General features: G+C 40.1%; 2 protein-coding genes, 1 non-coding gene and 1 pseudogene across 35 annotated transcripts; 3 read left to right on the forward strand and 1 right to left on the reverse strand.

Annotated features, from left to right (window-relative positions):
• The first annotated feature begins 74,186 nt into the window (after positions 1–74,186).
• On the forward strand, positions 74,187–199,514 carry SMLR1 (small leucine rich protein 1). The gene is given in 5 exon segments (XM_058736170.1): positions 74,187–74,196; positions 74,504–74,713; positions 183,228–183,302; positions 183,305–183,466; positions 192,006–199,514. Coding segments are annotated over 5 exon segments (546 nt in total). The 3' UTR covers positions 192,095–199,514.
• On the reverse strand, positions 198,490–419,108 carry EPB41L2 (erythrocyte membrane protein band 4.1 like 2). 33 transcript variants are annotated; one of them, XM_058735242.1, is made up of 23 exons: positions 418,969–419,078; positions 361,599–361,716; positions 318,317–318,798; positions 316,993–317,199; positions 286,247–286,351; positions 270,966–271,008; positions 266,210–266,285; positions 262,682–262,900; positions 261,029–261,116; positions 256,884–257,036; positions 256,272–256,369; positions 247,577–247,749; positions 241,842–242,014; positions 236,940–237,002; positions 234,829–234,975; positions 229,646–229,813; positions 227,541–227,594; positions 226,768–227,334; positions 224,594–224,716; positions 222,759–222,857; positions 220,617–220,697; positions 216,357–216,466; positions 198,490–199,740 (listed from the first exon to the last, which is right to left on the reverse strand). In XM_058735242.1, the coding sequence occupies exons 3-22, from the start codon at positions 318,782–318,784 to the stop codon at positions 216,362–216,364; spliced, it is 3,210 nt and encodes a 1,069-aa protein (XP_058591225.1). In that variant the 5' UTR covers positions 318,785–318,798; positions 361,599–361,716; positions 418,969–419,078; the 3' UTR covers positions 198,490–199,740; positions 216,357–216,361. The 33 variants fall into 33 exon arrangements, 31 of the variants coding, with proteins under 31 accessions (XP_058591225.1, XP_058591239.1, XP_058591224.1 ...); XM_058735256.1 differs by lacking the exon at positions 361,599–361,716 and having other exon boundaries at positions 227,017–227,334; positions 418,969–419,108; XM_058735241.1 differs by lacking the exon at positions 361,599–361,716 and having other exon boundaries at positions 418,969–419,108.
• On the forward strand, positions 349,173–350,177 carry LOC131514841 (glyceraldehyde-3-phosphate dehydrogenase-like; annotated as a pseudogene).
• LOC131515653 (U4 spliceosomal RNA) lies at positions 367,301–367,443 on the forward strand. Its single transcript, XR_009263694.1, has one exon. It is a non-coding gene; the product is annotated as a U4 spliceosomal RNA (small nuclear RNA).
• Positions 419,109–460,311: the final 41,203 nt, after the last annotated feature.

The following is a 460,311-nucleotide window of genomic DNA, read 5'->3' on the forward strand; positions in this document are numbered from 1 at the left end:
ATACTCTGCACTGAACAGCACAGGAGCCTGCTTGGGATTCTCTCCTTCCCTCTCTCTGCCCCTCCCCTGCTCGCAGAAGGTCTCTGTCACTCTCAAAATACATTTTAAAAACTTTTAAAAAAATAAATAAAATGGCTGAATCAAGTTTAATTTTTTTTTTTTTTAATGTTAAATGTAGACCACATGCCCAGCACTGTGCTAGGGTTGCTACAATGCAAAGGAAGCGCAACATGGATTCCCTGCCCTCCAAAAGATCGCAGTCTACTCAGGGAAACAAGTTATGTTGATATGAAATAAAGAATTATACAATTTAAAATTAAGTACCAAAATGTGTGAGGCATGTGGTTAACCTTCCAGAGAGCCAGGAAAGGGACATGATCAGAATCATAGTTACTGTAAGCTACAGATATTTACATCAAGTAATTGTATTTTTATATTAAGATAGGACTAACTACTTTAAAATAAAATCATTAAAACCACCTATGGATGAGTTATGACCAGTTTCTCTGGCAAACAATTTGAGAATCATTTTCTGAACTGTTTTTTTTAAGTTTCATTATTTATTTAGAAAGAGAGAAAGCATGTGCACATGAGCGGAGAGGAGCAGAGGGGGGGGGGGGGGGGGAAATCCCAAGCAGGCTCTGTGGTGTCAGCCCTTGGGCCCCAAGGCCAGTCCCCCAAACTGTGAGATCATGACCTGGGCCAAGACCTGAGCCCAAACCAAGAGTCGTGGTTTAACCAACCGACCCACCCAGGCACCCCCATTTTCTGAACTTCTGCGAGTGTATAGAGTTACCCTATTTCTTTAAGATGCTTAAGCTCTGCCTCCTCAGATGGTATGGCTTGAACATCCTTCATTTGTTTAAATATTTATGCCAGAGATACATAATGCTTAATTTCCTTATATGTGGTTTGAGATGATTCTATTTATTATAAAGCAATATTGTTAATAGTTTATCAGCTTTTTAATAAGACAGCATCAGATAAAAACCTATTTTCAGGTTCTGTTTCTCAGTTCATGCAAAGACTATGCCTTCTTGTACTAAACTGTAATTATTGTGTTGTAGAAAGACCATATGCTTTTAAATTTTGACAAACAACTTGTGTTTCAATCTTTCTAACCTACCTGACCTTGAGCAAATTACTTAACTTCTCTGATCTTCCATTTATCTATAAAATGAGATTAATTACTCCAACCATTCTAGGCTTTTCTGAGTGTTAGCCAGAAGAAACAAAACACCTAATAGAAAGTTGGAAACACACAATAAGGAAGAGTAAACATAATGGTCACCAGCTAGGATGTAATTTTTATATTATTAATATGCACATTACTACAATCTTCATCAGCCAAGCTGTGCACAGATTTTGTCTTGAACAAGTATGATACCATGCAAAGAATTCTCAAATCCAAACTCCCTAGGATCTATAAGATTGTTATTGTTTGTTCTTTTTATTCCTAATATTTTGATAGTAAGACTTAACCCAAGCTGATGCATGTTATTGATAAGTCTTATTTATCCCATTTAGCAGGAATGTTCACACGCTTTAGTATAGAAATAGGAAAGTGTTTGATAATGGGGCACTGCGCTAGAACCAGCTGATGGGGGAATATAACACAGGAAATATGCACCATAGTGTTTTTCTAAAAATTTCCAGTATCTTAAACACATCTGCTCCAAGAATTTTAGATAAAAGAGTGTAGCATTCTATTACTTTCTATTAACTTTTTCTTATTTATTACAGTTTAGCTGGTTTTTCTTCATTACATATTTGTGTTTATCTTCAGTACAATTTTATGATGAATAGATACTCTGTGCTCGGTACCAACTATGGACTGGGAGCCCTTCAACATACCTAAATATGTATCTCTTTACCCAGAGCAGGGGTGGGGTTTTACCCATGGGACTATGATTTAAGAAGGACTGTGGAAAGATCTCTGTAATGTGAATATGACAACATGGGATCTTAGCAAAACCTCTCTGATTTGGTAACTTGCTGGGTGATCTTGCTCAAGTTACCTAACTGCTTGAAGTTTCAATCTTCAGTTCTGTAAAATGTACATAATATCTGGCCTATGTATTTGACACTACCTCCAACAGGCTGAAAAATTAAACAAATTAAAATACATGGAAGTATTTTATAAAACATTATGTGGTTATTCAAGGTGAAGGAATAATAATACTATAAGCATGTTTTAAGCAGTTCCTTTTTGTGGGGCGTAAGCTAAGGAATCCCTGGGGCTTACACCAATGAGTTAAAGGGCATAAAGAAATACAGTCATAAAATGCTCATACCCGAGTTTGGGTAAATCAGATTGGCACCCCAAGAATATGGGGGTGCAAAGACACCCGAGAATAGGGAGGCACAAAGATGCCAGGAATAGGTAGGTGCAAAGGCACCCCAAAATAGAGAGGGGGTGCAGAACCCCCAAAATAGAGAGGGAGAGGCAAAGGCCTGAAATAGAAACGCACAAAGGTGCCCAACACGTAAGTATATGAAATGAAAAAGATCAGATATTCAGGGTCAAAGTATTATGCAGAAAAGCTGCTTTCACAGGAGGATAGGGCCAGGTTAGGTAAACTGGTAAATTGGACTATGGACCACTGCCCTGCAGGCAAAGCAGCCCAGAGCGGAGATGGTTAACAAAAGAAAATGGGCCTTGTTAACCCTGAGGTTATTTCCCCTATCTGTCTCATCCCTTAGGCTAGCAAAGATAAACAGGCCTGGCGCTTCCTGTCTGCTGTTAACAACCATCTACCTATCTGCCTGGCGTATGGATTTTGTTTTATATTGACCCAAACCCCAAACACTGTATATCTTCAAAATCCCCCTTTTCCCTCACGTCCCCAAGTTAATGTTCCTAGTTTCTTTGTCTCTTTGTACACGCCCATTACGTTTGCAAGCTTTCTGATCCCAATAAAAACGGGGCAAGGACCCTTATTCGGGACTCTTGTCTTTTCCCAGACATCAACCATCTCTCGTTTTAATCCTGCATCCGTTCTTTTGCTGGCCAAAAGAGAACATTAGACTTAGAGTCTATGACACCTTTTGTTTCTAATACAGATTCCCTGAAAAATAATGTACAATTATTATTGTTGCTATAATATTATATGTTTAATCATAATATGTTTTAAAATCACATATTATCTGTGCATTCATCCATTTGAAATTCCTACAAACATTAAAGGGTGTTGAATATCTATGGAGGGCCCAATACTTCACCAAGCAATGAAGTTACAAAGACAAATCAAGACAGATTTTGGTTCAAGGAGTTCATGGTTTATAAAAGGAAACACCTTGCCTTCTGGAATGGTGAAATAGGAAACTTGGTGAATTCATTCTCCTTCTACAACAACAAAAAATACTGGTGTGAAGACAGACATAGACATCAATTTTCAACATGATACCAAAAAAATCAAACTTTCAATATAATTGAAAGTCCAGAAAAGTACCTACACATTTATGGTGAATTGGTTTTAACACAGATATGAACACAATTCAACGTGGAAAGTAGAGTCTTTTCAAGAAATGGCACTTGGACAAGAAGGTAGACACGTGCAAAAGAATGAATTCAGATTCTTATCACACACCATCACAAAAATTAACTCAAAATTGATCATAGATTTCAATACATGAGTGAAAGCTATCAGATTCCTAGGATGAAACATAGGAGTAAGTCTTTTGACCTTGGGTTAGGTAATGGTATCTTAGGTATAACACAAAAACACAAGTGGCAAAAGAAAAAAATAGACAAATGGAACTTCATCACAATTTAAACTTTTGTGCATCAAAGAATACCATCAACAGAATGGATAAAGAAGATGTGGTTATATATACAATGGAGTATTACTCGGCAATCAAAAAGAATGAAATCTTGCCATTTGCAACTACGTGGATGGAACTAGAGGGTATTATGCTAAGCGAAATTAGAGAAAGACAAGTATCATATGATTTCACTCCTATGAGGACTTGAAGATACAAAACAGATGAACATAAGGGAAGGAAAGCAAAACTAATATAAAAACAGGGAGGGGGACAAAACATAAGAGACTCTTAAATATGGAGAACAAACAGGGTTACTGGAGGGGTTGTGGGGGGGGGATGGGCTAAATGGCTAAGGGGCATCAAGGAATCTACTCCTGAAAACATTGTTGCACTATATGCTAATTAACTTGGATGTAAATTAAAAAAATAAATTAAAAAAAAAAAAGAACACCATCAACAAAGTGAAAAGACAACCCACGGAACAGGAAAAAGTATTTGCAAATCATATCTCTGACAAGGGACTTCTATCTAGAATATATAAAGAAATCTTAAAACTCAACAATAAAACACAAGAACCTAGTTTTCAAAAAAGAGTAAAGGATTTGAACAGACATTTATTCTAACATTTATTTATTTATTTATTATTATTATTATTATTATTATTTTAAATATATGAAATTTATTGTCAAATTGGTTTCCATACAACACCCAGTGCTCATCCCAAAAGGTGCCCTCCTCAATATAACATTTATTTATTTTTGAAAGAAAGAGAAAGAGTGAGAGAGTGCATGAACATGAACGGGGGAGGGGCAAAGAGAGACTCAGAATCAGAATTAGGACATAGAATCTGAAGCAGTCTCCAGGCTCTGAGCTGTCAGCACAGAGCCCTATGTGGGGCTTGAACCCATGAATGAGATCATAACCTGAGCCAAAATCAGATGTTTAACTGACTAAGCCACCCAGTTGACCCATGAACAGACATTTATTCTAAAAAGATACACAAACGGCCGATGAACACATGAAAAGATACTCAACATCATTAGTCATTGGGAAATGCAAATAAAAACCCTAATGAGATACCACGTCACACTCAGTAGGACGACTAAAATAAAAAACATAATAAGTGTTGGAGAGGATATGGAGAAACTGGAACCTTTAAACATTGCTGGTAAGAATGCAAAGTGGAAAACAGTGCTTTAATCCTCAAAATTCTTAACATATAGTTACCATATGACTCAGCAATTTCACTTCTAGGTATATATCTAAGACAAATGAAGCCATATGTCCAACCAAAAACCTGGACATGAATGTTCACAGCTGCATTATTCATAATAACCAAAAAGGGGAAAGGACCTAGATGACCATCAATTTATGAATGGAAAAACAAAATGCAGTATAATCTTTGCAATGGGTTATTATTTGGCAATTTAAATACTGATACATGCTACAGCATGGATGAACCTTGAAAATATGCGAAGTGAAGAAAGCCACTCAAAAAACACACATTGTATGATTACATTTATGTGAAATGTCCAGCATAGGCAAATCCATACAGAAAGGAAGTGAATTACTGGTTGTCAGAGGCTGGGGTCGGATATTGGGGATTAAGAGTGACCACCAATGGGTCTGAAGTTTCTTTTAGGGGTAGTAAAAATATTCCACACTTAGATGTGGTGATGGCAGTAGGTAGAGTTGGGGATACCTGGGAAAAGAAAGACAAGACATAGCTTTTTTCCCGACATAAGAAAAGTCAAGGTAGACCCTCGGTCATCTTGTGATCTATGCCTGACTGGCATTACTTGCCCAAAGTACATTTCTTGCAGAACTTCTGGGATATGTTGAAATAGCAGAGGAATAGACCTCTGTAGTTAATTATTTTAAGGGAATAAAAAAAAAAAAAAAAAAAAAAGAACAAATGGCCACGATCAGGCCAGGAAATAACCTAATCATATCAGGGATAATAAGTCAGTGGTAAAACTCCCAGTGCTGATTGAAAACTAAATATTGACCTGAGAGTACATCTTGAGTTAACTTTGCAGGATCTAAACCCCTCTGAGCTTGTAGCTACCAAACCAGTTAGAGCCAGAGGATTGATGATACAGACCCTTGCCAGCCTTCATGACATCAATCAACTAAGACCTGGACTCTGTCACCCTAAGTTGATTTTTGCCCCCATTCTGTGCTGAATTCCCCATTGTGCACAGCCCTTCATGAACATGTGTGCACCCTTAGCTTAAAACCTCCACAGACTGGTTGTTCAAGGAGACGCTGCTTTGGAAAATGTCTCAAGCGTCCTTCTTGTTGCAAGTAAAACCCTTCCTTTTCCTACTCTTTGGTTTGGTTGTGTCTTGGCTCAACACCCACCAAGAGGCAAACCAGTTTCGGGTAACAATGATGGTTGCATAAATCTGTGGATATACTAAAAAGCGCTGAATCGTACACCTTACATGGGTGAATTTTATGATATGTGAAATGTATTTCAGTAAAGCTATTAAATATATATGTGTATATATACACAATAAATATGGGAAGCTATTAAATATATATATAATATATTTATAATATATGAAGCTATTAAATATATACATACAAAAAATAAAGTTGTAAACATAATTATTACAAAAGAGTATAATAATGCATATGGTAGGCATTGTGCTGCTTACCAAATATCTTTTATTCTGTCTTCCAAGTGCATGGTAGAATTGAACATCCTGAATCCTTTGTATTTGGGTGTGGTCGTGTGATTAGTTCTGGCCAATGAGTTGTGAACAGAATTGCAAAATGGCAGGAGTATTTAATTGTCAGTAGAAGACTCTCAAGGGCTTTCTTCCCTTTTGTCGTGATAACTAGCAATGTTCAAGATGGTAGTTGCTCATCAGGCCAGGCCCATATGGTCAAGTGAGAACATGTGGAGCCTCCAGCTTATCCATGATAACATGCAGCATGAGAAAGAAAGAAACCTTTGTTGTTTTAAACCACTAAGATTTTGATGTCATATGTTCCCACAGATTACTTTTCCTGATAGAAAAGTTGGTACTTAGAAGCAAGATTTTGCCATAATAAGAAACATAAGATAGGTCGCGTTGGCTTAGCGGCCAGGGGGGTGAGAAGCAAGGAAACTGTTACTAGATATGCAGTAGTGAAACAATAAGCAAAATCATTGCCTAGGACAACTTGGAAGGCCTATAATGTACCCAATTCATTTGTATCCCTGGGGGAAAAGGCTGTAAAACAGATAATGTGTTGGTTGCTCTTGGCTACATTTGACAAAGTATTACAAGAAAGAGAAGTGCTCAAAATAGAAGTGGTCCATTTAGATGCAGCAATGAAAAAAGATAAATTCAACAAAGCCAGGCATTTGTAGGACTGGAATAGATAAATACTTCTCAACCTCAAGCTGTAAGAAAATAAAATTTGGAAATGCTTTGAACTACAAAGATCAGTTAAGACCCAACTTTATGTCAAGAGTGAAATCAAAGTTTAAAACCTATGAATTGACCATAGAAGCACTGGTTAAATTCTTTCAATTGTTCTAAATGGCTTAAGAAAAAGTCTCCCTTAGTGTGAGAGGTTCAAGTTACCTGTAGTTAGGGAGAGAGGTAGAGAAAGAATGAGAGGAGAAAGAGAGGTCTGAGAGCAAGAAAACAGGGGAGGGAGGGAGGGAACAAATCTATGATGTATATGTGTAGAAAAGAATCATGTGTTTACACAAGAATGATTGAAATCAAATTTTAAAAAATTATAATGTTTCTGAGAGAACATCTCTGCCAAAGAAATCACTAGTCTGTGACCATTTGAAACTTAACCTTCTGTCCGTAACCTTTACAGGGAAGTAAACAAAGAAAGCTACTGTAGCCCCAAGGAAGTGTATTTCTCATGAGCACTTCAGATGTGGTCAAAGAGGATTTTTTAAAAAGGAATAATTTCCAAGACTGTGGAGAAACATGGAAAAGGAGGCCCACACCCTAGTACTGAATCTGTGGAAAGGTTTATCATGATTATAACAGAATGGAAACCATCAGGAGTCTCCCACTCCTCCCCTGTCCCAAAGGAAGAGAGTGCTACTGTTAATCTGTTCCACTCCTATATGTTGGCTGGGTGGAGGGCAGATAATTTGTCTTCTTAGTTCGTAGGACGCTAGAACATAAGGAAGCACATCTGGGCCCAATGTAGACTACTACAAATTACTCAGAGATGTTTAGATTACAAACAGACATTACCACTAACTGCAGAAAAGCTCTCACACTCCTCTCAACCTAAAATACACTTTGTTCTTATTTTCAACTTTATATTGATAGGGTATGTAATCAGAATTCTCTAGTTTGTTGCTGTTCTTTTTAAGGTAATAAATAGACCAAAAACAAGGGAGTACTTTCATTCGATTACTTTTTCATCCCCAATAAGTTGCTAAGGCAAGATTGATGAGACAACTGTTAGAATAAGAAGAAGAAAAAACCTTTTTTCCCTGCTGTTAGAATAAGCTAGTACTCAGCTGGGAGCAGTTTCCTAACTGCCAAAAGAATAACTGAAACTTCTCTGGAAGATCTTTAAGAGATTTAGCATGTGTGCATGGTACCATATACATGACAGCAAGAGGGAAAATGTACAAGTGAAAATACATTCATATAAAACACATCTTTAGGTGAGTTCTAGATCCTGAACTTTAGTTTACAGCTGCTAGTGTTCAAGCCTTTGTTTAAAACAATCCGGAGCAAATTCTCCTAGTATTAATAAGTTAGATTTTAAAGAAATTGAAACTAAATAACAAAGTTGCTATTATTTTTTTAACTTTAAGCAGGTTTTTTCCCCCACAAACTGGACTCTCTAGGAATACGAAGATATTTAAGTAGGAAAAAAATGGAGTGATACGTGAGCACTGAGAATTGTAAAAAAAAAAAAAAACAAACAAACAAAAAACCAAAAAAACTCCTGGGGTGCCTGGGTGGATCAGTTGGTTGAGCGTTGGACTCTTACTCTTGATTTTGGCTTAGGTTGTGATCTCATGGATGTGAGACTGAGCCCCAAATTGGGCTTTGCACTGACAGTGGGGAGCCTGCTGAGGATTCCCTCTTTCTCCCTCTCTCTGCCCCTCCCCTGCATGTGCTCTCTCAAATAAATAAATAAACATTCTAAAATTAAAAAAAAAAACTTCTTGTTTGGGGTCTTCAGTATTTTGGACTTCTCACAGATAATCTAGATCAACCAGAAAGAGAAATTGTCAGTCAACAATAGACTCAATTTAAAATATCTATTTTATTGCCACATTAAGATTATAACTACATAAAAACACATTAACTCCAATATTTTGTCTGCACGACACCTCATATCTGACTATTTAAAAGTGGCTGGGTAATTAGATGCATATTTCACTTTTTATCCAAAGATTTGGTATCTTTCCGTGCCTGAGGTTTATTTTGTTCATTAGTGTGTTATGATTACTGCTGCCCACCTGGGAAATAAAACGTTTCAGGAAGTTCACCACGCAATGGCACTGCTATTACCTACCTGGGACTACTCCTCCCTCTTTTTCCACCTCTACAGTATTCATTTTATACTTGGCCTGGCCAGATCTGATGTTGGGACTTAGCCTTCCCAACGAAAGAAATACCTCTTGGTCTGAGTCACAGAGTCATAAATGTCGTCACATAAAAACGTCATCTGTAGTGACTGACGCTCATCGAAAATGTGTCTGGACCTATACAGTTCCTGTGGAATTGATTTTGGTTTCCAGGAGGAAATGACTCAGAATGCACATAAGTTACTGTCCTTCCCCCAAGTTCAAAGTAATTTTGAGAATTTCACCACCATACGCTCAGTGACAAGGGAGAAAAATAAAAACATTTTGTTCTAGTCCTTAAAGCAGTGAGATACTATTCATTCATGGAAAGCCAGACGTTCTCTTTTGAATAACAGTGCATCAGTTCTGAACTTGAGACAGCTATTGGCGCCCTGGGTGATTCATTACTCTTAGACCCTGTCATGGCACTGGACCTCAGATTAAATTTCAGAACACGGGCAGGAGTACTACCTTCTAAAGAGAAAATGTCACCAGAATGCCATTTCATATCAGTGACAGTGGCGACTACAGAAAATTAAGCTTCATTCCATGTCAGCAAGCACAATGGCCATTGACCGACCTCTGAGTTAGTTCAACTTGCCCAATAATAACCAAAGTGCTTCACTCTAAAATCAAGCATAATAACTGCCCAACATGCTGAGAAACACGATACAAGCGGAGCGCCTTGTACCTGTCCTTGCAGCTATTGTTCTTCAAAGCTCATTGCACTTCCAAAAATCTGTTGTGAATTTGGACATCATTTGGTCCTCTAAAGTCTCAAATAGAAAATAGCAATTTGTCTAGATTAATTAGAATATTTGATCAGAATTATCAAGCACTATCAGAAATTTAGCATGACAAATCATTCTTTTTTTACATAGGTTCAAAGACCTCATGTTAATTCCCAAATCTGGTTCAAAAATAAATTCCAAATTAAATCACAGATCAAACAATTATGTGTAAAATTTTCATTTAATTAAAAATTTTTTTAAATGTTTATTTTTGAGAGAGAGAGAGAGAGCACGAGTAGGGGAGGGACAGAGAGAGGGAAACACAGAATCTGAACCTCCAGGCTCCGAGCCGTCAGCACAGAGCCCCGTGGTGGGCTCAAACTCAGGAACCATGAGATTATGACCTGAGCCAAAGTTGGATGCTTAACTGACTGAACCACCCAGGTTCAGTCAGCACCCCAAAAATCTTACTTTTAAAAGAGAGATGAATCTTTATCTGATTTCTGAACACTCTAATCTTGAAAGCATTGGAAGATATCACAAAGGAAAATGTTACTAGATTTGCTTTTATAGAAATATTAAAATACTTGCATTTAAAATGTATCGTAGGGGCACCTGGGTGACTCAGTCTGTTAGGCCTTGAACTCTTGATATAGGCTCAGGTTGTGATCTTGGGGTCATGGGCTAGAGCCCCACATAGGGCTCTGCACTGACAGTGTGGAAACTGCTTTGGGATTCTCTCCCTCCCCCTCTCTGTCTCCAAATATCTCCAAATAAATAAATAAATTTTAAAAAATACTCTGTAAAAAGTATCATAAACAATATTAAGAAACAAACAAAACTGGGTAAATATTTACAACAAATATCGCAGAGTTGCATTCTTTAAACTGATAAATGACTCTCAAAATCTCATTATACAAAGGACATCCACAATTCTAAGGTGAGAAAATATATGTAGCAAATACATTTAAGAAAAAAGTGTCAAATTAAACTGGCAAGATATTATTTTTCACTTAACAAACTTTTAAAACATGTATTAATCTCCACGTTAGTATTAATAGCATTAAAATTAGAAAAATGCTTTGATATTCTTTACTAAGTGCCTTAAAAATGCATGTTTTGAACTGGAGAAGTTTTACATAGAAAAATATTCATTGCTATGTTATTTATATAAATGATGTATTTGAAACTACCTAAATGTTCAATAGAGGAATATTTCATTTGATTAGGAAACAAAATATACTATATGATGTGCAATTATGTAAACATTAAAAATATGCTTGTGAAGCATTTTAATTATAAGGGGAAAATACTTATGACATATTATCCACTAAAAACATATAGAATTTTATTTAAAACATAATCTTAAATACACAGAAGTATATGTATAGAAAAATACTGAAAATATGCCTAAACACAAGAGGTAATTAATACTCAGCAATGCTTTATGAGCGACTTTTCTTCCTGTGTTTGTACCTTCTTATATTTTTAATATTCTTTTTAAAAACTGTTTACTAATGTATTTTGAGAGAGACAGAGACAGAGAGAGCAGGGAAGGAGCAGAGAGAGAGAATCCCAAGCAGGCTCTGCACTGTCAGGACAGATCCCAATGCAGGGCTCAAACTCACAAACTGTGATCATGACCTGAGCTGAAGGCAAGATTTGGACGCTTAACCAACAGAGACACCCAGGTGCCCCATGTACTTTCATATATTTTTAATTTCCTGACAATAGTCATGTGTTCTTTAGTATTCAGGAAAAAAAATTTAAGTTTACTTTGTTTATCTTAAATGTTCACTTTAATTTCCAAAAGCACTATTATATCTATGACGTTTGTAAAAGTGATGGCAGAAAATAAATATGTGACTTGAAAAACTATAGTAGAGGGTTTTTATTTTTTTTTAATTTACATTCCAGTTAGTTATCACATAGTACAAAAATGATTTCAGTAGATTCCTTAATGCCCTTTACCCATTTACCCCATCCCCCCTCTCACAACCCCTCCAGCAACCCTCTGTTTGTTCCCCATATTTAAGAGTCTCTTATGTTTTGTCCCCCTCCCTGATTTTATATTATTTTTCTTTCCTTCCCTTACGTTCATCTGTTTTGTATCTTCAAGTCCTCATATGAGTGAAGCCATATATTTGTCTTTCTCTAACTGACTAATTTCGCTTAGCATAATACCCCCTGGTTCCATTCACGTAGTTGCAAATGGCAAGATTTCATTGTTTTTGGTTGCCAAGTAATACTCCATTGTATGTATGTATATGTATGTGTGTGTATGTATATACATACACACACACACCACATCTTCTTTATCCATTCATCCATTGATGGACATTTGGGCTCTTTCCAAACTTTGGTTATTGTTGATAGCACTGCTATAAACATGGGGTGCCTGCGTCCCTTCGAAACAGTATACCTGTATCCCTTGGATAAATACCTACTAGTGCAATTGCTGGGTCATAGGATAGTTCTATTTTTAATTTTTTGAGGAACCTCCATACTGTTTTCCAGAGTGGCTGCCCCAGTTTGCATTCTCACCAGCAGTACAAAAAAGATCCTCTCTCTCCCTATCCTCGCCAACATTTGTTGTTGCCTGTGTTGTTCATGTTAGCCATTCTGACAGGTGTAAGGTGGTATCTCATTGTGGTTTTGATTTGTATTTCCCTGATTATGAGTGATGTTGAGTATTTTTTCAGTTGGCCATCTGGATGTCTTCTCTAGAGAAGTGTCTATTCATGTCTTTTGCCCATTTCTTCACTGGATTTTGGGTGTTGAGTTTGATAAGTTCCTTATAGATTTTGGATACTAACCCTTTATCTGATATGTCGTTTGCAAATATCTTCTCCCATTCCACTGATTGCCTTTTAATTTTACTGATTGGTTCTTTCACTGTGCAGACGCTTTTTATGTTGATGAGGTCCCAATAGTTCATTTTTGCTTCTGTTTCCATTGCCTCCAGAGACGTGTTGAGTAAGAAGTTGCTGCAGCTAAGGTTAAAGAGGTTCTTGTCTGTTTTCTCCTCTAGGATTTTGATGGCTTCCTGTCTTAAATTTAAATCTTTCAACCATTTTTAGTTTGTTTTTGTGTATGGTGTAAGAAAGTGGTCCAGGTTCATTTTTCTCCACGTCGCTGTCCAGTTTTCCCAGCACCACTTGACTGTTAGAGCAGCATATGTTTATTTTACATGAAGAACTAATCATTACTGAGGATGACCTTAAAGTCTGGAAATACAGAGATATTACCTCCTCATGTGTTGTAATGCAATGTCTCTAACCTATTTATTGTGCCTTCACCCATGTTTCTAGAGTTGGTGTCCACTCTGTAGTGAGTAATCACTTGAAAGGCGTGTGTAGCAAATAAAAAATGCAAACAACCTATCCCACCTTCCTTGGTAACTCCATGAATGCTTGCAATTTCAGATTCCACTAAGGCTTCATGGGGAAAGGGGGAGAATACCCATGAAGTTCTCTCTCTGGCAACCAGGACCGGACAGAACAATTAAAGGCCATATTGACACACTAGTGTGGGTCGGTGAAGTATGTTTCTTCTGTGACCCTGCTTTAAGCATGACAAGTTCAATCTTATAATAAGCTGTCTCGGAACTGATTAACAAGGCCAGACCTGCATACATTTTAATTAATCTTACTTGGACTAATGCCAAAAGATATTACTGAGAAAATTTTTTCACAACAAAATATAAAGCACACTGCTTTAAATTAGCAAGACCTCGGGGCGCCTGGGTGGCTCAGTCGGTTGAGCGTCCAACTTCAGCTCAGGTCACGATCTCGCGGTTCATGAGTTAGAGCCCCGCATCAGGCTCTGGGCTGATGGCTCGGAGCCTGGAGCCTGCTATCGATTCTGTGTCTCCCTCTCTCTCTGCTCCTCCCCCATTCATGCTCTGTCTCTCTGTCTCAAAAATAAATAAACATTAAAAAAAATAAAAATAAATAAATTAGCAAGACCTCTGGGAAAGACATTAACGAAAGGCAAATACTGTCTTATTCTCCAATTTGGGATTTCCTAGGTTTCTTCGTGTAGGGCCCACATGGCCTGGCCTACCCCCTGTGGGTCGGCACCCAGCTGGTGCAGGGTCGCTACCCACTCCGGGGACCCTGACCGGTTATGCTCATATTGACAACTTTGCCTCTCATGCCCGTTCAGACAGGAGGGGATTCAGAGATGAATAAAATAATTTGTTAATGGAAGGCAGATTGCAACAATGCCTGGTAAAGGAAGCAGCCGTTCGAGGACTAAAAGCATTGAGGGGATTGGTTTTGATTGAGCTGACAGGGCTCTGAGGAGAATGCGAAATTTAAATCCAGCTCTGACAGATTATAGCCCATAATGAGCAAGGCTTAAGTGCAATGCCTCATTTAACTGTTGTCTCTGATTAGGTAGTATTCCTATTTTGTTCTACCCTTCACATTCAACCATCTTTAAGGTGAAAGCTCTTACTCAATCTGAATGAAAGGAGTCTTAACTAAAGGACATTCTTCTGTCACTTTTTTAACGAACTTAAATTAAAGGAAATCTTCCCAACTAATCACACAGTGAGGTTACCTTAGACTCATGACATCTACAATTCGACTAAAGGCAAGGAGAATTGGTTAGCACTTTAAACAAGAGTAGCTTGCTTGGAAATTTCCTTTTATTTGTGTTTCCCAAGAAACTATAATAGCCAGTAAGTCCTCAGCTGACTGTGAAAATAAAGGAAATCTCATTAAAAATGGAGCTGGAAAGCCCTAAAAGGGAAGCTCTCACAGGCTACCACTCAGACCCCACATAGGAGGAAGCTTACTTTATATTCCCAGCAATAGCCCAGCCAATGAGAAACTGCCCCATCAGCCAATGGAAGCCGTTACCACCTTGAAGTCTTGGAAAACAGCCTCTCCCAACCTTCTCCTTTCCTTCCAAAAAGTAAGCCCTTCTCTGTTCCCAGACTTGCCTATGGGTCACCATGGTTGGCTTGTACCAAATCGCAATTCTCTGCTATTTCCGGAAAGACTCATTTTGTTGGTAAAATAGCTGGCCCTTTTGTTTTTGTTTTTTTTTTTTAAGGTCAGCATGACATATTGTAATGTGGAACTTAGTTCTGAAGCTCTTTTACTCAAAGTTCCGAGTAGAATGAAGTTTATTTCTTCACAACCACAAAACCATACACTCTGGAATGTGAGACTAAGACACGAACAGATGCATGAATAATCTTTCCCTGGAACCACAGAATGCTGAAAATATTGTCTACATAAGAATTGCCAGAAGAAAGAAAGGAAGAAAGAAAGAAAGAGCGAGCAAAGAAGTAAATGAAATGAAACCACGAGCAAGTTTCACAATTCCTAAATGAAGCCAAGTGTTACGTTAAAATGGATGTTTTTTAACTTTTAAAAATGTTTATTATTAAAAAAATTTTTTTAATGTTCATTTAGTTTTTGAGAGAGAGAGAGAGAGACAGAGGGCAAGTGGGGAAGAGGCAGAGAGAGAGAGAGAGAGAGAGAGAGACAGACAGACACAGAATCTGAAACAGGCTCCAGGCTCTGAGCTGTCAGCACAAAGCCCAGTTCAGAGTTTGAACTCACAAATGTGAGATCATGACCTGAGCTCAAGTTGTAAGCTTAACTGACTGAGCTACCCAGGTGCCCTAATGTTTATTTATTTTTGAGAGAGAGACAGAATGCAACCAGGGAAGGGGCAGAGAGAGAGAGAGAGAGAGAGAGAGAGAGAGAGGAAGACACAGAATCAGAAACAGGATCCAGGCTCTGAGCTGTCAGCACAGAGCCCAATGCAGAGCTCGAACTCACAAACTCAAAAAATGGATGTTTTTGAGTCTGACACTCTGAGGCATTTCTTCACCCTAATGTGTCAGCAAGTTGCACAAATTTATAAATATTAGAATGTACCTCAAGAAATCAAAGAGGCACTTTGCGAATTGTGCTTGATTTACAAACATGCAGCGTCTATTTATTAATGTTCCAATTTTAAATGTATTCCTTTAGCTACAATAAACTCACTACAAAAATCCTTGTTATCCATGAGTATACTTTTATAGCAATGTCTTAAAAATGTATTGTTGTCTTAACATTACAAATTCGAATTCTAAAGCACATTGGGTACTAGATTCCTTAGTATTGTAATTATTCCTTTAGCATATAATTTCATCATGTCTCTTAGTATAGATAATTAAGGTTTCTACTCTACCATATAGTAAAATTCTCTCTAAAGTGTAATTATGTTCACAAATGATAGCGATAAATTCTTAGTATAGCCAAACCCTGATAACCAAACAAAAGCTTGTTTTGAATAGTTTAATATGTTAAAAATCCTGGAATAGCATTGCTTAACTTAATATTGCTTTGGTTAGATCATACATGTGCTTCTTGCTTTTCGTGAGAAACAACTTAAGTACACAATGAACTACATTTCCCTTCACGTATTAGGTATTTGCCTGATCTGCATGTTCTCTCTGAGGCAGCCATTTTGCTCCTTCCACCACATAGCTCTTAAACCTCACATTTTTGTTTGATGTAGTAAAGAAATTATTGTTCTATAAAGACAAAAAATTAAAGTAGGTTTAGTCTCACAAGGCTGGCATGAAATTGTGTTACATAAACAATGCATGTGTCCCAGCAAGCACAGACTAATTACTTACATAGTGCTTTCTTTACTTATCCACATTTTACTTCTATACCCTTTACTGCATTTGTCTGTCTGGCTCAAATACCACTCACAGGCAGTAGGAGAAGCAGTGCTTGTAATAGAGGGCTTAAAAAGCAACACAAAATGACGATTTGAGAAAAGAACAGAACTCACATAAACTGGCCAGTGTCGGTAAATACAACCAGCAAAAACATGTTCACAAACTACAGATAACAATGAGGATGACGGTGTGAGTTTTTATTTATTTTTTTATGAATTAGCAGCTCCTCCTTTCTGAGAATCCTTCTGGAAAAAGGTCTTGTCTGTTTCCTTTTGTGCTATTCTCACCCTGCTGCATCCCTGGTCTGTATCTACTAAGCCCAGGCACGTGAGCGAGTGTTCATACTGGACCAGTTATTTCTCGAGTTGTCGATTACTGTAATATTAAATACTAAGTATTCTCAGCTTCAAAATGCTCGACTTCTGGTCTTCATCAGCATGTTTGTTAGTTGGGGGTGTTTGCTGAGCAGCATCCGTGCTGGTGCTCAGAGCGAGGCACTCCTTCTTATCCTGCAGACACACCTTCCTAAGAATGGCCAGAAACACTTTCACTGGCTCTCTGGGTTTCTTTATGAATATTATGAGCATTGCCATCTTTAAGGCAAAGAGATGGAAAAAAACTTCTCATAACAGAATTCTTAATTTTATCCATCCTTTGCTTCCTGTGCCTCATCCTAAAATACACCTACCGTATCCTCTCCGACAAGCCTGTCATGTGGTTAAAACTGTCCCGTTGGGTTTCGTTTTGTTTCTTGAGCTGGGCACCAATTAAAAGGAGTATTCAGTTTGTGATATTCATCAAGCTGTATGCTTGTGTGGTGTGCTTTTAAATCTTCGTCTTCAATGGAAAATTAAAAAAAAAAAAAAAGCCACTAGTGTTCTGCCAGGATTTTCCTGGTTATCAGCTTCCTACATATTACAGAAGAAAAAGGTAGTTTCCAGGACATTAATATGCTACTTTCCTCAGACATTTGCAGACATAGTTGAGACACACATTCAGTTAAAGAATATATATGCATATTATTTCCCTTTAATCTGCCATAAATGATCTTAATCAAAGTAACTGAATAACATTACTACTATATTTGTTTTTTTTATTTATTTTTTTTTTAATTTTTTTTTTCAACGTTTTTTTTTTTTTTATTTATTTTTGGGACAGAGAGAGACAGAGCATGAACGGGGGAGGGGCAGAGAGAGAGGGAGACACAGAATCAGAAACAGGCTCCAGGCTCCGAGCCATCAGCCCAGAGCCTGACGCGGGGCTCGAACTCACAGACCGCGAGATCGTGACCTGGCTGAAGTCGGACGCTTAACCGACTGCGCCACCCAGGCGCCCCTCATTACTACTATATTTGTATGAGGCATTGGAGGATCCAAAGTGCTGTCACTCACATGCTCTGCTATCACTTGATTCCACACTTCCTTGTACGACTGTGATCATTTCAGTTGGTCTCAGTAACAGAGAGCAGGCTTTGACATGTTATATAACAACTTAACTAATGGCCACCATGCACATCAGAGCAGACTGTCCTGTTGCCTAGTGACTATTATCCAAGGCAATCAGTGTCAACAGCAAATAGCACAGATATTTTTTGAACAGCTGTTTGTTGACCTAGATACAATATTTATATGGCTTACGAGTTTCTCCAGAAGAATCGGACCCTATCATAACCTACAGAAGAGAAATTTGTTACTCTTTAATGATTCATCGTTTTTTTCTAGAAATATTTTTTGAATGAGGATACCTTTGAGAAGGAGTGACAATAAGTGCCCAATAACAAATTTAAATGTCTCTAATAAGTTCCCAATGAGAAATTTAAATGTGGCTCAAGTTTGATTTTCTTAATTCACATTTAAATCTTTTCTGCGGAAGAGTATGCGAACTCACAATAATGCCAAATATTATCACAGCCCTTCCTGTCTCCTTCAGGACTTACATGTGACGTTTATTTGATGGTTGGAATTATTGTTAAGTCAGGGCAAAAAGCAAAATCACGTAATTCTCCTCAGGCCATTTTGCTGGGACCAGTATCCTGCAAAGGTCACCTTTAGCATTCTGCAAGGCTCAGCAGAAGCTCACTGTCCTGGGAGGGCCTGCACAGGGCACAGTCCCTCATGCTCCTGTCCACGGTCATCTCGTTGAGTTGATTTGTCAACGAATGCACAGCTCTGTTAGAGTTAACACACTGTGTTGTAACCATCGTTTTAGATCCCGGATGCCACAAAGACTATGAGCTACTTATCACAGGGATATGGCCCATTTATGTTTGGAGCATCTTGACTGGAATAGATGTGCTAAACAGAATCTGAAGGAATGAAATAAGGCCTTTTATTGTGCTTGAACATAGTCTCATATCTTTTATTTAATGCTTTGTGAAAGCTGGTAGGGACCGAATGTTTGTGTGCTTCCCAAGGTTCCCATGTTGAAGCCCTAACTCTCGACACGACGGTATTTGGAGACGCGGAACCTTAAGGAGGTAATTAGTTTTAGATGAGGTCATGAGAATGGAGTTCCCATATGGGATTATCTTTATAAGAAGAGAAAGAGACCAGAGCTTCCTCTCTCTGGTATGAGAGGACACAACAAGATGGTGGCTGTTGGCAAGCCCAGAAGAGGGTTCTTACCAGCACCTGACCATGCCAGCACTCTGGGCTCAGACTTCCAACCTCCAGAACCTTGAGAAATAAAATTCTGTTGTTGAAACCACCCAGTACATGGTATTTTGTGATGGCAGACTAAAACAAAAACCCATTTTTAAAAAAATTTAGGCCAAATTATTTGTTTAAAAATTGCGATATTGGGTCATCTTAAAGAAATGGAGAAAAGATGGATAATTCAATAAGTTGTTTAAGACAACTGGTTAGTCATTTAAGGAAAAACATGAGTCCTTGCCTTACTTTCTATGCCAAAATAAATTCTAGATGAAGGAAATATTTCAATATGAGAAGGAAATAAAATAAATGAGAGAAAGAGGGAAGGAGCGATGGAAAGAGAAAGAGAGGGAGGTGTGTGCCATTGGAGACTCAGAGACCAACAATGGTAAATGTGTTTACACTTTGGAGACAGATAAGGCCTTTTGTGTATGCTGTAGAACCCAGAAATTATAAAGGAAGATTTACCCACATAAATTTAAAAAAAAAAACAAAACAAAACACTGATTCCAAGAATAGGACCATTCACAAAGTTTTTAAAAAATGTAATTTAATTAAAAATAACAAGGATATGGAAAGATGTCGAATGTCATTAAAAATAAAGCAAATGGAAACTAAAACCACAGTATGTCATTTTCACCTATCAGGCTGACAAAGATTAATTGCTAGTGCCCCCTTACTTGTTAGGAAATGGAACAATGGGCTTTTCATAAACATTTTTTTTTTGTAGTGTTTATTTATCTTTGAGAGACAGAGCCTGAGGGGGGGGTGGGGGCAGAGACAGAGGAGGAGACACAGAACTGCCAAAGCAGGCTCCAGGCTCTGAGCTGTCAGCACAGAGCTCAGCACCGGGCTCCAACCCACAAACCGTGAGATCGTGATCTGAGCTGATGTTGGTCGCTTAACCGACTGAGCCACTCAGGTGCCCCTTAAACTTTTAATAGAGTACAGATTCTTGGAAGCATTAGGATGACACCTGAAATGCCTCCCAAACTTTTAAGTGCCACTCACTTTGATACTGAAATTCTACTAGAAATTTATGTTTCATTATTCACACACATAAATGGATGTCCATTAGTAAAAGATAGGTTTCCAAACTGTGGTAAAATAATAGTATGAATGTACTTATGCAAACAGAAATATGTATTCTTTTGCAAATATGTATTCTTACGCAAATAGAAAAGTATATATGGACGGATGTATTATACATGTAAAATTTACTACAGTCAATGGGATTTGAGAGTAGAGATGTGAAATTTTACATTTTATTTTATATACTTTGGTACCATTTAGCTTTTGTTAAAAGCCATAATTTGGTACAACTTTTATAATAAAAAATTAATTAAAACTATAAGAAGAATATGCCAACCTACAGTTCTGGGGAAATTAACATAAGTATGCGATTGCTAAGTTATACAAAATTATAGTAAAATATCAAAAAGAGAATTAATCCAAAATAAAATAATTTCAAAAATAAAGAGCTTAAAAGAAAAGTGTTCAGGAAACAAGTAGCATGTGTCAGGAAGTTGACAAGTCTCATCTATAATGCAGGTTCAGAAGCACGGAAGCCTGGGTCATACCTATCACTCAACCTCCCTTTTAATCAAGAAAAAGCTGGTGTGTGATATGGAGCAAATGAATGAGTGTGCAAATCAATAGGAGAGTATGAATGTGTTTATTCTTATACAAATAGAAAAGTATATATGGATGGATGTATTCACCCACCTCCTAAAGGGGTGGGTAGGTGGGTAGGGTTGGAGGGAGAAGAGTTTCAGAAGGGAGAAAAATCATTTCCGAGTTTAAATGAGCTCAAATACAGGCTATGACCTTCAGTAAAGACTTTCAAGACTAGATTCTTTGCCTCGGAAAATAATCAAACCAATCCCCTGTATTTTCTTATTTTAACATTTAGACTCTATAAGTAAGCAACAGATATATTTACACTTGTATTGTCTGCAAGGGGATGATGATCGAATTTGATGCTGAATTGGACCAAATATCCCAAATGGAATTTCCCACATCAGCTGTAAAACTGTAACATTTCATACAGTCATACGTATTCTGTTTTCACCTTGAACAGCTGTCCCACAAGTAAAGGTTTTTTATTCCAAGTCGGGGAAAACCTGTATTTCGTTTGAAATCATAATGTGTCCCATGAAAAGAAGAGTTACATGTCTGACACAGTTGGTTTCGGATTATCTCCACCTTTCTCAAATAAAGGTGCCCTCTAAATAGTGATTCTTTTTTTACAAAGCTCCCTCCTCTTCTCTTGAAGGAGGAGAAATATAAAATATTACAGCTGTCTTGTCTTCAAAGACCAGATATAATGGAAAATTGCTAGTAGTGATCAAAATGAACCGACCTCAGGATCAGAACAAAGTTCTTTATTACAGGTGAACACAATCAAGTACCTTCTGATTCCTAAAGTTCCATTTTGATTCTTTCTCCTTTTCTCTCCTTTCCTCCTCTCAAGTCTCCTCACAGCCACAGGCTACCTTTTCTCTGTATATTACACCACACACGTATACACATATGCACACATACAATATTTAGTAAAAACATCTGACACTTTATTATGGTTCCTCAAAATCTATCTGTGGGGAATAAGTTCAGGAATTCCCTGAGCTGGCACCAATGGGTTAACAAGGTTTGGGATGAAAGCATCTGAGATTAGGTAAACAGGGCAGAAGTGCCCCAACAAGGTACAATAGCAGAAAGCTGCCTTCACAGGAGGGAAGGACCAGAATAGGTAAACAAGGCTATAGACAGCAGCAGGAAGAAGTTGCCCTGGGGAGAGCTAATTAGCAAAAGAAAGGAGCCTTGCTAACCCTGAGGTAGTAAGCTCAGTCTTATCCCCTAGGCTAGCTAAAATAAACAGACCCTCAGCCTCCTGCCTACCATAAACAACCATCAGCCCCCAGGGGTTTTGTATTGACCCCTAACACCTTCCAAACCCCCTTTCTTTCACACAAGAGTTAATGTTCACGGTTTCATTGTCTCTTTAGCAAGTCCGTCACCATGTTTGTAAGCATAAAAACAGAGCAGGGACCCTTACTCGGGGCTGTTATCTCCTCTTGGACATTAGCATCTCTCACATTTTAACTCTGTGTCCCCTCTCTTGAGAGAACTCCAGACCCAGAGTCTATGACACTATTTAGCAAATAATGTGTTCCTAATAATGCAGTAGTAAAACTTCTGGATGAATCTACCGTATAAATGAAATAGTGGTTTTGGGCATCTGCAGAAGGAATCCTGGGCCCGGAGTAGCAAAATTTCCCAGGCCATGAGATTCAGTATTGCTTAATCCCATAAATGCCACTCACTGAGTTGCAAGCTACAACTGTCAAAACATAAAAGGAAAGTTCACCTGCCATACGTTGGATACATGTAATGTAGAGACGATCATTCCTGACTTAAGCATCTTCATGGCTACATGGGGCACAGAGCCGAAAAGATCAAGTTCTTGAAATGCTCACTAACGTCATGCAAATGTGAAGTAGGGTAACAGTGTCATATCAGGTCCAGAGATTCTCTGTATTGTCACGTCAGCTTTACAATGAGCTCCTGCTGCTGAAGATAGTTGCAGGATGTGATTCAAGTCTGGAGGTCGACCTATATACCCGTGGTGGGTTGCTCACCAGTACAGCCCCATGGATAACCGAAAAGTTTCAAAGTGATCATACAGTGTGGCCCTGCCACTTTCATTTACCCCTCAATGCTCTTTGCATTCTGCTCCGTGCCTAATCACCTGAAATAGCTTTTTAGATAATAAGCTTTTTAGGTGTTTAGATAATTAGTAAATAATCATCTTTATTACTAAATAAGAAACTATTATTCCTTCAATCAAAATAACAACGTGTGACAGTGTATACAGGCAAGTAAATGTACATGTATACACAGCAGATAATTTGGAAGAAATCACCCTAAAAAAGTGGTATCACTGGGTGATATCTTTGTTGATGGCTTTTTTTTTTTTGAGCTTTCTAATTTTTCTGCAGACATGTTTTACTTGAGTAAGAATAACAAACAATCCAATTAACTGGTGAAGACTCTTTTAAACATCTTTGTGTTAATCATAGATGCTTCCTAATTTATTCTGGTACTTTCAACTGTGGAGTGCTGACATTTATTACGCTTTCCAAAATGCAATACTGAACTCTAGGAAAAGACAATGTTGGCTTTAATGATTTGTTTTCAATTACTTCTTTAAAAAGAATTTGATGATGTGCTCTGGACATACAAAGATATGTGAAATTGGAAAGCTGTGGACTGCTTATGGGGGAATGAGACAGAAGTTAACAGCACACTTTATTAGAAAAAAAGAAATGAGGCTGCACATTTTTGCAACTATTTATATTACCAAACAGGGTAAGATAAATTCTCATGTGCCAATGACCTGAACAAAACAAGAAGTTCTTCCTTCACAGTGAAAAGAGAAACAGCTTAGGAATACAGTGAAGTCAAAAGAATAAGTTACGTACATACAGCATCATTTTCCTCTTGGGTGCGTTAGTCTGAATGTTTGATCTTTAGTTGAGATATACAGGAAAAGAGAGTCCAATTACTTTCTAAATGTCAACTAGGACTCTCTGGACTGAGTGCCAGTTCTGCTAGTGAGAGAAGTACTTCTTGGTGATGGAGGCTTCATACACTGGACTAGGAATCTTGTAAACTCTGTGACCCATGTGGGTAGAGCAAAGGTGCCAGTGAGTCCCTGTAGGTAGAATGGATGAGATGCGAAAGCAGAAGCCAATACTGTGCAGAGTCACTCCTACCAAATTAGAGGTAACTTATTCACAGCCCTGATATTATTTTGATGGTTCCCCTGAAAACTGTGACTTATTTGGAGTAAAACATCACATGCATTTTGCTTTATACGGAGTCGTGTTTTCAAATGGTCATCTTACTCTGCCAGGAAACACATTGGGGAAATTGATCAGAAAGTCCCCAGCATCGCTTCTCTCCACAACCATACTTTGCACAGTGATAACTGAAAGAAATCAATGAAACACTGAAGTAAAAACAGTTATGTACCCTGACCTACTCCTTATAGTTGGAACACATGAAAAGTGAATTCCAAATCTCTGTCTCACATGCCTGGCTTTTTGGCTAACTTTTTGTTGTGAATTAAAACCCCCATGCCAAAAAAAAAAAAAATTACACGTACAATACTTTGATTTAATGCAAAGGAAACATCTTAACTAATAATCTGGTGAAGAAATAGAATATCATCTGTCATTCAGAAGCCGACGCATGGTCCCTCCTATGGCTGCTCCCTCTCTTCTGCCTCCTCAAAGGTAACCACTATCTTGATATTTAAGTTCATCATTTGCTTTCAGTGTATGAAATATGATTTCATACATTCCTAAACACACAGTTTAAGTTCGCCTGTTTTTGAGCTAGATGTACGTGAAATCACAGAATCTGTCTCCTTTCATGCCTGGATTCCTTTGCTCAACGTTCCATGTTGACACTCATATGATGCAAGGAGCTATGCTTCTTTCAGTTCCATTGCTTACTTGTACTTTCTCCTATGATTATACCACAAATTTATTTTTCCATGCAAGTGCTGATTAACTTTCCAAACAACATTGCTAGGAATATTTTTGTAGGTGTCTTGCTATACATGAGCACACATTTCTAGAGGTGGAAATGCTGGCTACAGAGTATGTACACCTTCATCCATAACTCATCATGCTAAACTGTTTTCCGGGGTTCCCCTTTTCACCCCCAAGAACGGTGTATGGGAGTCCCCAGGGCTCTATATCCTCACTCACATTTGATATTGTAGTATCTGCAATATTGTGGTGTTATTATGTAATGAGAATGTAGTATTCTTAAAATGTTATATAGGTGGCCAGGGAGCCTGGGTGGCTCAGGCGGTTAAGCATCTGACTCTTGATCTCAGCTGGAGCCTGCTTGGGATTCTCTCCCTCTCCCTCTCTCTCTCTAAAAATAAATAAATAAACTTTAAAAAAAGATTTTCTGTAAGTGGTCATAAGGTGCCAACTTCCAGTTGTAAGATAAATACATTTTCTGGGGATATAATATATAGCATGGTGACTATAGTTAACAATAGTTACTGAGAGAGTAACTCTTTTTCTTAAAATTTTTTTTTAACGTTTATTTATTTTTGAGACAGAGAGAGAGACAGAGCATGAACGGCGGAGGGGAAGAGAGAGAGGAGAGGAGACACAGAATTGGAAGCAGGCTCCTGGCTCTGAGCCGTCAGCACAGAGCCTGACGTGGGGCTCGAATGCACGGACCACGAGATCGTGACCTGAGCTGAAGTCCAACGCTTAACCGACTGAGCCACCCAGGTGCCCCGAGAGTAACTCTTAAAAGTCCTCATCACAAGCACTGGGTGTTGTATGGAACCCGATCTGACAATAAATTATATATTTTTTTAAAAAGTCTTCATCACAAGAAAAAAAATTGTAACCATGTGAAGAATCTTAACTAAACTTATTGCGGTAATCATTTTGCAATACATACATATATCAAATCGTTATGTTGTACATCTTTACCACAGTGTTATATGTCAATTATAGCTCAATAAAGCTGAGGGGGAAATGTTCTGAATAACAGGGCTTTGTTAGTTATCCACGCTACCCATATCTTTACCCACTCTGTAGCTTGCTTTTTCACTCCCTTCATTGGGTCTTCGAGGAACCAAGGATATTAATTTTATTGTAGTAAAGTTTATCGATCACTTCTTCTATGGTGAGCATTTTTTGTATCCTGTTTAAAAAATCTACTCCTACCCTTATATAATGAAGATTTAGTCATATATTATCTTCTGGAAGATTTGTTATTCACTTTTCATATTTAGATGTACAATATACATAAAATCGATTTTTGTTTATGATTTGAAATAGGGCAAAATTTCTCTTTTTCCCATATGAGTAAATTTCTCCCAGTACCATTTATTGAAAAGATTGTTCATTTTTAACCTCTGTTCAAAGCCCTGTATTAGTTTCCTTTCTCAACAAAGAAGGACACAGACTCTATCTTAGGCTATTGGCATTCTCACTCATGCTACAAATGCATAGCTTTGAAAAAGTAGTAGGAATGTTTAGATTTAAGAGCAAATGAATTTGTGTATGTGTCCATCCCCACCTTCCTATGTCTATGCTTCTACCACGTTCACAGAGAGGTCTGTCATCCTGTATTTTTGGTAACAGCCTCCGCTCCTACTAAGTGTCATGTGTGTTCACTGCGGAGCAGTGAATGAAATTTCTTGTTGTCAGAGACGTTGAGCACAGCTGGGTTCGACTTGCCTAGCAACGGGGTTCTAATGTGACTTTTTTATTTTGTAAAATTCATGCCTCTAAAATACTTCGTGACATTTGGAAACCTTGTGTCTGTCTTACTGTGAACCATATGATGAACGCCATATGCTGGCAGATGAGAATAGAAGCTATTATGAATTGAAATATATTGAGTCTAAGGCAAAACTGGTATGGAGTATAAAATGTTCATTTTACACTCTCAGGTAGGTAATAATTTGAGTAATATTTGCCCTTAGAAGAGCAAAAACCAGTTTTGTTGTGCTCACCATAAAAGAAGCAGAAGTATAAATAGAGAGTTCATGATAAAAGGTTTGAAATAATCTTTCCTTGTTTGAGTTTTGCCTACTTGACCTTCTAAAACTTCTCATATCCTGTGCATTTACTCCATCTTGTATTGTGTATCTTTCATTCAGCCTTAATCTTGAAAACAAACCCAGGGAAGGAGTCTTGATGTGTGTTTATTTGCTCTCATGCTTCTGGCTCTTGGTTCTGTTCTGATTCATTTGGAGACTTCATAGCCTTTAGGTATTTGCCTTTTCAAATTTCAAATTTTTCTTACTTTGTTTTTTCTTCAGCATTTCCAGGCTCTTTTGGAATGCTTTTATTTCTAGAAATCAAAACCTAATATTCTTCAATCAGTCAGCTTAAGTTAATGCTTCCAAAATTATTCTATATTCTATCAAAAGCTATAATTCACTTACAGGAACCCATTTAATTCTTAATGAAGGCAAAAAGTCAGCAGAAAGAGAAGATATGATAGAAATGCAAAAAAAGAAGAACAGGGAAGAGAAAGTGTTTGGTAATAGACGGGTCTGGCCAATGAAAATGTGCCACTAAATCATATTGGATTTTTAAGGTCTATCACTAAATATTCTTAAGAATCTGCTGATATTAACTTTGCATTGGTATACACACGTGTGTATGCATATGACATATTACTGATTATCTAACAATTTGATAATATGGAAATCTATTGCATGTAATTTTGTGCTAGACAACATATTGCTACTTGTATTAGATACATACTTTGTATTTTATGTTATTGAAGAGACCCCCAGTTTTGAAATAAAAAGCCCCTAACTGTTTAATCCTATTTTATGAGTATCATAATACACATTTAGATTTATGACACATTCTATTTCTTTGATTACTGCCTTTCAATGAAATCTATTAATCTTCTTCTCAGCCTGAGAATCCACAGATACATGCAAACTTAATGAGCTATTCACTGCAACAGCATTTTTAAAAATGTTTTATTTATTTTTGAGAGCAAGAGAGACAGAGCACGAGTGGGGGAGGGGAGAGAGAGCAAGGGAGACACAGAATTCAAAACAGGCTCCAGGCTCTGAGCTGTCAGCACAGAGCCCAAGGCGGGGCTCGAACTCACAGACCGCAACATCATGACCTGACCCAACTGTCTTCTAAATATGAGGACACAGCCACAGATATTTCGCCACTGGCCTAGTAAGTTCCAGAAGCAGTTTATTTGGCCCCCAAATCTGCTCCATCTACTGAGGTGTAATTACTCAACTTTACAGGAAAACACAAAGAGAAAGAAAAACGTGACCATGAATGATCCTAACGGCAGAAGGAACACCATTTCTAATATCTGACTCAGGTTGTAAAGAAGTTTAATTTGTGCATAATCACCCAGGGTTGAGGCTAATCTAATTGATCAGTACAGATTTATGCTTCTAGAAGCAAAACACAACTATGGTAAAAAAATAACGTAGGTTTTAAACTGACCGTGTGCTTTTTTAAGGCACTGTGTAACTAAAGTCTACAAACCCCAATGCTTGTATCTTTCCTCTGCCTCTTCGGATCTACCCTTCCATCTCCCCTTCTTTGTGTTCGTCCCCATGCAGACTGAGCTGTATGAACCATATCAACAGACTCCCACAGTTTCTAGCTTCTGTTGGGGTTCATCAATGACAAGCACTAGCAGGAAATTGCAGAAAAGGAGGACAATGAGGCCAGGGTATTTATTACTCTGACTCCCTCCCTGTAACAGCACCTCGGCTGGTTGTATTCCTTGGTGGAAAGTCACTGTTCCTTCCTCACAAGGCTTCTCTACATGACTCTCCTTCTGGTTTCTAGTAATCCCACTGTTCCTTTATCCCTTCCAGCCATATTTTGTCAGGGTCATAAGCAAAAGGCCTCTTTATTTTATTTATTGTCATGCTTTAACGAGTCACATGTGCTTTCAGTGACATTTCTCTATTAACCAAAAGAACTAGACGTTTGTTGCTTGAGCAGACTGGATGAAGGTATTTCCTGAAAAGCTGTGAGATAATGGTTCTTATGTTTATTCCAGCATGGAATTGCCATCATTACCTCCAAGACAGTGAATTACAAGGAACTTGAATGCCACTCACTGGCTTTAAAATGTGCCTACTCCAGCAACCTTTTTGAACTCAGCTGGAGCAACTTCTTACTAGAGATGTTGGCAGATACAAGGGAAACAAAAGCAAAAATGAACTACTGGGACCTCATCAAGATACAAAGCTTCTGCACAGTGTAGGAAACCATCAACAAAACTAAAAGGCAGCCTATAGAATGGGATAAGATATTTGCAAATGACATATCTGGTAAAGGGTTAGTATCAAAATCTATAAAGGACTTATCAAACAAAACAAATAATCCAGTGAAGAAATGGGAAGAAGACATGAATAGATATTTTTCCAAAGAAGACATCCAGATGACCAACAGACAGATGAAAAGATGTTCACCATCACTCATCATCAGGGAAATACAATTCAAAACTACAATGAGATATCATCTCACACCTGTCCGAATGGCTAAAATTAACAACACAAGAAACAACAGGTGTTGGCAAAGATGTGGAGAAAGGGGAAAACTTTTGTTGTTGGTGGGAATGTAAACTGGTGCAGCCACACTGGAGAACAGTATGGAGGTTCCTCAAAAAATTAAAAATAGAACTACTCTATGACCCAGCAATTGCATTAGTAGGTATTTACCCAAAGGATAAAAAATACAGATTCAAAGAAGTATATGCAGCTGATATTTATAGCAACCTTATCAGCAATAGCCAAACTATGGAGAGAGCCCAAATGTCTACCGAATGATAAATGGATAAAGAAGATGTAGCTATCAAAAAGAATGAAATCTTGCCATTTACAACGACATAGATGGAGTCATATGAGCTATAGTGTATGATGCTAAGTGAAATAAGTCAATAGAAGAAACAAATACCAAGTGATTTCACTTATATGTAGAATTTAAGAAACAAAACAGATGAACATATGGGAAGGAGAAAAAGAGTGGGAGGAAACCAATCTTAAAAAACTCTTAAAGATAGAGAATAAACAGGGTTGGTGGAGGGAGGTGGGTGGGGGATGGGTTAGATGGGTGATGGGTATTAAGGAGGGCACTTGTTGTGATGAGCACTGAGTATTGTTTGTAAGTGAAGAATCACTGAATTCTACTCCTGAAACTAACACTGTGCTTAATGTTAACTTATCAGAACTTAAATAAAAAATTGAAAAGAAAAAAAATGTGCCTACTCATTAGTGGCTGAGTATAAGGAATATCTTAATCTGAGATGTAATGCACTTGATTAATAATAAGAGGCCACATGTATCTGGTGTTTATAAAGTGGTTGGGATTCTCTCTCTCTCTCTCTCTCTTGCTGCCCCTCTCCCCCATTCATGCTCTCTCCCTCTCTCTCTCTAAAATAAAAAATGAATCAATAAAATAAGGGCTTTTTGTCTAAGGAAAATTCCCAATGGTTCTTGGGCCCCACCGTGCAGTAACTCAGACCCCTAGTAGGCTTATTTCTTCAGCATGAGACTGTTGGATGACCTTTAAGTGTTGGGAATGTCATAGAATAAAAATCACATTCCCTGGGCAGTTGAGCACACATGGTGTCACTCAAAGGAGATGTCTGCTCAAACACAGGGAGCAGTTTGGAGGCCAGGGGCCATGCTGCAATGGCATTTGATTAATGGACTCCTCAGAAACTCTCAAAAAACAAAAGGTAAATAAGGACTCAAAACACAATTTCTCTTTTTCCCCATGTGTATCTCTGTGTCCTCTCCTTATACGGACAGTAGGGAAACTTAGGACCCACCCTAATTCAGTATGACCTCATCTTAACTAGTCAGATCTGCAAAGGCCTTATTTATGTATTTCCAAATCAGATCACATTCTGAGGTTCCAAGTGAACACGAATTTGGGGAGGACAGTACTCAACCCACTATAAATATTAATAGTAGCTATAGTCAATTTGCCACAAACAACAGGAGGGACTGTGATCTGAATTTTATATTGGAATCTCTGCTCTACAAGGATTCACAGCTCTATTTCTTCTCTCCTGATAGTGAGGACATGGTCACACGTGCGCTGCTTGACTTGGTTTTCCAAAGAGCACCTTTTCACTGCTTTAAATACCTATAATGGCAAGTGACTTAGTTGGTTTCTGTAGGTAGTCTATTTACTCAATTAAAGTAGACTATCATTGAGTCACAGGCTCATCTAATTAGCTGGAATGATAAATCAAACCCAAGTAATTTGGTTGTTCTCAATGACACGGCTCTTTTTTAAGGTCACTACCAAGGTGTATGCAATTAGCAGCTTGTCTCCCTGAAGGAATAATCCGGCCAGACTAAATTGTTCCGTGGCGGGAGAAGTAACTTGGCAACAATCAGCTGTTTTGTAATAATAAACACCCTTGCTGTTATCCTCCCTTTTTTGCAACCTAAATTACTTTCTCTTTCTCTCTTTTCTCCTTTTGGTTTTCTTTTCGCCCTTAAACAGTTGTTTGATTCAAAGAAATTTGTTGTTTTATCCCATTTATTTTAGTCACATATTTGAAACATCCATCAACATTATATCTTTAAGCCTTTTGGGGGGGGCTTTATTGAAGTATATTTGAGAAAGTCAAGCATTTTTAAAATAAGAATTATTCTTCCCTCTCTCTGCCAGGCTCTAGCACCGTCTTCTCACAATATCCTCGTACATGCTTTCTCCTGAGGGACATACTGGAATCCCAGGGCATCAACCACCACTGATTCCCTCATGACTCACAGATGAACTCTGAAACCTGACGTCTCTCCCATGAAACAGATCCATCTTCCCTCATGCGCATAAAACAGCAGTAAGAGGCCAGGTACAAAGAAGAGCTAACCTGGATACGGTCAAGTGCTAAAATGTGATTCGACGAAAGCCTTTACTCAAAGTACTCAAGACAGGGAGTAATTGTCTGTGGTTGGGGTTCTCAGAGTCAAAGTAAGGAAGAAGGTGTTAAGATAGGTTTACTGAGCTGATGTTACTTTTGCAGGTGGAAGAGAAGAAAGGACATTTCCGGCTGGAAAGGCACAAACAATGCAGTACAGTGGAAATAAGGGGGAGCCTGTGGAATTAGGAAGGAGACCATCCTGGCTGGCACAGAACACTCGTGTTAAAAGTTGGGAGGTACAGAGAGAGGAACCAAGATGGCAGAACAGCATGGAAGTTTTTTGTGTGTCTCACATCCATGAAATACAGCCAGACCAGCACTAAACAATCCTGCACACCTAGAAAACGGATTGGAGGATTAACACAACAATCTGCACAAACTGAACCACAGAATTCAGCAGGTACCCAGCACGGAGAGGTGAACGTGGGGAGCCAGAAGGCACAGGAAGGGAGGTGCTTTTGCGAGCGGAGAGGCGGAGACTGGGCGGGGGGAGAATAAGGGAAAAGCACCCCTCCCCAAAAGCAGCTAGAGAGAAAGTGGAAAATTGGAAACAGCCGCAGGGAGTAAACTAAAAAGGGAGAAGGGAGAAAGGAGAGGGTTTAACTTCCACGAAGACTGTAAACAAGGGGAGTGCAAAGGCTGCAACGCCACAGCCGGATACCTGGAGGTGCTCTGGTAGGAAGGGCGAATCCCCAGGAACAGAATGGGGTCCGGGAGGTTCTCAGGCCACACGGGGAAAAGCGGTTCCACTGCTGGAAGGACATTTGGAAGACACTGTTGATTCCACCTGGTCCCAGCAGACCCCGGAAAACGGCCACACTTGCTGGTGCTGGAACAAGGTCATTAAGGGTGAAGCCTGGTGCCAGATGTGTGTTGCGATTTTCCATAATCCCTGAAAAGCTGCTGCTACACTATCTCACGAACTTTTTCTGGGGCGGGCTGGCACCCGGCCGCAGTCTCGGGGCACCGGCAGCAGCAGGGTCCAACAAGTGTTCCTGGGTGCAGCCGACATTTGGCCATTGCTCATTCGGCCATTGCTCGGTGAGACCCTCCTACAGTGGGGCGGAGCAGGTCAAAGCCGCTGTCCTTCGGAAGTAATGGGCTGGGGAAAACAGCCACATGTGAGACAAAACTTGAGAGAGAGGTACTGCCTGGGGCCTGGTCACAGAGAATGAAAAAGCGGGGAGTGGACGAAAACTGAAGACAGAGGATAGGTGCTCTATTGCTGATCCGGGAGAACAGACCGGGTAGCTGAGTGGTGCCATTTTCACCGGTCCCGCCCATGGGCTTACGCACCTACGAGCGCCGCAACAATAGCAGCGCCATCTAGTGGAGAACAGAGCTGTTACACTGAGCCCCGCCCAACTGGGCCAACCTCGCTCTTCATGAACACAAGTCTCACCGCCTACTTAGTTTATGGACTATAAAGCACTACATAGTCTGACTTCTAGGGGAAAATGAAGTAATTTTAGTCCTATTTCAATCTGTTAGCAGGTCGATGTACTCAATTTTCTTTTTTTTTTCTCTTTTACACTACTTTTTTTTTTCTTGAATACAGGAAGAGAAAAAATTCATTTTTATTTTCAATTTCTATTAAAAATATTTTTCTTTAATGTTTTCACTATATTTTTTGCTTTTATGTAATTTTTTTCGAATTCTAGTTTATTTCCATCATTTCATTTTAGTCTACTACAGTGTATTCACTTTTCAAATTTTCAAATGATTTCCTTTTTTCTCTTTTTTCTCTTTTTTGTTTTTTTCTTTATCTTGAATACAGAAAGAGAAAAAATACATTTTTATTTTTAATTTTTATTAAAAATATTTTCTTTAATTTTTTTCATACTATATTCTTTACTCCTATGTAAATTTTTTCAAATTCTATTTTACTCCCATCATCTCATTTTAGTCTACTTCAGTGTATTCATTTTTTCAAATTCTCAATTTCCTTTTTTTTTTCCACCCTTTTTTTCCTCTAATCTGTCAAACCACTTTCAACACCCAGACTGAAACACATCTAGGATCTAACATCATTTATTCGATTTAATTTTGTTTGTGTGTGTTTAATTTTCAATTTTAATATTTTTTAATTTTAATTTTTTTAGTATTAATTTTTCTACCTCATTAATTCCTTTTCTCCCTTCAAAATGACAAAACGAAGGAATTCACCCCTAAAGAAAGAGCATGAAGAAACAGTATTTAACCAACACAGATACAAGCAAGATGTCTGAACCAGAATTAAGAATCATGATAATAAAAATACTAGTTGGTGTCAAAAATAGATTAGAATCCTTTTCTACAGAGATAAAAGAAGTAAAAAAGGAATGAAATTAAAAATGTTATAACTTAGCTGCAATCACGGATGGATGCAGCGGCAGCAAGGATGGATGAGGCAGAACAGAGAATCAGTGATATAGAGGACAAACTTATAGAGAATAATGAAGCAGAAAAAAAGAGGGAGATTAAGGCACAAGGGCACAATTTAAGAATTAGAGAAATCAGTGACTCATTAAAAAGGAACAACATCAGAATCACAGGGGTCCGAGAAGAGGAAGAGAGAGAAATAGGGGTAGAAGGGTTATGTGAGCAAATCATGGCAAAAAACTTTTCTTACCTGGGGAAAGACACAGACATCAAAATCCAGGAAGCACAGAGGACCCCCATTAGATTCAATAAAAACCAACCATCAACAAGGCATATCATAGTCAAATTCACAAAATACTCAGGCAAGGAGAGAATCATGAAAGCAGCAAGGGAAAAAAGCCCTTAACCTACAGGGAAGACAGATCAGGTTTGCAGCAGATCTATCCACAGAAACTTGGCAGGCCAGAAAGGAGTGGTGGGATATATTCAGAAAAATATATTCATTCAGAAAAATGAATCAGAAAAATATGCAGCCAAGAATTCTTTATCCAGCAAGGCTGTCATTCAAAATAGAAGGAGAAATTAAAAGTTTCCCAGACAAACAAAAATTAAAGGAGTTTGTGACCACTAAACCAGCCCTGCAAGAAATTTTAAGGGGGACTCTCTGAGGGGAGAAAAGATGAATATATATATATATATATATATATATATATACACACACACACACACACACACACACACATATTTATTTATTTATTTATTTATCAAAGGCAACAAAGATTAGAAAGGACCAAAGAACACCACCAGAAACTCCAACTCTACAAGCATCATAGTGGCAATAAATTCATATCTTTCAGTACTCACTCTAAACGTCAATGGACTCAATGCTCCAATCAAAAGACATAGGGTAACAGAATGAATAAGAAAACAAGATCCATCTATATGCTGTCTACAAGAGACCCTCTTTAGATCTAAAGACATCTTCAGATTGAAAACAAGGGGATGGAGAACCATATATCATGCTAATTGTCAACAAAAGAAAGCCAGAGTAGCCATACATATATCAGACAATCTAGACTTTAAAATAAAGACTGTATCAAGAGATGCAGAAGAGCATTATATCATAATCAAGGGGTCTATCCACCAAGAAGACCTAACAATTGTAACCATTTATGTGCCAAATGTGAAAGCACCCAAATACATAAATCAATCACAAACATAAACTCATTGATAGTAATACCATAATAGTAGGAGACTTCAACACCCCACTCACAACAATGGACAGATCATCTAATCAAAAAATCAACAAGGAAACAATGGCTTTGAACGACACACTGGACCCGATGGACTTAACAGATATATTCAGAACATTTCATCCTAAAGCAGCAGAATATACATTCTCTCCAGTGCACATAGAATGTTCTCCAGAATAGACCATATACTGGGACACAAATCAGACCTAAGTAAGTACAAAAAGATCGAGATCATACCGTGCATATCTTCAGACCACATCACTATGAAATTTGAAATCAACCACAAAAAAAATTTGGAAAGGTAACAAATACTTGGAGACTGAAGAACATCCTACTAAAGAATGAATGGGCTAACCAAGCAGTTAAAGAGGAAATTAAAAAGTATGTGGAAGTCAATGAAAATGATAACACCACAACCCAAAACCTCTGGGATGCAGCACAGGCAGTCATAAGAGGAAAGTATATAGCAATCCAGGCCTTCCTAAAGAAGGAAGAAAGATCTCAGATACACAACATAACCTTACACCTTAAGGAGCTGGAAAAAGAATAGCAAATAAAACCCAAAATCAGCAGAAGACAGGAAATAATAAAGATTAGAGCAGACATTAATGCTATTGAAACCAAAAAAACAGTAGAACAGATCAATAAAACCAGAAGCTGGTTCTTTGAAAGAATTAACAAAATTGATAAACCACTAGCCAGTTTGATCAAAGAGAAAAAGGAAATGACCCAAATAAATAAAATCAAGAATGAAAGAGGAGAGATCACAACCAACACAGCAGAAATAAAAACGATAATAAGAAAATATTATGAGCAATTATATGCCAATAAAATGGGCAATCTGGAAGAAATGGACAAATTCCTAGAAACATATACCAAAACTGAAACAGGAAGAAATAGAAAATTTGAACAGACCCATAACCAGTGAGGAAATCAAATTAGTAATCAAAAATCTGCCAAAAAAAAAAAAAAAAAAAGAGTCTAGGGCCAGATGGCTTTCTAGGGGAATTCTACTAAACATTTAAGAAAGAGTTAACACCTATTCTCCTGAAGCTGTTCCAAAAAATAGAAATGGAAGGAAAACTTCCAAACTCTTTCTATGAAGCCAGCATTACCTTGACTCCAAAACCAGAGACCCCACTAAAAAGGAGAACTATAGACCAAATTCCCTGATGAACATGGATGCAAAAATCCGCAACAAGATATTAGCCAACTGGATCCAACAATACATTAAAAAAATTATTCACCACAGCCAAGTTGGATTTATACCTGGGATGCAGGGCTGGTTCAATATCCACAAAACAATTAATATGATTCATCACATCAATAAAAGAAAGGACAAGAATCATATGATTCTCTCAATAGATGCAGAGAAAGCATTTGACAAAATACAGCATCCTTTCTTGATAAAAACCCTCAAGAAAGTAGGGACGGAAGGAACACACCTCGAGATCATAAAAGCCATATACGAACGACCCAATGCTAATATCATCTTCAATGGGGAAAAACTGAGAGCTTCCCCCTAAAGCCAGGAACAAGACAGGGATGTCCACTCTTGCCACTCTTATTCAACATAGTATTGGAAGTCTTAGCCTCTGCAATCAGACAACACAAAGAAATAAAAGTCATCCAAATCGGCCAGGAGGAGGTCAAATTTTCACTCTTCGCAGATGACATGATACTCTATATGGAAAACCCAAAAGATTCCACCAAAAAACTGCTAGAATTGATTCATGAATTCAGCAAAATTGCAGGATATAAAATCAGTGCACAGAAATCGGTTGCATTCCTACACACCAACAATGAAGTGACAGAAAGAGAAATCAAGGAATCGATCCCATTTACAGTTGCACAAAAAAACCATAAAATACTAGGAATAAATCTAACCAAAGACGTGAAAAATCTATACGCTGAAAGCTATAGAAAGCTTATGAAAGAAATTGAAGAAGACACAAAAAAATGGAAAAAGATTCCATGCTCCTGGATAGGAAGAACAAATAGTGTTAAAATGTCGATACTACCCAAAGCAATCTACGTATTCAATGCAATCCCTATCAAAATAACACCAGCATTATTCACAGAGCTAGAAAAAATAATCCTAAAATTTGTATGGAACAAGAAAAGACCCGAATAGCCAAAGCAATCTTGAAAAAGAAAACCAAAGCAGGAGGCATCACAATCCCAGACTTCAAGCTATACTATAAAGCTATAATCATCAAGACAGTATGGTACTGGTACAAGAGCAGACACTCAGATCAATGGAACAGAATAGAGAACCCAGAAATGGACCCACAAACATATGGTCAACTAATCTTTGACAAAGCAGGAAAGAATATCCAATGGAATAAAGATAATCTCTTCAGCAAGTGGTGCTGGGAAAAGTGGACAGTGACATGCAGAAGAATGAACCTGGACCACTTTCTTACATTATACACAAAAATAAACTCAAAGTGGATGAAAGACCTCAATGTAAGACAGGAAGCCATCAAAATCCTCAAGGAGAAAGCAGGCAAAAACCTCTTTGATCTTGGCCACAGCAACGTCTTAACACGTCTCCAGAGGCAAGGGAAACAAAAGCAAAAATGAACTACTGGGACCTCATCAAAATAAAAAGCTTTTGCACAGCAAAGGAAACAATCAGCAAAACTAAAAGGCAACTGACAGAATGGGAGAAGATATTTGCAAATGACATATCAGGTAAAGGGTTAGTATCCAAAATCTATAAAGAACTTACCAAACTCAACACCCAAAAAACAAATAATCCAGTGAAGAAATGGGCAAAAGACATGAATAGATACTTCTCCAGAGAAGACATCCAGATGGCCAACTGGCACAGGAAAAAATACTCAACATCACTCATCATCAGGGAAATACAAATCAAAACCACAATGAGATACCACTCACACCTGTCAGAATGGCTAACATTAACAACTCAGGCAACAACAGATGTTGGCGAGGATGTGGAGAAAGAGGATCTCTTTTGCACTGCTGGTGGGAATGCAAACTGGGGCAGCCACTCTGGAAAACAGTATGGAAGTTCCTCAAAAAATGAAAAATAGAACTATCCTATGACCCAGCAGTTGCACTAGTAGGTATTTATCCAAGGGATACAGGTATACTGTTTCAAAGGGACACATGCACCCCAATGTTTATAGCAGCGCTATCAACAATAACCAAAGCTTGAAAAGAGCCCAAATGTCCATAAATGGATGAATGGATAAAGAAGATGTGATACACACACACACACACACACACACACACACACACACACTGGAGTATTACTCGGCAATCAGAAAGAATGAAATCTTGCCATTTGCAACTATGTGGATGGAACTAGAGGGTATTATGCTAAGTGAAATTAGTCAGAGAAAGACAAAAATCATATGACTTCATTCATATGAGGAATTTAAGAGAAAAAACAGATGAACATAAGGGAAGGGAAACAAAAATAATATAAAAACAAGGAGGGAGATGAAATAGAAGAGACATAAATATGAAGAACAAACTGATGGTTACTGAAGGAGTTGTGGGAGAGGAGATGGGCTAAATGGGTAAAGGGCACTAAGGAATCTACTCCTGAAATCATTGTTGCACTATATGCTAACTAATTTGGATGTAAATTTAAAAAACAAAAAAATAAATTAAAAAAAAAGTCAGGAGGTACAGCAATCAGAAAGAATGAAATCTTGGGGCGCCTGGGTGGCACAGTCGGTTAAGCGTCCGACTTCAGCCAGGTCACGATCTCGCGGTCCGTGAGTTCGAGCCCCGCGTCAGGCTCTGGGCTGATGGCTCGGAGCCTGGAGACTGTTTCCGATTCTGTGTCTCCCTCTCTCTCTGCCCCCACCCCGTTCATGCTCTGTCTCTCTCTGTCCCAAAAATAAATTAAAAAAAAAAAAAAAAGAAAGAATGAAATCTTGCCATTTGCAACAATGTGGATGGAGCTAGAGGGTATTATGCTAAGCAAAATTAGTCAGAGAAAGACAAATATCGTATGACTTCACTCACATGAGGACTTGAAGATACAAAACAGATGAACATAAAGGAAGGGAAGCAAAAATAATACATAAACAGGAAGAGGGACAAAACGACTCTTAAGTACGGAGAATAAACAGAGGGTTACTGGAGGGATTGTGGGAAGGCGGATGGGCTAAATGGGTAAGGGACATTAAGGAATCTACTCCTGAAATCATTGTTGCACTATATGCTAACTAACTTGGATGTAAATTTAAAAAATAAACTAAATAACAATACCAAGCAAAAATAGTATAAAAACAAGCAGGGGGACAAAACATAAGAGACTTAAATATGGAGAACAGGGGGTTACTGGAGGGGTTGTAGGAGGGAGGATGGGCTAAATGGGTAGGGGCATTAAGGAATCTACTCCTGAAATCATTGTTGCACTATATGCTAACTAACTTGGATGTAAATTTAAAAAAAAAAAATTAATTAAATAAAAATACCAAAAAAAAAAAAAAAAAAGTCAGGAGGTAAATCGTAGAGACAAAGACCAGATGATATGGTGGCATTTAATGCCAACGTAAAGAGTTTGAATGTCCTCTGTGAAAGGTCTGGAAGTCTCACTATGGAAGGTTGAACATAGTGTGTAAGGCAGATCAGCCTGGTGGTCAGATATAAGATGAATTGGGCTGTGAAAACTGGTCAGAGGGTGGCTGAGGCAATTAAAGCACGAAATGAGGAAGATATGGCAGGAATGAAGAAAGTATAAATCTAAAAGCTAATTCCCAAGAAGAATCAACACGTCTCCATGGCAGATTCAATGTAGACACAGAAGCAGGAGATAAGATAGAAATACAGTATGATGAAGAAGGAAGTGTGGAAACAAGAAGCGAATTCATTCTCAACCTTGTCACTGAAGAGCTATTTGAACTTGAATAAATGTCTTGGCTTTCCTGAGTGTCCATAAAATGTGGGAATTAGACTGGATGACTCCTACGATTTCTTTCCACCTCAACTTTAAAGTTTAGTAGTGCCCAAGAGCAGGCTTAGATGTATCATGGTCTTTTCTGCACCTCCGCTCACTTACTCCAAATGGAAATATCTTCCTTATTGGGGTGTGCAGATTAGTTAACTTTGAAATGAAGCACTGGGTAAGTGATTTACTTCAGAAGCATATCCATAAACATCTTTCTGTGCCCCATATTCATCTTTTATTCAGCAACTCTGGCATTTTGATAGTGAGTTAGGGGAGGACAAGAAAGGAACACATTCTGCAAATGTATGTTTGGTGATTGATCTGTTTTGCAAGCAAATTCTTAAATGTAAATCCTCATGAGACATGCACATGTATATGTAAAGAGGTTAAAGAATACTGATTAAATTTATTTAACTGTCATAATTTAAATCTCCAAATATATGGTGTCCTTAAGAAGCTATACCCATGGTCCAAAGTCTATATCATGACACTTGAAGGCTCTTACAAACTGATCCTTAAAAATTTGTCTCCTCTTTGGCTCACTTCAAAGTGAGCCATATGCAGATCTTCCTCAATTTGCAATGGGGTTATGTCCTGATAAACCCACTATAGGTTGAAAATATCCTAATTCAAAAGTTCACTTAATACACCTAACCTAATAACATTATAGCATAGCCTTGCCTACCTTAAATATGCTCAGAACACTTTTATTAGTCTATAGTTGGGCGAAATCACCTAACACAATGCCTGTTTTATAGTAAAATGTTGAATATCTTATGTAATTTATTGAACAGTACATTGAAAGTGAACAACAGAATGGTTGCTAGATATAGAATGGTTGTAAGTGTATTGGTCGTTTACACTCGTGATCGTGAGGCTGACGGGGAGCCGTATCACAAAAAAGCAACATACTGCATATCACTAACCCAGGAAAAGATCAAAATTCAAAATTCGAAGTACGGTTTCTACTAAAAGGATATCACTTTCACACCATCATAAAGTTGAAAAATCCTAGGTAGAATCATCATAAGTCGGGGACCGTTTGTCTTAACATACAGATCTGTAGGTCAGAAGTCTGACACAGCACTAAGTCAGGAAGCAGGCAGGACCTTCTGGAGGCTCTAGGAAAGAACTCATTTCCTTGCTTTTCCAGCTTCCAGAAATGGTCTCCTTTCTCCTTCAACCAGCATCATTGAACCAGTCTTTGTGAGTAGCATCTCCTTCTGACAGCCAGGGAAGATTTTCTACTTTTCAGAACATATGGGATTAGATTGGGCTCACCTGGATAATCCAGAATAATCTTCCCAACTCAGTTTCATTTAATCTTCCCACTTAATTTAATCACCTCTACAAAGTCCTGGTTTGCTGTGTTAAGTAACATAGTCACAGGTTCCAGGCATTAGGAAGTGGACACTTTTTTTTTTAATTTTTGAGTACAATTGACACACAATGTTACATTAGTTTCAGGTCTGTAACTTCTCTGTATGTTATGCTACCCTCACCACAAGTACAGCCACCACCTGTCACCATATAACCTAGGGACTATATTCCCTGTGCAGTGACTTTTATTCCCATGGTTTATTCACTCCATAACTGGAAGCCCGTATCTCCCACTTTCCTTTGTCATTTTGTCTGTCCCTTCACCCCCCCTTCTCTCTGGCAACCATCAGTGGGTTCTCTGTATTTATAGGTTTGATTCTGCTTTTTTTTTTTTTTTGTTTTGTTTTTTTTTTGTTTTTTTTTTTGTTTTTTTTTTTAGGGGATGGGAGAGAATTTTAATACATTCACCAAATTAAATGAAAAGACAACATACGGTAGACACAACTTAAAGACAATTTAGAATCATAAACATGAACGGGGGAGGGGCAGAGAGAGAGGGAGACACAGAATCGGAAACAGGCTCCAGGCTCCGAGCCATCAGCCCAGAGCCTGACGCGGGGCTCGAACTCACAGACCGCGAGATCGTGACCTGGCTGAAGTCGGACGCTTAACCGACTGCGCCACCCAGGCGCCCCGGTTTGATTCTGATTTTTGTTTGTCTACTCATTTGTTTTGTTTTTTTAGATTCCACATATAAGTGAATTTATACAATTCAACACCAAAACACCAAAACAACACCAGTCCAATTAAAAAATGGGCAGAGGATCTAAATAGAAATTTTTCCAAAGAAGACATACAGACATGTGAAAAGATGCTCAACATCACTAATCATCAGGTAAATGCAAATCAAACAAAATGAGATACTACCTTATACCTGTCAGAATGACTAAAATGAAAAAGCCAAGAAATAACAAGTGTTGGCAAGAATATGGGGGAAAAAGGGACACTTCTGCACTGTTGGTTGGCATGTAAATTGGTGCAGCCACTGTGGAAATCAGTATGGATGTGCCTCAAAAAATTAAAAATAGAAAACCATATGATACAATAATTCCACTACTGAGTATTTACCCAAAGCAAACAAAACCACTAATTTGAATACATACACATACACACACACACACACACACACACACACACATATACACACACACACACACACACACACACACATACATACACATACCCCTATGTTTACAGCAACATTATTTACAATAGCCAAGCTATGGAAGCAATCAAAGTGTCCATCAATAGACAAATGGGAAAGGAAGATGTTTTACATATATATAATATTCCACATATGGAATATTATGCAGTTATATCAAAGAATGAGATCTTGCCACTTGCAACAACATGGATGGACCTAGAGGGTATTATGGTAAGTGAAGTAAGTCAAACAGAGAAAGACTCACATGTGGACTCTAAAAACAAAACAAGGGAAGTGGAAGCTTTGAGTGGCCATTATTCTGCCTACCAAAATGGCATAAGGTATACAATTATTAGCTGTTGGTCATAGTCATTCATTCATGTTGAAGTTTCCATGATAAAACTATGCAGCAGTCAAAAGAAAACAAAGAGGAAATGCTTTAGTAACAAAACTGTGGACACAGAGTGACACATTCGCCATGTTATCAACAGCATAAGTCAGTAGCCAATGGAAATTACTAAAAAGTATAGTACTGATACTTACATATAGAAAGCATATATATATATATATATATATATATATATATATATATATATAAGCCAAGGGTTCTTCTAATACTCTCATATTTGTTTAGGTGTTTTTCTCCTCTTTCAGCTTTATTGAAATATAATTGACATACAGCACCATGTAAATTTAAGGTATACAGCATAATGACTTAACATTGTTGTTAAATGATTACTACGATAAGTTTGGTTAGTTTGTTTAGGTCTTTAACATCTGGAAAACAGGGCTTACATTTGGAGAAGCTTTTTATGATTAACAAGAAATCTTTGCTAAAAGAAAATAGTGCTTATTCCTCTTTAGAATTCCCAATACATTTCTATTCTGCTTATTTTTAACTGTCTTTTCAAGCTCTTAGAGATGTTTATTTTTTTAATGTTTATTTATTTATTCTGAGAGAGAGAGAGAGAGAGGGTGCATGCATGTGCGTGGGGGAGGGGTAGTGAGAGAAGGAGACAGAAAATCCCAAGCAGGCTCTGCCCTGTCAGTGCAGAGACCGTCGCGGGACTCCATCTCATGAAACGTGAGACAATGACCTGAGCCAAAATCAAGAGTCAGAGCCTTAACATACTGAGCCATCCAGGCACCCTTAAACTCTTAGAGATTTTTAAATTATATTTTAATCTCCTGGTTTAAAAATCCTCAAAATGATATTTTTGATGAAAAAATTAGTAAATAACAAGCCATGTTTTTAAGGAATAACATTTTAAAAAAAATTTTTAAGTAGTCTCGACACTCAGTGTGGGACACAAACTCATGTCCCAAGGATCAAGAGTCACATGCTTTACCAACTGAGCCAGCCAGGTGCCCCCCAAAATATTTTTAAGAGATTAGTATTCGCTACGTCAAATAACCTCTGAAACATTATCATGAAACAAGGGCTTAATTTGTGCCAAATCTGGCAACTTGGGTGTTGAGGGTGGGCCAGGGAGGGAGCGTGGGGAAATGTGTTCTTATGAGGCCTGTGAGGAGAGATGGAAATGACAACAAAAACAACAACAACAACAATCCTATCTTTTGACTCCTAAAGTTCTGTAATTTAACAAAGCTCTCATTACTCATTCTTTTCTTTTTTCCTTTTCAATTTTTTTTCAACTTGTAAAATGGTATGGAATGTTAGATAATTCTATTTCTTTCCATTTATAATTTGATGGCATATATTTTCTCTGTAGTTATAAGTAAAACTTTTGATAATGCAATTGCATTGCATAATGTACTGACTGCTCTTTAAAGCTTAAAACTGGGGGCTGCAGAGCTTTGAAAACATGCTCTGTTCAAACCAATCATCGCCATGTAATTCATGGTAAGATTGCCAATGGAGTGCATGAAACAACGGCTCTTCAGCTTCTCCCATGGACTTTGCATATGCCTTCTCTTTATTTTCAGGAACCATTTTGGAAACATGGATAGATATTCACAGGTGGTGGAGACAAGAGACTGCTATAAAGAAAGATATCTCGAGTTCAACCGGAAGCTGTTGACCCTGCTAAGGTATAAACACTCTCTTTATGTTCTTGAAATCATCAGTGAAATCTGTTACCCACTAATAGCTTGGGGGGAGTCAAGGATCTATTTTATTTGTTTATTGTGGAAACTGAAAAGTCTGAGCACTTCATCTGTTCCACGAGACATGTTACAGGGCAGCAAATAAACTGAACTGTTTTTGCAGAAGCTTGGGCTCAGAACAGGATGTGACCACAAGTAGGTGATCAGGACTAACACAGGGAGCAGAAGGGATGAGGGTTCAAACTAATCTTAAGTAGGTCTTCAATAGACAGGGGACCCAAACTGACATCTGTGTTAGAAAACAAATCAAAATATTTCTCTGGCTAGCCTCTCACTGCCTTGAAAAGCCATTTTTAACTCTAAGTACTTAAGTCAATATATACTCATTATATAAAAGCTAAGTATGTAATTATGTGTTTGCTTATCTTTTCTAAGAAAAGAATATCAAAAATATTCTGCATTTAGGAAATGCCCATGCAAAGTTGACGCTTTCTTTTTGATTTATTTTTTATCTCAACCATTCAGGTTGGGGAGTCATAAATAGAACTTTAAAAACCTCTCATATGGTTCTATACACTACATATAGCTGATTTTGATCTATTTCTCATTTCCATTTCATATTCCTAGACTCACAGCATGTTACTTCTCCTCTGTTGTAATTTGTGTTCGGATTCATTTCTGTATTCCGCACAACTTGACATTCATGTTCATCATTCCCCTGATATTACCAGAGCCAATGACATCCTCTGAGTCAAATCCAGCATCTTTTCTCTCATTTTCTTTTAAACTTTCCTTACCTAATCATACCCTTGACCATAATATTTTTCTTAATCTTCTGACCAGTATCAGCTTCATGGATATCCCATGCTCCTAGTACTTACAATGGCTTATTATGTCTTTTAGAAAAAGGCCTTTTGTGGGGTTTTTTGCCTACTCCTGTTTTTCTCTCTCTTAGTGTTTCAAAAACCTACCTGGCCTGGGGCACCTGGGTGGCTCAGTCAGTTAATTATCTGACTCCAGCTCAGGTCATGATCTTGCAGTTCACTAGTTTGAGCCCTGCATCAGGCTCTGTGCTGACAGCTTGGAGCCTGGAGCCTGCTTTGGATTCTGTGTCTTCCTCTCTCTCTGCCCCTCCACCATGCATGCTCTGTCTCTCTCTGTCTCTCAAAAATAAATAAAAATGTTAAAAAAAAATTTTTTAAAGAAAAATAAAACCCCTACTTGGCCAAATCCATTTTTTTTATTATTTTGTTCATTAAGTCTTTTTATGTATTACTAACTATATGTAGGTGACCCCAACATTGCTTACCCAATGGTTTTCATAAAATACACCCTGGAATTTTATTTCCTATTTTTTGCCTCTCCAAAAAAGAATTACTTCTTGAACAACTCATGCTTTCGAATCCTCTGTATATGGATAATTTCAGGGTCTATTTTAGTATCTGATATTCTAAACTTAATATATATATAAAAGAGTCTGAGCACTTCACCTGTTCCATGAGATATGTTATAGGGCTGCACATAAGCCCTGTCAGTCATGTAAGCTATTTCAGCAGAAGCTTGAGCGTAAAGAGTGATTTGACTACAAGATGATCAGGGTAACACAAGCAATAGAACAGATTGGATTTGAACTGATCTTATGATATATACATATAGGTATATACATAGGATATCAACATATGTGTGTGTCTGTGTGTATATATGTATATATATAAATATTTTTTTAAGTTACCTGAGAGATGATTTTCTAGAAAGAATAGATGGCAAACTATAAGAGTATTTCAAGAGTAGAGGGTTTGAAGAAAATAATGTTTACATAGCTTTTATTCTTTTTAATTGTTTAGAATAGATATTCCTTAACTGAACATTTTGTGCAGGATGATATGTTAGGTAGTATAAGGGATTAAAAATAAATTCAAAACATCTGTGCCTGTAATAGTTTACAAACTAGACCACTAACTTAAGAATGAACCATAATATAAGATGGAATATATAACGTTCCATAAGTTCTTCTGATGACAGAGAACTTCATCAGGTAGGCTGAGGTGGGTTTTCAAGAAGTCTTATATAGCAAGTGGCATCACTGTATTTTTCTCTGTGACAGTACCCACTACATTGTAAATACCATAAAATACCAGATACATGGCTGGATGGATGGATGTGTTGGTAGGTATGAAATAGATAACATTTGAGTCAAATTATAATGGAAAGGAGAGAATTCAACAAGCAAAGCATATCGGAGAAAGACATTTTAAGTGGAGAGAAAACCATGAACAGACACGATAAGGTGGAAAATAGGGGTGTTTAGAGCAGAACAATGGCTCAATTTGGCTATCAGATATATGAGAAAAAAATAGGAAAGTAAACTTAATAAGTCAATTCATGGCCTCAAGAACTGAAATCCCAGTGCTGATTATCAGCCAGTGTAAATCCATATGGTGCTACCAGCTGCTAAAATACTGAAATCTTCCATATCATTTGGGTAATAATATAACAGAAACTGAAATAAGCAATGCCAATTAAAAATAAAAATTTAAACGTGAATTCATTACTTCAAACCTAGAGTTGAAGGCTGTCACAACAACCATTGTAATTTGGGCTTCCTGAGGCCCAACATCTGAGAATATTTCCAACATGGTCTACCTGTCCAGCTGAGGTCATGCAACCGGGGTGCCTTCCTGAACATTTTTACAAGCCCGTGCTCCATAAGAATAGCCAGTTTATCCCCATTTTCATTTGCTGCTGTTTCCAAATGGCTTACTTTTTCCTTGGATTATCATCAATTGTATCGGTCATACACAAGCACCTTGAGATTCTTGTGTAGGTCATAAGTGTGCAATGTTTTGAAAGTCACAAATTTACATGAACAAATATTTTTAAATAAACACTTAGAATGAAGAGGCAGGATATTTTGGATAAGTTTATAACTTTTCTTATAAATATAAGCACGCTCTTCTGAATGTACAACAGAACAAAGAAAAAAGGGAATTTATACTGAATCTCAACCTAGGTTGACTTGATGGGAAAATTAAAACAGCCCAGAAGCTCTTCTAAGACACTGTAAGAATCAGCAGACAATGTACACATTATTTGTATCTCTACAATGAGAAAAAATGATCATTTCAACAAAAATATGTGGATTATAATTACTATTGACAAATACCAGATACAAGTGATGCTCCAAAAGATATTACTCAAAATTAAATTTGCTACACATTTACATATTACATCAAAATGACAATTTGTTCTGTTAAAGGTCATGGTTCAGATAAAGAAAATTTTAAATTTCGATTACTGTCAATTATATAGTGAACACAATCTGGGATTTTCAGATTTTCTAGAACTTAAAAAAATGAATACTATGGATATATCATTATAAGCTTGACTTAAGGCATACACACACACACACACACACACACACATACACACACACAAACTGAAATAAGAAAACCACATTTTGGAAACTTATTAATTTATCATTATCAACTATGTTTCAACTTTCATATTAAAGTATTTTAAAATTTTAGTTAAAACATGAAACTCAGTATTTGTGGATAGTTTAATGGTTTTTGTGGGTCTCATGAAGGTAGAATAATATATATGAAATGACTTATCAAACTTTATGGTCAGAGCTCAGGAAAAATGCCTTCGCTGAAAAATGCTTAATGAATTTTGGAAAAAATTTTGGAGAAAGCCTGGAGTATTAGCCCAAGTATTACAAAAGTTCCTGGATGTTCTAAGTTGGCATTTCACTCTCGAGGATGATGTAATAAAATATAATTCAAGTAAATCCTTTGTTTAAAATGTGAATCAAATACCACAGAGAATGAAAGAATATGAGAGAAGATGTTTGAAATAACAAATTTAGGAAGATTATTTAGATCTGATGATCAGCATGGTCAAAAAAAGAGATGCAAAATATATAAAATTCCCAGACTCTATCTTAAAGGCTACCATTTTTTAAATGTGATGGCTCACTACAAGCTGTAAGAAGATTCACTCAATACTATGAGGAACTTTCTAAAAGAGTTGATGTCAAATAATTGGTTCAGATAAGGATATTATTTGTCTAATGATGGCCATTGTTAAATTATGATATGGCCAAAACAACAATTTGGTAATTACTAGAATATTTTGATGCACAATCTACATTACAAATTACACTACTTGGGCCAGTTAGATAGATTGAAAGATACATAATGGATGGATGGATGGATGGATAGACGGACAGATACCCCTCCTATACTGAACTTTTAAAATTTTGATTATCATAAGCCTCATCTTCCATGCAGCATGACAGTGAAAAGCATATGGACAGGTGTGAATTAGAAATAGACCTGGGTTTGATCCTAATTCTGCCATTTACCAGCTATGTGACTTAGCAAGTTATGAAATTCCCCTAAAAGGATTAACCTCGGTTTAGGAAAGATGAATAATAATGCTTGTTTCATAACACCATTGTAAAAGCTCATGAAATCATGCACATAGATTGCACTGAACAAACATAAACAGTCCTCCTCCTGCTCCCAGGAAAATCACGCTGAATACACTGGCCAGGCTGATAGTAGCTTCTGACCCCATGACAGTATGTTTTCTACCCCATATTATTTCCTATGAAATTCTGAAGGAAAAGTTAAAACTAGCACCTTGAGTAAGTGTGCTTGAAAATAAACACTACTACTATTAGAAGCTTTGTTTTTCCTAAAGCCATCATGGTTGAGACAAATATTTATTTAATAGAGTATAAACTCCATGAAGTTGCTTCTTGTCTCTCTTATTTACCACTTGTCTTAAGGCAGGGAACGGTCCCTGGCACAGAAGAGTAGTTCATGATGTGAATGAGTGAATGGACTAAATTAATTTATCCTAAAGGGAAAAAGAGAAACATTGAGTTATTGGAAAGAGGAAGCTTGAGAGATGGGGTCATGAAATTCACTCACACTACAAATTTGATGTATTATAAATACCCATTTTTTCTTGCTCTTCTCCCCCATACTTCCTTGGATATTCCCTCCAAGCTTCCACATAATAGCTAGTAGGAAAAGAAATGAACTAAATGTAAGATATGAATTACAGCTTAGAGCAAGCCAAAATTTAAATCACTGCTTTCAGACTGAGGGACATGACCCATTAGCTGATCATGATTTTTAGTTTAGTGGGTTATCACCATCATTGATTTTTTAAGAAAAGAAAAGAATAGAATAAAATAAAATAAATATATCAGAATGACACAGAGTCAGCATTATTTGATGGGATGTATTTTAGTGCCCCTGTGCCCCTGTACCTCTCTCTTTCTCTTTCTCTCTCTCTCTCTCTCTCTCTCTCTCTCTCTCTGTGTGTGTGTGTGTGTGTGTGTGTGTGTGTTAGTTCCTACTGGAAAATCTATTGTTTACTGTGGAATCACTGAAGAATTGAAAAGGCAGCGATGTAAACAGTCCATTTGGTTACTTTTAGTTTCTTTTGGATGAAAATGTCACATAGCCTTCCCCTCCATTCTGGTCTTCTCCCTAAGATGGTTGGGGTGTGAGGTGCCTAGAGAACACTGTGAGCACAGGACCCCAGGCTTGGTTGTGGATGTACTAAGCGGGCCTCTAAAGGTACCTAAGTGATCTCTCTCAACACGAACTGTCTCTCAGTCATGTTGCTTTGCTGCAAGAGTCTAAGAATCTGAATGTTATCTCCTTTTCCTCCTTGTATTCCTACTGTAAAAATGTATATCTCCCTCATTGACCCCCTCCATCTATCATAGGAAGAAAGACATGGATGCACTTTAATAATTTTCTAAATGTTACTCTGTCAACATTTAGTAGGAAAAGAGGAGCAGCATTTCTCCAGGATAACTTGAGGACAAGCATGCCCATCAACAGACCAGGAGAGTTCCTGCCCTACCTGGGGTTGGGGTTGTTACGGATGTGGGGATGGGGTCAGGGGGGGACGCCAAGAGCCCAGAGCACATTCAGGAATTATAGGATAAGCTGTTTAAAACCACCCTGTAGCTGAGATATTATGCAAGCAGAGGAGAGAGAGGGCACAAACTACAATGATTCTATAGCCCATTCTTCCTCTGCCATCTCCACCATCGTTTGAGAATGAAATCATTTCTATTTTGTATTTGAGTCCCTAAACTGGATTATCAACTAAAAAGAGACAATTTCCATAGTAAATTAATGAATAAAAATCAGTTGTGTTTTAATTTCATTGTGTGAGCCATTTTTTTCTAGAATCAAGTCATTTCTGTACAGCGAGAAAGCCAGATCAGAAATTTCAGAAAGCCAGTGGTTAACTTGGGGACTTTTCCGTCCTCTGAGAGACTGAATATACAAACGGACAGTGGCTAGACCAGAGGTAAAAATAAACTCTGACCCCACCCTACAGCAACTTTCCTGGACACCAACCCTCATCCACAGTAATCAACCTGGGAAGCCAGCCTGCTAGAAGTCAGACACAGAGAAGTCAGACGGCTATCTCTACTAACAATCCAGGAAGCTAAATAATAACTTCTGTTATTGTTTAACAATTGGTCCCATATATCCAGGATTTGATTAAAAAATGACAGCATACCTAATTTTGCCCTGTTTCCAACTTAGGAGAGAGCCAACATGTAGAGAAAGCCAAATATGTACCCAGAATCAAACATATCAGATGCCCTGCTTCTAGTTACCCTACGGTTTCCCCAGGCCAACAGTCTCAGTCAGAGTGCACCTGGGGCCTTCTTCTTTTCCCCCCATTATAAAGCTTCCCACTACTCTGCCTGCCTTGGAGTTGTTGCCAAATGCAAATGGTGGTGATGGACTCTCATGTGATAGCAAGCTGTGAAATAAATCACCTTTAATTTTTATATTGGTTGGTTTTCACTTATTCCGCATGTCAATCCACAATCTTCTTGATTATTTTTATATTACATCACAAATAATGTTCCTCTTTGTCTTTCACTATTTGTTTTTGAGAAGGGTATTTGAGAAGGGTACTTGAATTTGAGGCTGGTTCATCAGGTACATTGGAATAGGTCTTAAATTAAGAATCATTCATTTATTTCTTCTGAAAGGTCCTCAGTGGAATGCAAAGTCCATCACAGAAAAGAAGCATTTCCCTGCAGCTGAACTCCCAGAGAGAAGTAGGTTTGTTGGGTACCATTTTGCAATCATTTTATAAATAGCCCACCCTTCAGCCCTTCGCACAGCTGAGATTATAGCTTAGAACTGCTACCCAGTGAGACCTTATGACAGAGCTTCCTATGGTTTTACTTTGTTTTGACGCATTACATTTCTAAAATACTCTGTTTGGCTTTCTTATGAATAGTCCTACCTGTAGATTAACTTGGAGTTGACATATTTAAATATGAGTATTATTTAGGTTAGCATATAATATTTATTGTTTTAAAAAGCATTCTAGACTTATAAGAATGATAGATTTATACAGGTAGAAAGAAATTACAATCCAAATCTAATATGGACTGTTAATGTTGCAGAATTAAGTTTAAATACTGAAATTAATAGATCCTTTATCTTACCATTAAAGCCTTTTAGATTTATGCTTGAACAAATGTGTTGCTTTAGAAAATTACAGGGTTATTATTTTCTCCTTTTAAGAATCCAGAATATTTCTTATCTTTATTTTTAGATACCTCTTAGATGTGTTGAATTTGGGGGGGATATAAAAATAAAAGCTGCAAAAGTTTCTGGATCAAAGAATTAATGTACTAGGCAGTGTTTTCAAGGACGGTAAGATCAGGAAAGATTAAAGGAATTAGAAATTACTTTGTTAAAGGAAGCTACTAGATGTCAGATAATATCACCTCAAATCAGTCAGACAGCTACAACAGTTGGAGACCTACTCCAGGCTGAGCATTAGAACAATGTGCTTTTGTGGATTCCCCTACCTCCATTGCAAGAATTTTATTATCTAATGGAGAAAATTGTAAAATAACTAAGGAAATTGACAAGATAATTATAAGCATAAATTAAAGAACCCAATGAAAGGATTAAAAAACCAACTAGCACCAGATCAATGGTCCATCAAACATACACCATATAGCATCACTGAGAATTTTAGCCTAGAAAAACTTTTACAGTGCCTGTAACTCAGGCCCTACCTTGGATTAAAAAAGAAAGGGGTAGTGGGGGTGTGGGGCAGTGAAAAGGCTTGAGAATGTTTAACTTTGAGCAATGTAAAAATACTTTTGCTCACTGGCACCTTGGAAATACGTCCTTAGCCTACATTGAAGGCATTATAAGAAATAGTTTCATAAGCCTCAAACCTACATTGTTATCAAGATGCTATTGAGGGCATCATTCCCAGAATTACTGAATGTCCTCTTTATGCAGACCCATGGGGGAAATTCCTCTTTGTTATCAACACCAGGAATAGTTGTACTGCTCCTGAACAACTGGTTCATCTGGTCCTGTGGACACTAAATGTTGTAATTAATTACATCTCTCTCTTTTGGGGCTGGCACCAAAAGGCTTAGATCCAAATTTATGGCTTTCCTCTGGCAAGCGAACAGAGTCATGCACCATGTGTTTTGTATGCTAAATTTATCTTATTTTTCCTATCCTAATTTTTCTCTGTCCTGATTTTCTCACCCAGTTATTTTTTTCATTTTGTTTCATCTTATTGTAGTATGCGTATCTTATAAAGGACTTTAATTCTTTCTAGAATCTAGTAGTATATAACCATATACAACCAATTAAAGTTGAATAGATAATTACTTGTTGCTGTTCCAAAGTTTCACGCTAGTACATAGTGTTCCCTTTCCTAGAAAACCCTTCCACCTGCCCACCTGGAAAATACTGTTTGTCTCAGGCCCAGCTGAAAAGCTGAGTCCTCTACAGAGACTTTGTTGACCACTACCCCCTTGAGGAAGATGTGACCACTTGCTTCTTTGCATCACACTGAATTGTAACACTTCTTTACATGCCTTTCCTTCTAGAAAGTACCCTTCTTGATGGGAGACACTCTGTTATAGTCATCTTTATAGCTCCCATGCCAAGCACCATGAGTACATGTTGGGAGGAAGGAACAAAGGAAGGGATTAAGAGAAGGAAGGAAGGAAGGAAGGAAGGAAGGAAGGAAGGAAGGAAGGAAGGAAGGAAGGGAGGAAGGGAGGAAGGGAGGAAGAGAGGGAGGGTGGGAGGGAGAAAGGGAGAAAGGCACTGAAAAGGTGGAGAAAAAGTAATTCAAGTCAAAAGGGAGGTATACTGTATTTATGATCAAAGGTTGAAGGATATTGTGAAGAATATAGTTGTTATTGTCCTGCTTGGTTTTTATTCAGTCAATTAGTTGTTTCTTGCTTGTTCCCTCCATTCCTTCCTACTGTCTACAAATAATTTGTGCTAAATTGAACTATTCTGGAAAAGCCATCTAAAATGTATGAGAAGTGTTTTAAAGGAGGAGAGCACTGTGACTTCACAGGCAAAATGAGAAAACTTTTTTCTCTCACTTCTGCCTGTCTCAAAGGTCCCAGCTGGTGAGGTGCTTCTGAGGACAGCAGGGCTTGACACCCCTCTCATTTCACCTTCTCCAACCCCGAGGGAGCTGATGATGCAGTACCACAGTCTGGCCTGGTGCCTCGGAACCAACAAAACAATGCCTGAAAAATGAGGAAGGTGAGCTGGGAATAAAGGCACCTTTGGGCAGAGGCCCCAAAGTCCATGATCAGAAATTCTGGTTTTACCTGAGAGACCTTCAGGAGTCTTCTCAGACTTCTGTGAAGACAAGTAACTTAATTAGAAGCAAAGTCTTGAGGAGGATGCTTTTGGCGACTGTGTGGGAAGGTGACCTGAAGCTGGGGAGGCTGGGAGTCAGTGGATGCATAATCACAACTCTCTAGGTATAGATCTAGCCTCTGAGTTATTAAGTCTGGAAGAATCCCTTCAATGGATTGATTTTGTGTTGAATTGCAGTTTGTTGCCTGAGGTTAGGAAGACCTTTCTCTTTTCAAATTAGTTAAACTGTGACAGCTGAGACTTTCTTGTGAAACAGTTCTGGAAAGTTTCATCATGAAATTTGGAAGATAGCTCATCTCTCGTTCAAAGCCATCTTTCTGAGGCCACAGGCAGCACCCATGGGGAAGGCGAAGGATTTGGGGAGGGCTGTAGTGTGACAGACCATGGGACAGTCAGGACAATCTTGAAGTAGACAGTTTTCCTCTTCCCTTTCTGCCCCTTTCCTTTCCACCCCACCCTTAGCTCCTACTGCAAAAATGTCCTCAACAAGGCTTTGATTTCTCCACATCTTTCTATCTCTGCCTGAATTGTCCTTGCGTCCTTCTATGGTGAACAGAATTTGGAGATGCTCCTGCAAGATTCCTGCCCCTTGGTGTACACACCCCTCCCAACCCCTAAAGTGTGGGTGAGATTGTAAATATAGTGAATTTAATTATCAGGATTAGGTTTCATTGTATGAAGGAAATGAAGGTCCAAGAAAAGTTGACTTTGAGTTAATGGAGAGGAAGATTATCCTGGATGGGCCTGACGTGTAAGTGAGCCTTGAAAAAAGATTGAGCCCTTTTGGAAGGGCAAAATTAGAAGGAAAAGAAGTTTCCTGCTTGTTTTGAAGAAACAAACTGGCAAGCTTTCAAGAGGACCCCATGGAAGACATCGCAGGCCACTTCTAGCAGCTGAGAACTGCCCCTGGCTGACCGCCAGCAACATAAGAGCAACCGAGGACATCCTACAAACACAACGTATTGTATTCTGCCAGTGACCACATGAGCCTGGAGGAAGACCCCCAGCCCCAGATGAAAACAAAGCTGAGTTAATACCTTGGTTTCAGCCTGGTGAGACCCTCCAAGGAGACCCTAGCCATGCCACACCTGACCTTGCGATCTGCAGAACTGTGAGATAAAAAGCAAGTATGGTTTTAAACCACCCAGTTCGTGACAATTCGTTATCCGGTGATGTAAAAGCAAGTATGGTTTTAAACCACCCAGTTTGTGATAATTCGTTATCCAGTGACGTAAAAGTAATACACGTTCTACACACTGCCTCCTACCTTCTTTCACTGAATAACTCTCTGTCACCCTCTGAGATCCTGCTGGAGAGACACCCCCTGCATGAGCCAGTCCTCACTCGTCTCCTCCCATTGCTTCAACCCTTCCCCCAGCCAGGCCAGGCTAAGTGCCTCGCCTTTGTTCTCTTAAAGCAGTGGTCCTCGAAGTCCCTCCTCCCACATTTTATGGGTTCCACATCTTATGGGATCCACAAGGACAAAAATATTTTCATACTGGTGCTACAACATCATCTGCCCTTTTGCACTGTGTTGACATTTGCACTCATGATCCAAAGCAGTGGGGGGTAAAACTACTGGAGGCCCGTGCGAATCCAGGCAGTGGCACCAAAATATACTAGTATTCTTCACTGCTATGTACCCACAGGGGAAAATATTCATTTTGTTCCATCTCAGCCCTCAAGTACAGTCTTTTTAATTCTGAGTAGCAAAAATGGGATGTACATATAAAACAGTCCTGCTACATATCAAAGCTTGAGAGTTGTCTTAAAGATCTGCGTGATGTCTGAATGGCAAGCTGACCTAGAATGGCAAGCTGACCTAGGTGTTTTGTTTTGTTTTGTTCCCCCCCCCCCCCCACATGGAATACCATTTTTCCTTGAAAGAATAACTGAGAAACTATGGCTATTCAGCCTTGGATTCTTGGCAGGTGTTTTCTCAATTTAGCCAGTCACTGCAAGGAAAACAATTGGTAGTATTTGTTGCCAATAATAAATTTAATCTTCCCAGTGAAAATTAGAATTTCGATAAACATGTATCTGTCACCATGAATTTGACAGCTTCCTAATTCTTTTTTTTAATGTTTATTTTTGAGAGACAGAGAGAGACAAAGTATGGGCAGGGGAGGAGCAGAGAGAGAGAGAGAGAGAGACAGAATCTGAAGCAGGCTCCAGGCTCTGAGCTGTCTGCACAGAGCTGGACGCAGGACTCAAACTCAGGAACCCGTGAAATCATGACCTGAGCCAAAGTCGGATGCTTAACCGACTGAGCCAATTAGGCACCCCGACAGCTTCCTGATTCTTAAAGACATTTCTAAGCAGTGATTAGATTAGCTCAGTGATAATATTAATGATTTTTAAAATGCTGTATATTAAAATATGTCAACATTTAAAAATTCCACATAACTCAGTGACACAGTATTTTCTAAACGACCAATGCACTGTGTCACAAAATCATACATTGGAAAAAGATTAATTCAAAATGCAAAGTACCCCAGTGGAGTTCAACACAAAACAGTACAAAAAGGTCACTAATACAGTTTCAGATCCTCATGGCACCTAACCTATGAGAAACTACTACTTGTCCAATTTCGATGTATGATCAAAGAACAATATACCCAATTACCTGAAAAGGCTATTAAAATACTCCTCCATTGGGATCTATGTTATACTAAGTCTATTTTTTGGGTGTTGTATTTTTTCTTGGACTGTGAATGCCTGGTGGGTATTATGACAACTAATGTGTTATCCTATCCCAAGTATCAAGCACAGAGTTTAGTATATAGTAGGTGCTTAAGAAACATTTGCTATTGAGGTTCAAGGTTGCTGTGGTGCAATCCCTTCCCCAAAAAACTAACAATACCATTGGGTAGGTAGGGAACGCACCCTCAAATAGGAAAATTGTCTATTCTGCTTTTTACTAACATGCCACTTGAGTTAAAAAGACAGATGTGGGAACACTTAGAAATTTGTGAAGATAAAATACCCAAAATGCCTTTATATTTCACAATCTTTGTAAGATGAACCTATTTGAAACTTCTAGGTCACACAAATATTTCAAGAAATAGTAAAGTTCCAATTAATTAAAAGAATTTGAATAGTCTTTTTTGTTCTTTCTGTACTTATAACACAAAATTATGTTTGATTTTCAACTGTGAGGGTGGAAATTCTATCACCTTGAAAAGCATCTGGGATACTAGAAATACCCAACCACGATAAAATAAAAATAAAATTCTGTCGTGAATAAATGCATCAATATAAGGGAGAAATAGATCATAATTTGAAGTTACCTGTAAACACTAGCTGGAAATGGAAAAGCAAGAGTGTTGCTAGGAGAGAAAATGAAAACAATCACCTGTTTTTGTAGTCAAGAGCATTTTATCCATTTAATGTGTTTTCTTTCATTTTTGCAATTACTCTAAAAGACTTCATACTAGAGGCATGATTTGGGACCTGTACCTGAACAGAAGAATCTTTTATACAGGAGGATGAGTTTTGCTCAAAGAGGCCAACTAAAGAGTCTTTCATTGGCCAAGATAAGTTATTTTTACTGATAATATCTATCAGGTCCCTAAGCTTGCAGCAGCCTAAACCAGCCCACGGGCCCCAATCACTGCAGGGAGCCACAGCAGGGTCACACTCAGAAACAAGAGAACAACAATTTGTGGCTTATCTCCGCCAGCTGGCTCCCTGGAATGCAGCACCTCCAAATCCCCTCCCCTAGCTCCGAGAAAACACCTCACTGTTCTGCTGTCTTTCCCAGCTGCTGGCTGCTGGCTCCCAGTTCCCCAACCTGTACCCAGAGAACCCTGGAGCTTCTAGAGCCTGCCCTGCTGCCCTCACTCTCTCCCAAGGAGGCCATATGGTTTCACTGAAAATGGTTTTCCTTTGTTTACCCCTGTTTAATCTGGTCATTTCTGTTTTTATTGTCCAAAGGTTGAAGTAAGAAAGTATATCTGCCTAGTGTGCTCACTATCACAAAAAACAAACAAAACAAAAATAGAAACACCAAAGACAAACATACTTTTTTTGCTGCTCATGTGGTTTTTGCTCTTGTTTACACACACACACACACACACACACACACACACAACCTTACTCTTCTAAAGATTCTGACATTTGTCCAGAGAGGGCCAAGTCTTACAAGATCCAGGAACACAGCACAATGTTCTTAAAAAAGGGACATGTTTGGGGTGCCTGGGTGGCTCAGTCGGTTAGGCATCTGACTTCTGCTCAGGTCACAATCTCACAGTTTGTGAGTTTGAGCCCCGTGTCAGGCTTTGTGCTGACAGCTCAGAGCCTGGCTGGAGCCTGCTTCAGATTCTATGTCTCCTTCTCTCTCTGCCCCTCCCCTGCTCATGTTCTCTCTCTCTCAATCTCTCTCTCTCTCTCTCTCTCTCTCTCTCTCAAACATAAATAAACGTTATAATTTTTTTTTCCAACGTTTTTTTTTTTATTTTATTTTTTTTATTTTTGGGACAGAGAGAGACAGAGCATGAACGGGGGAGGGGCAGAGAGAGGGAGACACAGAATCGGAAGCAGGCTCCAGGCTCCGAGCCATCAGCTCAGAGCCTGATGCGGGGCTCGAACTCACGGACCGCGAGATCGTGACCTGGCTGAAGTCGGACGCTTAACCGACTGCGCCACCCAGGCGCCCCAGAAACGTTATAATTTTTTTTAAAGGGACATGTTCCCAGTTAAAGCTGGTGGATTCCTGAGATGTCCCTCTGTTATGAACTGAATCGTGTTCCCCACCCCAAAATCCATAGGTTGAAGTCCTAACCCTTAATGTAACTGGATTTGAATTTAGGGCCTCTCAGAGAGTAATTAAGGTTAAGTGAGGTTGTAGGGGTGGGGCCCTAAGCTGAATGGACTGGTGTCTTTATAGGAGAGGAAGAGATACCAGGTATACCTAATGCACAGAGAAGAGGCCATTTGAGGACAGCTGTGTCCTCACAGAAGGAAAAGCCATCTTCAAGCCAAAGAGAAGGGTCTCACCTGAAACTAACTCTACCAGTACCTTGATCTTGGACTCCCAGCCTCCAGAACTGTGAGAAAATAAATTTCTATCGTTTAAGCCACCCAGTCTATGATATTCTGTTATGGAAGCCCTAGCAGAAAAATGTGGCCACTGAAATACACTACAAAAAGGAGATCCAAGTGAACAGGAGGGGCTGTTATGATGGAAAACAGAATTTAGAACATTTCTAGAAGACTGGAGAAGGATAAAAGCTTATTGATAGAGGACACAGCTGGAGAGTGCACAAACCTAATTATAAGGAGGCAGCATTCAAGATAAGAAGGAATCTGCTAGTCTGACCCCTGGGGGGATGAAAATGAAAAGTGACATTTCCATCATCCCCCTCGGTACTGCACCAAAAGCAAAGACAGGCAGTATTTGTCCCTAAAGACAGAGTGAAGAGAGAGAAAGTAAGCCTTCTAGCATAGTGGATGTTGGTGGCCCAGAATGAAAGCCTCTCACATGAGAGTCTGTGGTTGAGTAGGCTTCTTACACATGTACCAAACACCGTACTATACTGTACTGTTGGATGCAATTTTTTAAAACTCTTAGTGAACACTTCCAATCCTACTCTGCAGAATTTTTAGGCAGAACTCATCCTCAGAAAAGAGAATTTGAGAGAGAAAATCTTAAACAAGAGCGGAGAAAACTCAAACATATCTAGTCCTTCCAACTTAAAACAAAGACAACCAAAGTTCACCAGGCATTGAACCAGCGGAATGAATAAAATTGAATAAATTAAACAAAAAGCTGACACTGGAGGGAATAGAGATAATTCAGGAAAAAGAAGAAAAACATTTTATGTACTCAAATGTATGTACTTATGATGAGTCATAAAATACAAATAAGATGCTATTAAAAAAAGGAGAACAAAACCCTCCCATACTAGTTATTGCTATATAATGAACTGCCACAAACTCAGCAGCTTAAAACAGTACCCATTTATTATCTGACCATTTCTGTGGGTCAGGAATCTGGCCACAGTACCTCTGAGCCCTCTGTTTAGGGTCTCACAGGGATGCAGGCAAGGTGTCGATTGGGCCATGCACTAATGTGGAAGCTTAAGTGGAAAAGAATCCACTTCCAAAGTCACACGGGTTGCTGGCAGAATTCATCCCTGGCATTCTGCTAGCTGTCAACTAGGATCATTCAGTTGCCAGAGGCTGTCCACAGTTGCTAAGGGCTCTCTGCAGTTCTTGTAAGGAGGGCTTCTCCAATATGGCCACTCCTTCATCAAGCTAATGGGAAGAGTCTGTAGAACAAGATGAAATATCTTGTGGTACAATGTAATAAGAAGTAGCTTCCTGTTTATCACTTAGAAGCAAATCACATACTCAATGGGAAGAGATTTTAGAAGGGTGAGAATACCAGGGGGCAGGATCATGGGGCAACCACCCTGGAATTGTTCTGCCACACCTCTGAAAGATTCAAGTTTTGGCTAGTCACATTTTAATAATTCAACCAAAATATTATTGAATATGTTTATGGAATATAATTTTTAAACTCCCAGAATATCAAGAAATGAAGAGAAGAGAATGAAAAGAAAAGAAAAGAAAAGAAAAGAAAAGAAAAAAAGAAAAGAAAAGAAAAGAAAAAAGAAAAGAAAAGAAAAGAAAAGAAAAGAAAGAGAAAAGATGAGAGAAAAGGCAAGAGAAATTAAGGAATTTTGACACCTGAAGAAAAAAGATGTAGAGTTTGCTTTGGGGGAAGATTCCAGTGGGAGAGAAGGGACATAGGAGGAGAAGGGCATGAATAGTCTTGGTAAAAATGAAAATATCCTTTGTTTTTGTCTTTATGTGTTCTAAGAGCCTGGAGTGGGGCCATTCACTACAAATCATGTGAGCTTACACAAGTTACTTTTCCTCTGGGAGCCTCAATATACTTATCCATAAACTGAAGATGAGATCAACCTCCCATCACATCACCTCTGAGGATGAAAGAAAATAATGCAGGTAAAGCACTTAGCACAGGGCCTGGTTCAGAGTGAACTCAGGTCAACTTAATGCTATATATGCAGTGTTTCCGCATATCACGCACCCGCCAGAGGCTTCGTAAGTGCCCAGAGATTGTATCCACACCTGTGGGATTTGCATTTGCTCCCACCAGAGTGAGCACTATCTCTTCTCCCAAACTGGGGGAATCAAAGAGGAACTTCAAGTCTTATGTGAAAATAAGACCACCAACAGGGAATGTTTTGAACTATGACTTTTGCCATTACTGAAACATCTGCATACGTCGAGAAATGTGGGTGGCATTCGCTAGCCAGACATCTGCACCTCGGTTCTTAACACGCATCCATTTCAAAACCAGCTTAAGAGCCTCACCCCTCCACACCCCCCAACACAGATACATCTACTTGGAAATTGTGGACCTAAAAGGGAGACCCTTATACCGACTAGTCAAAAATAGACATTTCATGTACATTTGAACAGTGATAATCATATGCATTTTACAAATTAGGATAGTAAGAATAAGCAGAGGTAAAATCTACCTCTGAAAGGAGATGAAGACAGACACGTGAAAGGAAGTTGAGTCAGGGTATTTCTTTAAACATTTTTCATTTGAGCAGAGTTGACACGCGATGTTACATTAGTTTCAGGCTGTACAACGGGGTGGTTCAACCTCTCTACACACTACACTATGCTCACCACAAGTGAGCTACCATCCGCTACCATACCACACCATATCACCAACCACATTCCCCACGCTGGGAATGAGGGTATTTTATCGGCTATGATTTTAACTTCGAGAAACACCTGACATACCTTCTTTTGAATATGGAATGTCGTGCCCCCTCATTACTTTCAGCAGGTGCACCCCTTCATATTTATACTAGCATCAACTTCTTCATTTACCCAGAAAAATCAGTTTCCTGGTGATGGCATGCCACATCTCTACTGTAATTCTCAGGCTAGTCTGACCCACAGATACGGGCGGGCACCCTGCCTTGGAGAGCCCTCATCACACTGTATTCTCAGGTCTTCTAATGAGGTTACAGTTCTCTTGTTTCATTCCTTTACCTGAGTGTTATATGTTTTCAAGTTATTGTCTAAGTAATATATGTATTTTTTTAAATAGTACATAAAGGAACAAAATAGTTTCCCTCCCCTCTCCTTAGACATTGAAATCACTGCTAACAATTTCTGGTGTCCTCTGAAAAAAATTTTACATCTGTATTTTGTCTTTTGTTAACACAAGGCAAATAGTGATGAGACACCAAATGATTGACCATTCTAACATTTATTAAGATAAAAAATACCACTTAATTAAATACATTTTAGCTGAAAGGTCTAGTGCTTAGTGCACAAGGTGTGGCAGAGTTTTATGTGTGGCTCTTAAATCCTTCCATGTGCCAGTCCAGACTGAAACTGACAGGGTCTTAACCAGCCATTTTCCTTTCTGGTTAGAGAAATCCAAATAGAACCTCCTGGTAGTTTGGGAAACTCTGGCAATGAAACCCCACACAAACAGTCCGATATTATTCGAGATATCAAAAACCTTGTGGAAATATTTGCCTAGGTCATCCCACACCAGGATATAAATAGCCCTCTAGTAAGAAAATAACGGCAATTGGACATAAAGGCATTGAGTCAGAAGTGCTGAGATTCATCCCCACTTCTCTGGATAGGTTGAAGAAATACCTTGCTATTCACTTAATAGCAAGGTGATCTGTTATTTTTATTATAAATAAAGATAAAAATGGGGCACCTGGGTGGCTCAGTCGGTTAAGTGTCCGACTTCAGCTCAGGTCATGATCTCACCACTTGTAAGTGCGATTCCCACGTGGGGCTCTGTGCTGACAGCTCAGAGCCTGGAGCCTGCTTTTGGATTCTGTGTCTGCTTCTCTCTCTGCCCCTCCCCTGCTCGCACCCTGTCTCTCTCTCTCTCTCTCAAAAATAAATAAAAACATTACAAGACCTCTCCTATTAACATCATATGGTTGTTAGAGGATTAAATAAAACACTAAATTTAAAAATTGTTTCAGGGGCGCCTGGGTGGCGCAGTCAGTTAAGCGTCCGACTTCAGCCAGGTCACGATCTCGCAGTCTGTGAGTTCGAGCCCCGCGTCAGGCTCTGGGCTGATGGCTCGGAGCCTGGAGCCTGCTTCCGATTCTGTGTCTCCCTCTCTCTCTGCCCCTCCCCCGTTCATGCTCTGTCTCTCTCTGTCCCAAAAATAAATAAAAAACGTTGAAAAAATAAAAAAATAAAAAAATAAAAAATAAAAATTGTTTCAAAGCCAAAGATCATCATTGTCATTGTCGTCGTTGTTGTTGTTACATTTAAAATTTTAGTGGTATTTTTTGGTTTCCACGATTGAATTGTTCCCCAAGAAAGAGAAAAATGTGGGTATACCATGAAAAGCCCTTTTGTATTCCTGAATAATCTTATCCCCAGAGAGACCAAAAACAAAAACAGAGAAACAAAACACTACAAATATCATCTATTTTTGCCTGACTTCTAGCTGATAATGGATATGCACTATCATGTCAACCCCTTATAAACACCTCATTTTAGTGAATGTGGTCAGTCACACTTATAAAACCTTATGGGGAGCTCATCCATTTGTAGCTGAAAAGAATACACTGGTTCTTAACCAATTACATGTTTTAAACTGACATTTGTATTGGAAAGTAAATTCAACACTGTGTCCATCGATTCATACGCCACGTTTGACAGAATGGCAGGAACAGTTTCTACCACTGCAAATTGAAAATAAGGGGATCTAATAAAGCAGTTTCTGAATCCTCAGCCTTGTCAAAGTTGTAAAATCACATCTAAACAAAGGTTTCTAACACCCAAGTCTGTCAATGTGTCCCTTTCATCGTGATTAATAAACCAGCACGTGTTGTTATTCAAATTCTGAATCATAAGTTAAACAGAATGCAGCAACATCACAGGATTCCATCAATATGACAAGTTTTCTGCCCCCACCCTTCCTTCATCTCACAGTGACTTAGCATAGAAACATCTATCAAGTGATGAACAGCACAATACCAGAAGTACACTTCTGGAATGGAAATGTAATAACATCGTCTGAATAGGTGTGCAGTCAATTCTCAGTTTCTTTGCCTTTGGGGAGACAAAACAGATACACGAAGTTTTAAAAAGCACTATAATTTCAAAGCCTCTTGTTATCAAACCAATTCATCATCACCACCACCTTGATTAAAAAAGAAAAAAAAAAAAAAAGAGGCACCTGGGTAGCTCAGTTGGTTAAGCTTACAACTCTTGGTTTCGGCTCAGGTAATGATCTCACAGTTCGCGAGGTCGGGCTCTGTGCTGACAGTGTGGAGCCTGCTTGGGATTCTCTCTCTCCCTCTCTCTCTTCCCCCACTTGCACACACACATTCTCTCTCTCTTTCCCTCTCTCCATCTCTCTCAAGAAAAATAAGCATTAAAACTTTTTTTAAAGAAAAGAAAAACTTTGACAAGCAGGTTAACTTTTCTTTGCTGTACACAAAACAATAACCAGAAAATGTCTTTGACTCTAGAATTACTCAAATATCCACAACAATCAGTTCTGGCTCTTATTCTTCCATTTCATTCTCTTGAAAAAGTGTTGGAGCAGTGGACATGCTAGACAATGGACGAATCTGGACCAATCCACCGGATAATTGTTGCTGCCATCAAGAACCCAAGAGAAGAAGGGCCAAAACCCAAGTATTTTTATCCTCTCAAAACTTGTCTGAACAAAACCTTGACAAAGTGAAGTAGCTTTGAAGTTGAGCCTACATAGGTGCTAAGGTGATACCTCAGATGTGTCATTCTCTGGAAAGAGTTTGGGGGAAGACAGTGCTGAAGCCATGACTTCAGTTGGAGATAGGGGATGAACTTCTCTATGCCTTTCCCCTTACACACACACACACACACACACACACACTCCCCCCATCCACATCCAAGGTTGGATATTGTGGAAGGAGGAAACAGGGTCCATATTGAGAGCCATTCTCATAGCACAATGTGCCATAGTCTTGTGCCCTCCTTTCCACCCATAAGCAGAAAATCACTGAGGCTGGACTTCCAACAGGTTAAACTACCTGTCCCCCATTGCATGGCTGGGAGGGAGAAGACTCAATCCAGGAGGAAGAGTACAAGTAGAACTGGGAGAGGGGCAAGGGGGAAATACCCCAATGTTGTCACCCTCCCATCCTCACTAGGGACTTCAGAGCTTCTTTGAACACATCCTCAGACATTATGAAATTACAAAAAGTCACACTCTTGGTAGAACAAAAAGTGTCTCTGTCTGTTTTGTGGGTGTGAGTAAAGAGCTGACCCAATGGTTGCTAAAGAAGGAAGGTTTAGGGATGGAGCCTGTGGATAACTTCACTTCTGGGTACAGCATCTTTTCCTTTCCTCTCCTTCTTTGTAAATGATGAGGAGATTTGAGACTACAACAAGCTTCTCTCTCAGACCTAGCATCCACTTAGGATCTTAATAGGAAGATATGGAGGCAAATTAATTATCCTCTTCTTCCTGTGAGTGTCAGACAAATGAGGGGAAGGGCCAAGAAGGGCCTTTCATCCTACAATGCAGCCTTTTCACAAGTACATCTTCAGGAAAGAGGCAAGCGTGGGCCCAGCCCAGGGAAGGGGAGCCCTCATGACCCCAATATTTTACCTGGGAAAAGGTTTAACTCTGTAAGGACTAAGGAGAAAGGAGGTAGAGCCAAAGAGATCCAGAATCAACCAGAGAAGGCTATACCTGACATTCTCCTCTCTTTCTGTAACCTAGCAAGAAAGTAGAGCTATTTCTCTAGGGTTGAGAGGCCCTGAGGTGAAGGCTGTATATGCACATGGCCAAATGAGAATGTTCAAGCCTGCTAAAATAAATCAATGTTCTGGCCTCCTCCAGCAATCACGTAAACAAATGTGCTCTGAAAAATATTACTAAAACTCATAGCTCCAAGAAGTTATAGGTTTGCGTTGGTGAAAGTAATTACAGAACTAATTCCATTGTGTCACTGAAAATGCCTTCAGCTTGGTAACCTGTTGACATGGGAAGAATGGCTACCAGTGAAAACAAAAGCAAGTTTCCTGCTTTCTTGAATTCACTTTGGACAAAATTCTTCCTTCCTTTGTGAAATCACAGGACTTTGCCTATGGTGGTCAATATAACAAATGAGACAAACGGTCTGTGCCACATCTATACTCAGGATCTATGTAAAATAGGCACACAGACTAATGGGGACAAATAAACCGATACTACTCTTGGTCAGAGAACGTCTTAGATCAGTGGGTCCTAAGCTAGGCATCAGATCACCTAAGGGCCATTTTTGAACTTCAGATGTCCATCCTCCACCCCCAGATGTCCACATTGGATTCATCTGTCTAGGACCAAGGCAGCCATGTTTATTTCATCTAAGTTCATTAATTCAACATTTATTCAGTAGATATTTACTGAGAGCTTACTCTGAACCAAGACTGTCAGCATATTGAGGTGAATAAAACAAAAACAGTAAACCCAACCTTTGTGGAATTTACATCTATTGAGGGAGGACTGCAATAAATAAGTAAAATATATAGCATGTTAGGAAGTAATAAGTATGAGGAAGAAAAATTAAACAGAGGAGAAGAGGAAGTTTGGGAGGGGGCACAATTTTAAACAGAGTAGCAGAAGGTGACTGTTAGCAAAGAAGTAAAAGGGATTAGAAAGTAAGCAAAGAGGAATCTGAAAGGAAGGTATTACGGGTAGATGAAATAGCTTGCACAATAATCCTGGCGTAAGAATGTAGCTGGCTTATGTTTGAAAAACAATAAGGAGGCAGTGTAAGCTGAATTGAGTGATGGCAGAGGAGAAGAGCAAGAGACGAAGGCAGAAAAATAATGAGCACAGACTTTGGTTGTTACTTTTTGTGGGTCTGAGCTGAGGAATGGTCTGATCTGCATCCAGTATCCATCCAGTATCACTCTGGTTACTCTTGAAAATAAACTGAAAAATAGTTAAAGGGGAAGCAAGGAGACCCCCACCCCTGGAAATCTATTGACATAACTGAGGCCATAGGAGCTTGGACTAGGGATGGTAGCCATGGAGGTGACAGAACATGGTCAGAATTTGGATATATTTTTAAGGCAGAGATGAAAGAATTTCTGATTGATCAGATGTAGATCTGTGAGGAAAAGAAGTGAGTCAATCATGTGTCTAATATCTTCACTTACACAAATGAAATTGTATTACTAAGATAGAGAAGATTAGGGAAAGGATTAGGTGTAGCAGGAAGGAATATTAAGAGGCCAGTTTCAGACATGCTGTCTTCGAGTTGCTTATTAAAGTCCAAGTTGAAACATTGAACAGGTGGTTGGAATAGAGTTCAGGGACACATCTGTGCTGGAAACATAAATTTTGGTTTCATCAGCATATGGATGGTATTTAAAGCCATGCGTCTGATGGCATCTGCAAGGGGCTTAGTTAGCAAGAGAGAAGAGACCCAAGGACTGAACCTGGGTTACTGCACTTGAAGGCTGAGCATCTACGGTAGGTGCGGTATATCTGGGTTTCAGTAAAACATTGGTCTGTTTCCTATTAAAAGAAGGCTGGTATCAAGCTGACTTCACTCGTGACACAACTTGATTTAAAGTTATAAGAAAAAATTAGCATCCTCCATTCTGTGGAAGAACATGATTCATGGAAAACCTTAAGTTTCTTATCAGCATTTTAAATCACCACCTCTCAGAAAGCCATGAAAGTATACATCCGATCCCCTTCTTCCTAACTGGATATTGATTAAACTCAGGTACCCCACTCCTTCTTCCCATAGCCAACATGCCTCAAGTAAGCTCCAGGATTGGTCCTGCCTGGTCTAAGGATAACCTCATTCTCCCCTGCTTCCAGAACAGAGATGTAACCTTTGGTCAATGAGAAATGAGGGGTGTTCCAGGCTAAGAAAAACCTCATGAAACTTAAAAGAGAGCCATGGTGGGGCACCTGGATGGCTCAGTCTGTTAAACATTCAACTCTTGATTTTGGCTCAGGTCATGATCTGGAGGTTCGTGGGTTTGAGCCCTCCACTGGGCTCTGTGCTGACAATGCAGAGCCTGCTTGGGATTCTCTTTCTCCCTTCTCTCTGCCCCTCCCCAATTCTTGTGTATACGTGCAGTCTCTCTCCCTCTGTCTCTTCCTCTCTCTCTCTCAAAAATAAATAAATTTTAAAAAGAGAGAGAGAGAGAGTCATGTACCTTGCTTCCTTCTCCCCGAGGTTTCTGAAGGAACCAATTCTAGGGACTATATCCTATGGCCATGTTGCACAAATCTCTGAGAGATTAATAACAACCCCCACGAGATGCAAATCTGAGAAGCCGGCACAGAATCATGGAGCTTAGAGATAGAAAACCCAGAAAAGTTAAGTGAGGGGATCAGAGTTCAGAGCACATTAAGGTCAGGGTCCAGAGCCTGGCTGCCTGACTGCCAGGCCAGTTCCCCTCTACACCCCTTGACCCCTCAGTTCCTCTTCTTTCAGCACTTACTCTGCACCTTTTGGTCAGGCCCAATGCTCTCCTAAGGACTCCTAATTGGTGTTTCCACCATCTGCTCTGAAATATGGTCTTCAACAAACAGCCAGCCAGCCTCTGATGGAATGTTACAAGGAGTCTTCCTTTATCTATCAGCAAAAAAGATCAAAGCCTCTGGTGGATGCAAATAGAATACAAGTAGCTGGCCTGTCTTGTTAAGCATTCAAACACTTCATGAATTTTCAAAAAAATTAAGAACCAGACTATGCCCTCCGTCTGTGCATGTTATTTTTGTTTATACCACCAGAAGCTGTTTCTCCATACCAATCGGGAGATTCAACACAACAAGTCTAACCATGGGGAAAGATGAAAACACACGGAGATGGGAAAGGTTGCAAGACATGCCCTACTATGCTAGGATAAATTGGAGAGTTGCCTGGAGCCGGGAAGAAGAGGGGTCAGGACCTACGAGGGGATTTTGCTGAAGGAGACAAAACAGGGAAGGAGGCCGGCTGAAGTCAGTAGACAGTGTGCTTTTTTTTTTTTTTTTTTTAATCCTATGCAAACAGTGTGGGTGAGTAGGGAGGGAGCACTTGGATTACCGTATGGAAAGCTTTCATCTCCCATAATAATAAGAATAATGAACATTTATATGGTGCTTAATACGTGCCAGACTCGACATTATAATAATGTACTACATCCAGATGATTTTACCCACTTAATTTAATTCAGTTCAATTTAAGACACATTTGTGGGTACACACACACATGCACACATACACTCATCTAGAAGCATATATGGTAACTTCTAAGTTCTATTGTTCTTTCCTTTTTTTTTTTTATTTTGTAATGTTTATTCAGTTTTTGAGAGAGCAAGAGAGACAGAGCCCAAGTGGGAGAGGAGCAGAGAGGGAGGTAGAGACAGAATCCAAAGCAGGCTCTAGGCTCCAAGCTGTCAGCACAGAGCCCAACACAGGTCTCGAACCCGCAAACCGTGAGAGTGTGACCTGAGCTGAAGTTGGACACTCAACCAACCAAGCCACCCAAGCGCCCTGTTCTTTCCATTTTAAAGAGACCCAAAGAGTTAAATAACTTGTCCAAGCTCACACAGCTGGTGACTGAGATCATGACCTGACTTCAGGTCCTTTGCCTAAAAGCCACACTGTGCAACGGCATCTGCCAATGGGGCATCCATAACTGTGTGCAATCATTGGTCAAGACAGAGAAAGCCTGAAGGTTCTGTTTACTAGGGTGATGATAAAGAAGACCCTGCACTCAGTTATTTACATCATCGCATACCTGGTCAACAACAAAAAACTCAGTTTTCCAAGGAAGGAGAAAAATAATAATAAAACACAATTTATTTTTCTTGCCATAAGCTACTCTGGTCTAGATCACTTCTGAAATTCCATTCTGAATTTGAGAAAAATTTGACCCTAACATTTAAGTAATGTGATGGTGTTTTGTTTTAATCTTCCAACTTAACTGTGGAAATTAACACATCAAAGTTATAAATCACTTTTGCATATTTAACAGAGTAAGAATACCCTGGGTTCTGCATCCTAACAAGGTTTTATATGCCACCTGTGAACATTAGTGAAAAAGTGACTTCATTTGCCGAGTACCAAGAGATGAGTCACTTAACCCATTATTACCTCTTGCTTTCCCAAGAGTCAACAACAGGTAAAATGTCTCAAAATTTGGCTAGAAATCTCTTACCGATGCAACTGGTATTGTCCTCCTTAAACATTTGGTGATTTCAACTAAATATTCTTGAAGGCCAGGCTGTTTAAGCAGGTGGTTGCTTCCAACTGAAGTTAACAGCACAGAATAACCGATAGCCAGTAAATGATCCATAACATTTGTCCTCCTCACTCAATGCCTTTTTTTCCCCTTAAAGATCATTCATTTTAAAGTGATCACCTTTTTATTTGCACTAATATTCATATTTCCCTTTAAGAATTTTACACTGAATATATTTTTAGGTCTGATAGATACGAGGCACTCAATCAGAGACAGACACCAACGAAATACTCAAGAGCTCCAAAAATAAGCAAAATGTAATTCACCATCCAGGAGTTACAAGTCACTCAGAGAAGCCCAAAATTTTAGAAATGCTATTGGATGAAATTTTACATTTTATGCAAGAAAGTTTTCAAATAGAAGCATTTTTCTTCTGTGGGTGCCATGAAGCAGCTGTTCATGTGACAAGAAGGCTATTTAGAAGAGTGATGGGGAGCTTTAATTAAAGCCTGTCTGCTGTTTCACTGTTTCAGACTATTAAACACAGTTTGTGTTATTAGCACAATACTTGGAGCTGTAATTGCCTTCAGGTTTTGTTTGTTGAGATGCAAGCCTGCCACTTCTCTATGCTGCCTTCCCTTATCCAGATAGTTTCCAATCAGTCTCAACTTAGATTAAACAGGAAAAAGTTCAGAGGTGGCTCAGTCTGTTGATGGCCCAACTCTTGATTTCACCTCAGGTCATGATTGCATGGTCAGTCATGAGATCAAGCCCCATATCGGACTGAGCATGCATGGAGTGTGTTTGAGATTCTCTCTCTCTCTCTCTCTCTCTCTCAAAATAAATAAACAAACAGGAAAAAGTTCAGTTCACAAACCAATAAGGAAACCAATGATCACTGAATGAATGAAAGAAGTTAGAGGGTCACCTTGCCCCATGATTATAACTACATTTCACATGGATCAGAACCATGTAAGGAATTCTCATCCTAGTAAGTGCTCAGGAAAATAAAAAGGAATTGCTGATTAAACAAGTCTGGTTATATCCTTCCTCTGCCTGTCCTCTATCAAGGAAATAATATACATTAGCAAGTTAAACGGTCTGAGAAGTCCTGCAGTTGGTTTAAATCAGCTTAATGTGTCACTGTGTTTCTGAACTTTTTGACTATGGAAAACTTCTGTTTCTCACTTATCATCACTCCTCAGAACTTGTGTCACTGAAGACAAAATCAAGTAAAGGCTAAATCAAAGTGTTAAGTGGAAAAAAATGATAAGAACCAGAAAAATATGGGTAAATAGTTATTCAATACTTTATGTAGGATTTCTGATGGATAAAAAAAAGACTACCAATATTTGACTAAATCAAAATTAACATATTGATACACCATAAGATCCCTACTTGGGTTTCTCCCTCTCTTCCTCTCTCTACCCCTCCCCTACTTGTGCACAAGTCAGTTCTCTCTAAACAAACAAATAAATAAACAAAAGAGAGAAAAAGAGGTAGATATTTTCAAAAAGACTGAAAGTAATATATCAATACACAAATAGCAATTCTTTCTGGATGCCACGTCAGAGGATTTTTCTAAATGCTCTCCAATAAAAGGAAAGAATAGTCCATGCCGCCAAGTACAGAGCTGACTCCACTTTTATTAATTATCTAAGAATTACCTTGAATTGGCACATTGTTTAATTATAAGCAGGTGCTAGTTAAAGTAGTTTTAGAGATCCCGTTAAATAGTTAAAGAGTTAAATAGTTCTTTAACTTGTTATCTCCATTTACATCCTTAACTGACATTTTTATATGTATACATATTTGGGGCAAAGATAAACTACAACGTAGTCGGTATATACACAGGACAACAAAGATAGATTAGTACTGGTTAGCTATTGGATGCTACTGTGGTTCTGTGCTGAGGAAAGGATTGGAAACAGAAAAACAGATCATTCAACTCCTAATTAATGCACATTCTTTCAAATGACTTAGAAGAGAGTATTTTGAAACTTCCCTCGGCTCTGCTTTTCTCAGACATGCAAAGGGAAGAGAACTCTTACTTCATGGAATAATTTCAAAGACAAGCTAGACCAAAATGGGAGCTGTTGGGGACTTCGAAATTCTAAGAAATGTAGCGTTCTGCTTATGAATTGCTTCGGGCCTCTATATACATTATTTCACTGACACTTCCCCAGTGCTCTGTCTTAGCAGCTCACTACTGAGTGTCAATAATTACACTCACAGCTAGCAAAACTGAAGATTGTAACAACCACATAGGAAAGACAGATAGTGATCCACTAGAAATTTTCCGTCCTCATTTTCAAGTACAAAATTCATACTCCTATTTCATCACTGCTTTCCTAGTATAACTTTTCTGAAAGATAGAAATAATGATGATTACAAAGCCTTTAAAGTAACACATAATGTAATCCCAATGTTTACCACCTACTTTCCACACTCATCATTGACCTTAAAATCAGATGGTAATTGTGTTTAATGTATGATTCTCACGACAATCAAGACACATTTGGCGTGATGAGTTTTTCAATCTTATTCTAGCATTATAATATGGGTTCATCCCACTTTAAATTTAGATCTTGTCAACAGATAAAATAAAGGATCATGATCCACATTACAAAAGGATCCTTCTATTTATCAAAGGGTTCATTGCAAGAAGTTTTCTTTAAAGGATGAGCTCTTATAGGTAAAAATGTTTCAGTTTAGAACAAGTTAATCTGCCTGCAGCTTTTCAGTACTGAAGGTGGAACATCAATGTCCTGGGCACGTCTCATTATAATGATAGAACTTTCCAGAGCAAAAGGCAGTCAGCCATGACTCAATAAATCAGAGAAAGAAAAAGGAGGCTCAGCCAAGGAGAGTCATGGAGAAGGATAAAGCAGGAAGGAGGAAGGACGGAATAAGATAAGAAGCTTCAAAGGTTCTGAAGGTTCGGGAGTGAAGGCTCTGAAAAATGTTAATCCTCAAATATCTGGGGGGACCGTGAAATATTACAGCAACTGCATGGCTTGTTTACATTGTATGCATATATAGTTAATCTGCCCCAGAGAGTATTTTGAGGTCAGAGGCTCTAATTGTCAGGCCCCATCTGGCAATGGGCCCAAACGTAGGAGGCCTCAATAAATATTTGTGGGATGAAATAATTAACAAATAATGTGAAACGACACATGTGCTAAATTCCACTGAATGGACTCTTCATTTGGGTACCTCTGGAAATATGGCGACAGGTGAAGGACGGCACAGGGATTAAAAATATTGTTCAATCCTCCAATACAAAAAGAAAAAAAACAAAACATCAAATCACAACTATTGGCAAGGTGATTACGGAAATTCTGGCGAGGCAATGACTAGTTATGTCTGTGACATCTTCTGTAATTGATTCCATCCAGATCCCTTGATCAGAAGCCAGGCTTGTAGGAACACCCTGACTCCCTGCCCCCCAGCTCTGCTACCTAACCCACGGTCAGACCGGGACGCCCTGCTTTTCCTCAAAGGGGAGGGTCCCACCTACTGATGTGTCCTGTCCCTCTGCAGACGGACAGCCCTCCTACCGGCGGTCTAGGACTCTCGCTCTTATCACTTGCCTCTTGGAGATGCAGAAAGGCTGCAAACAGCAACAGGCCGCCACTTCCAGTTCAACGATCCTCTCCTCAAGATGGGGAGAAGCTGCAGTTAATGGAGAGTGCCTGGAAAGAGATCAAAGGAGATTTGTGTCCTCACCTCCAGAAGCCGTTGTCCCGATCTGTAAGCCTGGAAGCTGATTCCATAGCCAAACCTCCATCATTTTTGTTAGTGGAGGACAGGCAGTAAATGCATAATAGAAGTTCAGATGATCCCAAACCCAACCGTAGCTAGTAGTTCTACCTCATTGCCCCACATCCTGGGTCAGAGCAGCCCGGTAAGAAGCCGTAAAGCTGTGCCACTCCGTTGTCAGCTTATTTTTACACTCCCGTCAACCCAGCCAGCCTTCCGTTTTCTCCTGCCATTCGCCCACCACCACGTCAGTTTTCCAAGGTGGGCACTTACTAGGCAAAACAGTAGGATTCACGGGTCCCGAGGAAAGAGACGGAGAAAAGAACCTTTAAAACTGGCCTCTGAGGGGCGCCTGGGTGGCTCAGTCAGTTAAGCGTCCGACTCTCGATTTCAGCTCAGGTCATGAGATTGGTTCACAGTTTGTGAGTTTGAATTCCACATTGGGCTCTGTGCTGGCAGTGAGGAGCCTGCCTGGGGTTCTCTCTCTCTCCCTCTCTCTCTCTCTCTCTCTCTCTGCCCCTCCTCTGTTTGCACTGTCTCTGTCTCTGTCTCTCTCAAAATAAATAAATAAACTTTAAAAGAAAAGAAAAAGAGCCAAGCAAGTTCTGAAGTCTGTATTTTCAAAATCTACCTCCAGTCTGAGCACCTCGTGTCACCCCCATTTTGCCCCACCCTAGGCCAAGTCACTATGACGATATTGAAATGTTTCTTCTTAATCTCCCCACCCATGCTACAAAGATCACACATGAATTGGATAATCAGAACAAATAGCAGTCATTATTTTTAAACCAGCGCGCACTGAATGGTGATCGACCATTTCAGTCTGACATTTAAACTTCTCTAAAGTCCAAACTGAACTCTCATTTTTCCCCTCCATGGAAGCTTCAGGCCTCTTTAGAATCACTTCAGAGTGGACCGCCTCTGGAAACTCAGTGCCCAGCATGACAGCAACTGACTGTCCGTGCTGAGATGTCATCCCAGGAAGAAAATATCCCAGAGAAACCTGCCTGACAACTCTAAAACTGAATGTCCTGAAGCCATGCTCCAGACATAGAAAGCTTGGGAGACCATGATGCTAACGACTATCAGCAGCCAATAAAGACTGAAAGACCAGCCACAGGCTGGTCCTTGTAAAAGCAGACAGGAGAAATGTAGGCCAGTGAGCACACAGTCTGAATCAGCAACATTCTGCAAAAGCCCCACCAGCTAACCACAGTGCTGATGTCCAAGAGGGGGAGGGCCACGCCGGGTCTCACGGAAGCATAACTAACCTCCCCTCCCTTCCGCCACTCCTCCCCCAGGCCTGGCCTGGAAACACACAGACGCCTGCACACCTGGGCCAGATCCCCATGCCCGAAGTTATACAATGCCAACACAGTTACTAAGGTAAAACATCAACCAACCACTCTAGGCCCCCACAGGCTAGCCTCTCCTGATCCATTTTTTATCCTCGGGCCTCAGAAGCCTCAGCTGTTCCAAAACTCAAGCTTACCAAACCCTTCAACCAGCCTGATAGGGCTAATTCAACCAGATAGACAGGTGGGGGTAAGTTCAGCTGCTAAGACAAATTAATTAAAAGTTTAAGAAATTAGAGAGTGGGTCCTGGGCACAGGGAGAGATTTGGATAAAAGCAAGAAAATCAATAGCAGCAAAGGGAATAGAAAGAGGAAAGTATGTCATTTGCCAAGTGCTGATCTGAACAAGGGCAGATATAAAGAAAGGGACGTTGAGATCACTTCATGCTATAAAGAGCCAGCTTGTTGGCTAAGAGGTTAGTCACTCATACTTTCAAACAGCACAAGGGAAGGTCAAACGAAAGTTCCATGTCCTGGCCTGGCAATAAAAGAAATAAGACAACAGCCACATGAAACAAAGAATATTGCCTGAGTCTGCTGTCCAGGAACCACGGATTAAAAAAGGAATTACACTGGACCTTTGGATTCTAGGGCAAGTCTCTGGCCAAAACTCTTGTGCTTCTTCTAAATCTTTAAAAACATAGTTTCAACTTAAAATTCAGAAATAAGTATAGTAAGTGGGCTTCATCTTTTTTCCCCCTTAATGATAACAATGTATCATAAGTATTATTTCTCAAGTGGATTGTATGTTTTATGTAGGAAAGGAGATTTTTCCTTAATCAAGAGCCAAAATCATGAACGTATACTTACATCCCATAGACAGGAAAAAGTGCTAAGAAGCAGACTACATGTTGCGAGGAACACCCAGGCCCTGGGGACAGTTTTCAGGAGTCAAATCCCGGCTGCAGCATTTACTTACTATGTGGCTTCGTGCAAGTCATTAAGCCTCTACATGACCAATTTCCTTACGTGTAAATTCTAATAATGTAGTCGTAGTGTTGTGAGGATTTGTGAGACTCTTATGAAAAATAAGGAAGAAAAATAAACTCAGAAAGTAATCTGTGTGATGCACAAAAGGCAGTGCCCTCCACATTATAAGCTCACAATAAACGCTGGCTAGTACCATCATTTTTAGTCTAATTAACAAAGAGCCTACTGGGAACACGTGGCACCTGAGGATCATGGAATGCCAATGTCAAAGGGGTTTAAGGAATCTTCTTCCTAGTCCAGTACTTGCTTCCTCTCTCACGGACTTCCCTAATGTCACAAGGGAAGAAAAGGAGTCGGTTAACTCAAAGCCTATTTTTCTCAAGAAATGACTGCTTATCTTTTGTTTTCTCTTTGTAACACGTTAGGAACTGGTTACCTCCAGGACGGATTTTCCAGCAGTGCTGGCTCTTACTTTTTGGTGCCACCAAGTGGCCGAGCTTAATGGCACAGTGATACTTCCCCCAGAGGCTTCCCCCAATTTAGTACAGCGTAAGATCTCTTTTAGGTAGCATTCAACGACTCCTTAATGCTCGTTGAATTAGTGGGTAACACTCTGGATTGAGCAAAGACGCAGAAGTGGCTCTATAGAACACTAGGGAAAAAAAGAAATCCCCAGTGAGAAGGAGGAGTGGACAAAGAGCTGGCCAGCTTCAGCCATTCCTTTGATGCCTGGGAATTACTTTGTTTAGTTCTAAGAAATGCATGCCTGGCCTTCTGGGCAGGAAGGAAGCATTCTTATGATAGAGGAGCACGTAATACACATTTTCAGTGAATGCTGAACAGTCAAGTGCTAAAAACAGTATTTGGCTGGAAATTAAGATCAAAGCTGAATCTAGCTGAATCAAAGAAAAAAACCTCTGAAATACAAGCATAAATAGGAAATGTTATCCCCCAGGTTGCAATTTTATGGCTCGCGTTTTTGGTAGTCAAATTTTAAAAGGGCAAGAACACCATTTCACAGGGTCGTCATTTGTCAGCTACCTGCACTAAACAGTCGCAACCCTGTAGGGCAGGCACTTTCAACTGGGTCGTCTAATAATATTTTTAAGCTTTTTGTGCACAGTAGAATAAAATTCAGGAAAGTTTTCAGAAACATATTTTCTATAAGAAATTTCATACCTTTAGCTTCACAGATTTGGAAAGCCTAAAAAAAATCCTCCAACTTGAATTATTAAAACGGATTGGCAGTCAAAACTCTAGAGCAATCAATTCACCCATCTTTTGTTTCAAGTCCTGGCCTCTGTGGAATGAACCTTAGAAGAAACTATCTTCTTAAGACATTTTTCAATAACATCTCTTGGTTTAAGGTTTGGTTAGTGACAATGGTATGTGCTTCCGATGCTCATTCTCCCCTAATACTTTTTCTTCACAACTTTTAAAATTCGTTATTCTGTCTGGACAAATGATGATTCATCCTAGATGGGATCGTACACGATTTTGGAGTTTTTAAATCCTCCTTGTAAAATTTTGAGATGACCATATGCACATCCTACTTTTTAAAATTCTTTCTATCAAAATGAAAAAGTACCAGGGTTCCTGGGTGGCTCAATTGGTTAAGTTCCGGACCCTGGATTCCTGCTCAGGTCATGGTCTCGCGGTTTGTGAGATCAAGCCCCAAATCAGGCTCTACATTGACAGCGTGGAGCCTGCTTGGAATTCTCTCTCTCCCTCTTTCTCTGCCCCTCCCCTGCTTGAGTGTCTTCTCTCTCTCTCTCTCTCTCTCTCTCTCTCTGTCTCTCAAAATAAATAAATAAACTTTACAAAAAATGAAAAAGTCCAAAGAATTTGTTTTTCCTGAAAGACTCAGTGCTTGAGTAAAATTAATGACCAAAATCAAACATACTTCCTTTTTTTTTAAATAGCTCTTTTAAATTTTTTTTATGCTTTTTTATTCATTTTTGAGACAGAGACAGAGCATGAGTGGGGCAGGGGCAGAGAGAGAGAGAGGGAGACACAGCGTCTTAGTCAGGCTCCAGGCTCTGAGCTGTCAGCACAGAGACTGGTGCAGGGCTTGAACCCATTGGACTGTGAGATCATGACCTGAGCCTAAGTCAGACACTTAACTGAGCCACCCAGGTGCCCCAAACATACTTCCTAAGGACTGTATTTTAAAAATATGAATGACAACACGGCAAACAAAAAATTGAAGAGTAGAATTATGATATATTCTAATTTCTTTATTCTATCTCCTATTATTTAAAATTGTACACAGTCTTTGACTCAAAAAGTAAATAATGATCTTTCTAAAGCTATCGAGGTAATGAATCTAGTTCATTCACATTAACTATCAATCCAGCTCCCTATTCATTTGGCCACTTTAAAGTTTCTAAAAACTCTGGGTACATAAAGCTAACAACTCTACCACTCAAAGCATTAAAGTCCTGAAATAATAAATATCTCAGATATTTATTATTGATAGAGTTTAAACATATGGCCAATGAGGAAGTTTTCATTTCAAGTTACATTTGGAATGCCTACTACGTTTAAATGTGAATATTCAGATATTGGTAACAAACCCAAATGACAGCCCTTGTTCACACTACTGGTGTCGGTATATTGATTACATACAATGAAAACCATGTGATGACAATCTGTTGACCAAAAGTTCAAGTCTGTCACAAACAACAGTGAAAGGAGCATTTAGCTAGTTGGCCTTCCAAAGGTCAAAGTCAAAGCAAACTTGAATGACAGATCTAGACCAAATCCAAGGCCCAAACTCAACCTTTAGTACAACCCTTATTATTCATAGTCTTGGAGTGTGCTGCAGGGGAAAGTGCCCAGGCAACACAGGCATTTAGACCGTTCCAGTCTTTCTTTCCAACTCCTTCCACCTGGGTAACTGTGGGCACGTTACAAAAGCCCTCAGCCTCACTTTCCTCATCGGTAAAACAGGAACGATGTAACCCAAAGATTGAATGAGGCTATGCAAGTGAAGCACCCAGTACAGGGCCTGTCTTGTAGATGCATAAATCCCAGTTACTACAATTGTTATAGTTATCCTGATCATCAACGTTAATATCAGGATTGTATCAGGGCACCTGGACTGATTAGTCAGTTAAGTGTCCGACTCTTGATTTCAGCTCAGGTCCTGATCTCACAGTTCATGGGATCAAGCACCACATGGGGCTCTGTGCTGACAGCCCAGAGTCTGCTTGGGATTCTCTCTCTCTCTCCGCCCCACCCTGCCCACATGCACACGCATGCTCTCTCTTTCTCAAAAATAAATAAACATTAAATAACAACAAAAACAAATATTAGGATCACATCTACTTTGAGGGCTGTGAGGATTATAGGCTACCTACAAATAGCACATGAAACACTTTGTGCTCAGTTTATAAAATGGACGCTGATGTTACCCAGGCACCTAGAGAACTTTGCAAATGCTATAAATAAAATCAGAATTCCGAGCAAATGCAACTAATAGGTATACACTCAGCTGAAATAGGCATGTCATTTCTTTTAACCCAGTGCCCTCGCCTCCTTGCCCTGTATAGGGAACTCTGCACCTTAAAATTCCTGGGAAAGGCAGATCCTGTCTCTTCATAAAGAAGCTGAAAACACTAGGAAGTGGTTTCACAGCATTCCTGGAAGCGAAACCTAATAAGCTCAGCCAATCAGAGGCACCCACTTGAGATGTTTGCATCTAGAGGTAGTGACGTCATGCAACAGGAGCAGGAGATCTTGCTAGGGACACGGAAGAAGCGTTGACATCCATTTTCAGGTGCAGCAATGATGCTGCTACAAACTGTCATGTTCGGTGTTGGGCATCAGTGGCTTCAGTGGTCCTTGCCAGTACAAGGCTGTGACAAGAATTTGCTGTGCTCTGATGTGCAGCTCCTTTATCCTGACTTTTTCCAAACCTGGTACTCCAGACTTCCCAACATTTCTGGAGAGTACCCAATACCTTTTCAATAAGTTACTTCTCTGCTTAAATCAACCGAAGTTCCCTTCTGTTGATTGTAGCTAAGGCTGGTAGAGAAATTGGTGGCAAGCAGTGGGGTGCTGGGAATGGAGCCCCGAGTGTGGCACTGGCTGAATGCAGGTAAGGTAGTGGGGACTCCGCTATTCCTCCCGGCGCATAGCCATGAAGACTGGCTACCACCTGAACATGGCGCCCGGAGGTGAGCTTGCAGACTGGGTTTCCCAAGTGGGAATTGGCGATACATGTTACACAGGATATCTTGGGATACGTGTCTGTAAAGGCTCTCGTATTAGGAAGAATTAAGGGTGTTGGATGGTGTCAGCTATGTCTTATGGTGTCCGATAGGATATTGAGAAAAAATAGATTTAAGTTGCAAGTGGCAGGTTTTGTTTTTCTCCGAACACCAACCCCTAAAGTGGCTGTCTTAAAAACAGAGAAGACAAGGAGGTATGGCTTTGCCATTTGAACTCGGTGAAAAGGATTAAGAGGCGCAAACTTCCAGTTAGAAAATAAATAAGTCGTGGGAATGAAAAACACAGCATAGGGAAGACAGTCAATAACAACTTAACAACTGCATGGTGGCAGACAGTAACTCCACTTCCCGTGGTGAGCATTTCATAACGTATATAATTGTCCAATCACTATGTTGTACATCTGAAATGAGTGTCTGTCAGCTACACTTCAAGTTTTTTAATGAAAACTTCTTTCTACCTGTGGTCTACCAGCTAAAATGGCTAAAAACCTGATAATGTACTGCCTTGCAGGACTGTGAAATTAGAATGATCTATTCCCAGGGTGCCTGGGTGGCTTAGTCAGTTAAGCATCCAACTTCGGCTTAGGTCATCATCTCAAAGTCTGTGGGTTGGAGCCCATGTGGGACTCTGTGCTGACAGCTGGGAGCCTGGAGCCTGCTTCGGATTCTGTGTGTGTGTCTCTCTCTCTCTCTCTCAAAAAATAAATAAACATTTAAAGAAAATTTTTTTTTAAATTCTCTACTCCAAATTAAAGCTTTCCAACCGAGGCAGAGACTGCAGAGATGAGGCAGGAAAAAAGACTGGAGCAGAAGACAGGCCTGATCACCCAGGTCTTACTTGTGAACTTCCAGTAAATCTCATCCACAGGACTGAGAGTTAAATATGCCCAATGTGAAGAAGCAGCTGGAATGAAAGCAGCCTGCCTGTGTTTAGGTTAGATTATTGCTTTGAAATATCCTTTACGCTGGACACAAGAGAAATCAGGCAAAGCACGGAGGCAGACAGCAAGCAGACAGAAAAGTGAACCCCCAAAGGTGATGTCTGAATAAGAGCTCTGGCAGTGGTTTCTACTCTGTGGAATTAACCAGACACGAGTAAACAAAATACCCACTAAGTTTTTAAGGCCTCTGTAGTACCCACAATGCTCTGGTTGCAGCCAACATCTTGTGATAGTTTAACTCTTCAAAGCAATCACAAGCTATCTGAATTTGTACCTACGATAAATAAACTGCTGAAGATTTGCACCTCACAGAAAGGGCATTCCTTTTCCTACTGCCATCGCGGATGTGCCCACAGAGAACAGTGGACAGAACATTCTTTTGTAGTCCAGAACCAGGGTGTCAGAACGGATGCCAGGGCATGGAGCTTGTACTCGTACTGTCCAGCGTGTGCTTTGAACCAATGACCACTGGGTGCTATTTTCGTTCTCCCCTCTTCTCCAATGAGTATTTACTATTGTTTTTATTTCTACTATTGTATATGAGATAATGTTGCGAAGGGTGTGAGTGACTTAACTTTTAACTGGAGATTTCTGGACCAAGAGGAAGATATCACTGAGAAATACTGAACTTGGAGCCAGATGCAAATCTGAACGAAGCTCTGAGTTTGCTCCCTTTGGGAAGGGGGTGACTGCATTTCATGTAGACATTCACCCTTTTGAATTCAGGTGTACTCATGTGAAGAAGTTAGTTAGCTAAAGGAGTGTGGGGACATATTGTTACTTGGTTCTTTGGCATCTAACCCTCCTGTGCCATTTCCTAAAAGACCCAGATATTTAGTCCTCCTTCAAACTACCCAAGCATATTTGAGTCAGTCTTAGCCAACCCATATCAAACTTGCCAGTGGAACCCAGAGCATAGCATTCCCCCAGTCAATATTGTTATTGGTTTGGACATGGGCACAAGTCCTAAGTAGACCCAATTAATGTAAAGGAAGTTCTTTTTTTAAAAAAAGAAATTGTTTTTAATGTTTATTGTCGAGAGAGAGAGAGAGAGAGAGAGAGAGCAAGTGTGAGTTGGGGAGGGGCACAGAAAAGAGGGAGACACAGAATCTGAACCAGGCTCAGGCTCTGAGCCACCCAGGCTCCCCCATAAGGGAAGTTCTTTATGGCCCATGGTGTGGGAGAGGTTCTTTCTCCTGGTCCCCACCCGCATGCTCCTTGTTCCCTCCACCATATTCCTTCAGTTAGGAGCCATCTTGCAACCTTCAGAGAAGCTCACTCATTAACACGTGGAGAAAGGCAACATGAGGAAAAGAGCAGAGCAATTGAGGCAGAGCCACCATCATACTGTACCTGAGGCCTACGTTATCTCTGGACTTGTTGTTACTTGAGATAATAAAGTTCCTTCTTGTCTACGACAATCCAAATTAAGATTTCTGTTCATCTTCAGCCCAAAGCCTCATGCTACACTGACCATGTAGAAAGTTAAAGTTTTCAGCTAGAAACTATTTGTCTCAAAGCCTGGGATGAAAGAGTATTAAACCAGTACAAAGAGTCCCTGGCTCCTAAACCAAGAGTTATCCAAAAAATGGTAGCCATCAGGTGGTTCACTGACAAATAAGCTCAGGGCAATAATTTTATATTTCTCCTCTATAACTTGACATGTGGAAAATGTTATTGCTTTTCCTCCAGGCATAGCACTGCTATAAAGTTTACTTTTTAAATGAATGTGTCTATGTAAAAAGGAATCAATTTAAAGAAAAAAATTATCTAAATGATAATACAAGTTGTCTTAGTTTCCTGGGACTGCTGTAACCAAGTGTCACACAGTAGGTGGCTTAAAACAACAGAAATTTCTTCTTTCACAGTTCTGAAGGCCAGAAGTCCAAAATCAAGCTGTAAGTCGGCAGGGCCAGGTTCCCACTGAAGTGTCTAGAGGAGGGTCCTTCTTGACTTTTTCAGTTCCTATTGGTGTCCAGAATCCCTAGCATTCCTTGGCTTATAGAGGCATCACCCCCAATCTCAGCTTCCATCCTCCTGTGGCCTTCTCCTATGTGCCCGTGACCCTATGTCTGTCTTCTTATAAGGGCTTCAGTCATTGGTTTGGGGCCCACCTGACTCCAGTATGACCTCATCTTCACTAGATTCTATCTGCAATGACCCTATTCAAATAAGGTCAAGTTCATAGTTATTGGAGGTTAATTTATCATATAGAGGCCACCCATTTGGGACAACATTTTTCTGAGCATCCATCTAATCATTGATATTTTCAATTGGAACTTAATTCTATTATTTCAGGCTAAAATTACCCATCATTGTACTCTGGTGGGTCTTTCATTACTCTGGGCACTATTTCCCAGTACCTGGCATTAGCCTCTGATTTCCTTAGTCCTTGGGTGTCCCTCCTCACAGGAAGACAAAGGGCTTATAATTTGAGACTTGAATTAATTATAGAAAGTAATTATTACATGCTGTACCTCAAAGAGCCTGATCTGCGATTAACTTCTTGGCAGAAATGGGGGAAGTGAATTTAGGAAGAGTAATTTTTCATTTGGAAGATAGCAATCGGAATGGTCACTATTTAAAATTGAGAAAGAAAGTCTGGGGTGAAAAAAATAATAAATCTTTCAAATGGTTTCATGAAATCTTGGGAGCTTTAAATATTAGGAAGGTTTTCCTGTCCCATTTGTTGAAGTAATAAAGTGTGAAGAAATTTTAAATCTGATTAGCTACGCCTGTCTAGCATTAATCTACGGTCTGAAAGGAAAGAAAAAAAAATTCAAAACTTCAATCACTGTTCGTTCCTGTGTTTAATCAGTTAAAAAATATTCTCCAAGGCTGTTCAGAAAACAGTGGCGTTAAGGTACTCTGAAAAATCATTCAGGAACCCATGGGCCAGTGACTAAGGCAAATGCATTTTTCTGAGTATTGTCAAAAGCTGTTTTCTCTTCACAATGTAAGTTCAGATGCTTCTAGGCTATTTGTGAACCACCTGGTGTTCACAGACCAATGCAGGAATGCAGAAAGCTGTTTCCATGGTGATGAGACTTTCCTCCTGGCAACCACCCCTCCCCCACTTCCATCTTTCTCCACTATCAGGAGTTTACATAGGATTTCTGGGAAGAGTGGGGATGAATATACAGCAAGCATGTTGTGGTTTTTCCAAGTGCAGCTACTGTGTATCCGTAAGTAGTGGATGAGTCTCCTCTGCCCACATGGGGAGATGGTCACTCTAACCCATCAGGATCCAACCAAAATCTTCTCACATTTGAAATCACTCCATCAATAACGTTTTACTTAACATCTTATTACGTGAACAGATACTTCTCTATAGTGGGGCTCAGCACCCATGGCCCAAAGTCTAAATCCAGCCTGCCACATGTGTTTGTAAATAAAGTTTTATTGGAAGATGGTCACGTTCAGTCATTTGCATATTATCTATGGCTGCTTTCACTTTCCAATGGCAGAGGTGAGTAGTTGACAGAAGTGACAGAGACAACATGGTTCATAAGCCTAAAAGCATTTTCTATCTATCTGGCCCTTTACAAAAAAAAAATTTTGTCACTTCCTGCCTTAAAGGAGGTGGAGTCAAAATCTAGTAAGGAGGACTGCAAGGTATAGAAATAGGCACAATGTGCTGTCATAAATACAGAGAGCTAAATGAATGCTACTAGGAATCTACACGGACTACCAAGGACAGAGTGGGCTGGGGAGAATCTCTAGAAAAGATGAGACTGAAAGATAGGAAGCCTTGGGATATACAAATCTGGGGCCAGGGGAAGAGGCATGCTCCATAGAAAGCGGCGAGCACGCAGAGAATGGTGAAGGAAATGCTACCTGGTGTCCTGACACACGGAAAATCCATCAACACTGGAAAGAACCATGCAGACATGAAGTGTTGCTCTCACAGTGAGCACAAGTTCATAACAGCAGAAGGAGAGAGTGTGTGCCTAGCAGGAGGTGAGGTTGAGGCCCAAGATATACAAGCTCCTGAAAGTTATACAAAGAAAATGATCTTAACCTGTAGGGAATGTAAACTCACCACACTGGAAGCTGATCTGATGAGATCTTTGTTAAAAGGAAATTCAGGAAATCCAATGAAGGATGAACTACAGAGCAAGGAAGTAGAAAGAGAGGGAACCCGGTTACTATCTGTCATCTATGTCCTGCTTACCATGTGCCAGTCACTACGCTAAGCCCTTCACATACATGAACTCACTCACTGCCCCTAACAACCCTATGAAGTAGGTACAATCATGATTGCCTCTTTATAGATGACAAATCTGTGGCTAAGAGAGGTTAAGTAACTTGCTCAAAGTCCGACAGGTGGAAATGTGTAGAGCCAGGACGTAAATCTAGGTAATGTGGCTCCAGAGTCCAGCTTCTTCTGTAATCAGTCATGAGATTGTCACAAGAGTGTGAAAGGGAGGTGGTAAGAATTCACTCAGACCTGTTGCCATGGCACACACAAGGTACTCCATAAATACATTTGATGAGGAAATGCTGAACAAAAGAAAAGAAGAAAAAGGAAATGACAAGGACAAAGTGTATTTTGTGGGGGGTAGGGGATGGGGGAGGTGAATATAAAATATAGGAAGGAGAGGGAGATGTCAAAGATAATTCTAATAGTTCTCCTTAGGATGGCTGGAAGAATAAGAGAATTCACACACAGACACAAAATAGAAGTGAAAATCAGTTCTGGGGAAAAGGTGGTAAATTCAATTTGAGATTAAACAGGTAATGAATTTGATGAGATGGCAGAGGATCCAAGCAGAGAAACACCAAGAAGCCCTTGAAGGTCTGGGAGCAGGACTTAGGAAGGAGCTTGAGTCGGAACAACGAAGTTGGTGGTTGGGCTTTGCAGAAGTGATGGAGGGGACAGGATGTCTTTCTCACACTGATGGGAAAAATGAAGTGATCTTCACTCATGACATGCACAATAAATAAAACAAAGGAAACCATTAGACGATGACAGGTGGCAAAATTGGCCTCGTGAAAAGAATGTAGGGCTGGCTCTAGAAGAAACTGGGAAATAGAGGAGAATATTCATTTATTTAATGCCTATTACGTGTCAGGTGTTCTGACATTGCACTTGGTGATGACTATGAGTCTGAAACAGGTGGTGTATCTCCCCTTGAGAGCGGAGGAAACAGAGAGGATAAATGACTTACAGAAGGACACAAGCCAGAAAGTGAGAGAGTCAGGATTTAAGCCCAGGTCCTCCACTCCAAAGTCCACACTCTAAATACTACCCAACTGCACAAGGGTCCTTCCTCGTATTTCCCAAAGTTCCCTCGGACCCTCAGCACCATCTGATAGGATATAATTCCGTAAATTTTTCCAGGATCCTTGTATCCTGTGAAAGGATAAATTGCTAGTAACTGCTTATAGAGCCACCTCTCCAAGAGGTGTTATCACTAAAATGCTAATTTCAGACCAGTTGTTAGGGAGAACTCTGGATGAATGTACTAATGTTCCTAAGTCTTTGAAAAGCCACTGAAAGGTTTCTCCCTAGTTGTTCTCATTTCCGGTTTCTGCCAGGGCAGCACCTCCCCGAAGCATGGTGTTAGGCACTGAGGGCGGGATCCAGAGTTCTGCCTCTGAAAATCTGAGTCCCAGGAAGCCCTCTTCCCAAAACCTCGGTGTTTGGTATAAAGACATAATAATTCATCTGGAATAACCAAGGTAAAATGCATTAGTCTGCTTTTAAATATGAATAAAAGAAACACCACTAAATGCAATAAAGATTATTTTTGAAAAGGAAAGAGCTGTCTCTTAATTGACATTACGTCTTCATTGACCTGGTTTGCATCACACATTTAAACAAAGTTTGTGGTTAAATTCCATATTAAATGTGCTTTGTGATTTTACGAATTGTCTTAAATATACCTATTCTAATTCTTTCTTTCTTCTCCGATCAGGCAGCCAATCTCACAGATGTTCTTGGAACAAATTTCTTCGTTGATACTCTCATTTTGTAGTGAAATCACATTGACTCATTGTATACCTCAAACAAATAGATTTCTTCACATAAATATCAATGTTGACACAGCTAAGGAAAGAATTAAGGCAAGCTTATCCCGAGACTAGGACTAAAAGTCTGAATGCTTAGCAGTAAAGAAATACAAGTACTGTGTCTACAGAAACTCATATTAACAATAATAGTATGTAGGTTATTCCTTCTCATAGAAAATGAAACCAAGGAGCAGCAAATAATTTCAAGCAAGCAACGCAGTGCTTCAGTTGGAAGAGCAGGTCTCCAGTTCCTTTAAAATCTCACACCTTTGCATGCTGTGGGCAAAGGGATTGAGCTATGCAAAATTGCAAACAGCATCTGGCTTGACATTTCCTGAATGTAATTACCCTCCAGGAGAAACAGATCCAGCAGAAAGCAAAAGCCTGCCACCCATGTTAGGAGAGAGGATCCTGGTATATCTAAGACATGACTACTAGCCCCAGCAGGAAAGTCCTCTCAGCATTGCACTTAAGAATATTAATACATCTCTGACCAGTCACTAAAGCCCTTGCTGTTTAACAGCAGCTGCACTCAATGCAGTGAGCTGAGGCGGACTGAGGAAGGAGCAACAGGCTGAGTAGGAACATCATGAAAATAGCCATGAGTCCATGGAGCAAGGCATGTGCCTCGGCCAAAAACTCACCTGTCGATATTCTGCACTTCAAATCTATGGCAACTCTAGAATACATACTCAAATTTCTGGGCCTTTTATCTCCTTTGGAAATAATTTTCTTTTCTTTCCCTAATGATTGTTTCAGGTCCTAATCTCAGGTATGCCCCAAATGCACTTCTACTCTTCGTGCAAGACAATTCGGAATTCCCTCCTTGGGTGGTTTTTCCTGATACCCCTAAGCAGCATTGTGCCATACCTTTATGTGGGTTTCTGTTGCATTCTGTGGGTTCTATAATCTTCTATCCATTCTCTCTCTGTTCTGCCGGCGTCTGCTAACTTGTCTTCACTCCTGGACTGTGAGTTCCTTAGAGCAAGCAGCTATATCCTCATCACCCAACTCAGGGCACAGGTAGCAACACCTCCTCAGGCATTCTCCAGGCCCTGGGACCAACCACTCTCCTCTCCTGTGGTGGGTTGAATAGTGTCCCTCTAACAATTTATATACCCCTGAAACTCAGAATGTGACCTAAGTTGGAAAAGGGATCTTTGCAGATGTACTTAAGGTAAGAATTGAAATAAGACTTTAACGTGTTGAAATGGGCCCTATGGTATCCACATACGAAATAGAAAAGGACAAACGGGGGAGAATGCCACGTGAAGACAGAAACAGAAATTGGAGTCACACTGCCACAAGCCAAGGAACATCAGAAGACATCAGAAGCTGGAATAGACAAGAAAGGATCCTCCCCTAGAGCCATCAGAGGGAGTGTGACCCTGCCAACACTTTGATTTTGGATTTCTGGCCTCCAGAACCATGAGAGAATACATTTCTGTTATTTTAAGGCACTAAATTTGTGGTGATTTGTTACAGTAGCCAAAGGAAGCTAATAGACTTCCTTTCTCTGGACACTGGCTTCCAACCAATCCATATGGTTTTAGATTCTGGGAAGCCATGTTGGGACTACAAGATTCTGTTCCCTCACCTCACCCCAGGGTCCTCACAGAGCTGCATACATAGTGAAGCTGGGCCAGCAATACTCCTTTCCTGGGAGTTTGGGGGACAATAAGAAAGAAATGTTCTTTTCCCATTCTTCTATCTCATTCAAGTTTCTACCCAAAGGCCATCAGCTCACAGACCCATTCCCAACATCCTATCTACAACATTCTTCTTCTTATGACTCTAGATCTCTATTCACATGATTTTATTTTGTAGTCTTTATCTCCATATGGCATTATATTATTTATGTGCTTGTTTTTTTCTTTTTGTTCTTCTGACCTCCCTCCTAAGAGTGTAACGTCTATGAGAGCAGAGACAGGGTCTGATTGCTTGACTACTATACTCCTGGCCCTAGGACTCAGCCTTGCACCCAGCAGCTCTGCAGTGAGACAGATGAGGTTGACCTAAAGAGAGAAATCAAGGGGAGAGAGGAAGCACAAGTTTTCTATCAGAGTACTCATTCCCTGTTTCAATTCCTTCTAAGGCATGCCCATATTTCTGCCTTAACTTCTGAGAAACACTCTGATAAAATATGCCCTTCTAAACTTAAGCTAGTTGGTTTACACTTCTTGTATCTACACAAGAAACCAAAAGAGACCTAACTAATATACCATGGCACTTAGTAAGAGCTTCAGCACCTCAGAGGAGTAAGTAACAGAATGAAAAATGGAATGAATAAATGTATAATTTAACTGATTAAGTCTTTCTGGCTCCTAACAGGAATAATCTTACAAGTAAGTAAGGTGATTTTAGAATTGTAGGATGTATTTACCTCCTTCAGAATTTATCTTCTTGCCACCAACTTGAGTGCCTGAAATCCTATCACTACAGATTTTAGAAATACTCCTTTCAAATATAAATATTCTTAGAAGAAGCAAACCTTTAGCCAGTGACTATTTTAACATCTTAGAAAGCTCTTCTGAATGATGTATAGTCACCTTAATGAAGGACAAGGAAAGGGATGACAGACCTGGGAAATGGCAGGATAGCAAAGATGAATTTCCACCACTTTTCTAGCATGGAGCTGGTCTTGCACTCCTGGGAAATTATGGATTCTATACTCAAGGAAGACTGATTGCACTGATGGCCCAATGAATGGCCTCTCTGGATCTTGCTTTTATAATGTGATTCTGCAACTCCTCCCATCAAGGGGCTGGATCTGTTTCCATACTGTTTGAATCTAAGCTGTTCTGTGACTTGCTCTAACCAAAAGAATGTGACAGAAGTGACATTGTACCCAGGCCTTAAGAGGTCTTTCTGCTTCCACTGTTTCCTGGAAACTTGCCATTGCCATGAAAACAAGCCCAGCCCACACTGCTGAACAACGAGACAAGTGCCTATCCAACCAATCCTCTTTGCCAGCAGAAAGTAAGTGAGGCCAGCACCCAGCTGATCTGCCTGCTATTTACAGACACATGATGAAGTCCATCCAATCTAATGCCAAGCTGACCATACCCATGGGTAAACAAATGTTTATTGTTCTAATCCATTGATTTTTGGAATAGCTTATTACACAGTAATGACTAAATGACAAAATACCAGTCTACCCTGGAAACCCCAAATCTGAGAACATGTTGCTTTCTAAAACCATCTGGAAGCCTTAGAATCTGAAACCACTTTCTCTGAGAGAATTTATACTTGAAAGCTGGGTTTTCAGGTTCGACCCCTACCTTCTACTGATCCTTCAACAGCACAATATTACCAAGTGTAATGGTTTCTAAGGAACCTTCATTTAGTTTCTCACTTGGATGTCAGGAACACAGCTCCCTTCACCACATTTGGGACCCTCACCTTCTCTAGCACCTACCACTCACACTGACAATGACTTTTGCACCTGGGACAGAGGACTCAGCTGGGAACTGATTGTTCTAGAAAAATGTATACAAAAAGAGTTCTAGAAAAGTGAGAATAGAGCAGAAGGCAGTGAGCAATGGACACAGGGGACTAGAGATGGAGCCAAAATTGGGCCTAGAGATGGGGCATGATGAGGAATCTCAACGTAAACTGGGAGAGCCAAGTGGTGGAGGTTGGGCTAGTGGGGAGTGAATAATAGCAATGAGATCACATTTGTCTCCCCCTTTTTCTTGTTTCTTTCATTACCATGTCTAAAAGGGACAAAAGGACAGACAAAAAAGCAACACATCTTCCTTCCCCCCTTTCCTTTTTTCCTGTGCCTGCTGTGGGTTGGAAAGGAGCCCCAGTGTCTGTCTGGGTAGAAACAGCTGCTTCTGCCCCCAACCTCCTCCCTCTGTCCTGTCCTGACCCCTCCTTATTACACTATCACTACCTATGGTAAGAGGTAGAACGTGGGGACTGTCTGGGCATGGCATAGGTAGGATTCCTCTAGTTTGGTGACCAGCCTGTCAGTCACGGATGAAAGCTGTGGGGAGTCAGACTTTCAGGGCAGGACAGAGAGATCCTCAGCCTGCCAAACCAATGAGGACCACTATCTTCTGGAGACCTGGTGTGTGTCAGCTGGAGAAAACAGGGCAGTCAGTGTTACTTGTGACGAATGGAAGAGTTTTATTTGCTTGTTTGTTTGTTTTTAAGGCAAGAAAGGAATCTATAGTCATCATCAGGAGCCTGTTCTAATAAATGTCCTGGCAGGATAATTTTTTTTTTAAATAATGTTGTGTGATTTTTCCCCTGCATTTCACTTTGGGCCTCTTTACAGGGCAAAGGGGCTCCAAAGCAGATGTTGCTTATAAAGACAACTATAGTTTTCCTAAAGCTTCAGCCATTAAAAATATTATGCTTCCCTGTGGTCCTGGAAGGAAACGAAGTAAAAAAAAGGAGAATGGGAGGAAAGGGAGAAAAGGGGTCAAATCTGTAGATCTGGTGACCAGTAGACCCACCCTCTCCCTGACTCCCCCCACCCTGGGAAGGGGCAAGAAGAGAGTGGATGCACAGGATGCACCCCAAAGTGGTGAACCCAGGCAGAAGTGGTCCAGCCTCAGCAAAGATTCCCACATCCCCTGGGTCAAAACCCAAAGCCAAGATTTGGGGACTAGTAAGGACCTCAGCAATGAGAATATCAGCAAAAATCATGTTGCACTGGAGGGTAGCATTCCTTCAGTTCATCAGGCTCCATGAATTCTGATGTGACAGTGAGAGAGGAAGCAACCTCAATACTAACAAAGGGGATGGGGTGGGGTCTCTGATGTGGATGTATTCAATTAAGATCAAGAAATGGATGGGGTGCCTGGGCGGCTCATTTGGTTAAGTGTCTGACTTTGGCCAGGTCATGATCTTGTGGTCTATGAGTTTGAGCCCCAAGTCGGGCTCTGTGCTGGCAGCTCAGAGCCTGGAGCCTGCTTCAGATTCTGTCTCCCTCTCTCTCTCCCCCTACCCCGCTCACACCTCTCTCTCTCTTAAAAGTAAATAAACAATAAAAAAATAAATAAAAGATCAAGAAATGGCTTTATCATGCACACCTAAGTCGGATGGTGGTTCATACCACTTCACTTGGAGATGTACCATACCTAACACATCACTGAATGTGTGAGTGAGCTCCTGATCCTGTTTTCTTAGTTCCTTTTGAATCAGAACAAACTTGTTAGCCTTCTATTCCATAAACCTTTCAGACAGATATCCTGCCTCTGTAGTTCTACTATATCTTAGAGGTTTGCTATAGGGGTCAACTCAGTGCATGCCTCTTCCATCATCAAGGAGAAAAGAGACAACAAGCATGTGAGAAACAAAGGGCAAACAAATGCAGTACAAGTTTTTGAATTTGTAGAGATGAAGGAGATTGTCTTCATTGCATCTCAGGATTCTCTATGTCACACTCAAAGTCACTGATTGCTTTTTACCAAAAGAAAACTTTTGTCCGAAACTATATTGGATGCCCTTTTGAAGTATGTGTATTTCTTCTCCCCTTGTCATTTCCTAATAAGATTAATGAAACAAGATAAGGCATTCAAAGAACCTAGCACAGGAGAGGAGCTCGGTAAATTATGTTGTGTTTTTCTATCTTTATAAGACAGAAATACTCATGCATCAAACTTCTGGTGTCTTAAGGTGAAATCAGTGCAGAAAAAGCCTCAGCCCATTCCACGCTAACCCTTGCCTGCAGCTCATTATAGGAGCAAGTTAACAGCCCACTTTGTAGGCAGTAGGTTGTCAGGAAGCAAAAAGGCCTGGACACAGAGAAAAGAAGCAAAAAGAAAAGAGGCATTTTCTCAAATCCATGGAAACTGGAGACTTACATAAATTTCAATATACAATTTGCCATTGCTACAGACTCATATACTATTTTCAGCTTTATTTTGCTTTTGCTTTAAAAAAAAAAAGCCATCTTGCAGCTGCCAAAATTGGGACATCCATCCACCTGCCACCTTCACCTGCACTCAGACACCCTTGTGATTCTGTCACCATTCCCCAGACTCAAAGTCCATCTCTGTAGCTCATGCCTCATGTTGCTGTGGACGGTAACTGATGGTGACCCTTTCCTGTGCACCTGATTTCAATGAGGGCATTAAAAATGGAAAACCATCACCCACGTGTCACTGAATCTCTTCAAGGGAGGGTAAGAACGTAGCAGTTCTGATGATGTAGAGCAGAGTGGCTTTTAATTCCCAGATTTTCATGAATAGAAACTACAGTTGTATCTCTATCTTGAAAATAACATCAAAGGGGAGAGGAAAGTGGTAAATTTTCACCCTGACTTTTGGTTACTGAAAATCTTAAACTACAACCCACTCTGCACACTGGCCTCCAAATATCACATAACACACGCTTGGCAATCATTTTTTAGGGCTCTCCATATACTTCATTATGGCAGCCAGTATCCTTTACTTTTAAGGGAGTGGGATTTAGGCAGTGGTACATTGTAGTTGGCTTAGAGCCAATAGCATGAATCTCTTCCCAAATCTGCATTCTGGGTTGTCACATTGGGTGGCTTCAAATCAGCCACATTGGGCCTATTTACATAACAGAAAATGGCAAATGTCACAAAATAGGGCTTTTTTTTTTTTTTTAAAGATAGATGGTTCTTAAACACTAATTATCAACACAGCACTGGTTTAAGGAAATGAATGGGAGCAATCATGAGGGTACCAGATGCTTAAGCAGAAGAAAGAATTGATGCTGTTGGAGATGGAAAAATGGCAGATATGAGGTTCATAAAAAAGGGGGCCCAGGGCAAAGAATACCACCACCTACTTTACCATTTTTCTTGAACTGTCAGCTAATGATGCCCCACCCCAGATTGTAAGGTCCTCCCTGTTCCATATTTACTTAGCACATTCATTCACATATGCTCACCATCAACTTGAAATTTCTTATCAACCATCTCCAAAGATACTCTTAAAAGCCCCAGATTTTATTCTCTGAAGTTGTGTTCAGATAAAACTTTCATATCACACATGAAATAATCTTTCCAGAATATAATACCCCCTACTTGCAAACTGATTAAAATTTTGGATGAAAAAATCTCCATACATTTTTTTTTTTTACTTTTTATTTTTTTCCTGTTGAATGTAAGGAAACTTCATCTTTGTGTTGAACTGCTGGTTTTCAAGTAGAAACCCAATGCCCACCTGTATGTTATTTTGATGGCGAAATTAATTAAATTCTTGAGATAGTGAAAGACAATGAACTGCCTATAGGGAATCAGTGTTTCATGGTCTTCACCACTTTAACTGCAAAGGGCAACCTAATCTATGCTTGAGGTGACAGATATGACTTCTAAATTATTTATTTTTCTTCCCTTGTTTACTACAAAAGAAAAGGTTTTGCGATTCTGGAAAAAGGAAGTGAACAATACAGGAAATTATATGTCTGTAAGTTAATATTGGCTCAAAGTTGGGCTCTCAATCAAATCTTATCTACAGAACTGATTTGGTCAAAAAAACCCCACACAGAACACATTTATTATGATCTTTGGGTCTGATTTCAATTCGGCTATGAAGGGGAAGCAAAGACTAAATGAACTATCAGACTAATGACATTTTTATTTGGTGGCCAAGAGCAAATAAAGTTATTTTTTAATGAGATTACCTTCTTTAAAGGACACCTCTTTATAGGATAATGATGAAAGTGGAAGGTTTCTTATCTCTAAGGGGAAGATATTTAATAACATTAAAATTTAACTCTATTTCACCTCTACAGACTCTAAAATGTAATGTGGTAGATTGCATTAATGGCCCAAATTCTTCATTCATCCATATAGCTATGACCTTTCCCAGGAGACTGCAATTGTGCAAAAATGTGTATTTCCTGACCCCTTGACTCCAAGTTCAGTCATGTGTCTTGCCAATAAGTAAAGTATGAAAAAGTCTTACATGCTTCCACTTGCTCTCTTGAGCTTCTGTCATCACCAAGAGGGAGAATGCCTGTGCTAGTCTATATCTCAGTAGGAGGATTAAAATTACATTAAACAGAGCTTCACCAGATAAGTTATTCTAGCCAAGCCAAGCTTAGAACAGAACCATCGGCCAACCCACAGACACATTGGCAGGCCCAGCCAAGATGAGCCAAGCCTCAGTTCCCAAGTATATAAGCTATAACAATATATGGCTATTATAAGCTGTGGAGTTTAAAAAGTGGTTGGTTACACAAAATAGCTAAATCATATATATATAACATTACTCCCTTTCACAGTTTCTTCTTGAAGAGTGAAGAGTTTTACATACATAAAGGATTTCCTGTTCAACATGCAAGTAATTCTCACTATCAGTCATTTCTACTTCATAACTATAAACGTGGAACACTTTAAGAATCAACATTATTATATTAATCTATCAAGTCTTTGAATTAGTTCAATACCAGAAACATTGACCAAACTACCAATATAATTATGTCCTAGGTCCTGGGAACACAGAATTGACAAAGAGCTCTGAATTAGAGCTCATGGTCTATGTCAGGGAGGAAAACCTTTTCTCTGCCCTTCAAGATTCTTCTAGCTGTTCTAAGAATTAGACATGAGACAGATTATTGGGAGGGGAAAAAAAACCCCAAAGTTTAATTACATGCACAGAGTGGCTCAATAATAAAATTGAGACCCCAGCAAAGGTCAAAGCAGGCATCTTCTATACTTTTTTTAGACAAACAATAAATATGTGAGGAATGACAGGACAAAGAAAACTTATGTTTGGGAGCTTTAGTTAGTAAGGAATTCTAAATAGAATTTGGGCTGGGGTAGTAAATTAGTACTTAGTAACTAAATTTGTCTGTATAGCCTTGTCAGCTCTGAATTCCCTATCTCTGCTGATAAGAATGTCTCTTTACCTCCTGGTACAGGGAGGGTACCTTTCACATGGGAGATTTATTTCCTGATTTCTCGAGACAAAGAGAAGTCAGAGTATTCTTACATTGGCTCTTTCTTAAGCAAAGTTAATTCAAAATAATCAATATGCGAAAGTGGTACATTTTGGGGCAATCCTTCCCTTGGCCCCCACATCTATCAAGGGCCTGATGATGCCAAGACAAACAGCCAGAGTCCCTGCCGAGTGCTTTCCTAAAACCAGATGTATTTAGTTCTGATTTCTTTTATTGGAAGCACCAGTTTGTAAGCACTTTCTTCATTTAAGGAGAGCTGAGTCTTACAAGGGGCTTCAAAGATTTTGATACTATGTAATATTTGAAGATTTTAGTCACATAAGAAGTTGAAATTGAGAACCAAGGGGATATCTTAAATTCTAGAAGAAAGCTCAGGAAGCAATCAGTATGTTTTTATATTGAAGGTGCTATGATTGGACTTTTTTCAGCTACAATAAATTTTCACCAAGCTCTCTACTTTCTCCATAGCTGCTGGAAGTTTTTTCTTCCCAATTTCCCCTGAGTGCCAGGGCTCAATAAGTGAGAAGAGAGAAACTGACATTAATCCAGTGGCTGTGGAGTGATTTTGGTGAACGAATATGAAAGAAGATCAGTTTTTTAAATCTTTCTCAGCTAATTTTCTGAATATAACATATAAATATGCTTTTTATACTCTAAATTCATAGTAATTACATCAGTGAAAAAAATCACAATCTTAACCATTCCAGGTTAATCTTCTCTCATAGATAAGCCTTGCAAATATGGTTCTTAAATTCTTTTCTATTAAGAATTTCTATATTCTGGGGTGCCTGGGTGGCTCACTCAGTTGAGCATTCAGCTTTGGCTCAGGTCATGATCTCATGGTTCATGGGTTCAGGCCCGCTTCGGGCCCTGTGCTGACAGCTCAGAGCCTGGAGCCTGCTTCAGATTCTGTCTCCCTCTCTCTCTGCTCCTCCCCTACTCACCCTCTGTCTCTCTCTCAGAAATAAAGATAAAAAAAAAAAATTTCTATAGTCTAAGTCTACATAAATCTAAGGTTTTGTGAGTGTTGTTTATGGGTTATTTATTTGTAAAAACTATGGATGATTATTTTGATGGGGAAATGTAAATAAAATAATAATGATTACCAATGGTTCAAAGTACTTTACATGTCTAAACTCATTTAATTGTTACAACTTTGTAAAATAGCTGTTATTATTATCCCTACTTTATAGAAAAGGAAATGGGCACAGAATGGTTTAGTGAGTTGCCCAAGGTCACAGAGCTAATAACTGGTAAAACCAGAATTTAAAAGCAGGAAATCCTCCAAAGCCTTTGCTTAGACCGCCAAAATAGACATCTCCCCTCCAGCACCAAATAAATGGCTGACTGACCCCCTCCCCTGCTGCATACTCTTTTTATCCATTCGGATTGACTCACTGACACCAAAAATTTGGGAAAGAGGGGTGTCTTTTATGTGAAACACTGTGTGCTAGGCCCTGGAAATACTCCATAAATAAGGAACAGTATTTGCCTTCTTTGGGCTTGTATCCTAGCGAAAAAAGTAACTAAATAAACGAGCAGTTAAAATAATGTGTAAAAAATATAATCTAGTCAAAGGATTAGAAAGACCTCCCAGAGAAAGTAGCTTTTAAATTGAGATCTAGGGGCACCTGTTTGGCTCAGTCAGTTAAGCGGCTCACTTCGGCTCAGGTCATGATCTGGTGGTTTGTGAGTTCGAGCCCTGCATCAGGCTCTCTGCTGTCAGTGTAGAGCCCACTTCAAAGTCTATGTCCCCATCTCTCTCTGCCCCTCCCCAACTAGTGCTTGCTCTCTTTCTCTCAAAAAAAAAAAAATTAATTAATTAAAAAAAATTAATAAATTGAGTCTAAAAGATGCATAAGGGTTAGCCAACGAGTAGAGGAAATATCATTACCAAAGGCCAACAACAAGAGAGCACCCAAGAGCGGTGGAGTGTGCCTGAAGTTTATAGAAAGGAACGGAAGCAAATGACAAGAGGGTTGGGATTTATACTGAGGAAAACAGAAAATCATTAAAGAGTTTAAGGAAAGGAGTCAAATGGTTAGATCCACATTTTGAAAACACAATAATGTGAGATGTATTTGAGGCAGAGTGGCTTGTGCCCCTATAATTACCAGCTCAGAAGAGTCCCCATTGGATACCTAGAGGGTATTATGTGAAATAAGCCAGACAGAGAAAGACAAATACCTTATGATTTCATGTCTATGTGGAATCTAAAAATCAAAATAGACTCATAGATAGAACAATCTGGGGGTTGCCAGAGGGGAGGGGGGAGATGGGCAAAACACAGGAAGGAGATTAAAAGGACAAACTTCCAGTTATAAAAGAAATAAGACACAATATACAGCATAGGCAATACAGTTAATAATAATATAACAACTTTGTATGGTGACAGATGGTAGCTAGATTTATCCAGGTGATCACTTCACATGTATATCAATGTTGAATCACTGTTCTACACCTAAAACTAATATAATACTGTATATCAACTATATTTCAACTCATACCAATGTAAACCTGTGGAGAGTCTTCTAGCAAAGACCCACAACTCCATTCTCCGTAACAGTTTTGTCTGCTCTGGTTCTTCCCATCTTAAAAAGACCTCCATCCTTGAGGAACCCAGGTTTCATCCCATTTCCCTGCCTTATTTCACTTCTCATTCTACTCCAGTTAGGGTTCAATCCCTTTCTTCCACCCAAACCACTCTCATCAAGGTCACCGGTAGCAGCGGCCTTGCTAATCCAAGAGTCCCTCGCCTGTGGTTATCTGTGCACGCTTCTCAGCAGGAGTCCATACCTGGGACCACGCCCATCTCTAAAAGCGCTTCATTCTCGTGGCTTCTGTGACTGCCCCACCTGCACATTTTATTCCCATCTTGCCTCACTAACTTCTCTTCCGGGGGTTCCTTTGCTGGCTCCTTTTCTTTACCAGGCTCAAATTCCAATTGTTGGCACAGGGACTCTCTGCTGGCTTCTCCTCTTCATCCTCACCCTCTTTCAGGCTGATCTCATTACGGACCCGCAGTTTCAATGCCAGCTAACTGTAGGTGACCCTCAACTGGATATAGCCAACCCTGACATCTCCCGAATCTTCATATTGCACTGGGCCCCACACAGTCCCATTCTCGGTGCAGGGTGCTGAATTCATTCAACAACAAGGGAAGGAATAATGGATCTGTGGTGTCGCATTTTCTATCTGTAACTTTCTCAGAGAGCATTTGTTAATTTCACACATCCTCCAACATGCAGATTCAGAGGGAGATAAAGACCTTCAGAAGAAAATCACAATTGTTTGCCAGGGGGAAAGTCCACTGTATTAAAACAGTAATTCAGAAAGCAGTTGCATAATTTTCTTGCTCTCTTAATCTTTAGAATTTTATCACAACTATAATTATGCTTACCAGAAGATGGAATGCAGATAAACTGACTAGGGATGACCTAGTTAATTTTTTTAATCACTTGCTTTTTGATCCTAATAAATGCTTCTAGCCTTTATTCTGTAATTTGTCCTTCCTTAAAATAATAATAAAGAACTCCTTCTATTTTAAGATATAATAAAAATTTTAAATTTCTCCAAGGCCTTCTGAAGCCTTAGTTTTCTGCCTCTGGACCTTGGAATGGCATTAAAGCCACAAATTGACCATCACCTGCTTCCACCAAAATTCTTTACTAATTTCACACTCTTCTTTACCTTGTAAAATGTTAAATATTGAAAATTCCAACGTTTAATGGACTTTGCTTTGTGATTTTCTTCTATCCTTACACTTACTATGATGATTCAATAGTATCTCTTTCTCTGTTGCCCTTTTTAATAGCTATGCTATTATTGTCTCCTTCCTTCTTGTGGCCTTGAACTATAGGTCAAGGAAAGAGACTGCATTTAGAAAGAGAGAGACCTAGTTTCTAACCTTGGCTGTGCTATTAATCAACCATGTAAGCTTAATATATAGAATTCTGAGTATTTTCTTTTGATGAAGAAATTGAGATCCATGGTGTTAAACTATTTGCCCAATTAGAAAATGCTAAAGGAACAAAATAAATTGAAGACATTGTTGTTTTCAATCCTCATTCTGTAAACCGATTAATTGTGGCTTTTATTTCCATACCTTTTAAGTGATAAAATTTGCTGGATTCCTGAATGTGAGATCTAATCCTCCAGGTTTAAAAAACGAGGGAGTTCCAAACTTCTCTTGTACCAGACTGAAACAGAGAAACTAAAGGGATCCCATGAAAAACTACTTTTTTGCTTTTTCTCTGGCTTCTATTAATAGTACCCACACCCTGTGTTACACTCGCCTTACAGAACAGGTAATATATGTCCTTGTAAAAGCCAAGGATTTAATGATTTCTTTGGAGTGTTCCAGCACAACAGATAACATCTAAGGAGTGACTGAGGGGTCACCATGCAAGTTTTCCAAGGCCACTGACTCATCAAGACCCCTGGCTCCAGGGCTTCTAGAAAACACCTAAACACGTGTGTGTGTTCCTGGCTTACTGAGAAGCCGCTGCACCGAACCACCATCCTCGAAACCCCAGGCCCCAGGCAAAGAAAGAGACACACTCCTCTTTACTTTCTGAATTTCCCAGATGCTCCGTCTGTATCTACACTCTATATCTTTAATAAACTCTGCTTTCACTTCCTCTCAGCTCACATTTGACTTCTATCCTGCATGAAGTCAAGGACCCTCTTGGCTTGTCCTGTGGGACCTCCCCTCTGGGTCCTCATACACAGCCAGCCCACATCAAGACCTAGCAACAAAAGTCTCCTCTCTTGAGATGGCCTCCATTGCCAGCTAGGGAGATGAGCCCTTGGATTGAAGAGTGCCTGCATGCTTGCTGATGAAGAATCTCACTTTTTCTATGAGTCATGCAAGCTAATAAGCATCTCCAGACTATGTATTTTGTTTGAACCCTACTTAAGACTAAAGTTGCTGATCAGTTGGGCACATGATCAAGCAAGTGTTAAAGAATTCCTGTGAACACACCTTCCACTTCTAGTACAAGCTGTCCCTGCCTTAAGCATGTATGGTGTTTCTTAATAAAGCCACTTTTGTTCTCTGCTGCTTTGATCCCACTTCCTCAATATTCGGAATGTAAACTGGACTGTGGCTTTGAGGGGTTGGCCAGAGATGATAGTGAGATAAGGCAAGGCTGAATAAGGCAAAGCTGCCTCTGGGCAAAGTCTTTCGTCCCTGATACTCGTCCATGACTTTTTCCCTTCCAGAGCAAAGTGCTCCCTGTCTCTTGGAGCCCACTGGGGGTCATACAGCTGCTGGCTGCCCTCTGACCCTCCTGCCCATTACATCAAATTGCCATTCTTTCTACACTCCCCACCACTGAAAACCCCAAATTACATTCCTGAATCTCAGCGAGGTGGTAGAAGTAAAGAATTTAATCGTATTGACTTACATCACTTGTTCATTCATTCATTCACCTTGCATTTCTTGAGATAGATATCCCATAACAGGCGTCATTTGACTTGCATTTTTTACCTTTATATCAGATATTGAATGGTACAATGACATAGAAAGATGTGTGTCAATGATATTTGCAAACTACCTAAGGAGATATATAAATAGCTAGATATAGATATATAAATAAATATTTTATATATAGATATATATATCTATATATAGTATAATATATATTTATATATAGATATAATATTTATATATAGATATATATAGATACATATAGATTTTATTTATATAGATATATAAATAAATATTTATATAGATATATAAATAAAGTCCCAAACCTAAGTGATTACCCAAGTGTCAACTTAAGTGATTTTCAGTTGGTAAAATTTTAAACTGGTGTTTGAAGGTCATGGGAAGCAGGAGGGGGGAGCTGATGGTGGAATCTTACCCTTTAGATTACTCTCCTTATAATCAGAAAGGTTATAGAGGGGAGGGAATGGAGGGAAAAGTGTTCATAAATCAATTTCCTTCCCCTACAGAGAGTTTAGAGTTTCACCACATCCCTTTAAACCACTAGGTACTTTGCCGCTATAACTGAGGGGACGGCCCTAGAATCAATGATATGGAGTAAGTTGGCCTCGATAGGTGGTTTAGAGGAAGTGAATTCTCTGTATGGTAGTAACTGGATCATTCTTATCTTTGTGTCCCCAGCATTGTGTAAAATCAATCACTGAAGAAATGGTGCTCTACTGGAGGAACTATTTAGACATAATCAGCTGTAGAATAGTCCTTTCTGACCCCCATAGCGTAGTCTGCAATAGCTCCAAGTGCAATGTTTTTGCCCCTTATTGAAAATGGACGACTCTCATTACAGAAGGGCATGCACAACTCTGCCTTATGTTCTGTTACTTTCTGCCTTGCCCCAGCTACCGAAAGCCTAGAGCAGAGGCACCACCACCAACCAAAAAGCATATAAACCATCGTACCTGGGACCCTTGATTATGGCCCCAGAATAAGTGTAGCATCTCCTAGGCTCCCTTTTCCTTTATTCAGCAAGCCCCACATAGAGCCAGGGTCGGTCCTGTACAAGAAGGGGAGTTATGGTCGTTCCCACAAGCAGATTTCCACTGCTGTGGAGGTTACTTGCAGCTCAGTCATGACACATTCCATTGTCAACTATATGTGATTACAACAGTAAACCCCTTTCACATTTTCTCAGTTTCATTATGTATTGGTTATCCATCATTACTTTTTTTTTTTCAAGGAAATATTGGTTTTAGCTCAGTTAAGAATGTTGGCAATACCTCATTTTTTAGAGAAAAATCTATAGAGAAGGCAGAAGCTGTCATAAAAGAAGTGCATTGTTAAGGACAAAAAAAAGTGTGCTGTTTAAGAACAAGTGTTATGTTTATGTTTAAAGCTTTGTATTGGCACTCGACACCCATCTATCAACCAATGCATCTAAACAATTTGGACAAAGAGTCTAAGAAAGTGTAATTGCAATCGTGCCAAAAATAGTTACTTTTGTATTTTTTGGCAACACCGTTTTAGATCACATTCCTATATATTTTCATTTACTCATGAGCTGCCAGATTCTATTCAAGTAGCAAGTAGCTATTCGATCAGCCAAAAAACCCCAAAATTTCCATATCATATCAGGCAAGATGAGATACTGACCTTTTTGTGCCTGTTTATTACAACCTTCCTGTACCTTCAAACGAAAACATGACTTAAAAGACATCTGTCTAGTCAAAGTTTAAGGTTCACATGTTAAGTCATTTTGGTAAAGCTGGAGAGGAAATGGGTTCCTAAAATACAATAAATATTCTGATTGAAGATTTTGAGTCTGAACTTTTGATCAGGTGGCCTTGCCTGAGTGACAGTCTGCCAATTTCAAGAGGAAATGGCTGGGGCAATTTCTGCTACTTCAAAAGCCTTACAAGTAATAGAGATACCTGAATGATTGCAACGGAGCCCTCAAATCATCAGGACCTGGTTATGAGGTGTCTAGCTCCTTTTTTCTTGCAGCATCTGAATAAATGCAAATATTCTGAACCTTGGAACCAGAACTCTGAACTCTAATATATGAAACGGGAAGATCGTTTTTTAAACTATTTGCCTCTGAAATTCAAGAAAGTCTAAGCATCTACTTTGTACTAGTTTTCCTTCTAACATGTCCTATCTCTCTTCATAGTGTGCTTTTGTAAAGGTGTATTAAAAACCTACAAATTACAATATTAAGACTTCACAATCAAAAGAGACACTAGACTACGTTTTTGTTTAGTTTTTTGGTTTTTTTTTAATGTTTATTTGTGAGAGAGAGACAGAGACAGAGACGGAGACAGAGCAAGCAGGGGAGGGGCAGAGACAGAGAGGCACAGAATCAGAAGCAGGCTCCAGGCTCTGAGCTGTCAGCACAGAGACCAACGTGGGGCTCAAACTCACGAGCTGCGAGATCATGACCTGAGCCGAAGTCAGAGGCTTAATCAACTGAGCCACCCAGGCGCCCTTAGACCATGGTTTTAAGATCTACTATTGCTAGGAATAAATGAAATCTTAGAGATATTTTTAAAGACTCTCCCACCCACCACCAAAATTCTGTAACCAGCATTAACTATTACAACTTAATGTAGCTCAAGAGGAAATTTTGCTTAAGATAGATGGCGCATCAACTACAGAAGTAATAAGGCTATGTAAACTATGTTCCCGTGCAAAAGACAACAACCAATCAGCAAAAGGCTTTTGAATATCTATGGGCAAAATACTGTCTTCAGTGCTGTGAAGCAGTTCAACGCTAAGTACATTTCAAAACTGAATAACATCTCCAGGGGCTTTGAATCCCATGTGAATGACAAGAGAACCAATTTATAAGATAAATTTAGAAAACAGAGAAGTGGGTTGATGCTTTTGGTCTCATCAGGCCTGGATATCTTATCTAAAAAATTAGGGTAATAATGCCTATTCCATGGGATCCTTGAGAGAATTGTGTCAGATGAGTGTCTATAAAATGTCTAGGGAAATATTTGGCACTTAATGGACATTCATTCAATGACAGTTGGGCTCATGGCTGGTGGTGGTGTTGCTGCCTTTGCTACTGCCCTTCTTGCTGCTGATGTTAATAAAGAAATCACCCTGAAGAGAGCAATCAGGAAACTCCCGTTTTGTACATGATGGGATTTAAGGGACAGATTATATTTGAATTCTAAATCAATGGGAATAAACGTAGATGTGTGCTAACGTCCTTTTTGAAAGAGAGTAGAGGCTTAACTGACTGAGCCACCCAGGCTACCCTATGACCCAGCAATAGCACTGCTAGGAATTTACCCAAGGGATACAGGAGTGCTGATGCATAGGGGCACTTGTACCCCAATGTTTCTAGCAGCACTCTCAACAATAGCCAAATTATGGGAAGAGCCCAAATGGCCACCAGCTGATGAATGGATAAAGAAACTGTGGTTTATATACACAATGGAATACTACGTGGCAATGAGAAAGAATGACCTCATGCCATTTGCAGCCACGTGGATGGAACTGGAAGGTATTATGTTGAGTGAAATAAGTCATACAGAGAAAGACAGATACCATATGTTTTCACTCTTAGTGGATCCTGAGGAACTTAACAGAAGACCACAGAGAAAGGGAAGGGAAAAAAAAAAAGTTAGAGAGGGAGGGAGCCAAACCATAAGACTTTTAAAAACTGAGAATAAACTGAGGGTTGATGGGGGGTGGGAGGGAGGGGTGTGGGTGATGGGCATTGAGGAGGGAACCTGTTGGGAGGAGCACTGGGTGTTGTATGGAAACCAATTTGACAATAAATTTCATATTAAAAAAGAAAAGAAAAGAGAGTAGAGGGATGGGAAAACCCAGCAGAAGCCACCTGGAACTTCCTTCTAAGTCTGCCCTAGGAGAGACCACACAGCCAGGGCTTGCGGAGATTCATCAGGGATTTGGGGTCAGGAGGGATCTCTCTTCACAATGCCATGCTTCTTCTTGTTATCTCAGGAATGGAAAGGCCTAAAAGAAGAATAACAAGACAAGTCGTTTTCTAACTAACACAACTCCGAAAATAACTCACCCACATTCCCCTAAAGTGAAGCCCAAAACACTAGGATGGGAAGGGGGTGGGGAAACAAACTGGGCCTCTGTCTTTCCCAATGTCTCTCCCTTTACCTCTGTTTTTCCCTTTCCTTTTTTTCACTCAGAAAAATCTTTCTGTACTGCAATCCCCAGACTTTTGAGGTCCAAAATGACTAACCCGTATCCCAGCCCCTACAGTCAAATGCTCCAGAAAGTGGAAAATCTGGGGGGTATGGCTTACTATCATGTAGGGGAAAAGTAAAACTTTTCCATACACCCTCTTATGTTTGTGAATGGGGGTCCTGCAAATTAAACTGACAAAAGACAGATTAAGAGATGAAGGGGCGTAGAAATTTTATTTGATGTTAATTTTTACAGGACGTGGAGTTCTTCCTAGAGAAGAAGTGAAGACCCAAAGAAGTAGGTCTTGTAATGCCTGAAGTTCCAAAACCTCCCACAAAAGACCACCAGAGTCGTAAGTCAAAGCCAAGCGGCAAGGGTCATTTATTGCAGGTTCGAACCTGGTCCTCTGCGCACTCGTCGCCGGTGACACAAGAGGCCACGATTAGGGTTGGTATAGCGTTTTTATAGACAGAGACAAATAGCACAGGGGAGGTTTTTACTTGCGGCGGGAGGAAGAAAGGGGGAAGGGGGTAGGTGAGGAATGTGCTAAGCAAGCAGGTTTACAGAAGCGAGAAATGCCGGTTAGTTTGTATACAATCACTCATTCCATTACATATCAGACTACATTTAGGAAGTTTTACAGCCCATTCTACAGCGGGTTACAATCAGGAAAGGTCTCACAATGCTCGTAGCAAACAGCAAGCAAAACAGACTTCTCAGCAATTGTATTTCTTATCAAAGATCCATAATAAGCAGAAGAGAGAACCTAGCTTTAAACTAAGGCAGGGCTGTCATTTGGATTCAAAGCTGTTCCTTTCAGTCTGAGAGTTTATATACCATTTTTAACAAAGAGCAATAAACTACGGAGATGTGGCAAGACAAAGGAAAAGGGATTTTAGGTGTCCAGTGGCTACAAACTGAAAGATAAATATATGTGGAAAATCAGTGGAAGATAAGGACTATCTTGGCAAAGTTTGTTACACAGATCCATCTCGGTGCCAACTTTCCCTCTCCATGGCCATAAAACTTTCCTTGGAGAAGAGATTTATGGCAGTCGTCATTTCTCAGGTGTCTCTGCTTTCAGTCAAATGAGGGAAGTTCTGGGATGGCATCTTTCTGCATCTGTTGAATCTCAAGTGAGTTCAGCTCAAAATAACTCCTATGCCAAAGTGGCATATCTGGGGGTGGCCTATCATAAGGCCCTTCAATTACAATGACAATTGTTAAAAAGAAACAGACCCCAAATGGAGTCACTTAAGTTAAGCCCCAGCAAGACTTAATACCTAATCTAAGGCAGTTTCAGCCTCTCCCGGGAGTGGAATTTTAGACCAGGAATTTCCTGATGGGCACTAGTGAGGTCTGCTGCCAGAGGAGACCCCTTGCCCTTCTCCCCAAGGGAAGGTGACCTGGCCTGAAATAATCTTTTCTTTTCTTTTGCTAATAACTTCCTGGTCCTGCCTGGTTCTGGATACAAAAGCCTTCTATTTTAGATGTAGTTTTTCAGAGCTTCCTTCTACTGGAAGGAAGGGATGCTGGCTAATTCATTAATCCTTGAATAAAGCCACTGGGATGAGATCTTCTAATTTGCTCAGTTGCATTTTTTTTTTTTTTTTTTTTTTTTTTTTTTTTTTGCGAACACCTGTAAATAAGAGAACATTACAACTTTCAAACTTAAATGTTTGGCCCAGGCTCACCCTATTCCTACTCCATATTCCATGCGAAAAGGATAGTAAGGTTGTCACAAAGGCAATATTTTTACTGTGAAGTGGTTATTTTAAGGTCTCTGTGAGAACAACTTTAGAAGGGGCTTCTACATGGCGCCATCACTAATAAACCCTGAACAAGAGAATATGCGTAACATCATCTGGACTGACTCTGCCAAGGTTCCAAGTCTTCTGACATGTAGCATATTTTAGAGAACAGAAGTGAAAACTATTTATTTTATTTATTTGTCAAAATAATGATCTCATTTCTATTTTGTTCCGTGATTTTTTTTAAAAATTTTTTTTAATTTTTTTAATGTTTATTTTTGAGAGAGAGAGAGACAGAAAGCAGGAGGGGGGCGGGGCGCAGAGAGAGAGGGAGACACAGAATCCGAAGCAGGCTCCAGGCTCCGAGCTGTCAGCACACAGCAAGATGCAGGGCTCAAACTCACAGACTGTGAGATCATAACCTGAGCCAAAGTCGGATGCTTAACCAACTGAGCCACCCAGGTGCCCCTCCATGATCTTTAATAGAACCATAGTCCTAAATTTATTTCCTTAACAATATTCCTGATGCCGAAGACGAAATCAGGGCAGACATCAAACATAACCTTTCGAAATTATTGCCCATGCCTAACTTCTCCTGGAAAAAGCAGAAATGAAGCCTTTCTTAGGATACAAGAGACCGCATGTAAATTTTCAGTAATTTTTGGATCAAGTGAGAGGGCTTGTTTTCAAAACAAAATGGCGTTTGCAATTTAAAACGCTTATTACAAGTTTCATATCAAGGTTACTCATGTCAACGGTAGTATGTGTGTCTTTACGTATTCCGATATCGCCAACATTTCTCTAGTACTCCATTACTTTAACACACTGGGTTAAGCTCAAACTCTGTTACTATGACAACAGAGATAATTGTGGCTGCTTACACCAGTAGGTTCCTCTGTAAATCACACTTTTATGGGTAATTTTTCTAACAAAGCGTCGTTTAAATTGCTTCAAAGTTCTAGCAATTATGATTTAGATTATAAACACAAGAGTAGAGAGAAAAAACAAATTTAGTAACTCTAGACCAGGATTATAATAGTACAACTGTAGACAGATGCCATTTTAATGGGTAGGGCTCCTTACACTCCACACACACACTATTGTTGGTTCTGGGCAGAGTAATTCAGACAGCTCATCTCAGTCTGTTTTACAGAAGAGCAAAATGTCCAACCTGCTCTTCCCTTCCGTTTAAACTTCTTTTCATACTGTGAGTTTTCAACATGCTGCCATGAACATGGCCTCTTCCATACAACTGAGATGGAAATAACTTTTCTATTATGAATTGAATCTCATCCCTTAAAACTCGGGGTGCCTGGGTGGCTCAGTTGGTTAAGTGTTCGACTCCTGATTTCAGTTCAGGTCATGGTCTCACAGTCATGGGATTGAGCCCCGTGTCGGGCTCTATGCTGAGCATGGGGCCTGCCTTGGATTTAATCTCTCCCTCCCTCCCTGCCCCTCCCCTGCTCATTCTCTCTCTCTCTCTCTCTCTCTCACACACACTCCCAAAATAAATAAATAAATATGTTAAAACTGTATAGTACTTAAATTGTCACCCTATGGTTGCAACTTGTTTTATATATGTATGTAATTGGGTGATCTTTCAAGAGATTGCAGTCAGACAGGGCTGCCATCACTGCCCGGTTCAAATGGGGCTGAAGAATCGGCTTCTAAGATCACTCCTATCACTACTGACAGACCTCACGGCTGTTGGCCAGAAGCCTCCCTCAGTTCCTCTCCAGTGGACTTCACAGGACAGCTGGCTTTCTCCAGAGCAAGTGATCCAGAGGAGAGACAGAGAGTATGCAAGGGGAAGGAAATCAAGTTCTGCTTCTCAAAAGTAGAAGTATTAAAGAATCCATGGACATAATTTTATAAATCACCACATCAGAGCTGTGTAAAGTGTTAACTAGTATTACCCGTCTGATGCTTTTACCAAACCTACTGTGGCTAGATAATACTTTAAGACATGCATTTGTTTCTGTTCTCTTGTATGTTCCCTGCTCTCTTTCCACTGTTCAGTGGGTAGCTGGCTGACCCCTCATTGCCCCTAGGGACTTATGCGGCATTGGGGAAAGCAGGACTGGCCTACAAATCTAATCCCTTAGAATGACAAAGTATCTACAGACACTAAAAAGGAGGAGCATTATCTGTGGGTACAAACCAAATATTATGAGGCTAATACAGGAGAAAGAAAAGGGAAGGCTCTGGGGAGGTCACCAAGCTGACCAAGCTGCACCAAGCTTTCTGACCCACCCCATAGGCCGTGAGATGTTAGGGAGAGGTCTGGCTGTGGTTTACCTGGAAGATTGGGCATAGATTCCCTCTGGTGTGGCAGAGGAAGCTAAGAGAGCCTCTAGACCCAAAAGAGCCAAGCTGACAAGAGCAGTGACATGCTTTCCCCAGTGACTGCCACTTCTTTGTTCCCAAGAAAAATATATTTTTGAGAACAGAAGCGAAAACTATTTATTTTATTTGTCAACCTGGGGGGGGGCTCCCAAGGAAATAGCGACCTAGAGTCAGAAATTGAGAAATGGAAAATTAAAAACTGATATTTCCTTCATACTTGAGTTGTGACTGAGACCCAACGGCGACATTCCTGTAGTACTAAGCCCTGGCCAAGTCTGGGGCCAGGAACTTCATGTGAATGATCTCAGCTGATGTTCACTCCAGCCCTCACAGATGAAGCAGCAGTCTTAACCAGATTCCATGACTTGCCCAAGTTCATGCAACTGGAAAGAGGCAGGACCAGGATCTAAACCTGACCACAACTCCAGGGATTGGGCCTTAACATAAAACCAGACAGAGAACATCACAGATCTGAAGATGAGACCTAAAACCATAAAACTCCTAAAAGAATATATAGGTAGTAATCTCTTGGATATCTGCCTTAGCAACCTACTTATGGATATGTCTCCTCAGGTAAGGGAAACAAAAACAAAATTAAACTATTGGGACTACACTAACATCAAAAGCTTTGCACCAAGGAAAGATACTATCAACCAAATGAAAAGGCAGAGAGAAGATATTTGCAAATGATATATCCAAGAAGGGGTTAATATCCAAGATGTCCAGTAAAAGTGACCTTGCACATACATAATGGAAGACAAGATGGCGCTTCTCAGCTAACAGTGACACTCTGGGTTAGAGCACTGAGCACACTTGTAACCATGTGTCCCTGTCCATCTCCCCATAGACAAGCTCTCAAGAGCAGAGCCCAGGACCTGTTTAGCTCTGTCCCTGTGGTGCCCAGCACAGTACAAGTTAGGTGCTCAGAATGGTTTTGTTGCCATCAATTTCTAATATTATCACTTTATAATTCTTCAACTATCCCATTCTGCTTCTGAAGGGGAGGAAAAAAAGAGGCTAAATAATACTGATTATTTAGGTGTAGACATTTAATTGTTTTGAGTGATTCCTCATCAATATGAACACAAACAATAAAAATATATCAGTTTCTAGCATTGTGCCAACTGGAAATAGCTATTATCTCTTTAACTCTGATATTTGATTCACTAGAATACATCTCTTCATTTGTCCTATAAGTATAAGTCCTATAAGTCCTATAACTTGCTGCCCAGTAAAATAGAGATTGAAGAGAATGTTACAAATGTAGAAGGAGATATGCATGTGATAAACATACAGCTAGAGTTCTGGCTAATAAAGTGTTGAACAAAATGACTTTTTTATATCAAATTACTACTATATGCGTTTTGGTAAAACAGCAGTTAACCACGATTCACCTTTATTTAGAGATTTTTATTTTTAATCCTTTTTTTTACCTTAAAGAGGAAAATTCTGAATCTCTGTCTCACACACATACTTACCTACATATCCACAAACACATACACACACAGCCTGGGAAGATTTTTTTTTTCTCCTCTTGAATTTGCTTCTGATTACAAAAGTAAATGTTTTGAAACATAAAAAATTTTAAGATTCAGAAAAGCCAAAAAAGAGGAAAATTCATATAATCATCCAAAGATAGATTCTTCTACCTTTCTCCCATACTAGTTGAAATGATACAGTAGATTCAATTTTGTACCCTGATTAACATCATAGCATATGTTTTTTCCCTTCATTAAGAACTCTTCAGATATATGTTACTATCAGGAAAGTTAATGAAGCTTGAAGGAAAATAATTTCTTGACTTATATGCATTTAGCCAGAAAACATAACGAATTTGAATTTTTTTTTTTTTTTTGAGACAGACAGAGCATGCATGCGTGCTCGAGCAGGGGAGAGGGGCAGAAGGAGAGGGAAAGAGAGAACCTCACACACTCTCCACACTCAGCCCAATGTGGGGCTCAATCTCACAATGCAAGGTCATTTCATGACCTGAGCCAAAACCAAGGGTCGGACACTCAACCGACTGGCGAACCCAGGAGGCCTGAGTACTTGAATATTCTGATTCCCAGAGCATGCAGGAATATTTTTATACGTAGTCAACTGCATTCAGTTCCGTTTAACTCAACAACTGTTTTTTTTTTAAAGCCTAATATATGAGAAACAATATGCAAAGTGTTTATAAGATGTTGCCCCTGACCTCAAGAAACTGATAATTCGGTGGAAAAGACAAAATTTTAATACACTGAAATGTTAAATAATAATGTAAAGCAATATGTAATAAGGAATCCAGCAGAATGGGGTAGACCATGAGGGCCATAAGAGTTCAGGGATAAAAAGACCAAATGAGGTCTGAGTGCAGGGCAAATTTGTGTGGCTCTCATCCTGGAATCACACAATCACAGGCATGATCACAAACAGTTCCTTGGGCTACACATCCAGCTAGGAGCTTTCTGCAAATTTACTCTTTCCAGTTCTTTGAAGAAACATGCAGGTGGTGAGGGAATAAGAATCAACCAGCCCTTCGGTACTTGAACGCAGGGATGGTGACAGTGACAGATTATACCCTACTCTCTTCTTGCCCTCGTCCCTTTTATAAATTGGCACATGCAAGTTATACATGCAAAACTGGATTGTACACGAACAGTAACACCATGCATTCATAAATGAAAATATACAAAAAGATGTGCAATTGTTATGGGGTTCCACTTAAGTACAGTGACTACCCCCAAGGTTAATGCAAATCAGTTTTCTTTAATTACTAATTTAAACATGAGCTCTATTCGGAGTGCAGAATGGGTTGAGCTCTTTCTTAAAAATATGGAAAAGGTATTTTTAATGTCTTTAAAATAGCTGGCAAAAAATTGTTTGAGAAAATTCTTTTTGAAACCAAAAATCAATGCAGAAGCTTTCAACTAAAAGATGAAATTTTTTAGGCCAAGAACTTAAAAATGGCTGAACAAATACTGCATTTGAGTGTTAACTGTTACAGTTGCTGTCACAGTCATTACAATTAAACAGAAACCACATCTCACCCATGGCAATGTGAGTATCAACAGAAGCAGAACCATTGTGTACTTAATGTGTTATCTTTCTGTTTTCAGCTTTCTAAGCTCCCTGAAATATTGGAGTCAAATATTGGGTCTGGGACACAATAAGAATTATCAGCAGAGTTTATAATCCTTGGCAATATGCATAAGATTTTCCTTGCTTCACATCCTCTACAAACTGCAATTTCTATGATGTTAAAGTGTTTTTACTATGACCTTTAGCATCAAGTCATGGCCTTAGTATATGAAAAATTATGCCATTCTGTAATGTCTACAAATGCAACGTGAACGTACGAGTAATGAATCTTGTTTCAAATCATCGAGTAATTATTACAAATTTCCTTTACACCAGATTATCACCCAAAAGGCACATCACAGGAATAATAAGAGCTCAAAGACTCAGTAGCCATATCGCCAACTTCAAATTGCATTTCACCCGTGGCATTTACCTATTTTTAATGTTGGAAAAGTTCAGCCATTTCATATTAGAAGGATTACCAAAATAGACATCTGCACGGACAGGGGAGAAGATTCAATATTTTATTAAGCCACAGGTCTGAGATGAGCAGCACCCCACAGACACCAGCTTCTAAAGGAAGCCGCCACACCTGCAGCCCATGGGGAGGCAGTGGAAGCGGGTGGGCTGCCCACACCCTTACTTCTACATCCTTCCAGAAGCTGCAACTCCTAGATTCAAGAGGATATAAAGCAGGGGGAGGTGGCTTAGCACTGGGAGGGGTAATTCCCACAAGTGCTGTTGTTTAGACACAAACAGAAAGTTTGGCATTACTGTATCTCACATTTACTTGTATTTTATTTGCTCAGAGTATCAAGTTGAAAGGAAGTAGGGTCAGGGGAAAAAATCCCGTCTCCCTATCACAGAGCCACCCTAGCACTACATGAATGTGCTACAGCTTGGAGATTGGTTTGGCAGATGCACATGTGGACTTGGCCCCCAGCTGTGGATCTAAGAGGCTAGTTCCACCCACATCCATATGACCATGAATCACATCCAGGGCATCCACAGCCTGGCTGCAGACAGACAGACACTGAATCTAGAGTTCTCTTGTCTCAACAATGAATTTAAGAGCCTGTATGGAGCTTTCTTTCTCAAGATTCAGAGTAAGATTAAACTTTTTTTTTTTTTAATAATTTATTGTCAAGTTAGCTAACATAGAGTATATACAGTGTGCTCTTGGTTTGGGGGAAAGATTCCCATGATTCATTGCTTACATACAACACCCAGTGCTCATCCCAACAAGTGCTCTCCCTCCTCCCCTGCACCCCCATCAACCTTCAGTTTGTTCTCTACATTCAAGAGACTCTTATGATTTACCTCCCTCTCTGTTTGAAACTATTTTTTTCCTCTTCCCTTCCCTCATGGTCCTCCATTAAGTTTCTCAAGTTCCAGATATGAGTGAAAACATATGATATCTGTCTTTCTCTGACTGACTTATTTCACTTAGCATAATATCTTCTAGTTCCATACATGTTGCTGAAAATGGTAAGATTTCATTCTTTCTCATTGCCAAGTAGTATTCCATTGTATATATAAACCACTTCTTTATCCATTCATCAGTTGGTGCGCATTTGGGCTGTTTCCATAATTTGGTTATTGTTAAAGGCGCTGCTATAAACATTGGGGTACATGTGTCCCTATGAATCAGCACTCCTGTATCCTTTATATAAATTCCTAGTAGCACTATTGCTGGGTTGTAGGGTAGTTCAGGAAACCATGAAAACCCAAGAGGAGAAAACAGGCAATAATCTCTTTGACCTCAGCTGCAGCAATTTCTTGCTCAATGCATCTCCAAAGGCAAGGGAAATAAAAGCAAAAATGAACTATTGGAACCTCATCAAGATAAAAAGCTTCTGCACTGCAAAGGAAACAATCAACAAAACTAAAAGGCAACCGATGGAATAGGAGAAGATGTTTGCAAATGATATATCGGAAAAAGGATTAGTATCCAAAATCTATAAAGAACTTCCCAAACTCAACATCCAAAAAACAAATAATCCACTGAAGAAACGGGCAGAAGGCATGAATGGATACTTTTCCAAAGAAGGCATCCAGATGGCCAACAGACACATGAAATGATGCTCCACGTCACTCATCATCAGGGAAATACAAATCAAAACCACACTGAGATACTGCCTCACACAGGTAGAGTGGCTACAATTAACAACTCAGGAAGCAACAGATGTTGGCAAGGATGTGGAGAAACAGGAACCCTCTTGCACTGTTGGTGGGAATGCAAACTGGCGCAGCCGCTCTGGAACACAGTGTGGAGGTTCTTCAAAAAAGGAAAAATAGAACTACCCTATGACCTAGCAATAGCTCTACTAGGCATTTAGGCAAAAGATTATTAAACTTTTAAAAATGTATAATGCACAAACCAAACATCTTCCAAATTGTTTTGACACCCTTACTCAGTCGATAGCAAGAACACACTGTCTTCAGTGAAAAAGCAGCCAACAGTCATAGAAAACCAGCTAAGGATAAAAGAAAATAAGAAGTAAGTGAAAAAGAAGTTGGCTAAGATCATAAATACCAATAAGGCAACAAAATCAAAATTAGAATGCTTTGGTCTGAATGTTTGTGTCCACCCGAAATTCCTAAGTTGAAATCCTAACCTCCAAAGGTGATGTGTGAAGAGGTGGGGCTCTGGGAGATGCTTAGGTCATAAAGGTGGAACCCTTACAGATGGGATTAGTGCCCTTATATGGATCTAGCAGAGCTCCCTTGCTCCATCTGCTTTGTGAGGACACAGTAAGAAGTGAGTGACCCAGAGGGAGGCCCTCATCCAACCACGCTGCACCTGATCTCAGACTTACAGCCTCCAGAACTGTGAACAATACATTTCCATTGTTTATAAGCCACCGAGGCCCTGGTATTTTTGTCTTAGCTGCCTAAGATGGAACTGAAATGTGCCTCTCTGGCAGTAAAAAGCAGAATGCACACAGCAGAAAAGTGAACCAGTGATACAGAAAGCTAACCGGAGTTCTCCCAGATTGCAAAGGAAAGGGAGAAAGAGATTTTTGTAAAATTAGAGGATAATAGTTATTGGGAACATAAAAATGAGATATGTCTCAAGGATTACTTTTGAGTTCCTGATAAGAAAATAGCTATATTAAAAGTGGTAATGGCACAATTAAAGGCTTTCTTCTGAAATTGTGAAAATAGCTTCTGTATGAAGATGAAGAGAGTCTACTGAGATACAAGCTAAATCAATTAAGTGACAGTGTTACATCCTGACTAGAAAATTCAATTACCACCATGTTAAATTAGACCAAATTGTTTGTGATCCTCAGCATTCACCCTATACATTCTGCTGCTGCTTTACTTATAATGTTCAAGAATTCCTTTTAGACAGTGATAGACTCGAAACCAGGTGTTCCTCCTTCTCCGGTAAGTCAGGACTTCACTGAATAATACTCCTCTCAAACTTGGCATGAATTCTAGCAATCAGTAGATAAAATATTCAGTCAAAAAGACCAACTGAGGCACTTGAACTTCAGTTTCGTCATGGTCCAGAACTGTCGTAAGCAATGCCTATCTCTGAAACAGCATATTGAAGGTGTTCAGTTGAGGGTTGGGGAGGATATCGCATCTGGATCTGAGAACCCATGTGTCTTATGGGCCAATGGATTATATTCTTGTTGCACCTATAGTCTCCTTGTATATGACCCCCTAATGGATGCTTTGGGATTTAAAGTCATGCCAGTTCCTTAGTTTCAATATCAGAATACAAAGGAAAGTTTAATGGACTAAGATTGGAAAATAAAGAAGAAACAAAATTGACAAGAGATCAAGAAGGAATTACCAATTGTTTACAAATACATCCAAAAAAAGGTGACTTAAGAGGTCTCCCCAGAAATACCAATTGGCAAAAGACATTGGAGAAATGACTATGGAATTTACAAGGAAAGGATTATGACCCAGGAATATTGATAAAGACATCTTCAAGTATGAAAATGCCTAGAAAGTCTATACATGTACCTCTCTTGGAAGAAAATACTTAACAGAATACTCCAGCCAGGATAAATCAAAAATTTCAAAACTCAATAATTGTCCAACTATATGAAAGGAATATCTATTGTCAGAAGCATTTAATAGCCTGGTGACAAGTTTTCACAGCGTTAGACCTTCTCAAATATTTCTCTTCTGCTTCTGAGTTTGTCTGTTTCCCATAATTCCAGAAAATGTGCTTCTTGAGCCCCATCCTTCACCCCAGGGTTCAGTTGAAATCCTTCACTTGCTATATATATTTTTTAAAATATTTAATTATTTATTTTGAGAGAGAGAGAGAGGAAGGGGCAGAGAGAGTGGGAGAGAGAGAATCCCAAGCAGAGAGAATCCTATCAGCACAGAGTCCGACACAGGGGCTCGATCCCAGGAACTGTGAGACCATGACCTGAGCCCAAATCAAGAGTCTGTGGCTTAACTGACTGAGCCACCCAGGCACCCCTCGCTTGCTATACTTAATGATCATTTAAAAGACTACCTGATGAAGCCCGGTTCCAGCTGTTACCAACAGTGGCTAAATTCTTTCATGCAGTTGTGACACTGGACAGGGAGAAGCCCCCAAACCAGGATTTTCTTCTGTCTCCTCTGCCTTCAACATACACAATCGGTTTCCTGGAAAACAGTAGGAACCAGTTTCTTAGTCAAGTAACCTGAAAACTTATTTTGTATTTCTTTAAATTTCATTTTTAATGACCTGATTTACTAAGTTTTTCTATGAAAGATAAACATATTATCTGTCACTGGCCCCTCTGCATAGCATCATCCACAAAGCCTTACAATATTTTTCTGCTCATTATGCCAAAAGAATCACTATTGTGTACCTCTAAATATATGCAAATATGCAAAGAAAAAAGATTGTAATTAGAAATGAAATATTGATAGTGGTTATCCCTGGGTGGGATTCTAGATTACTTTTATCTTCTTTATTTTTCCAATGTTCAAAGTGTTACTTTTATAATCAGAAAAAGACACTTTAAAATCAATTTATATAATTTATATGCCATATGATCACAATTATTTCTGAATATATAACAAAATATCTGGGCCCAGATACACAACAATAGTATTAACAGCGATTATCTCCGGGTGATGGATTATGGATAGTCTTTCCCTCTTGTGCATTTAAAATATTTTTCTATAATGATAACAAAACATTTTATTATAGAAAATGCTGCTCATATAAAACTCAAGGGTTTAGAATGGCTTTGAGGAATATATACTCACCCATACCATAAAATATTTATTGAGTTTTATTTCCATTTCACATTTAGAATTTAATAGACTGCAACACACCCTACAGAATAAGCCACCTGGTGCCCAACTAGGCAAAATAAAACAGACAGAGGCAGAGAGGTGACATATTAGGACTGTTTTGTCATGCTGCATGTGTCACAAGAGAGCAAGGACTGCTTTAATTACTAGTCATTGGAATTTCTAATAGATATTATGGAAAAATTTAAATCTTGTTAATTTACTTTGGCAGCTAGACAACAGGCTCATTTACAATCCTTTGAGGGAATTGCAAATTTCCCATGCCTCAATTTGGGGTGAGATGGTATTATTCATATAAGAGCACGTGGTGGAATTCAGGGGTGAACACCAGTCAGAATATATTTTTAACCCATCAGAAGCCTAAATCATCATTTTTAATGTTTGAAATGGTACAGGGAAAAAAATCAGTTAAAAGCTTATAAAAATGCAAACACAGTCCAAGCTGATACTTACATAACTTTTTAAATCTAAAATTTTATCACTGGAACACTTCCAGAAAACTGTAGGATAAATGCTAAGTTACACTGACCCCTCCTGAATAGCTTCTAAAATTCTTTTGACTACCATTTGAGCAGTGGTTTCTTCTAGAAACTAAGCTTTTTCAACCTTAGGTTGTAAACTCCACAAGCAGAAGAAATTTCCCTTCCTTCATTTACCTCCACCCAAGCCCTCAGTTCAGTGCCATAAACATTTGGAATGTTGGATGAACTCTATTTTTCAGGAGTGGGAAAGAGGTGGAACCCAGGCCAGGTAAAAAAAAAAAAAAAAGGAAAAGAAAAGCGTGTAAAAAATTTAAAGGTGTATTTGTGGATGCTCTTGTGTTTTGGCATCTTCTTCACATGGGCCAGTTGTCAGAATGGACTTGAGTGAATATTTATAAACACGGACAGTCACCTCCAGGGAAAAATTTTTCAAGCAGAAGACGCTTTAGATTTTCTTCTTTATCAAAATGCAAAATTATCTTTTCCTGGCTTTTACGTTCATGATTTTTTTTTTTTTTTAAAGCCAATAAAGCACAAGTTCGTAGGATGCTCATGCTTCCACCTCAAAGTTCTGGGACCATAAGGAAATCCACCCACTGAAACTAAGACCAGTGGAAAAATAAGCTGCATACCTCAATACTTGCTGGAACAAGATACTAGCTCTCTGACCGGAGTTGCAACATCACCTCCGCTGCCCCACATCTTGATATAGTTAACTCCCTGCATCTGCTTCACATTAGTCAAACCGGACAAACTGAAAGGGCTGCCAGCACACAGGACGAAGTATGTGTTGCTTCATTACTGCTGCTCGTTTCCTCTTCCGAGTCTCTGATCTCAGCGGACTTTCAGCTAACCCAGGAGGACAACCCTGAAGAAAGAACTGGACTTTATCTTCTTAATAAGTAACTGAAAAGCAAACACAGATGCATTAAATAGCAAGTTTTCATTATTTAGACATCCATATTCTCAAGTGATTAACATAAATTATGCAAAGTTTAAATTCAATCTGCCAGCTTTGAAATTTGTTGTAGGTTGACGGGGGCCTTTTCCGTTATTTGACTTCAGCGTTTGGGGTTCTTGATATAAGAGAGGTCATTTGTCAGTTGCGCCTCATTTCTCTCTGATGCAGTAAAAGCTCTGGCCTAAAGACTCAGCCTCCTCCTTTCTCCAACTCCTGAGACTTGCAATGTCCTTGCCGTAAGGCATCTTTTCATCTTCTCGTTGCAGAGTTCAACACTGTGGAATACAAAAGAGTCAATTAGTTGATATATGCATGGACACTCAATTCCTCAGCAACCCAGACCCATGAAATGATCTCCCCGACACTGTGTGAATCGAGGAATAAACGCAGCCTCTGCAATGAGGACAGCATTTCTATTTCCTCTCTGATGTGGATCTTTGATAAAGACCAAAACAGAAGCAAAACAACTATGAAGGGCCTGCAAAAAGTACCTACACAAAGGCAATCAGGGCACTAATAAAATTAAGAGCTGCCATTTACTTATCCAAGCATTGCTCTAACCCCTTTACGACTAAAGCATCGTAATCCACACGGCAACCCTCTAAGAGACGACCTAGCATTACCTCCATTCCACATATGAGGAGAGCAAGACACTGAAGAGTTAGGTAATCTGCCCAAGCTCACACAGCTAATAAAACAGTATTAGGATGGGGCGCCTGGGTGGCTCAGTCGGTTGAGCGTCCGGCTTTGGCTAAGGTCACGATCTCACGGTTTGTGAGTTCGAGCCCCGCGTTGGGCCCTGTGCTGACAGCTCAGAGCCTGGAGCCTGCTTCGGATTCTGTGTCCCCCTCTCTCTCTCTGCCCCTCCCCCACTCATGCTCTGTTTCTCTCTGTCTCAGAAATAAATAAACATTAAAGAAAAATAAAAAAATAAAAGATAGCATTAGGAGCCTGGATTCCCACCAGGGTCTGGCCCCAGACTCCATGCTCTGAATCACTGTGTATACTACCTTTCTATGAGTGGCCCTGTACACATCATTTTTTAAATGGAAGTCATATACTGTCATTGTTTCCCAAGTGTCCTCCAAAATGAGGACACATGCCTGGCTAAGTAGTTTTTCTTAATTTTTGGATTTGCTTGAATAAAAATTAGTTTACTTATTTTTTTAAAGATCTTTTTAAAGTTTTGGTGTTTTTTTTTTTGAGACAGAGAGAGAGACTGAGTGAGTGGGGGAGAGGCAGAGAGAGAGAGAGAGAGAATCCCAAGCAGGCTTGGAACTGTCAGTGAGGATGCAGGGCTCGAACTCACAAACTGTGAGATCCTGACCTGAGCCAAAGTCAGATGCTTAACCGACTGAGCCACCCAGGTGCCCCTAGTTTACTTACATTTTTTTAAAACCATAAAAACGAAGACGTTCAGTTATATGATTAATGAATCACCTTAACTTAAAAAGAATCAAGTCACATGAGAAGCTAGAATGTCTGGTTGCCCAGAGTCACAGTGAATGCATAAATTTGTAAATTAAAAGATGTGTGTTAGCAACATAGCCCTAAATTTTGTTCAGGGATGACTTTCTTACCTTTTTTTGAGAAAAAAAAAAAAAAGTCAAGCATGTTATCAGTGGGCAGGTCTAAGTTTAAATCACGTCAATGCATTTGTCCCCTTTGCATTATAGTCCATCAAGTCTTAGCCTCTTCCTTGTCAGTCATTTACTTTGCTCTTGGTTGGGTCACTTAATGGCCCTGATCCTTAGTACCTGCAGGATTGTAGAATGGCTTTGAGATAAACAGTGTGAAGGGCTTAGATGGCACCTGTATATAATAAATCACAGTTATTAGCAATGTCGCCATTTTCATTATTAATAATGCCTCTCTCTAGAGAAGTGTTGGCTTTGTCTGCCCAGTCTGTCTCCCTCCTTACTTCTCTTGGAATTTGCATCTCCCACTCCCTTCCCCTGGGGGATTCTTCCCAGGTCCATGGGGTTTGGAGGGGCTGTCTGTCACAGTGCCCACACATGCTGGCTACAAGGATGGGCTAGGGCTCATGGTGGTCCAGTTAGATATTTACCTGGAATTCCCAGATGGGTGGTGAAGCAAAGTTCTTTTACTTTGAATTAAAAGTTCTAAGGATGGGGTACCCAGGTGGCTCAGTCGGTTGAGCATCCGACTTGGGCTCAGGTCACGATCTCACTGTTTGTGAGTTCGAGCCCTGCATCGGGCTCTGTGCTGACAGCCCGGAGCCTGGAGCCTGCTTCGGATTCTATGTCTCCCTCTCTCTTTGCCCCCCCCCCATCCCCCCCCCCCCCCCCGCTCATTCTGTCTCTGTCTCTCAAAAATGAATATACGTTAAAAAAAATTTTTTTTTAAAGTTCTAAGGATATAACCCCAGAGCTGTCTAAAGTCATATTTGGGTGGCATACCTGTAAAGGAGCCAGAGGGAATCTGAAATAATTCATGGGTGGCTAAGGAAAGTAAAACTATACCGGACTACAGCTTGACCCTTATGCTTCCAGGTACAATAATTGTTAATGCCCCATTTATATTCAGTTTTCAGAAACTTGCAATTGAAAAACATCTGATCGACTATGTTATTCATGCATTCACTTATTCTTTCATGCCTTTATTCATCAGATGTTTATGTCTACCACATGTTGGATTTAAACAGAAAATTATATACCTTGTTCTTGACATCTATAAATAACTGAGTAGCTGGACAGGTCTCAGAGGGAAACTACAATTCTGTGTCTGTTTGAATTTTTTGAAGGTCTTAGGATTTATAGGAATAGTTTATGGTTTTCTGAAGCCGGGCTCAGGGCCTTGGCTAAAAGTAGGACACTGAGAGCCAGGCTACCATATCCCTCATTTTTTAAAAACCTGAATCCAAAAGTAATTTTTATTATTTTTTTAGGATACAGAAAGTCCAGAAAGCACAAATAAGAAAATAAAAACCATCCATAGACCAACCACCAAGAAGTAACCTCTGTTAATATATTGGCAAATCTATTTCCAGTAAGACCTTATTTTGTGGATAAATTCATGGGTTTATACACTGGAATTATTTTGATTTATCAAGATATTCTATTTTTTTGTTCTCTTCTGTCACAGCTAAATTAGATGGCTATTTAGGGTATAATAAAGGAACTTAAACTGGATTATCAGAGCAGCATTTAGCTATGCCTTCTTATTAGGGGCACAAGTTCTGCCTAATTGACAACTGTCTACGGTCAACTGGTTGTGTTCAGCAGGAGATAATTAGAAAATCTGCAGCTGCCACTTGAGCAGTTAACCATGAACTAGATGACATGTGTGAGAAATTGTCCATTCTAGTAGACCAGAGAGGAGGCAGGGGAAACCTGAAACAGCTGAGTTTTGAGGCTTAATACAACTCCAGACTCTTCTCCCCACATACAAGGGACACCAACTGATCTGTTAGTTTGCGCATAAATGAGTTCCATCAGAAACTGATCCATTACTTCTCTCATAGAACTTAAGGTTACCCAGTCCTATCTTGATGTTTTGCTAAACTCCACAACTCACTGCAGGGGCAAAAAAAAAAAAAAAAATGTGAGTTTTCCCCTCCAGCTTTAGGATGAGTAGATTCTGTGAAGTCACATTTACCTAGAACCTCCTCAGGAGAGTGCCTGCTTCTCCAGAAGTACCTAAGGATAGGCATGACCAGTCCATTTCAGGTCTGGGTCAATGAGCAAACATTAGACTGTGCAACTTCCCCTTTCATGTGGCACCCTCAGGTCCTCAAGCTCTCATCCCAGTGAGGCATCCCCAATAGCATCCCCACTTTCTGGGTGGGTCCCTGGGTTCAAATCCCTGAAATTGCTACTAGTTGGGTAAACTTTTTTGTAAATATTAAAAGAGCTAATATTTTGCAGCTTTTATAACAGTTCCTGGCATATAATAAGTTCTTAAGCAATGTTAGCTCTTCTTTTTACTTACCCAGCAACAATCAGCATAATAATTAGAGGTTGAGAAGTATCCATTACAAAGAAGAAAATGTTCTATAACAAAAACAAATACTAGATATGATCTATAGTATGATATATAAATGATCAGAAGGATATAGGATTTCATCCCTCTAGGTAGTTTAGGAACTATTCTTGTGATCTTATTTATAATCTCCATTTCCTTAAAGAAATTATGGCTAACATTCTGTCTGAATGATTACAAATTCTGAAGTGATAATATCCTAATTATTGGTTCCGAACCTCTTAGTTCTTATTTTTCACACTAGTGAAATCTTGTTGTAAAGTGGCTCTGGTAATAGTGAAATATTTTGTTTCAGACTAACCGTCCTACCAACTACAATTATATATTCTAGACAAAATGTAAAGATCAACTATTCAAAGTCATTGAAGAATGTCCAAAGGAGGCAGAATTGAGAAATCATTCAACACTTAAAAGAAGCAACCACAATGGGTAAGACCTACATTATTCAGTTTTACCCTGGGGGGCACACTCCAATCCAGGACATGAAGGATAATCTCCAATAGAAAGCTCCAATCTTATTAGCTGAGTGTGGACTACCATAGTAGCTGGAAACTGACAGAAGGAATCTCAAAAAGGAGAGAATCAGACTAGTAGAAGCCCCCAAATCTGTCTCTTAACTTCCCTCAAATTGTTGGCTAACCTCTGAGCTAGATTTGTGCAAGATAAGATTCTAAGAAACTCAGAAGGAAAGTAATGGCTGGAAAAGCTGAAAGACCTGTGCGTTGGTTTCAGAGGCCATGCACCATGGGGAATACAGAGTTTAGCTTTCAAGGCCCATCAAATTAGAACAGTTGGGTAAATGTCCCAGGCTTCCATTAAAACTCCAGAAGGGACATGCATTAGGAGTAAAGACATCCTCTCAACCTCGAAAATATGCTAAGTGAAAGAAACCAGAGGCAAAGAACTACATACTGTATGATTCATTTATTGCATGATCAAAGAAAGTAAATTTATAGAGACAGAAAGCAGATCAGTGGTTGTCTACGGCTGGGGGTGAGGTCGGGGATTAATTGCAAGCAGGCACAAGGGACTTTTTGAAGTGATGGAAATGCTCTAAAACTGAATTATGGATAAACAAAATGTCATATGCATGTGTGTGTGTGTGTGTGTGTGTGTACATATATACACACAGAGTGGAATTATTCACCTTTAAAAGGAAGGAAATTCTAACACATGCTGCAACACAGATGAAACTTGGGGACATGATGTTGAAATGTGAAATAAGCCAGTCACAAAGGACAAATACTGTATGATTCCATATATATGAGGTACTTAGAGTAGCTGAATTCACAGAGAAAAATGTAAAAATAATGGTTTTCTGGATCTGTGAGGAGAGAGGAATGGGGAGTTACTGTTTAAGAGGTACATAATTTCAGTTTTGCAAGATGCAAAGGAGTTCTGGAGATGGATGGTGGAAATAATTGCCCAAGAATGTGAATGTACTTAATGCCACTAAACTGTACACTTAAAAAAGGTTAAAATGGTAAATTTTATGTCATGTGTATTTTACCACAGTTTTAAAAAATTGGATTGTGGTTATAGTTGTACAACCCCATAAATTTACCAAAAATCATTGAATTATACACTTACAATAGATGAATTTCATGGTATGTAAACCATACTTTAATTAAGTTATTAAATAGACCTTTGGCTGGGGGGGAGACTTTATCCTTAGATGAAGAGGTTTGCCTTAGGACTAATGACAAAACTCAAACAAACCTACTCTAAAGAAGGTTAAAACCAAGATTTCCGAGCTCAAGGGGATCTTGTTAGAACAAAATTACACACGCTTCAGAGAACGATAACAGAATTCAGGTTGTCTGTAATGTACTGTCACAATAACAAGTAAGATATTAAAAATCACAACTCACGTGAAAAATTTTTTAAATGTGTCTTGTAGTCAAGAGAAAAATTAGTCAAAAGAAACAGGCTAATAGATGGTCCAGATTTAGAATTAGCAGAAAGGGACTTTGAAATAACTGTAAAATATTTAAAGCATTTATAGGAAAAGATTTATAGCATAGGTGAGAAGATAGGAAATTTTAGGAGATATATGGAATTTGTAGAAAACTTGAGAAAGAAAAGAGCTAAATGGAAATATTAGAACTAAAAAATATAATATTTGAAATAAAATATTCATTGGATGGCATTAAAAGAAGTTTGGCCATAACAGGAAAAATGATTACTGAAATTGAAGAGTGGTCAATAGAAGTCATCTGAATTGAATCACAGAAAAAGAATAGACTTTTTAAAAATAAACAGAACCTGAATTACCTATAAGATCAAACAGTCTAGTACACACGTAATGGGAGCCCTAGGAGGAAAGGGGAGAAAGAATCAGGCAGAAAATTATATTTAAAGAAATAAGGACAAAAAATTTTCTAAATGTGATCTAAATCAGCAACACACAGATCCAGGATACTTGGTGAAACCCAAGCAAGATAAAAAACAAATAAAATCACAGCTGGTAACATCATAAGGAAACTTGTAAGATGAAAAGAAAATCTTAAAAGCAACCACGGTTTAAAAAGACTTACCCCATAAAGGTAACAACAATAACAATTAGGGCTTACTTCTCATCAGAAAAAGTAGAATCCAGAATACAATGGAATCACATCTTTAAAATGCTAAAAGGGAAAAACAAAAACAAAAACAACTCTCAATCAAGCATTCTATACCTGGCAAAAATACCTTCCAAAATGGAGGTGAAGTAACCTACTTTCAAATAACAAGCTGATAGAATGTGTTGTCTGCAGACCTCTGCTACAGGAAATGACAATAACAATTCCTGGGGCTGAAGGAAAATAGTACTAGATACATTCTGGATCTATAGTTAGGAAAGAACACCGGCAAGGGTGAATATCTTTTCAAAAGAATAGACTTTTAAAATTTCTTTTCTTACATTCTCTAGTTGCCAATTCAAGGTTTAAAGCAAAAAAACGACAATAATGTATTGTGAGCTTTTCTCGTTATCGAGAGGTTGAAAACGATGAAAATAGTACAAAAGGTGAAAAAAACGCGCTAATGCAATTACACTACTGTGAGATTGTTGCATTACACAAAAAGTGATATGTTTATTCAAATTCAACAATGTGACAGTTAAGGATGCATATTATTATCCCAAAAGGATTCTTTATCATGGATTAGTTACTATTCCAATTTAATAATATTTCCATTAAAACTAAGAAGCATTAAATGAAAGTTACCTTAAAAGTTACTTTAAAAACTCACTGGAAAACACTATAAAAATTACTATGGGATATAAATATTTCCAGTAGAAAAATAAGATTTTTCTCTAAGTATTCAAATATTGTCTAAGTCATTCTCTTACAGACTCAGAGAAGGCTCAGAATAAATCAGGGTAACATATTTGATGGAAAGATTTAGGCAACAATACCACAAGCTTTCAAATTTTATTGTAATTTCCTCATTTCAAGCCTTATAGTGCAGGATAAATTTAAAATATCACTATTTTAGGGGCACCTGGGTGGCTCAGTAGGTTGGGCGTCCAACTTTGGCTCAGGTCATGTTCTAACTGTTTGTAGTTTGAGCCCCGCGTCAGGCTCTGTGCTGACAGCTCGGAGCCTGGAGCTTGCTTCCGATTCTGTGTCTCCCTCTCTCTGGCCCTCCCCCACTCACGCTCTGTCTCACTCTCTCTCTCTCTCTCAGAAATAAATAAACATTTAAAAAAATTTTTTTAAATATCACTATTTTAAAATTCACTATGCAGATTTGGACTAGACAGCAAAAGTCTCCATAGAGAAGCTACCCTGAAAAAAAGAGGAAATATTTTGTGGTTTTATAATAATAAAAATAGCAAATAATTATTGAATGTCCATCATAAGTGCCAAGGATAAGAGTTAAGTACAGAGTTGATGACCATCCTAACCTTCAAGGGACTCTTCATCTAAAATAATACATAATTGATACAAACATAATACATAAAGTACACAAATAACTAGAATTCAAGACGAGTGCAAAAAAAAAAAATCCAACAAGAAAATTATCAAGTTTAATGGAGAATGTGATCATCTCCAGTTGCAGAAATTAAGCAAATCTTCAAAACATTTCCAATGGATCTTGAAAGGTGAGTAGGATTTTCTTGGTGAAGAGTGGGGGGCTAAAACAACATGCACAGAGGCACAAAAGTGGGAAATTATAATGTGTGTGAGTAGACAATCCAGTTATTCAGTTCAGCTCTATTACGCAGGACTAATAGAGGAGTTGTCAGAAATAACTTGCACATGCACATTGGGGCATCCTCTAAAGGGATATGTAGGTCACCCCAAGAATTGAGAACTTTATTCTGTGGGTTATAGGAAGTTATTTCCACATGCCAGTGGGCTGGCATAATCAAACTATATTCTTGGGGAAGACAACTAAGGCTGATGAGCCACAGGCAAGAGAGACCGCAGAGTCCCATAAATGTGCCCTGCTCACCTGAAGGATCACAGCATGCTAGAGACTCGACTAGGATGACACTGGAACAGAGGCTAGAGCTAATGTTTAGGAAGATCCTGCCAAGGGACTCCCAAACCACCCAATATCACCCACAGAATGCTTCCAGGGTCCCAGCTCTACGTTAGGCACGGCAGCATGTAAAAATCGGAGAGCAAATTAAAAACACTCACAAATCACCAAAATACAAGCTGGAACAAAACAGATGCTATATAGAAGTTTTCCCATCATTCAGCACATGGGCAACCGCAGCTGAACAGGGCAGACCGGGAGCAGCTGGAACACGAAGATAGACATGTCTACTAGGATAGAGTCACACTGAAAGGACAGGCTCAGCTTCAGGTGGAAGAGGGAGTCCAGTTTGGCAAACAGAATATAGAGTCTGGAAAGCACAGCCATCAACCATAGGAAGAAATCCAGTTAAGCCATCTCACCATGGGTGGGTCCAATACCCAGCAACGCTGTGGCCATACCTTTGGATGGAGCAGAAATAGGGAAATCCAGGACAGTCTATCACAGATGCAAGCAAACAGGTAGCCATAAGGGCACTAGTATGTCTGTCATCACTCACCAGAGCCCTTCCTATTAGGCTTGTGGTCAGGGGCAAGACATCAATATAGGAAGGGGGCAGCAGCTTGCTTTATGATGAGACCCTTGACAGTGTCCACATGATCAATGCCCTCATCTAGCAGAGTCTAGTCAGGTAAACAAGTTTTGAGGCACAGAGAACAATCACCAAAACTGGGCTATAAATGTGAGAATATGTATTAGGACCTAACCATAAAGCCAATTAACAGAATTGGGGTCAAGAGTCAGTATCAGTCTTAAATATTCAAAACTGAAGTGGTCAGCTAAAATTCTTTAAATCCACCCTATTCCTGGTCAGGATCTGTCCTAGAGAATAGGACACAGTTGAGACTGAGTAGAGGGCAAATTATATCAGTCAGGACAAGAGAAGAAGAGAAGAGTGAGTGGTCAAGGCCAGGGAGCCAGGATTCCCGACTGGAATGCATTGACGAAGCCATGATTCTGACTGGGAGGCTCAGAGTGAGGCATCATTGATCAGACGATATTGGAGCCAGCTCTTTTCTAACAGATAAGATTTTCTTAAGATGGAGAAGAAATGGAAAGATTTGCCAGGCTATGGGAACAACACAAGCAAACAGGATGGCCAGAGTGTCAATGACCCATAGGGCAGTAGAGAGAGGTGAGGTCAGGGAGACATGGGTAAGTGAGGCCCCAAAACCAACCTAAGTAATTGGGACTTCATTCGATAGGTAAGCAGTGGACATTAGAAATTTTGAGGAAAGAAATGACAGGGTTCCATTCTAGACAATAAGCCTGACCATTGTGTCTGGCCTCTACCTCTCCACCTTCTCAATTTGGGAGGTTTCAAGCACAGGAATATTTAGAATGCCCTCCCTGCTCCAAAATTGGATCAAAAGGCATCATTGGCCCTTCTGGCCCAGGTTTTGTTCCATCTCTGCCCAACCTGCCCGTTCTGATCAGGAATCTCCATTCTCACTTCTTACTGTGGTCTCTGCAGCCATCTTTCCCTTTCCCCTTTGTCTCGGGGTCTTGAATACAACCTATCTGGTAGATAACTTTCCAGGCTTTGTTCTGTGGGTGGGTATCTGCACATGTGTACCTGCCCTGTATGCAGCCCTTGCTTCTGCATATTCGTGTACAATATTCTAGGCTCAGCCTTGCCCTCACCTGCCCACCTAAGAATTTCCCTTGAGATAGATAAACCTTGGGATTATGACTGTCCCAGGAGGTCACAGTGGTGAGAGTAAGAAGGTCGTGCCAGGTGCTGTTTATGTCAGCACATTGCCCCATGCAAACCCGGACCTTGGTCTGATGTTCTGACTAGTCAGAGGACGGTCACACCACTCATTCTCAAGTGTGGTTCGTTGTGTTGTACCGAGTGACCTAAGGCCTAACCAGCAAGCTAGTAGATATACAAAGAGAAGCCCGAGATTAAAATGAAGAGGGAGGAAGTGGGGACAAGGGAAAAAAGAAACAACCAAAAACCAAACATAAAAGAGGCACCACAGGTTTCTGACTGAGCACAGAAAGCAAGTCATTCAGCAAACAGTAGAGCCCTACTTCTGAGTACTGCCTAACTCCCTATTGTTGCCTTCTCAAAGGTATCAAGCTAAGAAAAGAAAGTCTGTCACTTACCCCTAAAATTGGGAGGGAAGAGGAGAAACATTTCATGGGTAGAAAGATCACAAAGATAAAAATTCAGACTCAACCTTTTTGTCCTAACTAATACGAAGCATTGGGGTAGACAAACATCTATTTAATTCAAAAGTGCATCTATGGGTTCTTTAAAAATTCAAAACATTACTTATCAGGGGCATGTTTGGGATAAGAAGTATGCTATGAAATTCCATTTTATGATCCTAGTAGTCTGAATGGAAGTATCAGGCTTGAGATCACAGATCACCATGTTGAGATTACAGACACACTGGCGCTAGAACTCGAGGTGAATAATACTTGGCTTCTTCTTTTTCAAATACCTCTGGGAAAGGATTTTGTCAACAGCATGATAACATAGAAATGTGATGTTCTGCACTTCTGATTCTCTGATGAGTGAGATATTATACAGAAAGAGAAAAAGTGAAATTTGGTAACATGAACAAACTCTAGGAATTTAAATCAGTATTCATCTGAATTCAGATAACTTGATTCTCCACAGTACTTGAAGACCTCTTTGCAGAAAATAAATTAAAATTTTCAACTTTGACAGATAGCTACTTTCAACTACAATATTTTTTGTAGGCTGAAGAACTAAAATTATCATTTGGATTTATATAACAGCATTTCTGGGTAAAGCGGCAGAACCTAAATCTGGCTATCTTAAGCAAAGAGGCAATTTAGTAGAAAGATTGAGGGCTCACAAAGCCACAGCAAAGCTGGAGAATTGGGAGTAGAAAATGAGTTACCCAGGGCTCCCACAGGGCCTCAGGAACCCCAGTCCACATTGTGGAGAAGCCTCATCCTCTGAGCCACAGGCCACCACTGCTACTGAGATGAATTCACCGATTCCATCTCCAGATTCTTGGAGCATTTTCTCAAGGCTGAAAGTTCCGGAAGGAGTGTCTCACTGGTCAGATTCATCCCGTGAAGTTACCTAGTAAGATAAGCCTAAGATTCAGGGGCAGGCAAGAACCTGACTCCTATAGCTTCCAAAAGGAAAGATGGTTTCCAGCTGGGCTACATACAATTGGAGTCTTTCCAAAATGGAGAGTTGGGTGCAAACAGGAAGGAGTATTAAAGATTGAGCAGTGAAAAACATTACACGTGTTCATTAAAGTCTACCCATTTGGGTCCACAGATTTTTTTCCTACTTAACACGAGCCAATTATCCCTAATAGAACTGAAAACACTCTCATTGCCTCCCAAAGAGAAATGTCTAAATTAAGTAGTTACTGCTTCCCGGCTCTTAATCCAGGATCTCCCATTGATGTACATGTTTCCCCATATTTGCAACATGTGGCTTCAATATAACCACAAATAATTCATCCTATAAAGTAGGTGAAGGAGAGAGAAGAAAGAAGAGTTATGAGTTAAAATATTTATGTACACTTGATAGAGTAGAAAGGTAAATGCAGTTGAGGTTATAGTCCTTATTTCTGCAAATAATCACTAAGCTATTGCTGACATTCAACATTCAATGTTATCAGAAGCAGTTACCCATCCATTTTTGGCTTTCCTTATCTTTGACACAATCCATGTTCCCTTTGTGTCAGTCAGCATAGGTGGTTGCAGTCCTTTGCTTTACTGAGTTATCCCCAACTTCTCAACTGAGGAGCTGAGCCCTGGAGGTACTATGAGGTTGCATGAATAAGGGACATGGTGGAATGAGGAAGCGTCCAGAGATCACATGGGTTTGATTCATGCTCTTCCCCAGCACCATTGAGATCAAGACTACTTTTCTTTGATATCCAAGGCCTCTTTCTCAATTCTACAACTCAGTAATCACTTTTGATCCTGATAGTTCTAGGGCATGATGAGACTAAAATGGCCACATGCCAGTGTGGCACCCAGTGCACCAATATCATTGTTGTATCCAAGTTGGCAGCATTGCTACCTTTAGGCAAAGGCATTTAATCAGCTAAACCCAGCATGCAAAGATAAGTTTAAAAAAAAATTTCCAAGAGGATTATTAGGAGTAATTATCCTTTAGTTTACCGACCCTAATATTGATACTCTATATAAAAAAATTTCTTTGGGTCAGACCACTTACATTATCATGCTGACCCTACTGATCATTATAGAAATAATGCCCATTTTGTCTCTGACAGTTAAGTGGAGTTACGTGGCCTCTGTCACCTCTGGATCCTCCAGTCAACCCTGAAATCAGGTAACCCATTTCTACTGTGTAGTCTCCTGCCAGAATCTCCAGTCTTCAGAAAATACCCTATTCCAGAAACAGTGTTTGCTATACCAGTGTATGTCTGAAGACCTTGTTGAAGGCAGTGGATTGTTAAGACAATCTCTGATGTAGTTGGATAAGATGCTCACAAGGGATTACTCCGTATTTCCCATGTATGAAATAATATGGTCTTTAATTCTATGCCAAGAAATGTTTTCATCAGTCCTAATATTTTGTGGGCTAGAGTTGAAGATTTGGGTTAATTAGCCAAATAAGTTACTGGAACCATATCCAGCTACTCAAGGCTTGCTCTGAATGCAAAAATATCTGGTAAGCACATCCATATTTAAATTTTCAGCCAGATTTACAATTATATTCCTCCTGATTTGTCAAACACCATCAGTCATTCCCACACACACTCCACACATATTTTCTCATAAAATTAGCAAATCCCTAGAATTTTAATGGTATAGAAACCTTCTTCATCAAAGGATTTTGTAATTTGTGCTCAAGTCATGTTGAGATTTAACCCCAGTTATTTCTCTAAGCATAGAGAAATGTAAGGCAGGTGGGGAATTTAGAGAATAGGTGTCTCCCTTTAGGAAGATCTCTTTCCTCTGGCCAAAGAATAAAAGAGTCTTGAAGCAAGAGAAGAGCAATCTCGTCAGAGCAGAAAGGGGAAATTGTTCTTTTGGGAAACAGAAACTCCACACAGTATAGGGTGAGGATTTGGGTTACTCAGATGTGAGCCCATCCCACTGCCCAAGGGCCTACTTTTTTTTTGACAGATGACCACATTTTCATACACAGTGAAATATTTATTCAACTGATGTAATTTGGCATCCTTTAGGATCAAAAATCTGCTTCTGGGTTTTGAGTATTACAGCTGTGAGATAATAAATCTTTTCATCATGCTCACAGAACATCCCTAAATTTCTCTCCATGGCTTAAATTGAGAATTTAGAGATTTGGGTTTATCGCTCTCTGGATTTAATCCATCCAAAGTTATCAGAACCAATTATTCATCAATTTTTTCATATCTGTCATACTATTTTTATGGTGGTGACACCATGGTCCACCAGAACCTTCTCCTCAATGGATCATGGGACAAAAATATCCATAGGCAATCATTTCATTCATTATCTTATCATTGCAAGCCATGGACTACTAGAATACCAGTCCAGAAAAAAAAATAGGACATTCAATTCTCTCCACACTATCTTAGATTGAGATTGTCTCCAATTCCCCACATCTCCTTGGAGGTCTGTTACTTAAAACTCTACTTTCTGATATAGATTTCTGAATAGTCTGCTTCAGGCATTGTGTGGATTCAAATCCTGGCTCTGCTGTTTATTTGCTAATGTGAGCAAGCTCTCTGCACTTCAATTTCCTCCTTTGGAAACCAGGATAATAGTGCCCACTTCAACGACCATCATTAGGATGAGGGAATTAAGACATGTAAACACTAAGAACAGTGCTTGGCATTGTGAATGTGCTCAATAATCGTTAGCTTATCATTACAAAAATAATGTCAATTAATATTACTATTGTGTTTATTATCAGCTAAAATTCTTATACATAAGTGAAAGAAACCAAGTCTAGGCATCTCAAGCAAAAGAAAGGGACATTATTGGAATAGCTGGCATCACAGAATGGATGGGAGGTGGGAGGACCAGGCCTGGGAAGCATGAGGGGCAGGAGGGGTCCTGAGAGCTGAGCTGCCACAATCACAGCACAGACAGGGCAGCAGGACATCTGGTCCACACACTGCTACTGCTACTGCGAAAGCCAGACCCCAACCAGCTCCATCCATGTCCTCTGTCCAGACGGAAGTTCCAAAGCACACAGTTAACTAAACCTATGTCACATGCTTCTGGGCACTAACTGCCACCAAGATTACATAATAGGATTTTCCCCAAATGGTAGTTGGGGTGCTATTAGGAAAGAGGAGTTAGATATTGAAAAGCCAAAGGATGATAAGTGTTGAATTCATTAGGTAGCATTAGAGTCACTCAGTGCAAATGGTCAGTAATCCATGGGTATGACAACATGTGACCAACAGGAAATTTCCTCTGACTTGAGTGTGAAATGCACATGTCAAAGAAAGGAGGTTTTCAGCTTTTCTGAATATTTGAAGTATCAAGCTTCCGGGAGCCGATCCATCCAGCCTTCCTGGTGGCACAGCCCAGGGGGTTGGTGGAAGGGCAACGTACAACAACCCTCTGAATGGAAAGCTACTGGTATCTCTCCTGTTACTCATCATGGCCATCCCCATGGTCCAATTGGCATTGATGATTCAAAATAAACCCATGGGGTCAAACTTGGAGATATATTCTGGGGAAGAGGGAAAAACCATGAGAATCCGAAGATGGATAATAAAACCTTACATCCAGCTGGTGTCATTCCTGACTGCCCGTCCTCTACCTAAAGGAAGCATAGCCGCATATATTTCCCAGCCAGGGAGGATGGCAAATGGGTTCGAAAGCCCCACTCCGACAACAAAGGAATGTATCTATGGATACAAGTTACTCCAACCCCTAGGCCCAACTTGGTCACCTGGAGGCATTCCAGATGATAACTGGACCCGGTGGGTTAAGGTACAGAATGGTACCTAGGTACATTAATTCCTAGGTATCCGGGAGCACATAAGGCGTGGGTTCCCAGGGCCCTCTTGGCTCCCTCCAGGCACCCCAGACCAAAGCAAATACTTTTGTTCCTTGTACTGCAAATGGTTCACAGGAACAATTAAGAAGTCATGTCCCTGTAAACGTTCCACTTGAGGTGTTGAGAGCTAGATGACCTTTCATGAAAATAGCAAAGCAAACGCTTTATAGACTATAAATAAACGTAGATACATAATGAAAATAGTAGGAAGAAATTAATCAATAAGCAAAAGGGCAGGAGGGAACATTACAAAGAAATAACCATGATGTTCCTTAATGGGTGATTTTACAAAGGAACATTTTTAGAATTAAGTAATGCCAAGAAACATAGATGATGCACGCTACAAGGAAATTGCTAACATATACAATGCCACTCTTGCCAGTCTAACACACTGCTATTGTCTGCGTCCGTTTGTTATGCTCGCCGACGCCGTTCATCCTTCGGGAATCCCTGGACCTGCCGGAGCTGGACTCTGGCATCAAGCCATACCATCTACACCAGGAAACTTTCCCAAAGAGACATAAATATTGTACCAGCTTATTCAACTCTGCCTGACATCTTCTCCACCTCTCCAGACTCACTCCATTTTTCCAGATTAGGATCTCTGCTTCTTCTCTCCCCAGCTCCAGAATAGGGAGGAACCTCTGAGAAACAGAAAGGTCAGAGATGACCTCAGGAAGGGGGTGGCCTTCGCTCATCCTCGAAGGATGGGTCATTTTGTATAAGAGAAAAAAGATAAGGTTGGTCTAGCCACCGAGGTGAGGATGAGTCAGGCCAGGCCAGCAGGACTTGCCTGTCTCTCTGGAAGCTTCATCATGAGGATAATGAAAGAGTAAGACTGAACTGAAGGCTACGTCTAGTGTGTGTAGGCCCTTAGTTGCCAAGCTAAGATTTGAAATTTAACCTAAGAAGATCAGACTCACACTAAGTTTTAAAACTGAAGATGAATCTGATGTTCCTGCAGCATGGGATAGAGAAGGAGGAGCCAGAGGCAAAGAAACAAGTGAGGATTACAATTCCATCCACTCCTTTTGGGGTTTTGATGGGAAGTCATTTTGGAAGAAATTTAGGGTATTTGCAGCAAACAAAACTAGAGTTTCTATTATAAATTCAAAGACCAGTGAAAGTCCTCAGAAAGTTATTAGTTGTGATTTGGACCAATGGGCTAGACTGGCATATATGTGCCAGGCCAATTTAGATAATGCTGCTGCTGGTGTTGCAATAGGGTGAATATTGGCCTATTGAGAAATTATCTATCTTGCTTTCAACTATAGAATTATTGCTCCCCATTCCCACATGCCCACATTTGACAGTGTAGTCAGGCCTTAAAGTTCTTAGCATGGGGAACATTAATAGCCCTTTGTGGAGTTTCAGAACATAATGGAGAATGATCAGGAGAGGTATTCTGCTAGGAAGGCAGCTCTTAAATCAACTGTTGTTTTCATATCCTAAATCTATCAGGCATTGAACAGGACCTCAGAATCAGGAAGGGTGATGGAGAGGGGTGTGGTCCAGTCATGGTGACCTTGCTGGCTTCTGAGGTAGGTACCAAGACCCAGGCGTTAAAGCCTCATACAATCATTCCCATTTTAGGGTCAGCCACTCCCAGTAGGCTGAAACTGAGTAGACTTGGGTCCCCACCCTGGGGTGACCAACTGTTCCCATTTGCTCTTGGGGAGTTCCCAGGATTCAGAACGTTCAATGTAAAACCAAGAGAATCCTGGGCAAACCAAGGCAGGTTGGTCAGCTTCGTCTTAGTAGCCTGGTTACAGACAGAAGGGTGTTCAGATTGATTTGATATTTATCTAGCTGCATTCAAAGGACGAGGCAAGCCAAGGGTCTCCCTACCCCTCCACCATCTTAACTCCTCCCTCCTGAATCTATAGTCTTAATTAGTCAGTAAACTGTTCTGTCTTATTTATGGATTAAAAGATGTTGACAGGTATAAAATTTGTGGAAAATATACACAAGAATTTTTTTTGTCCTCTGCACCTAATAATATTCGTAATTTACCATGTTCCTTATTATTTAAAGTATTTAATGATTGGGAAAGCTCCTGTGGTCTTTCAGAATAATCTTTGACTTCATAGAGGGGGATTCATTTATTGGGGCTTCTTATCCGTGACATAACCTTTTCCCCCTTCTTTGAAGATTTAATGTCTTTTGTTTAAAATGTCAACACAGGGGAACCTGGGTGGCTTAGTCAGTTAAGCATCTGACTCTTGACTTTGGCTCAGGTCACGATCTCATGATTTGTGAGCCCTACATTGGGCTCTGTGCTGACAGGGCAGAGCCTGCTTGGGATTCTGTCTCCCAGTCTCTCTGCCCCTCCCTTGCTTGCTCGCTATCTCTCTCCCTCTCTCTCTCTCTCTGTCAAAAAAAAAAAAAAAAAATGTCAACACAGAGCAAGAATGACAATTCAGGGCAATGTAAGGATGGTTCCAGTTACATCTTAAAGTACCTTCTTTTAAAACCTTTGTATTGCCTTCCTAGCAGGACTGATGACTTCATCCAAAACCACAGCATCCAAATATCTCTTCTCTTTGCCATCACTCAACTTTTTCACAAAAAAAAAAAAAAAAAAAGGCCATATTTGGAGGAAGCTGCATCCCTTACATTTTGTACATGAGCCCAACTGCAATCTCTCAGAGGACAGAACCATTTCTCATTAGACCTTAACTACCAATATAAGATTGGCTTATCAATTTTCAAGCCCAAATACATTTTATGGAAATAATCTTCTCTGGAACAGAGAACTTAGAATGGAAATCATTGGAGTGCTACAGAGTTCTAAGCGTACTGGTGCTTTTCAGAGAACATGGACCAAATAAGAACTTCACAAGTTACAACTTCAATCTTGACTGAGGAATGGCTCCAGAACAGCAGCAAGTAATAGTGTCACAGGAGAGGCATTCAAAAACAAATACATTAACCTACCCCAGAGACCCTTTGACTTCTTTCTGGTCACTGAATCTTAGGAAGTTAACAAGCTTAGAAGTTCTGGAGCTCCTGAGGATGGGTCTCATCCAGAGCACAGTGTGGGCACTCTCCACACAAATAGACCTAAAAAGTCAGAGCTGCAGGCCAACAGCAGTGGCAAAGAAATCAGGGATGGCTGCCTAAATTACCATGACAAAGACTGGTTTCTGAGGAGCGAAGAAGATACAGTACTCCCATACCCTTCCAAAGAATCTGCTGGTTGACTGCTAGTTGACTGACTGCCCCCAGCTGCCACCCCTTTGGATCCCCCACTGTCTTTCCATCCAGGCCATACGACTCCCAGTATGGCCCCCGCCAATGACTGAGCATGGTGGGGATACTGGTGTCAAACCATTCCTTAACAAAGTAGGACTCTCCCAAAGGCCAGCCTTTGCTCAGGGACTCCCCATCAGCCTGACTCCAACTTTCTTAGATCCGCAGTCCACCCTTGCTGCCGGATCCTCCTTCCTCTCTCCTGTCACCAGTGTGAAAGCAGAACTGACCAGAAGAAATGTAAAGTGAGGGAGCCACCACGTATGTCGTTTCCGATTTTTAAGTAATCACATTACAAAAGGAAAAAGAAACAGATGGAATAAATTTTAATTATAAATAAATGTATATAATGATATCTTTTATCCCAAAATATTATTTCAACATGGCGTCAATATTTTCAAAGCCATTAAGGAGGTACTTTACATTCTCACATGTGTGATGGGTTTTCTGCTTTTCAGTTTGCAGTAGTAAGTTGTACACATCTACGGGGTGTTTACACACCTCAATTCAACCTAGCCACACTGCAAATGTTCAATAGTCCCATGTGGCTAGTGGCTACCTGTCAGACAGTGCAGGTTCCAAGGCTCTTCCTGCCTTCCCCTGCTCCTTTATCTTGTACAGACACTATCCTCCAAAACCCTTCTGCGGGAGTGACTGCTTCTCAGAGGACCTGAACTGACACGTCTCTCTCATTGCCTCTGGTCCAAATACTGTTATCAGATGCAGATTCTTAAAAAACCAGTGTCTTTAGATCACTCTCCTGCTCAAGACCTTTCAGTGGCCACCCTTCTTTTCAGTGAAAAGCTCTGCCCTTGATTCCCAGCGGCCTCCCCAGCATCACGACCTTTCACACAGTCAGTTTGCTGTGAGCACTCCCAGCCCCGCCCCCGTCCAGTATGCTGGGTTGGGTCTCCTCACTCCTCCCACGGAAACCAACTTCTCTCACACCTTCAATTGTTTCCATTTCCTAAAAAGCTATTTCTTCCCATTGAACTTATTTGAGGCTAATCTGTAAAGAGTCAGTACTGATATTGCCTATCCACACATGCAATATTTAAAAATTATATCTGGATACCATTGGCATTTTCATTTATGAAGTAATACATGTAATTTTTGGAAGACAAACTAAAGTAATACTCACCTCCAATATTCATTTAACCAGTATGTACTTACCCAGAGTATATGTATTCAATAGACAATAAACACTGTGGCAACACACAAAGACACAGAATCTATAACTCTTTGTTTTCAAGGCGCGGTGGTTAATTTTATGGGTCAGTGGGCTGGGTTATGGTGTCCAGTTGTTTAATCATATGCTAGTTTCAATGTTGTTGTGAAGGTGTTTTTGATGTGACTGACATTTACAATTAATTGACTTTACATAAAGCAGATTACCTTCCAGAATGTGAATGGGCCTCTTGTAATCAGTGGAAGGTTTTCAGAACAGACTGAGCTTCCCTCCTGCTGCAAGACTGCAGCATAGAAACTCCACCTGCATTTCCAGCCTATTGGCCTGCCCTCCAGATTCCAGACTTAAGACTTTATCAATTCTTACCTGAACTTGCAGTCTGCTCTACAGATTTCGGACGTGCCAACCCCCCCAGTTCCATGAGCCAATTCCTTAAAATAAATCTCTGTTCTGTTTGTGTGGACATAAACCTATTAGTTCTGCTTCTCTGGAAAGCCCTAATACACAAGGGTTTTTCTTTCTGTTTTAGAGAGGAAAACTTGGAAAATTAAATGACAGCAGAAGACAACACTATGTTACCCAAATAAATTATTAAATTGCAACTGTCAAATTTATGCTACAGACCCCACATGCTCAGGTGTGTTCAGAAGAAAGATAAATTACAATGGACTAGTGATCTCAGTGAAAGCCCAATCACTCAAGCACTTTGGTATTTAAATTTGAAACTATTTAAAATTATAAAACTAATTTGTTAACATTCCAAACCCACCTTTTTAAAAAGCACATCCCACATTTGGTGTGTTTGGCCTTTGATAAAGTATGTTTCTGCTGAGATAGAGGAGAACAGAAAGCATGACCTAGTTAAACTCAGGCAAAACTAATCTTGCAAATTGATCAAAAAGTGCCTCGCAAAAATTCCCTTGTTAAAGTGTCTTGGGAATACCTTAGTAAGAATTTAAAAGATCCCAATCTAAATCAGGACAGAAAACTGTGGTTTTCCAACATTACACACCAAAAAAGTCTGTGTCATTTGCTTCATTAGAGAGGCAATTTTATTTTAACATGACATTTTTAAAAAGGCTATGTTGTTTCATTTTCCCTGTGTCACCCTACTTTTTGCCACACCTACTCCTTCTTTTGCAAAGCATTTCTAAATTTGGCAAACTCAGTTTTACCTCCCTTTCACACTGCAGCTGACATTGTGGGGTTGTGGTTGTTCAATCATAATTAATCAATAGGATACACAACCAAGAAGAAAAGATTAATAATAAAGCAAACATTTTTTTTAAATAAAAAGACTTCATGTCTGATAAAAGACCGTTATCCAAAATATACAAGGAACTCTTAAAACTCAACAATAAGAAAACAAACAACCCAGTTTAACATTGGGCAAAAAAGCTGAACAGACACTTCACCAAAGACAATATACAGAGAGTAAATAAGCATATGAAAACACATTCCACATTGTACTTCATGAGGGAAATGCAAATTAAAAAAAAAAAAAAACAATGAGAAACCAACACACCTATGAACATGGCCAAAATCTGGAACACAAAGTGCTGGTGAGGAGAGGAAGCAATTGGAACTTTCATTCATTGGCTGATGGGAATGCAAAATGGTGCAGCCGCTGGCAGAAGACATTTTAGCAGTTTCTTACAAAACAAACATACTCCTACCATTCAATCCAGTATTCGTGTTCTTTGGTATTTACCCAGATTAATTGAAAACATACCCACATACAAAAAAAAAATCTGTGTATGGATGTTTATAGCAGCTTTATTCATAATTGCCAAAACTTGGAAGCAACTAAGATGTCTTTCAGTAGATGAATGGAAAAAGAAGTGATGGTACATCCAGATAATGGAATACGATTCAGTGCTTTAAAAAAAAAAAAAAAGAAAGAAAGCTATCAAGCCTTGAAAGGACATGCAGGAAACATATATTACTAAGTGAAAGAAGCCAATGTGAAAAGGCTACATACTGTATAATTACAACTAGATGACATCTGGGAAAGACAAAACTGTGGAAACAGTAAAAAGATCACTGGTTGCCAGGGGTTAGGGATTGTGAGGGGAGGAAGAAAATGCCATGATCCGAACTTATGAATTATATTTTCAGGAATTATATTTTTTGAAGCTTTGCTAAAGGAAATTTTTCTCACTGTGAATCTGAGTATAGAATATACCATTTAGAATTACAAAGTTCCAAATGTTCAAATATCTTCCTACTTGGGTGTTAAAAAAGAATTTTAAACATTTATCAGCCTTTACTGTGTTACTTAACCAACCATTCCATCTTCTCTTTGCCATGTGTGTCTATCAGCTCTCTTCACATCTCATGTGGTACTTGTTGGGTGAAGCAATCAACTCTTGGCCCTGAGATGCCCTGCAACTCTTTGCTGGGTGCCCCAAGAATGGAAGGCTCTCCCCACTGTTTGCTGAAGCCATTTTTTAAGGTTGGGTTTACAACTTTTAGATATAAAGTGACATCTACCCAAGACAAACAGCAGACTTGCTTCCACTTACTATGATAGTGGCAGATTTCCCAAGTTCAATATTCCTCTCCTATACTGCAACCCACTGCATGTGAAGGCATCCATCTAGGTCCACTTATCCCCTTGTGCAGCTCTGAGGCACCAGTTTCTGGGTATTGCTTTGCTGCGAGTAATAAAGCTTTTTATCTTAAGCCAGGAGTCTAACACCTTCTGCCCTGGCAGAATCTAGCCATGAAACATACACAGGCTAATTTAGTATGACTGAAATAGTGCTAACAGTTACACATATCCTGCCCTCCCAAAAAGTTGATCCCCACGTGGGCTCAACCAGGTCTTAAGCTGTTGAATGGAGAAAAGTATTGAAAGAAGGATCAGAAAAGAATGGGGACAGTGTCTAGAATGGGTGGCCAAAATTGGGCACTGCCATGCAAGTTCTGAATAGACTAAAATGGTAAAGACAAACTCTGTAACTATGTTTGAGGTCAGGCTGCCTACCTCTTTCAGGAAGAGTGCCAAACTCTATATTTTCTGCCTTAAGCACTTAAGCATTTCTTTTGTTAATGTATTCATTCAATGAATATTTATTGAAGGGCCTGGACAAGACTAAAAAGAGAAAATTTTCTGAACATATCTATAAGACCATGTAGGTTAGTATTTTGGTTTTCATTCTGTAAGTTATTTCACATTCTACATAAAATTATCTTTCTCCTCTTCTACATCTATTCATGTGCTCAGAAAGCACCTTTTCAGGGATCCCTACACTCTACCCCAGTTACACCTTTATTCTTTATCTCTCTGTCTATAATATTATTGTTAAAAGTTGGAGAAGTCCAGTGAGATGAAAATGCAACTCTTTCATTGTCTGCCCAGTTCAAGACTTTCCCTAATCTGAGGGGCGCCTGAATGGCTCAGTTGGTTAAGCGTCCGACTTCGCCCAGGTCATGATTTCACAGTTCGGGAGTTCAAGCCCCGCGTCGGGCTCTGTGCTGACAGCTTGGAGCCTGGAGCCTGCTTCAGATTCTGTGTCTCCCTCTCTCTCTGCCCCTCACCTGCTCACACTCTGTCTCCCTCTGTCTCTCAAACATAAATAAACATTAAAAAAAAAAGACTTCCCCTAATCTGAGAGCTGCCCCCCAATTAGGGTGAGCCTCCTATATTCATACAGTCCCTCAGTCATTCAACAAATATTTACTAAGCACCTTCTGTCTACTAAGCACTGTTACAAGAGCTGGAAATCAGCAACGAACAAGATAGAAAATAGTCCATTCTAGTTGGGGATTGGAGATAGACATTGGGAAGCAAGCAGTGATGCATGTTCTTAGATATGGAGAAAATAAAATAGGGTAATTGGATAAGCCATACAAAAGTAAAGGGTATTTTACATTATATGACTCTAGAAAGTGTTTCTGAGGTGGCATTATCACTGGCACTTAGAAGGTGAAAGAAAACCTTCATGGATGCATGGGTACCCAGGGGCAGAATGTTTCAGGCAAAGGAAACCCTAATACATGGGAATGATTGGACTCTCCCAAACATAGAGAGGGTCAGAGTGGCCAGAGGAAGGGGAGAGAACTGAGAGATATGCAAGATCCTTTCCCAGTAATGTGGAGTTAATGCCTAAGAGAAACTAAAACTAGAAGTTGTATGAGCAAAATAATTAAGTATCTAATCTTTTATGTTCTCATAGATCTATCCTGGAATTGTTAGATCACCAGAAAGCATAGTCTCAGAATCACTTTATCTTAGCTTCTCGGTAATGGATATTCACCAGCTTTACAACAAAGTGTAACACATGCTGTATCACCGGGTTTCCTCAGCCTTGTCATGTCATGTTCAACATCATAATGTCTCCAGAGGTAGAAATAACAGTGTGCAGAGATAACTTTTAAGACATCAGATAAAAGTATCAGAGGATTAAATACTGTTATTGCTAATTAAATAAAGAAAGCATAATATATGCCCCTGTGAGCCCTGGAGTAGAGAGAAGAAAGGATCCTGATCCTCCAGGAACTAGCATCAGATCCTAGAAGAGTATTAGGGTCTTGACCAGGGAAAGGATGTTACTTGGACGAGAAGAGAAGAGAGAGAAGAGAAGAGAAGAGAAGAGAAGAGAAGAGAAGAGAAGAGAAGAGGACACACTTGGTTTACTTCATTTGCCTTGGATTAGTCTTTCCACTGGAGGCAAAGATATGGGAATCTCAAATATAAGCTGTTGCTAGAAGCATTTTTTGTTAAACACATTAAAGCTGACTCTGGGTCTTATCCAACTAACTTAGCTGGAGAAGAAGGAAGGCTTTTTTCATATTTTTATTTGTAGTGAAGTATTATCTTAACAACCCAGCAATTTTTTTCTCCTCTTAAAAATTTTAATTCCAGTATAGTTAACATACAACATAGTTGTATAAGTTAACAGTAAACAACCAAGCAAATTAAGACCAGAAATCACTGACCCCAGAACTCCACCATTTTAATAAAATTTAATTCAAAAAACTAATTTTTTCTGTTTCTAGTCTTTTTACATAGAGTCACTTATATGTAAAATTGTTGTAATAGTTTTATAGGTATAATCTCATGTTCTTATACAGGCTTTCTGGTTTTTTGTTTGGAGAGTAGAAAAAGTTGGCTCCAATTCTGGTCATCTGAGATGAAGTAGGCTGACTGTCTGGGTGGAAGAAAACTCTGTCTTCTAAATTTTCACAACAGAATGACAACTCTGCCTTCTGTGCATCTGGTCTCTAAGCATATGGTTCTCACTTTTATCAGCAACATAGACTTCATGCAGAACAAGCACTTGTCAGAGGAATCGACTACAATCCAAACACTCCCTTATTCCCAATATGCCAGAGTCAAATGGACAAGTAAACTACCTATTCTTTTAGGCTTCCCAAGCTCTATCTGGGTACTACTACATCAACAGAAAGTGTAGTTCCAGAAGCACACTATCTCAGCTCTCTGATTTCATACTATATTCTTTGTAAAGGGTTGATAGTGGAGGAGTTCATGAAGAAGCACCCTGGTCTCTTTTTCACCATGAAACAGATTTACCTATGAAAGAAGACTCACAATGTATTGTGAGGTTTTGTTCCTGGAAAATGTTGCTTCTGCAAAACTTTTTCATGTGCTTCCTCTTTCTAAAATTAAACCAGAAAATGAGGATGATATACCCCAATGTGTCTTGCAGTTTGGCTCAGCTGCTTGGAAAGTCAGTCACATTTGTGACCCATTACAGCAAACATTTCACCTCAGATTACCTGTTAACATCTCTTCTTGGTCATTATAAAGAGTTTAATTGTCATTAATCTTCTATCGTGTCAACTTTTACAAGTCATGTCACATCCTCTGTAATATATATCATATGTGTTAAAGAAATGGAACATACTCAAAATATAAAGAAGTCATTGGGGGAGTCAGGATAATTCTGTGGGTAGAAGGGGCCAAGCCTTCCGTGACTTCATTGCAACTTTCCGATTAGAGAGAGGAGAACAGTTCTGCAGAAATATTACTTAAACAAATATAGTGAAGAAATATTCTCCGTGGCAGTGAATACATGTCTGACCACAGTGAAGGATTCATAGGGGGAAATAGTGGAGTATGAATCTGGAAAGATATCAGGGTTAATCTGAAGAGTGCTTTGGATGTCAGGTTTATGAGTTCGATTTTAATTCTGTAATTTTTGAACAGGGAAGAGGCTGATAAAATTGCCTGAATGATCAGGACCAAGATGGCACCATTGATAGATCTACATCGCTCTGGAGGATAGGTCATTTGTTGTATGGGATGTTGAGAGCTTGTTTTTAGACATTAAATTTTAAGTCCCATCAGGATATCTTGGTGGAACTTCCCAAGAGATTGTGAGGTAGGCATCTAGAGCTTGATATTGAGGTCAGGGAGACAGATTTGGAAGTTATCAGCATAGAGGAGCATTAGAGAAGCACTGAATGGAGAGGACTACTCTAGGATCATTCTCTTTCAATAATATTTAAAGTAACCCCAGAGAGCTGTGACATCTAAGGATTAAGCTCTCCTAAATTAGAGGGCATGAGTGGACAACAGGGCACTTGAGTGCCCTCAAAATTGATACCTCCCCTCAGTCCAAAATACAGGCTTAATTTAGAGTAGTCTTCAGTTGCTGGCATTGCTAGGATTAGAGAGTTAATGAATAATTGGGGGGGGGGGCAACAGGAGGTAAAAAATAATGAAGCTGAAATGCTGAGAAAAAAAAAAGAGACAAATGTATGCTGTCCATAAACTGAGAAAACAAATTCTTCAGAGAATAACAAAAAAGCGGTATTGCCAACTCGGCTGGGAAAAAGGTGAATGGGAGGCAGTGCCTCAAGGTTGGTCAGTGGCACATTATATTGCACATATTACCCAATGTCAAGCGAAATAAACTCACACTGTGAGAAGTCACAGCCCCCTGCTAAAATCACTAGAGAGAATGGGCAGAAAGGGGAAAATAAAGGTAACACTGGCACCTTTATAGCAAAGGTAAGACCTTTGGGATGTGGGACTCCGACACATGATAAACAAGCAATGTAAGTTAAATTCAAAAATAGCCTGGGTGCTAATGGTATTTTTTCAGAACTGGTTAGCCTAAACTTGGTTGGGTGTAAAAGATAACGTTGCAGCATGGAAAGCTCAACGTGACCTATGAGGGGATGAACATTAGAACGTAGGGATGAAGCTACGGAAGATGAAACTGGAGAATCAAGGGACAGATGACAGGGCAAGGAGTTTGGGCTCCACCCTAAAGGTAAAGGGATTTATGAGAAATTTGTAAGGAAAGGGAACAACAGATTCCTATCTATGTTGGAAAAGGGGCACCTGTACAGGTGCACACAGGTGCCTGGAGGCCAGTTAGAGGCTTTTGCGATAGGTTGATGAGTGCTGCTGAGGCCTGCAGTCAGGAAACCACGGGGGAATGGGAGTAGGTGGGAGGAAGGATGGTGACCATGATTCTTGTGAGTCATGCACTTTTGAGAGCTGTTCTCAGACAGTTAACCTTCTAGCCACGATCCCTCTTCTTTCCTCATGACTTTCTATAAATCGGTCTTCCAGGCAATACAATTTTCTTAGAGGTAAAGAGAAGGGCTTATATAAGCACCACCAACTCTCCTAGCAAAATAAGATAGAGAATCTCCGGGGCTTATTGTAGAGCTTAAGACAGGTGCTAATGCATGCATTCCTCCGTTTCCTCTTCCTTTGGAGATTTTCTCTTTTGGTTGTCATGCTCCCAACACATGGGCGCCAAAGGATCTGGAATCCACCTTTAAACTCTGATTATACACGGGCAAAGCTCTTTTCATGCTTCCTCATAGCACTGCCAAGAAACACTATGACAGTTGAGATTCAAAAAGGAAAGCTTGAGAGATACCAGATCTTCTAAGCTCAGCCCCTGTAGCAAGCCTTCAGGTCCATCACAAGCGTTTGGAAACTTCAATGCTTGAACACATAGACCTGAGTTGAGTTCAAATTCTAAGTCTCCTAAATAGTCTTAGGGCCTTAGCTATGTCCACAAATGCTCAGAGTCAGTAATACAGGACTCAAAGGGAGTTGAGGAAATTTGGATGTAATACTGGAAAAGCAACTGACACTACATGGTTCTGCATATCTGTGAGTAACTTAATTTGGCTGATAGCAAAGAGACCCAACTCCAATGGACTGAACACACAGAAAAAGGTGTGTGCCTAGGGTAGGCAGTCCAGGGCTGGTATAACACCTCCAGAAGTTTTTAGAGGGCCAGAGGCCTCCTATTTTCAAACTTCAAAGTTACCCCATGGTCAAGATTGCTGCTGGGCACAATGAAGGAAGAATTCAACACCCTTCTAGAAAACTTTCCCAGAAGGAACTTTCACTTACATCTCACTGACCAGAACTTAGTCACAAAACCATAGCTGACTAAGTGAATAGTCAGCTATGCTAAGTAGACTGGAAAAATCTAGTTTTCAAATGGTCCCAATGCATTTGAGTCTTTTACAAAAATAGAGAAAATTAACATTTGATAGGTAATTAACATTGTCCTCTATAACTCTTATTAAATGTTAGTCCACTCTCTTTCTAAAATTTTTTTATGTTTATTATTTATTTTTGAGAGAGAGAGAGAGGGTGTGAGCAGGCGAGGGGCAGAGAGAGAGGGAGACACAGAATCGGAAGCAGGCTCCAGGCTCTGAATTGTCAGCACAGAGCCCGACACGGGGCTCAAACCCACGAACCGTGAGATCATGATCTGAGCCGAAGTCGGACGCTCAACCGACTGAGCCGCCCAGGCACCCCTAGTCCCCTCTCTTTCAATAAAAAAATTCGACATAGAACTTAACATCATATCCTTGGTTTTTCTTGATCAGTGACATGATAAATGGTCAAATGAAGAATATTTCTGCATCTGTTAAGAAATCATTGATATACCATCCAAAATGGTCAATATTCCTTGACTCAGGCAATAAATTAGTACCAGAACAAAAATTCATCTCTCCTGGTTAAAAGAGATTTTTTGGTCTGTTTTTCTTATCATATGAGAGCTCTATTTTTTACTTTGTCATATTTTGCTTTGGCTTGCTATTTTGCATTCAATGTTAATATGAACCTTAGTCTAGATTCCAGATATAATCATCTCACATTATTTTCTTAATTGGCCCTTATACTTTTATTTTCATGATTCTCAGAGCATTTGCACTTCAGATTCTTTTGAAAGTTTAAGGAGGCTAAAGTGACAAATAAATCCGAAGATTCAGCACTTGTTCAGAGTATCCATTTGAATTATTCTTCTGCTCCAGTGCTTAAATAATGAATAGAGAGTTGAAAACCTCAGTTTCCAAGGCACTATATGAAGAGAATTACCATCAAATTAATGCTAATGATGGCCTTAAGATCCGGGAATATGTAAAGAGTGTTCATTCATTTCAAATATAAAACTACTGGGCAGTCAACAAACCACTGTGAAATTCATCTCCAAGAACATTAAAGCCTTAGAAAACTTTCCAGAACTAGAATTGGTCATGGCCAAATAGTTTTAAGGAACTACATCTAATATGACAAGAAACAGGAATTTCTTACATGGCTGCATTTAACAAAATGGACATTTGAGAGAGGAAAAAAAAAATCACAAGATAAATGGAAAATTTCATAAGATAAAAAGCAGACTGTGATCTCTGGTACTATTTAGAGGGCAAAATGCTGACAAGTTAATAGATAAAGATGGCTCAAAGGTCATGACTTTTAAAAAAAAAAAAAGAAGCAAAATTGAATTCATCTGGTTAAGACAAGTGAAGAGATTTCTTTTTTTCTCAGTTGTCCACTGTCAGAGAGACCATATTAAGAGGTGAAGGAATAAGCTGAGGCAAAAAATGAGTTTTGATCATCTTCAATGAGACAGAAAGCTGATGTTTAAAATGAAGCTGCTGTCCTTTCTCTTCACCCTCGTGACACACTCTAGCCCCCATCCTGTTTGGACTGACCTGTTTCCTTGCAGACCCACATGTGAGTCATGCACATCTTCAGGGCGCCTTGCACCCTGGTGCCTCCTCGTCTTTCCTCGCCATCTTCCCTCCTGAGGAAAGCCTTCACATAGCTGTGTCTTAACCACTTTTTCAGAACCACCTAAAACCCTACATTTCCTGAATTTACTGCCCTCTTACAACATTTTCTTCAAATTCTGCAATCAGCCTCTGCCATACAGCGCAGCATATGTGCAGACTAACAGCATTTGATGTTCTTTTACTTATGTTGGTCTCATAACTAGCAGGGAAGTCACCTGGGGACAAACCTACATTCTGTGTCCAGCTGTGTCCAGCTGATCTAACTGTACCTGATCAAAGCCGAGCAGAGGAGTGACAGAGACGGCAACCCAGAACCCGATGCCGTATGTATGACTTTCCCCCTTTTCTCTTTGTATGCCATTTAATCCATGCAAATTATGAACTCTCTCCCAATACAAGTCTACCACTGGCACCTGTCTTTTCATTTTCTTGGTGGTTCTCCTCCTAGAGAACCAAAGCAACAGAGAAATGAGAGGTGAATCGAGAAGTTCAAATTTCAAAGACTGAATTGGCTTTGCTCTAAAGGACTTTTCCCTTGACACACTCAAACAATCTTCTCCCTGGTCCTATAGGATCCAAACAACCAAACTGTCACTTTATTTCATATTAGCCAGGAAGTCTAGGGATCCATTGCATTTTTATATCCTTTCTTTTTATCATATCATGCAACAAATATTTATTGGGCACCCATTATATCTCTTAGTGTGAAATGTAGGAATCATCCTACATCCTACATTCCCTGCTGGGAATACAGCAGGGATTAACAGTCAAGCCCCTGTAGCAGGTTGAATAGTGGCCCTCCAAAAGCTTCTTCCATCTGGAACCCAGAGATTCGATCTTATTTGGGAAAAAGAGTCTTTCCAGAGGTAATCAAGTGAAGGAATGAGGTAACATCATCTTGGATTCGAATGGGTCCTATTTCCAAAGACAAGTCTTTAGAAAACAAGGGAAACAAAAGCACAGACGGGGAGAAGAAACATGGCAAAGGCCATGAGTAGACGGAGGCAGAGATTAGAATGATAAGTGTAGAAGCCACACAATACTGAGGACTGCCAGCAGCCACCAGACCTGGAAGAGGCATGGAAGGACTCTCCCCCAAGCTTTCAGAGGGAACTCAGCACTGCCAACACCTTGATTTAAGACGCTGGCCTCCTGGCCTGTAAGAGAATACATTTCTGTTGTCTTAAGCCACCGTGTTTGTGATAATTTATTTCAGCAGCCCTAGAAAATGAATACATCCTTTCATGAAGCTTTCCATTATAGTGAAGAGACAAACTAACAAGAAAGTATAATATAGTGAGAGGTAAGTGCATTAAGAAAACAAAACAGGACAATGTGACAGAGTGTCACCAAGAGCTACTTTAGATTAGAGGCTGAGAAGACTCTATTTAATTTCTTCCAGTATTTTGTGGGAAATCTTACTTGGGAAAAAGTTTATTATATTCAAATTAACGAACTTGTTAAGGAATTTTCCATGTACATGTTAAAAATTATTTCCTTTGGGTCATTTTAAGGTGTAAGTGAGGGTTTAACTTTTCTAGATATCTGATCTAGGGCGTCATTAACATGTAGCTAATGTCCTGGAAGGGACAGTGCAAATTACCCTGAGCTGGTAGAGTGAAGCCTGTTTGGGGTTCTCTCTCTATCCCCCTCCCCTGCTCAATCTCCAACCCACTCCCTCTCTCTTAAAACAAATAAATGAATAAACATGAAAAAAAAGATCAAAATTAAGTTGTGAAATAAATCATTTGTCCAGGAAATAAATACCAAATGTCATCAGAATTCAACATCATCCACGTTATGTTTTTTCCTATAACAATTAGTTAAGTAAGTATTTTTTTCATGGTATTAGGCAAATGTTAGGGAAACAAAGAAATAAAATGAAAGAGATATAGTTTGTGCTAGGGGAATCTGTAGTCTTTGGGGAAATGTTGACATTAAATAAGTCATTTCAAGTAAAAAAGAATGTTTAAAACCAGAACAAGTATAGGATAAGGCAGGGAAGGTCACACAGGGACTTCTGAGAACAAAGACTTCCCTTTCTTCAACGAACATTTCCTGCGGGCCCACTATGTGCCAGGCACTGTTCAAGTCACCACGGATTTACCAGTGAACAAAACAAGCTGAGATCTCTGTTCTTATCTCTTCTTTCACCCCCTACCAGGAGAGGCAGGCAAGAATAGAGCCAATAAATGAATTATTTAATATTTCACAATAGACAAATGCTATAGTAAAAGGAAAAGGTAGAGCAAGGTAAGTAATACTGGAAGCGAGAGATAGGAGATGGGCTCACCATTTTTATGGAGTAGAGACAGTGTCATTGAGAAGGGGACATTTGAGCAAAGATCTAAAGGAAATAACAAAGTTAGGCAGACAGATAATGTGAGCAAAGAGGATTCCAGCAGCGGGAACAGCCAACGTACAGGCTCTAAGGCAGAGTGTACTTGGCATGTCCAAGGAGCAGCAAGGAGGCTGGTGTGGCTGAAGTGGAGGGACAAAGAAGACAGGAATAGAAGACAGTGTAATGTGGGACGAGATCCTTTAGAGCCTCCTAAGCTACTATGAAATTTACTTCTCTCATAATGAATGGAGAGCCATAATGAGAATCTCTCTTTCTTTATCTTCACAATATCTTCAGTCACGTCACAGTTACTCCATGGCTCAACTTTATTGTTATTCTTAATTATCACAGACATTTGCTATTTCCTATAGAAGGCTTATGATTTTATTTCCACATAATAACCACACATATCCTCCTCCCTTCCCCCACTGCTACCCACACACAATCTAGGAAAATAGCATACCGATGAATAGAAGGGCTTGCCAGAAGTCTGACAGGAAAATGGCATTAATGCATTTCCTAAAGATGAAAGAAGAAAGCCCATTCATAAATCAAAGTGTGCTAATTTTAAAATGTCACTTAGCCCACTATCACTGTGGGAAGGAGTGGGAGCAAAGATGAATGGCCCTCGGATTGACATGGGGGTGGGGGGACACCTGAGCACCAAGTCAAATGCCCGAGTGTTGTTCAGCCTGTCAGCAGTAGAAGGTAAAACTGAGCCAAGGGAACATTTGTCACTTTCAACAGGACAATGAGAAGAAATTGAAATGGAACATTAAGAGGAGAATTTCTCCTTGTTTGAAGAAATCATTCAAAAGCATGACCTGACAAGAAACTGAAGTGACCTAGAAGACAGCCAATCTTTGATGCTTCTCTTCAGACAATAGTTCTGAGAGAGACAGGACTGCCTTACTCGCCCCAAGGAGAGCCATTAGCTGGGGAACGTGGGGAAGAGTAATACTGTACAAAAAGGTCAACTCTCTATGCAAAGTGCCCACCTTAAACAGAAACTCTTCACGCAGTTTTCTACTTAAAATAAAATAAAGATCTATAGTCCCTAAATGACATAATTGCAAGCAGGAAACTCCTCAGCCAGAACAGGATTTATAGCTGTAGCCTCAGGTGAGTGAGCCTCTTAAACCTGGAATGGCCAACTCAGGGATCTTTCACATGACATTTCCTTCAAGGCTACATGGCCTACAGCTACATTTCCAAAGCAGGCTTAGTGGTCTTAACATAACTATATTTCACCTCCAGTTATAAAATAAATAAGTCCTGGGGACGTAGTGTACAACATGGTGACTATCACTGATGCTGTATTGAATTTATGAAATTTGCTGACGATGCTCAGGCAACTAATCTTTGACAAAGTATGAAAGACTATCCAATGGACAAAAGACAGTCTCTTCAACAAATGGCATTGGGAAAACAGGACAGCAACATACAGAAAAATGAAACTGGACCACCTTTTTACACCATACACAAAAATGAATTCAAAATGGATCTAAATGTGAGACAGGAAACCATCAAAGTCCTAAAGGAGAACACAGGCAGCAACCTCTTTGACAATGGCCATAGCAACTTCTTACTAGACACGTCTCCAGAGGCAAGCAAAACAAAAGCAGACATGAACCATAAGGACTTCATCAAGATAAAATGTTTCTGCACAGTGAAGGAAACAATCAACAAAACTAAAAGGCAGCCTACACAATGGGAGAAGATATTTGCAAAGGACATATCAGATAAAGGGTTAGTGTCCAAAACCTATAAAGAACTTATCAAACTCAACACCCCAAAAAACAATCCAGTGAAGGAATGCGCAGAAGACATGAATAGACAATTTTTCAAAGGAGACATACACATGGCCAACAGACACATGAAAAGATTCCCAACATCACTCACATCAGGGAAATACAAATCAAAACCACGAGATACCACCTCACACCTGTGAGAATGGCTAACATTAACAACACAAGAAACAACAGTTGTTGGCAAGGATGCAGAGAAGGGAACCCTCTTACATTGTTGGTGGGAATGAAAACTGGGGCAGCCACTCTGGAAAACAGTATGGCAGTTCCTCAAAAAGCTAAATATAGAACTACCCTATGACCCAGCAATTTCACCACTAGGTATTTACCCAAAGGATACAAAAATACTGATTCGAAAGGGCACATGCACCTTCATGTTTATAGCAGCACTATCAACAATAGCCAAATTATGGAAATAGCCCAAATGAACACTGACTGATGAATGGATACAGAAGATGTGGCATATGGGTGCCTGGGTGGCTCAGTTGGTTGAGCATCTGCCTCTTGATTTTGGCTCAGGTCATGATCTCGAGGTTTGTAGGATTAAGCCCCACATTGGGCTCTGCACTGACAGAGGAAAGCCTGCTTGGCATTCTCTCTCCTTCCCTCTCTGCCCCTCTCTCACTCAAGCTGTCTCTCAAAATAAATAAATAAACTTTTTTTTGAAAAGAAAATGTGGTATATATATACAATGGAGTATTACTTGGCAATCAAAATGAATGAAATCTTGCCATTTGCAATGACTGGATGGAGCTAGAGTGTATTATGCTAAACAAGTCAGTCAGAAAAAGACAAATACCATATGATTTCACTTATACATGGAATTTAAGAAACAAAACAGATGAACACGGGGAGAAGAAAAAGAGAGAGAGAGAGAGAGAAATCATAAAAGGGATTCTTAACTATAGAGAACAAACTGAGGGTTGTTGGAGGGGAGGTGGTTGGGGGATGGGTATTAAGAATGTGTTATGAGATGAGGTGTTATATATGTGATGAATCGCTAAATTCTACTCCTGAAACTAATATTACACTATATGTTAACTAACTAGAATGTAAATTAAAACTTGAAATATTAAACAATAAATAAATTAATTAAATAAAGTAAAATCTCATACAAAAAATATGTAGTCACACAATTACCAAACATAAAAAAAAAACAAAACTGTTTTACATCAGAACAAAGAGAGACATGGGCCCAGAAAATACACTTTAAGAAATAGAACTGACCCAAAGATCTGGTTTTCAGCTTTCGATATGTATAAAGCTCTATGGTAATTACACAACAAAACACCTTGTAGTTGGCATGCCCCTAAGAGGTTTGCATTTTAATTTGGGGATTTGGGATCCTATCATACCAAATAAAATTTTCCTAACAAAATTCGCTTGACTTGAGCAAAATTTCTGATGTGCAACGGGAAAACAAGAACCTCAAACAGAAAGCAAATTGTCTTTGTGGATTTAATTGCTATTGACAGAAAAAGGCCATTTGGCTGGAAAGATAATCATCATTTAGCCAAAAGGCATAATATAGTCTAAAATTAATGGAAAAAATTCTATTAAAACAGCTGGAAAAAGAAATCTAATTAAGAAAATATTTAATTAAAAAAATTGCTAACAGTAAATCTTAAAAGTTCTCATCACACACACACACAAACTATGGTATAGTATAGTATACCTATAGTATAGGTATGATGATAGATATTAACTAGACCTATTGTGGGATCACTTCACAATATATACAAATATCGAATCATTATATTGCACACCTGAAACTAATATACCTCAATTAAAAACATATATACCATCTTTTGTATTGTTAAAGAAATCCTCTATAAGTTTTCAACCTTTTGGGGGTGGGGCAGTGGAGAAGGGTTAATTGTGCTCTGCTTTCATAATTATAACTCTTATAACTGTGAACAAAACACACACACACACACACACACACACACACCCCAATCTCCATCAACACAGATTCTTCTAAACAAGAGGTCCTGGAGATTATCTGAGACAATAGCATCATTTTGCTGAGGAAACTGAGCTCACTAGACAGAGTATATAAAATAATTTCATGTCTCTATCAACTGGCTTTCAACCGTGAATTTTGACCACATGAAGGAAGTCCAAGTTGTAACAACTCTGTGCTTAATTTGTTTCTTTTCACATAAAGTCAGTTCAGTTCCAAACAGGGGCAGGTGCGCCACAACTCCAGGACCCATCATTCATATTGGAGCCTACAGTATGGCTCCTTCTGGACATATGCAGCACAGTCTGGGCAGGATTACTTAGTGGCCCATCATGAATATTCCTTTAGCTGTTAGTCTTGGGTTCGGTAAAAAGGATGCACTCATTTCCAGTGTTGATTTTAAAATGAACTGCTCTGGCTTCGTTCTCTCTGAAGTTGGTTAAATTATAAGTCTGAAACAAGTAAGAAGAGCTATTCAGAAGACACAGCCTCTATAGAGAAAGAAAAAAACCTTTTCTCTACCCTCCTAGTTCTCAGCCTGGGGGCTTGGAATTAAACTGAAAAAACAAGAGAACAATGGCTTGTTAACATATGCAGTGCTCAAGCATGTGGGAGAATCTGGATGATGAGTAGCTCAAAGGGGTGGTTAGATCTTGGGGCTTACATGCTTCTTAACAAAGACCAACAAATTTGTAGAGAAGTGACAGACCAAGGAAAAGGGAAACGTTTAGGCTTTTAGGTGCAGCAACCTGAGAAGGCAAATATATCGGAGGAAACTAATGGAAAAAAAGGATTATTTTAATCAGGTTTGTTATGTAGATGCTTCTCAGCACTTCTCTGGCTGCTAAACGTCTAGAGTTGTCTCTGGGGATTAGGAATCTAAGACTTCTCCTTCCTTTCTTGGTATGGGAGTGGGAGACACCATTACAAATGGAAATTTGTGCTCTCCTTTTAGGCAAATGGAAGGGGAGAGCAGAGAGCTCTTTTGGCACGTGCTGTTTCTCTATTGTCTCAAAATAATCCTTATGCCAAAGTGGCATATTTGGGGGTAGCATATTCTGATCCCCTATATTTTTTTTCCAGCTGAACTGCTAACATCCACTGTAGATAGGAGATCATGGACTCCATATTGCAGAAGTGATCTCCTCCTCTATTCCTACACCTGCAATCCTAATTCAGGCCATCATTACCCAAGTCTATTGCTATGGGCTCTTCATGATTGTACATGGTTACCTCTCTAGCCTCATCTAGCACTCCTTGTCTTGCATTTGCCACTTCATTAACTCTAAATTATAGTCCTCTACAACCACCTTCCTGTTTTGTGCCTCCATGATTTTGCTCATATTGTTTCCTTTGCTTAGAACACCGTTTCCCTCCATCTTTTGGGATGAGCACTAGGTGTTGTATGGAAACCAATTTGACAATAAATTTCATATATTAAAAAATAAGAAGAAGAAAAAAAAATTTTTAAAAAAGAACACCATTGCCCTCATTCTTCACCTGGCAACTCTATGCATCTTTTGACATTAAGATCAGATCTGACGCTTCAGAAAAATCTTCTCAGTCATCTTCTTCTCAATCCACCAGCTATGAAACGTGACCCCCTTTAAAGCAAAACACTCCATGCATTAAAGTTACTTGCCCCCTTACTAAATTGTAAGCTCCTTCACACCATAGTAAAAGGAGTTCTAGGAGATGAGCAAACAACATTATACTTTTAGAACCTGCTTCTGCTCAAGCTTCTCTGCCCAAGTAATTGGGAAGTTAATCCTCAGATAACATTACCATTGGCTGTAGTCACTGCCATGGAACATATCCAGGTAGGTTATAATTACATCATCTGACCACAGCTTATGGGCAATGAGTTGCATGTCATGATTCACTCCCTGATACCCTAAAAACTTTAGCCCTGAGATTCCAAGGCTAGGTAGGGAATTCATTTTGTCAGTGACTAGGTTAAATATATGAAGTACTCAGGAGTAAAGTTCGCCTTACTTATAGGTGTGATCAGCCATTATTTACCTATGGTGATTTGCATTGTGGTAAAGTCCCTGGAGACTGAAAGACCACCCTTAGAGAAAAATCCCTGACAGTTAATTTCAGTCATCCATGGTCAACTGATTCAAGGAGAATTGGCTCAGGCTGCTTCGATATTTACAAGTCTGATTGGTACCAGAAAGGAAGCATGTATTCCAGCCCACTGGTCTTGCATGGTTTCAAATGTTATTTATTTGGTGAGCCAGATCAATGATTGTTCTTAGATCATTCTTACACAGAAGAATACTCACTAACATGGATCTGTCATTCAGAGAAGTCTCTCCCATAGTCAGGTCTAAAGAAATAGTAAAAGTTTAGTGCTCATAACCAAAAGTTGTTTCTCATGGTTAAATTGAATGAACACTAGGGGTGCCTGGGTGGCTCAGTCAGTTAAGTGTCCGACTTTGGCTCAGGTCATGATCTCACAGTTTGTAAGTTCGAGCCCCACGTCGGGCTCTGCACTGACAGCTCAGAGCCTGGATCCTGCTTTGGATTCTGTGTCTCCCTCTCTCAACCCCTCTACCATTCATGCTCTGTCTCTCTCTCCTTCAAAAATAAATAAACATTAAAAACATTGAATAAACTATGCAAAAACTACTTAGAAAACTTTAAAGCACTATATAATTATAATAATTAAATTGTTTCTTTTTCATCCTCCCCCTTTTAAGATTCTTCGTATGGTAGAAAAATTATCCATCTTCTTAATTTCTTTAACATATTAGTGATTAGCATAGAGCAGGCATTCAAAAAACATTTATGGAGTGAATGAATTAATGAAAAAGCAAGAAAGATATAAAGAGAAAGACTGACGTAAGTAACACCGAGAAAGCAAACATCCTAACTCTTAATAACCTCATCTTTACTATAATGGGGTTGAACTAGATGATCTTAAAAGTTTGCTTCAAGGGTTTTGTGACAGCCTCTTCAACAAAGGGTGTTGGGAGAACTGGATGGCTACATGCAAAAGAATGAAACTGGACCACTTTCTTATACCACACACAGAAATAAACTCAGAATGTATTAAAGACCTAAATGTGAGACCTGAAACTATAAAAATCCTAGAAGAGGTTATAGGCAATAATTTCTCTGATATTGGACTTAGCAGTCTTTTTCTAGATATGTCTACTGAGGCAAGGAAAACAAAAGCAAAAATCAACTATTGGGACCTCATCAAGATAAAAAGCTTCTGCACAGTGAAGGAAACAATCAACAAAATCAAAAGGCAACCTACAGAATGGGAAAAGATATTTGCACATGACATATCTGATAAAGGGTTAGTATCCAAAATCTATAAAGAACTTATCAAACTCAACACCCAAAAAACAAACAATCCAATTAAAAAAATGGGCAGAAGACATAAACAGACATTTCTCTAAAGAAGACATCCAGATAGCCAACTGACACATGAAAAGATGCTTAATATCACTCATCATCATGAAAATGCAAACCAAAACCACAATGAGATACCATCTCACACCTGTCAGAATGGCTAAAATCAAAAACACAAGAAACAACAAGTGTTGGAAAAGATGTGGAGAAATAAGAACCCTAGTGCACTATTGGTGAGGATGCAAACTGGTGTAGCCACTGTGGAAAACAGAATGGAGTTTCCTCAAAAAGTTAAAAATGGAACTACCCTATGATCCAGTAATTGCACTACTGGGTATTTGCACACACACAAAAAAGACGCTAATGCAAAAGGATACACGCACCCCTATTTTTATTGCAGCATTAGCTACAATAGCCAAATCATGGAAGCAACCCAAGTGTCTATCAATAGATGAATGGACAAAGAAGATGTAGTGTGCGTGTGTGTGTGTGTGTGTGTGTGTGTGTATACATAACACATCATAAATATATATGTATATATGTGTGTATATGTATATGTGTATTATGTATATGTATACGTATATATGTGTGTACATATATATATGTACAGTGTATATAGTGTATAGTGATTCTATACATTACTCAGTGCTCATCATATGATCACTATACACTATAGAATTGTTGAATCACTATGTTGTACACCGGACACTAATAGAACACTATGTTAACTGTAGTGGGATTTTTTTTTAATATTAAAAAAACATTTTTGTCAAATACATAACTACCTTGGAGTAGGCTTATAAAGTTTAAGAGTCCAACAACCCCAAGGCTAACACTCAAATCACAGAGGACCATAAGTTCTCTGCAAGGTCTCCTAATCTACCAGGATGATCAACCACGACCCTCATCCTTCCTACACATTACGTGTGCCGTGTACTAAACAGGATATGTGTATCTGAAGAATCTCAAAATACAGTCCTGATCTTGGATGACTTGATATTGTGCAGAATTCTTTATTTAGCCAAACTTCAGCTCTGAGGAAAGTCAGCAAGCCATGCATGACAAAGGTAAAGGATCCACATAGCTGTGGTCTGCAAAGAGAAAACGTACGACTGCTATCAAGACTATGCTGGAATGAGACAGAAATTGGCAATCAAGCTGGAGATCTGCTGATTCTGCAAGTACCAAAAGACTAAAATGCCTCCAAGCAACTTTTGCTTAGGGCATTCCACATGCCTAGGCCACTGTCAGTTGCTCTTCTAGGAGTTGTGAGTTTTTAAACTTCAACAGAGTATCTGTAGACACCATGAAGTACTACAGGGGGCTTGTGTTATATTAACGTAATCCAATCTAAAGCTGAAAGTGATTAATCCTTACTAATCTTTCCAAAGGAAAACATTTGTCTTCTTACATTTGTAACATCAATATTTAATGCTTCACTTAAAAAAAAATCCTATTTTGGAGGTGGAGGGGGCTTCCTGGGTGGCTCAGGTGCTTGAGCATTTGATTCTTGGTTTCAGCTCAGGTCATGATCCCAGGGTCATGGGATCGAGCCCCCATCAGACTCTGTGCTGGGCAGAGAAACTGCTTGGGATTCTCTCTGTTTCTCTCTCTCCCTTTGCCCCTCCCCCATGCTTGCACTCCTGTCTCTGTACACTCTCTCTCAAAAAAAAAAATGTTTTTAAATCTTCTTATGGGGAAAATCCTTCTTATGGATTTGGCATACTATTGATGAAGACAGAGAACATACTTAGGCAGAGGTTAAAGAAAAGTGAGCGGAGAAAGAAAAATGTGTCAAATATTAAAGAACAGTATACCAGTTGGTCTTTTATAAAAGAGTCTAGCTTTGGTAATTGTATGGCTCCTTAACGACAGTTACAGCTGTATAACAGTCAAATCTCATTAGTCTGGAATTCAGCAAGTAGGAGAAATAAAATCAATTTTCAGCACTGGTGTGAATAATCCAGTGTATCATTTTCTCTGCACTATAACAAAGAGCCTAATAGGCCCTTCCTTCTTCAGCCAGGAAACCTTTGAATAAGACAAGTTGATAGAAGAATCAAATTATTCTGTTGTTTACTCTCCCCTCCTATTGGCAAAGCATGATCGTTATTCATCGATCTTTCTTTTTCTACTCATAGCACCTGATGCTATACTTATAAGAGCAGACAGAGCTAAATGTTTGTCATGAAGACAATCCAAATCCTTTCCTGTTGGCTGTGAAATGTTTTGGGCTTTGAAGGTGTTATTAAGCTCATCAAATATATGCAGTGAAGATGGTTTTTACCTCGAAAGAAACACAACTTTCTCTAAAGCAAATAAATATGGGAATAAGACAAATATTTTCAGGGTGAGGGACCAGGAGAAAAAGGGAGAATGAGAACTAAAAGAGGAGAAAGAAAGGAAGAATATCGTGTTATGCAAAAGTGAAAGTTATCAGGATGTAAACACCTGTTTTTATCAATCTTTCTAATTCACTTTACTCATATAAATGGTTGTCATGAATTTCCAAATACAACCGGATACAAGTAAAGGAAAACTCAGAAGGCACTCAGGTAATGTGGGGTAGCCTTATAAGCACTTTTAATCTGCTTACTCTTTGGGGGAAAGCGTTTTTCTGAAGCCAGAATATAAAATGTGTCACCAGACAACATAGAGTTTTCAATACTATTCCCAATTCTGTTCCTAGTGGCCTGTCTGATCTTTAGTTCTTATTGATCTCTGTTTTCACAAGTATAATTGAGCTTTTGTGACATCCTTGAACCCGCCTCCCTGACTCCCCTCTTGTCTCAGCTCCCAGTCATCCCCAGTGAGGCTGCCAGAGTCTTCTTTCCGTAACACATACCTGATCATGCTGCTACCATGATCAAAACATCTGCTGCCTCTTAAAATAGATAGGATATAATCTAGCTCCTGAGCAGGCCTAACAAGCACTTGATAATCTAATCTAACACAACCAATCTTTCCATCCACCTTCATCTCTTACTCCTGCCCTTGTCCCACACTGTGTCTTCTTAGTTCCCTACGCACACCACCCTCTTGCTTTCATGGGGGCCATTCCCACTGCCTGGATCCCCTCCTTTCCCCCTCTCCCACATCTCCATTACAACATCACAGCCACCTGATGCTCAAATTCCTTTCAAGCCCTGGATTTCCTCAGGGATGCTTTCTCCAAGCTTCCAGTCCAGTATAACCCCTTGTTCCAAAATGCAGGTTTATTATTATTCCGGCAAGGCCAACAGATTGGGAGATGATTGCCATTGAAAAGATAGTTTGTCCAACAAACCATAAGAGAACAAACTGAGGATTGATGGGGGGGGGGGGAGGCGGGGAAGTGAGGGGAGGAGAAAATGGGTGATGGGCATTGAGGCAGGCACTTGTTGGGATGAGCACTGGGCATTGTATGTAAGCGATGAATCATGGGAATCTACTCCCGAAGCCAAGAGCACACTGTATACTCTGTATGTTAGCTAACTTGACAATGAATTATATTGACAGAAAGAAAGAAAGAAAGAAAGAAAGAAAGAAAGAAAGAAGAAAGAAAGAAAGAAAGAAGAAAAAGAAAACATAGTTTGTTATTCACAGTTCCCAAGGGAAGGAGACAGGCAGTGCCACACAAGGGCCACATGGGGAAGCACCATGGTCAGTCTGGGGGCAGGGGGAGTAAGGAGAAAATGTGGGCAAAAGCCTCTATTGTGGTTTCTGCAGGAAAGGCAAGGCAAAGCAAGGCAAACCAGTTTAGGATTGGTTAGTTTGAATAATTTCAGCAGGCTCCTGGGTGCAGGGGCTGTCTTTGTCTGGTGTTTGGCCCTGGTCCAGTGATTAGGGCAGAGGAAAACCAGCCTCAAGTGTGATTGCCCAGTAGAGGAAGTGGTCAGGTGAGGTGTGCGGATTCTGCATCAGCTAGTTTGCTTGTGAAAAGTATGCTCCCTGGTGGGCAAGCTGTTTACTGTCTCTAGGAATTGGTTAGCTCTGGGAAGTGCCGTCTTCCCAAGGTCAGCAAGGGCTCAAGATGTCAAAGCATCAGAATTACAGAAAATAAAAAGGCTTGATTAATACACCTGTCCCTTGTGTAGCTTGTGTGATACTTTTATAACATTTTGTATTCAAATTGTTCCTCAAGAACAGAGAGCTCACCTCTGGAATTCGACTACACAAAGGTCTAAAATTAAAGAAGCAAAAAAAAAAAAGACAAGAAAAGAAAAAAAAAAATGAAGGCAGACCATACTGACAAAGAACCAGAGATGAGTATTTTAAATAATCTCCTAATGTTGAATTTCCCAGAGTTTTCAAGATCACAAAATTTAAACTTTGCACTGGGAATATTTACATATGAGGTCTACACAGTCGGCCTTTGGAGGTCCAGTGCAGATCTGAGCAGCTCCTGCCTGATCCCAAGACCCAAATAAGCACTCCCAAAGTTGTGAGTGCCTTTGGGCCCAGAAACAGGCCCTTCTATCACCTGTATGAGCTGAGCAGCACCTTATATTTATTCTATTTCTTTAATACAGATTAAACAGATCATGACAGCAAATAATATCATTCCCTTACATTGTCCATTCATTCCCACAAATGAATATCTGTTAGCCTATGCTTGGTTTTAACAAGAATAATAAACCAAGAGACAGGGTGTGATGGATACTCTAATTTTTCTGTGAAGATATTTCCCCTTTAAGAAACCTAAAGGGGAAAATATGCAAAGTAGTTACAGAATACATCTTTCTTAATGTCCCTGATTGTTGCCCATTCACTAGAGAGCCCTAGAGAGCAGTGTGTGCCTCTGAGAAGGCCCAGATTGGAGAGCAGTGTACAAAAAGGAGGTCTGAGGACTTGGGGAAACAGCAGGTTACGGATACATGATGTTAACCAGATATAAGGAAGGATGGGGCCAAACAGATCAAGAAAATCCGCTAGGGAAGAGTAAACAGAATCAGGAGAGTAGATGGAAGAAAAGAAACACATGCACTAATGATTGAGGTCACTCATTTAAGACCAACTTTCATTCACTATGATTTGCAACTAGAAAACACAACAGGCACTAAGTGGAATTCATTACTGCCATCGACCGAAATCTATAACAAAAACAGCCAACTCACCCTTTTGGCCAAGTACAACATCCCCCTCTTTGCGTCAAACAGAACTACTTGGGATTGTTTTAAGTGAGACAATATATGTGAAAACATCTAACATACTGAAGAGCGAATGAGGCTATTCAATAAAGGTTAGTGTTCCATTTCCTTCCCTGCATGCAATTTGAGAAGGGCACCAAAGTCATCAAGTTCATGGTCAATGGACAAGTGACACACTTTCAAATTTCATGGCTGGTGAGAAATGTAAGATTTCAGAGGAATTCGTTCACAAAGGGACTCCATGTGTGATCCTTTTCTACTCTGACTCTGGCATTTTCTGGCATTGACCTTGGCTCTTCCTGACAGCTGACAGCTTCTGCCTTTCTCTTTGCGGCCAGAGGCTAGTGGGTGCATGTTCATCCACGTGGCAAATGTGGTGTCTCCTTTGTGTCTGAGTCAACCAAACCATGCCACTGATGGAAGACATCAAACAAAGATTTTTAATGTCCTGGCTCCTATCCCCTCACCCCTGCCTTACTATGTGGGTCATGGGAGGGAAACTTCATTTACCTGATTTTCTACCTTTGAGCTTTTTTTCCATAGGAGCAATCACGCAAATGAGATCGAGATGACCCTAGTGAATCCTGTTTAATTTCTCTCTCCGACGTAATTTCACAATTAGTACTCATGTGTCTTATACTCAGCAGAGGATATTAAATCTGTTTTTACCTCCTGGAAATATGCCAATTGTGCAGAAACAAACAGGTGTCCTAAAAGTAAAGGGGTCATCACAGCCACTGTGCCAGATTGTACAAATTGTACCCTATAGGAGGAGTCCTGACTCGGGAGGTGAGTGGGGTTACAATCTAGCCCTTGTTCAGCCAAGCCACCATGCCCAGAAGAGGTACATTTTCCTAATTTATGCAAAAGCACCATATCAGAGTAACTCTTCTCATGTCAACATAATAGAAAGGGAGACTTGAGTAAACATACGAAATTGGTGTTACATCGCCAAAGAGATATTACTAATAATAGTATCAATTAACATTTGCATTTTCTTCCACATTATCCCTATGGAAATTCGTTTTCCATCTAGTTTATTTATTGCTTAATTTGAAAATAATACTCTAACCTAATAAAGATTTCTGGATTTAAAAGCCGAAATGGTATAAATAGCAAAATTCATCAGAATCAAACAATTTTATTTCTGAAGTATAAATGCCTAAAGGTAGAAAGGCAGTACCAAATTCTTCTCCCTAAAGGGAAAAATTAATTAAGTGTGAAAAAAAGATCAGAGACCTGAAATGAGTTCAAGCAAGCCCCACTATAAATAATGTAATACAAAATATGGGGTAATGTAATACGAACTTCCTCTCCCACCCAACTGACTTAGGGAGAATCTGAAAACATAACAGAATAGACTGTCAACAGAACAGAAAATATTTTTTGGCCACAGAACACTTTCCAACACTAAACTCCAGAATGGCCTACCCATATATACTAAAGCGCAAAATGCACTACTTGGTAACGGGAAGAAAACATTAAAGAAACCAGCTCCTACCCTCCAGGGATTAAAATCTTAAGTAGAAACAGACTTAAAACTCTAATGTTGCTGTCATCGAGGTATACATGGTGGGAAGGAAAAAGGAGGGGTCAGAAAAGGGTTCGGTGACATTTGAGCTGGGATTTGAAGATGAGAGAGCCTAAATGAGAATTAAATTCTAAAGCTCAATGGCCTGCCAGTCAAAGCACACTCATGAAAGGATGGCATTTGTGTGGCACGCTGGAGTAAACTGAGGATGCTGACTCCTACTGGAGCCAGGGCTCTGGCTAAGACTGGCTGTCCCCGGGGATAAAGAGATCTGTAACCCAGTACATCTGTGAGCCATTTTGGCCACACCAGGCTGCCATGGAACACACATTGGCAAGTTCTGTGGAGTGTCGAGAGTAAATTGGTAATTCTCAACCTCTGCAACACATTATAATCACCTAAGAGCTTTTAAAAGAATATAGATGCCACTCCAATCAGAATTTCCAGGGAAATAGCCTACACATGGGTGTGTTTTAGGAGCTCTCAAATAAGCCTAATAGGAGATTAGTTGAAACCACTGGTCAAAACTTCCCCTCTCGTACCAAAGCAAAACTGGGTGACTCACACAGCAAATTTCATCAACATCAACATCATCAACATCATCAACATCATCATCATCATCATCATCATCAACAACCAGCAGATAACTGAATATTGAATAGTATCTATTTCTAACCATGAAGAAGTCACAGAATCCAGAATTACTATTCTCTTATAAAACAACTAGAAAACTCAATAAAACATACATACAGGCACCAGGCAGTAGAGGACTGTGATCATTAATAGTAGGGCGAAAAATAAGGTGATTCCTATCATAAATCAGGGTTTTTGACAATCTCTAGACTGTAGGGCGGAAAGGGGGAATATAAACAGCCTGAGAATCTTGCTGAGTTTAGGATTCAGAGACTGGAAACTGGGGAGGACAAGGCAGCTAGAATTTGTAGGGCAGAGTCCCCAACAGGAGGAAGCTAAGTAGAAAAATAATTCCAAAAACCTGCGTAGGGATCCCTTGAGTCTCTTGCCACATACAAATCTGTGCATGAAAGATTGAAACCCTCAGAAACTAGGCAGAATAGCTTCCAAATAGAGAACAATTGCCACTCTTATTCAACGCTGTACTAACTAAACGCTCTAAACAGTGCAATTAGGCAAGAGAAAGAAGTAACAAGCATGCAGATTGGAAAGGAAGAAATAAAACTTTATGTATACATGACACATGAAAACCCCTAAAGGATTTACCCCAAAATAAAAGCCCTTAAAATTTATAAACAAGCTTAGAAATGTCTCAAAATATAGAATCAATACACAAAAATTAATTGTATTTCTATATACTAGCAACAAACAATTCGAAATGAAAAAAAATTAAATTCCATTTATGATAGCATCCCAAACATAAAATACTTAGAAGTAAATGAAACAAAATATGTGCAAACCTGTACTCTGAAAACTACGGAAAACTACGGAAGATTCCTGAGAGACATTACAAAGGCCTAAATGAATGGAAACATAGACCGTATTTATGAATTGGAAGATTCGATGCTATTAAGATTTGCACTTTCTCCACATTGATTCATAGATTCAACACAATCCCAATCAAAATCCTAACAGGTTTTTTTTTGTAAATCTGATTTTAAAGTTATTTGGAAAAGAAAAGGATTTTAAATAACCAAACAATTCAAAGTTGGATGATATACGCTTTCTGATTTCAAAACCTACTATAAAGCTACAGTAATCAAGGGATGCCTGGGTGGTTCAGTCGGTTGAGCATCCGTGGAGACTTCCGCCGGAGTCATGCTCTCAAGTTTGGTGAGTTCCAGCCCTGCAGCAGGCATTGCCCTCAGCGCTGAGCTTGTAGGATCCTTCGTCCCGCCCCAGGCCTGCTCTCTGACCCTCCTCCGCTTGCGCAAGCGCGCTAGATCTCTCTCAACTACAAACATCAAAAAAAAAAATTTTTTTAAAGCTACAGTAATCAAGAGAATGTCATATTGGCAGAAGGAAAGACCCTACAAATCAATGCAACATAATAGAGAATTCAGAAATAGACCCACACATAGATAGCCAATTGATTTTCGATAAAAATTAAAATACCAATTTAATTCAATAGGGAAAAGAAAGTCTTTTGAAGAAATGTTGCTGGAGGAGGAGCGCCTGGGTGGCTAAGTAGATCATGATCTCACAGTGTGATGGTTGGATTCGTGAGCCCCCCCATTCCAGTTCTGTGCTGACAGCTCAGAGCCTGGAGCTTGCTTGGATCCTGTGTGTGTGTGTGTCTCTCTCTCTGCCCCTCCCCTGCTTGCACTCCATTTCTCTCTCTCTCTCTCTCTCTAAAATAAACATTCAAAAAAACATGTTGCTGGGGGAAGACAATGAACCTTGACCCTTACTTCAAGCAATACAATAATTTAACTCAAAATGGATCACAGACCTGAATGTAATATTTAAAACTATTAACTTCTAGGAGAATATCTTCATGATCTTGGAGTAGGCAAAGATTTCTTCGATTAAACACAAAAGGCATGAACCATAAAAGAAAAAAATTTGATCACCTCATCAAATTTTAAAACTTAAGCTCCTTGAAAGACATTTTTAAAAATGTTTTATTTATTTTTGAAAGAGAGAGAGAGAGAGAGAGAGCATTAGCAGGGTGAGAGGCAGAAAGAGAGGGAGACACAGAATCTGAAGTAGGCTCCAGGCTCTGAGCTGTAAGCACAGAGCGGGATGTGGGGCTGGAACTCACAGACCTTGAGATCATGACCTGCACTGGAGTCAGGCGCTTAATGGACTGAGCTGCCCAGATGCCCTGAAAGACATTTTTGAGAAAGTGAAAAGAAGATTAAATTTTCTCTTACGGATTGGGAGAAAATACTTACAATATGAATATCTCACAAAGAACTTAGATCAAAATTTTATTAATCAGTTAGAACTCAGTAAGAAGGCAGTGCAATTTTTTAATTTTGGTTTTGTTTGTTTTTGAGAGAGAGAGAGAGAGATTGAGCTCACAAGGGTGCAAGCAGGGGAGGGGCAGAGGGAGAGGGAGAGAGGGAATCTTAAGCAGGCTCCATGCCCAACTTAGTGGAGCCCAACTCAGTGTGGAGCCCAACTCAGGGCTCAATCTCACAACCGTGGGGTTATGACCTGAGCCAAAATCAAAAGTCGAATGCTTATCCTACTGAGCCACCCAGCTACCCCAATATAATTTTTTTTTAAAAAGCAAAAAAAAAAAACAAACAAACAAACTTGAACACTTTACAAAAGAAGCTATATGAATGAGCAGTACACACATGAAAAGATGTCCAACAGCATTAGTCATCAGGTGTATTCATCATGCCTTTTTATTCTACATTTTTGATGTTTTAATATTTTGGGTCCTTGCTGACCCTTGTGGCAGTCATCTCTTGATCTGTTGACCTTGCCATACCTAGATAATAATAAAACCTTTATTTTAAAACACAGGGAAATTCAAATTAGATGCTCAGTGAACTACCACTACATGCCTACTGACATGGATAAAAATTTTAAAAGATGACAATACCAAGTGTTGGTGAGGATATGGAACAACTGGAATCCTCCTTAGCCATTGCTGGTAAGATTGTGAAATGGTACAATCATTTTGGAAGGTTTCTTATAAAGTTAAACATACATAGGGGCGCCTGGGTGGCTCAGTCAGTTGGCATCTGACTTCAGCTCAGGTCATGATCTCACAGTTGGTGGGTTCAATCCCGTCATCAGGCTCTGTGCTGATAGCTCAGAGCCTGGCTCCTGCTTCAAATTCTGTGTCTCCTTCTCACTCTCTGCCCCTCCCCCGCCCATGTGCGAGCCCACGTGCTCTCTCTCTCTCTCTCTCTCTGTCTCTCAAAAATAAATAAATGTTAAAAATGTTTTTTAAAAAAGTTAAACATACATTTACTATAAGACCCAGCAATTGTATTCCTAAGTTTCTACTCAAGAGAAATTAAAATAAATGTCCACACAAAGACTTACACATAAATGAATTCATAACAGCCAACAGCTGGAAATCAAATGTCCATTATCCACAGATGAATGGATAAACAAATCTATATCTATAATGATATGGAAGGATACGGTGTGAAATAGTACTCAACAATAAAAAGTAATTCATTACCAAAAAATGCAAAGGCATGGGTGAATTATGCTAAACAAAGAAGTTGGATGCAAAAGGGTACACACCATAAGCTTCTGTTTCTATGAAACTCAGGAAAAAAATCAATTTAATCTACACTGACAGGAAGAACATCAGAGGTTTCCTGGCGCTGAGGGTGGGAAGAATTGACTGGGAGGGGCACAAGGACAATTTGGGGGCTAGTAGGAATATTCTGTGTCTTGATTGTGGTGGGGATTATAGGAGTATATCAATATGTCAAAACACATTGAAATATAAACTTATATGGGTAGAATTTATTATATGTAAACTATACCTCAATGAAGTTGATTCTTTAAAAACAGTATCCTTGAAATTGAATCAATTTTATGTCTGTCCTATTCATTATTCTTTTATCCATAATGAGGTAATATGTCTGATTATTCTGAAAATATTATGAAAAGAAAAAATATATATTTGGAGGCAATTACTGAGACCAAATGGTTTCCTGTTCTTCTAGGAGTTAAGACAATATTAACAATATTGCTTTATATGTCTATAAAGAGCCTTATCTCTGTGTACTTTGTATTATTATGTATCTATAAACTACCACGCTGTAACAGTAGCTGTACTTTACAAATCTCTTTTTTACAAAGCTTAACTGTTAACTCTGATATATAGACTCTGTTATCTGTGCCCCTTCTCCCACCTCCTTAGCCAGTTCTGAAATTAGGAGGCTTTTGCCTTTCAACACCAACACAAAAACTGTGTGCCAGTTCAGGAATCCGCTGTCTGGACAGCTATCTACCCTGCATTCCCCAAAAGGAGGACTTGGAACGCTAAGCAGCTGGATGGATGCCCATGTCCCCATCTCTGCTTCTTTTTAGGGGCAGTGGGGGAAGATAAAATAGGACGGCCAGATGGCTACAACTCATTACTGCCTGGCAGCATTCAGGGTGAAATGAGAGTAAATTAATCAGCATTCAGGAGAAATGAATGGCAGGGGGCAATGTGTATGGATGCTATTTTAGCGCAAGTCAAATTAAACCTGTAGAACTGACAAGGTGCATTAATCTCCCTGTTGCCTCCGGTAGCCGTGCAAATGAGCTCCTAGTTTCCTTATACAAACAGCTGTTATTTTCCTGTTACTACCTTGGCAGAAAATTCTAGTAATGTCCTGGTAGCTTATGTGTAGTGATTAATACAGACTGGTGCATTATACTCACTCTGCTAATGAAAGAACTTAGCCTATATTGCAGCAACACATTTTTAAAGTGTAGCGCTCTGACAGAAAGCAGGGCTGGGCAAAAGCAACAGATTTGTCAGTCATCTGAAAACACTCGGGTTTAAATGACACTGTGGATGATGTACTGTTTGCATACTGCAGAAGTCATAAGGACTTTTTTCTAAAGGGAAATGGAAATAAAATTATGTGTTTTTTTTAAATAAAGAGAATTCTGACTCCTATTTCAAGGGTCAGCTATAAATCTGTGTAATGGCATTATGTTAAATTATCTTCTCTGTGACATAGATTTTGGAATAATACTATATAGCAGGAAAAGGTTGACTCCCAATTAAAGAAGAAAACCACAATCATACAATCAATTGATGACATCTGGGTAAATTTCATGTCTGCTAAAAGCTCCTCTCTGACATATCGAGGGTCTGTGGCATCACTCAATCCCCGCCCCCCACCCGCCACCCTACCCCCTGCCCTTTCATACTGAATACAGCCATCTTTGGTAATGCCCCTCTGGTGAGAGCCCATTAAGTCAGAAGTGCCTTCCAGAGCCTCCATATGGCCAGAAAGACCAATGAGAAGGGGTCATTATCATTTTTAAATTATGGCAAGAAGTGGAAATCAGAGAATTTAGAAATCACAAAGTGGTCTGCAAGGCTGTCTGGTACTTGTCTCAGGCTTTTCTCTTCTGGAACATTTCTATTCTTATCCAGCAGCAGATTCAGATTTTGTAGGTCTGAAGCTTTATACTTGGGGGGGGGGGGGTTCCTATTTCAGAGAAAAAAATACAAAGTTGCCAACACAAAATTCTGTATGACAGTGAATACCCACATAAACAGAAAAGAAATAACAAGTTACAAATTTTAAAAGCTAACTTATGGGGCACCTGGGTGGCTCAGTCGGTTAAGCGTCCGACTTTGGCTCAGGTCATGATCTCATGGTCCATGAGTTCAAGCCCCGCGTCAGGCTCTGTGCTGCACATAAGTTCCAGCTCAGAGCCTGGAACCTGCTTCAGATTCTGTGTCTCCCTCTCTCTCTCTGACCCTCCCCTGTTCATGCTCTGTCTCTCTGTCTCAAATATAAATAAAAATTAAAAAAAATAAAATAAAAGCTAACTTTTTTTTTTTTTTTTTACATTCTTGGGCTTCTGTCAATCTTTCAGTTTTTGATTTTTGATTTTGGCCTCCACTAGGAAGTTTCCTTCTTATCATATTTGAATTTTGGTATAATCAATAATTTAAAAAAATAAAAAAACCTAATCTGAAATTAATGCATTCCAAGAGGAATTAAATGTTTTTAATTGTCATTATATTATATTGTTCTATATAACCATATAATCAAATTTCTCTTACATACCTTGAACTTTCTTTTTTTTTTAATTTTTTTTTCAACGTTTTTTATTTATTTGGGACAGAGAGAGACAGAGCATGAACGGGGGAGGGGCAGAGAGAGAGGGAGACACAGAATCAGAAACAGGCTCCAGGCTCCGAGCCATCAGCCCAGAGCCTGACGCAGGGCTCGAACTCACGGACCGCGAGATCGTGACGCTTAACCGACTGCGCCACCCAGGCGCCCCCCTTGAACTTTCATAAATACATACACTTTGTTATCAGAACACAGGTTTCTTCAGGTGCATGCTCTGCCAGGTGGCAGTTCTGTGTGCTCTTTTGTCCAGAACTGCCACACTTAGTCAAGATAAGATCCACCATACACACTAAAACATAACCAAGTACTTGGGAATCTGTGAAATCGCACAAAGACACAATTACTGTTTGTGGTGCCATTGCTAACCATTGTCAACCTCAGACGCAGTTCTCACAAATTCTGTCTTACCCAATTAACTCCAGAATGTGTGTTTAGAGTTGCGTATACACCGTAGGAGAGAACTTTCGTTTTGACTGAGCACAAATGAGAATCAAATCGTCCCCTTCGAATTTTACACGTGTGACATTTGGAAGAGTTTTCCAGAGTCGCTCTGGCTCGTATATTTCAAACCTTATTTCTCCTCCAGTTCCCATATACTTCTGAAGTTGAGTACATAGGACATGTTGAGGTATGACCTTTTGCCCCTGAACCTTTAGGTCACATACTAAGAGTTACTACACAGTGGGTGGTAGTATTCCCGAAGCCTTTTTTCACACACAACTAAATACGACTTAACTATGTACAGAAACGACTGCAAACCACATAAACATTCCACTATTGCAATTAGATGTGTCCCTGACTCATCTTCCCCTAGACCTCTCCCAAATATGTCCATGGCTGCTCCAACACTACCCAACACAAGCAACATGACAGAAAGGGAGTTGAGGTGGAAAGACACAGTCTTAATCAATTGCAGTTAATATATTTCTTTTGTAAACTTTACAAACACTATGCGTGGGGCACCTTATTGGCTCAGTCAGTTGAACCTCCAACTCTTGATTTTGGCTCAGGTCATGACCTCACGGTTTGTGGGTTCAAACCCTGGGTGGGACTCTGCATTGATGGCCCAGAGCCTGGGTGAGATTCTCTCTCTCTCCCTCTCTCTCTGCCCCGCCCCTGCTCATTCCTGCATGCTCGCTCTCTCATTTTCTCCCAAAAATAAATACACTAAAAAAAATTCAAACACTATGCCCATGTATGTATATTTTCAGTATTCTTCCCTGGGTCTGGAAGCGCCTATGCAAATGAGGGGTACTGGCATTTAAACTTTACTAACTTAAATCAGCATAAATCAGTCTCTGTTCTGATCTCTTATTTCAAAAACATATTGATTGATCAAAGCATAATGGGTGAAGGCGGTGGGGGTGGGAGGACTCAATCAGCAGGACTTCCACCTCTGATATTCTAAATTTTTCCAGCAACAAAAACTTTTTGGTGTGTCAAAATACCCTCGTGTCCTTGGCACATGGGAGGGCACGTATTCACTTTTATACTAATCCCAGAGAGCCACCTGCCCCTGTCACAGCTTATTGTTTATGCGCAGAAACATCTAATTTCTATGGCCACCCTAGCTAGGATTGGATTACAAAGAATCTGTGTTCAGGTGGGCATGTTCTAATGATCGTTTTCCAGTGAGAAAAATAAGCTTGCAAAGTGGAATGAGCTGCCAATTGGAAATTTTCATGAATGAGACAAGGTTGATGCTTCTTGAATTGTTCGGGCCAGTTCATGCTAGTGCAATTTACAAAAACAAAAGCAAACAAAAACAAAAATAAAACCAAAAAACACCCATCATCATAATTTCTCAGAAGAATTTGTTCCTTATCCACTGTTCTCTACCTAAGAGTCTCAAACATGTATGTTGATACTTAGGGATAAACTTCATGTTCAGAGCAGTAGGATAAATCTCCCTACCCAGTAGCCTATACTCAAAAGCATGGTCTGGAGACCTTAATCCCCTGAGAATCTCCTGGCAAAAGGACTTGATGGTCTAAGTTTGGAAGAGACTCACACAGTATTCCTCTCGGAATACCAAATTAAAACCTCTACAAAATCTTGCAATAAAGAAACCTATTTACCCCAGTATTCTCTATATTTAACCATTTTCCAAGCAATGTTTAATAAATTGCGGTAGAATTTTAGAGATTCGACTATGGGCACATCTTCTTGGCCTATTGTCATTGTTGTCAAGTTTCTAGATCAATATTTCTCAAAAGTGTGTTTTCTATCGCTTGGCCTCTTTCTCAGTGTGCTCTAGCCGCAATAGGCCTCCTTACATACCTTCAATCACCCCAGAAACATTTCCATTTCAGAAATTTAGTACCTCCTATCCCCTCTGCTTAGAACTCTATTCCTCCAACTGTGCACATGATTCCTTCTTTCACTTCATTCAGCACAAAAGTCAAGCTTTTCAGAGAAACTTCTGAATTGTGTCCCCTCCCAAAATTCATGTTGAAGCCCTAATCCCCAATGTGACTAGGGCCTTTAGGGAGGTACTTAAGGTATCATTGGTCATAAGGGTGGGACTCAAATCCAATACAACTGGTACACTTTTAAGAAGAGGAGGAGACACCAGGAGCATCCGTGCACAGAGAAGAGGCCAAGTGAGGACACAGCAAGAAGGCAGTCATCTCTATAAGCCAAGGAGAAGGGTCTCAGCAGAAACCAACTCTACCCACATCTTTATCTTGGACTTCCAGCCTCCAGAACTCTGAGAAATACATGTCTGTTGTTTAAGCCACCCAGTCTGGGGTATTTTGTTATGGCAGCCTTAGCAGGCCAATACAACTTCCCTGTCCACCCCGCTTAAAATGAGCACTTCCTATTATTTTCCCGTCCTGCTTTAGTCTTTGCAGAGCACTTATCACTACTTAACATTGCATATGTGTATCTATCTCTAGGAGGTTGAGAAGCAGAAGAATAGAGTACTGTGGATAAGTGTTCGGGCTCTGGGTTCAAATCCTAGCTCTGCCATTTTCTAGTGGTGTAATCCTTGATGAGTTATACAAACTCCAGGAGCTTTTCTGTCTGTAGAATGGTGAAATGAAAAGTGGTACTTATTTCATAGGCATTGATGTAAGATCATAATGAGATGTAACACATGAAATGCTTAGACTATTACCCAGAATAATATATGCATTTGATAAATGTTACCTACAATTGCTTATCGACAACTTACTCCACTGGAATGTAAGTTCTATATAGACAGGGACTTTACCTTATCCACAGATATGTACATAGTCCCCAAATCAGTGCCTGCAGGGCACGTGTTAACGCCTCAATAAATATTTGTTACCTGCAAGTATGAATAAATAAGAGCTGGTGGACCTTTTCTCAAAGTTTACAAAGAATTTAAATTCTTTATGTCTCTTCTGTGATCATCCTTTTTTATGGAATGAGCACCCTATAATGCATTACTGTTACATGGTTTCAGAGCACTGGTTTTCGTGTTGACTTTAGTATTTGTGCCATGTAATAGGACTTAGTTATGGGCCAAGCTAGGAGGGGCAGTTAATATGGGGCAGAAGCATATAGGCTTTTTCCTACTCAAAAGAGCTGTCAGTTCTACATTTACATTGTGGGCGAGGCTTCACTTTAGCAAAATGTCATGCACATGATGAAATCAAAGAACTTTATTTGATAGTCACTAGTTGTGTTTGTACTTAAGTTTTGGCATTGGTTTCGTAGCTGTACATAATTTGGTATCCCAGCTATCAGTCAATGGCACTTTGGCACCTTCCACTGATGGACTTCAGAACTTTCATTGTCCTATGGCATGTCATTGGAATGAGTCATTCCTTATGGCTCAGTCAGACTAACATAGAATCCAAATCAGAGGCCTGGTGGGTTTGGTATTATCTATCATAGGTCACAATTACCTAAGGTAAGCTTTTGCCGATGTCATTAGAATGAGTCATTCTTTATGGCTCAGGCAGACTAATGCAGAATCCAAATCAGAAACATGGTGGGTTTGGTATTACCTTCAATAAGTCACATTTATCTGAGGAAGACTTTTGCCCAGCTGTCACCAAGAATATAATAGGTGGTAAATGAGTAGTTCCCTAGTAATTTTATTCCAAATCTCAACATCTGCAATCACTTGTTTCTTAAATAACCATGTAAATCAGCAATGGGAACATTCACTATTATGGAAATCAACAGGAGAGTGTAATCCCCAATGCATTATGTCCCTCAGTTTTCACAGATGTATATTTTCCAATGGTATTAATGATTTTTCCTATGACATGGTAAGGAGCCAGGTAAAGAATTTGCTGTCGTTTGGGTCGGAAATTGCACGCTGCCCGTGGAATCCCACCCTGAATTCTGGTAAATCAAGTTGATTACCAGTGTTTCCAACATCCCCAGCCTTTATAACTAAAAGTTCCCAGTTCTAAAGGATGTTTTAATTAATTCTAATATTTAGTCTTCCAGAAGTTCCCAGTGGTGTGACATTTTTCATAATTGAAGAAAACCTTTAATACTAGCAATAATCCCAAATCAAAACCTAAAAAGCAATACTCTGCAATAGCATGAAAAATATGAAATACTTACACATAAATCTGACTGAAAATGTTTAAGACTCACACACTGAAAACTATAAAACATTGTTGTGAAAAGTTAAAGAAGACACAAATAGAGTGGAAACACATGTCATGTTCATGGGTCAGAAGACTCAATATTGTTAAAATATCAATTCTCTCTTCATATTGATTCTCTCCTCATTTACACATGCAATACAATCTCCGTCAAAACCCCAGCAGGGCTTTTTATCGAAATTGGCAAGGTGATCCTAAAATTCGTATGGAAATGAAAATGACCTGTATTACTCAAACCAACTTTGAAGAAGAACAAAGTTGGAGGGCTAATAGTTCCTGATTTCAAGACTTATTTTAAAGCTACAGTAATTGGGATGTCTGGGTGGCTCCGTTGGTTAAGTGCCCGACTTCGGCTCAGGTCATGATCTCCCGGTTCGTGAGTTTGAGCCCTGCGTCAGGCTCTGTGCTGATGCCTCGGAGCCTGGAGCCTGCTTCAGATTCTGTGTCTCCCTCTCTCTCTGCCCCTCCCCTGCTCATGCTCTGTCTCTGTCTCTAAAAAACAAATAAATGTTAAAAAAAAAATTAAAACCTCTATGTTTTCCAAGACATTGGTAACTGAACGAAAAGACAAAGCTAGAATGGGGGGAAAAAATCCTTCCAAATCATATGTGTGATAATTGACTTATATCTAGAATATATGAAGAAGTCTCAACACTCAATAAAAAAACAAATAATCCAATTTTTTTTAACATGCAAAAGTGTTGAACAGACACTTCAAATAAGATACATAGAATGGCAAATAGGCACATGAAAAGATGTTCAACATCTTTAGGGAAATGTATATTAAAACTGCAGTGAGATACCACTACATATCATTAGAATGGCCAAAATTTAAAACAAACAAACAAACAAACAAAAACAAACAAACTAACCATACCAAGTGTCAGTGAGTATGTGAAGAAACTAAAATTCTTTTTTTTTCAATTTTTTTAATGTTTATTTATTTTTGAGAGAGAGAGAGAGACAAAGAGACAGAGAGACAGAGCATAAGCAGGGGAAGGGCATAAAAAGAGGGAGATACAGAATCCGAAACAGGCTCCAGGCTCTGAGCTGTCAGCACAGAGCCAACTCAAGCCTCGAGCCCGCCTACCGCAAGATCATGACCTCAGCTGAAGACTGATGCTCAACTGACTGAGCCACCCAGGTGCCCCAAAACTAAAATTCTTATTACACTGCTGGTGGAGATATAAATGGTATAACTTACTTTGGAAAACAGCTTGAAAATGTCTTAAGAAGTTAAACATACACTTACCATATGATCCAGCCATTCGGTTCCTGGGTGTCTACCCAAGAGAAATGAGAGCACATGTCCACATAAAGAATTATTGGAGGAGGGGTGCTTGCGTGGCTTCATCAGTTAAGCATCTGACTTAGCTCAGGTCATGATCTCACAGTTGGTGGGGTAGAGCCCTGCATCCAGCTCTGTGCTGACGGCTTAGAGCCTGGAACCTGCTTCGGATTCTATGTCTCCTGCTCTCTGCCGTTCCCCTGTTCGTGCTCTGTCTCTCTCTCTCTGCCTCTCTCAAAAATAAATAAACATTAAAAAAAAAGAATTGTGCAGGAATGTTGATAGCAGCTTTATTTGTAGTAGTCTACGATGGAAAACAATCCAAATGGCCACCAAAAGGTAAATGGGTAAAAGGTGGATCTCCACACAATGCAATGGTGTTCAGCAACACAAAGCAATATTGATACACACAACAATATGGATCAATTCCAAAATAATTACACCAAGTGAAAGAAGCTAGAAAAAAAGAAGACATACTGTGCAATGCCATGTGTATAAAATTCTAAAAATGCAGACTAACGTAGAGTAACAGATAACAGATCAGTGGTTGACTAAGAATTGGGGGAGCAGGAGGGGTGGGAGCAGAGATAGGAAAGGAACACAAGAAAACTTTTGGGGTGAATGGGTTCATCATTTGATCATGACAATGAGCTCGCAGACATAGACACACACAGGTCAAAACCTATCGAGCTGTGCAGTGTATTGTGTGAATTATATCCCAAAAGAGGCTTTTTAAGAAAAAAGTAAAGCTTTACGTCCGCTTCACAGATTGCACTTTCTTGGACATTTCCATGTGGATCAGAATTAGCTCAGAGCCAGTAACTGACACCACTGCTCACCCTCTCCTTCTTGGAAGTTTCGTTTGCTACCATTTCCTAACACTGCATCCTGTGGGCTCCTCTCTCACCCCACAGAGCCTTTTGGTTTTCTTCCCTGGTTCTCACCCTGCCTCCCATGTCTTAAGTCAGAGAGTTCTTTTTTTTTAACATAAGAAACAGAGAGAGACAGCATGTGAGCGGGGTAGGAGCAGAGAGAGAGGGAGGCACAGAATCTGAAGCAGGCTCCAGGCTCAAACGATCAGCACAGAGCCCGACGCAGGGCTAGAACCCAAGAACTGTGAGATCATGACCTGAGCTGAAGTCAGATGCTTAACCCACAGAGCCACCTGGGGGCCCCTAAGTGAGGGCATTCTTTAGGGGCTGCAACTGGTGTCTCTTTTATCCTCATGTACACTCCTTCCTGAGCGCTCTCTCCATCCACTCACCCGCAGCCACCATCTACACTACAGAGGACTTGTCCTCTCTCTTGATCTCCAGATTTCCACAAGTTTCCCCTTGAAACTCTCTGCATTACCACCAATTTAATGAGTGCCAAACTATAAATGTTCCCCCATCCAAATGTGCTGCCCGACCTGTGTTCAGGTCTCACTTTATAGCCCTGCCATCTCCCCAGCCACCCAAGCCTGGCATAGCACAGTGGATGAGAGCAGCGGTTCAGGATCACAGTCCTGAATCTGTCACTCACTAAATATGTGTCTTGGGAAAGTTATTTAACCTCTCTGTGCCTCATTTCTTCGTTTGTCAAATGAGTCTTCCTCATATGGTCACTCCGAGGATTAAATAAGATACACGTAGAGTGGTTATGAGGTGCTTGATACATAGTAAGTGCAAAGTGATTGGTAGCATCATGGGTGACATTTACTCTATCTACTTATTCACCAAGGACTATTCATGGGGTCCTTCCAGCCCCTTGTCTTCCTCTTTCCCTTCCCTTTGCCACCCCCGTTTCAGACTCATTATATACTGACACCATGTTGAAACAGCCTACTTGGATCTTTCTCATTGGTCCACTTTTTTCAAGGGCTACCTAAGTGAACCCAGGTCAACTCATGTGCGTCCATGATCAAAGACCTTTCATTGGTCCCCTTTGTCCAAACAGCATAGTCCTTGGAAGCACGTTCAAGAGTCTATGCCTTGATGCCCGCCCCCCACTTCTCCACCTTCGTATCTCTGTTCTGAACCCCATATCATTTGGCTACTCTCATTTCTTCCCTGTCCTCCATAAACCCTGCTGTGCCCCCACCTTCACGTATTTGTTTAAGGAGGCCATTCCACAGCTCTCCATCCCCAGGTTCAGCTCAAATACTATCTTTTTCATGAACTCGACCCAATTCCCTAACTGGAATTAATCAGTCTCTCTTCAATGCTTCCATTGCACTTTATATGTCAACCCGGGAGCTTATATTAATATCATTTATATTTTTGCCTGTTACTCTTACTTACCTTCTCTAGGCATTCAGCGAGGGCTTGAATGTTGAATGGAACAAAACGGAAAGAAAGAACATGACAACAGCTGCCTAACATCTCCCTGGTAATGTCACCTGCTCATGAAGCTTCTTTGTAGACTGACACTTTACAAATTAGCATCCTGTTCAAGCTGAAAGAGCACCAGAGAGCCATCTCATTGGAAAGCACTCAAGAGAAAAAACAGCAGCACCACTCAAGGGTTTGTGGAGGGGGGAGAAGAGAAGCAAATAAAGTACGACAGATGCTGACTTAATCTTGGCTATTCTAAAGGACTCTTCCTGCAATTAAGATGTCTCTCTTCTGAGAGGAAGCTGTTTATTGTTCACTGCTTAGGAATGCCAGCCAAGCATCCCAGAGATGCTCCCTATTCTTATTATTTTATAAATTAGGGTGCCGAGTTTATAGGAGGATTAAGGCTGTGCGTGGCCATGAAGAACCCCTGGTGAAGGAATTCAAGAGGCACTCACAGCAGCATGTGCTTGATAGACTCTGCCAGCCACTCACCACGGCAGCTGCCAAATGGGGACGGGGACAGGGCCAGAGCATGAGAAGAGACGTGAGCCCAAGAAGGTGGCTCGTCAATTTCCCCTCCCAATTTCCCAAATTCTCCAGGGGATTCTCTCATTATGGAAATGATTCTTTCTATTGCCTTTAGTTTAGTAGACCAGTGTCTTTCCAGTGGCAACTCAACTTAGTCAACAAGTCAGTGTCAACATAATTTTTTGCCCTTTCTTTCCCCAGAATCTTTGTACTTACCACTCAAACCACAACATTATCATTCAGGGGCCACCTTCTCCTGCTAATGGTGGGCCACAGAAATGTGTTAAGTGGAAGATAATTAGTAATACAAACTACTAATGCAGGAGGCAAAAGCTGATGCATTGAGGGACGAAGGAAAAGGGGCCATAATAGCATCTATCCCATCACTATCGCTCGGGGTCATTACCTCTTTCTGCGTCTGTTTCCACTCCGAGAAGGCAGGCGCCATGATTTACTATTCTTTGTACGTCCAGCGTCTAGCCAAGAGGTTGGGTTCCAGTAGAATTAAATATTTATTGAATAAATAAATACACCAAATGCACCTCCCAGAAAGTATTCAGAGCAGGACATACTAGGAAGAGTTTTTACCCATGGAAAGAATAGCGTTCCCCCTTCCTTGATATCAGTTGTATCAACTCCGCGTGAAGGAAAATTCACTTTTTCCAGACACAGGTTCATAGGCACATGGACGTGGCTGCGAAGCAACTTTCAACTCTGAAATTTAGAAAATGCAGGACAACTTCTTCCCATGTCTGGGCACATGTAAGTAGAAGATACGTAACAATGAGATTTGCTTGGAGTCAGGTATTATTCACTCCAGATAAACTGAATACAAAGATATCTAGGCCTCCTGGCGATATTCCCCACCCCGCCAGATAAACGCTCCTCTCCGTAACGCTTCGGAAGAATCACGTTTCAATTCCTCCACACATGGTAGCTGAGTTACAGAGTAACCCGCTAGCAAGCCTCTCGGCGTCCCCGGGGCTGTTGAAATAGAGCAAAGTCCACAAAACTTCCACTGAGACTTGCTGAGCAAAGGCCGGAGCCCCAGAAGCAAACAAATACAGACTCTGAGCAAAGCTGCTGTCATCCCGAGTGCGGCCCGCTGGCCCCTCGGGGGGCCGGGTGCTTGGCAATGAGCCCCGTGCTGTCAGCGTTCCCGAGGGAGCTCCCCGGCTGGCTCCTGTTCGCTGGGGTCTTCCTGCCTGTGACTTTGCTGCTCCTCCTCCTCATCGCCTACTTCAGGACCAAACTGATGGAGGGTAAGTGGGAAGCCACACAGGGCAGGGGCTCGAAGGCCTTTCCCAGGACTCAGCTGCACAGGCCAGCGCACGGTCCATGTTTCCGGGGGGCCTCGGGAGATACCTGGCTGTGACTTACAGGCACTTCTCACCAAGTGCTCTGTCACCACTCGTTCACTGGTGGACGGGCAATCTGACCCTTTCTGCAGTGTGGACGGCCCGCCGTGGGGACCCCTAACTATAGCCTCTCACGGAGAGCCCAACTATGAATCAGCAATTCCTACATGTGACTCTCTCTCTCTCTCTCTCTCTCAGGGAAAACATATTCCACAAACGTTAAAATGCATATCATGGACTGCCCTCTCTATGTGACACATAGGTGCATATGCCATGAGTGTGCACACACACAGGCTTCTTGCTCACCCACTGAGCTTCTATTAAGCAAATGTGCCGGGGCACCTGGGTGGTTCATCCGGTTGAGCATCTGATGCTTCATTTGGGGTCAAGTCATGATCCCAGTGTTGTGGGATGTCCGCGTTGGGCTCCCTGAGCTGGTCACGGAGCCTACTTGGGAGTCTCTCTCCCTCTCCTTCTGTCCCTCTCCTCAGGTCGCACTCCCTAAAATAAAAATAATAATAATAATTATTATTATTATTATTGTGCTGTCACAGTGTTTGGCAAATGTCAAGCCCTAATAGATAGCTGATGGCTTGGTGTATGCTTTTCATGAAACTATAGTCTCTTTTTTTAATGTTTATTTATTTACTTTTTGAGAGAGAGAAGAGAGAGAGAGAGCTTGAGGCAGAGACAGACAGAGACAGAGAATCCCAAGCAGGCTTTGCACCGTCAGCACAGAGTCTGACGCAGGGCTTGAACCCACAGACAGTGAGATCATGACCCAAGCCGAAATCAAGAGTCGGACCCTTAAGTGACTGAGCCACCCAGGCACCCCCATGAGACTATAGTCTCAAGGAGAAACAAAACAAAACGAAATGAAACAAAACAAAACTCAGGAAGCTCAAAGTGATTTGGACATAGACAATTGGGTCCTAGTTTCAGACTGGTTATTCTGCTATAATTAAATTAATGAAACTGAACTTTGACTTCATAGACTGTTAATAATGTGCCCAGGAAACGCTAGATTAATATCACAAAGGTTAATAGTTATTTTAGCAATAGCAACAAAAACCAGTAATATTTAAAATGTTGGATGGTGTCAGGGGCGTCTGGGTGGCTCAGTCGGTTGAGCGTCCGACTTCAGCTGAGGTCATCATCTCATGTTTCATGGGTTCAAATCCCACGTCAGGCTCTATGCTGACAGTTCGGAGGCTGGAGCCTGCTTCGGATTCTGTGTTTTCCCCTCTCTCTGCTCCTCCCTCTCTCTCTCTTTCTCTCTCTCACACAAAAAATAAAATAAAATAAAATAAAATAAAATAAAATAAAATAAAAAATAAAAAATTTTTAAATAAAATAAAATGTGAGATGCTGTCATATTAAAGCACTATTTAAAACAAATTTGAAAATTGTTCCTTCTCCACTGAAATTGGCCATGTCCCAGCAATGCCTTCATGGATTCCATTCTGAAAACAGATGTTCAGAATCTTGACTGAAGAATGCCATCACCTAGGCCTAAAGTCAAGTAGAAGTACAATTGGGGATATTTCTAAGGTGAGATTTAGAACCAAGAAATCCTAGAGGGCAGGGAGCTCATTAGAAAATCGCAAGTTTCTGATCCTAACATACTCAAACATAGCTTCACCTTTCATTTCTTGGTCTCATTTTTATGACCAGCTCTCTTGTTGAATGACCCAGCTGTATGCTGTCTTGCCCTCCAGCATTCGTGTGGAGATCCTCATGAATCCTCTTCTTTATTAAGTTAGTTTATCCTCCACTGCCTCAAGACCAGTCTACTGGATGTTCTGCCACTCAGCCATTCATTAACATTGGACCCTGGAAAAGAGCCTCTGAAAAAGGAAGAGAAAATTAGAACCCCCCAGGATCCTCACAGGAGTTTTAGTCTTCCAAACTGGTCTAATGTGCAGCCACTGCAAACACATGCATTTTGAAAGTCTTTTAAAGGTGTTGCAATGGCCGCCTGTCACGCACATGCATGCCACAGGCTCCCGGTGACACTGAGCACCCTATGGAGAAGTAACAGGATGCTGACGTCACAGCCGGAGACTTGAATCGTTTATGTCATTCTCAAGTTTCATCTCTGCCTGCCTTTTCAGGTAGATAAAATGTTTAGTATCTCAAAAGCGTATCAAGCATTAAATGACGCAAACAACACACCCAAATAGGCTCATGGATTCTCAAGTCTCTTTCTGGCCTCTACTTATCAGTTATTTTAGGTCAGATCGTTCAGCAGGACACCTGGTGTTTGGGACAGATTCTTCAACGAAGGATGAATCTTGGTTTTATAGCTTTATTTATCCCTGGGTGACATTTGGGGGAAAATATCTATAATCTGCAAAAATTAAAATTAAATGGGTCTACAGTATTTTGCCTAGATATTTAGATAATGTAGAGAATTATGAGGTATAGACATATCAATCTCATTCCTTCAGAAGGCCCTGGAAAAGGCAGCCTGCCCTTGAAAGTGTGGCCTGGCATCACAGGGGGCTGAGGCAGGACAAAATGTCGGCAATGTCCTACACGCATGCCCGGCCCCAAGGACATGCTCAACGTGTGGGCTACGATCATTGCACAGTGACACCCTTCCTTCTTTGACACCTCCCTGTCCATGTAAGTTATCTAGAGATCAAAGCCTCTGATTTTTGCAACATGGCATTTAAACCAAAGGAAAGCAAGAAGGTTAGCCCTACACAATGAAGGCCAACGCCCCCTGGGTAGAGGTCTTTCACCAACTTTGATGCGCACTCCAAACTTGCCCCATACTTCTGGGTAGGAAGAGTTCTCATTCATTCATTCAGCACATATTTGAGAATCTGTCATATACCAGGGAGTGTCCTAGCTACTGACACAGATTTTTACTCTGAGATTTTAGAACTAAGAGAACAATCCCAGGTCTAGAAAACCACAAAAATCATCCCATAAAATTGGTAGAAGTTGAAGGAGAGACATTACAAATCTCTATTTTTCTGGCTCTGGCCTCATTAGATGTCTGGCCAATGGCCTTAAGAATGACCTGCCCTTCTCCCTAAATCTTACCCCAAAGTTAGAGCAGAGCATTCCCACCAGAAGCAGAACCCTCTGAACAGCTCAGGGGCACCCACAGCGATGTAATGAGTCTCATTTTCAGTGGTTCTTCTCCATTGTCCCCTTTTGTTGGCTCTCACTGAAGTGTGCCTTGGAGCTTCCAGGCTACTGGTGAGGACCCCAGGAATGGTGAGTGAAGATGTGGAAGGAGCCAGCAAAACTCTCTGCATCAATCACTTAATGCAGTAGGGGTCCCATTTGAGGCTTATTGTTGGAAAGAATACTAAGGACTGTTAGCACTCTGACACCGGTGGCCTTCCAAGGAACCATCTGCAGGACACCAAGGGAGGATTGCCCGGCTGATGGGGCCAAAGAAGGCTCCCTGTTGTCAGTTTTCATTCAGTTGAGACTGGGTCCCAAGTGCAGTGGGGTGAGGAGAGCGGGGGCCTTGGGCACCATCCCTTATAGGTACCTGGCCAGGGGTACCTATCCAGGGGTACCTGGCCAGGAGGGCAGCTGAGGGGCAGCCTGCACACCACATCACTGTCTAGAGAATTTTCTAATCAAACCATGACTTGCTTATCTTTCCCTCTTCTCCCAAACGGGAACTGTGCATCCTTTTTTGGAATAATTCCTGATTATGTTGTCCAGTGTAAGCATATTTTCATTTTTATGCAGATCTGTTCCCCTGATCTTCCAAAATTTCCTTAAAAAAAAAACACTTCAAGAACATGTAGCCTTTTAAAAATGGAGCTGTTTTCCTAAGTGTAAGTAGTAATATCTCTTCTATAGTTTGAGGGCAATTGAGCTCACTTGGCCCCAAATAAAATATCACCAGTTTATATCTCTATTTAGCAGTTCCCACTTAAAAACTGTAACCAGATGGTCAAATGTCATGTCATTAATCTTCCATCCGGGGTTATGGCAAGTGTAATCATTCCTATTTTGTTCCTGTAAAGAAAGAGACATTGACAGATTAACTAGTGTGTTCACAGAACCCCAGAGTCCTGCATTCCGAAACAGAAAATCAGCTTGCCTGCCCCATACATCCTAGTCCATCAGACAAGAGAGACATTTTAAGATGTGATAGAAAGCTTGTGCAGGTACTGTAATCCCTCAACGTTAATCCCTACACTTGAAGCCTTAGGAAGTAATGGCGCATGTAAATTTAATTAGTATGTAGAGCACATCAATTTTCTCACAAAGGAAGAAAGAAAATTCTCCAGCATCCTGCACTCTTCAATCTCTGTCAGTTGCCTTGAGGAGCAGCTCTTGAGGTGGAGGTCTGAATCTTGAACTTGCCATCTGCCAAACCCTTCATCAGCCATTACTATGAACATTTCATTCCTTCTAGAGTAGAAGTTTTGATTATCTTATCTCCCCAAGTCCCGAGATTCCTAAGCCTCTACTTTCAGTGCTGTTATTTCCCCTCAAAATACCATCACTCTGATCAAGAACAAAATGCTCTCTAAGTAGCCAACATTGCCAAAAATAATCATTATTTTTTTTAAAAAGTATCTATTGAATGCCTGAAAGTTTTCATATGGAGTTAGATCCAAAATAAGGTCGGGTAAGTGATCACATTCTGGCCTTCAGCAACTTACATTCTGAGACAACTCAAGTATTGAAAATGTGCAGGTGGCTAGACCTCGTTCACTGAACTTCATATATATGTTTTAATAGTCAGCAATCAAAAGGGAAAAAGATAAGTATTTGGAAAAATCAGAATAATTTAAGCGTTAGTAGGGTAAAATTGTTAAGAGCTCGGGCTATGGGGTCAAACCAAATGGGGTTCAAATTCCAGATCTGTAACAATGGCCACCCAATCTTCTGAAGCTTCAGTTTTTCATCTGTAAAATAGAATAATAGCAGGAGGGGTGGCTGGGTGGCTCAGTCAATTGAGGGTCTGACTCTTGATTTCGGCTCAGGTCATGATCCCAGAATTGTGGGACTGAGGCCCACATCAGACTCCATGCTGACTGTGGAACCTGCTTAAGATTCTCTCTCTCTCTCTCTCTCTCTCTCTATCTCTGTCTCTCTCTCTCTCTCTCTCTCCCTCTGCCCCTCTCGCCCACCCTGGCATACTCTCTCTCTCTCTCTCTCTCAAAAAATGAAATAAATAAGTAGAATAATAGCAGGAAGGAGCTATAAGATTGGTGTGGGGATTAAGTGAGGTCATACATACAAGTCTCTTAACAATGCCTGTTCTCAAAACTGTTAGTCATTATTACCCCTGCTAGCTTATAAATTCCAAGAAGCAGTGTTCATGTCATTATGATAGCTATTATTAAAATTACCATATAATAATTAAGTAAATAGCCCAAATCACTCACCTAGAAAGTGGTAGAGACAGGAATTGAACGCTGGCTGGCCAACTCCAGCGCTAGCCTTCTCAGCCAACACACGATTCCTGGAGTGTTGAACACAGATGACATGTTCAATAGATATCTGTTGAATGGATGAAACCTTTTGGACCAGGCAAATAAACTTACTACCAATATGGAGAGCAACTGTGGGAGAATTTTAAACGTGGCAAGAATTTTATAAAAGCTTTGAGAGGATTTGATCTGTTTATATAACAGGAGTGATTCTTCTTTTTTTTAATGTTTATTTTTGAGAGAGAGAGAGAGAGAGAGGCAGAGTGCAAGCAGGGGAGGGGCAGAGAGAGAGGGAGACACAGAATCTAAAGCAGGCTTCAGGCTCTGAGCTGTCAGCACAGAACCCCAACTGGGTCTCAAACCCACAAGCTGTGAGATCAGGCCCTGAGCCAAAATCAGATGTCCCCCAGGATTAATTCTTTATGATGGTGATTCCTTAGCGTAAAGACTTAACGCTGAGGCAGGGAGGTTGCATTTCTTCACCTGTGGCCCAATAGGGAAAACTTCCGTTGCCTGCAGAATTTCCGCAATTAACAAAACACCCGCCTGCCAATCTCATCTGTCTAGCATCTCTCTGAACTTTCCTTAACAGACTAATTAAGTACAACAATGACCAGGTTGCAAGCTCTTTTAGAAGTGTAAATTATTGCTCTTGCTCTGTGGGTTGTGCCTTGCACCACACACTACGTACTGGAGAGATAACTCCTTGCGGATTGATGAGCTTCCTCTTGGTCTCTCTATTCTAGTTCTCCACTCCTGCAGGTACTCGGGTCACGCATTTTCAGTTCTACAATTTGTATCCGGGCTCCTCATTCAAAGCACTTGTGCACAGTCTTCAATAATTAGAAATAAGAAGGAAGGGGCATCTGACTCTTGATTTGGGCTCAGGTTATGATCTCACAGTTCACGAGATCGAGCCCTGAATCGGGCTCTGCACTCTGCACGCAGGGCCTGATTGGGATTCTCTCTCTCTCTCTCAGTCCTCCCTCCCCCACCTCGAGGTAAATAAATAAACATTAAAAAATAATAATAGTAAAATAAAAAGGAAGAGAGGTGCACGGGTGGCTCAGTCAGTTGAGCATCTGACTCTTGATTTTGGCTCAAGTCATGATCCCAGGGTCATGGGATCGAACCCCGCGTCAGCCTCTACACTGAGTGTGGAGCATACTTGGGATTCACTCTCTCTCTCTCTCTACCTCTACCCCTCTCCCTCACTCGCGCATCCTCTCTAAAATGAAATTAAATTAAAAATAAAATTAAATAAAGTAAAAAGGAAGAAATTACTGACATTCCAGTGAGTTTATTATCTAAACCATGGGCCATCTCAAGCAACATCTTAGAACAAGCAATAATCTAGTGGAGAGGCCGTGTAACCAAGTAGTTGAGAATGTGGGCTCTGGAATCAGACTTCCTGGGATGGAATCCTGAGTCTATTCTTTTCTGGCATCTTAGGCAAGTGGCTTCCTCTTGATGTCTCCCTGCCTCAGTTTGCTCATCTGTAAAGTCAGACTACCAAGGGTGACTACAATATAATGCCATCAAGAGTTAAACACGATAAGACACGCAAAGGGCTTCACACACTGACACGTAACAAGTACTCAGCAAATCGTAGCTATTAAATATTGAGGCTCATGCAGCCTGTCTCTGCCTGGTGTACATGTAATGCCCCTCGACTATGACAACAAGCAGTCGCGGAGACCTAGAAGAACCTGGCTCAGGGACAGTGCCTGTGTCCTGGGCTACAGGGCGTACAAAGTGCCCAGCGAGGGCTAAATTGCGTGGGTTGGATATGGGAGCCAAAGGGAACATTTCCAGGCTCAAGTCTATAAACATGCACTCTGTCCCATAAGATTCCAAGCCCCTGGTCTCTGGCTTTGGATGATCTGATTTATTATAATTCTGAAAATAAAACTTTTAAGAGCAAAAGCAGGCTCAGTTGTGGTGGTCGGGAAAAGAGATATATTTTTTTAATGTACCAGGAAGGTCCCAAGTGATACTTGTTGGGATCTCAAGAGAAATCTCAGAGCTACAGGTCCAATTTGTTATTGCCAGAGAGGTAATAGTTGAAGCTACGGGAGCAGAGAAGAGGACACAGAAGAGATGGTACATGATAAAAACCAAAGGGAGGAAAATAACTGGAGCACGGGAGGGCTTGTGTCAAATGCTACAGAGAAGGAAGCTGGGGATTGAAAAATGCCACTAGATCTAGTAATTAGGATATCAGTGCTGAGTTGTGGGTGTGTGTTTTTAAAATTTTTTCTTATTTTTGAGAGAGAGGGAGAGAGAGCATGAGCAGGGGAGGAGCAGAGAGAGAGGGAAACACAGGATCTGAAGCAGGCGCCAGGCTCTGGGCTGTCAGCAGAGAGCCTGACATGGGATAAACTGTGAGATCATGACCTGGGCTGAAGTCAGACGCTTAATGGACTGAGCCACCCAGGTGCCCCTCATGGATGACTTTTCATAGTTCAGTAGAGTAGCTTTATCGGAAGTTATATTTTAAGGGGTTAAGGAGTATGCGGGTGGTAAAAGTTGAAACTGTCAGTTTTCACTAAAGGATGACAAAAGGTAAAGGAGAGAAGACTAATCTGACGTATCTAAAGATTATAAATGTGCAAACACATTATTTTGGGGGTGGGAGGAGGAGCAGGGATAGAAACTCTTATCTTACTCATTTCCACATCCCCAGCCCCTGGCCTACAGACATGCTGAATAAATGCCTATTGAATGAGGGAGTCGTAAGAAATTTAATCAACACTTAATCTGCTAAATATTAACAATACTTAGCATGTAACGATTATTACTGTGGTGATTTGTCCACCACAACCGGGACCATTTTTGCAAAATAAACATCTACATTTCTTCTGGAAGTGATTGGGGAGGTAAGGGGAGCTCCTGCAGCAGGCCTTGCTGTGGGGACCCAGCCTTGGGGACCCGGCCTTGGGGACCTGGCAGAAATGCTGGCCAACAACCACTTAGGAGTTGTACTTTGTCTCCAAAGTACTAACTGATAGTTTTCCTTCCAGTGAATGAAGAATTGTCCCAGACCACCAGTCATCACCAATACAAACGCAGGGCTGGCTCTTCCCAGTACCAGAGAACGAAACGAAGGTGACTTGGGGACCGGTCAATGGCTAAAACACAGTGAATTTCTACTGGTCAGCGGCTTAGCTAATAAAGTAAGTTAATAAACTCAAACAACAGCAAAAACAGAAAGAATACTAAGAGGCTTATTCTTAACCACATTGAAAAGTGGCAGCTATTATCCAGGGTGACAACCACGAGACTCAGTCAATAGCAGTTCATCAGAGAGTACAAAGAATATGATTTGCTTGGATGTCGACTGGACATTTTGCAATTTTTTTACCTTTTATAGGACTAGGTCCACTCTGATGGGAACTCTTTTTCATTTTTTAAAATATTTTTGTTTATTTCTGAGACAGAGAGACAGAACACGAGTGTGGGAGGGGCAGAGAGAGAAGGAGACACGGAATCTGAAGCAGGTTCCAGGATCTGAACTGTCAGCACAGAGCCCGACACGGGGCCCGAATCCACAAACCGTGAGATCATGACCTGAGCTGAAGTCAGACGCTTAACCAACTGAACCACCCAGGCACCCGTGATGGGCACTAGTTTTAAAATAAAATTCTTTTGTAAAATATTTTACGTAAGTAATCTATGCTCAATGTGGGGCTCGAACTTACAACCCCAAGATCAAGAGTCACTTGCCCTACTGACTGAGCCAGCCAAACACACCTTGAAATAAAATTCTGAAGTATCCTTATTACATAATCCCATAGAAGCATACATTATTCTGACTTTACAGATGAAGAAATTCTGGTAGACAGCAAATGGATAGCAAAAGACGAGTGCCCGGAGAGCTCTGTGGATTCCCTTTGCGAGAGCACTCCCACTTCCTCCGTTTAGACCATGTGACAAGTCTTAAATAGTGTTCTTTCAGACAGCATTTCCGGCCCCGAGTTTGCTTCTCTCCCTTTCCCAGCTGCCTTCACAAATCACATCATCCTTGTCACAACCCACAAAATCAGCAGAGTCTCTCCATGCTTGGTATGGATCACCCATGAATGCGGATTTCAGCAAAAAATGACTTGGAGATACTGGCAACGTGCTGTTGGGAAACGGGAAGAACAGAACCTTCATGTAGCTCAGATGGAGAATAACTCAAGTATTTGCCTTTAAAACCAAAACATCAAGGAACTATTTCTAAATGCAGAAAGAAGTCAACATTTCACTAGCAGAGTTCTTTTTTCAGGGGGAGCCCCAACGAGCCAATGCAGATAACTAAAAACAAAGTGGTGGTTAAAAATAGATTGTGATTACTGTTGTGCTCTCTGCAGTTTTCTGGTTAACATCAACAAAAGATGCTTCCCGTGTCCTAAGTGTGGGTCCGGTTATATTCCAATCATTGCATGTGAATCTAACAGGCTATTAGGGTGACTCACTTTATAAAACGTAATGAGTTTGGCCACCTGGAAGAAATGCACCAGCTTGTGTGGCGACATACAATCTTACAGCAGATTGTGTGAATGACCAAAAGCAACAATACACGACTGGTCTGGTTTTCTTAGCTCCCCACCCCTCCCTGCTCCAAATTCCTCACACGCATCCAAAGTCATTAGCCTCCATTCGCACTTCTTGTATAATGTGAAACTCAAGTGTTGGAAGACACTCATTTCTGTGTTTTATTGCATTTGATTACAATGGAGCTGTCTGCTGCGGCTTTCAGACTGTGGTAATTTAAAATAACAGTGTTCGTGCCATATGGAAGGAATAATAATATTCTATCCGTTCTGGGAGGGATCTCTTTTTAGCCCCTGATGGAAATCAGATTATGTAAAAATGCTTTCTTGAACAGAAGGCGTGAAGGGATGTAGCGTATTCCCAGCTGCCAGCCAAATCTGTGGTTCGGCCACCGGGGGTGGCTCCATCCTCTTCTGGAAACAGAGGGAAGGCTGGTTTTTGGTTCTGGTGGATGTCATAGTCCACCACCTCTGCCTTCCCAGGGAAAATCATTCCAGCTCCTGCAGTAACAGAGGAGCTCCAAACGTACATGTTTTCAGTGATCGGCATAACCAGGTAGTTTAAAGCAAGACCCATTTCTTTTGTTGCTGTTGAGAGCAATTTCCAATGAAATCCTGAGTAGCTTCATGTTTTTTATATGTAACGAGAAAGAGAAACATGTTATAGTTTTCTCATGGAAAGACCAAGTCCCAGGGTTTCCTATAATCTGCTTGAAGGCACTGCTACTCAATTTGTGAAATCCTGCATGGAACACGGCCAGCTGCGGTCATGCCCTTGCTCTCTAGACTGAGTCCAGAGTTTAAGGTCTTATTCTGGTTTGGACTCCTGTGGCTCCTATGCATGGCTCCTGCCACCTAGACCAGGCTGCTTTCTCCTTAAATTATCCTATATTCTGTCCCCTCCTGTGCTCCAAAGCCTCTCACGAGGGGCCCCTAAGTGCTTTCTCAATGGCTCCTACTCTTATTTCTAATGTTCCAGTACCTGAAAGAATTCCCAGTGATTTTCTCAACATAAGACCTTCAATAAAATAATACTCTGTTGTCATTCAATGAAAATTAACCAAAGAATTTTTTTTTTTTTTAATAAAGCTGTGAATACTACCTTTCTACCTCTCTAACAGTGCAGGGAAACTGAAATCCATGAGTATTCCTCCCCATCTCGAACCTTTACAAACTGATAAAACAGAAAATTGGGCAAGGAAGGACACATACTACATTCCCTGAAATGTTATTTGCAACCTTTGAAAAGCAAACTTATAATTTATCTGACCAGGTAACAGCCTCTACTATTTTCCAGACTAACTTAGCAGCAATTAGAAAATCTAGAACACACTCCCATACACCAAAAATAACTCTTCCTTGAAAATCTTAAGTTCTTTGGCAACACGGTGTCTCCGAAATCAGAAATCATTACTATTTTTTTTTATTTTGAGGGGGGTGGCAGGCAGAGAGAGAGAGAGAGAGAGAGAGAGAGAGAGAGAGAGAGAGAGAGACAAAATCCCAAGCAGGTTCTGTGCTGCCAGCGCAGAGCCTGACGTGGGGCTTGAACTCACAAACTGTGAGATCATAACCTGAGCCGAGATCAAGAGTTGGATCCTTAACCGAATGAGCCACCCAGGCGCTCCCAGAATTTGTAACTGTTAAAACACATTTTGGAAATTAATTATCTGACTTTAGAAACAGGATTTTTAGAGCAAATTCTTTTGAGATTTTTGCTGACTTTATAATTAGTGTGCTCACTGGAAGAGACGTCTGAGTTTATCAGAATTTACACAATGGTATTTGCCCTGGCAAATGAGTGAAAAAAGAACGTAACAGAAAACATGCATTCAAAGTACTTTATTGATAATTAACACCAAACAGATTGGGAATTTAAAATATTCTTTCCACTGTTGTTTTTTTTAATGATTTAAACCCACATTCCCAAACTCAGATTATTAAGAGCAGAGGTTCCAAACTTTTATTTAGATAATAAAGCAGCCTTTTGAGAATTTGATGAAAGCCAGGAATTTATTCCCAAGAAACATGCATCTACTCACAATTTTGCATATATTTGGGGGGCAATTCAGCCCCTTGAAATCTGTCCAGGGGTCTGTGGTTAGGAAGCCTGCCGCCAGAGTGTTCAAGGATCTGTGCTGCCTCTTACCCCAGCAACCCTAGCTGCCTCCACATGGTAGACAATGAGTAGACCATAAGAGATCCTTGACATTGTGGGGCTCTCAGGAAGTGAGGTCTACATATCTTCAAAGCCAAAACCTTCTCAATAGACTTGTCAACCCTATGATAAAACAGAATTCTAGGAGAAGCCCTCAGGACACAGCTCAGATTGGCATGATCTTCCATAAATTTGCCAGTAGTGGATTACCTCATGGTACTCTTATTATTCACAATGACTGCCATGTTTTGAGGGCAGTATTGATCTAGGAGCTCTATGGGGCATTGTATACATTTTGATTTCATCTAACCATCAGAATATCCCTGCACTGAGACCTATTAGTACCTTCACTTCAGAGACACTTAAGTGCCTTCATTAAAGTCACAAGGTTGTTACTGAGTAGGGGATTCAAAGGTCTATCTGCAGGATTCTGAGGCCTTGGTGTTAGAAGCAAAGTATCATTTTATATAACCTGCTATAAATCTAATATGGCACCATAACTATATATAGGGTCGTTGTGTTTGACCCCGTGGCTAAGGGTCAGGAGTGTGGCACCTAGGATTTGCCAGCTGGCCTGTACTCTTCTGGAGCCAATGCCACACAATAGCCTAATCCCAGCAAGAACATGAACGGGTGCATGCAAGGATCCGTCCAAGTCCATTTTGACATCTGTAAAATTAACCAAGGAATATTCCCTGTTACTGTCTCAGCCGTAATGTTCACATGTCCTAGTCTCTCCTGCAAATGTGGAAGACAGGTGGAAACTTACAGGGACACCATACAATGAAGAACAATGCATTCTTCTCTAACAATACATGAGGAGAGAACTTTTTAAAAAAATTATGGGGCTTTAGGGGATTTTTTTTTTCAACTTTTAACAGAATGATATTATAAACCCTTACTTACCAACACCTGCCTTTAGCAATTATCTACTCATGGGCAATCTGGTTTCATCTAAACCACAACTCACTCTTCCTACCTATAAATGCTCAATTAGGTGTTCAGATATCAAATAATTGTGTTCATAAATAAGTGGAAACACTTAATGAAGTCCGTGCGGGTAGTAGTTATGGCTACAGTCGGTTTCATTGCCGGAGCCCTGGTGTTAGTTATTCCATGAACTGTGGTCTATGCAGTGAGTACAACATCTCTTAAAGGAAAATAGGAGCTACTCTTGATAGTGAAATACCAAACATCTATCGACTCTACACATCTAAAATATAACCTTATTTTCTATCCAGCTGTGGCCTCTGGAAAATGCACTGCTGTTTGCTGCATTCCACACCGGATTGCTATAAGACTTATGTAAAATGGCACCAATAAAAAAACCCACACAACTAAAAAGAATACTTACTATTCTAAAATTATATTGCTTTGAAGATAAACAATTAGCACCTGGACGTTTCACCTCAGTGAACCTTGCTGACCTGCTTTCTTATTCTATCATTCTAACATTCTTTCTATCTGGGGTTTTGAAAACTCAGTTTATGAACAAAATTATAATATCCTGAGAAGTATTTTCTAGTATTAATGCAAAATATTAAGAACAACAGCCTTGCCGTTGCAACTACATGGCATTACTTATCAACACTGTTCCCAGCTACTTTTTGGGTTAAGCCCCACAGATGCTCTAGAAGTCTCTCTGGGACCCCAAACCCTGTCCTTCCAATCTCAGCTGAATAAAACTAAGCCTTGACTCAAACACTGCGTATCTTATTCACTGGAGCTGCCGTAGACACTTCCTATCTGTGCAATTATCACTGGGAGTATGGACAGATATGGTTCTCAGACTCTGGTAAATCCAACCTCTGCTTTGAATGTGAACATTATATATGCAAGCTTTCTGATGCGAAATATTTTCACAAAACCACATTTGGTTCCGTAATGCCTCAGAGGCTTGGCTTGCTGAGATCGGCTTCTCTAGAGAAGAGCCGTTTCTGTAATAATTCTGCAGAGGTGAGAAAGACCTTTCACAAGGTGAGAGGGAATTCAGTGGGAACAGATCCCAAAGAAGACGGTTATGCAAATTGTATTTAACACGCTCACTTCAAATGACTAGAGAGAGAAATTCTACATAATATTTTAAAACAGAATGTACCCTGTTGGTCATTTGCTGTAGAATGTCTTCAGTGTTTAGAAGAAAACTCAGCATTTGATGTGTCTCGGCAAAAGTTTCACAATGAGCCACCCCGATTTAACACAGACACCGCCCCTTGGCAAAACCCATATCCCGCCTGAGACATTAAAGCCCACTGGACAGGAGGAAAAAACACGAGGAGGAGTCCGATGGTACAGCTAAAATATTTTCTAAAAACAAGAAATACACAAAGAAAAGAAGCAAAATTATCCCTTGGAGAATCTGTAAAAGCTAGGGTGGATCGTGTAAGCAGGCAGGAGGGATCTGGCACTCTAAACAACGGATTTCCAAACTTTTGATGCTGCTTTATTCATTTCAAATCAGTGATGCTGGCGGCAGCAGCAGATTATAAAAGATCCGAGTGACAAAAGCGACATTTCATAACATAGTAGACTTTTGCTGAAAACAACACTCCAGTTTATTTTTTAAACCCTTATAAAAAGAGAAGTGACTGGGGTGCCTGGGTGGCTCAGTCGGTTAAATGTCCACCTTTGGCTCAGGTCATGATCTTGCAGTTTGTGAGTTCAAGCCCCGCGTTGGGCTCTGTGCTGACAGCTCAGAGCCTGGAGCCTCTGAGCCTCTTCCCACTAATGCTCTCTCTCTCTCAAAAATAAATAAAAACATTAAAAAAATTTTTTTTGAAATGGTTTTTTTTTTTCCCAAAGAGAAGTGACAAGTTCAGAGAATAAACAAACTTTATTTTATAACAGTATTACAGAAAGCAAAATACCATTTAATACAACTTGAAGCTGCTATAAATCTAATCTGGCATCATAACTATACATAGGGTCAAAAGCAAAGGAAAAAACGTTCAATACAGTTAATAGGTCCCTATCAGGTCTCTGGTGTCTGCTGGTAAATGGTACAGCTTCCTCACAACCATCAAAAAACCACCACAGCCCCTGCTTCTCTCCCCGGTGTCCTCAACCTCGTGTGAATCATCCAACTGTCTGAAAGAGACATACCTGCTCCATAACAAAAGGTCAGTTTTACAAGTAGACAAGGAGGTTTAATACAAAGCAAGTGTTCTACACAAGTGTGTTCAAATAATGGAAAGTACTGAAATTTGGACATGTTAAGAAAGAAAGCACTAAGGTTTTAAGCTGCCTGCATATTTTAGCAGAAGGGAAGCCACCATTTTCTCTTCTTCCTCCCTCCTGTTTCTGGAATGCTGCCAAAGAGCACGTGTCTGAGAAGCATTGGCACTGTGGTGCGACAGGGTCTCTCAACACAGTGCGTGGTCAGTGAATTTGTTGGTAATTCTCCAGTCTGGACATTCTCTGACTTTTTACTTTTCCGGCCCAAAGTCAGAGGACTGGAAAGTCAACAGGGTTCAATATAAAAAATATCCCCAGTGAAATTCTCAAACATTAGAAAATTTTCAAGATGTAAGAAATGCTTCTAATCTGTATTAATATCTCTTCGTACAGTATATTGACTGCATCTGAAAATCTGTAAATATTTCCTGTGAGAATTCAATGGGAAGAATCTGGAAGATAGGAAAGCCGCTATTGAAATTAGTCACTGAGTTTCCTTTTTGCACAACAGCACCTGTTCAAGTGAACGGCACCTTACCAGCTTGGGCTGGCTTTGTTCACTATCATTTGATCAAAATGAGCGATTAAAAAGCAGGTAGTTGTACACAAAGCAAACGGGAAAACAAAAACAAAACTCCCTAATTAAGAGAAAAAAAAAAGAATATTTAGAAGTGGTTATAAAACAAAATAATGTATTAAAATGAGAGGGAACAGTATAGACCAGAGCTGTTAAGGTAAGGTTTGGTCGTTGGCATTTTAATTCTTCCGGCTCCTGGTCATGGTTACCAGTCGTAGTATAAATTCGCTGGAGTAGTGGTGTGGCATTAAGACTTGGAATGGTCAAAATTCTTCAGGTTCACAAAGTTGAATGTTGTTTAAAAAAATGCATTTCTAGGAGGAAAAAAAGGGACAAGTGTTAAATATTCCAAAGACAGAGACTTGAAAAAAAAAATTAACATTCCATCCAATTCCAAATTAAGTAACCAACAGTTACTACCTAATTCTACAATACACAGCATGTTTTCCAGAAGACCAGCACTAAGGACTTACTCCACCCTGAGGAGGCCTTACACTGTGTGGGGAACTGACTGCGCACCGAAAACAACCGGCAACTAAGAACACACACAAAAAGACTTAGTTATAAAACAGGTAATTCATACATTAAAAATCCATAAAGGAGAAACCCATGTAGACTTCAAAGCTAGATTCAAGGAAGGAGGAAAAACAAAGTCCATTCTGACTTCTTTGGAGTGAACAGAAACAGTGCTTCAGGTGGGAGAACAGAATGGGGAAAGAGGTCAGGAAATGAGATGGTGTTCAGGGGGGTATGCAGAGTAAGGGGGCAGAAGGGGTCGCGAGAATGAATGAGGAACAGGAGAGTGAGAAAATGGACATTACTGGGGATAAGTGATAATAAAGTAAGTAACGGCAGGTCAGGTAAAAAATATTAGGTCTAGTTTTTAATACCCGGCTGACAAGTACAAAATTGATTTGACAAAAAAAAAAAAAAAAAATGAATTCAGGAAGCACGTTCAGATGAACGAACAGCTCTCAGTGTGCTGTGATGATCCAGAGTAGAGAGCAAGAGGCAGAAGACAGGTCAGAGAGCCAGGGGGTGAGTGGCGGGTCCACTGAGGGCAGGACAAGCCCAGGAGAGGAGGCGGCTGGTTTTGAGGAAGGCTTGAGATGGCCTGATTTTGGTTCTGACAACCTCGCTGAAGCTTCAGTGTGAGGGACAGGCTACAGGTGGGGAGGAGAGAGACAGGAAGGCCAGGTATGCCTGCTGGCTGATGGGGATGTGAGTGCCACAGAAACCAAGTGCAGAGCGGACTGGGAGGTACCCCCGCTGGAGTACAATCAGAGGGTGGTGTCTGGGAAGAAAGTACCAGAGAGCACCATCAGGTTTGGAGTCTGGGACCTCAAAAGCAGAGGGAGAATGAAAGGTGTAAGGCGCAGGTGAGGTCTTAGGACCACGGATGTGGATTTGCAGGTTGGCACAAAGGGTAAGTAAAACTGGCAGGTGAACTAGTCTTTGCAAATATAAGGAAAAATGAGAGACGAGTCCCGGGGAAGCCCATAATCAAAGGGGCGGGGGGGGGGCGGGTAGAAGAGAGGACTAAAAAAGGAGTGGATAGGGAGATAGACAAAAAGTAAGGATGGTGCATTAGCCCCAAGAGTGAAAAGCGTTTTGAGAAGGCAATTTTTCACTTTCTACTCCAGCTTGGTTGGAAGTTTTGGCAAAAGGTAGGTGATTACAGAGGACAGTGGAGAGTGGTAATTAAGGTCCTTTCCAAGAGATATGGCCTCAAAGTCAGTTAGAATGCACACCCCCTTGTCTTGGTAAAATTGTCTTGTTTTAATGGAAAAACTCCCCACTACTGAGATTTATCATATGTATTATTCTAGCCTCTTGATTACACAGGATAGATTAATCAAATTCACTGTCTCCCACCTGTTGTCTGCTTTTGGCTATTTCATTACTCATTAGGACTTTGCTCGATTCCAGGTTGGGCAGGGGAGGGGGGCACATCAATGGAGAAAACACAAAGTCATCCTTTTTTAGGTTAGTAATTATGAACAGAAACTTGAGGGCTGGTGAGAGGGAATAGATAAAACTACCAATCAAATTGGAACTGGGAGTTATCTGTGACCTTCAGTCACACTATCTGTCCTTGATCTTTGCGAGCTGGTTGCTCTGTTCTTCTTGCTTAGTGAATATGCATTGCTTCTTGAAGCCAGCTGCCACTCCGCCCAGCTCAGGTTATAGAAAGTGAACCTCTCATGTCACCAGTGCCTGGAAACCTACAGAAAGAGTGAGGTTTAAGCTCCGATTCTCCATTTCCTCTACGTTCCATGTCATGTTACTCCACTGAATCTGTTTTCACCAAATATAAAAATTTCAATTTCGAAAAGAAAGCTAAAATTAAGCTTGTTTCAAAGTCATTAGCAGACAAGTAAACAGGAATCTAGGCGTATATAGGAATTGAATGAGAGATCTTGATTTCAAAGAGCTTCAATGTTTATTGAAATATATGTAGAGAAAAAGACATAGTTACTCATGTAAACTCAAATGTCATTTACTTTCATTTATTTGCAATCAAACCACTATAAAGTAAAACAAACCAATTTCCTCTTCTGGTAATAAGTATTACAAATGACAACCTCAACACACTCTTAGAATTCCAAACAGTTTTCAGAAGGATAGAAAATTACACTTATTGTAATTTTAATGTTAAATGCATTCTTTTCCCCATTCCTTAAGAAGCAGTAAATCAAATGGAACTCTGAGCTAATCAGATATTCAGTATTGCAGAACATCCCAGTTTCTCACTGTTCTGGGTGAATAGGGAGTGATTTATTGTATGAAGTTTATAATTGACACATCCACCTATCTTTTTCTGACTGCTTCCTGTACTTAAACATATATGGAAATAGATTCCTGCAAGTAGTAAACATCTAAGCTTTTGAACAAAGAAGGAGAAAAGGATGGAATCACCAACGCCACTGATACACAAGCATCAGACATTTAAATTTTTTTCTGTTCTTCTGGCATGTATCTGTGAGAGAGGAAAAAAAACCTTCATAGCTGACTTTTTAACAGACTACATTTTAGCTCTAAATGATTTATTACCCATCCCAATCAAACTGAAAACTAGGCCCTGGTTCTTCATACAAGGGCTTCCTACAAGAACTCTTTTTTTTTTTTTTTTTTTTTTTTTAAGCTTGAATTCTCTCTCTTTCACAATAGTCTGGATACCTTATTTTGTCAACAGATTGACAGGCATTAATCGCTGGCATTAATTATTATCTTTGCCCCTTTTGGCAATATCATAATGGTCACCTTGAGTTTGGATCGGATCAAAGCATTGAAGTATATGAATTATACATTATGTATTAGAGTTTTGGTCAAGTAAACAAAACAGAAGCCCAAACCACTGTTTCCATGCTTTAGTTTCCCACCCCTAGACTATATACAATGTCAGTGAGCGTTACTGACTACTACAGTGCAGTTCCCCTAGCCTCTGTCCCCCTCTTTGGGCCAGAGTGGGAACAGGTCAAGGTGGCTGCCTCATCTAATCACAGATCTAACTCTATATCCAAATGCTTCAAGGATATGTACCAGTTGCCTATTCCACCTTAAGTCCTCACAGAGGGTTCCAAACAGTCAAATTTATCTTAATGTGCCTGACGAACAGTGGGAAATCAGCCAAATTCAAGCACAGGGGTTTTATCGCTGCATCTGAAAAGCACAACCTCAGAGTTTCCAGAGACAGGGGCTCTCACACAGGGGTTTCAAACATGAGCATGCTCTATTCCAGAAACAGATTCGGTAAACTGCAAATGTGCACTTGTGAAAGAGTATTTGACCCAAACCACTAGAAATACTGCCTGTAAGTGGTAAAGCACTCATCTGAAGGGGACTCTCAATAAACATGCAAAAATGTGGGTTTTATCCAAAATAATTAAAATAATGCAAGAAACCATAACATTTAGCTTCGGATTAAGATTCAATTACAATAGAGCAGTAGTACAGCCAGAGATCTTGAAAACATGAGTAAAATATTTATGTAAGAGATAATCCAACTCTTTCCTAAATAAAAATGTGGTCCATGCACCCAGGTGTAACGTTCAGCTTTAAATACAATAGTTTATGGATTTCAGTTATTACTGATGCTAAACCATCTTCCTTGGTCTTTAATTTGAATATTTGATTTTAATTTTTAAACTGAATTTTCATTCTAAGAGGGGTCCTAGAGCCAAAAAAGTAGGAGAAGTTCTATTCGGTTAACCCAGGGAACAGCCAATGCTCACAATGTTTATAGCACCACTATGATGCAGACCGACCAGTTCTCCAAGTCTGCAGATCCTGAGGGAGAGACGTTTTGGCGGGGGGGGGGGGGGGTGGGTGGGTGGGGGGGGGTGGGGTGGGGGTGGTAATGAAGTCAAAGCCATTTCATAATCACACTGAGCCATTAGTTGCCATTTCCGGGGAATGGACATTTTCACTGATAGTGACACAAGGGTGAGTGCCCCTGTTGGCATCATGACACACAGGTCAAAGCAGTGCTACCAAACTGTACCAAAGTCACTGTCTGTTACCACCGCGCACTCTCGGTGACATAGAAGCAAAGAAGGTAAGGCAGCAGGCAGCTTCACTTAAGGATGTCCTTGATGAAACACAGAAAATAAAATTACTGTCTTACATCTCAACCGCCGAGTTCCTGTCTTTTTAACATTCTGTGGAATGAAATGGAAAATGGGCATAGAACACTCCTGCGGCATACAGATGGACGGTGGATGTCTAGAGAAAACAAGTCCTGCTTGGATTGTGAATTGAAGAGGCTGCTTTTTCATAACCACCTTTTTTATTTGAGAATTACTGGACGGCAAACCATGTTATTCAATTTGGCAGGCATTTTCTTGAAAATGAGGTGAGCCTGTCTGTCATTTCAAGGAAAACAATGGACGATACTTGTGGCTGGTGATAAAATTCAAGCTTTGAGGTGAAACTGGGATTTTGGAAAACTAGTCCAGCCACCATGAGCTTGACAGCTTCCCAATATTTAAAGACTCTTATGAGATCAGTGGCCACCACTGTTTTTAGTGTCTCACTCATTGTGCCTCTTCCAGGATTTCATATCATTGGAACCACACACTACCTGTAGCCTTTCAGACACGCTTCTTTCACTAAGTGATTATTTTGAGCTATTTTAATAAATATTTTACATTTGTTCTGTTTAATTTGTAATGTGGTAAATTTCAATAATCTTGATTTTTACTAGGGTGAATTTTGGTAGATATACTTCACTTCGACAAAAGCTCTTTGGGTTCTTTGGTAATATTTAAGAGAGTAAAGTGTCTGAGGACCATTAACCTTAGAAATTGCTTGTGTAGCCTCTGCTGTCCCTAACCTATCACTGTTTCCTTCTCTCGTGGATATCTGTGTGCTTGCTGAATTTAGAAGGAAAAATTAAATCTACTGTTGTTGTTTGTGTTATTGTTGTTGTTTTTCCTTTTTGGTCAAATGGTCAACAGGTCAGCACCTGTTCAACAAATAGTTCAGGGAAATAACTTTGCTTCACCTGCTTTGCCTGAACATACTAATGCTGCTATGGTGCCCCTCACTTCAAGAGGCTCTCCAGTGGCCCCCGGGAGACTCTGGTCTCACCTTCAGGTCTTGGACCTGGTTGCCTTCCACCCCCATCTCTGTCTCTTCTGAGTGCCAACTATATTGCGCTTGATAACGTACACGCTAACACAACTTCACTTCAAAGACAAAAGTTCAGAGTTTGCTAAAATCACATCGATTTACTTAAGTATTTTTGCTTTCAAGAGTCAACTTTGAGATGCTTTCTCCAAATTTCCATTTGTTAAAAACAAAACAAAACAAAAACCCACGCCTGACTTTCGCGCACAACTCATTCCCGTTCCAGAGGGAGGTGTCAGGAAGAGCACCTTCTTTCCTTCCACACTGTAAATGGCCAAAGCTCTCTTTAGGCTTTGAGCCAATTACACTCCCTTACCTTTGAGGACAGTAAGGGAGTGATATTAGGGATGCCAGCAGGCCAGTTAATGGAGTTTTCTTTAAAGCTAACAGTAAATTTTTTTAATATTTATTTTTGAGAGAGAGGGAGGGAGGAAGCGTGAGCAGGAGAGGTAGCAGAGAGAGAGGGAGAGAGACAGAATCCCAAGCAGGCTCTGCACTGTCAGCACAGAGCCTGACATGGGTCTCTAACTCCCAAACCATGAGATCATGACCTGACTTGAGAGCAAGAGTCAGATGCTTAAAACAACTGAGCCACCCAGGCGCCCCTAAAACCCACAGTAATTTTTCTATTGGAATCTTTATACTTGACACATTCAAGTCCCTATTAAAGAATTACTACCACACAGCAATTTCAGAACATCCTGTCAAATGAAAACATCAATTTTACCTCATTTTTAAACACTGTTATTTTATAAAATATGGATTTACTTATTCACTTAGCTTTGTATCATAGCTGCAACCTCAAAGACCTTTTGCACAAAATTTTTCTAAAATGAATCATGTTTCAAGTACATTGGTGGGAGTCTGTTATTTGAAAGATTCCCGTCATGAAGCCTTCTGCAAAGCAGCATGTAGTGTGGGTTCAGACTGACCGTGGGTCAGTTGAGCTCTGTCACTCACCATCTGTGTGACTTAGGTGAGAGACTTAACCTCTCTAGGCCTCCGTGTGTCCTCGTCGACACCTAAAATAGCCGTAAGAACTAGTTCTCAAACTAGTTGGCACAGTTCTCAGACAAAGCGGGGCACAGAGCAGGCAACCAATGAATGTTAGCCAGTATTATTTTTATAGATTTTCATAGAGGAGACTTCAAATTTTGTTGGGTTTGGTTCCACCTTAAGTTCTGTTCTACTCTTGAAGACAGACACTGAAGACCGTGTCGGTTTCCCTGTTAATAATTGCTCGAACCGATGTAATGGTTCCCTTATAGGATGCTTCACCTAATCTAGCATGCTTTCAGTCAACCCCACACTCTCCTGAGGGATTTGACCTTCCTGAAGAACAGTGCCGAACATGCCCTTCCCCTACTCACGTACCCTATGCAGATGACCTACACAGCAAAGTCTAATCTGAGGTACTGACACGCAAGGTCAGGACCTTCCATCTGCAATTTGCCGTTGACAAGTCTTTCCAGGTCTGCGGAGACCTCAACACACGCCCACGTGTAGGATTTGCTCTTCCTGATACCATACCATTGCTTCTCCACATGCTCTTTCCTCTCTGCTCGCCTCCATCTGTTCGAATCCTCCCCAGCACTCTGCACAGAGTGGCTTCCCTGTTGCCTTTTCAGGGAGGTCTTCTCAGAAATGCCCATCAGAAACTCTCTCTCCTCCGGTCAACTTTCACAGCCCTTTATGAAGGCTACTCTTAAAACACTATTTTTTACTCTCTATATTATTAGCATTCGCGTTCCTATGCTTTTACCTCCTTGTCACAACAACTATCATAGTGCTTCGAACGTGGTCCTTTCACAATGGTACCCACTGGTGAATCCACGAGTGAATATAACAGGGACGGATCTGCAAGGCAAGCCTGAAGAGCAGGGGTTCGGGAGGGGGGGAAAACTGGTTTCCTTCTTCTGTTCTCTTTTGTTAAATAACTACACCTATAATATCTTGGGAGGACTCTGCCTTCTTTAAGAACCTGGCTTTCCTAAATCTTTCAAGCTCTGACAAAGATTTCTAAGAGTAGTTAGTATTTGGCCCGAAAGCTGGAATAAGATCTTCTGGTTCACTCTGCTAAGTTTAAATCTTGTGGGAACTTGATGTGAAAGCATTTTACAAAATCTTAAAGCTTCGTTTAAATTACAAGTGGACTAGGGCGCCTGGGTGGCGCAGTCGGTTAAGCGTCCGACTTCAGCCAGGTCACGATCTCGCGGTCCGTGAGTTCGAGCCCCGCGTCAGGCTCTGGGCTGATGGCTCGGAGCCTGGAGCCTGTTTCCGATTCTGTGTCTCCCTCTCTCTCTGCCCCTCCCCGTTCATGCTCTGTCTCTCTCTGTCCCAAAAATAAATAAAAAATGTTGAAAAAAAAAATTAAAAAAAATAAAATAAAATAAATTACAAGTGGACTAGAGAAAGGATATACTCAGTATCTGGTATTCTAGCTAGGCCTGTATCAATATTAGGTTCATTAAGACAAGGAGATGAGAAAACATTTCTCTGTGGCATCAAATAAAAGTTGCACTTAAAAAAACAGTATCAAAACCCCTTATATCTTTTAGGGAAAAAAAAAACCTTTGAAAGCATATACGAACAGAACTTACTTACTAAGTATTTATTTTGCATTTTCTTTAAACAGGAAGGTTAGTGGGAATCAAAAGAATTCATCTCTAGACCCAACTCTCTAGCTTACTATTAGTTTACATTTTCCCCCACATCTTCAGAATCCAGTATGTTATTTTGTACTGACAGTACATCAAGTGGGAAGTATTTTTCATATTTTAAGTAGCCACATGTGAGTACTGGCTATCGTACTGGACAAATCGAGATTCCCACTTGCTCTAAGGCTAACGGAACTATTTTCATCCATAAGCGTTACATCAACATAGGGCCAATAAGTCACTGAATGTAATTCTCATGGGGTCGGGAGTATCTAAAACACACGCACGCACGCACTCACACTCATCGGTTACCATAGCAAAATTCTCTCCTAATGCCACCCACAAATTTACATTTTTAAAAAACAGTATCTGGGATGACTAACATGGGAGAAGTTATTCAGACAGATGAAACTATACTTAGCTCTACACATGGACGGCATTTAGGATTCCTGAGTAGAAATGACCTTTGCAAATTACTTTATTCTCTAGGATTCTAGTTCCTCATTTAAAAAGGAGGGGGGGTTGAGAGAAGATGCTCTATAAGCAGTTTAAGATTGAATATTCTTTTAACTTTCATACTCTTCAATGCGCCCTTGTCTCGGGTATAATAAAGGCACAATGTCAGGGCCACCTCCTCAGAGGCCGGCGGCTGAACACATCAGTAGCGAGACTGGGTACCAAGGGCCTCAGCATGAAGAGCCGCTGGGGACCCAGAGCTCTCCCCTCATCTGAGGGGGGCAGTGCCTCCTCAGCCTTTGCCGCCATGACAGGCAGCAGAGTTTCTCATGTTTCTGAAGTTGTTCAAAGCCTTCCCATTTTAAGCACCATTAATCCAAGTTCTAAAAAAATACTGTTTGGGCCAAAAAACAAAACAAAACTTTGGGTATCACCTTCATGACTCTAATTTGCCAATTTTGCCTCAGCCTCCCCACCCCTTTGGGGCTATTTTTAATTCTCAATAATGAAAAACTGGAAAAAATATGCAGTATTTGTGACTAAGAGGTTAATAGCCTTAATAAATCTGTAAGAGATAATAAACACCTGAACAGAAAAAGGGGAAAAAACTGGCAACTCAAAGAAATGAAAATTGTGAGGTGTATGTGTATTTTAGCTTCACTAGCAATTAAAAAAAAAAAAGAAAAGAAATACATAATTAAAAAAAGGAGGGGGGGGCAAATGCTCTTTCCTCACCAGATTGGCAAAGATTTCTTAAATGTTTTACAATCTTTAATTGCAGGCAATATGCCCAAAAGAAACCATTGTGGGGCGCCTGGGTGGCTCAGTCAGTAAAGCGTCTGACTTCGGATCAGGTCATGATCTAGTGGTTTGTGAATTCGAGCCCCGCGTTGAGCTCTGTGCTGACAGTTCAGAGCCTGGAGTCTGCTTTGGATTCTGTGTCTCCCTCTCTCTCTCTGCTCCTCCCCTGCTGATGCTCTGTCTCTCTCTCCCTCAATGTAAAACATTTTTAAAAATTAAAAAAAAAGAAAAGAAACGAAACCCTGGGTGGCACACCAACTCTAAGCAGAATTCTAAAAACATTTGCACTTAGAAAACAATGAAGTTCATGCCCCCAAAATGTACACACAAGTGTCATCTTTGCAGCTGTGTTTAACTGTGAAAACAGAGGAATAACCTAAATGCCCATCAACAGGTGTCACGTAAACCCCTCACGCATCCATTCAGTGGCTATTGAAAAACGATGAGATAATGGCAAGGAAGGTTATCTGCAATGTACCGTTAAGTGGAGGGGGGACAAACAGGCTATATAACAGAGTCAACAGTAGGAGCCTACACAAATAGAGGTGGGAATGTGTGACTGTGTACGTGTTCACACAGACACACTGTGAAAGGGAATTATCGACCTCCAGGAGCGGGGGAATTATGGGTCACTTGCATTTTCTGCTATCCCTCCTTTTTTAAAAACTTATAATTGCCTCTATTATTACCAGGAAAAAAAAAAAACCAATAAAGATCATTTCATCTTCAAAAACAATAGTGAATAGTAATTCTGTCCAAGGGCAAACCCTGGGAAATTAGTGGCTACCAGGCGCTAACGAATGCACAACAGCAGTGGTGTCCAGTGCCTCTTCCGTTGGGCAGTTCAAGTCTATTGGAGCTGACTCCTTGATAGCACCTGCCGGCTTTAAATGTTAAATGCAACATTCCACAGCACTGCAAAGTGAAAACTGGCCGTGCCTGAAAGCCACGAAGTCCAAAATGGCTTTCGAAGTCTCTGTACAAATCTTCATGTTAGGTTTGATTAATCTACACTGAAAACTAATGCTAATTTTAGGTATGAGACTAGCACAAATGAGGCAAAGGGAATAAAATGAAAATGCAACACAGTTGATATGCTGGAAGAACTCCTGGCTCCTGAACTGGAAACAGTCATCTGGAAGTCAATGGGTTTGTGCTTCCCCTTTTAAAAACAGAGTGATGCCCATCAGGGCCCACATGCAATTAGCTAGAACTCAGTTTGGCTACCAGTTCAGCCAATGTGGCTCTTCTCTCCTGTCAAGTCAGTTAGATAATGAATGCTAATTTCCTGTTTGGCTTTCGAGTTCATTTTGAAATCCTGAATATCACCCTGACTCTGAAAGGTGAGCTTGGATGCAACATGATCTTATTTAGAAATCAGTATTCATGGATGCCCAACAGCACAGGAAGCAACAGCACTAACTTAGAGTTATTTAATGTGGGAGGGAGATTGGGACTCAAGGTCTACCTCAAAGGAAGGATGGATTTACCGGGTTTGGGGTAATCCCAGCGCTAGTTCTGGTGGCTCTGTGAAACCCGGTACAGTGCTCTCCATCTTCTTGGACAACAAGTGCACAGAAAAGCCAAAGGCCCGATCACTGTGTTGTCAGCTTCTTGAAAGCACTCTCCATGCGAAATCCCTATGTCCTCAACCTGTTACAGGGCTCCATTTCACTACCGGACTGAGGCAGCTGTGACAAATCCCCAGGCTGATTTCATACCAACGAGTGCAGAGGACATGTCCACTTAATTTCTTTGCCATATTTAATACTTACTCTCTCCTTCTTGGAGTTCTCTTCTGCAGCTTTCATGACACCCTTTTGTCCTCGTAGTCTTCCTACTTTTCCCCTCTCCTCCTGTTACATCCCCTCTGACCCGGCTCAGGTCACTCAAACCAAAGGCTTCCTCACTAGAGCACACATTCACATGACCTTCAGGCCTCCCCCTCCTGCTCAAAGCCTGTTGTGATTTCTCTCAAAGCTCCTGGCAACTTCCTGGACCTCTCCACGTGCACGTAGACCTCTCACGTGCAGCTCAAACTCAACATGTCTGGGGTAGAATATTCCAATTTTTATTTTATTCCTAAGATCAAGAAGGGTTCAAAGCTGACTCTAAAGGCTACAAAAAGTTTTTACAACGTGCCTTGGAAGCAAACTCTTTTGTATATTCTATTACCATCCTCAGTTCACACGTGGCAGAACAGATACACAGAAAAGTGAAAGAGCCCACACAGGTCACACACCTAGGAGATAGATTTGAACCCAGAAGATCTGCTATGCTATATTTCCTCTTAACAAACAGACCACCCGGTAAATTTCCAAATAACCCTGCTGTGGGCGTGTGTGTAAGACAGGGCCTTACAAATTCACTGCCAAACTCCCTCCAGAATGCCTAAGGCAGGTGCTCTCTCCTACAGTACCAAGAACAAAAAATACACCTTGCTTTAAGATAGCTAAGCCAAGGGGCGCCTGGGTGGCTCAGCTGGTTAAGTGACTGGCTTCGGCTCAGGTCACGTTTTTGCGGTTTGTGAGTTTGAGCCCCTCGTCGGGCTCTGTGCTGGCAGCTCAGAGCCTGGAGCCTGCTTCAGATTCTGTGTCTCCTCCTCTCTCTTCCCCTCCCCTGCTCACACTCTGTGTTTTCTGTGTCTCAATAATAAATAAATGTTAAAAAAAAAAAAAAAAAAAAAAGACAGCTAGCCAAGAAGACTGGCCATACTGCACATGACATATGGAAATAACACACGTATCCCATGAATAAATGAAATTACAGGTACCACCATCAACTCATTGGCTCAAGCCAGAAACATGGGATTCTCCCCTGCTCAATCTTCCCAACTCACTAACCTCCATATCCCCGTGCAGTCACCAAGTCAGAAGCCTCTATCTCCTTACCATCTCTCAAATACATGAGGCACACCTTCTTCTCTGGATAAAGCTTAGCCTCTTTAGTGTGGCTCATAAGACCCTCTATGTTTGGGCCTCCTCCTCTCTGCACCCCCTCACCTTCCATCACTCTCCTTCCTACACGTGTCCTGCAACCCAGCTGTGCCTGATGGTGTATCCTTTGTAGAGGGTCAGGTTCACAGTACCAGATCTTGCCTGGAATGGCCTCTTCCGTGCCTTTCTTCATCCAGCTATTCCGACTTTCTTGGAGGCTCAGGTGAGAAGCCCCATCCTCATGCACCGATTTTTGTTCCCGCCAAACTCAGCTCAGAACATATCTTCAAACTAGAGACCCTCTTTTGCTATAATGATTTATTGTGAATGCGGAACTTGTTTGATTTCAGAGTCCATGGTACACATTCGGGGATACCCAAAGGGCGTTCCATAGATCTGGTGTAACAAACAAGAAAACAAGCGAGTAAAACGAATGAATGGACGAGAGGCTGCTCCTCCATCATTTCCTCCTCTGGCTGCTCACTGCTTTCAGAAGAGAAGGAGGCATTGTCTGCTTTTTATCCTACATGAGGGATTATTCCAGGAGCCACAGGGACTTGTTTGAAGTCTGGGCTGAGAGAGGTCATGGTGCCAGCTGAGGCAAAGTCACGAGCTCCCCCTCCTGGGGCTCATTCTTTTGAGGCCACACAGACCAAACCATCCAGTGGGACTCTTCCTCCTCATCAGGACAGTCAGGGAGCACCAGTCTAGTGGTGACAAGGCCATTAACATTTTGTGTCCATTTGAGGGATCGGAAACATGCATTTAGGATAAAATGGCAGGAGGGAGTTGTCCTTAACACAACATAAAAATAAAAAGTTACAGAGAAGTAGTGAAGTCCCCCATGCGTTGCGTGTTTCCCTTCTTCCCAGACCGTGCTCACTCCTCTCTGCCTCACAGCCGCCCAACCTGCAGCCGAGTGCCGGCCTCGGGAGGTTCAGCCCTCTGCGGGTTCCTCTTTCACCATCTTCTGTTTGCTCCCCTCTCCCCTACTTTCAATGCTTGATCAAAAGCTCAGAGCTACTCTAAAGGAAGAGGTCGGGTCAGATCAGGAGGAGAGCTGCTTGCGTCTGAGAAAGGGAGATGGGGCAGATATATCATCAGTAGTTATTTCTTCTTTTCTGGTCCTGCTCTTTGCCTCTGCCCACCTGGCTGCCTCTGTGGGATCCTGGCAGGGCAGGTGGAGAGCAGCTGGAGGGGTTCAGACACACTCCTCCTCTCAGCCCCGACAGGCACCAGGCAAGGGATAGTGTTCAAGAACAAACTGCAGCCAGCGGGGGGTGGGGATGCTTAGATGGCTGCAGACACAGGTAACTCCGATTTGTCCTTCAGATTTCACTCAAACTCGGTTTCTCAAGTAAAAGGTTAAATTTACAATATTTGGCTCTCTCCTACTGCATTACTTCCTTAGAGCAGTGAGCACATCTGCAATTACATTTTGTTTGCTCATATTTGCACCTCCCTTCCTGGAGCGGATCCTTCCCGAGGAAGGGGACCATGTTTGTTTTGTTTACCAATTTGAATCCTCAGTGCCTAAGCTCTACCCTAGAACACTTTGGTACTCATTAAGGATTTTTTTGAATGGATGGATGAATCTTTCCAAATTTACCTAGTTTGCTCACCTTACACGTGAATTTACATTTTAACCTCCTAAATCTGTTTCACAAGGCTGCTTACAAAGAGGTCCTCTGAGAGTCAAACTTCAAAGGCTGTGTGTGTGTGTGTGCGTGCACGCACGTGTGCATGTGTGGACACGCACCCACTGAAAAAAAGGAGTAAAAGGTGCTAGGAATAACTGATATGACCAATTCACATTAAAACTTGTAAGACAAATATTGAAAAGTCAATTGTATCTTCCTAAACCAGCAACAGCTAGAGAAGATTCATAAGAGCTCTTTTGGGTAAGAAAGTAACACAAGTTGGTTGGAAGACATCAAAGAACACCTATAAATGGAGAGAGATATTTTATGTTTGTGGGAAAGAAGATTTAATATCATAAAGATGTAATTCTCACCATACTGAGCTACGAAGTGGGTGCAGTTCCAATTAAAATACCATAGGATTATCTTAGAACTCAACAATCCGATTCTGAAATTTATATGGAACGCCAGGAGCCCAGAATAAAGACACTCGAAAAAAACACAATTGGGAGACACATCCTACCAGATTTCAAGACTCATTTTAAAGCTATAATAATTGAGGCAGTATGGCATTGGAGCAGAGATAGACACAGGAAACAAGTAACAAGAAACATCCCCACGTATACAAGAAAACTGATACATGACCTGCAGATTAGAGAGGGAAAGGATGGGCTCTTCAATAAACAGGGCTGGAATGCTGGTACTTATAAAGGAAACAAACGATCACTGTTTCTTATCACACAGAAAAACCGATTTCTTATGGATTAAGGATTGATCTATGGAAGGCAACATTAACATGCTTTGATCAATAGTATCTTTAACACCTCAGGGTATGGAAAGAGCATAAGCCATAAAGAAAAGCATGGAAATTAAACTGTATTAACTCTATTAATAACTACATTCAATATACTAACTATATTGACCTCTACTTCAAATAAAAGACAAACCACAAACCCAAAGATACCTGCAACACATAAATCCGTAACAAAGGATTAGAATCCAGAATCCATCAAGATCAGTAAGAATGAGAAAGTTATAGGTCATTTCGTATTAGTTCAGTATAAACTAAAACATCAGAGGGGAGTTTGAGCAAGCATGGGAGCCATCACTTCTGTGTAAGACACCTGGCCTGACCATGAGGTGTATTCTGTGACCGGCATTCCTGTGAGGTATGTATCCATTAACCGATCAGTGTAAAAGCATTTTAAAAACAAAAAAGCAACTTGGTATATGTGCTATGCAAAAAACCTACCTTTTAAAACCCTAATACAAACGTAATTATGAACATTTACCCATTTCACTAAGAATTCTTTAGCACAACTTTTAGTGGCTATATTTTAGTCATCACACGGAAACAGCCTAAGATATAACCAATCCCTACTGTTGGCCATTTAGACTGTCCGTGTGACTGTGTGTGTTTGGGTGTATGTATATGTGTGTGTATATATATATATATATATATATATATATATATATATATGTGTGTGTGTGTGTGTATGTATATATATATATATACACACACATATATATACATATATATACACATATATATACACATACACACACATGCACATATATATACATATATATGATAAATACTCTTGTAAGTAAACCTTTGTATACATCTCTGATTATTTAAGATAAATTCTTAGCAATGGTTTAAATGGTAGGTACCTTTAATGTGGATTTTGCCAAATTGTTCTCTAGGAAATATTACTAATTTATAAAGCTGCACAGGACTATTATTTTTCCTCTCTTAACCTCCCCAACACTAGTTAAAAACAAAATTTGCCAGATTTATAAGTGAAAACTTGTACACTAAATTTTTAATTTGTATTGATTTAAATAGTGAGGCTGAACATTTTTTGTTTATTGTTCACTTAGTTTCTACGTGGTTTACTTAACTCTTTGCCCATTTTTCTACTTACATGCTTAATTTTTTGATGAGACCCAAGAGTTCATAATATATTCAGGATATGGACTCCTTCTCTGCCAGGCATATTGAACTTTGTCATTTATCTTCTACTTTGGTTTAAGTTTTAAATTTTTTATATAGCCAAAGCAATCTTTTCCTTTTTGGTTCATTCTCTAATATATAATTTTTCATGTATATTTAAACGAATTAACTCATCTCCCTTTTGTGCCCCCTACAATAAAAATGCCTCATCTAAATGAAGGCAATAGCACCTTCTTCAAAGGGTCATCGTAAATGTCAATTAAGACAACCTATACTGATATACCTTGGTTTGGTTTTTTTATATCTACATATAAATTTTATTTTATTTTTTAATGTTTTTATTTATTTTTCAGAGAGAGAGAGAGACAAGAGAGACAGAGAGAGACAGGGGGTGGGGGAGACAGTGGGTGTGAGTGGGGGAGGGGCAGAGAGAGAGGGAGACACAGAATCAGAAGCAGGCTCCAGGCTCTGAGCTGTCAGTACAGAGCCTGACGCAGGGCTTGAACTCATGAGCCGTGAGATCATTACCTGAGCTGAAATCGGACAACTAACCGCCTGAGCCACCCAAGTGCCCCTATACTGATATACTTTGCCAACAGTAAAACAATATAGAAATGTCAATTATTAGCAGCCCTCAGTACATGACAGTTATTAACATTACATGTCCATTGGACAGCAGAGTTAATAACTATATGCAGGTAACGTGAGTAGATATATTTGGGATAATAAAGTCTGAAAAAATCACATGGACCACAGGAGACAGACACCGTGAGGGAGTACATTTCACGTCCCTCGGCGAGTTGAGGAGCGCAAACGGTCAAGACAGAAGCCCCAGAGGATACAGACGCTTACCTTACTTACTCTTCCCCTTCTTCCAACTCCGTCTCTTTGTGCACCACCACTCTCGTGACCGACATGTCGGGGTGCTGCTCTCTGGCTTCCCTGATGGCCTGGGCCAGCGCCTGCCAGAGTCAGGAGAGAGCACTGTGAGCACAGCAACGGGCTGCTTCCCAGGTTGGGAAGACAGACGTACGCTGATGAACTGGGATTCCATGGCAAGCAAAGATGGCTTTATTGCTTTCTTTGAGGGAGCAGGGATTTTAAGTGGGCTCATAATTCTTTTTAGAGAATGCTTCTCACTTCCCCAAATTTCCCATTTCCCCCCAGTCTTTTCATTTTTTTTTTCAACGTTTTTTTTTTGTTTTTTTTTTTAATTTATTTTTGGGACAGAGAGAGACAGAGCATGAACGGGGAAGGGGCAGAGAGAGAGGGAGACACAGAATCGGAAACAGGCTCCAGGCTCCGAGCCATCAGCCCAGTAACCTTTCAGCTGACAGAGCCATCAGCGGGGCTCGAACTCACGGACCACGAGATCATGACCTGGCTGAAGTCGGACGCTTAACCGACTGCGCCACCCAGGCGCCGCCCCCCCCCAGTCTTTTCAAATGATACATGTACAAGAGACATGCAGACTCTGAAGCCCAGCCCCGTACTCGCCACGAGACTTGGAGAAAACAGATCTTCTCTGATCTTCATATTCTCACCTGTAACCTGAGACTAACGCTAAGGTCGTGAGGATCATTTTGAGGTTCACTGTGCAGATTGGAGGAATGATGTAACAGCCTGTCTATTCACCCACAGGTACTTGCTGTCACACAGCTCAAATGCCAAGACACAGGACCAGACCAAACCAGACCAGACCACAAGCTACCCTTGTGGTTTCTCACTAGCTGTTTGAGGTAAGATGTTTGTTGAGCTGTTATGTTGCAGGAAAAAGATCTATAAACTTCTAGGGCACAGAACAAAAACGGCAGCAACACTGATAACATACAATTGCAAAGTGAAAGGACAGAGACAGACTACTCTTCAGCAAGTACAGGTCTCTATTTTACAGTCGAAAACACTGAAGGCACAAAGATCAACAGGTCGTGCTTGAGGCCATCCTGCGGCTGGGCCACAGGGCAGGAGCAAGACTGGGACGCCACTCCACTGGCTCCTAGGCTCTTCCCAGACCCCACGGTGAGAAAATGAAGTTTCTTTGTATTTTATCAGAAAGCAAGCTGCATACAAGTGTTGTGACAAAGTGGAAAGATCCTATTTTTCTGAGGGTAAGGTGTTTAAAGATGTCTTGGGGAGAAAGTAAAACACCATAAAACACCACTCAAAATCTAAGAAAGAATTCTGGAACAGAAAGGGAAGGCTTCAAGGATGGAAAGCACCACATCTCATATGGACACTATGCCTTTGAAAGAAGCAGCCCAAGTTTTCCTGTTTCTCTGTCATCTGCTGAAGGGCACAACCGCATTTGTTGTTTGTGGTACAGTTTCTGTCAGCTGAAAGGTTACTGAACAAAACCCCAAGCCTCATTCCACACACACAGAAAGGTAAAGCTGCAAAAAAAGAAATTGTTTTTATGCCAAAAATTTTTACACAGAAGCTTGGAAGACAGTTGAGGGTGCTCGAATTTCCACTAGGGAATAAACTCTGGTGACCCACCTGTGTCAGGGCAAGAGAGAACTCAACCAGGGGACTCTCCGATTTGAGCAGCCCAAGTGTTTGTCAGGTTGTGGGAGTCTGAGGGCCGGAAGGCAAGACAGGTGGGGAGAAGGGCAGCAGCTTATCTCAGAGGAGGTCAAAAATGTTTCCGTGTCTCTATGGCTGCGATGGGAAAGGGGATGGGAAACGGGGAACAGCAGAGTGGCTCCGCATTTTTGTGTTCAGAGGGAAGTGAGAGATCAGAACAATCAAAACGGTCTACTCCATGTTGGTTTCTGGAATCCAATTTGGGAGAAGGACAGCTCTGATGGGAGCCAAACATAGCTACAGACAACCTGTCAGATACTTTTTAATTCATGTTCGTTACACAGGTCTGCCTATATTAAACTAGTACAAATGTGAAAGGGGAAATAGAAAATGATGCCCAAGGGAAGGGAGCACGTGTGAAACATGCTTCAATGAGCAGAAAAGTAGGGAAACCAAAAACTGCTTAATCGTCTTCAAGCACATTTGAAATCCGTTTACCATTAGTTCCGTTCAGTCTGTAGTACCAGTGTATGAAATTAAATACTGTAAAATGGTAATTTATTAAAGCAACAGTAAAGATTGTGAGGGAACTATCTCACATCATCCTGCAAACTAAGAAGTTATTTTATTGGAAAGAAACACACCTTGGTGGGTAACTGCAGTGTCCTATGTCCCTGGTACACAGCGGGGCATCGGGACACACACAGGTGCACCACCCGCAAAGCAAGTGTCCTAAATGCATGCCTCTTTAATCTGCCAACACAAAAGAGATTCCTTTTTTTTCTATCTTGCTCAGAGGAAGGGTTTCTTTCCACTATTAAAATTCTTTTAATGTACAGAAAGGAACCGAAAAATGGGTCAATGATATTCAAGTCACTATGTGATCAGTTTCAGTTTTTGGCAGGGAAGTGATTTCACTCTAATTTTAAATACTTGCATGGTCTCATTACAGGCTAAAAGGGAGAGGGAGCTTCATCAGCTTCTGGTGACAAGCATACCAGAAGCCACAATTAAATGTACTCTAACAAGTTTATGCATCTTAGAATTAAAACATGAAAATGTTACAAAAAAGTATCTGTTCTCTTCATATGGGGTATCTGACCTTGGGTTTAAAATGGGCTGAAGCACGACATCACACCGACAAGGTCGTGTCCCTACTGTCACACGTAAAGCTGCAGGGTTTTTTCCTAATCTAAGAGTCAGGAATAGGTGTTATTTTGGTACTTAAATTTCAGACCATGTTTTTATTATTTGCTGTTCAGAAGCAGTATTATCTAGATTTGAGTTTTCAGGTCAAAGACAAAAGAATACACATGAAATAAAGCCTGAGAGTATCCTCGAAGGGAACACGTAACATCAGAAAGTCTGAAAGGGCATAAGGTCAGTGGAGAGACAGGGTAGGAGAGACTGCCCCAGTGAAGGGAAGAGATCCTTTGTCTGGGGAACTGGCAGCTTGGTTTCCACGGGGTCACTCATTTTCCCGTGGAGAACAGGCACAGGTATTGTCCTCTACTAGGAATCTCTATTACAAAGTCAAGGTTCAGGGGTCAGGACAACCCTTGAACCACTGATAGCTCTCGAGGAATGAAGAAACACATTAGGAAATATGTAAGTAAAATCATGTTTACAGGGTTTTAAAAAATGTGATTTTCTTTTTAGGCATGGAAGAAAATCTCTCTTTGGTCACATAGAGTGAGCTTTTTTTAAATGAGAAGTTTTGTCCTCTAAAATCCTCTTTCCTGAAGTTGATATTGTGCTCAAAGCTGGGTAACTATCATCTGTTCCTACTCCCTGGCCAAGATGGTCAACTAAACATTCCTTTTCCTGCGAGTTGTTATTAAGAAAACAGCTTGGTTTCCTTTAAAGTGGAGTTAAAATCACTGAGAAAATGACAAAACAAAAAGCTCCCATCACTTGGGGGCCGCAGCCTAAAACTGAAGCCACCCTCAAAGTATCCAACAGTTCCATGCGTCACCTGGATTTTAAAGCCACGCATTCTGCTCAAGCTAACATTGGAAAGAAAGCACGATTCTTTTAAACATTTTTCTGAATCCGTGTAATCTTCCACTTTGTAAGAGACCTCAGATTTCCTTCCTCCACCCCTCGATAATAGTAATGACTGGGGGAAACATCTAGTGGTAAAGAGTCCAACTTTCCTGAGGCTATAAGAAAAATACTGTATAAGTTCCTGAAAGTAGGCACAAGTCAAACTTGGTGGCTTTTCTTACTTAGCTTTGGAAAGCCAGTGTCACTGAACTGCCATTCATTCTTTAATCCATGATTTGACTTTAGGCCAGGCCCACATGAATACCTAATAGATGCCGGGAATCCTCTCCATTACTTTGACTCAAAAGTGCATGGAAAGCCAGTGTGAAATAAGCAGCAAAATCCATGTTCTATGCGGGTTCAGCATCAGGCAGGCTGAAAGGACAGGCTGTGTCTAGCGTGGGAAGCACCAGTGCCACGCTGAGGACGTAGATTCTTCCAGGAGGCACTGGGAGAAGGGGAATGACACAGGGACAGGATGTGACGGCACATGCCAAACTTGGAGACGTGGTCACTTTCAGAACCAGAACTTCAGGTCTTTACCTGGTCATGATCGATGTCCGCATCTCCCGTGATCACGATGCGTTTCTCAATTCTTGTTTCAGATATTCCACCTTTCACGGTCTAAAGGGGGGAGACAGCAATCATTAAAGCATGTTTATACATAATGGGGGAAAGAGAACGGAGCACACTCAGACCTTCTGACCGTTAAGGCAACGTGCACTGAGTGGAGAAGACTGATGTTCTGGAAACACCATTTTTAAGCTCGATAGAGATTCCTATTGTTAAAGTGGTAGCATCTGTAAGTACTCCTCAACTGAAAGCAACTTTAAAACTAATTTATCAAGATTCAGGTGAGATTAAGATAAGACAGATGCCATGAAATCCAAACAGTTCTGTTGGGACATTCCATTACAATTTCCCTGAATTTCTTTACTCCCAAGTGGCCCACTTGTTAAAGGAGGAAAGAAGAAATAATTCTTTGGTTTATGTAGAGTTACAAGGAATCCTAACAATTTAGGTACTTGATTTAGGTTTGAGAATTGCTTGACGTTATAGTTTTGACTGCTTGATTCTCATCATACAAATCCATTTGGTAATTCTGTTCATTTGGTTTAGTGCAGTAATAAAAAAAAAAAAAAAGACTTGGATTTGGTTTAAGATACAGAAGGTACAGGAGGATGATATAAAGATATTCACTCAATGTTGATTTGATTACAGACTCTGCATGTGGCTGTGTCTGCTAACAAAGTCTGTGTGAATGGACATGGGGCAGGGTCCTGTGTGAACTGCCACAGAGTGACTGGCTTGGAACAAGCTGGCACAGCCTGGGACACGACAGAGGCTGAAGAGATCACGTGGCTGTGACGCTGAACTATGAACAAATACCGCACAGTCCTGAGAAAGCACACATCCAACCTCTGCAACTCTGTTAAGTTATACGCTAAGTCACAAGTCATAGCACTTTAATGTAAGAACCAAGGTAATCAGTAGCCTTGATAACTGGATACTTTTTTTTTTTTTAAGCTTATTTTGAGGGGGAGAGAGAGAAAATCCCAAGCAGGCTCCGGACTGTCAGCCCAGAGCCCAACATGGGGCTCAAACTCACAAACCGTGAGATCATCACCTGAGTCGGAATCAAGAGTCAGACGTTTAACCGACTGAGCCCCCAAGGTGCCCCTGGATACACTTGAAAATGAGCATCAGTACCACCGTGCGTTTATGTGGCGTTTTTTAATTTACAAAGTTTCTGGTTGAAACACAGGGTGAGACCCGCATAAAAGATACATTTAAAACCTTCAAGCGCTAATGAAACATGAGAGGTAGGAGCAGAGGGAAACATGGGAAAATGACGCTGGAGCTAGAAATCGGAGGACGGCAGCACGCATCACAATCACCTGGAGGGCTCCTACAACCACCGCCAGGGTTCCTGCAGATCTGGAGTGGGGCCACGGGATTCACACAGGAATGACTGCTGCTGCTAGTCCGGAGCCAGACTTTAAGAATCATTGGTCATCTAGGGGCGCCTGGGTGGCGCAGTCGGTTAAGCGTCCGACTTCAGCCAGGTCACGATCTCGCGGTCCGTGAGTTCGAGCCCCGCGTCGGGCTCTGGGCTGATGGCTCGGAGCCTGGAGCCTGTTTCCGATTCTGTGTCTCCCTCTCTCTCTGCCCCTCCCCCGTTCATGCTCTGTCTCTCTCTGTCCCAAAAATAAATAAAAAACGTTGAAAAAAAAAAAAAATTTAAGAATCATTGGTCATCTGGTGTTAGAGACTGAGAGAATGATCTGGAAAAATGCTCCCTAGCCATGGTAGGAGCATCTTAAATGAATGAGGGGAAGATTCGATTACTTGAACAACTTGCTGAACATTTTGAATGACGGGTCTTCATTCACTTGCTTCAGTCAGGAGGGTTGATTTGTACTTGTCAAACGTACGCCTCCACTTGGACCACATTCTCTCTCTGCTCCTGTAGCTGTCTCATGTATAGTTATTCAGGACATATTTTTACCTCCTTGTACTTTACAGAACTACATTTGTCAATGGAGCCCAATTTCTCAGATACTTTAAATCCAAGCATTTTTACTCCACTGGCACTGTCTGCGTATTATTGTGAAGTGTGTATGGGAACAAAGAAACAATTCAGAAAAGATCCTGTTTGCAAGGTACCACCACGGGCTGCTTTACCTTGGTGATGTGTGTTGTCGTCGTCGTCGACACGGACTCAGATGTGATGGTCTGTGCCGTCAGTAACGTCCCCGAGTCACCACCAGCCCCGCCATCAATCTTTGGGGACAGTTAGGGGGAAAAATACAAAGTAATGCTTAATTTCCATTACGTCGTCAGAGAAGAGCTTCCCCCCTCGCCCATCGAATGTGCATCTTTTGAAATCTTCCAGATCAGCAGGAAATGTTATCTGCCACATTTTGTAGATTTACTGAGCAGGAGGCTGGCTGGCATTCAAACAGAGTAAACGCAAAGGCTAAACGCACGTGGAGAAGCAAAACCCTGGGAGGGAGAAAAAGGAAGAATCACATAGAAAAGGGGGCTGAAAGCTACAAGGGAATCAGGAGAGAATTTGACTGAAGGCCTTTTGCAGAAGACAGAAAAAGAAACTAGAGAACCAGACAGAGAAGTTTCCACAGTGACCAGAAGTGCTGAGTTCATTGTTTTTTAAGCACAGGCGGTAAAAACAGATAAACGTTTTCTTATTTAAGAAGCAACAGAACCTGACTGGGATAGACTAAACCTACGTGATTTGGTTATTTGCTTATCTCTAGTAGATTGTTCTAAATGACATTGTTCCTGTAATCGTTTGTTATGAGCATATATAGGGGTATGTATATTTTAACACATATGCATGCATGTTCTCTATTTATATCATATATAAATCCCATGCATATATCTAAATAGGCTTTAACTTGTTTCCTTTGATACTAAAAATGGTAGAAAGTTCGAGAGTTTACCAGGAAAAATATGAAACAAATGAATAGCCTATGAGTATATGTGATGACCACCATTCTGGTCTTCCTCCCTTCCTGACACTGACACAAGGAAATAACCAGAAAGCCCAGAGCCTTTCTAAGTTATGGGAAAATTTCTCTCACACTTGGGTCATGCACCTGTATTTACTAGGCCACTCACTATACTACAGACACACAAGTACATGCTCTCCTACCACACCCATTCATAAGAAACCTGTTTTTGCTTATATGGACCTATGCACATATGTGGATAACAGATCTAAAAATAATTTTGAGGAATATTTAAACACACTCAAATTAAACCTTTCAAAAAATATTTTGAGAGAGGGCAATAATCTGCCCTCCTCCCCCATGGTACAATCCGACCAAAGGACACCGAATTTCTCAGTCGAGAACGTAGTTGTACAAATTTAGAAACAGTTCCATTCTGATATGATGACCACTTTCCCCTTTTTTGTTACCATTATGGTTAGACATCTTAATGCTTATTTCAAGTCTTTACAGAATCAATTTCTAAATCGCTACCTAAAATTAAAAACACAAATCTGGTAATTATTTGGACACAGAGCATCGTATTTACAGAAGATCAACAACATGTCTTCAGAAAATAACCCCATGTGAAGGAGAAGCTCAGATGTGTATGTGGACTTGGCAAGCAGGAATGGGATGACTGGATCCATCTTCACGGAGGGGGGGGGGGGGGGAACCTAACTTCTACCAATCCGCAAATTATATCAGATCCAATAAACTTTGTTAAGACTCCCAAAATGACTTATAATAATATGAACAAGACAGGTACTGCCTGTCCTAAAATAATCGTGTGGATGCTTCCCCCTGTAATTACTGGATCACCAACGTGACTACAGCTCTCGGTCTCAATCTAAGAAGCAATATAGCAAGTTAGGTAGTTGAAGCGCAGTTACCAGCCGGGGATACAGAAAACTACATTGAAGTCAGAAACACGTAAACTGGAAGACAAATGAAAACAGAAACAAAGGAAAAAAGAAGTCAAAGAGTCCAAATCTAGAGTTTTTGTACCTGTGGAGACTCATATGTGATGGTTTTGGTCTCAGTTTGGACAATAGGGACTTCCTTGGTGGAGATTTCTGTCCTTTGTGAGGCATCAGAAATTGTTACCATCTCTGTTTTTACCACTGGTGGCTGAGGTGGAAAGGAAGGGAAAAGTAAATTCTAGAGGTAATGAAGTAAAAGTGTTTAATGGAGCCTTCAAAAATAATTGGAAAAAAATATCCAAGCACGCACTCATGCACAAGAGTATAGGTAAACAAAAGATACAAAAGAAAGACACTTTCCTTCAAACATCATAGTAGATGCATGCATGCGTGTGTGTGTGTGTATTCTTCATATATATATATATATATATACACATATATATGTATGTATATATATACATATATATGTATGTATACATATATGTATGTGTGTATACATACATATATGTATGTATACATATATATGTATGTATGTATACATATATATGTATGTATACATATATATATATATATATGAAGAATAAGCTAACATAATGGCTCCCTAAATTATGGTATACTTCAAGTTACCATGGTCCCAATTACATGTCAAATGTGGCATGGAATATATACTTTAGCTCTGGGGCAAGTTACCATAAAATGGAACAGAAAGCAAAATGGAATGAACTATGTGAAGTGACAGGTCTCAATTTTTACTGCGTTTTAAAGAACCACATGGTTTATGTGAAGGCTGTCTTTAATGGCCACATCAGCTAGGGAGATGAAGAGTTGCCCCTTCCCCCCAAAAGGACTCTTCTATCCTACTGACACAGATATTCCACTTTCGGAAAGAATATCTTCAGGTATGATTTTTTTCAATCACACTTGTCTAAAACTCGTGGTGCTTCTTTTGTGTTACATAAGTTAAGACATTATATCTGGAGTTACTCCGCCAACATGGCATTAAGGCTCTGAACAATTAAAACATTAAAGAACAGGGTCACGGCCTGTTAGCATTGTAGTCTGCAGAGCATGTATGTTTAATACAACACCAGACCATACTACTACCAAAATACTACAGTTCTTTTTCTGAGAGAAAATTCCCAGATGTAATTATTTAAAGAGGAACAACCGTATATTAAACGCAGAAAATAATAAGAGTGTTTGAAGGCTCTTGAAATGTCTTCTCTGAAGTGAAACAGGAGGTTGACAAGTAACATAGTAAAAATCCAATTATTTCAAGACAAAGTCACTTCACTATTTTCCAGCCCATCAAAGAAAGCAAATATGGATAATGCCTACATCGTGGGCATTTAATTTTAGAATCGAGAAAGTCTCATGGAAGCAAACCTTCCCTCAATGTAACTTCGACTCTCAATTCAGAGACACTGTACCTCATGACCAAGACTTAATCTACCAGGAGTGTGGAAAGTTCTCTTTCTTGAAGAGAAAATGTTAAAGACTCCTATCCAATGTAGATAATCGACAAAACAGATGATCAACCTGCAAATCATCCAGAATGGAGGACAGGACAGAATGAGGAGAGGATCCTCCTCTCGAACAGTCTAGCCTCTGGCTGCCCACAAGGAAAGAAAATGCTCTTCACCGATCCACACAATCCCAGGAATCTAAAACCAGCAATCACAGCGGTATTCGAGAAATGTTTTTTCATCACTGCCGGATGCTGAACTAAGAGCACCACGGTAATCAGAACGAGTTGCCATCGCTAAAAATCTAAAGTTGAAGGGAGAACGAGCCAGAAGGTCAAACCCAATCATGACAACAGCCGCACACACACTCACACCGACCGTTTGTCAACGATACAGATACAATTTTCTCATTAAACCAACGAAAAAGGCATTTAGCACAAGGAAGCAGTGCAACTAAAGACAAACAGTTGAAAACATCCAAAACATGCAAAGAAAAATTTAAATGTGCAACGAGAAGGGGGTTTGGGGGGGGGGGATGGTGTGGCTGTTGGAGGCAAGTTTTACTCTGTCAGGTGCGTCCAGGTGCAGTAAAGAAGCCAGAAAACACGAACCGAGCTGGCAGAGAATCAACAAAGCAGTGCTTTCCCCCGTCCTCCCAGGAGAGACAAAGCCCGGAATCTCGCTGGAAACAGCCGGAGGAGGATTGGGAGGGCAGGAGAAGGAGGAAGGCAGGTGGTCTCCACCTGAGAAACAGCTCTAGAGTTTAGCTCCCCACTCGGGGTCTCCCATTTACCTCGGAACAACAAATAATTTGTGGCAACACATCAATGTCAACATGAGACACCTCTCCGTTAACTTTATGCTGCTCGTCCTCTGTTTCTTCGCTCATGTCTTGCTTAATAGCGCCTTCGTTTACACTCTTCTCTGCAGATAGCTTTGGGGCCACTACCTTCTCCCGGATCACTGTTTCTACTGCGCTTACACTGGCACCTGCTTGTCTGCCTGGGCTGGCTTCTGGCACTGCTTCCTCCCTCTCTACTACCTTGGCTGCTCGGCCGGCTTCTTCCTCCACCTCTTCGTCATACTCCTCCTGCTCTTCCCTTATGGTGCCCTGGGTCACACGGTGGTGGGGCCGGTACTCGCCCACGTCTTCCTCCTCCTCGCTCTCGCTGCCGCTGCTGCTCTCAGAAGACAGGGAGGTGGAGTCTTTCTGCGTCAGAGGCTCCACCTTACGGGTCTCCCCAGGACCACTCCCAGGTGATAGCTCTTTACCGTTCATTTCTTCTGTGATTACTCTTTCGTCTTTCCCAACCTCTGCCTGCTGCTTCTCCTCCACTACATTCAGAGTCTCATGTGAACTCTGTACGGGGAAAAAAAAAACGGATGAGGGGAAACAAAAATATATGAATAAATAAGCACGACGGAAACCAAAGTTAGCTGATGGTAGGTTCATGGCATGGAGAGAAACAAAAGATGATTATGATGGCTGACTGAAAGGGAAGCGGGGAGAACGTGAGGGGAGTCGGAAACATCGGGCAATGGTGTTAACATGGAAAAGGGGAGAACCTTAGCAGCATCACTGGTTCCAGTGCAAGGCCCTTCTGACTCGGGAGCGCGTTTCTGCGGAACAAAAAGCAACCGAGGACACAAATCAATAAAGTTTTACACCGCAACACCCACCAAAACAAACATCTGACACCGCGAGGACAGAACAGCGAGAATCGACAGCTACAAAAACCTTTGCTCAAGGTCACGTGAAGGACAATCCACACAAATGCAAAAAGCTTACGAAAGGAAACGAAAGCACAAAATTGCCAGCATCCTCCCAAAGAAATAAAATGCTTTTTATTATGGTTATACCTGTAAGCTCTACTTATTTAGTTGAAAAGGTAGAGAGGAAAACGGAATTGTACCAAAGCCCACTGATTACTTTAAAGTGGAAATTGTGAAACTTCTAAAACCTGTTCAATAAACAGTTTTGACTTTAATCTGACTATGAAGCCTGGCCTGAAACCCTGATTCCTAAATGAATATAGCACTAATGAGACGGCACCTTTATTTTTTGCTGGCTCCTTTAAAAAACAGCTATAATGGGCAAAATTATAGTGGGTCTCACATAGCTATTAACATAAAAATGTTGTCGTTTCAGAAATGGTTATTAACCTCCCCAACTACATTATAGATTAGCAAAAGGGATATTTTAACATTAGGGTGGATGTCAATGATGGCTCCAAGTGTTTTCTTAGAATTCAACTTCTCCAACTAGCATCTTTGGAAACCAAAATGAACCAAGTTTATTATCGGAGATATTTATTCCTGTCCCCTGCAGACATCTACTTCTTGGGAGTAAATTTACTCTAATTAAGTAGTACAGTACCTAAATGTTTAATAAGTGCCTGTTGACCAAATACATTAGTGATATAAAGGTCTATAATCACCAGTGTAGAAACTCTTACAAAGGAGTTTTCAAAGCTTACAATTTTCCTTAAACTTATTTTAAAATGGGGGGGGGGGGGGGCGGTGACAGCTACTCTGCATGGGCAAAAATGAAGCCTGGCTAGGCTTTTTAACATTCAGGTGACATGATAGCCTGTGATCTAACTTAAAAGTAATTCTGCTAGAGACAGTAGCCCTGCTTATTTAGATGGTATCTCCATGCTGAATGGAGCAGGGCAGTGCGCCTCTGAACCATCGGGGCAGACATGAACCCCGTTCCAAAGCTACCAAGGTACTACTTGGATTGGAGCCGTTTCCTAGAACAGACAGCAGCATCCCACATTTATCTGCACCAGGGATGTGGACAACAACCATGAGCAAAAGGCCCTAAAAAGGCACACTTCTGACAGCACCTATCAGGATATACTCACTCTCTCTGATCCGTGCTGTTATTCTTAGATGCATAGTAAGGAAATGTTTTCACTGCCCCAAATTAGTGCCATGTAAAAATTATGTTACTGACAGATAAAAAAAGATATCCTCCCAGCTTTATGGAAAACCCAGAGGTTTCAGATATTAAACTGGAACTCTCTGAAACTCTTTTGATAAATAACATTTAACTGTAACTATAAACTTCTTTATCAGTAAAGATGTCCAGTGATCAGAACATTTCTAAAGCAGACATTCCATTATTGTGATGCCAGGTCAGTAAATTATTTATTATTTAACCCCAGACAGCCAGATGAGTTCTGCCCAAGTTCAGGGAATCTCTTAGGGTCATTCCAAAAAATGAAAATAATTATTTCACTGAGAATGGCAAACGTTTCATATTTGTGGACATAAGCAGAATGGTAAAAAATAATCAGCCATCAGAAGATGCCTGAAAGACATTTAGGCTTTAAAAACTTTTCTGCAGAACATACTTAGCTTCTACTAGATTGAGGGTTGCCTTTCACAAAACAACTCAGACTCTGTTCCTTAGTGGTTTTAAAGGATTCTCTGAATTTAGGCAGATTTTGGGGGTGGGCAGGGAACCAAAAGCCGCAGGAGAAACATCCAATCTGTACAGTTTTCCCACATGTCCAAATTCAGTCATTATTTCTTGAATGTTTCTCCCAGGAAGAGTTAATTTTACCAATGAAAGCACCGGAGAGAGGGGTTCCTAAATATTCAAAAAATAAAAATCACTTTTCATATGTGGCTTTCGAAAACAGGGGAAACAAAGTAAAATGCACCTCTGGCAACCGTGAGAAGGGCGAGGAGGAAAGCTTTTCAGAAGGCGCATTAGAGCTCACAACAGTGCCCTCTGCTGTCCAAGTGGTGGCTGAGGTGAAGGTGGCTTTCATGCTACCAGAAAAGCCCTTTTCACTAAACAAAATTGACATTATCTCCTCTTCTAGGCTCTAGAGAGGTCAGAAAAGGAAGAGCAAAGAATTAACAATAAGTCAGAACAGACAGCAGTGACCTATTGAAAGAAAGGAAAGGTTACACAAGAAAGAATCACAGAACAGCACAAACTAAAAGGCGAGGGTTCTGTGAGATTCGAGCAGGCATATGTTGGCGTTTTGCCTAAATGCCAGCTTTCCACTCTGAGATTCTGATAGCTCTAACCTACGGGAACCAGCTCAAATGCCTTGGTTTATCACTGAAGCTTTATTTACAAACTGAGCACAACCGATCTACCCACACACCGAACACTTTCACATATTCCTGAAGTAGCTACTCGGCGTCAGCCTCTTTCTGTACAGAACGGTCTCCTCGGTGGCCCCTACTCTTGCAACACGAATTCCTGTGTAAGAGCTTGAATGACCCCCACCCTCCTGCCTCCCTGGGCACACTGGGCCCTGCTAATTTTGTCATCTCTCTGAGGTCCACTTGACATTCCATCTTGTGCACGGCCTTCCCTTGCCCATGCTAGCTCCCCCAGCGTGACGTACCATAGGAACGGTCTGTACAACGTGTGCTCTGACAGCAACCCACGGAACCCCTAGACACGCTAAATATGTCATGGAATGAAGAAACAGTGCTTTGCTTTGTTCAGCAAGAACCAGGTAAAGAAAAAAATTCTCAACAGGAAGACAGACTCAGAGGCGGAAATTCAAGGGAGTGACGTGAAAATCACCTGTCCCTGAAAAACCACAAAGGCACATTTAATGTTCACACTGTGGTCCTTAAACAGGAGTCCCTAACCTGTGTGAGGGCACAACAGGAAAGCCTGGGACTGTCCCGGGTACCTGTAATGCCAACAGTAAAGAGTCACCATAAAGCGAACGTCAAAATTGTGTAAGAATGCTTCCTCAAAAACTTGAGTGCTCCGAGAGCTTAAAGATGAATGAATGAATGAATGAATGGCATTTCTGAGATGCCACTTGAAACAGTACACTAAGAAGGGTGAGGAGTAGGGACAATGACATGAAGTGGGTGTGGTGCAGAAGCACTTGCAATATTCAGGAGAGAAAAAACATCTTCTAGGTTAATTCAGCTTAATTACAATCTCCGTAATTACACCATCCCTCTGGGTCGGGTGGGTAGAGAGTGTCCTTCCCAGTAAGAGAGCACTGGGGAGTTCAAATAAGTGCCATGCATTTAATTATTCAATAAAATATCTTCATAAGTACCTTAAAACTACAGTCTATGGAATCTCTACTGGACTCATGAGAATTTTTTATACAAGCATATAATTCTTACAGATGAGGATATATAATCGTTATTTACTAAATGCAAATGTATTACATTAAGTGATTTGGTTTCCAGCTTTCTCCCAAAATCATATTCAAATTGAAGTCATTTTGAAAACTTGCTGTATTTATTTTTAGACAAGAACTGTTTTTATTTTCATCTCTAAAATCCATATTCTAGAAATTTAGAAAATTTGGTCAAATTAAGGCTCTTCTGCATAACTTTTTATTTCACACTCATTAAGGATTACAATTTAAAGACAATCAAGAAACCCTACAAAATCAGTAGCAAAATGAAGATGTGGCAAAGACAAATTGAAAAGATATTCTGTTAAAAGTCCAAATACTCCAGTACACTTGACTGCTCACACACTTTCAACTAATGGTAGTGAAATGTTATTGGTGGGGGATGGGGGTTACAATGTAAGTGGCCAATAAATGTTGGGTGAATGGATGAATGGGTGGATGGATGACTGCAGTTACAACCATCCACATACATGTCAAATAAGAATATATTTTCCTGCACGTGCTAGAGAGGAAAAAATAAAAAAAAAAAACAAACACACTTCAAGTATAAATAAACCATTTGGGAGTGGAAGAGGGTCAATTCCAGATTGAAATTTCACGTAAGATCATTTTAATGTAAGTTCTACAACAATTAGTGAATGATTTCTATTGCACGTGGTTTCTATTGTATAATACTAAAACCATGACAGCCAGGAAAACAGTAATTTTAAACATCTTCACCCAAATCCCAATGTTTCCTACTGCCAAAAGTACAAAGGACATCATTTTAAGTTGATCAGATGGTGCCATCTGACTCGCTTCTGGAGGATAAATTTTCAAAACTATGTAGTATTTCAAAGCATATGATATTAAAGTCATTTTTACATGAAGAGTCTGACAGGCTTTGGATTTCAGGTTAACCTTTCAAGTATATAAATATGCCACTTGGTTTAGCTTTATGACATTATCTTTCTCATTTACAGTGCTCTGGAAATATTTCATCTCAGCTACACCTCCAATGCCTTTAGGGCAAGACTTCATTTTCCATTTATTTTGCCTCCTCCCACTGTATGTCCTGATGAATGCTACGGTCTACTGATTAACAAAATCAGACTTTGTGGAACAGGAACACATTTTCCTTTTCACTGATTTCTGCTCTCACTCACACCCACCTATGACCCCATTCCTCATCCAGCACCAGAGAGATCTCTGTCCCGCAAGTGGGACTAGGTTATTGCCCAGCCCAAAGCTCTCCAGTGACCTCCCATCACTCCTACTCGAATTCCAAATTGGCAGCATGGTCCTTAAGATCCAGAGTGACCTTCTGACCTCTGACTTTTCCTAAGCCCTTGGCCTTTGGCCTTTCAGTTCCTTAAACTAGCTCCTGTCTGGGGGCTATTGCGTTTGTTCTTCTTTACACATGAAAAGAATCTTCACGTGTCTGTCCCCTTCTCATCCTTAAGGTCTCAACTCAAATGCCATCTCTTCCTGAGCACAAGAGCAAAGCAGCCTTCCTGATCACCTTCTAACACGACATTGTATTTCATCTTCTTAACACTCATTTCTTAGTACCCTAGAGTTTCTAATTCCTAATTAACAGATCTCCTATCTCCCCCACTGGACTCTAAGCACTACATTCCCAGCAAGGAGCAAGATGGCCAGCCAGCTAAGCAAAAATAGTAGAAACAGAAGATTAAGAATGTAAAAGCAATGGAAAGCTAACTTCCTTAAGTAGTATCAGATATTTCATATATGCAGGGAGCGCAGGGAGCGCAGAGATCAGAGGGGCTGCACCAAAGACACCAAATCTTTTCTCCCGTTAAAAAGCTTAAAAATGAAAATCCACAAGGCTTCCAAGGGTCGTTAGTAAAACAGTAACCTACCTCACACGTAATGTGTTAGTTTAACACCACCGCAGCGTGCACAAGTGTTGTACTAACGGTGCATTTTCACACGAGATCATGGTTTCCCAACTGTCAGCCACATACATCAAAATCAGGGGTCATCTACCACCCAAACTGGTTGATATGTCTGCCTTTTAAGTTGTGGAATGTCCAAATAAAGTACTCCTGCAGGGCGCTGTTTCTCACTAGTGATCCCCTTTCTACGCACGGAAATGAAATTTTTTGAATGCTTGAAAATTTTTTTTCAAAAACATTTTCGGTTGATACATAAGAAAAAAGGAGTATCCCATGGCCGTGGACAGAAGTACGAGCAAAAGGGGAAAAAGCAAGCGGAGATCCAAGGATGCAAGGTGAACACCTTGTCTGCCTCCTGGACTTTTTCTTCAACTGTCCGTGTTGCCGCTCTCTCATGCTTCTCCTTCACGGATAAAATATCCTTGAAAAGATGGTCTCCTTTGCTCTATTGTTTTAAACAATAGACATAATCAACAGATAAGACAAGTACATTACATCTATAGCAACACAGACATAAAACAACCGTATGGCTCAGCAGGACAAACCAGATGAAGCGGCACATAAAGGGGGACAAAACCTTAGCATGTCATCAGACACGATTTCTCCAGAAAACACAACACTCTAGAGCTGACTGCTGACACATGGGCACTAATTGCTCCAGGAAATCTGAAAATAACAATTTAAATTGTTGTATATACAACTTGATGAGCCTCTGGTGTTTTCAATCTTAATGTTGCCCTAAGTTGTTGTTTTTTGTTTTTTGTTTTTTTTTTTTTTTCAGTTCAGCAATGGTTTCTGCTTCTGCTCTTGTAGAACTAGTTTCCTGTCATGGTCACAAACTTGGAAATTTAAAGCAACTAACAGCTTTGCCTTCTTAAGAAAAAGTGAATAAAAATAGCATGAGACTAACGCAAATGCATACACATTGGGTAAAATTCAAGCCAGACTAGATAGATGATGAATTAAGGAGAAGAGAGGGCTGTAAGGAAAGGGGGAAAGATGAAATTGTCAGCTAACACCTTTATACGACTTTTTAAAATAGCGTATTTAAAATAGTATAATCAGAATTTCCTCAAACATGATAAATGAGTCCATGAAAGTTTTTCGTTGGTAACAGATTTTGGAGCATTAGAAAATAAGAGATGTAGATAAAAACGAATGGAGAAATAAACTGAGACTATATTGTAAACGCAATACTTATATTGGTGGTGGGGAGACATAAACCATGGAAAGAAAAAGAATGAGTGTGGAGAGACGTTATGGTTGAAAATCCTATTAAAATACTAGTCTACATTTCATTACTAAGAAGCTTCAGTACTAAATTGTATTAACATTTTGCAAACTTTCAACAGAGCTCATCAGCTTTCAGAGCTAAGTTTAACACTTTATCCTCACAGTAAATACCTTGTAACATTCTAAATATGATCTATATTCCTGCACCCCTTTAATGATTAATTATTGTTTAGTAAACTCTTATTTCAGTCGTTCATAACAAAAAACCTTAATGCAACATAGTAATGCCAGTTTCTAAGTCACCAATATGACATGTCATTACTACTAATTTACTTGAGTAAAAATAGTGAAAGTACTTTGCAACTTTCAAAAAAATTTTAAAAATCATACAATGTACTAAGAACGAAGTCAATAAGTATTACATTGTTAATATTTAGTATTTAAAAAGGTGTTAGCAATTACATTAAAAAAAAAAAAAGAACATTTTCTAACTTCCTGAGAATCAACATAGTATATTAGCAATCTGAGTTTTACTGAAGAGCTGGAATGAGACATATAGCCAACAAAGAGCTAGTGACATACCCCTTGTGTCTGTAGGGACAGAGGTGTGATACGTCGTTTTTCCCATTCATTAGGGCGCGGCTCAGGTGTGGATTCCATAAAATTGCGCTTGAGTTCACTAATGCTAGCCTGATGTCTCAGTATGTCCTCCTGGGCCTTATCGAGGTCCTAGCAATATGTAACGTAATACAGGGCGGAAATCCAAAAGGAAAAAAAAAAAAGAAGAAAAAGAAAAAGAAAAACCCAGCAGGACAAAAATAAAAAAAAAACCAAAAAATAAGACAGAGCAAACTTATGATTAAAAAAACTTAGTAAAGCAAGAAAAATGCCAAGTCTCAAAAGCCATATTATCACCTATGAATATAAGGAGTTCATCAAAATTGGAAAATAAAGCCAATGTGTAATTTTTTTATGGTTCACATTTTAAAAGGTTCTAATTTCTTCTCTGTTTAGAATTTTTAAAGAAATAATTATTAACATTATCAGAAGGACGTCAAAGAACTACTGGTACTCAAAATGGCTAATGACCTTCTTCCTAAAAATTGGACTTAAAACGCAGCCTATGACTTTGTTCCTGCAAATTTACCTGTCTCATGAAGGCTATCACTACAGCTGCATTCTGTGAACACAGTAAATCAAGTAAAAAATAGAGAAAGGTACTCAGAAGCACATTTGGCTTGATGGGAAAGCCAGACCAAGATCATCAAAAAAAAAAAAAAAAAAAGAGAGAGAGAGAGAGAGAGAGAGAGATAACGAGAAAACCAAGGGTTGACTTTTTCCAGGAAATCTTAGCAATGGCTTTTAACAGTTAAGGAATAAAAATAATGGCTTCCAAAGGCTGCTTCTGTTCAGCCTCTCTATAAGAGTGAGCCTCCCATACAGTTTCATGTGCTTGCCAAGCACAATTGTGAGGCCCAGTCACCCCACATACCAAATGGTCCTTATTCAGAAAGAGTTACAAGAAAAACTGCCAGGTCAATTTGCACTGGAGCAGGCCCTGACAAATGGTATTGGTGGGAAGTTTTAGGTTGGCCCCGATAAACCGTATTTGTGGGAACAAAAGGTAACTAGCGTCCAGGAAACAGTGTTAAGTGAATTTTAAATGTTTTCTTACATTTCAAAATCACAGGGCCGCCCATGGATTATAGCTTTCATCGCACTCCCAGAGGAACAGGTCATGCATCTGATAACATTAGATAGTCCACATTCATGCACAAGCATCACAGCTCATCTACGAGCTTCTGTAGCCATTTGCAAAAACTCACGATCATCTAAAACTCTTTGCATGGCATGGGAAAATGACTGTGGCTTGAGATCAGGCACATTTCTTGCATTTGTTCAAAGCAATGTTACATATTACAGTTCAGAGCATTTTAGTAAGTTAGGCAAAACACATTTCCAATAGTTATCAAAGCTGCCAAAAGCAACCAGATTAGTCAGATTACTGAGAATTGCAGTTCTCCAAATGAATACGTCGCCATTTTACTACCATAAAATAAGGGGGAAAACAGAAACACGTTCTCATGTGACACGGGGAATATATTTTACATACCTAATTGGTTGCCTGGGTTTTCTTTTTTTTGCCCCCCCCTTTCCTTCCCACTCTCTTTTTAATCAAAACAATCCATTAACATATTTTTCAAATGGAATACTTTAAGTGGACCACATTCCTAATTGCATGGATTTTAGCAACTCCCCCACTCCCCCAAATTGCAAATACAGATTTAAAGCCATTTAATGCCAGATCAACACATATCTGTTCTGGTGAATATATATTAAGGACGGGGTGTTACTTGGGATTCTATACCCCGGAGGTAACCCATTAGGGAGAGAACAGATTTACCTGCAGAACTTCAGTAAGAGTAATAGATAAAAAAATTTTACTCATTTGATTACACAGAACTTTTTTTTTCCCAGTTGTCACTTTGAGAACTTCTCGTAGATATACTCATACCTAAGCCACTTTAAAGGAACAAAATCGGACTGGTAACATGCACTCCCGAGTTGAAGTGTCCCCCATGCATTCCATGCACCGTGCTTAAAGAAAGTTGCCAGCCAGCCTGTGCGTGACCTCCCGTCCACAGCAGCCTGGCAGCCATTAGGACAGAGGTGTTTTCTTAAATTATACAAACCTCCAACATTAAATTGCTATGTCTGACATAAATATTATCCCCTTCTACTCTCAAGGAATTCTTCTGTGAAATTAAATCACACACAGGGGGAAAAGGCAAATAAACATAAGTGTATCAGTCGACAAGCACCAAAAATGACCCAGAGTTGGCTAGTCCAAGACATTAACATAAAAGTGGAATAAAAAATCTTAAGAACCTAAAGTCACAACAAGCAAAACTCACAGATCATCCCCGAAGTGCATCACACACCCTCCCCCCTACCCCCCCCCCCCCCACCATAAGAATGGTGCACAGCAGCCACTAGGTATTTAATTCAGGGGGAATAAATATCCACCTCCTCCAGCTGTGTCTTCTCTTCTTTCCTCTTCACCTGAAAGTCATACAGCAAATGGCCAGAAAGAAGGGGGTGGGGGTAGTCGTAGCAACTCTACATTGGTGCACAGAAGCTGTATTGGAACTGAAATGGTGAACCGATTACCAACCTTTACTGTTTGGCCCTCAGAAGATGCAGAACATTAAGCCACTTTGGTCTTTCTTCACCTACATTGTTGCACAAATGGTGGAACTAGGCCTTTTTGCAAAGATGGAATGGAAAATGGAAGCTTCGCTCTTTCTCAGTCCCTAGATTATGTGCTCCTTTTGAATGTTTTTACTCAGAAATGAAAATATGAGAGTGTAAAAATGGCATAATTCCATCTGTCCTCATTGGAAAGGTCTAGAGCAACGAGTGATGAGGGCAAAGTATAATGATGTAAAAATTTCGTTTTCACTTTATATCGGGGACAAATATTCACTCTGTTATTGAGTTCTTTAACATAGATTTCTTTCCTTGGGAAGAAAACTGGCTTATTTTGCTACTTGCATGTTAAAATTGTACTTAAAAATACTCCTATTTTATAGCCACTTTTCTTTCATAAAATTCTTTAAATAAGAATACTTTTTAATGTTGGACACTTCTCAGTCTCTAGTGACCCAAGAGAAGGAAAAAAAAAACCAAAAACCTGTAAATCTAAACTAACTCATGGAGATAAAAAGTACAGCATATGTAATCTAACTCCTCATGGAGATAAAGCACAGCATAGGGAATATCATCGACAATACTCAAGTAATGTCATATGGTGACAGATGGGGACTAAGTAACATACAGAACCGTCAAATCATTGTTATACACCTGAAACTAATGGAACACTGTATGTCAATACATAAATTAATGTATTAAATAAGTAAAATTTTAAAAATTTAAATAAATAAATAAATAAATAAAAACAGAAATGACTACTGACTTCAAGGAAAGGCATAGCAAGAAACGAAAATAATGACTTGGAGACCGAAAGACAGCAGTTTAACCCTTACATGTTAATTACAGCAGGATCATATATATTCCTTCTCTTCCTAACTGGAATGATAGTGTCAAATCTGAGAGTTCAAAATGCTTTTTTTTTTTTTTTTCTTTTCTTCAAACCATTCAAGTATTTTTGAGGTAAGCAGGGAGTCCAGAGGATCTTTTTATCCGAAGGGAAATAGACAGAGCTACCCAACAACCTATTAAGGATCATCATCTTCCAATTCCTTCGTCAATATTTAATTCTCTACAATGCCAATCTGTGGCATTCTTCAGGTAACCTTTAAGAATAGTGGTTTCTCCCACTATGCCTAATCATAGCATTACCTTTACAGTCTTCTTCAAGTGTGCTCTAAATTTTTGTGGTCTACTCTGTGGACAGTACCCACAGGACATGAGACACTAAGTCTTCAGACCACATTTAGCAAAACAAAAACATACCGCACACGTTAGTACTAACCTAGTAGTGCAGTGGTAGCCCTATAAAGGGATAAAAATCCTCAAACCAGACACCTAATTTTAAATAAAAGGACGCTAAGAAGCCCAACCTTAAGGCTAATCGTCTGAATTTTCAAAGAGCTGTGTTTCATTCTTCATATGTATTTCTTCAAAAGAAACTAGTATCTTCCTTACAAATACTTGACAGTTGACCCTTTCATAGAACTACATGATTTAGTGTTAAAACAATGACCACACAACAAAAACTAACCGAAATTCATCTGGTTCCCAAACGGTACAATAATAGGGAGACAGGGAATTTCTGAGATTAGGCCTATAAATGTCAGGAGTAAAAGGTTACAGATACATCCTCATAAATGCAAGAAGAACGAGCTTGGCTTTCCAAAGAGAAATAACAATGCTAAGGAGTTGTACTAAAACACATCAGTGACAGTTATGTCCACTGTGTCCTAAGTTCTACATCAAAACAGCTTCCACCCTAAAGGAACAGCACTGATATCTGCAAAACAAACAGACCCCATTATGGATTGTTAAGGGGAACACAGGTTTCCTTCTTTTTTACATTTAAAACATTTTTTACAAAGACCGAGGATGGTCTAGATATTTACAAAATCATCCTATCATAACTTTGCTCTCAACTTAGAACGTGTGGACCTGGTCTATGGAAATCAGTGGAGGGCACGTGCTTATTTACATGTATTTCTCATGCACTAAAACACTGTATGTGACAATGTGTGGCTCATACTACTTTGAGGGTAATCGGTGGTGAAATTTATGCACATGTTTACACTCTACATTATGAAGACATAAAATGAGGTGTAGTTTTGTTGGCCCCACAAACTCAAGCTTATGTAGGAATGCCAGCAACTGCTTCCTCTTCCTCTGTTTTGTCATTCACGTCACAGTCATAAGAAACATTAAAGGAAGTGGCTTTAGCCTCCAGATAGCAGAGGGACAGAGCCAGAGGAAGGGAAAAGGTGAGAGAAAAAGGCACTGACTGAGAAGCAGAGAGAAGTAGTCCAAAGATAAGGATGAGGGAAGGAAGGAATGAAGGGGAGGTAATAGGAATGTAGTGCTGGACATCAGTGGGGAGGAAGGAGACCCAGACTTTGGGGAGGCTGGGGAAAGCAAGATAACCGTCTTCATCGAGAAGGGAGGGGAAGCTAGGCGGAAAGCACTTGCAGAACCTGAAGGAAAAGTACCCAAATTCAGAATCTCTGTGGTCAGCCTCTTTTAGAGGCTTCTCACGGGTGGGAGGACAGTCAGGCTGAGGGGGGGCTGCAACAGGAGCCAAGACAGAATCGAGGGTGGGCACTTCACAGTCCCCCTGCTCTGACGGTTCATCTGTGGAAGGGAGCTCTAAGCTGTCGAGCGTGACCTCGTCGGCCTCCCCAAAGGGGTCTTCCTCCGAAATGTCTGAAAGCAAGTCCATTTCGGGGACTGGCAACAGGTTTGGGGAAAGAGATGAAACACAGCAAATGAGTGGTGAAGGTGGGCATATGGAAACAGGCTATTCTCAGGAGCAAACCCATGATGAAATTGAGAAATGAACACAACGGATACGTTCAAAGGAGAAACAGAGGCAAGAGAGAAAAAGAAGAAATGGGTAGTTAGTGAAAACTTGTACTCTGAATTAGGGATTGTTATCAACACAGCACAGCTAGAACATGAATTACATGATCCACTTTTAAGAGAAAAAACTGGACTACTTTTATCACATAAAATTTATAGGTATAGACCGATTTCATTATTATTCTCTGACTGGTTGCAAAGAGATCCAATGAAACTCAAATAACATTCTTACTTTTAAATCTGGTTGCATTTAAATCAATGCTTCAAAGCACTGGCAAAAAGACCAGCGCACCTCGTCATTTGTTGAACATAAGCAGAATTTCCTTTGGAATTTAAAGTAACTTTTTAAAAAAATAACTACGTGCATCAAATTAAGTAGGCAAAAGGGTACTGAGACTCTGAATCCCTGAGCTCTTTGGTTTCAGATGTAAGCAGTCACTCTCCTGGGTGCCTCATTAGCATAATCCTAAAAGATTCCGACAACTTTACATTAGTTGAAGGATATTTTGTTGGTCAGAACTTGTTATTTTTAACTGAATGACTTTCAACCAAATAATTTTTTTGGTATGACAGTCACAAGTACTTTAACACAGGTATTCGGGGGACACGATGGCATGGTGCTCCTTGGGGGCATTAGGGCTCACATGGTCCCCGAACCCTGCTCTATGTAGACAGGTGGTCAGCGCAGGAATTCCTGAGCCACTGGCAGCTACTAGTAGGTTCTTTATACATTTATGTTGCAGGTCATTAACATTTTCAAAAGTTAAAATTTAGAAAGCATTATAAAATCGATAGCAGAATTTCCTTTTCGTGTTCACTTCCAATGTTCTCTATAAAAAAGTTGCTTTGTGTAGACACAGAAAAGAGATCTGATGAACTCAAAGCCTCTTCAAATCAACCTCTAAGAGACTTCACGTGCCCAAGGGAAGAAGGGATCATAAAACAGTGACAAATTTGAAAACACAACACAGGCTACTTCTCCACTCCCTACGGAGTGTGCCCCAACACACCACTTTCTCATTCACTATTCACCAGTCACCCTTTGCTTAAGAATTTCTTCATCATCAGCTAGAGATGAATGAAAAATAACATTTTTCATAAAGACCTTCTTTGTTCATTTCAAAAAAAAAAAAAAAATTCAACTCAACATAATTAAAATACCCAACACAGGTTACGCTTTCAAATTTACAAACAAATATACATTTCAGATCACCACAGCTTTTATAATTTAGGGATTTAACTAAATAGGACGATTGTGAAAACAGTCACAAATACTAGGCCACTAAATTACTTGCTTGCGCCAATATAAACTACATTGAGATATTTTGCTTTGAACAACAATCAGAAAAACGCTAGAGAGACTGTTCAGACCAGCAGGAGCCTACACGTACCTGAAAATGGGGAACTTTTATCAGCAGAGAACATACAGAGACTAATTTTAAACGATACCTGAGTTCTGAAACAACAAATGTAACAGCCCCTAGTCTAAGTACACATTTAAAATCACAAGTTCTACTAATTTACCATACCTTTCCTTCAACGAATTGCACATGTGGGACTTTAGTCGGGCTCCTGAGGTCCCTTCTGCCATCCCCATCCTGTACCATGGCGGTGCTGACAGCTCCGGGGCCATGTGCTGAAACCTCCCCAGCAGGGCCAGGAAAATCCTTCATAAGACTTTCATCAACAACACCAACTGGAGCTGGTAAAGAAAGACCATTTGGAATACTTTAGGACACTGAAATGCTCAAAGTTTATGGAATTGCCCCCTCTTACACAGATGAACAGGCAGCATGTAGACATTAACAGGAACAGGAACATTGCTTGAGCTCTGAAAATTCCAACATATCAAATTCATTTTTAAATTTTTACCAAATTCTAAACATATTCTGAATTTTAACCCATGAAACTACACCAGGCTCTCCAATCAGAAGGCTTGAGTCTGATCATGGAATTGGCCAGTAGGAGGAGCTCTAAGACCAGGTGAGACAGAGTTGTGCACTGTGTCAAAATCCCAAAGTGAGGAATATTTTAATTCTCTAAGGCCTCTTTGATCTTTCCTAAACTTATTTCTAAATCTATTTATTGCAACAAACAATTATCTAGAGATTGAAATGATTTGCTTCAAATATGTTTTCAGAGTTCTTCCATAAAGGAAGCGTTAATTTGTGTATCATTCAAAATTATGACAAGACAGCAAAAGTCCATTTTACAAATTAACTTCTGTGCTTATTTTTATTTTTTTTTTGTTGTTTTTTTTTTTTCAACATTTTTTTATTTATTTTTGGGACAGAGAGAGACAGAGCATGAACGGGGGAGGGGCAGAGAGAGAGGGAGACACAGAATCGGAAACAGGCTCCAGGCTCCGAGCCATCGGCCCCGAGCCTGACGCGGGGCTCGAACTCACGGACCGCGAGATCGTGACCTGGCTGAAGTCGGACGCTTAACCGACTGCGCCACCCAGGCGCCCCTTCTGTGCTTATTTTTAATAGTTTTCATTAACCTCCCTCCTGAATGCCTCAATTTGACCTACAATAAATCCAATCCAACCCCCTGCCTCAGCAAACCTGGCCCTCGTGTGCTTTTCCTTCATTCCTCCTGCACATGAGCAGGGACATATAATGTGCTGAAATTTCTGCCATGTGGCAGGTCAACCCAAGACAGCATCACATTTCAACAAATGCAAGTGAGTAGCAGTGACAAAGCCTCTACCCATCTGTAGCTTTTTCCCCAAACCCCACCCACTGAGGTTATTTCACCTGTATGAAAAGTGCTTGACTGACATGGTGAGGTTTGCATTGGTTCTATGCCCCAGAAAAGGGCAGTAAACATGAGGCCTTTAGGCTGCAAGCTCTTGGAGGGCAATGGGTGTGATCCACCATATTGAACTGGGGAGGCATCAAGCACCTGTAATCTGTGTATCACAAGAAATGTCTTGGCCCACACCCTTCATGTGCTCTGTCCAAACCTTACACCTTCCCTAGCCTTGCCTTTTTCACCAGATACCACACTTATACTTGTACCCAGTTACCCAAGCCACAAACCTTGAAGTCTCTGCCTTTATCCCTTACGACCATCAAGTCCAGCTGAATTTAAGTGTGGCCAGTTCTCCCTCCTCCTATTTTACTAACCAGGTCACTTTTAAGACTTTGACAGCCCTTAGGACTCACACTTTTGAAAGCCCACACCAAATCTTACATTAAGTATAATTATTTTCTTTTTTTTAAATTTCAAAAGACTTCAGTAGTTTTCCCTCAGAAAATATAGGCTATGAGTAGCTCTTTTATGATTTCTAAGCACCCATTACACACACTCAGAAATTATTGCAAAATGGGAAACTGACCTAGAAATGGTTTTAGATGTAATGATACGGAAATTTTAATGAATATGAAAGTTACATAATGAAACTGGAAAAATATTTTGCATGCTTTTAAAGACATTAATTTCAGGGTGCCTGGGCGGCTCAGTTGGTTAAGCACCCGACTCATGATTTCAACTCAGGTCATGATCTCATGGTTCATGGGATAAGCCCTGTGTCAGGCTCCTTGCTAACAGCATGGAGCCTGCTTGGGATTCTCTCTCTCTCTCCTGCTCTCTCTGCCCTTCCTGTGCTCGCATACGGTCTCTCTCAAAATAAATTAAAACATTAACAAAATAAAAATTTATTAATTTCACTATGCAGGGGGGTGGGTTGTTTGTGTTGTTTTTTGCATTTTGAAGCAAAATAACTTTTTAGGTCTCAAACACTTGTAGAATCCTGAGGAGCCTGTAGGCCCCAGGCACTGAGCTTATGGTGCCAAATGGCTAACTGGCCTACTCTCACCCAAGACAAGATCACTAGTGCTCTCACCTGGAGTATTCCTAACCAGTCTGCCTCTTCCTCTCTTGTCCTATCAATCATTCTCGACATTGCACCAAGTGATTTTTTTAAAGAGGTAACATCATGTGGTGGGGGGCGGGGGTAGGGAGTAACACGGTGCACTTACATGCCTGCAGAACTGCACACACATGTATGTAATGCACACACACACCCTCAGTAGCACTAGAATCAAAACCATATTCTTCTCCATGGCCTGCGAGGCCTTGCATGAACTGTTTGCAGCCTATCTCTCCCCTCATTTACTAAAGCTCTAACTAGACTTCCTTCTGCTCCTGGACTGTATTAAGCTCTCCCTAATCTTATAACCTTCAGCCCTGATGCTCCTGCTACCTGGAATGCTTTACTGCTCTACTCCTGGCTAGCTCCCCCTCATCCTTCACGTCTCAACCCAAATGGGTCTTCGCCAGATGGGCCTTCTTCTCCCATGACCCAATCCAAGGTAGTGTCCTGCTTATTATATATATTCCCCATTTTCAGGAAGTCGTTGTCTCCCTCACTCTCACATGCATCTTGGTTGTTCTCTTAAATGACTGACTTGCCTCCTTTTTGGCTTGATTTTCCAATCTCGGAATCACACTGTTCTAAAAAAGTTTTAGAGTTTTATTTTAATGCTTGACCTTAGACATCATGTTGATTTTTAGCTTGTATGTAATCACTGGACGATTTATTTCAATCTGTCAAAACTTCAAGTGAGAAATATTTATGTACCTAAACTAGTCTAGCCTGACTTAAAAACTAAGTAGGAAAAAGAAAATACAACGCAGGTCAACAACAGCAGATAAAAGGTGTACTGACGGGGAGTGGTGGCAAAAAGAAAGCTCAGTACCAGGTTACGGCCTAGCTTTGCTTTGGGAGGGAAAAGGGGAGACCAAAAGCCCTAACCAAATAGTTCACTGGCTCGTCATGTATTGGCATGAAAAGCCTTCTATTTTTCACAATAACACAATAATCCTTTTGATCACTTGCCCATCTGATGAATGACAGTGTCCAAAACACAAAAGGAAAAATAATGGATCACTGTGCATGTTTGCTGCTCTTACTTGTACAAATCATTGTTTTCAGATACAGACCTACTATAACCCTCTGCACTAACTGCTCACACAAGATGGTGGGCTTCTTTGAGCACAGTTTATAGATCTCAAAACAGTGGTTCACTGCTCTTTCTTAACTCTAAAATTTGCAATATAAGAGTTATAAAGTCTCACAGTTTAAGACAAAGGCTGAAACAGACAGTATTCCAGAAAGGGGAATGACTTCTCTCAGGGCATTAACCAACACTGATTATAGGTTATTCAGCACTTATACAAATTCTCTGTGGCAAGGGGCAAGGCTTGTGAAATACTTCCACGAGCAGGCACATTTGTCACATTTACTTGAAAAAAAGCGTTCAGTTGTTGACGAGCTAAAAGATACATGGACAGCTATCACACATCAAAATCTCAATAAATTTAAATCACTACATTTGGAAATACGGATAGTTATTTGAACCACAGTTTATGACCCCCTTGCCTATTTGTAGTCTTGAAACTATATGGGAGATTCTCCAGAATCAAGATTGAATAACTACATAGACAAATGCCCACCAACAAATCCTTGGAAGTATCTCTGTATGTCTGCCTGGATCTGTTCTCCAAGTTTATTCTGGGAAAAGTAGATCAAGGCCAAGGGGTGTCAATCCATTTAGGAGAGAGCATTTTTAGAACCAGACCTATAAATTCTGGGAATGGATGGCTGCCAGAGAGAAGTGGGTCAGGGGATGGGGAAAAAAGGGTGGAGGGGAGTGGGAGACACAGACAGGATTCCGGTTATAGAATGAGTAAGTCATGGTGATAAAAGGTACAGAATACAAAATACAGTCAATGATACTGTGATAGCTTTCTATAGTGACAGATAGTAGCTACATTCGTGGGGAATCACTATATTGTATATCTGAAATGTATACCTGAAATTGATGTGACGTTGTTAGATCAACTAGATTAAAAACAAAACTTAGCAAGTATACATATGAAAAAGCATTTTTATCTATTAGCAGATCTGTTTCAGCTACTTAAAAGTTGCTCTAGTTCTTATGTCAGAAAAATGTAATAAGAAAAGTTTTCTATGATCAACAGCAGTAAAACACATTTCTTTTTAATGTTTATTTATTTTTGAGAGAGACAGAGAAAGAGAGAGAGAGAGAAAGAGAGAGTGGGGTAGGGGTAGAGAGAGAGGGAGACACAGAATCTGAAGCAGGCTCCAGGCTCCGAGCTGTCAACACAGGGCCTGATGTGGGGCTCGAACTCACAAACCGCCAGATCATGACCTGAGCCGAAGTTGGACTCTTAACCGACTGAACCACCCAGGCGCCCCAGTAATAAAACAAAATTTTAAATTTACTATTACTATTTTTACATAGGTTTTGAGATTAATCAACCAAAAAATGTTGGAAAACTACTTTCTGGGAGAAAGTCACCCACATCAATTGGTTTCTTCTAGGCAAAAAGTAAAATGAAGTTCTTTATAAAACATTCATCCTAACATAAAAGGGGCACCTGGGTGGCTCAGTCAGTTGAGCATCCATCTCTTGATTTCAGCTTGGGTCTTGATCTCACAGTTCATGGGTTCAAGCCCTGCATCGGGCTCCATGCTGGCAGCACGGGGCCTGCTTGGGACTCTGTCTCTTTCAGCTCTTTTATAGAAAACCGACTATTTACCCAAAATTAGGTTAATAGAATACATATATGAAGGGAAGGAATGTCAATTTATTTCCATACATAAAATATATAAAACTGCAAACCTGTAGCTAATAAGAATTCTAACAAAATATATACAAATTTATACATAACCTCCCCCCACTTCGCTGAAAGAACTAACGATTATACTGTATTTCCTTTCTTTTTTGTTAAAACACTACATTTAAATTAATCCTTGGAAGTGGTAGTTGCTTTCTCATATGCTAAGAAGTTTGGTAAGCTTTAGTAAGAGTTTTTAACTCATAAAATCAGAATATTTTAAAGTTCCTTTAAATAAGGTTCCTATGTTAGCATACCAAACCCTTTCAAATTCCACTTTTGCCATTAATTAACAAGTTCAAGAAACTAAGACACATATAACACATCATAATTAAGTCAGATCAGTAACCATGTATTTGTCCAACATCTTACCCATGATGATTCTTAATATTTGTGTGCACTGACAGTACAAAGAAAATTAGGTTCAGAATGACAGCTTGAAAACACTATAAAACTCTTCTTGTGAATATAAGAAATATTATTTTATTTACTCAGAGAAAATAGCTATCCTTCCAGGACATTTCTGAGGACCTCATTAACTAGATCAACACTTCCTGATCCCACTGGATCAGAGAAAGATTAACGGAATACAAACTATCACAAATGTGTTTACCTCCATCTAGACTCCTGGAGACCCGTTTGCTAGAGGTACGCTCAAAGTGTGGCGCTGGCCTGTCAATGAGGGTGCTTGCCTGGCGGGTCTGGGCTTGGGTGCGGCCGCTGTAGCGGAATTTGGACCCCAGGGTCAGGAACTTGGCCTTTGGTGGCTGCTCTGGAGACACAAGCCTGTAGGGGGAAACAAAAGAAACAAAAAGGAGACTTTATGAATTTTCTTTTTTAAAAAGATGACAGAAGTTTACATTTTATCTCATTTTACTAAGATTCCTCAATCTACACAACAAAAAGCTGCCTAAACTTTCTAATGAAAAAGAACATCATTTATAAACCCTCCTACATACAGAGCTTTAGGATAGTGATTAAGATGACTAAATCCACATTCGTGTATTCATGAATAATGTATTTTCCTCAACCTGAGCAAAAGAGCAGCTGTTCTCAGTGTATATCAAAGGATATTTATTTGTATTAGCTTAAATCATTTATATAAACACATATGTCTGAATTCTTGCTCCGAGCTATAAGTGCCAAGAGGCGATCCATTACCATTAGTAATTCTCAATATTTATGTCTATTTCCCATGGGAAAGAACATCCAACTCAGGAATCCATTCCATCAAGTGATGCTTTCCCATGAAGAACATCACACACAGTAGATCTGTAGAAATGACTTATATCCTTTCTTACCAGCACAATTTCACTGTTTAAACCCTGGGTTTGTAACGAATGAAGTCAAATTTTCTTGATGTCAAATACTCCCAGACTTATGCCAAAGTACGTTTTTAGTAAATAAGTCAGTCTTGTCTGGCAGACAACTGGAATGGTCTCACTTTCATGGTCTAATCAAGAGTTGGCAAAACGTCTTAAAAAAATAATCTTAGCACTCTTATACCATTTATTAAATGAGAAGACTTTAGTTGATAATTCCAGAATATGAGCTCCATAAAATTCTTCCTTTCATTCTCCAAAGAGTGATTTCTTAAATTTTTAAGATTTTTAAATACTTAAAAATACATTTCAAGTATTTTTAGAACTTCTACGCAAAAAAAAAAAAAAAAAATTTTTTAAGACATCATCTTCTGCTTAAAAGCAACAAAGAGAGGGGCGCCTGGGTGGCGCAGTCGGTTAAGCGTCCGACTTCAGCCAGGTCACGATCTCGCGGTCTGTGAGTTCGAGCCCCGCGTCAGGCTCTGGGCTGATGGCTCGGAGCCTGGAGCCTGTTTCCGATTCTGTGTCTCCCTCTCTCTCTGCCCCTCCCCCGTTCATGCTCTGTCTCTCTCTGTCCCAAAAATAAAAAAAAAATAAAAAAAAAAAAAAAAAAAAAAAAAAAAAAACGTTGAAAAAAAGCAACAAAGAGAGATTCAAGCAAGGTAAAGCTACTTGTAATAACACAAGAGGCGATTCTCCATCAACACAGGATTCTCACTGACATTAACCCAGAAAAACTATATCTCAGAATTAAATTGAGAAGAGAAGAGCCAGGACACTCTGGCTGTCATGGTGTTAATCTATTCACATAAGGTAGCAAATGAGTTTCTTAAAACTTCCACCTTCTGCCAATAGATTTTCAAAGGAGACACCAATGCTGCTGCTAAGAATACACTCTGATGAGGGCCAGCGCCTCAACCTGTACTTTGGGAAAAGTTGTATATTCATAAATTAGAATTCTGAAATACTAGAAATATAGACCAGAATTCTTATTTGTGCTCTCTATTCTTTTTCTCTAACAGCTGAGGAATTAAATATCTCAGCCTCCTGATCATGAATCACAGAAGCAGGTGAGAAATGTGGTCACTTGCGATGCGCTATCTCCTGATGAGCTATGACAGGGTTTCCCTACCTAGCAATCCAGTTAAATAGGGATTGAAGAACACTCTGTAAGAAAGCAATGATCTATAGAAAAAAAGGGTCACTAGCAAGCTCATCACCACAGTAAGAAATATTCATCCTTGAAAAACAAGATGGCTACATCACCTCTTTATCATTTATTCATGAAGTACACTCTATAGTTAATGGAAGAGCAACCAGAGGAAAAAAGCAGTATTTCTAAAGAATACTTCAAAGGGGAAATATGCATTGGTGACCCAAAAGAAACTACCCACTTCACCCCAATTTTTAAACTAAAGACAACAAGCATTGGCAAGGATGTGGAGAAACTGGGACCTTTGCACATTGTTGGTGGGAATGCAAAATGGGGCAGAAGTTATGAAACGTGAGATGGAAGTTCCTCAAAATTCTAAAAATAGAATTACCACATGACCCAACTAATCCTGCTTCTGGGTATTTATCAAAAATAACCTCAAATCAAGATTTTGAAGAGAAATTAGTAGTATTCCCATGTTCATTTCAGCACTATTCACAATAGCAAAGATGTGGTAAAAACCTAAATATCCACTGGCAGGTGCATGGGTAAGGAAAATGTGGTATCTACATAGAAGGGAATGCTATTCACCCTTACGAAAGAAAGAAAGAAAAAAAAAAAAAAAAAAAGGAAATTCTGCACACAATACACAACAACATGGATGGGCCTTGAGGACGTTATGCATAAGTGAAAAGGCCAGATACAGAAAGACAAGGACTGCATGATTCCACTTTCACCAGGTACCCAGAACAGCCAAATTCATAGATTCAGACTGGACTGGTGGCTACTGGGGGCTGCAAGGAGAGCGAAATGGGGAGTTACCAGTCACTGGGCATGAAGTTTCAGTGAAGATGAAGACGCTCTAGAGATCTGCACAGCACTGTGCCCACACTCAATAATCCATCGTACACGTGAAGGTGAAAAGGATAGATCTCATGTGAAGGTATCTTACCCAATGAAGTAGATTTAAAAAAAAAAAAAAAAAAAAAAAAAAAAAAAAAAAAAAAAAGACAGGAGATAAAGAGAAGAGTGAGGCTGGAGGCATCTGGCACCCATCTGTAGGCTCACCTCAGTGAATGGCATCTCTCAACCAAAGGCCACATCTTCCTAGAATGAGGAGCCTCACACAGGGATTTACTGGGATCTCCCATTTCCAGTTCCAGTCACTGCTCCCCACCCCCAGCAGAGGTGACACCCCTTTAGGCCCAGTGGTGCTTATCAAACATTGTTAAACCCTTCTCAAATTAAAAAAAATTGAAACTAGAAACAGGATACCTGCTTGTGTGAATTATGAAAAATCGTACAGTATACATAAAGAGATCTTTTTAAAGATTTCATTTTCCTCTCCTATAAAATTAACTGAACTCACAAAGAAAGAAGATCAAGAGACTTCAGTCTTCAGAAAACAATTTTAAAGAAAATTAAGAAAACTTCCATCAGTGTTTTCTGACTTTCTGGGTATTAGTTTATTTTATATAACTTCACACAGGATCTGTGCTAGGTCCCATATAGAGCAGATGCTCAATAAATACAGACCAGATCATGAGACAGAATCCCACTGTCACCATTTCCTAGAGGGCACCTGAATTTAAGTAGCCAGAAAATCCAAAGACATGTCTGTCTATCCATTTTCCAGAATTCTCTTTCTTAGTATTACACAGTCACAGCATTTAAGAATAGCTTTTGAATTCTCTTATGCCAGGATATTGGAGGAGGGAAGTTGGGCTATAAGTTCTAGAACTTCTGACACACTGAGAGAACTACTGATTAATATTTCAGTCTTAGTTTCATAAACATAAAACAATCCCACTGCTACAAAAAATGCTTTGTAAAATGACATTGTTTTATTTTTTCCCCAGTTACGAAAGTGGGCTCTCATTTATATACACTAGGGGTGGCGGGGGGGTGGGGGGTTGCTGGGTGGCTCAGTCAGTTAAACATCTAACTTTGGCTCAGGTCATAATTTTGCGGTTTGTCAGTTCGAGCCCCTTGTCAGTGTGCTGACAGCTCGGAGCCTAGAGCTGCTTTGGATTCTGTGTCTCCCTCTCTCTCTGCCCCTCCCTCCCCCCTCCCCCCCCCCCCATCTGTCTCTCTGTCTCTCTCGCTTTCTCTCAAAAATAAACATTAATTTTTTTTTTTATATAGACTGGGATATGTTACCAGCTAAATATCTAAGTCCAGGTGAGGAGAATTCTATACAACCGTATTTCTTTCTTTGGTCTAATTTGTTTTTCTTTAAGGTAATAATAGATGATTCGTTCCCATTTAAATGCATATCAGAATAATTATCCACTTAACGCATTTTGTAAAAAAATACTTAAAGAAATAATTCAAGAAATACAAGGCAGACATTTTAAAAACAGATATGTGTACCAATGTAAAATTAGGAAAGTCATTAACTAAAGTATTATTTTATTTATTTCAACTTGAGATAAAACACTTCCCTGCCCAAGTGGCACCGGTGACCAAATACACAAAGTATTAGCTTACAGATTAATTTTCTGATAACAAAGAAATCCTTAAGTAATGAAGCTGCAATTAAATAGAAACAAATATCAAGACAAAAATGGACTGAACATAGACATTTATTAGCTTTTTCTAAAAGAACATTTTTGGTGACTTAAGTCAACGGCAATGCAAATAAATTTTCTACGGAAACGTAGGCCAAGCAAAATATTTCAAGATCGCTTAACAATTATTTCCTTTTGATATTACTTTTATTTACTACCTCAGACCCCACCTTCATAAAAATAACATCAAAAGGGAAGGGAAAACAAGATACAAACAGAGAGGGCGGCATACCATAAGAGACTCTTAAATACAAAGAACAGACTGTGGGTTATGGGAGGGGCAGTGGGTGGGGGGATGGGCTAAATGGGTGACAGGGATCAAGGAGGGCACTTGTTGGGATGAGCACTGGGCGTCATATGTTAACTAATTTGAATTTAAATAAATCACTATAAGACATCATTTCACTTTTGGGAATTTAAAAGCCATACCTATAGCTTTAAAGGTCCTGAGCAAGACGACCTAATGACACATCACAAAAGAAATTAACTTTCACATACTTTATTGCTCAAGAAGCATGGTAACAATTTTATAAAAAATCCTCCCATTACAAGTCAGGTATTATTGGTTTTTCACCCATGAAAAATAAAGGAAATTTTAAGACAAACCCACACACATCACTTACTGCAGTCAATCATACCGTTAATAACAAAGCTCTCTATGAAGCGGCTGATGACACTAATTCACTTGGAATTAGTCTGGATCTACAATCCCAAGTTTAAATGAGAGTTTAATGCCAAGCTGCAAGAACCTCGTGTTAATCCTGTTTACACGCCGCCACCACCACCACCACCACCACCACCACCACAAAGCACTGAGGGGAAAAAAACAACAACAACAAAAAAAAACAAAACAAAGAAGGAAACATGTCCACTGTAAACACAACCAGGAAGTACAGCAGAATGGGAACACTTATGGGCACTGAGAGCCACAGAGCTTGGCTCCGACTTCCATCTCCACCCGTGACTGTCTACAGGGACACAGTCATGTTTCTTAACTTCTGTTTCTCAGCTTTTCTGAGTGTAAAGTGAAGATTACAACAATGTACATATTAAAAGAATTAATCTATGTAAAGCACTTAGAACAGAGACAGGCTCTATCAAACACTCAAGGAGGAATAGCGACTTTTTATCATGTTCTTGTGCTACTAACATTAGTCTGGCTGAGTGGCTATCAATCAATAGAAAGATCTGGTTTTTTTAATGGCTTCAATCTGAAGCCAGTTTAGTTTTCTAAAGAAATCATTGGCATCTTTTGTGATAAACTTAAACAGAACAAAATCCAGATTTGATTCGAGGCACTCTATAGGCAAATTATGATTTGCCCTGTTTTAGATACATTGCTTCCTATCATGTGTAAGCAAAGTTACATAAGTTTAAAGATATAAAAATGCTTTTGTCAACCATTATCTCCAAAGTCTGCAGGTGCAAACTGGTCTACTTTTAAACCAGAGTCGTGGTATGTTAGCAAAAATGGAGGGAGGGACCTGAGGCGTCGCACGGCTAACAGACACCTCAGAAACGCCTGCTGCAAGGATACCAGAGAGGGGGGAGCCTGGATGGCTCAAGTGGGTTAAGTGTCTGACTTTGAACCATGATCTCACAGTTCATGAGTTCCAGCCCCATGAACTGGGCTCTCCACTGTCAGCCCAGAATCTGCTTCAGATCCTCTGTCCCCCTCCCTCTCGGCCCCTCCCTTGGGCACTCGTTCTCTCAAAAATAAACAAACATTTAACAAAATTAAAAATAAATAAAAAAGAAGAATACCAGAGGAAGGACCAGCATAGAGGTGACCAGTGTGGGCTCTAGAATCACAGAGCCAGGTCCCCAGCTCTGTGCAGGTGCTTGGCCCCATGCTCCTTACTGGGCACCCAGCTCTGAGCCACTTTCTCCCTGGGGGTGAGGAATAAATGACACGGTACAATGTAAAGCAAGTGGTTCTGTGTCTGACAACAATATTTGCTCAATGAACACAGCACGTGTCGTTTCTGAGACAATTACTGTTTCCATTATCATTACCTGACAGGGAAGCCTGCTATGTGTCCTGCCTTGACTGTGTCATTTAGCTCATTAATATCATCTACTAGTTTTATTTGAGGCAGACTCCGGTTGTCTGGAGTAGAAATGTGCCATGGCTACCAGGAGGAATTATAAGCTTTTCAAAGATTTATGTGACCAGTGTAACTGTGTCAGATGGATTCAAGTATATTTTAGGAGTTACATTTCTCTAAAACGAGTCTGTTTGACAACATATCTGTTGTCAAGACTGCTCTATTTAACCAGAAAGAGTCATTTGTACCACCTAATAATTCACCTTAAAAACAGCACACTGTGGTACCAAACCAAGAATAAGGATGATAATGATGGGGATGATAACGATAAACATTACATACCGGAAGTAGTTCTACATGCGTTCCATGTGTGTTTTCTCACGGGCTTTTCAAAGCAACCCTATAAGGTAGGGACTATTATTACCAGCACATAGATGATGAAAGGGAGACTCAGAAAGGTGGTAACTTACCCACAGTCACACACCCAGTATGTGGTAGCAAAGCAAGAGCCCAAAGCAAAAACTGTAAAGATGAAGGGTCTAGACACGTAGCTCTATAGACTGCAGGAACAGGACGGAGGAAATGGGGGAAAAATGATCAACAAAGTGCTCCTTGCTAAGAAGAGTAACAGAGAGGGGCGTCTGGGTGACTCAGTCAGTTAAGTGTCAGACTTCGGCTCAGGTCATGATCTCACGGTTCGTGAGTTTGAGCCCCGTGTCAGGCTCTCTGCTGTCAGTGCAGAGCCTTCATCAGATCCTCTGTTCGCCCCTCTCTGTCCCTTCCCTGCTTATGCACTCTCAAAAATAAACATTAAAAAAAAAAAAAAAGAAGAAGAAGAAGAAGAAGAAGAAGAAGAAGAAGAAGAAGAAGAATGTAGAAATACGCCCTTGAAGAAGTACAAAGGAGATGGGACCCAAGCTAAAGACAGTTAGGGGGTCTAAGGAGATCTGGTTTTCTCACTTGTCCGTTTGTGTTGGTTTTTTTTTTTTGTTTTTTTTTTTGTTTCTTTTAAATTTTTTTTTTTTTTTAACATTTATTTATTTTTGAGACAGAGAGAGACAGAGCATGAACAGGGGAGGGGCAGAGAGAGAGGGAGACACAGAATCTGAAACAGGCTCCAGGCTCTGAGCTGTCAGCACAGAGCCCGACGCGGGGCTCGAACTCACGGACTGTGAGATCATGACCTGAGCCGAAGTCGGACGCTTAACCGACCAAGCCACCCAGGCGCCCCCGTTTGTGTTGGTTTTTAAAGGAACACGATGTGGACACGTTTGCCGGCCAAAGAGGAAGTCAAAGGCATTCGTACCTTTGACATACATAACATACAAAGCACGATCCTATGTGAGGAATCAAATGAAGGATCAAGACTTCCATAGGGAATGACTATTTTTTCCCTTGAGACAGAACAGGAAGGGAAGAATGAACAAGAAGAAGAGGGGAATGCTACATAATCTGGGACTGAAGAGTTTTGAAAAACGGTACAGGAAACCGAGAATGCTCATGACTACAGCTTCTACAATCAGTGCCCCACCCAGCAGAGGGCATCTGAGCAGAGAGGCCGGGGTTCCCAGGGGCTCCAGAAGACCAGGAATATTTTAACAGGAAAGGAGGTAAAAGCACTGCCTGGTAGCTGAGGGTCCGGCTGACACAAGAAAGAATCTATCTGTAAAGGCACTAATCTGGAGTTGCGCAATTTTCCCTTACAAAAAGCGAGTGCGTCCACCGGGACAGCTGTGCTGTTTAAGGCAGAGCTCTACAGCACTGGTATAGAAGTGGGGAGGTCGAGACACAGAGACCAGCAGGCTGATGGGCACAAAAGGCAAGTGGTTAGAACCTCCCGACAAAGTAGCAAAGGGACAGACCCCAGGGTTTTGGCTGGCTGGGGAAAGAAATTAAACAGGAGAGAGCTGGTAAGAACAACTAAATGAAGCCAATGGTGAACGATGCTGGCAAGAGAATGGCAGTTGGGTTTGAAGAATGCACTTCTAGAAGGGAAGGCATTTGTAGTCAGAAAGTGGAGTCCGGGACCACTGTAGAAGCAGACCAGCTGTGAGTGATAACGAGGCACGGCCAAGGAGATCTGGCACCGAGGAGAAGCAAAGAATCATAAAATAGGGTGTTGCCTCATCTGCCCCTGTATCCACAACCACCACTTAATACGTACAGGGTACCAATTGCTGTTCTCATTAAGTCTAAGCTGTATCATTAAAATTACCTGTAGAAAGTATGATGTTCCACGCACACTTTCCATAGCCTTTTTGCTGCCCGATGGTTTGGCAGTTTGAATCCGATGGTGCTCTCAAATTGTTCGAGCTAGAATAAATCAATAAGGTAAATCAGTAAGATAAAGGAGTTGGTTAGAAGCTACTGAAATCATGAATTCAGATGTCTCCGTGAGGGGTAACTCTTCTTGAAGAAAGGAGATACTAGTATGTATATCCAGTATGATTATACAAAATGGATTCTTCATAGAACTCAATACTAGTTTCTGTGAAAACCAAGTACAACTGCTGACTTTAACCAATGTCCACAACTCACCCTACCACCTTATCAGTTGATTCAACAACAACAAAACGGGCCCCCACTATGTAGCAGGCACTTACAACTTTCTCTTTTCTGTTAAAGGTGTGGCTCTTACCTTTTTAGCAACATGGATATACATGCAGGTTGATTATTAAGAACTCTGACCTTTTTTGCCATGAAAAAATAAGGAATAGTGCATTTTATTAAAATTCACTGGGGAAAAAATGAAGTCAGCTGACAGCCATAAAGAAGAACACTGACCGAAGCTGTTTAGATATGCCCAGGCCTAAGTGACACTGCTTACCTCTGCTGGCCTAACTTTAATGTAGAAGTTACTGCGCTTATAGGAAATTTTCAAGATTTTCGGCCAAGCAAAACGATTGATTCTCAGTCTGTCTTTGTAAATGAGAAGCCCGTTAGCGCACACACCCAGCTTGATGTCCACGCCTTCTGAGTCCTGCCAAGTAGAAGCCATTTGACCGTGGTTAGAGCTGTCCAAGTTTCATGGGTCAGGAAGCTCATCATCCCCCCCCCCCACCCCCTTAAACCATGACCCGGAACGCCAATGTAACAGGTTGGTATTTAAATATCAGTGACAGTACGTGAGTTAATAGAAACATTAGGGCACGCAATACATCTTCAATCTCTTATCTCCTAGGATCAAAATTCGATTTGTCAAAGAGTTACAGCCACCTGACTACAGGACACAATATTCTCCAAAAGGCATAATTTCTGTGTTCCCAAGCTTGCCTGCAAGAGCTGCTGGGGAAAAAGGGAAAGAGAGCTCAATTTAGACATCCTGAAGAGACAGGGTTTTCCTGGAGGCTATCCCAATCCTTGGGGACACCCTGTCAGCCCACCTTAAGGTGCATTCAGACATTTTACTTTAGGCAAATTTATTTCAGATGGGCTATGCTAACTAATGGCTGTTAAAATTACGCCTCTATTTGGCGAAACACCAATCCCTCACAGAAAATTTCTCTTTGAATCTCTGAATTCTTCCGAGTAATTTTTCAGTAACTCAGAGTGCTGACATCCAGTCCCCGTTATAGCATTCCCATGGCTGGCATTTCAATGGACTGCAAACTAGTCTTGAATTTACTCAAACTGTTTTCCCTCCCCAGCATTTTAACTTGGAATAGATGACAATTTACAATAATCACAAGCCTAAAGGATTTTTAAAAACCAAATAAATTTACAGATAAAAGTGACATAGTGTCTCCTCACATTTCAAGTAATATTGAGGACCCAATACTCAAAATACACAGATCACTGACTTTCAAGGGAAGAACTGGATCGCATTCACGACATATAAAATTGAAAACATTATTCAGAGACATTCATATTTTCAGAAATCACTTATGATATGGAACAAATTCTCACCAAGCCTGCTGAAACAAACACCATATTTAATCTAAGTCTCAATTCAATGAGAATGCAACATTTCGACTACCTTGTTACTGAATCATCTAGAACAAGTCATATTACTTTTTTAAAAATAGAAGTATAGTACTAAGTCACTGATGCCAATTCCTTTCTCTGCTGCCACACTTGAATAATTCATATGTACAGGTAAAATGACATTAGACAATCCCAGCAGGTTTAAAAAATTTAATCTATAGGGTGCTTTATTCACCCAAATCTGGCAGCCCCAATTCTCTCTAGGAACAGAGAAAAAAAGCTGGGATGAATCCGGCACAGGTGCCCAAGCAACTTGGCACCAGACAGAAATGTTGTTTTCCAGAAACATCACTGGCCATGGCTACAGGAGCAAGCCGGAAGGCTGCCCAAGACAGTATGTTCTCACCACAAGTAAGGAGGCAATGCAGACTTGAAACACTGAACAAAGTCATCTCTAGTCTGAAGCAATCTTTAGGCAGGACACTGGAGCTATTTTATCGGATTTAAGAATAAACACAATCTGGAACCAAGTAAATCGGTTCATTTTCAGTTGTTGCACACATTGCTTCAGAATTCTCAGTATCTGTGTGAATACAAATTACAGATGAAGACTAACAAGTGAAAGAGAAAAAGCATGCCTTGGTCCTCCATATTTGACTTCTGCCATTCAGCAACTAAGTCAGAAAAATAAACTAATAAAAAAGGAGCATCTTCTGTCCCTTATTCACTCCCCCTGAGGAAGCTGCCACATATGGGTGGCAATAGGGATCCCATGCCCTCGGACTTCTAAATGGGTTCAGTCTTGAAAAGTTCTTGCAGAAGAGAAGAGAAGAGAAGAGAAGAGGGAAGGGAGTTCAGCGAGGTGTCCCTGTGACAATTGTGGCTCCCTTGAAGACAGTGTTCTCCACACACAGATCTCTCCTTCTGGGTTCTGGCAACCACTCTCTGCCCTCACCCCTTCAGACCCAGAGGAGTTGGGAGAGCGGCTGGTAAGAGCTCAGAGCTATCACACTAATCTTGGGGTTCCCCTGTACCTGCGAGTCAAGAGTACTTCCATTCAATGCTCTTCAACTCGTCCTAATAGCAGTGTGCCATGAAAAGCTCTTAGTAAAAAATTTTTAAAGACGTACTTAAATATGATCAAGACAATCAAAGATGAAACTTTGATGAAAAGTTCTTTTAAATTGCTACAGACTTTCTTTGCAACAACCGACAAACATCTTCCTTATCAAATATCATCGGAGTGTATCAGATGACAAACAGGATGAAGAGATGTTACTCTGAATTTTTTTCAAAAAGCAATCTGCTTCTAATCACACACCAAGAACAGAAACTACGCTTAAACAGACCCACAACTTTTTTACTTTTCTAAGGTACAATTTTGAAAACGAGAACTGTGAAACCTTGTAGTACTGCCATCTAAGAATTGGTTTCTAACTAGCGATCAACATGTAGATTTACATGTGGCCAGAGTAACAGGGTTTAGAAGAGCAGAGACCTGAGGTCTCTTTGGTCCCAAACCCATTCTTCTCCTGCCTCCCCGGTTTGGATTTCTCGGCCGAACCAGCCTGTCTCCATCACAGAGAAACAAGCTGAAAAACACGCAAGTGGTAGGAAGTCCCATTTCACCTCCTAGAATTTACCAGAAGAAACGAGGCAGATATGGGAATGCTTAACAACACGTGGCTTAGGCAAATCATTCTCTGCACTCTGTTTTATGCAGTTGTAAATAAAAACAGTCAAGTCTTAAATCTTAAAAAAGCACATGGAAGTACCTGTAAGAATTAAAAGTGTATAGCACCCAGCAGTTAAAAATGATGTCAGAGACTATATATACTGACGTGGAAAAATCTTTTATCAGAGCAAGCAACAAAACAAACAACAAAAAATTCCTCACAAACTGATACCTGTAGCGTGATCCTACTGAAAAAAATGCACGAGTTCTAGTGCTCAGAGATGTTGTTTTTTTTTTAAAGAAAACAAGAAAACGTATCAAAAAAGCAACAGTGCCTATTTCCAAATAAAGAGAGTTCAGTGGTTTTTGTTTTTTCCTTCCGTTTGCTTCTATTTTCTATGATGTATATGTACGTCTTTTGTAACCAGGAAAAACAGTCGAATAAAGGAAGCCACGGAGGAAAAAAAGAGAGCGGTGCAAACATGAAGCACTATGCAAGTACGAAGCAGGAATGATTCACCCGAGGCCCAGGGAGGGAAGAGATCTTTGGATGGAGGGGCTTTCCAAGAGATTTCTCTAATCATAAAATCTGAGGTTCCTAGGCCCCATCCATCTAGGGAACCGTTGGTTCCCTCCGCATGTGGACCCTGGACACACTTTTCAAAACCACACCCATCTTTCACCTTACCTCTTACTCTCCTCCTTGACTCTCCTCACTGTGTGATCACCCGAAGTAGTGTCAGGAAGCACATGATGTTTATTAGTGGCATCTTCCCAACCCAAACCCTCTCTCCTATCACCTAGTCCATCATTCTGCCCTCTTCCCACCTCTCCAATTAGGCTGCGGGGGTTGCATCCCCTGGGGCCTGGGCCAGTCTCTTTCGTCTTGCGAGTGGTACAAAACAGGCCCGCAGAGAGGAGCCCGACCCTCCGGCTCCTTCATTAGCCAGAGGGTTTTTCAGAAGCGATCCCATCCACACTGCATTGGCCCTTTCTTTGGATCTGCAATCCACTCCCAAGACAGGGATGGGAGAAGGGGCGGAGAGAGGCATCACCTGGCACAGCAAAAGGTGGGGATGCAGAAGAAACCAGGACGGGGGGGAAAGATGCCTGACAGGTGAGTCTCAAGGTAAGTCCATATGAGAGGGTGTTAATTGAAAAGATTGAGAAAGAAGGGGGCAGAGGAGAGAATGAATGCTCCTTTCCATAAGCACAAACCCCACAGTTAGTCACTAAAGAAATATTATAGAGACCCTTGGGTGAGGGTGAATAGCCTTTTCCTAAAAGCGAGCTAGGCCACTCTGAAACTGGAGCCCTTTCAAAACCGTCAACAGACTGGAAAGATGCCACTTCCCATTACACATTGACAGTACCTTGGCATGATGTAGGTCAACGCCATACATGGAGAGCCTCTTTGCATTTTCTAAGAACTGAGAATCAGCTTGTGCTGGAGATAAGCCCCTGAGGATCAAACGAAACAATATTATTTTATTGGCAGCTGCAAAGCAAACGTGGCCCAGATAGGAAAGGAGTGTATGAGCTTGGAGGGTTTAGGGTAGAGCAGTTAACCCCCCACAATTGACAGATAAGCAGGGAACAGGTAAGAAGGCTCAACTCTCAACCTCTAGAAGTTTCCTCATAGGATCCTCTACTCTAAATCTCTACCCTTCCTTTCTATCTCAGAGAATTGTTTTCGATGGTTTTCCCAGTGGGGAAACGGGTACAACATAAATTCCATGAGAATAAAAAAGTGGTTTCATCTTTCCAAAAATGGCAAATTCTTACTTCCCACTCCTTAATTTTATTTCGGCAGGATTGATCACAACACAGATCAGAAATACCTGTATTTGACTTTACACCTATGGTAGATAATGCAGCTCACACCGGTCCATAACTAAAATTATTTCCATTCCTGTCTCTATTCACAAGTCAACAAATTTTAGGCTCTAAGAGAGCAGGACCGTGTCCCGTTCATCTTCATAATCCCCAAAGAATTTCAGCACCTGATATTTCAAATTCAAATTATACAATAAATACCTATGGAGAAGAACCGGAATAAAGTGAAAGTGAATATAAGAAATACCGCATTTTTTTTTTTTTTTTTTTTTTTTTTTACAAAAAAGTTCATAATGAACATGGCCTGTTTAAAAACCTCTAATCTTTCAAAGTTCCCTTCCAAACATTTTTGTCAAACTCTTATAAAATCTCAATTTTGCAATATGGGGCAAATTGTAATTTTGTAGCGAGAGTTTGTCAACTTGGGCTAAAAGCACATTTATTTTCACGAAGATATAAAAGTTCTCAAAGTGTAATATGGTACTTAATACGGTACTGAGTAAATCAGTAAAGTTTAGCTACTAAAAGCAAAGCTCATCTTGTGGACAGAGAAACCACCTATATATTTCATGTCCATCACTACCTACACTTCTGATTCAAACCCAGAAGCCTAGCCCTCTAGCTTTATCGGATAAAAAACAAAAGGCAGGCGGCGCCTGGGTGGCTCAGTTGGTTCAGAGTCCAATTCTTGAGTTTGGCTCAGGTCATGACGCCAGGGTTGCGGAATTGAGCCCCGCATTGAGCTCTACACTGAGCATGGAAGCCTGCTTAAGATTTTCTCTCTCTCCCCTCCTCTGCCTCTCTTCCCTGCTCTAAAATAAAATTTTTAAAAAAAGGGGAGGAGGTGGGCAGAAGAAATACGTATTAAGTGCCCAAACAAGTATGGGAGTATGTCTGTTTTATGTGCCCAGGTTTGGAGGGAGGAAGAGGGAGAGGTCACAGGGAGAAGTAACTTTTATCCAATAAATGAAAACATTCAGGATCATGAGCACTGTTGCTCACGTTATAGTTGTGAACACAACGAAAGGCGATCTCAAGGCTACAGGTTGTCTCGTTTGATACTAGGTGAGGCTCCAAAAGGAAACACTAGATAATCCCGTAAACAGTGCTCGGATGTCTGGCAAGTGTCAGAAGAGAAGCTGCTTCAATCCCCCGTGGCTATTCTCTCCCCAGCAAGCAAGTCACCAGACCTGTGGGTTTTATGCAGCTCTGCCACCTTCTCTTCCAGCTCCTTCGTCTGTGTGGGGGCAAACTGGAAGTCACTGAGGTCACTGCTGCCATGTTCTTCTGGATCATAGTCCCCAAGTTCAGCCTGCAGCGTGTAGGATCCCAGGAGGGCATGAGTCACAAATGAGCAGGGCAGGCGGCCGGAGGCAATGTCCTGCCGGAGCTGAAGGCACAAGAAGTATCTGAGGGGCAAGGGGGAGAGGAGGGCCGGGAAGAAATCCGTTAGGATGCAGCACCAATGATCTTTGAGTTCCAGTATTCCTCTGAAAACAGACGAGAAGGCAATGCCTTATGTCCACAGCAAAAATCGTCTTCTCTAATAAGAAGTCCACCTTGCTTCTTGGGCTCCTAACCCATGGGAATTCTGAACTGCTATTCTGGTCACAGTGTATTTATCATCATCATCATCATCATCATCAAGAGCTTTGTGACTGAAGATAAAAATTGTAATCACTTAAGACTGTCTCCATGGATTTAAAACTGGCATCGAAATTTACATGTCCCTCAAAAGTTGCAAAGACCAATGAAAACTTAAAAACAGCTGCAGTTCTTAAGCATTTGCAAGAAGAGCTAAGATCACCCACCCTTTATTCTTTCTAGCCTTTTTATACCAATTTCTTCTATTCCTCAGATGCCTTGAACAACTCTAAGTCTTTAAAGCCCTTACACTTGCCCATTTACTCCATCTACAGAGACAGTTCAATTTATAACAGAAAAAGCATGAGCTTCTGGGCCAGGCACAGCTGACTCTGTGCAACCTTGAGCTAGTGAATTTGCTCGTCTAAGGCTAATTCCCTACTTGTCAAATGAGAATTCTTCCGCCCTTTGAAGGAGAGGATACGAATTAGATAACATAATCAAAACATACCGCATGTTACCTAGGAGTCAGTAACTAATAGACATCATCATCATCATCATAATTATGTTATTAACTTATTAGAATAGTTCTTATTCAATGTTTCAAGTGGTTTTACTACAGTTACTTATAAAAGTTTCCGTTTAGGGGCGCCTGGGTGGCGCAGTCGGTTAAGCGTCCGACTTCAGCCAGGTCACGATCTCGCGGTCCGTGAGTTCGAGCCCCGCATCAGGCTCTGGGCTGATGGCTCAGAGCCTGGAGCCTGTTTCCGATTCTGTGTCTCCCTCTCTCTCTGCCCCTCCCCCGTTCATGCTCTGTCTCTCTCTGTCCCAAAAATAAATTAAAAACGTTGAAAAAAAATTTTTTTTAAATAAAAAAAAAATAATAAATAAAAGTTTCCGTTTCCACTAGATGACATGCGGAACCATGTTATTTCCATTCTATGAGGATCTGGGGGCAGGGGGTACTACCAGCTCCTTTGCTGACATTTGAAAACCTGATTTCTACTCGTGACTTTAACTACTTGCTAATAAGATTACCATCAATCCCTGAAAACTAAACAGCCCCTCACTCTTGAAGACCTTTTCGACACTGCCATTCCCATTAGCAGCTGGCCACTTTGTCTCTTTGCCAAGCGTGGGGCATAGTTAGCCAAGAACTTGCCATGTAGCAAGTGCTCCAAAATCTTCTGGCAGAAGGGAAGTCATCTCTCTGGCACTATGGTCTGAGGATTTTTATGCACCGCAGGAGCTCTCTAAGGAGGATTATGTTCCTTTGGTCCCTGGAACACCACAAGCAGAACTGCATTACTTTAGAAAAGTCCATTTTAAACTAGGATTCCAGGGTATCCTCTGATTCTCTAAGTCTGACTGAGAACCGTGCCAGTTCTCCACATTTCGTGACACTTTGAAGACCTAAACACCCAGATTTTCCACCTACTACTAAGATCTTGTTGTTCCATTTGAGACTATGGTCTCGACTTTTCACATTGGTCCTGTCCTGTTTTCAAAGAGAAGTCGAAAGCCCAAAACCTTCCAACAAAAACTCCAACAGGTTCCTGAATTTCCCAGCTCCCTCTTCTTCACGTAGCAGGAGCCAGCATTCTCAAACACTATCCTGAACACTGCAACACTTCTGCAAAAACCACTATTGCACTCCTCAAAAGCCACCTCATCTTAAGTTTTCACTCAAGTCATAGTGAAGATTTCACTCATGATACTTAGGCCACCAGTCCAAGCAGGTGGCTGGTGTCAGGCTGCCTGCCGAGGCTTTTAGTGTTTAGGTCACCAAACTATCTCCTTTCTCTCACCACACACGGCGAGACTATTCAAGCCCCATTTAAAGGAAAAACCAAAGCACTTACCAATGCCATAAGTCACAATTACCAGAGGATTATCATCTCCCAAACAAATTACTCCAAGAAGTGTGTGTAGAGAGAGGGTGCTAGGGCACAAGCCCCAACTGCAATGTTCGAAGGCGTTCCTGTGGTGAGGCTGTGTATCCAGAGCAACCAACCTATCCGGTTTTATGCTCCAAAGCAGCTCGAGGTGCAGTTACAAAAGCTTATCTTTACTATCTACTAGCTGAAGTTAATTCAACCACAGCTTACTTAGTATCAGAAGACCGCCATTTAGCAACAAGTAGCAAAGGCGGGGGGGGGGGGGGGGGGGGGCGGGTGTTGGTTAGGGGCAGTGGGGAAGTCTTGTTATTTATTCCATCTTGGAAAGAAATCTCCACGTGGGTATCATGCACTCTTAAGCACCAACACAACCTGATGTCTGCCAAAACTGGCCTAGCAGAAAGCATCAAGGGCACAGGAACCACAGGAATGAATCAAAAGCAGTCTTTCAGCAAGACCTCTGGTGTTCAAAAAGTATATTCTGAACACCGTTCTCCTTGGCCATGTAACGTATGCACTTATTCTTACCAAAGCTAGTAAGTCCTATCACTGGTAACCCAGCTGAATAGGGCTAATACACCAAGGCACTTGTGGACTCAAATGCTCCTTGGTTACTATTCAAACACTCAGGCACTCTCAGAATCAGTAAATGCTCCCTTGCTCCTCAACTGAATCTTTTATTTGCAACTTAAGTATATGTTTGTATGGCCCAGACAATCTCAAAGGAGATGGAAATGAAACAGCTATTGGCTAAGAAAGCCTACCTTATTAGTTTTTTTTTTTTTCTACTTTGAAATACGAGGCCCCCGGAAATATAGTTCAATTGGCTTTTTAAATAATTTCATTTTTCTACCCTATATCACCTTTGTGATAGGAAACTAGTACACAGGGACACAAGGGTTATACAACAAAAAACCATTTTAGTATTAATCTGAAATATTAAATATCAATGATTTTTGTAAGTGTAACGTAAGAAACAAAGTTGCCAGCAATATAATTTTTTTTAATATTCTATTACTCAACTATAAATGGAGAATTTAAAGTAAAAAAAAAAATTTGAAACTAGAAACATTTCCAACCATTTTGGAGTACGCTCATTTCCAAGGAACTTTCTAGAATTCAACTTATGAAAAAATATTTTGGCTTTAATCCTGAAATTACCATTATTCTCCCAGGGCACAGAGATAAATGAAAGCTCTAAGTAAAAATTTGTTTTAAAATGTAAGTATAAAGTACCTGGTGATATCTTCAGTCAACTGAGAAGGATCAGGAGGATAAAACTTCACATTAAAGGTGAACAGCCAAGGAGGATCTGTAATTATTAAATGTGGGTATTTACCCAACCAGCAGAATGACCACTTATTTTGATAAAAATTAAAGGTTAATGTTCAAACAGTACATACTACTTCCACTATATGTCAGTTCGGAGAGTTTCATTGTTTGATTTTAAGAAAACTATTTACAAAAACAAAACAAAATATAAAAATTATACAAATAACCGACTATGAAAGAAAAACAGATTCCCTTTTTTTAAATAAACACTTACTAATACTTTCAATGTTTTGTATGGTGATATATTATGCAAAAATTTCAATATAACCTATACGTAATCATTCTGAAATAAGGTTTGTTTTAACCACAGACTCTCCAGATGCCAAATATCTCCTACTGTTTAAAGAGAAAAAAAAAAAAAAAGTATTTTAGGATTTACACATTGTTGACAGAAGGGAGATAATGATCAGTTGATCACTATAGCTATTCAAGAAAATGATTAATGGTCTCTTAATCCCATAACGAAATCTCAAAGAAGGGAGTAGTAAAACATCACAATACTTTATTTTTATTTTTTTTTTAAGTTTATTTATTTATTTTCAGAGAGAGAGAGAGTAAGGGAGGGACAGAGAGAGAGGGAAAGAGAGAATCCCAAGCAGAGCCTGATGTGGGGCTTGAACCCACAAACCATGAGATCATGAGCCAAAACCAAGAGTTGGACACTCAACTGACTGAGCCACTTAGGTGCCCACACAATACTTTTTAATAGTGTTTATTTATTTATTTTGAGGGGGAAGGGGCAGAGAGAAAGAGAGAAGCAGAGAGGGAGAGAGAATCCCAAGCAGGCCCTCACTATCAGCACAGAGCCTGATGCAGGGCTTGAATTCACCCGTAAGATCATGACCTAAGCTGAAATCAAGAGTCGGATAGACGCTCATCCGACTGAGCCACACAGGCACCCCAAACATCACAGTACTTTAAGACAATAAAATTATTCCCAGGGTTTACAGAGTAGGTGTAAGTATACTCCTATAGAACATATGCTTGGGCTGCACTGTGCCACAGAAGTGAATATAACAACCATCAGAAATGACTTATTAAAAGTTAAAACATTGCTATCTCTGCACTAATGTTTAACTAATGTTTGATATGTCATACTTTGGATAGCTTTAAAGAAAAGAAAGAAAAAAACACACAACTCTGGGCAGAAGGCAAGTATTATTTTCCCTAAATGGATCCAAATAAATCCACTGGCCAGAATTCAGGGTTATGCTCAAAGTTCCTAGTATTTCTAAATAGAAACAAAGTATGTTCATGGTATTTCATTCCATCCACATTTGAAGGCCTCATGGTTGCTTTATTTCAGGGACTTGAAGAAAATTTTACTGAATCCCATTCTCTTTTCCAACATGTCCTTTTGTTCTCTTCTCACCATAAGTACACTAACTTCTCTCGCAGAAGTCAACCCGTATGTGTGGAATGGCTGCTAAGAACACACGTGCACCTGTATTGGATTTAGGTTCAGTGCCTCACCATTCCACTTCCAAAGCCAATCCTGAATTTCAGTTCTGTGTCACACATTTAAAATATCATAGGGGCGCCTGGGTGGCTCAGTGGGTTGAGCATCCGACTTCAGCTCAGGTCATGATCTCGCAGTTTGTGGGTTCAAGCACCGCATCAGGCTCGCTGCTGTCAGTGTGGAAACCACTTAAGATCCTCCGTCCCCCATCTCTCTGCCTCTCCCCTTCTTGTACACGCGCTTGCTCTCCCTCAAAAAATAAAAAACATTTTAAAACACCTTTGAATAAATAAAAACAAAACAAAACAAAAACAAAGTAAAATAACATAAATGGGATATAGGACTTTCCTGAAGAGTGAGACTTCCCTGTCCTATATATAGTGCCATGCTGGGCGGGAATATGGACTTCTTCAGGGGGCTGCTAACCCATAATTAAGCTGAGTCACCATAGGATTATCACTTCCTAATGGATCCTTATTTTTTGTTTTCTGGGTATTAATTAACAAGAGCATGTGCTTGCCTGGATAGGACTACAGGGATGAGTTTCTAATAGAACATTTATATTTTAGCCCTAGTAATGCTATACTTTTAGGGGCACCTGGGTGACTCAGTCAGTTGAGAATCCAACTCTTGATTTCAGCTCAGGTCATGATCCCACACTTGTGGGATCAAGCCCCGAGTAGGGCTCCATGCTAAGCATCACATCTGCTTAAGATTCTCTCTTCCTCTCTCCCTCCCCTGCTCAGGCTCACTTACTCTCTCAAAAATAAATAAGTTAAAAAAAAAAAATGCTAAACTTGGGGTGCCTGGATGGCTCAGGTAGTTAAGTGTCTGACTCCTGATCTCAGCTCAGGTCCCGATGTCAGGGTTGTGAGTTCAAGCCCCATGTTGGGCTCTGCATGGGTGTGAAGCCTACTTAAATAAAAACAGAAAATTAAAAAAAATATATATTATATATATTTTTACCTAGCTATACATGAACAGTCTATGGATCATGTATATAGCAATCACATGCAGGTCTCATATATATAGTCTGATCTGTGTACATCTGAAGAAAATTTCAAGGCAAATTTTAAACAGGAACCAACAGGCTGTTGGTTTTCAAAAGTAACTGAAAAAAAGATTAATGTTTACCTTTGCTAATTGCCCATTAACTGAAAAGTAACAATAAAAGCCTGGCATTGGCTGGGTGAAGATAAAACATGCAGTTCTTTCGTCCACTTTAACACAAGCAGAAAGGAAGAGGTCAAGGCAAAAGCTAAGACTTCATGTTTCCAGCCTACTTGCACCATCAGGACAGGACAGGATTCCATTTAGAAACTAGCTCCAAATCATCTGAGAAAGCCAGATCCTACTTGTTACTGTTATCCCTCTTGCCAAACCACAAGGGCAAAAGTCCTGAATAACTCTAAAAAAAACTTCACAAACCATCAAAACACAAGACCATGATTCATAATCAGCAGGAGTCTTGCCTTCCAAAAATCAGCAACCTCCATGGCTCTGAAACGAGTGGCATACGAACATAATCAAACAAAAGCCAAAACAAAACCATAGGAAGCAACTCAATGGAACATCAATCAGGTTTCAGCGGTTATCCTATTCTATGGTTTGGGTCACTTGGAAGCTCTGGTTTCAGATAAAGTGAAAGAACCAGGCATCCGTACCTTTCCGAATTCATGCACTCTACAGTTGTGTAGGACAACCATACAAAAGACAAGGGAAAAGTGCCAAGGCTCTCTGATACACTGTGGAAGCAACTGTAAACATAACATTTCTGTGTCTAATCACTCCTTTTTTTTTTCTTCCCTTTTCCATTATGAAGCAAGTATAAATAGATGCAACACCCAGATAATAAATGCAAGGGGAAAGAGGAGGGCTGCTGGAAAGCCAGGGACAATAGTCAAGAGACAGAGTGACCAACCATTCCAGGTTACTTGGGACTGTTTGAGTTTTAGCACTATAAGTCCGACATCCTAAGAGACCCCTGTCCAGGGCAAATCAGGAAGGTCATTCTCTTCAAAAATACTTTTTTTTTTTTCCCCTGAAGGAAAAGATGAGTTTTCAAGGAGAAGTAATGGTCAAAATAAGGTAGACGCTCAGAATTTCAAACAGGAGCAGAGAAGGGACAAAAGGATAGGAAAACTACCTAAAAGATTAATGATTTCAGGGAAAAAGAAAACTAATGTGGAGTGCCTAAAATGAGAGAAGATAGATGGTAAGGAACAGAAGGGAAACACACAGATTTGTTCTGGTGTGTTGATGCCAGGAAGAATAAGTAGGGGGAGGAAAGCAAACAGCCTACCCTGGGTAGGCCGGCGCTCAGGGAAACGCTTTCTCCCACGACAGCTCTGGGGGGCCCCGGTCCAGAAGGGCTGCTGAGAATCCTGTTCTCCTGTCTGAAAATTCCAGCTGTTCATGGCTCTCTACCTTTTCTGCCTTGGTCATCCACCTGCCCGGAAGTCAATTAAGGATCCAAATCCTCCAGAGACTTTTCTGTGGTGATGATATCTCCTGGCACAGACATCTGAAAGCCAGGCACAGGCAAAACCAGGGCCTGTGGAGGGAGCTGGAGCTGGTGAGGGGGAGACCCCGAAAGTCACTTTGGGAGTCTGCCATGACAGCAAACAGGCAACGGAAGAAAGGGCCAAGCCGCACTGACTAGAAACCCAGACTCAAAGAGCACACGGCACGGCCCTGAGTGGCAGAATGACGTTGGAGAGAAGGCAGTGACCGCAGAGGATGGAAGAGATGACTCTCCCTGCTTTTCCGCCCCAAGTCTGCACTCCAGTACATCTATGAACAGTGAGCGTGTCTACGCCTCTGGGGCCAGAGACAAGCCTGTTAATTAAACTAATTACACACTTCCAAAACAAAGCAAACGAAGCAATGGTAACTGGTCGCCTGGAGTAAAATTTACATAACAGTGAAAGTTACAGACAAGCAGTGTCTACACTGGTAGACGGCCACCGTGAGGGAATATTTAGGACCAGAAGGTTAGGACCTCTAGACCAGAAGAGTCCCGAAGCCACGCACAAAATAAAGTCACGAGGCAAGAAAAATATTGTTTCCTCAACTTTGTATATGATATACATGCAAAATACAGCTGATCATTCCATCATTATTTTACATTCCTCTGAATTTGATTAAAGACAGAAATAGATATAAAGATGAACTCAGAAGTATGATTATTTAAATACTCACTTCGTAGCTGTCTCTTTATTTCTTTTGCAGGATCTAGCCAGTTCTACAGGGGGAGGGAAAAAAAAAAAAGGTTAATTAAGCCATAAAACATACTCCAGAGTCCAAAACGGAACAGTTTACAGTTCACATACTTGAGTGTAGACATAAATTCCTATTCAAAGCAGCTTTCACCCATTAGCATTCCACGGGGCTAAATATTGATTTGTTTTTGAATGTGTGTTATAAATAAAACATTAAAACACTTTTGAGGTGGGTCTCTTGGGCCTCATTTTCTTGGATCTGAAATCAAATATCTATCCAAATGATTAGATACAATATATCTACACAGTCTTTGTTCCATAGAACTCCAGCAAATAGCCCCTGTGGACAATGAAATGAGAGCCTCTGTCAAGAACGTAATTGGCTCTTAAAAGTGTATACATCCCAATCAAACACAGTTATCTCAACTCCTAAAGCCAACTTCTCCTCAAACTTTCTTCTCCCCCATACCGTACAATGCTACCGAGAATACCATCAGATTGGAACTGATCGTTTCCTTCCTGCTCTTCATATAACATCCTTTTTAAACTTCATGCCAAGTTGCAAGTCAAATCATAAGGAACTCCCTTTCACTTCCCCCCTTTCTACCCTTTGAGAAAGTTAACAAAAAGATTCTAGGAAACTACTATAATATCTTAAAGCAAAAAATCACCAAATTTGAACTACTAAGTTCAAACCACCTAAGTACATTAAACATTTGTCTTTTCCAGTTATCAGCAAAGATCCATCCAAAAAAAACTTTTATGTAATTTTTGTCTCTATTTTTTTAAACTTCTCCCACCTTATCCTTAAGTCAAACCTCTCAAAGTTTACCCTACTTGGGGGTGCCTGGGTGGCTCAGTAGGTTAAGTGTCTGACTTCGGCTCAGGTCATGATCTCGTGGTCTGTGGGTTTGAACCCTGCGTCGGGCTCTGTGCTGACAGCTGAGCCCGGAGCCTGCTTCAGATTCTGTGTCCCCTCTCTCTCTGCCCCTCCCTTGCTCATGCTCTCTCTCTCTCTCTCTCTCTCTCTCTCAAAAATAAACAAACACTAAAAAAAAAAAAAAAAAGTCTACCCTACTTCATCTTCACTAACGCAGAACAAATTTTTTGAGATACATTTTTTTTTTTTTCTGATTGAAACAGTTGAGCCTTGAACAATGTGGAGGTTAGGGGTGCTGACCCCCATACAGTCAAAAATCCACATATAAATTTTAACTCCCCCAAAACTTAACTACTATAAGATTACTATTGACCAGAAGCCTTACCAATAACATAAAGTCATTTAATGCATATTTCGTATACTATATACAGTATTCTTAAAAAGAATAGAAATTCTTAAATTTAATTCTTAAAAGGAAAAGAAAATGTTAAAATCATGAGAAAATACACAACTGTACTGTATTTATTGAAAGAAAACTGCGTGTAAGTGGATCCGCACAGTTCAAACCCACGTTATTTAAGGGTCAATTATAATTGGCTTTACAAGAAATAAGTTTCATTCATTCCAAAAGTATCCAAAGTAATGTACTGTAATATCTGTGCTGTGCTGAAACAGAATTTTCTTCAGATATATAAAGCAAACAATGAAGATGTTTGTTGTTAGGTAGAAAATAAGAGCCTCCTTTCTGTCTTAACAATATATTGAACTGGTCAACAGAACATTAACTTAACACTATTTAAAAGTAGTAACAGGATGCTTTGAAAACAAAGCTGCATGGACCCCTGTGGCTTTTACTACACGACTCACGGCTTGCACTCAGCAGCAAGGATCTAAGGTGGGCATGTCCTACACTAACACTGGCTATATTCAAACGTCTCAATAAAGAGCTACCAGAGCTTGGTTGGGTTTCCTATTACTGGTGTCCCAGCTGCATGGCCCATTGATGTGAAGGGCCAGCAGGCGCTCCAATGGTACCTCCAGTGCTATGTCGGGGAGCAGCTCTAATTCTCCCCTTAGAAAAAAGCCTGGCATTCAGCTTCCTTGCCCGGCAGCTGCTGTCCCCACAACAGCTGGCTCACAAATGGCCGGCTATGATGAGTGCACAAGAATGAGAAAAACACATCTTTCAGTCTCTAGCCCAGACAGGGGGAAGCCAGGGAAGAGGCGAAGGAGGGTCACATGTGTTAGGGCATTTCATCTATAAACAGAGAAAGAAGAGAGTAGAAGGGAAACTACTTAACTGGTCTTAAACGACCAGACAGACCCTTCTAGAGCTCCAGTTTCATTACATGACAGTTGTTACAGATGCCTGCTGGAGAAGGCGGAGGAGAATGGCAGGAGCGACATCATCTTCTGTGACCCCAAGGAATAACGCCATGTCCCAGTCATTCCGCATACTCCATTCTTGTCTGCAGTATCAATTTCTTGTACAAGTTACCCGACAGGTTTCTGCACAGCATGGAGAGAGTCAAAGAGCCCTACAGACTCAGGAGAATGAGGGACCAGTTTCTGTGCACCAGCCAGCCAAATTCAGACTGACTGCCATTCTCAGGCCACTTTCCACAGTACTGCCAGCCAGAATATTAGAAGACTGAAGTGGCTTCTCCCCTTTATTACAGACCCCTATCCAAATACAAAGCGGACTAAGTTTACCTGATGTGATCAAAGACCAGCAGCAGAAGTGACTCCTGCCATCCGCCTACTGGTTTTCCCTCTGCTAACCACGCTCACTGCCACACTGTGAGTTCCACTCGCAAGGAGGAGGTGGTCCTCCCCTCCACAGCACAACTTTGCAAGGTCAGTGAGGGACCACATTACTTGTATCCTCCATAGTGCTTAGCAGGTGCAGGCAACCAGCAAGTACTAAATCAGTATCTGTTGACAGATATCTGCCCACTGCCATGCACTGGTCATCTTAAAAGACCACAAGTTACAGTATTCTTATCAGATTTGCTTTTATTTGAATGGTTATGATCCTGAATGGGATATAATTTTATTGCCTAGAATAATAAATTCATAAGTTAAAAAAATGACAATATGACTTTTAAAAGAAATACGTCTATTATCTGCGTTATCAATTACAAAAAAATAAATATATAACTCATAAACAGATAACAAATAAAAATACACTCCTCAGTTTTGACACTTGAGGAGTGCCAGATGGATCAAGAAACAAACACAAAAGGAGGGAAAAAGACACCAGAGAATGACGTAAATGCATGCGAGAATGTGCATATGCATGCACGCACTCATGTGCGCGCGCGCGCGCGCACACACACACACACACACACACACACACACACGATAGATTCTGGTGCATAATTTCCAATTGTTTTTAAAGATTTGGCTGCCACATATATAGGCTTTGGAACTGGAGCTACATGGAGTCAAATTCTGGCTTTCACCAAGTCTGTGACCTTGGGCTCATTCTTCGCTTTCTTAAGCCTCTGATTCCCCAATTCTAAGATGAGGATCAAAACAGGTCCCTCATAGGGTAGTTCTTTTCAACTCTTCGTTCAACCGCCTCCTGAAGAGGAAGTACTTATGCAAAGTACTTTACCCAATGCCTTCAACACATGGACTTTTTTATAATCATAAACTGGCCTATCACCTCTGGGTATATATCTCTTCTTCACATAATTTTATATTTCCAAAGGTGGGGTGTTATATATATTAAAGAAGTTACTATTTATATGAATGCTACTGCCCAGAAAAAGTTAACAAATCAGACACACTGTATTCACGGGCCAGATGAAATAAAAATCGGACCCCTCTTTCCTTAAAGAAAATTGTCTAATATTTGCCCTTTCTACAAAGCTACCCTACTACAATGAAGAATCTTCCTGGAAACAAAGGCAACACATACCCCTTCTCATGAAAATAATTACCAGTATGACTAACACATACATTGAAGTGTTTGGACTAAAGTATTATCTAGCTAATAAGCTTTACTAAGTTTTTCCTGATAAGAATCCATCTGGCAAATTTGTTAACACAGATTTACCCACTACCCTCCTGAAACATTCTCCAGGAAAGAGGCCTGAGAATCTCTATTTTAAGTGACAGCTCCAGGCAATTCATAATCAGGCAAGATCAGGATTTTTCTCAGTGTTTAGAAAACTTTAAGGTACACATAACAAATGCAAAACTAAAAAGACCTAAAATCCACACTGGATTTCAATAAAATGTATCTTGGCTTATTAAAAATAAAAGTAAAATACTTTGCCAGCTACACTTATGGGCAGGGACATTCATTCATTCAATTTGGTATCCCTTCTCCTCACCTTCCCCTTTTTACCTCCACTCTGTACCAAAAGTATGAGCCCAATATAGATATTTATTTTCTGAATATCATGTAAACCAAGGAATAAATACAAATTACAAGGAATCCTATCACAGGCTTCCAACAGAAGTAAACTAAAATTAAAATGGGGTCCTAGAATGTTATCAACTCCTCTTAGAACACAAAACTGGAAGACTATGACTCAGTTGGGGGAAAAAAGTAACATCTTTACTTTCACTAACCTCTAACTGAAATCTACCATTACCATCAATTATGAATGTGGGAGAAAAAGTCCTGGTTAATATCAGCACTACCTTTACCTCTGTCACTTGTAGCAATCAAAAATACTTCCACATTCCACTATAGTTAGATATCGGTGACCATCCCAAATTTAATATTTTCAGAATATTGTTTATTTCTTGACTTCCTCTATAGGCCTCTGCATTTTATTATATAGTTAAATCACTGTTCTGAGAAGCAGCCCACAGAATTCATTAGACAGCCAAAGGAATTAATGGCACAAAAAAAGTTAAGGACAAAAACCTGCATTAGAAGATTATAGAAATTTAACTAAGTAGCAAAGCATATATCTGCACACATTTTTCTTTTAATGCTGATTTATTTACTTTGAGAGAGAGCACGAGCAGGGGAGGGGCAGAGAAAGAGGGAGAAAAAGAATCCCAAGCAGGCTCCATGCTGCCAGTGCAGAGCCCGATGTAGAGCTCAAACTCTCAAACCACGAGATCATCACCTGAGCCAAAACCAAGAGTCAGACGCTTTATCAACTGAGCCACCTAGCCGCCCCCAAGTGAAAAGTCTTTTCTAGACATTTTCAATACCTGTTACCAGAAAAAGGGTTAAATAAAGATGAGTTTCAATTCTCCTCTAACAACAAAAACATCTAGGAAAATATAAAACCCTGATTAAGAATTATTATATTTAGATTCATAGGATGCTGGTGTTAAGAAAATCCTCAGAGACTATATGGTCCAAAAGTCCTTGTATAACGGGAATGGCTTAACTCCTAAGTGACTATGGTTGTTGGCACACTTCTCAAATGTGAGCCACTGGCTTTTGCTACATTCCAAACTTCTACCGTCCTGTCACCTCAAAAGGATATTTGATCTCCGAGATCAGCGCTTCTCAAGCCTTAAAAGGTTTTCCTGAATCACCTGAAGGTCTAGTCAAACTGCAGACTACAATTCGGTAAGTTCTATAGTATAGACCCGGAATTTTCCTTTTTAACAATCTTCCAGGTAGTGCCAGTGCTGGGGGCACCCTTGGAGTAGTATAGCCCTAGATTTCTTTCAATGTCTCTTCCTAAAAGTCAGATGCACAGAGACATTTTTCAAGTCTGTCAACTGGCTTAACAGGTAGATGCCCAGCCTTCACTGGCTAAATATTCTATTTTTATTTCTATTTTATAAATATTCTACGGCCTCCTGTAGAAAGCCCTAGCAGATGGCAGCTTCCATGTGCCTACATGTAAGTATTTCTTTCTCTACCCCATCACACTAAACAGCTGTATCAAATAATGCCAAGACCTACAGTCGTCATTCCACCAAGGTGCTAACCACTTTCGCCCGACAAAGAGGAACAGCCAGGCCCATCAACCAGCAACAGCCCACAAGCAGTCCAAGGGTGTGGTTGTCTGGGCCGCAGGCCACTGAGCACCACAGACCTAGATAATGACCCAGGATACTGTCACAAAATCTGTCTCCGAGTCCCTTTCCCCCCCAAAAGCCATCCAACTCGCCTAAATACCCTTTCAGGCTGGATGCAAAGATCACAGAACTTTTTTTCCAAATGCTTAGCTGTGCCCTCCTCACTTTCGGTGGTTGTCAACTTGGCCAGGTGAGAGAAGTTAAATTCATCCGACCCTGCATTACCAAATGTTAAAAGCATAAGCTTACCTAAGATCTGCATTTTTCTCTTAGGAATTTATAGTGCTGAAGCAGGTCCCCTTTATTATACCTCTGCCTAAATGAGGTCTAATAGAACACTGCCCTAATGCTGGCATTAGCAGGAAAGTTCCAGCCTTTCTACATTAGAGCAAAATGTTCACTACGCACCTGGGAGAACGTGATTCAACTCTTGTCTGTGGTACGAGAACGTACAACTGGATTGAATATAGAATTTTATTAAAGAATAGTTTATATATGACAAACAGCATATTTGAGTTTTTAGTTCTGTTTTCCGGAGGGAAATGGACAGGCTATCAGACAGACACTTTAATCAATTTTCATAAAGTTAGCTGTGGATATCAACTACACTTCTAACAAGCTCCTCTTTCAATATGGCTTGAAGCAAAATAACAATCCCTGGGCTAGATGCCAAACTCTATTAACATCAAAAATTTAAGACAATGTTTTTCCCTTTAAAGAGGGTCCAAAACCCTTAATGATGGTTCCAGTTAGACATGAATACAAGAACTATATGGACTTGAAATTCCATACATAAACGAGTAACATGTTGCTTGATTCCACAAATTTTTAATGGCATTTTCCATAGTAAAGTTTACATAAAACTTCAAGAGACATTAAAAAGTTCTAACAGTAATAATGATAGATTTTCATACTTAGAGTAAATTGAAAAGCTTCCAACTCAAGATCTCAACCATGAGAAAGTACTACACTAAAATCAAAGGAGAGTTTAGATTTTTTTCTCCATGGAAAATTTTTATACAAATAACCATAGCTTTACCTCACCTTCAGTTTATAATATGTTGAAATAAGTGATTGAAACTTCTATAAATAGAGATAATATTCAGCATGAAAAAGCCAGCAGCTTAAATTTCTGTATGCTATAGTATCCTATTGTTGAAACTACGTGGGTTTCAAACACAATAGGACTGATTAAGCCAAGCTGATACAATGGTAATAACATCCTTCGGGGAAAAAATTAGGACACCATTCAAGTCTATATTAGAAAAATAAGAGTCCTTTTGCCTAGATGTCTTGAGGACTGGGTTTTGTCTACGTGAGAATGAATAAAAAATATAAAAGTCATGAAAGCAAATCAGATTATACATGAATAATTAAGTATACTGCCAATTACATGTAAGCGTTAAATTTCCTGAGGTTAGAAATTTCAGAAAGCACAGCCAATTGTTTATTCTTCTTATGTTCTTTGGTTAAAGCCTAGATAGAAGTGTGTGCCTAATCATTATATGGGCATTTTCATCCCCACTTCATAAGAGAAACTGCAAAAGAAAATAAGGAATTAAGAGATATAGAACCCCTCCAAACTTAACCTTATACTAATATTCTCTGCCTCAATGACCTGAGACTCTCCTCAACTCCAGCCATATCTTCTCGCCCTGAACACTAGGTCTTCTCATCACACAGTGTCCTCCACCCTCATTAGATTTCATCATCCCATTCTCAGATACAACCCTTTCCTCTCCTGCTAAGTTTTCTACCCACTAATTTTCACAGTACCTAATCTTCAGCTTCCTTGGACTTTCATCCTTTGGCCCCCAGCCATCTTCTCCCAACCTACTAGCCCATTTCAGCTTCAGTTATGTTCTTTCCTGGGTCTCTGGTGAATAAGCAGCTGGATTACCATCTCAGCAGCATCTCCAGTTTTCTAGATCTTCTGTCCATCTTACCATCACCATTGTGAACACACCCAACTGGGAACCGCTATGATACTCCAGTTCTCCACTATTAGACCCAGGGTGCAGATGGCAATTAGAGAAAAACACCGATGTATTCTGTTGCCATCACAATTGTATGATCTCCAATCTCGGCTGGACTGTCAACAGCAATCCACATACTTGTCCTTAGTAGTCTGCCTCTCTGGGTCCCCAGTGCTACCCCCTAGTCACTCTTAGCAGACAATTTCACCCTCTATTTCTCAGAGCTTTGAGGCTGCACTTCACTTAACTAAGATTTACTTACAGATACACCACTCCTGGTCTTCCTTCTTGCAGACTTAGGGGATGAGGCTGCCCTCTTTATTAAAAGCTTATCCTCTTTCTCTTCTCCACTTCAGGAGTTTCCACCATCATTCCTTTTCCTCTCGCTCCAACCGCACCCTCTCCTTGGACATTCCCACAGCCAAAGTCGAAGTTCTTTCCATCCAAGCAAATCAGTCAACCCCCAAAATCCTTAGTAAACACTCTGTGCTGTCATACATAATAGCCACCAGTCATAAGAGGCTACTTAAATTTAAATTTGTACAACTGAATAAAATTCCACTTCACTTCTTCTGTCACACCAGCCATATTTCAAGGGATCAATAGCCATCTGTGGCTAGTGGCTGCCATATTAGATAGAGCAGATCTAGAACATCTCATCGTCATGAAAAGTTCTATTGGACTGTGCTGGTCTATATCCTGTTGTATCATTCTCCCACCTGTCCTCTTCAAAGCCAGCCTTCCTTAAACACTAGTTTATGCTCACTCTCACATTCCTTACTGTTAACTTTCCTCAGCCCTCACCCACTCCCTGATCCCTAATCATCATCTAGCCCACAACCTACATGCACTTCCAACTTAGAAAAATGAAAATGAGATTTCCTCTCTGCTCCCAACCCCAAACTGCTGCTCCTCCTCCAAAGTCCCCATGTAAGAGTCTCCAACCAGCTCCCCAAGCCCCAAATGTGGAACTTAACCCCAACCCCTCCCCCCATTGCCTTTATGCCACAGAGATGAGGAGTCACAAAGTCCTACAGACATTACCTACTCAGTACCTCTGCCCTTCGTCTTCACTCCTAATGTCATTGCCCTAGTTTCCACCATCCCTGGACTAGATGACGGACCTTCTTCTGCCTCCGGTCTCAGTCACCTATGATCTCCGTTCACAACACGAACAGGTTATTCTTTCTGAAATGCAAATCTGACCATGTCACTTTCTTTATAAAAACCCTTCACATCAGAATATCTAGATTCCTTAGCACAAGATACAAGGCTTTCCAAAAAATGTTCTTTGCCTAGCTTTCCCATGATCGCCAACACTCTCCACAAAGCCACCCCAAATTAACCCATGATGTAAGTTAAAACACTGCTTGCTGAGAAAACACAGCTTCAAGACAAGTACCCAACTTTTCTTAAGCAAGTTCCACACCAGGCATGGGAGCCCAACACAGAGCTCAAACTTACCACCCTGAGATCAAGACCTAAACGGAGATAAAGGGTTGGACACTTAACCGACTGAGCCACCCAGGTGCCCTCCCAACAACTCCTTGTAACTTGCCAATCGCTCACAGGTCCCTCCTATACAGAGACTCTGAAACTGCCTCATCCCCCAGCCCTGTCAAGCAACTTGAAATTGCTCCCACACACCACCCTCATTCATGCTGGAGAGATTACTTTTCTTCTGTGCAGGATGTCCCTTACCTGTCCACATTCAGAGTATTTGTCACAATTCTCATTTTCTATAATAGAATGTTAATATTAAAGGGCTAATAGCATTTCTAAAGTTTATAGATTTGCCCTTACACAACAATTTAAGATTTTCATATCACAGGCCCTTGTCGGGTAATAAAAGTGTCCTCTATCTAGTTACTGATAAATGCCCAGCTGGTATTTAGGACAGGGTATGTTAAGTTGTGTCATGGAACTGAGATTACTAGAAGTGTATCTACTTGGGTAATATTAGCCTGAATGCTATGGTCAGAAGGTTTGTGTCCCCCTAAAATTCCTATGTTGAAATCCTAGAGTCCAATGTGATGGTACTAAGAGGTGGGGCCTCTGGGGGTAATTGGGTCATGAGAGTGGAACCCTCATATTGGGATTAGCACCCTTACAAAAGAGGCTCCAGAGAAGTCCCTCATCCTTTCCACCATGTAAGGACACATCAAGAAGGCATGGTTTGTGAACCAGGAAGCAGATCCTTACCAGACACTAAATCTGCTGAGGCCCTGATCTTGAACTTCCAACCCTCCAGAAATGTGAAAAATTCCTGTTTTGATAAGCCACCCAGTCTCTGACAGTTTGTGATAGCAGCCCAAATGGACTAAGACACTGACCAAAAAGTTAATCTATTTTCGGTCCCAAAATACGTGAGGGACAGGATGTATCCCATCTACTTAACACAGCACAAGACATCCTGCAATATCCCATTTATAAACAGTGATAGCACCATTTTTAATCGGGGAAGAGGGAGCCTAAAGGGGGGGGGGGGGGGAGGGGGAGGGGCACATGTGGGTACATGTGTGTAGTGAACAGTACATAAGACTGGACAGGAGAAAAATGAAATTCTTAGTTGGAAATTCATCTCCCAGGTGATTCTGCCAAGAAGGGAAAAGTTCCTTTAAGGAAGCACGGCCAAGGAATCTCACAGAATCACTGTCAGTAAGTCGGGTCACCCTTAAATTTATTGACACCATTATAGAAACATCAGCTGGAGAATTCACACTGGGAACGTAGTCCATAGTATCCTTCAACAACCCATATATGAAGTCTTGCAGGATGTCTTTTAGAATTGCGTTAAGATGAAAAATCCCTCCAAGGCAAGACGATATTCTTCCATTTTTCCAGTCATGATAGCTATAAAATAGCATACCCATTTTTATGCCTTGACAGAAAATTAAAAATTGTTGCATTTTCTATTTTTTTTCCTTCCTAGTTTACCCAGTTTTGAACCGTACTGTTACTATTCATTGGCTAGGTGACCTTGGGTGAATTATTTAACTTCTCTATGCCTCATCTTTCTGTGTTTACAAAGTGTGGTTCGTAATACCAACCTTTCGGGGTTCTGAAAACTACAGGAGACAACACTTGTAAAGTGCTAGAACACAGCCTGGTGCATTGTGAGAATCCCAGAATGATTAGCTATTAATAGTCACCTCTATTTTACTCGGAACATGTTTTATGATAAAAGCAACCTTGGATTCTTTTAAAAATGAAGTTATAAATAAGTCTGCTTAACTACGAGCCTCAATATAAATATGATATTTCCATCCAGAAATAAAACTGCCCCACTGCACACTTTATTATTGAGATGGATTCCACCTGGAATGCCTGCTCCACACTAGCAGCCATTCTTCAAGGCATGTATTAACAGCTTTTAGAAGAACAAGTAAGTTATCTGACCTAAAGTCAACATGATACTCGTGATACGCCCTGCCATCCCACGATGGGCCCTCCCCAACTCACTACATGGCACTTCCACCCATCCAAGAATCCAGACCCTCTTATTAGTGTTGGGTCATCCCTCACACCCAGTCAGCTGATTGATTCTACCTCTTTCCTCAATCGGTCTTCAATCATTTACTTGTCTTTCTCGACCACAATTTCACCTGAGGCCACTTCCTGCTTGGGGTGAGCAGTGCCGCTCATGTCCCTCTCCTCCCTGTCCCTCTCACGGCCCAAGCCCACCCACTTTGTGTCTCTCCTTAAACAGCATTCTCTCTCCTAGCCGTCTCAGCGTCAATATGCTCTCCTATAGAGCAGTAATCAAATGTTAGTAACTGTGTAACTCAGTTTTTCACAGTCTCCTCAACTGGAACGTAAGTGGGGACATCGTGATGGCAGGGTCTTTGTCTTAACTGTTCACTGCTAGATTCGCAGGAGTACCACTGCTTTGCACACAGGTAATTTTTTTTTAACCTAAAGTTTACCATCTTAACCATTTTTTAGTATACAGTTGAGCAATGCTATACAACAGATTCTGAAATGCTTTCGTTTTATAAAACTGAAACTCTATTCCCATTGAATGATCGCTCCCCATTTTCCCTGTGCCCCAGTCCCTGGCAACACCATTCTACTTTTTGTTTCCATGAACTTGATCATGGATACTTCATTTAAGTGGAATCATAGTGCTTGTCCTTTCGTGACTGGTTTATTTCACTTAATATAATGTCCTCTAGCTTCATCCTTGTGACAGGATTTCCTTCCTTCCTTAAGGCTCAATAATATTCCATTCACCACATTTTGTATGGACAACATTTTGTTTATCCAATTCATTCACTGATGGACACTGGATTGCTTCCACCTCTTGGCTATTGTGAATAATGTCACAATGAACGTGTGTGTGCAAATATCTCTTCAAGATGCTGCTTTCAATACTTTTGGATATACACCCAGAAGTGGGATTGCTAGATCATATAATTTCTAATATTTTGAGTAACCTCTGTACTATTTTCCATTATAGCTGCACCATTTTACATTCCCACCACCAGTGCTCAAGGATTCCAATTTCTTCATATCCTCACTAACTCTTCTTTTGTTTTCTTGCTGGTGGCCATGCTAATGGGCGTGAGATGGCACAAAGGCACTATTTAATAGATATTTGTTAATGTCTAGATAGACGGAGGCCTCAAAGATAAAAAGGTATGGTCTCTGCCCTCAAGAAGTTCCTAGAGTAACAGGAAGAAAGATGGACATAAATAAGGTTTGTGCTGAACGTCTAGATAACAGATGGAAGAAACATCAACTCCCCTTGAGTTGGGAGCTGGAGGGATGGTGGTAGTAAATGGTCAAGGAAACTCTCATAGGGCAGGATACTTAAATGTTAAGTAGGCACTCAGATACAAAAAAGAATGGGAAGGGCATTCCAAAGGTAAAGAATAATATGTTCAAGCAGATATAGTATGGACCAACAAGGCTCCTGTTAGGAGAGAAATCTGGTGTGGACTGAATCCAGACCGTATGTGAGAGGTTACTGGAAAATGAAATGAAAGTGGAGCCTTGTAAGCCATACTAAGACGATTAGATTGTATCCAGTAAATGGTGTTACGCCAGGGAGAGCCAAGATCCAATGTGCACTTCAGAGAACTCAATCTAGCAGCAGTGTGAAGGAAGCATCACCATAGGGGCCTGGGGCCAGGCAGTTAATCCACATAGGAGGCTAACAAAATGGTCAAAGCAAGAGAGGACAGGGACCTAAACCAAAGCAAAACTGTGGATAGAGAGAACCAAGAGAAGGATGTTAGTGGGTAGAAAAGACAGAAATTTTGACTGATAAGCAATGGAAGGAGGTGGAAGGAATCTCTACCTAACTCTTCAGGGAACAGATGAAGTTTAAGGGGCAGATGCCAGCTTGCCTGGAGACAATGGACTGCAGTGCAGTATCCAGTAGGCAGCTAAATAGGAGTCGAAGATTCAGGTCAAAGATATGGATTAGACACATATATTGGAAGTTGTAAAAAATAAAAACTAGTGAATCCTAGCTAAATACCACTCTTTCTTATGTAAATCTAGTGTTGCAGACATACCAGATGTCTTTATGTAGCATATCCTGTTTCTACTAACAGAACGTGTTTTCCTGCATATTTTACAACATGCTAAATGGTTTCCCTTTTTCCACACGGCTTAAATGCTTTTATGAATCTCCCCATATGTAGTCTCAGAAAAAGTGGATAACGATAGCCAATTCCCATCACTTTCTCTTTCATAGCTTTGCGGACCAGCAGAAGGCCCATGGTTGGAAACATTATCAAGACCACTTTTAATTTCAAGTCTAAAAAGAGCAACTAGTTTATTTAGTTGAATATCTAATTTGTTATTACTTCTGAAAAAAGTATTCTAAACAGAATTCTAGTAAGAATATTCACATACTATTCTGTAGGCAGGCATCCAATTTAATAGTCTTTGGCTTAAATGTGGAATTAAACCAATTAGGTATCAAGACTTTAAAAACTAAGCCAATTGAGAAACTTTAATTTATAGATAATTATCACCCTTAGTACCCTGTATTTCATTACCAGGACATATAAACAATGACAGCATGTGGGCAAATAACTTCACAGCCTATGTTCATCTACTATGTTGTGTTCTATTGACTGTGACGTAAAATGTCAGATGCTAGAAAGTACCTCCTTTGACTGTGACCAAATGCTCCGGGCATCCTCAGACAGAATGATCACAGTGAGTCTGTCCACAGGCACAATCTAACAGACTTGAGAGGGCTTCGCTCTAGGGTGCCAGAGGACCAAACCTTTACTCTTCACTCCTACACTCAGTATCTTCTCTACCATTAGTCAAAGTGAAGTAGAGAAGGAACAGTCCTTGCTTGACAATGAGGAAAGTGCTAGAGACTGAATGTTTGTCCTCCCCTCCCCCATTCATACCTTGAAACCTAATCCCCAATGTGATAGTATTTGGAGGTGGGGCCTTTAGGAGGTGATGAGATCATGAAGGTGGAACCCTCATGGATGGGAGTAGCATCCTTATAAAAGAGGCTCAGAGAGCTGCCTGTCCCTTCTGCCATGTGAGGTTACAGAAGGCACTACCTTTATGAACCAAGAAGTGGGCCATCACCAGACACAGAACCTGCTGGTATCTTGATCGTGGACTGCCCAGCCTTCCGGTGTTGTTTCTCAACCACTCACTCTATGGTACTTTGTTAGAAATGCCTAAATTGACTAAGACAGAAGGCTGCAGGTTAATTCTGGTTAATTGCCAGAATGAATTAATATATCTCTCTTTAATTTACATATGAAACTGAAAAGTCCTGACGGTCCCCGGAATTGGCATTAAGCATCTAAAGGACTCTGATGCTCCTGCTTAGTGTCTTGGGAAACTCTTGGAGCACAGCAATCTCAACACACTTGATTTGCACTGGGTCCTGGCAGCTCATATCTACCCAACCTGTGTCCAGATGGGCACCACCTCCTTTTTTGCCCTCAGTAACCCAAAACAGGGCAAGGAACACATTCACTCCACATGGCCACCACAGTCTGTACAGCATGGCAAACGCTCTCTCCCCAGCCTCCAGGTAAGTACATTCCTTCTAAGATGCTTCCTTCCCTGTTCTAGGCATGCTTAACTCCCAGCATACAGGTGAATTCAAGAGCTAAAAATTCAACATAAAACATTTTAAAACAGTTCTTTTAGTCTCTAATAATTAACACAGGATGAGATATCCCATTCTGTCTGCTTATAGTATTAGTGGAAAAGCATATACACTCACACAGTGGCAAAAAGTTATAGGTGATTCTCTCTATACAAGGTTTTAGTATTTAGCAAATTTCTACAATATAAAATGTGTCAAAATAAATTATTTTAAAGCTAAAATCTTATACCACTTGAGGAAAAAAATACAGTATTTTCCTAAGAAGAAACAAACAAACTTGAAATCATTTCACTTACTTTCTGTTCAGGGCTTTCCTGAAATAAAAGTCCAAAATAGTCCTTTTCCAAGAGATTGAGATGTTCGCACACTTTGTCAAATAACACTTGTCCCTTCGCACATTTCTGAGGGAAAAGAAATGACATCTTTACTTTTCAAGCACTAAAGATTCCATGAGTACTACAAATAAAGGACTTCACATCAGATAATATTATTTAGCATAATATATTTGTTTTCTAATCTCTTATAATACAAGAGTGATTAATAACCTTTTCACTTTAGAATCCTTCCTCCTCCCTACACAAGGCATACATTCTAAAATGAAGGCGTGATCAAATGCTTTACTTGCTACTCTATGAAAATATAAAACAGAATCAAAAAGTAAGATGCTAGGAGTTCACTTATTTTTATAATAGTACAAAAACAGAGACACCTGGGTGGCTTAGTCGATTAAGCATCCAACTTGGGCTCAGGTCATGATCTCGCAGTTTATGTGTTTGAGCCCTGTGTCAGGCTCTCTGTCAGCTCAGAGCCTGAAGCCTGTTTTGGATTCTGTGTCTCCCTCTCGCTCTCCCTCTGCCCCTCTCCCACTTGTGCTCTCTAAAATAAGTAAACTTAAAAAATAAAGTAGTACAAAAACACATCCAAACTGCCTCCCTCAAAATTCCTCAAGGTGGCTTATATTATATTTGTGAAATACACTCCCCCAGGAAAATCATTTAGCCCTATTCTTCAGTGGATCCTAACATGATTTATCCCATCAGTACTTAGGCTTTTTTGTTCCACAATTTGTAGAAGAGGAAAAAAAAAATTATTTTTCAATTCAAGCTATGCTTTTTCTCAAGAATGACAGCACATTCTTCAGAACAATATTTTAAGATACAAGGGAATGGAACTAGGAGAATAAAATCAGTGGTCTCTAAGGATGGATTTTGTCTTAAGTAGTTTGATGTATTTTGTTTAAGAAGCTGCTATCCAGAGATGTAAAAGCCTTGGACAGGCACAGAAGAAAAACTCATAGTCTAATCAATGGCAAAACAAAGTGGTGACTCATTTCCAATGAAAACGCAGACCCCTGGGAACACTCAAACTGCAAGGTCAGGTCACACACACCCCTCCATCCCCTGCATAGACAGAAGCTGGCCCCTGGACTACAAGTGAAAACTGAACACGCCCTCAGACTTTTTCATTCTCAAGATGAATGCCCTAATGCCATCAAAAGATACTTATTAGTTAATCCACTATGTGGAAACTGAGGTCTCCCACGCATTTATCTTTAAAAATGGAATAAGAGGGGCACCCAGATGGCTCAGTTTGTTAAGCGTCCAACTCTTGATTTTGGCTTAGATCATGACCTCACAGTTCATCAGATCAAGCCCCACACTGGGCAATGTGATTGCAGCAGAGCTTGGGATTCTCTCTCTCCCTCTCTCCCCAAATAAACATTTAAAAACAGAACAAAAATGGAATAAAAGACATTTTAACTTCAAATGAGTACAACTCTGATAAGGAGTTTCAAAAGACAGTCTTCAGAAACTCAATGCAAGGGTCTGTTTTTCTCTCCTCTAACCTTTCTTCCTTCTCTTTGTGGGAGCAGAGGTGGAAAACTAATGCCTGAGAGACATGCAAAGGAGGATCTGGAACTTTCATTATTAAATGTTTTAGAGTAATGTTTCTTTTAAAAAGAGGGGAGCAGAGCTAAGATGGCAGAGATATAAGGGGACAAGGATTTTCCTTGTCCCTCAAACACAGCTGTAATCGGGTCAGATCACTTGGGACATCCAGGAAGTCAATCTGCGGAGTGGCAGAACTATCTCCACAGGTGGAGTGAGACCGCTTGGTGGGACAGAGGTGCATGTATGTGAAAACTGGGGGAGATAAATTGGCACGGGTATGGAGGGTAGGGAACTCCTTCTGTGGAGAGACGAAAGAGAAAGAGAAAGAGAAAGAGAAAGAGAAAGAGAAAGAGAAAGAGAAAGAGAAAGAGAAAGAGAAAGAGAAAGAGAAAGAGAAAGAGAAAGAGAAAAAGAGAAAGAGGAGAGAGGGGCTGTGAAATTGCAGTATCCAGTTAGCACAAGAGGCAAACCTCTCCAGACCACAGACTGGGGGATGAGAAATACGGTGAGTGCCAGTTTCTATTTTGCAAACAGCCTTAGGAGCTGAAACTCGGAGCTTTCTAAAGTGCAAAACTTTCTCCAGACTGAAGCCAGAGCCCTGTGCACGCACCTGGGGGCAGAAGGAGCCAACCCTGGGGCGCAGTAGGATCTCAGGGGCACCCTGAGAGAGAACAGTCCCTTTCCTCAAGCACTGTGGGAAGAAGGTTTATTGCCTCCCCCAGGGACAAAAGACTTTTCCAGGCCCAAGCCAAAGGCCTTTATCAGCAGGGCAGAGTGGCGCTACCCCAGAGCAGGCTCTGTGAGGTGCAGGGCCCTTGAAGACACTGGGTTTTGAATCCCAGCTGAGTGCGTGGGAGAGAGTGGAGTAGGGCAAGTCGACCTATTCTGTGAGGGCTGCCTTAACAGCGTGGTTTGAGACACCTGGTCTGGGGAGCAGAGATTGGGGGGGGGGGGGGTGTCATTTTTCTCCCCATCACCAAAGGTGGGGCTTCAGGGAGCAACACGGCAGTCCCCCCATGGAGGTGAGACCCGCTTATACCAAACCTGCCCTTCCATGCCTGGTAACTGCACATCTACCCAAGTAAGATTGACACTGACCGTACCAGACCGCCTCTCCTCCAGACCAGCACAGCCACGGCCCCAGGGACCAATAGCTGTGGGTTTTTTTTAATTTTTCTTTGTCTTTTTGTTTCTACCCTCCTCTTTTTCTTTTGGAACCAGGCTCATAATTTTGGATTTGTTTTTGGTGAATTATATATACTAATAATAAATATACATACGTGTGTGTGTGTGTGTGTGTGTGCGTGCGTGTACATTTGTTCAATCAGGCATTTTTTATTCTTTTTACACCTTTTCTATCCTTTATTTTCCTTTCTCTTTCTCTGGATTTAGCATTATAGTTTTTTTGATTCTCTGTTTGGTCTTCTTCCCCCCCAACCCCCCCCCCTTTCATTTTTCTCTTTTTATGGGATCAGGATTCCCTTTACCTTTTTCTTTTTCCAGGGTTTCTTCAATGAACAAATCAAAGCACGCCTGGTTGAAAGTCCAAACACTCCACCACTACAGGCAAGCAGTTTTCCAGAGGACTGACCAGTGGGACTGAGCAGCCAAAACGCAACAACAGGGTGCACACAACATACACCAAAAACACTTCCTGAAGTGCCAGGCCCTGAACGGTGTATGACGCCTTTTTAATGTAATAGTGCTCGCAGGTGTGGGACACAGAACATGCTATTAAGACACGCAAAAGACAGAAACTTAGCCAAACTGACAAAATAGAAGAACACAATACAAAAATCGAGAATTCTGAAAGCAGTTAGGGACAAACAGGCCTTAACCTACAAGGGTAGAGACATAAGGGTTGTAGCAGACCTGTCCACCGACACTTGGCAGGCCAGAAGGGAGTGGCAGGAAACATTCAATGTGCTGAATAGGAAAAATCTGCAGCCAAGACTCCTTTATCCAGCAAGGCGGTCATTCAGAATAGGAGAGATAAAGGCTTTCCCAGACAAACAAAAACTAAGGAGTTTATGACCACTAAACCAGCCCTTCAAGAGATCCTAAGGGAGACTCTGTGAGTGGAAAGCAGTAAAAAAATAAAAATAAAATAAAATGAATACACAGAATTATACTAAATAGCAGAGGAAAGAAGGTGAAAGCAACACAGATTATTTCATTTTAAATTTTTTTTTTCAACGTTTTTTATTTTATTTTTGGGACAGAGAGAGACAGAGCATGAACGGGGGAGGGTCAGAGAGAGAGGGAGACACAGAATCGGAAACAGGCTCCAGGCTCCAAGCCATCAGCCCAGAGCCTGACGCGGGGCTCGAACTCACGGACCGCGAGATCGTGACCTGGCTGAAGTCGGACGCTTAACCGACTGCGCCACCCAGGCGCCCCAACACAGATTATTTCAACACAGCAAGCACTGTACCTTCATTGTATCACTAGAGATTCAGGAAAGTACTAAGGACATTTAAAATACGTATGTGTGTCTATGTCTGTATATTCAAAGTACATACTAATAGAGTATACTAAGGAAGTGTACTGAACTCTGGATTCCAAATGCCAAAGTTTTACATTCATTTCCATTACTAACAAATTATGTGACCAGGGACAAGATACTTCACTTCTGTTTGCCTTACTTGGCACATCTGTGAAACAAGGGAATAAAATCCACCACAGACTGGAGTACCAAAAATTGTAATACAGAGAGCTTAGAACAGTATATGTGGCACACAGTGCTTCATCAGTATTGGCTCCTATTGTTATAAGCTGGAGAGTTTTGTAACATGAAAAGTGATTAATTTCACTTACATGGGATTTTGGCTTAAGCTTTTAAAATGAAAGCTTCTCAATTTCATTATTTGATCTACATGTAATTATTAACCTATATAATTAAAGCTTTGAGTTTGGAGGCATTCTAGAGTAACTTTATGAGGAGAAGGGAAGGCAAAGCAGACAGCTGGCTTTCTTAAATGTGCAGTAAAATCATGGTCCAGGAGGAGATACGGTTGCAAATAACAGCAATGGATATTTTAAAGGTAATAAATAAGATAGAATTCACTTTCTCTGACGTGAACTTCAACAACATTGTTCACTTCAGAATCTGGAGTAGAAAATGGCCCATCATAATAGGTGGTCATAAGATACTTCTTGAATCAACTGGAAAAACATTATGGTGTACTATATATAACATACTTATTTTAATGAGGTGATATTTAACCTACTCAGACTCCCAGTGACTGACCATAGCCACAATTTCAGCACCCACTTTGAAATTAGGAACTTTCCTTATCAGAGATAACAAAGCAAGCAAACTACTATAGCTCCTGCCTATATGAACTATCTACTTGAACATCATCCTCTATGCATTTCTAATAAAGGACTCACAAAAGACATTTTATTTACTATAAAGCAGAAATTATCTTCTTATTTAGAAAGATGCCAAAAAACTCAAAAAGCACTAATATAAGTTGTCCTTTAACCAGATAAAATTTCCCAAACTTACCATTTCTACAAAACATCTGGCTATATGTGACAACTACTTTCAAATGAGCAAACTACTAAAACCGTTAGACATCATGAAGAAATGTAACAGAAACAAAAGGAGATTCATACTATTTGATAGTATGAATGCTATTGATATTGACAAATGCTATTTGAAAGCAGGGCCAAAAGAATATTTAAGACAACTAATGTCTATGAACACATACCTCTGTTCAAAGAGGAAACCTATTCCAACACTGGCTTAAAGTGCATTTTTATTAACAAATCATACTTTCTCACTGGTTTCCATTTCAAAAATAGAAACGTGCTCTCATGGACAGAATTCCCCCAGAAGATTAAGAGTAAAAACATCCACAAAGCTCACCACCACAATTTGGCATCAGTGTGCTGGGCAGCATGGGGCGGGGAATGAGGGGCATCCACACAGGGGCTGGAGTCAGACCTAGTCCCTCCCTCATCCATACCTTGTAGGCACTTTACTATTACTAGACAAGTGAGACAATAGGCAAACCAGATAGTCTCCTTAACTGTAGAAGTAAGTCACAGGTATCCCACAGCTCACTGTGCGGGTCAAGTTAACCCAATGAGACAGTACACATCAAAGTGCCAAACCAAGTGCCTTCCTCCATCAGCTGAATCCTGTCACAAACTGTTCTTTCACTGGCCCACATCTAACAAACATCAGAGTATCTTCTAGATGCTCGGATTGCTTCTCCGCTATGCTCTCCTTCCCTTCTCTAGGAAACAGATTTTAAATGCTTGATTAGATCTTAACTGCATACACGTATTACTTAAGCTTCCATTCAGCATCTCCACCCTTAACGAACTCAACATCTGGCTGGAAAAGCAAGAATGTAAAAATACCGTACGACACGTACTAAAAGATGCATATGCAAAGTGCTATGGAAACACCAAGAACAGATGAGTAACAGGGTCTGAGAAATACCACAGCTTTACCAAGACTGTAGCATCTGAAATGAATCTTAAAGGAAATGATTTCTTTCAAGGCAGAGAAACAGCATATTCAGAAGAACTTAATTTCCCCTTTGGATGTTTATAGAGTCTGATGCGGCCAGTTTCTATTCAAGTGACACTGGAGACTATAGGAAGATGAAAAAAGTAACCCATCCATAAGAGACAAGCCATGCAGTTTGCCTGCCAGTTATACAGTCCCACTCGCACACGACTGCAAGAGCTTGCCAGGCTAAAAGGCTCAACATATTCTGATCCAGCATCTAATACGTATTAGTTCCTATGTTAAGACATCATGAAAACAATGATAAATAAGACATAGATGGTCTTGGGAACTTTACAGTCAAATGACAGAAAAAAATAAAAAAAGAAATCCCCCAAGGGAAAACCAAGTCCTGTGAATCTATGCCTTTAGAGATAACTAGCTCCCTTGTCCAGAGGACATAGCCGATGGCCCTGGAGATAGCTTCATCCAATAAACAGCTCTGCTCAAAGACAATGTCTTACTCTGGGCATAAAGATTAACCAAATACAATCGCATCTTCCCTCGGGAGTTTAAATACAAGATGCACGCGCACGCATGTACACGGTTCTCCAGCAGAGTGGTATCAACACTGAGGTGAAGATAGTGAGAAGGCAATCAGCAGAAGCCAAGGGTATCAGGAGGTAGACCTCTAGTTGCCAAGCATGTTCCATTGGTCTCACTAGTCCCATGAGATGTCCCATGTATATACCCACATCCCCCAGAAGGGGAGTGAGAATAGGATAAGGAAAATTCTGCTTAATGTACATAACTACTAGGCATGCAGCTTCCTATTTGCATGCAAGATACCCTGGGAAGTTCTATGGTGAAAAAACGTGTTTCCCATCATTCAACCTGATGTTCCCCAAAATTATTTGGCTAAATAAAGCACGGTCATATTTTAATACAACACTTACTAACTTACTCCATATCAGAATTACTGTTCTCCAGACCATTTATCTCAAGAAATGCGGGAAAAAAAGATTACCATGATCTGGCCCTCAAGCAGATTTTGGAGAATGGCATTAAAATTTTTTATTACTATTAGTATGATTTATTAAACTTAAAAAAAAAAAAAAACAGTTCACCCATTACCTTGTTGATTCAAAAATGTCAAAAAAAGAGAATTTGGTTTAAACTGGTTCAGAATTGGATGCATCTAGCTGTCTGGCTGAAGCAAATGATTATTCCCAGAGATTAAAAAAAAAAAAAAAAAATCCCAACAAATATAATCAAAAAATCAAAACACATACAAAGAAACCAATCACTATTATTATTAGATGCAATATCAGAATCAGATCTTCATATACTGTAGATAATGGAATTATCAGGTACAGAACACAAAATAAGTATGTTTTACATGTTTAAAGAAATATTATAAAATATAAACTATCAAAAAGCAGATTCTGAAAAGAACCAAACAGAATATCTAGAAATAAAACTTGTAACAATAGATTATAACCCAAATGGGCAGATTTTGGCACGGTTAAAGAGAAAACCAGTGAACCTCAAGATGAATCTGAAAAACGTAACCAGAATGCAACAAAGAAAGATGGAAAATATGAAAGAATTTCAGACATGGAAGACAGAATGAGGAGGTCTACATGTATTTCATCAGAATTCTAACTAAAGGGGCATGAAGGGGCAACTGGCTGGCTCACAGTGGAGCACGTAGCCCTTGATCTCAGGGTTGTGAGTTCAAGCCACATGTTGGGTACAGAGATTACTTAAAAATAAAATCTTTAAAAAAAAAATTCTAATTGAAACCAATACGGAGAATAAGAGGCAATAGACATCTTGCCTATGTAAAAGATGTAATAGTTGATTTAATGCTAAAACTCTCAAATTAAGAAAACTCCACAGATCTCGAGCCACATAAAATGAAATCCATTACTCTATAATCACATTATTCCATCATTTTATTATTCTGATGAACATTCAAAAGGTTTTGACATTCTTTTTTAAAAATAATAAATATAGTAAAGCCACCAAGACAAGAGGGAAAGAAACAGGAGCTAAGGAATAAGGATTGATTGTAAGAAAACTAACAGAAAACCCAGAGAAGTTACCCTTAAGAAACCTACAACGGATCCGCTTGTGGAAGCTAATTCAAAAAGGCAAACAAAAGACACGCTTCTTCTCGCATTAAGAAACTATATCAGACTATCTCATGTTGAACACTACATATTCAGGGTTCCACGTGGTTACGCTTTATGAGTGCTCCTCTTCAATCAAACTTGCCCATAGCAGTATGACCCAGTGGCTCACAACTTCTCTTTGCCTTCACACTGATCACTTTGTGTCACACTCCACAAATAATGCTCACGATTCAGGGGAAAGGAACCAAGACACAATTCATAACGGTAACACGGAAAGACGTGGGGTGGTATGCCAGTTGAAACTGTTCCTTCTCCCCTCCAGATTCCAGTGTGTACCGTCTCTTTCGTTAGAATCACTGATTCTCAACTGTATTGAGGAAAAATACTGCAGTAAAATGCCAGTGACCTGGATTTGAACAACAGCCCCACTTCTTAAAAGCTAGGTAACCCGAGGCAAGTCACTTAACTTTGCTATGCCTCAGTTTCCTCTCTTTCAAATACAAATACTTCTGGGGGGTCTGGGTGGCTCTTTCGGTTAAGCGCTCGACACTTGATTTCAGCTGAGGTCACAATGTGAGGGTCCTGAGATTGAGCCCTGTGTCAGGCTATGTGCTGAATGTTGAACCTGCTTAAGATTCTCTCTCTCCCTCTGCTCTGCCCCTACCCGGCTCGCCCCCTCATTCTCTCCCCAAAATAAAACAAAATTAAATAAAAATCAAATATAACCACTTACTGTATAATAGTGATAATTAAATGAGGTGTATTTAAAATGCTTAATAAAATATTTGGCACTTTATGTGGATTCATTCAAAGGCAGCTGAAATCACAGGACCTTTCTGAGCTGCCCTAAAACTAATTGATTTTAAATATTAAAGAGCTTTCACACTTATTTCATCCAGTCTCATTTCACAAATGAGTAAACTAAGGTTGCAGAGTTTAACCTATTTAACTTTTCAGTCTGATTTCCTGAATTTCTTTTGAAGAACACAATTCCTACTTGTGATATCCATAAACATTAGCACTCAGTATCATCCAGGAAGGCAACTTCCTCCTATTATCATTGTTTTGACTTTTTTATAAACAATTTGAATTCTATTTCATGAAAGGACTACAAATATACATTTGTTAACCAAGCAGAAAACACAGATATTTTGTTTCACTATGTGCACTTAAAATACCAGTACAAGTACCTGTCATAGCACTTTGGGGGTATTGCCCCAGATAACGAGGACCGTGGACTTGCCAAGACATACTCTCAAATTTCTTTCCTTTTTTTTTTTTTTTCCATTAATGTTTTTGAGACAGAGAGAGAGCATGAGCAGGGGAGGGGCAGAGAGAGAGAGAGAGGGAGACACAGCATCCGAAGCAGGCTCCAGGCTCTGAGCTGTCAGCACAGAGCCCGATGCAGGGTTTGAACTCACAGACTGTGAGATGATGACCTGAGCTGAAGTCGGACGCTTAACCGACTGAGCCACCCAGGTACCCCTCAAATTTCTTTCTTAACCTGATTTATCTCCAACTGTTGAAACACTACCTCTAGAAAAATCTCCAAATTCTCTTTTCCCATAAAATCTAATCTCCCGATAGTTACCTTTCTCCTTCAAGCACTTTGTTACACATCTACGGTACTTATTCTTATATTCTACTCCTTTTGATATTACTTTTGGAGACTGAATTCTTTAAGCAAAAGTATGTCTTACTTTAACATCTTCTAGGGCAGCATTTCATTGAGTAACTAGCTCACTAGTAGGTCAAAATATATCCATTGGATGGAATGGCTTCGTGCCATGATGCCAGCCAAAAAGTTGGCCGAGCGGAGTCTAGAATTCAAGCCTCTGGCTAGCAGTCTTATGCAATCTCCTGGATCTAGCTCATGGACTACCACCCATAGATATTCAAGGAGCTAAACCAAACACACACTGCCAACTACATTCTGGGAGAAGAACAGCCACAGACCTACATTTCATTTTCACAATTCTACATTGTACTTAAACTCTTCGTTAGTAATTAGAGCATTTCCAAAAACTTCTTGGGAACCGGAGAAATGACAAAAGCAGAAGTCAATCTGCCTCTCTTTCTCTTAAGAGCAGGCCATGCCCCACCTTTATGCAGAAGGAGGCAGGGGGAGTTTTATAGACCCTTTACATTACTTCACAAAGACATCAGTTTCACCGTTACTTCCTCTTGCTAAGCGAAAGCATGCCTTTGCTTTGTATCCCTTCTACCACTAGAATCTTTACAGACTACGAACTGTGTCGATTGCTACTCTATTAGCACCGAGTTAATTAAACCACTAAAACCATAAAACTTGCCAACCACACTCCAAAAAAATCTTACTTTCTATATTAAATGCCAACAAGCTTTACAATCTCTTTTTCCCTGTCTGCCTCTCCCTAACCCCACTTACAGCACAGACCAGAAATAGAAAATCACTGGGCTGAAAAATTAAACAAAAAAAAAGTCCTTTGGTCTGCCTTCCAGGTATCAGATTTTTTTTTTCTCCATTATTTAAAAGACTACATAATATATTAGAGAGCTCCAAAAGGGGGGGTGGGGGGGGCGGGAAAGACATTTTAGATGGGTTTAAAATATGTTAGTCAAGGACTGAATTAAAAAAAAAAAAAAGAAAAGAAAGGCAATCTACAGCAGACCCAGCTGAAGAAAGACAGACTGGAATCTGAGAAGCTGAGCAAAGTCCCCAGTGCCTGTCTGTTATTTGTGGCATTCACTATTGAGGCCAAAACATGACATTTCTGGAGGCCTCTCAACTTAGAGGAATTTGTGCAACTGCTTACCCGGCAGATTGCAGTGGATGCCAACACCACTGGCGTTTTATAAAGCACCATCACGGTCTCCGTGTAGGCCCCTCCACACTGTAGTTATTGTGTGCCGAGGACAGAGTGCTGGGAAGTGCACAATGCAATGCATACATTACACCCCTTGAACCATGTATTTTGCACTAGCTCTAAACTACACTATGCAAATATAAAAGGCCAAGGAAAGAAAGGTATGCAAAGAGCAAACACAACAACAGATACATTGTCAGGCCATGGAGGAAATCAAAGAAAACCATACAGAAGAGTAAAGAGAGAGTCTCATATAGTCTGAGGCCATCATTTACCAGATCGTTCTTTTCCTACCAATCTGGGTGAGCTGTCAATACACCTCTGTCCCAAAGTTCACTGAAACCCCAACAAAAAGGGGTGCCTGAGTGGCTCAGTCGGTTAAGCATCCAACTTCAGCTCAGGTCATGATCTGGCGGTTTGTGAGTTCGAGCCCCGCGCTGGGCTCTGTGCTGACAGCTCAGAGCCCGGAGCCTGCTTCCCATTCTCTGTCTCCCTCTCTCTCTCTCTGCCCCTCCCCCCTCATGCTGTCTTTCTCTCAAAAATAAAAACATAAAAAAAAATTTAAAAAACAACAAAAAGGAAGACACTATACCCAATTATTGTGTGTGTGTGTGTTGAAAATTTAATTCCAGAAATAAATGAGCCATTTATAATAAAGATTTTTAAGTTTCCCTGATTAATAAGAATTAAATTTGAAAACATTTTTCCAACTACTCAAAAAGACATGCATATTATAGAAAAAATATATATACATCTATACATAAAGTGAGTACAAATATGCACATACATGTATAGATACACACATATGTATCTTTCTTACTGAGTAGTTGAAAAGTTTGAATAACTTTTTCATTAGTGATCAGGAAAACTGTGTATATGTACATCCACAAAGAAATAAACATACATTATCAAGATTATGTAGCGTGTAGGTTTCTTTTTTTTTTTTTTATTTTTTTTTTTAACGTTTATTTATTTTTGAGACAGAGACAGAGCATGAACGGGGGAGGGTCAGAGAGAGAGGAAGACACAGAATCTGAAACAGGCTCCAGGCTCTGAGCTGTCAGCACAGAGCCTGACGTGGGGCTCGAACTCACGGACTGTGAGATCATGACCTGAGCCGAAGTCGGACGCTTAACCGACCAAGCCACCCAGGCGCCCCGCGTGTAGGTTTCTTATAAATCACCATAAGTAGAAGAAATTTTTCTTATATACTATTCAAGACCAGGCTACAAAAGGGAAGGTGGGGGAGGGAACCTCACAGGTCAGGTCATTACAAGATTTCTATTTCTTTTCCATTACACAGGATTCACGGGGTTAGGATTGATTGTGGAGCAATTCTGCATGTTGTGGACATGAACAACATAAAATAATGTAGTTTTAGGTGTTAGAAATAAAAATGCTACTAAAACAAAAACACACACGAGACCAGAACAGACTGCACAATACCTCCTGGTAACTAAATCCTGCAATAATTTTAAAGGAAACCCTAGCAAAGCTGGAAGCATAGAGGCTCACCTTTAATGCAAATCATATGCACCCCTTAATGAACTCCTCAAGGACAGAGGAATGTGCCTTTCATACACACCGAAAGACCCTGTTTCACAAACACAATGCTTCTAGGTCCATACAAGTCTAAATGCAGTATTTGGACAGAATATTTCTCTAACCCAGTGTGCCGACTCTTGAAATGTTTCGGAATTCTTAACTGGGCACACAATTTATCTCATAAGCAACCAGGTAAGTTTAGATTACAAATGACACAGAAAAGTAGGTTTCATTTCTATGCTCTGTGGACCACAGCAAAAACAACAAAATCCTGCTACTAATGTTATAAACAAACCAACGAACACAGCACACTGTCAACCACCAACCTGACTCTATGGACATGGCCCTTCTTCCTCCCAAAGCAAATAAATGCTTAATTTTCAGTCTTAAAAGATAACACACTGTTGGGAGGGCGGGGGAGGAGTGCCCTGGGTGGCTCAGTCGGTTGAGCATCCGACTTCAGCTCAGGTCATGATCTCACAGCTCATGAGTTCGAGCCCCACACGGGGCTCGCTGTCAGCATGGAGCCTGCTTGGGACGCTCTGTCCCCCTTCTCTCTGTCCCTCTCCTGCTCATGTTTGTTCTCTCTCTCTCAAAAATGAATAAACATTAAAAAAGGTAACACATTAAATTTTTAATCCTTCATCCACGATCACATTCTATATTTCTAAGGTGGTTGTAATTTAAATTTCCGGCAACCCAGACGCTTTCATCAGCTTTCAGGACACAAGAATCAGGTCACTGACCAGAGGGCACACCCTCGAGGACTTCTATCTCCACAGTGCAGAGCAGCCCTGCACTGTTGAAAGGGGCTGTTCCAGAGACCAGTTCCCACTCCTCTCACCAGCATGCTGGCTCCAGGGTAATCCCAAAGTGAGCCCTCAACTGGGGATGCAGAAAACCTCACAAAAGCCCCAGAGCGACGGAGCTTGAAGCTTATTAAACAGACCTGGTTTGTTGATGAAATGTAAATATCTGCACAGAAATTTTATACAAGGGATTGTACTTAATTTTTGGCTTTGTCTTTAACTAAATGATGATAAACACCCCTGTCAGTTCTAATACATGTCATAAAAAGTGGTCCCTTAAACATCTTCCTTTCCTAATGAAAGTTGAACGAAACAGTATTGTAGCGTATCAGGAAAGAATCATCTAAATCTTCATTTGTTCTAAGTGAACAGCTGCTAACTGGCCTGCAATTTCTCATATGCAAAATCCAACTACATTTCTATTCTTAGAGTTCTCGTTGATTTTGGTGGTAAAGGAACTCATCTGATTTTTTTTTTTTTTTTTTTTTTAATCCACTGGCTGTGGACAAGGTCTCTCTCCCGACTCTCCAGTAAGAAGATAAATCCTTGGACATTAGGGATTGGTTTATTCAAAACTGCAAAATAAAGTGTATTGTTTTTAAATCATGTGGTGTTTTCTTACTTGTAAGAGTACTAACTAAAATCTAGAGTCTAAGCAAGTTCTTTGTATTACGAAGCCACTGTGCACATATAAGTGGTGTCGGTTTCCATTATGGGCCTTCCAAGTCACTAAGTTACTGATAAAATATAAAAAACATTGTCAGGAATTTATCCAAGGCATGGGATATTAGTGTTTTCATCCAAAATCCAAGGAAAAAAAAAAAAAAAAAAGGATCCTGAGGAAAAAATAATCAGGCTTTTTAAAAGATAACAATTGCAGTTAATCAAGTCCTTGCTACACGTGGAGTGCTGCTCAAAGCAAATCCCAACCAGACAATCAGAGCCAGAGTGAGGAAACAGCTGTCAAGTAGACCCAGACACTTAGACCTCCTGCAGTCTCCATGGAGGGTCTCTACTCCACTCACTTTCCTACCACTAGAGGAAAATACCTTGCCAGCCATATTAATAAATCAACAAGGGGCTCATTTATGAATCCACCCAGTATCTGGGGAGCAGGGGTTCCACAGAAGGTGCCTGGCAGAAGGGATGTTACAGCCTCTCAGAGCAGTTCTTCACTCTTGTGCCTGGCATCAAACCCAGGATCTTCAGAGGTGACACCCGCGGGCACCTGTACTTTTTAAATTTTTCTATTAAGTTTTATTTCTTACAACAGTTCCAGGTTCACAGAAATTGAGAAGGCACAGAGATTTCCCATATACCCTCTAGCCTCACAAATGCATAGCCTCCCCCACAGTCAGCATCCCCCCCGGGTACATTTGTTACAACTGATGAACTTACACTGACACAGTCATAGTTACCCGAGTCCATAGTTAACATCAGGGCTCATCCTTGGTGTCGTGCATTCTATCAGTTTGGACCAATGTATAATGACACGCGTCTACCATTGTAGAGTAATTCCACTGCCCTAAAAATCCTCTGTGCTCCTGTATCTTTAAAAATCGCAAACAAGGATTCTGACCATGAGGCAATGCAAAGGTCAGGGAACAGACCCCCTCTCCCAGAGTTAAGACTATCTGCCCTCACACCAAAGTCCATTAGCTTTCTGTCTGGCCAGGCACCATGCAATGCTGTACATTCACCTTTCTTCCCTTTCAAAGGCTGAGACACAAAAGCCAGGACCCAAAGGAAAATACATTAATTCTTCAAGATTTCACTAAAAATCCTTTAAAAAACAACTGGTTCGCAGAGTCTGGTAACATAAAATTTATCTGACAATCTTTAATAACAACTATCTTTGAAACTACATTTGAAATAAAATGATCAACAAATGGAAAAACACAAGACACACACTTGACCACAGATCTTATGTAGATGTGATCATAAACTGGGCCCAATGAAACTATTCTCACTTGTACTGGCCAGGAGTGTTTAAAATTTTTTTTTTTTTTTTTTTTTTAAACAGTGGACCAAAGTATAAGTTGTAATGCAGAATCATCTTAAATATTTACTTTATTACAGCTGTAAAACAGAGGGAAACGGGATCTGATGCAAAAAGAGAGGCCTCGAGTTTTCTTTTTTAGCAACAATAATTTTCTTATACCTCACTACCTGAATTTCTGATTCTTGAACTCAATGACAAGCAACTTTTGGACAATCTGAGAAAAAAAAATACATTTCATTTTGAGATAGCACAGTTTTTAAACACTGATCTGAGGCAACAGTGTTTCCATTCAGCTTGACATTTTTTCCCAAGTAAAAGTTTTTTCATTCCTGGTGGGTGACTAACAAACTCAAGTAAAACCAAAAGGAAAATGACAACAAGGTCTTTGTTCACCATAAAGGCGGGTTTGGGGGGGGGGGGGGAAGGGGGAGTTGGGCGGTGCTGGGTGAATCTTCAAGACTTTAGACTTTAAAGATACATAAATTAACTCGACTACATAAGGAGAAAAACTGTGAGGTATCAGAGAGAGAGAAACATGGGGATTCAGAAGCAAGGAAGTTAGAAAGTGTTTGGGTAAGTGCGGCTCTGATGCCTCCCCAAAAGGCTACCTTACCACCAATGTGTCTACCTGATCCAAGGACGCCATAAATCCAGCTTTCTAGACTGACACAAACTGCCTTAATGTTTTCTCGTGCCTTGGCTTCATTAGTGAAATTTTACCACTTAGGATTCTTTACAGACAAGAGGTTTCTCTTAAAATGCAAATAATCTCTTAGAAGGCAGTACAGGTAATCAATCATTCACACACTGAAGTCACTCACTCAAATCACGGACGCTCTCATTACTTAGCTGAGAAATCTGCTACATTTGAGGAATTAGGAATTTAGATTCTAGAAGAAGAAAAAGTAGGCAGGAAGCATGTAACATGTTTTTGTATCACACTGTAAAAGAATAATATCATCACGGAGGTAGGAACAAGGAAATCTAAGGGAGAAAAGTACCAAAAAAATAGGAAAATAATCTGAGAAAAAGAAAAGATTTTAAGTTTTGGCCTGAGTTAAAGTGAGGTAGAAATTCTGTCTTTCACAATCAACCTGGCAATCTAATCACCTGTGCACTGTCTCAATAGGAAATCATATGTTCTACATAACTCATTTGCTGTTGTATGGCAATGTATAACCTGTTCATACACTGGAAACTTCCTTTATAAAGCCTCTTCTGCACTAGGTATTTTGAATACCCAGATGGCCAACTCCAAGCCGTCCTGTATTATTTCTTCCCTAAAATGCAAAGTGACATGTGACATCTACTTGAAATTCAGAATCTTTTCCAACAGAAACAATATTTTTACCTGGCAAATAAGTTTCAGGTCAATCATTCTTGTTCCCAACTTTAACTCCCACCCAAGCCTATGAGGTGAACAATATACCAATGATAAATACTGAAGCCCACGGTACAGTTTCTAACAGAATTTGGAGACAGTATAACATTTACTGGAAAACCTAAGTAAAATCAATACACCTGAGGATGAATGTTCTGACTGCAGAAGACCTAGGAATGCAGGTCTAAAACACTAAGGAAATACAGAGAGAGAGAGAGAGAGAGAGAGAGAGAGAGAGAGAGAGAGAGAGACAGACAGACTGTCTAATCCCAGTCTATAGCCCCAAATGGGCTTTTTGGAGGGGGAACAGTGGGAATAACAAAAAGTGAGAATTTATCAGTGTCACTTGGAAGAAGGCACCTGGCCTAAAAGCACAATTATTCTGGATCTTGGCAGATATATTCACCCTCCACAGTGGGTTGAAGACACCAGTTACTCTGTTGATGTAATACCCCTTGCTCTGAATTTCATGTTCACAAAGATACCTTATGATTATCACCTGGCATCATTCAAGGACTTCCTAACTATGAAGAAAGGAATTAGTTGACCAATTAACATATACATTTCATTCTTCCTGGTAGTTATCTCTCCCTATAAATCATTCCCTAGCATTCTAATGACTCTGTTCATAGGACTGATCAGCAAGGGCCAGTTTTCTTCTCCCTGACTGACTTGGGCATGGTGAATAAAGAATTTATGTGTGCCGGGATGTCTGGGTGGCTCAGTCAGTTAGGTGGCCAACTTCGGCTCAGGTCATAATCTCATGGTCCGTGAGTTTGAGTCCCGCATCAGGCTCTGGGCTGACAGCTCTTCAGATTCTGTGTCTCCCCCTCCCCAGTTTGCACTGTCTCTCTCAAAAAAAAATAAATGTTAAAGAAAAATTAAAAAAAAAAAAAAAAAAAGAATTAATGTGTGCCTAAAGCAGATAACCAGACTCTGCACAATGATCTCCCAAGTCCTATCCTACTGAACCTCCCCATCCCCTCACCCCCCGTACACACACCAAACCCTGGGCATCCTACTGGTCTCCACCAGCACTGTGATCTTACTCTGCAAACTTCAAGTATTATCATTATCTCTACAAAGTTATGAAACACTGAGCAAGAGAGTGGGGTAGGGGGAAAACAGTAATGGAGTTTCTTTTCACCTATGTTGTGAGATACACCCAGATTTCAAAACATTACAAAGTTGAGCTGAAGTGCACTTTAAATGTGAGAAGTACGGTACCAATGTAGAGTTTTGTCTATTAACAGCCACCCTCCCTCCATCAATTTCTGTGGGGATAAATGAGATAATATTCTATAAATTAAAAAGCTTTATAAAAATGAGGCACCTGAGCAGTTCAGTAGGTTGAGTGTCCAACTCTTGATTTCGGCTCAGGTCATGAGCCCAGGGTCATAGGATCGAGCCCCACGTCAGGAGCCTGCACTGAGCATGGAGCCTACTTGAGATTCTCTCTCTCCTTCTCCCTCTGCACCTCCCCTGCTCACTCTCACTCAAAAACAAAACAAACTTTATGGAAATGTTAACTCTGGACACTTGTCCTAATCACTACATCCAGAACAGATCCTTACTACTGGAAAGGAGTCTGAAACCCAGCCTGAACACGGGAACACAGCCTTTGCCCTCTGCTCCGACAAGCGAGGAGCATGGGCTCCGACAAACGAGTCATAAGAGATGGGACTATTCCTCCAGGGTATCTATCACCAAGGCTTGGTCGAGAAATGTGCAGTGGACAAAATCACACACTTTATACAAAGAGATAATGACCCATATCAAAGGAATAAGAAATGAATTAAACCTATTAATTACCAAAACCAACATAACATATTTTAAGTAAATAGCGTCTCCATCTTTTCATTTCCTTTGAGCTACCTCCACTCTGCCGAGAAAAGCCTGGGTCAAACCTAGCAACGGGGCTTGCTCCTAACAAAGGTTTCCATGTTATCATGCTATCCTTGACCAAGGAGGAAGGAGGCATGCAAATCTTTTTTTCGTAACCCCTTATTTTCTGCTTGGATATTCCTATTTAACCGTTTTTAAATAGAAAATGTAATGGGCCAGGTATTGCTGAGTTTTCCTAAACAGACACTTAAATCCAGGAGCCCCTTTCTCCCAGTGAAGAGCTGACAATTCCAGCCTATGAGAACGTGGTACTTCCGTGGTCTCTAACCCATAAACGGTACTTCATCAATGACATTCATATCCTACTCTTGCTTCATATGTGAAGTTTGTCCTGGAAAGTAAAATTTATAAGCAGTTGTACAGGAAAAATAAAATAGTTTTCTTTTTATCTTCCCAGCAAGAGCAGGAACCAAATCGATATTTGAGGACAAGAATTATTTCTGAACACACAAGCTATATTTAAATGAATACAGTTTTGAAACCAAATTTGTAAAAGACTATGCAAATATGACTTTCTTAAACTTCCTATTTTTCTCAAAAATTACATACCATCACTAAGGGACCTCAGCAACCCAGTCATTAAAATAATTCCTAAGAGGGGTGCCTGGGTGACTCCATCAGTTAAGTGTCTGGCTCTTGATTTTGGTTCAGGTCATGATCTCGCAGTTGGTGGAATCAAGCCCCACGTGGGGGTCTGTGCTGATGGTGCGGAGCCTGCTTGGGATTCTCTCTCTCCCTCTCTCTCTCTCTCTCTCTGCCTCTCCCCTGCTTGAGAGTGCACACATCCATCTACTCTCTCAAAACAAAATTTTTTTTTAAAGTTTAAAAAAGTAAATAATACCTAAGAAATGAAAATATAACTTCCTTTTGTCTAACGTTTTCTATTATTCACTGTGAAGAGTGGAACCTGGCATAAATGGATGAAAAAAGTATAATCTCTTTAAAAGTGACTAAAACGGTTAGAGAGGCTGGTATCAGACTTCTAGCCAGATGAGCGAACCGAATTTTTTTTAAAGTATCTTCTTTTGAATATTGCTAAGTACCATTTCCATTAAGACTTATTTCGAAAACCAGAAGCATCAACTTGTGCAGGCTAGCACATTCTCTGCAAAGTATTTGCTTAGAATGAATTTTGACATTTGATTCATACAGGCTTTCTGTGGTACAGAACAGCTTAGCATTCTCACTTGATTCACTTTAAACTGCTGTTACCAGAAGTATGAAAAGAAATCAATAAATATAACATCCTAAGGCCCAGATTAATTTTCCTCTCTACATAAATGACCAGGGGATGAACAAAAATCAGACTCGGACGGGTTAAAATGGCATACTCCACACAGGACACACAGGTATGAGATGCAGTTAACAGGCAGAATGAAGCTTTTGTCTGAAGGTGCTATAAGAGTTTAAAAAAAAAAAAAAAAAAAGTTAAAAGTAATATTCCTCATAACTTTTCTATCAGAGCCCATGTGTGACTGTTGCAGAACATAACAAAACAAAGTATGAAAACAGCAATCTGACAGATCCTATATCAATGCCTGCATCATCCAGCTACCTTGAAGAAATTTTTTTCTGGGTTAATCCAGTGCTTTCTGTACATCAGATTTTATTATGTTCTATTGCATTCAATCCCTTTTAAGATCCATATGCTAGCATACTATATTACAGTACTTTAAATATTCACAAGGGGAGCCTGGGTGGCTCGGTCGGGTAAGCGACCAGCTTCGGCTCAGGTCATGATCTCGTGGTCTGTGGGTTGGAGCCCCGCGTTGGGCTCTGTGCTGACAGCTCAGAGCCTGGAGCCTGTTTCAGATTCTGTATCTCCTCCTCTCTCTGAACCTCCCCCATTCATGCTCTCTCTCAGTCTCAAAAATAAACGTTAAAAAACTTTTTTAATCTAAAAAATACTAATGATAAATTCTGTTTTTACTGGGCCACAGAATAGGAATCCTGCTGTGGGAGGGACAGGATGAAATGAGTGGCCCCAACATTTGTGAAATGAACATACACAGGGAAGGAAGGATTCTCAAACCCGGGCCCCCTTCAGGCTCCTGCACACATCACCAATCTTGTGGAGAAGGGGAACAGGGAGATAGGATCAGGGAGGAGAATATTTAGCAAAATTTCTACAGTAGAGAAATAAAACTATCAGTTACATTATCTTTAATTTCTTCAGAAGGGAGAGCGGCGACTAAAAAATAAAACAGTAACAAGAACAAGAGGTTTTCTGAATTGTGTGTTTAACAAGAGATATTTTATGGAGTTTTTTATTGGCTGAGAGAAATAAGATTATGTCTCTTCATCTGATGAATTCTGTCAAGGAGCTAAAATTTTTTAATGCCTACGTATATTCTGGTGCATGAGAAAAATGCAGCTGAACCGATTTTCAAGTACAAACCTTACTCTGATGATGAGCTTCGTGCCATTTCTAACCTTCCTCAACCTTCAAATAATTTTCACTCAAAACAGAAAAATATTCAAAGACCCAGTGCCTGTTCTGCCACCACCCTCCAGGCTAGAGTGAAAACTTATTAAATGGTATGAAGCAGTCGATTATCAAGGAGTGAGCTTGCCTGGCAGCATGTGTGAGAAAGGGCCAGGAAGAGATGGATGCTGCCCTCAAAATTATGTCAAGATGCTTACTCACAGTGACAAGTTACATTTAAGTGTCACATTTAATGCTTTCAAAATACCACTGACGCAAGGGCAAGCCCCAGATTTTGAAACCAAAAATGAGGATCACAAAAAGGATAAAGCATGTGGTAGCATTCTTGACCGCCTAGAAATGAAAATCATATCCTTTTTTAATGTGCTCAGGAGGAGCGCTATTGAAAAGAGACAGGGAATAAGGTATTAATTATATTCTCTTCCAGCCCAGCCTACACTCAGCCACCAAGCAACAGCCCAGTCTTATGCCCTGGGAATCCACTTTCCCCTACAGGGCCCTGAGCTCCTAAAGGGCCAGGACCACATCATACCCATGTCTAGGGGCTCCTGCCTAGCAGTTTGACTGCCTTTTGTAGGAATTTCATTGTTTTCATTCAGTTAAGCCCTTGAAGCGCTTCTACAAGAACTTAGCCTGCTGTTTCTAAGTATTTAAAAAGCAGGGTGGAAAAAAAAAAGTTTAAAAAAAAAGTTACAGAGAGGGAAGGAGGCAAACCATAAGAGACTCTTAAATACTGAGAATAAACTGAGGGCTGATGGGGTGCGGGTCGGGTGGGGAGTGGGTGATGGGCATTGAGGAGAGCACCTGTTGGGATGAGTACTGGGTGTTGTACGGAAACCAATTTGACAATAAATTTCATATTAAAATAGACAGATAGCAGGGTGGTGGTAGACAGAAGTAGCAATAAGGGGTGGGGAAATACACATATTTACGTATACATGCAAATCTTTCTTTTTTAATTGGAGAGGGTGGAGAGAATTAGGAACAGAAATAAGCAAATGCAATCATTTAGCTTAGATAAGGACGAAAATTTTATACATACACAAGAAAGTAGAGAAAAATAAACCAACAATTACTTTCTATGAGTAGGGCACAAAGTCTTGTGTTAAGGCCCTATGGGGAGAAAGAAAGTCCCTTTTCTCAAGGAACCAACACCTTTCTCCAGGTGAAGAAACAATAGGAGAAAAATCAAACAACAATACAGGAGTTTAGCACTTTTTCAACACAATACAAGTAATTCTTTCAGAAGGCCGAGTGCATGATTAATTGCCAAATTAATGGTGCAAACAAGTTCAGAGGAAGAAAGAAAACATTCTAAAAGCTGAATGTGAGCTGGACATTAAACAATGGGGAGGAATGGTGTGGCTAGGGAAGAAATCAAAATGCAGAGATGGTCTGATAAGAAACTTGAAGGAAGAGAAGATAATTTAGGATGTGCCTAAATGGAAGAACAATTAGGCTGGCAGAGGAAAAACTTCAAAAATCCAGCAGATAGCGATCAAAAGACAGTCTTAAGTCATTCCTTAAGAGAGTCCTGAACGCCCGGCTAACAAGTGACTTGAAAAGGCCATGTTCTGCCCTGCTCCTGTGAATCCCTGCTGTCTTCAAGTTGAACCAAACTAACCACTCACACTCTTCCCACTTAGTAGATACAAGTTACTGAACAGAATTATCAACTTAATTAACTCCTTTTTTAAACTAAAGGTATAATTGGACAGACAGAGACCTTCACCTGGACCCATGTTGTTAGGATTTTATGTTGTACATAGTATGTGCCAATTAAATAGTTCCCAGCTCCTGGGGCGCCGGGGTGGCTCAGTCAACCGGTTAAGCGTCTGCCTTCAGCTCATCAGGTCACAATCTCACAGCTTGTAGGTTTGAGCCCCCACGTTGGGTTCTGTGCTGACAGCTCAGACCCTGGAGCCTGCTTTGGATTCTGTGTCTCCCTCTCTCTGCCCTTCCCTCACTCACACTCTGTCTCTCTCAAATATAAACATTAAAAAAAAAAAAAAATTAAAAATAAATTAAAAATAAACAGTTCTGAGTTCCTAATCCATATTTAAATCTAACACTTTAATGGGAGCGTATGTAAGGCCACAACTTCTAGATCCTCCAGAGACATGCAGATGGTTAAAACTATTTAATGGGGTACCCTGGGTAACTCAGTGGGTTGAGAATCCAGCTTGTGATTTTGGCTCAGGTCATGCATGATCTCATGGTTCTTGGGATCAAGCCCCACATTGGGCTCCACGCTGACCACATGAAGTCTGCTTGGGATTCTCTCCCCCTCCACCCCACCTATATGCCCTCCTCCCCCCAAAAATAAACGTTTTTGTTGTTGTTGTTGTTGTTGTTTTTAAACTAATAAACCTAGTGAAGGGTCAGTGCTAGAGGTCTGAAAGAACCACCTTGAAGAGTGAAAGCAGAACAAGCAGTCAAGAAAATAAATAAAAAACACTCAAAAGCAATGATAATCAAATTGGATTTCTGAGACCAGTACTCTACAAAAGACAAGACGACCTTGACACATTCTACTTTCTGATAAATACTTCTATCATCAGAACGTTGACGAAAAGAGCCTACATTCTGATCGCCTTATTCATAGCACTAAGGAAAAAATGGTACTGGCATTTGTGTGTGGGCAGAAACAATGCCCTCGATTCTCAGACTAAATCAACACGTGGGAACAACTTTCAGATGCCAGAGGAAAATGTGAGCAACTCTAACCCAGAATGCACATTCACTCTTGCTCCCAAAGTCTTGCAGGGACTCTCACATTTATTTTCAGACTTAAAAAAATACGTACAGACTTATCAGCTGTAGTAAAACTAGCTCAATCAGAGAAACAGAGGAAGCAAGTATTTTCATTCTTACTTTGCTATCTGAGAACAGAAGAAAAAAGAGGAAGTGACTGCCCCAAGACATCCAGAGTCAAAAGAAAAGGAAACATAGGTCTCTTGACTTTATATCCACAACTTCAACTAAACCTTACTGTATTTTTTTCTTAGAGGAGAGAGCCCCGGTGTTTTCACACATGGAGTATAAATGACGAATGGCAATTGTCACATGAGTCATATAGCTGATTCTCTGCAACAATCATGCACAGTCCAGGAGACTCCCTAAAATTCTTCCCATTCAAATTCTGGTACCAAAGGAGCTTGTCACATACCATTAAATATCCCAATAAGATAAAAATAGACGTACCGAAGAATAGAAACTATAGTGTTTTATTAAAAAATATAATCCTCCAAGTTTTCAAAAAAATACTTGAGATCCTTTATTACCAATTGATAGTAAAATTTTATAATTATTACTATAAAATGAAAGTGTAATTTTCACTAAATACAATGAAAAAATACCTCACACAAAGATTTGGAACAAATGCACACAGACAGACTAGGCCTTGGGTCAAAATTAATGCATGATTTAGCAATAAGCCTATTGTTACATAAGCCAAAAATAACATTAATTAAAGTCAAGCCACTTCTATATTATTTTTTTTTCAGTTAACTACAATCATTCTCTAAAACTTCCCTCTTATCCAATATTTATGCTCACAAATATTATGTGTGAGGCATTTTTATCCGCTTATTAACAATATATATTCACTTTCCCCAAAAGAATGCAGACTCCAAAGACAATAATTAGTTTTTGCAAACGGTGTTGCCTTGGCTCCCTGAGCATCTATTCATTTAATTCCTGAGGTTCAAGAAAGAATGGTCCCGGATGGCACACAGGAGGAAAAAATGTGGAAACAAGAGGCCATAAAATGAACAGAACAAGGAATACAGGGACAGAGATGGACATATGGAGATCTTTCTATCTATTTTAAGGAAGTAATCTGAGGAACAGTTCATGTTAGGACATCAAACAAACAATATCTCCAAGAATTATCTTTAAGAAAAATTATTCGGGTAATACAGTAACATTTGTATGAAATGGCTTAAAAGGGGTGCTTTTTTTGACTAAAGGTACCGACAGGCACAAACGGGAAACCTTTCCCAGTGCTCTAATCACACTGATGAAATCATTTCTATAAAAACCACTGATGTGCCTCTTTAAAACTATAGTGAATAAAAAGTTCCCCCTAAACTATTGCAGCCACACAGCTACCTACTATGTTCTGAAATCTAAATAGCATTCTTGCTAGGTCCTATATCCCAATGACTTTACAACCTCTGCCAGCTCATTTTGCTCTACAGATCAGTTTTAATCTTCTCATCCTGGCATGTGAACGCCTTCTAGAACATCATCTTACCCTGTAAGGTCTCTATAAGCTAGGTCATTCCAACTTCTCCAGAGCCCTGAAAAGGTCATGCTTCCTTCTACTGTTGCTGGTGCCCTAAAGCGAAGACATTGAGGCTCTCTTCAGTGGGAATGCTATCATCTAAAGTTCAAGTTGAAAATTAGACACATGGACATACAAAACAAAAACAAGGGGCATCTAAAAAGTCATGACAGACATCATCTTTAATGACAGTCAACAGATGGAAACAAATCTAATCTCCCAAACTAAATAAAGTGAAAGTATTTATTTCCCACATTGTATTTATCTTCCTTGAGTGCTTGCAAGTACGTGAATAGCTATGGTTTCCCACAACACACTTCCCCAAGTAGTCCTTAGACACCGATTTCCGGTACAGAGCTACACAACTCCAGATAAGCAGCATCAGCACATCACCCAATCTGTCTAAGGTCAATGCTGGAACGGGAAACATGAGAGCACTCAAATCATGTGACGGCTGTCCTCTGGGCTCTGCTCCCAAAGAGGAAATAACAGCAGGTCTGATGAGTATCAGACCCATACTAATGACACTAGGCAAGCAACCAGAGAACCGAAATGGGAAGAACAACTGAATAGACAGTTAGCCAAGATAGGTAATACAACCTATAACATTTACGTGGTTATAAGAGCTATTACGAAAATGGTGAATTGCAGCCTGTGGTCAAATAGAAGTCACTGCCTAGACAGAATTCTAGTGATCTGCTGGTACATTAAAACCTGCTATGGGATCACATCACAATAGCCTCCTCTGATTGCATTCTGCTTTGTACTTGAAAGGAGAAAAGAGTTTGTTCAACACATATATGCTACACATTTCAAATTTATTGTCCTCAAAAGTTCATTTTTAATGATATACGAAGTAATCACTTATTAACTGAAAAGCCAATCTATCTGTACATTAATATAGTCATAAAAATAAAAGACTCCTATGCTTTTGCAACCAATTGAAGTCAAAGTGTATTAAACTTTGGTAATCGCAAACTTTGCTGCATTTAACTTTGCATTCTTTCTCAACTCTGCTTCAAGCAACAGGACTTCATTCCCCATGAGTAGCAAAGTCCCAGAAGAGGGAATAGCCATACAGATAAGAATGTTATTTTGTACCATTCCAAAATGAGATCTGACAACAAATGAGTGCTAAACAGATGGGAATAAAGGGGGCAGGCACAGTGATTAATACTAGACTTCATTACGTGTGTCTATAAAACACTTAAATATCATTCCTAAAAGAGCATCAAGAAACAAAGAAAAATACCAGACAACCCAAAATTAGATGACAGGATATGACCACACAGATCATACAAAACAGCTAGCATAAACTCACCAGTTAAAAGACAGAATTCGCAAATGGGATTAAAAAACACCTCCTCAAAAAACAAAACAAAAAACAAAACACAATGTCTAAAAACAAAGAAATGAGAAAAGATAGTCCAGGCAAATCCTAACCAAAATAAAGCCAGTACAGTAATATTAATGTCAAAATAAATTTTAAGGTACTGTATGATGGTAAAAAGGGGAACAAAATTCCAAGAATATATAATTTTGCACATGCTGCCATATAATAATCTAGCCTCAAATTTTATAAAGCATAAACTTACAGAAATACGAAGAGAAATTATCAAATCAACAATTACAGGGAGAGATCTCAACACACCCCTCATATTAGTTGATAAACGAAGCAGTTAAACAATTAACAGAGACATAAATAATATGAGCCACATAACTAATAAAACTGATCCAAAGGACAGATCTGAACACTTGTGCCAACAAGGAGACAATATACTTTTCCAAACTCAAAAAGAACTATTATGAAAACTGACTATAGATTAGCTTGCAAAATAAGTCTTAACAAATGTAACAGATCCCACAAGACATGCACACATATATTCACAACACACACATGCTCTGGAAATTCAAAAACACACTTATAAAAGTTTCAGTGGTCAAAAATGACCCATTTAAAAGGACACAAAAATATTAAGAACTGAACGGCAATGAAAAGCCCTATACTCAAAACTTGTGGACTCAACAAGAAATACTTGAAGGGAAATCTAGAGCCACGAAAGCATATATTTATTTGATACTCAACTCAAGAAATCAGAAGAAAAACAGGGTAATCACAAAAGAAAAACTAAAGAGCAAAAGGGGAAAAATGTTACAAAAAAAGTAACATAGAAACAACAAAACCAAGTTGTTTCTTTGAAAAAAAATTAAAATGGTTAGCTCTATAGGAAGAATGAGGTGGGGAGAAAAGGCAAGTAACTGTAGAAACGAAAACGGAATGAAAAATCAAGTGCACACGACGAGAATACTATGACAAACGTCATGCCAATAGATTTGTCAAATTAGATGACATGGAGAGTTGCCTCTGAAAGTATGAATTACTACAACTAACTCAAGAAAAAACAGAAACAAGCTGTTAGTATAAGGAAACTGAATCAGTGATTCAAAAAACAAAACAAAAGAACAAAAAAACAAACCCACTCTCCAACCCTACTCTTTTCACCAGGCCAAGACACAGTTTTAAAGGCAAGTTTTACCAGATCTCCCAAGAACAGATAACGCCTAATTTATCTAAACTTTTCCAGAGAATGTTAAAAGGGAAGCAACTTTATGAGGCTGGTATGTAACCTGGTTAATAAAATTTCACAAAGCTGATAAAAGGAAATAAAATATATTATATGCAAAAACCCTAGATTAAAAAATATGAAATGAATGTCAAATCATCACGAACAAGTAGAGACAATGTGGAAAAATTCAATTCAGGGCTTACTAGCTGGAATTTATTTTTATTTCTTTTTAACGTTTATTTATTTTTGAGACAGAGAGAGACAGGGCATGAACGGGGGAGGGTCAGAGAAGAGAGGGAGACACAGAATCCGAAACAGGCTCCAGGCTCTGAGCTGTCAGCACAGAGCCCAACGCGGGGCTCAAACTCACAGACCGCAAGATCATGATCTGAGCCGAAGTCGGACGCTTAACCAACTGAGCCACCCAGGCACCCCCTGGCTAGAATTTAAATTGGCACAGCCACTTTGGAGATCACTTTGGCAGGATCTGGGAAAACAGAGGAAGCAAACTGCAATCGACCAACAGAGCAATTCCACTATGGTCTCTCCTGAAGAAACTCTCGCACAATGAAACAAGGCAAGGTGTAGGATTGTGATCACTGAAGCAATGGCTGTTATACTACGTAAAGAAATTGAGCCTCAGCACAGGAACGGATAGACTGGCTTAGTCATCCAAAGAAAACTACACAGCAGCTGAAAGTGAACAAAGTAGATTTACACGCGGTAAAATGAGATGTACTGAGCAAGAGAGATGCGAACGAGACTTCAGCAAGGTTTTGGTTCTTAAAAAAAATCTGAAACGCATGGCATAATAGGAACATCTGAGTAACATTTTTATGGGGAATATACAGCTGTCAATTCTTTTCTAGATTTTGGTAGATTTTTACATACATGGTGACTTTAAAAGATAGAGAACAGAAATAGATTTAAACCATAAAGCACATTGGTTAACCCTGACGTTTGGTCATATAAAGAGCTTCAGAGATAGCAAGGACCTTCTGAATTACCTAAGCAATCTTATATTCCATAGATGAAGCCAGCTTCCGGACCTCAGTCTGGCCCAGAGAGCTTCAATAAATGGTTCAAAGTCACATAACAAGTTATCAAGTTGGTTCTCAAATTTTAGACTCCCTAAATTCTAGCACACATGGGAGAAACAAGGAGCATGGGGTCAAACGTAAATGAGTCAAGTTCACAGCATCATTGTATTATCTTTTTTACTGTACCCACCCTACCTGAGACACACAGTTTGTCTCCCTCTAACCCTCCCAGCTCTCTCTCAAAGCTGTAAGGATTTTTAATTCTCTTTTGCCACTCCTGTTCTTGAAATAAATGAAATATCTAAACAATTATAACTAAAATGAGTAAAACAGATGAAGTAAAATAAAGGACCATGAATCATTCATCTTTGCACCCCCCGTACCTCGTATTCTAATACAGGTTTGAATATATAATAAAATACTGTTCAACTAGATAGGTCTATTTCACCAAGCTGAATCCTTCCATTATAGTTAAAGTGTAACTTCTATTTTTAGTAAGAATGTGAAGAATTAGGAAAAATTTTAATATTTAATAAGTGAGAAGACCAAAGCAAAGACTATTCTATAGAGACCATATTTTAAATGAACAAAATGGGTTCCACTTACTGCTTTGTCCACGTGTAACAAATCAAACAGGGTAGTTTGGTGGTCAGGTTCACAATGTCCAGAATCAAACTGCCAGGTCTGGAATTCTGGCTCACCCACTAATTAGCATGAAACTTTGAGCAAGTTACTTAAACTCTCCAAGCCTTCCATTCCCCACTGTAACAATGGGAACACCCATAATAATACCTACCTCATATAGATTCTTACAAGTGTTTTGTGAAATAGTCCACTCGAAGCTTTTGACACAGTTGTTCAGTACGTATCAGCTATTGGCACATGTTCTTGTAAATAAAGTAACTTAGCTATGAAAAGTAACAAGCTCTAACGGAATTATAAGGTACTAGATGCTTTAAAAAAATTATATTGGTGGAGCACCTGGGTGGATCAGTAGGTTAAGCATCCTACTTCGGCTCAGGTCATGATCTCACAGTTTGTGAGTTCGAGGCCCTTGTCAGGCTCTGTGCTGACAGCTCTGAGCCTGGAGCCTGCTTCGAATTCTGTTTCCCTCTCTCTGCCTCTGCCCCATTCATACTCTGTCTCTATCTCTCTCTCTCTCTAAAATAAACGTGAAAAAATTTTTTTTGTTTTAATTATATTGGTTTTGGTCACATCCATGCTAATAAATTATATGCTTTACAAATCATGAGTGTTTTTTAATTAAATGAAACTGAATAAATGAGCTCAATCTTAAGTCGTTAGACTCAGGATAAAAAAAACTTAGGGGCAAAGTTCTGAAATTAACAGGACTCTGAAATACCAACCTAGCTGGTTTCTCAAGTGAAACTCTTACAGAAAAAGGTAATATTCAAACTATTTAATACCCATCCTAAACAAACACCAGCCAATGCATATGACTAGTACAAACTAGCAGAACATTGGCCCTGATTCCGCACCCTCCCCACCCCACCCCACCCCGCCACTTAGGGTCAGGAAATATTGTTTGTCATGGAAATGACCCTCTCCTGTTCTTGTTTTTTAAAGCACAACTGACAAACTAGCTTATAGGGACACAAAAATATATACACTGTGCCAGCCCACAAGTGAGGGCAACCTGTGCCTTCTGTGTTCACCCTACACACCAAGACAGCTATCCAACCAGCACCCCATCTCACCTCCAGGTCACAGCTGTACTCGGTGCCATCTAGGAGGGTCACTTTACACTGGACAGTTTTGGCCTTCTTGGTGGCTTTCTGAGAAGCCTTCTCTGACTTTAGCTCATTGGTCTGCACTTCCTTGGTCTCCCTTTTTGCTTCTTCTGATTTGTCTTCCTGTATTTCCTTAGCCTTCTCTTCTCTCTCCTTACTTACTTCATCAGCAGGCTGTTGACAAAAAAATTTAAGTTCATACTAAAGTTAACCAATTTGCAGAAGACAAAGTATTAGAAGGAAAATCTTCAGTAGGAATTGTGATTGTTATAAACACTGTCAACTTACAATGTTAAAAGACTTCAAAATTTTGCTAGAAAAGATATTCCCCATATCTCCCTCCCCCTTCCTCCATTTTCTCATTTTGCCAGTTTGGTAACATCAGCATTAAATGAGTAGAAGAAACTACATCCTGGCAATTAAAACTTAAAATACCATCTCAAATAATAAAATTATAATAGCGTAGTATGGCAAAGCCTAGGTTCATCAGGCAACCAAAACGTTCACACATACAAATCTATTTCTTCCTACTTACTGAACACTCCCACACATCAAATCAAAGAGGTAAAAAATCCACACTATTTAAAAAGGACAGGTGGAGGCGCCCGGGTGGCTCAGTCGGTTAAGCGTCCTACTTCAGCTCAGGTCATGATCTCACAGTTCGTGAGTTCGAGCCCCATGTCGGGCTCTGTGCTGACAGCTCAGAGCCTGGAGCCTGCTTCGGATTCTATGTCTCCCTCTCTCTCTGTTCCTCCCCTGCTCGCACTCTGTCTCTCAAAAATAAAGATCAAAAAAAAAAAAATTTTTTTTTAAAGGAGAGGTCGTTGGATTCTAAGTATTTGTTTAACCTAAACAGGAAGAGACATGGATTTTTTTTTTTTATAGTTTGCATATAGAGTCAACTTTTTTGCCTTATTATTTGGGCAAGTTTTAAAAAAGAAGTAACAAGAAGGCTGTAGCAGACCACTCCAAGACCCATATTCCAGATACAATAAGCCCAAGTAGTATCTGCATAGAAAAAAAATCTCGAAATGACTCAAAAGAAATCCTTTTTGTCACGTGACTAGAACATCAAGCTTTAGGCGCGCCTGGGTGGCTCAGTCAGTTAAATGTCCAACTTTAGCTCGGGTCATGATCTCCCAGTTTGTGAGTTTGCCCCACATTGGGCTCTGCACTGACAGTGTGGAGCCTGCTTGGGATTCTCTCCTCCCACCCCCCTCGAAAATAAATGTATTTGGAAAAAAAAAAAAAGAACATGAACCTTTAATTCCCAAACACTTCTCAAACATACCTGTGCCGCAGGACCGCTCACTGGTTTCTCTTCCTTGACATCAACTTTAATCTCCTGTTGTTTCCTCTGAGTGGTTTCTTCGGCATCACCCTTGGCCTGCCTCTCTCCTTCAGGAAGAGATTCTTTATCTAAAATCTCCTCGGCAACAGCTTGGGTAGGCTCTTTTTTATCTCCTCCATCTTTGGCCACTACTAAGGTATAGGACTTTTGTTTCTTAAGCCATGGGGGTATGAATCGAGAAATTCCCCTGCTCTCCGATGGATCCTTCTCTCTCTTCTGGCGGTGTGGACTACTTTGGCTTTCAGCTGTAGGAGATGACTGGGAACCTTTTTCCTCCTCTGGATCGGAGGACTGATTCTGCTGATTTTCTGCTACTTCTTTCGTTTTCTCCTTGGTTGTATCTGTGTCTGCTCCTAATTGTTCAGGTTCTTTCTTCACTTCAGAAGTGGAGCCTACTTCAGTGGTCATGGTTACAGCTTATGCTGTAAACAAAACAAAACCACAAAATGTTATTTTACAAACTCTCTCGGTTTTAGTTTGGAGGGAAGGAACACGGTACAGAAGAGTGGGAAGGGAAATGGCAAAGAGATGATAGAGAGAAAATGTGTAGGGAAAGACAGTTCATAAGCACAAGAGAAAAATGGAGATTGCTACTCTTAGAATTCTCTATCAGAATCAAAGAACCAAAGGTAGCATCACAATGGAATTAACTGATTCTGTACTGATAGAACTTAAAATCATGAAGAGCTTAGGTGATTACTTTTATTAAGTTTCATCTAGCCATAAAAAACTTACCCCAAAAAACCCCACCATTTTTTAAGGAAAATTTCTTTTCTCTATACTTTGTATGCCTTATTCTAGCACACAATAATGTTACTGATACTGTTAGTAAGTATGGAGACAAATTTCACTGCAATTTCACACAGTGAAACCAAAATGATGGGTATTTTAAAGATGAACTTTAAATGTGGAGTGCTTAATAGTGAGAAAATTAGATCTGGAAAAAAACAAAACAAAACAAAAAAAACCTGTATCTTTTTTGTCCCAAAATTAAACCCCATAATTCACCAGCATTATTTCAGTGCAGAAGTTAGTTTTCTGAGAAAAGTACTCAAACTATGATCAAAAAGTCTAACCCTCTGTCCCACCCAAACGCAAACATAGTCTTCCTTATAGATGCAATTACAAGTATCTAGGGGCCCTTAATCTGAACCAAATGAAGACATTATAGAGGTGGGGAGGGGAAATGCATCTAACAATTGACCCTATCACAACTAATGAAAACAAAATTGAAATGAAGTGTGAAAGTAACTACTTGCCTCAATTTCACATGAGCAAAGAGGGATTTTTTAAAATAAAGCTCCCCCGCTGACATATTAAAAACAAACAAACAAAAAAAAAAAAAAAAAAAAAAAAAAAAAAAAAAAAAAACAGGCAGAGCAGAGATAGCACACTCTCTCCTCTGTTGCCAATGTTCAAAGGCCTGGGAACCCTGGCCAGTAGGAAATTTTCCAGCTATCTTCAAAAGTAGTACAAACCTTGACTAGTTCAAAAAAATAAAACACACTTGCTCTTTTTTAAGCTTTAGTGAGATATAATTCACATACCACAAAATTTACCCATTTAAATTGCTTAGTTAATGGTTTTGAATACATTCACAAGATTGTGCAACCATCACCACTATCTAATTCTAGAATATTTTCATCATCCTGAAAAGGAACTTTCTACCCATTAACGTTTTGTCTCCATTGTCCCTTCCCCCCGCCCCAGCCCCTGGCAATTACTTTCAATCCATATGGATTTGCCTATTCTAGACATTTCAAATAGACGGAATTACACAGTGTGGCATTTTCACTGGACATAATGCTTTCAAGGTTCACCCATACTGTAGCATGTATCAGTATTACACTTGTTTATTAAAATATTCTTCACCCTCTTTTGCCAATCATATATCTGATAAGAGTCTAGTATCCAAAATATATCAAGAACCCTTACAATTCAACAGAATGAATGAATAAATGAATGAATGAATAAAGGAATGAATGAATGAATGAATGCAAAGAATTTTAAGTAGACATTTCTCCAAAGAAAACATACAAATGGCCAGTAAGCACTTGAAATGCTGCTCAACATCATCAGTCATTAGGGAAATGAAACCCAAACCACCATCAGATACCACTTCATATGCACTAAAAGATGGCTCTTATCAAAAAGACAGAGAGTAACAAGTACTAGTGAGAATGTGGAAAATTTTAAATTCTCAACCCTGGTGGCAAAGAAAGTAAAATGGTGCATTCACTTTGGAAAACCGTTTGTCAGTTTCTCAAAAGTTAAAGTTACCACAGGACCTAGTGATTCCATTCCTACGTGTATATATATACCCAAGAGAAATGAAAACAGATATCCACAGGAAAACTTGAAAACGAATCTTCAGAACAGCCTTATCCGTAATAGTCAGAAAACAGAAACTCAAATTTCTACCAACTGATGAATGGATAAACAAGATGGGTGTGTCTCTACAATATTAACTCCTAAAAAGGAATGAAGTGCTAATGTATGCTGCCACACACAAACCTTGAAAACATTATTCTAAGTGAAAAAAATACAAAAGGCTACATGGTATATGATCTGCTTCTACGAAATTTCCAGAATATGCAAACCCACAAAGAAGAAGTAGATTAGTGGTTGTAAAGGGCTGGAAGATAGAATAGAGAGCAACTGCTAATGAGTACAGGGTTTCCTTTGGGGGTAATGAAAATGTTCTGGAATTAGACAGTGGTGATGGTTGTACAGCCTTGTGAATACACACAAAACCACTGCATTGTAAGTTTTAAAAGGTGATTATCTCAGGGTGCCAAGGTAGCTCAGTTGGTTGAGCATCTGGCTCTTGATTTTGGCTCAGGTCATGATCCCAGGGTTGTGGGATCCAGCCCCATGTTGGGCTCCATGCTGTATGTGAAGCCTACTTAAGATATTCTCTCTCTCTCTCTCTCTCTCTCTCTCTCTCTCTCTCTCTCTCTCTCTCCCCCTCTCCAACTCGTGTGTGCCCTAAAATAAATAAAATGAAAAAATAATATAGTTTTTTAAAGGGTGATATCTCAATAATAAAAAAGTTTTTAAAAATGGTATTCCCTTCTAATATCCAAGCATGAAAGCATTCAGTCAGCCTGACTATATTTAATGGGCCCCTACAATGTGCCAAGTACTGGGCACATGAATAAAGACTGCCTTCAAGAAGCTGAAGGAGGGGAGAAGGTGGTGTACAGATGAAGTGAAAAGCACACTGCTTAAAAAGCACAAGACAGATACTTAACCCAGATTAGGAGAAGAGGGTCACTAGGTAAGCCCTACCAAAGTTGACATTTGAGTTTCTTTAAAATGATGAGCCCTCATTCAGGCAAGGGAGTCAGAATAGGCAGCATGTGCCAGGAACACGGAAGTGTGGAACCAGGAGAATATTCGTCCTACAGGAAACCACAAGTACTGAACAGTAATACACTGTACAAGTTAAGTGGAAGCTTGTTATAGAGATAGGAGATGAGGAAGAAGGCGAATTAGCAGGGACAAAGTAGGAGCAGTAAGCAGGAGCCAGGACATAAAAGGTTTTGTGTATCCTGGTAAGAAAGGTCTTGAGGTTAATTTAAAGGCAGTCAGAAGTCATATAAGCGCTTTCCACAGAGGAGTAATGTAATCATACCCACATTTCAAATAGCCCAACCTGGCTTGTAAAGTACAGGATGAAAGATTGAAATAGACATCCAGAAGGCTGTTCAATAACCCACACACAAGACGATGATGGTCTGCACTAAGGTAGGAGCAGTGAGGCAAAGGACAAGAAATGAATCTAATGGTAAAGAGAGATAGACGACATGATGTGTCCACAATGAATAGAACAAGCCAAAGAGGAAAGGGTTGAGGAAAAGTTTCAGGTCATGGAAACTGGGGTGATGGTAGAACCACCCACTGAAACAGGGAGCACAAAGGAAAAGAGGGTCTGACGGAGACAAACTCTGTTTTGAATGCATCACAACTGACAAGTTTGTCTAGCTGAACACCTGCCATACAGGTCTTGAACGGAGACTGGATATGCACAAGAGATAATGGATTTGGGAGTTGTCATCGTATGGGTGATAGTTAAAAGCACAAATGATACATACAGCCATCACCTAGAGAAAAAGTGTAGTTTTGCATTTAGAGGGTCCTGAAAAGAACTTTATCACTGCTCAACATTGCAGAGTCAGGCAGAAGGCAGGAGGTGAGAAAACTATATAATAAGACTAGGAGATGAGTGGAAATAAATGGAGGGCAATGCTACAAAGGAAGAATAGTTAAGTAACCATAACATTTTAATTTATAATTCTATCCATGTTTGAAAATTTGCACATATTATTAGTTCACTACCTCTATGCTGTATAAAAGCATAAAGTGTAGGTGTGTTAGTAAAATGTTTAACTACCATCTGCATTGGTCTCAGATCACCAAACTTAAACATCGTATTCTGTCAAACTGAAGTAAACATCACAGATAAAACAGGCTGTAGCCAACATGGATGTATTGTAGAAAAATTATACCAATATTCCTGAAAATCAAAAACTGGTGATATTGAGCAAAACTAAACTATATGTTTTATGGAATTTTTGTACAGAAATCTTAGCTCAACGTAAACCAAAATGTACAAAATATTAAGGCATTGCCTTTATTTAGGAAGACATGAGCCAAGATCTGTTAAGTCATTCTAAAGCTAATATGATTACTGAACTTTCTCCTCCAAAGATCTGAGTTGAACGTTCAGGTAAATAGAATGCAGTTACTATTCATAAACCTAAGTGGGCTTCCCACCCCCCCCTCAATTTATTTAAACTAAACAAATTTCACCCATTTCTCTCATTCCCGCATCTGGCAACCACTGGTTGTTCTCTTTATCTATGAGCTTGGTTTTGTTGTTGTTATTTAAATTGCACATACAAGAGAGATCTTAAGGTGTCTTTCTTTCTGTGACATTTAATTTAGCATAATCCATCCATGCTATTGCAAACAGCAAGATTCCATTCTTGTTTACTGATGAATAATACTCTTGTGTGTGTGTGTATGTGTGTGTGTCACAATTCTTTATCCATTCATCCATAAATGGAAATTTAGGCTGTTGTTTCTATATGCTGACTACGATAAATAATACTACAGTGAACATGGTGTGCATACATCTTTTTGAGTTAGTGAGTTTTCATTTCCTTTGATAAATACCAAGAAACTGCTGGATCATATGGTAGTTAATTTTTTAATTTTCTGAGGAAACTCGATACAGTTTTTCTCTAGTGGCTGTACCACTATTAGGTATTTAAAATTCAGAATCATGTCTCCCAGTAAGACTCTTACATGACTTTTTGAACTGGCCCCAAATAGCACAGAAAGTCTTTTTTCCTTCTTTAAACTACCATTTTCCATGTACCACTTAAATGGAGAATATTATTTATATTAATCATGCAATGACCCAAGTTGATTTTTAGTATATACTCTCTAATTACGTTTTGAGAGTTGAACCAATGCCCTGGTAAAAATTAAAATAAAAACGTCCCACCCTTGTCCAAGCTAATCAAGGTAATTGGTAGCTCTCTAATTACTTTTGCTATGACAAATAACCTGGAGACCAATTAAGTAAAGTTGATTTTTGGTCAAAATATTTTAGAAGCAATGAGATATAAAACTCAAGTTTCCACTATTATGTTGGAAACATTAATATTTTTATTTTAATCATAAGACCTGTCACTTACTGTGTCAGACATCATGCACACAAATTTCTGCTGTTTAAAACATCCTACAGGGAAGGTATTATCCCTGTAGGATAAAGTAACAAAGAGTAAAAGTTATGTGACTTATCCAAGGCCACTGAATGGAGGACCACACAGCTGTGCATACCTGTTTTCACCTGCATTTCATAATGTAATCACAACTCCACCTTTGAATTCTTTGAATGAGTGGATCAACCAGGGTCTTTGGTGCAGTCCTCAAAGGAAATTCATACCAGTTTGTGGAAATGACTACAGAATATGAATCTATTCTGCGATTTACTATAATTCGCTCTGGCCCTCCCCCAGTAAAAAATTTACAGATGAGTTCCCATCACATAGAAGATCATACTTGAAGGTTATTTTTGGCCATGTAATCACAATTGAGCTGATGAATGGAAATTAAAGACAAGGTGCTAACACAGAGACAGAGCACAGATAAACCATACCATTAAGCCTTACACAGTGGTCTTCCTCAACCACTACTGGATTCACACTTTTAAGCTTTAAGAATCTCAGAGCTGTTCAGTGTTGCCCCTCCAAACGCAAGTTACAAGATCTTAAAACACAAACAAACAAAAAAACAGAACTAATTCTATAAAATTGTATTTTGTAAATACTCAAAAATAAGGGTGGATATAATTATGTGTAAATAAGTACCTTCTTAAAATAGTTTCAGAGATAAACAAAAGCTCAAACCTAAACACTACCTTCTTTGTTGATAAAATGGCTTCTTGAACAAATTACCACCATCAAGAAAACATGATTACAGCACATCCATTCACCATAATTATCATGCCTGTGACTCTCAAGAGTTTCAGATGTGGATAAGCCTTTAAACTCCATCACCCACTAAAATGCAAACTTCTGCAGTAGAATGCAAGCCTTCGCACTAAAATGAAAGCCCCATAAGGGCTAGGCTCTTTCTACGTTATCCGCATCTAGACTGGCACAGAGAGGCACCTGATACATATTTACCGAATGAGTGCTGTGAAATCATCCAGTCTAATATCCTCATTCCCTCTTATCAACAAGGAAACTGAGGCTCAGAAAGACCAGAGATTTGCCTGAGATCACAAAGCTAGACGGGAGAAGCCAAACCCAGAACTACGGTTTCCCAAACTCTAGCAATGCTCATTCCACTACCTTTAATAAATATAATTACAAATACCGAAAATCCATTATTTTTATTTAGCTATATAAATTATATTAAACTTAAAAAAATAAAATTATTAAATTAAATCCATTCAGTTATATAACATACTAAGTAAAGACTTTTCTGCTTATCAGCAACCAAAAAGAATATTGCTGGGAATGGCCAGCCCATTAGACAAGCATGTGGTTTTGACACAATTACCATGTTGGCATACTCCATCTGGGTTGACAAAAGTGTTCACTATTGTAACAGCTCCATGAGAAAAAGCATGCATCACTTAACATGCAACCAAGCAGAAAACCATCAACAGAGGATCAGCACTGGTTAGGTACAAAGCTGTGTTATGCAAAACCACCTTTTTTTTTGTTTTGTTTTGTTTTGTTTTTTTAACTTTTAAAAAGGGCGGTCAATTCCCAGGAGCTGTCTCTATCACCAGCCTAAACAACCTACCATACGATGCAGAACATTGTGCTACAGAAGACACTGGTCCCTAAGCGGAGTACTACAACCAGCAAAGCAGATACACAACTCTAGACACTCCTATGAAGAACTTCAAGTAAGGGGTTCAAGCTAACTATTGGGTATAGAGGTTTCCTTAAAACCGCACAAAAACCAGTGCCACTCTAAGAGCCCTCACTGTTAACAAAATCCGTGTACAGAGAATGGGGTAGGTGCTGCCAGCTGAGTGGCCCTCCCCCTCTGCAGAGATGAGAGCAATCGGCAGTCTTTGATTTCTACCAACAAAGTTCAATCCATTACTTAAGGACACTCCAGATTTAACAAAATGAAAAGGATGCATTTCTAAACTTCAAAATGGTGGCAAGGGAATCAAGAGGGGCTTTCCTGTGAACTTTAAGAAAACAAATTGTGCAACAAATAACTATTAAACTTCTAGAATATCGGCCATGTGTGCACCGTTTCAATTTTGTCACTTTCTAGGTCTGACAAAACTGGTTTTCATCCGTGGCGGTGACTGGGCAGAGGAACAATTTTCTGGCTTATGTTCATGTCCCTACACAGCCTATAGCCCAAGAAGAAGTCTTTTAATACCCAACTACCTTCCCTAAAAGCACAAAATGTGAGAAAAAGACAAAACAGCAACCTCAATATAGAAATGACTCAGCGGCCACCTAACCAGTTAGGAAATAATGAAAGCAGTGTTTCTTAAATCTGTACAGCAAGTAAAAGGAGGCAAAGAGGGAAAAGGAGGAAGACGAAAGGGAGGAAAAACGAAAAGTATCTGGAGAGGGAAAGGAATGACAAAAACAGGACGACTTAGAGCAGACTTCATGTAATTCCTCTCTTGTAGGTTGATTTTTCTTAAGCGTCAGGTGTATAGACTACTATACCCCATATTCAAATAAGTGTCACCACATTCCAAAGGGATGATTTGTTATTTTAAATTATCTATATGGGGAGGATAAATGAGTCATTTTTTTAAACAATCCAATGCTACCCACCCTAGTTACCTTAATAACACACTCTTTGGCTTCTTTTTTGTTCTTTTTGTTTTGTTTTTAAGGGATAAGGATCTATAAGAGAGACTGAACTATTTCTGCAAAGACATAAGCTAGCATCTGGCTTAAATTAAAGCCACATACACAAAAGATATGAACTGTGGCCCTCGGCTAGTTCAAGCCTAGGCAGGATCAGATTACATTCAGAGCATGTATTTCCTCCACCCTTTCTCCTTTTTAAACAGAACCCAAATTTTCTTCAGCTTTTGTCTCTCTTACACATGCATGCCAGCGGGGGCTGGCTCCAGGCCAGGCCAAAAGGCAATGATCTACTGGTCCAAGGCAATCACGGTAGTCCCCCTCCCCCTGTCGAGAAGACTTGCGGAAAGTCTATTGGTGGGAAGATTCCTTCCACTAAAAGGAGCCAAAAGGGAAAGGCCCCTCTTCTGTCTCGAAGCCCTGGATACCTGACTCTAGAAGTGCTGTTGCCATCTTGAGTATCCAAGAAGGGAGAAAGCCTGAGGACAAAGTGACACATACTAGAGCTGGCATGGTGCACATGGCCAGGTCCTAGGGTTGTGCTTCCTGGTATATGAAAGAACACACTCCCTACTATGAGAACAATGGGGTTTCAGCTACTCGCAGCCACTATTAGCCTCTGCATATTCCGGAGCAAGCATCAGAAAATAAGCCCTAAGAAACTGGGAACACATACAGAACTGTATCGGGTAATTACTACTCCCCTCTGGGTTCTATGGCCCTCATAGCCTAAGAGCCATGGCTGTCGAATGTTCATTTTTCCTGATGCTCAGATTTTTTAAACCCAGTATCTAGGTTAATATCTGAGTAAGATAAAGGATTAATCTTTATTTTAAAAACTCTAAGAATGAAACAAACAAATCTTAAGAGTTCATCAAAGTGTAAGATTCTCTTTCATCATATTGGAGGGGGGGTACATGAAAATCAAGACAATTTTCAACAATGTTCAGTTCCAGTAGCACCTAAGGTAAGAGCTAACGATCTCATTTGTTAAAAGCCAAGTCCCTGCTGCTCTCAAGAATTACGTCCAGATGATAAGCACTGGGTGAGGTATGGAACTGGTGAATCACTACATTGTACACCTGAAACTAAGACAACGCTGTATGCTAAATATACTGGAATAAAAATTTTTAAAACACAATTACATCAATAAAGATCTGTGCCAGGCAGAGTCTTCTCCACAAGCAACTAGGGTCATCCCAGAAATAGATTCCCTTTCCTAGAGTGAGGGCTCGATAAGCAGATACTATACATAGCCATTAAGGATCGCAATATTGGCCACCATTCTCATCATCAAAATGCATATAAACATCATCATATTGGGCACTCCAAAAGCACGCACTAATCGAAATGATAGAGACATCCAGAACCCTACTGGCTCGTCATGAAACAATTACTAGTGGTATGGTCAGGAATATTGATCAACTGCATCGAATTCCTGCTCTCAGACAAGGCCCCAGTTTTTTGTTTGTTTTTTTAATATGAAATTTATTGTCAAATTGGTTTCCATACAACACCCAGTGCTCATCCCAAAAGGTGCCCTCCTCAAGGCCCCAGTTTTTTAACAGTCGGATGGAGCTACATTCTTTCTGTGTGAAGCTATCTAATCTTTGGATAAAATAACAGAGTGGTTTGGAGATCAAGTCTGGGAGCTAAAAAGACCAGGATTAGAATTCCAGCTCTGTCTCCTACTAGTGGTGTACCCAGGGATATTATTTAGCCTTCAGTTTCCTCATAAGCAAGAGGGATAGAATACATTCTCACTGGGATGCCCTAAGGATGTAATTAGATGCTATACATAAAGTGCCTGGCACACAGTAAATTCATAATAAATGGTGGGCCACTGTCATCAAATAGGGATTCTGGCCAAAAACAAAAAACAAAAAACAAAAAACGGGGAGGGGGGGGAGGGCACTATGCCCCTTCGTTCACTAAAAATAATAGTAAGAACAGAAATAATAGTGACAATGTCAGCTATTTATTGAGCATGGTTCTAGAGACTCTGAGTGTAGCAATTCCCTTAATCCTCACAACGCTTTGAAGTAGGAACTAAGATCATTCCCATGTTACAGATGAAGAAGGAAAGACAAGATAAAGGACTTGCACGAAGCCATACACCCAATACACAGAAGAGCCGCGATTCAGACCCAGGCTGTCCAGCTCCAGAGACCTCCTACAATACCGCCACCAATCCCAAACAGCTTCACTGTTACACAACCAACACTAGCATAATGGCCAACAATTCACTATCTGTTGAAAAAGCCGGGGCACCTGGGCGGCTTAGTCGGTTGAGCATCTGACTTCAGCCCAGGTCATGATCTCACGGTTTGTGAGTTCGGGCCCCACAGTTCGCCGCTGTCAGCGTAGAGCCTGCTTCAGATCCTCTGTCCCTCTCTCTCGGCCCCTCCCCTGCTCGTGCCCTCTCAAAACTAAATACAACATAAAAAAAGAAAAAGCAAAAAGCAAACTATTACTACCAATTTGGAGGCTTACAGTCCTAAGCAGTATGTTCTAACTGAGCCCCTTATAAATTTCACCTATTTTCAGAATGTGGGTTGCAGATTTTAGGCCCTTCTCTCAAAGCAAATGTTTCTTCAGCCCTTTCACAGCATAGGTAACCAGACACCAGCAGTATAGGTGAACAGAATCCTGTTCTCGGCCTAGTGAGGGACTGAGGTAGCAAGACTAGCGTCAATATAGGGGTGCGTGGGTGACTCTGTTGGTTAGGCATCAGACTTCAGCTCAGGTCATGATCTCACAGCTTGTGGGTTCGAGCCCCGCATCGGGCTCTGGGCTGACAGCTCGGAGCCTCGAGCCTGCTTCAGATTCTGTGCCTCCCTCTCTCTCTGCCCCTCCACCACTCGTGCTCTCTTTCTCTCAAAAATAAATAAACATTTAAAAAAATGTTAAGAAAAAAAAAAAAAGATTAGCGTTAATATACATTCAAACCACGTGTCACTAATTCAGAGATCTTGCTCATTCAGATCAGAAATTACTACTAGTCTGAAGACCTGACAGGGTTTTCTGTGACGATACCATTGTCCTCTCTTTAGGAGGTCACACATGGTCCCACATGGGAACTCTTGGTTTAACACTCCTGAAATACAAAAAGGCACCGTGCTTTTTAAAGAAAACTTAATTCTCATTCTCAGTTGGTTTGCTAGAGATATATTCGCTGTCTGGAAAAATTTAAGTCACTTGAATAAAAAATCCAAATAAAATCTTCCTGGTTATAAATTTCTTCAACATATAAAACGAATTTGTTTCGAATTTTTGAATTAGCCCGGCTCACCATCAACCAGGTAGGGGGAAAAGGTGGTTTTCTCTCTCTCTCTCTCTATATATATATGTATAAACACTGGTGCATATGCAGGTAGGCCCAAAAAAATTATTCCCATTCTCTCCCGGAAGGGTACAAACAGGGAACTTGGAAACAGAGTTCTCTGAAATTTGAAAACACTTTTAAAGGGGAATAAAACAGAATGGGAAGATTCGTATTCAACTTCTAAGCTGGACATACATAAACATCCCTGATCTCTGTGAGCAGCTTCCTCCACGTTTATAGGGAAAAGCAGGAACAAAGTTGGCCTGACACGCACAAGGTCATGTTTTCTGTCTACACCTCTCCCCTGGCCACTTCTGCACCTATGCTCACATGAAGAGCAAAACTTTTGTACAGATGATGAATAATAACATGTTCCTAGTGCGGCGTGATGCATCTGGTAGCTTCTCAATAAATGTCTTTTGTGATGCTCCTAAGTATTTAGGAAATACTTATTTGTACCACCATCATAGGACATTCTCTAGAAAAGAAAAATACACTAATGTGCAGTTTCCTCCAATGACATCATAATCAGGCTCAAAACAGAGCAAAGCCAACAATCTCTCTTCATCATACCAGACAGCAGGGAGCAGGCTTTTTCTGAGCTCATCCTACAACTACCATCAGAATAGGATCCTTACCCAGCCCCATCAGAAAACCCACCTGATCAAGTGGAACTCCACAAGTCTAATACTATTTGTGTGACTCAAACTCTAAATTCTTTAGCTTAAAAATAACAGTGGTTCAGGAGGCTTTTCCCAAATAAGCTAACGACAAATCCATCAAGGTTAACTGCACAGGATAAATGCACAGGCTGCAGACGCTGCATTTTAATAGGTCGTAAGACAAAGTCTTGTCAAAATCAATCAACTCGCCACGCTATGACAAGGCCACCAGGCTGGAGCCTACACTGATCTCACACTTTCAAATCCTCTTCTCCATAAGCTTTGGAACACTGCAGTCAACAGGCATAAATATCTGAACCTTGTCAAAAAACAGAATGTACATTTACAACTTTGATCGTTAGCTCTTCCGCCATTTTAAATATTTACAGCACTACCAGTTATGCCAACGCATAGTATATATTCTTAATTAACATAGGAGACTGAACTGCATGATTTTTCTAGCTTAGGTAAGCAAGCCTAACTAAACGTTGACACCAGTCCTCTGGCCAGTCAGCAGAAGGTGCTGTAGACTGTTAGCTGTGGACCCTCCACGCCTGGCGTGATAAAAGCAACTTTCCCCAGGCAGGAAAAGCTGTAACTACAATGGAATTAGAGACATGACATTTGGAATGCCTAAAACCGTCCCCCCCGCCACACACACACACACACACACACACACACACACACACACACACACACAAGTATTTCTACTCTGAGCATTAGTTTAGTTCAAAACTACTTTACTTATTAGTAAGAGCTTCAAATAACTACTTTTTAGGTGAGGCTGGCTAGAACAGGTTTTTGCTTCAACAAAATTTGTTTCTTTGGAGGTAGGATTCTCAAAATTCAACATGTGTAATCGTGAGTGGAGTACAGGATCCCACGGGAGAATATGCCAGGCATTCAATTTTCAGGGGTCCAACAAAAAATTCAAGCAAACTAAATGTCAGCGTTTAGGGGCGCCTGGGTGGCGCAGTCGGTTAAGCGTCCGACTTCAGCCAGGTCACGATCTCGCGGTCCGTGAGTTCGAGCCCCGCGTCAGGCACTGGGCTGATGGCTCGGAGCCTGGAGCCTGTTTCCGATTCTGTGTCTCCCTCTCTCTCTGCCCCTCCCCCGTTCATGCTCTGTCTCTCTCTGTCCCAAAAATAAATAAAAAACGTTGAAAAAAAATTTTTTTAAAATAAAAAAATAAAAAAAAAAAATAAATGTCAGCGTTTAAAATTTCCCTTTCCAAGTCTGCAATCGAGCTAAGATGTTAAACCGTACACAGGTCACCAATGTATCCTAGAACGTGCACAGGAACGCTGCACGGAGACGGGGCGCCTACGACTGGCTGGCTGTCGAGATCACCAGCATCATCTCTACAGTTATTTGTTCCCACGCCCAAGTTGCCAATAATTTTAAGAGACAATTCTTTGTTGGGCCCAAAAATAGAAAACTTAAACTTCACAAGTACACATGTGCCCTCCTCCCCCAAATGTACTGGCTAATTCTTTCAGCAGAAGAGCATTCCATATGGTGCCAACAATAAAGGAACTTGCAGAGATCATCTGGCAATCACTGTGGTGGTTTTGTTTTGTTAGAAAGTAACACTCAAACTAGGTTCTTTTTAAGGGTGGGAATTAGATCAAGAAAAAGCAGGAAGACCATTTTTTCTAAGTCTGGATGTCAGAATCTGGGCAACAATAGTGAGTTGTCACTATTCTTCAATGTGACAACAAATTACATATTCAGTAAAAAAAAAAAAAAAAAAAAAGAGGTTAATACCTATCCTTATTTAACCAACATTTATTTACTTCGGGTGTGACAACATCAAAACAACATACAATTCTTAACCACTGTTAATGGCCACTAATCTGTAAAGGCTAAAAAACGTGAATTCAACTCTGTGCCAGTCACAATACAACTCCTTTTTAATCAAACAAATTAGCATGAAAATGAAGCATTCTATAAATTAAAATCGGTCATCCTTCAACATGTTTCAAAAGTAACTGTAGACTAGTAACCTTACATGGTTCTCATTGTGCTTTAGGAATAATTAACTTTCATATAGTATATTGTACCACTGAATAAATCGCCTGTGAAGAGCAGGACAAGTATGTAAAATAAACCAACTAGCTTCGTTATTCTCATAGGTCAAACTTGAAAAAGCACTTACGTTGACATAAGTCAACATCTGCCTAGAAAAATGCAAACAAGTGAGCCAAAACTAAACTCTGGCCACCAAAAAAATATATTTTTCATAAAACTTGGATCAAATATAACTGAACATGTTCCCTTGCCAAAGAGCATACATACCCAGGTTCCATGTACTCTGTACATTAGTATTCTCCAAATTTTCAGTCCCCTGGATATGGACAGTCTCAAAAGCAAACTTTCTTCAAAAGCAAAAACAAACAAGCATAGACCACCAAACCCAACTGCTCCAACAGAAACTTCCTCAAAATCTCCCCCTTAAAATACATACACAGCTTTTTAAAAAGTTCATCGAGCCCGTTGTCTGCTGTTCACTGTCATTAGGAGACTGGAAAGCTGATGGAAATCCAGCTTCCAAAAGCTTAATGAGCAAGACTGGCCCCACCCAGGCTGGACCCTGCTGGAGAAGGGGCATGCTCAGTAGAAAAGCCCAGCTTGGTTCCAAGTTACTTCATTCCTCGGCTACAAAATCCACACGGGTCAAAGAAAAAGTCATCTTCCTGCTGCCTGTTCTACCCACTAAATGAAGAACACTTTTCATAAAGAATAGTGTTAATAATGACTAATTTTAGGATTACAGTTTTTGTAATTCTCTTGCTGAAAGATTTTTCCTGTTTTTGTATCATTTTCACTTTGCTTTGGGTTTGCACCCACAAACTTTTTTCCCTTCCCCCCAACTTTGTTTTTAGTTCTGTCATTTTAATCCACCCTACAAATAGACACCAAAAGCATATGTATACAGCATATAATCTAATCATCTCTCCCTATAAACTGTATCAGTTTCAGATATAAAAAAGCCACATACAAAGTCCAGTTTTCATTACATAAAAACATCTATTTTGATTCATCTGTAAAAGAATTTGCTTATTCATTCATTCTATATTTAAAAATAGAGGTTTGTTTTAATTTAGATTTATAGTGACATCACATAATTACAAAGCTGATAAATCCCTGTTTTGTTATTGTCAATACTCAGGCATGATGGATACAAAAGGTAAGCCTATATCCATAGGTCATACTGAATACAAATACACTAGGGAAACAAAGTACATTTAAAAACGTTAATGCATTTTCCTTTAGTGACAAGATTCAAGTCAGAGATCAGAGAAAAGACTAATTTTCCTTAATTGTACATAACCAGCCCTCCATCCTTTGCATTTCCAGAATTTAAATTTGTGTGTAGGGGTGCCTTGGTGGCTCAACTGGTTAAGCGTCTGACTTCAGCTTAGGTCATGATCTCAGTTGGTGAGTTTGAGCCCCGCATCAGGCTCTCAGCCCAGAGAGAGCCTCCCTCTCTCTCTGTCCCTCCCCCACCTCTCTCTCTCAAAAATAAACAAACATCAAAAAAAAAATTTTTTTTAAATGAAGAAATAAATTTGGGTGTGTATGTGTGTTCCCATGTAGATATTTACATGAGCAAATCAGGACCAAGAATGACTCTGGATCCAAACATGATTCTCCACAACCTCACCCCGCTGCTACATCGCTCTTTATCAAGCGGTTCTTAGGTCAATGAGTATTACATGCTCACTTCACCTACAGAGTCTTGAAAAAAGTCTTTTTAAATTCTAAAGAAAACACTTTAGAGATTTAGGCAATAAGATGTCACCTGTACCCACTAACAGAAAAAGGTAAAATTTGCTTTATGGTAACAGTGAAAATGCGTTCCAGTGACAGCTCTGAAGACATTGATCTCTGTCAAAATGAACAAACACAAAACTAAAACAAACAAAACAATCATTCCATATAATGGAAGTAAACTTCAGTATCTACCACAAGGTTTTCAGTGGTTCACAAAAGGGCAATGTGGTGAACTTTTTAAGAGTCAATCTTATTCAATTAAAAGCATCATCTTTTATTACGTTCTTCCTTCATTTTTAAAATATTAAATGTATTTTTTAATACATACTGCAGCACAATGACAGATTTACTTCAATATGCTTGAAAAAAAGTATTGGCTCCAAACCTTTTCCTGAAATGTATTACTCCACAGAACCCGTAAGCATCAGAACTCCTAACACGTAGCACTGGATCCAGTGAAGTTGCCAATGGTAGAGGAGGTCTACAACCCATCCAGGCATCTCTGATCACCCCTGTGCCTCCTACCCTCTTAACTCTCCTACTGCTATACACTGCACTGTGTCCCCCCCTCCCCAATTTATATGCTGAAGCACTAATTCCCAATGTGATGATATTTGGAGAGGAGACCTTAGGGAGATAATTAGATTTCGATGAGGTCTTAAGGGTGGGGCCATCATGATGGAATTAGTGCCTTGATAAGAAGAGATACACCAGAGAGTCCGCTCATTCTCTCCTGCTCTCCTGCTCTCTTGCTTCACTACACGGCAGCCATCTACAAGCCAAGAAGGGAGCCCTCACCACAAACAGACCATGCTGGCACCCCGATCTCGGACTTCCAGCCTCCAGAACTGTGAGACAATAAACGTGCTGAAGACACTCAACATGACCATGTTATGGTAGCCCAAGCTGATGAAGGCACCTACATTCTTAATTATGAAGCCCAATGTCATTGCTCAAGCTCCTCTGCGGTCTCCAATATACAAGATCCTGCTTCAGAAGACATCTGGATTTCATGCTCTAATCAAAGGTTAAGAGAATTAAGACAGAAAAGGGAGTTTTGTGGCACTATAATTTCGAAGCAGAACAAATGACTCATATGGTAGATAAAAAGAGAACCCAGAAAATATAAATGAGTTTCCAAACTCATACACTCAACAAGGGGTAGAGTCAGAATTTACACCAGTCTTCAAAGCCAATGCTGGTGGCGCTGGCAGTCTAGTGACGAGCAGAGCTGCTTTCCAAAGCCAATGTACTCTTCCGCCAATTCGAACACCTGTGTTTTCAAGATGAGTAAACTGAACCCAAAGTGAAATAACTTCTACAAGGTTATTCATTGGGTTACTGGAAGAAGTACACAAACCAAAGCCAGGGTCATTTAAAGCATCCATTCCCAGTAAGATTTTAAACACATTAAAGTACACAAAGTACATCCACAAATGTCCTCCCATAAAAAAACTGTTAATATGCTCCCTCTCTCTCTGCCCCTACCCCACTCACGTCTCTATCTCTTCCTGTCAAAAGTAAATTAAAAAAAAAAAAAAAAAAAAAAAAAAAAAATTTTTTTTTTTTTTTTTTTTTTAAATTGTTAATACGAATTTAGATCTAAACTCTGTCTTGGGAAAATCATAGTCATGTGCTGACACTGTCTCATTATTCCATTAAAAGGGGAAATTAGGGGCACCTGGCTGACTCAGTAGGGGGAGCATGTGGCTCTTGATCATGAGGTCATGAGTTTGAGTCCCACTTTGGGTGTAGATACTACTTAAATAAAACTTTATTAAAGGGGGAGGGGGGTTAGAAGCTGATCCTCCAAATACTTTTTTAAGAATACTATTTTTTTAAGAATGCTATTTTTTAAGAATACAATTTTTTTAACAATACTTTTTTTTTTTTTTAAAGTATTCAAGGGAGTTGGTTGGGGTTAGATTGGGGGACGTTTTTCCTATGTTTATATTTGTGAGTTTATATATAAATAAAATGTTATGCTAAACTCAATATCATAATTTCTTGACTTTTAAAACTGTCCTACCTCCTGCTTTATGGAAACAAAAAACGTAACTGAACAGAATGTAGAGGACCCAATAATCTAACAGGTCATTCATAGCTCACAAACTCTGTGCAGAAAATAAAGTTATCTGTGTTGTAGAAAGACGATGAGGAAGACCATTTCTTTCAGTCTTTCCACCTTTATTCATCTAGCCTCTGCTCGAAAAGCAATTAATCTGTCACACCAGGAAAAAAAAAAAAAAAAAAAAAGGAAACAATTTTCTAGCATAGGCTTAAAATAACCTAAAAAGTACTAGCCAAAACTCACTGTTTTTGAATCTACTGATTTTTACAGAGAATCCATTCTTCCTACCTACCAATCAGCATGCAAAGGATATACTCCCTGAACAAAATGGAGAGAAGTTGTATCACTTTTTCAATCTGAATGGGTTCCCTAGTCTATAAATTTTTCTAACAGCCTACATTTTATCATCGCTATCTGTTGTCAGCAAAAAAGAAAAAAAGAGGAAAAAACCACTGCATTCGTTCCATGGATTCTATGCACAAGTTCTCTTTCGACCACATACCACCACAGTTTATCTTCGCTCAGACTCTACATCCAGAATGCTCTGCACAACTGCAAATGAGTCATCTGCAAAGTTTCATCCCTACCACATTTTTTTAAAATGTAACATTAGAAAGTACTATAGATTTATGAGACTCTGGGGAAAAAATTTGCTGTATGGTCCCAGGTTTGTTTTTGTTTTTGTTTTTTTTTTTTGGATTCTGTTTTTGTTTTTTTTTAAAGAAAGGGTTTGTAGAGAAGACAGTAGGAAGAGGTACAGGAGAAAATGGAAACAAAGAGGTGGTAAATGGGAATCCATCATCAAGTTAATGTTTTGAAACCATCTAAAAAGTGTTAAGATAAAAGGATTTGTTAAGAGTTTTAACTCAAAAGTCAAACGCATCACTATTAGAATTACACATTCAGGCAAATACAGTAATCCAGCATTCACCTTAAAGTATCATTTTCAGGGGTGGCTCAGTAGGTTAAGCGTCTGGTTCTGAATTTCAGCTCAGGTCTCGATCTCATGGTTCATGGGATCAAGCCCTGCATTGGGCTCTGCACTGACAGCACAGACCTACTTGGGATTCTCTCTCTCTCTCTCTCTCTCTCTCTCTCTCTCTCTCTGTGCTCCTCCTTTGCTCCCACATGTGCTTTCTCTCTCTCAAAATAAACAAACTTTTAAAAAAATGTATCATTTTCATCCTATTGTGTCTAAGAAACATTTGCTGAGTTCCGCCTTTGCACCAGACATTAAACCCTTAGGACTCAAAGATCCTTCCCCATTCCAGCCCTCAGAGAATTCACCAGTCTAGCAGGAAAGACAGATACATAAACAATTACAACATGTGTGATAAAGGCTACAACAGAGGGACAGGAAGGGCACAGCAAAGTGCACAACTCCCTGGAGGAGGTCAAGGAAGGCCTCATAGACTGAAGACGTTTCGGTTCATTTGGAGCTCATTTTAAGGGAGTCAATGCTACTGTTAATAATATGGCGGTGACACCCACCTTGACTTAGGGGTTAAAGAAAATAAAAGCACCTGTCACAAAGCCCATAACATAAAGAGCAGAAACAAAGACTTTGCCAGTACCTGTGAAACGTCCTACATACATGGCTGAACGAAATGGGGTTTTTATAAAGAATTTGGAGCCATAAGGGATGTCTGGCCCTTGCCTCTCACATCTGGGGTACCTAAAGCCCAGAAGCTAGAGGATTTGCCTGGGTTGTGCAGGGAGTCCGCAGCAGAACCCAGGCAGGATGTCAGATTCTGTCTAATAAATAATCCCATGGCCCTTCCCTGTTGCAAGCCTCCCTGCCTGGATGAGAAGGAAAGAGTAGAGACACAGTAACAGAAAACACACAGCACAGAGGCCCTTTCTGGCTCTCCAACGGCCAGAGGACTAAAGAGCCCAGAGACTAAGCATGCAGTAGACATCAGTGCTCCCCAGCTCTGCCCCCACTCTCTGCACCCAGGAAAAACCCTATACGCTCCCACTCCCCAAAAAAGTAGGTTTTGAGAAACAGAGGTCACTGCCAAGAAAGTATCTATTGATACTTCTCAATCTGAAAGAAGGTTAAATTCATATTCAGAGAGTCTGCATGTTGCCATGGCATGTTACCACTTAGCTGGTGACTGAATCGGTCAAGGCACCAGCCAACCACCCACCTACGTAACAGGACCATTGTAAGAATCGTCTGAGAGTCGCCACACAGCTACTACTAAAAGAACGTGAGTTCCTATTGGACACAGTATCCCGATGGTCAAAAATTCATCTAGGCTTTCTCCTAAAAATGGCTGAATGTATCCTTACGTTTACTTTTAAAAATCAAACACTGAACATAGAGTAAACGCTTACCAATTCCATTTACCTATTTTTCCCCCCTCAACTTGGGGAAGGAAAAATGTTTCTTCACTTTAATCCACCCTCTGTAACTTCCCTTCTTTCTCTTCTCTCCTTTCCTTTAAAATGGCACCACAATTTCCAAGAGGGGCCACTAGAAACCGCATAAATAGCAAACAGGTCAACACAAGCCTCTTATGACAAACCGCGCTGGACAAAGTTAAACGCTGCTCCTGGCCGGGCAAGGCAGGGAAAGGTTAAGATGTGTGTGATAAGCAGTCATAGCTACACAGCAAGCCCTGGGGAGGGACAACCCCAGAGCCAGCCTCTCCTCACTTCACCTGTTACTCCTCCCTCTGCCCAACACAGGCCATGTGCACGCCTTGGGCCCTTGTCTGGGCACCCTGTGTACCTCCAAAACCACACAACTTTGTTAGCTCAGTCACTTGAAACTGCAGCTCCGTGTTGTCGCTTCACTTTAACAACTCAACTCTCCGACCTTGAATTGTGAAAGAAAACTCGAAGCACAGGTGCAAACGTGCCCTCGGTCCACAGCCCCAACCCACCCAAAACAGAATAGCCAACATCAAGCCAGAGTACTCACCATCACCTCTGCCTAGGAGATCTTGATTTCAGCTCTGTACTTTTGGGTCTTGCTAAGACCCATTCATTCAGTGAGGAACTGCTCTTTGTTTTACTGATAGCTGTTGAGGTTACAAACCTGTGTGAAACCTGGCTCCAGCAGTGCCAGGAGGGTATTTAAATAACTAACTCTACTGCACAGAGAGGAAGAGCTAAAATACAGGCAGAGACAATTCAACAGTAACGGACTTGATGAGTAAAGAATGTTTCCCGGGGTGAAGTTTGAGCTGACCTTGAAGGATAAGAAGGTGCTTCCAGGGCGGAGTGAAAGCGGGTAGGAGCACACTCCTCACCGTGGGAACAGCAAGTGAAGGGCATAGAATCAGGAAAGATAAAAGCATGGTAGAGAATGGCAAGTACCTCGTCTGCCTGGAACACAGGGTAGGAGTGGACGAGATGGATGAGGGAGGAGGCAGCCAAGTAATAAGTGATGGGTATGCTAAAGTTTCGACGTTTTAACTCTACCCTGCGGGCGATGGAAAATACTGGGCAGTCATGTGACAACAAGTGACACAAAGGAAACTGCTTAAGATGATGCTCCAGTGATCCAAGAAACAGCATCTCAACTAAGGCAGGGGCAACAAAGGCAAATGAAGAGACGGAGTCAATAAATATTTAGTAGGTAAAATTGACAGGATTTGATAATGAATTATATTGTGGGAGTAACAGCAAATTTCCCAGGTTCCTGGCAGTCAAAGGTCAGACAGGGCAGCACCATGAATGTAGTGAGGAGTTTCCAAGAAACGTAGGAAACAGGAATGAAAGAAGCACAAGCTTCCAGGTTGAATGCACGTGGACTATAGGGCCTGTGTACAGCCAGGTGGAAAGTCAGGATGGTCAGACACAGGTGTCTGAACAACAAAGGCGGGGTTTCCATGGTAAGACTTGGAACTCATTGGCCCATCAGTGTTATTTGAAGCTATGCAATAGATGAAACCCCAGCAAAACAGAGTAAGAAAAATGCTCATCATTGTGGGGCACCTAGGTGGCTCAGTTGGTTAAGTGACTTCAGCTCAGGTGATGATCTCACAGTTTGTGGGTTTGAGCCCCATGTCAGGATCTGTACTGACAGCTCAGAGCCTGGAGCCTGCTTCGGATTCTGTGTCTTCCTCTCTCTCTCTCTGCACCTCCTGAGCGCGTGCTCTCTTTCTCTCAAAAATAAATAAAACATTTAAAAAAGAAAGAAAGAAGGAAAGAAAGGAAGAAAGAAAAATGCTCAAGATAAATCACCAGGCAGACAGAAAGGAAGCTATAAAAGAGGCTGGAAGGATCAGCCTAAGAGAAAGACCACAAACCATGAACATATTGCCAAAAGAGAAGAGTCAGGCTAGGAGGAGTGGAGAACAGGGCCAAGGGCACATTGCTTCAGGCACTGCTGAAGTTTTTAAATTGTTGTGAAAAGGCTGCTGGTAACCTCTAAGAACAAGTTAGTGGACAGTGGACGAAAAAGCCAAGTGGCTTAAAAAAAAAAAAAAAATACTGGAGAAAGGAGGGTTAGAGGTGAGTGTAGATTAATGTCCAGTTTAGCGATAGAAAAAAGGCGAGAGAATCAGGAACAAATAACTACAAGAAGTACTAGGTTGCAGGAAAACATCTGTGCACAGCAGATGTTTTGGTGGTTTTGTTTGGTGCAGGCTTTTGGTGGGAGAGAGAGAGTAGGGAGAGGCTTGAGACACAAAGGAGAAAAAGGAAAATGGATGGCAGGTAGTTCAGAAGAAGTAAAAAAAACAAAAACAAAAACAAAAAAAAAACAGGATCAAACCCACAAAAGAAGGGGTGCCTGGCTGGCTCAGTCAGTACAGCAAGTGACTCTCAGTCTTGGGGTCCTGAGTTCAATTCCCAGGTTAGGGGTAGAGATTACTTTAAAAAGTACACACACACACACACATACACACACACCCCTTCATCTTGAACAGCAGGAAGGACATCCCCAAGGGAAGGTAACTGGAAATACACATGGGCTGGCAGAGGAAGTGGCCTGAGAAAACTAGTGATATAGGAGTATCTCTAAAGCCCTGTTCTCCACCCCAAATAACTTAGAGAACTCTGGAACATTTAAAGGAGAGGAAAAAAAAAAAAAAAAAAACTGAAGAGAAAAGGAAAACTTGGGGAGAAAATATGGTCAGTCCCCTAGAGTATATTCAATGATAATTCTCTTAGCATTCATGTCAACAAAGGATTCAAAACAGGTTAAACTGAACTATTCTCAACATGAAAAGTTATTGGTCTTTTAAAAACTTTGTTTGGGATTCCCTGAATCTTCTAACACATTAACTTGACTTGTAAATCAAAATCTATTAAATTACCTAGAAGAAATATAGTCAAATGACTGCCATCTTCATACCAGTATAGCAGTAGAAAAGAAGTTTAAAAAAATAACTGACTAAAATCACAAGGTTTGGAAAGGACCATTTTAATTGTAGTGTGTGCCAAGGATTTGGCCATTCGTATTTTACGAGATACAATAACTATAACTGTAATTCTTATTTTCAAACTGTGAAGCCTGTGTCTCAATAAAATGCCAGCTTAAAAGACAAGACAATAAAGACCACGGTCACCACCAGAACCCCATAAGAATATGTGAAAGGTTATAAAACAAAACTCCTTTTATAGAGTTGAATCCTTTCCAGGGTGGGCCTTTAAGACATTCTGACAGTGCACACAAATACTATCTCTGGAAGAAAACCAAAAAGGCACAGCTGCAAGACATCTTCCACTGAAGTTGTAACTGACTCAATGGCAGTCCTTCCTTTGAGCAAGAGAGTCTATAAAAGCCAGAAGGAGAGCTATTTTCCCCTACAAACTGCTTAGTGCCACTACTTTCTCCTGACCCAAATTGTAGCTTTATTGAAAACTTAAAACGGACAGCATGGACAGTGTAACTTCATAACAGATTTGTAAAAGAAAATGTAAATAAAACTTGAAAACAGTAACTACCAAGTGGTTTTCATGAAGAAAAATCCCCAAGTGAACCAAAACTAGCCTAAGAATACATGGAGATACATATTTTTTTAATTACGATCCATCACCATTACAAACAGGAAATTTGGATGTGCCTTAAAAGCAGGATTTTTTTTTCTCCCCAAGCCTCTAAGAAGTAAGCAACCAAATAGTAGCATTCTCGAAACTGATATATTCGGGACTTATAATATCCGGATATTTATGACAGCTAAGAAAGAAAAAAAAGTCAAATGTCAATTAGGAATAAAATAAGAACAACAATTCAGGTAAGCCGATCAACGCTGTCATGCTTTCGCTGCTGTAGTTTTGACTATGTTCCTATAGCAACACCAACAAATACTCTTCTACAAATACTTCTGCAGCCAAGATAAAAACCAATAACCATCTCTCTAAATTCATTTCTATTATGGCTTCCAACAAAAAACATCAACCTTCCTAAACTTCATTCCAGAAACTTCAAAACCTAAGGCATTAATATATCAGTTGCAGTTAACCACAACTGTCACCGGGAAGTTAACTACAAAGAAGGTTTAATTCTGTTACTTGACAATAACTCATTTTGAACAACAAAAAGCGACAAGAGCGCAAAAGAAATTACTAACAAATGACTTACTTGGAAAATTATCTAAATTCTAGAGAAATAGAACACTGAAAACTTTGTGCCAAAATGTAAAGCAAAGAATTCAATATTCCGAAGCCAGGAGATAAGCAAATTTCTCAGCATAAGTTTCAGAGATGCTTTCAAAATCTCTTTTGTTAGTGCTATTGTTTTGGAGTAAACAAAATATTTTACTAATAGCAATAGGCCTATTTTGTGAGCAAGCACTCTGCAGAATGCTTTATAAAATTCTTATTTAAGCCTCAAAACAACTCGGCACAGCAAATATTATCACATTCATTTTCTATGTGAATAAAGTGAGGCTCAGAGAAATGAAGTAACCTCCCTTAATAAGCATGGAATGTAAAATAGGAGAGCAGTTAACTGTTAGTCCCGGAGTCAGACAACCAGAATTTGAATCCTGACTCAAGCCCCTGACTATGTATAAGACAGATACCGGAGACTTAAATCCAATTCTATTTTATTTGAAATACCTCCTTGACATTACACCATGATGCTTATGCAACCTCCCAGTTATACTTAACCAGATGCCAAACTCAGCCTTTTATATAAAGCCTCACCTACACATTCCTCACACTCGCATGTGAACTTTATACATTAGGACTTTACTCAATTGCTTCTACTATAATACAAAAATTTCTCAAAAATAATTTTTAGAGATACATAAGGAAAACTGCAAAACATAACAAAGTTCTGGATCTATTTCCCAAACACATGTATAATACATCAACAGATACTTGCCTGTCATATAATAACTAGATATACTACATCATGCCTGTCTTCAAAGCACAGAGAGCCATATGGGGAGACCAGAGCCGTGCAAATAAAAAGGCATCTCTATAAACTTGTGAATTAACTGTAAATACATTAAAAAAAAAAAAAAGTGTGTGTCCATAGGTACACATAAACACATACATCAGATTTCCTAGAACAGTTCTGATTTCAAATATTCTATCCCACTGAATAGATTTGGGACTAAAAGGCAACTGCAGGCTAGAGTGGTAAATACAAGAAACTTGCACAAAACTTTGCAAGAAACGTTGTTGGTGGGAAAGAGGGACAGGACATTCAAGACAGGTGGAGACAGTCCTCAGGGTATAGCAGCAAGATGCACAAGACATTCTAGGAGATCTGAGGGGAGCAGAAAGTGGTGAGTGGGGCAGTGTGTTGACCCTTATCACTGGATCAGTCATACAAAGGTAAGCCAGAGGCGAGGCTGACAAGATTGTTGAGGGCTTTAAACTCTATGGAAAGGACTCTAAGCTAAAGAAGATAGGTTAGTGCTCCTAAAGTTTGTTGGGGTTGTGTATATGGGGGTTTTTGGTTTTGTTTTTTTTGTAACAATTTTACTGAGGTACCACACAAGTCACCCACTTTAAGTGTACAATTCAGGGATTCTTAGTAGAGTCATTGTGCAACCATCACCACAATCTTAGAACATTTTCATCAACCCAAAAAGAAACTCCAAACATTCTAATTCATTCTACAAGGCCTGATACCAAAGCCAAATAAAGACATCACCAAAAAAAAAAAAAAAAAAAAAAAAAGGAAACTACAGACCAATATTCCCAATGAATATAGAAGCAAAAGTCTTCCACAAAATACTGGTAAACTAAATCCAGCAAGATATTAAAAGGATCTTACACCATGACCAAGTGGAATTTATTCCAGGAATACAAGGGTGATTCAACACACAAAAATCAATAATCATATTAATAAAAGGAAGAAAAATATACAAGATCATTTCAATAGACAGAAAAAGCATTTAACAAAATCTAACATCCTTTCACAATAAAACATTCAACAAACTAGGAATGAAAGAGAACCTCCTCAATGTGATAAAGGGCATCTACAAAAACACACCTCATACTTAACAGTGAAAGACCAAAAGTTCTCCCCACAAAGATCAGGAATAAGACAGGATGTCCACTCTCACCACCTCTATTCAACATTGTTCTTAAAGTTAAAACCAGTGCAATTAGGCAAGAAAAATAAATAAAAAGCATCCAAATAGGACAGGAAAAAGTAAATGATCTCTATTTGCAAACGGTAGGATTATATATATATAAAATCCTAAAGAATCCCCCCAAAAAAGCTAATAAAGGAGTTCAGCAAAATTGCAGGACATAAGATCAATATACATACTCGGTTGTATTTATATACATAAACAATCCAAAAAATAGTAATTCTACTTAGCATTAAAAAGAATACAAAGGAGTAGATTTAACCAAGGAAGTATGCAATTTGTATACTGAAAACTACAAAAACATCTTTCCTAAAAAATCAAAGAAAACGTAAATAGATCCATGTTCACACATTCAAAGACTTAATATTGTTAAGATGACAATAACCCCCCAAATTCATTGACAAAGTCAATGCAATCCCCATTATAATCCCAAATGCCTTTTTTTTTTGCAGAAATGGACAGAATAATCCTCAAATTCATATGAAATTGCAAGGGACCACAGATAACTGAACCACTCATGACACAGAAGAACAAAGTGGGAGCATTCACCCTTCCTGACCTCAAAATTTATTACAAAGCTAGAGTAATCAAAGCATAGTGATACTGGCATAAGAACTGACATACCAATCAGTACAGACTTGAGAGTCCAGAAATAAAGCCACATATCTATCGCCAACTGATTTCAACAAGAGTGCCAAATCCATACAATGGGGAAAGAATAGTCTTTTCAACAAATGGTACTGGGACAACTGGATATCCACATACAAAAGAATGACTCTGAACCCCTACCTCACACCACATAAAACAACTCAAAATGGACCAAAGACTAAAAATATATGAGCCAAAAGTATAAAACTCTTTGAAGACAAGGAATGTGCATCTTCATGACTTATGGATTTCACAACACATTCTTAATTAGAACACCTAAAACACAATCAGTAACGACAACAACAAAGGAATTAGACTTCACCAAAATTAAAAACGTTTGTGAGTCAAAGGGCACAATCAAGCAAATAAAACAAAACAAAAAAAAATCCACAGAATGAAAGTGCTTATAAACCACACACCCAATAAGGGTATGCAGAATATACATAAGGCATTCTTACAACTCAACAAAATGACAAAGAACCCAATTTTAAAAGGGGCAAAGGACTTAAGTAAATATTTCTCCAAAAAAGAGGTAAAAATGGCCTATCATCACAGGAAAAGATGCTCAACACAATTAGTCATTAGAAAATGGAAATAAGACCACCTAGTGATAGTTCTTCAAATACACTAAGGTGACTAGCGAAAAAAAATGAAGGAAACAAGTGCTGGCATGGAATTGGAGAGATCAGAAACCTCACACATTGCTGCTACAAGGAACATAAAATGGAGAAGCAGGTCAGAAGGTGATGTTGGGAGTGGCGGGGATGAGGAGTAACTGCTTAAAGGAAACAGGGTTTTGGGGCACCTGGGTGGCTCAGTTGGTTGAGCCTCTGTCTTTGGCTCAGGTCATGATCTCACAGTTCATGGGTTCAAGTGCTGCATCAGGCTCTGAGCTGTCAGCTATCTGTGCTGACAGCTCAGAGCCTGGAGCCTGCTTTGGATTCTGTGTGTGTGTGTGTGTGTGTGTGTGTGTGTGTGTGTGTGTGTGTCTGCCCCTCCCTTCTCATGCTCTGTCTCTGTCTCTTAAAAATAAACACTGAAAAAAAATTTTTTTTTTTAATAAAAAAAGTATTTAAAAAAAGGAGACAGGGTTTCTTTTGGGGAGATGAAAATGTTCTGGGATAATGAGGACAGGTGCACAACATTTTGAATATAATAAAAACCACTGAATTGTATACTTTAAAATGGTAACTTTTAAGTGAATATTACATTTAAAAAAAAAAAGACAAAACAAGTACTCTTTAACTATCATTCCCTAAAACTCTCAGCCCTAGACAACCACCAATCTCTGTCTGTATAGATTTCACTATTTACATACACAGAAGCATGCCACATGGCCTTGCATGTCCGGCTTTTTACTTGGCATATTATTTTCAAGGTTCGTTCATGTTATAGCATACATCAGTAAGTCATTCCTCAGTATGCCCAAGTAATATTACATCTTATGGCTATACCACATTTTGTTTATCTACTCATCAACTGATGGACATTTGTGTTGTTTCTACTTTTGGGCTACTATAAATAATGCTGTGAATATCCGCCTACAACTTTTTGTGTAGGTAGAGGTTTTCATTTCTCCTGGGCACATACTTAGGACTAGAATACGTCAGACAAATGCAAGCTCTAGGTTAAGGTTTTCAGGAACTGCCGAACTGCTTTCCAAAGTGGCTGCACTAGTTGACATTCCCACCAGCAGCATGCACTGGTTCCAATCCCCTGAACGTGTGACTCTTCATATGATGGCAACCACGAACTGTTGCTCAAAAAAGAGACTGGAGGACCCTGAATTGGAAAGGACAGACAGTAGAAGCAGAGACAGTCCAAATGGAAGGCTACATAAAAAGGCTCCCAGGGATGGGAGAAATAGAGGAAATGTTAGACAAATGGTACAGAGTTTGTAAAGAGAAAGTTCTGAGGACCTAACGTAGAGCATAATGACCACAGTTAATAATACAGTATTGTAGGTGCACCAGGGTGGCTCAGTCGGTAAGTGTCCGACTCTTGGTTTCAGCTCAGGTCATGATCTTGAGGTTCATGAGTTCAAGCCCCACATGAGGCTCTGCACTGACCATGTGGAGACTGCTTGGGATTTTCTCTCTCCTTCTTTCTCAGCCCCTCCCCCACATGCACACACTCGCTCTCTCCCTCCCTCCGTCTCTCTCTAAAAAATAAATAAACTTAATGGAAAGAACCAAAATGTCCAACGACTGATGAATGGATAAACAAGATGTGGGGTGTGTATATATATATGTATATATATATATATATACATATATATATACACATACACACACACACACACATATATATACACACACAACGGAATATTACTCAGCAATCAAAAAGAATGAAATCTTGCCATTTGCAACAATGTGTATGGAATGTTAAGCGAACTTAAAGACAAATATCATATGACTTCATTTATATGTGGAATTTAAGATACAAAACAGATGAACATAAGGGAAGGAAAGCAAAAATAATATAAAAACAGGAGGGTGGCAAAACACAAGAGACTCTTAAGTACAGAGAGCTGAGGGTTGCTGGAGGGGTTTTGGGTGGGGGAAAGGGCTAAATGGACAAGGGGCATTAAGGAGGACACTTGTTGGATGAGCACTGGGTGTTTTATGCAGGGGATGAATCACTGGATTCTACTCTTGAAATTACTGAACTAAATGCTAACTTGGATGTTTAAATAAATAAACTTAATACTGTATTATATACTTGAAATTTGCTGACAATAGATCTTAAGCATTCTCTCCACCATGCCCCCCCACCACAAAAAAGGTAACTATGTGAGGTGACATATGTTTAACCTTGATCATGGGAATCATCACACAATGTATCTGTGTATCAAATCATGTTGTACATTTTTTAAAATTTTTTTAAATGTTTATTTTTGACAGAGAGACAGAGAGCCAGAGCATGAGCAGGGGAGGGGTAGAGACAGAGAGGGAGACACAAAATCTGAAACAGCCTCCAGGCTCTGAGCTGTCAGCAAAGAGCCCAAAGCAGGGCTCGAACTCAGGAACAGTAAGATCATGACCTGAGCTGAAGGTGGACGCTCAACCAACTGAGCCACCCAGGCACCCCATGTTGTACATTTTAAATGTATTATAATTTTGTCAATTACATCTCAATAAAGCTGGGGGGGGGGGGAGGGGGATAGGCTCACATGCAAGCAGCAATAGTAAAGACAAATATCAAACTAATATTAAATTCCAGAGAAGAGACTCCATAGAAGTTGATGTTTAAATAGCAGATAAAGAAGAAAGAGAACTAAAAAATAATACCAAAATTTCAAGCCCGGAAGATTAAGAAAGGCTAGGGATACCACAGATGGAGGCAGTCTGGCTGGGGTGTCAGAACCCAAGCAGGCTCTCTGCTCTTCCCCCATTAACAGCCACATCTGATTGCAGTGCCAGCCGAGTCCCCAAAACACAATGGTGAAGGTTGGCGTAAACAGATTTGGCCGTACTGGGTACCTGGTCACCAGAGCTGCTTTTAACTCTAGTGAAGTGGATAGTCACCATCAATGACCCCTTCATTGACCTCAATTACATGGTCTACATGTTCCAGTATGATTCCAACCAGCGCAAATTCAATGGCACAGTCAAGGCTGAGAATAGGAAACTTGTTATCAACGGAAAGCCCATCTCCATCTTCCAAGAGTGAGATCCCACCAACATCATATGGGGTGATGCTGATGCTAAGTATGTTGTGGGGTATACTGGGGTCTTCACCACCATGGAGAAGGCTGAGGCTTGTGTGAAGGGTGGGGCCAAAAAAGTCAACATTTCTGCCCCTTCTGCTGATGCCCCCATTTTTCTGATGGGCGTGAACCACAAGAAGTATGACAACTCCCTCAAGATTGTCAGCAATGCCTCCTGCAACATCAATTGCTTGGCCCTTCTGACCAAGGTCATTCATGACAACTCTGGCATTGTGGAGGGACTCAAGACCACAGTCCATGCTATCACTGCCACCCAGAAGACTGTGGCTGGCTCCTCTAGGAAGCCATGATGGTGGAGAGGCTGTCCAGAACATCATTCCTGCTTCTACTGGCACCTACTCTGTAGGCTAGGTCATCCCTGACCTAAATGCTAATCTCACCGGAATGGCCTTCCGTGTCACTACCCCCAACGCATCAGTTGTGGATCTGACCTGCTGCCTGGAGAAAGCTGCCAAATGGGATGACATCAAGAAGGTAGTGAAGCAGGCATCGGAGGGCTCTCAAAGGAATCCTGGGCTCCACTGAGGACCGGGCTGTCTCCTGCAACTCTAACAGTGATACCCACTCTTCCACCTTTGGTGCTGGGGCTGGAAATGTCCTTAGTGACTACCTTGTCAAACTCATTTCATGATACAGCAATGGATTTGGCTATAGCAACAAGGTGGTAGGCCTTATGGCCCACATGGCTTCCAAGGAATAAGAACCCCTTGGCCCACCAGCCCCAGAGAGAGCAAGAGAAAAAGAGACCCTCAGCTTCTGGGGCGTCCTTGCCCCAACTCATCCTCAAACACACGGAGAATTCCTGACTTGTACACAGTTTCCATCCCAGACCCCCTGAATAAGGGGAGGGGTTTGGAGAGGACTACCTTGTCATGCACGATCAATAAAGTATACTGTACCCCTGGGGAGCGGGGGGGAGACTAGGAAAGAGTGCAAGATTTTGGATCTTTTAGACACACAGAGTTTGACATGATGATGTGACACTGAATTTCTTGGGAGAGGATTACAGAAATCAAGGAAAGGGATGATAATTAGAGAATCACCCCAGAATTAAGAGAAAATTAATTACCATATTCCAGCACATTTTGCTATTATTAACCTTTTACCTCATTTCCAACTAACGGACTATTCTTGAGAGTTTGGGTAACATAATGATAAATAAAAAGCACCTTGAAAGCCAGGATTTTCTCAAAAAAAATTTTTTTAAAGGACTATTTGACTGGCAGGGCATCCAAAGGGGCTAGAACTAGATAAAAGTCTTCCTAACAAGAACAGAGTTCAAGGTACTATAAAAACTAAACATGGTAGGTGGAATCTATCCACTTAGGCAGGACAGAGTCACCTACACATATTTAATGAGAAAATATTCAGAAGGAAGTCTCAGTATCAGGTTAATGCTGCACCGGAACACTGGCTAACTAGCTCTACAAGGTAAGGGAAGTGTTAAGAACGAAGGACAGGAAGGCCAATATCAGATCATTCGGTAACCACCAGTTCATTCAGCAAATAAGTACTGAGAGCCATTAAGTGCCAGAGAATTGTGAACACAGATGTGAAAACTGCCTTTGCGAAGCTTATAACTTGATGGTGGAGAAAGGCAAATAAACAGTCAACTGGTGAGAGGGGAGGTTATTCAGCAGGTACATTTAACAGGAAGGAGGAGGCCCAGTAGAAGAATCATAAAGAATGGCTACGCAAGGGAAATTATATCTACACTGAGACCGAGGAGTAGAATATAACTGGCAACATGTACAGAAGTCTAGAGATGAGAGAAACCAGACAGGTGAGCAGGGAAACCCAATTAGTATGTTAAAATCTAGAACAGCAAGTGCCTTATAAGGTAAAAGCTATATTAAAAACTTTGGGCTTCTTTTGAAAAGCAAAGAGGTATTATGAAATGAATTTATGCACAAAACTAAAAACTACTAGTCAGACTACAATACAAACAACAGATTAAATAAAAACTAAAAAAAAAAAAAAAACCAGGAAAACTAGACAGATTACATTTATCCAGAAAAGACATGGTAGGTGTATTAATGTTTAAAAATATATATATTAACAAATCGGTAGTCTGTTCCCTCTCTTCCAAAAAGAATTCTACCACTGTAATCTCAATTTTGAAAGCAATTTGATTTATTATAGAATAGACTGAGATACTAAGAAAAGAATTGATACATCAAGAACACAGGAGAGACTCAAGCTAAAACTCAGAGAGTTGGTGTTTAGTGTTTGGGAAGAGACTGGTTTAAGGAAGAGTCTGAGGGCTGCTGTCTACTGGGATGAGAAAGAATCAGAAAAATTCATGAACTGATAAAGAGAATTAAGTTTTGCTGTTCTATGAAACCACTTATTTTTCAAAAGAGCAAAGTAAAAACAAATGGTGTGTCCATTTTTTGTCAGTGCTGACACTTGTGCTTCTTTGACTAACAGTTAAAAATGGACCATGAGAGAGCTGAACTTTATGCAGGTTACAGTGTCTGAATATGGAAGGTGTCAGTGAAATGAAGTGGATAAATTCAGCAAATATTCAATTAGGACAATGGTGAGAATCTGATGACACATAAGAGCAAAAGGAGAGAGAAAAAGAGCAGTTAATGAGAGCAAAGGCAGTCAGTGAAATAGTCAAAGGAGGAGTAAAAAGGTTTGGAGACAAGTTAATGAGTTCAATTTAAGTTGGGTAACAAAAAAAAGAGAGAGATAGAATAGAACAACCTATTAGATGAGATGGAATCAGAAAAATAATTCAGAGTAAGATAAGAAAAAGAAAGAACAGATAGGACAAACAAAACAAAAAGCAGTATGGTACCTCAAAATACCAGTAATCAGATTAAATGCAACTGGTCTAAATGCATCAATTAGATTATCAGAGTGAAAAAGACCCAACTCTATGCTGTATAAGAAATCTTTATTTTTTAAAAGTTTATTTTTCAGAGAGAGTGAGTGAGTGCGCACAAGCAGGGTAAGGGCAGAGAGAGAGAGAGAATCCCAAGTGCCGGAGATGCAGAGCCCATACGGGGCCTGAACCCATAAACCATGAGATCATGACCTGAGCTGAAATCAAGAGCCAATGCTTAAAGGACTGAACCACCCAGGCACCCCTAAGAACTAACTTTAAATGTTAGGACTAGGAACAAGAGAAATATAATGAAGAAGCAAATTGTAATGTACAAAGCAAAGAGGTGGCCCTAAACCACAGAAATGAGGAGCTTTGTTTAGTACAAGAAGGGGGCAGGGGGAAGGGTCTAGAAAAAAAAAAAAAAATTCCTAATATTACAAGTAAGTGTGGTCCAGATACTAAGTTTAGGGTGTACAAGTAAGTGTCCTGAACGTCCTTACAACCTGATTATACAGATTTTAATCATTAAAATGTATAATCTTTCTTCAAAGTCCACAACTTGGAAACACTGGCAGCTCTGAGCCTAAAATGTGTCAGCTTTATGGTTGTAACACTTTCCTACCACTTATATCCTCTTCCCTCTTCTGCCAGGTAATACACAAAACACGATGACAGTCACAGGAGTGGGGGCGGCTACACCTTAGGAAACGTGTGTACTGCATCAAGTATGCATTTATAGGCCCTTAACAATTAACAAAGCCGGAGCGCCTGGGTGGCTTAGTCGGTTAAGCATCCGACTTAGACTCAGGTCATGATCTCACGGTTCATGGGTTCGAGCCCTGCGTCAGGCTCTGGCCTGATGACTCAGAGCCTGGAGCCTGCTTCTGATTCTGTGTCTCCCTCTCTCTCTGCTCCTCCCCTGTTCACGCTGTCTCTTTCTGTCTCTCAAAAATAAATAAATGTAAAAAAAAAAAAAAAAAAAAAACAAAACAATAAAGGCTTCCTCACCTCTTCCCCATTGCATTCCTATTTAATAAATTTAAGCTAAAATACTTTCAAATGTCTAATTTGTATCTCTTAAGATAGAAAGCTGAGTATCCATGTTGCTTCCCTTCATAAATCTAACACTGTGTTTGTTCCTTGATTCTTTAATGCCTACATTCTTTAAAATAGCAATGCAAAATGTTATTTGAATTTTACCAAATACATTACTTCAACCACTTTTTAAACTTTGAAATAAAAGTCTCAAACACTGTAAGAAGTTGTGCTAATTACAAGAAAGGTGGGAACAATATGATGAAGATCCAACATACTTAGCACGTTATCTTTGTTTTATTCCTCTTTAGCAAAAGATGGTTTTTGAGAAAGAAAAGCGTAAAAAGTATTTTTTTTTCGAGCTTTTACTTTGAGAAGACTGAAAAGTTCACATCCATGGTTGTAATTTGTTTCTCTTGGATCTAAACATACACCCACCCACTGGCTTCAGAAAACTGCTTGGACAGAAACCTGAGACAGTGATACTTCCTGGAATTTCAATTGAAAAAAAAAAAAAAAAAGAAATTAAGAAAGAAAAAGTATCCTTTCCATGAAGGGATAACCAGTAGCAAATAATGCAAATGTTCTTTTAAATTAATACCCATTGGTAAAAACCCATTCTTACACAAAAGATATATGCATTCATTCAACAGTTCTACAACTATTAAGAAGGTGATTTATAGAATGATTCCCCCTCTCACACACTTGATACACAGTAAGATTCCATTGAACATTAAGCAAAATGTAGGAAAAATTTATTTACCCACAGTTTTGCAGGAACATTCTTAGTCCCCAAAATGCCTCCCCACTTCTCTTTGCTATTGACTGGCTGCCTCTCCATGTGAACAATCAGATTCTTAGGAACAAAGACTGCAATCTTACACCCATATCCCTAGAGCCTCACACAGTATTCGGCATATAGTAAGGTAGTCCAAGATCATAGATCTGATAAACGAGTACTTGGATCATATTCACTAGGTAGTATGCAGCTACAAACAAATCCCAGTAACCACAGAAACAGACTCAGTTCAGGAATCACTCCAGATCCTTTCCTCTCTCTTCATCCAAACTCACTTGGTTGTCCTTTCTCTGTATGTATTTCTAAGGCTGAAATGACCAGTTTTGAATTCTTAGTATCGGATGGTCTTACTGTGAGCTTATCAACAGCTCAGGCTTACTCATCTTTGAATCTCCAGCTTAAAACACAGTAAGAGTGGACCCAAATTTGTCTCATAATTGCAGTTCAAATTCCAAAGAAAACTCCTTCCTTAAATCATATTCCCAAACTTCAGATTTTGTAGTAAACACAATGTACTTCATTGGTAACAAGATTTACTATTGCAATTAAGTTAAATATTTGATCCTAGTCACCTTTATAAATAAATAGTACCTAAAGAGGAAAATTCATAGCACCAAATTTTACTGCACAGAAATACAAAATGAGGCCTCCTTGGGCAGCCTCCTTTAACAGACAGTAACAGTCACTAGAACAGATATACAGGGTAACTATATGTTCTCCATAAAATGTGACATGTAATATTTCTAATTTTTTCTTTAATGTTTATTTACTTTTGAGACAGGGAGAGACAGAGCATGAACAGGGGAGGGTCAAAGAGAGAGGGAGACACAGAATCTGAAACAGGCTGCAGGCTCTGAGCTGTCAGCACAGAGCCCGACATGGGGCTTGAACTCACAGACCGCGAGATCATGACCTGAGCCGAAGTCAGACGCTTAACCGACTGAGCCACCCAGGCGCCCCTGACATGTAATATTTCTAAAACACAGATATCTGTAATTATGTCTCTTCTTTCAAAAACAAAAACCAAAAACAGTAATTTTTTTTTAAAGGCTTCCAGTGGTTCAGCAGGGAGAATGAATACCAAACTCTTCAGTAGGAGCTCCTAAATTTAGCACTTGCTGGCTCCAATCCAGATCTTCAACTTATCTTCTGCTTCCCATCTCCTAATCTCCGGCCCTACCAGCCCCCTCAACACAAAATGAATCTTCACGCTTCCGTGTCCTCATTAATGCTGACTCTTCTCTGTCTAGACTGTCTACTTCCCATGTCTATACTTAAAAGCTTGGGTTGGATTTCTTTTTCTTCCAGGTATAAGGTTAAAAATAAGCAGTTTGCGAACAAAACCAACAATAGCTCTTTTACTGATTTCTAAGTCACAAGGTATGCAGAATAAAACATGAGGCTAGGGGGAGCCCAATCAAGTTATGTGGTAGTTTACTGGGTGCACACGTGCAAACACACACATGCACACGCGAGCGTGCTCACCAATCACAAGGCCGTGAAAGAGAAGCCTGGTAGATGGCAAACCAACCCATGAGGCAGCCTCTAGCATTCTGATAGTACCCACTGACAGAGTAACCAGGATGCCAAGAGCAGTAAAGTCAGACTAAAATGGGTCAAGAGTAATGCAGTCCCTCCCCTGAGACAGCACTAACATATACGTGGTGGGTGATGGCAATCCTCCCAATGGGCAGAACCAGGGGCGGGAAGATCCAATCAGGACTCACACTTCAAGGACAAGCTAGGTGTAATCACTACTGTTACTTATCTAATCATCTACCGTATGATCCACACAACTGATGACCTACAGAATGTGATTTACCGCTGCTCAATGGAACAGGGGAGAGGGAGGTCTCAGGGAAGCCTGACCAACGGGGCTGACCACTGACATACAGGATGAACGGAAATGGGACCGGCGGAATGAATATCACTGGTTGTCAACAGTACACTCTGCCCTTGGTGAGGGAAGAACCTTCGTGATTGGACCTATAAAAGCTACACTGAACAGATACATGCACATTTACATATTGTGCTTAGACGCACAGAAAAGTGTGTGTATATACATACATATCAGACAAAAGGGTTGAAACGGAGTACTCCTGACAACTCAGCTGCCACACTCCACTTCCCCCCCACCCCCCCATCACCATCTCCCTGACCTTTTCCTCCCACCAGAGTCAACCCCAGACTAAGGATGTTAACTAGTTCCATTCACACCATTTAGATTCAGCCATCATTTGCTGATCTTATCCTCATTCTCAATCCTTTCACATCTTCTCTCATTATCACCCCCTATAGTTCCAAGTCAGTAAATGTGAGCCAACAAAAAGCACAGTTATAACAAGAAAATTTGTTTTTGTTGTATTATCTATATAGTCAAAATAAATATTCTTCTCATTGAACCCCAGAGTAATAAGAACAGGGGAGGAGGATAGTTTTTCTCTTCTGGACAAGAGCTGGTCCCAGGTATCTAACAATCAATCCCCTGGGGAGGGTTTTCCTTCTACTTTTACCTCTAACCCTATAGGAATATCCATATTAAGAAAGTTCAGCTCTGACATGGAGTTTATTGTAACAGGGTCTGTCCTGTACCCGTTGTATATTTATCTTAAATACACACGCACACACACACGCGCGCGCGCACACACACACGTAATGGCATGACAAGGCTTGGTATCATTATAAAACAAGGCCACTGATGGCTAGACATATACAAACACTGTAATCCCTGTGCACCTCTGCCCCAGATGACAGGAGTCGGGCTGCAGCAGAATCAGCTCTTGTTGGGAATCAGTGAGCCAGCTGTCCAGGAGGGGCCAGGGCTTATGTGATCAGATCTTCACTTGTTTCAAAGACTTCTTAACAGTTCTAATAAAGACTTGTTAGGCTTTTATGACCCTGGAGAACAACCAAAATGATCAGCCTGTCCCTTTCAGACACACATATCTTTAAGCAATAAATGTACACACTTCCTACTAATTGAGAACTTCCAACTGAGTCTATATAAATGAATGAATGCCCTATGGATTATTATTTCCCATATTAAGTACTACCAGCTTAAGAATTTACAGAAACACACTCTCCATATTTTGCCAAGGGAAAATAAGCAGCTTTAAAAGGATAAGGTTGTTGTTTTAACCCATGTGTACATATTTGCAGATAAAAGACAGGACATGCTCAGCCCAAATGATAATCCTAAATGTGGACAATGACAATTTTTTGCTTTATTTCTATTTTTTTATATTATCATGTTTTCTTCACTGCACGTGTGTTACTATGATTAATAACAACAACAAAAAAAAGATTTAAGGGGCGCCTGGGTGGCTCAGTCAGTTAAGCATCTGACTTCGGCTCAGGTCACGATCTCACAGTTCGTGAGTTCAAGCCCCACGTCGGGCTCTGTGCTGACAGCTCGGAGCCTGGAGCCTGCTTTGGATTCTGTGTCTCCCTCTCTCTCTGCCCCTCCCCCGCTCATGCACTCTCTCTGTCTAGCAAAAATAAAAAAATAAATAAATAAAATGTTAAAAAAAAAAAAGATTTATATAGATTCAAGTCCATTAAAACAAACACTGTGAAGTTTTCTCCCTTTATTTCTGGACTCCTGCTTTAGCAGTTTTCAAGACAGTGCAAAACAGGATGAATAAGTCCCTGCAAAATTATAATAAACTGGTACCATGCAATGTGGTATAGATTAACCTAAAACAGAGGTACATTCATACTATCCCTATTTGAGCTTGGCACTGGTATACAAGAAATTACTAGACTCTAAGAGGCACACACGCTTTCAGACACGGTTACATCAGAGGCCTTTTTTTTTTTTTTTTTTAAGTCAGATTTTAACTGGATTTAAAAGAATGAGAGGAATTTCCTGGATTTTATCAAGCCAGTTTCCCAACAGATTTTCACCCACGCTTCTTAATACAAGGATTAAAGCCACTTAGCAAATTAGAGCTCATTCTTGCCACTCAAAATGCTATTAAGAACATATAAATTAAGAGATCTTTGAAAATCAATACACATCAACAAAAGGCTTAGAGCTCCTGCTCAGAATTCGTTGTTGTAACAGTTTCCTATAAAGTCGGTTGAAAAGCATCAAACATACGAGGGCCTAAGCGCAGGCGGGATCTACTTTCGGACCACACAGCACTAGGGAGAGATGGGGAACACAGATCTACACTCGATGGAGAAAGAGCCTTTCTTGTTTTGTTATCATAGGACAAGTATCACTGTCAAGTCTTCACCACAACTTCATTAAAATACCAAGCCATATATACGCACAATTTAACACAGCACAAGGAGGACAGGGACAGATTTTTCAGAACTGCAAAATGGCATCTGCAGAATGTCTCCAAGGAACGACAAAGGCACTTCTTTGGCCCTGACAAAGAGAACAATGTTTCCACTTGGACACTACAAGACTATTGCATTTCAGAGTGGGGGGTGGGGGAAGAGGCAATAAAAATTAACACAAAACAGAACTGAAGGAGCAGAAGGACAGCCTGTAGGGAAGAATTAAAAGAAAGTATTGAGGATACAAGTTTCACTCATTACAGTGCACAAAAGTAAGAGTCCTTATGGTTTTAAAAACTGGGGAATTTCAAACATTAACTTTGAAAAGAAAACTTACAACTAAAAAAACTCAGGGGGCGCCTGGGTGGCTCAGCCAGTTAAGCATCCGACTTCACCTCAGGTCATGATCTCAGTTTGTGAGTTCAAGCCCTGCATTGGGCTCTGTGTGGACAGCTCAGAGCCTGGAGCCTGCTTCAGATTCTGTGTCTTCCTCTATCTCTGCCCCTCCCCCACTCACCCTCTGTCTCTCAAAAATAAGCGTTAAAAAAATTTTTTTAATAAAAAAATAAAAAAACTCAGAACATAAAACTACTTATCTCACCAAATCAACCAAGTTTTTTAGGTTCATAAACACTGTGCTTCTATAATTCACGTTGCTTAAAAGGCAGCTTATAAACAAGCTACACATATTTAATTTCTCATGACCACTCTGAGAAATATAGTATCAACACCTCCATTTTACAGATAGGAAAGGGGCTATCAGGCAGATCTAATCTCAATTCCAAGTCCCTAACTTATTAGAGCTAGGACTTTTGAGTTTCTTTCCAAGACACTTTTACCTTGATTCTCAGGACTATCAACATCAAAGAACAGTCACAAAGATTAAAAACAAACTATTGTCCAAAATGGGAGAATATATTTCCTAAATACATATATATATTTCCTAAGATATATACTACAATGGAACTAGAAACTTAATAAATTAAGGGTGGGGAAATGAGGATATACCTACTTTTAATCAACCAAATAACATTTTCTAAACACTGTTAAGAGACAGGTTTAAGAAACACCTTCAGGGGAAACACACACACACACACACACACACACACACACACACACACTCATCTGATGAGTGCCAAGGGTCAGGATTAATTATAAAAAGTGAGTATGTGAACACACTGGATGAAGAAAGATCATAATCAGGGCCTTATGCTGTTCCTCTTTCACTTGAAGTGTATGTACTTTATCTGCAGTAGATAGTACCCTAGACAACTTGATGCTTTTGTATCGTGGAAAAAACAGTTAAAATTATGAACAGCACACTCTGATTAAAATAAGTAGAACCGTACATATTTTACCAACAGGTACATTTTTCACATAACTATTTCTTCCCCATAAATTGTTAGCCCTACTTTGAACCTCTACACAACCTCAGTAACTGCAGAAAGAAAACCCAAATTCTTCCACACGAAATGCAGAGTCCCTAGACTCTGGCTGGACCCTCCTTTCCAGCCTTTCTGCTGAGTTCTGCCCATGAAGAAGGGTATTGTTAAGAGAAACGCCACTCCAATTTGCAGGCTCACTCCGTCAGCCCCTTCTCAAGGGTCAACGGCATGCCTATCATCTCCCCTATCATGGGGCCAAGTCCAGCTACCATGCTAGGACCTGGCCAAAGACCTCCCTGCCACTCCCAGCTCAATGTCACCTGATCCCTCCCCCTTTTTTCTCAGCCCTTTCCACAGTCTGGGCCCTATGCCCACCTTTCACCTACTAAATACATCTGTTACTCCTCTCTGTACCCTCCACAGCAAAAAACACACCCCTTTGCACAAACTTATGCTTAGTGCATTTGGATAGAAAGAAATGAGGTTGGAAGAAAATACCTTTAAGAAACTTAAGCACCGATTTTTTTTCTCCAAACAGTTCTAGGCATCATGAACTTATTTTTCTATTATCCAACATAATCACCTTAACGATTCAATAAAGTAAGCCTAATATTAAATAGCACTCTACTGGTATATCATTTTGGCACATTTATAATGACAAACCTCATGCCATCTTTTAAGATTCATATTGGCAAAGTGTAAGGAACGTAGGATTTACTATCTTCAGTCTGCATGATTGGTTCTCATGGATTTAGGACTGACCTAAAGGCTATTATCTTCAAAAAGGTATTAAATTCTACGAAAAACAAAAAAAAATGGTTCCAAAGTAACTCCTTTGACAACATATTTTCAGCTATACAGTCCTCCTGAACAGTATCATTTTAGATAGGGGAAGGACCCAAAAGAATTTAGCCAATCCTTTATATCACAGACACTAGAGAATCTAAGAAATTTTAAACCGAGCAACGTGACTGAGGAACCTTCTTAGAATATCCTGGGCAAAGGCAGAAATCTAACCTCCTGGCAAAGGAGATCTGCCAGGCGTTTCTCATTTGCATTAACCTGTTAAATCAACCAGGTGATGAGCTCATGTTTCTGAATGAATTTGCCGCTCAGCATTTTCTCAAAAGCTTTATTTTTCCCCAAACACTTTCCTCTTGGTATCTTCTCCCACCACTCTTCACACTGCTGAGCTCCCACTTCCCTACAGGTGTAAAAATTGTACACAACTGTAATTAAAACACAACAGCCACAGGCGTTACTATAATCTCTCCTTCAGGCGTGGTGTTCATCTGATGGAAGGATGGAGGGCCTTCCTTCCCCCGTTCCAGTCTGCCGTGATCCAGGAATCACGGCAGAATGCAGGGACAAGCAATGGCTGGGAGAGTGGAGGGGCACCTGTCCAGGAAAGCAGCAGCTGTGGCTGTCAGAACGGAGGCAGACGACCAGGAATTCACTATTTTATTCTTCTGGAACACATACATATAATCGTGTAACGGTTATACAGAACTTTTAGAATATGGCTATATAAATACAATGTAAGCCTGTCTTCCAGGAAACCTGGCCAACCCAAATACCGCACGCCCAAATCTGGACCCTATCTGCGCTGGCTCCTCACTGGTCTTCACTCTCTACTTACTTCTGCTGCATGACGGCACCGTCGGAGATAGAAGTCCCGGATATTCGTTCCGTTCTAGGAGAATGGCACTGAAATAACAAATACCACTACCCTCTTGCGGTCAAAACAGAGCATCCAAAAGAAAAACACCAACTCACATTTACTGGTAATGTTTTCACTGGGTAATCACAGAGCTCTCCAGAACTCACACCTGCAGCCCAGGTCTGCAATCAGCACCACCACCTTGCTCATTGGCACCGCACGATCCAAGGACACCTGGATTAGGATAAACGCCTTAAGTAGCAGTGCTGACACAATTCAGTTCCTAATGCTTATGTCACAGGGGGCCCAGCCCGGGTCAGAAAATAATACGACCGATACGAGAACCCAACAGTAAACAGAAGTATCTTTAGGAAGCAGAAGTCCTTTTCCAATCATAAAATTCCCAAGTTATTTTACTCCTTTTGCAGAGCCAAACAGAAACAGGTGGAAAATAATTCCAAAAGGCCTCAGGGGTATGCAGATCCATTATTTTTTCAATGTGACAAAAAAAAAAAAAAAAAAAAAAAAAAAGACTCCAAGAGAAAGATCACACTCTAGCAACACATGAAACTTTCTGCACAAGTGCATTGCCTCCAAGCAGCTCTTTCAGGGAAAGGTGCAGACATGTGTGTGCACACACATCACACAATGGATACTTGCTCCGTAAAGCGGTGGTGTGGTTGTTTTCCTGTGCAGTTCCTGGAATTGGTCTCCTTTTGTATCAAATCTGTGTCCTGACACTTTTCTACCGTGAACAAGTCAACAAGGAGACGGGGAGGGCTCCAAAGCCTATTCTAAGGCAAACAGCTTACTGAGACAGGAAAAAGGCAAGCGGTGGATCAAAAAAGAGACTCTTTATATTAAACTAGCTTTTTGGCACAACGCTAGAGAATAAATTAAGTACAGTATTATAAGAAACACCGAGGACCATCGGGAGAAAAAAGATTTTTCTTTAGTTCTGCGTCTTCCTACTTTAGCCACCCAGGCTGTTCCCATCCTATTTCTCCAGCACCCAAGCTGTCATCTCTAGTCTAGTTCCCCACCCACCCCAATCATTTGGAAAACTTCTGGAAAAGCACTAAAAGTATAATCAACTTCGCCAAATGACATTCACATTCTGTCCCCACCCTAATACTTGGCTATCTATCCTTATTTCGCGATCTCTTTCCACTCTTTCTGTCATCCTGCCCCCACCTACAAATATATCCTAGTAACTGTTATTTCCTTTCTTCCCCACTCCCTATTCCTGAGATTTTCTACACTAAATTTCTTCATCCCCCTTCAGTCTGCCTTCAATTCTTCCCTCCAGATGCAGAGAGCCAAGATGTACAAAACCATTAAGTCTTCAAGACACAGACAGAATTTAATATGCTAGGGACTTTTGGTGGAGGAATTTTTCCAAGGAAAACAGAAACGAAGGATTCTCCCTCACCTATTTTTCAGACCTCCCTCCTATCTCACTAAAGTCCCTGCAGCTGTTTTACAGTTTGCTCTAGACTGACTAAGGTCAAGCAGAGGTGAGGGCGAGTCTGAGACTGGGTGCACCAGGACATCATCTGAAGCCCTAACTGCCTCAGAAAGGCCACGGAACTAACTACCTGTTGACCCAAACCGACGGGCAAATCATGCTACACTTGTTTCCTTCTGCAGAGATATTCCTGAGCACAACAGCTCACAGAGGTGGAAAAACAAAGCCACGTGCCCTGATTTGCCCCAAGTGTGCTCAGCACCTTTTTAACAAGTCAGAGTAACAACAGCGAACCAGGAGCTGCTGTGCTAGAACCAGGAAGACAAAGTGAGGGGAAGAGAGAGGCAGGAAGGAAAGGGATGCTAGGACAACCTCCCCATCCCTGAGAAGCTGATAAACTAGACACTAACACACACAACCCCCCGGGAAGTTATCATTCATCAAATACTCAAATGTCAAGAAAACACTAGAAAAAAATGCCAGAAGACTGTGTGAGCAACTGCCAAAGGAATGATATGGCCTAAGAATTCCTATAGGGATTGGGGGGGGGGGGGGGGAGGCAAATATATTCCAGAGTGGAAGAAATTTGGCATAGAAGATAATTAATAGTTGGGCAAAACCGCTAAAATGTTTTCAGAGATTTATTGGTTTTAACACAGCGGAAAAGAAGAACTTCCAATATACTGATGCTTATTCTATCTAAATGTAAAACATACATTTTTAACTTCCACTCCTTTCAGGTTCACATCAAATGGGCCTAAAATAGCAGCAATTCAGCCACATCATAATGGTTTTCAAACCACTCCAAATTACTTGGGGCAAATTAACTGTGTGTCTGGGCAGTTTCAAGGTTTCAGGGTTTTCATACTCAAGGTTCTAGTGAAATGGATTTAACTCTCTAGGGCAACGATCTCTAATTTATCCTAGAGGCTAATACTTCACAAATTCTCGCCAGTAAAGTGCAATAGGCAGAGTGTAGGAAGTAAACTGGAACAGGCAGTGGTTAACCAGTTCCAACGCCGGTTCTGAAAGTAACAATTTCAAGCAAGTCATTTAATGTCACTTTACTAAATCTCCTCATCTATAAAGACCTGAGGATAGATTAATTCTCTCTTAAAGTGCCTTACGGTTCTGAAATCCCACATTTAAAAAAATTACTTTGACAGGGCAAACAGCACACAAAATAAAGTTGAATGAAAGTGGTTTTGATATATATCAAAACCAAATATATAGTATGAGCCCTGCTTTGTGAAATGCATACAAGTACATTTACTGAAGCATTAATTCTATAAGCTATGAATGTAGGGTACAAGAATAAAAACCACATACTATTAATAAGTGATTGTGTCTCAAAGGGAGAATAAAGCTTTTATTATTTATGGTTCTCCATATTCCAAATTTTATTCAACATGCAAGTTTACCATTAAAGATTCAATCCCTTGAATCCAGGCTTGACATTTGGAATCCAAACACTTTGGCCTCTATGAAATATGCTGAAGATCAGAGTTCTCTTAGCAACACTATATAGTCCAGTCTTCAACAAGGAGGGGGAAGAGAGGGGTGGAAACCCTCAACTTTGTTCTTCCACAGCTACTTTTCTCATCTAGTCTGAAGCCCCTCCTCTGTCCCCACCCTTCCCCAGAAAAATCTCTTGGGAGTGATTGAACGCAAGTAACCTAAAACTGGAATTTCTGGGACGGTGTGCTTTTCAAAAAGCACTGGATTTCCATCTACCTCTACACACCCATACACATACACATACACACACACACACACACACAATTGAATTTCATACTTATTTTTTGCAAAAAAAAAAACCTCACAGTAGTACTTAAGTGTTCTTTTTAAAAAGGGCGCAGGGGGCACAAGGCAGGGGCAGGCTATGTAGGAAAAAAGAATGATGTGGCACCCAAGGAGGTGACGTCATTACCAGCCATGGCTCTGAATAGTCTCTGGAAAACAAGCTGTAGCTAGAATCCCTTAGCCCACCTAACACTGTTTAACAAAAACACAGTCCTTCCCTAGGCCCAGAAAACCTTACTCACACATGACTGCTCTTCTTTAGAAACCCTAAACTCAACTATTCAGCTTTAAATGTTTTGTAGAACACAGCATCAAATATGTTAGGACCATTTTTAGAAAGCTAAACTTTAGCTTCTCTAAATTTTATTTAATATCTGGCAGGCCTGAGAAGAACTAATTCTGCACTCTGCCTATAGTCAAGATACAGGGACTCCCAACTCATGGCAGGAGCCAGTCATTGGCTTGGAAAAAAGAACCCTACATACACCCCAACTCCAAATGGAGGGAAGACTTGGTTGCGAAAGGGGTAGGCACAGTGGGGAATGAAAGATGTCAAAAGTGAAATTGAGGGGTGCTTGAGGGGCTCAGTAGGTTAAGTGTCCAACTCTTGATTTCATGGTTCGTGGGTCTGAGCCCCGTGTCAGGTTCTGTGCTGGCAATGCAGAGCCTGCTTGGGATTCTCTCTCGCGCTCTCAAAATAAGTAATTTTTTTTAAAGTGAAAGTGAGGGGCACTTGGCTGGCTCAGTCAGTGGAGCATGTGACTCCTGATCTCAGGGTTGTGAGTTCAAACCCCACACTGTACTTTTTTTTTAAAGTAAAATTAAAAAAAAAAAAAAAAAAAAAAGGAAAATTGAGAGGTGAGCCTCAATAAAAAAATACAATGCCAGACTACTCCTACAGATAAACATAAAATAATTTAGGTAGAATGACGGTTTCTAACATAAACACTAAGTTAATGTTAGTTAGCTATTATTGTCTTGCCCCACAGCAACAGTCATTAAGGAAATACTAACTCCCCAAGCCTACTTATGAAGGTCCAATTAATCTATAATGCACCTGAAAGTACTTGAAAAATTAACGGCAAGTTTTAACAATGCTAAGGGAAACACACAACAAGGAATTGCAACAGCAACACATCTGCTCTTCAGGAGGAATAAGTCGGCCCCTTCCATTCACAGTGGAAAGCAGCCAGTGAAGAATCCCTATACGGCCACTCCTCCAGCAAGGGGCCAACCCAGAGATGGGGTACCTGACAAGAGGCTGGGGTAAGAACTCTGGGAGACAGCGCATGAAGTGCTACAGGAACTGGGCCTTGGCCCAATCTCCCGACTCCCCAGTCCACGAGGGCCCGGGCACCTTTCCATCCCTGTTGAAGGGCCCCAGAAAGTAGTCTCCTGCTCCCCACTGCCAACGCCTGACCAACGTCCAGTATGAAGGCGTGCTAGACACTATGCCTCCCAGGGTCAGTCCAGAAAGCAACACAAGGCCTTGCAACTTATTACCATGATTTTACTACTCAGAACAATGGGGAGGTGGCCAAGGGAAGTCTAAATATGCTTGCCTGTTTTCACTTACAATCGAAAGGCAAAGCCAAAAATCACACTCAAATGCTAATGCTAGTATTTTTGCATTTGTAAAAAAAAAAAAAAAAAAAAAAAAAAAAAAATCAGGACAGCAGGAGGAAGGTTCCAGAACTTCTACCTTGCAATTCCTAAGTGTGTCTACTTGATTTTTTTTTTTGAGTTGTTACCCTCACAACCCTCTAAAATTTTTCAATTTTCTATTGCTGATTATGTGTTTTATGGTTGATCCATCACTGTCAAAGTTGCTGAAACCTCTCCATGTGACCTCAAAGCACATCAAAAGTCTTACAAGACTCAGTTCTTACAGATCTTAGCAATAACCCAGACTCTGGTATTTCCCTAATCTAGTTCTCAGTCTGACAGTGAAGGGGCAGAGACCCAGTGTTGAACCAGAAGCTCACCCAAGATCTGAGCCATACTTTTCTCCACCAGCCCACAATGTTTAAGGTCTTTTCTAGGGAAAAGGGGAGCTGAATCCCAAACCTTCCCATGTATAATGCATTTCAAATTGAAGTCATTTTTATTACCATACTCCTACTGCTTGTTATAATGTGCAAAGCAGTGTGTGAGTGTGTGTGTGTGTGTGTGTGTGTGTGTGTGTGTTCCATTCCTACTTAAAAAGCAAATCTCAATGACCCTGCCCTCCTCACCATCTCAGCTACCCATTCCCACGGTCATACCCCAAGCACTGGCTTTCAATTTTGTCCAAATGTGACCCAGAGTAAAATATTTCCTTCCCAGCCCAGTTTGCAAATACAATGTAAACACACCCAGTTTTAATGGAAACAAAGTTCTCAAATGACTATGCATGATCCATTCTGATCCAGACCTAAACTCAGGCCAATTGTGCTAAATCCAGACCCAACCCCTGGGTTCAGGGAGCCCTCTCTCTCTACCAGTGGATTTCCTCAACCACAAAAAAGGGCACCTCTTTCCTCCCACTCCCCCCTCTTCCAAAGGGGAAGCTTTGTGCAGGGGCAGTATCATGGCCCTTGAAGCTGATCTGAGACACGATTATTACTAATTGAAAACTTTTCCCAAAAAGGGAAAACTCTTTAATTCACGTAAAATTTATGCACAGGTTAGGGGCGCCTGGGGGGTTAAGTCGGTTAAGCATCCAACTTCGGCTCAGGTCATGATCTCACAGTTCCTGGGTTCGAGCTCTGCATCGGGCTCTGTGCTGACAGCTAGGAGCCTGGAGCCTGCTTCGGATTCTTTGTTTCCCCCTCTGTCTGCCCCTCGCCTGCTCATGCTCTGTCTCTGTCTCTCAATAATAAATAAACATTAAAAAGAAAAAACTTTAAAAAAAAATTCCACACAGGTTAGATAAGACCCTGAGTCTCATGTTTATTCTTTTTCATATTCTAAATACCAGTCATAGCCTTCTAAAATGATTTCTTGAAAACTCCTGCCCTAGAAGCAGAATCCTATCATTATCTCGAATTCCTGCATCTTGACCTCTGATTATCTTCCATCTTTCTAGCTCAATCCTTCTTCTACCCCAACTCCAACAATTCTTTGACCTGAGCAGCCTGCCCCTGTCACTACCCAAGTCTTCATTACCCTCCTTCAACAGCTTGGCTCCCATGGGCCACCATTATACCCTTGACCCCCAGCTGCTCTCTCCACCATGTTCCCATGTTCCATATAACTCTGGCCTTACTTACTTGCACCAGTGCAGCAAAAGAAAAATAGCTTTGAGAACTTTTCTCAAATTCCCAGCCACATACTTTAACTGGACTCAGATATCTCCAGAGATCTTATGACAGTCCCCTCATCATTCTACACTCCCACGCTCCTGAACACAGATTTCACACCTGTGCAAAAAGCAAAAACAAAACAAAACTGCAGACTAAAACTATAGGACATTGGAAATTGGATTTTCCTATGGCTGCATCCATAATCCAACTACAACTGTCTTCCAATAAGGAAAACCTGGTACTGTTTAACAATCTCAAAGATATAAATAAAAGTTACTAGATTAAAAAACAAAAAAAAAACACCTTTCCAGTATAAGGCTGACTTCTAGTATATTTAAGAGCACTGAACCATTAAAGAATAAAAGAAAAAGTGTGTTTATTCTCAAAGTGTTTTTGTTTTCTTTTCTTTTACAAAAATGTTTGCTAATATTCTCTTTAATTCTCTTACCAAAGTAGTCCATGTGCCGTCCCGCCTCTCTAATCACTGACAGGCATAACAGTTTATTGTCCAAATATAATTTGCTCAGCCATGCAAACACCTGTGCAATGAAGCATGTTCAATTTGCAACGGACAAGTCCAATGGCATGATCACAGTGATAAGCACTGATGCCCTGCTAGTGGGCCTTCTGCTGAAAGAAAGCTTTTCCCATAATTATCTCTATTTTGGATCAAAATGTCTAATAAACGCTTTCATGTAATTCAACAGAAAGACAAAATACACACATTATAGAATTGCTATTTACTCTACCTCAGGCCACTAATGATGATACTAATGCAGTTTAAAAAAAAAAAAAAAAAAAAAAAGAGTAAAATGAGGCCCTTGAATAGAAGTAAAGCTAAGGAAGCAGATCTTCCCGAGGAGGCAATAAAAGGTCAAGCCCAGAATTTCATGTGTGAGATAGGAGTGCTGCCACGGGGAGATCACTGCAGGACTGCCCGGGTCATTTCCATCACTTTAAAGCACAGTTCTTCCTAGAGGGAGGGGAACACACATGACACAGTTGAGAAATCTAGACTGAAATCACATCGCCGCAAATAGGCAGGTTATATTCCAGAACGTGCAGAGCAAGAAGATAACCGAGCTCGAAGGAACCTCAGGTAAAAGACGCAAACACCACGTGGACCTGCAGAGCATGACGTGGGGCTTGATCTCACTAGCCAGGAGATATGACCTGAGCTGAAATCAAGAGTTGGACCCTCACCCGACTAAGCCACCCAGGCACCCCTCTCATTTAGTTTGACTCCAAAGGTGTTGAGGGCACCTAGGTGGCTCAACTGGTTGGGTGTCCAACCCTTGATTTCAGCTCAGGTCTTGATGTCAGGGTCATGATCTTGAGTGCTGCGTTGGGACTCCATGCTGAGCATGGGGGTCTACTTAAAAAAAAAAACAAAAAAACAAAAAAAACAAATTGCTAAGGTGTTTGCTTCTCCTCCTCCTCCAGCATTCAGTCATTCAACACTTAGGGAAAGAGCAACAACTGTATACCCCTGCACTGTGCTAGGAAGTCATAACCTAGAAAGGGGCGTAGGGAGGAAGACAACGATAATAAATTCACTCTAAGAGATACCTACATAAAGCAATCTGAAAAAAATACATAAATAAAGAGCAGAGAATGGAGTGAGGTAGAACTGGAGTCATCTCTGAAGGATCAAGGGGGGCAAAGAGAGTTAGAGAATCCCAAGCACTTGCGACAGTATCAGGAGATCACCACAAGTTGCTCCTTTCAACTTTCAGCATTGACCACTCACAAAGGCATATTCTGGTCCTCAAGATAATTGTAAGAGGCACTCTAGGACCTTCAGCACAGATCACAGTCAAAACTTTGGTGAGTATCCCTTTTAGGCTTTTGTTTCTCTCAGCCCCAAACCAAGGCAGTTCACGTATCATTGGTAACAGGCAGTAAATTAATCGTGACTAAGATAAGTGAAGATAATATTGTAAAGGTGTGATCGCAAAAAAAAAAAAAAAAAAAAAAAAAAAAAAAGCATGATCTCTTCTAGGTCAGGATAGGGACGAAGAGGGGTAGGAAGCAGCTGAAAAGCACTCCAGCGTAAGGTCAACTTTGTTATTTGGCTTAGGGCTGGGTGAGCAGACAGATGGAGGTCGTCTTCCTCCACCTCTAGAATAGAAAATGAAAACTTGCCCATTTACCATCAAGTTGTTTTGCTATGAAAAAAATCTCACAAAGACAAAAACGGTTTCTAATTAATTAGATTTGGTCTGTGCCCTCTGTTAGCTACATCAAGGTTTTCAACCTTCTGCAGGATGGACACTTAGGCCAGGTAATTTTTTTTTTTAATGTTTATTTATTTTTGAAAGAGCGAGAGAGAGCCAGAGCACAAGTGGGGGAGGGACTCAGAGAGAGGGAGACACAGAATCCGAAGCAGGCTCCAGGCTCCGAGCTGTCAGCGCAGAGCCCGACACGGGGCTGGAACCCACCAACCGCGAGATGACCTGAGCCGAAGTTGGACGCTTAACCGACTGAGCCACACAGGCGCCCCACCAGGTAATTCTTTGTTGTAAGGAGCTATCCTGTGTATAGCAAGATGTTTAGCAGCAAGCCTAGTCTCAACACAATAGATGTCAGCAGCACACCCCCAAGTCAAGGCCATCACAAAGGTCTCCAGACATTGCTAAATGTCCCTCCGAGGACAAAAATCACCTACCCACCCCCACCCCAGTTGTAAACAACTACACTAGATTCTGAGCCGAATCAGGCTATTTGTTAAATATACAATAAAGAAGAAAGTGATACTGACAAACAGGGCAAAATATTAGGAAAAAGGGTAGGTCTTAACCAGCTGTTGTCTGTATCTCAATAAAAAGCTAGTAGAGGGGCACCTGGGTGGCTCAGTCGGTTAATAGTCCAACTTTTGATTTCGTCTCAGATCATGATCCCAGGGTCACAGGATTGAGCCCCATCTCGGCTCTGCACTTAAGATTCTCTTTTTCTCCTGCTGCTCCTCTCTCGCGCTTGCTCTCTATCTCTAAAATAATTCTTTTTAAGTTAAGAAAATTAAAAACTAAATAGAAAAAAAAGTTAAAAGCTAATAGATATCCCCAACAGAAGAGAAAGATCAAAACTCAGGCCAAAAATGTTCCAAGTCTGAAACATTTAAGCAACAATTAGTACAGGTGTGATGGAAGCTTCGCTTGAAAAAAAGATAGTGAAAATATTAAAGCGAATCACACAAGTCTATCTTCATTCCACATATCCAAGCCCACTCTATGGTGTGGGGGGCGGGGAGGGATTTTAACAGACTTTAATTCTACAAAATGAGTATCTCAAATAGTACCAATTTTGAAATAATTAGGAACACAGACCAGACTCCAGATCTGACAGGCTCCAACCACTTTCTAGCTACGACACCCTAAGCTGTTTCTCTCATCCAGAGAGCTAAACGGCTTAACCAGTTTAAAGATATTAGCGTAGTGCCCGATAAGCTGTAAGTACTACCAGTGTGGCAATTACCAGTAGTTTCATATACATATTTTATGAGCATATGTGTCACACTGCCCAAGTGAACTAAGAACACACACTTCTAAAAAAAAGTCAACTAAAAAAAAAACCCCAAAATATAAACACATTCCTGTAAAACTACACACACTACATGCCAAGATTTACCAGCACTTTTTGAAGGCAGGAGAAAAATGGATCACCATTCTAGCCCATGGTTAACAAAAAACATGCAAAGGTTGCCCCCCTTTTTTTAAGTACCACATTATGCACCAGATGTGCTAACTCCGAGTATATTTCCCCAAGTTTTTATCCAAATTCACCAAAAAAGCAGCTTAAAGCACCCGAGTTTTGAGATTCACTATATAAATTTTCTACAAAGCCTAGCAATCAAGTAGGAAAGAAGAGCATTTTCTCACATGTACCCGGAGTCACTCTGAAGTTGCTGTTTTTGCCTCACAGAAGTTGTTTTCTAGCCACAAGCTACTACAAATTGTTCAGACCTTTTGGCAGCAACACAGGAAACTGCCCTTTTCACCCGTTCTCCCACAAAAATGTAGTCAATTTCGAGGCAGGCCCATCTCTCAAGGCTACTTGCTTTATGGGGCCAAATGCACACCATTTCCCGTTTAGCCAAACCAAAGGGCCCCGAATAGTTTGCATTTTTGTGAAGAAAACTGAACGCGAGTCACCAAAGACCTGCGGGCAAAGCTCTTGACGAAATGAGCTCATAAACCGTGCTCCACCACCCTTGACACCGGCATCTGAAATTTATAGGGCGTTTGGCATCTCAGCTGTTGCTGTTTCATCCAAATCGTCGAGGATGCAATAGGTAACACGTGAAGCCATTTCCTGCGCTTAATTGCCCTTGGCTTCCCACTATTCTCAACTTGCCATGTTTCAAAGAAGAAGCAGGCTAAAAAAGGTACATCTGCCTTTTGATTTAAAATAAAATAATAACCTCAAATCTTCCCTCTGAATCTGGGGTTTTTCCACCATCTTAAGGATCACATAAAGGTATGTAAGCAAGCCACACAGATGAAGTGGAAGCTCCTCTCAGCTTTTTATTAAGGCATACAAATCAATGTATAGTTTTCTCCTGCAAATATGGAAGCGGAGGTAAGGGCAGGAGGTGGGAAATGACTCAACAGCTGTCACATTTAGCTTGTAAAAGTAAAGCAGCAATTGTCTTCTGAATGCAAAATTAAAGAAGAATCTTTGAAAGCCAGGATTCCTTTTATCCCATTTGGCCTAAAATTTCACAGACAGGACATTTATTAAAACAACAACAACAAATAATGGCAAGAAGCATCTGTAGTTACTCACAAAATAAAGCTGGATACCACCCTGCTCTGGGAGAGTCAAATGCCAAAATTCAGTCTAATGAGCTAAACTCATAATTCACAGACTGAAAAAGAAAATCAGCCCAGGATTTTCCAGGGAACATTTACTGCCTCCAAAACTGATTGTAACCTCAAACAAGTTCCAATATGACACAAAGGCCACCTCTCCAAAAAGATACAATATCAGAAACTATCCCCAAAAACCACAGAGACAAAAATGATAAGCAAAGGAAACTGGATTCAATTATACACACCCACTACTTTGATTTAATAAAAGATAATCAAAAGAATATCTTTCAGAGTCCAACATTAACATTAATTTAAAAAATGTTCAAGTTCAGGGGCGCCTGGGTGGCTCAGTTGGTTAAGTGTCCAACTCTGGCTCAGGTCATGATCTCGCGGTTCATGAGTTCAAGCCCCGTGTCCAGTTCTGTGCTGACAGCTCAGAGCCTAGAGCCTGTTTCAGGTTCTGTGTCTCCCTCTCCCTCTGCCCCTCCCCTGCTCGCTCACGCTCTCGCTCGCACGCTCTCTCTCTCAAAAATAAACATTAAAAGAATTTTAAAAAATAAAATACGTTCAAATTCAGAACTGCTTTTCAAAGATACACTGGATTCTTCTAGCAAAATAAATCCTATGGATTATACAGAGGAAAAAATCTGGAAGGCAAACCAAGGAATACAAATTAAAAATTCAAAGGAAATTTCTTACATGTCTAGTAGGTAAGAGACCTGGCTTGCCTGTATCTAAGTACAAAAAGGCACATCTTGTTATGTTAGGTAATCTTCCCAATTTAAATAGATTAACTGCACACGGAGCGAGTGCTAATTGCAAACATGCTTTCGTTCGCTCCTTGCTTGCATTAACTTATACCAAACCATCTTTCATCTCCATAAGCAAAACAGGATATCAAAGAGATTTCACATTATTGTTTATCAGCTTATCAGCATCTTCAAAGTACACATAATTGTTGGTATTTATGAGAAAGTATCTTTGGAAGGAGCAGGAAGAAACAGCCTCCTTGTATAAGATTTACCGTGTGGGTATGAGTAGTGTTGTGTGCTGCGTAACACCAGCATGAAACAGCCTGGAAGACAGGCACCAGGGGAACAAAAAAAAGCCTCTCCTGAGTTAACTGTCCACATCTTCACACGACTTACTTTCGAGTAAGTAAACAGCAACAAAAGAACAGCTGCCCCAAGGTTATCCAGAGGTCTGGCATCAGAAGTCAAAGCACTCAAGTTCAAACACATGAGTTTTCTGGCCCATGTTAGAAAAAAAAAAAAAAAAAAAAAAAAAAAAAAAATCAGCCTGGGAAAATTTCCTTCAGATTTGAGCTAAATAGGCAACTAAGGAATCTCTTTACTACTGTTACATTCTGAAATTTCTCACACATTAGAAAACCCACCTTAAAATAGAATCAGACTTTTCCAAATGGCAAAAGAAATGGGAAATGTACAATCAGGCACTGATTTCTGTCAGTTCTCATCTCACCCTCAGTCAAGCAGTATTTATTGTGCAGTTATTATATTAAAAAAAAAAGCACTCAGCTGACAGAGTTAGAAAGAGCACACAAGACAGAGATGTATTTATTATCAAATAGGTTATGTTTGCATCTGTATTTACACACAATAAATGTGTTAAGAGTGTTTTGTTTGTCAGTTTTTGGTTTCGAAGCATCTCTGTGTGGTTTACTTTAAAGAGGGCCCTTCATGTGTCTAAACGAAAACCTTGACACATTTGGCTTCAATAAAGCCAGTAGTTTCTTGAAGATGGCTTCCAGCTATGAATCATCCATATCCGTGCGCTGGAAAGGGTGAAAAGGACAGTTTTCTGAGTTGCTGCCAATGGGCTGAACAATTCGCAGTAGCTTGTGCTGGAGAACAACTTCTCTAAGAAGAAAACTGTTAACTTCCAAGCTGTCTTAGCATAGTTATGTGAAATAATGTGATTCTTCTGTACTTTTATTTTCTGTTACATCTTTTCCAGTAAGATCCTTCTCCTTCCCTGGAATTTCAGAATCAGGCCTTTAAATAATCTTGCTAGTGAAAAGAATGTTTGAAAATAATGTTTATTAAGAGTTTAACGGAAAACCAATTTCAGCACACATCTAACTTTGGAGTATTAAAATCCTTCGTAGTCTTCTCTATCCACAATATGGTACTAGTTTTGTTCAGATCGTCACTTCTGGAAAGTTCTTCATACACCCACACCCACAACCCAGCACCATCACCATCACCACCATCAGACTGCTTGTTCACTCTGGAGAATACCAAAATGAACAAGACAAGGTCACAGACCTTAATAAACCAATCTAGTAATGGACAGAAAGAGAAAAGGCAGAATTATGAGGCAGAGGTGGGGTGGTGATCAGAAAATGTTTGTTGTAAATTCATTGGATGAATCTTGTGCATAATAAGGTTTAAGAACTGCATTCACTCCCCTCCACCCCCATCCCTGCAAATCAAAAAAGGCAATAAATAACTAAGTCATCTACTCAAAAACAAACAAAAAAGACTCACCATTGGATCACTCATATTACCACTACAACTGTACTGTGTATCACTGTATAAATCAAATATACCTATACATTAAGATGTTGGGAAAAAACCATAAAACTACTATTAAAAGAACTAGAAATCAGAGAGTCCAATTACTGCCACTTAATTTAAATAAGAATAAAACTCCTGCATGCCGATTACCTCAGAAAGTAATTAGAATAATTAAATGAAAATATGCATGAGTAGGTGCTTTAAAAACTTAATATTATACCACTGCTCAAGGAAGAGCTCTGGTTTTAACGTTTATTTTTGAGAGACAGAGAGAGACAGAGAGAGACAGAGCATGAGTTGGGGAGGAGCAGAGAGAGAGGGAGACACAGCATCTGAAGCAGGCTCCAGGCTCTGAGCTGTCAGCTCACGGCCCAATGCAGGGCTTGAACCCACAAATCATGAGATCATGACCTGAGCCAAAGCCAGATGCTTAATCAACTGAGCTACCCAGGCGCCCCTGGTTTTAATATCCCCAGTAAATAAGACTCTGTCAAGAATAAAACGGGCAATGAACTAACATTGGCTGGATTTTAAAAATCAATTTTTAGGCTCCCGGAAAACTCACTCATGAGTAGAAATGTTTGCCAAGGTGCACATCTCTCTCAGTGGCTATAGGTGATGACATTGTTTTGCAGAGCTATAATATTGCTTTCATATTTTATATAAATATTATCCCTACACTCATAGTCTTCTGCATTTTTAGTTCAAGATAAAGTTTTTTCAGATTTATCTAGGCTCATATACATAGCTCTATATAGTTCATATATGTATGTTTTTAACTCCTATGCAGTACTCCATCATAAAATAAACTTTCTTTTTCCCAATTGAAGAATAGAGTGTTTCCACTATTTTGCTATTAAAATATCTCAACGACCACAGCTTCCACGTCTCCCTAGAAAGGTACAGGAGTCTCTAGAGTACACACATATTTGGTGGAATGCTGGCTAGTGAGGGATGGTCGATTTTACCTGATATTGCCAAAAGGTTCTCCAAGATAACTGCACCAATTTATATTCTCACCAAAAGTGAATAAAAACAACTTCTCTACATCTTCCTCAACACTTGATACTTTTAGATTCATATTCTGATGGTTATGGATCACATTTCCTAACTATTAATGAGATTCATATGCTTAATGGCCATTTGTGTTTCCAGCTCTGTGAACTGCCTACAATTACCCTCAATTTTTCTATTAGGTTGTCTTTCTTATTGATTTATAGGAGTTGTTCACATAACCTAGATTTTAATTCTTGTAGGATACAGGCTATTGCCAAGTAATCCTACCTGAAAACCCACCTACAATGGCTAGAATAGACCAAAGTAATTTTTCCCACGTAAGTATGGAAGTAGGTGATCTGTAACTGATGTAGCTAGTCAAGAATATCATGACGGAACTTCCTGCCCTGCCATCTTGAACATGTAGCTTCAACTTACTGGTTGCAACAAAGCTACTGCAGCTCTAAACATGATACCCACATCCAGGCAGGGGGCAAAACAGGAAAAATAAAGACCAGACCCCATATTCAGAGAGCAAAGCTCTTCCGGAAATTCTTAGCTTACCTCTCATTGCCCGCCACTGATGACCTCTGAAGGACATCAAAGGAGACAGCCATTTATTTAAATGGACACAAAATTAAGGTTGTGTTAGTAAAGAAAGGAAGGCAACTAACAATGTCTTACAAACATGTATTACGTATTCCACCAATCTGAGCCTTGTCTTTCCAAAGTAATATATTTTCTTGGATGGAAGTTTATTTTAATACAGTCAAAATTTCTCAATCTTTTTCTTTATAATTTGCATTTTCTGTGTTCCCTATTCCCCAACAATGCTCATATTTTCACCTAAAAATGTTAAAGACTGGCTTTATGCCTTTAACTGTATAATGCATCAATAATGAATGTTTGTGTATGGTATGAAGCAGGAAATGAAATTTCACTCCCCCCCCCGCCCCATATGGACAATCAATAGATGTACAGACCTTGCTTCTTTAATATAGTTCACCTTTCCCTACTGATTTAGACCACCACTTCTATAATCTAACAAGTTTTCTTATTTTGGTTTATATCAAGTTTCTGTGCTTATATTGGTTTATATCAGGATCACTGGCTTAATTATCTATCCTTGCCACAGCAGTTTTAATAACTTTGATATGTGTGGTAGGGCAAGTCTTCCCAACTGGTTCTTCTTCAAATTATTTTCGCTATTCTTGAACACATGTTCATTTCATATGAATTTTAGATAAAATCTATTAAAGGAATCGGAAATGGTGTATGATTCCGGCATTCATTTTTTTTTAAGTTTATTTATTTATGTTAATAAATAACATAGTTATTTATTATATATAATAACATAGAGAGTGAGCACGTGCAAGCAGGGGAGGGGCAGAGAGAAAGAGAGAGAGAGACAGAGAGAGAGAGAATACCAAGCAGGCCCCGCACTGTCAGTACGTAGCTGGATGCAGCTCAAACTCACTAACTGCGAGATCATGACCTAAGCTGAAATCAAGAGCCAGATACCCAACTGACTGAGCCACCCAGGAGCCCCTATTTCAGCATTCTCGAAATGCTACTGGGTCCTACTATATATTTATGAGCAACATTAGCCTGTAACTTTCTTTTCTTTTTTTCCCCACTATTCTGATCAGTATTTATTATCACGGTTATGTTGGCCTTCAACTTTTTTTTTTAAATGTTCACTTATTTTTGAGGACAGGGGAGGGAAGACAGAGAGGGAGAGAGAATCTGAAGCAGGCTCCACACAGTCAAAACAGATCCCAATGTGGGGTTCAAACCCTCGAACCATGAGATCATGACCAGAGCTGAAGTCGGACGCTCAACCAATTGAGCCACCCAGGCACCCGGCCTTCAACTTTTAAAAAGAATGCTTTAATACTACATTCTGGAGAAGTAAGAAAATTTTTGTTACGTGGTGGTATGAAAATACTTTCCCATAGTTGAGGCCCAGTAACTCATATTTTAAAATCTTTTTTATGATTATTAACTTCAAAGATTTTCTATGTCTTCTGGAGGAAAACATTTATATTTTCCTGGGAACGTTTCTATTTTATTGGTTAATTTCTAAATTATTACAGAGGTATATCTTTACAATGTCTTCTAGTCTAAGAGTATAAAAGTTTTCTCTCATTCTTTTTTCAGTAGCTAAAATAGCTAAAGGTTTTCCTGTACCGAGTGACTTCCCTATCCTTCCTCCCCACAACACACCATTAGCTCTTAGATTTCATTTATATTTTTTCTCTTCCAATTTTTGTTCACGTCATTGACTCTCTCTTCCTTATTTACTGGGGCTTATTCTTGGTTCTCTTTCTATTGTCTTAAATATAATGTTCATTTCCATTTTTTTTTTTATTTAATATGACAGTAATTTAAAACTATGAATGTCAGGTATGAATGTCAGCCAGCACCTGGCTGGCTCAGTCGGTACAGCATGATCTTGAGTCGTGAGTTTGAGCCCCACACGTTGAGGGTAGAGTTCACTTTTAAAAAATAAATAAAATAAAGTTATGAATGTCTGATTACAGCTCCTGCAGCCTCTCTCAAGTTTTGCTATGTAGTGTTCTCCTTGCTACTATGTTCTAAAATAATCTATAATTCCAGCTTCTATATTCTCCTTGACCCAAAGTGGTTTCCTCTCCCTTTCTATTACTTACCCACATTCCAAGATGCTACCAACACTGGAGTTAACCATAATTGAATGAAATGACAGTAAAAAGACCAGTGAATTGGTTTTTTATGCTAAATATCTACAGTATGTTTGGTGAGAGATGCCAATCAGCAATTCAGGCTCTAAGTCAGATAGCCCATCACTGATGTTTACAGTCGAAGTTCCTCAGTTTACTGATGGGATTTCCCACAACCCTCAGCTCTTCACTCACTGTGCTGCTCATGCTCTGGGAACCGTTCTGAAGCTCACTCTTGTTCCCTTTCTCATCACTTCACGTGGTTTATAGTGAGTGTTGGAATCCTGCCACAGCAACTCACCCAGAAGAGTACCATTTCAGCAAGGATCATCTCAAGATTAGAGGACTTCTATGTAATATGCTAGTGGTTCTATCTGTTAGAAACTATGGCAAACGGGGTGCCTGGGTGGCTCAGTCGGTTAAACATCCAACTCCGGCTCGGGTCATGATCTCACAGTCCATGAGTTCGCGCCCCACATCGGGCTCTGTGCTCACAGCTCGGAGCCTGGAGCCTGCTTCAAATTCTGTGTCTCCCTCTCTCTCTGCCGCTCCCCTGCTCACGCTCTCACTCTCTCAAAAATATACAAACATTAAAAAAAAAAAAAAAGAAAGAAAGAAAGAAACTACAGCAAACAAGAATTACTGAAAAATATTTTAAAACCCTACATAGACTCGAAGAACCGCATTCCAATGCCCCCTTGAGCAAAACCCTGACCAAAAACACCAAATTTTTCTGATACAAAACGGAAAAATTAATTAGAAAAGTAAGGAAGGTATACACCCAACTACATGGCAACATTGTTTTCTAAAAAAGAAAAAACAAGCCAAACCTCAGGAAACAGGGAATCCTCTCTAAAAAGAAAAAGGAAAAGTAATGGTAACAAAAATAGTAAGATCATCAGCTAATACTTCCTAAACACTTCCCATGCACGAGGCATTCTTCTAACAGTTCTTGCTGATACTAATTTAATCCTTACAAAAACACTATGAAATAGACATTATTCTTGTTCTCATTTCATGGATGATGAAAGTAAGGCACACAACTGCTAAGTGACAAATCCCGGCATTGTGGCTCCAGGAGTGATCCTCATCACTACACGATGCACCACCTAAATGCTCCATGCTTTTTACTGTCTCCTATAGATAATTCTCCATCTGCTTTATATTCAAATCTCCATGGTCTCCTATCAAAGGGAACAATCTCTTAATCGCTTTATTTATCTTCATAAATTGCTAACATGCTTGCGTTCAAAGCCTGGCTCAACCACTTAGCTGCCGCGCAAGTGATTTAATCTCCTTTCCTCAGTTTCCTCATCTTCAAAATAAAAATCACTGATAGCACCAATCTCGTAACTGAGTGTGTGCTTTAAATAAATTGAAACGTTCTAGTTATATTACAGTACCTGTACAGGTGAGCAATCTGTGTTAGCTGCCATTATAAGAACAGTGTAATCACTGCTATCAGCCCTTGTTCCTAGGGGGTATTTTCTTCCAGTTATAAATAATATAATATAGAAGCCTTTTAAAAATCTGTTAAAAATTGGATCTTGTAAAACCAACCTCTTGTGGATATCACAGATATTAAGTAATCAAATATGGCTATGGATAAAATTCTTGTGACATCATATCAGATTTGATTCTAGAACATGATTCCCATGAAAACAGGAATTACTGTCTGTTTTGTAAGTCATTCTATTCCCATTACCTACAAACGTTTGGCAAGGACACATATTTGCCGAAATTTATAAATGAGTTGAAAAGGGATTAATCTCAAGCAAGTTAGAAGGAAATGAAAATGTTACATCCTAGAAAACTATGCTATAGATAAAAATTTTTATACAAAAAGTTTCCTAAAATGAAAGAATGACAAAAGCAATCCTTCCACATTAATAAATGATATACTGCTATTTTAATACCTATATGTAATTACCTGAAAGATTTTATAATTTTACCTACTACTGCCCTAAATGTTTACACAATCACAATGACCCAAAAATCATTTGAAGGATGTAAACAAATTTACTATGTATTTCTTTTCCTGTTGTCTTTCATTTTCCCTCTAAAATTAGTTCCACCTAATCTCTAGTGAGCCCGAGTTTTCAGTGGTTACAAATACAAACTTCCCTTTCCTGAAAAGAACTCTATGTCTACAGGAGTATTTAACTTCCTTTTCATATCAAATAAATAAACCTTTATAAAAACAAATATTGGAGAAAGCTGCCAGTTTGTAAGTGGCAGTCAGCCATTATTATTTAACTCATTCAGGATCTATTTATTGAACCCTCCCTATGACTCAGGCATTGCGCTAAACTGAGGAAAAAGGAGGAAGGTAGGACGTGGCCCTCATTCTCGAAGCACTCCCAGTCACCGTTAGAGATGCGAACACATAATTACAAAGCAATCCGAGAGGTCTACAACATAGGCAGAATCACTGAGGAAGGGGAGACACCCTGAGGAAGCGGGGAGAGCAGTGCCAGGAAACTTCACTAGGATGCCCACTTTTCCAATTCAGTTTGGAAGGTCGGTAGAAGTTTGACAGGTGAGGACAAGGGAAAACAGGCACAGGGAATAACAGATACAGGAGCCCAAGCCACAGAACAATATGGCGTCATGAGGAAAATGAGTAATCTGTAATTTGGTATCATTGGAGTGTAGGGTTTATGGTTGAGATTACTGGGAAATGAGAAAGCAGAGCAGCAGGAAGGAGGGGTGTGCATTAACAAAGGTCTCACAGCCAGGCCAAGGAAGAGGCTAAGGCACTACTAAACGTCCCCTGCTCACGAGGTTCCCATTTCTATCACAGAATGACATGTGACAGATGGTAATAAGTAGCACCCCGAGTCAAAGCACTCATGGCAACTAGGAGAGCTACTCACTAGCACAGGACAATTTCTCTCTGAACAATCAAGATCCCCAATGAGAATGAGCAGTCCCTGAGGGCAGGGACCACCGTGTCTTATTTATACCCCGGAAGGCTCCAGCTACCATTCTTTTATTAGCAGATGTCAAGTGCCTAGTAAGCACTAGAAATTACACTGAGCACTGGATACTCATGGCTCTATATACTGTCTCATCCCAACCAATCTCAGGGCCTCTCTGAGGAAGTGGTATACCTGAGGAAAAGCTAAGAGCCAGTCTGTAGGATTTTCAGTTCCCATCCTCTACTTATATTCTCGGCTGATGTTTTAACAATAACAAACCTCTTCCTTAACACACCTCTATTTGGATTCAAAGCCATCCTTCTTCTGATCCCTAGTCCACTTCCCCTCTACTCCTCCTTCTCTCTGGGTATCATTCCAAAACAGTCCAGCCCATTTCCATCCCCACCGGAGGCCTCATTCTATCTACTCTGCTTACTTCGAATTTTTGTTTTTGTTTTTTAAGCCATATGCTTTTTTTTTTTTTTAAGTTTATTTTATTTTGAGAGAGACAGAGAGAATGTGAGTGGGGAGGGAGGGAGCAGACAGGGAGAAGGAGAGAAAAAATCCCAAGCAGGCTCTGTGCTGTCAGGGCAGAGCCCAAAGTGGGGCTCAATTTCTCTCAAAATCAAGAGTCAATGCTTAACCAACTGAGCCACCCAGGCGCCGCAAGCCATATGCTTTTTTATTGCTTTTCTATAAATTATCTAATTGAGAGGCAATGCCACTGTAGTAGTTAGGAGTGTAAGCTCAGTCCTAACTCCGCCTTTGGTAAGTATGCTACCTTGGGTGCCACTCTCAGCCTACTTCCTCTCCTATATGCTAGGGATAGGGGTATCTAATTCCTAATTTGTTTTGAAGATTAAATGAGATCGTGCATACAAAAGTATTTAGGGTAATACCACAATGTCAGCTATTCTATTATTAATCATTAAACCAACATCCTAAGTAACTTAAAGCATGAATTATTTCACTTTTTTAAACAGACTTGTTCAAGACCAGCCAGCCATTAATCTTAATACAGACTGTCCAAATGTACATTTCTGCCCTTAATCAATCACCAAAGTCACAGTATCAAATCCCTGGCCTGTATTTATCTCCACTTGGATCAATCATCTCCCCACAACACCAACTTTCCCTTGGGCTTTTGCTTCCAAGTTGCCTCTAACTCCTTCTTCTCCTTCACCCACATTTGTCCTAACTAGAATCTATCACCTGTTCTTTGCAAAGGTTGGTAGATTCATTCCTTTGTCTTTATTTCCACAGTAGTCCCTTAAGGTATAGAAATACTATACAAGCAGAGTGCCTGGGTGGCTCCGTCGGTTAAGCATCCGACTCTTGATTTCGGCTCAGGTCATGATCTCACGGTTTGTGAGTTCAAGCCCCGCATCAGGCTCCACACTGACAGTGGGATTCTGTCTCTCTGCCCCTCCCTTGCTCATGCTCGCTCTCTCTCTCTCTCTCTCACTCTCAAAATAAATAAATAAAATTAAAAAAAAAAAAAAAGAAAGAAAGAAATACTGTACAAGCAGCAAAGCAAGCTGAAAACCAGAAAGTCACTGTGAGTAGAAGCCAAACCCCTGAGCTGCCCTCCTGGTTTTCCTCCCTGCTAGCAATCTCGGTCTATTTCAAACTCTATGCCGTTCATAAGGGCAAAAGGAAACCTAAATATAAGATTATCCTCTAATAACATCAAAAAATCATTACAAAGTGCATCAAAGCAATGCTGTGCAAAATCACCTAAAAGATACCAAATGGCCCTGGGTCACTAAGACTTGAGGCATGAGGACTGAAATTAGTAAAATGACTTAAGAAAAGTTTGTCAATTTTGAGAGTGGCCAGCAATGAGGAGACATTCAGAGGGAGAGAGTATGTGGTCAGGCTGACCCACATACTAGTCCCTTCAAGAAGAGCCTTGTTGTGAGGACGCATGAGGGCAGGGACTGGGTCCATTTTGTTGATGCTGTATGAACACACAAAGCACCAAGCCCAGCTACAGGCACATAACCGATTCATAACATAGCAGAGAGTTACCCACCAACCTTCTCTGAAGCATTATAACCAACCTTCGAGTTCTGAACCCACCCTCACAACTCACTTCCTGACAATGAGCCAGGTGGCCAACAAGCAAGACGAGACAGGATGATGTGAATATTCCTCTTGCCCACTATATTTCCCACTGTAGGTTAATAAATTGCACTCTACCCATTTGGACTCGCCCATGTCTTTTAAAGGTTCATTATTCATTTGTCTATGAGAGTTGGGTTTGATTTTTGGTTTTCTTGCTTGGTGGGGGAGAAGGAAGGGCAATATTTGGCTCCCCCAAGCCCCATTAGTCGCAGGATACTGACGTGACAAATCGAATCTGTGTCTGTAAGGCAGACAGGTTCAAACTCTGGGCTCAAGTGAATCAAACAACATAAATGTCATACTGTGAGGGAGCCAAAGTGTGTCACTAACTTGTCTCTCCTGGGGTACAATGCCAATTGAGGCCTCTCTCCCACATCATCCTGCACATCTCTGCCAAATCCTATCCACCTTTTAAAATGTTATTTTCATTTTGCCATCACTTACCAGCTACAATGGCTCCCTTGTCATCTCTTTCAAATCGGATTTCAACTCCTCCAGTTTGTCGGGAAGGCCCTCTGCCTGGTCCTCTAAGCCAGTCTGCAGTCAAGTCTTGGCACTGATGGCCGTATCCCCTTCATTTAGCTGTCCCCACCCCCTTTTCCAATCTAATTCATCAATTCTTCCAAACTTTGTCCCTTACTATAAACTCTTCCAGGTACCTCAATAATACACATCACTGGTCTTAAAATTACTCTGTCATTGTTTTACCTACTTAGCTCATTGTCTAACATTATAAAAGCTCAAATACAAGAATTCTTACCACTTTTCTATCCCTCATTCCAAGTACATACTGGGTATGGGGCTAAACAAAGTACAGGAAAAATACATGTTTTCCCAATAAATGGAAAGCACCCGATGAAAACCAAATAGTAAAAAGTTCAACTTCTAGTCTGTAAACAGCGTTGGGTTTGAAATTCTCTTCTTTCTGCAAGGCAGCACCATTAGATGTAACTGATTCCTTTAATCTGAAGTGTACTTAATCAAAACAGCAAGGCCTATAATCTAGACTCCCATCCAAGTAGGTATTTTAATACAGCAAAAGCTGACAATAAAGCAAATACGCTTCCTTTCCACAGGGAAGAGTGTTTCCAGGCCCCAACATACCTGCTACAACTCCCCCTGGGACATAGCAGATTGAGTCACGGCAGGCTGTAGCCTAGCAAGTCAAACAATTATTACCCATTACCTCACAAACCTGCAGAGACGCAAGTGTTTGCCAAAAAGATACAGGGCCAGTGGTGAACACAGCCAATGATTAATAGTGGCTCCATGAGCCAAACGTCACAGCAACGGGACTGGCATCGCTCCGAAGAGTTCATAATGACATTATGTCAGAAAAAATGAAATGCTTATGTGATTTAAGTTCTCGTCCCAATGTTTATCGCAAGATAACACTTCACTAAAGGAGAGCAGCTTGTTCATCTTTTTTAAATAAATGGATACACTCTGGAGACCTTTCATCCTTATTCAATTTTCATACCATATAGTGATCAACCCTTTCTGCATTGCACCAGGAAAACATGTAAAAAAAAAAACAAAACTGTGATGACTTTTCATTACAATAGTTTACAAAGCTGTGTGCATGTAATTTCCTGGGTAAATATGTGTTTAAAGCCAGCACTGCCTTAAGATGGTTCCCCAACTGGGATACCTTCAGTTTATTAAGCCCCTGCCCCCCATTTGACAAAAATGTACTGAGTTCCTATGCTAGGAATTAGAGATTTAATGATGAACATGAGTTCGATTTCCCCCACAAAATTAAAAAAGAATTCTTGGGGTGCCTGGGTGGCTCAGTTGGTTAAGCAACTGTTAATTTCGGTTCAGGTCATGATCTCACAGTTTGTGGGACCGAGGCCATGTCAGGGTCTGTGCTGACAGCATGCAGCCTGCTTGGGATTCTTTTTCTTTCTCTCTCTCTCCCCCCCCCCCTTTTCTGCCCCTCCCCTGCTCACATGCACACGTATTCTCTCTCTCTCAAAAATAAATAAATAAGCTTTAAAAAATTCTCTAGAAAGTATCTATTCATGTTTCCAAGAGTCTTGCAATATTCAAAGGTCAATTCAAATTTCTGCTATATCCAATTTTAAATAGTTCATCCCAAACTGCCAGGACTTGAAATATTTCCAAGGAAAGCAAAGTGAAAATTCTGTACCATAACTTCTATCATAAGTGCCTAAGCAAAATTCAAACATCAACCATGTAGCATGCTGATTTGCTTACTACAAAAATAATTTCAAAAGATCTGACCAAAAAATGGTAACAGATAACAGAAAACCAGTTTGCCAATATGTTTTTATAAATTAGATATTGGAGTTTAAAAGTTAACACAATTCAGGAAGATTTGTCCTTCATTACTGCTTTGAACAAAGAGATGATAGCAAATCACAACTACTAATTACCAACTACTCTAGAACATTGGAATTACCGACACCTTCAAAGAATTAATATCTGTTTTACTATTTCCACAGAGGGGAAAAATAATTTTTTGGCCCCTTGGAAAAGTATAAGCCAAAGGAGTCCTCTGCCACATGGCCAAAGTGGTTTTCTGCTCTGTGTACAAAACTAATTTCCCCTTCGGAGACTACCTAGTCTTGTGCTACTTGTCAATAACGGACTGGGTCATCCCTCAGTGCGACGATTTTGCTCTCCGGAAAATACAGCAATGAAATAAAAATATCCCACTATCTGATGCTCAGTACATACTAGCCTATACAAAAAGTTGACTCTAACGGATTTATTATTTTAAAAGGGAAAAGGTTAACTATAAACATATGATGAAACTGTTAAATTTGATACGGTACTTTGAACACTAAGACGCTACGCTAAAGTACATGTCTCTCACTGATATAGCCCTCAGACAACAGTTTTTATGTCTCCATAATCAGAAGAAAAGGTTATGCAGTACCTAAATCATACACTAGATAATCTAAATCATGCACCAAATTATACCAGTTTCGTGGAACATTATCCAGAGTACATTACCTACTACAGGTATACAAAAAATTACACATATATTTTTCTCTTCATTATTACTCCCCAAACATACTTAATCAAGTGACTGAAATTTTATAAATAATAATTATTTGAAGCAATGTTTCTCACCCCCAAATAATCTGAATTTGTCATATCTTTATTCCTTGTGTTCCCAATTCTCCACATGTCCTATGAAAGTCTTGCTGCATTTGTGAGTGGCCAAATTACTCTGGGTACCCCCATAAAGAATACTCAACTCAGCTGGAGTGCTACAAAGTGAAAAAGGAGCTACTCTTCAGGTAGCATGATTCTCTCTCATGTTTTGATCAGTTGTTTTTATCTAAGAACAAACATTTCATCCTTTCCTTCCCATCAGTATAACTCATTAGTGATAACACTGGAGAAAGAATACCAAAGGGAAAAAGAAAATCTTCAACATTCCATATTTACATGCATATCCTCCTCCCTAATATCTGTCTCTCCTTTCCAAAATTCTGGTACGGAAATACAAGACAATCTCCTTATGACTCATTTTCCCCTTTGGGGGGCTATACTTGGGAAAAGCATCAAGTGAATGTAAGGGCTTCTCTATTTGCTTAGGACTGAAAAGCTTAACAGTTGAGTGTTATGGTGCAAAACTCTGAATGTATCACCCCACCCCTCTCCCCTCTTGAGCAGTTATGAAAAGGCATTGTTAGTCAATTCCACTAGTCAAATTCTGAAGAATGATCTGGGCAAATAGCACAGTAATCATTGTTCTTTAAAAAGCTAAATTCACATTCTACAGTTTTATCCTATGAAAATAAATGTTTAAGAACATGCAGAAAGGATGAGAGCTATCACAGCTCTATTTTTAAATTGCCAAGTTGATTCCAGAAATTAACGGTGCATTTCCCTCCATGGAATCCTGATTCACATGTCAAAGAATGACTTAGATTTTACACATTTACTTTGGAAACTCTGAGATGCCTGTCAAATTACAAAGCAACTGCATAAACATTCCAGGGACATTTAACTGCTACCAAACTGCTAGAAGTTGATCTTTACTAGGCCCACAGCTGTTGGTGTCATACTCACTACCTAACGTCTGACCCAATATTTGATTGTTCTGAGCCCTTCATCCAACAAGGAAATCCTCAGGGGAGGATTTGTTTTGTTTTGTTTTTTCCATGCAGCACCCCCAACCCGATGAGGATAACAGGTGGACTGCGGCCATACACAAACATGCGTATGCTCTCTCTCTCTCTCTCTCTCTCACTCACTCACACACACATACACACACACACACACACACACACACACACACACACACACACCCCTATTCAAAGCCACTGTTTGAAGTTCTTCAACTACTTAACAAAAGGCTCAGGGGCCTACTATGGAGAGTAAGGATTACACTATCAGCTGCTCCAGACCAGAGGCTGACAGAAGGGATGTCCTGAAGGGCAAAGCCAACAACAGGCAAAGATGGACTGCAAGCGCTGAGTGACTATAGAGCCTGATCCCTTCCACTGGGCAGGGCTCACTGGCCCTCCCTGTGGTGTGAACCTCCTGTTCTCACCATCTCCTTTCCAAGTCTTGGCTTTAAAGCATTTATAAGCAACTATTATAGCAGGTGCTCCATAAATTGCCAAAACTATATCAACAGACTTCTTTTTTTTTAAGTTTATTTATTTATTTTGAGAGAAAGAGAGAGAGCTAGAGCATGAGCTGGGGAGGGGCAGAGAGAGGGAGAGAGAATCCCAAGCAGGCTCTGCACTGTCAGCACGGAGCCTGACATGGGGCTCGAATTTCCAAATCATGAGATCATGACCTGAGTTGAAATCAAGTCAGACACTTAACCAACTGAGCCACCCAGGCACCCAGCATCAAAAGATTTCTACTCAAAGTATGTCTCCATTGCCTAATAGCCAGAACTTACTTGTACTACGTCTGTTGTATCTTCTAAAGGCAGAAAGTTACTGACAAGTCATTTTTATGTAAGCTTTCCTTTGTATGGTAGTAAGATCAAAGTTAAATATGCCGTCTCCCTTGTATATTTTAGATCCTCAGGTAGCCCCTCTTTAAAATGCACTGCATTTAAATAGATAATTTCTCAACCACTTATCTCAGCATTAAATAATTTCCTTCATCTGAGTCACTTATATAATGCCTCCACCAGATTCATCCTTTAAAAATGTACTTGTAGTCAAATATAATTGCATGTATATGGCAACAGCTGCTAAGAAATTAAATGACACCCTTCACCTGGAGATGCCAAAGGCTCTAAGTCAAAAGTTTATAAAGAATGGTAGAGAATATTATAATGTAGTACAATGCTAAATACCTAGTAGGCACCTAGTAGGCAAAACGATTGGATTGTTGGTTTAAATCTTAACTTAAAGAGATTTACCCAGGGGTGCCTGATTGGCTCAGTCGGTGGAGAGTGCAGCTCTTGGTCTCAGGTTTGTGAGTTCAAGCCCCACGTTAGGTGTAGAGATTAAAAATAAAGTATTAAAAAAAAGAGAGAGAGAGAGATTTACCAAAATGTGCATTTGGACTAATGGGTAGAAAAGTAAGCAAACAGGTAAGAAAGAGAAAACATACCATGATTAAACAAACAGGCATGAGAAAGTAAGCTACCTAAGTAACAGCAATGGACAAAAACAAAAAATACCATAGAAAAGACTGACTAGGGAACCAAAATTGCCCTGAAATAGTCAAACATGCATGTAGTAAATTCAACAGGTTTGTGCCAATAAGCAGGTTGAGAGAATAGAAGCTAATTTCTAAGCATTAGAATCATCTGACTTTATTAACTGCAAATTTTACTAATGACAAATTAAATCCAATTCTTGGCCAATGTTACACTTCAAAACTTCCTGATTTCCTCATCCAATTCTTCCATTATATTAATTGACCCCAAAAAAAGAAAATAATTTATAAACATATTCACTGAAAATTCAGTACAATTATAAACATTTATAACCAAAACAATAAATAAAGAATTCAATCCATGAGTGACTCATTACATTCTCTAAAATGAACCACAAAAATTATGCGTGTCTTCTCCAAGATTCTGACTATGATGCTCTACTAGGTCTCCTCAGTGTCTCTCCAGTTGAAGGCAGCATTTAATGAAGTATACAAGTGAAATTCAGAATAAAAGTTGTATTTAAATATTCACATTGGCAGAAGATCCATTTCCCTCTTTAAATGCCGTGAAATGATTTCATGAGGAAGAAAAAGGCATCACCACACACGACAAAGAACACTTACTTACTTCAAAGGGATGTGTAAGGGAAAGAGGAAACAGGCCTGTTTCGACAATACAGCAAATCTCGAAATGGCTGCAACTCTGAGAAAGATGTCCCTAAAACCACATTTGCAGAGAAAACCACTCAAAGAAATGCTTACCAGATAAACCCTTGACCAAGTACATGTATGAAATAGTTTTCTGTGCATTATCATATTAAAAATGACAGAAAAGGTAACAGCCTTAGGACAGCACAACGATGCCTTGGTTTAAAAGGGTTTAGCAGAGCCCTTTAAAAAGCTGTGGAACAGTACAAGGGACTCAGCCTTCCTTCATTTACTTTCATCCATAAAACACAGTGTCATGTATCTCCTACCTCCTTTCGGCTCCTGAGAAAGTGAGGGGAATAAAAGAAAGAACAATTTTGGTCCCTCTGAAGGAAGTTTTTTATAGAAACCTTTTATTTTTCTCACGATTCAAAAACTGGCTTGCACAGGTCACAGATCTCAGTGGGCCAAAGTAAAAAAATAAATGGCACTATCCACTCTACAGGGTGTTTTCAGCTTCATACTTTAATCTCAAGAACCAATGGAGCAGGACAACCTCACCTCAGAATATTACAGGCTGGGCCAATTTGCCAGATTAGAACTTTAAAATCTAAATTGTATTTACTACACCACTTACTGTCCCAAATCACAGAGAACTTATATTTGGAAGAACTATATGAAAGATGTTTTCTTAGCCACCAGCCCTGCCAAAATAATATGTGTGTGAGTGCATGTGTGTGTGTGTGTGTACACATATATGTACATACATATATATACATACATATATATACATACATATATATGTATCTGTATATATGTGTATATATGTATATATATATATATATATATATATATATATATATATATATATACACACACACATGCCAATGTTGAGGTAAGGATACTTACCTCATAATGGTACCTCCTCATTCACACTACCTTTAAAACTCAAGGACTAGGGGCGCCTGGGTGGCTCAGTCAGCTAAGCGTCCGACTTCAGCTCAGGTCACAATCTCGCAGTTCGTGGGTTCAAGCCCCGCGGCAGGCTCTGTGCTGACAGCTCAGAGCCTGGAGCCTGTTTCAGATTCTGTGTCTCCCTCTCTCTCTGACCCTCCCCCGTTCATTCTCTATCTCTCTCTGTCTCAAAAATTAATAAACGTTAAAAATAAATAAATAAATAAAAATAAAAATCAAGGACTAACAACCCAACAACAAAAAAACAACCTAAATAAAAAAAAAAAAAAAAGAAAGAAAAAGAAAAAAATAAAAAAGCAGGGGGTTGGGGGGAAGGCCTTGAATAGACATTTCTCCAAAGAAGATATACAAATAGCCAATCAGTACATGAAAAGATGCTCAACATTAGGGAAACGCAAATCAAAACCATCTTCATACCCTTTAGGATGGCTATTATAATTTTTGAAGGGAAAATAAGTGTAGACAAAGATTTGGTGCAATTAGAACCCTCTGAATTGCTTGTGGGAATGTAAAATGGTATAGCCACTTTAGAAGACAGTTTGATGGATCCTCAAAAATTTAAGAATCACCATACGACCCTGAAATTCCTCTCCTAGGTATATACCCAAAAGAACTCAAAGGAGGAACGAAATACTCACTCATACACCAATATTCATAGGAGTATTACTCTCAATAGCCAAGAGGAAGAAACATAAATGTCCATCAATAGATGAGTGGATAAACAAAATGTGGTATAACATACAATGGAATATTATTCAGTCTTAAAAAGGAATGAAATTGTCACATTATAACATAGAGGAACCTTGAAAACATGATGCTTCATGAAATGAGCCAGACACAAAAGGACAAATAGTATACGATTCTCCTTACATGAAATTCCTAGAATAGGCAAATTCAGAGACAAAGTAAAAAAAATAAAGGTTACACCGGGTTGGAGAAAAGGACAAAGGAGGAACTACTGTTTCGTGAGTATGGAGTCTATGTTTGGAATGATGAAAAAGATCTGGAAATATGTAGTAGTGTTAGCTGTATATTGTGAATATACTTCACTAAACTGTACACCACAAAATGGTTAAAAGGGTAAGTTTTATGTACTGTTTAATATATTTTACGTATATTTCACCACAACAATAAAACTCAAGGGCTAAATCTATAGTCACCAACAACTGAAGGCATGAGCTCAGAAAGAACTGTTAGAACATCCCCTAGTGAATACAGTGAACCATAAAGTCAGCATGCCAGCTTGTAATACAGATCAGGTTTAATACTGTTGTCGACTGACAACAGAGACCTGTTCTCCCAAGCAAATGAGAATAATACCTGTGGTTTCAGATCTACCAGAAACAAGCCACGAATATGATATCTTAATGACCAACATACTTGCGGGGTGGAGGGAAAGGATATAATCCAACTCATGAGAAGTCAGAAATGAAGTTCAGAGTTACCTTTCCAAGACCCTGCAATCAGTTAATGATAAAACAATGACTAGAGCAACCCAGGTCTCTTTCTCTTAAGCCAGCACTTTCCTATATTGTTTAGTCTGACCATGTTACTTACCCTCCCTCTCAAGATATAGATACCATTCATTTTTAGAAAGCTTATTCAGGAGAGCCTGGGTGGCTCAGCTGGTTAAGCGTCTGACCCTTGATTTCGGCTCAGGTCATGATCTCACAGTTCACGAGTTCGAGCCCCGAGCCAGGCTCTGTGCTAATGGCGTGGAGGCTGCTTGGGATTGTCTCTGCCACTCCTGCACTTCCTCTGTCTCTGTCTCTCTCTCTTGAAACTAAATAAACTTAAAAAAAGAGTCTCATGAAAGAAGATTCCCTCTACCACTCACACTCCTTCTCTTAAAAAAGAAAAAAAAAAAAAGCTTATTCAAATATCCTGGAAGCTGTATTTCAAAGATCACCCTATAACTCTGAAACCTACCTCCCTCAGGAGGAGTTCTCATACTCCTGATCACTAAAGAATTAATAAGCTGGCACAATATCCCCCTGGAGGTGATTTCAAGAGAACAAAGAAGACGAACTTCAAATCCTAGAAAAATGGAAAACCAGTATGCCTAAACAGCTTAAGGGTTTCACTTTGCTAACAGGTAGGAGGGACAAAAGAGTCTTCACATCGAAATGACTGACTACAAAAGGACAATCATTCGTGTCACCCATGTCTGTAATCAAATGTACCTGCACAGCTTAAGCAGCTCACCAGTTCGGAAGCTCTCAGTTACGGAGACAAAATCCAAGACTGTATTTGAGAAAAGAGTCCAAGAGCTTTCTTGGTTAAAAACACCAATCCTATATGAGAAGTTATCTGCTAATACTCTAGGATAAGAGAGATTCAGGAGTACTTAAAGAAGGCAACACAACAATGAACAAAGCCAGAAACAACCATGGGCAACTGAAATGCTATTGCAAACTCTCACAGGTAAATAAATGCATAATATCTCATTACAACCATTAAACAAGGAAAGTCCTAGAACTCTCCTGCCCACAATATTCCACAGAAACTTCAATCAAACATATACATGTGTCCCCTTCCAAGATCTAGTACCTAAAAACTTGAGAAAACTTTCCACGTCCCCACTGAACACCAATGCCTTGACCTTCAAATTGTGGTCACCAAGTTATGATTCTTCCAAGAGCAGTCACCAAATATTTACTGAGTTCTTCTGTGTTAGAGGCGATAGGGGATACAAAGACATTAGTGACCTATTCGTTGTTATCAAGAGACTTATAATCCAGGGGAAAATAAAAGATGTTCACATAAAAAAAAACTGAAAACAGTGTAGATGAGTTTGGCTCTGAACTTAGATCAAACTGCGTTCAAACCTAAGCCTGATCTTTTAAGAGTTTACCTCTCTACCCCTCAGTTACCTTATGGATCATGTGAATAACACTATCCTGTAATACGACTGTGAGATAAAAATGAAACAAGCAACGTGCTTATTATTAACACAGTGACCAGTGCAAAGTAAGCACCCAAAATTCAGCAATATCCTTGTTAATTATTACAACAGAAACACAAAAGCTGCCATGATACAATAAATAGCACCAACGTTCTTTTGGAGGCCAGAACAGACTTTCTTACTGAGTCTGAGAGAAATGCTTGAATCCGAGTTGCATCTTCAAAGAGATGTGAAAAGTGAACAGAGACCTGACTTACAAACTGGGTCCGAAGCTAGCTATTTTGTTTTGTGGCTTGGGCAGTGCAAGAATATCTAACATTTCAGGAACCCAGTTTCTTCATCTATAACTTGGAAAGGTGGTTTCAAATGGCTGCTAAAATCTTCTGAAGCCAACATTCTGTGATGTGGTGTAGGAAACCAGTTAAGCAAAAGGAAAGAAGGAAGGAATTCTAGATACGGTTTATGAAAATACAGAAAAAAATAGAGCTGTACAAAATACAGGGAAGAATCCTCTTGCTAGAGCATAGGATCCAATGTGGTGGGGGGGGGTGTCAAGGGAAAAAGACTGCTCATTTTGACTCCCCTTATAGCAGAAGGGGGCTGCTAGAGGTTACTGAACAGGCATAATAAAAGAGCATCTTACCAACAGGAGAAGGATGTGATAATAGCATAGAGGGCAGAATCAAACTGAGGTATGAAGATTAAGGGGGTGACAAACAATCAGGAGACTGAATGGATGTAATTCAATGATTCTGGGGTAATGAATGGGAAATGAGTGGGAACTAGCCTTGGAGAAGAATTACAAATCCCTAACTTTTTGCCCCAAGTCTTTAGATTAATTTGAAGCATTGGTTTTAGAAAAACAAGACAAAACCCTTAAGGTTTCCAGGTTCCCTTACAGAATCAAACTTCTATTTCTTCCAATCCTACAATTCTATGATTCTAAGATTCTGATACAAATGATCCGGATTGGGGACGAGGCTTTTTTTCCCAAAGGTCTCTGGATAATTTTCACATACAACCAGGGTTGAGAATCATTGTGTCAAGGAAGGGAAAGAAGACATGGGGCAGTTAGCCCTTCTTAATAGGACATCTCTGAGTAGGCCAAAAATGATGAGGACAGGATTACTGGGTTCAACTGGGAGGAGCTGACTTATCCTCAGACTGGAAGGAGGCCACCTTTCCCACTGAGAGGCAGGAAAGAGGTAAGAATGAGTCAGTCAGTGTTGGGTAGAAAATCAGTTGTCAGATGATCATCCAGCTTCTCCATATCAAGAATCAGTTTCAGGGGCACCTGGGTGGCTCAGTTGGTTGAGCATCTGACTTCAGCTCAGGTCATGATCTCACAGGTTGTGAGTTCGAGCCCAGTGTTGGGCTCTGTGCTGAAAGCTCAGAGCCTAGAGCCTGCTTCAGATTCTGTGTCTCCCTCTCTCTCTCTCTCTCTCTCTCTCTCTCTCTCCCTCCCCTGCTCATTCTCTCTCTCTCTCCCTCCCTCTCTCTCTCTCTAAAATAAACAAACATTAAAAAAAAAAAAAAAGAATTGGTTTCAAATTCTGATTATAAGTCAACTCACATTGCTATGAGTACTTTAGAAATTTCTGTACAGGGACACATGGGTGGCTCAGTCAGTTAAGCATTCGACTTGATTTCAGTTCAGGTCACGATCTCATGATTCATGAGATTGAGCCCTGCATCAGTCTGTGTTGACAGTGCACAGCCTACTTGGGATTCTCTCTCTCCTCGCTCTCTGCCCTTCCCCCACTCTCTAGCTCTCAAAAAATAAATAAACATTTAAAAGAACTGACTTTTAAGCACACAAATGGTTATCATTTTTTTAAATACCAGGCTCAACTATTAACATCTTTGAAGAAAGTTAATTATGAAAATTATCTTTATACTTTCAAAAGCTGGGGCACTTGGATGGCTCAATCAGTTGAGCATCCAACTCTTAATTTTGGCTCAGGTCATGATCTTACAGTCATGAGACTGAGCCCACCATCAGGCTCCACACTGGGTGTGAAGCCTGCTTAAGATTCTCTTTCCCTCCCTCTGCCCCTCTCCCCAACTCACTGTCTCCAAAAAATAAAAAATAAAAATTTGTACTCCTCTAAGGATCTTATTCATGAAAAAAAATCTTTAATAATTTCCAGCAGACATTTCAGAGAAGAGCAGTGGCTTTATCAAGCATCATTATTTCTTAAATATTTCTTGTATAAAAACAAAACATAACATAAATATACAACAAAGATACACAGAAACAAAATATCAATAAAAATATATGATAGTCTATAGCTACAGGTTAGATATGTTCAGGAATAAAAGGTGTGTGGAGGGCAGATCTTCATTTTATTTTTTAATTTTTTTAATGCTTATTTTATTTTTGAGAGAGAGAGAGAACACAGCGAGGGAGGGACAGAGAGACAGGGAGACACAGAATGTAAAGCAGGCTCCAGGCTCCCAGCTGTCAGTTCAGAGCCCAAGGCAGGGCTTGAACTCATGAACCATGAGATCATAACCTAAGCCAAAGTCAGACGCTTTAACCAACTGAGCCACCCAGGCACCCCCAGATCTTCATTTTAATACTTTCCTATTATTACCAATTTACCTGACCTCAATTTGTTTTTACTTAAGCAATTTTACTATATATATTCCCTATACGATGCCTCAAATCCTTTGTCTCAGTGATGTAGAAAATAACTACCTCTCTAAATACATACACTGGTATATCTCACACAAGAGACACCAAGCCTTTATGGTGTTATATGGACAGTCCCAGAACAGATTTCAATTGCACTAATTCACAATTCATTAATATCATGAATGAGAAAGAAATAAATCAAATTCTTCCAGTTGCTGTCACCATCTGGAAAATTTACAGAATGAACCCTATTTACTACATATTATGATATTCCTAGTTTCTGCAGTTAAGGCAACTTCACATATTTTTTAAAGTGTTGGCTTTTGTAAAAAAAAAAAAAATTAACGGACTTCTTATAGATACAAAAACGATCTTATTTTACAAACCAATCATGCCTAAGGCTGAAAAGAAATACTTCTAACTAAAACACAGTATAATCTTTTATTTTCTCCAAAACTTAACTCACTGTTGAATAAATATAGAATTCCATAGTACTTCTTTCTATTCTGAAAGAAGAAATGGTTTTTCAAGACACAGTATTTTGCTTTTATCAGTATAGTACGCAGCTGCATTATTTGTACTTATGCCCAACATTCAGTAAATGCTCAAAGTATTAAAAATAACCGGCAATTCATATTTAATACTTAACAAGAGGTACATAGTGACTACTGAGGGCATACTGATAAAACTGAGCCACCATTATTCTGGAAAAGGAAATTTACAAAACTGAAAAGAATTATTGCTTATGGGATGACCATTCTCCACATTAAACTCTGTAATGGGAAAAGACAAGTCAATTTAGAAAACTCACGTGTTTTTTAAAATGTCAGTAACTTCCCAGAGGTTTGGAAACATGACGTAAGTATTAGGATGTACAAAACAGATCTCCACAAATTCAGTTTTACATTCAAATTCTTGCTGAAACTTCATCTGTTTACCCAAATCAGAGGAAATAAAGGTGCCTGCAGGAAACAGGCAGCAGCTTACTGATCCAGCATCACAAAGCTGACCCCCCTGTGGAATGTTCAGTCACGTTATGTTGGAATAAAAGGCAAAGGTTAGGATGCAAACCCCTTCTTGCTTCCTGAGGCTGGACCCTATAACTGTGAAATACGCTGAACCCCTTGCTTTTCCAAATTCACAGTACTTTTAATCCATGGCCCAGGAAGCAGATGATCAGAATAAGAAGAAAGTAATAAAGATGTTGTGCAACACAAAATCTGACAACATTCAGTCTTGAAATATTTTGTTCCGGGGCACCTGGCTGGCTCGGTCAGAAGAGCATATACAACTCTCGATCTCAGGGTCCTGGGTTTGAGCCCAATGTTGGGTGTAGAGATTACTCAAACAAATAAACTTAAAAAAAATGGGAAATACTTTGTTCCAATAAAAACCAAATACTAAAACAACTGTATAAATGGTAAAAGATCACAGAACATAAAATGGGAAAAGGCCTTAGAGATCACCTAACTTCATGCTGCTTTCCTGTATGTTGATGAATTAGGACTTTGGTATCAAGGTCTTACTCCCCTCTATGGCACTTTTCTATAACACAGATGCTTTTTTTGTGTGCTATGACTAATAAAGATTTGACCAAATTCTCCAAAAGAAATGTTATTGCCTTGGGGCGCCTGGGTGGCTCAGTCGGTTGAGCGTCCGACTTCGGCTCAGGTCATGATTTCACAGTTTGTGGGTTCAAACCCCACGTCGGGCTCTGTGCTGACTGCTCAGAGCCTGGAGCCTGCTTCTGATTCTATGTCTCCCTCTCTCTCTGCCCCTCCCCCACTCATGCTCTGTCTCTCTCTGTCTCAGAAATAAACATTAAAAAAATTTTTAAAAGAAATGTTATTGCCTTTAAATAAACATATTCCTTGTTTGCAGAGTCTGACAGGATCATGTCAAATGGACTCATGAGCCAACTCAAAGGGGCTCCCATTGGCCAAGGCTGGGACAATTTGAACATTAAAACAATAACTGAATTGAGTGTGCTCGATTGAAATACAAGGAATATACAAAAATCCACAAGCCAACAATGACACTCAAAACAAAAGAAAGTCAGGCAAACAACAAACATGAGATAAGTATTATACTAATGGCTATTCTGAAATGTGGTAAAGGGAGAAATTCAGTTGTTTATCCGGCACGTCAAATAAAAATTGTATTTCACAGTAATCAAATAGCCCACATTGAAGAAGGAAAGTCATTTTGCACAGAAAATTGCAAGCCTATGAAGTTGAAGTAATGATAAAACTTAAAAGTCTCATTTTAGGATACAGAGTTTTAGTTTTGCAAAATGAAGAGTTGTGGAGATTAGCTGAACAGCAATTGTCACTGCACACTTAAAAATGGTTAAGATGGGGGCGCCTGGGTGGCTCAGTCGGTTGAGTGTCCGACTGTGGCTCAGGTCATGATCTCACAGTTCATGGGTTTGAGCCCTGCCTCGGGCTCTGTGCTGACAGCTCAGAGCCTGGAGCCTGCTTCTGATTCTGTGTCTCCCTCTCTCTCTCTGCCCCTCCCTCATTTGCACTCGGTCTCTCTCAAAAATAAACATTAAAAAAAATTTTTTTTTTAATGGTTAAGATGATAAATTTTAGTTATGTGTATTTGATCACAATTTTTTTAAATCCCATTTTATCATCATTTTGCCATCCCTAATGAGAGAATTGATCCAGAGGAGAGTCACCAATAGATTCTAACATTAGTATGAAAGGCTAGAAAGGAAGTTGATGTTTCTATGGTGCCAAAGTCTCACATCTCCTGGATTATATGCTATACTCAAATAGAAAAATATAATTTTATAATGAGGAGGTCAGTCATCATCTTTTTTTTTTATGGGTTTTTTTTTTTTTTTTTTGAGACAGGAAAGAGAAAGAGCGAGCACGTGCACCCACATGAATAGGGAAGGGGCATTGAGGGAGGGAAAGAGAGAATCCCAGGCAGGTTCCACACTGTCAGCCCAGAGCCTGACTTGGGATTTGATCTCACAAACCATGAGATCATGACCTGAGCCTAAATCAAGAGTCGACACTTAACCAACGGAGCCACTCAGGTGCCCCAAGATCAGTCTTCATCTTAATCAATCTCAGCTACAATAGAAAGAAAGCATTATATGGCTCCTGATAAGATGTAATATGAAACATACAACTTGGCTATTAAATACTCTTACCAAAAATGTTTATTCTTAATTAACCAAGCACATAGCTCTAAATTTTACTTTATATTAAATAAAGAGTATGGAAGACTAATTTGAATACCACACATGGAGACAATCAGACAAACCCGGAAAAAAGAAAGAGTCTACTAGGTATTAGGCCTCTGCTTGTATCTCTCCCACAGGTCACTGTCATGAAAAGGCAAGGGATGGGAAGAGGGCTATTTTAGGTTACAAAAGACTTAAAGTGACAGAGCCAATAACCAAATGCAGTATATGCTCCCTGATAGGATCCTGGTTCAATAAATAAGCTATACAGGATGTCACAGGGATGACTGAAGAGATTTTAATACAGACTAGATATTAGATAATATTAGAAAACTGCTGCCAACTGATAGTTATATAATAACAGTGTTCTGGTTAGATGGGAAAATGCCCAAATTTTTTTACAAATACAGAATAAAGAAATTGGAGTGAAATGTCATGAGTTCCATAATTTATTTTACATTACTTCAGAGAAAAAAATACATGGTAAAAAGTTAATGTAATGAAAAAAGTATCTAGGCAATGATCATCAACAGCTGCTAAAAACCCGCTACGCAAAAGCTTGTTGGGAAATTTACAATGGATGGATCAAGCTGACTGGCAATACCTAAACCCACGGATCAAACTTAATCCCAAGAAGACAGCCAACCATTCACTACGTCTCTTGAAGAAATGCAGTAAGGAATCAACAGAAACTAGCATGAAGGATTCTCCAAACCACCACCACCATCAGAATTAACCTTGAGGAGTGCCTGGGTAGTTCAGGAAGTTAAGCATTCAACTTCAGCTCAGGTCATGATCTCATGGTTCATGGGTTTGAGCCCTACATCAGGCTCTCTGCTGTCAGCACAGAGCCCGCTTTGGATCCCCCATCCCCCCCACCCCCACCTCTGTCTCTGCCCCTTCCCTCCTGGTTCTATCTCAAAATAAATAACTTAACTAAAAAATAATAATAATAATCAACCTTGAATCTGATTAAGCCTCAGATCTACCTACCAATGTAAGAGGATATTCAAAAAGAGAAACATATTAATTAACCATCACCAAAGGGATGCAATCAACAAATGTGGGAAATTCTAAAGAAACAACACAGTTTTTTCAATAAGGAAACTTAAAGAAAAGGAGGGAAAAGAAAAGAAAAGAAAAGAAAACTACATATTAAGATATTTAAGAGACATACCAACCAAATGAAATGTGACCTCATTTGGTCCTGACTTGAACAAACCAACCACAAAAACATTTATAAAACAAATGGGAACAACACTCACTGAATATTTGCTATTAAGGAGATATGAAATTGTGAGATGCGACATTGGATGTGTGGTATTGTTTTTTCTAAATGCTTACCCACTACAGATATATAAAAAAGTATTTACAGGTGAAGTGATACAATATCTGGGACTTGCTTCAAAACAATCCAGCAAGGTACAGGGTAGGGGGACAGGCTGTTTGGTGGCACAAAAGAGGACACAAAATTAACCATATGTTAGTAATTAGCTATAAGATGGGTACATGGAGATTCACTATCCTACTTTATGTCTGTATACACTTCGATTAAAAATTAAAAAAAAAAAAAGAAGGGAATGAAGCATCTTCACCTAATTACAGAACCTTTTTCACCTACCACCTCAAATAATAAATACCAACCAACCAAAGTAAAGTAAAATAACACTGACAAGAGAAAGTCTGTAAGGCCTCCGCCACAAGCCTCACAATGTGAGAAGATTCTGGTGAACAGCAGTGTGAACCCAAACCCAACTTTTACAAAGTGCACTGAACATGAAGGGGAAAAACTGGGTTGGGGGTCATGGGTGTTCCTTACACTGGGTTCCCTATTTGTACATCTTAAGTTCCCATGATAAAAAGTGATGACCACAGAACACATTTACTTGATTTTCCGCATATATCGGTCGCTTTGTGACTTGCTGTCTTCCCACTTTTATCCTTTTACCCACAACTGCCAAGGGAGGGGGCAGGGGAGAGGAGTCACCAACAATACTTGCTTACTGGGTGGGAAATTTAACTAGCAAAACTGAAATGTTTCCATATTGCGCTAGAAAAATCAAGACTGGTTTTACTGTAAAATGTCTCACTCCAACTGAAAACCTGGTTTGTGGTCTGTGGAAATTACAAAGGCATCTGCTTTTTCCCTTTCTTTTTTGGAAAGGAAGCTGGACTAAAGACTCTTGTGTAATTTGTATTTGGATGTGGTGTTTGCAGAGGATTATGATCTTCCCAAATTTCTAAGTGGTTCCATCTGTTTTTATGGGAAATTTGGCTTAGAACGACTTTAGAAAATGAAGACCCAAGTAAGGAATCCAATCGCCTTTACAATTAGTCCTCATATATTAACTGAGTGGTTAAGAAGTAACAGAACCAATGAAACATTCATTGGGAAAAAAAGTGTTTTTTAATTGAACGTGGAACTGATAAAAAGCCTCTGTACATAACTCTCAATTTACAAAACAGGAACAGGTTAAAACTATGCCATGGCTGGGGACTGGGGGGAGAACCTGGGTAGCTGGATCAGGTAAGTGTCTAAGTGTCAGACTCTTGATTTCAGCTCAGGTCGTGATCTCACGGTTCGCGTGAGTTGGAGCCTGAATGTGGGGCTCTGTGCTCTCAGCACAGCTGAGGGGATCCTCTCTCTCCCTGCCCCTCCCACACATGCATGTACATGCATGTGTCCTTTCTCTCAAAAACAAAAAAAAAAAAAAAAACTATGCCACAGGGATAAAATCAGCAAAATAAAAAATAGGAATGATATAGGACAATCCAATTTCTTAAAAAATAAATAAACTACAAGTAAATATAAAAGAGAAAAGGAGACAGAACCTATAAAGAGAATCACTAATCACAATGTGTGCACCTAATTTGGATACTGATTCAAACAAAAAACTGAAAGAAAACAAAAACTGGAAATCTGAATACAGTGAATATTTGATGATATTAAAAGTTAACTTAATTTGTTTAGGTGTGATAATGGTATTGTGACGTTTTTCAAGAGTCTTAGCTTTTAGAAATACATACCGAAATACATACAGGGGCACCTGGGTGGCTCAGTTGGTTTAAGCATCTGACTCTTGATTTCAGCTCAGGTTATGATCTCATGGTTGGTGGGTTCAAGCCCCATGTGGGGCTCTGTGCATGCAGAGCCTGCTTGGGATTCTCTCTCTCTCTCTCTTTGCCCCTTTCCCATGCTCTCAAAATAAATAAATAAATTTTTAAAAAAGAAATATATGCAGATGGAACAAGATGCCTAGGATGTGCTTCAAAATGATACAGTTGCAGGTAAAGTAAACAGAGATATGGATAAAAGCAAGGTTAGCCACGAGTTGATCACTGGAGTTGATCACTGTTAAAGCTGGGAGATGGGGAAGTACTGGGTGGGAAGGGTCATCATCATACTATTCAATTTTTTTTTCTTTGAGAGAGAGAGAGACTCTCAAGCAAGCTCAGCATGGAACCCGACATGGGGCTTGATCCCATGACCCTGGGATCATGACCTGAGCCTAAATCAAGAGTCAGACGCGCAATTGACTGAGCCACCCAGGTGCCCCTCGATTTACTTTTGTACATATTTAAAACTTTCCAAATAAAGCTTTTTCATTAAAAGAAAGGAAATGACAAAGTTAGCTTATGAATTTTTTAACTTTTTAAAACACTGTAACATCTAAAAAAAGAACAGTGATACATTTTCTACCTAAAGTAGAATATTAACAAATAAATTTAGAATTAGTATTTTTCCATCTTGAAATTGTCTAAAAATTTCAGCAAGTCACAAAATGAGAATTATAAAATCTAAGAGTTGGAGGACACCATGATGGCCCCAAAGTCCAAGTTCTCAGCCCGTGAATCTTCCTCCCCGCTCCCAGCAGGCAGTTACCAGCCTCTGGCAGAGGTCCTTCAAACCTTGAGAAAGTCACTTCCTTCCAAGACAGCCCACTCCATCCTCTGCCTACTCCAACTGTCAAAAAGTTCCTCTCATACCAAAAAGGAGATTTCCCTTCTCCAGATCTCAGTTCTACCCGTGGAAAAAGGGTTTTTCAAACACATTCGTGAGCTGTGAAATCAAGCTGGTAAATTGTTGACTGCCATTTTTATTATTGTTGTTGTTATTATTACGCAGAAAAGAAAATCTCAGAGTGAACTGCACGTAGTAAAGCTCAAGATTTAATTTATGAAGCTTGTTTCTGTTCTTTATGTACACACACATCTAAAAAACACACATAGACTTCCATACTGATAAAAGAGCCAAGATATCCAATCTGTGTCTTATGGTACCTTTTGTCAAGGAAAAAAAAAAAAAAGTTAGAAAGAAAGCCAGTGCTCAAACCATAGCTCTCAAAACACCTCAACAAGTTGCCCACCCCAGCAAGCCCTAGCCCTTCAGTTATCTCCAACAGCCAGTGCCTCATGGTGCTATAGTTTCTCCTAACCTCAACATCCCAGGCAGCCTTCCAGGCACAAGGCTTCAGTTTGTCTAATCTTCCACTGGTTTTTATCGAACAAATATATACTTAGTCCATACTACACAGCCCTTACAATGCAGTACCTAAAAATTAACAATATATTCCAAGTCAAAACAGAATAATCAATTACAGCCCACATTCCGCCTTAAATATTTCACATATTCATTTAAAAACATCCTTTGAGATACAGGTAGAGACATCCGCTAAGTGGAAAAGACTAAGCCTAGAAAGAGAGTTGAGTCAACAGATTATGATGGCAGAAGAAGTCTTGGGTGACATAAAATTAGAGAGGAGAGTCAAAGGACAGAACCCCAGGATACAGGGAAAAGCTGAAGGGACAGTCAGAGAAGTCTTCAAAGAACAGAAGAAGTAGAACAAAGCACTGCAACATGTCAGGAGAGAATTTCAAAGACAATGCTGGGTCAAGAGTATCAGAAGTAACACAGGGGAAGAAAGCATTCAATAGATTTGACAACAGGGTCATCCACTACCTGGAAAAGAGCAATTTCAGAGGAGTGGTAAGACTCCATGTCAACGAGCCTCGCACTGAGGAATACAAACGCATGTACTACTTTTTAATAAAGCTTCATTCACACTGAAAAGAAGGCCAAGACTGTGCTGTTTTAGAACTCTTTCAAGGAGCTTACGATTAAGCAGACTTAACTTTATTTCCAAAAACTTTCATGTTATTTATTTCAACCAGTTTTGTAACTAACAAGACAATCTGCATATAGCTCATTAGGTTTCCCTGCAAATGCCCATGGAATCTGTAAATCTGATTGGGAGTCCTTGTCTGTCATCATAAAAACCACTTGCAAAAAATACTTTAGGTAGGAGATGACCAAGGCTAAAATTTCAGTGACAATCACCACCACAGACTTCCCACCACAAAACAGTTTCCTCCCAAAATTGCTACAAAGATACCATGAAAGCTTTATCAAATGTTTTGCCAAAATCGTATGTCTATGTTTTTCCTCTTAGAAAGGGCACTTTATTATAATTTTTAATTTTTTTTAATGTTTATTTATTTTTGAGAGAGAGAGAGACAGAGGACAAGCGGAGGAGGGGCAGAGAAAGAAAACGAGACACTGAATTTGAAGCAGCCTCTAGGCTCTGAGCTGTCAGCACAGAGCCCAACACGGGGCTTGAACCCACAGTGAGATCATGATAGGAGCCAAAGTTGGACGCCCAAGGGACTGAGCCACCCAGGCACCCCTAAGGGCACTTTAAATTACCTTCTCCATCGAGACAAATGAATGAGCCACAGACAACACTTCACTGGATCAGGACTTAATTCAGGGCACCTGAACCATTAAAGAAACAAACATAAGAAGCAGTATCGTTTCCCCAATGTCACACTTAGGAATTGGTGAACTGGGACTTGGCACTACAATTTTCTTTATACCCTCTGCTCCTTTCAGGAAAAAAGGAAGAAAAAAAAAAAATTATCAGTTACCTGGTTTGTTAAAATTCCAGTCACTAAAGACCCAAGACAAACTCCCACAAAAGTTTATTCTTTTCAGGACAGATCAATGATGGCCGAAGTTCCACTCCACCTGACACTTCCAAGGTACTCAAGTGAAGACAAGAATTTTGATCATTCAGTGGTACTGTGAACTACTGACTTCAGCAACTCGTCTATGACTTGTCAACATTCCAGTTGGACTCAAATTTCCATTTAAAAAAACAGCAGGGGACAAGTAAGACAGACCTCAGTAGTTACCGTCTTACTTTCTGTATGCTTCCACTTTTCCCCCCTTTCTCCTTTATAACTAAAGCCAGCAAAGGAACAAGTGTCATTCTCATTAACTGCTTTCCAGTTTCTGAATGAAATCTACCCCTTGTGATCAAATTAAAATTATACACTAATGCACTAGTGGAGTACTGGCTGTGGGTCTCCTCCCTGGGGAGGAGAATGCAAGTAGGACTAGGGTATGAAGAAGGAATTTAGGGATAATACAGGACAGCAGTTATGACTGTAGGGTCTGGAACCAGACCACCTGGGTTCAACTCCCCGCTCTGCCATTAATTAGCTGAATGAACCCGAGCAAGTTATTTAACTTTGTGATGACTCGGTTTTTTTACAGGTAAACCTAGAAAAACAGTACCTACCAGACTGGGTTACTGTGGGGATTCACTGAAAAAATTAAGCAAAAGTGCTCACAGAACAGTATCTGATACACACTAAGTATTCAAGAAATGTTACCTATTATTATCAATATTTTTGAATTCAATATGTAATGTCTTTACAAAGAAAATAATTAAACTACATTTCAATAAGTACATATTAAACTAATTCAATACGTAATGACTTTACAAGGAAAATATACTAAGCTGTATTTTAATTAAAAGTAAAAATTAGGGGCGCCTGGGTGGCTCAGTCGGTTAAGCGTACAACTTTGGCTCAGGTCATGATCTCACGGTCCATGAGTTCAAGCCCCACGTCGGGCTCTGTGCTGACAGCTCAGAGCCTGGGGCCTGCTTCGGATTCTGTGTCTCGCTCTCTCTCTCTCTGCCCCTCCCCTGCTCATGCTCTGTCTCTCTCTGTCTCAAAAATAAATAAAAACATTAAAAAAAAAAAAGTAAAAAGTAAAACATAAAATAAACTACCTCTCCCGTAGAAATCCTGCCTTTATTAGTTAGGAAAAGCACTTGAACTATTAAGTGATTATCAACCTCAGCTATAATGCCAACCTTTTGATTTATAAACAGGATTCATAAACTAATGTATGACCCATGTTTGAGGCACTTTCCTCTCTACACTGGCAGACAGACCATACACATGGCAGGTTGATCTGATTTTACAATAACTGTAGTCCCATTAAAATTCAGTCAGCTGAGGGGCGCCTGGGTGGTGCAGTCGGTTAAGCGTCCGACTTCAGCCAGGTCACGATCTCGCGGTCCGTGAGTTCGAGCCCCGCGTCAGGCTCTGGGCCGATGGCTCGGAGCCTGGAGCCTGTTTCCGATTCTGTGTCTCCCTCTCTCTCTGCCCCTCCCCCGTTCATGCTCTGTCTCTCTCTGTCCCAAAAATAAATAAAAAATGTTGAAAAAAATAAATAAATAAAAAAAATAAAATAAAATTCAGTCAGCTGAAAAAAGCAATGTTTCGCTTGGTCTACTTCCAACATATTGCCAACTAAACTATGCTAAGCGAAAGAATGAAAGAAAGAGAGAGGGAGCATGGGAGGTAGGAAAGGAGAAAAAAGAAAAATCTACAATCATTGAAGTCTGGTATAAACATAGGAGCCCTGGAAAAAAATGTGCAGAACAGCAACATTACCTTGAGAATATATTAGTGTGTGAAGATCAGCTCTGATTTGGTTTAGAAATTGTTAGGGTTTTTTTTACCACTCACTAAAGCATTTCCCATGTCCACAATGCTACATTCACATGAAACTGCTTTCATTGATCAAAACAATATTCAGATATTTATTCCAAAAACATGACAACTATACACGTGGCAAATGAACTAATTTCTATAATCCTACAAATGCAGCAATGAACATGAACTTTACTCTGGAACTAGGAAGTGCATGCCAAAAAGAAGGGGCAGGAGGAAATATCTTGCCTATATACAAATGAAACTATACAATGTCTAGAATTTGCTTTGAAATAATCCTGGGGGGGTGGGGGGGAAGGGTAGTATCAGGAGCGGAAGGGAAATATAGACGAAACATGACTGGCTGCGTCCCGGTAACCGTCAAAGCTGGGTGAGGGTACCTGGGGTTCGTTACACTACTATTCTCTCTACCTGTGAATATGTTAAACTTTCCATAATAAAAAGTTTATAAAGGACACTTCTCTGTAACTGACAATGGTACATTCCTTCTGCCAAAAACCACTTCAACAGATAATCAGATACAGTAAAAACAGAAAAACAGTAAAACCATGAAAAACAAATCTAACAACAAAAAAGGTCCTTAAGAAAAGAGCCACATCATCCTTCACTGCTATCATGTGTGCCATACAGAGCAAGTAACACATAGATCACGGATCTACAGAATGCTCGAATCTCTGCCCTCGAGTCTTTCCATTAAAGCTCGCAGCGCTAGGGATGAAAGCAAACGGGCTGCCATTAGGAGAAAAGCTGGAGCCACATCTGCACTACACATGCTGCCCACATCTACAGCTCTTCACTGCAGAGCCACAAAAGCTAAGAGTATCTTCAACATACCTTTATGTGTCTGTTTGCGGGGGGCGGGGAGGGGAGTAGGACAAATGTATTCATATTCCCATATGTGTGTAATGTAAAACAGACAATCTTGGCATTAAGGAAATTAAGACATAGGCTTTACCGATGTTGATTTTAGTGGCTAAGATCCAAAAACAGTTCTAGTTACAAGCTCATGGATAAACTCTTGATTCCTTTGTCAGTGGACAGACTCAACTCTTTTCATGACATTTTAACCTTTCCCACACACAATTTTTTTTATTTATGTAATTAAGAAAAACAAGAGGTTTCCTTTTTCTCCTTAAGAGAAGTGGATTATTTTTTTTTTTTTTCAAGGAAGGTGTTCATTCAACAGCTTTTCTACCTGAGTCCAAAAGCAATTCAACAGAGCACACTGGGGAAAAGTGAAGGATTATCAGAGTGAACGTGGGCTCCAAAAACAAAGGGTGAATATGCACCACTGGCTAGCAGATGACCCTGCCACATTTGCTTTTCAAATACTAAAGGAAGGCATTTGGCACCATTTTCCAATAATCCCACAGGACTTCTACTTCCCTGTTTTTTCAACAGTATCTCAAAATGTTGACACATTTATTGAACTATTTTTGGAAGATCTAGCTCTGTCTACCTTCAGGGCTCAAGATACAAATAGATGTGAGCTACAGGACAGACCTCTAGCTACAAAACTTGGCAGGCTTCCTGAGTTCTCCAAGAAAAATTCAATTGGCAACTCCATTAGCTGCAGAAGAGCACAGAGCAGAGGGAACAACTCTGGACACAAGGAGGCTTTGGCTGTGCCTCTATTATGAAACTGGATGACTCTGGGTAAGATTAACCTCTTCCTGACTCACTTTTCTTATCTGTAGAACATATGGTATGAAATTATTTTAAGAATCAAATGAGAAAATGTTCTAATGATTTACTCGGAAAAGAGAAAAAAAAACTTTACAAATTAAAACAGAATTAAAAAAAAAAAAAGAAAACCCTTAGAAGTCTATGCCACAAGCACCACATACAGTTTTATGCTGTTATCTATTAGGAGAAAGGAAAAATGTACCAATGACCTTGATGAAGAAAACCATATTTTGAACACATTCAATGTTTCTCAAACTTCACTCTCATGCCAACTTCAGAGTTTTTGCCAAATCCAAACTGTATTATTTACTGAATACTCAATCCTTAAACCAAGTTGCTTAAAAAATACCTACTTTAGCCTTATACTATGTTAATATCAATGAAATCATAGGTTTGAGGCACTTGTCTATTTTTCTGATGTACACTGACATATATATTTAACCATTAAAAGAAAAAGATTCATCTGTATACCACCTTAACTCATTTTAACGTACCACCACACCTTGGGGAAACGCTATCCTGACCTACTGCCCGCAACACCTTCTACGTTAATGAACAAAGTAGTGTATTTGAATGTATAAGTCTGTAAAACCCACTGAACAATTTAACCTGCCCTAACCACATGCACATATGAGTCTTCGGGTCTTCCAGAACTTCCTCAGACCTCCCAGCCACTACCTCATTCAGAACCTCCATTTTTGTTGCCCCAAACTCCATACACAAAAATCCCTACGTGAGTGTAGTAATAAAAGTTCTCACCCTAAAAGTGCCCTAGTAATAAAAGTTCTCACCCTGAAAGTATTTAACAGAATCCACGAGTTCAAAGTTCCTCTATATCACAGAATCAATATTCAAAGAATATTTAAGTATTTGGATGCGAACCACGTATCAGTCTAAAGATAAACTAAGTTACTCAGAAAACACTAAAATAACATTGCCATTTTGATACGTATTCACCAAATTTGTTTTTATTGTATATTTTAAAATCTAATTCAAGTTTACACTGTCAGATTTGAAAGCATTTGTACTGAACTAATTCTTGAAATACCACAGGGAAAAAAATAATACACCGCCTGAAGTCTCCCTAGGAAGCACTTGCTTGTACAAAGACCTATCAGTCATCCATTCCCATCCATGGTAGACCTTGGCCCAATCGCTCTTTCTCTTTATACACACACACACACACACACACACACACACACACACACACATTCATACATACATACATAACTAAAACTGAAGATAAATTCAGCATCTGGCATGAAAAAAGGACAATTTTATCATGGCTGCAGTCCACAGTAATCTTGGGAATTTTATTTTTATCAATTTAAAACCCTAAGTCAGTGGATTGAACATGAGTTAATTTCTGCGCCCTCCCAAAACCACACTAAAATGACAGTAAGGAAATTTTTTAAAAAGGGGGGAGGGGGACAAAAATAGGGAGGGGACAGGCTAGCAGATGAGATATATCAACAGAATTTTAGAAGATGGAAAACAGATGTACAAAGTAACTGACTTAGCAAAGAGAGGAAGCCAAACCTGAATCCCTGGCCTGGTGGGGGCTTGCAAGAAGCAATCCAAGTGCTGGAAGAGGCCCCGGGATCCTCAGTAAGCAGAGGTTCCAGATACCACTGAGGGCTGAGGTGAGAGACAGAGCCGAAAACAGGAGACCAGCTAGAAGCACATGGGACACTGAAACACCTCCTTCTCTCTCCTGTTCTCTCCAAACTTTTGCAGCCAAAAGACAGGAGAAGAGGTTCACTCTCTAGAGCAGCTGAAGGAAGAAAGTGTCCACGTTTAGGGAATCCAGACATAGAGGGCAGATGTGAGAGGTACACAGAAAACAAAGAGGCCCAATTATTGTCAACACATATTCAAAAAATGCAAAACAGACAAAAACATTTGTCTACTTGCAGTTTACACTCAGATGATAGTAATACATACTGTAGAAGAGAGAAAAGGAAAAGATTTAAGGGATGCTGGGGCAGGTGTGGGAGTGGGGCTGTAGTTTCAAATAAATGATCATGGGAAGCAAAGATCTGAAGGAGTTATGGGAGTAAGCCATGTAGGTATCTGAGGGAAAGCATTCCAGACAGAGGGAAAGCAAGTAGAAAGGGCCACCAAGTAGGGTAAGATTGGAGATACTACAAATATTTAAAAGAGGACATTGCCAAAAAGAAAATTCAGTGACCAAGGAGCAGCTTAGAAAATAGGAAAACAAAAAAATTCAGTAGAGAAGTTAGAAGAGAACACTGAAGAAAGCCAAAAAGTCAACAAAAAGACAAAGAGAAGGTATGAGACTAAATAAATAAATAAATAAATAAATAAATAAATAAAATTGGAGCATCAATCTAGAAAATTCAACATCCAAAAATAACATAAGTTTCAGAAAGATCGGAGAACATAGAGGGAGAAATTACCATGGAGGAATATTTCTAAAGGACAAGAGTTTCCAACCCGAAAGTACAATGAGTAGAAAAACCTCCCACACCCAAGGCACACCATTATGAAATTTCAAAACACCAAGTTCAAAAAGAAAATCCTAAAAACTTCTGAGGAGAACAAATCAGCCACATGCATAGAAGCGGGAATTAGAATTGTACTGCTTCTTCTGGATAGCGCTGGGATGCCAGAACACAACAGAATAATGCCTTCAAAATTCAAAGGTTAAGTAATCACTCATTTAGAATTCTATACCCAGCCAAACTATAAAAGCATTCAACTTAAGAATACAAAAAGGCATTTCAGGTAGAGCATGCAACTCTTGATCTCAGGGTCATGAGTTCAAGCTCCATTTTTAGGTGGGGAGCCTACTTCAAAAAAAAAAAAAAAGGCATTTTATGAATGGAAAAAAGCTACTTCAAGACATGCAAGGTTTCAAATAATTCACCTTCCATGTGCACTTTCTTGGAAACTACTGGAGGATAGAGTCACGTAAAGTAAGACTTAAGAAAGAGGCATGGAGCCCAGTAACCTGGGAGCACAGGAAGAGAGGCAAAGGTACATCCCAGAATACAGCTGTACAGTAGCTCCAGAAATAAATCAGTCTTGCAGGATGGAAGTTTCCTAATCTCAAAAATAAGAACAGAACTAAATCAGCCGTTTTTGAACTTCTGTTTCCCAAAAACCTTTCAAAAACTGCTCCCAAAAGCTTTGTGCAGTGGCAGCATAATAGCCAATGAGATTTATCCAAGGAGTGATTATTGCTAATTGAAAAACTGGGGTGCCTGGGTGGCTCAGTCAGTTAAGCATCCAACTTTGGCTCAGTTCATGATCTCGTGGTTCATGGGTTCAAACCCCACATCAGGCTCTGTGTCAGTTCAGAGCCTGGAGCCTGCTTCAATTCTGTGTCTCCCCCTGACTCGTGCTCTGTCTCTCTCTCTCAAAAAAATGAATAAACATTAAAAGAAGGAAAAATTTTTAAAAACGAAAAACTGCTCCCAAAAATCTCTCTCTCTGACATTCAAGACACACACACACACACACACATATATATACACTTTACTAAAGTCTCAGGCAATTCGTAAACCACTGGGCAGTACCTTCCCCACTAAACCCACTCCACATCAACTAAATAATTTCCACGCTCCTCTCTGGTCCTCTAGGTGAATGAATCTAAGGTATAAAAGAACCTAAGAATTATGTGGCACAGTGTAAATTACATTTTAATTTAATGTCTTCAAGATACTGTGATGTGTATCTATACTGGTAGAATACACAGGAAACTCAAAAATATGATTAAACTCAGCAGTGCTGTTATCACGGTGTTAGGTCCAGCTCAACAGGAAGTCTAGAAACCTGAATTCAGTGCTTAGAAAAGATGATTAGGGAGCTGGTAATCAGACCTATATGAAAACTTTCCAAAATCACAGTTATCTTGGAATAAGGCATTTGGAAGGTAATGTAAGTCCTTATGTATTTGAAAATTCTTTTCAAAGAGGTTGATAATGAGGCCATAAAAAGAGGAAAGCAAGACCAAACTGACTTTTCAGTTGCAGCATGAAAGCCTTAGTTTAGATACAATGAACTTCCATACCTGATATAGACAATAAGATCCTACAGATGAACAGACAAATCCCTTTGAGCAATTTCCATGCCCTCCCATTCTTAACCTAGAAAGAACAAAAACCATCCCAGTGACACTGAAATTAGTTACATGTGCAAAACATTAACTTGGCTACCTAAAATCTTACTGATGCTATTTCTCAGAGCAAATAAAAAGATAATTCTTATTCCCCAAGATGCTCCTGGGTAGCTCAGTCAGTTAAGCAACCAGCATCAGCTCAGGTCATGATCTCGCACTCCGTGAGTGTGAGCCCAGCATTGGGCTCTGTACTAACAGCTCAGAGCCTGGAGCCTGCTTCAGATTCTGTGTCTCCCCCTCTCTCTGCCCCTCCCCCACTCACACTCTTGTGTGTGTGTCTCTCTCTCTCTCTCTTTCTCAAAAATGAATAAACATTAAAAAAAAAATTTTTTTTTAGAACCATCCGACTTCAGCTCAGGTCATGATCTCACAGTCTGTGAGTTCAAGCCCCGCACCGGGCTCTGTGCTGATAACTGAGCCTGGAGTCTGCTTCAGATTCTGTGTCTCCCTCTCTCTGCCCCTCCCCTGCTCGCACTGTCTCTCTCAAAAATAAACATTAAAAAAAAAATTTTTTTTTAATTCTTATTCCTTAAACATATCCCGTATTACTATAAAAATCATTTGGGGGGGGGCATCTATATACATTTAGACCTTTATGGCTCTATGTGCTGAAATGAAAAAACACTAATACATACAGCAGTATCTGTGAAATGAAAACGATTTCTGTTTTAAAAGTAACTGAGAATATGAAATTAGCCCAATTTCAATCTTTAGGGAAAAAATCCAGAAGCAGTATGTCATAAACTATTGTGCTTATACTAACAGGTAAGAGACATCACTTTAAAAATAAGAAAATTGAGAAAAGCACCAAAATTCTCATTAAAATAAATACTATCCCAAACACTGGGTATTTAGAGAAACTTTATATTAATTATCTACCCTTCTAGACATGAAAAACACATCTAAGAAACCCACACAGGTCTCATTCCAAACACAGATCAAGGGGAAACAATACCCACTAGCAAGAAAAGCAAATCCCCTATATGAAATATTGCCTACATGGCATTTCTACATGAACTAGTACCGAGCTCCATGTCAACTCCAACTTTCAAAGAATCCTCACTAAAATCACCTCCAAAATATTAAAGGTTCAATGAACAGATTTTCAAATGTATTAAGTACAATGTTACAGACACTTCACATAACAAATATATATACACATATATATAAATATATTCCCTCTCTCATATAAAATAAACATACATACACACTTTACAGAAAAACTTTAAAAAGCACTGGTTCTCACTTTCTAGCTATTAGAGAGGATTCTTTTGTTTCCCTGTTGGCTTACCTATAACTTCTACACAACTCTAGCGTTTATACTTGGAGGCCATTCCCCTACAACTAATGACAGCAGCCATGACTCCATTTGAGATTTTAGTCTGGGGCACTGCCCAGTCAGACGAATGATAGATATCTTATGAATACTGACTTGCTGGTTTGTGCCAAAACATGGCATTCCCAAGGGATGCTCTGTCTGGAATCTGTGGGGGATTCATATACAAATCTTCTATTAACTCAGGCCTTCCAAAGAGTCTGGAAATGTTTGTGTGTTGGGGGAAAAGGACAAGGTCTGAAAGTGGATTTGCTGACTCCTAAAGGTCCAGCCCTGAAATTCCAAGATTCTATAAAAGGGCAGTAAATTAGGGTTTGGCTAGTATTTGCTAGACTACTGATGCCAGCATAAACATTTACTTACAGCTTTTAAATCTGTAAGGGTACCCAGTGGTTAGGTAGAGTAATTCTGAATCTGAAAAAACAAACAAGGCCACTGGAAATGTTTCTAAATAAAGGTGGGGCGGGGGATGTAGGCGCATTTCCTTTGTTTTCTCCAGTAAAAATACAGATTTTAGAAATGCAAATTTGACTCTCAGCAATATCGATCCCTATAAATTACTATATTGCCTTATAAAAATATTAGCAAGGCATGCTCTTCTAAAAAGTCCACACAGAGCTTTCAAAAACACTACTTCAGTTCAAAACAACAAAGAAAAAGGCCCATACTTTCCTGTGGAAACAGAAACTAAGTCAAATCTTTAAAAATATTTAGCATTCTACTATATAAAATATAAACCTCACGTTCCTAAATAAAATGGCAAAGATAAAAACGCTTGTAGTTCTCTAGCCACAGTAATATGAGAGTAGTGATTCAGAGCAAAACCTGATGTTAAACATAACTACACAATATTACTAATTACAGAGTAATTCTACCAATAAATATTTTGGTTGAGGACTGCTTTGTCATCTTGGCAAGTATTTTTAGTTGAAAGCAAAGGGTTGGGTAGTACACATGGACATGCTTATGATTTTTAAAAATCTATTTTTAAAATCTGGTGACTGGATAGGTCTTCTAAACTCGATTCTCTCGAACTGGTAATTTGGAAAGGGTAAACCACAGGAACATTACGTTAAGAAGCAAAGGACCCAGCAAGCTCACCAACTCAGATCAGCACAAAGCTAAACTGGAAACCAGCGGGAGCTCACAAATCTAATGACAGGCGCAGAGTCACTAACACCTGTATAGACACTAACTGTAGTAAAAGCTACCTCTCCAGATACAGTGAGAGCCAATGTGAATTTCCTTGTCTTACATTCGCACGGTTACTTTTTGGTGGCCTCTCTTCTGATGCATCCCCTAAATCGGCAAATTTGCTTCTTTCTACTTGGAATGGAATTTCTGATTTTAGTGTACACACCCAGCTGTATACATACCCAATTTTATAATACATACCCGGTTAACGATATTCCACAGCAGTTTAAATTTTTTCGCCAAAGTTAGTAATAATTTCACTGAAATTCTAACTTTGTTGAATTATCACATTTAATCCTTTTAAGCAATCCCCGTCCCATTTATTTTTTTTTTTTAATTTTTTTTTCAACGTTTTTTATTTATTTTTGGGACAGAGAGAGACAAAGCATGAACGGGGCAGGGGCAGAGAGAGAGGGAGACACAGAATCGGAAACAGGCTCCGAGCCATCAGCCCAGAGCCTGACGCGGGGCTCGAACTCACTGACCGCGAGATCGTGACCTGGCTGAAGTCGGACGCTTAACCGACTGCGCCACCCAGGCGCCCCCCCCCCCCCCCCCGTCCCATTTAGATACCAATTTTGAAGCTGGGGCTCAACTCACCCACCTGTTTTCTCTGGTAGGTCTTTGCACACAGTGCTCCCGCTATTTGGGACTAGAGGTAAAAGATTAAGAACTGTTATGACTAGGTCTTTCTTAAAGAAGGGTGTTTTAGAAGCAAAGAAATTGTCTCCTCCCATTACTCCAAATGAGCAGCCTCTTGTTCTCAGCGGTCCTTGTGCACACAAGACCACTACTGACTTCGGTGGGAATTCTGCCCAAGAAGTGAGGAAGACAGGATAGGATTAAATGAGCCCTAAATCCACACCATTGTGCCAAGTCATTACCACTTGTACAGTTCTCCAATAACCTCCAGGGAGTAGATTATCTGAGGTTTGGTAGTGGTTCTCAAATTGAATTATAGGACTGATCACTTGAGCCCTGCCAGGTGACACAGCTTCGCTCTTTAAAATTTCTGTCCGCCCGATTCACGTAGTCGGTGGCCCTTATCACAATCCAAGATTGCGTTGCAGTGCAGCCCCATCAGCCGCTGCAACGGCAACCCAGTGATTTCTCACAGCAACGAGGCTGCAAACAGAATTTGAACAGGATTAAGTGCTATTCGTTTCCCAGTAAAACCTATCCAAAGCCTGAGAATCCTACATCCCAGCTCCTGCGCGCCAAGAAATTGACTCGGTTTCCCTCAAGTGCTAAACCCAAGGTGAAACGTGACAGAACGCCGGCTAAAATGCTAATTCTCACATTATATACAGTTAGGGAATAGAGAAATAATGCACTCCGGGAAGAGAAGGGAAAAAAGGGGGGAGAGGGGCATAAAGAGGGAACTGAAGAATATGGAAGAATATAGGGAAAACTGTAAGAATTATTAAAGAAAAAAAAAAAAAGCTTAAATAAGTACCAAGAACAAGACTCCTGGCCCAACGACGCCCCAGAGACACCATTTCGGAGGCAAGAAGTTCAAGAAACTGAGGGAAAGATGTGATTCAAAAAAACACATCCACCGCTCCTCTAGGGTTCCACCTTCTCACCCTCTTAAAAACAGGAGCAGCGGTTGTGGTGACGGGGAATTCAATTTAAGGTATCCTAGGGTCCCACAAGAGACCTCCCCTAAAAATAATGACTGTTGGCAAGAGCTCTTCTAATCTCTCCCAAAAACCCTGACCTCAGGGGAGGTGAGCGATCCTGAGAAGTGTAAAGACCGATGTCCCCCACCCCCCACCTCCACAGACAAGCCAGCTGCCTCGTTCGGTTCGGTTCTTCCCGTCTTTCCCCCGGCAGCTCACCTAAAACTGCTCCCAGCCCTGTGTCCCCAGCCCCGGCGGAGGCAAACAAGCCATCCGTGCAGAGACCGCCTGCGTGTGGGATTGTAAGGACCAGAGCGCAAGCGTGCGCCCCTCTCCGCAGCGGCCCCGGCCGCCGGCTTCCTCGGGGACCGCAACGGGGGCGCGCGCGGGCGGACGCCCGGCCGGACGGCGCGGCGCGTGGGGCTGGCGCGCCCCCCTCGCCCAGCAACCTGCAGAGCCCACGCGCGCTGCCTGTCCGGGAAGGCGCGGCGCCCTCGCCCGCGCTTCCTCACCCCAAATCATCCCCCTGAAGGACGCCGCCGCCCCCTCCCCGGAGCCCCCGTGCTGTGCTCCACGCTGGGATCGGCTCCCTCTCCGCGGCCCGCGCCCGGGATGGAGCCGGATTCCTTCTCCAGCCTCTCAGCGGGGCCCTGGACGCGCGACCCTGAGCCACGGCACCTCGGCGGGACCGGCGCAGTCCTCACCATGCCCCCACCTCTCCCGGCTCCGACCAGACGTGGCTCCGGCTCCCGGGAAGGGAGTTACGGGGGACCAAAGCGGAGCGGGGAAGCGGGAATCCGGCCTGGAGCAACAGGACCCGGACCTCGAGGCGGGAATGGGGTCCGGTAGAGAAGAGGAGGAGAGGAAAGACGTAGCCGCAGAAAATCCCAAAGCCGGCCGCCCTCCCCCACGGTGGGACCGTCCCGCCACCGCTTCCTGCCAGGGATCAGCTTCCCAGCTGCAGCCAGAGGAAAAATCCGAGCCGCCCCTGCAGCTCCGCAGAGACCAGCCTCTCGGCCCGGGTTCCCCCGGCCCGGGCCCGCCATTCTGCAGCCCCGCAAGCCTCCTTACCCGGACACTGCACCTCCAGGGCTCCCTCGCTGCGGGAACTGGTCCCGCTCCAGCCCCTGCCGCCGGGCCGCCGCAACCGCCTCCTCCCTCCGCTGGGTTTCAAATTGAAATTCCCTGGCTGGGGCCGTCAGAGGACTCGGAGCGCCAGCCCCGCCCCCTCGCGGCGGAAGCCCCTCCTGCGCCCCCGCCGGACGCGCCCCCGGCGCGGAAACCCCCGCGGGCCTCGCCACGCCCCCGCCCCCAGGCCACACCCCCGGGGCGGCCCTTCCCGCGGGATTCGCCGCGCGCGGTGGCCCGGGTACCAGGGCTGGAAAGACGCGTCTCGCCAGCAGAGCTGCCCTGGTTAATGATGGCTATTGCCAGTGCGCCAGGCTTTCACCCGCCCTTAAGTCCTTCTTATCAAGTTTTAAAAGTTATTTCTCCAAAGTGCGTTCATTGACTAACCCTTTGTTGAACATCTATTCGGAAGCAGACACAAGGGTAGGCCCTAGAGCCTAGAGACACGGAAATAAGGAAAAGGGGGGCCCCCTCGGTCTAGACTGGAAGAAATGCTTTCGCAGCAAGAGCATTGGAAAGGAACCATTTATTCTTCCTGTGGGAGAGGCTGGAGGGATTGGGGAAACCCCACAGAGGAGGGACTTGTAAGATGAACCCAAAGTCTGAGTAAGATTTCTCCAGGCAGAGGCTGGGAGCCTGGATTGCAGAGCAGGACAAGGCTGAAGAGGCTGGAGACCTAGGTTGAGGCCAGTTGTGGAAAGACACACACATACACACACACACACACACACACACACATGGTACCTCTCAGTTCTTTTCTTTTATATAATTACACCACTTTCTGTCAGCTTCTACATATTTCATCTTTTCTTGACGTTGGCATATCAAAAAAGGATGTCCTCCAGCATCTGCCACACATGCACTTGTTGTTCTTTGCTTCCACCCTCTTCTATTGAGGGCTTTAGTGACTCTCCCTCAGCCAAAGTCTTTTCTAAACATAACCTTAGCAATGTCGAATGAAACTTCAGTTACAATACCTCCGTGTGCATGGTGCTTTTTAGTTAACAAAGCCCGTTCACATTTTTTGTCGTTTGATCCTCACAATAACTTTATAAAAAGGATAGGGCAAGTATTATTTCCAATACATGAAAGAGAAAATTGAGTCAGGAAGACAAACTATTTGCTCAGGTCCTGCTAGTAAGCAATAAACATAATAATAGCTAACATCTATTGTGTGCTTTATATACAAGGCATTGTTCTAAGTCCCTTATGTATGTGAACTTACTGAATCCTCCATATGCTAAGTACTCAAGTTAACTTAATAAGTCACACTAATACGAAAAGGAAACCTGATTAGCAGCTCTGATTAAAAGACCCAGGAATTTTATGAGACAATACTATTAGGAACTTGGAGGCAGATTTACAACAAAACTAACCAAACCTAAGCTTCAGGATCCCTCATTTCTACATACCTTTAAACTAACTGTATGTTTGTAAAATTTGTAAAGTTTGTAAAAAGCTCTAGAGCCCATAAAACCTTGATCTAGACCTGATGAAACCCTCTAAAATGCTAACGCAAAATAATAACATAAATAAAGTCATGGCAGATAAAATATAATGCCCTTGTCAGAGGAAATGATATCCCTATGTTCTCTGTTGAAGCATGTGAATCACTTCAGTAAGCTACCTTTTAAGTGGGATATTGAGAAGCTAAATTATATCCATAGATGGGTAGCCTTGATAATGTGGGAGCCTCCAAGATTTAGCCTAAAGAGATGATCAAAGGTCATGGGAAGGTTGTTATCAAATATCTAAAGGCGATCGTGTGGAAGAATTAGACATTGTGTCGTGGATACAGCCTTACAACATTTCAATGGAATGGAGCAGATTCTGTGATAACCTGGAAGGAACTGAAGGCAGAAAAATCAAATTCCAGGAGCTATAAGGAAGTGAAGAAAACAGATGGAACCTGGTACAATACAGATGTCAACAAACAACAGGTGGTATTCCAGGCAAGCAGGGAGGTCTTAATGGGAAGAGAAGAGGAGTTTGGACAGACAAGCAGGCTGAAGTCCTGAACAGGTGATATTCAGAGATGTAGGCCGGCTGGAACATTGGCAGCACACAGCAGGACCAGCAGGCTGTGGTTCAAGCCAGAATATTAATCCCCAGGAAAACAGACTGAGAAAAGCAAGGCCGGGTGTTCCCATTAGACAGACTAGAGTAACAGGCAAGGGACTGACGCGGAACAGGAACAGGAATCTAGGTTCCAGACCTGAGAATCACCATGTCCAAATTTAGCACACAGCCTCAGTCTTAGGCATCGTCCGTAAGCACGGCCATTCTCGCAATATAACTAGAAATTTACCCAGGACCTCCTTAAGCCCTTCCTTACCAACTCATTCACGGAGGCATGCCCCTAAGAAAACTTGATCCCACAGTCCTGGTGATTCATTCTTTTATCTTTGTGCCGCTGGGTGCCAAGCCCAACCAGGTGGAAGTACTGGACTGGCTCTGAGCTGAGAACCTGCCCTTCCTTTCCATGGTCCACAGGCAGGAAGACCCGACGATGTGCTCTCATGTTCTGTCTGATGGAGGCAATCTCAGAAATGCATGTATTCCCAGTTGCACTGCCATAAGCAATAAGACCACCACAAAAATGTCAGTAGGAGTCACTGTATCATAGGCTTCACCACTTGATATGAGTGGAAGATACGCATAAGGTTGGGAAGAAGTGTTAACAGCCATCTTGGTAAACATTTCACCACACAGGCCATGGTTTTCTAGTTTGGTATTACAGTCTGCCTTCCAGCAACCCTTCTCTTTTCCATCTACAGTAAAATTTTCCACAGGTTTTTCCTCAAAAGCATCACAAATCCTCCTTTTTATCTAAGCCACACTGACTGATGATAATCTCCTTTTGAAAGACTGCTCCCAACAATTGCTAATAACAAGTATAATATTCTCAAGCCTGCCAAACTGAGGTATTCTCTTAAATGTAATTGGAGTTGTGCCACAGACACCCCTGCTTCGTTCAACTCAATGACAGAGAAAGAGGCCTGGACGTGCTGATTCCCTTAAGCTGGAGCATGGTCTCCACACTTGCTCTCCTTGGGATCTCATGGTCAGTTGCTCCCTAGAACTGAAAGCAGAAATAGAACAGGCCCAAGGAAAAAAAAAATCCCTCCAAAAGCTACATTTGGAAAGAGTGAAACAAAGATGTATTATTTCAGTTTAACCATCTGAGTGTCATTATGTACCAGGCCTCATGCCATGCCTCTGGACATACAAAAAAAAACCAAAAAACGAGTGGTATAACAATCTCCACTATGGTGAAATTCAGTCTGGTAGATAATAAAGCTGGTAAAGGAATCAGGAATTCTGATTCCTATCTGAGCCCTCAAGTTGTTCTCACTACCTAACAGACAATATTTAGTCTCTGCCGGATGACTCTCTGTCATTTTACTGAAAGTATACATGAGGAGCACCTGGGTGGTTCAGTCAGTTAAGTGTCTGATTTTGGCTCAGGTCATGATATTGCGGTTCATGGGTCTGAGCCCCGCATTGGGCTCTGTGCTGACAGCTCAGAGCCTGGAGCCTGCTTCAGATTCTGTGTGTGTCTCTCTCCCTGCCCCTCTCTTGCTCATGTGCTCTCTCTCTCTCTCTCTCTCTCTGTCAAAAATAAACGATAATTTTTTTTAAAGGTACACATGAAATATAAGGATAAAACAATTTTTTTTTTTTTTATGACAACGTATCAGCATCATCGACACCCATTTTATACCGGTTCAATTCAGGCAGTAGTAACACAGAGCAAGTGTATGAAAGCTTTTATTTCACTTTGATTTTCAGCAGCAAATGAAGGTTATAGAACCTTCCATATGTGCCTGATATTCAGTGGGAAATGGCAGAGAGGCCAGAAGTAAAAGCTCCAGGCTCATTCACAGATATAAGTGTAGATATTTATGGAAAGGAGGAGTCAGTGGGAAGAAACTTATGAACATGGATCTCGATTTTGTAGGGAACAGGAAGATGTCCTACTATGGAAAATGTCTGAGACAGATGCCAAAATTCAGTGCAAATGGATTGGCATGTGATTCATGCCACAGCCCTGTGGTCAACAGACACGTAATCGCTGAGCTTTTTCCCTGAGAGTGACTGGAGGGAAGACTTGGTCAAATGAAAGGGAGTTACTTTACTTCCAGTACCCACTTACTTAGATATGGAGATTGGGGAGAAAAAATGACCTTGGAAGCATCATTGGACTTTGCTAGACAGGCAGAGGTAACACACAATCCCATAGAAAACTTCTGATGTGGCACAAGAGTGAGGGACCAATACTTTGGGCACACTGTGAGGAATCCTGCCTATACAGCATGATTTGTAAGTGGTCTCCACAGGTAGTCGTAAAAATCCACCAACAGCTACACCAGCTGTTGAAGAAACTGTTGAATAAAAGCATCAGGAGAAAAATTTTCGAAGAGCAGTCCTCTGGATTACATGGGCTTTGCCTGGGATATTTACATAACTCAGATCTGATTGGCTAGTTTATAAAATAGCCCCTGGAAATAGTGGAGACAGTGGGATTGGAAATGGAATGTTACCGTTTCTAAGCAAATAAATTCCTCCACTTGGAAAATGGACCATCCTAGGGGTCCTTAGTCTATTCAAAACAGATGTATGGTAAAAGATTGGTATTAGCAAGATACTGTCCCTCAGTTTGGTTTTGTGTGGTTCCCTGAGGCACATAAATGTATTCTACTTATTAGAAAACGCTTAGAAGGATAGGGATTCTAAGGTTATGTGTATGGCTTCTTATTCCTATTGCTTCCAATGACCCTACCCTCTCTGGAGGACTATCCTCGTGGAGAGTGCAGTCACTGAGAAGAAATGCACACCTACAGGGCACATGGGTGGCTCAGTGGGTTAAGTGTCCACCTCTCAGCTTTGGCTCGGGTCATGATCTCAAGGCTCGTGGGACCCAGCCCAGTGTCCAGCTCCGAACTTATGGCATGAAGCCTGCTTGGAATTCTCTCTCTCCATCTCTCTTTCTGCGCCCCCCCCCCAACTCTCTCTCTCAAAATTAATAAATAAATTTAAAAAAAATAGGAAATACACACCCAGAAAATGATAACAATGGACCGCTGGACTATATGCTTTATGATGGCAGGGACTTTGTTTTGTGTACCATTATATTTTAGTTCCAAGAACAGTGGCTCATATAGGCCTTCTTCAGTAAATCGTTGAAGGAATAAAAGCATGAACCTAATTGAAAATGTATGAGGTAACCTCTTCCCACATTTTGACAGATCTAGTGTTTAGGGAGAAATTCTCAAGGCATATACTTTAAAACGATGGATACAATATTTTTTGAAATATTTTTTAAATACATGACTAAGCCTGATAGAAAAGGGGAAGTAATTGTAAGAGGCCAGAACCTATGAGAAAAAGATTATGCATCACCCAGAAATCCTGTACGTTAAAATGAATTCACTGACAAGGTGGGACTTTGAGTTGTTTCCCTTGGGGGTGGGGGGTGGGGTCAGTATATGTTCTTTGTATGGTAAAACAGATATTTGCTGATCAGAAGGACAGATTATGGCAGAGGCAAAGCTACATGGTCACCAAACTATATTTTCTTTTCCTCTGGGAGCACAAAACTATCCACATTTTCTAGCCTCCTTTGTGGCTATGTGACTGGGTTCCAGCCAATGGAATGTGGGTACAGTTGATATAAACTGTTTCCAGCATGGCCCCTATTAAAATATCTCCTACACGATCCTTCACTCTCTCTCTTCCTTTGTTTGCAAGATGCTGAGGACCCAGAGGAAAACTCCAAGTTCCTGGGGGATGATAGATCCCCCAGAATGTAAAAAGCCTGGGTCCCTCAATGACTGTGAGGAGCAAATGTTTCCCCTGCCTCATTTATATCCATACTGGACTGTTAGCAAGAAATAAGTAAGAAATAAGCCTTTAGGGGCACCTGAGTGACTCAGTCAGTTAAGCGGCCAACTTCGGCTCAGGTCAATTCCCAGAGGAAATGAGCAGGGGAGGGGCAGAGAAAGAGGGAGAGCTATTTCTACATAACAAATGACCCCTGCTCATTGTAGCTCTCCCTCTTTCTCTGCCCCTCGCCTACTCATGTTCTCTTTCTCTCTCTCAAAATAAATAAATAAATTTAAATAAATAAATGCAAGCAGTTTTAGTGTGTGTGCTCATATCCAGTTATCTTAATAAACCCACTTTTTAATTTGTTTTTCTGTGGATTTTTTTTTTTTTTGGATATTCTATGTGCACTATGGTTGTTTTAAAATCTTCCCTGTAAACTCTTGGATACAGCTCTCTTTGGAAGAGCCTAATTTCCCTCCGTTGAGTGTGGACTGTACTTGGTAACTTGCTTTTAACAACATAGAATATGGGAGAAATGACACAGTGTGACATCCAAGGCAAGGTTAGAAGAGGCATTGTGGTTTCTACCTCGTTCTCTTTTAGATCATTTGTTCTGTGAAGCAAGCTGCTGTATCATGAACACCATGAAGCAGATCTATGGAAAGATCCACGTGAGAAGGACTGAGTGAGGCTTCCTGCCAGCGGCCAGCATGGAACGGAAGGCTTCTGCCAACAATCATGTGCAGGAACAACCTTGGAAGCAAATGTCCTTAGACTCCCAGTCAAGTCTTTGGATGAACTGCAACCTTACCTGATGTTGTGAAATATCGTACACCAAGATCAACCAGCTAAGCCACTCCTGAAACTCCTGGCCCACAGAAGCTGTGAGACAATAAACTTTTTTGCATTAATCTGCTAATTTCGGGGTCATTTGTTATGTAGAAATAGATAACTAGAATATACACAATTATGCTTTATTTGCTAATAATAATAGTTTTATTTCTCTCTTCTCAATCTTTTTATTATTTTATTCCTTGACTTACTATACTAGGTAGGATCACCAGGCTATGAATAAAAGTGCTGATAGTGTGTCTCCATCTCTCATTCCTGGTTTCAGAGAGATTTCATGTATTTATCATTGTTTGATGGTTACGACAGGCTATTTTTGTAAACATCCTTCATCAAGGTAACTATATTCCTTTCTATTCCTAAATTGTGAAGAGTTTACGTTTTTTTTAATCAAGAGTAGGTATTGAATTTAATTGATATAATAATATATTATTTATTTCCTTTATCTGGTTGTGAGGCAAATTTTATTAATGGATTTTAAAATGTTAAACCAGCTTTACACTCTTATAATAAATTCAACTTGATTGTATATGTTGTCTTCTATATACTGCTATATTCAATTTTCTAATATTGTATTTAGGTTTTTTGCATTTTAATTAATTTAATTAAAATTTAATTAATTTTAATAGTAATTGGACTATACTTTTTAATAATACTTTTTAATAATATCCTTATCAGGTTTTGATACGAAGGTTATGTTGGCCTTATAAAACAAGCTAGAAAGTTTATACTCATGTTCTACTTTCTGAAAGAGTTTGTGTAAGGTTGGAGTTACTTTTCCTGAGTGTATAAATAATTCATTAATAAAGCCATCTGGGCTTATAGTTTTCTTTGTGGAAAGGTTTAATTATGGGTTTGTATTTTTATTAAAGTCTCAGTAAGTTGCATTCTTTTCAAGGAATTCTTTAATTATTTCTGAATTTTCAAATTTGTAGATATTAATTGATCATAATGTTCTTATTCTCTTTTTCACGTCAAAAGTATCTCCAGTGACGTCCCTGACTTCATTCCTGACCTAGGTCCGTGTGCCTTTTCTCTTCTCTTTTTTCTTGATCCATCTCCCCAGGGACTTGTCAATTTTATTAGTTATTTTATTTTATTTATTTATTTTTTTTAATGTTTTATTTTTTTTATTTTTGAGACAGAGAAAGACAGAGTATGAACAGGGGAGGGGCAGAGAGAGAGGGAGACACAGAATCCGAAATGGGCTCCAGGCTCTGAGCTGTCAGCACAGAGCCCGACGCGGGGCTCGAACCCACGGACCGTGAGATCATGGCCCGAGCCGAAGTTGGATGCTCAACCGACTGAGCCACCCAGGCACCCCTTATTAGTTATTTTAAAGAAAATCCTTTAAGGTTATTGATTTTTCTCCATTACACAAGAGATTTCTATCGAATTAGTATCTGCTCTTATCTTTATTACTTTTTTTAGAAGAATTTTTTTAACATTTATTCATTTTTGAGAGACAGAGAGAGAGAGAGACCCAGCACGAGGCAGGGAGGGGCAAACAGAGAGGAAGACACAGAATCTGAAGCAGGCGCCAGGCTCTGAGCTGTCAGCACAGAGCCCGACACAGGGTTTGAATTCACAGACCACAAGATTATGACCTGAGCTGAAGTCAGACACCTGACCGACTGAGCCACTCAGGTATCCCTTTGTTACCTCTTTCATTAGCTGTTGTTCTTCTGAAATTTTGAAAAAGACACATAGATAATCAATTTTCAATACTTCTTTTCTAACATATACTTTTGTCACTACAAAATTCTCTCAGAACATTCCAGACATGTTGATGTTATATTTTTGCTTTCAGGTATTTAAAAATATTTTAGCTTTTAAATATTTCAAAATATTTTTAATTCAAAATCTAGGTGCGTTTTACAGTATTTGATATCAAGATTTATTGTAAAGCTACAGGCTGTGTGATATTGCTAGAAGGATACACAAATAGGCCACTGGAACACAACAGAATGTCCCAGCACAAACCCACACATCTTACATGGTCACTTGACTTTTGAGAAAGATACCACTGCAGAGAAATGAAGAAAAGATGTCCTGTCATTAAATAATATGAAGTCCATTGGATGACTGAACAGGAAGAGGAATGAATCTTGACCCACACTTCCCTCTATACGTAAAAAAACCAGTTGCAGCCAGATGGTAGACCTGTGTAAATGGTAAAACAATAAAGCTTCTTTCTGTGAGATAGTATAAAAGAATGCCTTCTCGATGTTGGAGGAGGTGACAATACCTTAGAATTAACACATGCATACACACACACACACACACACACACACACACACAACACTAACCATAAAGAAGCAGATTAATCAATTGTACTTTGTTAATATTAGAAATGCTTGCTCAGCAGGAGACACCATAGAGAAAGTGAAAGGCAACCTGAATGTAGAAGTAAATGTTTGGAATTTATTTTTCTGACAAAAAGTCAATGAAAAATGGGCAAAAGACATGGAAATTTGTATTCTAAATTTATATTCCAAAGAATATATTCATATTCAAATATGTGTACATAAATGCACCAGAAAATGTATGCGAATGTGCATGGCAACATTTTTTGTGTGTGTAACAGCCCAAATAACAGAATATCCACAAACAATAGGATTATGGCATATTCATATAATCAGTTATAGTACAACAATAAAAATAAGCAATTATAGCTATAAACAAACATGGATTTACCTCAACAACGTAATGCTGAACGAAAAAAGCCAGAGAAAAGAATGTATACTGTGCAATTCTATTTATATGAAGTTCAAAAACAGGCAATAAATCTATGGTGATAGCAATCAAGGATGATGGTTAATTTTGCCTGGGGGGTAATGACTGAGAGAAGGTTCTGGGGTGCTGGCAATGATCTATCTCCTGATATGGGAAGTGATTACACAGGTGTGTTAACTTTGGTAAAATCCATTGAGTGGATTTGTGCACTTTTCTGAATGAATGTTTTACTTTAATAAAAAAAAGTTTAATAAAAAAACAAAACGAAACAGGGCTGCCTGGGTGGCTCAGTTGGTTTAGCTTCCTACTTCAGCTCAGGTCATGATCTCGTGGTCTAGGAGTTTGAGCCCCTCATCCGCTCTGTGATGACAGCTCAGAGTCTGGAACCTGCCTCTCTCTCTCTCTCTGCTCTTCTCTCCCTCGCTCGCTGCCCCTCCCCCACTCAGACTCTATCTCTCTGTGTCTCTCAAAGATGAATAAATCTTTAAAAAAATGTTTAAAAAGATTTAAAAAACAAAACGAAACAAAAGCAAATGATGAGAAAAAATATAGATCTTTTGATCTCTAAGTGGTGGTGTCTCTCTGCTTTTATCTTATGCCTTCATAGCAGAAAGAAATAACTCCTCACACTGTGAATATATTTCAAATTGTCTTCAAAGTATTAAAGCCAGTTTTAAAATAGCATAGATTCTACCCTTAACATTTAGCTTAACAGGATTGATTTGTCTTCTTAACTCCAGCCCGTTAATTACTGCTAAGTAACAGCTTTTATTTTTATTTCTGAAAAAAATTTTTAAAGAGAGTAAAATGAAATATGCTTTTGTCCCTCTAAATTATAGATACTTTGTTTTCTTATTTGAATAAGTATACTTAATATTTCTTGAGAGCAGTTTTGCTTTGTATTCAGGAAGATCAATTACTGACTTTAAAATAAATATGTGGTGGAAATATATTTCTCTGTGTATAAGCTCGACTCCCAAGGTCTCTATTCTTTATTTTTAAACAACAAATCAACATGAATTGGATATGATAATTCTTGTGAGTAATGAAGAAATTAGGAGAGTGGTATAATTATGTTTGCGTGCATGTGCGCATCTGACAACATACATCATTCATCACGTATATATACTAAAGTGAGAAGCATTTTTTTAAAAATTATAGAATATGGGATGCATAGCTTCTGGGAGAATTCACCTAGGTAAAGGAGGGCTTGCCCTGCTATATCCTCCTTGTTATCCGTCAAAATACCAAAGCCAAAGCCAAAACCAAGAAAGGACAGAAGACAAATCAAGACAAAAAACAAAACAAAAACAAAAACAAAAAAACACAATAAGCTAAATAAACAGGTTCCCCCCCACCCCCCAGTTTGGTAGCATGAGCCTTTTGTTAGATCACAGAACAATTTTACTAAAGGGAATTGCAGGAGGAAAGGAAAGGATGATAAACAAGACCCAGGAAACAATGTAATACAAGGAACAGAAAACCACTTCTACCTGAGTATTAACCAATTGTCTGGAACATAATGGGCTTCATTCTCAGCAGGTGGAATTTTCTGCTACAATTATACTTACCTATTTAGTAATATATTGCCTGCTTTAAAATTCTTTAAGCTATATTCTAAAAGCCAGTTTACTATAAGAGGATTGAAGTCTTAGTTCTCAACCATTCTTACTGGCTTAGTGCTGTCTTCCAAGTCCCTCTGAAAAAGAGATGTGTGTTTTTGTACCTCCACCAATTCAGATGAAAAGGGTGACGATGGTCAAAAGAGAGAACACAAGCTGGACACTAGAGCTCCATCCAAAAGTGTGGTAGGAGGGCGGGTTCAGCTCATGCACTAAATGACAATGGCAACAAGTGACTCTCTGCTGTTATGATGCCATATTTAAATTTCAGGTTGTCCTTTTTATTCTCTTTATTTTCTGCAGCTGTAAGATACGGTCTATCTTTAAGACAAAAAAAAAATCAAATTAAAAAAAATTTCCCTCTCACTTTCAGTCATAAGTCTTTTTTTGGTATATTTTTCACTTTTATTTTTAAATCAAATCCCTCTCTCCAAGCTTCAGACTCCTTAGGATTTGGAGTGTAACCATTGTATCTGACCATCTCATTGATATTTCTCCATCCTTTTCCCAATCAGTTCCTCACCTTTCACTAACTCTTTACTATTCACGTTTCCAATCTGTTAATCTAGCCTTTTTACCTCCTGCCGGCATAGATTGTCATTCATTTTGACATTATCTCAAGGCCAATTAAATGGTCTAACTCCCTTACCAGTAGTCTGTGACTTGACCAGGCACTGCACTTGACCCTATGTACTAGAGAAAGTATCCTTTGATGGCAATAAGAATTTTCAGTATATCGAGTTTGCTGGAGAATTGATAACCATTTAAAGGAAGAGATAGGAACATGGGAAATCAGTTTGTCATGATTTCGGTTTCATTTCCTTTATAATCCTACAGAAAAGTCTATAATCCTGTCTTTATTATGAGACTATAACCATGTAAACTGCTTTGAAGTTATGACTTCAAAAAGGTTTTCAACATCATGGAGTCTAACAGGGCAGAGAAGACTTACTTTATTATAAGTCTTATTTAATCAGCAAAGGACTTTGACAATTTACAAAGTTTCTAAACAAAATTATCTAAACATCTGGAAGCTATTAAAGAGCTGAGGAAGTTATGCCACAGTTACATTTAGGAAGGTATTTTTATTATAAATTCCTTATAAAGTAAGTCTGTGAAAAACAAAGCTAAGTGACCATTACCACTTTACTCAGATTTCTCATATGAATTAAGCCTAGACATCCAAAAATATTAGGATTGAAATACAAGTTTACTCTTTGGGAGAACAATGACTTAGTACTCACCCTGCAATAGATATATAAATGTTGGCTTTATTTTTTTTTTAATTTTTTTAACGTTTATTTATTTTTGAGACAGAGAGAGACAGAGCATGAACGGGGGAGGGTCAGAGAGAGGGAGACACAGAATCCGAAACAGGCTCCAGGCTCTGAGCTGTCAGCACAGAGCCTGACGCGGGGCTCGAACTCACGGACCGCGAGATCATGACCTGAGCCGAAGTCGGCCGCTTAACCGACGGAGCCACCCAGGCGCCCCAAATGTTGGCTTTAATAGTAATGCCAAATGCCATTTATATACATTTTGGTGCATATGAGCCATATTAAAACACGACAGCTTTAGAGGTCAGCAGATTTAGCTTTAAATTCCAGCTCATCGCTTCCTAGTTGCATGAACTCAGGCAAGGTTTATCAACTCAGAACCATTATGTTCTCCTCTGTCTGGCATAGAGATACCCTCACAACACAAGATGATTAAGTGACCTAAAGCTGGAAGTGTCTAACACAGCACCTAGCATTGAGTATATGCTCTTTAAAGCTTTTCTCCTTCTTTCCCTTTCCTTCCATTTTGCGTCCTCCTTCCTTTCACTGTTGGTGTCAATATGTGACATTGGCTTTTCACTTCATGGTCTAAGGGGGCGGTGCATAAAGGTTGGGCTTTTTTTTTTTAATTCCCGTATTCTTTATATTTTTCCATTGTTACCAACTGCTTCAAACACTGGAAATCCTTAAGAGGATTCTGTGTTTATTTTAGGGACAGAAGTGTAGGGGAAAAGCTTTAAGAGAGTATTTTGTTTGGCAGTAGGTCATGGATTAAGGAAAAAACGCCGTTATCTACTGAACCCTATTCTGAGCCATACAATACCTTAGATTTATTATATCGGCTCATTTTTAGCCTCATACTCCTCAGGCCTGTCTGACTCTAACGCTCATGGTCTTTTTGTTCAAAAATGCCCCCATTTGCTTTTACACGTGCACCTAAGGGACAAGTGATTTTGTACAGTGTCAGCAGGAAAATGACTGTTGAGTTTTAAACCGCTGACTTACAAATGGATGCAGGAGGCCAGGACAGGTCTGAGTAGGGGGCTATTTAAAAACAAAAACTGAAAGGGGAAAACCCAAGGCATATAAATAAATCAAGAGCAGTGTTGCCTGAGCAACTGTTCGCTGATTGCCTGAACTGTGGAAAGGAGAGGAAAATAATAGCTGAGAATCAGAGCAAGGCCTGAGGCCAGGATGTACCAAATTCAACGCAAACTGAATCAGCTTAGGCTGAGCTGTAAATGGAGGGTGTACTGAAAGGAGGTTGAAAATATATCAAAGAACAGGGTGTGGGATGGACGATGCCAGGTGACTCATGATTTAAACCCCTAGAATACAGTGGAGCCCCTCCAAATTGGGGAGAGCTCTGTAAAGACCATCAATCAGGCTGGACAAGTTGGACTTTATAAAAGGCAACACTCTCCTACTTAAAGTCCGCTCCGGGCCAAATGTGTGTTCTTTAAGGAGTGTTCCTGCCCCTGTAAGCCATGCTTATCAGCCGGCTTTATCATACATTCGTTTTATGAATGATGATAGGAAACAGAAGGTATCGATTTCACAACTCAGTACATGTAGCTGTTCTTCTCTTGCGTGTATCTTTACAATGACTCCTGCTACTTAAAAAAAAATAATAAATTTTTTTTAGGGTAAGTAGCCAAGTTAAAAACTATTGTCCTTGTGTTTATCTAGAAAGTATGTCACTAAATAATGATGATTAACATTATGGATTCTGATCAGATAGATCTAGTTTAAGCCTTGGTTCTTCCCCCGTTACAAACTGTGTGACTTTAAGCAAATTACCTAACCTCTCTAAACTTGTTTTTTCCACCTGTAAATACAGGCATTTTTGATAGCTGTATCAATTGGAGATTGACAAACTGAGATGTCAGTATCATCCAGAACACTTCAGTCAGACCAAATCATCTAAGCTCTTCACTTTTTCACTTACAACTTAGATCCATAGGTATTGGCTTATTGACTGTACCTTCACAATATTTCCAGACATATTTTCTTTCAGCACCTTTGCTGCTCTTGTCTTGGTCTAAACTACCATCGTCAATCTCTTGGGTTATGGCAATAGCCTCCTAGCTCCTTTCAATGCTTCTACTCTTGCCTATGCTCCCCGCATACTTTTCTCAATGTCGTATCTAGTACTCGCCTTTTGAAGTAAAAGTCAGATCATGTCAATTATCAGCTTAACACCTGCCCTCCCCATAGTTTGCAATGTTACTTAGAGAAAAACGAGTCCTTAGAATGCTCTGTAAGGACTCACAGGATTTGACCCAGCCTGCTCTTCCCTGTCCTCATCCCCTGAGGCTCTCCCATTTTTTTATTCCACTCCAGCTCTTTCTGGAACACACATGCACAACTACCTCACATAGATAATTTGCATCTGCTGAGCTCTCTGCCTGGCATGTTTTTCTTTCCAAGGGTCGCAAGCTTGGCTCTTTCTCCTCCTTCAGGTCTTTATTCAGAGGTTACCTCCTCAGAGGGTATTTCTTTCATTACTCTACCTAATATTGCACATCTTTCGCTCCCTCCCTCTCTCTTTTCCTCCCTCTCATCCTCCCCTCCCTCCTTCCCTCCCCTCCCTCCTTCCCTCCCCTCCTCTCTTCCCTCCCAGGCTTCCTCATTCTTTCCCGTCTTCCCCTCCCTCCCTCTCTCTTCCTTCCTCCATCCTCCACTTTACTTTTTTTTTTCTTGGCTCTATCATCATCTACCATCCTGAATGTTTTAGTTATTTATCCTTATTTTTTTAACTAACCCCACTAGAATATGAGTTCCACAAAAGCTGTGATTCTTAACTGTTTTATACCTAGCCTGTAAAACAGTGCTTGGCAAATAGCAATTGCTCAATAAATAAATATGTCGGTACATATTGAACCAATAAGTGAATGATTAGAAAACCATGATGTGGCTCAGCCATGTATCTATACATATACCTGTTGGACATACTTCCTTGGATGGCATTGCTTTTAAGTGGAAACTCATTCTGATGTTCAATTCTGGCTAATGAGAAAACACCTCCCCAAAATGTAGCCCCAGCTACTGGAGTGAAGATTCTCCAAGGTCCAAAGAAAGCAGGGAAGGAAAAGGAAGCTTCTAGAAATTTTTAGTCAAGTCAGAAGATACGGAGGAAATGCTGTTGCCGACCCTCCCTCTACACACACAAGCAGAGCTGCTATCGGTTGGCAAGGGCCATAAACTGGGGGAAGAAGAGACCCCTTGTTTGGACCAACCAAGCATTTTGGGATCAGGAAACAAAGAACAAAAAGAGAATATCACTCACAAAGCCTCTCAACTCTGGAGCAAACTATGCATGTGGGAGAGAAATGTGGAAGGAAATCTCATCACAGGAGGGCACCAGGACTCCAAAACATTCTGTAAAAGTCTTTATAAATTTGAATGTTTTAGACTATTTTTGCATCTTCTCTTTATTCATTCATTCAACTCTAAAATTTTTACATAGCATAAATCTTATCTGCATGGAGAGTCTGGTGAACAGCTTGGAGAAGCTCTTCCCAGTGTCCCAGCCATTTACAGACGCTCCACAGGCTTTTACCGCTCATCTGTAACTAAAGAGTTGTTTGCAAAGAAAATGTTGAAATCATGAGTTACTTTTTTTCTCGCTACATTCATTATAACTTCTAAGAATATGTTACCATGGAAGATTTCACATGAGAGAGAGGCAGAAAAGTGAGAGAGATGAAGGCGTGAGAAAGATTAATCAGGTTAATAGCAAGCAAAGAAAGAGGCATTATCAAAATTTAAAAGGAATAAAATCTTGGGTAAGTTGACAGGAAGGAATAAGGGAGCTGGTGACAGTTCATCTACAAATCTTTTGGCCTAGAATTATCTTACTACATGCACTTCTTACAGCTACTAGAAGAACTAATATGTGATTTTCTTCAGTCTGAACAAATCCTTTTTTTATACTGCTCTTTATGGAAGACTATAGCATGAGTCAGAAATACCAAGAGCATGATAAGCTCCATCCTTTTGTGGCACCTGCTCCAACATTATGTTAATCATTGGTGGGTAATATTTAAAGCTGAGAATTACACACTTCCTACCGTTGTATCTAAAAATCTATAGTTGTAATACCAGATGCTGTTGATGAGATCATTATTTGTATTTTCAGACACTAAGTTTGACTTCAAAGTTTTCAGAAAAATAAATTCCAAACAGAGAAAGCATTACTTTTCCTTTAAAAGACTTGAGCATACTTACTGATATTAAAAAACAAACAAAAAAACAAACAAAAAAAACGAAAGCAAGGACATCATTTTATAGTGACTTCAGGCTGCTGATACATTCTAGAAACCTTTGTTAAATGGAATTTCCTTTCACTGTCGCCAATTTATCTTTTTTTTCTTAATGTTTATTTATTTCTGAGACAGAGAGAGACAGAGCATGAGTGGGAGAGGGGCTGAGAGAGAGGGAGACACAGAATCCGAAGCAGGCTCCAGGCTCTGAGCTGTCAGCACAGAGCCCGATGAGGGGCTTGAACTCGCAGACCGTGAGATCATGACCTGAGCTGAAGTCGGAAGCTCAACCAACTGAGCCACCCAGGCGCCCTTCCAATTTATCTTTTTATTATTAGTGGTGTGATATGTTTTACAACTACCAGGCAGCTTAAATCTTCATTCAGAAGTATCACACCTACAAAGACGAGGTTTTGTTTTGTTTTATGGTAGTAAAATATACATACAATTTGCCATTTTAAGTGCACAATTCAGCGGCATTAAGTACATTCACAATGTTGTCTAACCATCACCACTTTCATATCTAAAACTTTTCTATCACCCCTAACAGAAACTCTGTACCCCCTGACCATCAGTTCCTGGTAACTTCTAACCTATTTTCTGTCTCTAAGAATTTGCCTATTCTAGATATTTCATATAAGTGGAATGGTAAATTATTTGTCTTTTTTGTGTTTGATTTATTTCACTCAGCATAATATCTTCAAGGTTCATCATGTCATAGCGTGTCAGAAATTCATTATTTCTTAAGGCTGAATAATACTCCATTGTTCGTATATACCACAGTTTGTTCATCCATTAGTCTGGTGACGGACATTTGGGCTGTTTTCACCTTCTGACTATTGTGAAAAATGCTCCTATGCACATTGGTATACAATGTTTTGTTTTTTATAATGATGTTTAGTTTCTCCTGATTCAAAGAACTTTTTAAATCAACTGTTTGGCCTCTTGGTAAAATATAGCCCCACATTAAACCTCTAGTTAAGATTACTTAGCAAGTCAGGGGGCACCTGGGTAGCTCAGTCAGTTGAGCGTCCGACTTCGGCTCAGGTCATGATCTCACTGTTTGTGAATTTGAGCCCCTCATCGGGCTCTGTGCTGACAGCTCAGAGCCTGGAGCCTGCCTTGGATTCTGTCTCCCTGTCTCTCCGCCTGCTCACGCACTCGCTCATGCTCTCTCTCTCAAAAATAAATTAAAAAAAAATTTAAAGATTATTTAGGAAGTCATTTAAAAAAGTCTCTGCTTATCAAAAGACAAAACTCACAGCAGATCGTGGGCAATTTTGCACTGGTCCATGTTGGGCAGTAGCCTTCACCTCGGAGGCTGCATATTAGAAACAAAAGAACACCTAAGCTTTAATCCCTGCACCAGAACAACCAAATTAGAATCTGGAGGTGGACGAAGGCTTTGGTATTTTTCACCCTCCTCTCTGCACCCACCTACCCAGGTGATTCTGTTATGCAGCCAGGGCTGAGAACCTCTGATCTAGGCCAAATCTGGGATCAATCACCCACGTTGCCACTGGAGCCCTCAGAAAACATAGAGAAAGTCTTATTTTTTAGCCCAGGTCCTCTACAATTAGCAACAATAGTGTCATTCGTGTCCTACTGCTGTCAATACAGGGATTCAGTTGGCCAATTATGGCTACCAACACCAGGCTTGGATCAGAACACTACAAAATGAGTGGTGGCCTCTGAAGCCAGGATAATTGGACTAGTAAAAATAATTCAGTGATTTTTTTTTTTTAAGGGAGAGGTAAATGTTTTATCCTGTGTTATGGCCTGAATGTTTGTGTCCTCCCCAAATCCATATAGTGAAGCCCTAACCCCTGGTGTGATGGTATCTGGGAGGTAATTAGGGTTAGATGAGGTCATGTGGGCAGAGCTTGGTCCAATGGTATTAGTAGCCCTTATAAAAGAGGTACCAAAGAGCTTGCTCTCCCTCTCTGCATAGGCGCTGAGGAAAGGCCATGTGAGGGCATAGCAAGGAGGTTGCTATCTGCAAGCAGGAAGAGAGCTCTCACCAGGAACCACCCCTACCAGTCTTTGACCTGGAACTTCCAGCCTCCAGAACTGTGAGAAAATACATTTCTGTTGTTTAAACCACCCAGTCAGGTATTTCATTATCTCAGCCAAACCGACTAAGACACTGTTGGTACCCTACTCACCCTCAACGTTGAGCCTGAGTAACAAGAAAGGAGAGGAAGCCAAAAAAAGATGCTATCTTACGAGGGCTTTCTAAGGAGCCTTAGAAGTAGCCATTAAGGAAAGGAAGTGTGGAGCACTTGACCCACTGGCTCCTTCCCACACCACCCACGAGGCATTAATTCCCTCACACTTCCACTCTGCACTTCCTTGAATGCCAGGTAGGTTCCCGCAGACATCCCACCCTATGCTATCAGGGAAGCGTCATGGTTACAAACGGAAGTTAAACAATGCAACCGAGGCAAGGTGCTGTCGCCTGATGACTGTGTGACACTATTTGCTGCAACAATAGAGTAAAAAATGGGCAAAAGGATGTGAGGCAGGGAACAAGACATGGGCAGTGCAGGGAATTTCTGGATACTCTAGTGAAACCAGTGAGTTCCAGCACTCACTCCAAGGTGCAGTTGCAGCCTTCACTTGAAGACCCTCCCTCGATTCCAAACTGGAATTTGAGAGCTGGAGTTTGATTTTATTAGGAGAGCTGATTGGTCCTCTCACAATACACCATTGATCTACTTTTCTAGCATAGTCTCCACGAGTGACACATAGCTTTGGAAATACAGGTGTGATGATTCATTTTATGTGTCAACTTGACTGGGTCATGAGGTACCCAGATATTTGATTAAATTTCATTTTGACCTGTGTCTGTGAGGGTGTTTCCAGATAAGATTCACATTTGAATTGGTAGATTGAGTAAAACAGATTGTCCTCCTCATAGGGATCCCAATTCCAACCTGAGGGGTGGGGAGCATTCCCATACCAGCTGGGTAGCTTTTGCAATTCGACTCAGTTCTTATACTACATACCCTGAGATCACATCAGACCCCATAGGTTAAGGGTTCAATCCTACAAGACTGCTCCCCACTCTTACTTCAACCACCAGTCGCAAGCCCAGGTTGTTACCCCTGCTTCTGATTAATCCACTATAGATCGGAGGGCCCTATAACCTCCTCTTCAGGTTTGATTAATTTTCTAGAGCAGCTCAGAGAAGTCAGAAGAACATTTTATGTACTGGTGGCCAATTTGTTATAAGGGATATTACAGGATACATCTTGCTGACCAGATGAAGAGATGCATAGGACAGGTATGTGGGAAGGCACGTGGACCTTCTGTGCCCTCTCCAGAAGCACCATGATCCTGGCATCTCCAACCTGATGTTCACCAACCGGGAAAGCTCTCTGAACCCTCTCCTTTTGGGTTTTTATGGATATTTCATTACATAGGTGTGGTTGACTAAATCATTTGCTGTTGATGATTGAACTCAATTTGCAGTCCCTCTCCTCTCCCTGGAGGTCAGGGGGTGGGACTGAAAAATTCCAACCCACTGGGGTGCCTGGGTGGCCGACTAGAGCTCAGGTCATGATGTTGCGGTCCGTGGGTTCGAGCCCTGTGTCGGGCTCTGTGCTGACAGCTTGGAGCTTGGAGCCTGGAGCCTGTTTCGGATTCTGTGTCTCCCTCTCTCAGCCCCTCCCATGATCACGCTCTGTCTCTCCGTCTCTCAGAAATAAATAAATGTTAAAAAAAATTTTTTTTTTTAAAAAGAAAAATTCCAACCCAGTAATCACATGATTGGTTCTCCTGACAACCAGCACTCCCCACCCCCATCTTTAGGGGATTTCTATAAGTCACCTCACAAACTCAGTTGTAGTTGAAAAGGGCTTGTTATGAATACAAGACATGCATTTGTCTTGGATGGCTCTTAAGTGACTTCAGGAACTGAAGATAAGAGACCAAACATTTTAACAAAAGATCCTCCTATTTCTCTTATTACTCAGAAAATTCCAAGGGTTTTGGGAGCTCTGTACCAGAAACAAGGGCAAATATGCAAATATGTATACATACAAATATACATACATGCATTTAAAATCCAGGGGCACCTGGGTGGCTCAGTCACTGAAGCATTTGACTCTTGATTTCGGCTCAGGCCATGATCTCACCATTGTGGGATACAGCCCAGAGTTGGGCTCTGCACTGACTTCAAGGAGCTTGCTTGGGATTCTCTCTTTCCCTCTGTCTCTGCCCCTTCCCTGTTCTCTCTCTCTCTCAAAATAAACTTTAAAACTAAATGAATAAGTAAATACATAATTAAATGAATAGAATCCAAAATGTGTTTATTGGGATAGTTTCCCACTCATCTTGATTCAGGGTGCTTTCAGTGCTGCTTCAGGTTTGGGCACGGTTAAGACGGTGGTGATTTTAACCTGTCCTGGGTATTTCACACCCATGAAGTAGGAACCAGGCACTTCCTGTGTTTCCTCTTCTCTTCTGGAGAGGGATGAAGGAGATCTTTTGTAAGAGGTATGTTCTTGTGGGAAAATCGTCACTGTTGGAAAATGTATTTATTATAAATCACAATATCACACCTCCCCCAATATAGGTGGCCATCATACAGTCCCCATTAAGGGTCTGAATAAAATTTAAAAGGTGAAGGAAAGGAGAATTTGCTTTCCCTGCCTGGCTGTTTGAGCTGGGACATTGGTCTTCTGCTCCATGACTGGGACTTCCCCCACTGCATTCCTGATTCTTAGGTCTTCAGACTGAGACTGGAACTACTTCACTGTCTCTCCTGGGTTCCAGCCTGCTCACTGACAGTCATGGGACTTCTCAGCCTCCATAATCACACGATCCAGTTCCTTATTAAAAAATTGCACATATATGGGGCGCTTGGGTGGCTCAGTTGGTTGAGTGTCCGACTTCAGCTCGGGTCATGATCTCACAGCTCGTGAGTTTGAGCCCCACCTTCAGGCTCTGTGTTGACAGCTCAGAGTCTGGAGCCTGTTTGGATTCTGTGTCTCCCTCTCTCTCTGCCCCTCTCTTCCTCGTGCTCTGTTTCTCTCTCTCTCTCTCTCAAAAATAATAAACATTGAAAAAATTTTTTTTTAAAAATGCACCTGGCTGGTTCAGTCAGTAGAGCGTGTGACTCTTGATCTCAGGGTCGTAAGTTCAAGCCACATGTTAGGCATGGAAACTACCATACAAAAAAAAAAAAAAAAAAAAAAGAGCAAAAGAAATGCAAGATCTCAGGCCTGGCCATAGACCTTCATTAAAAAAAAAGAAAGAAAGAAATCATATGCATATGCTCCCGTTGGGTTCTGTCTCTCAGGAGAACCCTGATCAATACACAGGTCAGTTATTCCAAAAACAAAAACAAAAATATGAGAGAATTGTATGGGAAATAATTCCAACTTCCAACAACACAAGGCTAAGAACTACAACAAATCTGAAGGTATTAAGTCTTTATTTTTCATCTTTTAGTATGCAGTTATTTGAATCGCTTCTCTACCAGTTGCTAAAATTACTCATTTAAGGAAAGAAAGTTAAGTCTGCTGCATCTATTTTCTTTTCTTTTTTTTTTTCTTTTTTTTTTTAGTGTTTATTTTTAAGACGGAGAGAGACAGAGAATGAATGGGGGGAGGGTCAGAGAGAGAGGGAGACACAGAATCTGAAGCCGGCTCCAGGCTCTGAGCTGTCAGCACAGAGCCTGACATGGGGCTCGAACTCACAAACCGTGAGATCATGACCTGAGCCGAAGTCGGCCGCTTAACCGACTGAGCCACCCAGGCGCCCCAAGTCCGCTGCATCTAAATACAGAACCCACATAACCCTTTACCCTCTTTCCAACTCTTGGTATGAAAATATTTTAAATATTTATCATTTAGTTTTATATATGTATTTTAATATTTTATTATATTGCCTGCATCCTTCATGTTTATCTACTACTGTGTTTTCTTTCATAGACAGCAATTTCATGAATCAGGGATTGACAAGTTATGGTCCATGGCCTGTTTTGTATGACCAAGCTAGGAATGGCTTTTACATTTTAAATGCTTTTTTTTTTTTTTAAGTTTATTTATTTTCAAGAGAGAGGGTGGTGAAGGGACAGAGAAAAAAGAAGAGAGAGAATCCCAAGCGGGTTCCATACTGGCAGCTCGGAGCCCAGCTCAGGGCTTGAACCCACGAACTGCAAGATCATGACCTGAGCAGAAACCAAGAGTCGGTCACTTAACTGACTGAGCCACCCAGGCGTCCCCATTTTAAATGCTTTTTAACAAATCAAAAGAATAATGTTTTGTGACATGTGGAAATCATATGAAAGTCAAATTTCAGTGTCCATAAATATGTTTGTAGGAACACAGTCACATCTATTCATTTACATGTGATCTATGGCCACTTTCGCACTATGATGGGACATTAAGTAGCTTCAACAAAGACTATATGGACCTGCAAAGCCTAAAATATTTACAGTATAACTGTTTACAGGAAAAGTTTGCTGACCTCTGTCCTAGATAGCAAAAGGTTGCTTGTTTTGTTTCTTTTGTGTATTAACTGGCCTTTCTTTTTTTCTTTTTTTTTTTTTTAGTGTTTATTTATTTATTCTGAAAGAGAGAGAGAGAGAGAGAGAGAGAGAGGTAGAGTATGAACAGGGGAGAGGCAGAGAGAGAGAGGGAGACAGAGAATCCGAAGCAGGTTCTATGCTGACAGCATAGAGCCCAATGCGGGGCTCCAATCCATGAGACGTGAGATCATGTCCTGAGCTGAAGTTGGATACTTAACTGACTAAGCCACCCAGGCAACCCCCCCCCCCCACCTTTCTAATGAAGGTAATAATTCACATATGCCACTAGCATAGGTTTTGACTAAGTCACTCAAAAACTACTAGATAGGAAAACGTTTTACTAAGCTATTTTATAGTCTTTACAAGTCTAGTTCACAGGGTGTGCATAATAAATGTTTATCATGGGGCACCTGAGTGGCTCAGTCGGTTAAGCGAACGACTCTTGACTTCAGCTCAGATCATGAGCTCATGGTCGTGGGATTGAGTCCCACATCGGGCTCTGCATGGAGCCTGCTCTCTCTCTCTCTCAAAAATAAATAAATAAACATTTAAAAAATTTAAGTGTTTATCAGATAAATTAGTAAGTAAATAACTTGTGAATCTGATAGCCTGTGGCCTCAGCAAAGAGCTACAGAAAGACATACTTACGCCTGCTGCACATTTGCACAGAGCCCAAAGACACATCCTTCAAGAAGCAGTTCCATATCTGATATTACAGCTATTTCGCAACAGATTTATAGGACGTTAAAGTCAGGGGCGGGGGAGACATCATGTTAACTGGAGACAGTATCATAAAATAATAGGTCTAGAGGGGCAACATTTCATACAGCTGCTGACTTTAAGCAGGACTGTGTTTGGATCATTCCCAAAAGATAAACTTGCTCTTTAATAATAATAATTATTATCCAGAGACACTTTATAACTTCTTGCAGTTAAATATTTCAGAACGTCACAACCAAACTCTTAAAAATTACTTCCTATTCTTCAGCCTAATTCTTCATGCTGTAACGTAAGCATATTTTCGAGGCCATTCATTCAATAACTTCATAAATAGCATTTGCCATGAAGTTTTACAGTTGTGTCTCCCTTTTCCTGGTCACCTTATTTCTCAGTTTGGGGGCAGTGCTTGGTATATTTTTATGTGTTGAAATGTTATCACCACTTCTGGCATTCCTGGTACTCATAATGATGGGGATCATTAAACTGTGGTAGTAAGAATATTAGATTTGGAGTCTAAAAATCAAATGTGAGGGGCGCCTGAGTGGATCAGTCAGCTAAGTGTCCGACTTCGGCTCAGGTCATGATCTCACAGTTCCGTGAGGTTGAGCCCCATGTCGGGCTCTGTGCTGACAGCTCAGATCCTGGAGCCTGCTTCAGATTCTGTGTCTCCTTCTCTCTCTGTCCCACCCCTGCTTGTGCTCTGTCTCTCTCTGTCTTTCAAAAATGAAAAGACATTAAAAAAAAAAATCAAATGTGAATTCCGGCTTAGGATGCTGCCCACAGGGGTGCCTAGATGGTTCAGTTGGTTGAACATCCCACTCTTGATTTTGGCTTAGGTCATGATCCCAGGGTCCTGAAATTGGGCTCCACGTCAGGCTCTGCACTGAGCATGGAGCCCGCTTAAGATTCACTCTTTCTCGGGGCGCCTGGGTGGCTCAGTTGGTTAAGCATCCAACTTTGGCTCAGGTCATGCTCTCACACTTCACGAGTTTGAGCCCTACAGCAGGCTCTCTGCTGTCAGCACAGAGCGTGCTTTGGATTCTCTGTCCCCCTCACTTTCTGCCTCTCCCCTGCTCATGTTTTCTCTCTCTCTCTCAAAGAAAAAAAAAAATTGCAAAAAAATTTTCTCTCTCTTTTCCCCACTCACTCTCTCTTTCTCAAAAAAAAAAAAAAGCAAGAAAAAAAAAGATGTTGCCTACAATATAACGGATGCTTGGTGAATATTTGCTCTCTTTCGCCTTTGTCTCTGTGAAGCTGGATAATTTACAGAGTCTCTGTGAGCAGCAATTTTCTTATCTATGATATGGTAGATATGGAAATCATATGAGATGTTTTTTGAAACACTAAGCCTATGAAGCATTATATAAATTGCAAATTATTATAAGGAAATGAGAATTCAAAATATAAGAAAAACTGTGAGTGGCAGTACAAGTTCAAAGGTCAGAGACTCAACATTGGACATTGTCTTTTCCCAATCCACCACCAGATTTTGAACTCAGAGAGATCGTTTACTTGATAAACACAGACCTCAGGGTCCATACCGTAGGCCAGTTTCTCTTCATTTAGGTCAATGTGACCCTTCAGCAGTAACCCCTCAGTGAATTCTGAGGGTCCTGACTTGTGCTGAAATTTGCCTTGGAGGTTTTTCAGAACAAAGATTTTTCTTTAGTGTGCCTCATTAGAAGTAATAATGAATTGTCGATCAAATATTGCAAATTACTTTGCCCAATGGTGTAAAGAATATACATAGATTTTTTCTAAACAGGCTTTTTTTTTTTTTTTTTTTTTTTTTTTTCCAATCAGAGGTTAAGAGAGCAGCACAGCTCTGGCTGTTTTATACTAGAATGTGCAGACTGAGGGGGAAAGCTCATTTAAATACATATTGATTATTTCAATTCTCAGAAAAAAAATTGGTTTTAACTATTGTAAATACACATCTATCTATCCATCTACCTATTTATTTATTTTAAAGATTTTATTTATTTCTAAGTAATCTCTACCACCAACGTGGGGCTCGAACTCACAGCCCTGAGATCAAGAGTCACACACTCTTCCGACTGAGCCAGCCAGGTGCCCCTATAAATATACTTTCCTGATTCCTTTTCATAAAGGGGCCCATGGTTTTGTTCTAAAAGTAAACCTGACACTTTGTTTTGTTTCTATTTCTCTTGTGTCTGAGGGCAATATTTTGGCTGCTCAGCAAGGTCATTACCCAGTTTGCTTTGGTAACATGAAAGCAGCCATAGATGATATGGAAATTTGGGCAGGACTGTGATCCCATGAAACTTTTCTTAAACAAATGACCAGTCTATAAACTCTAGTTTTCTGACTCCTCTTCTATACAAATAAGTAAAGACCACCAGAAACAGCTCACTTTTACCCAGAAGAGTAGCAGTACTCGAGTCCTGTCCCTGGGCTGTATCAGATCTCCAGCTTTCTGTCATAATGTAATCCCCAGGAAATCTGATAGCCTGCCATCACATAGGACTTTATACTGGCCCTCCACATTAGTGACATAAAGATTGGAACAAGTGAGGATTGCAAGTATGCTTTATGATTCTTTTGTTTTTAAGTTTGTTTATTTTGAGAGAGAGGGAGAGAGAGGGCAGGGTGGGGAGCAGAGGGAGAGAGAGAGAGAGAGAGAGAGAGAGAATCCATGCAGGTTCCATGTTGTCAGCATGGAGCCTGACACAGGGGCTCAAACTCATAGACCAAACCAAGAGATCATGACCTGAGCAGAAATCAAGAGTCAGACACTTAACCAAATGGGCCACCCTGGCACCCTCGCTTTATGATTTTTTTAAGGCATGTTCTTAAGGCATAAGAAGAAAAGCTCCCAAGAAGTTCAGGGCTTGCCAATTTGGTCAACTGCTTAGGAATCCAATGGCTCAAGGCCTGTCAAGTTACCGACTGGAAAGGTTAAATTTCTATAACTTGCATCCCCTACTGCTAAGAAACAATTCCTGTCTCATCCTGTGTACAGTCTCAGAAAATTACCTGACTACCGTGGAGGGTAATGAATCCAATATTATTTGTTGGTACTTAGTACCATTTCCATTCCCTTTATACTCTCCCTTTCAACAGAGGAGCTGGATGAATGAGGACTACATTTCCCACAGCCCCTTGCCGGAAGGGTTCCCAGGACAGTTTAGATTGGGCCAATGAGATGTACACATGCGTGAGTTACAAGGCGTGAAGGGTTATAAGTTATAAGGCAGAAGAGAAGTAGAAGCCATTCCTCTTTCGCCTGCAGTGGTGGTGGAAATGTGAGCCTAAGATAGGACTTTTTGCAGGCACTTCCTGTGGTGTCTAAATGGGGTGTCTCTCAATTGGATTTGGGGGCCCCCAAATGTGGGGGGACGATTGCGTGGAAGCTGGATGCACAGGAGGTGAAAGAATTCACCTGAGGCAGATCAAAGGAAGTAGAAGTTTACCGAATACACTGCAAGGGCGCCTCGGGCAGCACTGCAGAGGAGAGGCTATGCACTACGAGACAGTTTAGGGAGGGTGCTGTTTTTAAAGCAGGAAGATGAGGAGGTAAGGCCAGGTATGGAATCTCCCTTTTTTGGTAACTGTGCCTGGTTGTAAGCAGCCCTTTAGTCAGGTAGGGTCTATAGATATTTTAAGGTGCATTCCGCCTGGGGTTTGCTGTACATTTCCATTGCTCAAGGCTGTTTGCCTAAGGGGGCCTCTGCATTTCCCTTCCTGCTTTTCAGCCCAGGGCTGCAAGGCAACCATGATCACTGATTGCCATCTCTTGCATTTTTCTGATTTGTGCATGAAAGCAAGAAGTTTCAGATTCAGTTTTAGTAAATCTGGCAGCTGGGGGCAGCTGCCTAACTTTCACTCATTAAGCCCTTTCGAAAGTTTAAAGTACCTGTTTCTCCGTATTAAATGCCTTTAGTGTTAAATATTTACATTGGTTTCTACTTTCTTCTTTTTAAAAAAAATTTTTTTTAACGTTTATTTATTTTTGAGAGACACACAGAGACAGAGCATGTGCAGGAGAGCGGCAGAGAGAGACACACGCACAGAATCCAAAGCAGGCTCCAGGCTGAGCTGTCAGCAGAGCCTGACACGGGGTTCAAACCCACAAACCCCGAGATCATGACCTGAGACGAAGCTGTACGCTTAACCGACTGAGCCACCAGGCGTCCCAGTTTTTGCTTCCTTGACTGAGCTTTGACTGCATACAGAAACAGGACCTAATTCATTTTTGCAGTTTCTATAATGCTCAACAAAATCCGTTGATGAAGTGCCACAGGATGACTGAGTAGATCCACTGCGCACATATTCTAATAATTTTGTCATGAAGCCCTTTGCGGCAACATTGTATTTGTTATAATCGCGTGGATCATTACTGTTTGTGTCTAAATCTCAAGCAAATGAGTCTTCCTAAGGGATTAGTAGAGCGTATTATCACTCCCTGCCATCTGTCTGTCTGATAGGAAGAAATAAACAAGATATTAGTTGAGATAAACAGTTTTTGCTGGTTTAATATCATATACAATTTGATCCTGTGTTCTGGGGCTACTTGGGCACCATCTCTTAGTAAATAACTTCAAGAGCACAGGTAATAGTAAAACGTAAAATAATCAGAAAGTGGTATGCTTTGATTACTTGTTATCCTGGTTTTTTTTTTTTGTTGTTTTTTTTTCAACAGCTTACTGACATATAATTCACATACCACACAATTCATCCATTTAAGGTGAACAGTTCAATGGTTTCTTTGTATAGTTACAGAGTTGTGCAACCATAACCACAATCTAATTTTAGAACATTTTCAACATTCCAAAAAGAAACTCTGGGACACTGCGTCCCATGGGATTAATGAAATTAAGACCAATGGGAAATTTAAAGCTTGTTTTTCAAAGACCTGTGTCTCCCTAATCAGCTATTGTTTCTTTTCAGACCCTGCTAAACAGACCACTAGCCATCTCCACAGTGGCCTGGACTGACACAAATGAAGGTCAGTGATAGGGTCCTGGCCCATGAACAAGCATTCCTTACCTGAGATAATGAGCCCAAGACCCCATCCAGTGTGTACCAGCTCTCAGAGCACGCCCACAGCCCCTCCCCTTGTCCTGCACATGACCTCCTGCTGTCAGATGCGAAAATTTGCCTTACTTTAATGTTAAGTCTCCACCCTAAAATGAACACGGGATGTGTGTTACATATATGTTTGTTCAATGCACATGCTCTGTCTTTCCTTATCAACAGTTATACATTTTCCTGCCCTTTTCTTCAATATGTACATAATCTCAACCCAACCCCTATGATTATAAAAGCTTATTCTAATCTCAGTTGGATGAGACAGATTTGAGCCACCTTTCTGTCTCATTTGGCTGCTGCTTGAATAACCCTTTCTCTTGCTTCATACTCAATGTCTCAGTGATTGGCTTTGCTGCGTGTCCTTGAGCTCTGTTACACCTGTGACTATTCCAGTCATCTCCCTCTCCCCTCCAGCCCTGGGAAACCACAAATCTACTTTCTGTTTCCATGGACATGCCTATTCTGGACATTCCTAATTTCTTCCCGTCCACACCAATATTTGTTATTGTCTTTTTGATTAGAGCCATCCTAGTGGGTATGAAGTACTTCATTGTGATTTTGATTTGCATTTCCTTAATGGCTAATGATGTCGAGGATCTTTTCATGTGCTTTTTGGCCATTTGGACATCTTTGGTAAAATATTCAAATCGTTAATGAGTCTTTTAATTTGGTTATTTTTTTAAAAAGTATTATTGAGTTAAAGGAGTTTAAAAAAATGTATTCTACATAGAAATCTCTAACCAGATATATGATTTGCAAATATTTTGTCCCATTGGATGGACTGTACTTTCACTTTCTTAGTAGTGTCCTTTGAAGCATGAAACTTTTAAATTTTGATGCAGTCCAGTTTAACTACTTTTTAATTTTTGTCATTTGTGCTTCTGGTATCATATTTAAGAAACAATTGCTGGGGCGCCTGGGTGGCTCGGTTGGTTAAGCATCCGACTTTGGCTCAGATCATGATCTCATGGTTCGTGGGTTAGAGCCCTGCATCGGGCTCTGTGCTAAGTGCTTAGAGCCTGGAGCCTGCTTTGGATTGTGTCCCCCCTCTCTCTGCCCCTCCCCTTCTCGTGCTCTGTCTCTCTGTCTCTCAAAAGTGAATAAACATTAAAACTTTTTTTTTAAAACAAGAAAGAATTGCTAACTCAAGAAAAAAAGGTTGATTCCTATGTGTTCTTCTAAGAACTTTGTATTTATCATCATTTTTAATGTAATTTAACTATAAGTTTCTATAATTTAATTTTTAAAATATTTATTTATTTATTTTGAGAGAGAGAGAGTGAGCATGAGCAGCAAAGGGGCAGAGAAAGAGGCAGACAGACGATCCCAAGTATGCTTCACATCCAGCGCAGAACCCGATGTGGGGCTTAGCCTCACAACTGTGAGATCATGACCTGAGCCAAAATCAAGAGTCAGACTTTTAACTGACTGAGCCCCCTAGGCACCACTCCATAATTTAATTTTTAATCACAGCTGGTCTTATTCACCAGGCCTCAGTTCTAGAAGTTTAACTGGCTCTTGCAATCTGGTTTGAACCAGCTCTAGTACACCATTGGTACCAAGAATGTACAGGGCTGGGTGGACCTAGAATAAAAACAAGCTAAAACTCTGACATCAGGACCAATAGGGGAAAGAAGCCACTGGTCACTCACCCAGGAAGGCACTGGGCAGGGGTGCCCAGGGGAATCTAACCTCACTCTGAAATTTGGTCTTTGTAATGGCCAGTAGAAAACTAATCTAAGGCTAATCCCATGAGGGTCTCAGGTTTGGTTCCAGAAACACCAGTAAGAACGGTATTCCTTTGGACTGAATCAGAAGATAAGTTGGGGGACTGGTGGTGGCAGCATTAGATTGGCTTTTATTCTATACCACTTGAGATATTAGGGCATAGGGAAATGGGTTCCAACTTAGAGAAAGAGCACCGGTAGGAAATAAACGCGGTAGTGGCTCAAGTCATTAGATGTAACTCAGAGAAAGCTCCCATGGTCTGTCATTGGACAGATCACCAGGCTATACAGTGTGTGAAAGCAAAGCCAAATGATACTAAATACTCTGGACTAGACCGATTGACTGGTAAAGAATATTAAAACTTGAAAGAGACACTGAGAATACCAGATTTCAGAGTTAGCAAGAACACAGGATTGAAGGATATCGGGTTCTGATAGAATATCATTTGAGACACTCTGAACGACTCTCTCCTCAGAACACCTTCTCCTTGATCCCTGCTGCCAAAAACAACTAGAAATACTGGATAAACTATGTAAAAATATTTGTAAATGTTTCATGGACTTCATAGAACAGTCAGGGATCTAAGGAAACAAACAAACAAACAAACAAAAGAAGAAGGAAAAGAGTCCTGAAAGGTATGTGATCTGTAAAGCTGATTTTCACCCTAATGATCAACCTAAGGGACTTATGAGTGTACATTTTGCAAATTACATGGTATGCAGAGGACAGCAGATACTGTCAAGGAGCTATGCAAAATCATTGCACAGATCTGAGATTCTAACAAACAACACTACCAGTGTTAAGTAAGAATGAGTAAGAAATACAACTATCTGGGGCATCTGAGTAACTCAGTCAGTTGAGTGGTCAACTCTTGATTTTGGCTCAGGTCCTGACATTGCAGCTGTGGGACTGAGCCCAACATGGGACTCTGTGCTGGGTGTCGAGCCTGCGTGGGATTCTCTCTCTCTCTCTCTCTCTCTCCCTCTCTCTGCCCCGCTCCTCTCTCTCTCTCTCTCTCTCTCAAAATTAGTAAACATTAAATTTTTTTTTAAAAAGAATACCTCTACCTTAAAGAAGAAGATCTTGCAAAATTATCTGTCTCAAGCTTTGCCCTGGTAGAATGGGGAAAAAATTCCCTGAGACGTTGTAACCTTAAGCAAATCCATATGTGGGTTTGAAGCCATATTCAAGCTACCAGTGTGTGGGGTTGCCAGATCTACCAAATAAAAATAGAAGATGGCCAGTTAAACTTGAATTCAAGTAACCAATGAATAATTTTTTACTACAAGCATGTCCCAAATATTGCACTGAAAAAAGAGTGTGTAGAAATGAATGGTGGTGGGCCTTGAATGCATACTGAACTTGTCCTTAATTTGGTAGGTAATCTTAACTGTATGAGAGAGGCCTGCCTCAAATGCTCATCACAGGTAGTAATCTGGCTTTCAAAGTCCAAGCTCTTAAACCATTCCACTATGCCACCTATGGACAATGATGCCTATGTATGAGACCCAGTGATTTTTTGGCAAAATATTAGGCACTTGATAAATTTTTGACTATTAGAAAAATTTCAGCATTGCTGATGATTTCTGAGGCGCAACTGTAGAAGCACCTGGCTGGCTGGAGCATGTGACTCTTTATCTCAGAGGGTCTTGAGTTCAAGCCCCATTTGGGAGTAGAATTTACTTTAACCAAGAGGTGGGGGTGGGGGGCTGGGATGGAAAAGAAGTGCGATGTAAACACTTAGGAAGTACAAGTGAAGAGTAAACCCAATATAGTGAGGGCTTTTGGGGAGCAGATACCTTGCCTTTACACTTTGTTTTTAAAACCCTGTAGAACAATGTGATATACTACTAAGAAAAGTCATAAAAATCAAACAAGTTTTTCTTGGTAAATTTATTTTTGATGTATGCATCGAGAAAATAATACAAATGAAAGGGGAATAAAAAACTGCAAGGATATTTGTAAGTGCATTCTACTAGAAGCCAACATTGTCAAAATGATCAAGATTTAGGGACTAGTCAAATAAATGATGGCAGAATACAACAAAGCATCATAATATAGTGCAAACTAGGCTACATATAAAAAATACCTATTTGAAATAGATTTTGGAAAATATATTAGAGGAAAAGGTGGCATAAACTATTATATATTGTTTAGTTACATGTAGAAATTGTGTCTAGAAAATGTACTGTGTTACCACAATGTGATAAAGATTGAAAGTGTCAGAAGACCTTGGGTATTGACACCTTGTGATGAGGGGAGTTTTGCATTTTTGCTGATTATAATTATTTTGTCGTTCTTTCTTAAAAAAATTTTTTTTTAATGTTTATTTATTTTTGAGAGAAAGAGACAGATCACAAGTGGGGGAGGAGCAGAGAGAGAGGGAGACACAGAATCTGAAACAGGCTCCAGGCTCTGAGCTGTCAGCACAGAGCCCGACGCAGGGCTTGAACTCACAAACTGTGAGATCATGACCTGAGCCGAAGCCAGACGCTCAACGGACTGAGCCACCCAGGTGCCCCATGTGTTTCTTTTATTACATAGCCAGGCCAACAGAAATAAAAAGATATTCTTTGATTTGAAAACACTCAATATTTAAGCAAAGAGCGGTTAGGTAGTGAATATATTCATATAGATGACTATCACTAAGGAAATCTTTTACATAGTAAAGGAGAATAGATTCAAGTTTCCTCCATCTCTGATTCTATTTCTTTCTAGGACTTTTGAACTTTTTCTATTTTTCTCCCTCTCGTTAAATCATCTAATTCATACATGATTCAAAGAAAACCACATAATATAATTGTCAATTATATTCTGATGGGCAAATAAGATTAGTCTTGCCAGTGTCATCTTGTGCAATGTTGTTTTAAATATCAATTTTACAACTAAAAAATGGGGAATACTTATGCCAAGCAAGCAATGAGGTTACTAAATTTGGAAAGGTGTGAAATCTTTCATTAATATCCCATTAATCTAGTCTGTTACTATTTCCCCGAAAAAGAATTGTAACACACAGTTAAAATGGACAATGAGAAATTTAAATATAAACTACACCAACACTTTCTAGCACATTAAGAGGACAATGAAACCAACAAATAGTAAAAAACAGCCCTGGTAGGAGGGCACCTGTTGGGATGAGCACTGGGTGTTGTATGGAAACCAATTTGACACTAAATTATATTTAATATAAAAACAAAACACAAAACAAAACAAAAGCCCTTGTGACTCACAAAGTGAAATTTGACACAGCTTGTTTCAGTATTCAGCAAATCTTACCAGAAAGTAACAATAACAAATCGTTGATGCACAATGGTCTATTGGAAAGTAGATAGTTTACATGATGTATATGATACAAAAAATAGCTAAGAAAGCATATGGTTTTGAGCTAAATCGTATAGGATAAACTATCAACTGAGAAACAAATCCCCAGCACTAATCAAATTCAGGAAGCCTAATTAGAGCTGTTAAGCCTAATCTCTCAATTTGGCATGTGACCAAATGTGGTCAGAAGCACTAACTGCTTTAGTGCATAAAAAGAGATCATCTCAAGACCAACAATATAAGAACATTATTATCTCTAAATAATGATACAAACTAGCATACTCCTCATAATAAGTAAATGATCCCCTTTTGTTTGAAGAAAAAGAATCATGTCCTGGATGAATATATTCTTAGTGATTGTCTTATTTTTACCCAGAAAGGAAGAAATGTAGTAAGTATGTAATAATTCAAGAAGCTGATGAAATATATTAAAAAAAAATTCAGATTGTAATCACAAAGATGATGAAAGTGTTCCATCCACTCTCCCTGGATGTTCTCAAACAAACCCATAGTTTCAATGAACACTTGTACATCTATAAAACTTCTAAATCACCAGGGTTCTTCCTTCAGTGTCTTCTCCTTCCAGCAAATGAGTCCACCACCTATTTCTATCAAGAAAACTGACATCTTTAGAGAGTAGCTCCCTTAAACAGCCCCATCCAAAAATGTAACAGAATTCATCTATCCTACTAATCCCTCCTACTCTTCTTACCTAAGATCAACACCTTCATCATGTTCTGACGTTATACCCCCAATATTACTCCACCAGTTTTTCTCCTTTACCTCTCTACTAATTCATTTCCATAGGCATTTTTTTTTTAAATATTCTATTTTTAAGTAATCTCTATACCCAACGTGGGGCCCGAACTCACAACCCTGAGATCAAGAATTGCATGTTCTACTGACTGAGTTCCGCGGACATTTAAATGGAACCCAGTTGGGGCGCCTGGGTGGCTCAGTCGGTTAAGCGGCCGACTTCAGCTCAGGTCACGATCTCGCGGTCCGTGAGTTCGAGCCCCGCGTCGGGCTCTGGGTTGATGGCTCAGAGCCTGGAGCCTGCTTCCGATTCTGTGTCTCCCTCTCTCTCTGCCCCTCCCCCGTTCACGCTCTGTCTCTGTCTCAAAAATAAATAAACGTTTAAAAAAAAAAAATTAAATGGAACCCAGTTGAATGGCACTCCCACCCCTCAAGAGCTACTGAAACTGCTCAAATTCACCAGAAGTCCAACCACCCATGCACCATTGCTGCAAATTCTTAGGTGCTTACAACCATAGGACCCTCCCAGCTGCTAACCACAGGAGTTCTTGCATGCTCTATGTTCCTCAGTCTTCTCTTTGGTTTTCACAGCAAAATCACTCACACCTAAAATTGGTGAATTTAATTACTGCCTTTATTCAAGATGCCCGAGGAATGAGAAGGGTAACATTACCCAGTGCACACTTCCTGCACCTTGCTTGCTCAACTTGTCCCTCTCTCTCACTTCTCATCCTCTTCATTCTGTACTGCTCTGGGAACACCAATCTCACACCACTTCTAATGCGCCAACCAATCAATTTTCTCTTTCTCCACATTATTGTTTGCCAAGTTTTGCCATTGATTGTCTTGCAATCTCTTAAATCTAGCACTCTCATTTCATTTCTGGGCCAACACCTTAGTTTAGGTTTCTGTCCCACATGCTTTGATGACTAAAGTATCCCCGTGAACTAACCAGACTCAGGGCTTTGACTCTCTGCCTTCTTCAATAAATCCTGCACAGACCCGAAAGATGTGTCTTTCTAAAGCCATCCTTTTATCATGTCACTTCCAAGGTCAGAGATCTTTAGCAAATCCCAATTCTTATATAATAAAAGTCCCAATTGCTTATCCTGGCATTTAAGACCTTCTACAATCTGGTCCCAGCGTAATTTTCCAGCCTTATCTCCCAGTCCTCTGCCACTTGAACCAGTCGAACTGGTAGACCCTCTTTTGTGTCTACTTGCACAGTCCTGCCTTCCAGCTTGGAATGTGTTACCCCCATGCTCCAGCATTCTTCATCCACTCATTTTCAGTGATTTCTTAAATAAATGTTATACTCAAACATATTACCTCCTCTGCTAAGCCTTCCTTGGCTCTCTCAGCCCATGGAAACCTTCATCCTTTGGTCACATTATCTCATTTCTCTTGATCTGTTTTAGGGTGAAAATTGTCTCTGTTAGGGACTGAGGGGTTTCCTGGGACATGGGACTTTCAGTGCTAAAACTGAACAGTTCTGGACTAACCGGGACAGTTGGTCACTCTACCTGTAATGCAGGTGGTGAGGGTTCATGGGCAGGAAGGGAAGGCAGTGCCTTTTGTGGATACCTACTGTGGAAATTCAGATATTAGGGCTGTCCACAAAACTCGACGGAAGGAAAAGGAAGGTGAATGAGGACACTTACTGGCCCTAAGGATACGCCAAATGGGGCAGAGACCTTCCGATAAACACATAGCCAAAGAGAGATCCGTTTCTGCAGTTCCTTGCATTATACATATGTATACACACACATAAATTAATTTACATATAAATTTAATATAAATAAATAAGTTAATTAATTTTGAAGGAATCAAGAAAAGCCAAAAAGAGCAAGGGTGAATACAAAGATACATTCCAAGTAAAGGAGTTTTAATAAGGAGCTAAGTGGGTGGCAAAAGTACAAATCTTAGAACTAAGAGGAGTATTTAGACAGGTACACAACCTCCTCTTTTTATTGTTACCTTGGAAACAGAATAGGAGCTATTCAGTACTAGGAGAAATAAATAAAACCCAAAAGCTAAGGTCAGACTTTCTGATGCTAAATTGAAATCCAAGGTGGGTTAGAAAGGTTTGCTAAAATGGCAACAGATCAGCCAGTCAGAGAATTCTGTCAGAGATTTGTAATATGCACTTTGGATCTGTTATAGAAGAATATTCAGATCTGTTATAGAAGAAAGCTGTTATAATTGTTTCTTTTGTTATAGAAGAAAAGAGGGAATGAATGAACTAAGATGCATTACATATAGATCAATAGTAAGTGAAGCAAGTACATGTTAAATGTAGATACATATTAAGAGGGATGGAAAGACTAAGAAGTATCTAATAATCATGACGCATTAGATGTACACGAGGCACTGTGGGCAGGAGTACTTGTCTCTGCCTCTTTCCAGTAGAGCAAGTATATGTCAGCAGCTTTAGGGAAACTTCCAAGTTTGGGCCCCCTTGTTTGAAGCTCAGTACTTATCCTTACAACACACATAAGCAGGGAGAGCTGCTGGCGCAGCAGAGAGAGTCAGGATGAATGAGTATTGCATACTCCAGGACCCACATTTATATAAAGATTTAAAATTCAGCCATTGAAACAAAAGCAAGAAACAAAAAACAATAAATAAAATAAAATTCAGCCTTGAAATTACGGTATACAAGAATATTTAAGGATATGAGAAATTCGTCACAACATACTGCAAGGAAAAAAGTAGGTTACAAGGCCAGACGCCACATCATTCTTTTTTTTATAAAGTATATACTATAGCACATGTGTGTGTGGACATGTGTGTATGTATGTCTGTTTCTAAGGAGATATACTTCTGCTTGATGTATTATAGATAATTTTGAATGTTATTCCATGAGTTTTTCTGAATTTAAAAATTGTATAAAACAACACAGGTTACTTACATAAGTTAGAAATTAGAGATTTGAAGCCAGAAGTATTTAAAATAATTTAGAATATTGCATTTGAATATTTAATATTTTCAGACCTTTTAACTGTGTCTGGCTACTGAAATAAATCTATTATTAAATGGGTGCAGTGAGGTTTTTTTAAGGTTTATTTATTTATTTATTTATTTAGAGAGAGAGAGAGAGAGAGCATGCACACACACAAGTGGGGGAGGGGCAGAGAGAGAAAGAGGGAGAGAAAAGAATCCCAAGCCGGCTCCATGCTTTTAGCACAGAGACTGACTTAGGGCTCAATCCCACCAACCATGAGATCATGACCTGAGCCGAAATCAAGAGTCAGATGCTTAACTGACTGAGCCACCCAGGTGCTCCAAAACAGTGATTTCTTAAATAAATGTTATACTCAGACGCTAATTTAAAGCATAAATGTTTTGGGGTGCCTGAATGAATGACTTAGTTGGTTCGAGTTCAAGCCCTGGGTCAGGCTCTGTGCTGACAGTACAGAACCTGCTTGGGATTCTCTCTCCCTCTCTCTCTGCCCCTTCCCTGTTTGTGCATGCTCTCTCTCTCTCTCTCTTAAAATAAACAAATATACTGTTTTTTTTTTTTTAAAAAGCATACATATTTTATAGTTAAACACATATTTCTTGTCTAACAAAATAAAAGGTCTTCCTGAGTTGCCTTGGGTGACCAAGGGTTCCAGTTGACTTTCACTGATACTTGACTATGTCTTTCTGAACTGCATGACTTCATTTTCCTTGATAACCATTTGTAGGTGTAGTTTATTGGGAGGACCAAAGAACCTTCTAGGACAAAAACCAAAACAGCAACAATGCATTGGGACAGGACCACAGCACAGAAGAGAATCGAGGGACCTGAAGAGGGAACTCACCATGTGGAATGGAGTTGGCTGCACGAATGAGTCAATTCAGTAGTAGGCCCCGAGGGGTGGTCAGAGGGGGTGCTGGCACAGGAGTGTTGTTGCAGCTTAACCGGAATCTTTCCAATACAGTCATCTTGGCACTGTACGTTGTCCTCAGGGGAGAAAAAGACTGTGTGTGAATTGTTAAAAGATAAACTGAGGCAGATTCAATTTTTAACAATTATTTGAGCAAAAATTGATTTAAGCTGGTAGCATCCAACCTAGCAGACAGAAAAGAGCTCTGGGGAGCTGTACAAAATGAAAGACTGTTATAGGCAGAAGGGAGGGGAAACAAGGAAGTTATACTAGGATCAAAAACTGGATGGACTATTGCAAGATTACTTTCCTTTTGATGGTGGGGGTCTATCAGGCAGATTCCCTAACTAATGCTGATCAGGCAACTCCTGACTGACTGGTTTAAGGTTCCATTTCTAGGACAGTTGGAACTATTATAAGTCTTGGTGTGGTGACAGAGGGCTTAGCATAAGTGACTCTGTTTGGGGCCTCCTATCTTGTTTTTCACAAAAGGAACATGCTATCTCAATGAATTCTCTAACTCTCAGAGGTCCAAGCAATCTTGTGCGTCCTCCTATCCGCTGTTAACAACCGAATAAATGTAAAGATCAAATTTACTTTATTCAATGATTCATGAATAGGGGCAGCATACCACCTAACAAATAAAAAGGAGCTCCGAAGACCTGAACAAAATGTGAAACTTTTATAGGCAAAAGGGGGCAGGGAAAAGGAAAGGGCAGACTGTTATCTTTCTTTGGGGGCTGGAAAGGGGCAACAGGTAGATTATCTCACTATAGCTGACCAGGAATTTCCAGATTTACTTGTTTAAGATTACGTTGCTGGGAAAAGTTGAAACTGTAATTAGGTGAGGTATCTATCAAGACCTGGTTTACTGACGTGAGACTTAGCATAAGTGACTCCATTTTGGATATGTTGTCTCTGGCTGTCTCTCTCAACATCACCAAGCAGAATGTAATGCATGGGGGGAAGAATCAGTCTTCTCATTTGCAAGAGATTGTAACCATGAGGACTGTTACCATGTGGCCAGGTGAACCACCAATCAGCAAATGTCTGGTGAGGATAGAAGGCTTCCTGGAAAGGAGACTGAACCAGAAGGGCTCAGTGAGGCAAAGGCTGGGGAAGGATGGCAGCCTGGAAGATTCATTAGCGATGTCAGACACCATTTAGAACCCCAAAGGTATTTTGGAGGTATTTCATCAGGGGCTAGAGTTCTGCAGGGGCAGCAATTAACAGTCAGATGTTAATGTTAATGTCAGCTATTTTTTTAGCCTCAGGTTGGCGAAGCTTTAGAACATTATTACTTAGGGGGGGTGCCTGGGTGTCTTAGTCAGTTAAGCGTCTGACTTCAGCCCAGGTCATGATCCCACGCTTTGTGGGTTTGAGCCCCGTGTCAGGCTCTGTGCTGACAGTTTGGAGCCTGGAGCCTGCTTTGGATTGTGTGTCTCCCTCTCTCTCGGCCCCTCCTTTGCTTGCACTCTGTCTCCCGAAAATAAATAAATATTAAACAATTTTTTTAAAATAAAAAAGAACATTATTACTTATAACACTGTTTCTTTTTTATGAAACTTATTTGGATGTGTTGCTTTCTTTTTTTCACAAATCTGACTGCTTAAGCAGATCTGATGCTTATAAAAGTTTCATTCAACAATACATTGAATAACCTCTATGCACTTGTAAATATAGACTTTGTCTCTGCCTTCAGGTGGTGACCAGGAAATGTTTGGTAAATAAGGGTTATTTAGTACGGTTCCTTATGCAGGTAAGAATTACTCTTCTCTTCTGGTATGACTCCCCCCTCTTCCTGAAAAGGGGAAAATCTTTACAAATGGAAATGTATGTCATCTTCACAAAGTGACACTTACCCTGCTTTTCATAGAAAGGGGGGAAGGCAGAGTTCTTTCATTGCAGTTTCTCAATTGCCCCCAGTCCCAAATCTTAATGTCAGAGTGACATATTTTGGGGTGGCATATTCTTATCCCCTTCAATAGCAGTGTGGATTGTTTTTTGTTTGTTTTTGCAGCTTTTAGTGTATAACTTATTGCAGATACTCGTGTTTCTTTCTCTGTTATTAGGTGATGAGCTCCTTAAAAAAAGATGTCTTATTCACCTGCACAACCTCAGGACAGGGGAATCCGTCAGGCCTCTCTAATCAGCCCATGATTGTTATGAGTGTGCAAATCAAATACTCAACTTGCTAGAATAATTTTAGAATGAGAGTAACGAGCTTTATTACTTTCTGTGTATGATCTTTATGTCAACTATTGTGGTTGTACCAAGGTCTTCTTTGCTTCCATTCCCATTCTAGGACGCATTTAAGATAAGTCAAGTGGTATCCGCAAAACAGGCTACATTAATTTAGGGGGTGCGTCTAATTTTTCTTTAATGCAGATTTCTTTGCACTTAAAAGTCCAGTAGAATTCTGCTCCAAGGTCAAAAGGCCTCCCCTCCCCCAACTAAGTAAATTGCTTTTTCCTCCCATTTTACCAATGCTTTAATCTACAAAAATCAGTTAGCCGGTTTCCATTTCTAGGCATAAAGCCATTGTTAAAAATTAGAGACGTTGCCACAATTTGACTTTTTTGTTTTTTCAAGCAAAGTCAATAACACATCTAATTATACAGATGGACATGGTCTCGTTCTTGTACATCTCGTTCTTTGCAAATATTTTGTAATCAGAACTGTTTTTGAAAGCTCTTTGCAAAACTAAACACATGGATCCTC

The sequence above is a fragment of the Neofelis nebulosa genome, chromosome 6 (assembly GCF_028018385.1).
Source record: "Neofelis nebulosa isolate mNeoNeb1 chromosome 6, mNeoNeb1.pri, whole genome shotgun sequence".
In the NCBI taxonomy this organism is placed as follows: Eukaryota; Metazoa; Chordata; class Mammalia; order Carnivora; family Felidae; genus Neofelis; species Neofelis nebulosa.

Coding starts and splice junctions, on each gene's coding strand:
- EPB41L2 (XM_058735241.1), bottom strand. CDS start 318,784: ATGACCACTGAAGTAGGCTCCACTTCTGAAGTGAAGAAAGAACCTGAA. Junction 234,976..236,939: donor ATAGCAATTTAATGTTGGAG/GTTTGTATAATT, acceptor ACATATTGCTAG/GACCTCGATAAGGCCCAGGA. Junction 227,595..229,645: donor CCTTCTCACGGTTGCCAGAG/GTGCATTTTACT, acceptor TTTGTTCCGCAG/AAACGCGCTCCCGAGTCAGA.